Source organism: Balaenoptera borealis (genome assembly GCF_965194805.1).
Source record: "Balaenoptera borealis genome assembly, chromosome: 21".
NCBI classification, from domain to species: Eukaryota; Metazoa; Chordata; class Mammalia; order Artiodactyla; family Balaenopteridae; genus Balaenoptera; species Balaenoptera borealis.
This window is the reverse complement of record NC_138880.1, coordinates 15,419,186-15,965,033: the sequence shown is the minus strand read 5'-3', so window position 1 is coordinate 15,965,033 and position 545,848 is coordinate 15,419,186. Positions and strand designations below refer to the sequence as shown.

General features: G+C 42.5%; 4 protein-coding genes and 4 long non-coding RNA genes across 25 annotated transcripts; 4 read left to right on the top strand and 4 right to left on the bottom strand.

Moving 5' to 3' along the window:
* Positions 1-3,598: 3,598 nt before the first annotated feature.
* LOC309619687 lies at positions 3,599-12,731 on the bottom strand. Its single transcript, XR_014239159.1, has 2 exons — positions 6,103-12,731; positions 3,599-5,796 (listed from the first exon to the last, which is right to left on the bottom strand). It is a non-coding gene; the product is annotated as an uncharacterized lncRNA (long non-coding RNA).
* Position 12,732: 1 nt separating this feature from the next.
* LOC309619673 lies at positions 12,733-33,729 on the top strand. 2 transcript variants are annotated; one of them, XR_014239143.1, is made up of 3 exons: positions 12,733-13,533; positions 14,964-16,955; positions 20,261-33,729. It is a non-coding gene; the product is annotated as an uncharacterized lncRNA (long non-coding RNA). The 2 variants fall into 2 exon arrangements; XR_014239144.1 differs by lacking the exon at positions 12,733-13,533 and having other exon boundaries at positions 14,464-15,047; positions 15,474-16,955.
* A 662-nt stretch (positions 33,730-34,391) lies between these two features.
* LONRF1 (LON peptidase N-terminal domain and ring finger 1) lies at positions 34,392-79,280 on the top strand. 6 transcript variants are annotated; one of them, XM_082374963.1, is made up of 12 exons: positions 34,395-35,223; positions 48,490-48,608; positions 49,635-49,757; positions 52,795-52,944; positions 53,462-53,702; positions 53,801-53,897; positions 55,197-55,311; positions 58,461-58,582; positions 60,994-61,152; positions 61,265-61,427; positions 67,285-67,437; positions 77,922-79,280. In XM_082374963.1, the coding sequence occupies exons 1-12, from the start codon at positions 34,512-34,514 to the stop codon at positions 78,078-78,080; spliced, it is 2,313 nt and encodes a 770-aa protein (XP_082231089.1). In that variant the 5' UTR covers positions 34,395-34,511; the 3' UTR covers positions 78,081-79,280. The 6 variants fall into 6 exon arrangements, with proteins under 6 accessions (XP_082231092.1, XP_082231094.1, XP_082231091.1 ...); XM_082374966.1 differs by lacking the exon at positions 77,922-79,280 and having other exon boundaries at positions 34,392-35,223; positions 67,233-67,345; XM_082374965.1 differs by lacking the exon at positions 67,285-67,437 and having other exon boundaries at positions 34,393-35,223.
* Positions 49,500-142,280, bottom strand: LOC309619670. Of its 2 annotated transcripts, none has more exons than XR_014239136.1 (4): positions 129,082-142,280; positions 126,300-126,413; positions 55,955-56,152; positions 49,500-49,742 (listed from the first exon to the last, which is right to left on the bottom strand). It is a non-coding gene; the product is annotated as an uncharacterized lncRNA (long non-coding RNA). The 2 variants fall into 2 exon arrangements; XR_014239137.1 differs by having other exon boundaries at positions 55,955-56,126; positions 129,082-142,276.
* Positions 142,281-166,448: 24,168 nt separating this feature from the next.
* PRAG1 (PEAK1 related, kinase-activating pseudokinase 1) lies at positions 166,449-216,839 on the bottom strand. Of its 4 annotated transcripts, none has more exons than XM_082374922.1 (8): positions 216,690-216,839; positions 212,039-212,458; positions 208,409-210,240; positions 189,163-189,320; positions 188,853-188,955; positions 180,461-180,558; positions 177,440-178,179; positions 166,449-170,704 (listed from the first exon to the last, which is right to left on the bottom strand). In XM_082374922.1, the coding sequence occupies exons 2-8, from the start codon at positions 212,366-212,368 to the stop codon at positions 169,538-169,540; spliced, it is 4,428 nt and encodes a 1,475-aa protein (XP_082231048.1). In that variant the 5' UTR covers positions 212,369-212,458; positions 216,690-216,839; the 3' UTR covers positions 166,449-169,537. The 4 variants fall into 4 exon arrangements, with proteins under 4 accessions (XP_082231048.1, XP_082231047.1, XP_082231049.1 ...); XM_082374921.1 differs by having other exon boundaries at positions 212,039-212,541; positions 216,690-216,824; XM_082374923.1 differs by lacking the exon at positions 180,461-180,558 and having other exon boundaries at positions 188,875-188,955; positions 212,039-212,541; positions 216,690-216,823.
* Positions 216,840-216,957: 118 nt separating this feature from the next.
* On the top strand, positions 216,958-420,631 carry LOC309619669. Of its 7 annotated transcripts, none has more exons than XR_014239129.1 (5): positions 216,958-217,157; positions 246,274-246,346; positions 261,753-263,725; positions 391,781-391,888; positions 404,587-420,631. It is a non-coding gene; the product is annotated as an uncharacterized lncRNA (long non-coding RNA). The 7 variants fall into 7 exon arrangements; XR_014239131.1 differs by adding an exon at positions 224,824-224,931 and having other exon boundaries at positions 246,274-263,725; XR_014239132.1 differs by adding an exon at positions 220,342-224,931 and having other exon boundaries at positions 246,274-263,725.
* Positions 420,632-446,455: 25,824 nt separating this feature from the next.
* CLDN23 (claudin 23) lies at positions 446,456-447,558 on the top strand. The gene has a single exon (XM_082375053.1). It carries the CDS (start codon positions 446,580-446,582, stop codon positions 447,459-447,461), a length of 882 nt encoding a protein of 293 aa, XP_082231179.1. The 5' UTR covers positions 446,456-446,579; the 3' UTR covers positions 447,462-447,558.
* A 9,138-nt stretch (positions 447,559-456,696) lies between these two features.
* Positions 456,697-495,052, bottom strand: LOC309619607 (low-density lipoprotein receptor-related protein 2-like). 2 transcript variants are annotated; one of them, XM_082374905.1, is made up of 33 exons: positions 494,715-495,052; positions 491,911-492,024; positions 490,369-490,488; positions 489,723-489,962; positions 488,773-488,886; positions 487,599-487,718; positions 486,185-486,310; positions 485,403-485,606; positions 484,511-484,679; positions 484,040-484,208; positions 482,982-483,207; positions 482,066-482,191; positions 480,468-480,692; positions 476,707-477,018; positions 475,834-476,046; positions 474,343-474,537; positions 473,567-473,782; positions 471,695-471,930; positions 470,674-470,803; positions 470,250-470,434; positions 469,233-469,419; positions 468,447-468,665; positions 467,875-468,058; positions 466,637-466,838; positions 466,384-466,548; positions 466,004-466,204; positions 464,602-465,151; positions 464,064-464,189; positions 462,859-462,969; positions 461,248-461,484; positions 458,810-459,278; positions 457,188-457,331; positions 456,697-456,773 (listed from the first exon to the last, which is right to left on the bottom strand). In XM_082374905.1, exons 1-33 carry the CDS (start codon positions 495,046-495,048, stop codon positions 456,764-456,766), a joined length of 6,579 nt encoding a protein of 2,192 aa, XP_082231031.1. In that variant the 5' UTR covers positions 495,049-495,052; the 3' UTR covers positions 456,697-456,763. The 2 variants fall into 2 exon arrangements, with proteins under 2 accessions (XP_082231031.1, XP_082231032.1); XM_082374906.1 differs by having other exon boundaries at positions 457,191-457,331.
* Positions 495,053-545,848: the final 50,796 nt, after the last annotated feature.

Below are 545,848 nucleotides of genomic sequence, written 5' to 3'. Positions count from 1 at the left end.
AATTGCTTAGTTACTCTGAGCTTATTTTCTCAATTGTTAAAGGAGAATAATAGTATCTATCTCGTAGGATTGTTATGAGGATTTAGATTAAAATAACCAACATGTGTTGAGTGCTTATGTGACACTGTGATTAATAATAAGAAATAAATATTTGGTCTTCCAACTCTGTCCTTGGCACAGTTCCTAAAACTGTTGGAATTTCCTAAGCGATAAGAGTGATAAAGTTATCTTTTGTTATTCATAACAAGCCCCTTTCACCACCCAGAGTTTATGTTAATGAAGTGACTTTTGGAAAGCCCCTAGGAATGGATGCTGGTCACCAGGGGAACCAACCAAGTACTGAAAAGGTGGGAACTTTTAGCCCCACCCCCTGACATCCAGGGAGGGAGAGGGGCTGGGGGTTGAATCCATCACAGACGGGCAAAGATTTCATCGGTCGTCTTACTTCAGGAAGCCTCCATAAGAACCCCCAAAAGGACAGGGTTCAGACAGCTTCCAGACTGGTGAACAAGCAGTGGTGCTAGGAGGGTGACACACCCAGAGAGGGCATGGAAGCTCCAGCCCCTTCCCACATACCTGGCCCTGTGCAGCTCTTCCATCTGGCTGTTCCTGAGTTATATCTTTTTATAATACACTAGAAATTTTGTAAGTAAACTGTTTCCCTGAGTTCTGTGAGCCACTCTGGCAAATTAATCAAACCCAAGGAAGGGGTCATGGGAACTTCTGATTTATGGATGGTTGGTCAGAAGCACCAATGTTTTATTTGGGCAAATTATGCTCAGAGACTGAGATTGTCTTTGCCAATAATTTACTTAACACAGGTTCACTGCAGGAATTATAATTTATAACAATAATATTTCACAAGACAACAGCATTTAGGATAATATTTCTTAATAAGCTAATAAAAAATAATATATTTCAAACCAGTAATAGGTTAATTACACTATTGTTCCAGGCGGAGGGGAAGTAAAAGGAATAAAGTTCAAATTTAGTCGAAGTGTACCTTTCTAGAGTTGGTTCTCAGCCGAATCATTCGTTCCAACAAAAAGTACAGAAGTAGAGTGTGTTGTAGTAGACAACACAGGAGCAGTTCTCCTAGACAGCTTACTATGTAACTGGCATGTTCTCAGCACTTTATCTAGAAAAAATCATTCATTTAATCCTCACAGCAATCCTACGAAGTAGGTATTATTATTATCCTTCCTTTCCTGATGAGGAAACCAAGGCCCAAGTAACTCAGCTCGTAAATGGGGTAATGGGGTTTGAACTGAGGTTGTGTGACTCTAGAACCTGCCAGTGTGAAGTAACAAATATGTTAACACTTAGCCAACCACAGGGCCCGTATTAAGTTCTCCTGAATGGTCATTACACTTATCTCTCCTCTTTCCAGAGAAGAAAATTTGCAATGAGGTAATATATGTTCCACCAGTCTGTAGCGTGCCCCCTGAGCCAGGATGTAGCCTTAGATGGCATTTACCACTTGTTTTGAGCTGCATTTCTGAGCAATCCCAGCAGGGCCCAGGGGGCACTGAGAGTTACTACAGGCCTCACACAGTCCCTGGGCTGGGCTTCAGCCAGAAGGACAGAAGTACTAGGGTGTGGGCCTTTCATACACGGCATTTTGAAAAACTTCATGTAGAAGGAATTGAAAGCAGATATAGTGACCTACTGGAATAATTAGGCGGGAATAATTAAAACAAGCCTGCAGTATCTGCATAAAGAAAACTTGTGCTTTATAATGGTTATCAGGAAAAAGACAGTCTGCACATGTATTTGGCTTATGTGAATTAAGACATTAAGTCATGGTTGTTTTAAGATGAGGTGTGGTCAGAGTCATAAAATTGCTTGAGAAACATTGAGTAATGAGGAAGATAATGCATGTAAACTAACCACAGTGCCAGCCATAGAGCAAGTATCAAGTAATTTGTCATCGTCTTACTATTACACTCTGTCTTATAGTATATAAACTTTTGAGAACCTCTGGTTGGAATGAGAAAAGTTTCTTTCCCCAAGTATTCCTAGATGAGAGGATGGTTTGAGGTAAACTGCACTGATTTCAGTGTCTCACGCAAAATCAAATACAAATAGCTGCTCAGGGCACCTGAAATGTGATTGAGGGTTACCAAGGCAGTTGGCCCAGCCTCGTGTTGTTCTTCTGGTGAGAACCGCAATTTCAGGGCTCCCCTGTTTCCCCAATCAGTTAGTTTGGTGGAACTGACTCACTTGGTCCTTATAATTAGTTATCGTGTCTCTGTATACTTCAGTATGGAAATTTGCTCAATTATTGTGAACTGTGTACAGTTAAAACCTATTATAACCAAAACTATTATAGCTCTGTTTGCAGATTAGTGAAATAGTAAATGTTACTCAGCCCATTGAGAAGTAGTTCTACTTCTAAAGAAGTTTAGGTTCTTTAGATCTGCATGGCTTGAAAGTGACATCTAATCTTGGGTTCACTGCTCAGTTGGGTCTGGGTATATGAAGTATTTTTACATTTGTTTTAATTTTTTTTTAATTTTATTGAAGCATAGTTGATTTACAATGTTATGTTAATTTCTGCTGTACAGCAAAGTGACTCGGTTATACATATATATATTCTTTTTCATGTTATTTTCCATTATGGTCTATCACAGCCTGTTGAATGTAGTTCCCTGTGCTACACAGTAGGACCTTGCTATTTACATTTGTTTTAGTATTAACTCTTTTTCAAAGTGCCCAAACCCATCCATTGGTAATACATGACCCAACTTCACTGGGTCATGTGAAGCATTCCATCCAAATACACTGAACACTGAAGGCACATGTCAGCACGTGGGTGGTGGAGCCCCCGCTCTCCGCTTGGTTTCTTGGTGTGCCGTAGGTCACAAGACAACAGCAGCTTACACGTAGGGACGCCTCCAGTGTCAACCTGTATATTAAATATTAATAAAGCTTACTTCCCATCTTGTGTTTAGATGAAAAATAAACAGAAATAGAAGTTCTCCAGTGAATCTTCTCGTGCACACCCAGAGGAGTGTACATCCCACTTGGAACACCACCACTCCCTTGAGGCATAATTATAGAGTTACTAAATGCTAAAATGAGAGCTCGTCCAAACCCATTATTTTAAGGATTGGTGTGTATAAAGCCAGGGTCCTTGAAAGTTTTTCACAGTTGCTGCCTCCCCAGCAAACTTTCCCTGAAAGTTACAATTCAATGCAATTCTGTTTTTCCGCTATGTTCTCCTCCTACACCATTTGGGAGTTTTGCTGCACACAATTGCAGAGCTGGCTTATTCCATCTGAGAGTTTGCAGCAGGTCCATGATGGATGGCCCAATTCTAGCATATAATAGCAATACATTTCAGTTTGCTAAATACTATCACTGAAGTGGACCTCTGGTCCCCAGGGAGCAGTGGGATGTGGCAACATAAGCCGTGCAGTTGTAGATCAGATCTGTTTTTATGTTCAAAGATGGTCATCAATATCATATTTAGATATGGTATGATTCAGAGATTTATATACGATTAAAATAATTTTGAATATATTTTGCAGCAAGAATAGAAACATTAAAAATCACACTGTTATGTTCATGCAAAAACAATTTTTTTAAAAAAATAAATTTATTTATTTATTTATTTTATTTTTGGCTGTGTTGGGTCTTCGTTTCTGTGCGAGGGCTTTCTCCAGTTGTGGCAAGCAGGAGCCACTCTTCATCGCGGTGCGCGGGCCTCTCACTATCGTGGCCTCTCTTGTTGCGGAGCACAGGCTCCAGACGCGCAGGTTCAGTAGTTGTGGCTCACGGGCCCAGCTGCTCCGCGGCATGTGGGATCTTCCCAGACCAGGGCTCGAACCCGTGTCCCCTGCATTGGCAGGCAGATTCTCAACCACTGTGCCACCAGGGAAGCCCTATGCAAAAACAATTTTATTTACTGTAAGAGCTTTTTATTGAATGGCTTTAGAAACAGTGGACATTTTCTTTGGAGATGACCTGTGAGTGGGTTTGTTGATTTGAGGACGACACTAAAGTTTTGCGAGAATTGATGCGCTTCCTCTGCCCTGTACCACCATGGAGATAGTTTTTAGGTGAAGAAAATACCAGAACGATTGTCCATGAATACAAGGCACAACCTAATGTTAACTATTTCCTCCGACTTTTCTTGAGATAGGTGTGTATTAATAAGAGTAGAGAATAAGGAGGAATTCAATTACCCTAGTATGTGAATAATAGCAACTCTTAGACGGTAAGTCCTAAGTGCAGCTGTATGTTTAATTTCTGGTTTCAGAATATCAATCAGCCTGATTCTCTGCTTTGTGCCAAGGAGTACCCATCACCTGGGGGCTCGAGAACAGATCTTCCTATGCCAGTTTTTCTTATTTCATGAACACTTCTGCCTACCTGCCAAACAAATCATCTTGCAGCTCTCAGGAGTTAAGCTCTTTGGTTAAATTCAGCAGCCAGCAGAAAATCCCCTCCGTTACGTATATTTTGTGGTTGGGGGGTAGGCAAAGCAATAAATATTCCACAGTCTTTTAACAACTGATAGGATGGATTATCTCGTGATTTCTGTACTCTAGTCAAACACGGAGTGGCACTGATATTGGAGAAGCTTTTGTATGTTTGCACCTTTTCAAACATTCAAAGAAGGTGAAGGAATAATACGGAGAATGTCTGTACACCCATGCCATAGATTCAATAACAATGTCATTATTTTACTGTCTTTGTCTTTCTACCTATGTATTCACACACACACACACACACACACACACACACACACTTTGTTTTCCCAACATGCATTGATGATCCTTGCATAACTAATTATTTCTTTGGTGGTTGTTAAATAGTGATTTTTTAGTCTATCATTTCTTCCACATGTATGAATGGACATTCTTCTGAAAAGAAAATCTTCCATTCACTCAGCAACTGGTGATGTTGATAATTCTTCTCAAAAAGACCATGATGACCTATTTAAGATCATTTAAAAATCAAAATGGAGTAACTGTGGTTCAGGCATCCAAAATGGAGTCAGATGGCCATTGTGGGTATAGTTTCAATCATGTTACTGCATCACTGAGAACTTGAATTTTGGGAACTGTATCAAACTCAAGAACACCACCACCAGCCATTTTCAAAATAATATCTGCTAGCAGCTGCCAGCTACAACATTATGGTCTCAAGGTCTCCTCTTATAAGTGTGCAACCATTTTGGACCCCAGCAATCCTTGCTTAACAAGCACCCTTACTTCTTGCCAGCTCCAATCGTAATTCTTGACAAACGATTTTTGTAACTTGGTGGGTTTTGCCTATATAAGCCTCCCCCATTTTGTAGTCTGGCAGAACACAATTCAAGTGCTTCTTGAATCTGTGTCTCCCAGGCTATAGTCCTCAGCTTGGCTCAAATAAAGTTCTCTTCTATTTCTTATTATACATTGTTTATTGATTATTTGTGTTGAAGGCAGAGTAAATGCTTATTTTTTTCTCTACAAAAAATTCAGATTGAGCTCTTGGCATGGTAGTAGCCTCCAGTGGTGGTACTTCTTTTTCTCCTTCCTGTTCTCCCTTCCTTGCTTCCTTCCTTCCTTCCTTCCTTCCTCTTTCTTGTTTTCTTTCATCCTTTGTTAAGTATCATTGTGGACTCATAAATTCTTATTTATTCATTCACTGGGTTAAAATTACAGTCATTTCTTTGAGCTTCAGGCAGTACAAAAGGTGGCCAGTTGGAGGCTCTTCAAACTGTGCCCTTTAAAAATTTGTTTGACTTTTTATTTTGAAATAATTTCAAACTTACAGAAAAGTTGCAAGAATAATACAAAAAACCTTGGCAGGGCTTCCCTGGTGGCGCAGTGGTTGGGAATCTGCCTGCCAATGCAGGGGACACGGGTTCGAGCCCTGGTCTGGGAAGATCCCACGTGCCGCGGAGCAACTAGGCCCGTAAGCCACAATTACTGAGCCTGCGCGTCTGGAGCCTGTGCTCCGCAACGAGAGGCCGCGATGGTGAGGGGCCCGCGCACCGCGACGAAGGGTGGCCCCCGCTTGCCGCAACTAGAGAAAACCCTCGCGCAGAAATGAAGACCCAGCACAGCCATAAATAAAAATAAATAAATAAAATAAAATTTAAAAAACCTTGGCATTTCCTCACCCAGTCATTAACATTATGCAACGTTTGATTTACCATTCCCCACCCCCCGCACCTCTCTCTCTCTCTCTCTCTCTCTCAGCTGTTTTTTTCCGGGAGTCATTTGATTAAGTCCTAGTCGTGATGCCCCATTAACTATAACCATTCGAATGTGCATTTCCTCAAAACGAGGCACTCTCTTGTGTAACCAAATGACAGCCACCAAATCTGGAAATAACGGAGACAATATTACCATGATCCCCAAACTTCCGTCACCTTCTCACACAGAAAGAAATTTAGTGCCCAGCTCTCGGTAGAAAGAAGGCAGTTTAGAATGCTAAAACATGCAACCTAAAAATGAAATGTTTGCTGTGTAGTGTGTGCAATTCTGGTAACTGTCTCTAGACCTGGAACATTATTTCTCTGAATATCCTTGGAGTAAGGTCTTGTGGAAGAAGACAGTTGAGAGGAATTAGCCGTAAATCCAGTTCATTATTTTTGTTTTTCTCTGGCAAAATACATTCTTTTTCCATGTAAGGACCTAAACAACTACAAAGAGTTACTCTTAAGAGCAAGAGTTAGAGAGAAGACCCCTAAGAATTTGTAGGCCCTTGCTGACTTTCAAACTGCTTTTCCTGTACTTGTTCATCTCTAGAGCTGCAAACTTAGTTAGAATTTCCGTTAAAGTTTTCAAATATTGTAAATGGGCTCCCAGTCTTGGCCTGTGAAGAGCAGAACTGACTTCCTAAAGCACCAGAAGTGTGGGCATTAGAGATCTTCAAAAAACTCCTGCACTTGCAGGGGTCTCTAAAAATAGGAATATTAGGGCTTGCTTTTTCCCCCCTTCACGTTAATGGCATTTTTATTATTTTGTTTTCTACTTCCCACATGCTGTTTTAAAAAAGATTTATTTTCTATTTAGTTTTTGAAAGTAATATTTTTTTTCTTTTTTCTTTTTTGAAAATAATATTTTTTAAAGATAAGAACCAGTTCGAACTATGAGGTGGTTTAATTGCTCGTTAACATATTCTTGTGAAAATCTTAAATTATAACTGATACACATATATATACATATATATATGTATATCAGTTATATATTTATACTGTATGGGAAATATTATAGTGATTGTTTTCAAATTAAAACACTTTATGCATGGATAATATGGATACATGCCATAGATTCTAAGGCTATTCTTAAAAATTTGTAATTTGCATAGTTGGTGTGGGATAGACACTCACACAGCACTCGGGGTTTAGGGATTTGTGGTTTTTGTGGCCATAGCAGGATTATACCAGAACTTTGAACCACCCCCCTCATCCTTCAGACCTTCCTTTTCTTCCTGTGCTTCCCCAGAGGTCATAAACAAAGGTCATAAACATAATGACACCCCCCTCAGTGCTTCACATGCAAGGGGCAACTGCTTTGCTGGCTTCATTTCGTGGGCTTGTCTCTTCAGCAGTATGCATACAAGTGAGTTAAACCTTCCACTGGCAATCAGGACGGGAGAGACCCCACTCTCTTTTGGTGGCTTGCTGGCTGCACCACTTTTAACGTGAGTTTGGTCTTAGCCCAATGTTGATCTTCTGGTCCACAGGTCATTAAGTATTTTATGACCTTTCTCAATCTTAGGTCTGCCAGCTCTTTTTTCTCTTTATATAAGGTGTAAGATAAGCCAAATTATTGTTCCTTTTACTAATACTTAAAAACATACTTTGAATGGAACACACACAGAGCAAACAAAACCTGTAATACAGAGAACAAATATTATATTTTCTCAACATATGTTTATATACATATGACTTAGCAATATAATTTACTTGCACTCCAGGAATGAAGAAACCAGTTTACGTCTCTATTTTAAAAGTCTTGTTCATTTTTTTTTTCCTGTAAATCCTATTCTTTGTAAGAGATAACAGGCCCATTCTGAAAACATGCTTTGTAACCCCTAACCAAAGATCTCAAGTCATTGCTTGAAGTGACAGCTCACATCTCATGAAATGGACTTGTTTTGATAGTAGACCCTTGGATTATATGCTCGTTACAGCCCTTTGTATTCACCTGAGGAGAGGGTGATGTACGAGCGGCATGACCCACATAACCACAGGGAAGAATCACTCTTTCCTATATGTAGGCTATGTCCCAGCCCTGCTGCCTTGCACGTACACTAGCTTGTACTTCCCCACCTCCGGACTAACCAATGATTATTTTTACTTATTTATGACAGCCTTTCACCAAAAAGAATTTGAGGCAGCTTGCAAAATTGATTAATAGCTATTGGAAAACAGACTTCAGAGCCAAACGCGGGTTTTATCTGGAAGAAAGTTTCACCACAATAAGCATAACAGTTGATCAATGCCAGAAGTAACTTTAAAAATTGCCTAGGAAGACTCATTAATGCTCATTATGTACTTTCTGAGCTCTGGAAATACAAATGCACTTAAAAAGCTACATGATATAGCAAGTTAAACCAACTTAAACCACTTGCAATTAAGGAGATATTGACAGCTTCCAAAATAAAAGACATCCGTGTAACAAAATATACAAAGCTTGTCTTTTAACAGGAGCCACTTTTTGTCCAAATAGTAATTTGATCCAGCTACAAACAAAATTTTCCTATGAAAGAAAATGTGAGATTTGCTGATTTATTTTTTTGCCAACCTGAAGAATTACCAAAGATTCCCCCCAAATAAGACCTAGGACTTTGGGATAATCCTGTAGTTCCCAATTTGGAAACTTATTATGGGGATTGAGCTGTTTTGGATTTTTCAAAAGAGCATATTGTAAAAATATATCCCAAATCTGAATATCCTAGGCTAGTCTCCACCGTTTCTTGCTTGGACTACTGCAGTAGCCTTCCAATTGATTTCCTCTCTTTCATGCTCACCAAACTAAGGTCTGTTCTCTACAAGGTAGCCAACCTCTGAAGATGGAAATCATATCATGAGCTCCTCTCTTCACACCCTTCACAGGCTTCCTATTTTACTCAGTGATAGGATTTTGTTACCCCACCTCCCCTCTTACCTGCTACTCTGGTCCCATCTCCCACTCCTTCCCTTTGTTCGTTCTATTCCTACTCCTTTAGCCTCTTTATTATACTTCCAAGGGGAAGCCCACTCCTACCTCAGGTCCTTTGAACGAACCTCTGTTCTTTCTACCTGGAACATTCTTCCCCCTGTTACCCCAACAGTTTCTGCCTCGGAGCCTTCAGGACTCAACTCAAATGTCATTGTACCAAAGAGAAACTTCTTTAACCGTTCACCTTATATGAAATCGCACACCCTTTCTCTCTGTCAAGCTCTATTTTTCTTGTAATACCTTATCATTGTTTGATATATTATACATATTTTTATCCGTTTGTGTACTATCTCTCCTGACCAGAATGTAAGCTCCATGAAGACAGGGCTCTTTTATCCTTTTGTATTCCTAGCATCTAGAACACTGCCTGGCAAAGTGCTCACTATTGAATGAACAATGACATTTACCCACAAGCTGAGATATGACATTTATTTACTTTTGACTGAAATTCCAGCTGAGTGTGATAATACTGGTAAGCTCTCACAGATCAAATCTTCTGATTGGAAGTCATTTATATGAGTGCATCATTACCTTTTTTTTTCTTTATCCCACAAGAAATTTTTTAGACATATTTTTGTTCCTAACCACCCTCCTATGACATTTTAATACCATAGATATATTACGTATGTTTTTATGTACTGTGTATATCTCTCTATGTATCTATATATCTGTGCTTTATATATAAAAAGAGTAAGATATTTTTAGCTACTCCATAAAAACCAATTTCTGCTCTCATTGAGAATGCATGATCTATATCTACATTGACAAAAATTTGGAGAAATAATTTATTACTTAGTAAGTTAGTCTAGTGGATAAAATCTTCCTAAACATGAGGTCCATTGGAGAAAAATAATGGTCCTATTTGATTAAAAAAAAAATTGAAAACCACGTGAATAGCTGCTAACTCTCATTGCCACCTTGCTGGGCTATGTCTTCTATGTGCCAGTTGTATTCCTTCTTCCATTTAGTTGGCACAGAAGAATACAAGAACTATGAAAAATACAAGAAATACACTGCACACAGAACCCATGCCTTTAGTTTCCTAATAGTCTTGCTGGCTATATTGTTTTTGATTATATGTCTGCTCTATATGCCCTCTTTATGTTATTTTGTGCTTCATGATATTTTTTCCTGCCTCATTCTTGAAAGGACTCAGACTGCTCAAAACTTAAACAAACAAAAAGCAATGATAAAATAACAAAATGAAAGTATAAGAAGTGTGTTACAGTAAGAACTATATATTTGGTCTTTGTCAATAGTTCCTGACGCAGATCGTCTAAAACCCTTGGAATTTCCTGAGTGATAGAGATGATGCGTGTCTTCTGTTATTCATAACAAACCCCTTTCAACCATACTTGAGTTTATGCTACTACGGTGACGCTTGGTGGATCTCTAGGTAGCTTCAGGATGGGGGCTGGTTGCTAGAGGAACCAACTATGTGATTAGAGTGTTGGAACTCTGAGCCCCAGAGAGGAAAGAGGTTCTGGACATCCAGAGATTGAGTTCATCGATCTAATCCTACAGAATGGAACCTCCATAAAAACCCCTAAATCACAGGGTTCAGAGAACTTCCCCGTGGGTGATGCCTCTTGGTTCAGCGAGGGTGGCACCGCAGAGAGGGCATGAGGGCCCCATGTACCTCCCCCACACCCCTCATACTTTGCCCTTTGAATCTCTTCCATCTGGCTGTTCCTGAGTTGTAGCCTTTGAAATAAACTGATAAATGTAATAAAGTGTTTCCCTGAGTTCTGCCAGAAGGGTTCTAGGAAATTATCGAACCTGAGAAGTTGATACAAGGCCAAAGCAATATGTAATTAAGGGCCAGATGACTAGTCTAAGAGCAAATGATTTTCAAAGTGTATCCTGCAGAAACTCCAGAGAGGTGCCTCAGGGGCTGCTGTAGGGATGGAGAAGGGGCAGGATTTAGGGCTTGGGAAGGTCAACAAGTAAGGTTCAAGGTCCACCACTATCACCCTTTAATCTCACTTTTGTACATTTCTCTTTTTTTCATTCTTAATTTTTTTTTTAATTTTTATTTTATATTGGAGTATAGTTGAGTTACAACTTTTGTACATTTCTTATGTTGGCATTTTGCATGCTTTGTTTAAAGAAGAATGTAATGATTTAATCTGTTCTGTGAAGTTCTTTTGACATTTGACCTGATTGAATTTGGAAGAATAGTTTCCAAAGGTATGATTTTTAGTATTGGCACAGTTAGTATAAACCCATTCAATCAGAAGATACTTAATAGTCAGAATCAGCCACTGTTGTGACAATCAAAAGTGGAATACCAGCGTTCCAAGGATCTGCACTCAGCCTGTCTAACGCAGTGGTTCTCTGACATTAGCTTCCATCAGAATCACCTGGAGGGCTTGTTGAAACAAGAATTCTGCTTCAGTAGGTCTGGGTGGAGCTTCCTGCTCTAGGCAGGGGAACTTGAAAGCAGCATAAATAAAAGTGGTTTAAAATCATTAAAAAAAAAAAAAAGCCAAAAGAATCAGAGGTGGGTTTTTTTTGTTTTTTTTAAGCACTCGAGTTTCATGTGCTCCACCTGTGGATTCCCCTTGCTTTCCCTCATTTTAGTCATGGTATTAAAATTAAAATACAGGTGTCTAATAAGCTTCAGTAACTAAAAGTCTGTTTTGAGTTTGTTGATCTTAGATTATCGCCAGTTCCTGTTGGGAGACAAAAGACATTAAGAATAATAGAGTTGCAAATGTTCTGTTTCAGACACTCTTCTCTGAAAGAAAAGCAAAAGCAAAACAAGTCAGACAGAGAAAGACAAATGTTATATCACTTAGATGTGCAATCTAAAAATAATATAAATGAAAAAATAAAAATAAAAATAAAAATAATATAAATGAATCTATATACAAAACAGAAACAGACTCACAGACATAGAAAACAAACTTATGGTTACCAAAGGGGAAAGGGAGGGGGGAGGAATAAATTAGGAGTATGGGATTAACAGATACACACTACTATACATGAAACAGATAAGCAACAAGGATTTACTGTATAGCACAGGGAACTACATTCACTATCTTGTAATAACCTATAATGGAAAACAATCTGAAAAAAATATATGTATATATAAAACTGAACCACTTTGCTGTATCTGAAAAAAGAATATATATATAAAACTGAATCACTTTGCTGTATACATGAAACTAACACAATATTGTAAATCAACTATATTTCTATTTAAAAAAAGCAAAACAACACCATCCTATAAACAGCACTTCTCTATCACTCCTTATCCTTATGCTGCTATGTTTTCTTTATGACACTATTACCAGAAGATATCATATATACTTATACTGGCATATTATCTCTCTCTCCCTTTCTCTAAAGTGCAAACTCCAAAAGGGCAGGGATTTTATGTTGCTTTGATACTGCTGTATCTCCAGTGTCTGGCATGTAGCACACACCTTATAAATATTTCTTAAATACTTGCCTGGCATGTAGGACACACCTTATAAATATTTCTTAAATACATGAATGATTAATTGTGACATTGCTATACCTGGCTTCTTTGTCCTATGAAATATTGGTGAAGGCATTTTTTTTTTTTAAAGAAATTCACGTTCTTTTATTTATTTATTTATTTATTTATTTATTTATGACTGTGTTGAGTCTTCGTTTCTGTGCGAGGGCTTTCTCTAGTTGCGGCAAGTGGGGACCACTCTTCATCGCGGTGCGCGGGCCTCTCACCATCGCGGCCTCTCTTGTTGCGGAGCACAGGCTCCAGACGCGCAGGCTCAGTAGTTGTGGCTCACGGGCCCAGTTGCTCCGTGGCATGTGGGATCTTCCCAGACCAGGGCTCGAACCCGTGTCCCCTGCATTGGCAGGCAGATTCTCAACCACTGCGCCACCAGGGAAGCCCCGGCATTTTTAAAAATGTAATATTTATGGTTTATTTTCATGAATATAAAAGTAATAAGTTCATGTTAGAACTGAAAAAATTCAGGGAAGCACAAAGAAAGAAGATCACTAGTAACCCCACTATACATTTTCATCTACAATTTCTGGTGTTTCCCTTCCTCGCCCCCCCTTCTCTTTCTGTATTTAAATAAATGAGATTACAGTCCAATTTCTGAGTTGCTTTTTTGGAATCTGAATATATTGAGAACACTTCCCCAAGTTATTTGATATTATTCTATGGTACCAGTTTATTGATTGCATAGTATTACATTATAAGAATGGAATAATTTATTAAACTATGACTCTTTTTTGTACATTTAGGTTGTTTCCAAATTTTCATAACAGAAAACAATGTCGTCATAGGAAGATCTTTTGATGTATCTACAATAGTGCATTTCTGAATCTTAAGCATCAGTCTGGGCTTGCATAGGAGGTGATGGTAAGCCATTTCAACAAGAAATGGAAGCTATAATGCATTATTGTTAGCAAATCTTCACACCTTGCAAGTGAAGTTAACATTGGTTGATATGGATTTAGATACGTATTTCTTTTTTTTAATTATTTTTTGATTTTTGGCGCATTGGGTCTTTGTTGCTGTGTGCGGGCTTTCTGTAGTTGTGGCGAGCGGGGGCTACTCTTCGTTGCGGTGTGCGGGCTTCTCATTGCGGTGGCTTCTCTTGTTGCGGATCATGGGCTATAGGTGTGCGGGCTTCAGTAGCTGTGGCACATGGGCTCAGTAGTTGTGGCCAACGGGCTCTAGAGCGCAGGCTTAGTAATTGTGGCACACGGGCTTAGTTGCTCCGCAGCATGTGGGATCTTCCTGGACCAGGAATAGAACCCGTGTCCCCTGCATTGGCAGGCAGAGTCTTAACCAGTGTGCCACCAGGGAAGTCCCATATACATATTTCTTAGTTCCCGAGATCTTGTATCTAAAGACTTCTTGTGTTACCACTTACAAGGTTTATGAAAGATGTTTAAGATGTGATGTATTTCTGTTATCTGATTAATTAACTTCTGCTTTTATCTTTATGAATTCCATACTTTGGTGCTCCTCAGTTTTATTCTGCATCACCTCTTTTAAATTCCTTTGAGTATTTTCTTCATCTGTTTTCATTTATTGTTTAATAATGAATGTATTTGAGTATAAGAAGTTAGAGTTCTCTAAGTTCAGTTCACCATATGAACAACATAACATTTGATAAAGAGTATCTGCATTGTCACTATTTTAATATAAAAACGTAACTGAAATTTTAAACTTTTTACCTAAGAGTTTTTCAGGGCAATTAAAAATTACATATGTACTTACATACACAAACATCATATATGTATGTATATATATATATATATATATATATATATATATATATATATATATATATATAGTCTTTTCTTTCTAATTTCTATTTCTATTGTTTGGGATTAGAAACTGTCATAAGAACACTTAACATGAGTTCTACCTCCTTAATATATTTCAAAGTGCACAATAGCATATTGTTAACAAGGGGCACTATGTTACACCACAGATCTCTAGAACTCATTCCTCTTGTATGACTAACTTCTTACCTGTTGAACAACAACTCACCATTTCCCCCTACCTCCCTCCCGAAGAAGCCACATGTGTAAGAGGGCAGGGCCTCTAGGAAGTTGGATCCCCGAATGACTGTGTGGAGCAGACCCGGCCCCACCTCCTCATCACTATCTTCCGACTCAATTTAGACTACTGTGTGAGGAAAGAAAAAACTTCCATTACGTTAACTGAAATGTTAGGGTTTATTTGCTTCAGCAGTTAATATCCTTGAACCAATATACACTTTCCTCCTTCTACACCCTTGCTTCTCAATTATTTCTAGATATATTTTCTGGATATAGTTGCTGGATCTGGATAGACATAGAGTGACACAGAGCAGAGGATGAGGACGGCGAGCCATGGAAAAGTGTGTGGGAATTCTGCAGGTAGGATGATGGTGCTTAGATGACCTCTCAAATCACCACTCCTAGGGTAGGGACACAAAGTCCTGTTTTCTAGTTTGAACAGCCCGTGAAGGTTTTGAGCAATGCAGTAGGCACAGTTGTGATGTATCTTCTTTAAGTATCAAAAAATACATAAATATATACACACACACACACATATATAAAACTCTTGGAGTAATAAGAAAATAATGGCCTCCATTTACTGAGCACTTACTATGTGCCAGGTACTTTAGAGGGCTTCTGCTTCATGAAGTGAATACTGAGGATGCAATGTGGCCAGGAATGCCTTGGTACATTTTATCAATGTGACTTTATCTTCACTGTTGGTAATGGGAACTCTTCCCTCATTCCATGTGTGTTTTCTGCCAGTCCTTGGTTTTTGGTGATTCAAGAGTTTTAATTTTTTAGTGTTGAAACAAGACATCTCTTGAAGTATGTGGCCCACTCCAGAGATGTGCTCCTTCCCCAGGACCCTCCTCTTTGGACTCCAGGGTCCATCAGCCGGGGAAGAACTGGATGGTTCAAATAAGATGGATCAAATATCAAACGACAATATCAACCTCTGAGGGTAAGACAACAATCAATAATTTAGGAATATCTTTTCAGCAAGTGAAATGTTGTTTAGATTATCTTTATCATCTGATATTTAAATAACAGCAATAGTAATACATTACTTATGAGTAATGTTGGACAGATTACAAATAGCTTTATTGTAAATTATCTCATTGGTCAAAAGTCATTCACTGTATATTCAGCAAAAATACAAGGAAAAGCAAATTAAAGTGTACTGGCCTAGAAAAAAGTCAAAGAAAAAATTTAGATTCCTATAACAAAAGAAACCAATACTAATAGATGTATTTTGCATTTAGTCCACCTAAAAGTTACCCCTGAAAAAATATAATTTCTGTTGTATTTTTAGGTTTAATTACATTTTTAGATGCAGTAGTGGGAAGTGCTCAAAGAGTTTCTTATGTATTCTCTCCGCTTCTACTCCTTCCCCTTCAACCCAGCCTCTATACTGCAATCAGAGTGGTCTGTTTAAAATGTAAATAAGACCAGGTCAATCCCCTGCTTAAAACCTCTCAGTGGCTTTCCTTTGACCTGAAGTAAAATCCAAATCTTTTTTATCTGAATGATCAGGATGCTGGCTCCTCTCCAACTTCTTGTCATTCCACACTTTCCTCTGCTCCCAATAAGTTTTTTCAGCCACACCAGGCCTTCCTTCAGTTGCTCAAACACACGGAATTATTTCTGACCTCATAACCCTTTGCCCAGGCTGATCCCTCAACACTGAAGCCCTTCTCTGCCGACTTGAAATGACCAAACCCATCTCATGTTAACATCACCTCTCGATGTTAGGCTTTCTGTGAGCTCCTGTAGGTAAATTAGGTGCCCACTGCCAGATTTTCAGTTACAGTGACATATCTTACACATCTTACACAGCACCGTGCCACATGGGAAGCATTACCTGGTCAGTAGACTATACTGTCCCACTAGACCAGGATGTGTGGGCAGTGACAGTATCTGTCTCGCCAGTGCCATGGCCACAGCATCGAGCACAGTGCAGGCCCACAGTAGGTGCTCAATAATATACATTTTTCAATTGTGGTAAAATACACCTAACGTAACCCTTACCATCTTCACCACTTTTCAGTGTACAGTCGAGTGGCATTAAGTACATTCACATTATTGTATTATCATCACCACCATCCATCCACAGAACTCTTTTCATCTTGCAGATGTGCTCAATAATGTTTATACAAAGAAGAGATTAAAGGTCCTTGGTCCCGTTTGTAAAGTGAAGAATCCTTTGCCATGGAAAATAATCTGTCTCCCAATTTAACCATTAGAGAAGTTCAGACTTCAAAATATTTGATTTTTATAAATAAGGTAAGTGATGGACACAAAAGAGCTCTAGAAATACTTGAAGACATGGGCTTGGGAAAATGAAGTATTGAATATTACCGATAGATCTAAGTGAAAAGGCTGAAAAAAAGTGAATAAGAAAGGAGGTAAATAACACAGAAATAGGATGTACATTTAAACTATCTTTAGCCTCTGGATACAGTAAGATCTTTTACAGATGCATGCTCGTGTAGATGGTGAATTTCCTTCTAACGTGGGCTCTCAGAGGAGTGTGTGGCCATTTGATTACATAAAAAAGTAATTGGAAGACAAGAAACCACCCAAGAGATGGCTTGTATCTGGGAGGAATCATTTAGGTTTGATTCCTATGAGGTACTTCCAAAGCTACGCGACTTAAAACTCACTAATTGACTTGGAACTCTTGTTGTCAGACAAAATCCTGGGGTGTGTGTGTGTGTGTGTGTGTGTGTGTGTGTGTGTGTGTGTGTGTTCAGAGTATTCTGCTAGGAGTTTTGGGGCTTATGGAGGAGGAAGACATATATCTATCCTAAAAAGAAGATTTTCAATGTAATTAAAAAAAAGAGTCAAAGCAAATTAGAGGCTGTAGAGCAGATATGTACAGATAATTATATACTTATGGGATGTACATAATCACTAATTAAAATAAGAGCTGAGGGAGACTGAAGTAATGTTGTCTAACCACAGGCAGGTCTAATGGAAGACGTTGTCTCCCAAAACACAGTGATTTAATGTCTATATAAACACTTTTCTGAACTAAGACAATTAGCATGAATGTAACTCAAATCTACATAAGTTACAAGTGAATCCTTCAGAACTAACATTAAGCTCTGTAAATGCCATTATAAATCATTATATCTGAAATACTTCCTAACAAAGAATTCTTACAAGAGACCTTTAGGAAGGTGACCAGGTATTCAGCCAGGTCAGTTTTTTAGCCTTTGAAGGATTTACAATTCCTTAAATCAAAACCTAACCATAAATGGAAATTAAAGACAAGCTACTCTCAACCCAAAAGAAGCACTAAAATTAAATGAACCGACTATACATCTCTAGGAGGTGTGTTCTCAGGGTGAGCATTTCTCATGACAAGGTACCTTCAGAAGGCAGCGCTGTCCTGAAGTGCTGAGCTCGGCAGAACTTGTCTGTTCCCATCAGCACAGCATCATTTGGCTGCTGCTCTGCGTATTGATGTTGTGTAAACACGCTTATGTAAGGAAAGGAGAAATAAACACACAACCGATGCAGCTCTGGCTGTTAGTGCCCTTCAGAGTATGCATGTTTTGGATTGTGCTTTATATACAACACAAAATCCTACTTCAATAAATTTGTGCAATAAGTTGCAAGCTCTTTGGAGAGCAGCATCAAAATACACAATATGGATATGCATTTATTTCATCTTCTTTAACTGGATCGTCACTTCCTATTACAGGGATCCATCTGTGTTCCAACTAGACGCTAATGGTGTATGCTAATGGGACACCTGGTTGATTTTTTTTTTTTCCTCTAAAACAAAATTATCTGTGTTTGTATGAAAGCCGTGACTTCTCTTTATTAGCATCACAGTTGGAGTTGATTGTCCTAAGTAGCCCCCTTCTCTAGTCTCTTCTCCCCAGAAATGTCCAGACACATCCTGGTTGCTATTACGAACCTTGGCTCCAGGTTTGAATCTAGGCTGTACCTCTTATTAGCTGTGCAACTTTGAATAAGTTACTTAATGCAGTTTTCTCATTGGTAAAATGTGGATAATAGTGCCTATCTCAAAAAGCTGTTAAGCAAATGAAAGGAGATAATGCACAAGTGTGTGGCACATAGTAGCTAATAAATGGCAGCTACTATGACAATGGACCGCCCAATTGCATTTGATGATGTGCAAGCAAGGCTGTGTGGTCCACTTAGGGGAGCACTCTGAAGGTGCCTGTCACAAACACGAGCAGCGGCAGCCACCCAACCACAGTGCTGCCTTCAGGAGGTCAAAGGCCTCCTGTCGTGGTCCGAGCACAGGTTGGAAAAGAATTTCCCGACACAAGGCACAAAGTAAGGAAGATAGAGTTTATTAAAGAGAAGGGTCACTGCAAGAACAGCGGGCCAACTTCCTGGTAGCCAGGGAAAGTCGACAGTGAGCATGGGTTGCTTGCCTGTTTTCATAGCCAGGGAACCTGTAAGTCATCTGCTGACCGGGCAGAGTACGTATACTTTCAGCGTGCTGAGCGGGAGAAAAACACGGCAAATGTCTTTCCTTATGTGGGATGGGAAAGGGACGGGGCCTGCTGCTTGGGAGGGGCTCTGGGACGTTGCAGTGGTCACACTGTGACAGAGTCATAGGAGTCCTGTAACTCTTTGTTCTGGCAATATTGGCCCTTTGAGTTTATCTTGTTCTTTGTCCTTGGAGCACACCACATTCCCCCCTCTCTTTATTTACAGCACCAATTCTTTGGCCCTATTGCATACGCTGCTCATGTCTACCTACCTGCCTAGCTCCTTCTCAGGCATTCAGGAACCCTTTTTGTAAGGAGAAGGGGTGACAATCTCTCTGGCTGCTTCCTGCTGGGCAGGGGTGTTGTAGGGGCCCTGGGTCCCAATGCCCATTCTCTGTCAGGGTATATTTACGGAGGGGATGAGAGCCCACAGAATGATAAGGCGGCTTGTTCCAATGTAGTCCATGTGCCAACTGGCTGGTACCCTTGTTGTAGCACCATCTGGAATTAAATCTTTTGAACCTGTCGGGAGATGAACTTAGATAATGTGTTAATAATGCAGGGGTCAAACAACAAAACAAAGGCTATCAGGATTAATGGTCCCAACAAGGGCAATAGCCATGTCCATATCTGGATCCCCATAGAGGAGATGAGGCTGGAAAGCCAGCTGGGGCCCTGTCCTGCTCTCTCTTTTAAATCTTCTATTAATTTGATGTTTTTCTTTAGAATCTGAAGGTCTTCTTCAATGTGGCCGGAGGTATTAATATAGAAGCAGCCTGTCTCATTTAGTAGGGCACAGACACCGCCCGCTTCAGCTGTTATAACACTAAGGGCCCTCCTATTTTGTAAAACCACCTTGGCCAGAGAGCCTAGGGCTGACTGCTGTTCCTCGGTGGCTGCTACCGCAGCCTTCCAAGGTTCCAAGTTTCCAACCTTCCAGATTCTAAGGTTCCTGGACCATGATGGTGAGATGGAGAACGCTCCTCTCTAAGGGGTACGCCTGCAAACCAGAAGAGCCCTCTAAAGATGCTATGTATTATTTTGGGGCGATCAAGAATTGGGTTATCATAAGCATGTCCCCCTTAATCAGTGGTTTGTTTTTGTCTCTCCCAGACAGGTCTTAAGGCCTCCTCGAGGAAGGACGCAAGGTTGGGAATGCCTCCTGAGGAAGCTAAATCCTTTGTAGTCATAATGGTAGCCTCTGGGACTGCAGCAATAATTGTGCAGGAGCCCCTCCAAAGTGTGGGAAGATCCAGATAGACCCCGTTACCACATAGAGATGAAAATCCAGTGCCCCTCAAGGATACCCCTGCTTTGGGTGCCCAGAGCCAAGCCCTGACCTTTTGGGAGTTTTCCTCTGGAAATAGACTGGGGTCCCGTGGCCTAGGATTATACTGGGAAGGCCGAACTCCGAGGAAGTAATCATCTATACATAAAGGGGAGAATCCAGGCTCTGACTGATTATGAGTGTGATGGGGGGATTGGCATAACAAGTTTCTGAATATAGCTGAATTATGTTATATTCTGGAGGAGAATCTTGCCGGGAGGTTAAACTAAGTAAGTGTCCCGTGCTCACACCGATGCCCATGTATTTAGTTCCCGGGGCCGAGCTGTTTATGGGGATATGGTCTTCGTTAATATATTTCTTAGTCGCATCTTTCCTTGAATTTCCCCAACACAAAGTGAAATTACCTTCATGTACATTATATTTATTTTCCTCTGACCAGGATTCCGCTCCAGGCTAGTCTGATTAAAATTGAGGGTGTAGTTACAAAGAGAGTCATTAAGCCAGCCCCAAATGGGTCCCCAACCATCCGGGTTTTGGAGACAGAGCTGTGCCTCGTCTTGCCCAAGCTTGGGCTAATGCCCATATCCTGTTTTTCTCTTCATGAGTACAAGTGGTCAGGACTACATGAATGTCTCGCCAGGTCAGGTCAAAGGCTATAGTGAGGGCCTGAAATTCCTTAATAAAAGTCGTGGGATCCGGACTGAAGGAACCTAACTTGTTTTGAATTTGGGAAATGTCAGACACGGGAAAGGGAACATGAACTGTAATAGTGCCCGTGTCTCCATTTGCTACTTCCTGGCGTTGGGCATTCCTCAATCTTGTGTGGGGAGGGGAGATGGGGCTTTCGCCCTGATAAGGGGGTGGCTGATGGGGAGCTGTGGGTTGAGGTGGAGATGGGGCTGAAGCAAAGGGGGTTGATGTGGTGGGGGACAGGAAAGGTTGAGTAGAGGGTCGTCTAGGAGATCTGATGGAGAGGGAGACAGAGGGGGTCAGGGGGATAAGGCAGCAACAGAAAGACACATGCGGCATGAGTCCCTCAGATCCGGATCCTGACTAAGGGCCATAAAGGTCTGGACATAAGGAACCTCTGAGTCCTTTCCTTGTTTCCGGCAAAAGAGATCAAGTTGGAAGATCGTGTTATAATTTAGTGTGCCATTAAGAGGCCATTGTTCTTGGTCCCCCAGTTTATACTGGGGCCAAGCCGTGTTACAAAAGAAAATGAGCCTCTTCTTTTTGAGATTTTCAGGGTCAAATTTTTTCCACTTCCTGAGGATACAGCAGAGGGGTGAGTCTGAGGGAGGCTCCCGAGACGTACCAGAACCCATTCTTAGCCTGTATGCCGTAGAATGGGCATACTGAGAGTCACCGGCTGACAGAGAGGCGTCCCCTTTGTCCCGGTGACTTCTCCGTGCGACTAAGGCACAAAATGGGCCGACTGTCCCAACAATCGCATCCGACCGTGAGAGGTGACCCCTGAGCGTGCGACTGAGGCACCAACCATATGACTGAGGTACCATGCGACTCGGGCAGGGAAAGAAAGAAAAGAGAGATTGATTCCCGGGACCCACCGGGTGACTCACCGCTTGGCGATGCCCTGAAACGTGAAACGCACTCCTGGGATGGCTCAGAGGCAACGCCTAGGCTCCTGTAAGTCAATCCGGACCGAGAAAAAGGTGAAAGCGACAGAGAAGACAGGCTGAGGAATCAGCCTCGTAGTCCTGCCGGGAAGGCGGCGGCCAAGGGGAGGGGGCTCAGTGTTCTGCTTGAACCAGTGTGTGCCTCATGGTGCACGGAAGTTGTCTTGCTGGGGGCAGATGCTCTAACAGCCTGGTCCATTCCGTGACCGCCTTATCCTTTCACGGGAGTCTTCAAGCGGCAGGCGCCCTGATGGCTTTTAAATGCCTGACCCGTGCCCGCACGATACTAATCGGCCTAGTCCTCAGTCAGAAGGAAGACAGAGGGACCCTCACCCGTTCTGGGCGGCAGTTACTGGGGCGAAGTGAGCCGTGGAGCCTTCGGAACACACCGGGGTGTGGCCCTGGCCAGAGTCCTCTGTTGCTTCCCCGGCAGCTTGCCTGTTCACAGAGGGTCCCAAGAAATGAGGAGAGGAGGTCGGGGGAGGAGATCCCCCCAGGAGCTATCCCTGTACGGGCCACCAAAATGTCGTGGTCCGAGCGCCGGTTGGAAAAGAATTTCCAGACACAAGGCAGAATGTAAGGAAGATAGAGTTTGTTAAAGAGAAGGGTCGCTGCAAGAACAGCGGGCCAACTTCCTGGTAGCCAGGGAAAGTCGACAGTGAGCATGGGTTGCTTGCCTGTTTTTATAGCCAGGGAACCTGTAAGTCATCTGCTGACCGGGCAGAGTATGTATACTTTCAGCGTGCTGAGCGGGAGAAAAACACGGCAAATGTCTCTCCTTATGTGGGATGGGAAAGGGACAGGGCATGCTGCCTGGGGGGGCTCTGGGACGTTGCAGTGGTCACACTGTGACAGAGTCATAGGAGTCCTGTAACTCTTTGTTCTGGCAGTATTGGCCCTTTGAGTTCACCTGTTCTTTGTCCTTGGAGCACACCACACCTCTCTGCTACTTGCCAGGATTACATTAGTGTGTAACATCATCTTTTTTATTTATTGAGGTATGTTGATTTATAATATTATATTAGTTTCAGGTATACAACTTAGTGATTTGGTATTTTTATAGATTATACTCTGTTTAAAGTTATTATAAAATATTGGCTATATTCCCTGTGCTGTACATTACCTCCTTGTATCTTACTTCTTTTATACCTAATAGTTTGTACCTCTTGCCCCTCCCCCATCCCTCTCCCCTCTCAAACCACTGATTTGTTCTCTGTATCTGTGAGTCTGTTTCTGTTTTGTTATATTCATTCATTTGTTTTATTTTTTAGATTCCACATATAAGTGTCTTTCTCTGTCTAACTTATTTTGCTGAGGTCCAGGTCCATCCATGTGGTTGCAAATGGCAAAATTTCACTCTTTTTTGTGTCTGAGTAATAGGCCATTGTATACACATACCACATCTTCTTCATCCATTCATCTGTGGATGGACACTTAGGTTGCTTCCATATCTTGGCTATCGTAAATAATGCTGCTATGAACATTGGGATGCATGTGTCTTTTCGAATTAGTGTTTTCATCTTCTTCAGATAAATACCCAGAAATGGAATTGCTGGATCATATAGTAGTTCTATTTTTAATTTTTTAATTTTTCTTTATGCAGCCTGCACTGGCCTTGACTGCCTTGGCCCCTGACACTAGGGGAGGAAATCATCCCTGGGTAGAAAGCATAGAGGGTCCCTGTGCCCCTGATTGGCATGTGCAATGGGTCAGAACTAACTTGATGATAATACCTCCCCTCTTTCCCCTTCTTTCTCACTCATACCTTTCTCCTAGAGCCCTCATGTCTGCTGTCCTGCAGGACCCCTGGGAGCTTAGCTCTTATATTTGATCAGGTAAACAATGGGTGTTAATCACACTCCTAACCCACACATAAATAAATTGGTGGGAGGCCTTGTTTCTTGTATTTGTCTCGTTTGCTTCCTGGGAAACAATGGCTCTCTCCTTTATCCAGCACTAACTAATTTCCGGAGTCACTGCTGTCATGATAATCTGTGCTGTCCACGACACTGTATGGCTGGCCAACCACTTATACTTTTACTGCCAGTCTCTCACAAGGACAGGCTATGATAAAAAGAAAATATCCAGGGAGATCACTTTTTCTAGCTGTCCAGTTATTGGTGAAAAATACTTGCTGTCTGTGCTTTCTAAAATCACACACAGCCTTATTTTATTTAAACATACAGATTTTTATTTTAACAAAGATTCTATTTCAGTGGATAAAACATAGTTTAATCGACTCCTGTTCATCCCATTGGAGAGGGAGGGATTCCTGCCCAAGGGTTACTGGGATAGCCAAACATGACACCGACGCTGGACAGGTGAGCTCCACAGCCCAGGAGAGGATACTGCATGCCACGTAGGGCCACCCAGGAACAAAGTGAACCTGTAGTATTAAGAGACTGAGGTGACATCTGGTTCCTTTGGAGGATGTGATTGGCTTGTTTGAATAATTCTACTAGCTGGCAGGGAACTGAAACTCACTACTGCAGGTTAAGTAGGATCTGCCTTTGGCTTCCTTGATTTGGAGGCTTATTTGGCTGGGACTTCATCCATGGGAGCAGAGTGGGGAGGGGAACTTCCTATTAGGATATTCAGGGCCCTCCCAATCTCACCACATATCAAGGCAACAGAGAATATCGGGCCTTAATTTTAGATCTGACACCAGACGTGAACCTCGTGAACCTCTCATTCTCTTGGTGTATAAAACCAGAGCAGGTGAAAAGACTTTTTCCCCTACAAACTACCCAAGGCTAGGACAAGGCAATACTGTGAGAAAGAAGCAATTATACGGTATCTTCAGGCAATAAGACATTTTATTTCCTTTCCTGAAATATGTATACCGTTCTACTCCTACCACCTAGTTTCCAGTCATTGATTAAGAGGGGAGGGAGATAAGTTTATCTGTTTCCCAATTTAGATCCCCTCTCAAAACAACAGAATGATTCGTAATTTTCTTATGTACTCTGTAGCCACTGCTTCACAACCTCTCTCCCACCCATTGTTGGAAAACGATTTTCTTTTCTTACATATTTCATGGCACACTAATTTATGTTTATATTATTAATATCTATATTTTGGACAACATTATAAAGCCTTGGAAAGTCAGTGCATGCTCTGTACTTTGCAAAGGTAATTATCAGAAGGATAAGAATAAAGGAGTGGCCTCCACCTGCTCGCCTCTGCCACCTTGGATTTGACGTCATTAACACCGCTGCCCCTTTGTCAGGCACTGCGGGTGTTGTGATTGGGAGAGAGAGTGTGCTTCCATGAACACAGGACGTGCAGGAGGCATATTGGATTCCTTTGCCTTCAGCATAACAGAGGAGGTAGCCCCAAACACCATGGGAAGGCTCCTGATGCTGACCTGGGGGTGATCCCCTTCTCCCTGGAGCTCCGTGGCCTCTGGGCTTGGCCTCAAACACAGGTAAGTCCCTTATGTTCCTCAGCTGGGTTGGCCTGGGTTCAACTGTAAGCCTCCATTGATGGTCTTGGGGGCTAAAGAAGGTTTTTCCAGTGAGCAGAGACATCTCTTGCAACTGAAGGGGACACAGCTGAAGGTGAAAAGAGTGGACAGTGTCTAGTTTCCGGTGGCGCTGTTGTGTGTCTTGACTGTGGATGGCTATCTTTACAAACTTCAAGGGAAGCTGCCTGGTTAGCTCCAAGGTCTTTGTAGGCCCCGGCCTCTTTCCCTGGTGTCTCGCCACACCTGGCGCGCCGCTTACAGCTGGTTGGGCCAGGAGCATAGCATCAGGTAATGAGAGGCTGGGGCTGGTGGATCCCCGTCACCATTTGCACTTGGCGTGTCCGTGGATCACTTCTCTTTGCTGGTCTGGTTAAAGTCGCTCTGAAAGATCGCTGCGAACTTGAGTTACCACACGCTCCCTTGTGCAGGTAGTAAGCACGCTCACTGCACGCTGCTTTCCCCTGGCTAAGAAGGTAACGCAGACGCGCGGATGCGCAGCTCACGGCCATCATTTATCAAGACAGCTCTGCATGCCTCCGCATCTCGCGGGCCTCCTGTGTTCCGCAGGCCTGGCCGGCAGGGGGCTGAGCCGCAGTCTGCGCAGGCCCCACTTCTGCTCCAGAGCCCCCGGGTAGGGGGCGCTCAGAAGGGAAGGGGGCGCAGATTACCCTCCCTTCGGCCCTTTGCAGCCAGCTGGGGACGAGCCTGGGGTCTGGATCCAGACTGCGCCCATCCGAGGGCACCGAGCCAGATGTGGTGGCGCACTCGGGAGGGGCCTCGCGTAGCCTCGCGGACAGGCCCGGTCACCTTCGCATCCCTTGACCTGAGCCGAGATGCTCAGCTTCTCGCCTTCTTCTGAGCCTCCGCCTGAACCACCCTGTGGGGCCACCTTTAAGCCTCTGCTGCCGTTGTCACCTGGAGCCGCCACACCGCCCTTTACCTTTTGTCCCCACTCCTCCGGGTAGGGACACAGCCCTCCGCCCCCAAACCCCGCCACTGCGCTGACACCCTGGGTGGAAGCGCGGTGCGCTTGTGTCGACTCCGCCTCCATAGGGAACGGCCCACCCCTCTGGGGGCAGACCCAAGGGGGGTTTCTTAATTACAAAATGAAAAATTTCACCTGTGGGCCCAAACTGCTTGGTTTTACACTGGAAAAGTATGAAAAGGCAGGGGTCTGTTTGTTCAGAAATGACAGCCTCTCTGAGCTGGAAGGGACTTCAGAAATTATGTGTCACAACCCCCTCATCGTACACAGAATTGGAGAAACTTTGACCATGGGTGTACAGAATCCAGGTGGTTTACTCTCTGGGTAAAAGGGGTTTTGGCCTTACGGCACACAACAGTGTCTTTTAACTCACACCGTCTCGGCCGTTGCAAACTTTTCTTATGTGTTGAAGTGGCTCTATTTTTTTTCCCCCAGATAAACACAAAACAACTTTGATTTATCATATAAACAATTCCAAGACATTCTTGAAGCAAGTTGTTTATGTAAACAGATATAGATGAAAGCTTCATAAACTCAGCTCTTGCTGGCTGCATTTGAGTTATTTAGTTATATTTGGAGCCAGATAACTTGGCCACATCAAATTTAAGGGAAACAAAAATGAGCTGTTTTGTTACTCAAAGTACCCCTTCTGGTCAGAAAGATTTGATCCAAATCTAGAGAAGCCTGCCTATGGGACAGGCCTTAATTTTTTTAGACCAGAGTTGATGTAATAGGGGACAATGATATCTTGATAACTGGATTAATAAATCTTCTAAGGCCAAAGGCACTTGTAGAAAAATTACCCTGGTAATAAATGTGCATGTGGGAAGCTTTGGTTCCCTCCACGCTGGATGAGAAGTATTGTCACCTTAGACATGAGTCAGATTTCAGGTCCTGAATTTTCACAGACAAAACCAGAGTCAGGATCAGGTTAAATTAGTGGCCAGAATTCTGGGGGTTCATATGAGTTAATCAGCTAGCACTGGGAAGGGTCATCAAAACTGACACTTGTATACTGAAACATGTTCCTATACTTCACATTTTACTTAGAGCTCTGGTCAAGGCATTTCTGATTACAAGGCATTTTATTCAAATTTATCACGTGTTTTTGATTTGGTTTCCTAAGGGAGTTGATGTGATTAACTAAGTAGAGACATAAGAATATGAGATCTATCCTACTGGGTTAGATCCCTGGACCATTCAGCCCAGTATTCTCTTATCGACAGAAATACCAAAGGATGGATCATAGGAAAGCATTGTCTTCCCTGACTAAATTAAATTTCGGTAGAGTCTGACTTCCTTTAGTAGTATTTTAATGTACCAATTCTTAAACTTGTTCAAAACCCTTTAATAATGCATTTTGTTTATTTTTGTGATAACTAGTATTCCATGCTGGATGAAAGAGTTCTTCGTGTTGTTTATTTATCTCACTTAAGTTTGAAAGAATGTCGCTTCATCTAGCTATGTCACAGCTGGAAAAGAAATGGAAAAGAGATCCTTCTCTCTGGAGCAAGGCCCTAAACCAGCCTGGCCTACAGCATGCACTGGACGCTGAATAAAGATGACCTATAATGCGTATCAGTCTGTGTTCCATATCTTCCTCCTCCGCTTCTTTCTCTTAACTTTCTCAACGACTAACCTGGTTGCTTATTCTACCATTATGTCCTTATTTTGACTCTCTGATCTATACATGTTCACCTCCTGGTTATGAACTCTTCCATCATCTCTCCTTTTTTTGACACTGACCTTGTAGACTGTCTTGGGACACAGATCATCTGACCTAACCTAGTCACTGGTGTTTTCCTACCTAACATGCATGATTTCCTCCACCAGTTCCAACCCCCTCCCCATACAATCAACATACTTCAGTCTTTCAGATGAAATTCTACAAATATTCACTTTGTCCAAGTCACTCATTATTTTATGAATTGCAAACTTGAATCCTTATGATTTATCTAATAACTCAGATTCTAAAAATGTCACAAAGGAGCTGAAAATGAGCCAAGCAAAGGTACACTGCATGCCTTTATCCTCTAAACCAGGTGACAGCCCAGTCAAGCTGTACAATCCTGGGAATGTACAAATGAAACAAAACCACGTGGGTGGGGGATAGGAGCAGGGGCTCCTCTGTATTCGATGGGTGTGGGGCGTTGACTGGGGATTTACCAGTTTACCAGATTCCCAGCACATACATGAACTTTCAAGGAGTAAATTCACTTGGTGTTCCTTTTCAATTAAGGTGATATTACAACTTCTCTTTCTCAAATTTAATTATTATTTTGTCCAGTCCTTTCCTAGGAAATCATGTTATAGGTCCATTCCGCATCATTAAATCCATAGACTTCACTCTCCCCTGTAGCTGTGGCACAAATAGCCAAAGCCATCACAAGCAGAAGCTGAGCATCAAAGCACACATGTGTGTAAGCTCTGTGTACCGTCTGTATGGAGCACCAGAGTCCCTTCCTTATTCTTTCATTCAATAGTTTTTTTTATTGAGGACCTATTACGTGTTCTAGACACTGAAAATCCAACAGAGAATAAAGCAGTTTATTATATAAAGTTTTCCCTGTACAATTTGTATTTTTGGGGGAGACAATAAACAAGAAAAAGAAAACATGCAGTATATTAGGGATAAATGCTAAAGGTAAAAAACAGGAAAAAGAGATAGGGAGACCAGGCAAGACATCACAGGTGCCATTTGCTCAAAAGTCTAAAGGAAGCGAGAAAGGCAGCCTGGAGGATCTCAAGCAGAAGAGCATCCCTGGCCAGGAGAACAGAAAGGACCAAGGTCCTGCAAGGCCGTTGTGTCGAGAGAAGTGTGAGAAAAGAGAGCGCAAAAGAGCTGGAGGGTAGGATAGACAAAGTACTGACTTCTGGGCCATGGTTGGGACTCTGGATTTTCTTCTGAGTTAAAATGAGAAATAGATGCTGTGTTTTGAGGAGCATAGTGTTTATGTTTTAAGGAGATTACTCTGGCTGCTGTGCCGATAACAGAATGAAAGGGCGTCATGACAAAAGCAGAGGCCAGTGGCAGCAATCTAGGTGAGAGATGCTGCTAGTGGCTGGGACCAGGGTGGTGGCAGGAGGGGAGTGAGTTGGAGTCAGAGTCTGGATACACTCTGAAGGTAGAACCAAAAGGATTTTCTGGCCCACCATATGTAAAGTGTGAGAGAAAGAGAGGAGTTGAGGATGACTCCAAGATTTTTTTGACCCATGTAGGCATCCTACTGGGTCTTCTCAGATGTTCCAAGACTTTCTGATTTTCCCAGGAGTTTAGTAAGCATTTCTAAATAATAATAGTAATAATAATGCTAGATCTTATCCAAACGAATAGTGCTTTATAATTTTCAAATTATTAAAGCTTTATTTGCTGTTAGGCTGTTTATTTCTTTGTTTTCTTGATTTATTTACACATGTGCACATATATATATTTGCTGCTTATAATTTTTCTCTATATCTGTTTCCACTTGCAAAATTTTTTCTCTTACCTAAAGAATACCAAGACCATTGTGTTATTTTAGGAGAGATGCTGATAGCTTGAGCCAGGGTGATGGTGGGGCTGGCAGGGGTTTGGGAGCAGAGGAAACAGTGAGAAGGGGTCAGAGTCTGTATATATTCTGAAAGCAGAACTAAAAGGATTCTCTGGCAGGCCCGATGGGACATATGAGAGAAAGGAGAAATGAAGAATATAAATTGTCCTAGTGTGTTAATGGTAAATGTCTTTTTATCCCCGATGAGAATGAAGAATATTAGGTGATATCATTACTTTGTGTGTGACTCATTCAACAACGATTATCTAGTGCCCTCAGTGCTAGAGACACCTCAGTGAACAAGATGGGCAGAAATCCCAGTTCTCAAGGAGCTTACATTTTAGAGGACAGAGACACTTATATATATATATATGATGTCAGGTGACAGTAAGTGCTAAGGTGAGGGGTTGGGGGACAAGAAAGGAGGATAGACAATCCAGGAGAGTTTATATGTAGTTAATTCTTAGAACTTGTTAAATAATGTATGGGATTTTTTTCCTATGTCTGTTTCTATTTAACAGCTTGATACTGGGAACTGCATTCATTTTATCAATTTGACTACCAATAAAATAGAATATGGGTTACATAGTATTTCTAGGTTATTCAGAGTATTAGAAAAGAATTAAGAATGGTGCCCTTGAGCACTTCGACAGTGTTCCCCAAGGGGATAACAGAATACTTTAATACTGGGTAGTATACTTGGTCAGACAGTAGTCATTGCAGGCAACTGGGTTTAGACATCTACTTACCGTCACCTCTATTTAACCTACTCAGTTTGTCCTCATTAGGGCTCTTCACTTAGAACACCATTATAGCAATCATATACTGTATTTTTAGCATCTTATATAAATTTCCCCACAAATGCCCGTTATATAACCAGCTCCCCTCCCCCCCCCCAGGCTTTCCTCCAGCCTCTCACAGATTTATATAAGGGGCGAGGAGGGGTGTATGGGGGGATTCCTGTCCAGTGACTGCAGATGTTCATGTCCCAGAGATGGTTCTCCCTCCTCCTCCGGACAGGGCTGGGCGCGCACCAAACAAGTGTGCTTCTCATCCCTCTTCTCAGCCTTCACCTTCTGCTCTTATATTTTCATCAGGTGTCACATTGCTGTGCTCCTGTGTCTGGGAGGCTCTCTGCCTCCTCTCACTGTGTTCAAACCAACCCCTAGGACTCAGCTCCAGAGGCAGAAGGCACCTGAAAGAGAGTTCCAGTTCTAGCATTTTTCACATGGCAAACGAGGCTCAGCAAGGCCAGGGGATTTCCTCCCGGATATAGAGGCATAGATGCGGTCAAGACCAGGTCTCTGGATTCCCTTTCTAGTATGACTTCTATTAAAGCAGCAGCTTCTCAGGTCTAAGAGTCCCCGTGTATGTAAAACGAGGGGTATGCAAGGTGGCTCTAAAGTCCCTTCCATCTGTGCGTTACGTACTGATACGCTATTGGGTATGTACTGATTGTTTCATTTTAGAATTCACTGTTCTCAGTGCATTGACTAGAATGTTACCAACTGAAATGAATCAGGAAGAGGACATAATTTTGCTTGGCTCTTTAAAGCTTAAATTCAGTTTCTGTTTTTTTAATGGTAAGAATGTGAGGAAACAAATGGTAAATTCACCCACAGTAAAAAAAAAAAAAAAAAGAAAGAAAGAAAGAAAAAGGGGTTCAAATACACATCTTCAGCTGACTTGTGCACAGGAAAAGCACTATGTTACGTGATTCTTAAATAGTTTATCTAACTATATCAGGAAAAGTCTCCTTCTGTTGCAGTGGGGCGGGGGAGGGCAGGGATACGCAGGGAATGATGGTGATAAGCATTTTCCAAATTAGGAAATAGATATGCTTTTCTTCTTACTCTCTTACATAACTGATCTATTTTAGAAGACAACACAAAAAAAACTGAAATGAAATACAAATCTCATGATTTTACTACTTTGTTAGCAAAGACACAAGTAACGCTGGAAGGGAAGGAGAGGAGAGTTTCACCCCATCCTATTCCTCTTGGCCCAGAGGACTCTTTTGGTTTTTTTTTTTCCACAGGATTCCCTCTCCTCCATGGCAGCCTGCTGGGTGAGTCAGAGACCAAAGTCCAAATTTTAGAAAATGAATGAAGAAAGATACTAATTTTTCTCTCCTCTGAATTTAAAAAGCAGTCGCATCAAAGTACATATCCTCTTTTGGTGGCATAGCATGACAGACAAGTGACCGGTCTTAGAGCCAGTGATCGTTTTGCCCCAGACTTCCTGATTCAGAGGGAAATTGTGCTGCACACAAAGGCCACAGAGGCAGTACAACCTCTTACATAAATAAGTTACATAAATGAGAACCAGTTACGTAAATGTATAAACGAGCAAACAGGAATTATAATCATTCACAAATGCCAAGGAGAACACGGCAAGATTCCTCCTACAGTCCCATTTTTCCCCCCTCACATTATCATAATTGTACTATTTTATTTCACACCAGAATCAGATGTGGCTATTTGTCACATTTATTGGGGGAAGAAATTCCAAAGGACAAATGATGCTTCATATTATTTTCTGAACCATATATTTTACTTTTGGGGGAAATTCCCTAATAAAACCTGATTTGAACTATACTTGATAAGAAACATAAGCGTGTTTATCAACTTATACTTTTTCTGTGTAATCATGAACACATGTATTCATTACTATTGTACATTTTGCAAGCGGCTCTTAAGGATAGGAATACATCACAAAAGTAAATGTCCATGGGCATAAGGATATTTGTTTTACTACTTGTGGTTTCAAGTTTCAGATGAGTATGTGGGCATCTGACTAATGTCATTCTTCTGTTTATTGAGGGAAGGCAGTAATTCAGGGGTCTAGAATTAGATTCAAGGTTGTACTTGTGAATCAATCCCAATACACCACACTTCAGATGATTAGGAGCTGCTCCTTGGGTCTCAGCTGGCAATCTGTTTCAGGTTCAATGTGGATGTTGTCTTGGGGGCAGTGTATCTACGTCTCTGAAGTCGTGAGATTTGCTAATTGTGTAGTAGAAACACATGTAACTCAAAGCAGTTTTGAGCCTAACTGCCTGTTCTCTGTAAAGAGGGATGTTGATTAAACGTTAGCCAGTTTCAGACATAGCATGCTCAGGTTAAGAGTCCTTTTAGCTCCATTTTGAAAATCTCATGTGAAATATTTTTATCTAAGATCTAATAATAGTGGAATGTGAGTAAAGTGATCTTAAAACGTTTGTATATTATTAGCTGTGTGATTTTGGGCAAATAACTTTCCCTCTCTGGGCCATTGTTTCTAACTATTTGAAAAAGGACAGCATTAACAATCTAGTACCTTATAATCAAATCTATAAATATTTTCAACGGAGAGCTTTAAACCTGCTGCCACCAAGTTTAAAGGAAATATAACCCATTATACAAAAACCAGATCATTTTCCTTCTCTTCTGTGGGCAAAACTGCAGACCTTGCTTGGGTTGCAGTGATATGACTTTCCTGTGAAAAACATTCACCTGGTGTTTTCTCTTTAAAAATGCCAAATATAGGCCTTAGCCAGCTGTTGGGCAGTAAATGAGATGTGGAGAGGAACCTGTGGGCCTCCTCCCTCGCGATGGGGGGGCGGGGTTAAACCAGAAAAGCATTAGTAATTTGGCACCACGGAAAATTGTCTTACACTGTGGAGGGAGTCGCGTCAGGTAGGTGAGTGGAGTTATTTTGTTCCTAAAGTTGACCTACTCTAGACTTGGGGAGTCACAAAGTCATCAGACTGACTTTGCGCGTTCCTAAGCCCTCTGCCTCTATGTGTCCGTCTGTAACTTGGGCATAAACTAGAGAAAACGCAGATGAGCACCTACACTACACCGGGAGGCTCCCAGGGGCCAGGAAGAGGGGGCGGGTCCCCACTCAGGTGGGCGTTTATGTCAGGGAAGGGTGGGCAATTTGGGCCTCAGTCCCGCGAAGCCGGCCGCCCGGCAGGAGAGCACCCACGAAGCAGGGATTAGGGGAGAGTCCGCGGCAGGTGCGGGGTCGTCCGGCGGAGAAACCAGTGGGGCGAGGAAGGTCTGGGCTCCTTCGGGCTTTGTTCGGTTACAAGCCAGGCCCTTATTCCGGAGAAGCCAATTAGATCCCCGCTGGGGGATCATCTGACCTCGCGTCTCCCGCCAGGAGGGGCTTCGGGAGGGGCTGGGCAGGCGGTAGGCTCCTCGGGGACCCGGTCGCGGGGCGGGGGTTGGGGGGTGGGGGGAGAGTGCGGGGGAGTCCCGGGCGCCTCCGCGCAGCCCAGCCCCGCCCGCGCCCGTCAGGCCCCGCCCCCGGGGCTTCCCGGGCGCGCGCCGCCCCGCCGTGTCCGCGCGCCGCCCCGCCGTGTCCGCGCGCCACGCCCCCCTGCTCGCGGGCCGCGTGCGGAGCCGCGCGCCCCGGAGGCTCCGGGACCGTGGCAGCGGGCGGCGGCGGCGGCGGAGCAACCCTTTGCGGGCCATGTCTTCTCCGGCCGTAGCGAGGAGCTCCCAGGGAGAGAGCCAGGAGGCGGACCCCCGGCCGCGGAGCCGGGGCCGGTTCTGGGAAGTGGGCGGCGGCGGCGACCGGCTGGAGCGCGCGGCCGCGGAGTCGGAGCGCTGGGAGCTGCTGCTCCGCCGGGGCGAGCTGCTGGCGCTGGGCGGCCACTTGAAGGGAGCGCTGGAGGCGTACGCGGCGGCGCTGCGCCGCGGAGCCCCAGTCAGGCCCGAGTGCCTCGGTACCCTGGTGGACTGCCTGGTGTTCAACTACCGGCTCCGCCACGGGCTGGGCTGGAGCGCGACCCCGGCGGAGGGCGCCCACCCCGGCGCCGGCGGGCTGCTCAGCTGCCTGGGCTGCCGGGGCTTCCTGAGCGAGCCGGTGACCGTGGCCTGTGGCCACAGCTACTGCCGCCGCTGCCTGCGGAGAGAGCTCCGCGCCCGCTGCCGCCTCTGCCGGGACCGGCTGCCGCCCGCCGCGGCCGCTGATGCTGAGGGGACCTCCCCGCGGCCGCCGCCTCTGGCCGCCGCCATCGCTGCCTCGGGCTTCAGGACCAGCGTCGTTCTCAACCACCTGGCCGAAAAGTGGTTCCCGGGCGAGCGGGAGAGAGCCCGGGCGGCCGGGCGTCTCGGGGAGCTGCTGCACCAGGGGCGCTACCGGGAGGCCCTGGCCGCCGCCTGCGAGGAGCTGCGAACAGGTGACCGCGCGGGCCCCGCGACCCCACCCTCCTTTCCCCGACGGGCGGGCGGCCACGAACTCGCCTACGCCCCCGGGAGGCTTCCCGAGGCCGGCTGCCGCTCGCGGGTCGGGTCTCGGGGTCCCGGAGGGTGTGGGAGGGGGCGGCGCCCCGGGGTGCTTCGGTCACAGTGGGGATCGCCCTCGAGCCGACTGTGACGCGGCGCGGGGTTCCCTCCGCCGCGGCCTGGCGCTGTGGCGGGCGCGCCCGGAACGGAACGGAGCGGAGCGGAGAGGCGCGGCGCGGGTGGCCGGGCGAGGCCGCCCGAGCGCGGGATGGGGAGGGAGTTGGGCGAGCCTGAGCGGCTGCTCTCTTCCTGCCGCGCTCTTTCCGGTAATTGGCCGCTCGGGCCGGGCCGGGTCCGCCACGGGGAGACGCCAGCCGGGGCGGGGAGAGGATCCCCAGACGAGGCTGGGTGTGCAACGTATACCTTGGTCTCCCACACAAGTCACCGGGGCAATTGGAAACCGCTGGAGGCAGAATTGCATAAGCGGGGGGCGGGGGGGGGCGTTGTGTAACGGGTGACGTCCGGTGGGCGTGGCAGGAGCTCGGCGCCCGCACCCCGCACCCGGAGGCCCCGTGGGCCGCCGGGCTGCGGAGCTGCTCCGGGTTGTTCCAGTCTTAGCTGAAAACGCCTGCCGACCTCGTTCCTCTTGATGATTTCCCCCTGTCTGCGTCCGAGCGTGCTTATTTCAGAAGCACACGTGTGCTTACTTTCGAAAACACCAAGTTCACGGTAAAGATAAAGAGGCAGTCTCTGATCGAGTTCGTTGCCACGCTTGTTTCCCTTTCCACTCTTGATCAAGCTGTGGGGAAAAGGCCTTGAAGATCTTTTGTCTGTTTCTTCACCTCCAAGAAGCAGTTTCGGCCTCCTAACTTAGGCTAGCACTTCTTTTTGGGCTGTGGAAAGGGACATTGCCGGAGTTAGTTCGCTATGTAAAATGAAGAAATGTTCTTTAATTCGGTGGTTTTCTACCAGGGGGATTTTACTGCCCCCCACCCCACCCCCAGGGGACATTATCTGGGGCAATATCTAGAGAGATTTTTGGTTGCCACCCCATGTGGGAGTGGTGCTGGTACAGCTAGTGGGTAGAGGCCGGGGATGCTGCTCAACACCCAGTGATGCACGGGACAGTCTCCCACACAAAGACCAGGCCCCACATGTCAATTTTGTCACTGTTAAGCCTTGTGTTAAGTAAGCATATTTCAAGACTAAGGTCTATACAGGCATGGAATGACACTTGGGGAAATAATCCCCAAGAAAACAGACTTCCAAAATATAAACTGATGCTAAGTATGAGGTGCATTCATAAACTGTAACTGAAAGTATCTTGTTGTAGGTCTTTTACACCAAGTGCCCAGTCACTTTGAGCTAGTAACTGTGTTGAGCTGTTTAATACCTTTAGAGTTCAAAGCACAAACTTGGCATATTTTCATGTTTTCAGTATCTTTATGGGGAGTAGCAGTTATAAAATAGAATGATAGATCCAAAACAAAAGAGAACTATTTGGAATACAAAATTCCAATACAACTCAGCCTCTCTGGGTGAATAGAGTATGAATGGTGAAGTACAGACCATCTAGGACATGGTCCTCATTTTTTTAAAATTAATTAATTAATTAATTTTTGGCTGCACTGGGTCTTTGTTGCTGCGCGCGGTATTTCTCTAGTTGCGGAGAGCGGGGGCCACTCCTCGCTGCGGTGCGCGGGCTTCTCACTGCGGTGGCTTCTCTTGTTGCAGAGCACCGGCTCTAGGCACGCGGGCTTCAGTAGTTGTGGCACGTGGGCTCAGTAGTTGTGGCTCGCGGGCTCTGGAGCGCAGGCTCAGTAGTTGTGGCGCACGGGCTTAGTTGCTCCGCGGCATGTGGGATCTTCCCAGACCAGGGATCGAACCTGTGTCCCCTGCATTGGCAGGCGGATTCTTAACCACTGTGCCACCAGGGGAGCCCGGTCCTCATTTTTAAAATGAAGCAGAAGCTGCAGCAGTGAAATTACTTGCCCACAGTCACACACAGCCAGCTGATTGTGGAGGCAACACCATGTCCTCCATTTCTTCTAAATGTTGGACCAGGGTTCATCCTACCGGTATAACTCATCCAGTGAAAATGTTTAACATAAATTTCCAAGGAAGTTTTTTGTCACTAGTGTAAAAATAAAGGATGAAACTTACTGACAGCCCTATTCAGTATTAACATCCACTGATTTAGTGGTTTGACCTCTTAAATTAGGCATTTCATAAGAATTCAGGTCCTAATCCATGGAAGAACATGGAGTACATTTACTAATTAAGATTTAGCTTAATGTTTTATGACCAATAATCTTTTAATTAAAGAAGATTTGGGGCCTGGGGTTGAGGGTATTATTTTTAACAGAAAAAGACTGAAAGATCTATTCTTTCTCCTTTTTTCAGTTTGCATAGACTGCACGTGGGAATTCTGTCCACTCAGCTGCTTAATTCTACTTTTGCAGGACTAGAACCCAAGTCTCCTGACTTTCACCTCATCAGTCTGTTTTCCCCTCATTTTTTTTTTTTCCCCTCATTTTTAGGTCTTTCAAAAATCATTAATTCCATACTCAAAAATGTGTCTGAATGGTACTAATGAGGATAATTTTTTTCATCCTTTGAATTTTTAGTGCAAAGTAGGGAAAAAATCTTAGAGCTAACAAATTATAGTTGGTAAAGTACAGATATTATGTGTTTAACAGTTTATGGGCATAAATAAAAAAGGTTTAGTAGAGTTATAAATGTATTTGTACAGTTAAGCTTTAAATTTTTGAGAGCCAGTTATGTTAGGCATTTGAAATGTATTTATATAATTATACAGCTGTAGTTACTTAAGATACTTTCATTATTGTTAACAATGGAAAACGACCTTCACTATAATTTCTTCATATAATTCTTACAATGAAACAAGTAAATACTATTAACTAGAAAAAATAATCTAGTCTACAGTTAGCCCACACACATCCAAATTTAATCCCTGTCAACAAGAAAGGAAAGTTAGAAAACCTTTGCCAAAATCAGAACGTTCCCATTGAGATTACATAAGTTTCTGTTGAACTGAAATATATTTAGATAACATTTAATCCATTGATCTTTTGGTATTAACTCTCAGATGTTTCATAACTTTGTCTTTTTAGTATTCAAGGATATTATGTAAAAGTCTTTTCTGCATTGAAACTTTATACTTAAGAGTCTTGAAATAATGCAACTTTCCTGTGCTCTCTTTGATTTTTTTTCAATAAAGATTTTCTCCCTTTTTGTTTTTAATTAATTTATTTTTGGCTGTGTTGGGTCTTTGTTGCTGCGCGCAGGCTTTCTCTAGTTGCGGCAAACAGAGGCTAACTCTTCATTGCGGTGCGCCGGCTTCTCATTGCAATTGCTTCTCTTGCGGAGCATTGGCTCTAGGCGTGCGGGCTTCAGTAGTTGTGGCACGTGGGCTCAGTACTTGTGGCTCATGGGCTTAGTTGCTCCACGGCATGTGGGATCTTCCCGGACCAGGGCTCGAACCCGTGTCCCCTGCATTGGCAGGTGGATTCTTAACCACTGCGCCACCAGGGAAGTCCCTCTTCCTTTTATTTTTAATGAATTTTTTACACTGACTTGCCACTCTCCCCCCCGGAAGAAGACCAACAGAACAGTATAATTTACAGTTTGAACTGGTTAAAAAAAAATAAAGGTCATAAGGAGGAGAATATTTTATTTGAAATACTTGGAGAAGGAAAGTTTTGTTTTGAATATTAATTATGTAGTCCTTGACTATTACCAAGTATTTTAAAATTCTTTGTCATTTCATTGTCATAAAGAATCCTGTGGAGTACCATTATCCTCAGAGGGAAATTGAGGCACCTAGGGTTAGAGAATGCAGTACAGCCTAGTAGTTAGAGCTGTGCATGCTGGTGTCTGACGACCTGGGTTTGAATCCCAGCGTGGCCTCCACCTGCTCTCTGGCCTTGTTGGGCCTGTGTCTGACCTCCCTGTTTTGCTTTCCTTATCTGAAAAGTGAGAATAGTGTCTACCTCATAGAAAGATAGCAACCATAACAACAGCCTAGGGCTGTTGTGAAAATTAAGAGTCAAAACATGTGAAGTGCTTTTAATGGTGCCTGATGGATAAATACTCGGTAAATATTAATTAAAATATTTTTAAAATGTAAAATTTGTGCTCCAGCAACAAGGCGATTTAGCTAAAATTGAAATCTAAATCTTATAATGTCAAGTCCTGCTCTTTTCTACCACATCAATATTACCAGAGTGAGGGTTAAATTCTGATTCTCGCCTGCATATGTTAATTAGTAGTAACATTTTAGCATACATCAATAAAATATAGACATTGCAAGGCTTTCGTTATAAAAGGTAAGTCAAATTATAGGTAGATACTGAATACATTTAAAGAAAATGTAAAGGGTTTTTAATATCTTAGTCAACTAGGTTAACATGAAGAGATTTGAATTTAATTCATCAGTAAACTTATATATGCCCTAACTTATTCTGCAAAGTACCTGAAACAGTAAACATTGACATTTATATGGTGCTTTATACTTCACTGAGTATTTTCACTTCCATTATCTTAACTGATTCTTACAAAAGATCATGTGAGGTAGGAGAGCATGTATTAGTACCCCTAATTCACAGATTAAAGAGCTCCAAGAATTTTAAGTGACTTTTTTTAAGGCAAATAAGTAACCAAATTAGAACTGAAGAAAAGAGCTACAAGAATTTTAAGTGACTTTTTAAAGGCAAGCAAGCAACTGAGTTGCAACTGAAAGCAGAAATTGGGCATGTGAATATTGCTTCTAAGACTGAAGTTGATTTTTAAAATTAGCATATAAAACATAAATCTTAGGTGTTCTTGCTATTCATTTAACAAGTATTTATTCAGTGCTTACTGTATATGAGGCATTGTTTTAGATGCTGGAAATACAGAGGTGAGCAAAATCAAGTCCCTGTCCTCATAAAGTTTGTATTTCTTGTTTCTTTTAAAATTGCAGCAAATTGGCATTTACAGTATTGAAAATCACCAGAAAAGGGGCTTATTGCTTAACTGATTTCTAACAAACTGAGCCTATATCCAGTATATCTGTGATTCATCTTTCCTTTAATTCAGAAGTCACTTGAAGGATTTTTGCGGTGCCTCAGGGTTACTATAAAGATCAGTTATAACAGCATATTCTTATTGTTACAGATGAAAAGGGGGGTATATAAATAACTCTTAAGTGCTGTGTTTTAAATAATTTCCATGTTTTTACTTTTTTTAATTCATCAAATGATGAAAAATTTATCAAAACTCAGTTATCATAGATTTCTCATTATTTTTATATTAACCTTTGGCTTATTCAGAATTGTTTTTCTATTTAGTGGAATATTTCTAAGAGGCTTAGATATATTCAAGTGTAATTTTAAACAAATTTGTATAGTATTCTGCCTCTTACATTGTAAAGATACTTTTCAAAATTGTTATGTTTTACTGTAGAAGGTGAATGACTTAAGAGAACTCTAAAATGCAAGGCAGAAGTTTCTGTTCAGTTTTTTTCTTTTTCTTTGGTAAGATAAGATCATTCTTTTCTTTTTTCTTTTTTGCTTCCCCTCCTTTTGTCCAACCTGCATTACTGATCGCTAAAGATATTTCTCATCCAGCTAAGGTTTATTTGGGTAAAAGAGGTAGAAAATACTCTTCTAATACCTTGTATCAAGAGTTAATCTCATTTCTTTATCAACTTGTTTTCAAATATTTTGTAATGTTAACAGTAACTGTTATTTATTGAACACTCTTGTGCCGGGCACTATGTTAACCGTTAACATGCACTATCTTATTTAGTTCACAAAACAGTCTTAAGATGTAGGTATCGCCAGCATTTTATAGGTGAGGAGACTGAGGTTCAAAGAGTTAGGTAAACTGTCCAAAGTGGATCCGAAGCCAGATCTTCTGAATCCAATGGTTATGATTTTAATTAGTATGCCAGACTACTATTCCTGGACTTTATTAATCAATCACTAACAACTTGTCAATTGGCAGCTCTTAGTTTAACTGTGATAACCAAGTTCTACCGTACTGAACGGGACAAAGAAATAGAAGCAAAGAAATTTGGTATTTCAGTTAGCCCTTGGAATTCCTGAAACAGCTCAACATATAAATATCTAAGAAAAAAGACCCTCAAGAGGAATACTTACACATGAACAATCCAAATAGCCAATAAATAGTTTTAAAGGTCAAACTCACTGAAAAAATGCACATTAAAATAATGATGCTATTTTCATTTGTGTTTTCCTAGGAAACAAATACACAGCTTCTGGGAGTGTAAAAAAAGTTTTATAAAAGAAGGGTGAGCAGAATGTATTGAGGACTGTGTACCTGTATAACTTTCTACACAGTCACTCAACTTTATAGAAAATAACTAAGGAAATAAACTGATATGTAAAAGCTTATAGATACATGTTCATTGCAGTATAGCAATGAATATATAGTAATGAATTTTTATATTAGCAAAAATTAGAAGTAATAGGGAATTTTAAAATAGATGGTATACGTAGTGGAATAGTTTGTAACCATTAAAAATCTTGTGGATATAATTACATTGACAGAAAAAGCAGATTATACACAGTATATATGGTATATTTTATAAAACTGTACATTAAAAATGTAATCTACACAAACATAAAAAGTACAGGTTATATGCCAATACTGGTTATTTCTCAATTCATGAGAGCATGGATTGAGGAACTTTAGGGGACAGATTTTAATGAATTTCTTTGTGGTGGGAAAAGCATTTTTAATTCTTAATTTTCTGTATTTTTCAAAGTTTAAATATTTTATAACTTTTGTTATTCAAAACAAGTTTCTTGAAGATGAAATAAATGATGTGTACACTCCTATTACTACCCATCACGTACTGGAAAACAGATGAGGAATCACCACTCTGGAGAACTCTCCCTCCACAGCCCATGTGGGGCCTTGGACAACTTAAAACTAGTTTCCTCATTGTAGCAGAATTTTATTTCAGTCTTTTTATTTGCCTAATGACTCACAGTATTACTGGGTTGAAGAGAAGAGAAAATGAGGGCATGAATTGAGAAGCTCAAGGGGACAGAGTTTAATGAATTTCCCCTGGTTCAGCAAACATTTATCAAAGCCAGGATTTGAGGATACAGAGACAGTAAATAATGGAGGGAGCTCAAAAACAGATTTTTAAAATTAAATAAATGCTGCTCAAATACAGTAAAGGAACACAGTCATAATAGCAAACACTTAAAATAGTGCTTAAAATATACCAAGCCCTGTTCTAAGTACTTTGCACACATTAACACTCTCCCTCCCTCCCTCCCTCTCTCTCTCCCTCCCCCCTCCCTCCCTCCCTCCCTCCCTCCCTCTCTCTCTCTCTCTCTCCCTCTCCCTCTCTCCCCCTCTCTCCCTCCCTCTCCCTCTCTCCCTCCCTCCCTCTCTCTCTCCCCTCTCCCTCTCTCCCTCCCTCCCTCTCCCCCCTCCCTCCCTCCCTCTCTCTCTCTCTCTCCCCCTCTCCCTCCCTCCCTCTCTCTCTCCCCTCTCCCTCTCCCTCTCCCTCTCCCTCCCCCTCCCCTCCCCCCTCCCTCTCCCCCTCCCCCTCCCCTGTTATTACCATAGAGGCGAACAGCAAGAACTCTGGAGCCAGGCAGCTGGAGGTAGCATCTAGAATCCACCACTTACGAGCTCTTTGATCTTGGGCAAATTACTTAAACTCTCTGTACTCAGTTTCTTTATCTATAAAAATGTGGACAATGTTATACCCACATAGGATTGTTCTGAAGGTTGTAAATTATTTAGAACAGTACATAGTTTGTTGTTATCAAATAACTGTATTAGCTGAAAAAAAAGCATCTCACGTAACTTAAATTCTTGCCCTTTGCTTTTTTGTGGATATTTTTGCATTAAAGAAGTCTGCTTAGTGCATCACACGGGGAGATCAGCTCAGTGCTTTGTGTCCACCTAGAGGGGTGGGATGGGGAGGGTGGGAGGGAGACGCGAGAGGGAGGGGATATGGGGATATACGTATACATATAGCTGATTCACTTTGTTACACAGCAGAAACTAATACAACATTGTAAAGCAATCATACTCCAATAAAGATGTTTAAAAAAAAAAAAGTCTGCCTAAAATTAGTTCAGTTCTTCCCTTTGGGGTAGATTTTGTTTAATTTTTTATTTTATATTGGAGTACAGTTGATTAACAATGTGTTCGTTTCAGGTGTATAGCAAATTGATTCAGTTATACATATACCTACTCTTTTTCAAATTCTTTTCCCATTTAGGGTATTACAGAATATTGAGTAGAGTTTCCTGTGCTATACAGTAGGTCCTTGTTGGTTATCTAGTTTAAATATAGTAGTGTGTATATGTCAATCCCAAACTCCCAATTTATCCCTCCCCCCACCTTTCCCCTTTGGTAACCATAAGTTTGCTTTCTAAGTCTGTGATTTCTAAGTTTATATTTTGTAAATAAGTTCATTTGTATCATTTTTTTTAGATTCCACATATAAGCGATATCATATGGTATTTGTCTTTCTCTGACTTCCTTCACTTAGTATGATAATCTCTAGGTCAATCCATGTTGCTGCAAATGGCACTATTTCATTCTTTTTTATAGCTGAGTAGTATTCCATTGTATGTATGTACCACATCTTCTTTATTCATTCATCTGTCAGTGGACATTTAGGTTACTTCCCTGTCCCAGCTGTTGTAAATAGTGCTGCAGTGAACACTAGGGTGTATGTATCTTTTCGAATTACCGTTTTCTCTGAATATATGCCCAGGAGTGGGATTGCTGGATGGTATGGTAATTCTATTTTTAGTTTTCTGAGGAACCTCCATACTGTTCTTCATAGTGGTTGTACCAATTTACATTCCCACCAACGGTGTAGGAGGGTTCCCTTTTCTCCACATCCTCTCCAGCATTTATTGTTTGTAGATTTTTGATGATGGCCATTCTGATTGGTGTGAGGTGATATCTCATTGTAGTTTTCATCTGCATTTCTCTAATAATTAGCCTTGTTGAACATCTTTTCATGTGCCTCTGGGCATCTGTATGTCTCCTCTGGAGAAACATCTATTGAGATCTTCTGCCCATTTTTTGATAGGGTTGCTTGTTTTTTTGATATTGAGCTGTATGAGGTGTTCCTAGATTTTGGAGATTAATCTCTTGTCAGTTGCTTCATTTGCAAATACTTTCTTCCACTCTGTGGGTTGTCTTTTCATTTTGTTTATGGTTTCCTTTGCTGTGCAAAAGTTTATGAGTTTAATTAGGTCCCATTTGCTTATTTTTGTTTTTATTTCCATTACGAGGCGGATCTAAAAAGATATTGCTGCAATTTATGTCAGAGTGTTCTGCCTATGTTTTCTTCTAAGAGTTTTATAGTATCAGGTCTTACATTTAGGTCTTTCATCCATTTTGAGTTCATTTTTGTGTATGGTGTTAGAGAATGTTCTAATTTCATTCTTCTACATGTAGCTGTCCAGTTTTCCCAGCACCATTTATTGAAGAGACCGTCTTTTCTCCATTGTATAGTCTTGCCTCCTTTGTCGTAGATTAATTGACCATAGGTGAACAAAAACTCAAGTTTATAGCTGAGGAAACTGAGGTACAGAGGGGTTTGCCAATTTGCCCCAGTTCACAGCGAGTGAGTGGAGGAGCCAGAAGTTGAACCCAGGCAGTCTGGCTTCCAGGCTCATGCTCTGAATCCTTACGGGATGCTGAGTGGCAGTAGACGCAAAGGAAAGCGTCTTGGAGAAGAGACTGGTGAGCTGAGTCTTACTGGATTAGAAAAAGTTATCCAGACCGAGGGGAGTTGGTTTGAGGTGGTCTCACAAAGAATGCTAAGGAGGAAGCTCTGTGAAAAAAGGAGGAGACGTGAAGTAGAATGGCATGCATGGGGCTGAGTGAGTAGCTAGGTCTTGTTGGAGTCAAGTGGGAGGCTCATAACGATGGGAAATAAGGCTGGAGAGATGGGCAGGACCCAAGCAGGGAGAAACTTGGATGTTGTGCCAAATGCCTATTTATCTGTGGATGGTGAGGATATAGGTAAAACTGGAGGCAGGGGGTGCAGTGAGCAAGCTGCTACAATAGTCTTAACGATATTTTGGAAGCCAAAACTAAGGCAATTAGCAGTAGGATTGGAAGAGACCAGGGATGGATTTGGGAAATATTAGAGGAGGTAAAATTGACCACAGTTAAGAGTTTGATTTGGGACGTCAATGTTACTAACAGAATATAGTGACCAGACACCTTTTTTGGGGGGTGGGGTGTGAGAAGTGTACTGAACTTGAGGAAAAACACAGCAGGCTGTTGGAAATTTGATGCACCTGGAGGTAGAATGAGAAAATCAGATGTGGGATTTAAATCACGCTCAGTACACTTAGCCCAAACCCCATCTTTATACTTCTTCATTTTTCCCACAAATTGAGTCTGTAATGTGCCAGGCACTGCATACCTGCAGCTGTGGACTGAGAGGCAGGCCCTCCCGGTGGCCTGTGCAGTGAGGTGACTAGTTCATTCCAGCGTCTGCAGGGCCAGGTAGGGAGCAGACAGTAAATGTTTGTTGCCCGTTTCACACCTGAGTTAATCACACACACGCCAGGCTGATGGCGTTTTTTTTCAGTTGCCTTTCGCAAAAGTGGACACGGAGGGCAGACATTCTGTATCCTTAGGCTATTTGAAGGGCCTCAATTAGTGCATTTGGCTCTTTTTTTGAATTAAGGATCTGCAGGAAATAAGTGGGGTGGCCCTAATCTCTTTTAAAACATATTGGAGAGAGTGAACTCAACTGATGAGGTGGGTTTTTTTCCCCCCCAAACAGAGTCATTCAAATGTAGTCCATTGACATTTGAAGTTCTCAATAAAAATATGACCTATGAGGATTTGGGGAGCAAGAGTTTTAAAATATGATCCTCTTCTCATCTCTTCATGGGCTCCACCTCTTTTCTAATCCCAGTAGACACGACCTTTCCAGGGAGTCTGGATAGCCCGAGTGCTTCTGTGTTGAGATGAGAGGGGCACAGTCCTCTCTTGCTTCCCTCAGAGGGGAGAAGCATTGTAGATTGACTGGGTGCTTTAAAGGCGGAGGTCTCCTCCGCCCCTTCCCTCAGTGCTGCCCTAGAGAAGCTGCGTAAAGGGCACCATTGAGCAGCGAGGCCTTGATCAGAGGGTGCGTTACTCATGAGGTCCGAATGTGTACTGCATCAAGTGTCATGCCATGGGGACTTGCTGTAAAAAACAACATGTGAGAAGATAAAAAGCCCAGTGAGGGATCCGTGTGTGGAGTGGGCTGCTTGTTGTGACCGTGAACCCCCTGTCTCTGGAGGTGCTGGAGCACAGGCGGGGTCCCAAGGATGCTGTTGGAAGCACCCCAGCTGTGCACGTCCTGGTCACCATCCTCTCCAGCTCAAGGGTTTGGGTGCTGCTGTAGTGACTGCTTACTCCTTGGACTGGTCTGGCACACGTTGCTCTCTGTTTCCCAAACTCCAGTTTTGCTTGTGAAATCAGGATCACATGGTGCCATTTCACAATAGAATTTTCTAATGAGACTGTAAGCTCTTCGAAGACAGGGATAAAGTAAAATCTTTTAAACCCCCGCAGGGTCTAGCTTGGTGCTAGGACTCTTCATTCTTGATTGATTAATCACATGGAGCTTTCAGTTTCTATGCGTTTTTGTTCAAAGATAATGATTTACAATTATATTGCTTTAAGAAACAAAAGATGGAATATGCCAGACGTGTCTTTTTCTACTGAGAAAGTAAGAAATATTTTCATGAAATATTAATTTTATTCTTGAAAATTTTTCATTGGTATAAATCTGAGGGAACAATATAATTCGGGTTCTCAAGTACCAGCAACTGAAAAAGGCCTGTCTAATTTAATTGTTAAATCTAGATTTATCTGTAGAAAAGCAATCATTTAAAAACTAGAGTAGGGACTTCCCTAGTGGTGCAGTGGTTAAGAATCCGCCTGCCAATGCAGGGGACACAGGTTTGAGGCCTGGTCCGGGAAGATCCCACATGCTGCAGAGCAACTAAGCCCGTGCGCCACAACTACTGAGCCTGCACGCTAGAGCCCGCGAGCCACAGCTACTGAAGCCAACGTGCCTAGAGCCCGTGCTCCGCAACAAGAGAAGCCACCACAATGAGAAGCCCACGCATCGCAAGGAAGAGTAGCCCCCGCTCACTGCAACTAGAGAAAGCCCGCGCGCAGCAACAAAGACCCAGTGCAGCCAAAAATAAATAAATTTATTAAAAAAAAAAAACTAGAGTAAATCAGGGAGCTATTAACGAGTTTTGTTTTATTATAGTTTTTTTTTGGATGAGGCATTACGTGTCTTTACACCCTTCCCACAATGAATGCTTTGTTTTATAAGCATACATTTTGGAAGCCTCCAAAGATGAATAGCTTTAAAAGAAGACTCAAGTTATGTCATCTGTAGATGTACTGAAAATTAGTTTCTGGCCTAGACTTCAGTTTTAGAATATATGTACCTGTAGTAGTTGATTGTAGTATCATAAATGAACCAAATAAGTGTCTGAAATTTTGAGTGCAATTGGATACTAGTTTAGTTTCTCAAGTAGTGATGGAGAACATAGTGAAATTATCAACAAAGCTTTTTTCCCTCAAATATTTGAAATTAAATCTGTCTGGGGACTGTCCAACACATTTTTGCTAATGGCAGGAATTAAAATTTTTTCCCTCTTAAAAAAGCTGACTCTTATCAACCCATTTCCTCCAGAAGCAGGATCACTGTGTACTCTCCTAAGACCGTGCCTTGGTCAGTCTTTGTAACTATGGGGTCCCATGTGCAGTGGTTACACATATGGTCATTTATAAATAGGATTTCAAAATTGGTATAAAAAAGTAAGATTTACCACAAAAAGGCAAATCTTCTAAACATCTAAGACATGAGTCTTTTAAATTTTAACAGAATGACCTATTTTAAGAAAACATTTTCTTAGGGATGATTATTCATATTATAAAAATATTTTCAGTTTTTTTAAAAAGCATAATTTCCTCCACTAAAATAATCTACTCATAAGGATTTGATATAAATTATAAATTGTAACATGCTAGTGGGTTGCACCTGTCCAGTGCTTGGTTCACTGCCTTTGCTTTGGTGGTTACTGACTAGATCAGTTCTTAATCTAGTGTGATGTATTTTGTGGGTTATACAATAATCTTTTAAAAATAATCAAACCTTCATAGTATATTTATTTCAGAGCCCAGCGACTTGACTCTGAAAATTTACAGAGCTGAATCATATGCTGGTCTGCGAGAGTTTAAAGCAGCCATAGAAGATTTAAATGCAGTTCTCTTTCAACTGCCAAATTGGCCTGAGGTAAAATTACTGTCTTACATTTGCGTACATTTACAAATTTCAACTGCAGGGACTATGCATTCAGTTATGGTTATAAATTATAATGGAATGGATTGGGTGATTCTTTAAATACAATATAGAGTTCTAGAAATCTAAGGTCAATATTTTGAGTGGATGAATATCATGACAGTTTTTTAAACTATAAGAAACCTTTGTCTCCTAACCAAAGAACAACCTGAATTCAAGGCACAGAAAAAAACAGACTTTAATATACAGCATTTCCTCAAAGAGATACAACTGGCCCTGTTGCAGAGCTGGATCCAAACTGGTTATCAGTGGAGGAGGTTTTATCAACGGAAAGAGAAGAGGTCCTTGAGGCTGAACAGTTGACTGAGGATTGTGATGGGAACTGGATGATTAGGCTGTGGTTTACTGTGGTAGATGGGGTCAAAGGAGGTTGCCTTGCCCATGCTGTTTTAAAAAAAGACTTGCAGCTTGTATATAATATATAATCAGTTTACTAATTCTCCTTTTTATCAAACTGCCAAGGCAAATTAGTTCATCTCCCATATATATTCTTTAAGCTAGAAGTCATTTTTTTATGTGACTTTTTCCTCCATTCAAAGCTGTGCCTTTGAGGACAGTATAGTAAGGATGCTCTAAAAGTTATAAATTAATAAGGAAAATGATTCAAAATCCCGTGATGGCATGTCTGGTTAGTACAAGTCCAATGAATGTTAAGAGGGAAAATGATCGTACGGACAGCTTTACAACTGTTAAAAAGAAAGAACCCTCTGGACTTATCATTGAAGGGATATAATTAGCAATGTGGTTTTGAAGTCATTTTCTGGGCCTCAGTTCCCCCATAGGTGCCTCTCCAGGGTAGGGTGTAAATATGCCTTTAGAATGCTTGGGCCTCCTCAGAGTCATTCAGAGTTTCAAAATGAGTATTTCCAAGCAGACTTTTTTTTGTTTTCCCCTTGATACTGATTTTTTTTTAAAAACAATTCCATCCGTAAAAGTCGTGTATATGTGCTTTTATTGAAGGTCTACTTCAGGAAAGGAAAAGTCCTCCATGATGCTGGTTTTTTAGGTGATGCCTTACAACTGTTTCTTCAGTGCTTAGCGCTTGATGAAGATTTCGCACCTGCAAAGCTAGAAGTAGAAAAGGTAATCAGTTTACCAACTATAATACTTCAAGGTAGGGCTACGACACAGGTCTTTTTACAAATGCCAATTAGAATCTTGGGGTAAGAACATAAGGAGTGTCCGTAAGTCAAATTCAGTAGCAGTTTGCCAAGTAGTTTTCAGGCTTATATACTTATTAGCATACTGAATTCTTACCGAAATCAAAACATTTCATTCAGAGATAGTTAAATGCATTATTTTTGCCTAGTTAAATTTAGATGTTCTCTAATAGTTTGTTCCATGGGAGCCAGACTAATCATCCTTAATTAAACATTGTTGTCATGATGTTCCTGCTCAGGAATTTTTATTGGCTTCCTTTGCCTCTCATTTCAGGTCTCAACTTTGCTTGCTTTCCATGGTTGCCAGTAGTATTGCCCCACTCAATTTGTTTTGCCTTAATATTCTCAGTACTGCATACATCCCTTTCCAAAGTTTGTACAGTGATGTGTCAGTAGGTGTTAATTAAGCGGAAAAAGGGAAGGGGGTTCTCTGATCAAATGACTTTGGAAAACATTGGGTCGAACCAAACCGATTTCTTCAGATTTTGTCAAGAGTTTTTGCTTTGCTAGCATGACAACAGCATTCAGCTTTTGCCAGATTTACCCACAGAGCATCTGGGATGACTAGAGTCTTTGAAAAATGTTTTGGGAAAATCTACCCTAATATAATTTCAGTGCCCTGTCATGATGCTCCCCTCGATGTCCCCCAAAGATGCCACATTATTTATTACCTTCGTAGTGTTTCTCGGAGTGTGGCTTTTTTTCAGAATCATCTCGGGTGCATGGTAAACACAGAGGTTCCTGGGCCCTACCACAGACCTTTGGAATTACAATCTCCGGAATTGGGGCATAGTTTAGTTTAACAAGCACCTTGGGAGATTCTTATGTACCTTGAAGTGTGAGAATTTTGAAATTTTTCTCAGATTCCAAATGCCTTATGAATACAGCTAACATTGCTATATCCTCTATAAGGTTTGTTTGCATACATGTTCTAGCCCACTGATTGATTTAACAAAAAATGGTTTACTGTTGTGTGTTTTCTGACTGTTCTCTCTTTGCTAGAGTGATCGCCCTGGTGAGATTGCAGACTTTTTAAGGGTTTATGATTTTGCATTTTCCATGCTGCTGGATATCCTTAACTTCTGTAAATATTTGTTAGTTCGTTAATAAGGTCAGGTGAATGCAAAATACCTACTGCCTTGAAATATTTATTTTTCCTCAGTATTTTTTTTTTGTAAATTGTGGTATAATTTACCTATAATAAAATGCATGAATTTTACAGTTCAGTGAGTTTTGAGAAATTATACAGTCACGTAACAGCACCCCAATCAATAGAATAGTTCCATCATCCTAGAAAGTTCCCTCATCTCCTTTCCAGCAAATCCCCAATCTCCCTGCTTCCAGAGGCAACTACCGTTCAGATTTCTATCACCATAGAATAGTTTTGCTATTCTACAACTTCGTATACATGCAATCATACAGCATATACTCTTTTGTGTCTACATACTCTTTTGTGTCTGGCTTTTTTTGCTCAACATAATATTTTTGAGATACATCCAGTAATTTTTTTCTTTTTTATTGTTTACCAAGTATCCCATTGTATGAACACACCACAGTTTGTGATATTCACAGTTAGTGGCGATTTTCATTTCGATTGTTTCCAGTTGATGCTATGGACATTCTTATACAAGTCATTTTGTGGACATACGTTTTTATATCTCTTCAGTAAATACCTAGGAGTGGAGTTGCTGTGTTCTAGGATGGGTGTGTGTTTAATACCTTTTTTTAAAATCGGGAAATGTAAAAACATACCCAAATTTTAAAATGTTTGTTCATTATAGATGGGGTATTGCTTGAGCACATACAGATACACACACTTTTGTTTACATTGTATATATTTCCTTTTTAATTACATTGTAAAGACTCATGAAAAATTCTGATTTTTGTGTATTGAGAGACAGTACAGCTGAAAAACCAAACCTCCAAATTGAGGCTTTAAGAAATCGTCTGCTGTACATATACACACAGCTTATTTGACAAGCAAACAAATTTGAATCCCTCTCATTTCCTTGTAGCCAGGTTCTTCCTCTGTCTTAACCACCCTGCTTCTTTGAGAGTTTTAGACATATTCCTGAGAGAAGCACCCAAGATTTTGATACTGCAGCTGCCTCTCATATCGGACAGCTGCCATTTGGTGCCACAATTAATGCTGGGCAGTGGTGACTGACTGTGCAGGTCACTTGTTCAGGGAGAAACTAAATTCATTGTAAACACATGGAATTTTAGAGTTTTGTAGTTAAAGGTCCAAGTTCACATAAACACTCTTAAGTCCACCTTAAAATATACATTGGGATGAACCATGAACTACTTTGACAGGATAGGACTCACTGATGTTCAAAGGTAAATATTTTCCACTTCTCTTAAGATCTCTTCTTTCTACAAACCTCATATTAAAACGTCAACCTTGGACTTCCCTGCGGGTCCAGTGGATAAGACTCCGTGCTTCCAATGCAGGGGGCACGGGTTTGATCCCTGGTCGGGGAACTAATAAGATCCCACATGCCTCGGGGTGCGGCCAAAATAAATAAATAAATAAAACGTCAGCCTTTACCTTGGGTACCTTCTCAGGCTACTAAACTCACCACCCCGTGCCTTCCTTTTGAATCATGTATTTGAGGTGATTTGACCCCATTGAGGCACACCTTGGTTTTGCAAGACTTTTTAATCAATATGGAAGTTCTGCTTTTTACTTAACCTTTTCCTTCCCTGCTCATTAAAAATAAAGTTGGCTACAAGTTTTCTTTCTTTTTCTTTTAAATTGATGGATAGCTGACTCGGAATATTATATTAGTTCTAGGTGTATGATATAGTAATTTGATATTTTTGTAGATTATACGCCATATGAAGTTATTTGCTACAAATTTCCCCCAAATTCTTAAATATTAGGTAACTTTATATTAAATTATCCTCAACCAAATATTTTATATTTTTCATTACTTTTTATAATATTTCTCTTACAGATTTTATGTGATTTATTATCACCTGAAAACTTAAAAGAAGGCCTGAAGGACTCTTCCTGGAGTTCATTACCATGTATTAAAAACAAACCTTTTGGTTTTCCTTCAGTAATAGAAGAGTCTCATTGTGCCAGTGAGCTTAGCCCAGAGCAGGTAAGGGGGTGAGTAAAGACAATCATGGGCCTAGTGTATTTCTTTACAAGATAAGATCTTCACTTTCTAGTTTCAAGTACTAAAATCTGTTTAGGTACTTTCAACCTAGTAAGCGTTGTCTTAATAGAATTTCATCTGTGGCCTTTTATTTTATACTGAAAACTTTTATGTAAAGTATATGCTCATTAATCACAAATTTAGGTCATTCAATGTCAGAAAACTTTCAGTCTCTTGGAAAATATAGAACACTGTGTTTATTTCAGTTTCCTTGGAGTAGGAACTATATTAGCATAACTGCTTTAACCTTATTATGATGTAAGCCAGCTTGATGTCCAGGGCTATCTAAGTACTGGCAAAAATCACTTACTTGCCAGGGTTTTAGAATTAAAAGTTGGTGCTGTTTAAATGAACAATAAAATGAACATTTTAAGACATCAAAATTTCAGTTTGGTTCTGGCGAGAATAAGGATAGTAAAGAAATACAGTTAGTTACCCTTCTTTGTTGTATTTTTTGTAGAATGAAGAAATAGCAGAGGTCACTTCAGAGACTGTCAAAGGAAGCCTAAACCATGCTCGGTCAGCACAGGCTATAAATTCAACAGACATGCCTGCCAGAGAGGATTGTTTAAAAAGAGTGTCCTCAGAACCTTCACTCTGTGTTCAAGAGAAAGGTGTTCTGCTGAAAAGAAAGCTGTCTCTCTTAGACCAGGATGTGATTGTAAATGAAGATGGAAGAAATAAGCTGAAAAGACAGGGAGGTAAAAATTTCACTACACTCATATAAAACACATTGATTTATTTAGAATGGCCTTCAAACTTCTTCCTAAAGAAGATAACCCCATCTCTGTTTTAATAGAAACTCCCAATGAAGTCTGTACGTTTTCATTAACTTACGGTGACATCCCAGAAGAATTAATAGATGTCTCAGATTTTGAGTGTTCTCTCTGCATGAGGTAAGTATGTACAGCTTTATAAAAGATGAATATTTTATATTAATGTAAATAAAGTACAGAGTAGATAAAGGTAATCTACTCTAATAACAGGCAATGTGAAGTAACAGAACAGTGGATTAAAAATCAAAAGATATGAATTTTAGTCCTAGGTTTCCCTTTCACATCTTAGGCAAATAATGTAATCTCTGAACCTTATTGAGCTTTTCCTTACTTAGAAAGTGGGGTCAGGGTTTGCATAGCCTATATTGAAGTCCTGTAAGAATCAGATGACTAAAATATAAAAAGTATCTGGGGAATTGTAAAGTACTATAAAAGCTCTACATGTTATTATTGAGACTCCATGGTTTTAGATTTGGGTAAGAATACAATGATGTATTGTGTGTATGTGATTCTATCTTGTTTGTATATCTATCTTAACTCTAAAATCTTTTTTTAAGTAACATTGGATAAGGATTTCCATTATGTAGAACGCTTGTAATTCTAAGACTGATAGTTTAAAAAGAACATTTTCCAGGTACATAAACTGTGCTGGAGGCAAGGGAACGGTGTAAAGCACCCGGCACTGTCCACACCAGGCGGGGGGTGACGAGAGGTATTTCTGAGCAAGTCCCTTAATTCTGAGTCTTGGCTTCTTCATCTGTGAGGCGAGGGGATTAGACCCAGATGGTTTCTGAAGTACCTATACATCTAACAGTACTTCTAGGAACTTCCAAAGTATCATGTTTCAGGAAATAATTATAATGTAAGAAAAATTAGTTTTTCCATATTGTTTGAATATTAAGCCTCCTATTTCTTTAGGATTCAATGGTAATAATTTAGTGGATTATTTTGTGAATTTCATATAGTAAGGCTTTTATAAGCTTATTAAGAAAACCAATTTTAAAGTGATGATAAAAGAATCTGTACAAAAACAAATGAGTAATTATTAATGATATAGTTTACATCATTAATTTTGCACTAAGTCTTTGAAATCTGGTGTGTATTTTAGATGCACTGCACATCTCAGTTTGGACCAGCCCCATTTCAAGGGCGCCATAGCCACATGTGAGTGGCGGTTATGTTAGTACAGCTCCAGGCCCCCAGTGCAGGGTACCTCTGTGGATGGTGAACTTTTAAACGCTTCAGGAGGATATACTTGTATTTACCACTACCGCTTCTCTCCTCTCCTGCCCACCAGACCCTCCTTCTTCCTCCTCTACTCTAAAGAGAGATTAGTGTTATGGTTCCATTATTAGTTCGTTCAGTTTTTCCAATGGATAGTTTATTGTGAAAACTAACATGTATTTTGGTTGATTTCAGGTTGTTTTTCGAGCCAGTAACAACCCCTTGTGGACATTCATTCTGTAAGAATTGTCTTGAGCGTTGTTTAGATCACACACCATACTGTCCCCTTTGTAAAGAAAGCTTAAAAGAGGTAAACATTTTTATGCTTATCTGTTTATTGGTCTTAAGTGTAGCAACATGGTTTGATTGTATTCAGCCATGGCAATGATTAATAGGTTCAGAATAAATTACATTGTATATGCTGAATGACCAAAAGGGGTTCTGTTTCGTTACCCGTATGCTAGTGTTAGAGAAAAGTGAGTTTGGAGAGGGGAGGAGAAAGCAGGGAGGGTCTGAAGGCCAAGACCCCTTACTTAATTTTTTAAACAAAGGAGGTGTGGTCAAGTACCTGGTCAGGAATCTATTGAATTTTAATGATGACAGTACTGGGGAAGCCCAACTGCCCTGCCTCCCACCACCATTTTTAGGCTAGATTTCAGGTCTAGTCCAATCCCCTTAACATCTGGAGCAACTGTGTCCAGTAGAACTTTCTGCATTGATGGAACTGCTCTGTATCTATGCTGTCCAACATGGTAGCTACCAGCCACATGTGTAGAAGGAACTGTATTTAAAATTTTGTTTAATCTTAATTAATTTACATTTCAGTAGGCACATGTGAGTAGTGGCTACCGCATTGGACAGCACAGCTCTAGAAAGTGGTGGCCTGGCGAGAAGAGAGGGGGGCACAGCTTCCCACTTCCCTCCTTGTCTAGTAACTGAAAAGCACTAATCACCTGCATTAGCAAACAGCTGCATCTCAGGTGGGTATCTTCCATAACCAGTGGGAGAGCAACACCCTCTCAGTCGTGCTTGAGTGACGTGAAGTCCCCAAAGGTGAGGCCAAAGCCTTCGAATTCTGAGTTCCAGTTGCAGTGGTAGCATTGATCAGGGAGAGTGCTTCTGTCCCTGGATTGTTTGAAGAAAAGAAGTGTCTTCCAGATAATTTAAAAATTGATAAAACCATTTTGCTATTGAAAACACAGTTATTTCCTACACATAAAACATAGCTCTGTACAGATATCCTATGGCATGTATGTATTGTTATAGCATAACCAGCCTATATGTAGTAAAACAGAAAACCACATAAAGAATGTTCACAAAGTCAGGAAACATAAGATAAAAAAACTTCCTTCTTAAAGAGTTTGTTAGTTATTTCAACTAGTATACTCAATGTTTTCAGGTGAAGTACTCTAAAGATGCTGTCTTTCCTGGTTTTCCAGAGTTTTTAGATACGCTCATATATTTATTATGCTTTTTTCAGATTAACATTTAGATACATTGCTTTAAATTTAGAGTTCTCTCACCTGAAAAAATGTCTGGACTTTTAAGGAAAATAAAATAAGGATATTATTTTAAAACATAACATACTGTTTAAAAATAACTTTATCCTTTGTCCTGACCTGAAGACACCCTGTATAATATAATTGGTAAAGTCTAAATATATATTTACAAGGATAAAATTGACGTGCTCTACAGTTTTCTACTTCTCCTACTTGTCATTTCATTTTGCTCATTTTTTCATTTGAATACATTTTAAAGCAGTAGCAGTATACTAGTCCAGTGATGTAACATTTTCCTATTGTTGGGTATGTAAGTTGTTTTATTTTGTTTTAGTATACTGTGGTTTGTGTCTTTTGACACTGTGGTTTGTGTCTTTGACTCTTAGGGTAAATTCCTGGGAGGAGAATTACTGGATCAAAGGATGTATATTTATAAGACTCTTACTAAAACCAATTGCCAAATTGCCTAGGTTCCGAGTAATGTACAAAAAATAGATTCTTACCAGTACTGTAAGAGAGGCTGTACTTCCCACATTTAATACATGAGTCTTAAATTTTAAAACATCTTAATTTAATAGAAAACGGTAATGAAACTGCTTTTATAGTATCTGTCATTTGATTAATTTTATAATAAACTCTTCAGTTATGTGTGTACATATTATCTGCTCAAGAGTACGTCTCTCCAGTCTACAGCCCAATGGTTCTCAAAGTATGTTCCCCTGACCAGCAGCATCTGTATCCCCTGGGAACTTCTTAGAAATACAGATTCTCAGACCCTACCCCAGAGCCACTAAATCAGAAACCCTGGGGTGGGGCTCAGCAATCTGCATTTTAACAAGCCCTGGTTCATGCTAAACCTTAAAAACCACTACTATAACCCATTTCCCCACCATTCATATTTCCTACTCTGTACTTCATTGGATAATGACAAAACTTTTTGCTGGATCTACAGAGAAAAAGGTGGCTTCTCTTTATCTTGTGATTGTCTCCCAAGAGTTTTTCCTCATTACTTTTATTAAATAATTGGTATTGGGCTTTTTTTTTTTTTTGGTCCAAAATCCTGCACACACACTGACCTGGTCCCTGGCCCTATGCAGTTCTTAGTTTAGTTACAGAGATATAATGTACCCCTGTCCATGTAATATAGTGTGGGGTATGGTAACTGCCTTTTATATGGTAAAGGTGGTAACTGCCTTTTATATGGTAAAGGGTTAAGTAAGGGATTCTTGGGAGACAAAAAAATAATTAACACTTTATGCAAAAGGTAAAATTGGAGCCAGACCCTGAAGGATAGTCAGATGGCTTTTGGCAGTTGGAAGAGAGAATAACACAAAAATGCATGAGGGTGGCAGTGTTCAGAGTATTAAGGGAGTGGCACAAATGGACCATTTTATACAGAGGGTGGCTCACATAGGAAAAGCAGCCTCTTAATAAGGGGATCATTAGTCATAGTGGGATGACAATGGAAGGAAAATCTGAAAGAAAAATTACCTGGAAACTCTGCCACTGAAATGGGGGACAGAAAAAGGGGAGTAGTTTTGCTTTTCTTAAATAAGGCAAATGCATCATTTTCTTCATTCCTTATCGTATTTTTGTTTCTCAATTCAAATGCTAGTTTCAGATACTCATGCACTGTGAGATGGAACTTGGCCTTTGGTGTGGGAGATGGCAGGGCAGCGCTGACTGCTGCTAATGAAGATGTATGATCATAGCAAGACAAGGGTCTTATATACAGAACTTGGTTCAGGTTGCAAGTATGTGTCTTTAATGCTCTTGAGCTAAGCCTCAGGCAGGTTTCCCTGTTTAGCACCATCCATTGTAATGGTCCCCCTCACTAATTAATTCAGAACTGACTGTATAAATATGTAAGAAAGACTTTACTATATCAAGTTAAACTGTTTTGCCTGTTTTATACTGTAGGAAAAAAAGCACTGGAATGTAAAATAATATTGTTTTTCAGTATCTAGCAGATAGAAGGTACTGTGTCACACAGCTGTTGGAAGATTTAATAGTGAAGTATCTGCCTGATGAACTGTCTGAGAGAAAAAAAATATATGATGAAGAAACTGCTGAACTCTCACAGTAAGTTTCTTCTCATAAAAATTAACAATCAAATTACGAACTACTACCCTTTGAAATAGTAAGGAGAAGCCTCACAGCAAGCTGGGTTCTGTCTTTAGTTCAACCCAGTGTAGTCAAAGGCATATTTTAAACAAATATTGGCCAGCTTCCCCTGTCCTCAACAGACGGAAGTTTTTAAAAGTTCATTTGGTAACTTCTAGATGTTCTGTTGGGAGTGACTGACTCAGCTCTCTGCCCTGAAGCAGTGTTTTAGGTGGAGGAGGGTTTTCCTCCAGTGACATCAGGCCCTGGAATCAATCGGGAATGGAGAGCAGTGAGGTGGTTGCTGGGAGCTGCATCCCTCAGGCATCAATCATGGTGGTGCAGGGGGAAGGTGGAGGATAAATGGCCTGGATTGGCAGGAGGGTTAGCCAATCAGAGGTTTGAAGGGGGTGGGACCTTGAGGCCTGAGACTGAAATTGGAAGGGGTGACTTAGGGGCTAAATTCTCAATTAATGAAGATATTGACTGTTAGCAGAAATGACTTAGTATCAGCAAGGTGAAAAACCTGGTGGTAACTTTGGGATTCAGTGGTACCACTAGTAAGAGCACATAAAAGCTAATTGGGGCTGGGTAGGTTGGACATGGTTTTGTTGCTCTGTATAGCTTTCTTCTACCTTTCTTTTTCCTTTCTCTTCCGCTGTCTTTTCACCAGTCTCTTCTTGAGTGTCCAAGTTTCTTTCATAGGTTTCTAATTTCTTTCTTTTAACTGGACACTAAAGAACAAAATGGTCATTTTTATATGCTGTTTCTATTTTTTAAAAATACAGATTAAACATTTTATATTTCTAACTTTCTAAGAAAAAAATACTTGTGCTTGCAGATTTTCCTTTTCAATATGTGTCTACCAAATGTCTTCATTGGGCCAGTGGCCTTCAATAGAAGAAAGGTTTCTAATCTTTTCTTTATAGAAGTTGATATTGATTTGTCTCCTCATGGAACTGATATTTTATTGGGTGATTTTATGATAGAAAATATTCTGATGTGAGGATTATAAGCCTTTTTGACCAACACTGCAAAAAGCTAGGATATAAGAATGCTTCGGATATATTTTTGAAATACTAAAACATAGTGACAGGACCAGACCCCTCACAGAAGAGTGGAAATCCATGGATGACAGAAAGAGTAGTGATGTGAGGGAAGCTGAGTGTGATGGAAAGGCTTCAGGGAATCTTGCTGTGTACTAACAGGGCTGTTATTTTAAGGGGTAGCTCATCCCCTGGTACTTACAAGTTTTGCTAATTAAGAGGTATACTGGCTTCCCCCCCCCCCCCCCCGCAGTTTTTATGTTCATAAGAGTGCTCAATGAAGGCAGAATATACAGTTTTAAAAGTAGAGGAACTAGGACTGGTATGTTAAACGTGTGTATTAAATATTGCCTTTACTTAAGTAATTTGTGGTCTTTTTGAAGAAACTAGAAAATATTAGTGGGGGGGGGGCATAATCTGTAACCCAAACGTAATCATCATTGGCATTTTGGCATATATCCTTCCCAATTTTAATGTATATAAATACATTTTAAATAAAGATGGGATCATTTTAATCCTATCATTTCTGTAACTTCCTTTTCTCATTAATCTGAACATTTAAATGTAGTATTTTATGGTTACATCATAATTTATTTTACTGGCCTTCTCTTTTTGCTTCTAAGTTTTGGCTACTGTACACAGTGCTATGTTGAACATTCTTACAGTACTTGCAGGAAAAAAGTGAGCCTTTTGGTTCAAAGGATATGAATCTTTTTGAAAGCGTTTGATGCATATGGCCAGATTCTTCTTCAGCATGGTTGTGCTATTCACACTGCCAGTTTTCCCACACCCTTGCCAAAGCTGCACACTGCCTTTATCCTTCACATTTCTTGCCAATATGGCAATAACAGTGTTGTCATTTTAATTATCTGGAAAAAATGTTATCTCATTGAATTACCTGTTTTTGTTAATATGAAAATATTTTAATGCCTAAAAATTTTGAATGATTTGCTTTTTGTCTTTTGTGGGACCTCACGTTTTCTTATTGTTATCTAAGAGTAAGAGTATACTAACTCTGTCATGTTAGAAATATTTTAAACAGATTTTAATATAAAATAGTAATTATAATCAATTGCTTTGTGATTCATAAAGATACTTAGCTCTGTATGATAACTTTGTATATCAAATTCAAATTTACTAGTAAGAGGATCACCAACAGATTTTTTAGGATTAATATTGTATCAGTATGAGCTTAAATGAAAAGGATGCTGATTCCTTTTCTTACCAAAAATAAAAATCACCTGATTTTAGAGTGAATTTGCCTATTATTTATTACTGTTGCAAGCTTCACTCATTTTTGTTGTATGTCCTGATATATAATAATGAAACTTTTTTCTTCTTCAGCTTGACCAAGAATGTTCCAATATTTGTTTGCACTATGGCCTACCCCACTGTGCCTTGCCCTCTTCATGTATTTGAGCCAAGATACAGATTGATGATTCGAAGAAGTATACAGACTGGAACTAAACAGTTTGGGATGTGTGTCAGCGATACACAAAATGGGTATGCTTTTTATGTAAATATTTTTATTGATTCTGGAATTTTCTTTGAATATTGCTGAGAACTTGCATGCTTGTTGCTTGAACTTTGATATTAATTGGAGTTTTTCCTTTAGTTTTGCAGATTATGGTTGTATGTTACAAATTAGAAATGTACATTTCTTGCCTGATGGGAGGTCTGTGGTTGACACAGTTGGAGGAAAGCGGTTTAGGGTTTTAAAAAGAGGGATGAAAGATGGATACTGCACTGCAGACATTGAATATCTGGAAGATGTTAAGGTATTAAAAACTATTCTTTTTCAGCATGCTCTGGTACACTGTGTCCTAGGCATTGTACACGCACAAAGGCTGATAGGAACATTAAGCAGTTCTTCCTGTCAGAGACCCTCAATACTTAAACAGATTAGCTCCAAGTTACCTTTTCCTCATCTTGCTCTTAACCATCGTGAGTTCCAAGAGAACTTGGGAGACCAGCACCGAGGTATATTGTTCATTTCTACTGGCTTGACAGCCAGCACAGTGCCTAGAATGTATGTGTGTATTCGCATGGTAATTGCTTAACAATAGCAGTGGATTCAGTTGAACTTCCAATCCATGTAAGTTATGAAACCTGCTAATTCCTACCCTTTTAAACTGAATTAATTAGTAGTCAAAGCTGATGTAATCATCAGTAGATTGAACTTTGACGTAAAGGTAAACACATAAAATCCTGGAAGAATTGTTCTATATTCAGATATGCCTAAGATAACCTAAAACTGAACACAGCACCCAACTGTGTCTCACTCTAGGGCATCACAGATAAAGCACTGTCCGTATAATTGTTGGTTGTTGGTGATATCTTACCTGTGGAGGGTTATTGTGAAAATTTTCTTAGGGTTAATGCTAATAGGGTTAATGCTGCCCTTTTGGTATTTCCAGTACTTACTCTACCATCTGCAGTTAGTTTAGGTACCAGAAAAATGATTTGTGATACTGTAAATATCAAATGAAAGGCAATTTTCTTTGGAAGGGCATTAGAAAAACATAGATCTTACACTCTCACTTGTTCATTGATCTGTTTGAGCCCTTCATCTCAGTCAGCACTTATTCAATGTTGGCATTAGGCATTTCTACAAACAGTGGCTCATTAAAATTTCAAAACGCTATGAGATAGCTAGCAGATGAGGAAAGAACTGAGGAGTATTAATTTGCCAAAGATCCTATAGGTAGTGTAAAAAAATAATTTAAAACCAGCTCTCTGGCTCCAAGTGCTATGTTTTATCATTATATCATATTGCTTCTCTGCTGATAAACTTGATTAATCGGATATTACCTGTCCTATCTTATTATAAAGATGTTATGGGGAAAGTCTGCTTTGTGTAGTGAGCCAAGAGTATTGTATGAGTTGGAATTTTGAGTTGACTGATACAGTCTGTGCCTTAGGAATATCTGGTTAATGGAATTATTTGCTAAAAGGTGATATTCTTTGTAAAACTAATAACCTTATTTTACTTTTATGTAAATTCACATCTTCATATATTGGATTTGCTGATAAAATTCCTTGAGTATGTGGCTAATCTTATGACTATATATAAATATATGACAGTGAATTAGCATATTGAGAGTATTATGGATTTGATGTTTAGGAAACTGAATTCTCTATGTCATTGTGGTCTTAGAAATGTCTCATAATTTTTCTTCATCTATATAATGATTTCTTGTTCATTCTGGAAAAGTTTCTCAAATTTGTTTTTTATATCAGTTGTTTTTTCCCTTGGTGTAGTAATTCTAATTTCTGTGACCTTTGATGACATTTTAAATTCTGTTATTGCAATGAAATTCCTTAACTTCAAAAGCTTGCCTTTAAAACTTCTGCCTACTTCTTAGCTCCTTTTTCTAACTCAGACTTTTATTTTTATCATTCCCTGTTTACTAGAGTTCATGGTTTGGTCCCTTGAATTTTGTAAAGGTAGAAAGCAGATACTTTTTTTTGGTAATAGTTTTTAACAAGTCACAAGTTTATTTTCTGGGGTTTTTTTTTTTTTTTTTTTTTTGGATCAAATTTTTTTTATTGAAGTATAGTTGATTTACAGTGTTGTGTTAATTTCAGCTGTACAGCAAATTGATTCAGTTACACATATGTAGACATTGTTTTTTTATATTCTTTTCCATTATGGTTTATCATAGGATATTGAGTATAGTTCTCTGTGCTATACAGTAGGGCCTTGTTGTTTATCCATGCTATATATATAAAAGCTTACATTTGCTAACCCCAACTTCCCACTCCATCCCTCTCCCAGCCCCTTCCCCCTTGGCAACCCAACCACCAGTCTGTGATTGTGTTTCTGTTTTGTAGATAGGTTCATTTGTGTCATATTTTAGATTCCACATAAGTGATATCATACGGTCTTTTTCTTTCTGACTTACTTCACTTAGTATGATAATCTCTAGTTGCATCTAAGTTGCGGTTATTTCATTCTTTTTTATGGCTGAGTATTATTGCATCGTGTATATGTACCACATCTTCTTTATCCATATTCCTCTGTCCACGGACATTTGTTTCCACGTCTTGGCTACTGTGAATAGTGTTGCTAAGAACATAGGGGTTGCATGTATCTTTTCAAATTATGGTGTTCTCTGGATATATGCCCAGGAGTGGGATTGCTGGATCATATGGTATTCTATTTTTAGTTTTCTGAGGAACCTCCATACTGGTTTTCCATATGGCTGCACCAACTTACACTCCCTCCAGCAGTACAGGAGGGTTCCCTTTTCTCCACATCCTGCCCAGCATTTGTTATTTGTAGACTTTTTAATGGTCTACACGGGCCATTCTAACCTGTGTGAGGTGGTACCTCATTGTAGTTTTGATTTGCATTTCTCTAATAATTAGTGATGTTGAGTAACTTTTCACGTGCCTCTTTGCCATCTGTATTTCTTCTTTGGAGAAATGTCTGATTAGGTCTTCTCCCATTTTTCAATAGGGTTACTTGTTTTCTTGTTGTTGAGTTGTATGAGCTGCTTATATATTTTGGAAATTAAGCCTGTGTTGGTCACATTGTTTGCAAATATTTTCTCCCATTCTGTAGGTTGTCTTTTTGTTTTGTTTATGGTTTCCTTTGCTCTGCAAAACCTTACAAGTTTAATTAGGTCCCATCTGTTTATTTTTGCTTTTATTTCTGTTGCCTTGGTAAGAAAACATTGGTACAACTTGTGTCAGAGAATGTTTTACCTATGTTCTCTTCTAGGAGTTTTATGGTGTCATGTCTTATGTTTAAATCTTTAAGCCATTTTGAGTTTATTTTTGTGCATGGTGTGAGGGCGTGTTCTAACTTCACTGATTTACATGCAGCTGTCCAGCTTTCCCAACACCCCTTGCTGAAGAGATTGTTTTTTCCAACTGTATGTTCTTGTTTCCTTTATTGAAGATTAATTGACTGTAGGTGTGTGGGTTTATTTCTGGGCTCTACTCTGTTCCAGTGCCAGTACCACACTGTCTTTACATCATCCCACAGGTCTCTTATATTGCTTTTTTTTTTTTTCATTTGGCTTCCTGTCTGCTGTTCTGATTAGATAATTTCCATTATTCTATCTTGCAAATCACTTATTCTTTCTTCATTATTCACTCTGCTATTCATTGTCTTTAGCTCAGCTTTTGTCTATGCAAATGAGTTTTCTAATTTCTTTGTTTCTCTCTTATAGTTTCTAGCTCCTTTTTACAGTAATCTGCATTTCTCTCAATAGCCTTTCTTAATTTCTTCCATATTTTCATTACCTCCTTTCTGACTCCGTGTCTGTTAGACTGAAGAAGTCAACTTCATTGTTCTTTCAGGGGAATTCTCTTGGTCTTTTAACTGGGAGTGTGGTTCCTCTGCTTCTTAATTTACTTATATTTCTCTTACTTTGTGAGTTTAGGAGAAACAATTATCTACTGTGGTCTGGGAGGTCTATTTATATGTGGGGCGTCCCTGTGTAGCGTGTGTGGGTTTAATATATTTGGTGCAAGGGTTGTTATATGCTTGTCGCCTCTTTCCTCAGTGTGTGCTGGCTGTTATCCCCTTGTTAGGGGTTGTGCAGATGCAGTCACTGGTGCCTGGCCCTGGGAGGGGAGGCGGGAGGTGGCTTGCACCCACTCCTGCTCCTGGAGTCTGGGAGGGAGGCAGTGGCAGCTTGTGACAGAGTCTCAAGCACATGCCGGCGGTATCCTGCCCTCTGCGAGCGCACACACGGGAAAAAGGCTACAATGGCAGGTCCCACCCCTCCCCTTGAGCACCCCCCAAACAATGGCACCTGGCCTCTAAGGCGACCCAGGCTTCCTCCTCATACACACTCAGCTGCGGTTGCACCAGATTTCTAGCTACCACTCCCAGGCTGTTTCCACACAGCCAACCCCAGTCCTCTCGCTGGGTCTGATCTCTGAAGCCCGAGTACCAGCACCCAGCCCCGGCTGACATGCATCTCAGGCTGGGGAGCCCACAGTGGCAGCACTGACCATCTGTCCTCTCTCCACTCTGGCTGCCACAAACCAGCTGCTGTGTTCTCCAAGGTTCTGAAGCTCCCTACTGTCCTGGCCAATCTCCTTGCCAGTGAAGGGGCTTCCCAGGGTCTAGGAACTTTTCCTCTTTCCCAGCTCCCTCCCAGGGGCACGGGTCCTGTCCTGAGTCCTTTCTCATTTTCTTTTTTTTCTGTCTTCTTTTTTTCCTACCTGGTTACATGGTGATTTTCTTGCCCTTTCAGCAGTCTGAGGTCTTCTTCCAGTGTTCAGTAGATATTCTGGGAGAATCATTCCACGTGTACTCATTCCACATGTAGATTATTCCACATGTAGAGTTTTGATGTATTTGAGGGAGAAGGTGAGCTTCACATCCTACTACTTCACCATCTTGATCCCAGCCCCACAAGTTTATTTCTTGCTCATATCAAGACCGATGTGTGTTAGCAGAGGACTGAATCTTGTATAGCCAATTCCAAGACCAGAATTCTTGAATCATATGGCTCTTCTACCTTTCTTTAAAATTTTTTCATGTGGTAAAATATACATGACATAAAATTTACCATTTTAACCATTTTTACATATGCAGTTCAGTGGCATTAAGCACATTCACATTATTGTGAAAAAGCAGATGCTTTTTCAACTTTGGTTTTATTTTTCATTTCAAATCCTTCAAAAATAAAAAGTATGTTCTTCTGTCTCTTGTGTGCTATAGTGTTACCTTTTATACGTCAGGATATTTTCAGAGTCCCATTGTTGTTTTTTATTGAGTCATTCTTGAAGTAGGAAAGGCTGACTCAGGCCTGGTATTTGTTCAGATGCATTAATGTATGTGAAATATAGTGCTCCCTGGCATGGACTGAGTGGGATATGAGTGTTAAAGAAATCAGTATGAGATGGATGAGTTAATGTTCCATCTTCCCACCTGTGTTTTATGAGACTAGTCTTCTGGATCTTAGGCTGGAAGGCTGATGCATTTAATTTTATATTTGCAGTTTGATGAACCAGTAGTCCAAAGGGCGTACACAGGGGATGGAGGTAGCCACAGCCTTGGGCCTTGACAGCAGCAGCAGTTCATCACTGTATAATGATTGTATAATGTATTCTCTCTCTTTTGATATTCTGGCTTTATATGCTAAGTTATTTGTTGCAGTTTTTTTTTTTGACCCAGTTCCCTGGTAAAAGGTGTAATTATGCTTTTCCTCTGTCCTATTACTGCTTCTGCTGTGGCACCTGCACCTTAAACCTCCCCCAATCTTTCCTTTCATTGTAGCAACTGTATTCCTCTGTTTTTTTTGTTCCACTGCTTTCAAAGGCCGCTGATCCATAAAGATGAATCCCCAGTCCCTGTAGACCTTTATCTGAGAACTAACTCTCCATCTTACCCCTCCCACTTAGGGGCTGTTAGTTGGCTTCTGCAGTGCTGCACTGCTAACTCAGCACGGCTAGGTCAGCTACGCTCAGAGGTCAAGGCTTGCTGTCTTTCTTAGTCTGGCCCATTGGCACTCTGTGAGGCAGAAACGTATGGTGTTTACTGCATAAGAATAATACTCTGATCCAGCACTGAAATAGGTATTCCCTATTTTTTATGGGTTTTTTTTCCATTTCTATAGGGATGGATGGGAAGATTAGACACAGACACCTTACTGACTGTTGTATTTCTAGGTTGAGAATGAAGATGAGATAGAGAACCTCCGACAGCTTCACAATTTGGTCTACTCTCAAGCCTGCAGCTGGTTTCAGAATTTAAGAGACAGATTTCGAAGCCAAATTCTTCAGCACTTTGGATCAATGCCCGGGAGGGAGGAAAACCTCCAGGTATGATGGCTTTGATATTGTTTCCAAAAGTCTCACTTTTTGTGTAAACCCAAATTGGTAGACTTTTTTTTTCTGTTATAAATTTATTTATTTATTTTTGGCTGAGTGGGGTCTTTGTTGCTGTGCGCAGGCTTTCTCTAGTTGCTGGGATTGGGGGCTACTCTTTGTTGAGGTGCACGGGCTTCTCATTGCGGTGGCTTCTCTTGTTGCGGGGCACAGGCTCTAGGCGTGCAGGCTTCAGTAGTTGTGGCGCACGGGCTTAGTTGCTCCGCAGCCTGTGGGATCTTCCCAGACCAGGGCTCGAACCCGTGTCCCCTGCATTGGCAGGCGGATTCTTAACTACTGTGCCACCAGGGAAGTCCTGAAATTGGTAGATTTTTAAGTTTCTTCATCTTCAGTTTTGCACATCTCCTTTGTCCTGTCTTTAGATTCATGACCATATTCTCTAGCACAGGGGTATCCACTGCATCCTATATAGAAGAGGATGGAAACAGTGTCAGGTGAGATGTGTATAGGAGCAAGTGCACAAGGAGAAAGCCCCCAGCTGAGGATTTTCCAGAAGGGAGGGATAAGGAATTAAAAATGGGACATGGGAGATAGATAGGATCAAGATGGCAGAGGAGTAGGACATGGAGCTCACCTTCTCCCACGAATACATCACAATTACATCTACATGTGGAATGATTCTCACAGAACATCTACTGAATGCTGGCAGAAGACCTCAGACTTCCAAAAGGGCAAGAAAATCTACACATAACTGGGTAGGACAAAAGAAAGAGAGGAATTGGGATGGGACCTGCACCCCTGGGAGGGAGCTTTGGAAGAGGAAAGGTTTCCGGACACTGGGAAGTCCCCTCACTGGTGGGGAGATCAGCTGGGACAGAGGGGGAGCGTCCGAGACACGGAGGAGAGCACAACCACCAGTGTGCAGAGGGCAAAGCAGAGAGAGACCTGCCCAGATGGTCGGTGCCACCGAGCACTCACCAACCTGAGACACTTGTCCACTGGGGCAGGAGGGGGCTGGGTGCTGAGGCTCAGGCTTCGGAGGTCAGACCCTGGGGAGAGGACTGTGGTTGGCTGTGTGGAGACAGCCTGATGGGGCTAGGGGTGTAGGGCCCCACGACCGAGGGAATATGGGAAGAAACCTGGGACTGCCAGAGAGGCAAGGTGCCATTGTTGGGGGGTGTGTGCAAGGAGAGGGTCAGGACTGCCATAGGAGCTTCCTTCTCTGAGCACACACTCTCAGGCAACAGGGCACTGCCTACATGAGCTCCAGGGGCGGGTGCAAGCTGCAGGTGCAGACCACTGCTGCTGCTGAGGGTCCCCCGACCGCGTGCCAACCGCTGCCCCCTCCTCCCTGGCAGCATACATAAGCCACGCACCTGCACACCCCGATCCAGGGGTCAACGGCAGCACACGCTGAGCAAAGGGGCAACAGGCATCCAAACCAAGAACAGCCCTCACGCCAAAGGGTTATTAAACCCACACAAGCTACGTAGGGATGCTCCTGCATATAAATAGCCCTCCAAGACTACAGTACATAATTGTTCTCCTAAACTGACAGAGTAAGAGAAATACAAGTAAAATGAAGACACAGAGAGACCACTCCCAGTTAAAAGACCAAGAGAATTCCCCTGAAGGAACAATGAAACAGACCTCTTCAGTCTAATAGATACCGAGTTCAAAAAAGGAGGTAATGAAAATACTGAAGGAATTAAGAAAGGCCATCGACAGAAATGCAGATTACTGTAAAAAGAAACTAGAAGGAAGAGCCAAGAAAAATTAGAAAATTCATTTGCAGAGATGGAAGCTGAGCTAAAGGCAATGATAGCAGAATGAATAATGAAGAAAGAATAAGTGATCTGCAATATAGAATAATAGAAATTACCCAATCAAAACAACAGACAGGAAACCAAATGAAAAAAACAAAAAAGAAAAAAAAAAGCAATGTAAGAGATCTGTGGGATAATATAAAGCTGGCCAATCTATGCATAGTAGGGATTCCAGAGAGGGAAGAAAGAGAAAAAGGGATTGAAAATGTATTTGAAGAAATTATGGCTGAAAACTTCCCAAACCTAAAGAAGGAAACATATCCAGCTACAGGAAGCACAGAGGGGGTCCCAAACAAGAGGAACCCAAACAGACCCACACTAAGACATATTATAATTAAAATGGCAAAAGTTAAAGGGAGGCTTCTAAAGGCAGCAAGAGAAAAACAGAGTTAATTACAAGGGAACTCCTATAATTCTATCAGCTGATTTCTCTACAGAAACATTGCAGGCCAGAAGAGAGTAGCAAGATATATTCAGAGTCCTGAAAGGGGAAAACCTGCAACCTAGGGTACTCTACCCAGCAAGATTATCAGTTAGGATAGAAGGAGAGATAAAGAATTTCTCAGACAAGCAAAAACTAAAAGAATACAGCAATACTAAACTTATCTTAAAAAATTATTGAAAGGTCTTCTCTAAATAAAAAAGCAGCAAGAAGATATAGGAAGGAGGAAATCACAATTGGAAAGTAAATAAACTAGCCAGTATACACATCAAAAAGAAAAAAAATAAAAAACCCCTATTTGTGAAAGCAACAATAAACACAAGGAATAGCAAAAGGATAAACATTAAGATGTATAAAAGGACATCAAAACCATAAAATGTAGAGAAGGAAAGTAAGAAAATGTAGATTCTTTAAGAATGTGTTTGAGCCTCCATGACTATCAGTCTAAAGCAAGCACATATAGGAAGGGGTTAACGTACTTGAAAAACAGGGCAACCACAAATCAAAAGCATACAATAGATTCACAAAACCCAAAAAGAGAACACAAGCATAAAATAAAAGGAAATCATCAAACCACAAAAAGAAAAAAGGATAAAAGAAACAAAGAATCAACTGGAAAGCAAGGTTTAAAATGGCAATAAATACACATGTATCAATAATTACCTTAAATGTCAATAGACTGAATGTTCCGATCAAAAGACAGAGTGGCAGATTAGATTACAAAACAAGAGTCTATAATATGCTGCCTACAAGAGAGCCACCTTAGGGCAAAGGACACACATAGACTGAAAGTGAGGGGATGGAAAAAAAGGTATTTCATACAAATGGAAATGACAAGAAAGCAGCAGTTGCAATACTCGTATCAGACAAAATAGACTTTAAAACGAAGGCCATAAAAAAAGGCAAAGAAGGACACTATATAATGATAAAAGGATCAATATAAGAAGAGGATTATGCGCTTGTCAACATATATGCACCTAAATACATAAAGCAAATACTAACAGATAAAGGGAGAAATTGATGGGAATACAATAATAGTAGGAGACTTTAACACCCCACTCACAATAAATGGACACATCTTCTAGATAGAAAATCAATAAGGTACAGAGATCCTAAATGATACAACAGTGAGACTTAATTGATATTTTCAGGACATTATATCCAAAAGAACCCAGAATACACATTCTTTTCAAGTGCACATACTAGAGCACAAAACTAACCTCAAAAAATTTAAGAGTACAGAAATTATTTCAAGCATTTTCTCTGACCACAACAGCATGAAACTAGAAATCAACCACAGGAAAAGAAATGAGAAACAATTACATGGAGACTACTAAACAACATGCTACTAAAAAAACCAATGGGTCAACAAGGAAATCAAACAGTAAATTAAAAAATACCTTGAGACAAACAACAATGAAAACACAGCCATACAAAATCTATGGGATGCAGCAAAAGCAGTTCTTAGAACAAAGTTCATAGCAATACAGGCCTTCCTCAAAAAACAAAAAAAATCTCAAATAAACAACCTAACCTATCACCTAAAAGAATCAGAAGAACAACAAAACCTAAAGCCAGCAGAAGGAAGGAAATAATAAAGATCAGGGAGGAAATAAAATAGAGGTTAAAAAATATAGAAAAAAATCAATAAAACCAATAGCTGGTTCTTTGAAAGGATAAACAAGATTTTCAAACCTCTGGCCAGGCTCACCAAGAAAAGAGAACCCAAATAAAATAAGAAATGAAAAAGAAATCTCAACCAATATGCCAACAACTTTGACAAATTTGACAACCTACATGAAATGGACAAGTTTCTACATACAACCCACCAAAACTGAATCAAGAAGAAATAGATAATTTGAACAGACTGATCACCAGAAGTGAAATAGAATCTGTAATTTAAAAAAAGCAAACAAAAAAAGAAACTCCCTACAAAGAAAAGTCCAGGGCCAGATGGCTTCACAGGTGAATTCTACCAAACATCCAAAGAAGAACTTATTCCAATTCTCAAACTCTTCCAAAGACGGAGAAGGAGGGAACACTCCCAAGGACATTCTATGAAGCCACCATCACCCTGATACCAAACCAGATGAAGACACCACCAAAAAAAGAAAAAAAAATTACAGGCCAGTATCTTTGATGAATATAGATGCAGAAATTCTCAACAAAATATTAGCAAACTGAATCCAACAACACATAAAAAAGATCATACACCACAACCAAGGGGGAGTTATCCCAAGTTCACAAGGATGGTTCAACATATGCAAATCAATCAGTGGGATACACCATATCAAGAAAAGACAAAAACCACATGATCATCTCAATAGATGCAAAAAAGCATCTGTCAATATTCACCATCCATTCATGATAAAAACTCTTACCAAAGTGGGTATAGAGGGAACATATCTCCATATAATAAAAGCTATTTATGACAAACCCACAGCCAGTGTAATACTAAATGGTGAAAAGCTGAAAGCCTTCCTGCTAAAATCTGGAACAAGACAAGGATGCCTGCTCTCACCTCTTCTATTCAACATAGTATTGGAAGTCCTAGCCACAGCAATCAGACAAGAAATAAAAGTTATCCAAATTGGAAAGGAAGAGGTACAATAGTCACTATATGCAGATGACATGATACTATATATAAAAAACCCTAAAGACTCCACACAAAAGCTACTAGATCTAATAAATGAATTCAGCAAAGTAGCAGGATACAAGATTAACATACAGAATTCGGTTACATTTCTTTACACTAACAATGAAATATCAGAAAGGGAATGTAAAAATCAATACCTTTTAAAATTGCACCAAAAAATAAAATAAAGGACTAAAGAGAATTCAAAGAAATGGAAAGATATCCCATACTCTTGGATTGGAAGGATTAATATTGTTAAAATGGCAATATTACCTAAAGCAATCTACAGATTTAATGTGATCCCTATCAAATCACCCATGAAATTTTTCACAGAACTAGAATAATCCAAAAATTTATATAGACCCATAAAAGACCCAGAATTGCCAGAGCAATCCTGAGGAAAAAAAACAAAGCAGGAGGCATAACTCTCCCAGACTTTAGACAATACTACAAAGCTACAGTCATCAAAACAGTGTGGTATTGGTACAGAAACAGACATATAGATCAAGGGAACAGAATAAAGAAATAAACCCATACACCTACAGTCAATTCATCTTCAATAAAGGAGGCAAGAATATAAAATGGGAAAAAGATGGTCTCTTCAGCAAGGGGTGCTGGGAAAGTTGTACAGCTGTGTGTAAATCAGTGAAGTTAGAACACACCCTCACAGCGTGCGCAAAAATAAACTGAAAATGGCTTAAAGACTTAAGACGACACCATAAAACTCCTAGAAGAGCATAGGCAAAACATTCCCTAACACAATTTGTACCAGTGTTTTCTTAGGTCAGCCTCCCAAGGCAATAGAAACAAAAGCAAAAATAAACAGATGGGACCTAATCAAACTTACAAGCTTTTGCACAGCAAAGGAAACCATAAACAAAACGAAAAGACAAACTACAAAATTAGAGAAAATATTTGCAAATGATGTGACTGACACAGGCTAATTTCCAAAATGTGTAAGCAGCTCATACAACTCAACAACAAAAAAACAAACAACCCAATCAAAAAATGGGCAGAAGACCTAAATAGACATTTCTCCAAAGAAGAAATACAGATGACCAATAGGCACATGAATAGATGTTCAACATAGCTAATAGAAAAATGCAAATCAAAACTACAATGGGGTACTACCTCACACAGGTCAGAATGGCCACTATTATAAAGGCCACAGGGCTCTGCTCTGCCAGTGGTTAAGAATCTGCCTTCCAATGCAGGGGACACAGGTTTGATCCCTGGTAGGGGAACTAAAATCCCACATGCCGCAGGGCAACTAAGCCCATGTGCTCTAGAGCCTGCGCCCCACAACTAGAGAACCTGCATGCTGCACCTGCTGAGCCCGTGCACCACAAGTACTGAGCCCACACGCCGTAACTAGAGAGAAGCCCATGCACCAAAACGAAAGATCCCACATGCTGCAGTGAAGATTCCACATGCCGCAACTGACCCCATGCAGCCAAATAAATAATGTTTTTTTAAAAAAAAAAAAAAAAAAAAAAAGGCCCCAAATAACAAATGCTAGAGAGGGTGTGTGGAGAAAAGGGAACTTTCCTACACTGAAGGTGGGAATGAAAGTTGGTGCAGCCACTATGGAAAACAGTATGGAGGTTCCTCAAAAAGCTAAAAGTAGAGTTGCCATATGATCCAGCAATCCCACTCCTGGGCACATATCCAGACAAAACTTTAATTCAAAAAGATACATACATCCCTATGTTCATAGCAGCACTATTCACAATAGCACACGTCACAAGACATGGAAACAACCTAAATGTCCATCGATAGAAGAATGGATAAAGAAGATGTGGTACATATATATATATAATGAAATACTACTCAGCCAGGACAAAATAATGCTATTTGCAGCAACATGAATGCAACTAGAGATTATCATACTAAATGAAGTAAATCAGAAAGAGAAAGATAAATACTGTATGATATCACTTATATGTGGAATCTAAAATATGGCACAAATGAACCTATCATGAACCTATCTACAAAACAGAAATGGACTAGCAGATGTAGAGAACAGACTCATTGTTGCCAAGGGGGAGGTGGGGAGGGAGAGGGATGGACTGGGAGTGTGGGGTTGGTAGATGCAAACTATTACATGTAGAATGGATAAACAACAAGGTCCTACTGTATAGCACAGGGAACTATATCCAATCTCCTGGGATAAACCATAATGGAAAAGAATATAAAAAAAGAATGTATACATGTGTATAATTGAGTCACTTTGCTTTACAGCAGAAATTAACAACATTGTAAATCAACTATACTTAAATTAAAAAAAAGAAAAGAAAAGGGGACATGGTACCATCTAGTAAATTGTGCCTATAAGAAAGCTATGTCTTCGAGCCTCTTAGCTTTGCTGTTATTCTTTTGAGAGTTGTATCATTTTCTATACTTCTAAAAAATCTTGTCACCTCTTCTGTTATCCCCAGCTTTTTACCCTGCCACTTTAATTCATTTTTGTCTCTTCATGTTTATACGTCACTCCTCCTGAAACTATTGTTCTTATGGTCTTGATCTGGAATTTAGGGTTTACATTTAAGTTGAATCTAATTAGCATATAGCAGGTGCTTTCTGGTCAAGCAGAGCACTGCAAGAGGCATAAAGAAGAGTTCCTATCCTGGAAAATCTGGTAATAGACCCACCAAAGCATTAGGCATAAGCATTTTTGAATTGAGTTGGATACAATGATTGTGGTCAGATGGGAATAGATTACATAAAGGAATGGCTGTAAATGAATATCAGATGGACAGAGAATTGATCCCCCTGTGATGGACACTGTCTCTCATTCCAGTTTTCAAAGGTCGGCCTACATCTGTCTGAATCTCAATTGAATCCTTCACCTGAACTTGAAATTTCAACATCACATCATCTCCAAATTGAGTTCTCATTCTGTGTCCAGCATAATATCAGTTGCCACGTGTTTGTTTTATCCTGGCTACCTGAATCTGATTGAACTTGATAGAAACAGCTTTTGATGAGCACAGAATTGAATAAGTACATTTTAAATGTTAACAAACCAACTTGTAGAAAATTTCAACATTACTTTCCAATCACCTCCACCACCCTCACTTTTATTATGCAGTCCTCTTCCACTGCTTTCAGTTAGTCATACTGTATGAGTCAGGATTCAGTCAGGAAAACAAAAGCAGCCACTCTATATATCCAGGAGTGAAGGGTTTATTGTTGGAATTAAAGTTGACACCCCCATTGGGAGAGCTGGAGGAGGGAGGATCAGATCAGGCCATCGTCAGCGGAGCTCAGGGACTCTCTTCCTGACACAGTGGAGCACGGGCTCAGGACTTCAGGGGAAGCTGCTGTCATCCCTGGGAATCCCAGGGCAGTCCCCACCAGTATCTCAGTTTGCAGTAGTGGAGCAGGTGGTTTTCAAGAATGCTCTGGAAAGCTTCTGCAAATCTCACATCTGCCCACACTTGGCAACAGCCTCCAGAGAACAATGGCTTCCTCTCCCAACTTCCAAATCTTGAAAGAGTGCCTCTCATTGGTCATGTTTAACCTGGAACCACCCCCCCACACATGGGGGGGAGGGAATCCTGGGAAATGTAGTTTCTGATGTCTCGAAAGTATGGAAGGTGGCAGTGATGCTGAGTTGACAACAGGCAGGACACAGATAAGTCCAGTTTGATTCTAGGAGGAGCTTATTGATATCAATTCATGTCATAGCTCCTTTTGTCATTCTGAAACTTCATGTTGTAGGTTCAGTAAAAAATCAATTCAGTATGTAGTAAAGGTGGCTTAAACGTTCTTGTATATAAGTTCCTAACTCATTCCATAGCCAGTAGTCAGCCCCTGCAGCATCAGATGAAGTTCTTTGCTGGAGACATGTTTATTTCTCAAATGAAACTGGAAGCTGAGACTTTTCCTATATCCTTTCTAGGATTCCACAATTCTTTGAAGACATTTAAAAATATCAATTAACTTGTCTTAATATTTTATTTATTTATTTTTTTGGCCATGTCATGTGGCATGCAGGACCTTAGTTACCCGACCAGGGATTGAACCCATGCCCCCTGCATTGGAAGCGCAGAGCCTTAACCACTGGACCACCAGGGAAGTCCCTTAGTGTTTTAAATATATATTTTAAGAAAGCAGTTCTCAACTGGGGACAGTTTTGCCCCTGTGGGACATTTGGCAATATCTGGAGACAATCTGACCATCAGAACTGGGGGAGGTGCTACTGGCAGCTAGTAGACAGAGGTCAGAGATGTGCTAAACATGCTACAATGCACAGGACAGTCCCCATAACACAGAATTGTCCAGCCCCAGAAGCCAGTAGCCTGAGATTGAGATACCCTGTTTAGGTCAGTGAAGAGGAAAGAGTGCTGGCTATGAGGCAGGTCGGGATTATTTGAATCTTGGCTCTGCCACATAATGAGCTGAGATCTCTTGGACAATTTGCATTATATTTATGAGCTTCAGTTTCCCCATTTTATATGGGCATAATAGTGCCCTCCTTACATGATGGATAAAGGATTTGAGATAGCCATTCTGACAGGTGTGAGATGATAGCTCACTGTGGTTTTGATTTGCATTTCCCTGATGATTAGTGATGTTGAGATATCACCTCATACCTGTCAGAATGGATATTGTCAAAAAGACAAGAATAACAAGTATTAGTGAGGATGTGGAGAGAAAAGGAAACACTCGTGCACTGTTGGTGGGAGTGTAAATTGGTGCAGCCACTGTGAAAAACAGTATGGAAGTTCCTCAAAAAAATTAAAAATTGTACTATCATGAGATCCAGCAATGCCACTCCTGAGTATATATCCAAGGAAAATGAAAACACTAATTTGAAAAGATACATGCACCCCAGTGTTCATAGCAGCATTATTTACAATTGCCAAGATATGGAAACAACCTAAGCCCATCAACAGAAGAATGAATAAAGATGTGGGGTGTGTGTGTGTGTGTGTGTGTGTGTGTGTGTGTGTGTGTGTGTGTGTGTGTGTGTGTGTGTGTGTGTGTGTGTGTGTGTGTGTGTATCTACAATGGAACTCTACTCAGCCATAAAAAAGAATGAAATTTTGCCATTTGTGACAACATGGATGGACCTGGAGATTATCATAATAAGTGAAATAAGTCAGAAAGACAAATACTGTATGTTTTCACTTCTATGTGGAGTATAAAAAAATAAAACAAATGAACAAACATAACAAAACCGAAACAGACTCACAGATACAGAAAACAAATGGTGGTTACCAGAGGGAAGTGAAGGAGGCGGAGGGGTAAAGGGGATTAAAAGATACAAACTACTAGGTATAAAATAGGTAAGTTACAAGGACGTAAAGTGCAGCACAGGGAATACAGTCAACATTTTATAATAACTTTATATGGAGGATAATCTATAATAATACTAAATCACTACGTTGCACACCTGAAACTAACAGTATTGTAAGTCAACTATACTTCAATTAAAATTTTTTAAGTTAGAAAAAGAATCTAACACCATAAAGTGCTCAATACAGATTAGCTTGGTGGTGGTTTTTTTACTGCTGTAATTACATAAATATTTGTTTTATTAACACTATACAATGTGGATTCTTTTTAGGCAATTCCTAATGGACCCGCCTGGTGTTGGTGGCTTCTTGCTGTCCTTCCCGTCGACCCCCGCTATCAGCTGTCGGTTTTGTCAATGAAGTCTTTGAAAGAACGGTTGACAAAGATACAGCATATACTGACTTATTTTTCTAGAGACCAATCTAAGTAACCAACTGCTTGGATCTTCCTCTAAAATTACCCTAATCTGGCTGTGGTGATGGCCAGATTGTCCGCTGCCTTTGCACATCCAGTGCTGGTTTGAGAAATGTAATGAAACTGTTCTTTTTTTTTTTTCTTTTTCCTTCAACCTCCTGAATCATGTGGTTCTGCAAACAAATACCTTCAACTAGGATTTAGACCACTAAGAACTTGCACAGAAAAACACACACTAAATGTGTGTTAAACCTCTACATTGTGATGAAGTTGCACTATGTACCATACTCTAAATGAGAACTCTGTGTGTGGGTGCGTGTGTGTGTGTGTGTGTGCGTGCGTGCGTGCCCGTGTGGGTGGTATGGGTGCATTTTCTCTGGCTTTAAAATTTTAAAAGAAAAAAAAAAAAGCCATAGAGAGCAGAACTTGCCGAGGGTCATTTATTGCCCAAGTTTACAACAGTAGCTATACAAGTTTTTGCAAATTGAATTTGCCTCAGATTTCTCTGTCCTGATGCTTAATTTGCACAAGTACGTAAGCTATGGTATTGAGTATCACTCTTTGTCGGAAATACCGCTCTTGCTGAACTGTCTTGACCATTGACTAGGACACAGTTTCTTATTTATGTAAATACTTGCATCCCAATAGCCAACAGGCATCGGATGCAGAACCTAGAGCCAGTTTTCAGGAACAATTGCAAACCTGACTTGGTACTGTGCATCTATTCATAAAACACTTAAAACTGTGAAAATATGGTTTACACTTAACTGTACATAAAGGTAAATGGCGAACTCAGTTCAGTACCAGTTAGTTTGTACATTTTAGGGGGCGCTTTTCACATTAACTGCCCATCTATGTAATTTATAGTTTGACATGATTGTTTGTTTAAAAAAATTACATAGTATAAACCCATTAAGGATCTAAGGGAAGAGAAGAAGCTTAATGTAGAACTAAGCTTTTAAAGTATGTTGGTTTTTTTTTTTTTTTTTTAATTTTCGTCTTGGTGCAAATGTTAGTTATGCCTTATTCATATCACAGTTAGATCACCATGCTGTGACATGGTCTGTATTCATGCTGCCCTAGATACTTTTGTAATTATTTGTTGCAGACTTGTGACTGTCCCTCTTAACTTTCTTTTATGTAAGTAATTTGTAAAAGTTTCTTAAAAATTTTGCTTTTGCTTATTTAATTTTGAATAAAAGCTAAATTCATAATACTTTTTTTTTCTTAATGATTAGGTTAATGTCAAAAAAAGATCAGCGGAGGAATCAAGCTATACAGAGTAGAGAACAGATGAGTTTTGCCTACTGTTTTGTGCTGTGAGATGTAAGCTATAGCTTTCAAAATACTTTTTTTTTTTGGTCATCTTTTGACCAAACAATGAAGTGTCTTAAGGAAAGTTTAGGCCTAGAACCATCCTCTAAAGCAGGGGTCCCCCAACCCCCGGACTGGTACCAGTCCGTGGCCTGTTAGGGACCAGGCCGCACAGCAGGAGGTGAGCTGCAGGCGAGCGAAGCTTCATCTGCCGCTCCCCATCACTCGCGTTACCGCCTGAACTACCCCCTACCCCACCCCAGTCCGTGGAAAAAGTGTCATCCACGAAACTGGTCCCTGGGGCCAAAAAGTTTGGGACCGCTGCTCTAAGGCACATTTTTCAACCTCTGAAAAATCCATTTCCCTTTAGGATAAAGATAAGGCTCTTAGTTACCCCCATTGGGGACACCTCTTGGCTAAACAGCCTTGATTCTTTCAGTCCCTGATTTCCCAGCTAGGAGTTTTAAAATATAAATAAATCATCTTTTAATATTGAATGTTTTAATTAAAAAGGCAGAAATGACTGCCTAGATAGAGAGCCACCCTTTGCCCTCACAATTATGCTAGTCACGAATCGTGAATAGTTCTACAGAAAATGTCTAAAGAATGGGCCATTCCCCAAAAGTACCTTATCAATAGTTTCTGCAGTGTTAGATTGAGCTTTCTTGTAATAAAAAACTATCAGATGCCTGTTAAATAGCTTAAATAGTGTCTGGGTGGTATAAATGAAGAGTTTACCTATACAGTTCTGTATAGGTCTCAAAATATGTATCAGACGGCAGTAGGAGTTACCTGGTACTGAATCTACATCCGTGGTATGTACTTGCGTGTGTCCACACATACACACGCACAAAGCAGCATTAAATGGTCTCTCTATATATACACACACATACTGATGGAAATTCATGGGTTTTATTTATCATTTGACCCTAGTTTTGTGGTAAATGATCTCTGATAGGTATTCTGTCTATAGATTTTTTTTTTTAATCTCTGGAAATCTTTTTCCTACTGCACTTTCCATTCAGATTATCAAAAAAAGAAGGGGTGGGGGGAGAATCTGACTTTTTTTTTTTCCCTTATCACTTTAAGTAACTAAGTTCTGTCATGAATTCCGTATTTCAAGCCAAGGTACCTGGTTGTTGATCTTCTTTCTTACACACCTGTCTCTACATATCCAGTTCTTCCTGTTCCTTGAGGTCAACTTGAATGCCTTCACTCAGCTAAAACCCTGAATCCATAGCACTTTCCTTGTACTTTGCTTATAGCACTTATGGGGGATATCTGAATTAAATACATAAACCCTCTCCTGAGTATCAAGACCAGTGTCTAGCAGTTTAGACAGATTTAATCTCCAAGACATAGGCTGACCACTGAACAGAGTTGAAATAAATGCCAGTTAAGAAGGGAAGTTGAATAAAGATGGTTAGACTGAGCAAATACCTCGTCTTACCTTCCTCCCCAAGTTCAAAACATGACAGTAAAGAAAATGAAATCTAATGGCATTGCAAAACCAAAGTCAGTGCTTTTTGAGGAATTTTTGAGATATGGAAACGGGATCTAATAGAGAAGATCAGAGGAGAGCATAGCTTTACCGAAATGGAGGGCACAGGGGAGCCCCAGACTGGTAGAGGGTCTTGGAAAACTCAGGCAGATTCCTTGGGGAGGCTGTACTTGACACGGCTGGATCTTTTGGCCTCTCCCCACTTGGCCAGGGCAGCAGGCAGCAACAGCAGCTGTTCTCAGGCCAAAGCACCAAATGTGGGCGTTGGGCCAGAGAAGACCATGAAACCTTTATTAGCCACATGGGATGGAGGGCTCTCATGCACAGACAGCAGGCTGCCGACCTCGCTCACACGGCGTGCGTTCCAGCGTTCCCCACAATGAGCAGAGGCAGGCCACCCAGAACCACACCAGCACCCACAGGAAGGAATAGAGCTCCCACATGACAAAGATGAGTAGACAGTTAAGTCCTACGAATTTGAGGGAAAACATTCTAAACAATACAACAAATCCAGTGCCCTTCGATTTGAGGATGTGCAATTCCAAAAATTATCTGGAGATCTAAAATATGTTCCTCAGACAGTCCCTGGCACCACAGAAGCATTCAATAAAAGTTTCTGGAGTCAGTGAATGAATCATACAAATAAACTAAGCAGACGAGTTAAATAGAAGAATGAATTCAGACAAAGGATGAAGGAATGAGGCAGAGCGTTGAGTTGGGGTCCTTTCCAGAACACAATGCAGAAATCAGTAGAGGCAGAGTAGGAGGGAAATATCGAGACGTGGAGGAGAGATTCAAAGTTTTAACATTCATCTGAGAGAAGTTTCTTAAGAATAGGGAAGAAACAAATAATGCAAGTAATTAGCTCAAGAGTAATAATTTATGTGCTTTCTTAGGTACCAAGTTGATCCATTTAAACAGGACAATAAGGCAAACTTAGATGACCAGAGGACAGACAAAACAGCAATAACTCAACTGTCTGGCTCATCGATCCACAGGGAAATGACTGGCTCAATGAGATGAATTTTCTTCCTAAGCCAACACTTAAATGCCAACATTTTTTACAGATAGGACATTTATGACGCGGCTTAATAAATGAGCTCTCTTACAGACCTGCCTTCAAATAGCTTTTGGCTGTTCACCAAAATTTAAAAGTATCCCTAAGGACTTTTTTGGGGGCGGGGGGGGCAGGTCACAGTAGGATATTGAAAAGCGCACAGACTTCGTTTCAAAATGTGGTAAACACGCACATTTAATCCTCAGAAAAGTCCTGTGAAGTAGGTGGTGTCCTTGTAAGGATGAGGAAATGGAAACACTAAGTAGTTAAGTAATTTGTCAAAGGATTACACAGCTAATGTGTGGTGGAACTGACCGAACCTGGGCAGTCTGGCTCAACCTTACCACCACCCAAGTTCTAAGGCATCTAAGAAGGTTGATATGTGAAGGGTCTGGAAGTGACTGACGTGACTCCCTGACTTAGTAGGCTTTACACTTGGGGGAGGGGTGCATTTTAGAGCAATAACATTAGGACTTATTTTTAAGCACCTCACCAAGATGGTGAGATGGCCAAATTGGGCTCAGCCCTATATTTTTGGGAGCAGTGTAAATTGCTAACAACCTTTTTAGAAAGTAATATTGCAGTTATGTATCAAGGATCATTAAAATGTTCATAATCTTCAACCCAAGCTCATACTGTGGCATCTTCTTATCCCCCATGTTTCAAGTCGCAGAGACCCAAATTAAAACAAAAACCCACAACAGAACAATGGTATATAACATTGAAATTGGGAAAATCTCATATGCTTATATACCCCATGCTTATAATACCTTCTGCATTCTTTGAAATGCCTTTGTTGCTGTGTACTCAATGATTCTCAAATCTTAATCTACTTGATTTAACTGTAAACCAGTATCACTGGAATTAGTCAAGACAGTCAACAAACTCTTCCAAAAAAGTAAAGGAAAGGAGGGAGGATGGAGTGTATAGGAGATTCCTGAAATGAATTTTCTTATCATCAACAAATTGAATATGAAGCTAGAGAAATAACGATGTAGCAACATACAGATCACTGTTGAACAGCCTAACATGCTAGAACACATCTAAGCAAGGACAGCAAAGAAAACAAAATGGCAAGGTGAAAGGCCAAGGCCTTTCACAAGGTAAGAACTCCTTGTGCAAGCCAGGGAGTGAAAGAAAAACATACCTTTAGTTCCAAGGACATTTCCACATCTGTGGAGTTAGAACAGACTTAGGAATTACCAGACTTAGGAATTACCTCTCGTACTCAAATGTCCAAGCCCAAGACAGGATGTTAAGTGGCAAGTAAAAACAGATGTGCAATAACCAGGTCTCTTGGTGTGGAGTAGTGGCCTTTGACTGAGCTCCTCTTAAGTACCAGACCCCATACTAGGCACATACATACATGTATGTCGCTGCTGAAAGTCTAATGCAAACCTGACTTTTGTTCTTTTAAGTGATCTAGGTTCTTCCCTGGCACCCCAATTTTTAAATAACTTCCCTGTTCTCTCTCAGCATGAAATAATAGTTGAATTTATTCAGTGTTTTGGACTTGGTATTTCACTGTAAATGTATTAAACTATGCCACAGATGCACATACATATATACACACATACATATCTCCAAATATACATTATTCTTTTTCTCTTCTTCTTTACCATTACATGTATATTAGCCCATTTGATATTCTTTCATAGCTCTCTGATGCTCTATTTTCCCTTTCTTTGCTCTTTGTGTTTCAGTTTAGATAATTTTTCTTCGATCTATCTTGGAGTGTGGGCATTGGTTTGTGTTGAGGGGTTCACTAAATTACTCCATAATACTGCTGCCTGGACATCAGCTTGTGCAGCCAAGTGCCCAGTGGGGGCCTTGAACTGACACTAGCCCTCCCATGGGTGCGTGCCCCCCATGGAAGCCTCAGAGTCACAAGTTGCTGATGTGACTTCTCCAACACCCCTGCTGATGAAGAGTCTCTCCTGCCTCCTAGCTTTCTCCACTTGTGCATAAGAGCCCCCTGGAGTGAGCTTAAACCCTGCCCTTTATGGTTTGAATTAACTGATCCAGCCTTAACCTGGGACCCGCAAAGCACGGCACCTGTGGACCCTAATAAAGCCAAGTGCCCCAGGTCCTGCTGGTCCCACTCTGCCTGCATCCTGCCTTAACCTCCCCATGTGGCCCCTCGAGGCTGCCATGGACCTCCGCCAGGACCTCTGAGTAATAATAGTCTTCTCTATTTCACTTTCCCTTTCAGTCTTTGTTAAACTGTGGCTCATCATTTGACTCAGTACCAAGGTTCTACTTAACAAATGTTAATTTAACAAAATCACAACAGTTTGCCTGAGGATTTTTCTTTATGTTGGTGTTTTATACTCAGTTTTATGCTTTTCCTGCTGCCTGTGCCTCACGGCAGTTTATAATTTTTCAGTGCTTACTTGCCTGGTAAATAAGGGGGTTTCTCTCTTATCATGGGCCCCCCTCAGTTGGAGATACTCCACTCCAGCATGAACTTTGAAGATGGCTCTGCCGGTTTTGTATGTAGAGAATAGGTTCCTACTGTTGAAAGCCACTCGGTTTGTGGTACACCGCAACCTCAGGACCTAATACAGCATTCAATTCAGGCTGACAACAAGGATTATGATGCAAAGGCCATGTGGAAGTGGGTCTGAAAGTGGTTGAAAACTTCCTTTTTCAGATATAATTGATTCTAGTAACTGGAGTTGGGAAATTTGTAGGTAAAGTTGACAATAATGAAGAAAGGTAGGGAATGAAAGACAAATCAACAGATGAGACTCAAAACAATTATGCCTTGACTCCAGAAACATCTATTCACAAACCCATTCAGACTAGCTGTCAAATATGAGACATTGTAGACAAGAAAATCATCCTCCTGATGTGGTGAAAAGGGAACCCTCCTACACTGTTGGTGGGAATGTAAGTTGGTGCAGCCACTAGGGAGAACAGTATGGAGGTTCCTTAAAAAACCAAAAATAGAACTACCATATGATCCAACAATCCCACTTCTGGGCATATATCCAGACAAAACTCTAATCCCAAAAGATACATGCACCCCTATGTTCTTAGCAGCACTATTCACAATAGCCAAGACATGGAAACAACCTAAATGTCCATCGACAGATGAATGGATAAAGAAGATGTGGTACATATATACAGTGGAATACTACTCAGCCATAAAAAAAGAATGAAATAATGCCATTTGCAGCAACATGAATGAAACTAGAGATTATCATACTAAGTGAAGTAACTCAGAAAGAAAAAGACCATATGATATCACTTATGTGGAATTTAAATTATGACACAAACGAACCTATCTACGAAACAGAATCATGGACATAGAGAACAGACTGGTGGTTGGGTTGCCAAAGGGGAGGGGGTTGGGGGAGGGATGGAGTGGGAGGCTGGGGTGAGCAGATGTAAGCTTTCATATATAGCATGGATAAGCAACAAGGTCCTACCGTGTAGCACAGAGAACTACACGCAATATCCTGTGATAAACCATAATGGAAAAGAATATTAAAAAACAATGTCTATATATGTATAACTGAATCACTTTGCTGTACAGCAGAAATTAACACAACACTGTAAATCAACTATACTTCAATAAAAAAATTTTTTAAATCATCCTCCCATCCCAAGTCAACATATCTGAATGATTCTAGCACATCATATGTGTACTAGTTACTCAATAAATACCTCTAGAATGACTGCCTATCTGAATATAAATATGAACAAGTGATTTCATGTTACTACTAAGTTGGTTTGATTTTCAAAACTGAGAGATCAATGGGGTCTCTTGGGAAACAGAAATTTCATGAAGTCAAGTTACTTTCATTCTTAATTTTACAGAGTCTTATGCTACTTCTGTACCATATTGTTGACAATATATGAAGGTTAAGAATGTCAGATGGTTAGAAAATCTAGATCTAAGTGAGACAGCACTGTTTTATTGTTGTTGGGCAAGGAATAGCGACTTTATTTGGAAAGCCAGAAGGCTGAGAAGACAGCAGACCAGCATCCCAAAGAACCATCTTCCCGGAGGCAGAACTCAGGCTTCATTTACACTAAAAGAGGAGGGGGTGAAGTCCTGGGTCCCGTCACACTTCCAAGGAGATGTGTTAATTCCTTCCTCCCTGCACCCGTTCACAGGACGTGTCAGGATGTTTCCTGTGAGCAAGAGCCTACTTTGTGCCACGTGCTCTCACAGCGACAAGGGACTTTGTGGAATAAAGTAAGTAAGGTCTGTGCCCTCAATAAGCTTCAAACACTAGACTGGGGCGGGGGAGAGACTAGATTAAATAGTCCAAAGAGTGGCCATAGGGCAGGTCAAAGGGCACTGATCCGGCACACAGTCCATCGCAACCAGCTCTCAAGCAAGGCTCACATCCCAGGGTCTGAGGATACTGAGCGGTCTTCTCTGAAGACCTGGGCTTCCTTTGAAGGAAGGAGGGAGATCTGCAGGCTTCCTGGATCCTACTCTAGTCCTTGAAGTCTCTGGCCAGGACAGACACGCCCATGGCTCCCTGAAGGTGGCGCACACGCGGCCCCGTGTGACCGCGACAGAGGGTGTGCCGCCCTGGGTCCAGGTCCGTGCGGCTCTTGGGAGCCCAGCAGAGACCAACGGGGTTAGGGGACAGCCGCCTCCACCTGCTGGCCCAGTACAGACCTACTGGGGCCATCGCACCTTCCACCAAGGCCGCGGGGAAGCTGGATGGGGCTAGGACGAGGAGGCTCACTGGCCCTCCCCACGCCAGGCGTGGTCCAGGTGGGGTCTGTGGCTGAACTCCACTCGTGGCAGTGGTCCAGCGTCCACTGCTAGACGCGCTGGAAGTCCTCCCAGATGGGGAAGAGGCCAGTTCTCCACACCACCTGCCGGCCGAAGCTGGGGAGGCCTCTGAAGCCAGCAGTCCTTAGCTTCTGTTTCTGAAAGTTGCCTTTGGGTCCACAGTCCTGCCTGCTCCGTCCAGGCTGCGAGAGCTACCAGGGCTCATGGTCCAGCAGCTGCGCCATCTCAGCCTCCTTCTCCCTGGTCACGAGGTCCTCTATCAACGTTGCACTGGGAAGCGGCTGGCTCAGTCTTTTTTTTTTTTTTTTAGAACTTTTTTTTTTTTAATTATTTATTTATTTATTTATTTTAGTTGTGTTGGGTCTTCGTTTCTGTGCAAGGGCTTTCTCTAGTTGTGGCAAGCGGGGGCCACTCTTCATCGCGGTGCGCGGGTCTCTCACCATCGCGGCCTCTCTTGTTGCGGAGCACAGGCTCCAGACGCGCAGGCTCAGCAGCTGTGGCCCACGGGCCCACTTGCTCCGCATCATGTGGGATCTTCCCAGGCCAGGGCTCGAGCCTGTGTCCCCTGCATTGGCAGGCAGACTCTCAACCACTGCGCCACCAGGGAAGCCCCTGGCTCAGTCTTAAAAGTCAGACTCCTTGGCCCCCATGGCCCAGCCAGTGTCTGAGCAGTAGATGAGAGGTTGTGCTTCGTGTGGGTAGTGGTGCCAGGGCAGGGCCACCTCCCTGCTGCTGCTGGACCAGACAGGTCCGGATGCCCTTGCACAGCATTCCTGAAGGCCCTTCAGGGCCGCCACCACAGCCGCCAGGATGACACTGTGAGGGCACCACTGCAGGCAGAGGAAGGAGTAAGTACAAAACCCTAAGAGGAGAATGAGATTGGTGTGTGCAGGTATGAAAAGGAGGCCAATGAGGCCAGAGTTTAGGGATTAAAGAGAATAGCAGAAGCAAAGAACAGAGAATTAGGCAGGGACCAGATTACGTAATATTTTATAGACCACAGTAAGGACACTTTGGATTTTCTTTGAGTTGGTTTGGGAAGCTGTTGGAGAGTTTAAAGCAAGGGAGGCATATGCTCCCGGTGGCTCCCTGCTGTGTGGAGAATGAGAGAGTACTATTTTCACAGTTAGATCTTTGGTTCCAACAATATTTATTAGCGTCTACCATGTGCCCAGAACCGTTACAGGTATTTGGAATACTTGTATCGACTCCTTTTAAACTTACAGTTTGGTAGAAAAGACAGATACGTCGCAAATGTGTTACGTGCATGATCAGTGTTCCAGGGTAGGCTGTGCTGACTGGGGAGTACATGGCCACTGTGAAGTCAACGAAGAATGGAAACTAAATGGAGAATTGATACAGACTAGGATTGGACCGGTGAAAAAAATGGGTGTGGGCAGTGGTCCAGGTAGAGTGATCAACATGGGATCAGAGAACCACACGGAATTTTGTATTGCTTATGGTGTGCCCAGAAGGAAAGTGGGTAAGGGGAGAAGTAGGTCTAGATGAGGCTGAGGTGGTAGGTGGGTGTCAAATCACAAAGGCATTAGAAAGAGCTAGGACTTTATCCAATGGAAAGCATCCCTTATCAAACACTCACTTCATCCAGATTTTTTCATACAAGACAGATCACAAAAGGCTGCCTCACTTTAGACCTAACCAATGTTATTCCTGCACTCAAAAGTTCACAACAAAATATCCATGGCCAGAAAAAAAAATTCAAAGTTAGTCTGATATCAAAATAGCTTTAATTAGCAGATGAAATCAATCAATATGCTATTTGTTGAACTTTTACTATGTATATAACATATAAATACTAAAATCTTATGCCTGTTGATTTTAAATCTCTGGGTGGTTCATAGGCATTAGGAAAAAATTATTTATATATTTTAGACTTTTAAATTCAAAGTATAACGCACATATAGAAAAGCGTACAGGATTCTGGACAAGATGGCAGAGTAGAAGGACTTGAGCTCACCTCCTCTCACGAAAACACCAAAATCACAACTAACTGCTGAACAACCACCGATAAAAAAGACTGGAACCTACCAAAAAAGATATTTCACATCCAAAGACAAAGAAGAAGCCACAAGAAAATGGTAGGAGCAGCACTTTCACAATATAAACAAATCCCATACCCACCAGGTGGGCGACCCACAAACTGGAAAATAATTATATTGCAGAAGTTCTCCCACAGGAGTGAGCGTTCTGAGCCGAACATCAGGCTCCCCAGACTGAGGGTCTGGCATTGGGAGAGGGAGCCCCCAGAGCACTTGACTTTGAAGGCCGGCGAGGCTTGAATGCAGGAGCGCCACGGGGCTGGGGAACAGATTCCACCCTTGGAGGGCACACACAGGGTTTCACATGCACTGGGACCCAGCACAGAGCAGTGACTCCACAGAAGCCTGGGCCAGATCTACATGCGGGTCTTGGAGAGTCTGCTGGGGAGGTGAGGGTTCGCTATGGCTCACTGTGGAGGCAAGGGCACTGGTGGTACAGGCCCTAGGGAACACTGCTCAGTGTGAGGTCTCCCAGAGGTCACCATTTTGGCACTGACACCTGGCCTCACCCAACAGCCTGCAGACTCCAGTGCTGGGACACCTCAGGCCAAACAACCAGCGGGGGTCGGGGGAGAAAACAGCCCCACCCATTAGCAGACAGGCTGCCTCAAGTCTTCCTGAGCTCACAGCCACCTCTAAACACACTCCTTGACATGGTCCTGCCCACCAGATGGACAGGCCCAACTCCACCCACCAGTGGGCAGGCACCAGTCCCTTTCACTAGGAAGCCTGCACAAGGCCCTGGACCAACCTCACCCACAAGGGGGCAGACACCAGAAGCAAGAGGAAGTACGATCCTGCACCCTGTGAAAAGGAGACCACAAACACGGAAAGTCAGACAAAATGAGACAGCAGAAAAGTATCTGCTGTCTTGTTCCAGATGAAGGAACAAGATAAAAACCCAGAAGAACAACTAAATGAAGTGGAGATAGGCAATCTACCCAAAAAAGAATTCAGAGTAATGACAGTAAAGAGAATCCAAGATCTCAGAAAAAGTATGGAGGCACAGACAGAGAAGATAAAAGAAATGTTTAACAGGGGGAGGAGTCAAGATGGTGGAAAAGGAGGACATGGAGTTCACCTCTCCCCACAAGTACATCAAGAATACATCTACAAATGGAACAATTCTCACAGACCACCTGCTGAACACCAGCAGAAGACCTTGAAAACCTAAAAAGACAAGAAAAATCCCCACACAACCGGGTAGCGTGGGACAGGACCTGCACCCCTGGTGGGGAGCTGAAGAACAGATGAGATTCCCACACCCGGGGAAAGCCTCCCTCACCAGCAGAGACATCAGCTGGGACAGACAGCTGGCGCACAATACAAGCAAACTGAACCCAACAATACATTAAAAGGGTCATACACCATGATCAAGTGGGATTTGTCCCAGGGATGCAAGGATTCTTCAATATCCACAAATCAATCAGTGTGATACACCACATCAACAAAAGACAAAAACCACATGATCATCTCAAAAGATGCAGAAAAAGCTTCTGACAAAATTCAACAACCACTTATGTTAAAAACTCTCCACAAAGTGGGCACAGAGGGAACCTACCTCAACATAATAAGGGCCATATACGACAAACCCACAGCAAACATCATTCTCAATTGTGAAAAACTGAAAGCATTTCCTCTAAGATCAGGAATGAGACAAGGATGTCCACTCTCACCACTTTTATTCAACATAGTTTTGGAAGTCCTAGCCACGGCAATCAGAGAAGAAAAAGAATAAAAGGAATCCAAATTGGAAAAGAAGCAGTAAAACTGTCACTGTTTGCAGGTCACATGATACTATACATAGAAAATCCTGAAGATGCTATCAGAAAACTACCGAATTCATTGATGAGCCATAGTAAAGTTGCAGGATACAAAATTAATACACAGAAATCTCTTGCATTCCTATACACTAACAACAAAAGATCAGAAAGAGAAATTAAGGAAACAATCACATTTAGCATCCCATCAAAAAGAATAAAATACCTGGGAATAGACCTACCTAAGGAGGCAAAATACCTGTACTCAGAAGACTATAAGACACTGATGAAAGAAATAAAAGATGACACAAACAGATGGAGAGATATACTGTGTTACTGGACTGGAAGAATCAATATTATCAAAATGACTCTACTACCCAAAGCAATCTACAGAGTCAATGCAATTCCTATCAAATTGCCAATGGCATTTTTCACAGAATTAAAACAAAACATTTTTACAATCTGTATGGAAACACAAAAGGCCCCGAATAGCTAAAGCAATCCTGAGAAAGAAAAACGGAGCCGGAGGAATCAATTCCCTGACTTCAGATTATACTACAAAGCTACAGTAATCAAAACAGTATGGTACTGGAGCTAAAACAGAAATATAGATCAATGGAATAGGACAGAAAGCCCAGAAATAAAACCACACACTTATGGTCAATTAATCTACAACAAAGGAGACAAGACTACACAATGGAGAAAAGACAGTCTCTTCAATAAGTGGTGCTGGGAAAACTGGACAGCTACATGTAAAAGAATGAAATTAGAACATTCTCTAATACCATACACAAAAATAAACTCAAAATGGATTAAAGACGTAAATATAAGTCCGGATACTATAAAACTCTTAGAAGAAAACACAGAAAGAACAATCTTTGACATAAATCTCAGCAGTATCTTTTTGGATCCACCTCCTCGAGTAATGAAGATAAAAACAAAAATAAACAAATGGGACCTAATTAAACTTAAAAGCTTTTGCTCAGCAAAGAAAACCATAAACAAAACGAAAAGACAACCCTTAGAGTGGGAGAAAATATTTGCAAATGAAGTAACTGACAAGGGATTAATCTCCAAAATATACAAACAGCTCATGCAGCTCAATATCAAAACAACAAATGACCCAATCAAAAAATGGGCAGATCTCAATAGACGTTTCTCCAAAGAAGACATGCAAATGACCAAAAAGCACGTGAAAAGATGCTCAAAATCAATAATTATTAGAGAAATGCAAATCAAAACTACAATGAGGTATCACCTCACACCAGTCAGAACGGCCTCATCAAAAAAATCTACAAACAATAAATGCTGGAGAGGGTGTGGAGAAAAGGGAACCCTCCTACACTGTTGGTGGGAATGTAAATTGATACAGCCACTATGGAGAACAGTATGCAGGTTCCTTAAAAAACTAAAAATAGAGCTACCATATGATCCAGCAATCCCACTCCTGGGCATATATTCGGAGAAAACCAGAATTCAAAAAGATACATGCACCTCAATGTTCACTGCAGCACTATTTACAATAGCCAGGTCATGGAAGCAACGTAAATGTCCATCAACAGAGGAATGGATAAAGAAGATATGGTACATATATACAATGGAATATTACTCAGCCATAAAAAAGAACAAAATAATGCCATTTGCAGCAACATGGATGGACCTAGAGATTGTTATACTGAGTGAAGTCAGAGAAAGACAAATATCATGGTATCACTTATACACAGAATCTAAAAAAAAAAAGGGTACAAATGAACTTATCTACAAAACAGAAATAAAGTTACAAATGTAGAAAATAAACTTATTGTTACCAGGGGAAAAAGGGGGGAAGGATAAATTGGGAGACTGGGACTGACATACAAACACTACTATATATAAAATAGGTAAATAATAAGGACATACTGTATAGCACAGGGAACTCTACTCAATACTCTGTAATGGCCTATATGGGAAAAGAATCTAAAAAATAGTGGATATATGTATATGTGTAACTGATTCACTTTGCTGTACACCTGAAACTAACACAACAGTGTAAATCAACTATACTCCAATAAAAATTAAAAAAAAAAGATACAGGCACCCAAGTGTCCACTGCAGCACTATTTACAATAGCCAAGACATGGAAGCAACCTAAATTTCCATTGACAGAGAAATGGATAAAGAAGATGTGGTACATATATACAATGGGATATTTCTCAGCCATAAAGAAGAATGAAATAATGCCATTTGTAGCAACATGGATGGAGAATGACAAATATCATATGACATCACTTATATGTGGAATCTAAAACAAAAAGATACAAATGAACTTACTTACAAAACAGAAACAGACTCATAGACTTCAAAAACAAATTTATGGTTACCAAAGGGGAAAGGTTGGGGGTGGGTAGGAATAAATTAGGAATTTGCGATTAACATATATACACACTATACGTATAAAATAAGACAATCAACAAGGACCTACTGTACAGCACAGGGAACTCTACCTGATACTCTGCAATAACCTATATGGAAAAAGAATCTGAAAAAGAATGGATATATGTATATGTATAAATGAATCACTTAGCTGTACACCTGAAACTAACACAACATTGTAAACCAACTATACTCCAATATAAAATAAAAACAGAAAAAGAGAAGTGTACAAAGCATAAATGTACAGCTTTAATGAACTATCATAAAATGAAGATATCTGGGTAAAGCAATAGAACACAACTAGTACCCAGAAACCCCTTCATTCTCCTTCCAAATTACTACCCTCACCTCCTCCCCAAATGTAACTACTACCTTGACTTCTAAAACCGTTGATTAATTCTGCCTGTTTTTCAATTTATATAAATGGAATCACATGATATATATTTTGTGCTTGTCTTATTTCAATCAGTATTATTATATCTTATTCATTTGCTTTGTTGTATAGTATTCTATTTTATGAGCTTACCACAATTTTTAAATTTCTTCTACTGTTGACAGACGTGAATTATTTCCAGTTTTTTTGCTATTATGATTCATACATTTGTTTATGTGTCTTAAGACACAGACACACATTAAGGAGGTTAAAAAAGGGTGTGAGGCTGAGTGTGCTGGAATCACTCTCAAGTGCTGTGAAAAGCCAAGAATTGGTTGGCCCTGAATTTTGTGTCATTATGATGTATTAAATTGATAGAATATTGTTTTGCAATGTAACCCAGAGTTAGGAAGGAATCAAATGTTTTTCAGTTATCCTGCAGGGGAGGGAAAGTCTGAGATATGTCTTGACTGTTCACCTGCATGGGGTCAACCTACAATTTGGAGTGAGGCGAATATGCATACACTATGAACATTTTTTATTTTATTTATTTGTTTGTTTATTTTTGGCTGCATTGGGTCTTTGTTGCTGTGCACGGGCTTTCTCTAGTTGCGGTGAGCAGGGGCTACTCTTCATTGCAGTGTGCGGGCTTCTCATTGCGGTGGCTTCTCTTGTTATGGAGCATGGGCTCTAGGCATGCGGGTTTCAGTAGTTGTGGCACACGGGCCCAGTAGTTGTGGCCAACGGGCTCTAGAGCACAGGCTCAGTAATTATGGTGCATGGGCTTAGTTGCTCCGCGGCATGTGGGATCTTCCCGGACCAGGGCTCGAACCCGTGTCCCTTGCATTGGCAGGTGGATTCTTAACCACTGCACTACCAGGGAAGTCCCACTATGCACTTTTTGATTGTTAACCTAATGCCTACAATCTTAACTATAACTTTAGAATTTAGATATGGGGATCTTCAGATAGAAATCAGAATGTCATCTTTTCTTAATTGAGAAAATAGAATTTCTTACCAAGGTAAAATTTTCTGATCTGTTTATAAAAACGTGTCAAGAAACACCTATACTCCATTTCTGCATGAGATAATCTGGTGATTTGTTAAATATCCTGAATTTCTAAAAATTACTGTCTAGATTGTTACTCAAATCTCTTTCCCTGCAAAGACACACAAGCGTCACCTGGTGGCCAGCAAGATCAACTCTAGTCTGAGATGTCATGCTTTTAGAAAAGTCTCATTCTAGCCTATTTTCCTGCACAGTCCCGTGGGGGGATGGAGGAAATAGGGGCACTTGCTAGTAAATATCAAGGCTCACACCTCCTTTCCTGCCTCACACTGGTTACCAGAAAGACTTGAAAATGTAGTAAAGAGTATTGCCCAAACCTAGAAAACGAGGGTTAGGCTGACTGCTCACCACATGGTGATTTAGATGACTGCTTTGATGGCTTGTTTTAATGTAATTACACATATATAACACATTTTTATAAGAAAATTAAGTAATACAGACATATAATAAGCAACAAGTAAAATTTCCTCACCTTTCCTTCCTAGCATTCCCGTTTTCCAACCATATGGGCTCTGATCACTGTTTGGACATGTTTTTAGATAGAAAAGGCTTTCTGGAGGTTTCTTCATACTAAATTAGTAGAAAGTTGGGGGAAAAAAAAACCAATGTAGCAGGAAGCTCCATCTGCCACATTTCCTCAGTTGTAGAAATAAGTCTCAATTAAGAAATCTAGGGGGAGGAGTCAAAATGGCGGTGTGGGAAGATGCAGGTCTTCCCACAACTAGGGCACCTGGTGGCTGCTGGTGGGGGACCCTGATGCCCAAGGAGACGGGAGGGAACCCCCAAGTGAACCAGTAGGACGTGCGGGGAAGAGGAGGGAGGAGAAGTGGAGGCCGGACAGGACTGGCACCCCTGAAGCCAGGGAGATCAGGAGAAGTAGGCGGGAGGAGCAGAGGGTGACTGCCCGCCCACTCGGGCCCAGGGAGCCTGCTGAGCTCCCAGGCCGGTTCCCTGCTCTCCAAAGCCCCCTCCAGGCCGTGTGGGTCCTTGGGGGCATAGGAGGGAGGCTGAGGGGAGAACAGGAGAGGCAGCTGGGAGGGGCCCTGTGGGACCGGAGGAGCAGCAGAGGAGCGGAGGGCGTTTGCCCTGCCCACTCGAGCTCAGGAAAGCCTGCTGGGCTCCCAGGTGAGGTCCCCCGCCCTCTGAGACCAGGGGTAGGGGGCACGCCTGGGCCCCTTCTGTTCCTTGAGCCTAAGCCCCACCCCCCACAGCCCCCAAGGCCTTTTCCAGCCCTGTGGGTCCTGAGCATAGGCCCCACCCACCACCCAAACCTTGCCCTTGCTTAGGCCCCGCCCTCCACAGCCAAGGCCTTTCCCCCCCTCTTTGTTTTCCTTTCTCTTTTCCCTCCTCCTCTTTTTTACTATTGTGGTACTGTTGTACCTTCCAGTTGTTGATTCATCTATATTTTTATTTTTTATCTGTTATTTTCCTAGTCTAACTTCACTTTTTACTTTGTTATTGTTCTCTGTTTTTGTGGGGGTTTTTTTTGCCACCCCATGCAGCTTGTGGGATCTTGGTTCATGAGCCAGGGGTCGGGCCGAAGCTCCTGTGGTAGGAGCTCTGTGCCGTAACCACTGGACTAACAGAGGACCTCAGACCCCAGGGAATATTCATCAGAATGAGGTCTCACAGAGGTCCTCATCTCAGCACGAAGACCCAGCTCAACCCAACAGCCAACACGCTCCAGTGTTGGAAGCCTCAGGCCAAACAACCAGTAAGACAGGAACACAATTAAATAAATAAATAAGACAGCATATATGTCACAGATGAAGGAGCAAGGTAAAAACTTACAAGACCAAATAAATGAAGAGGAAATAGGCAATCTACCTGAAAAAGAATTCAGATTAATGATAGTAAAGATGATCCAGAATCTTGGATATAGAATGGAGGCACGGATTGAGAAAATACAAGAAATGTTTAACAAAGATCTAGAAGAACTAAAGTAAAAACAAACAGAGATGAACAACACAATAACTGCAATGAAAAATACACTAGAAGAAATCAATAACAGAATAACTGAGGCAGAAGAACGAATAAGTGAGCTGGAAGACGAAATGGTGGAAATAACTGCCAAGGACCAGAATAAAGAAAAAAGAATGAAAAGAATTGAAGACAATCTCAGAGACCTCTGGGACAAAACTAAATGCACCAACATTCAAATTATAGGGGTCCCAGAAGAAGAAGAGAAGAAGAAAGGGTCTGAGAAAATATGTGAAGAAATTAGAGTCGAAAACTTTCCTAATATGGGAAAGGAAATAGTCACCCAAGTCCAGGGAGCACAGAGAGTCCCATACAGGATAAACCCTAGGAGAAACACACCAAGACACATATTAATCAAACTAACGAAAATCAAATTTAGAGAAAAAATATTAAAAGCAGCAAGAGAAAAACAAAAAATAACAAAGGAGTCCCCATAAGGTTATCAGCTGATTTTTCGGAGGGAACTCTGCAGGCCAGAAAGGAGTGGTAGGATATACTTAAAGTGATGAAAGAGAAAAACCTACAACCAAGATTACTCTACCCAGCAAGGATCTCATTCAGATTCGACAGAGAAATTAAAACCTTTACAGACAAGCAAAAGCTAAGAGAATTCAGCACCACCAAACCAGCTTTACAACAAATGCTAAAGAAGCTTCTCTAGGCAGGAAACACAAGAGAAGAAAAAGACCCACAAAAACAAACCCAAAACAATTAAGAAAATAGTAACAGGAACATACATATCGATAATAACCTTGAATGTAAATGGATTAAATGCCCCAACCAAAAGACACAGACTGGCTGAATGGATATAAAAACAAGACCCACTTATATGCTGTCTACAAGAGACACACTTCAGACCTAGGGACACATACAGAGTGAAGGTGAAGGGATGGAAAAAGATATTCCATAGAAATGGACAGCAAAAGAAATCTGGAGTAGCAATACTCGTATCTGATAAAATAGACCTTAAAATAAAGACTGTTACATGAGATAAGGAGGGACACTACATAAAGATCACAGGATCAATCCAAGAAGAAGATATAACAATTATAAATGTTTACGCACCCAACACAGGAGCACCTCAATACGTAAGGCAAATGCTAACAACCATGAAAGAAGAAATCGACAGTAACACAATAAAAGTAGGGGACTTTAACATGCCACTTACACCAATGGACAGATCATCCAAACAGAAAATAAATAAGGAAACATAAGCTTTAAATGACACAACAGACCAGATAGATTTAATTGATATTTATAGAACATTCCACTCAAAAGTGGCAGAATGCACTTTCTTCTCAAGTGCACACAGAACATTCTCCAGGATAGATCACATCTTGGGTCACAAATCAAGCCTCAGAAAATTTAAGAAAACTGAAATCATACCAAGCATCTTTTCTGACCACAACGCTATGAGATTGGAAATCAATTACAGGAAAAAAACTGTAAAAAACACAAATACATGGAGGCTAAACAGTGTGCTACTAAATAACTGAGAGATCAATGAAGAAATTAAAGAAGCTATTAAAAAATTCACAGAAAGAAATGAAAATGAAAACACGACAACCCAAAACTTATGGGATGCAGCAAAAGCAGTTCTAACAGGGAAGTTTATAGCAATACAATCTCACCTCAAGAAACAAGAAAAATCTCAAACAATCTAACCCTACACTTAAAACAGCTAGAGAAAAAAGAACAAAGAAAACCCAAAGTCAGTAGAAGGAAAGAAATCATAAAGATCAGAGCAAAAATAAATGAAATGGAAACAAAGAAAACAATAGCAAGGATCAATAAAACTAAAAGCTGGTTCTTTGAGAAGATAAACAAAATTGATAAACCCTTAGCCAGACTCATCAAGAAAAAAAGGGACAGGACGCAAATCAATAAAATTAGAAATGAAAAAGGAGAAATCAGAACCGACACTGCAGAAGTACAAAGAGTTATAAGAGACTACTACAAACAACTAAATGCCAATAAAATAGACAACCATGAAGAAATGGACAAATTCTTGGAAAGGTACAATTTTCCAAGACTGAACCAGGAAGAATTAGAAAATATAAACAGACCTATCACAAGTAATGAAATTGAAACTGTAATTAAAAATCTTCCAACAAACAAAAGTCCAGGACCAGATGGCTTCACAGGTGATTTCTATCAAACATTTAGAGAAGAGCTAACACACATCCTTCTCAAACTCTTCCAAAAAACTGCAGAGGGAGAAACACTCCCAAATTCATTCTACAAAGCCACCATCACCCTGATACGAAAACCAGAAAAAGATATCACAATAAAAGAAAATTATAGACCAATATCACTGATGAACATAGATGCAAAAATCCTCAGCAAAATACTAGCAAACAGACTCCAACAACCCATTAAAGGGATCATACACCATGGTCAAGTGCGATTTATCCCAGGGATGCAAGGATTCTTCAATATACGCAAATCAATCAATGTGATACACCACATTAACAAATTAAGGAATAAAAACCATATGATCATCTCAATAGATGCAGAAAAAGCTTCCGACAAAATTCAACACCAATTTATGATAGAAACTCTCCAGAAAATGGGCACAGAGCGAATCTACCTCAACATAATAAAGGCCATATATGACAAACCCACAGCAAACATCATACTCAATGGTGAAAAACTGAAAGCACTTCCACTAAGATCAGCAACAAGACAAGGATGTCCACTCTCGCCACTCTTATTCAACATAGTTTTGAAAGTCCTAGCCATGGCAATCAGAGAAGAAAAAGAAATAAAAGGAATACAAATTGGAGAAGAAGAAGTAAAACTGTCACTGTCTGTGGAAGACATGATACTATACATAGAAAACCCTAAAGATGCCAACGGAAAACTTCTAGAACTAATCAATGAATTTGGTAAGGTTGCAGGATACAAAATTAATGCAAAGAAATCTCTGGCATTCTTATACACCAACAATGAAAAATCAGAAAGAGAAATTAAGGAAACAATCCCATTTACCATCCCAACAAAAAGAATAAAATACCTAGGAATAAACCTGCCTAAGGAGGCGAAAGACTTGTACTCAGAAAACTATAAAACATTGATGAAAGAAATCAAAGATGACATAAACAGATGGAGAAATACACCATGTTCTAGGATTGGAAGAATCAATATTGTGAAAATGACTATACTATCCAAAGCAATCTACAGATTAATGCAATCCCTATCAAACGACAAATGGCATTTTTCACAGAACTAGAACAAAAAATTTCACAATTTGTATGGAAACACAAAAGACCCTGAATAGCCAAAGCAATCTTGAGAAAGAAAAATGGAGCTGGAGGAATCAGGCTCCCTGAATTCAAACTATACCACAAAGCTACAGTCATCAAGACAGTATGGTACTGGCACAAAAACAAATATAGATCAATGGTACAGGACAGAATGCCCAGAGATAAATCCACGCACATATGGGCACCTAATTTACGACAAAGGAGGCAAGAACATACAGTGGAGAAAAGACAGCCTCTTCAATAAGTGGTGCTGGGAAAACTGGACAGCTACATGTAAAAGAATGAAATTAGAACACTCCCTAACACCACGCACAAAAATAAACTGCAAATGGTTAAAGACTTAAATGTAAGATGAGACACTATAAAACTCTTAGAGGAAAACATAGGAAGAACACTCTGACAAAAACCACAGCAAGATCTTTTTTGACCCATCTCCTACAGTAACGGAAATAAGAACAAAAATAAACAAATGGGACTTAATTAAACTTAAAAGCTTTTGCACAGCAAATGAAACCATAAACAAGACAAAAAGACAACCTCAGAATGGGAGAAAATATTTGCAAATGAAACAACAGACAAAGGATTAATCTCCAAAATATACCAACAGCTCATGGAGCTCAGTATCAAAAAAAACAAACAATCCAATTAAAAAATGGGCAGAAGACCTAAATAGACATTTCACTAAGGAAGACATACAGATGGCCAAGACGCACATGAAAAGATGCTCAACATCACTAATCATTAGAGAAATGTAAATCAAAACTACAACGAGGTATCACCTCACGCTGGTCAGAATGGCCATTATCAAAAAGCTAGAAACAATAAATGCTGGAAAGGGTGTGGTGAAAAGGGAACCCTCCTGCACTGTTGGTGGGAATGTAAATTGATACAACCACTATGGAGAACAGTATGGAGGTTCTTTAAAAAACTAAAAATAGAACTACCATATGATCCAGCAATCCCACCACTGGGCATATACCCTGAGAAAACCAAAATTCAAAAAGAGACATGTACCACAATGTTCACTGCAGCACTATTTACAATAGCCAGGACATGGAACCAATCTAATTGTCCATCGACAGATGAATGGATAAAGAAGATGTGGTACATATATACAATGGAAAATTACTCAGCCATAAAAAGAAACGAAACTGAGTTATTTGTAGTGAGGTGGATGGACCTAGGGTCTGTCATACAGAGTGAAGTAAGTCAGAAAGAGAAAAACAATACCGTATTCTAATGCATATATACGGAATCTAAAAAAAAAAAAAATAATGGTACTGTTGAACCTAGTTGCAGGGCAGGAATAAAGATGTAGACACAGAGAATGAACCTGAGGACACAGGGTGGGAGGGGGAAGCTGGGGCGAAGTGAGAGTAGCATCGACATATATACACTACTGAATGTAAAATAGATAGCCAATGGGAAGCAGCAGCACAGCACAGGGAGATCAGCTCTGTGCTTTGCGATGACCCAGAGGGGTGGGATAGGGAAGATGGGAGGGAGGCTCAAGAGGGAGGGGATATGGGGACATATGTATGCATATGGCTGATCCACTTTGTTGTACAACAGAAACTAACACAGTTTTGTGAAGCAATTATACTCCAATAAAGATCTATTTAAAAAAAGAAATCTAAAAATTCCACCCATGAGCTTTCAAAGATCCAAAAATTGTAACAATTGACACTAACATATGAATAAATACCAAATCTCAAACTTCATGCTGTCTATTAAAACAATACCACTTAAAGACTACATGTAGTGAATTTTCACCCTCACCACAATCTTCTACTAGTTTATCTCCCATTTGGTTGAGACTTTCTTGCCACTGGTGTTAAAATATGAAAAGTCATAGTCCATTGTCAAATCAAACTTTTTAACAGTTCTCTGGTCCTAAAGACATAAGCATCTCTGTAAGCTAGTCCAACCACACACATCTCTCCTTTTATTACATTAACCTATTGACTAGATCCTGGTTTTAGGCTCAGGAAGATAACCAGAGGATACTCCCCCCTCAATGATCTATACCCTATTATGGTTCTTCATGACTCTTAACGATTGGGAGTGTATGTCACTGGCATTCCTGTGATCCACTTAACATCTTAAATCCAAGCCAGTCCTTCCCCCCTGCAATCTGAGAAGTCACCGAGACCCAGGAGAGCTCTGGCTACAAGCACCTGTAAATGTTCTTTCAGGGCGGTCATGAAGCCAAGGTCATGTCTGTTTTCATTCACAAAATGAGTGTCTAGTATGTCCTGCCAGATGCTTGGCAACAAAAATGAGGAACACCAATTCCCTGCCTTCAGGGATGTCTCATTATAACAGGGATTTTTAACAAAGTTAAAAGACAAAACTGATTAGAATAAAACATTGATAACTTCTAAGATAGAAGCCTCTGTCCAGAATATATAAATAGTTCCTATAAATCAGTAAGAAAAAGACAAATAATCCAATATAAATGTTCAAAGGATGCAAATGGCCAGTTCACAGAAGAAATACAAATGATTAGTAAATAAAACTGTTCAACCTTGATAATAGTCAGGAAAATGCAAATTAAGATAACGAGATGTCATTTTTTAATCTAATAGGCTGGAAAACAGTTTAGTAGATTATTAGCATCCAGTCTTGGGTATGGGGAGACGGCACCCCAAGCTCAGCTGGTAACAGCATAAATCGGTGTCATGAGGAAGGGGCAACCTTTGGATTTTAACTTAAAAATACTCATATTCTGTGATCTAGAAATCTTTTCTTGAGGTATACTTCTAAGGGAAATACTCAAACATCTGCAAGGAGAAGGATTACAGGGTGTTTATAGCAGCACTGTTTGTAATGCCAAGACACAGAAAAACACCTAAACGCTCACCAATGGAAAAATGGGTAGTTAAATATGCTATTTAGTTCTAGATAACAGTGTTATGAAGCATTTAAAAAGAATAAGCTCCGTTTCTGCTGACATGGAAAGCTCTGCCAGAATATTTGCTAGAATGATAACCCATAACTTTATTGAAAGACCTACTAAGTACCCACTGTAATAAACGGGAAGGGCCCTGCCAAGGTACATCACTGAAGGATCACACAACACCTCTTTCCTCTTTTCTCTCTTTCTGAAAATTCCATTAGACAGATTTTCCCCACTTAGATTTTTCTCAACTTCTAGTTTTCTTTTGTCTCCAATCTCTATCTACCTTTTTTCTTAATGTTCAACATTCCTGGAATTTCCTCAGCATTAGCCTTCAAAACTTATCGTGAATTGTTATTTCAGTTACCATTTTTATAAACTGCAAAGAATTACTTTTTCTGTTTTCTCTTTTTTTTTTAACATTCTCTTCTGATACTATTAAGTGTAGCTTTTGTCCCCTTCCTGCATCTTCTGTTTCCACTCAGCCTCTTTTCCCCATTTGCTGGTTTTGGTCTTCATTTTTCATGTCAGAGCTTTTCCTTGAAAGTGTGATGACTTCTGGCCATCCATTCATATTTTAGAGAGACTCACACAGGTAGGGCTGGGTTTGTTAAAGGCTGGTGTAAAAAATTAATGAACAGAAACCTCAATTAAACAGAATCTGGAGACCAGAAGGGGGAGCTCTCAGGCCCTATGACCACAGCAGAGCCCAACAGGAAGAAGAAAGATTCCTCTTCTTTCCTGGCAAGGACTCAGCTAAGGAAAAGCCATGGACTCTGTTTGCTATAACCCTCCCAACTTCCTTTTCCCCCTGTAAAAGCGCTCTTCTTCCCTTGCCATGTGGGAAACTCACATGCTGCCCATCATGGTTGCAGCCCCCGAACTGCATTTCTCTGCTGATCCTGAATAAACCCATCTTTGCCCATCTTTGCTGGAGAAATAGCTGTGCATTTGTTTCAGGCCAACACTGCCGTCACAAAGGACAGCAGAGAAACAGCCTTCTCCCTGAGGGACTTCTGTGGCTTTATTTTTCTCCAGCGTTCTTCAGTTTCTCCAGAACGGAATGCAGGTGTCGCGTGTGGGAAGGAGGTTGAGGACCCACCATTCAGGGTGCAGATTTTTCTTCAGTTCCTGCCTCTTTATCCTCCTGGTCTAATGCAGGCCTGATGTCCCTGAGATCAGCACCTTCGGATCAAATCCTCTTGAGTGTAAACCTCCTGAGCATGGGCAGCAGGTGAACAGATTAATTCACACCCCCTCCCCACTTTTCCAGCCCTCTTCACAAATCAGACTGCCTCTAAGTTCTCGGCCCCTCGGGCCACCTTCGGTTATCAGTTATCCCCTCACGCAGGCCGTTGGCCTGAACTTTCTCTGTTCTGTTCAGTCATCACCTTCTGTCCTCTTTCTGTCTTCTTAGTATTTGTTGAGAAATTTTTCCAGGCAAAGGAGATAAACATATTTGGTCATCTTATTTTGAATTGGAAGCCCCAAATTAATCTGTCACTCTTAAAAACGGGGTTAGTTGTCCAAAGAAGAAAACCATTCACTAGGGCTATGTCTTTCTTTGCCACTAGGTGGTGCTGCCACATCTGAAGATGAAATGGGGCCAGTCACCTCAGCTTCAGAGGGAATTGGATCCCTGTTCTTAAGGATTTTTCTCTCATTTGGACGAAACATATGCTCTTACATAAGGCCATTGTGCTTTTAAAGTTTTTTTTTCTGTTTTAGAAGAATATCCTCCATATTAGCAGGGGCACACTTTTTTATCCATAATCTTTGAAGCCTGAATGATAAATGAATATTTTTACTAATATTTGCTAGATGTGAAATCTTCGATGAGTTCACTTACCTTTTCCAAGCCTCACTTCTCTCATCTATAAAATGATGAAAATAATAACTATATCTCATATTGTGTAGGAGTTAAATATTCATTACATATCTCACAGGGGCATAGGGTGGGTACACAAAAAAATGCTAAGAATGGCAACACTGTTAGAATAAACATTAGGCTTTTGATCACTTCAAAAGTCAATTTACAAACCAGGAAGAAATAGAAAATATGAACAGACCAATCACAAGTACTGAAATTGAAACTGTGATTGAAAAACTCCCAACAGACAAAAAGTCCGGGACCAGATGGCTTCACAGGCGAATTCTATCAAACATTTAGAGAAGAGCTAACACCTATCCTTCTGAAACTCCTCCAAAAAATTGCAGAGGAAGGAACATTCCCAAACTCATTCAATGAGGCCACCATCACCCTGATACCAAACCAAAGATACCACAAAAAAATTACAGGCTTATATCACTGATGAACATAGACGCAAAAATCCTCAACAAAATACTAGCAAATCGAATCCAATAATACATTAAAAGAATCATACACCATGATCAAGTGGGATTTATCCCAGGGATGCAAGGATTCTTCAACATCTGCAAATCAATCAGTGTGATACATACACGACATTAAAAAACTAAAGAATAAAAACCACATGATCATCTCGATAAATGCAGAACAAGCTTTTGACAAAATTCAACACCCATTTATGATAAAAACTCTCTAGAGGGCTTCCCTGGTGGCGCAGTGGTTAAGAATCCGCCTGCCAATGCAGGGGACATGGGTTCAAGCCCTGGTCTGGGAAGATCCCACATGCCGCAGAGCAACTAAGCCTGTGCACCACAACTACTGAGCCTGCACTCTAGAGCCCGCGAGCCACAACTACTGAGCCCGCATGCCTAGAGCCCATGCTCTGCAGTAAGAGAAGTCATAACAATGAGAAGCCCGCGCACCACAACGAAGAGTAGCCCCCACTTGCTGCAACTAGAGAAAGCTCGCTCACAGCAACGAAGACCCAACACAGCCAAAAATAAAAAATATAAATAAATAAATTTATATTTTAAAAAAAAAATCCCCAGGGACTTCCCTGGTGGTCCAGTGGTAAAGAATCTGCCTTACAATGCAGAGGACGCCAGTTCGATCCCTGGTCAGGGAACTAAAATCCCACATGCCATGGGGCAACTAAGCCTGCATGCCACAACTACTGAGCTCGCGTGCCTCAATTAGAGAGCCTGTGTGCCGCAAACTACAGAGCCCACGTGCCCTGGAGCCTGCGAGCTGCAAGGAAGAGCCCGCATGCTGAAACGAAAGATCCCGCATGCATGCCTCAACGAAGATCCCGTGTGCCACAACTGCGACCTGATGCAGCCAAAAATACATTTAAAAATTTTTTTTTGAATCCCCTAGAAAGTGGGCATAGAGGGAAGCTACCTCAACATAATAAGGCCATATATAACAAACCCATAGCTAACATCATTCTCAATGGTGAAAAGCTGAAAGCATTTCCTCTAAGATCAAGAACAAGACAAGGATGTCCACTCTTGCTGAGGCAGGAGATAGATGGGCCCCAGGCTGAGCAGCTGGAATCTTCCCCTGTGGACAGATACTCCAGGATAAGGATAACGGCAGGAGCAAGGGGAGCTGAGTCCTGCTTGGAGAGAAGATAGAGAGACCACATACTTCTCATTCTTCAGGTCAAGGACACCTTCCCGACTGCGCATGCAACAGAAAGGTTCCCCAGAGGTCAGCGAAGGGAGGGGGTGTCAGACCATAATACGTTCTTCTTCCCAGAAACCCTTGCACTGGAATCCATCTTGTCTAAAAGATGCACACGCACACAGGGGAGGGCCCTGAGTTAGACCAACTATGGACTCAGAGCCAGGCAAAGCAGGATGACTGGCCAGAGGGAACCGGGAAGAACTGCCCCATATAAGTGATCTGAACTACCCCAAGGGTGCGACTCTTTCTCTGGGCCCACCCATGGGTGTCTATCCACATGTATTTTCTTTTCCTCCTCAAAAACACTACTTGTTTCCCTACCTTCCTTCTCTTTGTTGAAATTCCTTTCTCCAAAGCAGACAACCCAGGGCCTTGTAACTAGCCACTGGCCCTGGAGATCTAGTGGCTAGGATTTGGTGTTCTCACTGCCGCGTCCTGACTTCAATCTCTGGTCGGGGAACCGAGATCCTGCTTCAAGCCACTGCAGGGCGAGGCCACCCAAGATCATTTTTCGTGCCCAAACCTGGGAATTCAACATAAACCACGGGCTTTGCCCGGCTGCTGCTTGAGGCCCCTGACTTTCGCTCTTGCCCTGTTTCTCTCGCTCTCTGCTTCGCTTTCTTTTCAAGACCCACGGGGCCTAATCTCGGTCCACTCACTGCGTTATGGCTCCCCCAGGTGAGGGTGGCAGCGGATACCCCCCAGGCCGTGCAGATCCAGCTAACACTGGGGTGACTGCTGCCGCTGTCCTCCGGGACCTGGTGGAAACGTGATTCCTCACCGTGAAGGAGTCCAAGGGGTGCCTGCCTCTCTCTCCCCCTCTCTCCCTCCCTCCCTCCCTCCCTCCCTCTCTCTCTCTCTCTCTCTCTCTCTGTCTCTCTCTCTCTCCCTCTCCCCCTCCCTCCCTCCCTCTCTCTCTCTGTCTCTCTCTCTCTGTCTCTCTCTCTCCCTCTCCCCCTCCCTCCCTCCCTCTCCCTCCCTCCCTCTCTCTCTCTCTCTCTCTGTATCTCTGTCTCTCTCTCTCTGTCTCTCTCTCTCCCTCTCCCCCTCCCTCCCTCCCTCTCCCTCCCTCCCTCTCTCTCTCTCTCTCTCTGTCTCTCTGTCTCTCTCTCTGTCCCATATGGAACCCTCCTCTATGCTTTTCTTTCCCACCTCGCTCGTACAGCAAGGTCTCTTTCTCACTTCGTATCTCTGCACCGTTTCAGGGAAGGATTTTCTGGACCTCATTCCTAAACTGCGTCCCCGCCGCTGCCAAACTCACTGTTGCCTGCGTCAGATAAAATCGGGAAGTGCCTGATGATTTTATCTTAGCCTCCAGATAGATAGGGTAATGGATTTTGGGTTCTTCTGTTGTCTAGTCTTTCACATCAATGTCCAAAAATCTACTATGAGAATTTCTCTACCTCCCGGCCCCTTGGGTCTTGAACCTGTGCCATCTTCCATAGCGCCCAACTCCGATTTCTCCAAGGGTTCCTCTTTGCATCTACCAGACTCCCTTACTCCAGGCCTTGGCAGCCTACACACTGCTACGGACAGCCTATTGGGCTGGCCACTACACAGAAGCCTGCATTATAAACTTTGTAGATGCTTAATCACGAGGAATACACCCCAGCATAGGAAGACCTGACATAGGGCATAAGCTCTATAGACCACACATCCCTCCCTAAGGGGAATCCCGGCAACCGGTCTGCACTGGTTCAGATGTCCTCCCCTGGCCACATGGGGGACACCTTGCACAAGGTACCAAGGATGACTGGAAACGTCTGTTTAGGAGTCGATGGGGAAGTAGACGTTGCTCCAAACCCCATCAGCAATAAGACTGAAGGAAATTTAGAGGATGCTCTGAATCTCCTTCAAGCGCCTGCTTGTACTGTTTCTGGGACACCAAATTCCATTTCCAGGAGAGCTCTTTTGTTCTCGGTTGCAGGTTACCCAACATGGCAGGATCCCCTCCCAAGCCAGAAGAAACACCTCTGGAGTGTATCCTTAAGAACTAGAAACTTCTTTAAATAGACGGGTTAAGAAAGGAAAAAAAAATTCTACTGTAACACTGCCTGGCCTTTGTTTAAGTTCCAGGATGGAGAAAAATGGCCTGAAAATGGGTCTGTAAATTATAATACCATTCTGCAATTGGATCTTTATTGCCGCAAAATAGGAAAGTGGACTGGGGTTCCCTGTGTTCAAGCCTTCATGGTCCTTTACCAAAATCCCGCCCTAGGTGGCTCTTGTAATCAAAAGCCTGGGGAACTAGAAAACCCTCGCGACATTTTAGATGATCCCCTCCTAACTCCCAACTCTCTGGGGGGAACCGAGCTCCCCCTACTCCTGACAGTACCCCTACTTCTTCAGAGCCACCCACTTCTCTGGTGTCACCTACCTCTCCAGAGCCCTCTGACCGACCCCAAACTCCACCTCCCTATGGCCCTCTATACCCTCCAATACCCCAAGAAAGAGAGACTAGTCCCTCCGGGGTAACTCGCAGTGGAACCTCCTGTCACCCAGGATCAGGGAAATTATCCCCTCTTAGGGAAGTGGCGAATAGCAAAGGAACAATCGGAATATATGTGACCTTCTCTTTAATTGATTTAGCCCAATGCAAACAAACACTGGGCTGATTTGCTGAAGACCCTAGCTTGCTGAAGGGTTTCAGGCCCTAACTCTAGCCTTTGATTTAATTTGGAAGGATGTCCAAGTAGTCCTATCTACTTGCTGTACCCCTGAGGAGAAACAGAGAATTGGGGAGCAGCCCAGGGACACGCTGACCTGCTGGCCAGGGACCAACCCGAACATTCTGTTACGGGTGGAGTCGCAGTCGCAAATCAGGAGCTCTGCTGGAATTATGATTCCTGGGAGGGGACAGAAGCCAGGAAGCACATGATCCAATGTGTATTAGAAGGGATAAGAAAGTGTATCAAAAAGTCAGTGAACTATGAAAGGGTTAAAGGAGTGACTCAAGAAGAAAAAGAAAATCCAGCCCTCTTTTATGGACGGCTTGTGGAGGGTTTTAGAAAATATACTAACATTGATCCCTACACTCCCGAAGGTCAATCCCTGCTGGGACAACCCTTTATCTGCCAATCTGCCCCTGATATTAGGTAGAAACTCCAAAAGTTACAATTAGGACCACAAGCCCCCATGCCCCACCTCCTAGAGGTGGCCTTTGGAGTATTTAATAATCAAGATCAAGCTGAGGAGGAAGAAAGAACCAAACGTGAGAAAAGACAGGACAGGGCTCATGCAAAACTGACAGCCGTTGCTGTCAGCCACGCCTTGCAACCTCAAGACAACCCAAGGGGGCCAAGAAAGTTCAACTATCTGTCTGGAAGTAAGACCAACAAGGAGGAAGGCTCCAAGTGCAAGTCAACAGGCCACTGGGCCCAAGAATGCCCCTAGGCCGTGCCCAGCCTGCTAACAAACAGGTCATTGGAAGTGGGACTGCCCTCGGTCCCAAAGGGGAAGGGGGGCCTCCACTCCTGAGATTGCCATGCTGGACAAATCCCCCCATGAGATGTCTATCCCCATCAAGGAGCCCCGGGTGGTCCATGATATGGCAGGTAAGAAGATCGATTTTTTTAACTGACATGGGAGCCACTTACTCTGTCCTGATTTCTCATGCTGGGCCTCTTTCCTCCAAAAGCTGTACTGTGACTGGTGTCCAAGGAAAGCTTCGCCCCCATTACTTTACTGGGCCTCTCACTTGCCAATTTGAGCAGCGTTTGATTTCACATACCTTTTTAGTTGTCCCTGAGTGTCTTACCCCACTACTGGGGAGAGACCTTCTGGGCTCCCTCGGGGCCACATTACAGTTAGGAGGAAAGCAGCCCCTTATCTTGACCCTGACTAAGGTAGGTCAAGGGCCTGTTCCCAGCCGTATTCTCCAACCAGTGAACCCTGCAGTTTGGGACAAAGGAGTCCCTAGGAGGGCCATAAACGCCCAACCTGTAAAATTAGCTTTAAGCCAGAAGCTGCCTACCTTAACAAGAGACAATACCCCATAAAGTTGGAAGCAAAGAAGTGTTTACAACCCCTTGTAGATAAATTCTTAAAACATGGCCTCTTGGTGTCCTGCCAGTCTCCACGCAATACTATTTTTCCAGATGTTAAACCAAATGGGGAATATAGAATGGTACAAGATCTTAAAGCAGTAAATGATGCTGTGGTCCCTATTCACCCCCTCGTGGCCAATCCTTATAACACATTAGCCCAAATCCCTGACGATGCTAAATGGTTTACTGCGCTCAACTTCAAGGATGCCTTTTTTTGCATCCCAGTTCATCCCTCCTCACAGTATCTGTCTGCCTTCGAGTGGACTAATGCCCTCTCAGGCCAAATGCAACAATACACCTGGATAGTACTGCCTCAGGGGTTTCGGGACAGCCCACACTCCTTCGCCAAGGCCCTAGGAAAAGAACTAAGGGAGATAACACCTAAAAGGGGCTATTCTACAGTATGTAGATATTGATATATTAATATGTAGTCCCTCCATGGAGGCCTCAAATCAGAATACAATTGAAGTCCTTAATTTCCTCGGGGCCCCGAGGTTAGAGTCTCTCGGACAAAGGCACAAATCTCAAAGCAACAAGTTAAATATCTGCACTATATTATAAACCTCGGAAGTAGACAGTTATCTCCAGATAGAAAACAGGCTATTATTAGGCCTAAGCACTCTAAAGACAAACACCTTTTTTGGGCATGGCAGGATTTTGCAGACTTTGGATTCCAGGATTTGGGATAATGGCCTAAGCCCCTGTATGAAGCCACTAAAGGCCCAGATACAAAACCATTACTTTGGACTGGGGAACAGGAAAAGGCTTTTAATAATAACAAGCAGACCCTCACCAGAGCCCCTGCTCTGGGTCTCCCCAGTCTGAAAAAGCCATTCATCTTATACGTGACTGAAAAGCAAGGGACAGCTCGGGGGGGTCCTAGTACAGAAGCTAGGGCAAGTTCCTCAGACTATAGGCTATTTTTCCAAACAACTAGACTTGTGGCCCAAGGTTGGCCTGGCTGCCTTCGTGTCGTAGCTGCCACCACTTTAATTAGTGGAAAAAGCTAACAAGCTTACCTTTGGACAGCCACTGGAAGTCCAGACCTCCCATCAAGTACAAGGGATCCTGGAGATCAAAGGCCACCACTGGCTAACTGGAGGTCGCCTTACTAAGTACCAGGCTTTGTTCCTCGACTCCCCAGAGGTAACCCTTAAAACTTGCTGCACCCTCAACCCAGCTACACGGATACCTGCTGACAGCCCAGAACTAATACATTCCTGCCTCGAAACCCTTGACCAGGTCTATGCCTGTAGGTCTAATCTAACAGATCAAGCCATAGAAAACCCTGAGGAAGAATGGTTTACGGACAGCAGTAGCTTTATTAAGGACGGGGTCAGGAGGGCAGGGTATGCTGTCATGAGCGCTCATAATGTCACAGAAGTGAAACCTTTGCCGCCCAACACTTCAGCCCAGAAGGCTGAACTGATAGCTCTAACCTGAGCCTTAACCCTAGGGGAAGGAAAAATTGTAAATATATACACAGACTCAAAATATGCCTTCCCTGTTTCACATGCCCACATAGCTATCTGGAAAAAAAAAAGAGAATTTTTAAATACAAGAAATTCCCCTAAAAAATGAGGCTGAGATTTTACATCTCATAGAAGTGGTTCAAAAACCAAAACAGGTTGCACTCATTCACTGCTGCGGGCACCAAAAGGGAACTTCTCAAATTACCCAAGGGAACAACAGGGCAGATCAGGAAGCCAAGAAAGCAGCCCTGATACCCACAACAGAAATGGCATTGATCCCATCCCTTGCCCCTTCTAACGTTATACCCAGATACTCAACTTCCAAAGAGACCTGGCCACGAGACCAAGGGGGAACTAAGGGAATAGATGGCTGGTGGCACATAGATCAAAAATTGCTCATACCTCTTTCTGACCAATGGAAAATTATTAAAGGGCCACATGATTCCTCCATCTGGGGGAGAGAGAATGAGAGAGAAAACCACTCCATGCCTGCTGTGGTCTTCCAGCTTTTTACAGGAAAGGGCTCCCAGAGACACTCAGAAGGGTTACTCGAGCCTGCGCCCTCTGCACCACCCATAATCCAGAGGCAGCCTCAAGCCTCACCCCCTCCCCCTCTCGTTAGCCCAGCCCAGTGACGTGGGACTTACCCAGGAGAGGACTGGCAAATGGGTTTCAGTCAGGTGCCCTCTTTCCAAGGCTTCAGATACTTATCAGTATTTAAAGACACTTTCACTGGATGGGCAGAGGCCTTCCCCAGTAGGACAGAAAAGGCAACCGAAGTGGCTAGAGCACTTCTATCAATAAAAGAAATCACTCCTAGGTTTGTGTTACCCCGCCACCTCCAGAGTGACAGTGGACCCTCATTCAAAGCCAGGGTTACCCAACAGCTCTCACAGGCCTTAGGAATCAGATACCACCTGCATTTGTCCTGGAGACCTCCGTCCTCATGAAAAGTAGAACAGGCTAATCATACCCTAAAGAAAACCGTGGGCAAACTGTCAGGAAACCAGAACCGTGGTACCGCCTGCTGCCAATAGCTCCCTTAAGGGTCAGGGTGGCCCCTAAAACAACCACAAAGTTAAGCCCCTTTGAAATGACACATGGAAGGCCACTCCTTACCCTGGACATGCTAACTGGCCCAGAAACCCAAGCCCATCTTAAATACATTATAAACCTAGGCCAGGTCCAGAGGGCTATACAAGAATACGGCAACAGAACCCAGCCCGCGAGTGGAGATTAACCAAGATGGCGGAGTAGAAGGACGTGCTCTCACTTCCTCTTGCGAGAACACCAGAATCACAACTGGCTGCTGGACAATCGTCGACAGGAAGACACTGGACTTCACCAAGGAGGATACCCCACATCCAAGGACAGAGGAGAAGCCACAGTGAGACGGCAGGAGGGGCGCAATCAGAGTAAAATCAAATCCCATAACTGCTGGGTGGGTGACTCACAGACTGGCGAACACTTATACCACAGAAGTCCACCCACTGGAGTGAAGGTTCTGAGCCCCACGTCAGGCTTCCCAACCTGGGGGACCGGCAACGGGAGGAGGAATTCATAGAGAATCAGACTTTGAAGCCTAGTGGGAACTGATTGCAGGACTTCTACAGGACTGGGGGAAACAGAGACCCCACTCTTGGAGGGCGCACACGGAATAGTGTGCGCATTGGGACCCGGGGGAAGGAGCAGTGACCCTGGGGGAGACTGAACCAGACCTACCTGCTAGTGTTGGAGGGTCTCCTGCAGAGGCGGGGACTGGCTCTATTTCACCGTGGGGACAAGGACACTGGCAGCGGATGTTCTGGGAAGTACTCCTTGGCGTGAGCCCTCCCAGAGTCAGCCATTAGCCACACCAAAGAGCCCAGGTAGGCTCCAGTGTTGGGTTGCCTCAGGCAAAACAACCAACAGGGAGGGAAACCAGCCCCACCCATCAACAGGAGCTCTGACCACCACAGCAACAGTCAGCTCTACCCACCACCAGTCCCTCCCATCAAGCCTCTTAGATAGCCTCAACCACCAGAGGGCAGACAGCAGAAGCAAGAAAAACTACAATCCTGCAGCCTGTGGAACAAAAACCACATTTACAGAAAGACAGACAAGATGAAAAGGCAGAGGGCTATATACCAGATGAAGGAACAAGAAAAACCCCCAGAAAAACAACTAAATGAAGTGGAGATAGGCAACCTTCCAGAAAAAGAATTCAGAATAATGATAGTGAAGATGATCCAGGACCTCAGAATAAGAATGGAGGCAAAGATTGAGAAGATGCAAGAAATGATTAACAAAGACCTAGAAGAATTAAAGAACAAACAGAGATGACCAATACAATAACTGAAATGAAAACTACACTAGAAGGAATCAATAGCAGAATAACTGAGGCAGAAGAACGGGTAAGTGACCTGGAAGACAGAATGGTGGAATTCACTGCTGCAGAACAGAATAAAGAAAAAAAAATGAAAAGAAATGAAGACAGCCTAAGAGACCTCTGGGACAACATTAAGCGCAACAACATTCGCATTATAGGGGTCCCAGAAGGAGAAGAGAGAAAGGACCCGAGAAAATATTTGAAGAGATTATAGTCAAAAACTTCCCTAACATGGGAAAGGAAATAGCCACCCAAGTCCAGGAAGCGCAGAGTCCCATACAGGATAAACCCAAGGAGAAATACACCGAGACACATAGTAATCAAAGTGGCAAAACTTAAAGACAAAGAAAAATTATTGAAAGCAGCAAGGGAAAAACGACAAATAACATACAAGGGAACTCCCATAAGGTTAACAGCTGATTTCTCAGCAGAAACTCTACAAACCAGAAGGGAGTGGCATGATATACTTAAAGTGATGAAAGGGAAGAACCTACAACCAAGATTACTCTACCCGGCAAGGATCTCATTTAGATTTGATGGAGAAATCAAAAGCTTTACAGACAAGCAAAAGCTAAGAGAATTCAGCACCACCAAACCAGCTCTACAACAAATGCTAAAGGAACTTCTCTAAGTGGGAAACACAAGAGAAGAAAAGGACCTACAAAAACAAACACAAAACAATTAAGAAAATGGTCATAGGAACATACATATCGATAATTACCTTAAACGTGAATGGACTAAATGCTCCAACCAAAAGACACAGGCTTGCTGAATGGATACAAAAACAAGACCCATCTATATGCTGTCTACAAGAGACCCACTTCAGACCTAGGGACACATACAGACTGAAAGTGAGGGGATGGAAAAAGATATTCCATGCAAATGGAAATCAAAAGAAAGCTGGAGTAGCTATACTCATATCAGATAAAATAGACTTTAAAATAAAGAATGTTACAAGAGACAAGGAAGGACACTACATAATGATCAAGGGATCAATCCAAGAAGAAGATATAACAATTATAAATATATATGCACCCAACATAGGAGCATCTCAATACATAAGGCAACTGCTAACAGCTATAAAAGAGGAAATCGACAGTAACACAGTAATAGTGGGGGACTTTAACACCTCACTTACACCAATGGACAGATCATCCAAAATGAAAATAAATAAGGAAACAGAAGCTTTAAATGACACAATAGACCAGATAGATTTAATTGATATTTATAGGACATTCCATCCAAAAACAGCAGATTACACGTTCTTCTCAAGTGCGCACAGAACATTCTCCAGGATAGATCACATCTTGGGTCACAAATCAAGCCTCAGTAAATTTAAGAAAATTGAAATCATATCAAGCATCTTTTCTGACCACAAAGCTATGAGATTAGAAATGAATTACAGGGAAAAAAAACGTAAAAAACACAAACACATGGAGGGTAAACAATACGTTACTAAACAACCAAGAGATCACTGAAGAAATCAAAGAGGAAATCAAAAAATACCTAGAGACAAATGACAATGAAAACACGATGACCCAAAACCTATGGGATGCAGCGAAAGCAGTTCTAAGAGGGAAGTTTATAGCTATACAAGCCTACCTAAAGAAACAAGAAAAATCTCAAGTAAACAATCTAATCTTACACCTAAAGAAACTAGAGAAAGAAGAACAAACAAAACCCAAAGTTAGCAGAAGGAAAGAAATCATAAAGATCAGAGCAGACATAAATGAAATAGAAACAAAGAAAACAATAGCAAAGATCAATAAAACTAAAAGCTGGTTCTTTGAGAAGATAAACAAAATTGATAAACCATTAGCCAGACTCATCAAGAAAAGGAGGGAGAGGACTCAAATCAATAAAATCAGAAATGAAAAAGGAGAAGTTACAACAGACACCGCAGAAATACAAAGCATCCTAAGAGACTACTACAAGCAACTCTATGCCAATAAAATGGACAACCTGGAAGAAATGGACAAATTCTTAGAAAGGTATAACCTTCCAAGACTGAACCAGGAAGAAACAGAAAATATGAACAGACCAATCACAAGTAATGAAATTGAAACTGTGATTAAAAATCTTCCAACAGGGCTTCCCTGGTGGTGCAGTGGTTGAGAATCCGCCTGCCAGTGCAGGGGACAGGGGTTCGAGCCCTGGTCTGGGAAGATCCCACATGCCGCGGAGCAACTGGGCCCGTGAGCCACAAATGCTGAGCCTGCGCGTCTGGAGCCTGTGCTCCGCAACAAGAGAGGCCACGATAGTGAGAGGCCCGCGCACTGTGATGAAGAGTGGCCCCTGCTTGCCGCAACTGGAGAAAGCCCTCGCACAGAAACGAAGACCCAACACAGCCAAAAATACAAAAAAAAACCAAAAAACAACAATCTTCCAAGAAACAAAAGTCCAGGACCAGATGGCTTCACAAGTGAATTCTATCAAACATTTAGAGAACAGCTAACACCCATCCTTCTCAAACTCTTCCAAAAAACTGTGGAGGAAGGAACACTCCCAAACTCATTCTATGAGGCCACCATCATCCTGATACCAAAACCAGACAAAGACACTACAAAAAAAGAAAATTACAGACCAATATCACTCATGAATATAGATGAAAAAATCCTCAACAAAATACTAGCAAACAGAATCCAACAACACATTAAAAGGATCATACACCACGATCAAGTGGGATTTATCCCAGGGATGCAAGGATTCTTCAATATACGCAAATCAATCAATGTGATACACCATATTAACAAATTGAAGAATAAAAACCATCTCATTAGATGCAGAAAAACCTTTTGACAAAATTCAACACCCATTTATGATAAAAAAATCTCCAGAAAGTGGGCATACAGGGAACCTACCTCAACATAATAAAGGCCATTTATGACAAACCCACAGCAAACATCATTCTCAATGGTGAAAAACTGAAAGCATTTCCTCTAAGACCAGGAACGAGACAAGGATGTCCACTCTCACCACTATTATTCAACATAGTTCTGGAAGTCCTAGCCACGGCAATCAGAGAAGAAAAAGAAATAAAAGGAATACAAATTGTTAAAGAAGAAGTAAAACTGTACTGTTTGCAGATGACATGATACTATACATAGAGAATCCTAAAACTGCCACCAGAAAACTGCTAGAGCTAATTAATGAATTTGGTAAAGTTGCAGGATACAAAATTAATGCACAGAAATCTCTTGCATTCCTATACACTAATGATGAAAAATCTGAAAGAGAAATTATGGAAGCACTCCCATTTACCACTGCAACAAAAAGAATAAAATACCTAGGAATAAACCTACCTAGGGAGACAAAAAACCTGTATGCAGAAAACTATAAGACACTGATGAAAGAAATTAAAGATGATACCAACAGATGGAGAGATATACCATGTTCTTGGATTGGAAGAGTCAACATTGTGAAAATGACTACACTACCCAAAGCAATCTACAGATTCAATGCAATCCCTATCAAATTACCAATGGCATTTTTTACGGAACTAGAACAAATCATCTTAAAATTTGTATGGAGACACAAAAGAGCCGGAATAGCCAAAGCAGTCTTGACGGAAAAAAAACGGAGCTGGAGGAATCAGACTTCCTGACTTCAGACTATACTACAAAGCTACAGTAATCAAGACAATACGGTACTGGCACAAAAACAGAAACACAGATCAATGGAACAAGATAGAAAGCCCAGAGATAAACCCACGCACCTACTGTCAACTAATCTATGACAAAGGAGGCAAAGATATACAATGGAGAAAAGACAGTCTCTTCAATAAGTGGTGCTGGGAAAACTGGACAGCTACATGTAAAAGAATGAAATTAGAATACTCCCTAATACCATACACAAAAATAAACTCAAAATGGATTAGAGACCTAAATGTAAGACTGGACACTATAAAACCCTTAGAGGAAAACATAGGAAGAACACTCTTTCACATAAATCACAGCAAGATCTTTTTTGATCCACCTCCTAGAGTAATGGAAATAAAAACAAAAATAAACAAATGGGACCTAATGAAACTTCAAAGCTTCTGCACAGCAAAGGAAACCATAAACAAGACGAAAAGACAACCCTCAGAATGGGAGAAAATATTTGCAAACGAATCAACGGACAAAGGATTAATCTCCAAAATATATAAACAGCTCATTCAGCTCAATATTAAAGAAACAAACACCCCAATCCAAAAATGGGCAGAAGACCTAAATAGACATTTCTCCAAAGAAGACATACAGACGGCCACGAAACACATGAAAAGATGCTCAACATCACTAATTATTAGAGAAATGCAAATCAAAAGTACAATGAGGTATCACCTCCCACCAGTTAGAATGGGCATCATCAGAAAATCTACAAACAACAAATGCTGGAGAGGGTGTGGAGCAAAGGGAACCCTCTTGCACTGTTGGTGGGAATGTAAATTGATACAGCCACTATGGAGAACAATATGGAGGTTCCTTAAAAAACTAAAAATAGAATTACCATATGACCCAGCAATCCCACTACTGGGCATATACCCAGAGAAAACCATAATTCAAAAAGACACATGCAACCGAATGTTCATTACAGCATTATGTACAATAGCCAGGTCATGGAAGCAACCTAAATGCCCATCAACAGACGAATGGATAAAGAAGTTGTGGTACATATATACAATGGAATATTACTCAGCCATAAAAAGGAATGAAATTGAGTCATTTGTTGAGATGTAGATGGATCTAGAGACTGTCATACAGAGTGAAGTAAGTCAGAAAGAGAAAAACAAATATCGTATATTAACGCATGTATGTGGAACCTAAAAAAATGGTACAAATGAACCGGGTTGCAGGGCAGAAGTTGAGACACAGATATAGAGATCAAACGTATGGACACCAAGGGGGGAAAATTGCGGTGGGGTGGGGATGGTGGTGTGCTGAATTGGGCGATTGGGATCGACATGTATAAAGTGATGTGTATAAAACTGATGACTGATAATGAATGAATGAATGAATAAATAAATAAATAAATACATACATACATACCCAGCCCACCCCAGGTAAGAGCCCCAGTCACTCCATTGTAAATCCTGGGGACTGGGTACTCTTAGAGACCTGGAAAAATGAGTCCCCCGGCACCCAGCTACTCCCAAAGTGGAAGGGTCCTTAACAAGTCCTGCTGAGCACCCCTACAGCAGTTAAGCTCCAGGGAGTCACGAGTTGGGTCCGTCTGTCCAGGATTAAACCTGCCTCCACTGATATGTTACAGGAACCCGAAGACCCACATTCCAGCCATTCCTATGAATCCACCCCTTCCCGCAAGTCTCCATAGGACACGGAGGACCCTGGACAGCCTGAAAAATCCAGGTGGACGAGGAAGCCTCTCCAAGACCTAAAGCTCTATTCAGGAAGGACAAAGAGACTTCTTAGACCCAAGGCTAAGTACCCGCAGCCACTATCTTCCTTTTTGCCTTCCAGAACACTAGTCCACTTACAAAATAACTGACATGCTCTGGTAGAGTTAGATAATCACTGTCCTCCGTGCTCTCACGTTTGCTTTCGGAATTTATTACGAGTGTCGCTGTAGCCCTGCACCTATGCCCGAGACAGAATTCCTCTACCCATGCTGGGTGGTTTAATATGACTCACCTGAAACCTCAGGACCCATACTTAACCACTGGGTTTCAACTCACTACAACACTTCTTTTAATGCTCGTGCTTTCCAGTCATTTTTCAAGATCAAAACTCTGATTGAAAAAAAAAACAAAACAAAAAACACCAACTCTGATTGGTGCAACTATGAAGGTATTAATTACTTTAGATTTTCTCTACCTCTTTCCCTTGTCCACAGGACAGACAGACAACTCCCTGGTTCACACCCTGCAAACTCTTGCTTCCTCCCCTCAGTTGACAGAATGCTGGATGTGCTTACCCCGCGAGCTAAGTCCGTCATCGACCATAGCGACCCCTTTGTCCGTCCCGTAAAGAATTTTAGCCAAGTTCCTGAGGGAAAATGGACTTTCAAAGACCCAAGACTCAGTGCTGTGATGTACAGAGTCAAATTGTTCATCTTCCCATAGAAAAAATTCTCATGTCTCTTGCCTACCTCTTCCTTAGCAGCAGCAGCAGAACATGAGGTCAAAACTGGGGAATGAAAAACTGGCATTAAGACACCCCAGTGTTTTATGATGCCCCTCGCCCAAGCCAGAGGTCCAGTTGCCCGTTTGTGCTCAAACCCTAACCCACTACCTGATGGAAGAAGGATCCATACTGGTGGAGCAATTGACAGAACGGAATGGATGGAGTGCACTGGGTATATGGTTGGAAAATATTTCCACAACGAAAGGATTGGATGGCTAAGCTTTAAAACCTTAGGCCAGTTAGTCTATTGTGCCCCAACAGGATACGTCTTTGGATGCCACGTAGATAAACAACCGTGGGCTACTAACTGTCTACGCAATCATTCCACACCCACACAGTGTAGGCTGGGAACCTTGATTTCCCCTTTCTCAATCCACTCCTCAAATGAATCCAAGCACTGGGTCAGTTCATTAAAACCATTCACTGGATTGACTCGAAACTTACCCGGGAATATCCCAGATGGAGATGCCTATTTCGTTGGGTATGCACTGTTACCATGGTGGGGGGACAGCTGCCCACCAATACGTCCTTCAAAACTTGCCTCGCACTCTTACCACCACAGCCAGTGAGACTGCTAAGTCTCTTGTTAATTTACAGAGTCTCTAGATTCCCTGGCCAAGGTGGTACTTGACAACCGACTGGCCCTGGAGTATCTACTGGCAGAACAAGGAGGAGTATGTGCAACCACCAATGCTTCCTGTCGCACGTGCGGTAACACCTCTTCCCAGCTAGAAACCAACACTGAGAAAATTCAACAATAAGCCACCTGGCTTCAGCAGGTGATTGATTAACCATCAATCCTCGTTATTCAATATGGGCGGGAAAACTGAAAACTGGTTCTCTAGTTTGTTCCCTCGGATCCCACAAGGTATTAAAAACTTTTGGACAGGTTTCCATTTTCTTATACCCCTCCTCTTTTCAGTCATACTGATTTATGTTATATTTCGCCTAGTGCTTTGTTGTCTTCCATACTGTTATAAATCTATAACTAAGACCTTTCAGCCCAAGTAGGAGGGCTGGGACCAACAGGTTCAGAACTTCCATTTTAGAAACGGAGAAACATGCTAAATTTTAACCCTGAGATTAACAAAAATATGTTGACCATGTATAACCAGATTCTTACCCCTGCTTGAGTCTCGGATTATAACTGTCTTTCACTAGTCTTTAGCCCCTGCTCCTCTAATCTACCTATTCAGCTTGTTTCATCGAGGGCACAACAGGATAATGGTGATGCATGGATTCCAGCTGCTCCCTGAAAAAGACCCTGCCAGAATAACAGCAGAAGTCACCCTGGGGTCCCTCAACAAGATATGGCAAGAGTTGCATGGCTCCAGTTAGGTAGGGTCTGTAAGCCCCACGCCAGCCTGAAGAAGCTACAGAAGATAGACCTTCGGCCTTCATCTTCCCAGTAAAGATTTCGTGGGGTCCACGTCTCTCAGGGGGAATTTGAGGCAGGAGATGGATGGGTCCCAGGCTGAGGAGCTGGAATCTGTCCCCTGTGGACAGATACTCCAGGATAAACATAACGGCAGGAGCAAGGGGAGCTGAGTCCTGCTTGGAGAGAAGATAAAGAAACCACATATCTCTCATTCTTGAGGTCAAGGACACCTTCCCGACTGCACATGCAACAGAAAGGTTCCCCAGAGGTCAGAAGAGGGAGGGGGCACCAGATCATAATATGTCCTTCTTCCCAAAAACCCCTGCACTGGAATCCATCTTGTCTAAAAGATGCACACGCACATAGGGGAGGGCCCTGAGTTAGACCAAATATGGACTCAGAGCCAGGCAAAGCAGGATGACTGGCCAGAGGGAACCGGGAAGAACTGCCCCATTTAAGTAATGTGAACTACCCCAAGGGTGCAACTCTCTCTGAGCCTGCTTGTGTCTGTCTAGCCACACGTACTTTTTTTTCCTCCTAATAAACACTTTACTTGTTTCACTACCTTCTGTCTCTCTGTTAAAATTCTTTTCCACAAAGCAGATGACCCAGGGCCTCGGAACTGGCCACTGGCCCTAGAGGTCTAGTGGCCAGGATTCGGCATTCTCACTGCCACGGGCTGGCTTCAATCTCTGGTCTGGGACCTGAGATCCTGCTTCAAGCCACTGCAGGCTGAGGTCACCTGAGATCATCGCCACTTCTGTTCAACATAGGTTTGGAAGTCCTAGCCACAGCACTCAGAGAAGAAAAAGAAATAAAAGGAATCCAAATTGGAAAAGAAGAAGTAAAACTGTCACTGTTTGCAGAGCACATGATACTACACATAAAAAATCCTAAAGATGCTACCAGAAAACTACTAGAGCTCAATGAATTCAGTAAAGTTGCAGGATACAAAATTAATACACAGAAAGCTTTTGCATTCCTACACACTAAAAATGAAAGATCAGAAAGAGAAATTAAAGAAACAATCCCATTTACCATCACGTCAAAAAATACCTAGAAATAAACCTACCTAAGGAGGCAAGGGACCTGTACTCAGAAAATTATAAGATACTGATGAAAGAAATCAAAGATGACACAAACAGATGGAAAGATATACCATGTTCTTGGATTGGAAGAAGCAATAATGTCAAAATGACTATACTACCTAAGGCAATCTACGGATTCAATGCAATCCCTATCAAATCACCAATGGCATTTTTCACAGAACTAGAACAAAAAATTTTTAATTTGTATGGAAACACAAGAGACCCCAAATTGCCAAAGCAATCTTGAGAAAGAAACACAGAGCTGGAGGAATCAGACTCCCTGACTTCACACTATACTACAAAGTTACAGTCATCAAAACAGTATGATACTGGCATAAAACCAGAAATATAGCTCAATGAAACAGGATAGAAAGCCCAGAAATAAACCCCACACCTATTGTCAATTAATCTACAACAAAGGAGGCAAGAATATACAATGGAGAAAAAATAGGCTCTTCAATAAATGGGAAAACCAGACAGCTACATGTAAAAGAATGAAATTAGAACATTCTGTAACACCATATACAAAAACAAACTCAAAACAGATTAAAGACCTAAATGTAAGGCCAGATACTATAAAAGCCTTAGAGGAAAACATAGGAAGAACACTCTTTGACATAAATCACAGCAAACATCTTTTTGGATCCACCTCCTAGAGTAATGAAAATAAAAACAAAAGTAAACAAATGAAACCTAATTCAGCTTAAAAGCTCTTGCACAGCAAAGGAAACCATAAACAAAATGAAAAGACAACCCTTAGAGTGGGAGAAAATATTTGCAAAAGAAGCAACCAACAAGGGATTAATCTCCAAAATATACAAACAGCTCATGCAGCTGAATATCATAAAAACAAACAACCCAGTCAAAAAATGGGCAGAAGATCTCAATCGATGTTTCTCCAAAGAAGACATACAGATGGCCAAAAAGCTCATGAAAAGATGCTCAATATCACTATTAGAGAAATGCAAATCAAAACTACAATGAGGTACCACCTCACACCGGTCAGAATGGCCATCATCAAAAAATCTACAAACAATAAATGCTGGAGAGGGTGTGGAGAAAAGGGAACCCTCTTACACTGTTGGTAGGAATGTAAATTGGTACAGCCACTATGGAAAACAGTATGAAGGTTCCTTAAAAAACTAAAAATAGAATTACCATATGATCCAGCAATCCCACTTCTGGGCATATATCTGGAGAAAACCATAATTTGAAAAGATACATGCACCCCAATATTCACTGCAGCACCGTTTACAATAGCCAGGACATGGAAGCAACGTAAATGTCCATCAACAGAGGAATGGATAAAGAAGATGTGGCTTCCCTGGTGGCGTGGTGGTTAAGAATCCTCCTGCCAATGCAGGAGACACTGGTTCGAGCCCTGGTCTGGGAAGATCCCACATGCCACGGAGCAGCTAAGCCCGCGTGCCACAACTACTGAGCCCGCGTGACACAACTACTGAAGCCCGTGCACCTAGAGACCGTGCTCTGCAACAAGACAAGCCACCACAATGAGAAGCCTGGGCACCGCAACGACGAGGAGCCCCTGCTCAGCAACGAAGACCCAACGCAGCCAAAAATAAACAAACAAATAAATAAAAGAAGATGTAGTACATATATACAATGGACTATGAGTCAGCCATAAAAAGGAATGAAATAATGCCATTTGCAGCAACAGGGATGAACCTACAGATTGTCATACTGAGTGAAGTAAGTCAGACAGAGGAAGACAAATATCATATGATATCACTTATACATGGAACCTAAAAAAAAGGGTACAAATGAACTTACGTACCAAACAGAAATAGAGTTACAGATGTAGAAAATAAACTTATGGTTACCAGGGGGTAAGGGAGGGGGGAGGGATAAATTAGAAGATTGGGATTGACATATACACCCTACTATATATAAAATAGGTAACTAATAAGGACCTACTGTATAGCACAGGGACTCAATACTCTGTAATGGCCTACTTGGGAAAAGAATCTAAAAAAGAGTGGATACATGTATATGTACAACTGATTCACTTTGCTGTACACTTGAAACTAACACAACACTGTAAATCAACTATACTCCAATAAAAAATTTTTTTAAAATGAACAAACATAACAAAACAGAAACAAGCTCATAAATACAGAGAACAAACTGGTGGTCGCCACAGGGAGGTGGGTAGGGGGGGATTAGGAAAATAGGTGAGGGAGGTTAAGAGGTACAAACTTCCAGTTACAAAATAAATGAGTCACAGGTATAAAATGTACAGTGTGGGGAATATAGTCAATAACTATGTAATATCTCTGTATTGTGGCAAATCATAACTAGACTTATTATGGTGATCATTTTATAATGTATAAAAATATCAAATCACTATGTTATACACTTGAAATTAATAAAATATTGTAAGTAAATTATATTTCAATAAAAAAAATGATACAAATGAACTTACTTACAAAACAGAAACAGAATCACAGACTTAGAAAACAAACTTATGATTACCAAAGGGGAAAGGTGGCAGGGGAAGGGATATATTGGGAGTTTGGGATTGACATATACACACTACTATATTTAAATTAGATAACCAACAAGGACCTACTGTATAGCACAGGGAACTCTACTCAATATTCTGTAATATCCTAAACCAGAAAAGAATTTGAAAAAGAATAGATATATGTATATGTATAACTGAATCACTTTGCTGTACACCTGAAACTAATACAACATTGTAAACCAACTGTACTCCAAAGTAAAATAAAAATTTAAAAAATAAAATTTTAAAAAAGTTTTGTTTGTTTTTGTAAAGCAATGACTTTTTAAAAATTTGAAAACGATTATACATAAAAGTGGTCTGTGTATGTGATATATCCTATAGTCAATGACCCACTTGAACTCTTACCACTTTGAGGAAATGGACTCAGATCCTGTGGGCTCAGTAGGTCATCTTATAGACATTTCTGAGGGTGTATGGCCAACTTGTGTGGATTTCCCCTTCTGGGGCAATTGTCTTTGATCCTCAGAGATATGTGTTTTTACTATGAGACACTGTCTCAAGGCCCAGGTAGTCTTCTTTGAGTTCCATTAGAAACCATAGTATCCTTACAATAAATTCCTAAGCCAGCTTACCTTAGCTTCATTTGGATTCTGTGACTCATAATCAAATGAGTCTTAACTAGTGCAGCAAGGTGAAATAATAAATTATTTTAACAGCACCAGAATTTCCCTTAGGGATGGAACTTTTTTTTTTAACCTGAGAAAAATACCTTGAGAAATAGCTTAGAACTTATGGTGAAATTCCTAAGGCAGAACTTGGCAGGAGAGGGCTGAACTGCAAAAAAAAGGGAACGAGCGGGGATTTGAAGGTGGAGAGCAGTGCAATGTGTTTGCTGCAGCGGTGGACACATGCAGTGCAGATACCCACAAGCTCAACACTTCAGCAAAACTGGAGGGTGCTCCAGAGGTGACCCCAAAACGCTGTAAACCAGGCTCCTCTGCACAAACCTGGTGGGAACTGGGGGGGAACTCTGAGATCCCACTGCACGTGGAGTAGATTTAAGCCAGTTTTACTTTGATTTCAAAGGTTAGGCTACTTCTGACACTGGAATTACACTACCAAGACACCCAGAACTACCAACATTTCCGAACACCCCCTAAGAGGGTGAAAGCCATGAGAACTGACTGTCAACCAGGCACACAGCAATAAGGGCCCGGTGCGGGTGAGTGCATGCTACACAACGGGACACAGCGGTGAGACCACTCACCACACTGCTCGTCCGCCCCATCCGGGCACTCCTGCTCTCCGTTGCAGAGCCAGGCCACAGGAATGCATCTCCCACCACATGCAGCTTGCCTTGTCATCTGACACTGTATTTCATCTGCAATGAAGGACCAAGAAGCAAAGCCATCAGAGTTCTTGGATTCCTTGGGTCCAGGAGACCTTCTCATGTAAGCTGCATTCACTGTTCTCTTTGGAAGACCTTCCTTCAGCTGTTATCTAGGAGAACGCTAGGGGGGTTCAGTACCCTGAAAACCCATGCAGGTTCTCCAGTGACGACCCTTGGGGGCCATTCTTTCTGATGCTGTGGAGTTGCTGCTGGAGAGCTGCCATTCGCCTCCCCGTTGTCTTGTTAGAATGGCTCAGACTTACACTTGTGCTTACAAAGATACAACTATTCTTCCAGGCCTGATTCGGTCTTACAGACTCAGAGTATGAAGCGTTGCAAGTTTAGAGATCTAGGTTCAAAGCACTTAACTTTAGTTTCCTTTTAGACATGGGTTGATACAGCTTCAAATGAAGTTAGGGTGTGGGGTCCTACATGCCATCTTTATAAGAATACCTCTAATAGCCTGGTTATAAATACTTAAGTTTTCAGTTATCACAGGACACTGATTTATATTATCAGTTTTATTCAAATCATGAACTTGTGTTTCTCAACCCTGAATGATTAATGGTCAAAAATAAGCCTGTTATGGATGTGGTGCTCAGAGAAGGCCTGGTTGTACTTAGTTTACTATTTTGTCCTAACTTTCAAAGAGAAAAAGCCAATCCTTGGTTCCGAGAAAACATAAGCCACATGTCCCATTTGGCAGAAGTCTCTGTAAGACGCAGTGAAGACCCTACCCCAGGGACAATGTATGCACATGGGATGGAAAGTCGTGTGCAAAGCTATGTGATGGGAGTTGACAGTGGAAGCCCACCGCGCAGACTACACCTTCTCTGGTAAGGAACCAGACCTCAGTCTTACTTGCATCCCTCTAAGACAGTGCTTTTAGCATAGTTACTCAATGTTTGATTTTAAAAGGCTGGCTTATAAATTGCATTCTAAATGAAAGACTCAGGAGGTACTGGTTATTAATGAATAGCTAACAACTTTGCCAGCTACTCACATACCATCTGGGCAATCCCACTTGACTTGACCAAAACCATTCAATTGAGAGCAGGTGAGGTCAGCAACCCCTAAGATGGGATCCCAGGCTCAGTCGTCAGGCTACTAACTAGGTTGGAGTTTTGGTTAGACCACGTACTAACAACATCACCTCGGGAGAGTTACTGCCTCCCTCTGGACCTCAGTTTTTCTTGTCTGTAAAGTGAGGCTAGTAAATAAGTGGTTCTAAGAGGAAAATGCAAGGATTAAAAGAGTACAAAGTCACTGGGCACAATACCCACCAAATAAATGCTCCCAAAGTGTTAGCTCTTTTGCTACCTCTTCTAGCAGATCCTTCCAGAAGGATCCCAGTTAGGGCTGCAGGCAACCCTCAAAGACTCACACTGCTAGGCGAGTCCCACCTGGAACACTATTTGCCCTGGTGATTCTCAGTCTGGAGACCCAGTGTGCACATGGATTCTGAACACCGTCTGTAGATGGGTCTCAAACATTACTTTTCAAATTTAGGTAGATGCTTGCTGTGAATAAATAAAAAATGTACTTATTAATCTATTTACATATTAAGTTCATGGTAGCTTTCTCATAGTCTGTCAACATACAAAGTACAATGATCATGGGCTGTTCTACAACAGACATCACAAAGATGTCTTCACACCAGAAGATCTGGGCGAACACTGCTTAGTGAAAAAGGCAAGTAACTTTAAATCCTGTTTCCGGAGTGGAGCAAACAGACCACTGTTTGGGATTCCTGCGCAGAGATGCCCCACCAGGTTAGGCAAAAACCCTGAGGCTCAGAACCCCTCCTGGAGGGCAAACAGCTCAGAGACTAAGTGACATCTCCTCCTAACCAGTTAACAGTACCTTGACCAACAAAGTGTCTGCATAAGTTAAAAAATGAGTTAAAATCTGCCTCCATCCATGAGGGCCAACTGGGAGCACCTGTCAGGAGAGATGGGCAATTCTGCAGGCCAGGTCGTTTGACAAACACTGGGCACCTCCTGCACCTGCCCAGGTCACCAGCCACCAACCCTACGGGAACTCAGGGTGTCTTAGTCACCCTGGGACCCCGACTCAGCTCTCCTCTGCCTTGGGGTCCGCCTACACCTGGGTGGTATTAACAAGCGCCGCTGGAAGTTGTTTGCTAACCGCACCTGGGCCCAAGCTCCGTTTCCCCGGGGCTGTTTCTGGAGGGAAGCACCTCTTCCCAAGGTCCCGGGCCTCCAAGAGGCTAAATTTGCTGCCTGGTTAAACCTGGGCGGCGGGCCCATCAGAGACCAAGGCTAGAAAGCCAATTCCACTCCCTTCGATGTTGGGAAAAGGAAGAACCTAGAAGGGAGCGTAGTGCGGAACGAGCTTCCTTTCCCACCGGCCTGAGGGCCAGAGAGGAAAAGACATCCAAACCATCCGCTGAGCCCACCCACCAGGCAGGCTTGTTAAGGAGTAAAGGGCTGAGAAGCAGGGGGCCCCTCCAGACAGTCTAGCCTCGCCCTCCCAGACGAAAGGTCACCGCAGGACGGGGGACACGCCGCGCACACCCAGCGAGGGCGCCCCAAGCTCTCCTCCGCCCCCGCCCGGCAGCCGGGCAGCCCCGCGCCCCGCAGCCTGCAGAGCGGGATGCGGTCCCTCCCGGGGCGCCCCACCCGCGGGCCCCACTCACCTGTCGCGGAGCCCCCGAGGCCGCCCAGCGCGGCCAGCACGGGCGGCAGGAGCAGAAGGAGCGCCTGGCGTCCCACGGGCGCGAGGAGACAGCGCGGGGACCCGGGAGCGAGGCGCGCTGCGCCAGGACGCCACAGGCAGGTGGAGCGCCCAGGCGGCTTTAACTCGCGCTCCCGCCGCGCACGAGGAACGCCGGCGCCGGTGGGCGGGGTGGGCGGGGTACACTGGGAGTTGGCGCCGCCCAATCACGGGGAAGAGCCGCCGGGAGCGAGAGGGGCTGCAGACCAGGTCGTGGTGCCTCCCATCTCTCTCTCTCGGGGTTCTCACTGGGTACTAGCGCCTGGGACCCCGCGCCCCTCCTGCAGTGGGACAGCAGACGCTCAGCCGATTCAGGGCCCCTGTCACACTCAAGATCAAGTTAAGGTTGGTCAGCCATACTTAAGGCTTCTTAAACTTTTTTAATTTTAATTGAAGTATAGTTGATTTACAATGTTGTGCCAGTCTCTGCTGTACAGCAAAGTGACTCAGTTATACACAGAGACATTCTTTTTTAATATTCTTTTCCATTATGGTTTATCCCAGGGGATTGGATATACTTTCCCATGCTATACAGTAGGACCGTGTTGTTTATCTGTTCTAAATGTAATAGTTTGCATCTACCAACACCGAACTCCCCGTCCATCCCTTTCCCTGCCCGCCCCCTTTGGCAACCACAAGTCTGTTCTCTATGAGAGTCTGTTTCGGATTTGTAGATAAGTTCATTTGCGCCATATTTTAAGTGATATCATATGGTACAGTACTGTATGGTATCTTATGGTATTTGTCTTTCTTTTTCTGACTTACTTCACTTAGTATGATAATCTCTAGTTCCATCCATGTTGCTGCAGATGTTACCAAACTTGGGTCTGCTTGCACATGGGCAGTAAAGCCAAGTGGTGAAGGAAAGCGTTCGTTGCAGGGCCAAGCAAGGAGTCCAGGGCAGCTAGTGCTTAAAATACCCAAACTCCCTGAAGGCTTTCAGGGAAAGGGTTTTAAAGACAGGATGAGGGAGGGTCGTTGTGGGGTGTGTGATCAGCTCCTGGACATTCTTCTGATTGGTTGGTGGTGAGGTAATCAGGATCAACATCATCAACCTGGTTCCAACTGGTCTGGGGTCTAAGTGCTTGTGGGCAGCATACAGTTAACTTCTCCCACCTGGCAGTGGTTTCAGTAGCTGCAAAACAACTTAAACAGTGTGGCTCAGAATAGGATCTATAGCCCTTGAGGAGGAACTTGACTTTGTTTAATGGCTAAACTGTTATTATTTTGTCTTGCTTGACTGTTTTCCTTTCTGCATTTTTTTCATTTCTCTGATTAAATTTACTCTTTGACTAAAGTTTTTCTACAGACAAAAGACAGGCAGAGGACATGGGGTGGGGGGCTGTTCTGGGAAGGCCCCAAAGGGTCCTGCTCGGTTACACAAATGGCATTATTTTCTTTTTTTATGGCTGAGTAGTATTCCATTGTATGTATGTACCTCATCTTCTTTATCCATTCATCTGTCAATGGACATTTAGGTTGTTTCCATGTCTTGGCTATTGTGAATAGTGCTGCTATGAACATTGAGGTGAATGTGTCTTTTTGAATTAGAGTTTTGCCCAGATATATGCCCAGGAGTGGGATTGCTGGGTCATATGGAACTCTATTTTTGCCTTTTTGAGGGACCTTCATACTGTTTTCTATAATGGCTGCACCAACTTACATTCCCACTGACACTGTAGGAAGGTGCCCTTTTCTCCACACCCTCTCCAGCATTTGTTATTTGTGGACTTTTTAATAATGGCCATTCTGACCGTTGTGAGGTGGTACCTCATTGTAGTTTTGATTTGCATTTCTCTAATAATTAGCAATGTTGAGCATCTTTTCATGTGCCTGTTGGCCATTTGTATTTCTTCTTTGGAGAAATGTCTATTTAGTTCTTCTGCCCATTTTTCAATTAGGCTGTTTGGGTTTTTTGTTGTTGTTGTTGAGTTGTATGAGCTGTTTGTATATTTTGGAAATTAAGCCCTTGTCGGTCGCATCATTTGCAAATATTTTCTCACATCATTTGCAAATATTTTCTCCCATTCCGTAGGCTGTCTTTTTGTTTTACTTATGGTTTCCTTTGCTGTGCAAAAGCTTTTAAGTTTGAATAGGTCCCATTTGTTTATTTTTGCTTTTATTTCTACTGTCTTGGAAGACTGACCTAAGAGAACAACAGTACGATTTATGTCAGAGAATGTTTTGCCTACGTTCTCTCATAGGAGTTTTATGGTGTCATGTCTTATGTTTAAGTCTTTAAGCCATTTTGAGTTTATTGTTATGTGTGGTGTGAAAGTGTTCTAACTTCATTGATTTACGTGTGGCTGTCCAACTTTCCCAACAACCCTTGCTGAAGAGACTTTTTCCCATTGTGTATTCTTGCCTCCTTTGTCAAAGATTAATTGACCGTAGGTGTGTGGGTTTATTTCTGGGCTGTCTATTCTGTTCCATTGATCCATATATCTGTTTTTGTGCCAATACCATGCCGTTTTGATTACTGTACCTTTGTAGTATTGTCTGAAGTCTGGGAGCATTATGCCACCTGCTTTGTTCTTTTCCCTCAGGATTGCTTTGGCAATTCTGAGTCCTTTACGGTTCCATATAAATTTTAGGATTATTTGTTCTAGTTCTGTGAAAAATGTCATGGGTAATTTGATGGGGATCACATTAAATCTGTAGATTGCTTTGGGTAGTATGGCCATCTTAACAATATTAATTCTTTCAGTACAAGACAAGAACATTGGATAGTTTTCCATTTCTTTGTTGTTGTTGTTTTGTTTTGTTTTGTTTGTTGTTTTTTTTGGGCCATGCTGGGTGGCATGCGGGATCTTACTTCCCCAACCAGGGATCAAACCCGTGCCCCCTGCAGTGGAAGCTCAGAGTCTTAACCACTGGACTGCCAGGGAAGTCCCTCCATTTCTTTGAATCATCTTCAGTTTCCTTTATTAATGTCTCATAGTTCTCAGCATATGTCTTTCACCTCCTAGGTTTGTTCCTAAGTATTTTTTTAATGTTATTTTGAAATGGATTTTTTTTCTTTTTTTACTTTGCCTTTCTGATGTTTCATTGTTGGTGTAAAGAAATACAACCTATTTCTGTATGTTAATCTTGTATCTTGCTACTTTGTTGAATTCGTTTATCAGTTCTAGTAGTTTTTGTGTGGAGTGTTTAGGGTTCTATATGTAGTATCATGTCATCTGCATATAATGACAGTTTTACCCCTTCCCTTCAGATTTGGATGCCTTTTATTATGTTTAAGTTTTTGAATGGATACAACGTTCACCCCTGTGCAGCCATCTTACTTCCCCACCTCCACCCCCAGCAAACACATAGGCACTAAGCAAGCACTAAGTTGGTCTCAGTCCAACTCGGGCCTCCTGCACAAAGGCTGCACTAATCATGGGCATGTTTCTGTGGCCGAATCTCAAAAGCAGCAGGCAACAATTTAATTAGCTCCAAGTCAATAAAGCTCCGTGAACCCCAGCAAGTAAACCAAGCCTCACTAGTAATTATCAGCAAAAGATTATTCATGTAGAACTATGATGCGTAACATTTGACAGTACCCAACGTAGAATATTTGTAATTTTCTGACAATGACTAACAATGAAGAGTGGCATTAAAATGCATCAGAATTAATTCTGCTACAATCCTTGATTTAGAAGGAACTCCCACAAAAGGCTATAACACACAGGAAAACCCCAATTGATAATATGGTCAAGGGATAGACAATTCGCAAAATAATTTCACAGATGCTTTATAAACTTTTTCTCAAATAAAGTGACTGCAAGAATATTTTATGTAGAAAAAGGCTAATGTTGGTGGAATGGGTCACAGTGCATTACTCATATCTGTATTACATATACTACCCATCATATAATTCCCTCACTTGAATAATTCCTTATATTAAGCAGCCCTTGGAATCTGCCCCCAAATCTCATTTATGATGCTAATCACTCTTTTGGGTTAAGAGGTGATTTTTGGCTTCGATTTGAGAATTTGTGAGAGTTTCAGTCAAAGAGATCTAATGAGATAAGCCAGATGAGCATGTGGACCAGGCACCCAGGCGCCTCCCTCAAGGTACACAGACTAGCCCACCGCCACCGCCCGTGACACAGGACAATTCAGATCCAGCAGTGTACCCAGTTCTTCAGGGCCAACCCCTTGTCTGCCTATAAAAAGTAGAATGTAGGAATTTTCTCTACGAAGTCATAAAAATAACTACAAATTTTCAAGAGTGGTAGGCTAGTGGAATGTTATTTTTCCTGCATTCTCATAGGCTCGATTATTCTCACTGTCTGATCTTTTTAGAGTTTTCACAGCCTAGTCCTGCTGACCTGGCTAGTCGGTATGGATTAGGTTTGGCTGTGAGTGATGGAAAACTCAAAATAACATTTTCTTAAACAAGACACAAGACTCCAAGTAGGTGGTAAAGGGCTGTGTGGTGTCCGCAATGGCTCCGTCGCGCTGCAGGACCTGACAGGCTCAGGGTTCTGGAGACGAAGAAAGGGGTCCTGGATGCTTGGCAGGGTCTGCTCTGGACCGTGGACGGATTCAGTGAGAATCACACGTAAAGTGTTTATTCCTGGGTTGGACTTCTACCAATAATTAATCAATATTAACTTGGTGAAAGGGCAGTGGGGGAAGCTTCTGTAGTTCTAGAGAAACAGAAAGAACCAGTGCATTCAACTCAACTCAGTGGCATTTGGTATAAAAATCCACTGTACTCGTTCCCCAGGAGTACCCCACTCCATAAGAATAAGCCTGGCCGAGGGCAGGTACTTGGGGCAGGGCGGGGGGGGGGGGGGGGCAGGAGGAGCTGTGACGCCCGGAAAGACCTCTGGAAAACCCTTTAGTATGCTGAGGGTCAAAATAAGTCATAAACGGATAGCTGTCCATCCCTAAAAGAGGACATCTCAGTGGAAGATGCCTGGGTCTCCTTCAGAATCTTCCAGACCGAACGCATCAGAAACCAGAGGCCCACTCGGGCCCTTGAAGCTTCACCCCACGGCCTCCTGTCCTCAGCTTCCATCCCGACCATGCTCCACAGATCCCTGCTGCCCCCAGCCTGCCACAAACAGCTGACCTTGAACACTCGATTCCCATAAGGGCTCCGGTAGCTAATCCACTGTGACCATGGGAACCTCCTGCCACCTTAGAAATGCAAGCTCCAGACTTCTCTAGAGCCTTCCACCAGGCAAATCTAGGGAGGCCCTGCAGGAGAAAGCCTGGGGGGCGGGGGGGGGGGTGTTTCATTCTGAACCATTTGAGTGCTTCTCAGTGCAGTCAGCCTGACCTCAAATCGCTGCCTCCTTGGGCCCTGCCTGATACTCCCATTCAGCTGTTCTCTCTTGTTTTGCTAATCCATTTGGCGCCTTACCTTAGCTCCCACTTGTTACTTGGCCCCCAGGCTTGCTGACCCAGCTTAGAATGTTGATTTTGGCTCTGACTTGCATTCCTTGGGGACTTGACTTTCAGTGTTTACCTGTCTGTGATTGCATCAGAACTTCCAGGGACAGAAAACCCTCATTCCTCTGCCCCATCCCAACCCCTGCACCAAGTGGGGCCCTTTGCCAGCCCCGCCTGACCCAGGAAGGCGATTACCGAAGAGGATTCTGGTGGAGAATCTACCTGCTCTCCTTGTACCCTGTGCACACCACTGGTCCTGCAGGGCCCTGGAGAGGGAGGGGAAAGGGACCTGACTGAATTGATTCCACCTCCTGCATGAATTATTAATACCCATTGAACCGTCAAGCTTATATCTTAGATGTATTTCTGGTTTTTAGAAGTAAATAAATGTCATGAAACAAAGTGAAGTACTCAATATTTGGGGTACAAAGAGCCTCAGGCTGGTGTCAGCCCCTTCCTCCTGGAGGTGGAATCGCCCCGAGGCTGCCCTCAGCTGCATCTTATTTTTATCTCTCCCTATTCCAAGTCTGAAATCATAGATCCCATAAATACTTCCATTTTTCAAATGACTGCTATGGCTGTCACAGTGGGTACACAGATACGGGAGAGTATACATACTTTGTTTTTTGTGCGTGATTTGGGTGTTTTGGTAGCAAATCATATATTTGTTTTATGTTTGATTCTTTCCTTTTTCCTTTGGGTGCTGGCATATGGAACTGTCTGCTTCCAATTCCACCTTGAACAGTGGCTCCAATGATTACCTTTGGGTTTTCTGTCCCCACTCAATGGAAGAGCTCCACAGATTGAAAACAAGAAGGGGATATATCTGACTTACCTTTAAAAAAGCAATAAATTAGGTTTTAAAAAGTAAGATAACTGGGACTTCCCTGGTGGCGCAGTGGTTAAGAATCCGCCTGCCAATGCAGGGGACATGGGTTCGAGCCCTGGTCCGGGAAGACCCCACACGCCACAGAGCAACTAAGCCCGTGCACCACAACTACTGAGCCTGTGCTCTAGAGCCCATTGGCCACAACTACTGAGCCCGTGTGCCACAGCTACTGAAGCCCGCGTGCCTAGAGCCCGTGCTCTGCAGCAAGAGAAGCCACCGCAATGAGAAGCCCACGCACCTCAACGAAGAGCAGCCCCCGCTCGCAGCAACTAGAGAAAAGCCCGCGTGCAGCAACAAACACCCAATACAGCCAAAAATAAATAAATAGGAAAAAAAAAAAAAAAGATAACTGGTGTCTTGAGTTTTAGTAGATATCAAGTAAGGTTCTATTCCTTCCTTATACCTTGTTACAAAGAAGTGTTATGAACTGCAGGTAAACAAAATCTGCTGCTGGCCGGGCTAACATTAGGGCAGATATTTCTAAAGTAGTCTAACTAATGAGGTTAGTGCAACACTGTGATATGATAATCAACATATTTTTTGGTCTTTGTCCTGGGCTCCTGGCCAGAGCTCCCCAAACCTTTGTAATGTCCTAAGTGATAAATGTGCTAGGAGCATCTTTTTTTTTTAATTGATTAATGAATTAATTTGGCTGCATCAGGTCTTAGCCGCTGGCACATGGGATCTTTGTTGCGGCGCGCGGGCTTCTCTCTAGTTGGGATGTACGGGCCCCAGAGCGCGCGGGCTCAGTAGTTGCAGTGCTCTAGCTCAGTTGCCCCGCGGCACGCGGGATCTTAGTTCCCCGACCAGGGATCGAAACTGCGTCCCCTGCACTGGAAGGCAGATTCTTAACCACTGGACCACCAGGGAAGTCCCTAGGAGCATCTTTTATCCTCATATTTGGCCTCTGACCCCAGTTCCTGACGCAGAGCTCCTAAATCCCTTGGAATTTCCTGGGTGATAGGAGTGTCTTTTGTCCTAATAAGGCGACTCTTAGTGGCTTCCTCCAGAGGCTGGGGCTGGTCACCAGGAAGACCAAGCGATGGTTAGAAGCTTGGAATTTTCATCTGCACTCCTCATCCACCAGGGAAGGGAGGGGAGCCAGAAACTGAGTTAATAACCAATCACGTTTTCATGATGAAGCCTCTATAAAAATCCCTAAACTACAGTGTAAAAGAGCTTCTACACATCCACGTGCTAGGAGGGTGACGCACCCTAAACCCACAGGGACAGGAGCTCCTGAGCTTGGGGCCCTTCTGGATCTCGCCCTGTGTATCTCTTCCTCTGGCTGTTCATTTGTATCCTTTATCATATCCTTTATTAGATAATAAACTGGTAAACGTGAGTGTTTCCCTGAGTCCTGTGAGATGTTATAACAAATTATTGAACCTGAGGAGGGAGTCTTGGAACCCCCAATTTGTAGCCAAGTTGGACAGAAGTGTGACTGACCTAGGGACCTACTACTTAGGACATCGGAAGTGGGGTCTGTCTTGGGAGATGGATCCCTTAACCTGTGGCTCTGATGCTGACTCCAGGTAGACAGTGTCAGACCTGAAATTGAATTGTAGGTCACCTACCTGGCGTCAGAGAGTTGGTCAATGTGGGAAAAAACCCTACACGTCTGGTGTCAAAAAGTGTTGTGAGTAGAGAGTAGAGGAATAGAGTTTTTTCTCTCATTTAGTGAATTAAAGTCATCAGGGACTTTACCAGGTAATATCTGGTTATATATACAAACCACATGTGGATCCCTGAGTCAGAGATGCATATGAAATTTTGTGTAGTTTTGGAAACGCTAAGGATATGGAAATATTTGTAATTAACCATTACCTGCATTTCCCATGAAAACTTTACTGAGAAAGCCTGCCCAACCTCTAAACCCCAGAACAGGAGTCTTTGAAATGATCTGCACAGAGTTCTCTCGATAACTGTCAAGTCCAGGTCATTAGTTGTAATAAGTCTAGATGGTTTTATAAAGCTGATTAATAAAAGCCTTAAGTAATCATATATAACTTCCTACAGTATATAAGATCTGTGTAACTCTTATAACATGAATGGATGTGATTATGCTATGGAAGCCAGCAAAGGAAAAGACCTGCTTTGGGGTTTCATTTGGTATCCAAATGCAAGGTCACTGGAAGATGACTAAACTCGGAAAATTTCCATGAGCCAATGGACAATTTTCTAGTAACAGCTCAGGACTAGTGATACTGAGTTGTATATGAGGCCAGAGGTTTATATCAATATCAAGTTGGTATTAATATCAATTTGCAAGTTTGTTTTGGTTAGATGAGCTTCAACTGTGAGAATAAGCACATGGTGGTGTAGGATGTTTATCTTCCTTCCTAGAGTGATATTACTTTTGTTATCTGAAAAAAAAGGATAATTTCTGGAACATTTATCTGTTTACCATGGCAAAGCCAGGAAATGTGTCTATTGACATTCAAAATAAGAAATACACTTGTAGTTCAAAAAAGAAAAAATAGTTTCCAAAATTGGATACCTTTCAAACATTTGTAGATTTTTGTTTAATTTGAGTCACTGACAATAGTTTGTCAAACAACATTGCACTTTTTATTTTCTGTTTGAGAAGCATAGACAGAAAGGAGCCAAAAGACTGAGAAATTGAAAACTACTATAAAACTGCCCTCATTTTTCCTAATTAAAGAGTAGACTAGGGGATTCCCTGGTGGTGCAATGGTTAAGAATCTGCCTGCCAATGCAGGGGACATGGGTTCAAGCCCTGGTCCGGGAAGATCCTACATGCTGCGGAGCAACTAAACCCGTGCGCCACAACTACTGAGCCTGTGGTCTAGAGCCCATGAGCCACAACTACTGAGCCTGTGTGACACAAATACTGAAGCCCGCGTGCCTAGAGCCTGTGCTCCGCAACAAGAGAAGCCACCGCAGTGAGAAGCCCATGCACCACAACGAAGAGTAGCCCCGGCTCGCCGCATCTAGAGAAAGCCCACGTGCAGCAACGAAGACCCAATGCAGCCAAAAATAAATAAATAAATAAATAAATAAATTTATAAAGAAAGAAAAAAAAAAAGAGTGGGCTAGTCTGATTCAGAAAAGAGCCTGAATCAGTGAGGACTTCCTAAAAATGTAATTTATGGCAGCCCTTGACAAGGATAGGAGAATCAAATTTAAAGCCTTAGAAAATTTTAAAAATTGTTTTAATAAAATAAAGACTAATCACTTGTAACTCCTTGGTTTCTCCTTCTTCTGTTTTAATGCATTTGCTTTAGCACTTGATGGACTAAACACACACACCCCTTCTTTGATTATTGCTGGCAATGTGGCCTCTCTGGAATGACACAAAATTCTAGATTAATAGAATCCAAATTAATAAACTATCTTGGCTTTGCCTTTATAATGTCAGTTAGAGATAGATCAGTTGCTGGCTTTTGGGGGGGGGTGTTTTTTAACATTCCCAGAAAAAGAAGTTACAGCTGTATGACAAAATGATTGTACATTTCTACTGATGGCCGCCAGAGGTCTACTCACCACTGCAAATCCTCCAGGCCTTGCTACTGAAATGTGAGCCACGGACACGCCGGGTGGGCATCCCTGCTGGTAAGAAATACAGACTCTCCAGCCCTCCCCCAGAACTACTGAATCAGAACCTACACCGTAGGTGATTCGTATGTAAAGTTTGAGAAGCACTATCCTAGGTTATGGGAAGAAAACATTTGATATTCAATATATGATCAGAATTAAGAGATCAGAAAGCTTGGAGGATCTCGCCATCCAGTTCCATGCTCAATCTCCTATCTTCTGATTTGTTGGTTTTTCATAAAAGCATTACAGCTCAAAAACATTTTTTCTCAAAAACAATCTCCCTAAAGTGTTCCTTTCATGACACATTCTAATCCCATAAGTTATCATAGTCGTGAATATGTTTTATCTAATCTCTGATTTATAGATTTGGGGAGTTGAAAGAGCCCTTAAATATGATCTAACACTAGTCTAAATTTTCTCATTTTACAGAAAGAAACCCTTGGGCAGGGGATTTTCAGAATGTGATCCAAGTGAGATTCCCTTTCCCTCTGCTCCCAAATCCAAAAGACTTTCCTCTTAAGAGCCAGGACCTACAGTGGGAGTATATGAGGGTTTGGGCTCTCCATATGGATCACTCCCCACCCCCGCTTCTTTGCAAAAGAAGTGGTGCTGAGCGGGGTGAGCTTGGAGAAGGGAACAGAGCTTGTCAATCAAGATGTGCAGAACCCTAGCATCTATTCTTTCCTACTTGAGTGTGCCAGGGTTCCCTAAAGGGACATAGAGGTTTGGACAAGCCCTCCCTGCCATGGGTGCTGGGAGAGCCCAGGATGATGAGAGATCAAGGATGCTTCCTCTCGATGTCTTAGAGGGGGACTGTCAGTTTCTATACCAGGACCACAGGGAGGGGATCTAGAAGAAGCTTGGATCTAAAGGTGTCCAGAAGCCAAAGAGGACACATAGAAACAACATTCAGATCTTACACCCAATGGAACAGACCTACTGGAGCAGACAAATGGGTTCCTAAAAACTAAAATTAAAAAGAGCACTTAAGAACAAAACTATAGGACAACAAATAAAATTTAAAAAGACTTCCTAGAGCTTTAAAAAACCTTACCAATTCAGCATATGAATCAAGCGGGTAGATGGTAGCTAATGAGGATCCTATTCGTGGCCTAGAAGGTCGAGGACCATCAACATCACAAATCCCAGAGCAAAACATGCAAAGAGATGGCAATCACGAGGGAAAAGGAGAAAGATTTGGAAAATGGATGCAGGATTCCTATCATCCGAATAATATACATTCTAAAAGAAGAAGAACAGAAGAAGTAGAAGAAATAATTTTAAATAACTTAGGAGAAGATTTTCCTAAGCCAAAGAAAGACCTGAGTTTTCAGAGTAAGAAGGCTCAGAATTCTTGGCTGGATTGAGGAGACAAACACACACTTAGGCATAACCTGGTAAAACAAGTTTCCAGGATTTCCCTTTTTTGACTGCTATTGGACTTCTTACCTGCAACACCAGAAGCTAGAGGTCTGTGGATTCGTACATTTAGGCTAGTGAAAGAAGCTCCCAAGAATCCTATATCAGGCATTTCAGTTGTTTACCTGTTAGGTTGAAAGAAAGATATTGAGGACATGGACTAATTCAGAGAATAAATCACTGAGTTTCCCGTCTTAGGTAAGCAATTGAGAAAAGGACCTTTCCAAAGACCAAATGTTATATACATCTAGCAATCATCTATCTATATACACATCTATGCTTATATAAATATACATCTAGCATTTTTAGGTGAGTTATACTTAAAAAGGTATATCTGAATATCCCGTCTGCCATATTACCAGAAATGGAAGTGGTCTGTGTGTGCGTGTGTGTGTGTGCGCGAGTGTGTGTATGTGTCGGCTTTTTTGCTCCAGGAAATCTAACCCTTCACAGGGCCTTACCTTACTGCATGAATGACTTCAGTGTCTCAGCTGGGCTGCCTCAGCCTCAGAGCCTCTCTTCTACCCTATCCGGCTACCTTGAAAGCATTCTAAGACAGATTTTTGCTTTGACTGGACTTTTGTCATATCTGGTAGCAAGAATTCAAAGGTTGTTTTCCAGTGGAAATGTAAGGTAAGAATCACATGCTTCAGTGGATTTCTGGGCTACTGAATAATTTCATAATTATGCTAACTAATAAATGCCTGCCAAATACAGAAATAAAGGCATGAAAAGAAGAGGTAGGTACATGTCAGTAACTGAAAAAAAAAAAAAAAAAAAAGAAATCCCTAGGTCTTGTGGGACACTGGGATACTGATCATTGATGACTGATCGTGATTGGTATTAGATAACTTTAAAATTACACTCAAGCTAAGGTCGTTTGATGTAAACTTGAAATAGTGGAAAGTAGCTCCTGTCTGGATTAAGGAAACATCTTTCAACCCCTACAGACTCACACTCAATAGCAATTCCAGCATAATATCTATAGTTTGTTCGATAAAGTAATTGTTTGAGTTACACTGAAGGCTTCATTCTTAATTTCTTATTTCATTTCCTTACTGTTTGTTCTCAGTGCTCTCATGTTCACAGTCACTTTCTGTCTGAAGCCACCTCAGAGTCTTCTTTTTATCCGAATTGTGCCATCTACTTAAAAGAATGATAATTCTATGTGTACAGCTCTGTCTTAATTTCAAGGCAATATTTATTACATTTTCCCCACTTTCTTGAATCATGTGTTGTAATGTGCTTGTCTTCAGATGACTTTTTCCCCCCGAAGATGCTGAACTTTCAGTATCATTCTGCTGATTCATTTGTGTTGCGTCATTCATCGCATGCCTTCTATGATTGATACTCAAATCTAGTAAATTAAGGAAAGAATTTCCAGGAATTAAATTGCCTCAAATCAAATGAAGACATTATCATGGGTAGGTTTTTGTTTCCTAGCAGACGTATTGGATGTGTGGCAGGGTCATTCACTGAAGCATTTAAAATGGGTTTCTCCTAAGTGTCCATAGACAGATGAGTGGATAAAGAAGATGTGGCACATACATACAATGGAATATTACTCAGCCATAAAAAGAAACAAAATTGAGTTATTTGTAGTGAGGTGGATGGACCTAGAGTCTGTCATACAGAGTGAAGTAAGTCAGAAAGAGAAAAACAAATACCATATGCTAACACATATATATGGAATCTAAAAAAAAATGGTTCTGAAGAACCTAGGGGCAGGACAGGAATAAAGATGCAGACATAGAGAATGGACTTGAGGATACGGGGAGGGGGAAGGGTAAGCTGGGACGAAGTAAGAGAGTGGCATGGACATATATACACTACCAAATGTAAAATAGATGGCTGGTGGGAAGCAGCTGCATAGCACAGGGAGGTCAGCTCCATGCTTTGTGACCACCTAGAGGGGTGGGATAGGGCGGGTGGGAGGGAAACTCAAGAGGGAGAGGATATGGGGATATATGTATAGGTAGAGCTGATTCACTTTGTTATACAGCAGAAACTAACACAAATTGTAAAGCAATTATACTCCAATAAAGATGTTAAAAAAATATAAAAAAATACAATGGGTTTCTTCTTTCGGTTTCCCACTGGTGTTCCTAGCTGCTGGGTGCTGACCTTGCCTCAGGCACTTTGCACTTCTGCAGAAAGCAGAAGCTGATGGAGGACAAGGTCGCTACCTTCCCTTCACACGGGTTGGCGATCACTGAAGGCAATGTGTCCTGTGTCCCAGGGAGGGAAGAAAGAGACACTTTCTGTTGTTCTTATTGTTTTCTCCTCCCTCCCTCCCTCCCTCCCTCCTCCCTCCCTCCCTCCCTCCTCCCTCCCTTCTTTCCTTCCTTCCTTCCTTCCTTCCTTCCTTCCTTCCTTCCTTCCTTCCTTCCTTCCTTCCTTCCTTCCTTCCCTGTCTTTCTGTAGTGAGATCATTCCAAGTGTCCTGGAGACCCACACCCCAGCACCACTGGAGGAATCCACGTGATGTAACTAGACACACCAGGCTTCATGGCAAAAGAGGAAGGTGGTCTTCTTGGGCTGAGAGTGAGGAGCAGCTCACTTCTAGGGACCACGGGCTCGGAGAATTATGTCACGGGGCAGCCGGGATGCACACTGAGAAGCACATGTGAATCCTTCTCCCTTCTGAGTACCATTCTCAGTACTATCTGTGTTTCAGAGAGGGGAGGGGGACATTTGTAATGATAGAAATGGAACTTTCTGCTGGTCCCCTCCGAATGGAAAGCCCAAATCAGAATTAAGCTGAAGTAAGAAAACAGTTACATTTCTTGGATACATACATGGATTAAGGTTTGCAAACGCACGTCCTCCACAAATATCTATCACAGGATAGCAGCACTGTACTGGCCCCACTGCCATGACAGAGTTTTGATTCTTGAGACTAAGATACCTGCAGACCATGTTGATTCTACCCACCTTTGAGAAAATATATGTGGAAATCTGTGCAAAGTAGAAAGTGCTGGAAGCGATTATAATTACTAAATAAAATAGGTGTCAGGTATTGCTTAAAGGACTTGGAGTGAGAATCCCTGTGAAGCAGTATTGAAAATTTGAGGAAAAAAAATTGAAAAGTTCCTTTAGAGATTTACAAAACTGAATTTTAATACAAAACATCACCCAAAAAATCTTTAATTTCAGGGTTGCCTATAGCAATGCACTCTGAATCTCAAGTTTGGCAATTTTGCTGCACTTCATTTTCTTCATGTGTTCGAGTTTGGTTGAAACTATGAAATTGCCATTTTGTGGGACAAAAATTGTCGACTGTCAATGATTTCATGTAGTTTATTTACCCAAATAAGTGAGGGGGCTTCTGGTTTCTGGTCAGACGTGTGAAGAGTGTGAAAGTCCTCATTCCTGTCTTCACAACAAGAAAAAGGCTGAACAAAGTGAAGAGTCACAACTCTTCTTAGATCCACCCGAGAACTGAGGTCACAGGCCAGCTATCGCCCCTAAACCTGGAAAGACAGACAGGTGGAGACAGTGGGTCACATCTTCCTGGGAACAGAAGCCCAGGAGCAGAAAGGTGCAGTCAATATGGATACGAACACTAGAAGGGGGTAATTGACAAGTTGCTGGAGGCTTAGTGTGGGTGCCTTGAGGGTTAGAACCTCCTGGCATCCCAGCCTCAGGGAGACCCCCCACCACCACCACTTTCATGAGTTTTACCTCCAGGAGCTCTGCCAAGTTCTCCTGTGAAGATTGGAGAAAAATCCCCTTGTCTTTCTGGCAGGTGGAGGGGCAAACAAACATTGTGAAATATACCCAGAGCATCCTGTTCTCCTTAGCAAGAACCACCCTCAAGGGAAACTATTCTACCCAAGGCTCAACGACCAGGCTGAAGAGAAGTACCAACTCTAGCCCCTTCTAGTCCTCAACGTGGGGAATGGGAAACGCCCGAGACAGGCTCAGTAAAAGGCTGAGACCTAATCATAGGACTGTAAATGCCTCCCCTCCCCACACCTCACCACCACGTGACAGAGCTCCTGGGCTGTAACAGGGGAATACGGATTAAGAACTGCAAGCCTCAAGACCCTATTTAAGGAGTCTTTGGGGAAACCCAAAGACAATAGGGGAGACAAAAACAACCGCACTAGAGGACATTTTAGCCTTGGACAACGCAGCTATAGGAAACAGTAAACAGCCTAACTCCTAGCCAGATAAATGTAAAACCTCACGCATAGCCTCTCTACCTCAGCTCCTTCTAAGGGTAAACTAGAGGCATGGATAGTGAGGAAGCACCCAGGGAATCTCTTAGAGGGGAGGGTGGGGATACACTGAATCATTTCCACGCGTTTTTATACAAGTCACCCCCAGGCGGTAGCAGTTAATCCTGTGCAACACTGCCAAAGATTCACAAAGAAACATGACCCTTCTTGAAAGATTTACAGATTACCAGTGCTGAAAGGATTCATCTAGGGCTGGTCCCACCCTTATTTCCTCAGATAAGAGCCCTGAGTTCCAAAACCGATGAGCACTGCCCTGCGCAATATAAATAAGGGGAGAGTCACATCTGGAACCCGGCTTTCCTCACTGAAGAAAACAAGCAAATATATTGAACAGGAAGGACTCTTGGGATGTTATCTGAGAGCTGAGTTTATTTTTTGTCTCCCACCGTTCTGGTATATTTGCTCTGCAGTGGAAGTTCTTCCCTTACCTCTGAAGGAAAAATACATCTACTGTTAATCAGCAGGTTCTTGATGTAGTAATTTACAGTGTTCAGACCTACATAATGAGCAAAATTTCGATCCGACTTAGAGGAAACATCTCACACTGTCCTTCCTTCCGCTCATACACCCAAGCTGGGCCTGCTGAGCACGGACCCCCTCAAATGGGAAAGGAGGGAGGGGTCATTCCCTCTCTTTTCTCCTCCTCCAGCAACAGTGTCTGTCCCTGTGATGTTGTGGTTTATAATAAAAAACATATATTTCGTCTTCATCCCTGGTTCTGACACAGAGCTCCTAAAACCCTTGAAATCATCTCCTAAATGATGAGAGTGACAAATGTGTCTTTTACTTATTTATTTATTTATTTTATCTTTGGCTGCATTGGGTCTTTGTTGCTGTGCGTGGGCTTTCTCTAGTTGCGGTGAGCTGGGGCTACTCTTCGTTGCGGTGCACAGGCTTCTCATTGCGGTGGCTTCTCTTTGTGGTGGAGCACAGGCTCTAGGTGTGCAGGCTTCTGTAGTTGTGGCATGTGGGCTCACTAGTTGTGGCTCACGGGCTTAGTTGCTCTGCGGCATGTGGGATCTCCCCAGACCAGGGACTGAACCCGTGTCCCCTGCATTGGCAGGTGGATTCTTAACCACTGCGCCACCAGGGAAGTCCCAACAAATGTGTCTTTTGTAACATTGATCACATAACTTTTGGGTGCATCTAAGGATGGGGGCTGGTTGCCAGGGAACCAACCATGTGGTTTGAGGATTGGCACTTTTGGCCCCCCCCCATTTTCCCTACCCCAAAAAGGGGAGAGGGGCTAGAGATTGAGTCAATTGTCAAAGGCCAGTGACTTAATCAACCATGCCTATGTCATGAAGCTTCCATAAAACCCCAAAAGGATGGGGTTCAGAGAGCTTCAGGGTTGGTGAACACGTGGAAATTTGGGGAGAATGATGCAACTGGAGAGGGCATGGACTCTCCGAGCCCTTTCTTCATACCTGGGCCCGTGCATCTCTTCCATCTGGCTGTTCCTGAGTTAAATCCTTTTATAAGAAACAGGTAATCTAGTAAGTAAACTATTCCTCTGAGTTTTGCGAGCCATGCTAGCAAATTAATTGAACCCAAGGAAGGGATTGTTGGAAGCTCAGATCTACAGCCGGTGGATTAGAAGCACAGAGAGCAAACCGGACTTGCTGCTGGCGTCTGGGGAGGTGGGTGGCAGTCTTGTAGGACTGAGCCCTCGGCCTGTGCGATCTGACACTGTCTCCGGCGGGATAGTGTCGGAACTAAGTTGAATGGTAGGACACCCAGCTGGCGATGGAGAATTGCCTGTTGGTGTGGAACTCACCCCATCCCCTGTTGGAACTGATGATCAGAATTGTTTAGACCTGATTAGGTTGATGCAGGGAGAGCAAGAAGTAAAAGGCGATGGAGAGTTTTTACTTGAATGGTAATGTTTTAAGGTGGTTTCGTGCTCTCTGAGTCCACTCTCTTCCTCCTGAGGCACTTCTGAGAGTTTCTGAGACTCTTTCCCAGCGGTCAGCAAACATGTTCTGTAAAAGGCCAGGTAGTAAATGTATGAGGCTTTGCAGGCCCTACGGTCTCTGTTGCAACTCAACTCTGCCATTATAACGCCATAGACAACATGTCAAAGAATGGGTATCCTGTGTTCCATAAACCTATACAAAACAGGCAGCGGCCTGCGGGCCTTAGTTTGCCAGTCCCTGACCTCTGCAACCCTGGGAAGCTCCCACTGAAGTGCCTTTGACCTGGGCAAATGGACTTTATTTTGTGGCTGTTCACGCCCCTCTCAGGCCTTTGGGAAGAGCAGAGCCCTTCACCTTCTCCTCTCCTGAAGCCTGGTGCTTTCCTGAAGGCCACCCAAACAGGTCCTAAGGCAAATCTTCATTCCTTCTCTTGGTCGTAGGCTCACCAGATCAGGCCCATGGGAAACACTTACAAATCATCCCCCAATCCCCCCAAAACTGAGCAGCCAACCCTCAACCTGGCAATCTACTTCACTCTGCCATCAAAACAGCTGGCCAGGCAGTTCTGGACCTTAGATTCCTCGGGCACAAGTCAAATCCAAGTCCACTCTGTCTATCTAGATGTAGGGCACAAGTGTTCTGAGTGATCCTTCAAAGACCCCCTGCCCACCCTCTCTGCTTGAGGTAAGAGGCATAGGTAGAACTTGTAACATGCTGATAGCCATCTCCAAATAAATGATCTCCACAAGCCCCTTCCATCTCCAACAAAGCGACCTCCTTGACCCTTAGTGTAGATGAATCATCTGACAAGCTTTCCCATTTCCATGGGAGAGTCAGTCTCACAAAGCACCTGGAACACGGCATCTACTGTCTTCATGCCTCAGATAAACTGAGACAGGAGATGCCAGTTTCACATTGTGTGAATAAAGCACCATCCCCTGACTGTGCCCAGTGATTCAGTCCCCGTGTTTCTCTTCCCTCCATCTGAGTTCCAGTTCTCCAGCATGTCTCAAACTGGGGTCATCTAGCTCTCTCACATAAATTTTAATTTTTTTGTGATGAAACTCTAAAAGTTGTGATGAACACACACAGCAAGTTAACACATGCATGTTCACAATCTCCCTTTTTCTTTCACTGCACTCGTGAAACAGTGGGGAGGAGCTGCCAAGAAGGAAGAGGACAGATTTGAGGGGAGAATGAGGAGGAAGAGAGAGTGAGGAATCGCTTGGAGCCGGGGACAGGGAGGAGACCCTGGGGTGATGGATGGGGAGGAAGGATTTTAGGATGCTTGGCTGTGTGTGTGATGCACCCATTTAAAGCACTGAACCCTCCTTCTAAGAAAAGCCGTAAGAAATATCTATATTACTCTTTGAGGTTTCTGGAAGAGTCTGCTCCCCCCCCGCCACCCTTTCCTTTGTTATTGTTGGTGGGGAAGGTTGGCATCAGCAGGCAGAATTATGCTTCAAGATGGTCCAGCTATATTCAGGCTGCATTCCAGGTTGGTGGATAAATACAAGTATTGCCACCTGATTTCAGTGCCCGTGTCTGTCTTACCAATGACAGACCACCCTTAGGTAGGGTAACCCTATGGCCGGATTACCCAGAGCAGTCCCTCTTATTGTCTGTTGTCCCAGCATAATAAGAGGGTGTTATTACACCCTCTTTCACTTTCAAAAGTGTCCTGATTTGCATGATACATTATCTGGTCACTTTGAGTGACAGCTTTTAACTTTATTGCAGTGCTTCTCGCTGCTCGTGTTGCTGAAGATTAAAGTATGTTTTATACTATGAAAATAGAAGTCAGTTATTTCCATTGACAAAATCAATCTGGGACTTAAAAAAAACAACTGTTCAGAGAGTTAGTCACACATTGGATCCTCATGGTTCCAGAAATAGGAGTAATTTAATTAGCCTCTGTTGCACAGGAAGCAACGACTGGGATCCTACATCACTGTGGCACCAATGTTGTTATGGTTCACCAGCTTGGCTATCCGTTAACATTGGTACCCAGAGAATTTATTCTTCTCACCTTCTACACATGGGCAGTTCCAGGCATGAACACCTCCTGTCTCCCTTCCTCCTAACCAATATATTTCTGGGACTTCGCAAATAACCAGACTGTTCACATCAGAACCCCCAAGACACCTGCCATATTCCTCATCTCCTCCTCTTGTTTTTTCCTTTTCCATATCTGCTGCTTACAAAGGTACTTGAAGGAGCCACCTTCTTGCTACAGCTGATGGAATCACAAATAAGGCCCAAGGTCAGTGCAAAGGTGACCTTGCTCAGTGCTCCCTAAGCTGTCTGTCCTCAAGGGGTCGCTGCAGAGCCAGCTCCGTGGAGAACTCAGGAAAGGATCCCTGCTGGCTCCAGTTGGTCTCTGGGTCCAAAACCCAGCCCATCCTATCACATAAGGACTTTCTAATAAGTAGAACTGTTTGAAAGTAGAAAGACGTGCCTGGTTAGGTCATGATTTGCCCATAATACTGGCAATATTCAAGGAGTAACTGGATCTGGGTCATTCCCAGGCTGTTATAGAAAGAGTCTCTTCATTGGGTGAGAACTTAGACGTCAAGGCCACCAGGATACCTGCAATTCTGGGTCTGCTATTCTGAAATTAAGTTACTTACTTAATTAACATCGACACACTTAGAGATATGAAAAGAATTTTTTCAATCATGGTACATTGTTTAGATCATGCGATTTATAAACTAGAAAAAGAGCATGGACAAAAGATGTGTTCTCTAAGCAAAGCTATCTTTTTGGTTTACGTGATTATTTTTCTCCCCTCTTAACTAATACTTTGGTTTGGGACAAGACATTCATTTCGGACTCTTTATACTCTTGGCTTACCTACTTAGATCTGAATGTCAAACACTTTGATACCTACACTTTATAACAGAGCTGAGGCTGTCTACAGCTGTTAGTGATGACTGGACCCAGACCCGTGCTGTGGTGTGCGTGGCAAGGCACCTGGTGAGCAATCACTCAACGCCCCACCTTCCCCTTCAAGGAGATGGGGTTGGTAGGTCTCTCATCACTTCCCGGCTTCCTGTCACGCACTATGCATCAGGGCAGGATAATTGACAGGATGTATACCGAGTTATGAGTAATAGTCTTTCCCCAACAGTACCTAATCTTTTATTTGGTTGCTGTTGCCCTATCATCAGCATTTCTTACAAGGACAAGAGGTCTGCCTAGCGGAAGAGCTGACACATTTGTGGGGAAATAAAGTTGCAACCAAGGTAGCTACTTTCATTCCATTTGCAGAAAAGTTAGGACTTTGGAGAAGCAAAAAACAAACAAACAAAAAACATCCCAGGCAACCAAAAAAAACAAACCCCAGCACAGTCTAAATCATTTTTAAAGGCTTAGTTATGCTCTCATATTTAAAAATACAATGTTACATAAGCCATGCATATGCAAAGTATATGTGATATCCAAATCCATTCCCTCCTCTGTAAATAAAGGGGTGTATACAACCTCTGTGCTCTCTCTCCACCCAACAATTTGATATGAACCCAAGCCTTATGAAGATGGAAATAATTAATTTTAGAAAATGTAACTAAACACATTTAAATGTGTTTATGTATACACATATTTGCATTTACCCTGCGAAAGCAATACAGTCAAATATTAAAGAATACATATCCTCTCACAGGGAAATAAACTGGGAGAGTGACTTTGCCTCTGCTGGTGCACAGTGACATGAAAACCTTTCCAGCTCGGCCAGATCTGGCCAACTAGCCTACTGTTGCTTGATGCACCTCTTCCTTCCTGCACCTTCCCTATTACACTCTTCCATTCCCCACCCTGTTTCTAAACCTTCTTCAGTTTGTAACTTCATAGGGATACATTTAGAATCTTGCAGCTCTTTTTATGGTTTTATGACCTCTTGGGAGAAAAGCTCCTCTAAAGAGAGAGATGAAACCATACCCTGAAACTTACAAGGCCCATTATTAGGTAGAAACAAAATGATTAACTGAGACCCCCCCCACCCCCGACAGGCTTGCCTCCAAAAGTACCAGGGAAAGAGCAGGAGTGGAAACAACTTGCTAAGGGCGCATTCGACTGGGCATGGCACAGGAGCATTGAGGGACTAGGATAAGGACAGGAAGCTTTGGCTATCACAGGCTGAAAAGCCACCGCGTGGAACACATGGAACACCCTCGCCCCCAAAATTGCACACACGACCCAAGAAGAGGCATGAAGGCAGCCGCACCTGCGCATAGAACTCTTGAAACTTACACTTCCCACCAGTCATTTCTGAGCCCCCTCCCCATCTCGCTCCCTACGCCCAGGGTAAATACCCCACTCAAAAGCTGATTGGGGAGACAGATCTGAGCATTGCCCCCATCTCTTTGCTCAACTGCCCTGCAATAAAACCTTTTCTCTCTCTGAAAAAGACCATTGCTTCGGTATCTGGTCTTTCCGTTGTGCAACGGGCAGTGACCCCGTTTGCTCCATTACAGAGAAAGAGAGACAAAGTTATTCCCCTTCATTCCTTTTGTCTTTATTACCATAGATTTCTTTCTCCTTCCCTGTTTCTCTAACCTTGCTGTCTCTTTAAAACTGTTAAAACGATTTTATTAAGTCTAAATACATGAGAAAAATGTATCTTATGGTTCACGACTTATGCAAAAATATTTAATCGTTAGCCAACTGGTGGGACTGAGACAGAGAAATATTACTCTGTATTTTTTTTCTCCTCTGCCCACAAGTTTCTATCACCATTTGGGTACAACACAGGGTACTGCAAAGAGCACTAGAATGGGTCTTAGAAGACCAAATTTGGGATTCCTGTTGAGCTCCTACTAGGTCTGACTTCCTCATTTCATTTGTGCTATGCAAATTTAAGATATATGCAAATATACATATGTATGCACACACATACGCAGATATACACACGTATTTTTATTTGATCATGTAATCACTGCAAACTTCATTCTCTTTTTTTGCTTTATTCAGTATAAATTGATAAAGACTTGTCTTGCCAAAACTTTTACACAACGGAAGTTGATTTTTTGAGGGTATAGTAATATTGTTTTTCATTTGGCTTTCAAATAATCAATATTAGGAATCAGAGGTATAAGATATGTATAAAGATGTGCTGTCTACAGGGGATGTCAGACGTATGCTAACCCTCCATTGTGTAAAGAGATCATCTCTAAATCCCTTGAGTGACTGTTTAGCTAACGTTTAGAATCTCTTAAGCTTATATTTGATGCTAAACCAAATAGGCCCTTAGGGAAGAATTAAGAACAAGCCAGACAGTATAAAACTCTTATTTTGTTAAAGTTGAATAGTATTTGTTGCATTAGGTATAACCAGGGTGATTACTCTGAGGGTTAGTTGAGTACTGTCTGCCCGCATAGCCTCTAAAATAAAGAGACCCAGGTACACATGTGGACTAAACGGATTAAACGCTTTTATCTTATTATTTGCCATTCGGAGGATCGCCCTTTCAGTAACCAGAATGTCATTCAGATTAATAGACAAGGTCATGCCTCCACTACCACAATGAATCAAAATTGTGGGGGCAGGGGCGGGGGGAAGAGGTGAGGAACAAATCTTGACCTAAATGCCATGAACTTTCTTTTTGTATTCTTGAGGCTTGGATTTTATCCATAGAAACACTAATATTATTCAAACAATAGGAAGTAGAAAAGATTCATCACTATTTAGCAAAACTTTAAGGAAACAAAAGTCAACAAACATTCCTAAAAAAACAGATTTTTTAAACACTAACTCTCCTTTGGGTTAATATTGTGATAACCTAATATATGTTCTTTCATTTCAGGAAAATTATTCATGAACATTTTTTTTTGTTAAAACACAGATTTTGCCTAAATTCTAAGTTAAAGCAATGCAAATACTTCTCTGTAAGGCTAGTTGAATTTTTTTTTTTTTAATTAGAGGTTACATGTTCAGTAATCACTTGTATTTATTGCTCTTGCCACAGTTTTTTTTTTTCCGGGATTCTTTGGAGTTTTTTCTTATATTTATTCATGAATAAGATTATTTCTCTTTTTCCCATTTCTTCTGTTTGGACATAGCTCTGCTGGGTGCTTCAGTAACTGCCAGGTCCCACCATCACTTCCAGGTACCACAGCAGGTTTGGTACCAGGGTTCTGGTCGGGACCTGCTGCCTCTCCTAGGCAGCATGCTTTGTGCACGGGGTGCCCAACCACACTCCTGCTGAGCTGCCAGTGCTATGGTCTCTGCCATCCTCCTGGCACCATTGTTTCCCACTGTTCGCGTTTACCCCCCAGGCACCCAAAGCTGGATGTATAGTTGGCCCTCTGTATCCGCAAGCTCTGCATACCTCATGGCCACTATTTACATAGCATTTACATTGTATTAGGTATTATAAGTAATGGAGAGATGATTTAAAGTATATGGGAGGATGTATGTAGGTTATATGCAAATACTACATCATTTTATAAAAGGGACTTGAGCATCCATGGATTTTGGTATCCGAGAGGCATTCTGGAACCAATCCCCCCGTGAGTACGAAGGATACTGAGGGAGGACTGTACTTCAGGCTTAAGCTGGCATACACTCTGTATAATGTAACCTCCCCGGTAAGAATAGGAAGAGAGTGAGGGGAGAATTTTCCCAAACCCCTTAAGTAAGCTTACTCGTGAACTTCTGTTATAATATATGTAGACTGTTAATTCTTATCCATTGCATGTAGCCGTTCTTTACTTCTTCAGTTCCTTTACTTCTCTGTGCTTCAGTCTCCCCATCTGTAAAGTGGGGATAATAATAGTATTCATCTTATAGGGTTTCCGTGAGGCTTAAATGAGTTAATAAATGTTTCATGCTTAAGAAAGGGCTTATAGAGTGACTGCTATTTAAGTGTTGGCTGTGATTATTTTCCTAGCTTATTGTAATTCATTTTGTCGTATCCTGTATTTCATTAGCTAACTGAATGGTTTTCACAGGTGACCTAAGTTTGTTTTTCCCTTTCTCTTTTTTATTTTTGTCTCCCTACTTCCGATGTGAGGATTTTCCTTTGAAATATCCTTCCTGCTTTTGTTTAGCGCTTTTGCTAGGATTCCTGATGTGGTTGATTTCTCATTCATTTACTGGCTAATCTCATTCAGCTTTTCCATCCCTTCCTAGGCAAAAATGGAAGGGTAGGTGGTGCTTAAGAGTCAAATCACGGATAAGCCAGATTTGTGACAAGTGAGGCAGGATCCAGAAGAGGAGGATGTAAGAATAAATTATCCCAGAGGCGGAGAGGATGAGGGGGGATGAGAGGAAGGTGTCCCTTGCTCCCCACAGCCTCCTCCCAATCCAGGGACTGTATGAGCCTTTCAAGGCTTGATGGAGAATCAAGAAATGGAAGTCCCTCCTGCCCCCACTCACCCGGTCCCCCATCACTTCAGCCAGCTCACGGTGCCCTCAGCTGCTATCACTCACCAAACGTGACATGCTTCTCAAATCCCAGGCCTGTGTGCACCCCTGCCTTCTTCCCAGAAAGAGCACCATTTCCTTCTTTGGGAAAACCATCCTCCACCTCTCAAGACCCAGCTCACAGCGTGGTCCTAACTAGCCTCTGAGAAGCCTTCCCCTCCCCCCATCTCCCTGACAGGGGCCCTGACTATTTGTCCCAACTCTTCCTTCCTGTTGCCACCAGCACAGAACTTACTGGGGTCTTCATGATGAACCGGGCTTATTTCTCCAATTTGAAAGTGAGCCCTTGGAAGGCTGGGACTTTTTATCTACAGGCCTGCTAAAGGGCCTGGCACCTGGTAACCAAACCAAACCAATGGTGGTTACATGACAGACTAAATGACAGCAGAGGGAGGAGAGAAGAGAAAAATTGATAAGAGGTGAGATTGTCCGAAAACTCCCTGTAAGTACAGGATAGTAAAATATTGCCAGATTGTAATAAGTAAGGGAGAACACTGGGAACAAGAAATTGTTAGGAAGAATTCAATATCTTTCCTTCTGTGAATGAGGCACTTGACCCAGCTGTACCCTGCGAACCTCTGTCTACCTGGCTAGTTCAGCTGGGGCTGCTACACCTCACCCCCAGGGCTAGACATGACTGAGGTCAGGTTCACGGCTCCGCATTCACCCCTTCCTGAGTATGCAATTGGCCACTCCCAGGAGGGTGAGGGATCCTGAGAATGGAGCATGTAAAGTGCTGTGTGCATGAAGAGCCAGGGAACCAGCTGATCTCGCCAGCCATGTGCCGGCTTCTTTCCCTGCCTCTGGGCGCTGTCCTTCACGTCCTTCACAGCGGTGACTTTAGAGCCCTTCAGAACTGGGGGCCCCCAGCTCAGTGCTGTAAGCAGCCTACTTGCTTCAGCTCCAGGCTTCGGGCCCCCCAGCCTCACCCTGGTCCTAGGTCTCAAGTTCAAGGTGGGGTCCCGTCTCAGTCAGGCCTGTGGCACCTCTGTGAAAACTACTTGTTTTAAAGTCACAGGCCATGTTCCACAATCAGGCCTCTGCCATTCTCTCTCAGCTGCTAGATCCCATCTTTGGAAGTGCTGAGCCCATGGGTACCATTTCTGAGTCAGTGAGTTAATTGTCTTGAGTTCCAATCCATTTTGTTGAGAAAATGGGCCCCTGCAAGCGTTTGATGGGGGACGCTTCTGCAAAGTGGTGCAAGAGCAGACCTCCCACTTCTCAGCCCAGGGAGTGAACGTCATTGATGGCCTACTATGTGCGGGGGGCAAGGCACAGCCTCGCCTTGTCCTCACCAGAACGGCGTCTTCCCTCCCCGTGGAGGTGGCTGGTAGAGGCAAGCGGCTTCCTCCCACTCGCTCCCAAGGAGCCCAGAAGAGCAAACCCATCCAAGGAGCAACCAAACGTTCAGTTTGTTCCAAGAAGAGGATGTGTGGGACTCGGTGGAAGAAACCTGTGCTGAGTCCCCTGCCCGCACCCCGGGGCCCAGAGCAGAGCAAGGGACCTGGCGGGGGAGGAGGGCCGCCCGGCTTCCTCCTTTCCTTGGCGCTCGGTGTGCAGTCTTGCTCGCCTCCAAGTCTCGGCGTCGGGATCCCTCTGATTCACCTCTTGCTCTGACTGGGAGGGTGTTTCCAGGGCATTCCATCGGCCTGAACTCAGCGGCAGCCCCGGCCTCGCCCACAGCCGGGGCGCCCAGGGCGCTACTTCCTGAGTGGCCTGTCACCCCTTCACCCCCTCTTTCTGCGAGGAGCCCACTTTCCTGGGAGCCGGGCAGGTCACGCCTTCCCAGAGGCCTTGGCCCGTCCACACGGAGGGAGATTTTGTGCAGAGCCGCGAGACCGAGCTTTCTCTGAGTGTCCCCGGACCAGGGAGGGGAGAAATCCCGAGCTGTGCCTCAGGGCTTCCACTCCACAGGGATCATCTGTGGAACAAGAGGACATCTTCTCAGTCGCAGGCACCCGTGTGGTGCAGGGAGGCTACCAAGGGACCCTTCCCTTCAGCCAGGCCGGGAAGGACACCGGGAGGCAAAGCTGGCCGTGCGGAAACGGGGGTGGGGGGCCGCCTGGGGGTGTTTCTTCTCCATCTTCAGGAGTCGGTGTGGAAAATTCCAGTTCAGGCATGAAAACGGAGCCCTCAGAGGGGCCATGGAAAAATGTAGATTGGCCCAAAGGACATAATGAGATCTCCTGATTCAGATGAAACTTCCAAAGAAAGCTAAAGGTTTAGGCCTTCACTGAGTTCTGTGTAACCAGATGATGTGGTGACTTTGATGCCCTCCAGCTCCCTTCTTTTTTGAAATGGAGTTAATTGTATGTCTTGCCATCCCCCAAAAGACACAGAAGGAGCATAAGCACTTAGACGGTGGTGACATTATAGTAAAAAAAAAATCACTAGTGTTCAGTCATCCCAAAGCAGGACTTGGAGCGCCTGGGAGAGACCAGGTGCCGAGACCAGGTGGAGAAATTCCTCTCTGAGCTTTAACTACAGGGTTAGGGTTTCGGGTCTGAGCTCTGCCTGAGAAGGTGCGCAGACTCAGAAGGGAAATGAATGGTGTCCCCTGAGGGCTGACCACCTAGACAGGGTGGGTGGGTCAGCTGGGAAATTCTTATGGATGGGGGAACTCTCGGGGCAGTATTTTAACAAGTGGCAATGTCTCCCCACTAATGGAAGGTGGAAATCAAGAAAAAGCCAAAGAGGGTGAGAGAGAAAGATCATGTGAGACGAGGAAAGAAGAAAGAACCAATGGGTAGTGTAGAGGGACTCAGTGTCAGGAGAAAATGAATGTTAACATTCCAAAGAGTCTCTGCTACAGCAAGCCATTCAGCCACCTTGAGAAAGCCTTAACCTCTTGGAGAAGTGCTTCAGCTAAACACAAAGACTGCGGATAAATACTCCAAAGGAATGATGGTTAGAAAGAGAACAGGATAGAGGCTCTGCTTTAGTGACCGTAATTGCTAATAGTGGCAGTAGAAGATCTTAACCATTCATATATTTTAATAGCTTTAATCATAAGTTAAAAGAATAGTTGTATCTATTAACAGCTTATCACGTACCTCCTCATTTTGCCCCAAAACAAGGCCCTCAGAGCACTTACAAAGCACAGAAAAGACCGACCCAGATGCCACCCTAGGACCACGGACCACAGAGAGGGCTCCAGTCAAAACAGCCAGATTCTAATTCTAATTGTCATCAGTGTCCCTCTGATTAGAGTTGCCCAGTGAGCCAGGATGGCTTGTCCTTTGTACACGGTCCTCAGCTGGGTCCGGCTGGTGTTTAAAGACAACAGTCATGTTCAGTCCCCTTTTCGGTTGGAGTGAGCTGATTGTCCGAGGAGACAAACCCCAACATACTGCCAGACTGTCTAAATGAAGGATCACAGTTAAAACTTGACAGGAAAAATAAATCCCTGAATTCCTAGGCTAAATGTCCAGGTACCATGCTGGGCCTGCATTAATAATAAAGTTCCTGACATCTGTGAAAGGGCGGAAACCTTCACCGCTTACAAAACAGGCGCAGTCATCATTTGTTTATTTAAGGGGAAATAGCCTCTGGAGAACCACAAAACTGGAAAAGACATCACAGATTATCTTCTAAGGTAACCCCTGGGCTAAATTTTTCCTCAAAAGATTTTAAATGGACTGATTATAAAAAATAAACATATTTATAAGTGATTACTAATAGTGAGGTCATGTTTGAGAGACGGAAAAAGAAAAGCTGTAGTTTTAACCAAGCTTTAAGAAACTGCAAGTGTAAAGACAGAAAGTAGCTTCGAAGTTGTCCGGGCCTGGGAGGAATGGGCGCTTGAGAAGGGATGGCTAATGTGGCAGCGTCTTTATGGAATAATAAAAATGTTCTAAAATTGATTGTGGTGATGGACACAAAATTCTGAATTTACTAAAGGCTATTGAACTGTACACTATAAACGGGTGAATTGTATAGTATGTGAATTATATCTCAATAAAGCTTTTAAAAAGGAAAGCATTTGTATGATAATTGAGTATTTCGCTTATAGCCTGGGGATCTAGAGAACTAAAAGGAGTACAGCAGCACTTCCCAAACGTTAATGTGCAAACAAATCACATGGGGATCTTCTTAAAATGCAGCTTCTGATTCAGTAGGGCCTGGGTAGACCCTGAGGTTCTACATTTCTAGCAAATTCCCAGGGATACAGATGCTGCTGGCTCATGGGTCACGTTTTGAAGGATGTCAAAGATGTAAAGGATAACGTCATTTTCCCTGAAGAATTTGAACAAAAATTGGTGAGACAAGGTTCCCAGAAACTACTGATTAAAAAAGATGTGTTTGGGGCTTCCCTGGTGGCGCAGTGGTTGAGAATCTGCCTGCCAATGCAGGGGACACGGGTTCGAGCCCTGGTCTGGGAAGATCCCACATGCCACGGAGCAACTGGGCCCGTGAGCCACAATTGCTGAGCCTGCGTGTCTGGAGCCTGTGCTCCGCAACAAGAGAGGCCGCGATGGTGAGAGGCCCGCGCACCGCGATGAAGAGTGGTCCCCACTTGCCGCAACTGGAGAAAGCCCTCGCACAGAAACGAAGACTCAACACAGTCATAAATAAATAAATAAATAAATAAATAAATAAAAGAACGTGAATTAAAAAAAAAAAAAAAATTAAAAAAAAAAAGATGTGTTTGAAAAGAGGTGTGTGTGTGTGCAAACTTTAAGTGCTATACAATTTTGTGAAAATTATCCAAATTCCAGCCCTTAGAACGCTCTAAGAAAATGAACATAACTTTTTTCAAGCCCTGACTATCCCCATCCTAAGCCCATAATCCTTTCTTCGCGTCTATGAGTCTCATGGATAAAAGTCACAGGACATGGTCATGTCATTGATCTCTGTTTTTTTCCCATATGGCTACCCTGTTCCTTACAGGATAGGATGCTGGACAAGTGAGTGGGGGGTTCTCACCTGGGTGTAAAAGCGACTTAGGGAAACTTTCTGAGATTAGCATAGCTCTTAGTTGCTGAACAGTGCTACACATTTCTGTCAGTCAAAAAAGCAATGACTTGAGGACATTACTTAGGGCTTGGGGCATCCAACAGTGATTGCATTACAGCTCAGTGATTGACAAAGAGAAAACATGACTTCTCACCCTAGGATTGTGGCTTGTCACATGTTTCATTGACTTTTTTTTTTTTTTTTGGCTAAGCCAAAAAACAACGCAGGATCTTAGTTCTCCAGCCAGGGGATCTTAGTTCCCCAACCAGGGATCAAACCCATGCCCCCTGCAGTGGAAGCACGGAGTCCTAACCACTGGACCTCCAGGGAATTCCCTCATTGACCTTTTTTAATGCAGACAAATTTCCTGAGGAGATCTATGGATGCAAGAGTGAGTTAAATAGGAGTTGGAAATGTTTGTACCTCTCATGTGTTCTTAAAAAAAAAAAAAATCTAATTTCAGCATCCTGCAAGATCCCAGATTTTACCAAGAGCTGGATATTATCAACTCAGATAGAAGCTTGAAAAAGGTTTTATGATCTTTATGGCACACGCGGCAGCCTCTGCCCACTTTGGAGACTTTCAGCTCTTGTCAGGGCCCTTGTATTGTCTTAACTTCCTCCGCCCTTTCTGGATGATGGGAGCTCGGGGAAAGGCATAGCACCCACAAATCCACCCGGCTACAGCCAGAAAGAGTCCGTCGCAGTCACCCCTGACTCCGGATGCAAAGAATATAGTCATTCTCAGCTAAAGCAAACACTTCCCCATCTGGGAGGCCCACTGAGCGACAAGCAGCTTTTGATGTAGACATCACTCCCCCAGAGAGCTATTTGTTTGGAGGCTTTGGGGGGGAGAGGAAAGAAGCTTGTCTGCCAAGATGCCGTGCTATCATATTTTTGCTTCCTGCAATGCGATCCTCATGGGTTTGGGTAGAAGCGGTTACCCTGGCACTTTCAAAGGAAAGTTGCTTCTGAAACCAGATTCTTCCTGCCAGAGCCCTGACATGCCTTTATTAAGGCTGATGAAATAATCTGCTGAGGATTGAGCTCACAGATCTTTCTGGCCAGAAACGGACAGAAACCAGGCATAGGTCTGAACTCCACCAAGTGTGGCTGTCAGGGACACTGGGCTAGGTTCATGGAGCCTTTATGCCAGAAAGACTGAGAAATTATTTTGGAAAACTGAATTCCTGCTGTAAGAACATCACACTGAGAAGCAGCTCAAAGGGAAGGCACCGTTGGGCCATTGCCAGGAAAGGAATTGTGTCTTAAAGCTGGTCCGAATTTCAGGAAACCCAAACAGAGCACTACATAATGGAAATTTTTCTCAACAGTATTCCTTAAAAATCACTGATAAACATTTAAATGATTTGTAAACTTATGCACACTTACGAATTCAGGTGATTCTCATTAAATTTCTTCCTACATTTTACCTAAACATTGAAGAAAAATGCACCTCATATAGAGGAACTCACATGAAATTCTCTATTGCAAGTAACTAAGATGACGCGTATCCAGCCTTTCAGCGCTGAGCCCCATTTCAGAGGTTCAGTGCTGGGGATATTGGGACAGCCTCATTAGAAACCCTATGGGCCACCAAGCTGGCGTCTCAATGACACTCAGACTCAGCCTTAAGGAGAAAAATCTCCCCAATGAAGAGTGAAAAATAAGCAGCTTGAGAAGTGTGAAAACTCTTGCTCCCTTTCTGCCCAGGGAGCCTCAGTTCGGGGCAGAAAATGGAATCTGGTGGTTGGAGCCATGTGGCAAAGAAACCACACTGCTCTCTCTGTCCAGCTGTCCTGCCTGGAGCTGGGCGCCAGGGTGACAAGCCCGAAGTAGGGAGACACCTCAGGAGAGTGACTGTGGCGTCACAGCAGTTTCAATGTGAGTACCTGCCTGGGCCATCCCCTACGTGCCCGTCACAGGCCCCTCACCCCCCGAGGCCTCAGCACAGGGGGGCGGCAGCTTGGCAACCAGTCAGGGCTGAGCAGAGGGTCTGAGGAAAGAGAATGTCCTCCTCTGGGTACCACGGAGGGGGGCATGATCACTCTGGGAGTGCAAATAAGGTAATTCAATTGAAAATGGCACTAATAAAACTTGTGTGCATCTGTTACTACCCACCTCATTCCTACACATTTTAGAGGGACAGATAGTGTTGGCATGACGTGCCAGAGAAGTTGTAAAATGTTCCTTTGAATTTAACTTTTAAATTTGTTTTATTTATTTATTTTTGGCTGCGTTGGGTCTTCGTTGCTGCGCGTGGGCTTTCTCTAGTTGCGGTGAACGGGGGTTTCTGTGCGGGCTTCTCATTGCGGCGGCTTCTCTGGCTGCAGAGCACGGGCTCTAGGTGCGCAGGCTCAGTAGTTGTGGCACATGGGCTCAGTAGTTGTGGCACGTGGGCTCTAGAGCACAAGCTCAGTAGTTGTGGCACATGGGCTCAGTAGTTGTGGCTCAGGGGCTCTAGAGCACAGGCTCAGTAGTTGTGGCGCACGGGCTTAGTTGCTCCGCGGCATGTGGGATCTTCCCGGACCAGGGCTTGAACCCGTGTCCCCTGCATTGGTAGGCGGATTCTTAACCACTGCGCCATCAGGGAAGCCCCGAATTTAACTTTTGATATTAGTTATGGAGCTCAATGTAGTCACTATTGGAATGGAAAAACAGAAAGCAGCTTAGGTGTAAAAGACAGAGGCTTTTCGGTGGGGATGGTCCCTGTGTGAACAGGAGTGAGTCTTTCTTCAGAAATGTGGAGGCAAGACCAATGGGTTTGACCACAGAAGATGTGGTTCCAGTCTGGGTCCTGTCACTCACCAGCCATAAGGACTCTCCGGCAGGTCACTTCCTTTCTCTGAGGTTCACTGTGTGCACTGTCCTTGGGGAAGGTGTACCTCCTTGGAGGGCTGGTGTGAGATAAGACATGTGAAAGTGCTTTGCAACTGTACGGCCCTGGATGATGAGTGGGGCATCATTTTTCCTAAGCAGTGGTCCCAATCATCCACTGTAAACTGTGCATCATAATCAGTTCCATCAACACATTTATTAAGCACCCACTATATACAATATAAGGGGCTGGGGTCGTTTCAGACATGGTCACTGCCCTAAAGGAGCTCATGGTCTACTTAGTGAGAAAGAATATACTCCATCGCCACTCTTATTACAATGAGATAAAAAAACAGGACCCGCCTCTCCATGAGTGAGCCAGGAGTGAGTCAAGAGTACCTGGTCAAGAGTGACCCAGGAGGGACTTCCCTGGTGGTGCAGTGGTTAAGAATCCGCCTGCCAATGCAGGGGACACGGGTTCAAGTTCTGGTCCGGGAGGATCTCACATGCCGTGGAGCAACTAAGCCCGTACGCCACAACTACTGAGCCTGTGCTCTAGAGCCCCTGAGCCACAACTACTGAGCCTGCATGCCACAACTACTGAAGCCTGGGAACCTAGAGCCTGTGCTCCGCAGTAAGAGAAGCCACCACAATGAGAAGCCCAGGCACTGCAACAAAGAGTAGCCCCTGCTCGCCGCAACTAGAGCAAGCCCGCGCGCAGCAACAAAGACCCAACGCAGCCAATCCGCCTAAAATGTAGATTTCCTGTCTTGATTCCTACATACAACAGAGAAATGTTCTACAGAGGTAAAATGATATTTCAAACACAGGACTTGAAGTCTTTTGGAACAGAGAAATCAGGTAAACAAGGAGACTATTATTATGTCATTCATAGTTTTCCAATATTTTCATTAGACACCAAACTAGAAACTTCTGTTTATACAACCCAGGGAGTTCACGAATGAAACGTTGCCCAGATGAAGGCATTCCTTTCTCGGTGCTCAGACCACAGGGGTGTGTGAGTGAAAGCTGGACAAAGAACCTGGATTACATGGCCGGTTTCTGTTCACTAAACATCGGGGTGTCCGCTTACAGACACACTGACAGCAAACAGAGTCCCGCGGTAGCATTCCCAGGGCTTGTGACATGCTCTTAACAGAATCATTCCAGGGATATTAAGTGTCTCTCTCCGACAGCCTTTCTTTCCCTTCATGGTAACGTTAGAGGTACCACAGAGGAGAAGTTCCAGACCTTCCAGGGCTTGTGCCCTGGAAGGTGATAATCCTGACTCTTCAGCAAACTGCTCCTAGAGAGGAGCTCCCAGAGAAAGCTCCTTTGTAGGAGCACTTGTGAGCTGGGCATTGTTCAGCAATGGTTATCCTACCCAAAGGACATCAATGCCCATGTCACAATGCCCTTGGTTTTCTTCATTCCAATGCTTTCTCCGATGGGCTGCTGCCTTTCCAGAGTTGAAACAAAGGGAGCTGCGCAACGATCAGGCAGGGCCCAGCAGCTGGCTCGGGGCTGTCTGCAGGCTGAGGGCTGCAATCAAATGTGTGATTCATAGCTGGGAGGAGGCTGCCAGCTCCAGCTGCAAGGGTATCGTCGGCACTGGCCGAGAAGGCTCTCTCTGCTCTGTGCCCTTGTGTGCCTTCTGCGCTGGAAGCATGGCCCGCACACTCACCCCACTTCTCTACACCAGTCCCTGTTTCCATGTGGAGCTGTTCCACTGAACAGAACAGCCAGCGAGCCCCTTCATTCTGTCCATAGTCAATCAGGTACTTGAAACAGCGCATGACTCATGCCGAACTCGGCCAAGACCAACAGCATCAGGCTCCTTTTGTTGAAGAGTTAACTCTAAGTTCCATAAACAATTTCCATTAGTGGAGTTCTTCTTGCTTACATGGCACTGTCTACAGTCAGGGAAAAGCCACAGAAAAGCCAAGCCGCAGAGTAGCACAATCTTTTCCCTCCTTGAACACTCTTTCTGGAAGATCATTGTGGAAACATTTTCCTCTGCGACCTGGCCATGGTCAGCAGGTCGAGTTTGCGGTACGGGCTCAATGCAGAGCTTATCAAAGAAGTGCTGGGTTCCAAGTGCAAGAACCAGCAGTGCCACTCCAGAGAGGAGTGAGGGTCAAGGATAAAATTCATCATTAAACTCAGGGGTCTGCTCTCAATGCTGACTGCGGTTTGGGGCAAACCTCAGGATTTCTATCTGGGAGGAAAAACAGTCCATACCTCTCCATGGCAATGAAATGGGTTGTCTTAAGAACTGAGGAGCTATAGCACTAAGGGATCTTTAAAACTTTGGTGGATGAATACTCTTCAAGCTGTGCAAATGATGTTTTTAATACCTGGGTCGAAGGCGATGAAACCCTGTCAATTCTCTGAATCAAGTGAGGGATCAAGTTTCCTCCTCAATTTAAGAAAGCTTCTGTTGACACACCGCTAAGAGAGAAAACCAAAGTGCTCTTGCATCTCCAGTCTACTAACTTTTGTGTGAGACAAAAGAAATATATTTGCCTCTGCTCATTTGGTTCATGGCCCACAGGAGGGATAAAGAAGAAATCAGTGAGGATGGGTGGGAGCAGGGTGGAAACGATGGAGGGATGGCGACAGGAGATGGGGGGGGGTGATACTTCTCTGAGTATATTTTTTTGGAATAGTTTGGGCTTTTAGTGCCATGTTATGTTTTACATTCTCAAAATAAATAAAGCCAATAAGACTGAGGGGTAGGGGAGAGGCAATCTCTGTCACTCCTTTAGGAAAACCAAAAATTGTTTCCATCATCATGGTGATAGGAATGGTCAGTAAAGAAAGGACATAAATAAAGGGCACAATTTTTTAAAATTTATTTATTTGTTTATATTTATTTATTATTTTTGGCTGTGTTGGGTCTTCATTGCTGTGCGCAGGCTTTCTCTAGTTGCGGCGAGCAGGGTCTACTCTTCATTGCGGTGCGCGGGCTTCTCTTGTTGTGGAGCACAGGCTCTAGAGCGTGCGGGCTTCAGTAGATACAGCACGTGGGCTCAGTAGTAGTGGCTTGCGGGCAGTAGAGCGCAGGCTCAGTAGTTGTGGTACACGGACTTAGTTGCTCTGCGGCATGTGGGATCTTCCCAGAGCAGGGATGGAACCCGTGTCCCCTGCATTGGCAGGCGGATTCTTAACCACTGCGCCACCAGGGAAGTCCCAAGTCTTTCTAACTTTTAAAGGAAACTGCTATAAACTTGGAAATTGAAATCTACGCAATCTAGAGTTCTATAGTTTCCACATGGCTGGAGCTCTTTGAGAACAGAATAGTGTCCATATGATCCCAGTGAAGGTCTTGACAAGAGTGATGCTGTGGACTGAATGTTTGTGTGCCCCCCTCTCCCCCCAAAATTCATACATTGAAACTCAATTCCCCGTGTGATGGTATTAGGTGGTGGGGCCTTTGGGTAATAATAACGTCATGAGGTTGGGGCCTTCATGAATGGCATTAGTGGTCTTATAAAAGAGACCCCAGAGACCTCCCTTGCCCTTTCTGCCATGTGACGATACAGTGAAAATATGGCCGTCTATGGACTAAGGAGTGTGGTATTACCAGAACTGAATCTGCTGGCACCTTGATCTTGGACTTACCAGCTTCTAGAACTATGAGAAATAAATTTCTGTTGTCATAAGCCACCCTTTATGGCATTTTGTTATAGCAGCCCTACTGGACTAAGACATAAGAATACCTTTTTGGGGGTTGTGGGAAGTCCTCAGGGCTGGATCCAGGCAAGTGATAAAACAGGTGGTTTGTCTCTGAATCTTGTCTTCTCATTTCCTGCCTTCTCTTCCACTCTTAGATGAAGAGTTCAGTTGCCATGCTCAGTTCCCTTAACCTGTCTCCATTCCTGATTAGCCCTGATAGGGCATCAAGTCAGGAGCCTGAAGAATGACCTTTAGGTCCTAATACCATACATAAATGTTTTGGTAGTCTAAGCACATCTGGTGTTCAGGACAGTGTTTTTGTAGGAAATAGCTGTAATCACTTCTGGTAAAAGATCTGGAAAGATTTGAATCCAGCATTCAGAATATATGATAAGTGTACATGTTCAAGTCCTACTGGGATAGCCCAATACCAAGTTGGCTTGCTGGCATGCAGAAAAACCCCAAGTAAACTTGACTTTGCTTCCTCCACTCCAGAAAGTTGGGATGGATGTAGTCAAGTCCCAGGAGGAAACATGCAGATCAGAGAAGACTGAATACCCAGGACCCAGTAAGTTTCCAAACTGACCATGGAAGTTCTGGCCCATCCCCAGTTCCCCCTCAATCAATGATATTGTGTTTGGGTTAATTTGGACTCCTTTCCTTAAGATGACCTCCTTTCCAGGGCACAGGTCCTCCGAAGACATCTCTTGCCTGGAGTAGGTTTCCTTGACTGTCATTAGCCACATAATTAGCATTGGAAAAGAGAAGGAAAGAGTAATTTGTCAAGACTTTTGTCCCATAGACCTTACCCCAGATGTTTTATTCTTGTCTTTTATTTTTAGCAATGACAGCAGTTGGTTTAAATTTTGGTTTCTAATAAATCAATTCCATTTACCTCACCCTCTATTAAATATGCCAAGCAGATTTTATGTTATAAATCTACTATTTTAATGAGATTTAATGAGCTTATCCTTAGATCTTCAAAGATTTATAGACATTCATCAGAGTGGGAAAGGGCTGCTTCCTTTATTGGCTGTATATTTAAAGAACACATTTCAGAGAAGTCATTAAAGTAACGTGTGTCTTCCCTCTTCAAAATCTTCATAACTGTTTTGTGTACATGTGTGCATCACAAAAGAGCTTTTTCCAGCCCCAAGCCTTTGAAAACCAGGACATGTCACACAGTGATAACTACAGCTCCCCAGAGCCCTGTCTTTTTAGATCTGAGCCATGTGTTTTGATAAATAAATCATCCCTGAAGTGCTTATCTTGCTTCTGGCAAGGATATAATAATTTAGATGCCTGCTTTGTAACGCCTACAGGAAAGAGAACGATTCCACATCTTGGCATGAGAAAGGGAAAGGCCGTTAACAACCCAAATTACAATGTGGAAAGGATATGGGGACGACTTGACTCAGAGTTGGAGGGAAAAAACCCTGGAGATTTAAATACCAGTAGTTGGGTCTAAAGCCAAGAAAAAAAGGAGATGAACTCACAGATAACAGAACTATGAAATAGCCATATGTTACGAGACTGTCATCATATAAAGGTCCCTGCTTATTTCTGAACCTCAGTCTGTGGAAGAAACTTTTGTTTCTGGACTTAATCCATTCGGTGCTTGAACTTTCTGTGAGGTAAAGCCATGTATCCCAGGTGTATTTTGGGGTAACAAAAAACCAGTTATATCGAGCCCCTGAATTTTGTGTGAATGAAGCTGTTTGCCAAAGCTAATATTTGTAGCTACGTGACTTACTGTTCACAGAAGAGGTGGATCCATGGGGATGAGTGGGTGGCCAGTGCCCTGCAGAACTACCTCGATGAAAAGAGGCCTGAACACTCCACACCTGGATTTCACCAACTGTGGATAGAAGAAATTGCCCTATCTAGAAAAATGTTATTTTGTATATGTGCTATTGGGAACATTATTCGATGCCTTCAAACAAGGAAATCCTTGGCAAAGTCCCTTCAAAACCAAGCACCAGGAAAATGTTTGTTCCTCCCGATGAACAGTTTCCTAAAATTACACGAATTCTGCAACCGGTTGTTTTCTACTTTTCTAAGTTGGTGGACAGCTCAGAAGTAAGTTTTATGTTTGATCGCTATCATTCTTCTCAATTAGAATTTATTGCTATAGTTCCTTTTCTTTCCACCTTTATTTTTGGGTTCATTTTGGTTCCTAAAACCTTTTCTACCATCTCAGTTGTTTGTTTGTTTTTTCCTGAAGTGGGTGGCATATAAAAAAGGTGCAGTTAATTCAGAGGTTTAAAATGTGCCTCTTGAGACGTTTATTTCCAAATAGCACTGCATTCCCCTGGCAGAATATTTGTTTCCTCCCTCTCCATTGTTTATTTATTTGAAGTGAGAAAGAACAAGAAAGCAAAAGACAGCAAATCGAATTCAGAGGGTTTGCCTGGAAAATTCCCAGGAAGAAACAACTGACAAAATAATACCCCCTGAAACAGACAGGTCCTATGGAGAATTATGATTTCCATGTTCAAAACTCTTTCTCTTGTACAAACATAGTTGGAAGTTGGTTTTAGCCACTTCTTCCCTCAATGCTCAAGCAACAGTTGAATGACAAATGTGCCCTGAAGCCCCAGGTTTCACCTCAGATGCTTGGAAGTGTAGGTGTGTTTACCTGGAGTCCCAGGCTGGAAGGCTTGTAAAAGGAGTGAAATTAATATGCAGAAGGTGACCTGGGAGATTTCCCCATCCTGGTTGCTAGCCACATTCCTAGATTTCTAGGACATTCATTAAGATCTTTGCATTTGTTTTAAAATTGTCCATAGCTATTAACAAGGTTTGAGAAATTAGTTCACATGTTGGAAGATTACTCTTTAGGTAGAAATACAAGGGTCTTGGGCTGTTTCCCTTCAAATGAGTATTTAGTGACTTCTTGTGAGTCTAGTTTTGAGGAGGAAAGATCTGCTGCTTCCTAATTTTCTTTGAGTATTTTTAAAGTATTTTGAATGAGTTTTTGAAAATGGAAACCCAAAGGAGCTTAGAACAGCAGGGGGCCTAGCGGTCTGAAAGTGGGAACACCGGAGTTCTATTCTTGCCCTGTCCTTATCTAGGACAGCAGTAACGGTGGGCTGTTTTCCACCTAGCCCTCCATCCATTCTTCTCGACCCTGCCCAGGGAGGCCAGTCCTGCAGACTGTATCACCCAGGCCCCCTTGCTGTCTGGCATCTCACTGGTCTTGGCCTAGGGATGACAGGTGGGAAACAGGTTGAGTGAATCCTCCCCATTCCTGCCCTTGCTTTTGCCTCATCATCCTTTGTTTTTCTCTTAACCCTGCCCACAACTCTCTAAGCGGTCCCCTGTTAAGGTCTTGTCATTTGAACCATCTGGGGTGGCTTCTGCTTTGAGCCGGGCTTCTGATACAAATGACAACCAGCTTTAGCAAACTGGAAATGGGCTTCAAGCAGTGGGATTCAATTCTGAAATTCTGGGATCACACCAGAGCTGTGCCTGGATTCTTCCTAAGAGACTTGTTAGGTGGGGAGAGAGCAGGGAAGATTAACTGGTCTCCGCATGCCTGGGGCCCTTGCGGCCTGTTGCTCTATCTTACGAGAAGGGTAAGATAGAGGACAGTTCAAGTGGTCTTGAAGCCACTGCTTCAGGGGCTTAAAAACAATTTTACCCACCAAAGGTATTAACGCACTTGGGCACTTGAGGATAAAAGAGCTTTACTCATGAGTCAACCGAAAATTTTAATTAAAAATGGAGGTTTTTTTTTTTTTTTTAAATAGCCACTTGACAAGAGGATAAAGAGATCCCATAATGGGGTAGTGAGACCAGAGTCCAGGCTTCACTCTGCTGGCCACACTGTCCTCAGGACCTTGCAATAAGCTAGAAATGTACATAATTGCAGGGGAAAACTTCAAGACTAGGGGAGGAGAGGAGGCCAGACCAGGGTGGGCAGTGACATCCTCAGTCTTTTGTATTTATATCTTACGTATATATATAACACATAATATATATATTACATCCAAGTACAACAGTCATTTGTACCATTTCCCAGGAGACAAAGATGTTTCCAAGGCAAGGCAGGGCGGGGCTGGGGGCAGCGCGGGGGCCGGGGGCCGCCTCACAGAAGCTGCAGGAGCTTCAGCGATTGTAAGAGAGCTCCGGGCTCCGCCGACGCCAGATACTGGCAGCAGAGCCAGTCCTCCAGCTCCACCCCGCGCCGGCGGTCCACCGCCTTCTCGGCGAACTTCATCATCATCAGGGCCCGCTTCATGTCGATCCAGTTGCTGAGCGTGGCGCACAGCACCTCCTCCGAGGGGCCCGGCTGCTCCACCAGCTCGCGCCGGGGTCCCCACAGGAGGCACTGCAGCACGCGCTTGGCCTCGCCGATGCGGATGCGCTTGATGGGGTCGGCCTGCAGCAGCAGGTGCGCGAGCCGCTGCAGGCCCGGCGAGTAGAGGGACAGCGCGGGCAGCGGGGGCAGGTCCTCCTGCCGGTAGTCCTGCTCCCGCAGCTGGGCCCGCACCTCGAACGGGTTGGGCTGGTGGAGCAGCTCGTAAATGAGGATGCCCGTCTGGAACTCGTCGAACTTGCGGTACTGGGAGGCAGACACGATCTCTGGGGCCAGGCGGGCCTGGCTCTTTTTCTGCTGCAGGTTGGTGGTACCGCCCGGCTTCTGCTTGGCCTTCAGGAAGTTGCTGATGATGAGTCGGGGCAAGTGCTTCTCGCCGGGCCCTCCCTGACAGGCGGGGCCAGCCGGAGGGGTCGGGGTGACGCCGGCTGGGAGGGCGGCAGAGGGGCAAGAGGAGGGGGTAGCGGCAGGGGCAGGGGGTATGGTGGTGGGAGGGGCCCAGGAGGTGGCGGAGGAGGGGTCCGGGGAGGCCTGCGGGGCGCAGTGCACCAGCAGCAGGTTCTCCAGGCACAGGTCCCGGTGGATGATCCCGTGCTCCTTCAGGTGCTCCAGCCCATTGCAGAGCTGCAGAAGCAGGAAGCACACGCGCCGCTCGTAAACCTCGGGCTCAGACTGGTGGCTGGCGGCTGAGTCTTGCACGAAGTCCGAGGCGGTCTGGTGGGGTACCTCTCGGGTGATGACCACCACGCAGTCCTGCTCCTGGGCGGGGGGATGTGAAGGCAGGGCAGACAGGGGGTCCTTGGGCGCATCGGGAGAGGTGAGCATGCTGGAGGGCACCGAGGCGACAAAGTGGCCGCAGTCCTGCTGGATGTTGAAGTGCACGGGCACGGAAGGGCTGCAGTATGAGGCTGCTTTGGGCTCAGGGGTTTTGCAGATCTGTGGGGGAAAGGGGCAGTGAGGTCAAAGAGCCAGAGCCATCATTCGGTTCAGCAACTGGTGTTGGGACACTTAGATATCCACAGGCAAAACGGTGAACTTAAACCCATATCTCACACCGTACACACAATTTAACTCAAAATGGATCCCAGAGACCTAGGTCAAAATGGAGAGACTTAGATGTGAGAGCCAAAACATACACACTTTTGAAGAAAACACAGGACAGAATCTTTGAGACCTTAGGTTGAGCAAGGATTTCTCAGATACCACACCAAAAGCATGGTCCATAAGAGAAAAAAATGGACAAACTTGACCTTACCGAAATTCAAAACTTGTATGCTTCAAAAGATACTAAGAAAATGCAAAGACAAGTAATAGTGGGAGGAAATATTTGCAAGACACATATCCAGTAAAATGATTTCTATCCAGAATTTACCAAAAACTCTTGCAACGCAGTAATAAGATAAATTACCCAATCAAAAAGTGGGCAAAAGATATTAACAGGCATTTCACCAAAGAAATATAGAATTGGCCATAAACACATGAAAAGATGTTCAACATCATGAGTCATAAGGGAAATGCAAGTCAAAACCACAATGAGAGACCAGGTGAGGCCCACCAGAATGGCTATAATAAAATGATAATAGCAAGTGTCTATGAGGATGTGGAGAAATGGGAACTCTCATTTATGGCTGGTGGAATGTAAAATGGTACCACCACTTTGGAGTAGAGTTTGGCAATTTCTTAACAAGTTAAACCTAAAATTATCATACAACCCAGCAAGAGTGAGTTCCCTTGGTAGGAAGACGTCCCCATGCCCACAACGTAGGCTGGACAAATTCTCAGGAAGCCAGATAAGAGCTTACACAGGCAGTCAGCCTCACTCCCCAGCCCTCGCACCTGAATTGGCAGCTACCTTATAATAGATGTGTTCGACACCTGGGATGTTCCCTTCTTGGGGAATCTCGGGGGCAGATGCAGGCCCTAAACCTCTAGGACTTGGTCAAATTCTCTTAGGCTGCCCTAGTTTCTAGATCCAGGTACATATGCCATGCCCACCAGCTGGCACAACCTGCGGGGCTGATTTCAGTGGAGCCGCTAAGTGGAAGCCACGAGCTTTTCCTCCAAGGGTGAGTCAGAGCAGCTGAAAGAAAACAGAAAGCTCTCCAGAGAATAGGGAACCCAGAGGGCCCAAAGGCACCCTCTGAACCAAAGGTGGGAATAAACAGATGGATGATCTCAAGCTCCTTTGGGGAGTTCCCAGTGTCTTTCCCACTGCTTCTACATCTTCTTGTACTAACGACAGCGACTGCCACCTAAGGATCCTGAGCAACAGGAACCCTCATCTGGTGACCACACAACTGAAGAGTCTTGAGCCAGACACAATGGCCCCGTCAGGCCTCAGTTTCCCTCTAATTACACTGAAAGGGACGGTAGATGGTCTGTGAGTGCCCCTCTCAAAAGGAGATGATGCAACCCCAGCCGTACTTTGTAGAAAGGTAAGGATCAGTGCGTAATCCTGAGAAGAAAGGCATTTCGCCTCCATCTATAAAATATCATCCTGCAAAGAATCCCAAAATAACCCTTTGGGGTGCTGCGTGGCTGCACTCAAATGAGTACAGCAGTGTTCATGGGGCACCACAATGCTTACAGGTGATGTTTTCAGAAGTTCTGTTGCAAGTACCTTTTCAAAGAGATTTATTTATATTGCAGCTCTACAAAGCTCAGCATAAAACCTGGCATAAAAGAGCTCAGCTTCTGAGAAAACTTTTTAAAAGATAATTGGAGGGCTGGGGGGAGAGAACACATTAATTTATTGATCCCTCTATTAGAGAAGTAGAATAGAAATAAAAGGGAAGTACATTTTATCCCAGACAGTGCCTCCTATTACACTAACAAAAGTGATTTCAGAATGCATGCCTAAAAGGCACTGCTGCAGGCTCTTTCTTATCCGAACACACCCAGCTGTATTCGGTTTTTATTTTTGGCTGTGTTGGGTCCCCATTGCTGCGCATGGGCTCCCTCTAGTTGAGGCAAGCAGGGGCTACTCTTCGTTGCGGTGCGCGGGCCTCTCATTGTTGTGGCCTCTCTTGTTGCAGAGCACAGGCTCCAGAGCGCAGGCTCAGTAGTTGTGGTGCACGGGCTTAGCTGCTCCGCGGCATGTGGGATCTTCCCGGGCCAGGGATCGAACCCGTGTCCCCTGCATTGGCAGGTGGATTCTTAACCACTGCGCCACCGGGGAAGCCCTGTATTCAGTTTTTAAATGGCAGTCTTCTGGAACACTATTACACGAAAGGAAATTTGGGAGGGGTCCTCAAAAAATAGTCTTGCATATAAATACCAACCACCGTGTATGGACCCGTCTGCTGTGCCATCCATGGATACTGATGTCATCCCCTCCAGTGAGGGCTTCTCAACTACAACATATACCTACCAATCTTGCACCATGCCTACAAAGCATTTTTTCATGTAGTGTCTCGTTAAATCTCATTGAACAACTCCATGAGGTAGATGCTACTACAGAGGAGGAAACTGAGACTTCAAGAGGTTAAATTATTTGCCCTAGATTATACAGCTAAGAAGCGTTCTGGAGGTGAAAAGTATGGGCTTTGGAGTGAAAAGGACCTTAGTTTAAATATAAACTCTGCAAACATTGGCAACTTTCCCTTGATTCTTGTTATTTGTGGTCGTTATGTTCTGTTAAGTAGCCACAAACACTGAATGCATGAATGCTGAACGACTGCTCCTGGGCAAATACAATGTGAAGTGCTTGCAAGCCTCTGGTCACAAGATGTTCACCAACTGATCAATACGTAACCTTGTTGTATATTGTGTGTGTGTTTCTGTTTAAAGACGCCTTATTCATAGATACTGCTGATGCACTAACACTGACTCACGGCCGACAGCAGTGTAACTCATGCCTGAACTAAGCTGATCTAACACCCTCTCAAAGGTGCATCACATCCTTCCTGACCTTAGGAACACGAGACAGGACTTCAGCGCTCAGCGTGGCCATTTTAAAGAGTGAAATCACCAACGAAAAGCACAAAAGTGTGATGATGAGGCACTAAATAGACACAAAAAGTACATCTGTGTACAGTATGAGAGCTGAGACAAGAAGGCGGAGGGTCCCCTTGTGCCACCTCAGCTGAAGATTTGCAAGTCGGATGACCCGGATTTCCGCCCCCGCACACTGTGTGCCAGTTCAGTAATGAACCCCAAAGCCCTCCAAGTATTGATGTGGGGTTACAAGTAAGTTTCAGCATCGAATTCACAAATGCAGAATCCACGAATACTGAAGATCAATGGTATTTATCTCCAAGTGTGTTTCTCCTCTGTATCTCAGGGGCAGTGTCCCTCTTCACAGGGTCACTGGGAGCATTAAAGGACACAACACAGGTGTGGCTTTCAACACAATGCCCAGGCGAGCACCCACCGGGAGAGGTTGCTATGGTGACTGCCCTTGCGGGTCTGGCTGTAGCCGTGCGGTGGTGCTGGGCAATCCAGAGCTGGCTGGCTGTACAAACCCAGAGGGCGCAGCTGCCGGGGCCTGGGCTGTGTTTCCAAGGATCCCCTTTCTCCAGGGTGTCAAAGGCCCGGGCCAGCAAACGCTCTCCTCGGGAGCTCCAGGCACTTCGCACAGAGACGTGAATGAAAGAGCAGAGTAAATGAAAAGTGGCCTGAATGCATTTCAGAATCAGTGAGCTGGTCCCTCTGGCAAGACCTGCAGCTTCCTCACTGCCTCGAACAAAAGACAGAGTGCAGTTATCCAGAGGGGCAGCCCCGGGCGGGGCCCCCAAGATCATTCTGCAGTGTCTAATTAGGGGTGGGGGGAGAGGAGGGGGCGGAGGGAGGGGACGGCTTCTTTTCCACCCCATCTCCCCTCACCGCCCCCCAAGTTCATTTTCAGGGAGTCTGTGCTTGAGTTCTGGCTCAAGACCTTCACACAGACCTTTGGTTCAGCTCAAATTTCAAACGTTTCACTGAGCCAAGTCTCACTTTAAACTTCGGTGCCACGGCCTGATTCGTGGTTGAAAATCTGGGCTAAGTCACGTCTGTTAAATAAAAAAGGCCCAGCCCGCTTAGCACGGGTCCCTAATTAGCGGAGTTCTGGCTGACTGAGGCATGAAACAGCTTCGAAAGCACACACAATTAAGGCTTTTTTTCCCTCCTCATACTCGTAGAGCTGGGCTACAGGAGCTGGCTTCACCTCCTCGCGCTACAGGGTGCCAAGCCCACAAACGGAGGGACCAGCGTCAGCCCGAGCAGGTGCGAGCCTGCAACCGAAGCTCCTGCTTCCCAGGCACGGATGGAGCAAGCTCAGCCACAGCCAGGCGGTGCGGGAAGGAGCCCCGCTCCCCACTCCTGGGGATTCAGCCGATGCAGATGACTGTATTCCATCTAGGACCAGCACTAATGAAGTGCAACAGCAGAGTGGAAGGATGCTCCGTGCCCCGCCCCCCACCCCTCCCCCCCAGGCCAGGCACATTTGCAAATTGATATTGTTGTTCCCCAGACTCTGAATACTGGAAGCTCTTCTCCAGATTTCCTTTTCACACATTACAGAGATAGTCCCTGAGCTGCCAAGGCTCCAGCAAAATCAAAGAGGAGACCCCTGGGACTCTCTTCCTTAAGAGGACCAAGGTCTATCGCTGGCTTCCTTATGGTTTAGATTTCAAATGGAATGAACGATGCTGCCTTTTAACATCCTCTGGAAATGCTGAATTTTCTGCACTGTTCTTGTGAGAACTGGCTAATTCTACATTGTTACAGGAGGTCCTAGAATCCAACGTGCACATCACCATCACGGATATAAAAACCAAACCCCTTTGCCCGGAGGTTCTGATCCAGCGGCAGATCTTGCACCAGGTGGCCTCTGGGCCATATCACTTTCTACCCCATGGGCAAGAGGGATTAAGCCTGTCCCACCAGGCTCTTTCCTCCTCAAAATGGAAAAGTCAGCTGTCCCTTGACAGTGAAGGAGCCGCCCAGGTCCAGCCCAAGGAGACGGGGGAGAGTAACACATGCACTTGAACACAGGAAATGTTCAGGGTGGAAGCAGAGACATTATTCACAGATCCCTTTCTCAGGTCCACTAGGTTGGCAGAAGCAAAGAACTTCCTAAAGGCACCTCCATCCCCTTGACTTTCAAGGAGCTCAAATTTACATCCCTTTCATTGCATGGATACAGACCCCTGGCTCTGGGCCACCAGGGATGACCAGGCTGACCACGTCCAGCTCTCTGGAGGGTCTACTCACTCTTCCTTTACTGGATACAGCACCTTCCTAATAGGAAGGGAAACGCTGGGGTTGTTTCTTTTTCTTTTAATTGTGGTTGTGGGGGGTGACCAGGAAGGGTAGCTCAACAAGAGAGCAGCTGCTGAGTTCAGATATAAAGAGGCAATGAAGTTCAAGAAATCTATCTAGTCTTTTGGGGCCTTGATTTCTGACAATGAACTGGATCCTCCTAATAGCTACCTTCCTGCCTAGTTTTTTTGCAAGAAGGCAGCGAGTAATTATACAGAGCCCCTTGAACAAATAAATCAGGGGTTCCCAATCTATATTTTATGGTAGTGTCACCAATTTTTTAAAAGAAAAATCTCAAAGTAAAATTCACTGCAATTTTCCTTGGCTAATAATCATAGTATTAAAAAAAATCTTACTGGTAAGAAGGAAGCTACCCCGCCAAGACCATTTCATGTTAGTTCACTGTTTGCATTTTTTCTAATTAGAAATAAAAGAATGTCTTGGGGCAGGTGATGGCAGAAAAGAGTTCAGGGTTCCCTTCTCACTCCTCACAAAAGCCTGCATTTATAGAAGGACCACAGACCACCAGGTACTCAAGGGACACCAAAAGAAGATGAGAAAAGGGGCCACCAGAGGGGCCAGATGGATACAGACAGCTCCACCAGCTTACTCAGAGCTGTGCCCCAAAAGAGCAATGGGGTGTGCTAGCAACAGCCCTGGTCCAGGGCCAGCGATTAAAGAGCTGTGTTACTTTGGACTAGTCACTTAACTTCCCTGAACTTCATTTTTCTTAACTGACAGGGTGGTAGCATAGGCTTTGAGACAAGACAAAGAAGAGTTCAAATCCATCTTAGCCACCTGCCAGCTGTGGGCAGATTATTTAATCATTTTGAGCCTCAGATTCCCCACCTGTAACACCTACCTACCCTGTAAGGATTTGAGGTCGTGTAGTTAACACACCCATCCAAGAGTCTAGTTGTATACTGACTGCTCTATCAATAATATTACCCTTATTGTTCAAGATGATGCTTGGGTCTAACTCTCCTTCCGGCTCTATTTTAAGAACTATATCTTAATTGCCTATCTCCCGAATTAGATTATAAGCTCCACAGGAACCATATGTTCACCTCTATATACTCAGATCTTTACAAAATACCTGGCTCATAGTAGGCATTCAACAGAAACCTGCTGAATAAATGAATGAGCTCTCCGTCCGTTACATTAAGAGGCAACTGTCTTAATCCAACTCGATCATGTAGGTTCGTTCCTGAAAGCACAGAATGAACCTTCTATTCATTGTACAAATCACATTGCACCACGTCCTGGGCCAGGCAGAGAGTGAGATCACCGAGCATTTCTAGGAAACTAGCCTCCTCCGGGAGCCGGCTGAGGGGAAATGACTTCCCCAGCCATAGCGCTGCCCCCCAAGACAGGACCACAGTGCCCAGCTGGTAGCACTGTGGAATGGGAGGAGGGGGTGGTACCTACTTTCACAGCGTAGGTGCTGCCGGGGTCCTCGGAGCAGGTGGCACAGTAATAAATGGCATCCCCCGAGTCGCAGCAGGGCTTGTTACAGGCCAGCTTGAACAGGGACCAGTTATTCTCGCTGAAGTGCAGCCCCTTTTTCTGGCTGCCCATGAAGAGGTCCTCGCACCTGGCCACGAGGCGGACCAGGGACTGGGCGTAGAGCCCTCCCAGCTTGGTGTAGGTGCCCTCCTTGCTGCCGATGCTGCTCAGGAGGCTGTGGAGCTGCAGCTGGGCGCTGCCCGCCGAGGCCTGGCTGGACACGCTGAGCTGGGAGGCCGCGGCCGAGGACACCCCTTTGCCCTGCAGGCTCTGGCTGCCCGCCAGCCCTGGCGCTGGGCCCCAGGGGCCACTGTCTTTGAACGTTTTCTCCAGAGGCTCGGAAGCAGAGAAGATGTGCTGGTGGCGGCTGCCGGGGCCTGAGGAGTAGCTGAAGTGGGACTCGTCATGGACACAGACGTTGGTTTCTGAGTGGCTGAGGTTCAGCTTGGGACCTGCTGTTCTTGGCTTGGGGGAGCCTTGGGTCCAGAAGAAGCCATCCGGGGAAGAGGCCGCCCGGCTCACTAGCTTCTTCTGGGGGAGAGGCGGGGGCTGCAGGGGGCCACCGGGGGACACATCCTCAGTGGAGCCCGAAGGGAAGGGGACAGGGCTGAAGAGCTCCTTCCCACTGCTGGTGGGCGAGTGAGTCGCCTCAGATGATGGACCTGAAAAAGAGAAACAGAAACCATCAGACTGGGGGCCCATGCCACTCAGTTCCAGGGTCCCGTGGGCCTTTTTTTTTTCTTTCCGTCAAAGCAATTTATTTTATTTTGTTTTTATCTAGAAGAGACAACATATGCACAATGAACACAATTCAAAATGCAAAAAAGGTATACAATGCCAATGAAGTCTCCCTCCTACCCTGTTCCTTAGCGCCCAGACCCTCTCTTCAGAGGAAACGTGGCTGGCAATTTCCCACGCATCCTTCTGGAGATCTGCCAAACAACCCAAACACAACACACACACACACACACACACACACACACACACACACACACACACACATGCATTTACACAAAGGAGAGCAAACAGTGTCCACTGATTGCAGTATTCCTTTTCTTCACTTGCCACTATGGCTTGGAGATATTCCACATCAGATGATGTTCAGGTCTATCTAATTCTTTTTAAAAGCTATCCCATACTGTATCATCATATGCAAGTACCATAATTTATTTAACTGGTCCCCCATGGATGGACACTTAGGTTGCTTCTAACATTTTGCAAACAATGTTGCAACAGCACCAACAAACTTGAACATGTGTGGCTTGGCTGGATTTTTTTCAAAAAGTCAGTTTATAGAGGGTACAATTTAGCTACAGTATAATTCCTTCTTTTTAGTGTGTAATTCTCTGAGTTTTGACAAACGCCCTGATGGCCTGGGGGACAGGGCAGGCCCACAGACATTTCAGAAGGCAGAGAATGTGATTTCATAAGAAGAAACAGATCTCAAGGGAAAGAGAGTGGTTCCCAGGCCCCACAGTTCCCAGAGGTGCAGGTGGATATTGATGTGATTTGGGGAAAGTTCCATCACTGCCTCAGGCCTCCGCAGAGCATGGGGACCTTCAGAAATGTCACAGACGGTGAGACAAGAGCGAAGATTGGACTCACTCTTTATATCAATGTATGAAATGGAGAGTTCACAATGAAACAAGAGTTCAGGTAAAAAATATATAAGAAAAGGTACTGACATCAGAGACAAGAAGGGGCCAATTGAAAATAATACTCATTTCTTTCATTCTAAGAACTAACTCAAAGATGTACCCAATATTTTAATAACAGCTTTTAAGGGGATTAAAAAAAAGAAACATTAACTGTATCCATACATTGTAAAATACATCCTATTATCCTGAAGGTTAAAATGCGAAAGAAACATGGGTGTCAGATTCAAGGAAATAGGCAGTTATGATGTGTGCCCCTCATTTAGTTGACTGTGCATGTGGCCTAAGGGCGGGGCACATAGTGCCTCTCTGGACTCCCTCCCACCTTAGCAGGACGACCAAGATGCAGGACGCACAACAAACACAGAAGCCGGAGCCAAGTGGAGAAAGGCCCCAAAGGAAGCAAACTGTCTGTTAGTTTTGTGTCACTTCACTCAGAGGCACATGGCCTTTGCAGGGCTGCTTCTGAATGGGTAACAGCCGTCTCTGCCTGAGTCCCTCTCTGCTTTCTCCAGCCAAAGGGGGACAGAATGGGCTGGCACCAAGCCTCTCCCATCAACACAGGGGCCTCCTTACTTGGGGTGCTCCACAGGCAGGAGGGAGCCAGGTGGATGACCATGTCCTCAGGTGCCGATGTCCGTGCCTCAGCCCCATTGACCAGCATCAGTAAGTGACAGCAGGGGCCTCCTGCACAGGACAAGCTCCAGCGCAAAGCCCCCAGGAGGACAGAGTTGGTAAACACAGCTAGTTGAACACAGGAGCTGGGAACCAGGTTTGTGCAAAGAGATGCATTATCACCACACAGAAGATAAGGGTTGGGGAGGGGGCAGAGCGTGGTCAGAATCCCGGTCAATGCTTTACTCAGCGCCTCCAGTCTCCCTGTCCAGACAGGGACAGCCTGCCTATGGTCAGGACTCCTGGTCCCACGTCCAACCCGCCGGGGAGGTTTTTGACAAATCAGTTTCATGGTTAGTCCCCTCCTTAAGCCTTATGCTTATTCCCACCCCCTTATTTGGTTTGCCTTCCTGGGCTTCCCCCTACAGCTCTCCTTGACGCTTTCAACACACCCCTTTCTGCCTCTGGTCTGATCTGAGGGCGCACAGCGGGATGAACCCTGATGTAAGCTGTCAGTCTTACTCGGCTGAATTTCCTCATTTAAAAACTGACCGGATTGCATCCCTGCGAAGGCTCCTTCCAGCACTAATAGTCTATAATTTCAGCCATTCTCTCCATTTGCAACAACTCCTCATGTGCATTTTGTCTCAAAGCTGCCCCTGAAATAAAATACCTCTAGGCAGATGGTTATCTTGCTTCCACTGTTCCTCTATCTCTAGTTCCCACAAGCTGCCGCTGGAAAACTTTTCAATCTTTAAGGATAGCAGGACTCTTAAAAAAAAAAAAAAAAAATCGGTAACACTTCTTATTCCCTAGATCACCAAAGAAAACCAAGAGGTTGTGCTTTAAGCACAGAAAATAACGCATGTGTTCAGGCAGTTGGAAGGAAGTGATTTTCTCCTTTGCCCTGTGTGTGTTCTCTTGCTTTCTTGTGGGAACTGTGAGTGCGTGGCTTTGATCAGATCTATATCCCATAACCACTTAGCTAAGTCGGGGCAGGAGTACTGGGTATTAGAAGGAGGCGCGGCTTCAGGGATTAGCATGTGGGCTGGTTCATTTTTCTTTATTTCTTAGATGTTAGGTGTTTCTCACCCAACAATCACTGCCTAAAGCACACAGTAATCAGAGGATGGCACTGCGTAGGAAGGCTCCTAGCCATGCACTTCCCCAGAGGTTGTAAAGGACTGCATTACACAGACCTCATCTGGTGAAGTGAGGCTCATCTGAAATGTGCACTTTCTCTGTATAACTGGGCATTACATACACATATTGTGATTTTTTGCATTAAAAAAAAATCGCCTACTTGGGTAACAGGTACACCATCTTCTGACCATTCTCCAGATGTGGACCCGCACCAGGCGAAAAGACCATAATTCACTCTGATCACCCCCAGGCACCCCAGGACCATATAACATCTCAGCTGTTAATATTCTTGGCTGTTAATATTTGGAGGGAGATGTCTACGTGTAGCCCTTCTCGATGAAACTGATTTCTCCAGCATGAGACAAGCAGTTAGCTGTCTTCTGCGGGATCAGAGAGCACCCCAGAAGACCCGCTCTGGTTCTGTTGTTTTCTTGGCTCTTGCATGGGGCACCTCCTCACAAACACAGCTGTGGGCCCCACAGAGGCTAGATTCTTACTGTTTGCAGCAGCTGCCACGCTCTGCATTTAGAAGAGCCAGAAAGAAGAGGGAACAAATATGCCTTGACACCTAAAACAGTCTCAAAATTCACAGGCAAACCACTGGTTCAGAAAAACGTGCCTAAAAAAAATCGTGAAAAACTCTGGCCAACAGTCCATGTTCTCAGGACTCAGATCCAAGGGTGCACGAGACGAAGTCAAATATATCCCGGTTCTATGCCGGTGTTAGATCACCCTGTTTCCAAATTTTGGCTTACAATTAAGGGTGTAAAAAGGATATGAATGGAAAATACTTTGCTGGGAAGTCTGCCTACATCATAGTTACATCATTGGTAGTTTTTTTTTAATGACTTTGAGTCCTAATTGGGCCAGAGAGCTACAAATCCCATTTCCTAAGTTTTCCTTCCAATTTCCAATTCTGCATATCAAGCCCGCAGCCCGCTATAGAGCAGAACACCTCTGCATCTCCTTAGTGCCTGTGCTTCAGAGAAGAGAAAGTGTTTCTAGGAAAAAACTACACATCACATACGGTGCACTGGGTGGGATCTTAAAATGATGGAGAGGAAAGTATACTAGTTTGGTGCCATTATATTTATAAAGCAGAGAAGAGAAATCAGGATTTCAACGGTGGGGAAAAAAAAGCTTAACTCCTATGCAGAAATGCAGGCCAAAAGTTCAAACCCAGCACTGTGAGGTTTCCTGATTACAGAGTCCTCTCTTCTGGCTGGGTTTTAATAGGTACTTTCACTGTTCTCTATAGCCAAAATGAGAGCTGGGCTTCAGGAGGAAGTGGTCAGTCCAGTTTTGAACCGTATAAATGAGCCCGTGTGGCTTGCTTGGCGCCCGGCTCTGCCTCCTGACGGCAGCTGGGCCAGAACAAATGTGGGGACAAAGGGCAGGGTCCCAGCTAAGAGTCCCCCAGCTCCAAACTTCAGCTTTGGTGTCTGACGATTCTCCAACTTAAAGTAAAGGAAAGCAAATTGAATTTTCTTTTGTTCAAAACACTTAGTGTTCTGTGGATCATTTTTAAAAATGAGGATAAGAGATTTGCCTGGAAACGGCTGTATAGATTAATCCATTCATTCACTCAGTATATCTTGAGCACCTACAAAATGCAAGGCAGAGGGAACAAAGCAGATGGAGAAAACCTCGCCCACACCCTGTGGCCTGGTTCAATCCCTTCATGTTCAAGGTGAGAAAACTAAAGCCATCTGTGTAGGCCAGGGTCACACAGGAAGTGGCAGTCTTACTGATTTTGGCCAAAACCCCTCTTCCCACCCCCAGAAGACGTGAAGAGTGGCGGCAGAGGGGATGTTCTAGCCTCACGGAGTAATTTTTTCCTCCAAAGGAAAATCTGGTCAGAATAGACTAAACTCTATTTTTTTTTTAAAGGAAGGCACATAGCATTCCTTCAGGAGGAACCCTTGCTTTTTCAAGAAGGTAAACGTGGTCTGAAAATGGAAGCATAGTATTAGCATTTTACAATTGGATGGAAAATGTGGCATTTGTGAGAAGTCTCTCCAGACCACTTAATCATCCCAAGAAACAGTGATCCAGATGGGTAGGCAATTGACATGCAAAAAAGGAGAAGCACTGTCTCAGTTTGGAAAACAGGCTCGTGGAAAATATTCCATGTCTAAAGCCCATGTGTGGTTCCAGAATCATGATCTTTCCCCTGTTATAACAAAATCATTATGGGTTTTCTTCCAAATTAACAGTAAAATTAAAAGTTCAAGGCACTTTCACATGCTGTTGACAGAAGCATAAACTGACATTTTTAGAGGTTAATTTGGTAACATCTGTTTAAAAATGCATATACATTTTGACATATCCATTCTACTTCTAAGAATTTATCTTACAGATATGCTCACCAAATTATCTTAGTGTACGTCACAGGATATTCCTGCAGACTTGTAATGAAAGTAACCTAAACATGCATTGACAAGAGAAGGGTTTAACCAATTTATACAATGAAAAAAATATGCAGCATGAAAAAAAATGAGGTAGACTTAGAGGTTTTGATTTGAAGGACTTCAAGATACAGTAAGTACAAAAATGTGTAGAACTGAAGTTTATGATATTTAAAATATGGAAAAGAATTTCTGGGATGATGTAGAAAAAAATGTTCCAAGTTGAGGGGGAGCTGGGAGTCTGAAGACTCTGACTTTTCACTTTATATCTTTCTCCATTGTTTGGATTTTTATCATAGACATGTATTGACTTTATTGAAGTAATAATATATTTTTAAAAAATTTAGTTTAAAGGGAATAGCTCAAACTAAAATGAAGCTTCACTTCAGTGATATTGTGAGGGCTCAGGCCACAGACAATCTTACAAATGAGTATTTTTTCCTTTAGGATAACTTCTCCTTCCTTCAGTAACACATCTCCCAGAATAGAATCGGTGACTCTGTCTCCGTGGGGGATGGGAGGGTATACTGTGTTAGAGCAAAACATCAATGTAATATATTAGACTGAACCCACCAATTTAGGATCAAGTGCTCTAACAAGCCTGCCTAATTGTCAGAAAGCACACTATTTTTGGCTAGAGAGTTTTAGATGCCTTTTTTTTTTTTATAAATTTATTTATTTATTTTTGGCTGCTTTGCGTCTTAGTTGCTGCACGCGGGCTTTCTCTCTCTAGTTGTGGTGAGCAGGGGCTACTCTTTGTTGTGGTGCGCGGGCTTCTCATTGCGGTGGCTTTTCTTGTTGCAGAGCATGGGCTCTAGGCGCGCGGGCTTCAGTAGTTGTGGCGCGCGGGCTTCAGTAGTTGTGGCACGTGGGCTCAGTAGTTGTGGCTCGCGGGCTCTAGAGCACAGGCTCAGTAGTTGTGGCGCACAGGCTCCGCAGCATGTGGGATCTTCCCAGACCAGGGCTCGAACCCGTGTCCCCTGCATTGGCAGGCGGATTCTTAACCACTGCGCCACTAGGGAAGCCCTAGATGCCTTTTTCAGGACCACCTTTCCTTTTTCTTTTTTGGCTGTGACGTGTGGCTTGTGGGATCTCAGTCCCCTGACCAGGGATTGAACCTGGGCCACGGCTTTAAAGCCTAGAATCCTAATCCACTATACTGGAGTATAATTGCTTTACAATGGTGTGTTATTTTCTGCTTTATAACAAAGTGAATCAGCTATACATATACCTATATCCCCATATCTCCTCCCTCTTGTGTTCTCCCTCCCAACCTCCCTATCCCACCCCTCTAGGTGGTCACAAAGCACCGAGCTGATCTCCCTGTGCTATGTGGCTGCTTCCCGTTAGCTATCTATTTTACATTTGGTAGTGTACATAAGTCCATGCCACTCTCTCACTTCGTCCCAGCTTACCCTCCCCCCTCCCCGTGTCCTCAAGTCCATTCACTACATCTGTGTCTTATTCCTGTCCTGCCCTTAGGTTCTTCAGAACCTTTTTTTTTTTTTAGATTCCATATATATGTGTTAGCATATGGTATTTGTTTTTCTTTTTCTGACTTACTATACTCTGTATGACAGACTCTAGGTCCATCTACCACCTCACTACAAATAACTCAATTTCGTTTCATTTCATGGCTGAGTAATATTCCATTGTATATATGTGCCACATCTTCTTTATCCATTCATCTGTCGATGGACACTTAGGTTGCTTCCATGTCCTGGCTATTGTAAATACAGCTGCAGTGAACACTGTGGTACATGACTCTTTAAAAAATACAATTTCTTCTTAGAGTCTCAGGTAACAGCCTGAGTAGGTGAGCAAGGGCTCAGTGAGGGTCAGGCTGTCACTCATTCTGACTGACGTCTTTGTGGACTTACTGTCTCCCCTTGACAGGTGCTCCCACCTTTCCCTGGCCTCTTCCTGGCTGACTTTTCCCCATAGCACTTACTGCCATCTGACACACTGGCTACTTTAGACCCTTATCTTCCTCATTGCCCATCTCTCCCCACTGGAATGTGAGCTCCATGAAAGGAAGGGACAGGGCATTTTTTTGTTACTGCTATATCTTCAGCATCTAAAACTGTATCCAGCCCATAGTTTGTATTCAACAAATATCTATCAAACTAATGATTGAATTAATGTCTATATTTCAAAAATCTTCTTGGCATTATTGTTGAGAAACACAAGCTGACTACTGTCAAGATATTTAATTAACTTTCTGTGTTTCTGGTTTGCCAGTTACAAAAATCAGAACACAAACACTGCCTTGGTGCATAGCTTCATGAGAGTTTATAAGTATATTCACTACTGTATAGTTATTTAGGCCTCTCATCCATCACGTCTGCCCATATTTTCAGTTCAACACAGCACTAATCTCCTTTGGGAAGAGGGGAACCTGGCATCTATGATCTTTGTTTAACTGTGGAACTGAGTTGTAATGTTATCCTAAATCAAAAGGGAAAATGATCTTAATGCAATTATGAGGTCTGCATATTTAAAAGTAACCATTTAAAAGTACAAGAGTCTTCTGGTGATCATTTCTGCTGATCATTCCCCCCACGCCCATCCATCCATCCACTACAGATGACCTTTCCCTTGGCAGCATTCATGGATCTGTCCTAATACATGCAGTTTGTCCCTCCCCAACCAAGCATAAACCCGACAACTGCTTAGATGGATTTTTCCTTTCACCGAGTTGACCCACTGTTCAATGGAACTGCCCACATGGACAAATGGGATAACAGATGTGCTTGGAGGATTATGGAATGTGATACAAGCACAAAGAGCTGACATTAACATTGATACAAAAATATTTTGTCAACGTAAAGTTTAGACACACTCGTTTTTAAAATGCAACCAAGTTATAGCTTTCGATTATGTTTATTTTACTTAGAAAATTTAAAACTATATTTTGGGAGACCACAAAACCTGAACAGTAGAAAACTAATTTTCACCATTAACCCTGATGAGCTTCCAAGAAGTTAACACAAACTACTACTATGCTATGCCCTGGAATGACTTTGTCCTCAACTCACCCAGGCCCACCCATACCACAGATGCACAAAGTCCACAAAATGCATTGTTTCCATTACTGAATTCTTACTGAAAAAATCAATGTATAGTTGAATGGTCTCTTTTGACTTAATATATAATATTAAAGAGGTGGACGCTACATTCTTGAACTAACTCTACCTCTCCTATTTGGATTCCCTCTCTCAGCTTTGGCGCTAGATGCCAAATAGTAACAAAAGGCACGATGGGTCAATATTTCAGATACGAGGTAAAAGTGAGTAAGGATTCACAGGATGGAAAGCTAATTGTTCAGTAATAGATTAAAGCCAGCTGTCTTGGCTAATGATGAGTGGCTGAATGAAGGGTTTCTTACATTTCATGACCTGCGGTTCTGGATATTCTCCAGCTTAATGTTTAAGAGACATAAAAAAGGAAAAAAAGAAGAGAGAGAGAATGCCTGTGGTCTCTTGCCAGTTTCAAAGCATGGTTCTGGGTACAGAGCCATAAGTAGGAGCAGCAGATAGAAATTGGTTTGCTCTGAGGAGTCAGAGTCTGGTAAGAAGTTATATACCTTTTTGTTGATCTAGGAATCTATATTTCGAGGTGCATTTCCACTGAATAACTCGTTCGTGATAAAGGACTAACCATGAAAATATATTCTTTTTTAAAAATTGAAGTACAGTTGATTTACAATGTTATCTCAGTGTCAGGTGTACAAGAAAATACATTCATTTTAATTCGAAAATGACTGAGTTAAGTGTCACCATTGTACTCATAAACCCTCAAGTGGCTCTCCATTTCCAAACTCCACAAACTGGTTTTGAGAGCTTTGTACAATCCAGCCCCCAGCCTCCCACCACCTCATGTCCCACTGCCCCTCATTTGCTTCCGCTGAAGCGCGTCGGGCTGGTCTGACCCTTTCCCCATGTGCACCGCTAACCCTGGGCCTTCTCTCCTCTTGAATTGTTTCCTTAACCTGCAAAGACCCCTCCTCCTCCCTCTACCTTCTCAATTTTAACCACTCTGGAGACAAGAGCTGAAGTCCCATCTCCTCAAAAAGCCTTCTCTGGGACTTGCTTGGCAGTGGAGTGGTTAAGACTCCCTGCTTCCACTGCAGGGGGCGCGGGTTCAATCCCTGGTCAGGGAACTAAGATCCCGCATGCCTCAGGTGCAGCCCAAAAGAAAAAAAAAAAAAAGCCTTCCCTGAACCCTACATCAGCGCTCATTGATTTCTCTCTCTCTGGAAGCTTTCATAAGCACTTCTGCTCTGAGCAGCCCAATTTCCTAGCTTAACCCATCCACCCACATGTCAGGTATTTTAATCTTACCTTCCTGGCTAGACCGTAAGAGCCCTGAGAGCAAACATCATAATCTGCTGGTTCTGAGAAGCAAAGTGCTGGGGCAATTGAGTCCAGTTCTCACCAACACCAGCTGGCGAGTGGAGGATGAAAGACCCCTCCCTCAGAATTGCTCACAATCCCAAGAGAGCAGGTCAGGGCTGACCAGCACAGGGACTAATGGTTCACGTGCCCAGCCCAGCCTTCGATGGAATAATGTGCCTTGTAGAATTTCTGCACAATGGAATGGGAAAAGGAAAAAGACAGAAACCCAGGAAAATCTGCAGAGAAAGAAAATCCTCTTTTGCCACGTCCCACCCAAATCAAGGCTAAGATATTTCCTGTTTTGAAGTCAGAGCTGTCAGAAGTTTCCCATCAGAACACACCACAGGCTGACGTACAACATATGCTTTTGTCTTAGCAGCGCTAATCTTTTAGATAGAAAAATGTTGGTGACAGTAAATTCACAGTGGAACCCTCTACTCCAAAAATGCCTACTGAGAAGAAATACTTCCTTAGGACTGAGAAAGAGAGTCATGCTAGCACATGTCCAAACCTAACATGCTAGGGCAAGTCAACGAGAAATGCAGGAGAGGACACACACACACAAATGTTAGAGGGTGAAGGTTTTAATACTACCCATCACAACTAGAGGAAAGCAAGAGTTCTTTTTTTAGGAATACACTCGTCCCTCATTATCCGCGGGGAACTGGTTCCAGGAATCACCTCAGATACCAAAATCCATGGATGCTCAAGTCCCTTATATAAAATGGCGGAGTACTGTCGGCCCTCTGTATCCACGGGCTCTGCATCCGCGGATTTAACCAACAGTGGTTGGAAATTCTTTGAATCCGCTAATTCGGAACCCGAGAATACCAAGGGCCGACTGAATACCCAGTCAGGACTTAGCCACATATTATGCCTTAGAGCTTAATCCAGAAAGTGGGATGGATGGTGGTCTAATGAAGCCTGCATGCTTTAATTCAACACACACTTATGTAAACACCTGTTGCGTGTCCAAGTGTGTGCATATATATGTGTGTGTATGTGTGTGTGCCCATGAAAGAATGAGAGAGACAGAGGGTGGGGGAGGGGGAATTTGTGGTTGGCACGCACCCAATCCCCTGTAAACTAACCCTGAGGACAGAAATGGAACGCAGACCTATACACAGATGTCTCATTACCCAAGGAATCTGGAGTCTTTCGATATGCTTCCGACTTCAGCCTCCTCCCACCTTGCTGCCATGCGGATGCGCTGTGTATAACTGGAGAGGGAGATATGGGATGAGGCACCTTGTCATAAATTCAATAGGGAATAAATGTCAACTGCTCTTTGGTAGAGTCTACTTCACAGGGAAAGTGGGACCAAGACAGTAGGTCTAGCTCGGCCCTTCCGAATCTAGGCAATTAACCCAGGCTGGCCTTCCAGACTCAGGGAATCTAAGCCTCTCCATCAAGGTCAAGTCTGTTACCTCCGTCGCTGCAGGTCCTGGAGTCGGAGGCCAGGCTGTCCGTGGAGCCCGTGGTGAAGCTGACGTGGACGCCCCTGAAGGATGGGCTGAGGCTCTCAGCAGAGCCCTGGCTCACCTTCTCCAAATCAGAGCTGCTCTTGTTCATTTTTAACAGGTGCCTGGAAAATGTAGAAACAAATGATAGAAGTAATTAATTAGGTTTCTATTAAAAAACCAGCTGATGGATTATGAACCTACTATGCTCCTGAAGCCTGATCAGTGCCAGTAAGTTTTAAAAAAACGATTTGGGGAAGAGAGAACAGGGACTCTTCTGAAACCTTATGCACATGAATGGCAGGAGATTTCTCAAGCATGGTTAAGGAGAAGTGAGTCTATTAAATTTAGAAAAGCACCAAAATCATGATTTGGGAGGAATTGCCTTCATATTCTGGCCCCGTCTGCCAAAACATTTATGTCATCTACTATATCCTATGTATCATCTCTACAAAGAAAAATTGAACGTTATCATACAAGCCAATGTATAGAGATATACAGACATTGGGTAGGTTTTGCAAGATCACAGGACAAGGGAATTGCAAATTCAGACCAAAAACAAGAGATTTCTTTTGTGCCTGGTACTCTCTTGACATAGCTTCAAAGGGCCTAGCTTATTCCTTGGACTTAAGGTCAATTTTAACCAGACATCTAGTGCAATATTTAGATGGAACCATGTTAACGTAACCCTTATTCCAGAACTATGGAATGAATCTGCCCTTAGGCTTTCTATGAAATCTTTGGTTGCATCTCTAAGACAGCATGACCGATACATCAGGGACAGGAATACCAAGTTCAAGAAAAAAGAACTCGCCTTGGAGAAAACAGTTGCATTATTAAGTAGAAGGTTTAGCTTATTGATTTCTCTTTCCCTCTTTCCAAGGACTACACGAATATTCACTCTGACCTGACATTTTCCCCACGCAGTGGGACAGACCACAATCAATCCAGCCCTTTCGCTGTTGGTGGTAACCCAGATTTGTCTGAACTGATATTTCCTGATTACATGCCTGCTCCCACTACGGCAGATCTATATCTCAATATCTGCTGTAGGAAATACACAGTACAGTATTGATTTGGCATCAGAACTGCCTCATTTAATGCATATGACCTTACAGCCAAGAATGTACCGATCGTTCTTTGTGTTCAATACTGCGCAGCCCTGTACTGGTCCTCACAGGCACTGGAATCCCTTGTTCATTAACAGAAAAGTTTAGAGAAAGTTCGCTCCCATGAAACGTGCTCTCTAGAAACATGTCTGCCTCCCCACCTCCAACTCTTAGAACCAGATTAAAAAACGTTTTAAAGCTGTTACACCTAGGTGTGACAGTGATGGCAATGTTACAACTAATAGTATTCTTTTTTTAAAATAATTAATTAATTAATTAATTATTTATGGCTGTGTTGGGTCTTCGTTTCTGTGCGAGGGCTTTCTCCAGTTGCGGCAAGCAGGAGCCACTCTTCATCGCGGTGCGCGGGCCTCTCACTATCGCGGCCTCTCTTGTTGCGGAGCACAGGCTCCAGACGCGCAGGCTCAGTAATTGTGGCTCACGGGCCCAGTTGCTCCGCGGCATGTGGGATCTTCCCAGACCAGGGCTCGAACCCGTGTCCCCTGCATTGGCAGGCGGATTCTCAACCACTGCGCCACCAGGGAAGCCCCAATAGTATTCTTTATATTTCAACATCACTGTAGGGACCGTGGGGATATCAAATCTTTTGGAAGTGCTATGGCAGTATATTATCTTTATTTTACCTTCTGGCAAAATATAATCATAGAAAGTTTCATAAAATATTTTTATCCTCATCAGATCCATCAATAATGGCTTTTGCAGATGAAGCCAAGGTATGAAGTTGTGAATAACGACAAGTCCTCAGTCTAGGAAAAAAGCCAGATCTATGGCAATCCAACTACGCTGCCCTCTTCAAAGTGGCCCCTGGAGTCTCTTGGTTTTCAGGCTCAGAAAGCTGCCAAGGGAGAAACTCTAGCACCATAGCTGCTGAGCTGGTGCAGAAAAACATTAGATGAAATGTATATAAATAGATGAAACTAAGAAATACATAAATGTGTGTATGTATGAGTACATACAGATACACATATGCGCACACACACACAATTATTTAGTATAACAGTGAAGCATTAAAAGAAAGAAAAATGCGCAGGTGCCAGATGCAAAGGGAACAATATTTTCAAATGAATAGTAGTGAATGAATGGCCAGGTCAATTTCATGAGTCAAGGCAGTTTACCAACTAGCAGTTTATTTTAACAAGAACAGACCAGAAAAAAAAATGAAAATATAGAGTAAGGATTTGTGAAACTTTGTTTTGTGGAATTTTTGTTTCGTGTGTGTATGTGTGTTGGATCACAATATTAAATATACTTATTTAAAATATATTTTAAAAACCTGGTTCAAAAAAGGTTAAATAGGGATAGACAAACTTTTCCTTAAAGGCCAGATGGTAAATATTTTAGGCTCACAGATCGTATAGTCTCTGTTGCAAGTATCAACTCTGCTGTTGCAGCAGGAAAGCAGCCATTATATGTAAACAAATGGGTATGTTTTCTAGCAATACTTTATTCACAGACATATAGATGGCTGGCCTGTGGGTGGTGGATTACTTACTCCTGATCTATTGATAGAACAGCCTTATTCAATAGAAATATAATGCAAGTCATGTATCTATACATGTATATATATAAAATTAAAAAAATTTTAGTAGCCAAATTATAGATGAAATTAATTTTAATGTATTTTATTTCACAAAATGCATAAAAATATTGTAATTTCAACATGTAATGAATATAACATTATTAATGAGATATTTTATATATTTTTTTCATTCTAAGTCTTCAAAATCTGGTGTGTATTTTATATTTACAGCACATTGCAATTTAGGCTCACCACATTTTAACTAGTGGCTGCTGCACTGTACAGTGCAGATCTAGAGAAACTCATGCACGGACAAGACTGTTCACAGTGTTACTAACAGCAAAAACAAAATCATAAACAGTCCAACGTCCATCAATAAAGGAACGGATACACTGTGGTATAGTCTTGTAATGGAATACCACATAGCATTCAAAAATAACTAAACTTGATTTTAAGGTATGAAAATTATTCTTAAAATGCTGAATATTAAAAGTAGATTGCAAAAGGCTCATGTAAAGTGTGATACCATTTATATACAATTTTAAAACACATAATGATGCTATGTATTTTTTATATATTACATATATGTGGTAAAATGGAAATAACTTCATCAACTTCAAGATAGTGATGACTCTGGGTAGCAAGGGGAAATTGAAATGGAAATTGGATGGAGAGGGATCTTCCACTGTACCTGCAATATTTTATTTTAAAAAATCCGAAACAGGTAACAAAATGTTAATATTCGAAAAATCTTAGGGGGACACATGAAAGTGAGTTAAATTATTCTTTGAACTTCATTGTATGCTTGAAATACCTGATAAGTTGAAAATGAACATAGAAATGTTCATTTCTAGAAAGAAGGAAAGAAAATCACTAGGGCCTAAATGAGTCCAGGTTGGCCATTCCTGTTGACCTGTTGCTGAGCCTCTGAAAGGCAAGGAACACAGAGATGACCCAGTGAGATTTCCATCAGTCCCCATGGGACAGACAGGCTCTACGAGGATTGGTTCCACCACAGGATAGACTCATGGACGGAAAAAGTTATTTCTCGTGTGTGTGTGTGTGTGTGTGTGTGTGTGTGTGTGTGTGTGTGTGTATGTGTGTGTATGTGTAGGGAAGTGGGAAGCCTCCAAATGCAGACTTTGGTCAATCTTAGTCCAAGCCACAAGTGGAATTTTCATGTTTCCATGGTTTCTGGGGATATTACTACTGTTTCTCTACCAAAAAAGCTCAAGAAGCCCAGGTTCCCGCCCAGTAACTAAAACCCAATAGGCAGTTGGGATGCTTAGATGTAAATAAGGAGGAAAGGGGTGACCCCTTCTCTTAAATCTGTCATATGAACTGCATCAAATATCTTCCACCTTGGAAACCTGTATGATCTGCTATCTTAGAGAATTGCCACTTTAATTATTGAATGAACAAAAACACACCAGATTTGAAAATGAAAGGGGAAGCTGGCCATCAAAGCAGACTGACAATCACATTGTTTTTGTATCTCCAGTCTGTGTGTGCAATAGATTTCTTAAGAATCCCTGCAAAAGGCTTAATATTCCGAAGGTGACTTTTCTGAGCCCTAATGGATTGTTCTGTCAGATGCAAGGCCAAGGCCAATCCGAATGTACTCAGCAACGCATAACAAGACTATACTTACTTTTTTAAAGGCACTTTTCCCTCATTAATGATAGTTTGATTTGCCTTTCATAAAACCAGTGCAAACCATCTATAAGATGAACTCTGATGTCATGTAATTTAAGGAAGTGGTTTCATGGGGCCAAAACCACATACTCTAGTCTTTCCTCTCTGGGTGGCAAATAACACTCTTATCAGCTGCAGCGAGAGCCCGGCCCGCACAGATGTCTTTGCTCCGCACTGTGATAAATGACTTGCTCTTGCTCAGACTTCCTTCCCTGCCTCCCCACGTTGATTAGACACAGTCACAGGAGAGCAGCGTGAAATACACAGCCAGTGGCACAGCGTCCTTAGAGATCTGAGCCCGGCAGCTGCTGCCCGGTGTTTGCAGAATGGCTTTTCCCCCCATTGTCCTTAGAGAAAGAAGCCTTGCCAGAGTTTTCTCCATACTGTATTAGTAGAAAGCTGCAAAAAATAATAATAATCCAGGCGGAAGAGCCATCTGCCAGACTTCCTCATTTGTAGGAAAAAAGCCGAGTCTAAAAATACCCCGAGTTTTCAGAATGTCCGAAATTTTTAACGGATACTGGACCCCAGTGTCGGGCAGAGATTGTATATCAAAGTTCACATGGCTGCTAGAATCCTCATACGGCAGCACAACTTAAAGTGTGACAGAGGCAGATTTTCATTCTCACGGCCGACTTTGGCTTAGTTCACATCCATTTGGTTGAAAACTTTTTGCCTCTGGAGCAGAAGATATGAAAAGTCACATAATGCCAGCATGCAGTTTTAGACTAGCTCTCCAGACCCTGGTACACAATCACACCACCCCGTCTTTGGATTGGTCAAGTTCACTGCTAAGTTTAGTCTTTTGGAGAAGCCCTTGCAGGTAGCTCTGAAAGCACAAACATGTTAGAAAACTCTATATACCTTGTTTACATTACCAAGAAGTGAAAACAGACTGGTTTAGATGCGAATAAATCAAGTCATGCCTAAATCAAAGAATGAGAGCCTCTTACCATCCCGGACTCCAGCCTGCGGTGCTGTGATCATCCGCATGGCCCCCCAGAGCCTGGGGATGGGCTGTGCCAGTGACCGTGGAGCAGCCCTGAGGATGAAGGGCCAGCTTCAGAGGCGGCTGAGAGTGCCCTGTCAGCCTGCTGTGAATTCACCAGCTCAGAGCTCTCCGTTTCCCCTCAGTTCCTCTCTGACTTTTCTATAAAATGCACTTCCTGCAAAAGCACAGGAAAATAGGGACGGCTTTGCCTCTGTGACCTGCAGCTTTTAATCTCCAATTGTCCTGTTGGGCTGCATCATTAGAAGCAATTCAAATACCCTCTCAAATACACTCGGTTTCACCCCATTCATTCTCTACTATTTGGCCACATCCTAAAGTCAAAATCATTCAATGATTTGAGCTAAAACACGGGGTTTGCTTGGTGAATAAGAGCACCCCGTTTTTATTTATCTTATGCCTGTAGGACCTGCAGTGCATCCCCCATCCTGTCTCTTCTGACTCTCAGATTTTCCAGCGAATAAATATTGACTGCCTGCTGCGTGCCGGGCACTGTGTCAGGTCTTGTGCATATGATAGTGAGTAGAGGTGACACCGTCTCTGCTTCAACAACCCTTCCCTGGTGGCGCAGTGGTTAAGAATCCGCCTGCCAATGCAGGGGACACGGGCTCGAGCCCTGGTCCGGGAAGATTCCACATGCCGCGGAGCAAATAAGCCCGTGCGCCACAACTACTGAGCCTGCGCTCTAGAGACCGCGAGCCACAGCTACTGAGCCTGTGCGCCACAACTACTGAGCCCGCGCGCCTAGAGACCGTGCTCCGCAACAAGAGAAGCCCACGTACCACAACAGAGTAGCCCCTGCTCACTACAACCAGAGAAAAGCCCACGTGCAGCAATGAACACCCAATGCAGCCCAAAATAAATAAATAAATAAATTAAAAAACATATTTATCTACAACCTGGTAGATAAATATTGATCAATCTCCTTTAAAAAAGTATATACAGGGTTCAAGCCACATCTTCCAGAAAGATCTGCAGCCTTGCAGATCCTCAAAATCTTTCCGAAATTCTACTCTCATAATGATGACCAACCCTGAAGAGCCCTACACAGAGCTCTTGTAAGTATTCTTGACCTCGGCAGCCATACTAGATCAGCTCTGGTCCTCTACGGTGACAGAAACACACACCCCGGATTTTCTTTGACACTCCCTATTTCAAATATTTCCCCACACGGTCTGTACATTAGAACATATGCCTAGTTTTTTGTTTGGAAAAAAATTATCACCATTTTGGTTAATCAATACCTATTACTTATGCTCATATATACTTTGCTCTAATGGGGCTAGTCTCCCATTGTCCCCAAAGCACCCTGCATTCCTGTCCTTTCTCCACCTTGGCACAGAGGAAAACATTCTCTCTCCCCTTCAAACCTTTTCCATCCCCAAGACCTAGCAGCAGGATCACTTACCTAAAAACCCTTCCTAAGCCATCTCAATCTTCTCTGACTGGTCTCTCCCCTCTGGAACTCACACCAAACAGTCTGATTCACATCACTGAGCATTTGGTTATAATCCTGGGTAGATTACTCTGTTTCATGTGAAACAGGCTTGTTGCCACCACAATTATAAACTGTTTGAGGAGCTGTGTCAGTCAGGACATGCTGGAACACAGAGTAATTATTAAATACTTCTTGATTAAGTTTATCTGCCTCTGTTTCAATAACTGGGAGGCATCTAGGAGGATAAATGTTTCCTTTTAGAAAAGAATTACACTTGCCCAGCTACACTTGCCCAGCAAAACTTGCCAAAGGGGCAAAACTTGCAAAAGGCAGGAACACTGAGTAAATAACAGCCCTCAGCAAAGCTGGACTCAATAGGTGAACCTTTCTCATATCTACAAAATACAACAGTCCCAAAATATCCTGAATTTACACAATTGTAGTTAAAAAAATTTTTTTTTCAAGAGATGGGATGAGAAAGGCAGATAGCTACACCAGAAAGGTTCTTACTGTTTTTATCTTTAGTGCTCTTTGATGAAGATGCTATGGGAGTTATTTTGCAAGTGTCTAAGTGCCAAATGAAGGAACTAAAGGATCCAGTCTGCTCTGGGGCAGGTTTCCCCGCTGATTTATTAGCATGTATAAAGATAGGAAATCAGTTTCATTTTGGGTCAGATGACCTTTATGGTCCCCATGGTGCAGACTTGTTAATTTGCATTTGCAGTTAATGCACTGGTGACTGCTGGGGCTCTTCAAGCTGAAAAAGCCTTTGGTTCAACCCAAAAACAAATGTGCTTTGCATTCACTGGAAACCATTTAAAAATAGAAATAAAGCCATGCTTATTTTTAAAGATAGTGGTAAGCGCGCCTGTGCACGCACGCACGCCTGCACCTACACACACATCTTTAGGTTACTAGTTAGCTAGTATAAAAATGGATAAAAATGCTTAAATTGGTCAAATGGAAGTTTGGAGCCATTTGCCCTGACTATACACAGATATACTTTCGCGTTGAGAGACACAAATGGTTTTAAAAGATGACCTTTCCTGTCTTGGAAAATCAGTCTCTTATTTGTGGCCGCAAGTCTGCATGGCTGTGTCCTTCCCCAAGGAGGTTCTGGTGCAGGAGTGAGAAGGGCAGATGTTTGCAGCTACCAAGCGTGGGGAGGTTTCAGCTAAGGCTGAGGATGGGGAGACCAGCTGTTGAGAGCAAGTAAGAGAGTGCGGAAGAACACAGCGGCTGGACCCCATCACCTGGTCCACTACACTTGCACCTCCAATCCCATCACCTGAGAACGATAAGTCTTCAACTCCTGGCCTGTTAAGCCAAGGTGGAAGCTCTTACAACTGTTCACACAGGGGCAGATGGGAAAGAAGACGATGAATAACCACTGGAAGTGAAGACTGAACAACTGCAATCCACAGAGGGGCCCCTCCCACCAGCTGCCCTGCCCACAGGCCAGCACAGCGTTGAAGGACCCTCGGGAGCCTTTGGGAACAACAGCAATGTAAGCATTTGAATAGCTTCCCAGATGGATTTCAGAGTCACCCAGGAAGGCCACTGATGTAGTTAAGAGCATGAACACTGGGGCCCCGCTGCCTGGGTTTGGGGTCCTTGCTCCACTGCTTACTGGCTGCGTGCCTTGGAAAAGACGCTTAATCTCTCTGTGCTATAGCTTCCCATCCATAAAATGGAGATAACAACACTACTTACCTCACTGTGGGGGGAGGAGAGTGGTTAGGAAGATTCAATGAGTTAATATTTAAAAAGCGCTAAAAACAGCACCAGGTACATAGAAGGTACTGGTTATACAGAAAGATGGGTGGATGGGTGGATGGATGGATGGATGGGGAGAGAGACAGAGAGAAGACTTTAGCAGCCTCCAGCAAACCCAGTAATTCTTTCTGCTACCTGGATAGAAGCAGAAAGTAGATGCGCTAGAGATTTCACTCTTTTGGTACTTTGAAGAGACCCAAAAAAGAAAGTTCATCAGGGTGATTCTTTGAGGACATGCATTATTCTAAAATAACTAGGAAGAGTTGACTTGTCCGTCAACCAGACCTCAGTTTGAATCTACATATTCAAGAGCTTGATAAACTGTAGTGTAGCCCCAGGTTCAGGGGCTGACATAGTCTTCAGATGACCAGGTAGCTTAGCTCCATTACACAAAAATTTAGAAACAGAAGAACCAACCTCTTTTATTATATTAGCCTGCCTCCCCACTGTAAAAAAAGAACCTCCCATGATTCCTTCCCGCTTCACACCACCTCCCCACCCTCTAGCACACAGAAGACTCCAGTGATGGACTGAACTAAAACAGTACTGAGTTGTTGCTCACCAACCTGGGAATCACTGCTGTTCTAGTCCTGACCTATTCCTGTTGGAATCCATCCACCATAATGATCTCTGCCTGGCCAGAATCTTTTTGTTTCTAGACTACTGATTTTGGCAACCCCGCTTTTAGAATGATCTTTCCCTCCTTCTCTTGACTCAGCAAATGCTTCAAGTCCGCTTTGTTGACCCAGCTTCTGAGCCCAGCTATTGGGCTTAAGAAATCTCTGTGTATTTATGTTAGATTTCATTCCTACCCTCCTGACTTGGGAGATTCAGGCTATTTGTAACTAAGCTCCTAGGATGATCTACTTCTCTACTCTCCACTCTGGTCCAGCCTGCTGCCTAATAAGGATAAGGTTCCCCTCCTACTCCCGGGTCAGTTCGTCAGCACCCTCTTACCTGCTCCCCAACAGCTTCATCTCCTGTCCACAGGCTTAGCTGAACCCTCCCCACCGCAGGTAAGGGTTCTGGTCACCCAATTCCAACATGGGATGGTGTGCTCCCCACGCCATCAATTCTTGGACACCAGCTGGGTGTTCTACCATTCAACTCAATTCTGACACTATCTACCCAGAGACAGCATCAGATTCCACAGGTTAAGGGCTCAGTCCCACAAGACCGCCCTCTGTCGCAGACGACTGGCTAGGGTTAGACAGGTTGGAGGTTCCAAATTGGCTGCAGAAGCTCACAGAACACAGAGAAACATTTTACTTAAAAGGACATCACTCAGGAACAGCCAGATGGAAGAGATGCCTCGGGCAAGGTATAGGGAAAGGGCGGGGAGCTGCCATGCCCTCTCCCAGTGCCCCACAGGTCAACATGTGCCACTTGCTTCACCAACCTGGAAGCTCTCTGAAGCCTGTCCTTTTGGGTTTTTATGGAGGCTTCATTACATTACGTATGCATGACTGATTAAATAATTTAAATCATCGGCCACTGGAGACAGATTCGACCACCAGTCCCTCTCCCCTCCCTGGAGGTGGGGAGGGGGGTGAGACTGAAATACCAACCCTAATCAGTGGTTGGTTCCCCTGGCAACCAGCTTCATCCTTAGGTGGGGTCCAAAAGTCGGCTCATTAACATAATAAAAGACACCTTTATGACTTTCGGCACTTAGGAAATTCCAAGGGTTTTAGGAGCTCTATGCCAGCAATGGGGAGAAAGACCAAATGTAGATTTCTTATTATAAATCAAAATATCACACTAGGTAACTCCAAACATCCTCACTCTCCACTAGGCAGCCCAGTGCTTCTCTAGGAAAGCACACAACCGTGCAGACTGGGACCATAATTAACGCATGCGTCCTGACCAGCTAGCTCTTGCGGCTCCCTGGCACCCTTTCACTGGACCTCCCATTCTCCAAAGCAAGACTGCTATTAAGTATTTCATCGCACACACATTTTACTTCTCTGTTTCTCTAGAGATGAATACCTGGGTTTGCTCCAACTCCCTGCTACTATAAGCAATGTTGTAAAGATCTTCACTGTATATGCCCCTAATTGGTCTGTGTGTGTTACCCTAAGGCATCGCTCAGGAATAAAGACCGTGGGGACACAGTGTGTTCTCATACTTAATTGTCCTGGGTAATTCGTTTTAGCTCCACTTACACCAAGTCCTCAGTACTTGGTGATTAAATGACTATCAACATCAAGAAAGTCTCAGACTCTGCACTGTTGGAAGAGTCTCTTTCATTAGCTTTCCCTGCTTTCACAGGAAGTGCAGACCAGTATTTAAGGTAGGCCAAGAAGCTGGATCAAAGGGCTGGATTTAGGATTTACTGCACAGACAATTCCCTGTTTCAAGAGAACACAAATATAGAGAAGGCATTTTGAGAGATTTGAAGGGAGGTCACCAAGTAAACATAACAGATCAGCGAATATTCCTGTCCCGGTTTTCTTCTACTTTCCTACCTAGGGAGATGCGTTTTGTCCTCACGTTGAACATTTTTATTAAAAAGATGGCCTTGGGCTTCCTTGGTGGCGCAGTGGTTAAGAATCCGCCTGCTAATGCAGGGACACGGGTTCGACCCCTGGTCCAGGAAGACCCCACATGCCGCGGAGCAACTAAGCCCGTGCGCCACAACTACTGAGGCTGCGCTCTAGAGCCCGCGAGCCACAGCTACTGAGCCGGCATGCCACAACTACTGAAGCCCACACATCTAGAGCCTGTGCTCCGCAACAAGAGAAGCCACCGCAATGAAGAGTAGCCCCCGCTCGCTGCAACTAGGGAGAAGCCCGCGCACAGCAACGAAGACCCAACGCAGCCAAAAAGAAATAAATTTATTAAAAAAAAAGATGGCCTAACTTACCACGAGTCAAAAAGACTTGGAAAAATTATATGTAACATTAATTATGAAAACAATAATTTGTTTTCAATCTTCAAAATTTAAATTTATATTATAATATTTAATTTCCAATTTCAAACTATTCCTCCAAAAGATTCTGACATACCTCCTGCCCCGACCCCCTTACCCCTCAATCTGGGACACAGAAAGTCAGTGCTATAAGTCAAAGAGGGTGAGGCTAAGTGAAAATTCATTGTTTAACGAGATTTAAGGACTGAAAATGTAAATTTAAGGTCTATAAGGAGAAATAATACTTTAAATATTGGATACTAGACTTAACAGTAACTGTTGTTTACTAAAATAGAGTTCCCAAAATGCATGGAATATTCATAATCACTCATTAAACGTCACAGAATATTCACAGTCACTCATTAAGAGAAAACCAAACATTTTGGCACAACAGTCTGAAATTGAGGCTGTAATCAGAAAGGAAGACCATCTTCTGCAAACTCTTTGCTTTGGGCCATGTGGGCTGGACAGACCACACACCCCTCCCAGGTACGAACTTTTAAATTAGTATACGAAACAGTTATTGACCACCAATGATTTTGCATCACCGATGGTAAATTTTAGATTCTGAAGCTGGATTGGCAAGCAGCTGGCACACATGTCTGCACTCCCCCCTCGTATAACCTGCAGACAGTACTGATGGATGATGGCAAGCTCTCCTGCAGGGTGGGCACGTGGCCTCACTGTTTTCCATGAGGAGCTCCAGACTGGTACTCCAACTGATTGCAGTTGGTGTGGAGGATGCAACATAACTTGTGGTGCAAGAATATGCAGTCACGGGCTTCCCTGGTGGCGCAGTGGTTGAGAATCCGCCTGCCAATGCAGGGGACATGGGTTCGAGCCCTGGTCTGGGAAGATCCCACATGCCGCGGAGCAACTGGGCCTGTGAGCCACAATTACTGAGCCTGCGCATCTGGAGCCTGTGCTCCGCAACAAGAGAGGCCACGATAGTGAGAGGCCCGCGCACCGCGATGAAGAGTGGCCCCCGCTTGCCACAACTAGAGAAAGCCCTCGCACAGAAACGAAGACCAAACACAGCCATAAATAAATAAATAAATAAATAAATAAATAAATAAATAAATAAAAGAATATGCAGTCACAAAACCCTCCTTTTGATCTGCACACATTCATAAGGGTTATTTTAAGTGACCTCCTCACTATGACTGATTTTAAAATTCCAAGGACTCTTCTTCCCTTTCTTCCTGATCTTCAAGGTCTTATTACTAATTAATGTGTCAATTTATCTCAGCTATTCTTGTTTTTATCCAAGGTGGCTGGATTTTCATTCATTTTGACTGTCTACAGAGCTCCTGAAGTCAGGAGCCATTCTGGAGGGTTTCTACAACTCAGGGACATACGGTGCACACACCGCCAATTACGTGCCTAAAACACAAGTTTTAAACTCTAGGAAAAATTTTTATAGCACGTGCATAAATGGGCACGAAATGGCTAAAAACCAAACTGACAGGAGGTCAGGGGGATCATTTGATAGTGACAGATACTAAAATTAACTGGAGAGTAAAATATCTGAGTAAAAAGGGAAGGATTTTTTTAAAGTAGTCTTTAATGTGGAACTTCCCCTTTGCCACCAATGGAGAACACTTGTTTATATAAGTCTGCCTGTTAACAAAGTACAGAGAATAAACTGTCCAGGGCATCAGACAAAAGCTAGTGGAAGCAGGGGATTTTACAGAGCTGTATGGGGACTGCACGAACACCCTTAATACCCAGCATTTTTAGGGATCTGCCCAAAAGCCAATAGAAAGAAATGAGTGATTTTAGCACAGAGGATGAAGACTCTGATCTTAAACTCTGAAAAGTATTAGCTGCAGAAATGGCTGCTGAGGATTCTTTGTAGTTGGTCTATCTACCCTGATAGAGGGAAATGCAAGTCTTTTCATGATCGCCAAACAACAAATTTCTTGCACTACAAATAGAGAAAATTTCTCACCAGTTGGTGAGTTTCACACCTCAAAGGTAGGCTGGCTATTCTAGGAACAAAGTGCCTTTGATCACTTGATGGGCAGAGGGGGCTTGATCATATGACCCATGCTTGTGTTTCCCAACCCACCTCCGAAAGCATGGAAAATCTATTCTCAGAGAAATTAAACCACACCCTAGAATTCCTTGCAATTCATGGGTGGGGAAAAAAAGTCCTTAGGTGATTACTGCCTGAAAGGAACATTCTTGTGGCAAGAGAGGGCTGGGCTCCACACACCTGCTCAGCTTTAAAAAAAAAAAAAAAAAAGTGCAAATGTACAATCGTTGGAGAGTAATTAATCCATGAAAGGATGCATTGTGCCCTCATGGTGTTTGCCCACCTTGAAGCATTAATAATTATTAACCTCAGTTTCTTTAACTCAAGGCGACAATGTTCTATTGAGCAAGGCTGGCCACAGAATTATAATGGGGTGTCCAGTGAAAAATAAGGCCAAGATCTGTAGTTCCCTCTGGCCTTTTTTCCCCCTAATTCAATAATCCTTTATTGAATACCTACTATGTCCCAAGGTATCCTATGGGAAAGTCAAAGAAAAATGTATAAAACATGGTTCCTGTACTCCCAAGAGTTTACAAGCTTTCAGAGAGATATGAATATGAATCCAGTTTAGTTCAAGACACTGTGTTAACTGCCAAAACAGAGGCAAGAAAAGAGCACTGGGGCAATCTGAAACCTGGGTATCAGAAAGATACTTTGATACAAGTATTTAATGATGCTACTTGTTCCTTTTTCAATATTTCTTCATGTGCAAAACATAGAGTTAGGTGCTTTTGGCCATAATGAAATAAACAGGGTATGGCCTCTGCCTACTACTGTCTATTGAATAAAAATTTCTTGAGCATCTACACGTGCCAGGCATCAAACAGGGTATTTTGGAATTACATATGGTTAAGCATGCTTTTCACCTTCAAGGAGCATCTGGATTTTTTTTTTTTTTTAATAAACGGTTAGTATATGCTGTACTATGTGTGATCTTGTATCAGGTCAAAAGACCTTAAAGGAAGGACTATTTTTTCACTACTCCTGGACACCAAGCCGAGCTTACCTTGGCCGTACTGAATAGAACAAGGAATCTGGTGAGCATCCAGCTGCTATGGTAAACAGTCTCATCAAAAGCAACCAAAGCAGGAGTGAACCTTTCATGGTCATTTTGCACATCTGCTGATTTAATTCATACCAACTCAACCCTCAGGGGCCTTAAGGGGCAGAACCCCAGTCACTGGCTTTTTAGCACCTTGCACAAAGTGTAACAGAAAGTAGGCAATTAGTAGATATCTGATGAATAAAATAAAGAATCTCTAATCCCTAACCTTCACCATGGATGCCTGCTCAAAAATGGAGAGAATATTGTAAATATTTCATATATATGAAAATCAGTGATTTTTTAAAAAATTACAGAATAGGAAGATAGGAATCAATTTGATTTCTCCCTGCTTCAGCATCACTAGATGTCCCATGTCAGGTTCTGCCCACAAACTCATGGGAAGAGGCCAACTAGTAATTTCCCCCTGGCATGGAGCAGGATATAAACTTGTATTGTTGATACATGTGCTTTGTTCTGTTTGCCAAACTTTGTGTGTGTGTTGGGGGCGGGCAGTGTGGAGGGCAATTTCTCCCCCTGAAGTATGCCCAGTATTCAGTCTCCCCTGGACCGACTCGACCTCCAGCTGACTTATTTCAGTTTTGTCAAAAAGGCTAAACATGGAGAAGATTCTTGAAGCACATACAGTGCTTTCTAATACAAACTGTGATCTTCAGAATGCCACCCAGAAAAACCCGTTGTACATGAAGACTGTGGGATTTCTTAGTAAATTGTTGCCATCCCATTGTAATCCACTACAGTAGAAAGTGCTTCAAGAATAAAGCATTTGGAGGTTTCATCAGATTGGATATGGGGTCTGGAGACAATGACCCGTCTCACTCATCTGACTCCCATCCTCAAGGTCATGCTAAGAGATCATGTGATTGAGAGACCACACAATGAAGTCGTTTTGGTTCCTCTGGATAGCAACGTGGCCACTTCTGTGTGCCGAAAAGACCTCCATCTTTGACACCATCACCACCTGTCTGCTGAGAAGCCATGTGGGAGGGAGGGAGGGAGGGGAATAAGGAATGAATGAAAGTCCAGGACAGACTCAGTCTCTGCCCCCAGAATCCCTGCAGAGGAGGAGGAGAACTTAGTAGTATTGGGTTAAAATTACAATAAGCATGAGTGGTAGCTTTAAAACAAAGTCGTCCCTCACTTTCTTGGGGAAACGTTTCTTTCTTTTGATTAGTCTCACCTGGGGCCAGAGCATTTGGAAACTAAAACCCTATAAACCTGTCTTATTTCTCAGTCACCTGTTGTCCTCTAATTCCACCTCTGAGTTCAGGTCTACCAGCCTAATTTGGGGTTTCTTTGTGAAATGCCTGTTCTGCACTAATCAGATGATTTTCCCTCAACTGACCTTGTCGTTCAAAAGCCATAAGTCATTTAAAACGCAGTTTGCATCCACAAGGAAATAAAAGGCAGAAATAAATTTGATTTTTTCGCATCTTAATTACTCCCCCAGGCACTGGATGCTCTCATTAAACTGCCTTAAGTCTTGAACGTGACATTTAAACTAAGAAGTCCACACTTCTTTCCTGCAGGTTTTCGTTTTCTAACCAGCAGTATTTGTTGACCCTCACCTTCCAACTCTGCTCTAAATTGGAGCAGGGGTGACCCAGAGACTCAGTGGGGTCAGTCAGTCTGAGTAGGTGTGAGCTTGTACAGGTAGGAGGTTGCCTTGGCAGCAGCAGGTAAAGAAGGACCCAGGACCCTTACCTGCCCGGGAGGAGGGCTGGGCATATACTTAAACACCTCTAAATGGATTTCAGGCATTAAATGAGTATTGAGAGCCTTCGTCCTACATGGCATTACAGCAAGAGTTTTCTCAGGAACCCTAATGGGAGTTTACAGAGGATGATATCTCAAACAGACAGATAAGCTACTGCCAACCATTCAAAACAAGACCACAGGAAAGCCAAGCCACTCTCAACATCTACTTTTTTCTTCCCTCCAAGTGAGTCAGTTTTGTAAAACAGGACCGTAGGAAAGCCAGCAAATGATTCTTTGTTCTTCCATAATGGCCCAAGAAAGCAGGTGGATCTGCTTAAGTAAGTGTTAGTAAAAAGTAACACCACCTTGCATGCAGCAGCCCCCTTCTCTAGAGCTGTGCGTGTACATAATACACATCGTGACAGCTGTTATCTTTGTTCACAGGTGAGGTTGATCCTTAGAAACAGGACCCACTGAACAGATGACCCATGTGAAGAAATTAAGTTAACCTGGGATGTCTCTCAAAGACCTTCCAGCATTTTTCCATCTTGGAAAACTGACATCAGCCTGCAATAGTCACCAATGTGGTGCTGGTATCGGTACTGGATCAACTGTGGGCTGCACTCTCATCAATACTCTGATGTGCCATTACGTGGCTAGGTTTGAAGGCTGTGGGTTCCTGACACCCTCCTCAAAGGAATTCAGTACGTACAGTACCGAGTTCCAGAAAAAGAAGTCAATTTATGGTCCTGAGCCTGCCCTCTTATCTCCTCATGGGAGAGATGTGATGATTCAAAAGAGAATGTTGGTAATGCTTGAAAAATCTTCCTCAAATGAATATATATATACTAGTTTGATTTATTTTAAATGGTACCAGATGCTCTTTTCTTTTTTCTGTGTTCCCTTACGCTAATTTTATTTCTTAGATTTTTCTCCCCAAAGTTCTGAAAATAAAAACTTTTTTTTAAGAGCTGGCACCTAGAACCTCTGAGATTCCCACCTGGTTTAAGTTGTATATAATCCAATGGTTTTGTCATAACAAACTGGCCCCCAAACTTGATCTCAGTCAACCCAGATGCTAATGAACATTCTACCTGAGTCACACTGTTACAGTGGGTGACCGGGGTTTCTCCAAACCCTATGATTCTCACCCAAGAAAGTTTTAGTTCCTTCTCCAAGGCTCAGGTGGTGTTCCTGGGATCGGCCAGGCCCGTTCCTACAGGGTGTGTCCCTGCCACTGTCGACAGCTTGGGGCGGCTTTTGCCTACATAACTAATCTCTGCATTGGATTCTGCTCATCTCACTTAAGCCTTTCAACAACAGGGTGCTACAAATGTGTTGTTATTATTAGCCCATTTAGGACAATAACTTGGAGGCTCGTTCACAGCGAGTGGCTTGCGCAAGATCACTTAACCTGTAGGTGAGACAGCCACAGCATGAACTCGATTTTCTGACTCCAAAGCCTGTGCTTTCCACCAACCTTCCCAGGCCTGAGGCAGACAGATACAATGCCCACGTTTTACTCGCACGCCCTGCCTACTCCCTAAGCCGGCTGATGTGCCCTAGGTGTTTGGAAGTACAGACTTTGCAAGCAGACTGCCAAGTATGGCCGTGTGACCTTGGCAGGTTACTCAGCTCTTCCTATCTCTGTTTCGTCATCTGTAAATGGTAATTCCTACTTCCCAGAGCTGTTCTGAGCATCAAATGAGTTAATATGTCTAAGTCTCTTAGCTCCCTGCCTGGCCCATAGTAAGTGCCACATAAATGGGAGCTCTTCTGAGCTGCCTCATTCATTTAGGGAGTGAAAACTGTAGCCCAAGAGTCTGCGGTCACCCGAGGATCTGGAGGATGGCTGTCTACTCCGCATAGCAGGCGCCCAACTCAATACCAGAACAAAGTAGTGGTCCCAGAAAAAGCCCATGGTAGAACGCATCACAGCCCGTGATGCTTTGATGTTCAAAGTCAAGTGTCACAGCCACTTCCCCCTGCGGTCAGTTCCCTGCTTCTGACATAAACCTGGAGGCACATGAGCTGAAACAGAACCAACAGAGATGACCCGACTGAAGAAAAGTCTGTTCGGAAAGGCTGTCAGCTTTTGAAAAACAGCAGGTTGTTCCTTTCCCGGATAGGAATCAGTTTTGCTCTAATAGAGGGCCATTTTTACCCCCCAGAATTTGAATTCCATGCACAACTCAATACCTTAAAAAAGGCATTTATTTTTCTCGGGCCTTTGAGAGGGACTTTAAACTGGACTTTAAACTCGGGCCTTTGAGAGCAGTGAAGCAGTGGAGAAAGCTGTGAGTTTCAGCATGCTACCATGACACTATATATATATATATATATATTTTTTTTTTTTTTTTTTTTTTTTTTTTCTTTAAAAACCCACATCTGAGGGTTCCAAACCATGTGCAGCACCTCCTACTATTCTGCTTTTGGCTCCAAAGCCTAATCGCCATCATGGTCACAATTTAGGAGCCCTTGCTCCTTGGCCTCCCCATCTCTGCCTTTTGAGATTCTGTAGCAAAGCCTCCTGGAGCCTTCTTTTCCATGTTTAAATAAATGGGGAATTTCAGGATTTGGGGGGAAAAGCCTGCTGAAGACACTTCAGAGGGATGGAGAGAAAAAAAGAGTACCAGATTATAAGAGGACGGGCACCAGGAAAGAGCGACAGCTTGGCAGTGCTTCTTGGAAAGTTGCCTTCCGAATAGCCAATCACAAGCAGGGCACTGCTTGTAGGTTTGTGTGCTGAGCACCAAGTCACAGAAATTTCCACAAAGGCACAAGGGCCTTTGGGCCGACACTGGTGCCTGGAGTTAGGACTCTGAGCCTGGGCCTGATGGCTTCGGTACAGGTGGCAAAGACCAAGGTTTCTGGAAGAGGCCTCGGTCCTGCCAGACGAGCCCCGGAGTCACGCACACACACACAACTGTACTCACCGTGACTTTGGAGGCGGCGGGGGAGGCGAGAATGCCTCGATCCCACTTTTGTCCTTGGGGAACTCAAAGGCAAACGAGGCCGATTTGCTCATCCCGGTCCCGGCTTTGCTCTTCTGCCCAGAGGAGCCGTCTGTGGGGCGGAGGCGGTGCCAGGTGGAGGAGCTGCATGGGTCCGCGGGGCCATTGTCCGCCTCCCCCCCCCAGCTTTGACTCAGCAAGTCCTGCTCCACCTCCTCCTCTTCCTCTATCCGGCACTGGCGGCTCCAGGCGCCGGTCTGGTACCGGGGCCGCCTCTGGTCCAAGGCTGACGCAGCAGTGGCAGGCGGAGGGCCCCTGGCAGAGTCGCTGGCAGGGACACCGTTGGCCCGGCAGGAGGAAGCAGGGTCAGCGGGGCCCCTGGATGGAGGCTGGGGCCCAGTGACACCCGAGTTGCCTTCGCTGAGGTTGGACTTGGGGGAGGCCGATAGGGACACTGGGGACCCTCCGGGGCTACTCTTGGACAGCTTGGGAGGGATGGCAGGCCTCCCCTTGGGCGTGCTCTCACTGGCACCGTGATGGCGGCTCTCCCTAGAGCTGAGCCCCTGCCCAGCCGAAGGATCCCCTTCGCCTGCCTCAGGGGCCTGGCTCAGGGGCCCGCGAGGCCACTGCACCCCCACCGAGGAGTCGGGGCTGCTCAGGTAGATTGTCCGGTGGTCTTCTTCTGGGTGGGCCGCCATGACTGTGATGGTGGCCGCCACCTGGGGGGCCACCTCTGGGCCTTCCCTGTCCTGGCCCCAGCCAGACGCTGTTTTCTGAGCCCAGGTGTTAGCCATCCTCACCTGGCCCTGGCCCTGGGCAGCTGCCGCCTGTTCTGCCTTGGCCTGTGGCCTGGAAGGCACTGGAACAGCCTTCTTCCTCTTGGTGCTCTCAGCATAGATGGGTTCAGGCTGTGCGGTCTCCCCGGGGTGGGCTGGGGCATGGGGCTCCCCAGTCAGCCCCAGGCACCTGCTGGAGGCCACCCCGTGGCAGCCAGAGTCCTGAGGCTTCCCCAGCCCAGGTGCCTTCATGAGGGAGCAGTAATCGCTCTCGTGCTGGGGGACCAAGGGGCTGCTGGCGCGGCTACTGGCACTCCCACAGGAGAGGCCATCCGAGGAGCTGGCGGCCTCTGAGGTGAGGGACTGCTTCTTGGGGCCCAGGCGGGGTGGGTTCTCTGTCGGGCCCTGGCTGCGGCACTCCCTGGGGACGCTCAAAGCCCGCCTCTCCTCCTCGGTTGGCTTCGCGCACACCCCCTGCTCCCAGCAGGCCGGCGAGCAGTCCCCGCAGCCCTGTCTGCGCCCAGGGTCCGCGGCCTGTGAGGCGTCCTGACCACCTGGGCCCCCAGGGCAGCAGTCCAGGATGGAGCAGTATTCTCCCCCTTCGCTGTCCCCCGAGGGCGAGCACCTCTGATCGCTGTCATCCTCCGAGGGCAGGGATTCCCGCAGGGGCAGTGCAGAGGGGTAGGGCCTGGGGCCCTTGTGGCAGCCAGATGTCATCTCAGCAAAGGCAGCCAGTTTCTGGCGGAAGCTCTCCTGAGGGGAGGTCAGCTCTTGGTAGGGAATCGTGGGTTTATCTTCCCGTCCAAGCTTCTCATCGGGGAAGCTCACTGGGTGGAAGGCGACACTCCGTTCCCCCCGGGGCTCTAGGCTGTGCAGGCCAACCATGGCGTAGGCAGGGGGGCAGCGAGGGTGCCCCCCGTCTGCCGGGGCCAAGGGCCCAGCAGGCTTCTGGACGCCTCGGAAGCTGCCCAGGTAGACTACTGGCACATCTTCCTGCTTCGGGAGGGGGAGCTTGCCGGGGGCTCGTCTCCAGATGACCTACACAGCCCCAAGGTTAAAAGACTTACATTAGACCTTGTCAGAGAAAAAAGGAAGAGAGAGAAGGTGAGAGGGCAGGGCCATGACACTGTAAACTGTCTTCCGAGCCACCGTGAAGCAGGCGGGCAGCGCGCCTACCCTCTGACCTCCCCACAGCCTTCTCGTCATCGCTGGGGCCCCGTGGAGCCACTGGGCTTCCCATACACTGCACTCCTCACCCCTGTCTGTAATTCTTTTGGCTTAGGTCCGTGAGGCAGGGGGAAAAAAATGCTAAAGAAGAACGTTTTGCCTTCTCCCTCGAAAACTGCTGGAGGAGGTAAGTTCTCCCAAGGGCTTTGAAGTAGAGTTTGGGGTTTTGTTTAATTTTTGCTTTGTGTTCATTAGTCTTTTGATAACAGTGTCACAGCACAAAGAAAATAAAGTGATAAAGCTTTTAAAAACACTTTGGGCGGGTGGTGGGGTCAGAGGGCAGCAGGGTGAGGGGTGGCTTCCGAGCTGGGTCCCGGCTCCCTTGCTTCGCTGTGAGCCGTGCTCTTTCTCCCAGTTACAGGCAGTGACCTCAGCCGAGGCTGCCTAAGTGGCTGGACTAGTCCAGCTAGAGAGAGCGACGTGGGGTGGCCATTCCCATCACTGAAATCACTGTCCCCTCCTCCTTCCCCTCTAGTCTCCCTTATCCCCACTTTTAAAGCAGCCTCAAGGCAGGGTCTGCCTCTGGCTCCCGTCCAAGATGATTCAGAACAGAAAGAGTCCCTGGTTTACATCTGTGAAGGTCAAAGGTATCGAGAAAGGCCTGGGGAATGGGTGTAACCAGCTTCTGCAAAATGGAGCGGCTTTGAAGGGGACAGAAAGCTGAATGCAGCCCCAGGAGATGGCTCACCTCAGTCAAGCCTCCCTTGATTTAAAACTGACCTCTGATTTCACATAAGCTCACACGCCCTTCCTGACCCACTCACGATGATAGTTTAAGGAAAACTAGAACGGGCAAAGAGGTCAAACAGGTCACAAGCAGTTCTTAGAATATGCCCTAGAAATGCAGATTCCCAGAAGACATGTCTAGAGGTAGCAAGCTACATGTGCCCTTTAAATAATTCCACCTTGGTCAGGGTCACCTGGGGGATGAGCGGAAAGGTCTAATCTCTAAGGATGTAATTGTCTTTAGTAATCCTAGATCAAAGCTGGAAAAACACAAGCTTCCAAATTGGAAACATGAACACTGGCTGGGAATTGGATGACATTACGGAATTACTGCTGACATTTTTAAGTCTGATCATGATATTTTGTATAAAGACTTTATTTTTTAAAGAGGTACTGACGTGATGCAGTATGTGGGGTTTGCTTTAAAACCCCAGGTGGGGAAGGGAGGGTCGGGGCAGGGGTAGAGATGGAACAAGATTGGTCATGAGTTGGTGATTGTTCAAGCTCATGCGGCAGGGTGGTGGATGCATGGGATTCGTTAAGCAATTCTTACTACTTTTGTATATATTTAAAATGATCCATTAAATAAAAAAAAATTTTTTTTAACTTTTTAGAAAAAGCTTCATTCTGGTGTGCCCTGATACAGTCTTCAAACAAACTTGGGGGGACTGCATTGATGGTTCTCAGCCTAAAGGGACAGAGAGAAAGGAGGGCAGAGAGAAAAGAGAGGGCGGTAGTCGGGAAGGAGCGGTTTTGGGGCGAGCCAACAGGAAGCCACCCTGCAGGAGTCCTGCTGGGACAGCCCTCCTTGGCTGCCCGCCAGTCACCGGTGTTACAACAGGAGCAGCCTCGTAAAAATACCACGGGGCTGAGTCAGCCTCACCTGCGCGACGTCGGCACTCACGCCAGCCTCTGTCCACCCATCGGAGGCTTCGGAGCTCATCATGGTGGGCTTCACGGCAATGGTGGGCTTGGAGTAGGGTGAGCTGCTCAGGCCTTCATCTTCCGGGCGGCCGCTCTCGGGCCTGGAGGGCAGGCGAGGCGGAGGGGGCAGGCTGCCGGCTCGGGGCTGGGGGCGGCCAGGTGCCAGCTGGTGGTCGGTGCGCAGGCAGAAGCAGTTTTTGCAGGACCCGGGCTTCCAGATGTGCTCCACAAAGTCGCTGCACGCAGACATTTTCGGGCGCTCGGGGTTCACTGGGATGGTCTGGTGCATCTTGAGCAGCGGGCGGGGTGCTGGTTCATCTTGCGCCTCGCTCCCTGGCGTGGTCTCAGGGGAGGCGGATGGGGCTCACAGGGCGGCTTCCTGGAAAGGCAGAACACTTGCCTCATCAGAGCTCTCCCCTGCCAGAGGACGGGGGCATGATCAATTTGAGTCTGACGATGTGACTGGGGAGCAGAGGGGGGAGCAGGGGGAAAGGAGGAGAAAGAGGTAAAGATGAATATTCTATTTATTCTGAGGCCCTCACCCATTTGTCATGAGGCTCTTAATCCCTTTCTAGTGGTGTGGCCTTAGAAAAACCGTAAAAGCTAAACACAGCTCTGTTGCATGAGTAGAGAGTGTAAAAGACACTTCAGTCCCCTAAACTCCTGAGCGCTTGGAGGTTTGGGGGCAGTTAACGCGAAGAAATCACACAGGGCTGGTGATGAGAACCTTGTGGCTGACCCGTGCCTCCCCTGCTGCTAGGGGTCTCGAGCATGGGACTCTGCCCCAGAGAAACAAGAACTACCAAGTAGGACAGCAGATAAAAATCGTGGCTTCTGGAAGATAAGCCACAATTTTTAACCAAGAACGATGTGTGTGGGAAGGCAGGCCCGGGCTCTGAAATCAGCACTGTAACCCATACTTATGAGGATATGGAGACAGAAGTGGTGAGCAAGGGGGGAGGTGGGGTGCCGGCCTGACCCCCAGGGACCTTTGTCGGGAGGTCTGGCATCTTGGGAATTCGCCCTCCCCGGCCCCCCTTTCTCAGTATGCCTCATTCAATCCAGGGCTCAGTGAGATCAATACAGCCAGAGCTGCAGGGCCAGGGGGAAACCGCAAGAGAGATTCATGGTTACAGCAGCCCTGTGGTCTAGGGCTGGTTAGGCTACAACAGAAGGAAGAGATGATCACAGTTATTTTCCCTACGAGGTCCCTGAAGGGGAGGCAGTGAGCTTGCTGAAAGAGTTTGTTGCCTCTGACAGTAAAAACTGAAGGCTGAGAGTTTGCACCATAGAATTCACTCAGTAAATTCACCATTGAGGGGGAACTCGAAGGGTTGCAGATTTTAACCAGTTAACCTGAATAACATCCATCAGGTAGCTGTCATCCCCATTTTACAGATGGGAAAAGAACGGTAGCGACATCAACTAAGACCTGGCCACAGACACAGAGAGTTCGGGGGTTCTAGAAAAAGAAGCTAACTTTGCTGGCAGCGCCTCATTATCACCTCACTCATCACCGCATTCATTACACTGAGTTGCTCGCCATTATCTGTTTGCTGCTTTTGCTCTTCTTTCCTCATTTAAATGAACTGACTTCCTCAAAAGGAGAGCGTTCAGGAGAAAATCGTCCTGAAGAATCTACAGTGAACGTGCTCTCATTAAACAGGGAGGGTTTGGCCCTGGGATCTGCTTTCCACTTTCCTCCCGTGAGAGCTGGCTCTGAGGTTGATGCTCTCCATACCGTCAACAGGACTAACCAGGTGGAATAAGCCAGGAGCCCCAAAGATCATTCCAGAATCTCTGTGGGAAGAGCTCTCTTTCTGGTCTCCCACACTCACAGAGAAGGGTGCTTATTCAACAAGAGCTGAAGCTGAATTAGCCCCTTTTCCTCCAAAGTTAACCAGGAAGCCCACTGCATCATCTTTAAGCTAAATGAACTCTCTGAAATAAAAGACAAGTATTTGTCTTTTAGTTTGTGACCGTTGTTAGGATTTATGCATCAAGATGATTGCAAGTTGGGTTCTCCTCCTCCTGCTACACCCAAGTAGCAGGTTCATTCCCTGCCAAGTTCCCAGAAGAGGTCACTAAGCTTCAACAAGCAGAGGAGAGCAAGGATTTTTCTTTCTCCTACAATCCCAGGCCACGGAGAGCTCTAGGCTCTGCTGCTAGATGGTGGAAAGAGGAAAAAGTGGAGGAGGTGTTTTGGTGTTCAGTAAGGCAAATCTCCATACCCCTGCCCCGAGGTGAGGACAAGGTCCGTTCCTGGCCCCCCTCTTCTACTGCAGGCAGAGGCTCCCACGCCCCAGGTGGGATGGAGGGAGAGAGCTTGGGAATCGGTTCTGTGTGGGCTCGTCTCCTTCCTGCAGCTCCTCACAGGGCTGGGCTATCTGAGCACGGGGGGCATCCTACAGATTCGCAAAGAAGCCGCTTGGGGTAGCCACGCCTCATTTCCTGCTCAACAGGCAAATGACCCACACTTGTCATGGTTGCTTGGTGCCGGAGGTTCCCCTCCTGTGCCACAGATGGCCCACTCCAGCCCTGGGACTTTTGGTAGGCTCTGGATTACCAACGTTCGGGAAGCTTCCAGAACTCCTCACCAGTTCAAGAGCACTCTCCTTGCTCCCATCCTCAGCTCTGAAATTCTCTGTGAGAATTTCAGTTGTACTCGGTGAGTACAACTTCTACCACACAACTGCTCAGAGACTGGAGAGGTTTTTCAGGAAAAAAGAATGAAGACGAGAACAGAATAAAGCCCTGGGCTCCTCACCATCGCTGACTCACTACACATCCTGTTAAAACTGGTTTCTCAGTCACAGCAAACAGAATCTATCACTACATCAAGCCAGAAAGGATTCTCTCTGTCTAGAGAGGTTCTGTGCTTGGAATTATATCCAATTTGTTTTAAGTAAAAGATCGTGGAAAACTCAAGTGGCACTCACAAAGCAGGAGCCCTGCCTGCCTGCCGGTGCCAGCTCTCCACAGCCTGGGAATGGCACCTTTCCAGCCCACATTCCTTGCCTCCGAGGGGAGGTAGCCCCCAGAATTATGCAAATTCCTCCATTTCAGTGGGAGGCAGCGGTGTAAGATTAGAAAAAGATCTCAGCATTCTTTCTGATCCAAGTCATGATAAAATATCTTTGCCTCTGCAAACTTCTGCACCAGATTTGTGGCTAAAATGTGCAAGACCGAAGCTGTCAGACACACACCCACCCCACTGGAAAAAGAACCCGAAGAATGGTGATGAGATCCATAAAATGAAATCTTTGGGCTCCAAATGCCCCTCATACTTGCATCGAAAGTTGCTCACACCTTACCCTGAAGTGACAGAATTCCAGAAAATATTCCCCTAAAAAAATTATCTATATTACAATTAAATGAATGCAACACCAGAAAAGAGAACTATTTATGCAAGTGTTTGTCTGGATTTCAACACTCCATTGACAGAGGTTGCCCCGGCAGAAAGGAGAAAGTGACAGCCTTACCTCCCCCCTCCCCCCCCACACACAGAGGGTAAGTCATGATATTCACTCAACTTTTAATTTTCTTTTTTCCTTCTCCAGTGCAGTGTAATCTAATCTTAGCAGTAGGAATGTGGTTTCTGTGGGTTAGACCCATTAGTCTAAACCAGTAAGGAAGATACCCGCGTTCCACAAGACCCCATGCTGATAGCGAAATAACCGCACAATTTCCCAGTGCTTCCTGTCAAATTTCCGGCTCAAAAAGGGAAGGGGTTGTTAAGGACAGTTCAGGCCAATGATCTATAGGGCCTTCCCAACCTGACTCTGGGCTGGACGCCTTGCAAAACTCCTCCCTCCTAGACCTTTGGGCTTTGCTATCGGCTCTGCAAAGCCATGTGCTTGCTGGCTGAGCTTCACCTGAGAGAAATATACAGAGCCGGCCCTGCCTCCATTCTCAGTGGAGAGGTTCTATTTTCTAAGTGTGTGTGTGTGTGTGTGTGTGTGTGTGTGTATGGCTGGGGAAGCGGTAGCACAAGCAAAGGTTAACAACGTGCCCACAGTAGCCTTTCAGAGGGCTCTGCCACGGCTCAAGAAGAAGGCATCGTCTCGTTCCCCTTGAAGACCCCCAGGCTGGCATCCAACTCGGGGCTGCCTAAGAGGCAACTACTAACTTGGGGCCCCAAAGCATCACCCCCGGGGGCCTGGTCCGAGGCGCGCGGGCGGTCTCTCCCTCTCTGCTCCTTTGACAATCCTGCGGCCGCGGAAAGGCAGTCTCCACAATAGCAATCCCCAAAGCGCTCCGGTCTCCTGCCCCAAACCCAGCAGCCAGACCAGTGAGACCGGCAGAACAGTCGGTTCCCTTGCCGGAACTCGGAGGAAAGTTTCCCCGTTCGAAAGAGCGCGATTCTCGAATGAATCGAAAACACCCCTCCGGCTCCCCGGTCCTCCGGGATCGGCGCCTCCACCTCGGGCGCAACCCGGGGCGCACGCGGTCCGGACGCTCCACCCTCCCCCAGCGGCCGCCTGTCACCCCGGGGGACGCCGACTGGGGTCGCCCGCTCGGTAACCGCCGCGCTCCCCCGGAGCTTCCCTCTGCGGCCACGTTTGCCAAACAAAAAGAGGCAGGCTTTGGAGAAGGCGCCGCGGGCTCACCTCGGGGCCGCGCTCCCCCGGCCTCGCCGCTGGTCTCCGAGCCGCCAGCCGCCCCGCCGGGCGCCTCGGAGCATTGTTTGGAGAGTGTGTGCGCGCGGTGCGTGCCCGGCCGCGGGCGGTGTCGTCTGCCTGGGCCCGGCGGCCGGGTGGCAGCTGCGAGCGCGGCTCCGCCCCCTCCGCCTCCGGTGGCACCGCCCGCCCAGCCCCAGCCGCACCTCCGGAGTCCTTGCCGCCGCCCCACGCCCCCCGCCGACGGGCGCGCTCCCTGGCCCCTGATTCCTCCCGGAGATCCACGCCCCGCCCCTCCCTCACGCTCCCGACGGAGGCTCCGCCCCCAGCCCGAGACTTGGAGGCGTCCGACCCCTGAGCGAGCGCCCGTTTGCACCCCTCTCCAAGGAGGGCCCGCGGGGTTCTGCAGGGGCGAGTTTCGGTGTCTAAAGCCTTCCTTTTCCCATGATGTGCGCATAGGTATGTAGTTGTCTTGCGTTCCTTCATCCTGCCTGCTCTGCGAGACCCTGAGAGGACCAGAGAGGCGTGGAGGGTACAGCCCCAGAGCTGGAGCGGGGGGAAGGAAAGAGAGGGGTCCGGAGGGGAATGATGAGGTCAGGACCGAGACGCGTTCCGAAAGCTGCGTGGGCACCGAGATTGTCATGACTGTTGCAGGTAGGAGGAGGCTGACGCACGACCCAGCCGGACTGGGAGTTCTGACAGCGCGTTCTGGGTCCTGCTCAGTCCCTCGACTGAGGCCTCAGGCAAATGGCTTAACCCCCTTGAACTATAGTTTTCTGAAAGAGGAATACAACGGTTGGAGTGGAAAGAGCTGGTCTTCCTCCACGCTGGGACAATGAGGGCTTCCGCAGGCCAGTATTACACCTGTGTTTACACCGTTTCCAGTAAGTGACTCATTCACTGAGATAGAATGAGTTCCAGATAGTCCTCGGGCTAAAAATCTTTTAACGGAGAGTATGACAGCCTACGACCCAGTCAGTCCCCTCCCTTTCTCCTGCTGCCTGCAGCAGGCTTGCACCTTGACCTGGGTGTTTCCTCAAGGAGCCCGCACCAAGGTCACCACCTGGCACCGGCCTGGTTTGGGGGAATTCGCGAAGACCCCAGAAAAACACCTGTGGCCTTCTCTCTGCTCCTTCCGCCTCCCCAGAGAGGCAGCGTATAGTAACTCCAGCGGGAGTCCTCCTCCAGGCAGCCCACCACGATGCGCCTGTGAGCCTCTGCCCAGCTCCGAGCAGGAAGGCTGGTTCTCCTTGAGATTCCTGAGTTCTCTTAGTGATCTGGTGGTGACAGAGCAGGAGTAGGGGCTGGGATGAGGGTGCGGAGAAGACATGTATTTGAGGTTTGGTTTCTGTGTGAGAAAAGGAGAAAGTTAGAAAGGATATAAAAAAAAAAATACTTCTTGTGCTCCAATGTCACTGATTTCTCCTGAGTATGAATAGAACTGGGGAGAAGGTTTAGAGAGAGGAAAGTAGGTTAAATACCTACCCTGTGCCAAACAACCCCATGAGAGGGACATCATCCCCATTTCACAGAGAAGACCAGGGCTCAGAGGGCCACATAATTTGCCAGGGCCCATGGGCTGAAAAGTCGTGGTCCTGGGGTTGGAACCAAGAGCTGTCTGACTCCTCTGATGGGCAGTTCCACTCTGCCCTCCGCTAGTACTGGTTGTCCAGCTCTATTTTTCTTTCTTCTCGAAGTGAAGGGAAACCATTTGAACAAACATGGAAGGAAAACTCTGTTTAGGCTCCATCATCATCCAGCAAAACTGAAGGGTCAATCCCACTCATTTACAGAGAGACCAGGAGGGGAAGGTGTTGATAAGCAGGTAGGGACAAAGTGGTTGTCGCTGGAGAAATACAAAAATGATGTCAGGAGGTGCATGCAATTCAGTTACGATGGAAGAGGGCAAACCCGGGTGTTTGACAAGTTCCTAGTTCCCATGATTCAGGTGGGATATTTCCGTTCTTCCTCTGTAAAGCCTGGTGGGGACACCCACCCCGCAGAATGGAGCATACAGGAGGCACTCACATTCCCACATTTTTCCTTCTCTTTACTTAATTTGTCTTTAATATATTAACAGGCTAAAGAACGTAATTATAAGAAGCAAAGGCGGTTCTGTGGCATGGTACAGCAGTTGAATGGTTAATTCAGTCCTTCTGCAAAATAAACTGTGTTTTCAAGCGTTTTGCTGCGCTCACACAAAGTAAATGCATTATACTGTAGTTGCTGACATACAAAGTGCATCTTTTAATGCCAGCGACATGGCCTTAAAACTGGCTTCATCTTGCCTAATGAAAAGAATAAAAAAATACTTCAAAAGAGTTGCTTAGATCCACACAAAATACCCATTCTCTTATGCAGTGCTCCACCAGTGACTGTTAAGTATGTTATCTCCTCGGTGAAGCTACAGTAAGCTCATGCATTTTAATAAACAATTCTTGCTTGAACTTCCAAAATTCACCCTGCAATGCATGTGCAATTTGTGTATACACAGCATTCTGCGTCTACCCACTTATCAGTTCATTTTCACGACATTTTTAACTGCAGGGCTTGGCTTCCCCGATACAGGTCAGACCTCGAAGAAGAGTGATTCCCTTCAGGGTTTTGGTCCTGGAGCACCATTCTGTACAAGAGAGCAGTTAAATTTGGGGAAATTAAGACAAAGTCTGGGGCAGGTGATGCTTTGAGGTAAATAGGGTAAAGTAATTAGGAATTAAAAAGGCAAAAAGGTAGGATTAAATTATACAGAGAAAATAATGCTAGCTGGGGTACTTGAGGAGTTAGCATGAAGATTGGACCAAAGTAATCCAAGCCTGTATCTCCCTAGCTGGAGAAGAGACCTCAAATGATAAAGAGGTGTTCAATTTTAGTCAACAAACATTTATCTAGTGCCTTCTCCTTATGAAGCACAGGATGAGGGAATATAGGGGGAAAAAGAAAGATGAAAAAAAGACAGAATAGAAGCTCTATGAGAGGAAGATAAGCTAGGAGCAGTGAGGATTCAAAGGAGGAAAAGACAAAAACACAAGAAGTGGTTTCAGGGAGGAAGGGGCTTTGTAGGATGAGAAGGATTATAATTTGCGGACAGTGGGGACTTTCCAGACGGAGAGAGTGGTATCCGCAAAGGAATGGACGTGGGCGAGGCAGAAGACTTTTTGAGAGATTTCTTATCCAGTCTGGCTGGAGCATGATTATTGGAGACAAGCCTGGAAATGGCGTGGGGCACTGGACAGGAAAGGCTTGCTTTCTAAGTGAGCCAATGGGAGAGGATTGACATTTCTGATCAGCTGAACGATGCTCTCCAAGTTAGTTTTTCATTTGCTCTATCTGGATCTTATATCTCAGGCAGATTAGGAAGTGGGAGAAGAAATTGGAGACAAGGAGACTGGCTTAGAGTTTCTAACCCTGGTCCAGATGGGAGGTCAGGGCTTGATAAGGGACATAGCAGGGGGAATGGAAAGGATGGATGTTGGAGGGATGGTTTTGAAAGACATCAAGAGGGAGATGTGGGAACCGGATGCTTCCTGATCACTATGAGCAGTAAGACCTTAACTAATCATGGCTTACAGGACGGGGTGCTTCCTCTGTGTCAGGCCCTGTGTGCTAAATGGTTTACGTACTTTCTCTCACTTAAACTGCAGAGGAGCTCTGAGGTCAGTGCTGTTGCTGAGGGAGAGGAGGGAATCAAAGATAACCAACAGAACTTCCGCTTCAAGAGACTGGTAGAAAGATGATGTCATTAGTACAAATAAGGAAGTCAGAGGATTTCGTTTGTGGTGTCTGGAGTCTGAAGTGTATGGAGCCATCTGGTGAATGAAGTTCTCCTGCCAGAGTGGTGTCTGGAGCCAGAGGAAAAATGAAAGAGCTTGGAGGGGTAGGTGAGGAAGGAGCAAAGATGAGGCGAAGAGAGACATGGTGATCTAGAAGGCCATGAAACAGAGGAGCTCTCTTCCAGACCTTGTGTAATCCGGAGCAGTGTGAAGAGAGGTCTCTCGGAGAGGATGGAGGAAGCATTGTCAAGGGAATTCCAGGTTTCTGCTCATTGCATGAGGTGGGGTGTGTTCAACACCAGCTTAAACTCTTAGTTACTTTGCTTATATCAGCAGGTGTTTCCAGCAGACCCCATGGAAGAAGTAGATCAAATGGGAGCACAGATGGGATGGGAAAGGCGGGCTTGATAGGGTTGCAAGTCGGGAAAAGGCAGATTTAGCAAGGGGAGGAGGGTGACGGCAGGTGAGAGAGGATGAAACTCCTGGAAGCCATGGGTGTGTGCCGGGCCTGCCTTGGTGGCATCTGGAGTCCCAGAGTCATCATGGAGGGGATTGCCAGGGTAAGGAGAGAAGGAAAAAGGTCTTCTGAAAATTTGCTGTGAGGAGCCCTTCTGGGTTCCCTCTGTCCTGCGAGAAGATGGTATTCTCAGCCAGCCAGTAACGGTTCCTAGGCATACACGGCCCCAGTCCTCTTTCTTTTTCCTTCCAAGTGATAATCAGCTCTTTAAGTTGCCAGCCCTCAATTCTCTCTTCCTTCTCGAAGGTGTGGAAACTCAAGTAATCTGATCAGTTAATCCTGGTCCTGTGGTTATGGCATCACATCCTTGTGTCCCAACTTTTTTTTTAAACCATTCCCAACATCCCGTTCTTCCCTGTCTTTAGTCCCAGGCAGTGCTACCCAGGATAAGCCATGTTAAATAATTTACAGTATTTTATCCCAAGCACTGAATAGATTCCCCCCTCCAAACTGAAAGCTATTATTTAAATAACTGCAGATGTCAGAATCTCAACCCACATGGGACTGAAAGCCGAGGGTTCAGGATTGTTATGTTTCTTTGTGCCCAAGTGCCATAGAACTCAGATGTCAGGTGTTGAAGAAGGAAAACACTTTTTTCCCCTTTTATAGTATAATTTCAGTTAGATGTGCATTCAGTGACAGATACCTTATTGCAAACCTCATTTTTTTCCAAAATGTTACTGTTATGGATTGACTTGTGTTCCCCTACCACCCCCCCCAAAAAAAGATATATTGAAGTCTGAACCCCCAGTACCCCCAATAAGGTCAGATGTGACCTTATTTGGAAGTAGGGTCTTTACAGATGTAACCAAGTCTAAATAAGGTCATTAGGGTGAGTCCTAACCCAATATGACTGGTGTCCTTATAAAAGGGGGAAATTTTGACCCAGAGACAGGCACACAGAGGGAGGACAGTGTAAAGACGTGATGAGAGAAAGGCCATGTGGGTAAAGTGATGCATCTACTAACCAAGGAAGGCCATGGATTGCCAGTGCACACCAGGAGCTGAAAGACACAAGGAAGGATTCTTCCCTGAAGCTGTCAAAGAGAGCTTGGCCCCTGCGACACCTTGATTTGGGACCTCTAGCCTCCAGCACTGTGAGACAATAAATTTCTATTGTTTTGAGCCACCCAGTTTTTGGTATAGCCAGCCCTCTGTTTCTAAGGCTTTAGATCCACAGTTGGTTGACTCCAAGGATGTGAAACCCAAGGATACAGGAGGCTGACTGTATTCATTGAACTACGTCATTTTATATAAGGAACTTGAGCATCTGTGGATTTGGGTATGCGGGGCACTGCTGGGACCAATCCCCCGTGGATACCTAGGGACGACTGTACTTTGTTAGAGCAGCCCTAGGAAACTAATATAGTTCCTAAAATAAAAATGTTCCAATGAGTGATATACACTACTGCTTCTAGACAGATGATCAATATTTTTCACAAATCAACTCAAGAGAACATGACCTACAGAGGCATGTTAATTAATGCCCACCATGAATGTAATGCCAGACAGTTCACTGGAATAGGAAAGTCAGAGTGTCCCTTCATTCAACCTGCCCGAGGAAGAAAAAGGTCATTCTTTCATCTGTAGCTCCCTCTTTCTCCAGTTTTAAGGTCCATGGTTAGGGGAAAGTCCCAGTTCCTTAATTGAGTTTGTATTTGCATGGTTGAGAAACTCTTTACCTCCACACCCAGGCAGTGTGAATTAAGTATCTCGAAGCCCATCAAGGGATTGTTCTGGGTCCACAGACAGTTCCAGAGATGCCCTTAATGGACATTAGAAGTCATCTTGGTCTAATCCGTCACTGACACATGGGGGCCCTGAGGCCCTAGATGACCAATGTGACTTGCCCAAGTTCTCATAGAACATTTCATAACACTTCTTCTGAGCTTTCAAGGTTGTTTGATTTTAATGTGAACTCAGCTGTGAGTTAAGGATGTGAAAATGAGAACTATTTGAAGAATTAATTCATCACGCCCACTGCTTGGCTTTCTGACTGAGCTGGGGTCAGAGTTGAAAAGCAGCAGAACATTTTACATTGGGAAGGTCACAAAGGAAAAACAAACCCATTTGAAAGATGTGTTTACTTACCCTCAAGCAAACCTCCTGATGGCACAGCCACTTTGGAAGACAGTTTGACAGTTTCTTAAAAAGTTAACTGTAAACTTGGCATACGGCCCAGTAATTCCACCCCCAGATATCTACCCAAGAGAAATGAAAATATGTCCACACAACAACTTGCATACCAATGTTCATACAACATTATTCATAATAGTTAAAGAGGAAAACAACCCAAATGCCCATCAACTGGTCAATGGATAAACAATATGTGATATATCTGTATAATGTAATACTATTCAGTAATAAAAAAGAATGAAATAGTGATACATGTGGCAACACAGATGGACCTCAAAAACATCATGCTAAGTACCAAGTGAAAGAAGCCAGACTCAAAAGACAACTTAATGTATGATTCCAGTTCTGTGAAATATCCAGGGGCTTCCTTGGTGGTGCAGTGGTTAAGAATCCGCCTGCCAATGCAGGGGACACAGGTTCGAGCCCTGGTCTGGGAAGATCCCACATGCCGCAGATCCCACGTGGAGCAACCAAGCCCATGCGCCGCAACTACTGAGCCTGCGCTCTAGAACCTGCGAGCCACAACTACTGAGCCCACATGTCACAGCTACTGGAGCCTGCACATCTAGAGCCCGTGCTCTGCAACAAGAGAAGCCACCACAATGAGAAGCCTGCGCACCGCAACGAGGAGTGGCCCCTGCTCGCCGCAACTAGAGAAAGCCTGCACGCAGCAACAAAGACCCAATGCAGCCAAAAAGAAAAAAAGAAAAAAAAAAAGAAATATCCAAAAAAGACAACTTTTCAGAGACAGAAGGTAGATCAGTTGTTGCCTAGGGCTGGAGGTGGGAAAGGGGTTGGGGAGTGAGGATGAACTGTAAATGGCCATGGGGGGATCTTATTGAGATGATGAAAATGTTCTAAAACCAGATTGTGGTGATGATTGAACAACTTGACAAGTTTACTAAAAATTATTGAATAGCACGCTAAAAATTGTTGAACTTTATCGTATATAAATTATACCTCAATAAAGTTGTTTATAAAAAGAGAAAGATGGAATAGTATTCAGCCTTAAAAAGGAAGGAAATTCTGACACATGCTACAACACGGATAAACCTCGAGGGCATTATGCCGAATGATGTAAGCCAAGAAGACAATTGCTGTATGATTTCACCTAGGTACCTAGAGTAGTCAAAGTCATAGGGACAGAAAGGAGAATGGTGGTTGCCAGGGCTTTTGGGAAGGAGGAGTGGGGAATTATTGTATAATGGATACAGTTTCAGTTTGGGAAGATGAAGTTCTAGAGATGGATGGTGGTGATGGTTGTACAACAATGTGAATGTCCTTAATGCCATGGAATCGCACACTTAAAAAAAGTTAAAACGGTAAATTTTATGTTACATGTATTTTATCACAATTAGAGAGATCACCCATGTCTCTGTGAGAGAACTGCCTGTGTGTGAAAGATGAAGCAGGTCTGAGAAATCTCACGTATCTTTAGGTCAATGAGCCTTAGTCATTCAGAAGGCCATAGGGTTTAGACTCCTGTAGCAGATAGATGGATCCATAATTCTCTAACATCACAGAAACTCCAGGCTGATTGCTGCCTGATAAATCAGGTCAGGGTTGAGAAAACATCACATGCTTTACTGTGGTTCAACAGTTGCTTCCCCCTTGTCTTCCCCAAGGCAGCTTCGGTTTCGGTTTTACTAGGTCAGTAGGCTTCCGAGTGTCCTGACCTCTGTGTTGTTGTTGACTTTGACAGGAAGCCTTCTGCGTAACCTTACCTCTGAGACCTAGTTATCAGTTGCCAAAACCCAGCCATAAGGATGTCATTCCATGGACCATATCTTAGAGGTTTTCACTTACAAAGGTAAGCCAGTACTCTAAATCAGGTTTTCCTGAGGATTTTTTCAATGGTAGAATAAAAGGTTTCTATTTATGTAAAAAGAACATGTCATTTGCCATCTGTAGTAAAGTTGTCTAAACCTGTTGAAAAACTGTTTCCTTTGCTTAGTCACCCTTGAAGTGAGGTGGCCTTTTCTCTTTCCCTTCTTTTTTTTTTTTCCTTAGCTTTTCATAGAAAATATACCACAAAAGGATCTCAAGACAATTTTTGGACACAGAGCATTTTACCAATAAACAGCCTTGGCCCTTTGCAGGAGTAAAATCCCATTTTAATACAGCACAAGGGACGCTGGAGAGAGGTCTTATTTCTCTCCGCGGTACACCACATGGTGAAACCAAAAAAAGACTTTAACTTGCTTCCTCCTTTCAGGTTTCTGAGTGCATGCACTCAGTCCAGAGACATATGTTGCTTGATTCCTGCATGGGGTGGGGTGGGGTGACATGGGGGAGCAAATAAACCTCCCCTGTAGGACCTGCAGGTACCTGTGTAGCCTCCTTCAATTTCAGGTCCACAGTACATAATTGACACAGAGTATCTATCTATGCCAACCCCTGCACCTTCTACAAACACTGACTCTTATTAGTAAATTACCTCTTCCCAAGTCATAAGGTCACAGAATTAACATTCTCATTTTGCCTCTCTGTCAAGTAGTAGGGGGAGGACTTGCCTAGGCAGACCAGTTAATAATCAAGTATAGAAGATTGGAGGGAAAAAAACATGATTAACTTGGTCTTCCAGATCCTCTGTATAAAACTCCCAGATAGTGTCGCATGCAGTGTCACCAGTGCTGCACTTTGTGGAGTCGGGATGATCAGCACAATCCTGACTGGTGCTGGCATATAATAATGGTGGCCGAGAGGCTCCTGGCGGGACACTTGGTGGAGTATATCCAGTGACCGCAGAATGTAGCAGATTCAACAAGCTTTGCAGTGACCAGTGAATGGGGAAAGGGGGGCATCATAGCTAGAAGAGAGAGCAGAGCAAAAGCTTGAGCTAATTTAGTGGAAAGCCCCAGGCCTTGTTAAGGAATCTTTATGATAATAGCTCTTTTGACTGGCCGTTCTGTTTCTTCCCTTTTAGAAGTAGCAGTGGTGGTTGGCTGGGAAAGATGTGGAGAGAGCAGGGTAGGAAAGGGGTCAAAAGACACGTGACAGGGCTGATTAACAAGTAGGCTTTGTGAGCATTGGCCAGGGGACACCTGCAGCTCTTCCAGACATGCCTGCCCAGTAGGGGTGGTTTGAATGAGAAAACAGCTTCCCAAAAGATGTAACACAAGAGCATAAAAGGAAAAGAAAACTGTGCATTTGTGAGATGAGGGAATTGTAGAGTTTTATCTCTGATTCTCCTTTAAATAAACCTTTTACTATCTAATACTCTCACCCGTAGGTCAGGGCTCACCAGATGACGAGAGAGAGGACTCATTACCAGGGCTCCAAGCTGGTGTTTTGCTCAAAAAGGAATTTGCTTTCAAACAGACATGTATTCACTAATCTCTTTTCTTAAAAAAAAAATAAAATAAAACAAACACAAAATCTCTTCCAACTCAGCTGACTAAGTCTGAGTGGGGATGACAGCAGCATTCACTGGCGTGATCCCACAGAGCAAGTGTCCAGAATGAAAATAAATATGACTTTTCCTATCAGGGCACAGTGGTGCTTTGTTTGTAATTCAATTAAAGAACAGGAGTTACAATGCTCTTGTATGACAGAGGAGATAATAAAGAGATCCACATCTTTGGGGCTGAAATTCAGCTAAACCTGTGCTTGACAAATTGGAATCAGTATCTTAAGAGAGCCAGAAGGGGACAGTCCTTGGTTTCCAAGGGGCTATACTTGGGGGAGGGGGGAGAAGCAAAAGAAAAAATCCTCATACCTTCCATGTTCAACCAGCTTAGCCCAGCTGTATTCTAGATGGTTGTTTCTCAAATTTATTGACATTTTCCATAGCTAATAGAGCCTTGATGACTATCAATTGTGTGATCATATTGTGAGATATTAATTCATCTTTCGGTCTATCAATCTATCTATCTCTCTCTCCCTGTTGAAATGGTAAGTCACCAAATAAGGTCATCACTTAAATTTGGTTTTAGCAGGACTTGGAAGGAATTAAGTGAGGTGTCATCACTGTCACCTTTGGAAAAGCTTTCCTGACTGTGGAAGCTGAGTTGGATATCCCTTCTTCGCATTTTCACTGGCTTCAATTTCCTTGTCTGTAAAACATAATTAGTGATACCTTCCTCGGGAAGTTGTTTTGAAAATTAAGTAAGCTAAGTTATGTAAAATGCCTAGTTCAGAACCTGGTGTCTCGGTCCATTCAGGCTGCTATAACAAAGTACCATAGACCAGTGACTTATAAGCAGAAAACATTTCTCACCGTTCTGGAATCTGGGAAGTTTGAGATCAAGACACTGGCAGTTTCAGAGTCTGGTGAGAGCTCACTTCCTGGGTCATAGAAGGCTGTCTTTTTGCTGTGTCCTCACATGGTGGAAGGGGTGAGGGAGCTCTCTGGGGTCTCTTCTATAAAGGCACTAATCCCATTCATGAGGGCTCCACCTTCATGACCTAATCATCCCCAAAGACCCCCCATCTCCTGGTACTATCACCTTGGGGTTGGGTTTCAATACATGAATTTTGGGGGGACCCAAACAATCAATCTATAGCACCTGGCATGCACTCTCAATAATTGATGGGCATTGTTAGAGCATGCATCAGAAAGCTAAATCCATTCATTTACTCATTTGGCATGCTTTTTTTTTTTTTTGAGGACACACCTTGTACTAGGCGCTAAGCAAGCCCCTGATGATAACAGCAATCAGCCAAACAGATATGCTTTCTGACTTTCTGAATCGGACAGTATAATGGAGGGGAGAGGGGTAGGCAATGACAGAGCCAAACAGGACCATGCACTTTTGATGACAAATTGTGACAGGTGCTCTGAACGGACAGTGCTTTGTAAGGTCACAGTGCAGGAGAACTCCATCATCTAGGGAGTCAAAGAAGTCTTCCTTTTGAATGGACTTTGTTGCCAAGTTTGCAAGGATAAGGGTTGACGTGGAGGGTGGGACATGAGACAGAAGCAGGATGTGAGAAAGGGTATCTGTTCTGTTGTGGTTTAATTTCATACTGTTGGAGGATCAGGAGATTTACTGATGTGAACTTAGAAGACTAAATTCCTCCAGTGCCTTTTCTGGCATGAGTTGCTATCCTCTGGTATCACAGGGATATGTATGAAGGGAACACAGACAATGCAAGGGAGATGATTTAGGAGTCTGCGGGGAAGACACCTGGCTGGCAAATAGGAAGGAGCCAATAGGATCGTGGAGTTAACACAAGGAACACCGGGCTGAGAGGCAGGAGAGTTAGATCTTGTCCCCAGCTAGCAGTTGTAGTTTACAGATGAGAAAACTGGGCTTCAAGAAGATTGTGTATTTACCCAGGATATACACCTGATAGGTGGTAAAACTTAGACTAAAATCCAGGCCTTTTTATTCCAGGTCTCTTGACTATACCACAAATGGAAGGATTTGAGAAAATAATCGCTGAGGTCCCTTCCAGGTTTAAAGTTCAATATTATGAATGATCCCCATGGTGCTTCCTCAATAGTAAAGAAAAAGAAAGAAAAGGAGGAAAGGTAAGGTCAACAAGGATGGAAGGAAGGAAGGAAGAATGGAAGGAAGGGAGGAAAGAAAGAAAAAGAAAGAAAGAGAAAAGAGATGAAGACCCACAGAGACAGACAGACAAAGAAAAAAGAAAAAGAGAGAGAAAGGAAAAGAGAAAAGAAAAACATCTTACATTTTATCTATGATTTTTCTACTTTGGAATATGTCCAACTTAATCATTTATAGAGCCGTTAAAATCCACATCAGAGCGCTTGCCAGCTGAGTGTTCTGTCTCAAGCCCACCATCAGGGCATTCACTAGGATAGATGTGAGACTTCCCTGCCATATTATCATAATGTTTATTCTAGCCAATGCTTGATTATATGTGCCAAATACAGGGCAAGCCATGGAGACACGAACCCCTGAGAGAGTTCAACACGGTTCTGAGTCATTAGCTCCAATATCCTCACAGCTCCAAAAGCGGCCCAGCTGGAGGTTTCTGCTGAGCTTCATTGCCTTAACCTCGTCCATGCTATTGTGTTGAGCCTGTAGATTCAGAAATGAGACATAACACCAGGCAAAGAAACAATTTACTTTGCACCCAGGGCAGACAACAAGTTAAGTCACCTGGCCAAAATTAGGGTCTCGAATGTAGGCAGTGCCTTGTCCTTTTATTTTTTACACCAAATCTCCTTTTGGCTACTCCAGGTATAAGGCAAATTTGCTTCTCCTCAAAGCCTTTTGGACATTTCCTTTTTCGCTAAGCCACGGCGACCAGACACTGTTCTTCACGCCAATGTCTGCTTCACTGCCCTCCCCTGTCACACACACACAATTTTTCAGTTTATGCTTTTGTAAAAACTTTAAATGTGTTGCCAGTTAAACACAATATCAAAGGCCCCAAGTTGTTTATTTCTGTTTCTCTATTAGAAGAAAGGAATCATGATAAAAATTGTGCTTTGTGGTTCTAATGGAATTTAAATATGTTTTTAAACAAAATGTTGGTAAGAGACACCTATCTCCTCACCAAAACCCCACATTTTATAAAACAAGTGTTTAAAAAAGTTGGATCTATTTTTTTCTGTGGAATAGAAACTCAGGAGTGACATTGAAATTTGTTGTTAGTAATACATAGCAACAGCTCCCGGGCTCTCTGTGGTGTAGAAAGAGCAAGCTAATGACTAAAATTGAGGTATTCTGACGTGATATAATACATACAAAAATAAATTGTCTCTAAAAACAGCATATTAATAGCACTCTCATTTTTAATCAAAGTTACAGTAAAACAGAAGGATCTTCTCAACACTTATCCCAAATTCCATTATTTAAGTATTTCCAAGGACTGGAGGAATATCTAGAAATGTACAGACCAGAAAGTACAAGAGAGTCAAGAGAGAAAATAAGGTCAGTTCTTCCTGACACACAACCTACTTCAAAGGAAACTGGACATCTTTTAAGGAGCAAGGGACTGTCTTTTGGCGTCTAGGCTATCAGAAGATGGTTCTGTTCAGAAATGTCATCTGTGTGTCATGGAATCCCCAGTCTAAGATTTAACTCAAGACTGGCTACAGTGGGTCATGTCATTGGAGAGTAACCTATGTTACTTTAGAAAAGATGTTTTATTTTTGGCCTCGCAGCATGTGGGATTTTAGTTCCCCAACCAGGGATTGAACCCACACCCGCTGCATTGGAAGCACAGAGTCTTAACCACTGGACCACCAGGGACGTCCCAAGATATTGTGTGTGTGTTTTTTTTTTAAATTAATTAATTAATTAATTAATGGCTGCATTGGGTCTTCGTTTCTGCGCGAGGGCTTTCTCCATTTGCGGCGAGCGGGGGCCACTCCTCATCGCAGTGCGCGGGCCTCTCACTGTCGTGGCCTCTCCCGTTGCGGAGCACAGGCTCCAGACGCGCAGGCTCAGAGTTGTGGCTCACGGGCCCAGTCGCCCTGTGGCATGTGGGATCTTCCCAGACCAGGGCTCGAACCCGTGTCCCCTGCATTGGCAGGCAGACTCCCAACCACTGAGCCACCAGGGAAGCCCGATATTGTGTTTTAAGAAAAGACATTATTGCCCTTTGTGATGCTAACCCCCTGTTCAGGATACAGACACATCCCTAGTTCCTCTTAATGACCTATGATGTGTGTATAAACTCTGAGTTTGTATTCACACTTTTGAATGTATATACATTTAGTCTGTATCTTTCAAGGTTATCAAGTTCTATAAGGTTTCCAACTACTTTGCAAAGTAATACTTTATTTTACTTTCTCCAAATGCTCTCATTTTCTATCTCCAAAAGGTGATCCTACATCCCCTATGGGCTCCAGGGAAGCTGTTCATATTCTTTCACTACTTCTGCAAGCTTTTTTAAAAAATTAATTTATTTTAAAATTTTTTTAAAAATTATTTTATTTTTGGCTGTGTTGGGTCTTCGTTGCTGCTCGCGGGCTTTCTCTAGTTGCGGTGAGCAGGGGCTACTCTTTGTTGTGGTGCGCAGGCTTCTCATTGCGGTGGCTTCTCTTGCTGCAGAGCACAGGCTCTAGGCGCGCAGGCTTCAGTAGTTGCGGCATGTGGGCCCAGTAGTTGTGGCACTCGGACTCTAGAGCGCAGGCTCAGTAGTTGTGGTGCATGGGCTTAATTGCTCTGCGGCATGTGGGATCTTCCTGGGCCAGGGCTCGAACCCGTGTCCCCTGCATTGGCAGGCAGATTCTTAACCACTGCGCCACCAGGGAAGCCCCTGGCAGGCGGATTCTTAACCACTGCGCCAGCAGGGAAGTCCCTGCAAGCTTTTTTTTAAAATCTCTCTTGGTCTCGCCCAAGTTTCAGTACACAAGTTCGTCCTAGACATGTCCCCTTAAATCTGACATCATCGATGGAATGCGTTTACCCTACCAATGAGTTTTTCCTTCCATATTTTCTATTCTAATCAGTTCTAATTGTTCTACCCATAAAGTTCTTTCATACCACCCTCCCCAATCTAAATTCTGTTCATTCTCCAAAGTTCATCTTTAGGTCATTCCCCCCACTCCCCCCACCATGCCCTTTTCCTCTTAATCCAATCCACTCCAAACTCCAAACTACTCTACCATTTCAACTGGTCCCCTTCAGGCCACCTCCAAGCCTCCTTTCATTGTTCTTAACCATTTTAGAGTTTTCTCTCTTGCTCTTGCCTTGACAGTGAGAGACCAAAGGCCAGATATCCCAATTTAGACTTGTTCTGTAGGAGGGAGCTTTGCATCTAGGAAGAGCCATACACTGTATTTTAGAGCCTTTAATGGTTTTTCCCTGGCAATCTTTGTCAAGAAAATATTTAGTCTGTCCTCTTGCTAAGTTTATTCCCCACCTGGATCGCTTTTGTTGCATCTATACACACCAGGACACACCTATTATAACCATGGAAGCTGGTTATCTCAATATGAAGCAGCAGGAAGGGGATTCAGTGGGTTATCATGCTGATAGATGAAGACTCTGCAGTCTTTAGAGCATCTACAGACTTCATGGAGGTGTTTGACTGAAAATTTTATGGTGTCTTTGGGTAAAAGAAGGGAAATAAATTGTGCTGAATCTGAGCATATCTGGATCCTGAAGCAGTCATTGCTCATTCTGAATTAACTCACTGGCCTTCTGGATTTTATATACTGTACAACCTCACAGGCTTGTCCTGCCACAGGCAGCATGATTGACCTTCAGGGTACTAATAAGGTCAGCATTCGCTGCCCTGGTCAAACCCACCACGCGTACTTGGTTCTCATCACCGCTTTTCTAAGCCAGGGACCTCATCTTTTCCTTATGTAGTTTCTATCATCACAAGCTCAGGGTTAAGCCAACAACAAGGTGATGTGTACCAAAAAAAGTCAGTACAATCTTAGACTCATTGCAGCTTTGGGTGATGGCATCCTGGGCAGAGCTGACGTTCTAGCAGAGCCAAGAGTCTGGCCACTGTTGATAAGAAACAGTTTAAAAGGCTGGAAGCTGTATCACCCAGAAAAGAGGATGAGAGCGAGCAACAGAATTCTCTTTTTATCTATACGGGTTAGGAGGTAATGTGGAAGTGGGACTTTGTTCGTATGAAAGCTAGGACTAGTGAGGTTAAATTATAGGGAAGCTCCATAAGTTTAAAAATGGAAGGGATTGCATTGTAACTGGTGAGCACGCTCCTAACACTAGTCAGATGTAAGGACTTGTGTTCAATGGTTAATCAAGATATTATGGAAGAGATGCCTGCATTACATGAAACTAAAGAGATGCAAATCAGCTCCAACTCCAGCCTTCTTTGAATCTGTGATGGTTTCCAATTCATTTATGTCTTTCAAGAGATGTAGCACCTGAAACAAGTAAGACTCTAGATTTCATATGGATGAAAAGACTTTATGCAAGGGCAGGATTGGGAGGGGGGAATGGGCAGGGGGAAGGTTTGTCCAATATTAATCTTGATGGTTTTGTTCTAGTAGGTCTATCTTGAAAACAGCAGTGGTCAGTCACAAGGCAATACTAATTTTGTTCCCTCCTTCACGACCAGTACACAACTCAGTACAGTCACCCCTTACTATTCATGGGGGATTGGTTCCAGGACCCCCACGGATACCAAAGTCCACAGATGCTCAAGTCTCTTATATAAAACCCGGTAGTACCATCAGCTCTCTATATCTGCGGGTTCCGCATCTGCGAATTCAGCCAATCTTGGATTGAATTTCGACTATAAGTACACCAGGATTTCAGGCATTCTAAAACCTTTAAAAGTTTGAAAAATAATGTTTGGTTGCTTTTTCATGTCAATTTACAATGACTAGGAGTACCAAATAATTAGGCTTTTGGGGAATTATTCTTTGGAGAAAAAGTACCTTTTACTGAGTTGCTTTCGTACATATATCACATTCATATCTAAAATAATTCTACAAGGTATGCATTTTTATTCCAATTTTACAGTTGATGGAGTTGGGGACGGCAAGCAACTTATTCAAGTTCACATGACCATAATGCTGCTGAGCTAGTCTTTGAATCTGGGCCTATATGATGCCACAGCCCTTTCACAGAATCCCATGGCTCTAATCATATATCCTGCATATTTTTGAAAAATGGAAGGCAATGTTTAGAGAAGCCTGTTACTTCTGAAAGACATGACTTGGCTTTACAAGGATGGAGGAGTATTTGCTTAGTGGGTGGGAACTCCAGCTTTGGCAATGCACTAGCATGGGTCTGAATATCAACTCTTCCCTCTAAATCGCTGAGTGCCCTTCAGCAAGTTCAATAACTTGTGTAGGTCTCTATCCTTATCTGAAAAATGGCAGTGCTAACAGTACCTTCCTCATTGGGCTGCTTTTAATAGTAAATGAAATAATATATGGAAAGCACCTAACACAGTGTGGACATGGTAAGTTTTAGCCATTGTGAGGAGTATACAATTGACCCTTGAATGATACAGGTTGGAACAACACTGGTCCACTTATATGTGAACTTTTTTCAATAAATATATTGGAAAAATTTTTGGAGATGTGCAACAACTTGAAAAAACTTGGAGATGAACCGTGTAGCCTAGAAATATCAGTAAATACAGTACAGTATTGTAAATGTATTTTCTCTTCCTTATGAGAGATTTTCTTAACCTTTCAAGATATAGTAGTTCTATCACCCCCTCAAAGTTCCCTCGTGCCCCTTTGTGGTCAACCCCATCCTGCCATTTCTGGCCCCTGGCAATCACTGATCTAGTTTCTGTCCTTATAGTGTTGCCTTTTCCAGAAAATCATATTAGTAGAATCATACAGTATGTCACATTTTGAGTCTGGCTTCTTTCACTTAGCATAATGCTTTTGATATTCATCCATGTTGTTTCATGTAGTAGTATGTTTTTTTTAATGCTGAATAGTATTCCATTATATGGATATACCACATTTGTTTACCCACTCATCAATTGACGGACATTTAATTTCTTTCTGGGTTTTGGTGATTTTGAATAAAAATTCATTTTGAAAGGGTTTTTTTTTTTTTTTGAAAATTGTCAACCTTGTTTTTTAGCAACTTACCATAACTTACTCATGTAGCAATTAGCAATTAGTACTTTTAGTTTGATTTGATACTAAGGAATTATCTTTTGCCTTTTCAACTGAAGCATTCGTTCTGAAATATGATGGTAACTAGGGCAGGCTGGTCATGGGAACTTAGCATAGATGCTCCAATGGGTAGCCTTCTTCCTGTACTTGTCATTCCAGGCCTGCAACTTTCCTCGTGGAGAATAGAATGCCACTTCTTCTCCGTATCTGAACAGGCAAATATTCTGCTCGAGGAAGGGATTCAGAAGGTAGTGGCTGTAGCTGCCTGAGATCCAGTAGTCGCCCTTTGCAATAAGGCTGTGATATAAATAATCGTATGTGAATGGGTTTTCAACTTTACTCATGGGAAATTGGAAGCCGAACTTTAGTTCTTCAGACTGTTCCGTTTTGAAAATTACCTATCTGAGAAGAAGAAAAGGGCATATAAAGACATCAAAGTTCTAAGATAGGTGAGTGCTGATTTATTACTTAGTGTATTCACTGAAACTGGAATTTGTCTTTTAGATTCATTTGCCTCTGGCATCACAGTGCTGCAGTGTGCTGCAGTATCACATTGCAAAGCTATGGCTGTTGAAACTTCTCTCTCTCTCTCTAACATCCTTCTTTTCCCAGAAAAAGGGCGGGGGGCGGGGCGCGGAGGAGAAGATGAAGGAAGGAAAAGGGGGTAAGGAGTGGAGAAGAAGGAAATAGAAACCCTGGGTAATTATATAGCACCTTTGATGTTAGAATCTCAAAAGTTGTTTTCAAAATCAACTCACTTGACACTACTTGACTGTCAGGATGGGGGAAACCAGGCAGGAACTGGAATGGGTTTTTGTAGGGAAACACAGCGCAGTGGTGAATTTTATGTGTCGACTGGCTGGGCTGTGGGGTGCCCAGATATTTGGTCCAACCTTATTCTGGATGTTTCTGTGAAAGTGTTTTTTGGTGGAGATGAACATTTAAATTGGTGAATTTGAGTAAAACAGATTATTTCCGTAATGGGAGTGGGCCTCATCTAGTCAGTTGAAGGCCTGCATAGAACAAAAACTTGAGCTCTGGAACAAGAGGGAATTCTGCCAGCCCACTGCCTTGGGACTTGAATTGCAGTTCTTCGTTGGGTCTCCAGCCTGCCAGCCTATCCTGCAGATTTTGGACTTATCAAATGTCCGTAATTACATGAACCAATTTATTAAAATTTTTAAATAGTTATAGATAGATATAGATAGATACACACACATATCCTCTTGGTTCTGTTTCTCCAGAGAACCTTGACTAATTCACACAGCAAGTCAGTGGCAGAAGGAGAACAGCCATCTGGATGGAGACAGGAGAGTCCAGTGGTTAATGGTAAAGGCCCTGGAGCCAATGAACCGCCTTCAAATTAAGGTTCTGCCAATCATCAGCTGTTTGCTCAGTCTCCTTATCTGGGGAGCAATTCTACCTACCTTATGAAAATGTGGGCTTCCCTGCTGGCGCAGTGTTTGGGAGTCTGCCTGCTAATGCAGGGGACACGGGTTCGGGCCCTGGTCTGGGAGGATCCCGCATGCGCGGAGCGGCTGGGCCCGTGGGCCACGGCTGCTGAGCCTGCGCGTCTGGAGCCTGTGCTCCGCAGCAACAGAGGCCGCGATGGTGGGAGGCCCGCGCACTGCGATGGGGAGTGGCCCCCGCTTGCCGCAGCTGGAGAGGGCCCTCGCACAGAAACGAAGACCCAACACAGCCAAAAATAAATAAATAAAATAAAAAAATAAAAAAATAAAAAAAAAGAAAATGTGAAGGAGTAAGGGCCCTGGAAACCCAGCTGCAGTTACCGTTATAATTAATATCTGAGTCCTAGTGGCACCCGTTTTCTAGGTCTGCTTTCACACTACAATGGCAGAATTGAGTAAGACCGGCAAAGCTGAAAATATTCACTATCTGGCCCATGCTTGAAAAAGTTTGCTGACCTCTGAACTATGGTATGGGAAAATCTGACAGTAATACTTCACAAGTAATTTGACTAGATAATGTTCTTTTTAATCAGAAGCCACGTTCTTGCAAATCTATCTTGAAGTTGGTCTCTTTGTATTAAACTTTAAAAAATTTTAGAGGCATCAAACAATCTTGCTAAGTCTCTGTGATGCAGTTTATCATGTTTGAGCAGAAATTAGTCATCCTTATGTTTTCTTGAGTAGGCTCCTTCTGAATCTATTAAAATTGCCAACATCATGTGTAACAGACTTCTCAAAGATCTTGTTTTTGATTAGTTTGGGAGTTATTTGGCCTAACCACCTTTGAGAAAAGGACAGAAATAATTACTTTAAAACTTGGAACATTTTCTGGGTTTGGGAGTGACAAGGTAGGGGATTTTGTTGGGATTATCTCATTTGAATTAGTGCCAGTCGAGGCATGCCAAGAACATTTCTCTTAAGAGCAAAAGGAAACATGTCTAGGGTGGCTGATATTTACTAAACGATGTATATGCTGTAGGCATAGATATGCATCCACACATATGTCAGGTACACACACTCACATGTACGCATTTCAGGCACACCAGTCTTCTTCCTGCTGAGATTTATTTTGTTATAATTTTTCTCTTGCTTCCAAGAGACAGAGACAGCCCTGTCTTCATTCTGTGACTCTTATAGTCCTAGACTGACTACATTGGTGACCACAGTGGTGATTTCAGAATAGGTTGCATTCAGCCTTGCAAGTCCTCCTCAGCAACAATTTCCCATCACCCCTTTATCACCATTCTCACTTGTCTTTAAGTTTGTTTACTGGGCAAATGTCCAAGCAGTGACTGGGAGAATGACTCACGATGGGGAATGACATCATAAGGAAGATTCAGGGGGTGCCCATCCACCCAAGGGGGGTACCTGCACAAGCTGTGATGGGAACAGGGTGGTGGGGATGGGGAAGACTATTTATCCTGACACAAGGGATACTTCCTGGCAGATGCGTTATCTGATTAGAATCTTAAAGGGTGAGTAATGGCTATTGCCAAGAAAGTGAAGAGGAACAGCAGGGAAGGGATGAGTTTGAGTCGAAGGGTGCAAATGGTCAGAAGTCCCTAACAGGTACTCACTGGTCATCGGTTCTGCATCGCTTCCCCCTGTTTAAGTTCCTGCCTCCCCCTACTGCCCACTGCCACCCTGGATGTTTCCAGGGGAAGATGAATCAAGTCAACCCCGTAATTGAGGAAGTGCCTTCTGACCTCTGGTCTCTGTGAAACTCTTAACTTCTGTTTCTTCCTCTGTAACAGCGTCTTGAGGTAGGAAGCACCACCGTCAGTTCATTCCTCCATGGGGCGCCTTGCGTGGCAGGCTCGCCCTGGGTGGGGCGGGGTGTAGCTCTTCCACAGAACACTCTTTATCTGGATTAGATGAGAGGCTTGATCTGCCAGTGGTGCTGTTTAACCAAAGAACTGCCTTCAGGACTTTCCTTAGTTATTGAAACTATTGTTGACAAACCAAAACTGCATGCAGACTCACACCCACAGTTTATTCAAGCCAGGTAATTAATAACGCTAAGCACATTGTGTAAGTAACAGTTTCTTTCTTGTCAGAAGTCGTGGGCTCAGATGTCAGTCTGGTGGTTTCATAAACATCTTCCATTAAGATTCATTGTTAGCCAAGTGTCTGCAGGATCTGATTTAAACGTGCAATAAAACACAGTGGGGCATGTGTAGTTTACATGTACATGTAATTTACATGTATAGTTTACATGTTTAATTCTTTCCTGAATTTTTTCCTCTACTGTTCACAAACTTAGACATATCTCTTTCTTGAATTAAATAGTAAGTAAGAATTTTAATAAAGCACTCCCTGAATAAAAACTTTAGAAAGTCTACTGCTAAATTTGATGGTTGGAAGATGGAACTGGTACGTCAGTCTTGATATTTGCTGGTGGTCCTCATCTCGCCTACATAATACGGTTTTGTGTAGGGATGTGAGCACTGCCTTACACAGTAATATGACACGATCCTTGATATTCAGCACAATTTTGGAGCAAAAGCATGACACTAAGACCCTTCTGACAGGCTTCTACTTTGCCCTGTTCAGCATTACAATGGGGACATTCTTTTTCCAAGATAGTCATTGAGACCAGCACTATCAGATTATGGCTTGATAGTTATTTATCACTTTGGGTTGATGTAAAAAGCAGGCATCCCTAATCACTCACAACTTTAAAAGGCCACAATGTTATCAGAGAAGAAAGTTTTAAAGAAATATTTTAAACATTATTTCACAAACTTTCTAAACCCTTAAAGAAATCTGGCTTTCCATTGCAAATATTTAAATAATACATGAAGTTGTTAAATTTGATCACTTTTTACGTTTTTTTTTCTTTTTTTAAAATTTATTTATTTATTTATTTATTTTTGGCTGTGTTGGGTCTTCGTATCTGTGCGTGGGCTTTCTCTAGTTGCGGTGAGCGGGGGCCACTCTTCATCGCGGTGCGCGGGCCTCTCACTGTCGCGGCCTCTCTTGTTGCGGAGCACAAGCTCCAGACGCGCAGGCTCAGTAGTTGTGGCTCATGGGACTAGTTGCTCCGCAGCATGTGGGATCTTCCCAGACCAGGGCTCGAACCCGTGTTCCCTGCATTGGCAGGCAGATTCTCAACCACTGCGCCACCAGGGAAACCCTGATCACTTTTTAAATTCCCTTCTGTTTTATGTGTTTAATGTGGAGAGGGCCAGGGGACAGAAAGAATTTCACTGCTCCTTCTAGGATTTAATCACAATTACCTTGTTTTTTTACTTCTGGGGAATATTATAAAGGGAAGTTGGGATATGATAAGAAAGGCTTGGTTGATTCGATTATATCTGATGCATTTGTCAATTGATTGAAATTATCAGATTTCAGAACTACCTAGGACAGAGGAAGCAATCTCCTGAAAGTGATAGCCCAGTGCTGGGTGAGGGAGGGGATTGCACAGAGAGGACTTCTCCTTCCCCCATATGAGTAACAGATGTTCTGTGCTCCCATCACAAATGTCTTTTGCACATCCCTAGTCTGATATTCATATCATGAGGTTTCACGATCTGCCCATTCCATTCATTTGTTTCTACTAGACTGTGAGCTCCTTGATACCAAGCATGTGTTCTTTATACTGTTTTCCTAAATCCTGGGTAGAGTAGATGTTCAATGAGCATTTTGGAAGGAAGGAAGGAAGATAGGAAGGAAGAGAGGAAATGAGGGAGAGAGGAAGGAAGGGAGAGAGGAAGGGAGAGAGGAAGGAAGGGAGGAAGAGGCAAAAGCTTACATATAATGTTTACAAAGATATTCAACAAAGTAGAACATGTACTTAGTTTGATGAGTCATTTGATTAATAATGAAGTATGATTTATTTAAGATTCAAATACAAGTTATAATTTAATGGGTACTCTGGGCCTGACATAATGAAAAATAAGTGCAATACATTTTAAAAGGCTTTCAAGTCTCAAGTATAAACTAAACAGATGAGATTTTTCAACCTTAAGAATTACCTGGGATATTAGCTTTGGAAAGTGCAAAAGGCAGAAAGAGGGAAATTGCTGAAATGAAGTCAGGGGGATTATTTGCATAAATATGTACAGTCACTATAAACTTCCAAAGGAATTTAAAATCACAATATAAACTTCCAAAGGAATAAAAAGGAATTGCTAAAAGAAAGCAGCTTTACTTACTGTCTTTATGTATTAAACCAAAATATTTTAGTAAGTCTTACTGATAAGTGGTTGATTTAATTCTTTGTAAATAAAATTATTTTTTTAAAACCTGGATAATGTAAATATGTTGGTTAATCATTGGAGAACTCCCAGTCTTCTTCTTTGTTCCACTTCTTAAACAACCAGAAGATTGTAAATCCTTGAAGTTTCCTTGGAGTTATCTTAGGTAAAGTCCAAAGTTTAAGGTAGTGTTCCATAAACCATAAATCTCACCACCAAAGTCCCCTAAAGCAGAGAAGGGTCAAAGGACACTCAGCATCCTAGGTTAGTCCTTACTTAGCCTGCCTTCAACCTGTTTCTTTAAAGATTCATCATACTTGGCGTTTCACCCGTGACCTATCCAGCTTTTCTTTAAAATATACTTTTTTTATCTTAGAATAGTTTTACTTATTTATTTTTTTAAAAAAATATTTATTTATTTATGTGGCTGCATCAGGTCTTCGTTGCAGTGCATGGGCTGCTCTCTAGTTGTGGTGTGCCGGCTCCAGGGCGCACGGGCTTAGTTGCCCTGTGGCACGTGGGATCTCAGTTCCCTGACCAGGGATCGAACCCGTGTCTACTGCATTGGAAGGTGGATTCTTAACCACTGGACCACCAGGGAGGTCCCCCAGAACAGTTTTACATTTATAGAAAAATCACAACAATAGTACAGAGAGTTCCCATACACTCTGTACCCAATTTCCCCTATTATTAGCATCTTACATTAGTAAGTTACATTTGTTACAATTAATGAACCAGTATTGACACATTCTTATTAACAAAAGCCATAGTTTACTCAGATTTCCTTAGTTTTAGCCTAATATTCTTTTTCTGTTCCAGGATCCTGTCCTGGGTACCACCTTTCCTTTCGCTGTCAAATTTTCTTGGGCTCCCCTTGGCTGTAACAGTTACTCAGACTTGCCTTGTCTTTGACGAACTTGACAGTTTTGAGGACTAGTGGTTAGGTATTTTGTAGAATGTCCCTCAGTTGGGATGTTTTTCTCATGATTAGATTACAGGTTTTTGTCAGGAAGACCCCAGATGAAGGGCACCTCTCAATACATCACATCAAGAGAACATACTACCAATGTGACCTATCACTGTTGATGTTGACCTTGAGCTCCTGGCTGAGGTAGTATCTGTCAGTTTTCTCCATTGCAGAGTTAACTCTTTTTCTTCTGGTTCCAAACTGTCCTCTTTGGAAGGAAGTCACTAGGCACAACCCACACTTAAGAAGTGGACAGTTATATTCCACCTCTTGGAGGGCAGAGTACAGAAATTATTTGGAATTTTCCTGCACAGCCAATTTGTCTCTTCTCCGTTTATTTATTTAATCATTTATTTATATACACATTATGGATATTTATTTTTACTTTTGGTTGTAATCCAATTCTACTTTATTTTCTTGCTCAAATTGTTCCAATTTTGGCCATTAGGAGCTCTTTTAGTTGGCTTCTGTGTCCCTTTGACATATGTCTATCATTATGGGGTTTTCTTATCACTTTTTAAAAAAACCTTCTGGCACATTAAGATACTTCAGACTCATCTTTGGTGTTTCCTGCCCCAGTCCTAGAATCAGCCATGTCTCCAAGGAGTCCTAGTTCCTTTTACTGGAGGATGCTATAAGAAACCAAGGTTTGAGGTCTAGGTATTCTTGGTGTCATTGCTTCTAGGTCCTCTCAGCTGACAGAGAAAGGAAATTCATGTGTGTATATTAACTTGTATTTATATGCATGTCTATAAATATTTTTGTATATGTAGCCATACAGACACATCTATACCTCTATTCAGCTAAACATACATGTTTCCAATGTGGATCCATTAACACATGGATCATTCTAGCCTTCTCCCTTTGCTTATCTGTAAACTCTAATGCCAACAATGAGAAATCTGACTCCACTGTTGGTCATTCATTTACTTAATTGTCAATTTCTAGCATGCAGGTGTAGCAAATCTGAATTGTTCATCTGTACCCCTGTGGGAAACAACTTTATCAACTCAAGCACAAAGCTTGCTTTCAGTTTCTTTTGCCTTTGGTCTTACAGACTCCACTTACTTCCAAAGTTACTAGGGTCAACACCAATTTCCCCCAAGCCCGAAACCCCTTGATAGATTGTTTTACACATTTACAATATAGTTAACTTGTTTCCTCACATTCTGCATTCCATCTCTGGGATCCCCAATCTCCAGATGATTTTTTTGAATTTGCATACATTGAGGTTCATGCTTTAGTATTAAAATAATGTTTTAAATTACCTAACATCTAGCAAAACTGATAAACTATGGCCTACCTTGTGTCAGGCCCTATAACAATGTCATTCTGTGGGGCTTTATCTTGTAGTCTCCTCGGAACAGCCCTGATGTGTCCCTGAATAATCAAGGCCCAGGCACCCCAGTCTAGGAAGCACGGACTACGGAAACTGCCTTGTGATATTTATGGCCATATCTCTAAAATTCTAGGATTCCTTAGATTTGTGTAACCACATTTCTCTTAGCGGTTCCAGAATCTGCAAAACATGATCTATTTGGAGAACTGCATTTACATAAAGTTAGAATTTTTTTTCTTGCTGCTCTTTTGCTCCTAGGAAGAAAGTAATTTAAACTGCAGGGGAGAATAATAAGTACTGAAGTCAATACTAGCTTTTGTCTAGAACAAATGCCATCAGCGCAACTTAAATTATAATCCCCTTTGTCAATCTGGGTTTGCTGAAAACAATTAAGTTGCTCTGCACTCACAAGCGATCTGCTATATTGTTTTTTTATGGGCTTTATTTGTTGCACCAACCACATTATCCAAACAGCATGTGCAAAATTATGCCAATAAAGGAAGGAAAGGCAATGGTTGTGCATTGCTGTTATTGTTGGGTGGGGGTGAGGGATAGGACTGGCTGGAATTAGCACATTAACAAATAAATTGTCGTCCTGAAGGACATTCATGCTTTGTAAATCTTTCCAACTTCATTTTACCTAACTCCCAGGATGATCATCCACCACATGATGGTATAAGGTTGTCCCCAGTGGGGAATATTTATTTCTAATGCTGCCATGACAGGTTGAGGACTTGGGAGGAGTGATGCTCTGGAGTTGTATGATTGAGCTGAAAAGTTTAAGAAAAATATACTTAAAATCGTAACACTTATGTAGTAAGGCACTGGACTGTATCTTTTTGTTTGTTTGTTTGTTTAAGCTACTATTTTTTTTTAACATCTTTATTGGAGTATAATTGCTTTACAATGGTGTGTTAGTTTCTGCTTTATAACAAAGTGGATCAGTTATACATATACATATGTTCCCATATCTCTTCCCTCTTGCCGGACTGTATCTTTTTTTTAAAAAATTATTTATTTATTTATTTTTGGCTGTGTTGGGTCTTCGTTTCTGTGCGAGGGCTTTCTCTAGTTGCGGCAAGCGGGGGCCATTCTTCATCGCGGTGCGCGGGCCTCACTATCGCGGCCTCTCTTGTTGCGGAGCACAAGCTCCAGACGCGCAGGCTCTGTAGTTGTGGCTCACGGGCCTAGTTGCTCCGCGGCATGTGGGATCTTCCCAGACCAGGGCTCGAACCCGTGTCCCCTGCATTGGCAGGCAGATTCTCAACCACTGCGCCACCAGGGAAGCCCCCGGACTGTATCTTTTGATGTGCAGAATACTGCCCCACTGAGAGATTGCAAGCATCCCTGGGGGTGGAACCTCCCCTGTGGTAGGAGGGACTGCTGGGTGGGAGTTTTCTGCATGTTAGTTATAGATCAAACAGCCACCTGTTGTGCAATGGGAAACTTGGAACCCAGAGAAGGAATCCAGAAGCAGATGCTTCAGGTTGAGATGTCCTTTGGCACTTAGCAATGTTGATTAGGTATAATAACAGAACTCCACGTCTGAAGAGATAGAAAAAGGTTTCCCCCAAACTTTCCAGAATATTATTTTTGTTCACGGAAGGTAAGCATACTTTGTCATCCAAACACTTGGTTTTGAACAACTGGGAGGAAAAACCAGCTTAGGAAGGACAAGCTTACCTGAACTTCTGTTCACTTCAGGCTGGAGGAAGGGCTGAGAAAAGGAGTGGCTGGGCTGGGTCATGCAGCCTGGACTGTTGTCACGGCCCCCACGAGTGGTGATTTCAGGTGAAATGTGCCTGACATTGGGAGGGTTCTCAGGACTCCCATGATCGCCATGCCCGAGCTCTGAGGGTCAGACTCTACCTGCTTAAGACAAGGGTGGGATTTCACCCAAAGGGAAGAAACAATGATCTCTTATCCCAGAGGAAGAGGAGGCTGGGTTTGGACCAGGCTGGGAAGATTCTTCTCTTTTTTCTGGAACCGAGTTGGGCTTGGACTCCGAACTGCGGAGGTGGGGACGGTACCAGGGGAGGCCCATGGAACCTAGACCGTGGTGCAGAGGTTGGGTCTGAGCCTGAAATCCTGTCAGTATCCAACTCTACAAGCAGTTGTGAATTTCGCCGAGCTTATGACCAAGTCTTCTGTAAACTTTTATGAAAAACCTGATCTCAGATGTACTATGTATAGATGTATTGCAGGGGGTTAAGGAGAATCAGGCGCCCTCTTGGAGGCGGGAGAAAAGGATGCTATGAGGACAGAGATGCATGGCCCAGTAGAGTTGCACTCTTATATAAGAAGCAGCAGCAGAAGGCTGTAGGCCAAGAAGCATGAAAAAAGCAACCCCCCAAAACTTACCCCTGAGAACATATGTGATGGCACCTTGAGAAACCTCAGATTAGCTGGGAGGCATGGGGTGAGGGTGTATGTGGGTGTCGGGGAGCGGGGGCTACATCTAAGTAACTAAATCAGGAGGAGCTCATGCAGTAATGTCTTGGGAGGGCAAAGATGGGAACCTAATTTCAGTTCAAGGTCACAGTTTGGAAATGTGAAGGACACAGAAGTCCCACTTAGTTTTCTTCAGCTCCTAAGCATATTTCTATGAATTTTATCCCATGAAAGGAATGCTACTGCACATCAGAAACAAATTCAGTGGCTAATTTGAAAAAGCAGTTATTTAAAAATAGAACAATATTTCAAACATTTTAAGCTGACGGCAGCACATAGGAGTCACATTGCCCCCTTTCTCTTCTTCCCATAACCCCGACGTATGTGCTTTCTTTTGCACACAAGTTCACTCTTCTCTCTCAAACATCCTTAGCACAAGTGGAGGACTTATGTTCTTTACAATCCTAAACCTTCGATTATAACCCACGCTAGCATAACAAAGGTAATAAAATGTGGAAGCTTGCCAAACATTTGTAGAGTACTGTGCCATTCATAATGCACTTCAAAGGGGAAGGGTAAGATGTGACAAAGAGAGTGGCATGGACATATGTACACTACCAAACGTAAAATAGATAGCTAGTGGGAAGCAACCGCATAGCACAAGGAGATCAGCTCTGTGCTTTGTGACCACCTAGAGGTGTGGGATAGGGAGGGCGGGAGGGAGGGAGATGCAAGAGGGAAGAGATATGGGAACATATGTATATGTATAACTGATTCACTTTGTTATAAAGCAGAAACTAACACACCATTGTAAAGCAATTGTACTCCAATAAAGATGTTAAAAAAAAATTGATCTCATTGGAATAACACAATTTCTTGCCAGCGTAGCTGTGTAGGTTTCTTTCCATTTTATTTTATTTTATTATTTATTTATATTTATTTATTTATTTATTTATGTTTAAGCAACAACTCATTTTTAAAGACTGGGCAGACATGAGCTCCCACTAGGTTTCTAGATTCAGCACACAGGAAAACAATGTTCAGTTTCCTTTTTTGGTATCACATCCTCGATCTCTAAACAATACATGAAGTGGGTCTCTAAACTCTGAGTGGAAGTAAGCTAATCATTGACATTCGAGACACTTTGCTACTTGACACACTCAAACAAAAAATGCCCAGCCGCTCTGCAAACTAAGTTTCTACTCTGGAGAAGAATTATCCCCTTAAGGGGCCCACACAGCTCTGCTGAGGTTCCTGGTAGACTGTGACCTGTCTGCTTGTTTTTTTTTCCAGCATCCCTTGGAGTACCCCGCTCAGAGACTGGCACAAAGGGAGTGGGTATCGTTGTTGAACAGGAAAAAATAAGGTAATTGCCACCAAAGGAACACTCCCTCAGTCCCAAGCCTTTGCTAACAAGTGACAGATTGAATTCTCTTAACTACCATGTGATGATATATTGATTATAATCCTATTTCACAGGTGAAGAAACTGAGGCTGTGATAATGTGATATAATAAGAAATATATATTTGGTCTTTGTCCTCGGTTCCTGGCACAGAGATCCTACAATCCTTGTAATTTCCTGAGCAATAGGGGTGATAAAGAGCATATTTTGTTATCATATTTGTTGTAGTCCTCAGTTCCTGACACAAGGGCTTCTAAGCTTTTGGGATCTCTGGAGTGATAGGAATGTCATTCTGTATGCTAATGAGATGACTGGTGGCTGGGGTCCTCTAAAGAGCCTCAGGATGGGGGCTGGTCACTGGAAAGACCACAATGAGAGGATCGGAACTTTCATCCCCACCCCCTGACTTCCGGGTGGAGGGGAGGAGCTGGAGACTGAGGTAATCAGCAGTGGCTGTGATTTAATCAATCATGCCTATGTAATGAAACCTCCATAAAAAGCCCTAAACTGCTTGGGGGCGGGGGTTTGGGGTGATTTAAAGAGTTCCTGGTTGGTAAACCGATTGAGGTGCCAGAAGGGTGGTGTGCCCACAAACCTTGTCCTGTGCATCTCATCCATTGACGGTTCTAAGTTGTATCCTTTATAAGAAGCTGGTAATAATAAGTAAAGCTTCTTCCTGAGTTCTGTGAGCTGATCTAGCAAATTACCAAACCCGAGGAGAGGATGGTGGGAATCCCCGATTTATAGCCAGTGGGTCAGAAGTATGGGAGGTCCAGAGCTTACACTTGGTGTCTGAAGTTTTGTGGGACTGAACCCTCAGCTTGTGGGATCCGATGCTAACTCTGGGAAGCTAGTGTCATAACTGAGTTAAATTGCAGGACACGGTTGGTGTCCAGAGACTTGGAGAATTGCTTGGTGTTGGAAAACCCACACTTGGATATCACAACTGTTATGAGTAAAAATGGTTTATAGAGGCTCAGAGAGATTAACTTGCCTAACTCCACACAGCCTGAGAGTGTAAAAGCTGGGATTTGAACCGAATTCCTCAGATTTTAATTCCGTGATACCATGTTGTCTACTGTTTTATCTGTTTAACTTCTGGAACATTCTTATTAATCCTGGTGCTGATAAAAAATGTATTTCATGAGAAACCCACAGTGGCACTTCAAAATGAACATTTTTGTAATCTTTATGTGAGAAAAACAAAGCATAAATACACCACCGAATGTCACAGTGAGTGGCTGAAGTGCTACATCTGGAAATTAAGTCTCTGGTCCCAGGTTCACTATGGACTAAAAATATTAATTCTGATAAAATAGGTGGCCTCTGACTTTTGCTCATTTTCTTTTACTCTTTCAAAACCTAAGCAACTCATTATCTGTGTTTTTGCTTATGAGATAATATGAAACTTCAGGAAACCACATTGTTCACTTCAGTGGAACGAGCTGGGGAAAAGGCATGATAAAAATTAGAAGGATCACTCCCGCTAACAATAATTCCACCACCAGCAGCAAAACCAACAGCATAATCATCACCACTACCCTACCACCAGTAAGACAACCACCACCACCATCACCATCAGCATTAGGTTTTCTTGGGACAAGACAGAAGGGGTCGATTTCTCTTCCTTATGTGGATGTCACATTTATGACTTCCCTTTCACTAAAAAGTTATGTCCCATCACTATCCAAGCCTATTCAGACTTCAAACATTGAAACATGGTTTTGACAGGATACAGAGTTTTAGTAAGTAAAAACGAAGAACTAAGCCACATTAATGGCAGAGGTAGTTTACAAACTCTTTTTGATCAGTCAGATTCTTCTCATCATTTATATAGAGGTGGTCAACTTTCAAAAATGTCTTTGAAGTAAGTTTGAATATACGCTTTTTCTGACTTACCCCCCACACCTCCGAAAACATGCGCGCGCGCACACACACACACACACTCGCTCACACACTCGCTCACACACACACACACACACGCTCAGACACACACACACACACTCATGTGATTCTATAATAACATTTAGCTCTTCCTTATGAATTTATGTTATACAAATACAAATGTCTCTCTCACTACTTGTCTTTCGAGGCCCTAGATTAACACACTGTATGACTAATAAACTGGGGATCAGACTTTGCTCTCTGCACAGCGTAGTTTCTAATCTATAGTGACCTGTGTTATGAGCACAATCCCTATGTTTAAAAACTGTAACAAGTAGATATGGCTAAGATTAATTTTCTTAATCAACCAATTAGACTTTGAGCACACAAACAGATATTGTCCTTTTCTAGATATCAGTATAAAATCTATTAAGAATCCATCTGAAACTGTTCTCAAAGTCTATGACATCTCTTATTTTATGATGGTAAACTCTCCCTATTCAAAATGGATTTCAGTTTTGAAAAAGACCTCATTCAGAGGCAGGCTGTTGAGTAAAGGGATTAATCAAACTGAGTGTGAAACTGTTTGTTTTTTGGTTAAAAACAAGCTTTTACTAAAATGTAATACAGTGATTCTGAGTGGGTAAGTAAAAATTCTGGGGATGGTGTATGTGTTGGTTATTTTGAAAATGCATTCTGAGATGGCAGATTGAAAAAGAAAATTTCATTAAATAAACAGTAAAAAAAATTTCAACTTAAGTTTAAACTTTCTTGGATGGCATGATAAGTGTGGTGGGGTTTAGGACAGAGGATAGCTGACGGTCTTTAAATTTTTTTTTCACATGTCAAAAAGATGTATGAAAGGTTAAAAAACATTGTTGTAAGAAGACTTTTTTTCTTGTGTGGCTTCTAACTTGATTTTAAAAGCAATTCACAAAATAAGACTCCAGAAATATTTTGAGAAATGGCCTCTGCAATGAAATAGAGGTATAGTCTTCTTAGGGCAACTGTTTTGAAGGTTAATGCTCATTTTAATATTAAAGTTCTAGTATACTCACTTAAAAAATTAGATTAATACTTGATAGTCATCTTTCTTATCCAGCTGTCTCCCCCAGGAGTTGAAGGGCTTTGCAGATTTTAGACTACAATTTTCCACAATCCTTATGAAAAAATAGCAAGTTATATGATATATATAGGTTCTCAGGTTCTCTGAAATTTCAGGTGCCAGAGAAATACCAAATGTAATTTACCACAGTTTAGTTGTTTTTTATTGTTGGTGTTTTTAGCCAATACATGGTCCCAGGTGCTATGGTTATAAGACTGCGATTCTGTAACTTCTGTTGACATATCTAAGTGGGCTCATGATTTCTTCCGAAGGAAAGTGGATCTCAGAACCCCCTTTGCAGGCTTTTCCTGCTCAGATGGAATCAGCTGGTGTTATCCATCACCATAAAAAACATTGTGATAGAATCTGGATAAAGAAAGGCACATATGCTGGCTCCTACTCTGTAGTTTCTCTACTGTCTAATCTGAGAGGCAGGATGGGCACCCAGGTGTGATGTGTTACCACACACCCCAAACGGAAAGAGCAATATATTTCCTGCTCAGCACAACTCCCCTATTCTGGACGTACAGGTTTCACCAATGTCCAATTTCTTAGACAAGAAAATAGCTGGTCCAGTGGAGGTTCACTAGTGATCAGTGTTTCTGAAATCTAAGACCCTTTGTTTCAGCCCCGTATGGCAGTCTTGCATCCCCCCAGGCAGCTGTGCATTCATGGGAATCCACTGAAGTCATTTGTCGGGAAGGAATTCCCTGATTGGGCTTGGAACATGATGCAGCTATTTTTAGGGTTTCAGCTGGTGTCCTTACCAGTTCCACATGATCTAGAAGTTGCTCCACTTCCTTCTATTGAGATAATTTGGGAAATGAGTGTTAGATGGAATTTCAATCTCTGTATCTATCATTACTGCTGCTTTAAAATAAACAAGTTCTTAGAATTCTTTCCACCAACCGGAAAAAATGTAGTTGCCGCTTCAGGTTTGAGTGCCTTAGGAAATTATGGGAAAAATCAGCTAAAGTGAGTTGAGAATCTTGGGCCTCTATCACTATGCGAGTAAGTCAAAGAAGGAGCCTCAATTGGGACCAGCTTGCCAGGTAATTTTCACACTGGACTCTGCTGAGCAGCACTGTAAAGGATGACAGGTTGTGAGATGGTAGGGCAGAGTCACATCCTCTACATCCCCTGGGGTGCTTGTTAAGATTTAGACTCTCAGACTCCACCCACATCTTCTGATCAGACTCCTCAGGGGTTAAACCCAATAACCTGCATTTCTTGTGGACTCCCAGGTGGCTCTTAAACACACGCAAAAGCTTCAGAACCACTGCCGACTGTCCATAGATTTAGGAGCTGGAAATTGGGGTTCTGGGCTGCCCCCATCCCCATTCCACATTCGTCTACTTTACATATGGGAAGAAACACTACTGTGGCCAAAAAATTTAAAAAGTTAGAAATAACTATTCCAGTGTAAACATCTGAAAAAGACCTTCTCATGCTTATTTTCACGGATGATTTCTTTCTAGTTAGAATACAAATGAATGCATAAGAAAGTGATTTTGTCCAGAAAACTTCAGGATATAGAAAGCCACTTACTTCATCTACCGCAAGGACCCAGTTCTGCATCTCCAGCTGCAACTGATCTGTAGGATTCGGGAGACTCCCAGGAGTGTTGGGCCAAGGTGTCTGGGATTAATGGTCGGCCACCATTGCACATCCAGGACCCTACTCCCCCATCCACTTCTCAGATTTGGCCTTCAGCCCAAGAGCTCCTCATTGCAAAGTTTAAGAATGTGACATATACAAACATGATCACAGAATGCATTCCATATGCTGGCTTTCGGGTCACACAGAATGAAGACATTAAGAACATGTTAATATGGTTGCTTGTAAGACAATTTTGTGGTTTTTGCTGTCCTAAATACCGGAAGTAAGTCTTTCTTATTGTGTCAAATTTAGCAAGAAATCTAGAAGATGAAAGGAAGTAGTGGAACTAAAACTTCCAAATTTTAACTCATATAATATACCATTGAGTTTCACATGTTATGAAAACTTATTACTATGATTCAGATAAGTTTGGTAGGGTGAAAACTTCAAATCCATAAAAATACAGTACATAGTAACTCACAAATGTTAATTAATTTATTAAGCATCTGTTATATACAAAGCTCCATTCTATATATTATGTGAGAACTACAAAGGGGATAATACATTGATTCAGGCCTTCAAGGAATGTACGATTGAACAGAGTGTAAAGGAGAGGAGTAATGCTCATATAAGACTCTGTAGCAAATGCAAGGATTAGAGCTCTGTCGTTATATATGAGAGAAGGGAAGGTCTGAGTGCTCCTTTTTTTTTTTTTTTAATAAATTTATTTATTTATTTATTTTTGGCTGTGTTGGGTCTTCGTTTCTGTGCGCGGGCTTTCTCCAGTTGTGGCGAGCTGGGGCCACTCCTCATCGCAGTGCACAGGCCTGTCACTGTCGCGGCCTCTCCCGTTGCGGAGCACAGGCTCCAGACGCGCAGGCTCAGTAACTGTGGCTCGTGGGCCCAGTTGCTCCGCGGCACGTGGGATCCTCCCAGACCAGGGCTCGAACCCGTGTCCCCTGCATTGGCAGGCAGACTCTCAACCACTGCGCCACCAGGGAAGCCCCTGAGTGCTTCTTTTAAGCTGTTTTACTTTCACAAAGGTATACTTTTTAAAGATGGTATCTTTTGCCATGGATTCTTTGCTGTATTTGTGTGTGTGTGTGTGTGTGTGTGTGTGTGTCTGCCTTCCTCTGAGTATTTATTTCTGTATGTTTTGGCTCTGGCTTTTATTTTATAGGTTATTAAAAGAGTACATATGCACTAGAATATTAAAAAGTTAACCTAGAGGCAATTACTATTGTCAGTTTCCTATATATCTTTTAGAGATATCCTATGAAAATATAAGCATAATGTATGTACATATTCTTTTCTAATCCCTCCTTTTTAAAAAGCAATAAATATTAGCACATGATATGCACCATTTTTGCTTTTACCTTGGAGATTATTTCCAAGAAATACATATATAGTTATTGCACTTTAAAAATGGCTGCAGAGTATTGTATTATCTTAATTGTGTTCATAGTATTCTATTATCCATAATTATTTTAACTAATTCTCTACTAATATTCATTTATAAAGTTTCCAGTTTGTTGCTGTTTCAAAAATTTCTAGGAGTAGGATTGTGGAATATATGCATTGTATTCCTTTAATGGTTACCTTGGAAATTTTTAATATGAATGTAAAGTCTAAAGTTAATGAATACCTTTACCACCCACCCAAACAATCCAATGTATAAACACTTTAACTCCAATCACCTCCTCCTTACTTCTATACCATTGCTGTATTTTAGTTTTATCTTTTTTGTTTAACTCTGAAAATATATTATTATTGTTGTTTTCCACATTAAAAGTTTGTTTATGTATACCCACAATTTTACGTATTTCTTTACTCACCATTCTTTCTTTCATCCCAGACATTTTGTCTAGGATTAGTTTCTTTCTATGTGAAATGCTTATTTGGAAGTTCTTAAAGCCAGGGTCTGTTAGTTGGAACCTCTGTTAGTTTTTATTTACCATAAAATATCTTTATTTCATCCTCATATTTGAATGATAGATTTGTGGGTATAAAATTTTAGTTTTTGAGTTATCTTTTTCTCAGCATATTGAAAATATTATTCCACTATCTTCTGATTTTCATTATTGCTGCTAAGAAGTCAGCTGCCAGTATAATTGTTACTCCTTTGCAGATGATTCTTCTTTTCTGGCTGCTTTTAAGATCCTCTTATTATGTTTTTTCTGCAGTTTGATTATGATGTGTATAGTTGTGGATCTTAAAAAACTTAATCTTCTTTGAAAGATTCATCTTTCAAATATGAGAATTTGAATCTTTTGACAGTAACAGAAAATTCTTAGCCATTTTCATTTTGAATATTGCCTCTTCTCCATTCTCTTTATTACATCCCTCTGAAAATCTGATTGTGATTTTGGGATTCTGAAACTCACTCTATGCTACAAGATTCTTAATATCTTTCTAATTTTCAGCACTTCATTTTCTCTCTCTGCTGCGTTAGTGTAATTTCTGCTGAACCATTTTCCATTTCAGTGAATCAGTCTTAAACTGTGCCTGTTGTGTAGCCTGAAAATTGAGCTTTGACTTTCAATCACTATATTTTTGTTTTTAGACATTCTTTTGGATTCTTTTTGAATTTTCTTGATTGATTTTATAATCTCTCATTTGTGACTCCTGTTTATGTGTTTGTTGTAGTGCTGACTATGGACTCATGTTCCTTGGAACTTTATCTGTAGCAGTCTTTGAAGCCTTAGTTGAAAGTAATTTCCTTCAAAGATAATATGCATTTACTTCTACCTCGCACAGCAGGGCACTACCCACCAGGGGCTATTTTAAAATCAGTTCTAGATTTGAAGTAGTGTGAATTTGGACTGAAAATTCCCATGAAAACTAGATTATGGTTATGAATTCTCAGGAGAGAGATTTTTCCCTTCAACCCAGCTCCAAGGTTGAGAGACACAAGCACTTTTTAATGGTCCCTTCTGTGGGTTCTTAGGTTTGTCTGCTGTTCCTAGATTACTCATGGGTTTTCCTTTCAGACTCCCCCCTTTGGTTGCGCATGAGGATTTGTCTTATGCCTCACAGTTTGCACAGTTGTCAAAAACAGGAGCTCAAAATAATCATGATTTAAAAGATTTCCCCAGAGCAAAAGCCAGATTCAGTGCTTAGTTACCTATATATATTTCTCCTTTTAATTAACTTTTACCCTCCATTGATTTTCTTTTCTCCGTTGTTCATGAGTGCATTTTAAAGAGGTTTATTTTTTTAAATAAAAGCAGCATCTATCTTTGTTGTTTTCAGTGGAAGAGCAGATCAGGTTATCTCTCTAAAATTATGTCAAGAAACAGCAGCCCATAAAATTCTCAAGAGCTGAGCTTCAGTTACTTCCCACAGACACTTCAATTCTTGTCTCTCTGAGGCATACACTAAGATCACGATAATGGGGGCAGTTACAGTGCAGTGCAGTGGGGATGCTGGTGCCTTTCTGATGGAAAAGTGAGGGCTTTCACCTCTGCTGTAGCAGCAGGACTGCACTGGCCCTACATTCCTCTGCTCGCGCAGGTCAGGGGGATGTTGTGTGAGTTCCTCTTACCTCCAAACATTTCTGGCACCACCAAAGTTTCTCACCTGATACTAATTGTATGACCAACTTAGAAGAAAGTATTAACCTCAAGTTGAATGACTATATCTACCTGTGTTTATAGCGCTGGGGTTACAGGAATAATCTGGTGAGTTTTCCGAGAGTGGATTTGTCTGCTCTGGTTGCCATAACAAAATGCCACAGACTGGGTGGCTTGAACAACAAAAATTTATTTTCTTGTGGTTCTGGAGGCTGGAAGTCCCAGATCAAGGTCTGGCAGGGCTGGTTCCTGGTGAGAACTCTCTTCCCGGCTTGCAGATGGATGTCATCTTGCTGTGTGCTCACATGGTCTTTCTGAGGTGCAGGCTTGGGGGAAGAGAGAGATGGAGAGGGGGAGACTGAGGGAGAGAGAGAGAGGGCTCTCTTCTGTCTCTTCTTATAAGGGCACCAAACCTATCTAATCCAATTGGATTAGGGATCCACAGTTATGACCTCATTTAACCTTAATTACTTCCTTAGAGACCCAACTCCAAATACAGCCACTCTGGGGGGTTAGGGCTTCAGCATATGAATTTTGGGGGGGAGACACAAACATTCAGTTTGTGAATGACCTCACCTATATGAATGTCGGGTGTTAGGGGACTATTACAGGTTACAATCTGAGGCAGTGACAGCCAGTTTTAGCCCTTGGAGGACTTTGCTCTGATGTTTACCTGCTTGGTGATACACTAGGCCTGTGTTTCAAAGCAGGGTGTTTAAATCTCAAAGGGGTGGACAGTGCATTAGGAGAAAGGATAAAATATTAGAGCCCTATTTATAATTATTTCATCTTATCATTTTACAATTTATTTTTGTGTTTGTTATATATATGGAAAGTATTTTACTACACTTATACATGTATGTAGTTTATATAATCATAAATGTACTCATAACAAGGAACATGTCTAGAATAATTACTGAGGGGTAGGGAATCACAAAGGCTCAGGGATCACTTGCAAGGAAAGAAGATGGCCCTTTTCAAGGTATAGGAATCCATGAACACAGTTAGATATAAAACTCGATAATAAGAATAGATCACAAGAAAAAATCATCGGAGAAGTAGAGACTGTTGATAGAAGGAATGAGAAGGATAAACCATGCCACCCCAACCCAGGAGGAAAGGAAAAGAAAAATGAGAATGAAGAAAGTATTGTTATTATTTCCCAGTAGCTTTTAGCTGTCTCTGCTGTGTTTGCCCTACTGATTCTTTCATTGTTGTTGTTAAAGATTTTTCTCTTTTTTAAAAAATTAATTAATTAATTTTTGGCTGCGTTGGGTCTTTGCTGCACGTGGGCTTTCTCTAGTTGCGGTGAGTGGGGGGCTGCTCTTCGTTGTGGTGTGTGGGCTTCTCATTGCAGTGGCTTCTCTTGTTGTGGAGCACGGGCTCTAGGCGCGTGGGCTTCAGTAGTTGTGGCACATGGGCTCAGTAGTTGTGGCTCACGGGCTCTAGAGCACAGGCTCAGTAGTTGTGATGCACGGGCTTAGTTGCTCCGCGGCATGTGGGATCTTCCTGGACCAGGGCTCTAACCCGTGTCCCCTGCATTGGCAGGCAGATTCTTAACCACTGCGCCACCAGGGAAGTCCTGCCCTACTGATTCTTAATAATCCCATTGGTGGCGTGACTCCAGCTAACCACAAGTGATAATCATGTAAGTGTTTGCCCTCACAGAGTACCATGATTTCTTGCAGAGGGCTCTGAGTTGCTCACAGAGTTTATCCTGAACCATCTCTGTGTTTCCTTCATAGAAAGAATAACGTTTGGCCTTGACCCAAACATCCTCTCTGCTGACTGATTCGAGAATTGAAAAGCAGAGTTAACTGCACTTCACCAGTACTCTTGAGGTGCAGGAAAACGCATTAAATTGTTTTCTTCGAGAAGGTATTTTAAAACTTGATGTGTTGGATTCCCTTCTGAAAAGGGAAAAACCAGTCAGGGCATTGGCTACCCTGCAGTAATGGGTGAGAAGGAGTCCTCTCTGGGGTTATAAAGAGGCCCAGAGCTTCGGTCCTTTCCTACCTGGCCCCCACAAGGACGTAGAGTTTTATGTGCAGCCCCCAAATTGCCTGAAAATCAGAGTGGCCGCTTCTACTCAGATCCCAGTCAGTGCTTGTCTCTCGGAGGCAAAAACACAGGCATCCATGCACAAAGAACAAATGTCCGTGTTGGCACCAGGCATTTGCAGAGAATCTGGGCTGGATAAAGGGGAGGGGAAGATTTTCCGTGTCTCATGATACACAGAGAGTCAGTGTGCATGCCGGGACCAGCGTGGAGGCAGGGTGGGTCTAACTCAATGAGTTTATTCTCTGCTAGGTGTTGAAGGTACAGAAACACATAATGCAGTTTCCCTTCCAGGAAGAGTTCACACATAGTACAGGGCTCAGTAATTTGCCTAAAATTTTATGCCAAATTATGTGTGCGTTTGGATACAAGCATTTGTTTTTTCTGGGGATGTACTTCATAGATTGCAAAAAGGTCTGTGACCCCCCAAAATATTAAGAATGGTTGTTCTACACAAATGCTTTTTCTTGGGCATCTTTTCATTCAAAAGGGATGTTAGTTCTTAGAATTAGATAGAAGCATCCAGGGCACACAGAGGGAGATATATAGAGTTGGCAACACCTTTTCAGAGGTCAGGTCCTCTAACTCTTACCCTGCTGCTGAGGGGCCTGATAAAACGCTTCCAGGCAGATTGAGCTGGTGGCGTTGGTGGTGGCGATGGTGGTGGGAGATTCTGTTTTTTAAGGACTTCTAGGCTTTTATCTTTTTTTTGACATTCACATGGATGACGGATAGATTTCTCTTCAAGATCAAAATTTGTTAAATCCCAGCATAAGCACTTTGAGTAGAAGGAGAAGTTTCCATCATAATATTTTTAAACTTTTCTTTTCCTATACATCTTCAAGGAAGACAGATCAATAACAAAAATAGCGTGTGTGGCAGGGTGTTTGTTGATCAGTGAGAAGCTGTCATTTTAGTGGTTAAGGGCACAGACCCTGGAGCCAGGCTGCCTGGGTTCAAGTCCCAGCTCCTCCAATTTGTCACTACTTAATCTCAGTTTCCTCATCTGCAAACTGGGAATAATAACAGTATCTGCCTCATTGGGTGGCAATGATTTGATGAGCTAATGTATGTGAAGACCTTAGAACAGTGCCTGATTGATTATAAATGCTACCTTAGTGTTTGCTCACATTCTTAATAATACCTCTGCCTCCAATCCCTCTAGACCCTACCCCTGCTCTCCATTCAGTAACTAGATGGTGGTAGGTGATCACTGTCTTAGGAAAGCAATGTGAAAAGAAAGATCAGAGGAAGAAGTCTCCTCATGGCCTTTGAGTTTCAGAACAATAGGCTTTGAGGAAATGGAAACAGGACAGAGGTAACAGACTATCAATCTCAGATGAGTCGTCGGAAGGGCCCTCGCTTCACCCTCACGTACACACTGGCTAGAAAAGGATGCCACAGACTGGAAGGAGAGTGAATTGGATCGGGGAGTTATGAGAGCTTAGATGCTGGGAGGTCCCCAAGAAAGGAGGCCATGAGCCCTGGTTCCACGTCAAGTGTGAGGGATGCTGGAACCTAAAACCAACCCAACAAAAAGAGAACAGAGTGAGCCCACGTCCTATTTCTTTAATGTTCTGGGGAAGTGACGATGACTCTATACTGTGACTTGGCAGATGTGGCCTTACAGAGTTCTCCTGGCCTCGTCATGACCCCAACATGATTTCTTGGTCCCCAAGCGTGGCAGAGAGTACGGGAATGAGGCAGCCTCAGCGACCCCCAGGGCGGACAGGGTGTGACATGAGGTGGTGCTTCCCAGCAGGAACCAGGATGAATAGACGACACTGAGGATGAAGACCAGGTCTGCCCTCACCCCGACACCACATTAACCCCCTGGTGCTCAGATGCCAGCCTCGGGAAAACGGAGGGGAGACTCACCCCGCCATCTCAGGAAAAAAATGGAACTTGAAATAAAAATTAAATCAAGTTGTGAAAAATTCAAGATTCCTTTTTAGCACATTCGAATTTGCAGACAGAGACTCATACCTGCTCTACCTGTTCCTTTGTGACTCAGTCATTGTCCTCATTCGGGGAGAGTGAACTAAGTTTTGGCTTGAAAGATTTAGTTCAATATCCGAGTCAGCAGGGTGCATCTCCTCTGCCCGTCAAGGCTGCACAACACTGAGAAGAGACAGGGAACTGGGGAGCGGTGGACCCCTGAGGTCACAGTCACAACACGTCAGGCTGGGGGAGGGGGTGACAGATGAGCAGGTGCTGGGAACCACTGGGAGGGACGGGGAAGGGGAGCATTGCTCCGGGGGCTGGACCTCTATCCAAGGCAGGGACTGTGGGAACATCCATACCCGTAAGATGGGAGTACTGTAATCCTGGCTTCCTGTTCTGTTCCAGCCAGGATTCTCTACACAAGCATTAATGGATGTCTACTCTGTTCCAGGCATTGTGTTGGATGCAGGGAACATTCCTGGGTGAATGAGAGGGGGTCTCTGCCCCCAGAGTGTCCATTTGTAATAGGGGCGGGGCAGGCACATGGCTGTTAGCGAGCCACCGGTAGTGGTCCCGCTCAGCCATTGGTCGGCCTCGCAGGGGGCCCCTCCCCCAAGCAACTGACCGTTAGTGAGAGACCCTTAGGGACCAACCGCTAGGGAGTGACCGTTAGCAGTCCTGCTCGGCCATTGGTCGGCCTCGCAGGGGGCCCCTCCCCCAAGCAACTGACCGTTAGTGAGAGACCCTTAGGGACCAACAGTTAGGGAGTGACCGTTAGCAGTCCTGCTCGGCCATTGGTCGGCCTCGCAGTGGGCCCCTCCCCCAAGCAACTGACCGTTAGTGAGAGACCCTTAGGGACCAACCGCTAGGGAGTGACCGTTAACAGTCCTGCTCCGCCGCTGGTCGGCCTCGCAGGGGGCCCCTCCCCCCAAGCGAGCGACCCTTAGCGAGCAAGTGTCAAGGAGCCGCCGTTAGCGGTCCCACTCACCGTTAGTGAGCTACCATTAGGGAAGGACCCGTAGCGAGTAACCGTTAGTTAGTGAGCGAGCCTTAGCAGTCCTGCTCAGCCATTGGTTGGCATCGCAGTGAGCTCCTCCCCCTCCCCTTTCTCTGTGTAAAAGAAACCCAAATTTGGACTGAGGGAAGATGGTTTTTTGGGACACTAGTCTGCTATTTTCTCAGTCTGCTAGCTTTCCCGTTAAAGTCATTACTCCTTTGCCTCAACAACTTGTCTCCCGACTTACTGGCCTGTCGTGCAGCGAGCAGAGCGTGCTTGGGCCGGGTAACACATTCCGGGCTCACAAAGACCTTTCCACGTTAAGTCGACAGTAGGTAAGGTGGGAGCACAAGCTGGGGAGGGGGAGTTCGTCCAGTCTGAGAGCTCCAGAGCAATTCCTAGCAAACAGGGCTCCTAGGTCTTGGGAGGATAAATGGGTGTTCATGTAGGAGACGGAGATGCAGGGGACACAGCCGCATCGCAGGTGCGCAGGGAAGGAGCGGCAGAGGGCACGGAGCACAGAGCATTCGGCATCTCTGCACTGTCGGGTCGAGTCACCGAGTGGAGACGCGAAGTCGGAGATGGAAGTTGGGGCCAAGTCACAGAGGGCCTTGGAGGTTATTATCGGGAGTTTAGCCTCAGTTCTGGAGCCAATGAGTAGCTGCTGACAGGTTTCTGGGCAGACGGCGCTATAGCCAGGTTTATATTTCACAAAGACGTGTCTGGGGCAAATGGGAGAGAACTCGAGGGGTGGCCAGAATGTTAGTTAAGATTGTCTGCAGGCCCTCATTCACCAACCAGCTCCAGCAGGTCCCCAGATTGGACCACTGGCTCCACAGACCCATCACCAAGTCTCGCAAGTCTTGCTTGTAAAGGAAGGTCCAAAGGAGGTTTCCGACTAAATGGGAACAGTGCAGGAGCAGACACCTGAGAGCTGAGGGCTGGTACTTAGGCTGGTTTCTGATGAGTTAGAAGAGCAGCAGACAACTCTCCTTGGCGTCCAGACTCCTGCCTGTTCCCCCTCCGGCAACCTCAAGATCCAGAGCCCCCACTCCCCTGACCTTGCTGCCGGGTGGGAGCTTCCAGTACCACACCCTCTAGCCATCCTTGTCTAGCTGCACCCAACCCAGGGTGGAGGTGCTATTCTTGGAATGAGGAAGCAGGCCATCTTGCCAGTGACTGCATTAGTCCCTCAGCTCAACGGGGTTGGCAAGTGTCCCCGCACCTTCCAGAACTCCCATTTTCAGCCCAGAGCAGGGTATGACGCTTCCGTCAGCCTTAGGACAATTGCAGATTCATACTTTATCACAACTGCATTTTCATAATTACCAGCGTGTCCGGGGCTTCCAGGGATTGCAGTAACTCCATCCCGCCTCTTGCTAAGTCATTTGGCTGCATTTCGGAAATACTGTCTCAGTTCCGACTGGCTTCAGTCTGCCTCTTCCAATTCATTATTCATGCCTGTGGCTCAGAGTTTCACATCCTCACAGCCATCGGTGGCCCAGCGATCTTGGTTGGGAAAGGGAGACGTGGGAAGGGAGGGTGAGAGCATACAAAGTAGGGTGAATGGGAAATGAGAAAAAAAAAAAAAATCATGCGGAGGGTTGGCGGGGGCGGCCCAAGGTGGGGTGGGGAGCAGATCTGTGGATGACTGGGTGAGGGGATGGATGGGTTAAACAGGAGTAAGAGGGGAAAAGCTCGGAGAGACAAGAGAACAGGGCAGAGGGAAGTGTGGCACTGTCCTGGAAAAGGAAACTATGTGACTTGACTGCAAGATCAAAAGCATTCGGGGCGGGGGGCGGGGGTGCGGGTTCGATCCCTGGTCAGGGAGCTCAGATCCCACATGCCCCATGGCCAAAGAACCAGAACATAAAACAGAAGCAATATTGTAACAAATTCAATAAAGACTTCAAAATTGCTCCAAGTCAAAAAAAAAAAACCAAAAAAAAACAAAAAAATGCAGCTCTTGCTATTGATTAAATTCGTTTATCTTTGCAGCACAGCGTGGGGCTGCAAAAGAGACATCGTAACTGGGTGTGAACAGGGAAATGAGCTCACTGTGCAGAGTTCCCAGCAGCTTTGATGCTGTCCCACAGGTTTCTTAGGAACCACTACGATTCCCTTTAAACAATCCTTCCCTCCCCCCACCCCCCCAAATCCTCACTCTTTAGTTTGGGTAGTCCAGTTAATGATGTTGACTGTTTCCACAGATCCTGTTGGAGCTTCGGCCCTGATGACTTATGCATCTGGAACGTTCCATGGGATGGAGAACGACCGGGCAGGGTGGACTGCTGAGGACACAGAGCTGACCCAGCAGACACCTGATCTGACGGGAGCAAGTCCTGCAGAACCCGCGCTGGAGAGATTTTGGCGATCACCCAGCCGCAGTTCACCACCCTGGCTGCACCTAGACGCACCTGGGAGCTTAAAAAAATATTCGTTTCTGGATTCCATCCCTGGGGGTTTAATTCAAGTGGTCTGGGGTAAGGCCCTTGCATCATTATTAAAAACAAGAAAATCAAGCGAGGCTACTGTGCAGCCAAGAATGGAGACCCCCGACATAGTTCAGACTTTTCATTTTACAGATAAGAAAACCAAGGCTCCCAAAGGCAACGTCAGGTGCCCTGATTTTCACAGATAAGGAGTCAAGGCTCTCCTGGCCCCTCAGGTGAATGCTGGCTCTGCCAGGCTAGGAGCATCTCAGCAGGAGTGCCTTCCCAGCATTACTCCTGAGCCTTACTCCCTAACATGTCCATCTGGGGTTCAGCACCCTCCGGAGAGGTTCATTCCAGCCTGCTGAATATTTTGTAAGCGCCCGAAGACAGGTTAGACACATAAATAACTCCTTTTGCGAGGGAACACACACACACACACATCCGTGCCCCCCATCCCAGTGCATATGCACACACACGTACAAGCACACAGACTCAGCCTTCCCTCATTTGTGTTTGAAAGCAGGTGGCTTTGTTTCTGAAATGTAGTCACTGCTAACAATAAAAAACGTGAAGGGAAAAAAGTGAACAAAGGGAGCAGCTCTGCTGATGTTCCATTCCAGAAGCATTCTGTTTGATCCTGGCTGGAGCAGGGCATTTCTTAGGTGGCTTTGGACTTCATATACATTTGACTGAACAAGGGGTGCTGGAGATGGTAAAAGTGAACACTGAGCCTGGTGAAATGAGGCAAAAGGATGCATGCATCTCTTTACAGGAAAAATCCAGTTTATTAACAGTTTGTGGAATTTCAAATGTAGAACACACTGTATAGTTTTCTCTTTTTAACATCAACTCCAAATGTTTTTTTCCTTTTTCTTTCTTTTTTAAATAAATAGAATAGCTTTGCTGCCTAATAATACTCAGGACAAATATTCTCTGGTAAATTACAAATAAGAGAAATCAATTTGATTTCATACAAGGCTGCATTTCATTTTGGAAGATCTTTTGGTCACATTTAAGTGCAAGAGAAAAAGATAACAGATGAAATAGCTTCATATGGAAATAGAACATTCTTGAACATTTGTTTTAATTCATTCCCACGTCCAGCTGAGCATGATGCAGAATAATGGTTTTCACAATGACTCAGGGCATCTCCCTCCCCCTGCCTCCAAGAATGTTTCCAGTTACATTAAAAACCTCAGATGAGGGAGGATGAAAATAGCATCTTATTACACACCTGTTGGGTGGCAACATTCATTCCTAGGAGAAATATCTCCCCCAAATGTTGCAGCAGGAGGCTTAATTTATACACACCACAAAATTCATATTCATGTGTGCTCCATTTAGGCTTCATTATGTTTACAGATCTTCTGATGAATGAGAAATCAATAAACCGAGGAACTGTAGACGTAGAAACAAAAAAAATAGAGTTCACCATCCATGACAGTAAGTGCCAGCCTGTAGATGCAGTTGTTATGGGGTCTAAAACAATGTCAAATTCGCTTACACAGTTACTTCAGGGTATATTTTCCAACTATTTATCTTAAAAAGGGACACTGGAAAGTTAAACTACAGGTACATTATAGAGATTCTTATGGCTTCAATTTCAATACCCCGTCTGGAAATTTTCCAGGTAGAACTCCTTCTGCAGTTCTATGAGAAAGAAGAGCTAAATGTCACCCATGACTGCAGACGTCCCTGGGGCCTCAAAGTCAGTGCAAGAGATGAAACAGCACCTGCAGGCTGAACAGGTAACGTTATGCAAAGGCGTGCCATCCTGTCTCATCATTATGCTTTTTATCATTACAACCACTATTATTTAGAAGTTTGAGACTTTTTTAAAAAAAAGATATTCTATGCTTGCAGAGGCTAAGTACTCTCGGCATACATTTTTGAGCTTTGATGACCCATTCTTTGTGTTTTTAGTGTATTCTTTTTTTATTTTTTATTTATTTATAGTTTGGCTGCATTGGGTCTTCGTTGCTATGCGTGGGCTTTCTCTAGTTGCGGCGAGCGGGGTCTGCTTTTCATTGCGGTGCGCGGGCTTCTCATTGCAGTGGCTTCTCTTGTTGCGGAGCATGGGCTCTAGGTGCATGGGCTTCAGTAGTTGTGGCACACGGGTTTAGTTGCTCCGCAGCATATGGGATCTTCCCAGACCAGGGCTCGAACCCACATCCCCTGCATTAGCAGGCGGATTCTTAACCACTGCACCACCAGGGAAGCCCTAGTGTATTCTTAAAACTGTTTTCTGAGGAATGTCTTGATTTTCTTCTGTACTTTTTTTTTTTTTTGGAGGGTAGGGCATCTATTCAGATACAATTCCTGATGGGCTTCTTAGCTTTCATAAGGTGATGCAAAGACCCGTGAACATGAATTAGCACTGTTGAGTTTCTGCATTTCCATTTCTCGCCCCAAAGTCTAACCCTGCATGTTTTCCCACCTGCTGTGGTTCATCGGACCCCTCCTACTTGAAACACTCAAGGTCAGGGGCTGATGGATGATCCAAACCCTGCTTGTTACTCTACTTCATGGTTCTAGACCCAGTGGTTGCTCCAGCAGGTGGATACGTGACCCAAGCTGGCCCAATTTAGAGCTTGTCTATGGATCTTCTACATTTGATGTGGAGAGTATGTTTTCTCTTTCTTGCCTCACGGGCTCTGAAGTGCCTAGAATTGTGCCTGATATAGATTAAGTGTCTCTTCTCATTATTGTTAACGGGATGTGCCTTCGGGGCTGCTAGTGGCCATGGCCCCTTCCACATGAAGGAGCCTGGAAGAGTGAGGGCAAACAAAAACAAAAGCTGAGATGAGAGGTGGAGAGAGAAATCTGGTACCGTTCCCATTAATCCATCCTTTTTTATGGTTTGGTTCCATGAGCTAATACATTTCTTTTTCTCGTTTAATTTGAGTTTTGATTCTGCCATTTGTAATAAAAAGTTCTGATGATGAACATAACATGATGTTATTTAGCAAATGCTTGGAAGTGTGGACTAGAAAAAAGTAAAGATTGATGCAGGAGTTTCTAGTAGGATAGACTCAGAGACTAAGACAGAAAACGCAGGGAGACAGGTTTGAGGGATGATTATGAACTTAACTTTGGACGTATTGAGTTTGAGGATCTTTGGATTTTGCCATGTGGAACTGCCCGTTAGGTTTTTGGAAATAAGGATAGAAAACTCAGGAGAGAGTTCAGAGGTGGGGATATAGATGTGTGGTCAACAGAATGGAGCTATAGCTGAAACCCATGACACTGGATGGGGTCCAGAGTGAGACTGGAAGGGGCACAGGAAGAAGAACAGGCAATGGGAGGTGATGTGGTCCAGTGAGAGGACAGGAGAGTCAGGGTATATAACATGAGAGACGTCAAAGAGGATAATCCCAACAACACCCTCAAATGATGCCAAGAGGCTTGAGTGGGTGAGAACTCAGAAGAGGCATCACATTTTAACAGGTAATTTATTGGTACCACTTGAAAGAAAATTTCAGTTTAGCAGGAGCAAAACACAGACAGTACAGGGTTGAGAAATGGGTGGGAGAAATGGATGGGGGGTGTGGTCAAAAGAGGGAAAGGTGTGGGAATTCCACAGTTTCAGTGGAGTCAGATCACCTCTTTTTTTCTTGAGAGTAATTGTGATTTAAGCATATTTGCATGTTAAAGAGAAATCAAAAGGCAGAAAAATACATCTGATGAGTACTGATGGAAGAAGCATGTTAAAAGAGAAAGTGATAGAGGGTAAAGGAAGAAGTCTCAGAGAGAATAAAATACATTTCCTTATTTAAGACAACAGGGCAAGAGAAAATGACCACGATGAGCCTGGGAGAATTTAAGGTAGGAGGTGAACGGTAGCTGGAACTCCATCCCATGATGTTGAACCCAGGAAGGTAGGTGACAGAGTCATGCACTACATGGTGGGTGGGTGAAAGAACTTCATTGTGGACAGAATTTAGAACCACTATGAGAAATTAACTGAGTTTATTATAATAATTTTGGAGCAGCACTGAAGTTAGAAAGAACAAATTGGCAGTGGATTCAGTCAATTGCTACTAGCAGCCCAAGATAAGGAATAGCAAAAACCAAAGATGCATTTGCCCAATTCAATAGAAAGTCAAGGAACAAGGAAATCTAGGATGCCAGGGAGTCTTACTGAGTGAGGAGAGCACATTTGTCTCACTAGCTTGCTTACTGTGGACTTGGTGCAGGACAGTATCCAGCAATTAAGGGAGATGCAATAAAGATTTACCCACTGAAAAAAAGGCACTCGTTAACTTTTATGATGTACTCTTTCATCTAGTTTCAGCTCTGAAACACAGGAATCACTTTCCTTTCTTCTTTGCATTTGCTCTTGTGTGATTAAAAAGAACAAGATGTTTCTGGAATCATCCCTGTGGAGAGAGAGGGTGGTGATGGCCATGGGAAAAATGGGAAGTAGAAATTCTCGAAAAATAAATGAATGTATCTGCATTCGCATTGTGAGGAAGGAACCAGGTGTGTGTGTGTTCTAAGCACAAGTGCTGATGGTTTGAGATGAGGCAGTGCATGAGTCAGACGGAAGGAGAGGATTTATAAAGTGATGGTGAGCAAGGAGATCTGGGCAGGATATAGGGAGACCAATTGTCCCAGTTGCCCAGGATGGAAGGTGAATATGGGACTTTTAGTGCTAAAACGGGAAAGTTCCAGAGTGATCAGGATGTTTGGTCAGCCTAATATGTGCAGAGAAACATGAACAAGTATATTAAATATCCATTTCTCTTTAAATAGAGTGGTTTCCGAACTCCTGGAGACTTTGTGGAAGATGGCACCCTAGGGAGCCCCTGAGAAAGAACATTTGAGTTATATCAGCAGAGTAAGATTGTTAACTCCAGGAAATGAACACATTTTTAAATTGGGCTTCTTGAAGATTTCTAAAACTTCCAAGTAATTGATCTGCAGCTAAAAGTGTAAGCCTAGCCTTTATGATGACATCTTAGGTAAACTATCCTATTGCTCCATTTTAAAACATATTTTTATTAGAACCTGGAACTGTCATTTAAAGCGACTCACCAGCTTTCTTGCAGTACAGTTCACAGGATACTAGGGGAAAGAATTGATTTTTTTTTTCCTCTCCACCCTCCCCCAGCTGAGGAAACACTGTGCTGGGGCCCATCCACTGTCTCCAATTAGCAGGTGAGATGCTTGCATGTTTCAAAGGCTAAACAAAACATAAACCAGGCCTTATTAGCCTGCTTTGGTGCTGATCTGGACCAAAAGCTGAATAAAATGTATGAACATAATAGGAACACTGTAGATAAATCCGACACAGAAGAAACACACATATAACAGAAACATAATTGTCTTCAATTTGCAGATTCACACTGGATCCTAAGGACCTGGAATGAATGGAGCCTTTTCTTAGATCTTAGCTTGAGTCAGTGATTTCAGTAATGTTAACAATTGGATGGTGGTAGCGGTGGGTGAATGGGTGGGGGGACAAGTGTCTTCAGAACTTCTCTTGGAGGTGCAGAACCTGCAGAGGATGACTGAGGAAGTAGTGGTGGGAAAAACAAACACAAAAACTCTGAGCAAAGGAAAAGGTGGTAACTCCCAGCATTCTGAGTTGATTGATATGCTCACACACAAATGCTGTGAATGACTTACTGCTTCATTCAAATTCTTGCTCCAAATCAGTGGGTCTCAGGCTTGGCTGCACAGTGAAATTACCTGGGGAGCCTTAAAAAACCTGGTGCTGGGGTCCAATCCCGGAGATTCTGATTTAATTGCTCTGGGTTGTAACCTTGGCAGTGGACTGCTTCTGTGCAGCCAAGATTGATAGCCGCTACTGTGCTGTCAGTCAAGAAATCAGGAGAAATGGCACAGGCCAGCGGTTCTCAAATTGTACGTGCCTAAGAATGGCCTGGAGGGCTTGGTAGAATCTCCTGGAGCCCATCTTCAGAGGATTTAGTAGGTCAGGGTGGTGGCTAGAGATGCTGCATTTCAAAGGGCCAAGGACCACACTTTGAGGACCACTGGCTTCGGTGGATCTTCTGTTACTACATCCGGAGACAACTAAGCCATTCAACATTCCTTGTGTACCCCTGAGAGCTCTGTGAACCCTCATTTATGTGTGCTTGGAGGGCACATCCGAATTAATTTGCCCCACTCTCTCAAGCCAGCCGATGGGAAGCAGCCTCTTTTTTTTTCTAGCCTGGAAATGTAAGGGCTTTATTCTTTGCTGATCTTGTTGATTTTGGGGAAAGCCATCTAATTATTTGTGGGTGTCTGGTAATCCCAAGGAACACAGTGTCCTGGGCATGCGCCAGCCAGCTCCATGGAGTCCCTCAGACCTCCTGGCACGCCAGCTAGCCGGGACACCCTTCCTCCTGTGTACCCCTCCATTCCACCTTGGAGCCCTCCCTCTGTGCTCTAGGCCTGCCCTCATCCAACAAGCAGGACCCACAGTGCATTTGGAATCCTGCCCCATTGTGCTCAGAGAACCGTGGTGGCCCAAAGAATAGTAATAAATCACAGCTACTGTTTAGGAGGGCACTTATTCTGCCAGGAACTGTGCTGGCACTTCACACACATCATTTAACTTAACCTTCATGTCAACCTTCAAAGATGAGAATTATTATGCCCATTTTATAGATGAGGAAACTGAGGCTCAGAGAGTATGACTTGCCCAAAGCCTTAGGGCCATTAAAGGAGAGATGGGATGTGTGGCTGGGCCTGGCTCCAAAGTCCATGCTTTTCCCCCTACCCTTCTGCCTCCCTGGCACAGATGGACTAGGGTGGCAGAAAGAGCACTGGATCCCAGCTGGTAAATGGTCTGGCCTCCACTCCCAGACACCGCTGAGTGGACAGCCTTGGATAGGTTGCTGGCCCCGCCCCTAGTGCCTCTGTCCTCAGATCTTTATCTGTGAAATGAGGGGTTTGACCAGATGGCTAAGGTCCCTCCCACTCTTACTTTCTCACAGTGTCTCTGTGACTAACGCAATTGTGCTTCCTTTCCCGGGACTCTGCCCTGCCTGGTGATCACATCATATGTTCAGCAGACCTGTATCCAGGGAGAGCATCTTCCAAAGACCCAGGTTGAGTTACTGCGGTGCCACTCAGCCAAGGTAGTGGGAGGTTATGTCTGTCTGAGAGCTCCCTAATGACAGTTTATAACCCACTTGTAAAATGTCCATTCTCTGGTGAAACTTGACGTTCAGTAGTCTGAGTCGGTACTAGATCGAAAGCTGGTCACCTAAAACCTGAGGGGGAGGAGGACAGGAATCAGACACACTCCACTGCGTGTCCCCTTGCCTGTCGGTCCTGGAGCAGTGGCCTCGGGGGTGTCCCCTGCCCAGAGGGAGGCCAGAGAGATGTGCGCTGGGCTCCGCTTTCTGTAGCCTTTCTCCCAGGGCCCCAGGGGGCGGGTGTGCGGAAGGAGGTTGTCCTTACAGCTTTTTATTATGATAGTTACTAATATTATGGTTATAGACTGATGTGCTACTTTCCCCCAGGTAGACAAAATCTGACCTGAAATTAGGAACCTTAAATTGTTCTTTCATATATTTTTTTATTGAATTATAGTTGATATACAATGTTGGATTAATTTCTACTGTACAGCAAAGTGATTCAGTTACACATATATATATTCAGTTTTATATATATATATATATATACACACACATATTCTTTTTTATATTCTTTTCCATTATGGTTTATCATAGGATACTGAACATAGTTCTCTGTTCTGTACAGTAGGACATTGTTGTTTATCCATTCCACATGTAATAGCTTACATCTGCTAACCCCAGCCTACCACTCCATCCCTCCCCCAGCCCACTGCCCCTTGGCAACCACAAGTCTGTTCTCTATGTCTGTGATTCTGTTTCTGTTTTGTAGATAGGTTCATTTGTGTCATATTTTAGATTCCACATATGAGTGATATCATATGGTATTTGCCTTTCTCTTGTTTTTTTTTTTTTAAATGTCTGGGGGTTTTTTTTGTTTTTTTCTTAAATTAATTAATTTATTTTTGGCTGTGTTGGGTCTTCGTTTCTGTGCGAGGGCTTTCTCTAGTTGCGGCGAGTGGGGGCCACTCTTCATCACGGTGCGTGGGCCTCTCACTGTCGCGGCCTCTCTTGTTGCGGAGCACAGGCTCCAGACGCGCAGGCTCAGTAGTTGTGGCTCACGGGCCCAGTTGCTCCGCGGCATGTGGGATCTTCCCAGACCAGGGCTCGAACCTGTGTCCCCTGCATTGGCAGGCAGATTCTCAACCACTGCGCCACCAGGGAAGCCCTGTCTTTCTCTTTCTGACTTACTTCACTTAGTATGATAATCTCTAATTGCATCCATATTGCTGCAAATGGCATTATTTCATTCTTTTTTATGGCTCAGTAGTATTCCATTGTATATAGTACCACATCTTCTTTATCCATTCACATCTGTTGATGGACATTTAGGTTGTTTCCATGTCCTGGCTATTGTGAATAGTGCTGCTATGAACATAGGGGTGCATGTATCTTTTTGAATTATAGTTTTGTCCAGATATACGCCCAGGAGTGGGATTGCTGGATCATATGGCAACTCAATTTTTAGTTTTCTGAGGAACCTCGTACTGTTTTCCATAGTGGCTGCACCAACTTATATTCTCACCAACAGTGTAGGAGAGAGGAACTTTAAATTAGAGTTGATTTTTTTGTTCAAATGGGCCTCATTTCTCATCTGTAATGTAGGATGAAGGGGTGAGATGGACCACCGATCTTCAAGTCCCCTCCCATGCTATGTGAGATTCCATCACAGATCAGAGGGCAAGCAGACGCAAGTAAGCAAAAGGGGACACAGAGCAGGTGGATGCCAGGAAACCTGCTTTCTAAACAATCAAATAATACAAAGATTTTGTTGTTGTTGACTATATATTTATTTTAAAAATTATGGTCAAATACTCATAACATAAAATTTACCATCTTAACCACTGTAAAGAGTTCATTTCAGGGGCATTAAGTACATTCATATCGTTGTGCCACCATCACCACCATCCAACTAGGAACTCTATTTATCTATAAAGATATGTTAACAGTGTTCACACAGCACTAAAAATAGCATCTCCAAAAGCAATAATATTTTGAATTTATAAACCTCCTTCGTAGAAATTTAAGGCATTTCACAAACATTGTCTTGTCTGTCCTTACGATGACCTTATATAGAAGCAGAGAGATCGGAGAGTGGGAAGATCAGACAAAAAGAAGGAAAAAGACCCGGGGGGACATGCAAGTTTGCTCAATTTCATTGTGACCCACAGAGACTCAGTGACCTATCCAAGGTCTCATAGTTTTCAGGTAGCTGAGGATCTTAGAACTCGGATACGTGCCTTTAAGTTCAGTTTTTAGTTTTCTAAGACTGTGATAACATCAACCAGAGAGGGAAGTTAGAGGACAGTACGGGCTTGCCCTGCCTCGAGGGAGGAGTTTTCTTCACAGATATGTTGTTGGGATGGGTGTATCAGTGTGGGAGTGGGGACTGGTGGGGCAGGGATGCTTTGGCAGAGGTGGGGTGGCCTGGGAGGTTCTCGGGTTCTGTCGGTTTCTGGGCAGCTGCTAATAGGGAGCTTTGGGTGGAGAGGGCTGAGACCTGGTTTTAACACAGAGAGGAGTGCTCACAGGTGCAAAAAATTTCATGCCTGGGAATGAAAGCTCCACTGTCTGGGCTGTGTGTGTGTGTGTGTGTGTGTGTGTGTGCATGTGTGTGTGAGTGTGGGGGGGGTGGGGGGAAAGCCAGGTGGAATTCAGATATAAAAGATATAAAAGAAAAAGTATGTGATTTTTCCTGACTGTGGATGATGGGTCAGATGATGAAGTTAGTCATCAAAGTTAGTAAACTGCATTCTTTTTTTCAATTTGGTGATTTTTTTTTAAAAATGATATTTTTTGTTGGAGAAGAAAACAGAAGAAAATTGTATTCGTGGAAAGTTGTATTTCAGTTAGATTCAACCTTTTGGCGACTGGAAAATTTCCAGTGAATTTCCAGGAACAAGAAAATGGCAGTGTTCCTGGTGCAAAGTCTGAATCCTCAAAGTCCAGGAACAGTCATGCATAAACTGTGATTAAAAGACAGAAAATGAACTTAAGAAACAATCTAACAATTAGAGCCTGGCAAGTAAGATGCTGTCATTTAGCCTGGAATATACTCATCAACATGTGTAGGAGAAGGGGCTGCTTCTTCGTGAACAGAGTGGATGATTAACTGGTCTGGTGGTCTCCACTCAGCCAGTTATATGTCATTGGTTTCCCACTGAAAGCACATGGACTAAGTATTAGCTTTGATGTTGTTTCCTCTGCAATTGGCCACATTCTGGTGGATCAACAGGGAGGCCAAGAGGAGTTGGCTTCAGATATTCTCCCTTCATTCACTCCATTTCTTAATAGCCTGCTTTGTACCAGGCACTGTGCTAGAAGCTGCCGGGCAGGGCTCCAGCCTTGACCTTGGATGAGTTTACAGACTAGCAGAGGGAGGGAGACAAGTGTCATTGGTGCCATGAAAGGAGTGTGTGCAGAAGATGCTCAAAAGGTACAAACTTCCAGTTATAAAATAAATTTCATGGGGTGTGATGTACAGCACGGTGACTATAGTTAGTAATTTGTATTGTGTATTTGAAAGTTGCTAAGAGAGTAGATCTTAAAAGTTCTCATCACAGGGCTTCCCTGGTGGCTCAGTGATTAAGAATCCACCTGCCAATGCAGGGGACATGGGTTCGAGCCCTGGTCTGGGAAGATCCCACATGCCGCGGAGCAACTAAGTCCTGCGCCACAACTAGTGAGCCTGCGCTCTAGAGCCTGCAAGCCACAACTACTGAGCCCATGTGCCATGACTACTGAGCCCACGTGCCACGACTACTGAGCCCACGTGCCACAACTACTGAAGCCCACGTGCCTAGGGCGCATGCTCCGCAACAAGAGAAGCCACCACGATGAGAAGCCCGCACACTGCAAAGAAGAGTAGCCCCCACTTGCTGCAACTAGAGAAAGCCCAAGCGCAGCAGCCCAATGCAGCAAAAAAAAAAAAAAAAAAGTTCTCATCACATGAAAAAAAAATTTGTAACCTTGTGTGGTGATGGATGTTAACTAGACTTATTGTGGTGATCATTTCACAATATATGCAAATATCAAATCATTATGCTGTATACCTGAAACTAATGTAATATATGTCAATTATATCTCAATTATAAAAAAGAAGTGTGTGTAGAAAATACAATGAAGGGATTGATTAGCTTGTTTGAATGGTGTATAAGGAACAGGGAGGGCTTTTGGAAGAGATGACATCTAAACTGTGTTTAAAAAAAATAAATCGGAATTTTCCAGGGAGGGGGGTTTTCTAGCAGGAGAGGTTAGATACACTGAAGGGAATGGGGAAGAATTGAAGTGAAGGTTTGGACTCCATATACAATCTTTAAAAAATGATTACCGAATGGCATGGGGCACTGGCAATCTGAATTGCCTGAAGGGATTTGGCCACAGATCCTTAGAAGACAAAGGTGAAATTGAATAACAGAAAGAAGGAAAATGATGAACAAGTACATGAGAAAAGTTGAATGGGAAAGGAGTAAAGAAAAGTAAAAAGGTTAAAAAAATCATATATTAAATCCCAAACAAAGAACAACAAAGTGGTCAGACTTGGAGCAGATGATCAAGAGACAGAGTTTTCCAGTCTAAAGCTGGACGACGTGGTCTACATCGGACAGAAAACCACCTAAACAGAACTAGGAGAAGATGGTGCCATTTGGTGGCACAGTCTGTAAAGACCAGAAGCCTGGTCCCAATGCCTGGTGACATTGAACCTGCACAAGGGAGGGAGCCCCCAGATGGCACCATGGGGCAGCAGCAAGGCCCATCGTGTGCCCTGGGCCTGAAACCTCCCTCAACTCCTCCCCGAGAGCTGCTCCCACTCTCGCTCCCTCCAGGAGTGGGGACAGGGCCCAGAGGCTCAGACGGCAGAAAGGCCACTGGAATCTGGCAACCCCTGGACAAACAGTCGTCTGCCTTCACCTCCTTTTATCGGGTCTACCATGGCAGACTTTGTCCTAGGACATAAAACCACAGAACCACAGAATTTCAGTGAGAAAAGAGCGTAAGTATCTCCTAATTTAATCATTTCCAAACTCTTTTGATCATCTACCCTCAGCAATAAAAAACAATTTGAGCATGTAGCTTCAATTTAAGCGTATTCACTCATTTTTAAATGACATACTTAGCCTTCTGTACTAATATATTTATTTTAAAACATACACAAACATTATATTTACAAATAAATAAATACAAGTTATATTATTTTCTTCCTGTCCTCTAACATATTATCTTTGTTGTCTCTGGGGTACATGAAATCTATTTTTAAGACAACTCATCAAATTCAACCAGATGTTTTCATCTCTTCTGTAACCCTCTTCCAAAAAAACAATCTTTTTCTTGAACACCTAGAGGGACACCGTTCCATTTTTGGGAAACTTCTAGGAGTTCCCTGGTTACTGTGTCCCAGGTGGCCAAGGAGGGGGGCTTCTGTACAGGATCACACCAGGAGTTTGGGTCAGAGCAGAACGCTTCTCTGGGAAAGAGCCCTGGTTCCGCATTTGGCTCTCCCTGGCTCTCACCACGATCTGAGCTGTGAGGACAGCAGGAAGGCCTCTCACTGCCACAGTAAATATTATGGTTGCCTCTGGTATGCAGAAGAGAAAGAGGGGCGGCTGCATTTGCTGCTTCCAGGTGGCAGACCGACAAGAATGAAAGCAGGCAAGGAGGAGCTGGAGGGGCATCTGGGAAAAAAGAGAACAAGAAAACCTCACTAGTGTATGATATTTACTATAAACAGCCCAGGGTTGTTTGGGGTGAGAAACTGTCAACATAAATCAGTTCTTTCTCAGCGAGTGTGGGAGCAGGTGTTCCAGGGGAAGGATGAGCATGGCAGCTGTGGTGGGTTCCGTGATCAGGCCCTGATTGCACGGAAGTCCCTGGATGTTAATGTGGACAGGGCGCAGGTGCCCCTGCCATTTGTAAAACTCGCTTTTCAAGATCCTGCATTACCACAATGTGTAAATTCTTTCAGATCATGGATTGTTTCCTCAATTCTTGAGCAGAGTTTTTCCAAAGCACACAAACGTTAGTGGTGGAGCTGGTTTGGGGCCAAGAATCCTTAACTGACCAAGAGTGCAGAAAGGCCCAGGGAAGATAAAAATGCAGGCCGGCCTTGCTCTAAAACATCTTGGGATGCTCAGAGAACCAACTGGAAATGCTTCTTCGCGCAGCTCTTTGCGAAAACATTTGAGAGAAAATCTCTTTCAATAATTAACCTGGGCGGCTGGGGCGGAGGGGGGATTGGAATCAAAGATCTTTCTGGCAATTCGAGATGAACTTTCTCTCTTCCCCCTCCCCAATCCACCTGCTTTTGAATGACAAACTAAGTCGGATACCGAGGCCAGATTTAAAATCACTGTGACTTTTAATTTGAGTACTTACTGTTTGATAGCGAAAGAAAAATATTTCTTTTGAGGTAGGTGCCCCAAATTGAAAGCTGCTCTGAGTTTAGGGAAAAGGCAGAGTCTTCAGGGTCCATAGGAGTTGGATAAAACTCAAAGGGAAAATAATTTGGGTTTCAGTTGCAGGGGAGGGGTGCTTAGATGGTGGTAACAGTTGGTATTTGCTTGTCTGGAATGCTTTTCCTAACTCCCGATTTCAGTAACTTGCCCTGCTGCCCTGGCCATGGAGATAAGTGTGTATCCCAGGCCTGGGCAATCATTATATCCCATCTTCCTGACAACAGTGACTGGTACAAGGGTTGGATCCTTGACTCAGACAGGGCTTTGCTGAGGTCTGATATATAAATAGGAAGTAAGCTTCCATGGCCGCTAAATGGGAGGGTGTGGATTTGGGGCTCTTGGACATCATATTATCACCTGCCACGTGGAAAATTAGAGTGAAGCCAAGAGACAGGCAGAGATGGAAGATGGATGGACACATGCTTGAGGATGGCTGGGGAGAGAGAGAGTCCTGGTAGCAAGGCATCAAACATGACGCTCGTAGCAGCCCAGGTGGGATCCGTCAGCACGTCCTTTCATCTCCACCTTTGAACTGGAACCTGATCCTGATAATGTGACAGGGTCTTATCTCCATCATAACAACTTTAGGTTCAACCTTCATTGTGTCTCCCCTGGAAAATGACAGTAGCCTTTTCCTTGTCCTCCTGCTCCTGCTTTGCCTTGATGCAGTCCATTTTCCATGCAGCAAAGAGGTCATTTAGTTGTCTGCCTGTACAGCGTTTTGAAACGTTAATTACACCTTGTCACTGCTCTGCTCAAACCCTTCAAAGGATTCTCGTCTCACCCAGAGGAAAGCCAAAGTCTTACCGTGGTTTTCCCTACAACCTCTGTCCCTTCCTCCTTGGAGCTCATCAGCCTCCTCAGCTCCTGAACAATTCCTCTGACATGGCTGTGTTTTAATTTTTGTGCACTATATATTACCTCTCTGGTTTTTATTGTTGCTTTCATTGCTGTGTCCCGCACGTCCTGGGGGGACCCTGGAACACAACGAGCACCACAAATTCTAGTGCTGGCCTCCAAGGCCTTCCAGAGCTGGTTCCCTCTGCTCTTGCCTTCATCCTATCCCTGATCCCTTCCTGCCTCCTGAGCCTACATATTCCTTTTATTTTGCTTAAGTTAGTTTTGAGTTGTGTTGGAAATTTTTAACCAGGAGATTTGGGGGAGACCTGTACATCACTAAAGCTGACATAAGTGAATTTTTCCCCAAGCTTTTGATGTTGGTTCAACCTAAGTGCTCTATAGATACCACTTGTTGAACCACCTCCCGCCAAAGCTTAGAGGTTATTAATATTTTTCATAATGTTTTTTATGCTTAAATAGTGTGCTCTTAAAATTTTTACTACATTCTTAAGCTTAAGCCTTAGTATATTTTAGGGTCAGCATTCTCCTATGTCTGAAATCAAATCTAATTCAGTGAGCAAATGGGTTCAATTTAGAAAACTTCGGTGTAGAGTCAACTTTCTAGGTGGGTAACTACTGTTTAGTAAAATGAGAGACACTGTGGGGTTAACACTCCATCTTTTTATCCTCTGGACGGTATAGGGCTGGAGGGAGATGACTGACAAGGAAGCATCCAGGGATCATCTTTTTTTTAGCAATAGTTATGTTGCTCACCTAGCTGGCTTCCTCTAGGCTGTGGACCACTGGTTTCCCTTTACTGAGTGTTAGTGTCATCTGGGTAACTTTTCAAACTCTCTATGCCTAGGCTACACCCCAGACCAATTAAATCAGATCTTTAGGGATGAGAAAGCAACAATAATGAAAACAATAGTAGGTAACATTTATTGAGCACACACCACGTGCCGGGTTCCGTGCTACATGGCTTCACACGCATTACCTCATTTCACCCTAACAACAATTCTATCAGGCAGTACTGCTATGATTCCCTCTAAACATATGAGGAAATAAATCGAGTCACATAGAGCTTAAGTAGATGGCCCAACATCTTACAAGGAGCCAGTGATGAGAACCAGTTACTAATCCAGGCAATCTGATGACAGAGCCTAAACTCCTTTATAATTTGGTTTTTATTTTTTATAAAAATTCAGTACATGTAGTTTCAAGAGCCAGACAGTTCTCAAAGTTCATTACTAAAAATATCAGCCTATCAATCCCGTAGCACCACACCCAGCTGTCCTACTTCCTCATTCTCAAGGCTATCACTTTCAGTTATTTTACTTTTTCTTTTCATATTTACATACGTGTCTCTTGCTATTACTGTTCATCATGTGATCTTTTTCTTTTTTCAGTTTTAAGCATTAGCTCTTACCTTCCCATGTGGAAGATTAAGGCAGAGTTTTACTGCCCATCACTGCTCACTTCTCCTAGTATAGCTGCATCATACTTTGATGATATCATAGCAGATTACATCATTTGGATTGTGTAAATCCTGTTTACAGCTGAGCTATATGGTACGCTCCCTACGTGGTTATTTCTTCCATCCTGAAACAATTCTATTCTTGTTTTAAGCTGTATTCTCTGTTGTTACCTCTCTGAAAGTAACAGTGGCAGTTTTCTGTTTGTTTTTGACAAGGGTGGGGAGTAATTTTCATGTCCTTGCACAGTTTCTGTTTACTTCAAGTTACTTTTTTCTATTTGTCTGTTCTGGAGTTTGCCTTTCATATCTGAGACTTGCCTCAGATGTTCTGTGATCCTTGGCTGTTTGTTTCCGGATGTTAGAGGGGGGCTAAAAATCAGACTGGGAACCATGTGCACAAGGGCATTTATGGTACGTCACTGGGCATTTGAATCTCAGGCCGATCGTGTTTCCCAGAGGAGATCTTCCAGTCTCCTGTCTGAAGAGTGTTACCCTGGATGCCAGCATTTTAGGAGTAGAGTCAGGGAGGGAGGTTGGGGATTTTCAGTTAATCCTTCTGTTTTCAACCAAGCGCTCTGGCCTGAGTACTCAACTGGTCTGGTGTCTGTAGATCTTCTGTTTTGTCCTCCTTAGAGAATAAGACTCCAATCTTCTGGGGAGGGGGGTGGCAGGGAGGGACACTCACCCATCCGTGCAGAGTTGAGGAGGGGATCTGTGCACCTTACTGCTTTGTAAATAGACTTTTAACCAACTGTCTCCTTTTCTGCCCCTTGTTTACCCTCACTTCTAAAAGCACCTGTGCTACCAATTCCTGAGGCTTCTGAAGGTTCTGGATGCAAACTGAGTTGTTTCTCAGCTTCCCGCCTGCTAACTTAGAGTGATTCTGCCTAGAAATTCTGAGCCAGTTATCATTTGTCCTTCTGCTTTTAACAAACATCACACACACACACACACACACACACACACACACACACACACAGAGATATGTGTGCATGTATTTGTTTTATTATCTTCTGCCCCAGTCTCTTTGTCCTAGTAACTTTATTCCGAATCCTTATTTTGTTGGGAATACAGACAGGAGTGGAGTTAAATGAGTGTGTCCAATCATCCTCCTTATGGAGGGGTCAGAGCCCTCAATCACCACCTCCCTTGGAATGATAGACGATGAGCTATCTTCACGCTCCTGAATGCGTGTATCAGCACCGTCATGATTTTTGTTTCATTGGCTTTTCTCAGCCTAGTTAAACAGGTCATGAGGCTGTCATATGCCCATAGCACAGATGAAGGATGACATGGAAACAGTAAGGGACTGTGCCAGGACCGCACCACATGCCTTCTGACTTCTTTCCAATGCTGTTTCTGCATTTTCACAACTGTGTCCTGGCCTATACTGAGGAGACCGTCTGCCACTAGGAAGCATGATGCTCTCGGATCCACCAGTGATCCTGGGAAACCATGATTCAAATTTCAGGTTCACTGCCTGAGTCTACAAAGAAGAGAAATAGAAGAGGGAAGTGTGGTATACAGCTCTTTTATTCCATTCTGGGCTTCCTTTATCTGCTCCAACTGTTCAGGCTGCTTAACATTTAGGAGCAGATAAATGCAGAGATGACTACATTTGGAGGAGCTACAAAGGATGCTAAAAAGGCATGGGGCTTCCCAGGACTGGAAGAATGAGTAAAACAGTAAACTTTGTTCCCAGGCTGAAGAAAAATGCTGTACCGAAACTGAAATTGGCCCTTGGGATGACATTTGGAAGCCAAATGAACTGCAGCTCTTTAAGCAGTGAGGTCAGTGGCTCAGCTAATTGTGGAAACGTGGGGATTCCCCACTGACCCAGAAATCCTTGTCATCCATGGCTAAGGACATACACTGTGAAGGCGATGTGTGCAGTTGATCTTTGAAAACAGGAAGACCTGGGCAGCTCTAGCTAATGCACATGGCTATGTTGGCCTTCTCCTGAAGCTTAGGATCACTGGCAAAATCCAGCTCCATGGCCTAAAAAATAAAAGAGGACCAAACGGTGAAAAGAAATCCAACATTATGGTGAATGGGCTAGACTTGATAAGGTGCACACAGAAAACTGCATTGTTTTGTCTCTCTCTAGTGCAGTTGAATCCCTTCTGTAATTCTGTAGGCAAGTTCATTCCCATTGCTGGGGGAAAACTCAGGCAGGTCCACTGACTTTGTCACTGCCAGTAATAAAAAGTCTCTGGGTCCTTTAGATCTCAAGATAAGTCTCATTTCAGAAATTAGGCATTTCAGTAATTAAATGTATGCATCAAAACTCGAAACTTCATCCAAAGTTAAAGCTTTTCTCCTGCTCTGTGTCTGCCATGGGCTCAAGATCTGATGTTGGGATTTTTCCTCCAATTTCTTCCTCCTGACACTGCTCCTGGCTTCCCTGGAGCTGGAGCTGGGGCAAGGGAGGTGTGGAGGGAGACCAAGAGGTCTTTCCTGAAGGACCCAGATATAATCAGACAGTGGATCGCACATGATCTTAGGTGACTGTCTGCTTCTCTCTCATGGGGGCCCTTTCTGACTGTGGACCGCGTGGTGAGGACAGAGCTGTTCTGCTGGCTGGTCCTTACGATGACTCCCCCTCAGTCTTGGGGTCTCTGCATGGCGGTCCCTCTGTTGGAAGGCAGTGCCCCTCCAGAAAGCCCTGTTGGGTGTGGAGGGGGTCTTCCACGGCCTGTGAGCTGTGCTTCCCCACTCAGCCCAGGCCCACCTCCCTTTCCCTCAGCTCTTCCTGCCCAAGCCTATGGTCATAGCTTCTGCCCTAAGGTTTCCCAGGCAGGAATGAGGTGCCAGTGTCTGTGTTCTGCACACTCCAGGGAGGTGCAGTCACATTAAAAACTCTGTCACCATGCTGCATTCTGTTCCGGTCAGCGCCTTACATGGCCTGGAAGAGGGGAAGGTCCTCTCTCCTCCGTGGGGGTGGGAGGAAGTGAGTGGCATCCTGGTGACCCTCTCTGGCCTCTCTAGCATCCACCTCTGGATATCCAGGTGGGTGATGGTATCTGACTTCTTTTGTAACCTTTTTGGATGCTTTTTGCGTCCTACATTGGCCTGGCACCTAGTGATTTGTTCTTGGCCTGTGGGAGCTGTCACAGCTGAAGAACGTTCCCCAAAGATATTCAGTCCTAAGCCCCACAACCTGAGACTGTTACCTTACATGGCAAAAGAGAGGGTTAAACTAAGGATCCTGAGATGGTATTATCCTGGATTATCTGGGTGGGCTCTTCATGCAATCATAAGCAGTCTTCTACAAGGGAGGCGGAGGGAGATTGGACACATAGGGTTAGGAGGCAATGTAATCGTGGAGGTACAGGTGACAGAGCTGCAGGCACAAGCCAAGGAATGCCAGCGACCCCCGGGAGCTGGAAGAGGCAAGGAGCCTATCCTCCCCTAGCGCCTCCTGACGTGGTGTGGCCTTGGCCTTGATTTCAGCCCAGTGATACTGATTTGGGATGTCTGGCCTCCAGAACTTGGAGAGAGTAAATGTTGTTTAAGCAGCCCAGTTTGGGGTAATTTGTTACAGCAGCCCCAGGAAACTAACACAGGACTGTCAGCCAGAAGTAAAATGGGAAGAATCCCATTTTAAATTATATTGTAAAAGAAATAAATTTTAAAATTATCCCAATGCCTCTGGAAGGGGCTGCTTATCACTCTTGCTGGTTGTGTTGATATATTTGACTTTTAACGCGTATGGATCAGCCTGAGGGACATGGTTGGACCGGGGATGTCTCCGCATTTGTATTGCCTTTGACCGAGGGGCAGGGGCACCACCCCACAGGTGCTTTGTCACTTTCTGACCTGTCATTCTTTCTTTGACATAATCTCTGTAGATAGAACCTTCTTAACTGTCCCATTCTCAGGCAGCATTCTTGACCCATTTATGCTTGAAAATCACTGTCTATATACACATCTGTTTCTTTCCTTGAGAGGTTTAGTATTAATTTTTCCCCAGGGGAGCTCCCAGGGGGAACACGGAACAACATGCCCAGTGCACTCCCTGCGGAGGGAGGAGGATTGCCTTGCTGGAGATAAGAGATGTGATTGACATCTCTGATGCATGACCGGCTCCCAGTTCTGGCATCCTTACTGTTGACTCATAGAAACTTAAGAACCTGAAACTGTATAGTCCAGCTCCTAGAGTTTTCAGATGAGGCCCCCAAGGCCTGCTGAGTGTCCCGGTGAGTGGCAAAGTCAGTGTTACTCCCAGGCCAGCCTGGGTCACACAGTTCCCCTCCCTGTGCTCATTTCCTCATCTCCAAGGATGAAGGGAAGGCGGGATTGGGGAGGGTCATTTGCTCATTCAACAAACAGTTGTTGGGCAGCTACCACAAGCCAAATCTCCTGCCAGGTGCTGGATACCAACCAAACTGTCCCAGACTAATAGGACTCAGCCTGGTGAGCTACATACTCCTTTCAAGCTGACTTCCATGGAAGTCCACTGTATATAACAAAGAAAAGCAGAAGGAGGGCAGGTGGGGTGGGAAGAAGGGTGGAGACTGAGAAACTGGGTGCACCATAAGCTAGGTACCTCCCACCCCCCGACAGTCCCCAGTCTTAGGAACCCTAAGACTCAATGGTTTCTCAGCTTGAAAAATGCTATTTAAGAGCCCAGCTTAGGGCAGAGGCCACATGTTCTGACTCTGAAGACATTCTGCTTGGTTTCTAATCCTGACATTGCTGCTTCCAAGGGTTGGGCTCTTGTTCAAATTACCTAATCCTTCTGTGTTCCAATATCCTCATCAGTAAAATCAGGATAGTACCTAATTCTAATAGTTCCTAACTCTTTGGGTGTAGAAAAGATTAAATGAGCTCATTCATTCACAGCAGTGCCTGACACAGTTAGCACTCAAGAACTGCCAGGTGATAGAAGTTATGTGTTTATGAATTGCCCTTCGACTCTCCACTGTCCTCCATACGGTCCTCATTCTTCGATCAGGGTAGACGGTGTCAATGGAACACACTTGAAAGTTTAGGAAAATTCTACTCGACTTCAAAGCACTATGATGAATGATCATGTAATTCCTGCCTTCTGTTGGGCAGGACTGAGCTTCAGCAAACCCTGGACACTGACTGGAGTGAAACCCGGTCAAGGGGAACAGAAGGGAAGCCATGTGGGGCTTCATCTCACTCTGCCAGGGAATGGACTTGTCTTCGCAAGTTAACAACCAGAGAGTCAGAGGGAAATTGCTTTTGTTGGAGGGTTATGCCTTTGCCACTAGAAAGTTTTCCCTCCTTGCCAGTCCCTTAGCCAAGATCCAGCAAGAACATGAATGACAAAGGCTGGGAGTGTTCCAAAGCAGACCGGAGAGGAAATTTAATTTTGGAGATGGGGTAGGAGTTGGGGGAGAGGGCAGAAAGGAACAGGAAGGGAGACAGGCTTGGGCAAAATGTCAGGGATGGGAGGGGAGGAGGTGAAGGAGGCTGCATGGGTCTGCTCAGTACGGAAGCCCATCTTGCAATATAGAGTCGGTGCTCAGGGCCCCAGGAGCCTGCATCGTGGACGGTGGCAAACAGATGGGGCCTGGAGGGCCTGCAGATGACTCTGGGGGAGCTTCAGCTGGTGGCAGATGCAGCTGGGGCCAGTGGCCACCTGTGCTCTGGCGCCCTCGCTCCCCACCTGGCCCATCTGCATTTACTCAGTCTGCCAATTATAGCTGCAAAGCCCCAGGGGCTCCAGATCACGTTCCTAAGGAAGGCTGACACCAGACCCAAGGAAGGAGTGCTTCCTTTCTGGTGCACATTCTAACCAACCATGCAGCCTGTGGCAGGCTTCCCTGTGTTGCAGAAACTGTGAGGAAAGTGAGCCTGGGCTGAGTGTTCCCAGTTCTCACCTGGGTGCCCTAGCATCTGTTTGTTCCCAGCCAGTGGGAGGAGGAGGATGGAGCCGGGGGTTGCCTCAAATCCTTGACCCTGCTGGAGAATAACCCCATGCTTCCTGGGGGAGTGTCACTTTCACATATAAAAAGAGAACATGGACACAGCAATTGGGGATGAACCAACAAGAAGGAAGGTCAGCCTACCCGGTATTGAATATCTACAACATCCCAGACACTGGATCTGGAAATTTACATGCATTCTCTGGCTTATTCTCAGCAGTGATGCTTTAAGGTTGCGATTACATCTTTACTTTACAGATGAAGAAACCCAGGCTCACTGATTTCAATCATCTTTCCAAGGCCATGTAGCTGGATTCAAACCCAAGCCTGTCCTAGTCCAAGGGAGGAGTTCTTGCTATCACCTGAGTGGCTCCCAAATGTTAGACTGGTGTTGGGGAGCTGCTTAAGGCTACACATGTCCGGTCTCATCTCTAGAATCAGAAATTCTGAGGTGAGGCTGGGGAATCTGCCTCCGCAGATGTTTTGAGGCCCTCCTGGTAATTCTGATGCTCAGCAACATCAGGCACCAGACCACTGCACCACACTGCCCTTCCCAGCAGCACCTCTGACTGCCGCTTAAAGCAGCGCTTGTACTTGTAATGGGCCTTGCACCTGGGGGAATTCCATCACCAAATCTGCCTTGACCTGTTATAATTCCCTTTATCCTGGATCCCTAACTTTCCTTGGGAGGACTTTGCTGACGTCTGGTCGACCTGCTTCCTACTGGGTCCCTCTTATAGCCTCCCTAAAGATGGGATCTGGCCTCTCTGTAAACTCAGTCAGGGATTTCTTCATTTCACAAACACCTCTATAGCAGTAACTCTGTGCCTGGTGTGCTTTAATCCTTTACATATGCGATCGAGTCTCATTTTTGCAGTAATTGTGTCTTTAAAGTCACAGTGAACACTGAATTAGCGAATACTGTACTATCCGTGTTCCTGGGAAGATTCAGGGTTACGTTCCTTCAAGCCTCTAGCCGCAACATTTTCATCAGCTGATCAGTACATAACTTGTTTTTTCTGGGTTTCTGTTTAAAGACACCTTGTTTATAGATATTGTGGACCCATTAACATCGAGCTTATAGCCAACAGCACTCTCAGGCGTGCCTGGATAAAGCTTATCTAACACATATATTTTCTCTGAAAGATCCTTCCACAGCTTTCTGTACCTACAAACACCAGTTCGCACTTTTCAGTGCTCTGCTTAGGGGCCACTATATACAGCAGAATCATTAATAAAAAGCACAAAAATGCAAAAATGTGGCCCTAAATAGACTTCAAAAATGACACTTGTTTACAGTCTGAAGCTGAAACAAGAAGGCAGAGTGTCGTCTTGCTCCACCCCACCTGGAAACGTGCATGTGGGGTGACTCAAATTCTTCACCACCTCGCATGTCCCAGAATGACCACGAAAGTGCCATGAGTATTGATTTGGGGGGTTACAAATAAATTTAGCAAGTTGGCAAATTCTTGAATTGTGAGGATGAACTGTAGTAACGTGTCTAATCCTCACAACAAAAATATGAGGTAGGCACAATCATTGCCCTTTGCCAATCCTGATGACCTTTAGAAAAAGTTATCAGCAAATGCTAAAAATGTCATTCCCATTATAACAGATGAAAAAACTGAGTCACAGAGAGGGCAAGTGACACAGCTAGTAAGTGTCAAAATCTGGACTTAAACCTAGTATATTTGGCTGCACAGTTAACCAGATAACCATGCTGCTCTTTAGGGATTGCAAACTTATCTGTGGACTGCAGAGCTGACCCAGCCCAGAACTTGCCCACCAGAGGGATGCTGGTAGACTTAAAAAGGGAAAAAAATGAATAATTGTGTACAGTTGGTAGGCACTACTAGATATTCATTATGCCTGTTGCCTGGGTTCTCTTAAATTTGGGTTTCTCAAAGTATGTTCCAGGACTCCTGTCTTCAGAACCATTTGTGTAATGCAGAGTGTCAGAGATTCTGATTGAACTGGTGTGAGGTGAGGGCTACATTTTTAGTAGGTCCCTCAAGTAAGTCTGATGTTTTAGGATTTGGAAAGCACTATCTAAAATTCAGTACCACCTTGAATAAAAATTACACATCAAAAATAATATTTGTGAAATTTGTAGCATTTCGAGTTCTTCAGACTTTTTTTAAGGCCATCTCTTTTTTGTTTGTTTGTTTTTTGTTTTCTTAATAGGATGGTGGGGGGAAAATGGGTCCAATAAAGATTATTGGAAACTCAATTAAAAATTAGAAAGAGTATTTTTTAAAATGAGTTGCTTCAAGATTTCCATAATACCAAAAGTTAAAGAAAATTCAGCTTACCCAGAGATCTTATTTCTTTCTGAAGAGTGAATTCTAACCTAGCTCAACCTCCTCAAACACTTTGGCCTAGGGAGAAGCAAGTTCTTAACCTTCTCTGTTTATCAACTTCCCCAAGATCTGGCCTTTAAAAGAAAAGAAATTGCAGGTTTACTTGAAAACAGAGGAGAAACAAGATTAGCTTGTTAATATTACTTTTAGAAATCTGAGTACTTAAAAAAAGTGAATAACTGAGTGATCGTTGTATCAGTGTGTGCATTTGTCAAAATGCTCTTATACACTTGTGATTTATATACTATACCATTAGTAAATTGTAGTTCAATAAAAAATAAATCTACAGAAATAAACAAAAAAAGTTAATGACTGCTTTTGCATTATTCTACTCCTTGATTTCTCTCCTTTTTGACTTAGAAGACAAGATCTGTGTGTGCACCAGCTTTCTTTGGGGATTTTGTTCTCACTTGTTTAGTCCTGTGCAGAAGTCAAAGGAGTAATAGCTAGAAGGGCTGCAGAAATATTCACCAGCTTAATGTTACCTCTGGTAAGAAGGGATGGGTATGGACTTGCCATGCCTTCTGCTGTGTTCCTCTTTAAAAATGGAATGCACTATGATTGTTTCAAAGAAACAGTTATGTACCACATCAAAGGATCTAACTGTAAAACCAACTACCATCCAAGGTTCCAGGCAACTCAATGGTCACAGAGCCTTGGCAAAGGGCAATCTCACGTCTATGAGATTTTCTGTCCAGACACCAATCCGCTGACCTCATTTTCCTCTGTTACACCAACTCATCCATCATCCAGGAGCTTGGAAAAGGAACACCTTGCAATCATTTGTGACCATAAACTCTGAACTATGGTCCCAGATGGAGCTCTTTTCCATATACATACAGTTGACCCTTGAACAACACGGGTTGGAACTACACATGTTCACTTATAGGCGGATGTTTTTTTTCAGTGGTAAATACAGTACTACACGATCCATGGTTGCTTGGCTCCGCGATTGCGGAACCGCGGAGGTGGACTACTGCGCCTGAGCTTCTACAGAGTTGGGTGTCTGCGGTAGGTCCTGGAACAAATCCCCCGAGGATACCAAGGGACGACTGTACTTCTCTCGTTAGCAACGGTAGCTCTAGAGGTTAAAAGATGGAGCAGGTTGCTTTTCATGTAGAAAAGGAAGTCCACTGACCCTGGCTGGCTCATGAGGTAGAAGACTGATGCTCACGGTGTTCTCTCCCTTAACCGACTTCCCAGAGAGGAAGCAGCCACAGTGGTTGGGTGACCGACCAGAGTTCAGGATGCAGACAGCAGTTGGTTTTTGTGACAGGGGAGCATATTCCCCAACCAGTGAGCTACTCCTGATTGTAATGCTTTTCTTGGGCTAAGGGATTTGTTCTCTGGCGTTTTTGGCTGTTGTGTAACAAGGCTGGACGTGTGGCAATCATCAGCATAATTACTGTTTCACATTTGTGTTTCCTATCTCTTGTCAGTTTATGCTCCCAGTTAGAGAGGGTTAAGAGGCTCAGCCCTCTGATAGCCATAGCCATAGCTGGCCTTTCAGAATCTAACACCGATTACTATGAATCATCTTCAGATTTCTTATCCTTTCATTCCCGATAACCTGGAAAGCAGGATGGGATTTTGCTTCAGGAACTATTCACACATTTGTTTTCACGAGGCCAGTGACCTCCTTTTGAACTCAGGTGTTCCACACACCTGGATGATAATATGTTTCAGAGTTGCCTGACAAAAAAGTTGCCTGATCTGATAGCTTTGAGGGAATTAAAAAGGACTCAAGCACAAGTAGATAATTAGCAATTGTACCAGTAGATGTCAAAATACCTAAAATGTTCTCAGTTGGATGCCCAAGTAGAAATCTGATTGAAACTATTTCCTTAGCACATTTGTAAAATGTGGACATGAGTGTGACTGTATTTTTTTTTTTCTTTTTTGCTTGTTACTACATTGCAAATTGGTTGGGACCTGAATCAATGTGTTAAAAAGTGGGCAGTAAGGAGAAGTATGTCTTGTGCTGCAGTTTGGGGCCACCCACTTAGTTATAAGGACCATGCCAGCAAGGAGGTCCGATTAGCAGATAGTGAGAAAGCAAACCTGCCCAGAGCGTAGGCCAGGGCTGCTCTGACAACAGCTTGGCAGTTCTCTCCTTGGAACCACTCCCTTCTGAGAGATGCAAGAGCCACACAAGCCTTCAGCCTCAAGAAAATTTACCAGCGCTCATGTTAAGAAGGAAGGGACGGGGGCTTCCCTGGTGGCGCAGTGGTTGAGAATCTGCCTGCCAATGCAGGGGACACAGGTTCGAGCCCTGGTCTGGGAAGATCCCACATGCCGTGGAGCGACTAGGCCCATAAGCCACAATTGCTGAGCCTGCGCGTCTGGAGCCTGTGCTCCACAACAAGAGAGGTCGCGACAGTGAGAGGCCCGTGCACCGCGCTGAAGAGCGGCCCCCGCTTGCCGCAACTAGAGAAAGCCCTCGCACAGAAACGAAGACCCAACAGAGCCATAAATAAATAAATAAATAAATAAAAATTAAAAAAAAAAAGAAGGAAGGGACGAATGCTCAAATTATCAGTTCAAAAATTGGGCATATTAAGTGAATACACACAGCACCGAGCTAGATGGTACACATAATGTACAAAAAAGCAGAATTTTTACCTTCCAGGGACTTATGATCTAATATTTCTCATATAAACCAAAGACAAAAACACAGTGCAATCTTTCTTCTCCTGAGGTGAGACGTCAAATGTTGAGGGGGACATGTAAGCGAGGGAAAACAGCAGTTTGGAATGTAGAAATTTGCATCCTGTCCCTGTCATGGTCAAAGGGACCTCTGGATGCCAGTGTTCTACCTAAAAAGTGAGGAAGGTAATTACATGCCTTCTCAACCTCCCTTCCAGCTTCCGGAGCTCTGATTCTACTGCCTCCTATTTCCTATGCTAGCAACAGAATTCAGGAGAAATGTTGGATAAAGAACATTCAGTGAGATGGTTAAGTCATTGCCATCAAAGACATCATCAGAGGAGAGTGACCAGTGACATAATCTAGCATAGTATGTTAGAAAAATATCTGTAAGAACCTGAGGTCTTTAGAAATAAAACACTCTAATGGTACCTTTGGTGGATTTCTTGGTAGATGGCTTCACCAACAGGCAAAAGAATACAGAAAGGACATGTGAGATATCTCTTACCCTTTTAACTGGGTACTGAGAAGTTTTATCACCCATACTTGCTTGATGGGTCCTCTGGTCCTTCATTGCTCCATTCAGTGGTCTGCTGCACATTTCTGCAGTTTAAAAGGCAATAAACAAACATAGTGGGTAAAGCAAGAACTGTCAGCGCCAAATCAACATTTATTAAAGATCTACCATGTGTCAGTCCTTGTGTTAGAAACCAGAAGGATATGTGTCCACATTCCCAAAGAAGGAAGCTAGGATTCTCCTCGAAGTAAATTGCTCGTGAAGTATGAGAAGGTTTCACGAAAGTAGGTGGCCTCACTTTCTACCAGACCACTTCTTTGTTAAATACAGCTAGACCTCAGCTCACACTGAAAGCTCCTTCACAGCCATAGAGGACTATTTTAGCCCATTCCTATAGGACTGGAAGCTCTGGATAATATTTTGCAAGTCGTGAATCAATTAAGCCTGGACTAAACAGCCTCTGAATGAATTTTCTTCATATAATCACGTATCCTAACATATTTATAAATGAAACTATTAATTTAAATTAAAATGATTAAATGAGTTTTGTCTGGTATATGGTATTTTGGGCTAGAAGAAAACCAGTAAAAGCCCTTCCAGCCCTTAGCTTCTATACTTTCATTTCGCTTGTTGTGGTTTTAAAAATATTTATAATTCATTTTTAAAGTTAAACTTGTTATTTTAAAATAATTATAGATTCACATGCAGTTGTAATAAATAATACAGAGACATCACATATTTCTGTTACCCAGTTTCCCCCCATGATAGCATCTTGAAAACTGTAGTACATTGTTACAACCTGGATATTGATATGGATACAGGCAAGGTAGGAAACATTTCCATCACTGCAAGCATCCCTCATAGCCATACTCACTTTCCTCCCACCCCATTACCTGTTTAACCCCTGGGAACCACTAATCTGTTTTCCACTTTAATAATTTTGCCACTTCAGGAGTTATGTAAATAGAATCATACAGTAAGTAACCTTTTGGTTCCTTTTTCACTGAGCATGATTCTCTGGAGATTCATCCAGGTTGTTGCCTGTATCAGTATTTCATTCTTTTTATTGCTGTGTAGTAGTCTATAGTGTGAATGTACTATAGTTTGCAGGGCAGTTTATTTAACCATTCACCTGTTGAAGGACATCTGAGTGTTTCCAGTTTTTGATTTCTAATAAAACAGCTATATAGGCTTTTATGTGAACATAAATCTTTATATCTCTGGGACACATGCCCAGGAGTATAATTGCTGAATGGTATGGTAATTGCATGTTTATGGTTTTAAGAAACTGCCAAACTGTTTTCCAGAGTAGCTGGACCATTTTACATTCCTATCAGCAATGTATGAGTGACCCAGTTTCTTCACATCCTTGCCAGTATTTGATGTTGTCACTATTTTTTTTAATTTAATTTTATTTATTTATTACTTATGCAGCAGGTTCTTATTATCTATTTTATACATATTAGTGTATATATGTCAATCCCAATCTCCCAATTTACCCCCCCCCTTCCCCCCTTGGTGTCCATACGTTTGTTCTCTACATCTGTGTCTCTATTTCTGCCTTGCAAACCAGTTCATCTGTACCATTTTTCTAGATTCCACATATATGCGTTAATATACGATATTTGTTTTTCTCTTTCTGACTTACTTCACTCTGTATGACAGTCTCTAGGTCCATCCACGTCTCTACAAATGACCCAATTTTGTTCCTTTTTATGGCTGAGTAATATTCCATTGTATATATGTACCACATCTTCTTTATCCATTCGTCTGTCGATGGGCATTTAGGTTGCTTCCATGACCTGGCTATTGTAAATAGTGCTGCGATGAACATTGAGGTGCATGTGTCTTTTTGAATTATGGTTTTCTCTGGGTATATGCCCAGTAGTGGGATTGCTGGGTCATATGGTAATTGTATTTTTAGTGTCACTATTTATTTTTATTTTAACCATTCTGATAGGTGTGAAGTGGTATCTCACTGTGGTTTTAATTTGCATTTCCTGAATGGCTAGTGCTGATGAATATCTTTTCATGTGCTTATTTACTATATGTATATTCTCTTTGGAGAAATGTCTGTTCACATATTTTGCCCATTTTCTAATTGGATTGTTTTTGTTGTTCTTTTTTATGTTGAACCCTAAGAGTAGATTATATAGTCTAGACACTAGTCCTTTGTCAGATATGTGGCTTGCAAATATTTTCTCCCAGTTTGTGGCTTGACTTTCACAGGACAAAGTTTTAAATTTTTTTTTTAAATAAATTTATTTATTTATTTATTTTGGCTGTGTTGGGTCTTCGTTTCTGTGCGAGGGCTTTCTCCAGTTGCGGCGAGCGGGGGCCACTCTTCATCGCGGTGCGCGGGCCTCTCACTATCGCGGCCTCTCTTGTTGCAGAGCACAGGCTCCAGATGTGCAGGCTCAGTAGTTGTGGCTCATGGACCCAGTTGCTCCGTGGCATGTGGGATCTTCCCAGACCAGGGTTCGAACCCGTGTCCCCTGCATTGGCAGGCGGATTCTCAACCACTGCGCCACCAGGGAAGCCCCAAAGTTTTAAATTTTGATGAAGTCCAATTTATCAGTTTTTCTTTGTAGAGATTGTGCTTTTGCTGTCAAGTATAAGAATCCTTTACTTAGCCCTAGAATCAGAAGATTTTCTCCTATTTTTTTCCTAAAAGCTTTATAGTTCTATGTTTTACATTAAGTCTGTGGTCCACTTTGAGTTAATTTTTATGTAAGGTGTCAGCTTTGAGGTATATATTTTGTCTATTGATGTCCAATAGCTCCAGGGCCATTTGAACTGTTTTTGCACCCTCGTGTCAGAAGTCAGTTAGACATATCTCTGTGGGTCTATTTCTGGGTTCTCTACTGTATTTGTTTGACAAGGCAGTAAGTATTTAATTATTTTTTAAGAGAATGCAAATGGTATTTCTAATTTCAGTGTCTATGCGTTGATTGCTAGCATATGGAAATACATTAATTTGTATATATTTATTTTGTATCCTGTGTCCTTGCAGAACTCACTTATTAGTTCTAGGAGATTTTGGCAATTCTTGGGATTTTCTACATAGACAATTATGTTATTTGCAAACAGGAATAATTTTATTTCTTCCTTTCCCGTCTGTATGCCTTCTATTTCCTTTTTTAATTGGTTAGAACTGCCAGCACTATGTTGAATTAGAGTGGTGATCAGACATCTTTGCCTTGTTCTTGATCTTAGGAGAAAAACATTCAGCCTTTCACCATTAGGTATATGTTAGATAATCTTTATCAGGTTGAGGCAGTTCCCCTGCATTGTTCTTTTTTCTGAGAGTTTTTATCATGAATGGATGTTGAATTATGTGAAATGCTTCTTTTGCATTGATTAATATAATCAATGTAATTTTTCTTCTTTAGCCTGTTAATGTGGTATATTATTGGAGAAATGTCTGTATATTGGAGAAACATATATTATATTGGTTGATTTTCAAATAGTGAACCAGCCTTGTATCCTTGGAATAAATCCTGCTAGGTCATACTGCATAATTCTTTTCATATTTTTCTGAGTTCTTTTTCTTTCTTTTTTTTTTTAATGAAACTTTCAGTATTATTTTATTTTTATACTATAAGCAAATATTACATTGATACAAATAAGAATAAATACAAGAATAGGACAATCTGTACAGATTCTATTTTAATATGATCAAATTTTAAATACCACTGTAAGCCAAAAAAAAAAATTCTATATTTGGCTTATTATTGCAGACATGTTAATGTGAGACATTTTATTTGATAAACATCTGACCTGGAAGGTACAAAATTATGTTAATTTATTAATTCATAATAAGATGATAGACTTTAAGATATGTATTTTTTAATAGTTTGTACCTCTTTTTTTAATAAATTTATTTTTTTATTTATTTTTGGCTGCAGTGGGTCTTTGTTGCTGCACATGGGTTTTTCTCTAGTTGCGGAGAGCGGGGGCTACTCTTGGTTGTGGGACACGGGCTTCTCATTGCGGTGGCTTCTCTTGTTGTGGAGCACAGGGTCTAGGCTCGCGGGCTTCAGTAGTTGTGGCTCTCGGGCTCTAGAGCGCAGGCTCAGTAGTTGTGGCGCATGGGCTTAGTGGCTCCGTGGCATGTGGGATCTTCCCAGACCAGGGCTCGAACCCGTGTCCCCTGCATTGGCAGGCTGATTCTTAACCATTGTGTTACCACGGAAGCCCCAAGATATGTATTTTTAGTGTTACTAATAGTAGTAACTTTAAATGTTCGGCCATGAAACTCATATATTGTGGCAGAGGGGAATATTCCCCTTTTTCCCCTTTCTTTTTTTGGCTGGAAATTAAAATGACAAGGCAGATATTAGCAGGAGATAATCAAATTTATTATGTATTGTGAAATAAAATTCATATTTTATGACAAGAAAAATTGAAACAAAAAAATTTTCTCTGCCCTTTGGCCTTCTCTCTCCTCTCTACTGTGCATTGTGTATCTGCATAGATCAGACCTCTCCCATCGGCAGAAATACCTGCTCAACCATAAGGAACAACACTCTCCTAGCACCAGCAAGACAACTCCTTAAAGATAACATTCCTCCTTGATCTTATAAGGGGCGATGATAATGCTTAGATCTGGATTGTGTAAACTGTCAGTAATACATATAATATACAGCCCTCTGTCTAAAAAAATTTATATGTAACTGTGCCTTGACTTCTAACAGAACAGTTGTCAGAGCTTTCTGAGATGCTGTTCCTGGGTTATAATCTTCAAATTTGGTTCGAATAAAATTTCCCACTTCTTTCATAGACTATTGATTAATTTTTGTTGACAGTATATATGGTGAATTCATACAAGCATGAAGGGTTCCAAAAACAGTAAGGCGAGATGAGGGATATTGGTCTGTAGGGTTTTTTTTTCTTTTTGGTACTGATTTTGAAATCAGGGTAATATTAACTTCATACAATGAATCGTGACATGTTCATTCCTCTTCTATTTTCTGGAAGAGCTTGCATAGAATTGATGTTAATTTTATAAACATTTGATATAATTCTTCAAGTGAAGTTGTCAGGACCTTGATATTTCTTTTTTGGAACTTTTTAACATTATGAATTCAATTTACTTGACGGTTGTAGGGCTGTTGAAATTGAGGTGGAGTCTGAAGGCCGGGCTCTCCACTCATCTCCCATGGACACCCGCGGCAGGAGTGGTGGGGGCTCCTGTTACGCTGGCTGGGAGTGGGAGTCTTGCTCCCTTTGTGCGCCTCATTAATGCTGGTAGACCTTGAAAGTCCTCATCTCCCCCCCGGCTTCCCTGGCACCACCCCACACAGTAAAGGGATAGATGCCTGATTACTGTGGGTGAGGAGGAAGGACCAGGCTCCCTGTGTGGTCTCCACCTGATGCCACAGGGGGACCTCACTGCAGGCTTTCTATTTGGCTTCCAAAGGGGGTATTGGGGCGCCTTGGGACAGCCTTGCATGGGTGGAAGTCCAGGCTCTCCACTGAACTATATTGGCATCGGTAGAGATGGGACCACAGCTCTTTCTGAGTTATTTGGCTGGAGAAGAGAGGTTATTGTATGCAAGTTTTCTGTCTTGCAAGTTTTCTCTCTTACAGGTTTTCTCCTTTCCTATAGTCCTTTGGCTAGAGAGAGTAGGCTTTCGTTGAGTTTCTTTTGTCTACACTCTTGGGCATTTCTAGGTTACTGGCTTCTTCAGCTCCTAGTCAGAGATATATGAGGACAAAAGAAAACTGAGAGAACTCACCACTGTGTTGTTCCTTAGGCCCTGGGTTCCGCTAGCTTCTCTGCCTTCCTTTCCCCACCTTTAGAGTCTTCTATGCTTGTTTTAGTTGCACTGAGTAGGAAGAATAAGGAAGAGACCTTTATTTCATATCCTTGGAAGTGGAATTCTCTGTGCTACCTTATTTTTACAAAGGTTTTTTAAAATTTTTATTGAAATATAGTTAATTTACAATGTTGTGCTAGTTTCAGGTGTACATCAAAGTGATTCAGTTTTATATATATATAGTTTCATATATATGTATATATAGTTTTATATATGTATATATTTAGATTATTTTCCATTATAGGTTATGACAAGATACTGAGTATAGTTCCTGTGCTATACAGTAGGTCCTTGCTGGTTATCTATTTTATATATAGTAGTATTTTAATCCCAAACTCCTAACTTATCCCTCTAACCCATCCTCCTTTGGTAATCATTTTGTTTTCTATGTCTATAAGTCTATTTCTGCTTTGTAGATAAGTTCATTTGTATCATTTTTTTAGATTCCACATATAAGTGATATCATATGATATATATCTTTCTCTGTCTGACTTACTTCACTTAGTATGATAATCTCTACGTCCATCCATGTTGCTGCCTTTTTTAATAGCCAAAACCAGAATACTTCTTTCAAAGATTCTTTAAGCTTTTATTCATTTATTTATTTAACAAATATTTATTGAGCATCCACAATGTACCAAGCAAGGCCCCCGCCTCTGAGAAGTGTACATTCTGGTGATGGAGACAGCCATTAAACCAGTAATTGCACAATTATTCTGATGTGGTCTGGAAGATAAAAGTCAGCTTGTGAGTTATTATCATTGCTATCATGAAAGGACATTCATTTAGGGCTTTGTTGCACATAGGCTGTACAGAGGAAGGAAAACCCAACCAAATGTCTGATTCTACTAACTTAGTTAAGAAGCAATTTTAGTCTTGGCCATGTTCAGAAGGCTATTGCAAAAGTGATTGTTTGGGTTTCCCTGGTGGCGCAGTGGTTGAGAATCTGCCTGCTAATGCAGGGGACACGGGTTCGAGCCCTGGTCTGGGAAGATCCCACATGCCGCGGAGCAACTGGGCTCGTGAGCCACAATTACTGAGCCTGCGCTTCTGGAGCCTGTGCTCCGCAACAAGACAGGCCGCGATAATGAGAGGCCCACGCACCGCGATGAAGAGTGGCCCCCACTTGCCGCAACTAGAGAAAGCCCTCGCACAGAAACAAAGACCCAACACAGCCATAAATAAATAAATAAATAAATAACAAAAGTGATTGGTTTTATGCATCTAAATATAATGTCAATGAAAGAAGCTTCTACCCACGTTTGATGACAAAACCGTGGTTAGTTCCTTAGTATTAACCACTTAGAGCATGCAGATGATTTCCACGCCCACTCCCTCGACCCACTCAAATGCCAAAAAAGTCTAGTTTCCTTTCAGTCTTCCCATTTCTGAAAACAGCATGTCCATACACCCCCGTTGTTCAAGTTCCAAGCCTAAAAATTGTTCTCTTTCCCTTGCCAGCCCCCTACCTCCATCCAGGCCAGCAGCAAAACTTGTCAGCTCCACTCCCTAAATATCCTGAATCTGATCCCTTCTCACCATCTCACTGCTGCAGCCCTGGACTAAATCACCACCTTCTCTGGTCAGGACTGAAACAAGAGCTCCCAGATGGGTCTGCCTGCGTTCACTCCTGCCCCACGTTCATTGTCCCACAGCAACAGAGTGTTGTTTTAAATCTTCGGCCAGATCACGCCACTTCCCTGTGGTGAACCCTCCTAATGCTTTTCTCACACACTTGGAATAAAAGTCAAGCATCCTACCCTGGATTTCCAAGTCTGTCTTGAATGGTCCTCTGCCTCTGTTTCTCTTGCTCTGCTTTCATCTTGAGCCTCATCTCCTTTGCCCCCCAAACTCCAGTCATAACAGCCATCTTTCTGGTTTTTAAACACCACCATGCTTGTGCAGCCTTAGGGCCTTTGTACTGCCTGGTCTTTCTGCCTGGAATGTTCTTCCAGCTAACCTTTGATGGCGGGCTGCCTTTTGATTTTAGATCTCAGCTTAAATGTTACCTCCATTTAGATCTCAGCTTAAATGGTACCTCCTCTGACCATCTAATTGGACTGATGGATAACCCCTCTATTATTCTTTATGAAGTCACCTTTACAAAAGTTCTCAGGCATAACACGTATCATCTGTTCCTTTTCTTGTTTATTTCTTTGTCTGTACTCTATTTTGCCCAGTAAAATATCAATTCCACGAGAGAAGAGGGACATTCTCTGCCTTCTTCACTGTCCCTAGTAGTTCCTTAATAAATATGTACAGAACAGGTGAGTGAGGGATCATGGGCCCTTTTCTCATTGCCATGGACTACCAGATGAAGAATTGATGCAAATGACTGTGGAAAGATATGAGAATAAGTCATAGGAAGTGGTTACTAAAGGCAAATGTTCTGAACCAGTAAAGTACATTGTCTTGTGGGAATGTAAATTGATGCAGTCACTATGGAAAACAGCATGTAGTTTCCTCAAAAAAATTAAAAGTAGAACTACCATATGATCAAGCAATCTCACTTCTGGGTATTTATCCAAAAGAAACAAAATCAGAATATTGAAGAAATATCTGCACTCTCATATTCATTGCAGCATTATTCACAAATAGCCAAGACACAGAAACAACCTAAGTGTCCATCAACAGATGAACTGATCAAGATGTGGCGTATATCAATATATACAGAGGTATATTATTCGGCTATGAGGAAGAAGAAAATCCTGCCATTTGCAAAAAAAAACATGGATGGACCTTGAGGGCGTTATGCTAAGTGAAATAAGCCAGATAGAGAAAGACAAAAATGATCTCACTTACATGTAGAATATTAAAAAAAAAAAAAAAGTCAAACTCATAGAAACAAAGTAGAAAAGTGGCTGGTGGGTGAGGGAAACAGAGATTGGCAAACAGGTACAAACTTTCAGCTATAAGATGAATAAGTTCTTCTTGTAGCTTATCTCAGGCCATTTCTAGACTCTGGGGACGTGACTGTGAACGGCAGGAAAATAGGTCTGAAAATGGACTCAAAGATCACACTGTGCTTCTTCAATATTGATGAAAATGATCACACAAGTCCTCCAAGACTCTCTCTTGGAAAATTATGTGTACATTTTCTTTGTTGCTGTTGGTTTAAGTTTAGGTGGCAGATACCAAAATAAAAACCAGACTAGATCGTAATCAACTCCAATAAAAATCTAAAGAGAAAAAAAAGAAAAAAGATGAATAAGTTCTGAGGATCAAGAGTAAAACATGGTGACTATAGTTGATAACACTATATTGCATAATTAAACTTGCTAAGAGAATAGAACCTTAATTCCGCCCCCCTCCACCACACACACACAAAGATAAATATGTGAGGTGATAGATGTGTTAATTAAGTAGATGGGGGAAATCTTTCACAATGTGTACATATATCAAGTCACCACAATGTATACTGTAAATATTTTACAACTTCGTACGTCAATTATACCTCAATAAAGCTGAAATTTTTCAAAAAGTAGAGAGATTAGTAAAACAAAGTCCTGTACACACATTGTCCAATCTTAAGTCATCAATCTACAGCCAATGTTGTTTCATATCCCCCCCCCACTCTTGTCCTCAGCTTCATAACTGCCTTGAAGCAATCCCAGACACCAAATCATTTCATCAGTATATTAGGAATCTAGTTTCTCCAAAATTATTTTACTTATTTATTATATAAGGAGATATACTACTGAAAAGGTTAAAACATGAATTTAACCAATCTGTTTAGATTCAAATCCTGGCTTTGTCACTTAACTGTAAAACCTTAAGCAAGTTACTTACAGTGTGTGCCTCTGTTTCCTCATCTGTAAAATGGAGATAGTTAATCGTACCTATCCCATGGGGCAGCTGTGAGGATTAAATATGTTAATATTCACTGTACATCTAGAACAATCCTTAGACCATGGCAAGTGCTTATGCGTGTTAGCTATTATTTTCAGAGGCAGGTGAATGGGTAATATGGCCTATCAAAGTCTCTTCCAGTTTTACAAACTAAAAGAAACTTGAATTTAAATTTTATTAAAACTGAGTGAAATTTGAAATTTAATGAAAACAGATGCTGCCATTTATTCCTTTCTTAGTATGTACAGTGGAAAAAAAGAATCAAGAGTTTTGATTTTAAAACTTTGGGCCATTCTATGACTGCATTTTATAGCCTTGAGAATATCACTTAATCACTCTAACCCATTTCTGAGATGGAAACAGCAACTGTTACCCTTCTCCCTGCGAGCAGGGTTGGTTCTAGGACTATTACTGCAGAGGGTAAATACCCATCTAACTGGCATCCCCTTCCCCTAGCTGAGCTCTGCCTTCATCCTTCTCCTCCATGTTCCCCATCCAAATGTGCTCTCAGGAAAGTACCAGACGAACTCATCACATGGAGGTGAGTGACAAGGGTGGCTTCACACATCAACATTACCAGCATCATTTGCGTTTGAACTGTTTTAAGCTTTCCTTTTGCAGAGCATCAGTCATTAATAAGCCAAATAAGCCTTTTGGGCATCCCCAAACCCATTATCTGTGCATAGCTGCCCACATAGACACCTGCCCCAGTTGTGAAAACTTGTCACAAATAATCCAGATGAGCACTCTACAAGGCAGACCTCCTCTCTCACAGACCTGTGCTCCTAGGGATTTATCAACAACCATGTGTACGGGAGCCAGGGTGACCACACTTAGAGAGTGAAGGCATTCAGAGGGGTGCAAATAAAGTGACACCTTGGAGGGAGATCTTTGGCTATGGTTTACAAGTATTTGAAAATGCCAGAGAGATTTTAGATATAATTGTTCAAGTCATGAATACAGTTACCTTCCCAATAGCTCGAATGATTACGTAATGGTAACACAGAAGACATTTAAAAATAAATGGAAAGAAAAATTGAAGTGTATTGTGTGGAGGTAAAAGTAAGAGTTAGGTGTCTCCCAGCTTTTACTGTTCTTTCCCCTGAATGTGAAGAGGGTCACGGTACAGAAACTGAGCTTGGACAGCTCCATGGATCACAGGAGAAAGTTAGACAGGAAAAGATTTTGCAAGGACCTGTCAAGTATTCCCTGAACAGAAAGGGAGCAGCCTGTTTCCTCAGAATGGTCTGTCTGCCATCATGAAATCCAGTACCAAGAACCAAAATTAGCCCAAATGACCCTCAAAATTAGCCACATCAAGGAGTTGAGCTTAGTTATATCATGAATCATATCTTCAACAGTGATATTAGCAAAGCCTTCTTCTTACAAATCAACACTCTTTGGGGATTTTGATGGTCTAATAATAATAATAATAACATTAATAACAATAATATCTAACACTTAACGAGCACTACTTGTGCCAGGTACTCTTTCTGAGGGCTTCATTATTAGTAATAATGTAAGTTAGTATTTATATTAATAATAATATGGGAATATTAGCTAGAGGGACAGTAACTCACTTGATCATTCAGGAGTTACAGGTACTTTCAGTCCAGTGAGAGCAGTGGGTTTTGTTGGTTGCATTTCATAAACAGCAGTGTGTTGGGCTGTGTGGTACGGGTGAAAAGAGGAAAAACTGTTAAAACCTCTGACCAGGAGATCTGCTCTACAGTGAGACCACTTCAGGGGCTCAGATAGAAAGGAATTCTGCATGAGAATTCAGGGACCTTGTTTGGGCTCAATCGGAAAGAGGCCTTGGTTACTCCTTTCGCGTGTTGGCCATGGGAAAGGAAGAGGAAGTGGGGACCAGCTGTTGTGCCAGGCACATGCCACACCTTTGCCACTTCCGCCTCAGGACTTCTCTAACTGTTTGAAATAGTGTCTTCTGCCTACTTCTAAGGAAGGAGTGGCTATTTCCATGGGAAGCAAAATTCCACAGTGGCAAGAGCACAAGGTCTAATCTGGTTCTAAAATTAGAACAGCACCAACAGAACAAAGATTTTTGTGTGTATGTTCTGGTCATCATCCGAAACACTCACACACAGTGATCATATTGTTCAAAGCAAATTTCATTACCCACAGTCCCAGCCACGGGATGCTTTTTTTAAAACCTTCTTTGTTTCAGATTTGCTGAGTTATTCAGACTGTTAAAAAGCTCAGTGCATGTAGGAGCTCTAAATCAAGTCATCTGTCTAGAATATTTCCTTTGAGGAAAGTTCCTTTTTTCATTCTATCTCTCACCCTCACCACCACCACCACCCGCCCCCGCCTTTTTTGGAATAAAAAGACTTCAAAGGGTAAATTGCTTTATTTTTCCTCTAATGGTATCCTGGAAAGAAGAGGCAGCCTTTTGAAATACATGTCTATCTGTAAATGCCAGAAAAAAAAAAAAGTGCATAGCTGTTATCAGTTCCTGCCATCAACATTCTTTAATTTAAAGAAGTATTCAGCTATCTGAAATTAGGTTGCAGACTCTCGGGTTGCATATTTTGTGGGTGGGATTTCTTGGTGATATAAAACAGCATTTAAGAACTGATATGCAACTTGGGATGGGAAAAATACAGACAATGAAGAGTAGAAGATACACTGTGTTGGGAGAGAAGGGAGGGTGTGTGCGTGTGTAGACGGTGAACGGATTAGAAGGGGGAAGGAATTGCCCACAGAGCAGACATTCAGTGACACCCATTTCAGACAGGTCAGAGAGCTACTGCTGCCTCCTTCCATAGATTTTGGTAGAGGCGTCTAGAAGTGGGCATGCCCTTAAGCTTTCTCAACCAAGAGATGAACTTCTGAAAAAATATTCACTCCTTCCACACAGACCATCATTCCAATTTTCCCCTCTAGGCACTGCTTTATAAAAATCATATTGTCATCCAACACAGGAGTCCTCCACCTCGACACTACTGACATTTTGGGCTGGATAACTCTCTGAACAGGGGGCAGGATTGTGCACTGCAGGATGTTTGTCCACAACCCTGGCCTCTCTCACGCTGGTAGCACCGCACCCCCCCCCCCGGCCCAGGACAACCAAAAGTGTCTCCAGAACTACCGAGTACCTTTTTTGGAGACGAAATCACCCGCAGCTGAGAACCACTATTCTAACCCAACGAACCACACACTACTAAGAAAAACACAAATTGCTGAGAAACATCTAATCAGCAGATAGAAGCCATTGCCATCATTTTTTAAAAACCCACCCAAGGAAGGAAAATGACCTCCAATTTCTAACTGAAAACAGATCACTCCTTTCACTTAAATACAAGAATGATAACAAGGCAGAGCTTAGCTCTGTACAAAGTGCTGTGAATTTTATTTGTGACTTTTGTTGTGGAATAAGTTAACATGAGTCAGTCACAGCTGGCAATTCTTAGGGTGAGACACAATGATGGGAAGAGGGTCAGGGTAGCTGTTGGAACCAACTTCACTGATTTTACTCCTAGAGTCACCATTAAATAGGGTCCATGGATGTGTTGCCTTTACAATTGTGGATCAGAATGTCACCTTGTGAGATCAGTGGGAGATTCACCCATGGACACAGCATGAGAGTTGAGCTCCCTCTCTCACCTTCGTGTAGACTAAGCCACAGTCACCTCTGTGGCCCCACCGTGCTTGGCTCAGGTGTCAATCTCTTGTCAGCACCTGAAGCAGTTTACTGCCCCTCTCCCCTCTTTTTCTCAAACATACTCTTCCTCTCCAGAAGCATAATCTCCTCAAAGCCTAGAGATTGTGGCTTATTTTACGAGCACAATGCCGGGTAGGCTCTTAATAAATATTGGTAATTGATTAAGCCCTTACAAAGTCACTCTAGGTAAATTCAAATGGCCCCAGAGTTCCTATTGTTTTATAAAGTTACTTCCAACAGTAAGTTAATACTCCAGAGCTGAAATTGTCTAAAATTTGTTGGAAATTATAAACACAGATAACATCTTTTCCTCCATATATATTTTGTGAATAAAGACAAAGCAAATAAAATGGCTTCCAAAATGTATCTATGTGCAGACCTAAAATAATTACATAAAACATATATATATTTTTGTGATTTATGTGCCTACATATACACTGTGAATCTATTCTATAACTTGTGAGGGCTGTTTGTGTTTGAGTATTATTCATTTGTTTGTGCTAATCAATATATATTGAAATGATATGCTTAAGAATAATAATAAGACAATGCATGAATAACTTTCTTTTTATGCAAGACATTTTTGAAGCATCAAATAAACGTTCTTTGTAAAAACACACATTTCCCCCTCATATCTTGCATTTACTGACATCTCAAATAAACCCAGAAAAATAAAGTACTAGACCGCTGGGAAATCCCTTTCACTTTGTTAGAAATCTCAGAAGAGAAGGCTCTGGTAAACCATAGATATGACAGTGAATTTCAACAGCAACTGTCAAGTACTATGCATGTTTCATTAACACGAGAAGCTGAATTGGGATTCCACAAGACTGTGACTGAATTAATAAGCCTGGCTTCCTTTGTGATGATAGTTCCTTCAGGGCATGCTAATAATGGGCCTCCTTGTTCAGCTCCAGATAGGGAATGTCAGAACAACAGTTATAATAAGACATGAGATGGGAAGTGGCCTCTACACTTTTCAGTTTTGTAGCAGGCTGCTAAGGGTTTAATGAGATACATGGTCAGAGTGACCCTTTCTGCTGAGGTATGCTTTCAGCCCCTCCACGGGAGCTACTGTACGCGACACAAGTGACGGGGGGAAAAGTGATAAAGTTACCTCCAAAAGTAAACCACGTTTTAAATGTATTTCTTTTGGAGAATGGATTTATAGCACGATGGCAGGAAAGCTCAGTTTGGTATTGGACTGGTACCTCATGATCTGCCCCTGACCATGAGAGCGTCCATTATCCAAGTGGATGGTGAGTCAATCACAGGACAGGGGGCCTCCTGCCCCGCAGTGCGAAGTTGAAACAAAAACAATTGCAGTTTGTTATGTGGTGTATCACATTGATTGCTCTGTGGATATTGAAAAATCCTTGCATCCTTGAAATAAATCCCACTTGATCATGGTGTATGATCCTTTTAATGTGTTGTTGGGTTTGGTTTGCTGAAAAAAAAAGAAAGAGAGAAAGAAAGAAAAACAACTCCCCCTGCCTCCTCCTCGCCACCACAAAAAAACCCCAAAAAACAGTTGTGGTTATGCACAGAAAGAGCAGCACTGACTCTAGACGTAGCGCACACAGCAGCAGGGATAAGGCATGGTCCTAAAGCAGAAGAACTCTAGAAATGCTGATTGCATGGATGGGTGAGTATGTATCAAGAAATACCCCTGAATCCTGTTTCAGAGTAAATTTATTACATGAAAAATCAAGCTAATAAATCAAGCATCCACATTACACAAAATTTATCTGTATGCTTTTAAAGTTTTTTTTTTAATTTATTTTTTAAAGTTTTTATGTTCCCCTAGGACATTTAAAATGCAATTGATTAAACAGTGCAAGAAATTTTCTTCCTTTGTTTCTCTTTTTTATATTTTTTTCTGAAATAAACACATATTTCTTGTTTAGAAGGAAAAATAATAAAAATTATTTTAGAAACACAGTTTAATTTACAAAAGTGGCATTTCCATGCACACCATTTGAAGTAAATTATTCGAGTGTTAGAGCTGGTGCCAGCTCCACTTGTGGTTAGCAGCTGTGCTTTGCCTTGCCTGACTCTGCAGCCTTTTTGTGGGACAAGAAAGCTGAGGTCCAGGGAAGGTGAGCTATGTACCCACAGGGACAGATGTGACTAGAACAGGTGGACTCACAACCTAGGGATCCTTTACTGAGAGGGACACAAATAAAAAGAACAGCAAGGTTGAATGTAAAAGACAGTTTATGCTAAACTGAGTTACTGGACTCTAGAGTGTTTCTATTGTTATCAGATAAATTATGCCACCTCTTCAGTGTCTTTGGATGTCCAGACATCTGTGTGACATCAAGTGGTAAATAATAGTACTATCACCATCATGTTCATTAGCAGGTACTTGACTTGAATGCCTGCAGTTATAATTAAGCTTTTCCTTGGGAAAAATTTCAATACCATGTTCAGTTTTCTGTATCGTGTTAGCCACGCTATGTCTGCAACCATCTTATGTGGTACAAATCAATTCACCAACACCTCCAACATGGAGTTTTCATGGGGAAGAAAGCAGTTAAGATTTAGAGCAGGTGCTGCTTTGACTATTAATTATAAACCCTGTAGAACACATTGAAATGTGCAGTATAATTCTGAGAAACATCTCATTCTAAACTGGAAATTTTTTGTTTTGTTTTTTCTTTTTAAAGAGACAGCCTTAGGCAAATTCAAGGTGTAAATATTTTAATGGATGCAATAAAAAGTTGAGACTTTCTGAAACTTAGGTTATGAAAGCACTCAGTTCTATTAAATGACTCCGGGAATGAGTAGGAGGTTGTGAAGGATTCTGATCCAGCAGAATATGAAATAATAATATCAGTATTAAAATTTTTGATAGTCATAATAAACTTGGGCTAAAATAAATGTAGTCCAAGGACAGAGAGAAGAGGTCTGTTGTCCCTGGCGGGTGTAGATCTGGGGTGGTCCCAGCTCCCAGGGGATGCAGGGAACAATAGAATGAGAGGTTGGGATACTACAGCATGGCACGTGGGACTGCTTCCTTCAGTCCCATGTAGGAGCCGTGAACATGGGCACTCTGGCCCCAGGGAGCAGCTCATATATAGCTGGGGGAACATGATATGCCAGGCCCAGAAGACCATTTATTAATGAACACAGCACGTTGAGAGTACACTCTGCTTTCCCCTACATCACTGGAGACAAGCCTTGTTAAGAAAGCACAGTATTCACAAATAGGCAAGAGAGGGTCTCAAATGCAAATGTGAGTCCACACCAGAGTTACCTAACATGTTAGATAAATAAACAACCTGGTGAGACACTAAGACTTATAAACAAAAGAACTGAAATAAATGAAAACAAGAGTTGAGAGAGGAAAGAGATGCAGGCATTAAAAGAAATGTTATTATGAATAATATCTTCAGAGGAAATAACAGAGATTACACATCCGTAAAACAAAATCAGGTTATATGAACAATCATCAGGGAAACTGAAAATAAAAATCACCATTATTGAAAGAACCATTTCAATAGATGGATGGATAGTGAAAGACAAAGCTTAAAAGTAACACTGTAGAGAGTGGAGCTAAGAAATTGAGAAGATAGTTCAAAAGAACAAAAAGATGAAAAATGGGAAAATGGAATTGAAAGGCTTAGAGAACATCTCCAAAAATTATAACATCTATCTTAAGGAAGAGAACAGAAAGAAGAAAGGAAAGAAAATCGTCTAAAAACAGTACAGGAATATTTCCCTGGGTGGAACTATAATACCAATTGGTTAGATTTTATTTCTACTCTCAGAAATTAACTATATCAGCAGTTACCATAAAATAATTCACCTGCTAAATACTCTTAGAATGGGTAAAAAACAAAACCAAGATAATTCAACTATATGCTGCTTACAAGAGATACAAACATGGCACAGAAACAAATCTTTGGGGAAAAAAAAGTCTTTGAAAAAGATTTACAAAATAGATGGTAGGGGCTTCCCTGGTGGCGCAGTGGTTGAGAATCTGCCTGCTAATGCAGGGGACACGGGTTTGAGCCCTGGTCTGGGAAGATCCCACATGCCACGGAGCAACTAGGCCCGTGAGCCACAACTACTGAGCCTGTGCGTCTGGAGCCTGTGCTCCGCAGCAAGAGAGGCCGCGATAGTGAGAGGCCCGCGCACCGCGATGAAGAGTGATCCCCGCTTGCCACAACTAGAGAAAGCCCTCACACAGAAACGAAGACCGAACACAGCCAAAAATAAATAAACAAATAAATAAATAAATAGAATACCATGGCCAAAAATTAGTAAAAATATTAAAAAAAAAAAAAAAACAGATGGTAACAAAAAATCCTTAAGTGTGATAACATTATATTAGACAAAACAGAATTCGAAGCAAAAAAAAAAAAAAAAATCAAAAGAAACAAAGAGGGTATATGTCATATTTTGAAGAGGTGCAGTTATCCAGGAAATTATAACATAAATCCTAATGTAGCCAACAAATTGCCTGAGTTACATAAAGCAAGAACTGGGATAAGTACAAAGAAAAATAATATTGACAATGCTAAAGGGAGATTTTAAAATATTTCCCAATAAAATGGTCAGATAGATACAGATACATGGGATTCAAATGACATAATAAACTTAATTCAGTATACATATATGACTGGTTTAAAAATATTTACAAAAAACCCCCCAAATTTTATGTGTGTAGATATAAAATACATACACATACTTTTAAAACATACATGGAACATTCCTAAAACTGTCCATGTATTAACACAAAGAAAATCTTCACAAATTCTGAAATTCCTAATCAAGCAAACATTAGACAGACCACACTCATTGATCATAATGCAATACGATCAACATGAAATAGAAACAAAAAACAAATCTAAAAACAATCCAACTTGATTTTAAAAACTCTAAATCCTTTCAAGTTAAAGGAAAAATTTAAATAGAAATTGCTAGTTATTCAGAAATGAACTACTATAAGAAAAATATATCAAAACCTGAAGCATGAACAGGCAGTGCTCAGAGGAAAATATAAGAATTCAGTGCTTTTATTGGAAGACAGTGTTGGATTCCTTAATTTATGAAGGTCTGAAACCTAACCAAACTGGCTTAAGCAAATGGAAAAACATATTGGTTTATGTAATTAAAAAGTCCAGGGTAGACTTCAGGCATGGTTAGATCCAGGTGCTTAAAAAAATCATCAATTCCTGTTTCCTCAGTGTTGCCTTTATTCTCAGGTAAACTCTCCCCATATGACTGCAAAATAATGGTCAACTGCAGGGCCTGGCATATATATTCTCAGTTCAGCAACCCCAAGAGGAAGAGAGCCTTTTTTGGCAAGAGGCAAGAGTCCTCGGACTCACTCCAATGTGATCACTTTGAATGAGAAGTTGGTGTGCCCCACTCAAAACAGAAATACTAAGTAGGGATGTGTAGGAATAAAATCTAATTCTATAGGAAAGATTAAAAATAAACTAAGGTTGTACTCAAGAGTTAAAAAGATAATGTAGGGCTTCCCTGGTGGCGCAGTGATTGAGAGTCTGCCTGCCAATGCAGGGGACACGGGTTCGAGCCCTGGTCTGGGAAGATCCCACATGCCGCGGAGCAACTGGGCCCGTGGGCCACAACTGCTGAGCCTGCGCGTCTGGAGCCTGTGCTCCGCAACAAGAGAGGCCGCGATAGTGAGAGGCCCGCGCACCGCGATGAAGAGTGGTCCCCGCTTGCCGCAACTACAGAAAGCCCTAGCACAGAAAACGAAGACCCAACACAGCAAAAATAAATAAATAAATAAATTTATAAAAAAAAAAAAAAAAAAAAAGATAATGTAAACCCTGAGAGTAAAAAAAAAAAAAAAAACAACTAATTAAGCAAAATGTTATAAAAAGATGAAAAAGTAGTGGAATTTATGAATAAAAAAACTGCTTTACAAAATAGACAAATCTTTGGCAAATCTGATCAAGAACTAGGGTGGAAACAAACATAAGCAAAATTAGGATTGAGAAAGAACAGAACTCAGGACATGGATTTCTAAAACTGTAAAAGAATACTTTTTATGACTTTGTTTTAAATATCATAGAAAATATAAGTGAAAGAGACGATTTTCTATGAAGATAAAATTAATCAAAATTTGGCTTAAGAAATACACCTGACATGAGAAAATCACCCTCCCCACCACACACACACACAACCTGAAAAGGGCAGTCAAAAATATATTCCTAATAAATGCCACTAGGTTTGGAATTTTGACAAGTACAGTCTACTAAGCTTTCAAGAAAAGATACCTCCAATATTGTATAAACTGTTCCAGAGCTTAGAAAAGTATGCAATACCTCCCAATTCATTTTATGATTTTGGCATAATTCTGATGGCAAAACTAGGCAAAGAAAGTATGAGGAAATGGTATGCAAATCTCACATATAAACAAAGGTGCAAAAACTCTAAATAAAATATCTACAAATAGACTCCTGTATTTAATACGAAAGTTCCACAAGATACATAGATTCAAGATTTCCATATAAATGTAGATAACATTATATTCACTGATAATAACCATTAAGCATTTCAATGAAAAACTCCTGTTTTCAACAGAAACAAAAGATAAAATGCTTAGTAATGTCCCAGCTAGAGCTATGCAAGACCTAAATGGAAAAATCTGTAACATTTCCAGAAAGCCGTGTACTGAGAGCCGAATAAGCAGAGGTAGTCCAAGGTCCTGTAGGAGAAGAGGAATTTCCATCATCTCCCCTTTAACCTCTGTGCTTCTAAGATCAGCCACCCACAGATGAGGAAGTTACATCCTAGGCTGAGGGATGGTCCTCAGCCCAGGGAACCTGAGGCCCGGGGATGCCTTCTGCTTCCCGGGGCCTCTGCTGTAGGACAGGTGGGGCAGGTTCTTTGGGCAGGTTCTTGTTCAGTATGTTACATCTTTTCCATATCAAGCTGCTTTGTTCTCCCCCAGAAAGCAAAATTCTTCCCTTTTTTCCCTGCATTTCTCAAGGCAGGTCTTATGTGGCAAAATGCCCTTTCTCAGATTTTCTGCTTTCCAACAATTGCATGCCCATTTGGGGGAAACGGGGAGTCCCAGAAGCTGCTTTCAGGGACAAAATGATTCTCTATTCTGCTCCTTGTCACCCTTCACCCTTCAGCTATTTCTGAAGATCAGTGAAGAGTAGGGGAGGGAGGAGGGCAAGGACCCTTAGTTACCCCTCGGAGCTCTATGTGACCCGGTCAAGGCCATTCCTGGGCCTCTCAGTCACTCTCTGTCAACTCTGCAGGGCACACTCAGTGGAAGGAAACACCAAAATGCAAAGCATCAGCCATCCTGTGGACCTTAAGTCCCAACTGCTATCCTTCAGGTCCCAATCCCAATTCTAGCACTGACCCCACTGTTGGTAGAAAGGATGTCATCTGGAGCGGAAGAAAAGGAGCAGGGCTCTGTTTGCATTTAGGTAAGAATTCCTCAGCAACTCTTCAACAGCCTGGAATTATACTTTGTGGAGACTCTAATCCACTGGGAAAAAAGTTTGTTTGTAATAGTCATTAATAGTCACTCCGTGGCTGCCCTTGTCTTTTTCTCCTGACTAGCTGACCCTCGTGCCTCTTAAGTTTTCAGTCACTCATCTTTCTTACCTGCTTCTCCACTGTCTTCCTGAGCCTCTTCATCCCCCGCCAGATTCACACACACGCTGCCCTTCCTGTTTTTTGTTTGTTTTCATTTTTGTTTGTACTTAGGCTTTTTCCCCCTTTTATCCTGCATCAGGACCTAACTCAATTCACAGTTTCTTGAATTGGGGCCGATAAAGATGCTGGCTTTGGAAGCATCCATCCTCTTTTCCTCCTATCTAACTCTTCTCTCCAGTCCCTGCCCCACTTTGGGTCCAGCATTTTCTGGGGTCAAAGAGCCAGCACAGGGAGAGGGCTGCAGGGGAGGCACAAGGGTGGCAACCCAGATCCTCCTGCCCTGGGTCCAGGCAGGTGATAGGAGCTTGTGGATGGACCAGATGGCAAGCTGGCAAGTGCATGCCTAATGAAAGGGAGCAGCTGCTGCTCAGCTCCCCTGATTGGTGCCAGGTGGGAGTGCGGGCTCAGAGCTGCCAGGGCTTTCGATGTTTAAGAAGCCAGAATTATCTTTGTTATGAGAAACAAAGGCTGCCCAAACACTGTATAACTTTTCAGCTAGATCTGGAAACCTGCAGGAGGTAACTACCAGCTGTAGCTCAAACTTAGAGCTTGTTAAAGATTGTTATCTCCCACCTGGGGATTGGTACCCAAACAAAGCAGAGAGCAGATGGGTGTCCAACAGGAGGACCGGCCCTTCCTCCCTATCCTCTCTTGGGACAGACTGGCTGATCTCAATCGTGCAGCTATGGTGCATGTCGGGCCCTGTGTCAAGCTTTTCACGTGTGTTATCCCAGAGAATCCTCACAATAACCATGAAAGTAGGGCTGCAGGATAGCAAATAAAACCACAGGACTCCATCAGATTTGGAATTTGCATGGGACATACTTGTACTGAACAGTTATTTGTGTTTCTGAAATTCAAATTTAATGGGGCATCCTGTGTTTTATAAAATATGTTTGTCCTGGAAGTATCCACTGAACTAGCGTGGCAGGACTGGGAAGTCTCTTCAGCACGCAAAAATGTTGGGCAAAGTGACCATGACTGCGATAGGCTCTAACTTGTGTGTGACCTCAGAGGAGGTTATTACTGCTGAGCTTCCTAATTAAGAACTTGTCCGGCCCCTTGAACAGCAAGTGTTGCCACTGGGTGCCCTCCAGGCACATGCCTGGTCATCATCTGTGAGTGTGTTCCAGCCTTCAAAGGTAGGAACAACACTGTTACTCCGAGATCTTCCCATAACTAGGCATAAGCAACGGCCATGGGGAGAAGAGGAAGGAACGACAGGCAGAGGAACTGCACAGTATCCGAAAGCTGGATGGAGAGATAGCACTGAATACAGTAGTGGCAGGGGTAGGAAGTTGCCCTCAGGTGGCACTTGGTAGCATTTGTGCTGTAGATACAAGTGCTTCCCAAGAGTGTGTCCCGAGATAGAGAGTAGCCCCCATTGCCAGGCGACCAAGCATGCTTGGGTGGCTAGAGACCCACAGCTGGTCATCTCCATTGGAAGCAGTCTTGTTTGGGTTCCAGATTACCTCTGGGTGACATCAGTGTGACACACGAATGTTGCCCTTTTTTCATGTAATGTGATCTGAAAAGGATACCGTAGAATTTTTATTTACGTTTTCACAAAAACAGCCAACCAGACCCAAGGTGCCCTTGCCAGTCACCACTCAGTAGCTTAATCTCCACATAAGAGGAGTTTTGACTCCAAGGCTGCAAGTTTACATGGCTTTCACGTGTGAAGGACTAGTTACATGCCAAGTTTATACCACCTAAGTACATAGCCATGTTGAGATAACCATTATATGCGTCATCTGCAAGACACATCATTATTTTTTCTCATGGGTCCCTACCGAGTAGATTCACTGCAAATATGATGAGTTCACTACCCAAGCCACATCCCATAACTCAGGTAGGATCCTATCAGGGAGACTGAGGAAATAATTTTCTATCTGCTTGAAGCGCTTTAAGATATTCAGTGGGGGAAACGTGTGGTCCCTTTAAACATTTTTTTTAAATCCCAGTCTTTGGATTGGAGCTCTTAGTTTCTTTCTTTTTTTTCTCCCCTTTAAACATATGAACAACTTTTAGAAATCTAATCAGGTTGTTAAGAAGAAAAACATTTTAATGCACAAACAGGTAATCTGCGAGTACAGTGAGGCGGAATGCCTGATAAGAGAGGAAAAAAATGATCTCAGCTGACCTGGGGAAGGAAGCTGGGCATGCGCCAGATAACGTGTGTGATCCTATGTCTATAATATGCTTCTTCTTAGGTTTTTTTTTTTTTTTACCACAGGGACTGTTGATGCTGAGTATAACAATAGCCTTGGGTAGCAAGGAGGAGGATCTTGGAGGAGGGAGTTGGCCAGGGGCTGCTTGGCAAGGATTCAAGATCATGAGATTAGCAAATTTCCGGAAGGGATCTGCTGCAGTTACTTCAGCCTGACTGCTTCACCACCGCCAGTTTCTCTGCCACGATTGCATTTGTAAATGGGCCAAAGGCCCTAGACATTCATTCGGCAGCAATTCAGGGAGGTAGACAGTGGGTGGAGTCCAAATGGAGCCAAGGAGTCCCCAACCAAGCGGAGAGAGAGGTGCCTGGAATACATGAGATTCTAGGGATTTGAGTCAAGAAGAAAGGAACAGGCTGGAGGTGGGACCTCATAACATAAGGAGTCCACTCCATTGTCACAGTAGTGCCACCATCGTGACCTGAGCATGGAGGTTAGCCACCTTCTACCCCACTCCTTGCTGGGTGTGGGGAATCTAGAGTTGGAAAGTGTGTGCTGACACTCAGAGAGGGGCAGGGTTTGCCATGAAGACCTCTGAGCCCCTGGGACAGGACAGAGAGAGGGACTCTAGCAGAGGTTAGGTCTTCAGGGAATAGAGGTGGTGAGTCTTTCAGGTGGAAGTTCCAAAGGACAAATGTGGCCTATCTTGCAAGATTCAGAGAGAGGCTTTCCTGTTAGAGCAGGACTAGATATAGTCTATAGCAGTGCTTCTTAAATTTTAGTACGTGCACGAATCACTCGGGGATCTTGTTAAAATGTGCTCTGGAGCAGACCTGAGTCTCTGCATTTCTAACAAGTTCCCTGATGATGCTGGTGTTGCTGAAAAAAAAAAAAAAAACTCTGACCAAAATGCCAAAATATAGAAGACTTCAAAGAAAGATTTTTGAGCTGAAAAGAAGTCAAAGACAGTCAGTAAACTAGTTTTACCTGGGGCCTGAGTATGACCAGGATTGGATTAAACAATGATTTTTAACAGGTTAAGAATTGTTGCTAAGGGTAACAAATTGGTCCTAGGTGCTTGTATTTCTTTAGCATTTGCTCTAATGGTAATCAGTTTGTAAATACAATATTTTTATGTCTGCACTTAGTTCATTTAGAAAAGAGTTAAGTTCTTTTAAAAAACTGGTGCATAGGAGCTGTAAATATAAACATTTACTGAATAAACACAAACAAACAAGTGAATAGGCATTGTACATCCTGACTTTGTCAAGATAATGGGAAATACTTCATTTCAGGTTGAAATGCCATAACCCATACCTTCTCCTGGTCCCTCTCAGCTTCTGCATTTCATTGTGGACAGAGAAGCAGTGAGAGGGTATCTAGCTCCTTTCTGGGACAATGTCAGACTACAGCCTCCTTCCGGACTCAGGGGCCTTTGCCTCTGGAGCTTCAGGCGTGGTGGTCACACTCAGCATCCCCTGCATCCTTTGCGCCTCTGGATGTAGAAGCCAGGCTGGGCTCCTCACCCAGAGGGAAGGGCGCATCCTCACCCCCTTCAGGCCTCTCTCCCTTTCCCTCCTGTCAACTCTACTTTTCACTTTGGCACTTACCTGATGACCTATTATCTATCTTCCTCTGTAGGTTGTGAAACCCTCGAGTACAGGGACTTCTTTCACTGCTGTATCCCCAGCTCCAAGAAGAGCACCCTGCATACAATGGTGCTAGATAAATTTTTGTCAAATGAATGAGTTTGTGAGAGAATGAAGTGGGCTCATCGTGAGGGTCTCACCTTCTCTTCCCTTCACATGAGCGTGTGAGGTGACTTCTCAGTACCCATTAAACAAATTAGTTCCATGCAGGCAGCTCCCACCAGCACATCAGTCTTGCTTCCGCTCCACCTGGAACCTCCTTCTGGATCAAGACACTGTCCTCCATCCCCACCCTCTCACCACCCCCTGGAGCCTTCCCAGCCCTAGTGATGAGGATACCCTTTAGCTTAGCCCTTTATCTGTCTGGCCAAAAAAAAAAAAAAAAATAGTAACTTTGATTTCTAGTGTCTAATCTTCTTAAAAAGAAAAAAAAAACAAAAAACCAAATAGTGAAAAAGAGAGAGTAAATGATCTGGGGAGAGCATTTGTCAAAATTTATTTTTCTCAGAGTAAATAGAATAGAAACATGTCGGCGTGAAGGAGACAAAAGAAATGCGGTACTTGTCTAGAGAAACCACTCTTTTATTTTCAAGATAAATTATTATTTTATGACTAGGCTTTAGAGCCTTCTCATTATTTGATTTCCTTGGTTGCATTTGCTGAGTTGTTGTGTAGCTTTATCTCCTCTTGATCTCTGTAGGTGTTGACTTTAGTGCCTCCACGCCTCCCCTAAAACTGCCTGTGTCTTCCTACGATTTCTAGAACGTGCGTCTCAAACATGGAAATGTCCCATGTGTCTCTATAAAAATCTCTATCTATAAAAGTCAAGACCTGAAAGTTGCTGACATATAATACAATCAGGAAGAGTGATTTTTTAAAAAATTGTAATTCCTGTAACATTTAATTGTTCCTTTCACTCTGCTGTTTCCACCACATCCCTCTGTCCCAATAAATATTTAGATATGGAAATGTGCCTTCACAGATGCCATAGTTACATTTCCTCATAAATATGCATCTGTTAGCTTTGGGGATTTGGTTGGGGAGAGAGCATCTGTCTTGTGGAAGGAAAAATTCTCCAAATGATTTCCCTAAACAAGCGAAAGTCACGATGAACTTTTTGTCACCTCCTGCCCAGCATCCCTGCTCAAGGAGCAAACTTTTGTCTTGGCAGCTGAGTAAGACCATGAGGAGACGCAGCGAGAGCAGGAGGAGGCCGCTCTGACAAAGAAAGAGGCAGGTAAAGTTCAAGGAGAGAACAGCTCTGCTCCCCCAGAGCCTGCGTGAAGTGCTTCGTATGTATTTATTTGCTGACTTCTTAGATGCGCTCTGCTCTGAGAGTTACTTTCTAGGGAACCATCCCCGCAGCAATATCTGTGTTCAAACACGGTTTCTTTACACATGTATCCCCCTGGGTATTGCTAGAGCCTTCCCAGAGACCACCCATGTCACCGTGCCGGCACAGGTCCTGCCCCATCGAGCACCACCTTCATAATCCAAGGATTTAAGTTAGATGAATACAAGCCTTCTGCCATCAGCAGCCTAACAGACCATCAAGTCAAAATTAGCAAGACTTGTTAGAAATTCAACTAAGCCAAGGAGAGATCTCCCCCCTCCCCCACAGTCCTCCACGATTATATTTTAATAAGTAACATAAAAATGTTACTTTTAAAAAGGAAGAAAAAATTAAAATTTTGTGAAAATTATCTTTGCTTTGGTAAGAGGTGGTGCTGTTTGCATCTTTCTCAGTGCTGAAAGTAGCCTAAGTGTTGACTTTTCCCAAGGAATGGAAACATTTGCGTCAGAATTTTTGGGAATAGAACTCAGATACTCCGAAACTGTGGTCTAGTCCAGGGCCCTGGGTGTGCGTCAGCACAGTGCCAAGTTCTACTGCAGCCTTAGCATCAGAATCTCAGGCTCAGACTGGCCTCAGCCAGTGGTCTCCACAGTGGGCTAGAGGGATACAGGGGCTGCAGTAGAGAATTCACTGCAGGAGGAGTGAAAATGATTCGAACTTCTATTTTTATATATTTCATCTCATTGTCTGAAGTAGTATTTATTATATATGTTCAAGATACACATATGTTTAAATATACATACATATGTTTGAAATATACATATCATTTATTTTATATGGTTAAAATATACACTTGCCTCTCTATCACTTATAGGTAAGTAGTCATATTTTGGAGTCCATGCTCAAAAACTTTTAGACAAGGGTGCATGACTAAAATTTTGAGCTAGCCAGGGACCTAGCTCACAGGCACAGCCTCTCAGTGGTCTGCCTCTGTCAGGCCTGAGTCTCTTAATTCCCTCTGCTTGTCATCTGACTGTTGTCACATGACTTGGTGGTTTCCCAGTTCCCTCAGGAAAGTCGTATCTCATCCACCCATCTTAGGGCTGCAGGATCTGGTTTCCTTCTCCAAACTCCTTTCCCTCCGACATCCTCACTGTACTCTACATCCAGCTTTAAGGGACAAACCCCGCTTCCTGAACATCCACTCTGGCTCTCTTTCCCAGGCCTTTATACACATTGTTGCTTCTCCTGGGATGTTCTCTTCTTCCTACCAACCTTACCTGGTCAGCTTCTGTTCAACATGTAGTACTCAGTTTAGATGTTATTGTTTTGGACCCCAAAGACTAGGCTAGGTGTCCCACCTGGGTGCTGCCATAACGTGTAATAACTCTCTTATATCCAGCTGTACAGTAAACTCTTGGCAGGAAGGTTTATCTGGCTTGTCATTGTAATTCCAATGCCTAGTAGATAATAGATATGTCAAATATAAGTGGAAACCATTCCACTGTTATTTTTCTAAACAATAAAAGTGGGTCCACTTTTAATGTTTAGTTCCCTCCTCCCCACCTTTTATGATCTCATAGGAAAAACAAGGGAATTCACAGTTTCCATATTTCCAAAATGCACAGTCCCAGCAGACTAAATTGTGTGATGAAGAGATAAAATAGGGAATGTGTGAATGAATCTCTCATCCAGGCCACCACATCTCATCAAAGGACATTTTGACCATTGGAAAGAATAGAAGAAAGAAAAAGAAAAGAAAGGGAGCAATGGAGGAACCATTTTCATCTACTTGGAAGTGAATCTTAAAATATGTTCTGTTCTCTCTCCAACCTCAAATACGAGGTGGAAGTTGTAATTGTTTGGTAGCACTGGATTGTCCGCTATTCACCACATAGCCTTTAATACAGAAAGGTCATTTAAAAGGGGGACAATAGGATCACTTCCCTGCCAACAACAACTTATAAGAACACAAGATAGACAGCCTTGGTGTCCACCCTGGGTGGAGACAGCAACTCTCATAGGAGGCATTGTCATGAGTTTTAGTTTATATGGGAGACTGGAGCAGAGGTTATCAAGTGACACAAATAACATATCACGTATCAATCCCAGCTAATCCCAGAATGTTATTGCATCCAAGGTTTCCTGACGTTAGAAATATAAATCCAGATGGGTCAGAATTCCCCAGATAAGTTCACATGGGCTCAAGACCAGCCCGCAATTTGAGACCAGCCCCAACCCAGGACTGTTAGCTCTGCATTCCAACTCTATCACTGCCCGAGGGAGCAGAGGTTCTGGAATTTCCATACCACTCAGTGACATATTTGGGGTCACAACAAACACCGACTGCCTATCCATTTCCTCAAGGACACCGTGCTTCACATTCCTCTTTAATTTAATCACTGCTGTACATCCAAGCCCGGCATCCCTGCAGTCATTATCAGCTCAGCCCTCATCCCCACACTGTCCCCCATTCTGAACCAAAACTCCACCCCAGCCCTCCCCTCCAAGCCGTCCACGTACCCCCTGAAGCCCAGGAAACTCCGCGACACCTTCAGTCACATCGCTGAGCTTGCCCTTCAGTCTTGGCCTTCTCAGAAACCAGACTGCCTCCATGGGCTCTGCAAAAACCTCTTCCTCTGGTGGCCAATCCACGTGGAGGACATTTCCCCTTCCAGCCCCCTTTCCTGCAGAGTGGAGGGAGAGCTCACGATTTCCTTCTTGAGCTGGCTGCTTCCAGACCACTGTCCACTGGTTTCTTAGCAGTAAACAACAGGAACAGATGGCAGTGTCCACTCTGAATCCAGTGGAACCTCCTGGGAGGCCTTCCTTCTCAGAGAAGGGTGTAGCTACCAAGAATAGGAGCAAAGTATTTGAAGTGGGTCATTACATGTCCTAGTGAGGGGTGTCATTCCCACTCCCCATCCTGGTTCCCAGACTTATTCTGGTTCTGGGAGAAACAACCCTGTATATGTGGAAAAATCAGATTTCCCAGTTTTTATGTCTGTCATACCAGAAAACTACTCATGGCACCCCTGTAACTCTGACACCATTCTGTCTTCCAACTACTCAAATCTGAATGCCTGACTCCCACCCTCTACTCTGACCTCAGATATGTTCTTTTCTCCATATCGACCGTCTCAACAAACAGCCCTCCAACCATCCGGTTACTCAAGCCTGAAACCCGGGTGTCATTCAGATCATCTCCCTCACCCTCATCCCCCATATTCATCAATAACCAAGTTATACTTCAAAATATCTCACAAACACTCCCTCTTCTTACCTCCACAGCCCCCTAGCCCAAGCTGTTATTATCTTTCCCTGTATTACTGCAGTAGCCCCCTCTTAGCTCACTCTACATCCATTCTTTTATCATTGTTATTATTATTATTTCACATCCAAGTTATTTACTCTGTGCCGCTGAAGAAATCCTCTTGAAAAGACCAATTGGGTTATGTTACTCTAACGCATAAAACTCTTCAAAGGCTCCTCACGGCATTTTGAATAAAATCCAAATTCCTACAAGAACCCGTAAGATCCGGGCCCTGCCTGTCTCTTCGTCTCTCGCCAGTATCCCTGTGCCCAGCAAGCTCGCTCCGCACTGGCCTTCTTTCTGTTCCTGAACCAGGGGGTGTGAGTTCTCTCTAACCTCAGGGTCTCATCATAGATTGTTCCCTGTCTGGACGCTCTGGCTACTTGAGGCACCATAACCCACTCCCTCAGGCCTTACTTAGCTTCCAGCTCTTAGAGAGAAGCCGTTGTTCTCTTTGACGCTACTCAGTTTTTTTTCTTCCTTTAGAGAAATCAGCACAACTTGTAGTTGTGTATTTTTCAGATTCTTAGTAATGGCCTGTCTCCACATTTGAGGGCAGGTTCCATGTCAGGGGCTTTGTTTGTTGCTCTCTCTACTATTCCAGTTACCTCCCCAGAGCCCAACACGTGGTAAAGGGTTAACAAATATCTGTAAAATTCATCAATGTATTTAACAACTACATTAGCACTTGTTAGAAATACATTGTACATTCAAGAGGCTGCAATTCATTCCAGAAATACCTACCGAAATCTGTTATGCGCATAGCGCCAGGTACTGTGCTAGGTGTTGTAGATGCCAGGAGAGGGAAGCCTCAGAGGACTGACAGTCTACGAGGCGACTGGCCAGTGGCCTGGGAAGTCTCATTAGAGGGAAAACTCAGGTTTCTAACGGGCCCAGAGGAGCAGCCAACTCTCTCTTGGGGGCCCAGTAAAGGCTTCCCAGAGGAAAGAATGTCTCAGGTGTATCCTCTCAGGCAGAATCGGTTATGTAATTTGCAGGGCCCAGTGCAAAATGGAAATGTGAGGTCCCTTGTTCAAAAAATAAGAATTCCAAGATGGCGACTGCAGAATATGAAACCGAGTGTGAGGCCTTTCTGAGCACAGGCCCCAATGTGACTGCACACGTCGAATGCCCGTGAAGGTGGCCCTGCTCTCAGCATCGTGAGGACATGGGTGAGAGTGTTTGTAAACAGGGTTTAGGCAACCACACTACCTAAGATTTTAGAGCAAGAAAGACCCTCATTTGTCCAGCCTCTCATTTGAGAGAAGTTATATATTCTCTTTTCATTTTCAAGTTGTTTTCTGAGGCTCAGCCAAGGTAAAATTACCACTGTCTCAAAAAAAACAACAAAAAAAGGCAGTAACATTAAGGTATTAGAGCCATGCTTCCACCAGGACAAAACGTTTCTCAAGGAAAGGACAGACAGTACTCTCTCCAGGTTTCTTGTGCAAAGCCAGCGCATCCCGAAGCAGCCTGAATGTTTTCGGCTGGGACCATCCAGGCAAGCAAGCATGTGGGCACCGCATACATGGTGGCTGCCAGGAGGAATTCCCCAGTGACCAGTGAGACTGGCAGAGTTCACCTCTAGCAAGTGTTGGCAGTTTTGCCTTTGCTCACTTGATGTTCTCCCTCCATTGTGTGGCTCCTCTCTGACCCTCAGCAAGACATTGGGAGGTAAGAGGCTCAGGCCCTTTCTTGAGGGCATTTGAGTTTCTTTAGAGACTCAGTGGAGCCCGTTATGGTGAACTTCAGGCGTTTGCAGGTTGGTGGAAAACACATCTCTGGCTCCAGATGTCTTCCGGCCTCAACCCTGCTGCAGAGGCAGCCCGCCGCTGCCCACATTCCCGGGCGTACCTGCCCGCCGAGACAGCGCCAACACCAGCCTCTCTCCTCCGAAGACTTGCCTGGCACTCCCTGGACGCACCCAGACTCAGCTGAATAAGACCAGCAGGTGTGAACGAAACAAGCCAGTACATGTCCCTGGAAAGAGAGAGCTGGAGCTTGACTAGGGGCTGCCAGGCAATTCAGGCCACCTCTTCCTCTGTGGGAGCAACATATGACTCTCAGAGGAAACGCGGCCTCTGGCATGGTTGCTGAGACGCTGAGCAGATGCCTGTTTTTGTCAGGGGGCTGCAGGACTCTTCGGGGGTCAAGCAGGATGAGAAAACGCTGTGACTTTGGTTTAATTGAATGGAGACACAAAAGCTTTAAACTTCAGGCATGTGTGTCACACCCCAAAGTGAGTGCCAGGAAGGAAGCTTCACATTTTCCATGCCCTGCAGCTTCTTTGCCTTAAGATCATCCCTGACTCGCTACCTCTTGCCAAGGAAAACCAGCGCCTTCTATAGTCATTGGTACAAGACAGAAGCTCACCTGGGACAGACATTCAGTGAATGCATGGATGAATGAATGAACTAACAAATGAATTAACGAATTCACCACTGTTGGGCTTGGCCACCACCAGATGGAAGCAGATGGGGGAGTAGACTGTCAAAAGCATGTTAGATTGCGCGAGTGCGGGTACCGTACTGACTACGGGAAAGTTCAACTCTTTTACAAGTGCTAATCAGATTGCTCACATTTTTCATAGTGATAGACTTCTGAAGTCTATTATATAGTACATACATTTAGAAAGAGGAATGCTTTCATTAACGTATTTATCTATTTTATTAATAATGATATAATGTGTAAAATGCTATGGGATTCACTAAGATGAAAGTAAGCAATATAAACGTGAGATATTATTATGCTTCTTATAATTACACCGTGTGTATACACAGCTCATTATGAGTGCTCCTCAAACAACGTACCCTATCATGCTACTGTCACAAAAGACAATTGTTGGAAGGGTTCACCAAGGCCAGAGGATACCATTTTAAAAGGATTTGGGTTGGCTCACTGTTTATAGGAACACTTTGGTGTGAGTCAGGTGCTTCAGATTCCATTGGCCCAGCCTCGAACATGGATTAATTTTTAACAAGTTCAAAGAATAAAAACCAGCTCTTCCTCAACTTCCCAGGAATATATTCATTGCATCTCCTGAGGCAGTGAGTACTCATAGCATGAGAAAGTTCTCCGTCTTTCTTATGTGCAGCCTGAGTCATTTCAAAGCTGGAGAATGAGGGTGGAGGTGGGGCAGTGAGGAGGGCAGCAGGCCCCTTTCATTGCTCATCGTCCTATGGGCCTAGCCTTGCACTGACTCAGCGTGAATTTTCCATGAAGCCCGTATGTCCCCCAATAGAGCAAAAATTGATTTGTGGGAGAGCAAAAAAACCTCTTAGCCTTTTTATATATAAAGCACAGGTATTCATAAACTACATTAAGAATAGCTCTTAATAATGTTTCTGCAGTGTGAAAATTTCAAGGAAGAAATTAGAAAAAAGTGTCTAAAATGGCTCCTTAGGAGGAGTGATAATGAAAAAAAAAAAGTTGAGAAACACTGCTTTTGCTCTCTAAGAAGAGTTTAACAGGTGAGAGTCAAGCTTCAGGGTGACCTTGGAACCCTGGAAAGAGATAGATCCTCCTAGGAAACCATCTTCCTGCCATTTAATGGAAAGCTGGCATTCCACAATTATGGATTTTCTCCTGTGACCTAAATTTTGAATCCTTGCCAAAGTGAAAACATCTCTGGGTGAGGTAATACTTTAAATTTTATAATTCACTTTTATCTTGGTGTAAGGATCTAGCAATTCCTCCTCTAATATAAAAATTTTAACAGGAGAGACTATGAGGGTATTTGGTACTTGGGGGAGGGAAGGCAGTACAATTGAGGAAAGGATGAAAATATAATTGGGCCAGTTACAGAGGTCAGTGTACCATCTCAGTGTTCAAGAAATATGTTTATTTTATAGAACTCCATGTAACTTTTTAAAGATTTCATTCTGCTGGGGTATCAGAAAAACGTCACAATAAATTCAGCGTTCCCTTCATTTCCTGGAATAAGGCTTGAGCTCCATGGCAACGGTGGAGTGCCGAGGCCTGGCCGATGGCAGGTCATGCTGAGACAGGTCTTCAACATCATCCATCATCTCATCAGTTCCTGCGGGTCAATACTGAGTCACCCCTGCCGGGTCCTTCACATTGACTCTACCTCCATGCTGGGAACTTGGTGAGATGCTCTGGCCTCATTGGTCCAGGTACATCACATTCTCTTGGACTTGTCTCCTCTCTAGGGTTCTACCCAGGAAAGGGCACAGGCCTTTACTAATTCCCAGTATCATCCCAAACTTATCTGAGATTTTCATCCCTGCCCCTCACAACCCACCTACGGGAGGCTTGGTTTGCCAGGGGCAGAGCACAAGAGGTATAGAAGCACCTAAGCTCTCATTACATCTGCTCCAACTTCCCTCCTTCCTGTAGCCCAGGGAGTGGCTGTCCAGTTTCCAGGCTGAGGCACTCCCTCAACAGTATTCTTCCAAATCCATTGCTTGTGCACATCTGTCCTTTCTGGCTCCCTGAAGGCCTTGGCTGTTGTGACTCAAAAGCCCTCAGGTGACTCCTCTTTTCTCTGTTCTCTGCTCTCTGCTTTCTCACACCTGCCCTGAGGCCACGTGTGTAGAAATGCCAAGCTGACTGGACAGGGACGGGCCAAGAGGAAGAAGGAAATGCCGGCGGAGCAAAAATCGGTTACTAGTTCAAACCATTTTACCACCTTAAAAAATAAAAAAGCACCGTTTCAGAATTTGGATGATCCACTACCGAGCGCTGGTTGTGTGGATTTCCATTCTACACTGTATTCAGAGAAATCACCATATATTTCAGTCATACAAGTGTATCATTCATAACACAAACCTAGTGAAAGCCGTCTCTCCTTTTTGCTCAAATGCACTCCTGAGATTGTCATAAGGTAGATTGTCCTATGTATTAACAGGGTTAAAATAATAAAATTGGCATAAAAATCATACAGGTGACAACACATAGCAATTTTAAAAGTCTGTGATTACTTGGGTGTGAAATAAATGCCGTTGAAATGAATTTTTTCAGGTCTGGTAAGAACAGGCTAACTTGAGATGTTGCTTTGAAGTCAAAACAGATTGAAAAAATTACAAAGCCTTTCTAGTGGTCCAAACATGAAGCATGTTGATCATTTTGCCACAGAAGCTACTGATGCTGCTTGTGCCAGGTGACGAGAGAGACGAAGGGCAGAATCTGAAGCTGCAGCAGCCACAAAACCACAGTCTACAACGTATAAGCTGAGCTAGTCTGGATCAGTGTTATGTGCGCTCAGGAGTGTTTGTCCTTGCTGGGTATGTTGTCATCACGGGATAAATCTGGCTTTCACACAGGATACTCCCAGTTCACTTGGTGGATTTTTTCTTCCTCAAAGTGGTACTTCAGATACGAGCCTTATCCTTGTGCTTTCTACAGTCTGCCGTCTCACATTTACGATCCACGTGTGTGCCAGAGGAGGACTGCAAGGCGTTCTCCCATGTGTCATCCCGTTCCTCCCTTCGGAGACTTTGACGGGGGCTCAGGGGGCGGGAGGGGAGTAAGATAGTAAGAGTGATGAACACTGGATTTAAAGAGGAGCAAACACTGAGGTACAGTGAGATTTCTCTTCCATGGTCACGTTAGGAATAAGAGCACAATCTCTTCCTTTCACTCTCAGTCAATCCCATAGTCCTACATGGAGACGTTTTCCAATTCTTTGTTTCCATCTTGGACCTTAATTTGGTTCCAAACGGAGAAACAAAACAAATGAAACAAAAATCAAATCCAGGAGACAAAAAGAAACCCACCCATTTACCTGACAAACAAATGATTTTCAAAGTTTAGCTTTCAGAATGTTTTGCCAAGCTCACTGTTCTTGCCACTAAGATGGAATGACAATGCAGTGCTTGGAAGTGCTGGCAAACAAGTATGTCACCCCGAGTTACAAAGAAAACAAAGACACCAGAGAATCCTCACCAAGTTTTAATATGTGGAAACAGCAATGCCCTGAACCAGATCCTTGGAGGCGAAATCAAGGGGAATAAAGCAACGGAACAGCTCATTTCCATGTGACAAACCAGCCCTGGGAACTCAGATAAGGCTTTAGTTTCATAAATGCTACAAATCCGTTTTCTGTTTTCCTGAAAGTCCTGGCAAAGATTCAAAGCCAATCCATGAAACAGACAGGAGGCCTGTTTCTGACCAAAGTCTGTGACAGCAGAGGCTCTGGCTCCAGGCAACATGAACAATAAGCATCTTCTTTCTGGGTGGTGACTGAGTTCTCGCATGGAGCCATTGTATGTAAAATAATTTCTAGTAACTAGAATCTAGCTTCAAGACAGCTTCACTAGTGAGTATGATGATAATAATAGCTAACATTTATTGAGTGCTTACTATATGCTAAGTATTGTTCTAGGCATTTTACGTTATAATCTCCCCTAATATTTGCAATAACCCTATGCGATGGTATTATTACAGGCCCCATTTTATTGATACAGTAAATGAGGCCCAAAGAAGTTAAGTAATTTTTGTTCAGGATCCTATGGCTACTAAATAGTATAGGTGGATTGGACTCCAGAACCGATGCTCTCGATCACTACAGCATATTGCAGTGATCGTAATAGCAAATATTATTATCCTCCTCTACGTGTATTTGAGAGGTAGCATAACCAAGTAAAAAAAAAAAATACAGTTACTGGTAGACTACTTAGGAATGATTATTCTTCCCTAGATGCTAGTCTGAATGTGACATGCTGATACATAAGAAACAAAACGTCAGCCGGTCAAGATGTTAAAACCGGTCCAAAGGGCATTTGGAAAGCTGCGTATACATAGGCGATTTAATAAATTGCTGGGTTAGCTATAAAGCTGGTTAATGTTCAGTTAAGTTTAAATGTAATGTTTGGGGTTATCTATTCCACTAGGGAGAAATTATTTACATCTCTACTCAGCCAAAATTTACAAGTTGATCTCTGTCCTTACAAAGATATAAATTAGATCAGTCAATAGAAAGTCAATCCTAGCACTGCTAGGAGTTAACAGTGCTAGGATTTAACCAGTTTTAACATGTTACTGGTTCCCTCATTAGTCAATAAGTTGAATAAAATCTTTTGCACGTCTTCATTTTATAGTTGTATGAAAGTCATCTTTTTCAACCCTTTGAAAATTATGCTTTGACTGGATGATTGTATTCTCTGAACAAAAGTTTGGCAACTGTTTTACCTTGCTTTTTCCCCCTCAGATTTTAATATTGATTTTAAAATCCTTACGAAGGTAGGGGAACAAAACCTGGTGTCTAGCCAGCTCAAAATGGGCCAAAAAAAAAAAAATTATCCAGAGAGTAGGTAGGAAGTATGTTTTAAAACAATAAAAATAAGGCTTCCCTGGTGGCACAGTGGTTGAGAATCTGCCTGCCAATGCAGGGGACACGGGTTTGATCCCTGGTCTGGGAAGATCCCACATGCCGCAGAGCAACTCAGCCCGCGAACCACAACTACTGAGCCTGCGTGCCACAATTACGGAAGCCCGCGCACCTAGAGCCCGTGCTCTGCAACAGGAGAAGCCACCGCAATGAGAAGCCCATGCACTGCAACGAAGAGTAGCCCCCGCTCACCACAACTAGAGAAAGCCTGCGTGCAGCAACGAAGACCCAACGCAGCCAAAAAGAAAATAAATTAATTAATTAATTTAAAAAAAAACTTAATAAAAATAGATTCTGTTCTCTGATGATCAAAAAAAAAAAAAAGCAGCCACAGGGAGGGGAGTAGGAAAAGAATAAGAAGAAAGGAAGAGCAAAAATCTTAGTTCTCCCTTTTGCTTTAGCACAAACTATAAAGGATAGTGAGCTCATTTTCTAGGCAAAGTGGTCAGTAATCAAATTTTAAAATGAGAGGGGACAGATTATAGAAGTCAGTATTTAGTGTAGGTCCTCTATCTCCTTTTAAGTCTCTCAGCTACCCCTTAAATGCCACCCTTCTTTTGATCAAAGTAAGTCTTTGATTCTACTCATTTAAAGAACATGAAATTAAATAGGTTAATTTATCCAGAGTGGTGTAATCTGATAATAATCCAAATCTCTGTTTAACTTGAACTAGTTCTCACTTTTGTTTGTGGTACAGGTTAGGAAGAAATGTGAAGCTCTTCAGGAACTAATTAAATATTTGCTAATTCTAAGGGCTTAACGTAACATACTCCTGATGTTGATACTTAATTTGTGCTGACATTTTCTGAGCATTCCAGGAGATTTTTGAAGCTGGACTTCTAAGATAACAGTTGCCTATTCCTGTCCTCATAACTATGACTTATCTACATTGGACTGGTTTTTATTCAAATTGATATATACAGTAGTGTTCCTTTTTTTTTGGTCCTGCATGAATGAAATGCCAACTCTTCCCTCCCAAGAAAATAAACCTAAAATGTCCTACTTTGGAAAACTACAACTGGATTAATTTCCCATTGAACAAGGTTAGCTGTATAATTTTTAGCCTATTCTAGAATAACTGGACATCAAATCCTCATCTTCATTGCATGTTACAAGCATCTCTCCCTCCCCCAGTTCTATGAGATCTGGAAGCTAAGCTTGGAAAAGAAGCACGGCTCATCAACTCAGCAGCATTTGTGCCATTTCAGTAGGAAAACATGAGTTGATAATATTTATCTCTGTAAGTTTTCAAGGTGTTTTTACTACAGTATTTTTTATACTGAAATATTTGAAAAAGTTTTCAATGAATATTTAGCATTCTTATAATGGGAAAATAAGTCCATACAACTATTTTCACTTATTTAGTCCTTATTAACTTGATTTTTTAAAAAAGTTCAGACTTTTTTTAGAGCAGTTTAAGATTCACAGCGACACTAAGAGAAAAGTATAGCAATTTCACATATAGCCCCTGCCTCTCCCATTATGAACATCTCCACCAGTGTTACATTTGTTACATCATAATCACCCAAAGTCCATAGTTTACATTATGATTCACTCTTGATGTTGTACATTCTATGACTCTGCACAAATGTATGATGACATGTACCCATCATTATGGTATCACACAGAGTATTTTCACTGCCCTAAAATCCTCTGTGCTCTGCCTATGTGTCATCACCCCTTAATCCCTGGCAACCACTGATCTTTTTACTGTCTCCATAGTTTTGCCTTTTTCAGAATATCATATATTTGGAGTCATACAGTGTGTAGCCTATTCAGATTGGCTTCTTTCACTTAGTAAAATGCGTTTAAGTTTCCTCCATGTTTTTTCATGACTTGAGAGCTCATTTCTTTTTAGCCTTGAATAATACTTCATTGTCTGGATGTACCACAGTTTATCCAGTCACCTACTGAAGGACATCTTGGTTGCTTCCAAGTTCTGGAAGTTATGAATAAAGCTGCTATAAACATCCATGTGCAAGTTTTTGAGTGGACACATGTTCAGCTCCTTGGGGTAAAAACCAAGGATCCAAAGAGTGCCATTGCTGGATCATATGGCAAGAGTACATTTAGTTTTCTAAGGAACCATCAAACTGTCTTCCAACAGTTTCTTCACACCATTATGCATTCCCACTAGCCATGAATGAGTGTTCCTCTTGCTCCTTGCCAGCATTTGATGTTGTCAGTGTTCCAGTGACAGTGTTCCAGATTTTGGTCATTCTAACAGTCTATCACTGTTGTTTTGATTTGCATTTCTTTGATGACATATGATGTGGAACATCTTTTTATATGCTTATTTCCCATGTGTATATCTTCTTTGGTGAGGTGTCTGTTAAAGTCTTTGGCCCATTTTTTAATAGGGTTGTTTTTTTCATATTGTTGAATTTCAAGAGTTTTTTTTATATATTTTGGATAACAGTCTAAAAACAGATGGGTCTTTTGCAAATATTTTCTCCCAGTCTTCTCATTCCCTTGACATTGTCTTTTGCAGAGTGGGTGTTTAATTTTTAATAAAGTTCAGTTTATTGATTATTTCTTTCATGAATTTTGACTTTGGTGTTGTATTTAAACATTCATTGCCAAACCTAAGCTCATCTAGATTTTCTCCTATGTTACCTTGTAGGAGTTTTATGGTTTTGTGTTTCCATTTTGATCTGTGATCCATCTTGAATTGATTTTTGTAATGGGTGGATGGAAGGTCTGTATCTGGATTCATTTTTTTGCATGTGGATGTCCCGCTGTTCCAGCACCACTTGTTGAAGAGACTAGCTTTGCTCCATTGTGTTGCGTTTGCTCCTTTGTCAAAGATCAGTTGACTGTATTTATATGGGTCAGTTTCTGGGCTCTCTATTCTGTTCCATTGATCTATTTGTCTATACTTTCACCAGTACCACACTATCTTGATTATTGTAGCTTTATAGTAAGTCTTGAAGTCAGGTAGTGTCAGTCCTCCAACTTTGTTCTTCTCCTTCAGTGTTGCGTTGACTATGCTGAGTTTTTTGCCTTTCTGTATAAAGTTTAGAATCAGTTTGTCAATATCTGCAATTACTTGTTGGGATTTTGATTGGGATTGCATTGAAATTATAGATAAAGTTAGAAAGAACTAACATCTTGACAGTATTGAGTCTTCCTATCCATGAATGTGGAATACCTCCTCATTTACTTAGTTCTTCTTTGATATTGTTCATCAGGGTTTTGTAGTTTTCCTCATATAGATCTTGTACATACTTTGTTAGACTTTACGTAAGTATTTCATTTTGGGGGGTGCTAATGTAAATGGTATTGTGTTCTTAATTTCAAATTCTATTTATTTATCACTGGCAAATAGGAAAACTATTGACTTTTATATATCAACCTTATTAATTTTTTAGTATGGAAACTTTCAGACATGCAAAATTAGAGTAAGAGTAACTATAAAAAAATTTACCCACATCAACCATATCCTTCCCACCCTCAGGTTTATTTTGAAGAAATCTCAATATCATATCATTTTAGCCTTATTTCAGTAAGCATTGCTAAAAGATAAGAATTCTTTAAAAATCAGTAAACACATTACCACTTTCATAATGTCCCTCCAAATTAACAATAATTCCTTCATATCACCCATTACTCAGTCAATATTTAAATTTCCCTGATTGTCTCATAATTTCTTCTCTTTGCTGTTCCTAGTTCAAGGGTAAGTACATGTGCCTTTGCTCTGGATGACTAATAGGAGGAGTGACATCCAGAGAATGAAAACTGGAGTTTGGGCTGACTCTGGCCTAAAACACAAGAGAGGAGGGGAAAAAGGGCCTCGAGGTTTCTTCGGGCTCAGCCCAACTCAGCAGTCTACAAAAACCAGCAAAGTTCTGGGACAAAATCTTAGCCAGGATAAAATGCAGATATCTGATTGACTATGTCTTGCATTGCATCTCTCAGGAATCTAATCTTGATTGTATATGGGCACATTAATTACAAACCCTGCCATCTGTCATGCTTGATAACATTTGGGTAGGTAGTACTTGGGCCGGTAATGGAACACTAGCTCAATGGAGAGTCTCCAATGATAAAGGCAAGAGTATCTACGTTTTCCCTGGACTTTGTACTATATGGAGAGAGTGATACTGCAGCATTAGCAGAGGCTCTTGATTTTGGTGTAGATTGCTAATGTCACACAATGACATTGGCTACTTCAGGGTATTGCTGCAGTTATTACTGTTGTTAATGTTGGTAATAATATTAATAATAGTAGGCATGAATTACTGCTTCTTCTATGAGAAGGATGTCCTTAATCCCTTATGGAGAAACTGAGACACAGAGAAATTAAGCAATTTGCCCAAAATCCTGCAGCAAGTATCAGAACCAGATTTTTAATTAAATTATTTGAAATCACCGTCCTGTTTCTCCTTCCTATTTCTGCATTTCTCAGCTAGTAGGGAGTGATCAAAGTGCTGTTTAGGAAGATTACCCCTGTCCCTCTAAAAAGGGCAATCTGACACAATAACTGGCATCTGGAACCAACAAGGGAGAAGCAGCAAGAGTGAGTTTTTAGGATTCTTGTGCTTTATCCACAGATTCTCAAAGGCACCTGACCATGAGCTTTACCAGTTGAATACCTAAGATAAGTCAATTTCTTATACTAGACTGGACAGTAGGAATATACGGGATGAATATACAAAAGATGGATCCGCTGTGGTCTCTACTGCTAGTGTGAGCTGTTCAAAAGCCTCCTCCCCTTCCCGCAGGCAAGGTTCCTGCTGGCCTAGGATTCTCAGTGAAATATAAGTAAACCCTGATCAAAGGGTTGGAATCAGGATTTTTACCATAGAAGCCTTGAGGCATTTAATCAATGAGCAGATATTTTAAATGGGTGTCTCTCTTAAATGGGGAATTAAGCATTTTTCTTAGGTGAAGGTTGAGGAAAAATTCAAGGAATCAGCACAACTCCAAGAGCTAATGAGGAATTTAAAAAATCTTACCCACACAACACCGTGTTTCTGAGAATTAGGTTTGTTCAAAAGCAGAAGAGTTTGTTTTCTGTGGATAAGACATCTTCAGAGACTGCACACGAACCCAGGACCAGTACTCGAGAGATAGCTGGCTTTGGAAAAAGAACAACACATTCAGAGAAAAGTGGTATTGGATATAAAAATATAGTTTTATTTTCCAGTTAGGACAGAAAGAGTAGAAACATGCAACAAAGTGCGGAGGAAGATAGTAAGGTCAGGCAAAAGTCTTGAGGAAGATAGAATTTAAGGGTGTGTGTGTGTGTGTGCACATGTGTGTGTGCGTATGGAGAGAAAAAAAGAGACAGAGAACAGGTGAGCTTCCTATGTGCTGACACAATGCTAGGTGCTGGGAGATGAGAGAGTTCTAAGGGTCCAGGATGACACCCCGGTTTCTGATATTGCAAAAGGGTTGGATTAAGATGTCATCACTGAGGTGGGGCAGTCTTGGGAAGCAGTTTCCAGAGGTGGCTCTTGTTAAGAAAAATGTGGGGATTATTTTTTCAGATGCCAAGAGTAAAGAATATATTTTTTCAAGAGAGGAAATTCTTTTAGATTTGACAGCTACTAACCTAAGCTACCAGCCTGTGCAGGAGACAAGAGAGAGGAACTCAGGAGGCAGGGATAAGACTTGTTATCCTGTCTGGGCCCTGACAGTTTCTTGTGCTGAAACTGAACAACATGGTTTTCTAAACCATCACCCTGAAACTTTTAACTTCAAAACGGCGGTCGTTGATTTTTGATGACCGTGACTAGCAGGGTTGACAGCAGAGGGTAGGTTAAACACTCCAGTTTCATAGATGAGACAACCAGGGCATGAGAAATCAAATGATCATGGGGGTTGATGGCAGACCATGGTAAGAGTCTGTGGCTAGAAAGTTGGCTTCTCATCTCAGAGACATCCTTTCAGTCAAATTTGCCCTGGATATTGTCAAATTTGGAATGATGCAAAAAAGGCAGGCTACACTGGTCATGTAAACTTGCATTACTGAGAGCTTCTATATAGTAGTGAATATGTGATAGCCAAAAATTCGTCAACAGAGTGACACTTTAAGAGCCCCATACAACTCTTGACTATGTTCCTTACTCTGGATTGATAGACATCCCTTCCCTCTGGCCGTTTCTGTCCTTCCCTCTTCCACAACTTCTCACTCTTCTTCATCACTGCTTTTATTCCTATACTCATGCCCTCTGCATTTTGAAGATTAAAGCTCATTTACTTCCATGGTGAATAAGCAGGCACATTAAAATATTCCCAGGGTAGCGATTCACTCCATTTGATCAGATGTAAAATGTCTGGAATCCAGACTAGCCTTGCAGCTATGGAAAAGAATTTCCAGGAAACCCTGACCATTAGTCTAAAAGCTAATGCATTTGAGCATTCCTCTGGATTATGAAAATGGAAATAATCTCATTCCCCAGGGAGCAAAGAGCAGCCAGAACATCCTCACCAAATGATCATGCTTTCTACAAGATATACTCATAATTATGCACATGATCCCGTCATTAATGGGATCTTGGTGGATTTTCTGAATGGAGCCTAAAGTCTTGCCTGGAAGTCTCTTGCTTTTATTCCTGTGGATGAGCAGCTGCAAAGACACAGCATAAGTTCAACTTCCTCAGCACTAAAATTCTATTTTGAAACAAAAGACTGGAAGATAGAGGTTTGAGCTCTCAGCCTAGGGGACTTTTAGGAGAGGGTCCTGTTTGAAGTGGTGCTAACCTGGGGTCCAGCAGGGATGAGATATTCCATTACTGGTAGGTCCAGCGTAGTGGGGACCTGTGGACAGAGCTACTGAAAGTTGGAGTGATCAGATCAAGGGTCATGTCCAGAAGGCAAGCTGGGGCTTGTGGAAGACCCGGTCAATTTGAGACAGAGACTCAAGGACAAGATGCCATCCCAATCAGAAGGCAGGCTGAGACTGGAAAGACGAGGCTGGGGGCAAGTCACTCAGCTGATCTTGGAGACCATCTGTGAGTGCTCTAGGGAACAGATGTGCCCATGGTTTGGGGTCCTCCATGAATTTTTTGGTTTTGTTTTCTAGTTTGATTGCTTTTGGCTCACTCTTAGTGGAGCCAACTATTCTTAAACCTCCAGGTCTATTGACACGTGCAGAAAGGACTTACTGAGTGATCTTGACCTTTCTATTTGGGTCTAAAGAAGAAAAAGGAGAAAGGAGTTCAACCTTTAAATTGCTTACTACATTTCACGTTTCTTCTCAAGAATTTCCTCATAAATTCTTATCTTTAGGAAACGGAAAGTAAGTATTCTTATCCCTACTTCAACACAAGATGAAGCCAAGGATTAGAGAGTTTAAATAAGTAGGCAAAAATCAACAGCTAGTAAGTGGAAATTCCAGAATCAAAAAGCAGCACTGTGTTCCAAAGGTCATGCTCTTTCTTTCCTGCCATGTTTCTACATCTTCTGGAACAGTGGTTTCAAGCAGCATGGTCTCAGGACTCATTTACATTTTTAGAACTCATTGAGGACCCAGAAAAGCTTTTGTTTATGAAGGTTATATAAAGATTAATATTAGAAATTAAAACAGGGAATTTTAAACATATTCACTTAAAATAATAAAGCCATTACATGTTAACAAATATTTTTATGAAAAATGATTATATTTTCTTAAGCAAAAATAAAAGAGTAACATTATGCATTTTGGCAGGTCTTTTTAATGGCTGGTTTAAGGAAAGATAGCTGAAATTTAATAACTGCTTCTGCATTCATTCTGCTGTGATATGTTGTTCAGATTGAAGCATATGAAGAAAATTCATCTTCATGCAGACGTGTAGTTGAAAAGGAAAGAGTATTCTTTTCAGAGAATTTGGGGTATTTTTCTTGATGAATGTTGCAATGTGGACTCTGACACCATATCCATGAAGGTTCCATACTCTGTTACATTAAAACTTCTTTTTGATCTCTTTTTAAAATATTTTAAAATCTTTAAAAAAAGTCTCTCTTGCACTTTGAATGAATCTCTGACCCATGCATGACTTCGTAGTCATCTGAAAATACTGGTTTACTAACCGACGCCAATGTCAGCACACTATTACCCACGACCTGAAAGTCACAATGATTAATATCAACTTTGATCTCTTCAGAAAAGTTGTTAAGAATTGGGATGCTGTGAAGCTCAAGGTGCCAGATACAAGTTTTCCAAAGTTCAATTTTCACTTGAAAGGTCAAATTTTATCACTGGCAACAAACACTGTCAGTTATTCTTGAAGTGACAGTTTCACTTCTTTCATTTTTGAGAACATGCCAGGTCTCCAAGTCTGAATAACTGTCATTTGCCTGTCAGTCATTTTTTCCAAGTAAAAAATGATGTTCCACAAAAAAAGCATCCAATTCAACTCACAACTCAATCATACAGGTGCTTTTCCTCAAAACAACCATCACCCTTAGGTAACGCGGCAGAAGGTGCTCCCCCTTTACGTGTACTTCTATTGTGCCACACACAATATTAAAAATACATTGCAGCCAAGTCAAGCTCTTCAAAATGAGTGATTTTTGTGGCTTTACCAAGGACATTCTTTTTTTTTTTTTAACATCTTTATTGGAGTATAATTGCTTTACAATGGTGTGTTAGTTTCTGCTTTATAACAAAGTGAATCAGCTATACATATACATATATCCCCATATCTCTTCCCTCTTGCGTCTCCCTCCCTCCCACCCTCCCTATCCCACCCCTCTAGGTGGTCACAAAGCACTGAGCTGATCTCCCTGTGCTATGTGGCTGCTTCCCACTAGCTATCGGTTTTACATTTGGTAGTGTATATATGTCCATGCCACTCTCTCACTTTGTCCCAGCTTACCCTTCCCCCTCCCCGTGTCCTCAAGTCCATTCTCTAGTAGGTCTGAGTCTTTATTGCCATCCTGCCCCTAGGTTCTTCATGACCTTTTTTTTTTTTTTTTTTAGATTCCATATATATGTGTTAGCATATGGTATTTGTTTTTCTCTTTCTGACTTACTTCACTCTGTATGGCAGACTCTAGGTCCATCCACCTCACTACAAATAACTCAATTTCATTTCTTTTTATGGCTGAGTAATATTCCATTGTATATATGTGCCACATCTTCTTTATCCATTCGTCTGTCGATGGACATTTAGGTTGCTTCCATGTCCTGGCTATTGTAAATAGAGCTGCAATGAACATTTTGGTACATGACTCTTTTTGAATTATGGTTTTCTCAGGGTATATGCCCAGTAGTGGGATGGCTGGGTCGTATGGTAGTTCTATTTTTAGTTTTTTAAGGAACCTCCATACTGTTCTCCATAGTGGCTGTATCAATTTACGTTCCCACCAGCAGTGCAAGAGGGTTCCCTTTTCTCTACACCCTCTCCAGCATTTATTGTTTGTAGATTTTTTGATGATGGCCATTCTGACCGGTGTGAGATGCTATCTCATTGTAGTTTTGATTTGCATTTCTCTAATGATTAATGATGTTGAGCATTCTTTCATGTGTTTGTTGGCAATCTCTATATGTTCTTTGGAGAAATGTCTATTTAGGTCTTCTGCCCATTTTTGGATTGGGTTGTTTGTTTTTTTTTAACATTGAGCTGCATGAGCTGCTTGTGAATTTTGGAGATTAGTCCTTTGTCAGTTGCTTCTTTTGCAAATATTTTCTCCCATTCTGAGGGTTGTCTTTTCGTCCCAGGGACATTCTTAAGTGAAACTGGAATTTTATTTTATTTCCTTTCAGTTTTACTATAATGAAAATAACGATTAGTTCAGTTTGTTACACAGTCTTGATTCATAGTGAGGCACTAGCAGTTTTACCTGTTGTTGCTTTTGCCCTGTCAGTACAAATGTCAATACAGTAAAAAGGCAAATAAAACCTCAGTATTATTATTATGACTATTGGTTAGATGTTGTGAACCCACTGACATGGTCTTGGGGATTCCAAGGGTGTCTATGGACTATACTTGGAGAACCTCTATCCTGGAAGAACTGGATGAGGTCCTGGAGTGTGTCAAGGCTGTTTCTTCCTCGGGGCCTGCAATCCGATGTGACCCAGTCACCCAGGGGCAGGTTAGAGGCCTGAGACTCAGGATCTGAGCAGAATGCCCATCAGCCTTGGTCCCAAGAGACTTCCTCTTCTCAGATTACATCCTTTTCTGTCCTCATGGAATTTACATCTTAGTGAGGAGAGACAGCCAATGAACAAAATGAGTAAGTCAATTATGTAGTATATCAGAAGGTGATAGTGCAGTGAGGAAGAATAAAATAGGGAAAGGGACTGGGGTGGGGAAGAGTTTTGGGATTTTAAATGGAGTGATCACAGAAGCTTACTGTAGAGTCCACTTTGACTTTAACCACATGATGAGGCAAATGTTATTCCCGCTTTAGAGGTGAGGAAATGGAGGTGCAGCTGGATTAAGTGATTCATTCGGAGTCTCACAGGTGGTAAATGGCAGGTCTAGGATTCAAACTCTAAAGCCTGGCTGTCTCCACTGGCGTGTTATTCTCACAGGTGTGTAACAGGTCTCAGACACCCCAGCAAAATTCTAATTTAGTGACCCAACTTGAGAGTTCTAAACTACTTATTTAGGGAAAGGAGATGACAGCTTTCTAAAAGAAAAAAGAAGAACGAGTGGAAAAAACAACCTCAGGAGGCATGAAAATGTGAATCCTATTTTAAAATTATGATTACATTAGGAAAATCCTTTTTTTTTTTTTTAATATTAGGCTTTTGAATGGGTTTCTTTATGGACCCTGAATTTCTCCTCCTCATTTATTCTGTAAGTGATTAATAGGCTTTTCTCTTTGTCATGCACTGTGGCAGGTGCTGGGGGGGAAGGCAGTCCTGTGCTGAAGCAGCTCACAGTTTTAGAGGGGAGGGAAGAAGGGGAGAGGGGACATTCCAAAGGGAGGGAGAGCCTCTCTCAACCTTAACCAGTGGCATCAAAACATGCATTTAATTGGGCTAAGATTTAAACAGAAGTGCGCACACACACACGCGTGCACACACACACACACGCGTGCACACACACACATCTGATTCCTCTGTCTGAGGTTGAGGACCTCCTCACTGATATTGGGTGAAAATTTTAAAAGGACAGAAATGGCTCCCACCCCTGCATGACCCACACCCTCCCGCTTCCCTGGACCATGACGGTGGGAACCTTGTAAAATGGAGAAGCTGGAAACAACCCTTTTTAATTCCAGCAGTCAGATAAGGAAGATATTATTTGTATTTTACATATGAGGAAATTGAGGCTTATAGAGTCTCTTTGCTCTCTTTTGTTGCATTGATCAGGCCTAAGCTGCCACACGAATGTCACCAAGTCCCATAAAGAGAAGTGCCTGGTGTCTCAGTCCAGCTCGACAGGACATCCCTGGGCCAGTGCGGCCCATGCCCTCTTGGCTCTTCCCTTTCTGCCTTCCTTCCATTTCAACATTCCTCTCACTCTGTGGCTGGGCCTTGCATTTCCCAGACACTTGCTCACCTCTTCCAAGGGATGACGGATTTGGTTCCTCTGCTTGAACCCTTTGCCATGTCCCCCAAGCTTCGTTTTGTTTTGGTTTGTTGGTTTCTTTTCAACCTTCCATTTTAAACTGGTTCTGTCTGCTTCTGGTGAGCTGGGGTGAACCTCTGTTCATCCAGCCACCCCTCCTGAGCCCGGAGTCGGCCTCCTTGTTCAGGGCCCGGATTCTCTGTCACTCTCAGGGTTGTGCAAGCACAGGGTGTCTCTGAGAGTAAGGCCTCCTTGAATTTTACACCCTACACCTCTGTCTTGTGTCAGCCTGGCCTTGGGAAAATAGGATGCTTAACATCAAGAATTCCCAGGTTTGTTTTTTTTTTTCCCTTCAAGAACTGTCTTCTTCTGCAATTACTCACCCAGAAGAGGACTCATGGATATAAAATTACCAAAAGAGCTTAAAATAGGCACAACCTTCTCTGAATCTGCCAGGATTCTCCACTGTAGAGTTACTCTCTTCCCCTTTGTAATTAGTATTTAGGGGCAAGGATTTTGAAACCATGTGAATATTCTGTTCTTCCTCCAGCTTTCAGTGTATTTATTCATTTACTTCAGTGTGAACTTGTTTCTTACTTTATTCAAGTTGTTATAACCTGTTATATCATTATTTATTTTGATGCTCAAATTGTCTCTGATGTGGCCAGTGGAAGCCTCTTGAAGCTGGCCTTTGTGTTCTTTTCACGCCCTGTTGTTGTCTCAACATTTCCTTGCTTACTGGCACAACAAGTTATTGAAGACTCCATTTGTGCTTGCTTTGACTGGAATCAGCTCTTACTTGTTTTTAAATGGTATCTAGAAGCCAAGATCTGGGCACTAGGGTGGCTCATTGCTATAGAGGTATCATGTTCTTAGGTCCTCCCAGTGGACAGAGCTAGAGAACATACATACACACATATAATTATCACTATGGTAATTTCTATAGCTGTCTTATACATTGAAAGCTATGAATTCATCCTGATGCCTCTAATTCCAGTCCAACACCACTGGGTGCATTTTTTTCCCTTCCTTTTCATATCTGTAATGCCCTTCTCTGACAGTGAGAAGCCAGGCTCCCATTACTCTTAACAATAATATATATGATCAATCTCCCCGTATGTACACAATTTCCATCACTGCTGTTAATTCCCATCACTGAAGATAGCTTCCTCTCTCTTCTTGGGCTCTGACACCCTATACCAGGTTCCCCTTGCCCTTGGGGATGCCCTTCTCACCCTATTTATGCTCTGACTTCTGGTGCTGGGCCACCCATCTCCCTACCTGATTGCCCTCCTCACCCTCGTGGACTCCACCACCTTACCATCTTGCCCCTCTCCCTATATGAGCTTTGACACCCCACTCTAGGCTACTGTGGCCCCTCTTTCTCCTCTGCATATGGATACCTACCTAATGGCTTTAGGATTGAATTGTTCAAGAATAGAAGGAAAGGGGAAGGGGAAGAGAAAGATCTCTGATTATATTTTATATTAACAAAAATTTTTTATTCTTTCTGACCCCAATGGAAATATACTACCCAAATTAAGGTATAAAGGAACAGCCCTTCTTGATTGATAGATACCGTAACAGTCCTTAAAGCTATCTTTCGAGACTCTCTACTTCTCATTTATTCCTGTTACTCCTGATACACAGTGTAATTTGTTAAATGAGGGACAGGGAGAAAGTTTAAACTCCCGTGTGCCAATAACAGTAAAGGAGAGGAAATGGTCAACCCAAATGGCATTAAAGAAAGGAAAATGATAGTACTCCAGCAGCAGTACTCCTGCTGTACCTTGAGAACAGCAGATCTGATATATTCATTTGACTGTTGAGAAGTCACAAAAGAAGACTCATTGCAACTTGGCTAGACTAAGAAAAAAAATAGTATCCTCTTTTCAGGCTTTCAAGGGTTCCCAGAGCTATTCTGAAGGCCTTTTCTCCCTCAGATTCTGCAGGTCACAGACATCAGCACTGCCTTCTTTGCTCTAAGGCTGCACCAGCTGGACTGTGCTTCCTGGGCTCTCTTTGACCTTAGTAGATAGTTCTATTATCTCACAGGCACAGGCAGGGAAAGACATTTTTGCATGTGTCAGAGTAATTAGAGATCCCTCTAAGCGCTACCGATGAAGATGTGTCACCCCCATCAAGGTCTTTAGTAAGACTGCTCCTTTGCCCACATTCCCATCCCCAGGCGTTCCTTCTCAAAGCTGAATTCAGAGGAGCTGGCCTGGAGCAGACAGCCACACAGCTCCCCACTCCCATCAGGTCAACGTCTACAATGAGGGGCCTTTTAAAATTGAGTTTGTTCAAGTTCAGACATCATTGGATACCAGTATAGGAACCTAAAAATAAATCCAGCAGAGGAAACTTCAAAGACTTCCTGGAAGGTGGAAACAACTGGAGGTTACAGAGGGCAGTGGGGTGACTTCTAATGGCCCCGTGGAAGCCGTGAGGAATTCTCAAATTGCCAGGAATGTCACCAAGTACTGTACCATGCTGTCTTGAATGGGGACAGAACCCAGCATAGTGAGTATAATAGCTGTTTAGTGTTCAGAACAAAAGTGTGTGTGTGTGCGTGTGTGCTTGTGTGTGTGTGTGTGTGTGTGTGTGTGTGGAGGAGGGGGCCCTTGTGGTGTCTGCCCTCCACTGAGGGTTTGATGTAGGCACATTCCAGGTGCTGATGTCCTCTGAGGCCAATTCCAGCAAGAAATGACTTACAGTACTTCATATCTAGTAAATATCTGATGCCAGATTTTATATGCAATTCCACCTGCCTATAAGTGTGTTCCTTTCATCCCATTATGTGAAATTCACTATGTCTAAACCACACTCATAGATTTTCCTCACAAAAACTACATGAACTTTGGGCTTTTCTTTTGCCAATGACAGTCGTGCAGACTTTAAAACTTGGGACTCATGTTATATCCTTCCTTCCCCCTTATTTCTCCTTCCCTGCCAAGACCTCTCAGTCACCAAGTCTAGGAGACTCCTCTAAAACATCTGTACCATCAACCCCTTAATTTTCTACTGCTTGGTTCCTAGTTCAGGCTCTCATTGTCTCACACTGACTGCTCTAATTTAGACTCACTTTTTAGTAAAATATTTTTAACTTAATGCCTAAACCTTTACATCTATTTAATAGAAAAGTTCTATAAATTAGTAATATAACTGTTGGGTCATTATGGGTTAATTCTTTAAAGAATTAGAACCAGTAATTAGCATAAAATACCCTCTCCATTATTTTGTGAAGTGTCACGTGCAGTCATATTCTATTGATGGAACAACAATTTATACAGATTAGAAGAAAATTATAAGATACATACGAGTGCCACGTTTTCCCACTCACCAGTTTTCTTCATCATCTCATCCAGTCTGCCTAGGTGAATTGAGCCATAAGAGGAGGTGGGAGGTGAGGAAGATTTCCAGTGGTCACTGTTTTTTTTTTTTCACATGACCTTGACTCGTATCTTCATACATGTATTTACAGTTAAAGGCTGGTATTGTCCATTATAACCCAATGACCATCGTCTTGCTTGGAATATGGCAATATTTATCATATACAATATTATGATCATAAGTTTTGATTGTAAAATAGCATCTTCCCTTGTAAAATCTGTGTTAGTTTTATAAGCTAAGTAGCAGGTTTGGAAGAACATGGAAAAGATGGACTCTTGGAGCCAAATGAGGCTACTTCTTCCTCTTTTTCACATAGTGCTGAGTATTTATACTGTCAAGAAATATTTAAGAGGCAGAAAAGATTTGGTGATGGGATGGATGACACAAAATAGAAATGAGGTTTTTGTTTTATTTTGTTTTTATTATTTTTGTTATGAAAAATAATACTGAATCATCATTACAATAGAAACAAAATTGATTGGAAGGCAATCAACCCATCAGGCACTTAAACTGTGTAATGAAAAATCTTACTCCTTCTAGCTCTGCCATTCCCAGCACCTTTGGAAAAATAACTGATTTACCTTCGCATTTGAACATTTGACTTGATCCTATTTGCCACCAAATATTGTTGCAAAATTCTTTATGACCTCTTGTGAAAAGTTCTGGTGAGATACAAGAAATAGGACATCCCAGAGTACCCAAATAGGATGCTTAAACTACTAAAAGAAAAAAGGGAATCATTTGATACATTTTAAAAGTTGTCGTCAATGCATTTATAAACAAATTATAATAAGCATTTTTATAAGTCACAATGGTATTTTGTTGCTAGGTATCTAATATTAAAGAAGTGTATTCTTTTAACTTCATTTAAATTTGAAGACTGTAAGACTATAAGAGTATAAAATATATTGGAAATTTTGCATAACTACTGTCATTCTTTTTTAAAAACTGTCTTTATAGGTTAGCTAAATGTTTTTGAAGCTTAGTTGGTTGTTATTTTAAGTCTCCAAAATACAATTGCTTTGACCTTTAGGATATTGTTTTGAGTTTAGTTATCACAGTGAACTTTAAGAGTATAATTTTGTTTTCTATTATCAAATACCTCTTTCTTCCAGCCCCAGAATAAAGAGTCACAATCCTTAGCTCCAATACCAAATAGAATAAATATGACTATAATTTCACACAAAGAGTGAGTGGCAAGGTCAGATTTTAAAAGCCACGTGGAGATTAGATTGGCACAAATGAAAGTGTGCATGTATTATATTCAATTGAATAAAGTCAAATTATGTATGTAGTGTGTGCATAGCAATGGGTACTTTAGGGAAGCTGCTCTTAGGTAGGAATTAGCTGTGGTTGACTAAGCTTGCAAAGTACAGAAAGGTTATTAAATAAACAATATAGTAAGACATTCCACTTAACCCAGATTATACATGAAGTCAGTTGCAGGCTGTTCGTGAATGAGATGTGGCAAGCACGAACTGCACGTCTCTTTTCGAAAGTGTGCCCATAAAGAGTAGAGATACATAATCATTACTAATAAGCTTGCACTTTATTATTATGCTACAGAGAGAGAGAGAGAGGAAGAAACTGTGTCATTCATTGCTCAAGGCACCCAAATCACAAGGGTTGCCTCAAAGCTTCCCTGCTGGTTATAGTTATAAAAGAGACAAGTTACCTTCCAGGGCTTTCCTTCCAGCAGGCAGCAGGTCCATGCAGAGAGAGAATCCCCATAGAGCAGAACAGACCACAGCACCCCTCATTAATGCAGCCTGTCTGGGACCATGCAAATGCTTTGGCAGACCAGTTTTACACTTCTGCACAGTTCATTTACAGAATTTACATGGAGAGGGGATAGTTAAGGAGATGGGGCCCTCTTTGCATGGGGGAATCTGATTATACCAAATGGCCAAAGCCTCCTGGAGTCCTTTAGTTATATGCTCACTTGGGAGGAGCTTGTGGAGATGGGCTCTGAAGAAGTCAGATTCTTTTGTTTGTGGGAAATAAAATGGAAGGTCTTGTTAAAGCGACCCCCTCAGTCAACTTTCCTGAAGCCTGGAAGCCTCAATGATGGGGTAGGGTCCGGGGGAGGGCAGCGGGATAGAGGACTTCACAACCAACTTTCTGATTGGTGTGCCTCTCTCTTTAATGAGGGAGTCAATCAACCTAATTAACCTCGTTAAATAACGCATACAGTGCAAACTTAGGTGTTAGAGAAAAGCAGAATCTGTCAAGACCTCATCACAGAGATATCTAACATGAAGATCCAGGAGCAGAAGATCAAGATTTGTTCACAACCAGGTATGCTCATGACTGGCTTCAATTCTGATTGGACAGTATCCTGGTGAAAGTCTGTTCCGATTGGTTGAGGCTCACGTACCAAACGTTAACTATTTTGAACATCACCTCTACTGGAATTCTTGCCAGTCCATGGCCCTTACGGAGCCTGGAAAATTCACAAAACTCTTAGCTGTAATTATTCTGATTTGAAGAGAGAGAGAGAGGAGAGAGACAGAGACAGAAAGAGAGACAGAGAGCAAGTTGACCATACATTTTGGATCCAAAGATGCAAACAATTTAGCCATCATTTTTCTGTTTGGAAAATTAAGCATTTTGCTCCAGCCAGAGCCAAAGGCAAGAGGGGAAAGGCCTGGGAGAACCATTGTCGATGGCGTGGTCCTCCTGAAGCATGCGTCAAAGAGGAGTGACTCCCATCACCTGTAAAGCACTTTCCCTCAGTTTAGTTCTAATCCTTTGTCCCCTAGCATATGCTACTTTTTACTATTGGTCATAGTTTTACAAATGTGTACGATCTTTGAAGGCAGGGAGGAACCAGATCTTTGAAGACAGGGAGGAACCATGTCATATTTTTTGTTGCCTTTGTTTACCATGCCTTGTATATTGCATATTTTGTTGACTGATCAATTAATACAAATAAATATGGTCTTGCTCCGTGGATTTTCTCCCTAAGGTAAGTAAGACTCCAGAAAAAAAGTATCTCCCATGTCCCACTCTTTTTTCCCTACAGTTTCCTGAAAGATGAAGTCTCTGCCAGTGGCCCCGGCAGGGTCCAGGTACAGACCCAGTGTGTGGTTGTGTGATCCCGTGGTGGTCAACCACAGTGCCTACTGTGGGGAGGAATATGGGGATGGCAACATAGCTGCTAATCCACAGATTCCAGCAGAATGACTCTTGCTTTCAGGCAGAGAAGTGGGTGGGTGATTATTCTTCGCTGAAACATCTCCAGGGAAAGAACAAGGACTGACAATCTCCAGTGAGCTATTTCAGTTTCTAATTAATCATTTGGACAGGAAATTCTTGTCATGTATAATCAAAATCATTCTGCCACAAATGAAGTCAAATGTTCCTGGTTTTCTTCTTTCTAGAGGTAGATCAGAATTAGGCACTATCCTGCATTTTGCAACCGGTTATGGCTAAAAATACATGGGATATCTAGATTGTTTATTTAATAACATTTTATTAAAATGCCTTTGTGACCAGGAATTCCATTTGAAGCCTACTGGTCCTAGGGGGGAAAGAGAGCTCACATCTTGCTGTGAAAGTGTGTTGAATTTACGAAGTGGGGAAAGAGAGGTGCCATGGGATGATATTTTCTTTGACATGGTCTTGGATGTTCTGTTTTATGTTGTTTGGGTAGGTTGTGTGGGAGTTGGGATGGATTTGTTCAGCTGGCTTGGATGTTTGAGGTGGGGATGTGAGGGGGGTTAGGTGAAGCTTCTATGTGATAAAGGGCAAAGACTCTTACAGCTCTCTCTTCCTTACCTGCCTGTGTTAGAAAAAGCACCCAATCAAACTCTGTCATCAAGGCAGTGACTTTTACACAGACAGGAACCATATGAAATATTTAGACAAGATTGTCGTTGTGTGGAATCTGTGGAAACCAGACCACCCTTCCTATGGGTCAGCTGCCAAAGTCCTGAAATAGCTCTCAGGGCCAGGGCCTTCCGTTACGGTATTTCCTCTTTCTGCATAGAACTGTGGGGGGGGATGGTTTTACTCCCATCTTGCTTCACCGTAGCCTCTCCTGCCCCCAATTTATTACCATGCCTTTATTTCCTCTCACATTCTTTCACCTGTTTAAACTTGGGAGAAAAACAGGGAAAGAGGAAAGAGGAAGGGGGACCAGGACAGGCCTTCAACTGAGAAGCAGCTGTTTGCATTGTGTGCTACTGGCAACTCCAGTCCTTCTGGAGCATCTCCAAATACCTCTTCCAAATGCTGACTGATATAGAAAATTCCATTTTGTTCTCCTTCCAAATTCAGATCTCCACCATGGATTTTGTCATTTTGCTTTATCTTTTTGCAATGAATTTTATCCTCCGCCCCCCCCCCCCCAAAAATCCCCTTAAAATAGTTTACCTGTAATATAGAATTATAATAGAAACATACAACACATCAGTGAATACTCGAGATTATGACTACTAGAAGAGAATTTAGAGATAATCTAATCCAACCCCCTCACTTTTCCACTGGGAGGCTCAGAGGGGTAGAATGACCTACCCGAAATGAGGCACATAAGAAATGGGAGAACCAAACTCGAAATTAGCACAAATGCTTTGTGTAAGACTGTCTGTAGGCCCCTGCAGCAGATCAGTGAGCAATAAAAATAACAGTGATGTGACTTTGAAACAAGATATTAAAACTCTTAGTAATTAAGAATGATGGGAATGAAGTGAGAGAGTGGCATGGACATATATACACTACCAAATGTAAAATAGATAACTAGTGGGAAGCAGCCGCATAGCACAGGGAGATCAGCTTTGTGCTTTGTGACCACCTAGAGGGGTGGAATAAGGAGGGTGGGAGGGAGACGCAAGAGGGAGGAGATAAGGGGGTATATGTATATGTATAGCTGATTCACTTTGTTATAAAGCAGAAACTAACACACCATTGTAAAGCAATTATATTCCAATAAAGATGTTAAAAAATAAAAAAGAATGATGGGGACAAAGATGAGGAAGAGAAGAGTTGCCCCAGGCTTAGGTACACTCTGAAATGTTAAATCTGTTGAAACCCAAAAGAATATTAATGAAGGAAGCTTTATTCTGGGAAGAAGGTACCTAGATGGCTATGGTCATTGTCAAGACAAACTTCTGACTTTTCTGTCTGTCAAGTTTTATTGCCATGATTTAAATATTACGAAGCTTATATGAGCCATTATCTGTATTTCTCTTTGTTATAAATTACACTGAGAATGTTCTGTAGCATTACAAGAAGAAAAAAGGACCATTACCAGTAGGACATACAGAGTCTTGTTGGTGCCAAAGGGTTATTTAACAATGGATAAAAATTCACTCCCTCAAAAAACATGTATCCCTGCTAGGATGCCCCATTAACTCCTGCCACCATGGGGTCAGTGTAGTGCTTCTTTCTGTGGAATCCTCTTGAGAAGGTGTATAACTAACAATTTTTTAAATTAAAGTTTTCCACTAATAAAAAAAAAAGCATAAGCAGCAATGGAAGTCAGTGGGTTCCTCTGATACTGCACTGTACTGAAATACAGTAAGATGAATTACGTTGGGCTTCTTTCATTTTTTAAAGGGTTCAGAAATCCATGAGCTTCAAATCAGTATATAAAAATGTCCCATTATCTTAATTATCAGGGGTCATGCTTTTTCATGGAATGCCTTTCATTTCAGAGATGGCGCCTGCTTACTCAGCACCAGCAAATGTTAAGGGACACATCTGAGCTAAATGACTATCATCCAGCCTTCATGGATAATTAAAATCCACATTTTTTCCAACTCTCTTTTATCCTTGAGGTAATCAAGAGGTACTGTCAATGAATTAATTTATCTCCCGGCCAATCACATATTTTCCCATTGCTTCAAATCAGTAATTCTGACTGATGTAGTTTTCATCTGCTTAACTCTTCGATCCACTTTTTGGCAGGGGCATGATGTCATAAAGAAGATATCAGTTCAGAAGCCAGGGCATATGGGTCCAAGTCTTATCCTTGAAATGTACTAGGGAGCTCTGACAAGGCACTTCACCTCTGAATCTTTTTTCCTTCCTTCATCTGTAAAATGAAAGCGTTGGGTTAGACAAACTATACATTGTCTTCTAGTTTTAGCATTCATTGTGTCTGAAGTGGCAAAGAAGGAGGAGGAGGAGGAGGGGAACAAAAGGGCCAAGATATGGTTACATTACAGATATTTAATGCCTGTGTAGTTGGCAGTCAGCAGGACCAGAGAAATCAATCCCTGCCTGCTGGAATCATTTTAACCTGGAGTGAGGGCATTTACTTCCTTACTAGGACAGCATCATATTATATATCAAATACAACAATTCCCTTAAAAGCTAAATTTGAATTAGTCATATGCAAGCATCCCAAGGTATAATCCGGATTGGATCACAAGTCAGTCACAAAGGGAATTACTTAGTCTAACTTCTTCCAGGATCATTTTCTATATTAACCCATGAATTCTCATCTCTTTTATTGTCCTTTTCTAGACCATCATTTAACCTGGTTTTAAGATAAAGATGAACTAACTTCCTGCCATTGTACACTGTAGTGTGAGGTACAGTTTAGCTAAGAGTCATCTTTCTAATCACTTAGCACTCTGGTAAATTGGACTCATGCATATTTATATGGAAATGTTCAGTCCTTTTACACCAAGAAATCCATACCTAGACATTTCCCTGGTGACTGGTTCATGAAAGCAATTTTCCACATTAGCTGTATTTCTGACAATCCAACCCAAAATAGAAGGTTGCTTTGCAGAGCTTAGGGCAGGTGACATCTAATAGGATCTCAGAATTAGAACTGTTCTGGAAAAACCCGAGGGAGAACTTGCCCTTGGCATTCTCAAAGAGGGAGCACAGCACATTTCTGTCAACAGTCCTAAGGCCTTTGTATCATGGCCTATCATTGTGGGGTTGTGACAGTTAAAACAAGAATCGGAACTGTGGCTTCCTTGGCTAAACTCCCTAGGATGGGGTCTGAGACAGGCCTGGAAGTTCATTTTGCTTGACAGCAGGTTATACAGTCTTGAAGCCCAAGTGCATTTGCCATTAAAATTCTCAGCAAACCACATCTACACCACTGGCCATTACTCTCGTGCTCCTGAGGGCAGCATGATGGAACATTGCATATCTAGTGCACAAATCTAGCACACTTTATTGAGCACCTGTTTTGTATCAGGCAGTGTGTTAAGGCCCTGAGAGCATTAAGTAAACATATGTAATCCTTACCCCTCAAAGGCATTTAGTTCACTCTGGGATCCACAGGAACCTTCCTGGAGCAACTGATGCCTGCACTGAGCCTTAAAGGAGAAGGAAGAGTTAGCCACGTGGACAAACCTAGGGAAACCTCTCTTAGGGAAACCTAGGAAGGAGCAGAGCCTTATCTCTGCAGGGAAAGGCAAGCAGGTTGATGGGAGCAGAGCATGGGTCCATGGGTAGGCATATTATCTCTGTAAAGGGCCAGATAGTAAATATTTCTGGCTTTGTGGCCCTACAGTACTCAGCTCTGTTGCTGTAGGATGAAAGCACCATAGATGATGGGACGTGGCAGTGTTCTAATAAACTTTTATCTCCAACCCAGGTGTCTGGAGATATCTGGCCAAGGGGCCCTGGTTTGCCGGGCAGGGCAGAGAGAGTGGGTTACTGGGAAGGTCAAGGGCCTGTTTTGGTGGGACTCCTTTACCAGGTCAGGCCGCTGGGGTTTAGAGAAGTGGGAAACAGTTAAGGCCTGAACTGCCCACAGGAAGCCAAAGGCCAGATGGTCTTAGTACCTCTTGATAAAACTTAGAAAGGAAAACCTACACCAAGCAAAGGCGTTGGCAATTTTCTCTCCCTTCACAGAACGCCCAGAGTTCCTCCAAGGCCTTGCCTGCTGGATTGGCACAGCAAGAGGTTCCAGCTCAGGCCAGGCTCTCCCCTGTGTGACTCTAGGCACCAGGGTCTCTTCCAGCCTTCCCCCCCCCACCACCCCCTAGGCCTCTGGAGATACTGGCATGATGAGATGTTTTATGAGGTTTGTTCAAGAGCAAAGGAAAGAGAAGAGGGGCTCCAGAGAGCACCAGAGATCTCAACAGAATATATGTATTTTCTTCACTCCCATAGAGATTTGGGAAATTACAAGCATTTATGCAAATATGTTTTCCATTACATTACCATTTCTTGTCTCCATTTGCAGGCTCCCACTCCAACCAAATTTGCTATGAACCAACCGAGAATAATATGGCTTATTCCTCCCTCGTGTGACAATTTGGCTGGCTCCCTGTCACACATTCAAGATGTTCTTTTTCTAAAACAAAGGCTGCTACAGCCAGAGCCTCATTCAACGTTCCCTACAACTGTGGACTAGGCTTCAAAAGCTAGGTCGGCACAATTAACTTTTCAGTTACATTTTTGCTTTTACAAATTAAAACAGTTCTTAAATTTATGAGTCAGCATCATGAAGATTGGATTAATATGTAAAGGTTATTGGCATGCAGTTTTCACAGTATTGTTAGAAGTCAACACTGAGTCATAGCCTCCCAGGTATGAAAAAAGGGAAAGGCTTATTCTGGGTTTGATGAGAAGGCAACCAAGATGGGGCTTTACTGTGGGTAGGGAGTGGAGGGGTTGGGGCCGTGTACTGGGCTAGAGACTGAATAATTTGAGATTCCTGGCTGCCAGCAGAGGCTTACAGCACCCTTGGGTCTTCTTAACTTGGTTGCCCACATGTAGAGCAAGCAGGGAAGAAGGGTGGGAGTCTGCAGTGGTCAAACATAAAAAACAGATCAGCCTCTTCATTACATGTCCTTTTTGTCCTCCTGGTTCTCAGTTCTCAGAGCTGAATCTGAGATCTCAAAGAATCTTCCAATGGATTCCTTTTCATATTAAGTTAACCAGACTTGATTTCTGTTGCTTGCAGTCAAGAATCTTGACTGATACCAAGAGAGCCAACAATTTTGTCATTTCAGGTTAAACAAACAAACAAGCCTTAAACTTTAAGCAGAGACAAACTGTGAGAACTGTTTCAAAGCAGTGAAACTGTTGGTATAGATTTCCACAAATGCGTGTTCTTCTTTCTGCAGTAGTGATTACAGCAAGTCAATATTGGAAAACATCTTAGGAGTTCTTTTAGTTCAGTCTTGGGCACAAAGATGATTCAGATACACAGAATTCTAGAGCTTAAAGAGGCCCAAGAGATTATCAGAAAAAACAAAACAAAACAAACCTTTAGTTACTGACGAGGAAACCACCACCAAGAACAAAGCACTTTTCCCAGTCATATCAAGAGGATCAGAGAGCAGGCATTCGAATTTGTAGTCAAGAGCCCCTTTTATCATAGATGGCAGCTTCTTGGAATTCAGCTCAAGGGCTTTCTCATGCCTTGGTGTTAGGAAGAACAGAATCTCTCTTCATTATATATGAAGGCTTTCTCCTATATCAATGCCACAATGCTCTGCTGCTGCCTGGCTCATTTATATAGGCTAGTGTATTGATGAAGCCAAGGTCATAGGCTTGAATTAGGAATGAGCAGTCAATCTGGCTCATGTTCCACAGCGCAGTGTCCAGAGGTTGGCTGGCTGTGCTGTAAAAATGGGACCCTGCTGGGGACACCTGGGCAAGCATGTGTGAATGGCTCCGTGAGGTCCATGACCACTGCTCAGAATGCGGGGCCGAAGCACCCTCCCAGAGCTTTACATCAGCTTTACATACAGAGGAGGTAATATTAGACCCTTTACTTTAGAAAAGAATGCATATTTGACAGAAACCAGTGAAGAATTCTATTTATTAAATAAAGCAGCCTTGCCAATTAGGAAACTTCCTTTGTAATAGGATAAATGCCAGGTATTTCTTCCCTTGAGAACTTTCCTACTCCTCCTCTGCTCCCTACTTCAGATCATGCCCGCCCTTTAAAAAGGAGAAGGGGACCAGCCCCAAGAGCATTCCATTGCCATGGCCCTACAGTTGCCAGCACGCACTCACCGATTTCTTATTGATGCGACAAGTTTGAAAAGAACCAGGAGCACCAAATGAATGCATATAACAGACTTAGTGAAGACAAAACAAAGATGTCACTGCGGGCTGAATTAATTAAGAATTAATTAGAGAAAGAACTGGTTCTTGAAGAACTTTTATGGAGTGAGAGCAGAATGTGAGAGGCATCCCAGTGTTTGGAGGAGCCGTTTATAAACAAAGACACCAGGGAAAGTGTGTACAAGGATGCTCTGGGCATCCCACGGAGAACTGATGGAAAAGGAAGGTTCCTTTAGGAAAGACGTAGGAGATGGGTTTCCAGAAAGCAGGCTAAGGCCATATTGTGGAGGGCTGTAGTGACAGGCTAAGCAGAGCCATCCTTGCTCTGCAGGCAGGGGGAACCACTTGAAGCTTTTAGAGCAGGGGAGGAGTGCTGATCAAAGCCATGGTTCAGGAAGAGGAATCTGACAGTGGCGTGTAGGCTGCATTGGAGGTGGGTGGCAGGAAGGCTGGAAATCGCATTTGTGATGAAAAGAGACCTGAAGTCGAATAAAGGGTTGATGATCCAAGGTCTGCATTCCTGATGAGTCACAGACAGGGAGGGAGGAGGATTCTTCTTCCTTGTTAGGAAGCAGCTGTGGTGTCACGACCAAGTCCCAGAAGACGTGACTTTGCTTCAGACCAGGATACCAAAGACCTCCTCTCTTCAATGAACCTGGCCCGGTGGATACACAGGCATGCAGCCGAGCGAGCCTGATCCAGCAGCGGACAGGCCACTCTGGACCACACGGAGTCTTTGTTAGATGAGCTGTTCTGATTACAGACAAAGTGTGTTTGACAGAAGACAGGGAAGAATCCCACGGGGACCTTCATCTACCTTGTCCTGTACCTACTCAACCAGATAGTGGCTGAGATCTGTGAAAACTGAGTCTCCTTCAAAGCAGGATGACAGGCTGATGGTCCCCGCACCTGGCCCCACAGAACCTGGCCCTCCAACCTACTGGTTCCCTCCAGATGAGAAGCTGATTGCACCTGTCAGCAGGCTGCTGGGCTGCAGGACATGCACACAGCTGGATGGGGCAGGGATGGAAGGAGAAAGAGACATTCATATCTTATGTAAAATTTTGTAACTAGACTACACGTAGATATTAAGAACCTGGGTCTCTTCCAGTCTGTGTTCATTCAGCCTACTGGTCAGACTATCTTGCCTGATTTAAATAGTCTTCTGAGTCAAACAAATGGCCTGATAGATATTTTACAGAACTGACCAAACAGTTGACTGTTCTGTCTCTTCAGTTCATGCTATTAAAAGACACCAGCACTTTAACTTCCTCAAAATCTGTAGGAAGACTTACAGCACCTGGCATCTTAGCACCACATTTTGAATAATAATCTTTTTTTATCTGTTACCACCTACATCCAACACATTTATGTGGAGCAAGTAAATTTTCCTTGTTACAGAGCTTTATAACCTCTGATTAGTTGCTCCATAAGCCCAAAAGGAGAATATAGGTATCAGTCTTGACAAAATTAGGAAAGGAAAAAACATGAGATAAAGGGAATTAAAAGATGTTTGTGATGTGGCTGTATAATTACGGCCAGCGAACACTCTGGGCTCAGGAAACAGAACAAGGAGGTCCTGGGTCATTGGATCCCTGACGCAAGAGCAAAAGCAAAGAGACCAGGTGACACAGGAGGGCTAAGAGCTGCTCTGCAAGGCCTGAGCTCCTGCACAAGCAGGTGCCACAGGAGCAGCAGCCCCCTTCCCCACTGAGGAGGGTCTGGAGGAATCCTGTGTCCACGGAGCAAGTTCTCCTCCCCAGCAGCCCCCTCCGCAGCCCACCACTGAGAGATCCAGGGGCTCAGGTGGCAGGAGCATTGCTGGCACGTGCGTGGAGCCAGAGGAAATCACCGCCTGCTCAAGCTTTGCTGGAATGTTCAAGAGGCTGGTTTCATATGATTAAAAGCTCCATCCTCCAGGAAAGAAGCCAGGTCAGTGGGGAGCCTTATTGCCAGCAGAATTCCACAGGGAAGCAGGAAGACAAGTGAAGGGCTCGGCTCTGCTGCTACCAAATACACAGCTGCGTTCAACCAAGGGGAGCCCGACCTTTCCCGCCCCAGCTCAGTCCTGGGTTCTCTGGCTGTGCTCTGGGCACAGTCCTGTGGTCCTCGTGAAAAGCCAAGTAAGAATATGTGGGTTGAGCTAAATCCATAGTCAGGGAATGTACTGGGCACATGTCCAAGAGAGAGCTGTGCTTGTTAGTCTGTTGTATTTTAGGTCCGTGCTTTGCATCCTCTGTTCTGCAGAGTAGACGGGTGACAAGGGGAAGGACATTTAGACAGGACTCTGCACCCTGCCCTGCCTCAAACAGAATAGCTCTGCCAGCGTCCCAGATGTCCCCTGGGCCCTCTCAGCCTTCCACAGCCAGGTAAATTGCCTGGGCAAGGAGTGTTCAATTCCAAAGCCTCTGACTCTGCAAGGTCCTCCCCAAGATTCTCCCTGGAGGGCTGACAGCATCATGGTTCTCTCGGCAGAGTGAAATCCTGCCTCCTTACAAAGTTCTGCATCTCTCTGCTGCACACAGGAAACTAAGCCACATCTCTGATTTCCAATGGGAACAAAAATAAACAAAACAAAACCCAGAAGCCTCAGGCATGAGAAGCACATGTGAGCACAACAGACTTTGAGAGAGGGCTGGAAGCCACAAGGAGAGGGTCATAGTATACCCAAAATGGCAAGAAACCCTAAAGGGTCTGTAATAGACATTCCTGTTCTCTAATACTGTTGCAGCCTCCCAGTGGCTGGGGTCTGCTCTCTTGGCCCTTTACTGAACCAGAGCTAAATAAGTCCCTTCCTACCAATGACTCCTCTCTCCTACCTCTCCCTTCTTTTCGCTTTCCTCTCCTTTTCCTGTCTCTATTCCATCCCTATAGGAACCAACTAATTTCTGCCCAGGCCCCTGGAGTTTCACCATCTAACTTAAGCCATTGTCCAGATATTTTTCCAAAGATGCATTTGATTCTTGTTATTCACCATAGTCGTGAGCTATCAAATCATGGCAAACACTGAAGTAGGGAACACTCCTAGGAGAAATAACTTAGGGTTAGGTTCCCATGAGGCTCTGATCGCAACTTTTTTGTCAATCAGTCAATACATAACTTCGTTTTATGTGTTTTTCTATTTAAAGACACCTTATTTAAGAGATGTTGCTGATTCAGTAACGATTCATTAATGACTGAACTTGTGGTCAACAGCACTGTAACGCATGCCGGGATGAAGCTTATCTATTTTCTCTGTAAGGCACTTCTGTGCTTAGGAACAATGGACAGAACTTCAGTACTGTGCTTGGGGGCCGTTTAAACAGCAAAATTACCAACTAAAAGCACAAAAATGAAAAAAAAAAAAACAAAAAAACAAACGGTGGCCCTAAATAGGCCTCCAAAAGGACGCTTGTTGACAGTACAAGAGCCAAAGGAAGAAGACAGAGCACTGCCTTGTTCAGTCTCAGCTGGGAACATGTACGTTAGGTGAATTCATTTTTTTGCTGCTCTGCAGATGTCTATGAATAACTGCGAAAGCACTGCAAGTATTGATTGGAGGGTGACAAGTTTTAGCAAGTAGGTAAATTTAAAAATATGGAATTGGCAAATAGGATCAATTGTATGTCCTTTTCTAAGAAGCATAATGGTGCCAACTGTTCAGATAACGGTTTTCCATTTTGTCACTTATATATATATATTTTAAAATTAATTAATTTATTTTATTTTTGGCTGTGCTGGGTCTTCGCTGCTGCTCACGGGCCTTTTCCCTTTGCGGCGAGCGGGGGCCACTACTCGCTGCGGTGCGCAGGCTTCTCACTGCGGTGGCTTCTCCTGCTGTGGAGCACGGGCTCCAGGCACGCAGGCCTCAGCAGCCATGGCTCACGGGCTCCAGAGCACAGGCCCAGCAGCTGTGGCACCCGGACCCAGTTGTTCCGTGGCATGTGGGATCCTCCTGGACCAGGGCTTGAACCCATGTCCCCTGCATTGGCAGGCAGATTCCCAACCACTGCACCACCAGGGAAGTCCCTCACTTACATATTAGTGTAGGATTTCATTTGAAAAATTGGTTCTCCTGTTTAAAGGAGATTTGGAGGGACTTCCCTGGGAAGATCCCACATGCCGAAGAGCAGCTAAGCCCATATGCCACAACTACAGAGCCTGTGCCCTAGAGCCCGCTAGCCACAACTACTGAGCCCACGTGCCACAATTACTGAAGACCGTGCTCAGCAGCAAGAGAAGCCACAGCAATGAGAAGCCTGCACGCCACAAGGAAGAGTAGCCCCTGCTCACCACAACTAGAGAACGCCCGCCCGCGCACAGCAACGAAGACCCAACGCAGCCAAAAATAAATAAATAAATTTAAAAAAAAAAAAGGAGATTGGGAAACCATTGCTTTGGAAAACCTGATCCATGGTTCATTCCAGTTGTGATTATCAGTCTTGTCTAGTAACAGGGAACTGATGAAACTTGTCAACCAGGTTGAGTCTTAATATCCAAAGAGAACGAGGTTTGCCCACATGAACAGAACAGAGAGAAGAGTCCGGAAGTGGGGATGTTACACGAAGTGGGGAGGTTACATGTTACTTTATAAATTTCTGCTTGGTAGAGAAGATAACCTCAAGGTCATGATTTTATTGTCCTGAAGGACATTAGCCAGTTTCGTATCCAATCTACGAAATCTTATTCTAGAGTACCTTTTTTTCCAAAATGCCTAGATGGTGGACCCTAAGAGTCTAACCTTCCCCTTTCATAAGCCTGAGAAGCATTATTCAGACCTTTCAGAGTCTCCTGGTATATCCTGCAGATTGTTGCAAACCTCGGGAATATTCTGTTTCAATTAAAAGACAAGAATTTAGATGTTTGTGTCGGAAATCAGCACCAGTTTCTTCTTCTTGTGAAAAGTTTACCCTGAGGCTCTGGGATCAGCACTGGGTGAAATGCAGTAAACTCAGACTGATGATAGGTTTACTGCAAGAGATTTTATGTTTTTGGAGCTTCACCAAGGTTCCCAGGTCTGTGCCATTAACTGCTTTCACAGTTCCCCTCTGTGTGCTTTCAGCTGTTAGACATAATTGAAGGATGGATGGGTGGGTGTGTGAGCATGGATGTTATTTTCATTTTAGTTATTTGAACAGCATTTACAAGCTTCAGGCTTTGTGGTCCACAGAGCATGATTCTTGGCTGTGGAAACCTGACACTGGCTGGCCCTCCAGCAGCCAATGGGCATGTGCAGCCGTCGTATTTACAGATGGCATTTCAATCACTTAGCTTACCCTAAGTCATCCTGACAGAAATGAGTTACACGTGCTCCATTTTGCAGACGGCTGAAAGGTGAGAGTGACCCACCCAGTTTACAGAGTGGTGACAGCAGTATCCACTTCAGAATCAGACAGAACAAAGAAACGATGCAGATGTGAATCAAAGTAGAGCTTTGTTAATTTGAGAAGTGTTTGATATATATATTTTTTTAGTTTGTTAAGAAAATTATCCCAAACTTAGAAATAAAGCAGAGTCAAGGACGTGTCCTCAGAATGTTGTACTGGAGCACCATTTAACAGGGTCGCTCAGAGATTCTTTCATTTTTTAGAGCAGTGGGTTTTAAACTTAGCTTCATGTTGGAAGTACCTGGGGACCTTCAAATATAGATGCCTGGCACCTACTCCTAGACATTTTAATTTAATGGCATGGGGTGATGTGATGGGCTAATTAATGGCCCCCCTGGGAGGTCCTCAACCCAGGTCTCAGAACCTGTGACTATGTTATCTTATGTGATAAAAGAGATCTTGCAGATGTGGTCAAGTTAAGGATCTTGAGATGGGGAGATTATCCTGTTTTATCTCATGGGGGAGGGGGGAATGTAGTTACAATGACCCTCATAAAAGGGGGCAGGACGATCAGCGTCAGAGAGAGAAGGTGGAAGCAGAGGTCAGAGGAGAGAGAGCAGATACGTGCTACGGGCTTTGAAGATGGAGGAAGTGGCCAAGGAATGCAGGCAGCCTCTAGAAGCTGGGAAAGGCAAGGAATGGATTCTCCCCCTGAGCCTCCAGAAGGAGCACAGCCCTGTGAACACATTTTAGACTTCTGATCTTCAGAACTGTAAGAGAAAAAAGTTGTGTTGCTTTAAGTCACTACGCCTGCAGTAATTTGTTACAATAAGAAGCTAACACAGGTGGGACGTTGGGCTTTAGGATTTTTTAAATCTCCGCAAGTGATTCTAACATGCAGCAAAGTTTGGGAACCCACTGATCTAACAAAACATACTTGTGTTTGGCTTTGACATTAACTTTTGATCAGAGCCAAACACTGCTGTGAGGTTACGTGTTACTTTATAGATTTCTAGTGGGTGGAGGAGATAACTTCAAGGTCATGATTTGATTGTCCTGTAGGACATTAACTACCTTTGTATCTAATCTAGGCATTTTATTCTAGAATTCCTGTTTTCTGAAATGCCTATAAGTATCCAGTTTTCAAAATGCTTTTGGAACCAACTTTACTATCATGCCAGTTCCCTCAATAAGTGAAATACATTTTGACACATTTATTCTATGTGTATGTGAATGTCTTGCTTTGAACTCTTTGAAAATATACTTTCAAGTGTTCAATAATAAGTATTTGTGAGAAGGCAAAAGAAAAATATGTGAGAATACCAGTTTTTGCCCTTTGGAAGAGCTTAAAGTAAGATTGAAGAGTTGCTTCCGAAGTTACAGTTTTAAGGCCAGAACAGTCACTGTTGCTGAAGCCGCAGAGGTCGGAGCTGGGAGGAGCCCACCTCCTGCCATCACCTTCCTGGTTCTTGGGGGCTGCTGGTAGATGGGGCTGGCTTTAAGTCCTCACTCTGTTGCTTAATAGCTGTATGGTCTTGAGAATATACTCTTAAAATCTCAGTTTCTTCATCTGAAAAAATTATAATCATCTACATCATAGCACCATTAGACGTATTCGATGAGAGATTACACGTAGTATTTAGCCCGGTGCCTGACACCTGGGACGTACTCAGTTTAAGTATCACCCAGGCAGCTGAGCAATGCTGGCAGTGACACCTACTTTCTTTACCTCTGGCCATGCCAATGACAGTAGTGATGCCACTGATGGTCACAGGGGTGAGGAGATTACGTTAAATGGCCGAAAGAGTTAATTTGCTTCCCAGAAGATCTAACTTTTGGCTGGGCAGAAATTTCAAGCCAAGGAAAAGCCTGACTCTATTTGCTTTGCACTCAGGTGACCTGTAGGACCTTTTAAGGTGATGGCCTACATTTCACACTGGGGAGATGTGCCCTTATTGGCCTGTTTTCCCTTTGGCATTTCTGCCTTTCAGGTATTTTCCTCTCACTGATATGCTGAGCCTGGCTTCAAATTACACGCCGTGGGGCAGTTAAATGGGAACTAATGGGCATTGCATTTCTTCCCATAATTATCTCTGAAAGGGTGGGTACTGTGTGCAGATGAAAAGATTCCATGGAAATACATTGAGTTTACAACTCTCCTTTGCTTGGCTCCAAGTGACACGAGTCCACACCAGAAACACATACGGGACCTCATCAGGGCTGAAGACGCTTGCACCTCTCCGTCCATGAAACTCTCCCCTGGGCGGCAGAGGTCGGGGTCCAGTTACAAAGGCTTGTAACATGGAGCTGGAAGGAAGTCAGACCCAGTGAAGTCAAATAATTAGAATCTGGAGAGATTGATTTCAGGGATTAAATACCTACTGTGTCAGTTGATCCAACTGTGAGTTGAGAGAGATAGGAATGATAACCATGCAAAGAATTTTGACCAGATAAAGTGCCAGATAGGTCAGGTCTCAGTTAGGGTGACCCCGAGGTTACTGGGAAAATAAGTGAAGAAAGACCACATCCATCACTAGACAGGAGAAAACAAAAACGAACACTTAACATTAATGCATAAATGAGAATAGTAGCCCCTCATTTGGGTAAATTATGTAGATGATCAGATAGGTTCATTTACAAGTCTGAAAAATTCATTAATGAATTCAGTTGGTCAGTTATTCAACAAACAGTTACTGACACTCTACAAATACCAGCCAAGCTGCTGAGTAAAGACAAGTAAGAAATATGCCCAATCTCAAGAGCCTGTAGTCTCTGCAATTAACATAATAAATGCTACTGGGAAAGGATATACCTGGCATGGTGGTGTCATAGGAATGAGTGATAGCATGTGAGAGGTTTTTAAAAATTATGATGATTTTATGTAATTTACCGTCTACCTCTGTAGAGTTAAGTAGCACTACTTTCAGACATCTAGAAATAAGCTCTTTTCTTTATTCCAATTTTAGTAGACTCTGACAAATGACCAATTCATTGACATCACAGGTAAAATATCACTTAGGGAAATTTTTCTCTGCTTCCCTTGAAGGATCCCTCGCTCCTATCTGGACCTTGACCAGGAATAGCTTGGGCCCCGGGAGTACCTGGTGGGTCCCACAGGTGCTATGAGCTCTGGGATGTGAATGGGCTCCCCAGCTGTAGGCTTGTGCCCTCACTGTAGAGAGAAGGCCCTGTCATGGGGCGGCTCCTGGGGCCATCCCAGGCTGACACATGTGAAGGTGAGCCCTGAGCCACACAGGGATGCATTGCTGACCACCAGTTACAGGGGAACCCACAGGAGCTGGGCCTAAAAGAGGGAAACGAAAAACCCCTGAGCTTGCTCTTCCCCTGTCAGGAATCAGCAGCTAATTGACTGTAGCCAGGAGATGCTTTCAAGTGAAAGAAGTAGGATCACCATGCATAACAGATTGGTTTTTTGTTTTGTCTCAAGGTAGAAGATGTGTTTATTATATTATTTGAGGATATTCAATTCTACTATAGACAGTAGGCATACATACAGGATGGATAAAACTCATCGGATGTGTTAGGTGTTGTCCTGGGTTGAATGATGCCCACCCCCAAAACTCATGTTTGCCTGGTACTGATGAATGTGATCTTATTTGGAAACAGGGTATTTGCAGATGTAGTTAGTCAAGATGTGGTCATACCAGATTAGGGTGGGCCCTAAGAACAACAGCTGGTATCCTTATAAGAAAGCCATGTGAAACATGAGACAGAAGAAGGCCATATGCAGACCAAGGGGGAGATTAGAGTCACGTATCTACAGGCCAGGCATCACCAAGGATGGCCAGCAACCACCAGAAGCTAGAAGAGGGGCATGAAACTGCTTCTCCCTCAGAGCCCACAAAAGGAACCAACCCTGCTGAAACCTTGATTTCAGACTTCCGGCCTCCAGAAATGTGAGAGCATAAATTTCTGTGAGACAGATTAGACACAGATAAAGTCAAGCATTACATGCTGAACACAGATGGAAATGGATGGAAGGCCCAAGAGGCACCAATATTCATGAACCTCTAAATATACATGAGGCACATTAGACAATCAGTACTCATGGGGTCAATGGCGGGTCATTGGTGACACTCATTCTGGCTCCATATATCCACTGTCCAAAATATGCAAACAAAAACCTGGGCTGCTCAGCAGGTCACTGGTGAGTTTTGGCTGGGGCCAGGTGTAATTGTCCTGCATCTGCCTGAGATAATGAGTCTGGCTTGGCCCCAGGTGTCTCCATCTGTTGGTCCCGTTTCCTCAAACCTCGCCTCTGGTCAGCAGGAAAAGGTACAATGCACAGAAGGAGAGGGTGAGGGTGGTGAGGGGGAGAAGCAGGGAGGGAGAGAGAGAAAATCTTCGAATATTGTGTAACTGGGATTCAGGTGGTGTGGTCCATCCTTCTTGCACTTTATCCTAAGGCTATAAACCAACTCATCTCTTTTCCCTTGTTTCTCACTGTTTGTTTTAAATTGATTCCATAAACCATGTGATTTTAGCATTGTAATCTGGTTGTGAGCCTTTCTGTTCCATGACTTCTGGGATAGCTTGCCCGGTAGTATATATGGAGACAACAAGATGATTTCCCATCCACACCAGGGGGAGCAGTTTACCTGGTGGTATTTCCTGATGACTAGTTATTTTTGAGCAAATGTTTATTTAAGACCTACTATGTGCTAGCCACCGTTGTAGGTCCCTGCTGTACAGTAATGAGCAGTGCAGACTTGGCTCCTGACCTGGTGACCTGAGTCCTGCAAGAAGAGAGATAACCAATGTCTAATGCACTGTGAGCATTTTCTGTGACCGTGGAAGTGTCCAGTACAACAGAGCACATAGGAGGGGCATATAACCCAGTCTAGAGCAGTCTGGGAACACTACCTGAGACCAGATGAGCAGATAAGGGGCAGAAGATGTGGAAGAATGTTCTAGGCAGAAGGAATGGAATGAATAGAAGCCCAGAGGTCAGAGATAGCACAGCAAATTTGGGGAACTGAAAGAAATCCAGTATGGTCTTGAGCTTAGAGAATAAATAGGAAAAGGTGAATGATGAAACTGGACAAGTGAGTGGAGACTTTTAAAGTCATGTACCTAGATTGAACTTTATCCTATGTCATTGGGAACATATTTTTGGTCTAATGCCATGTGAGGTTTCCCACATAGCGCCTAGTATGTTTCTCTTTGCTGCTGATGAAATGGTGTATTCAAATTCAGCCCCCACCCCCTCACACTTTATTTTTTACGATTGATATTTCCAGCTGCTTTAGTATTGATTAAACATGTTCATAATTATGGAGAGTCAATAACATTATCAAGCTTTCAGGGCTTGTGTTCAGAACAAAACCCACCCACGGTCTGCTTGTTGGGTGAGGTCTAGTTGGCTGTCTTTCTTCCTTCCCACTTCAGTTACACCATCTCTGGAAAGGCTCTTTCTCTAGTCTCTGCCTCAGTTCTCCAGATGTTAAATGGTTGTTTACCTCACTTATTCTCAGGAGAACATAATGAAATTTAAGAAGAGCAAAGAACATTTTGAATGTGATATAATTTAGTTACCTATTAAGGACTTTCTAACTGCAAAGATGGCAAAATGCTGATTCTTTTCCCCAAAGCTCCTCACCCTAGACCCATTTCCTTTTCTAGAGATTGTTAAACAAGAAATAGCTGTGATATGTGTGGAAGTGTTAGAGTTCAGAGCTGCCCAGAACAAACATGATAACTCAGATGACACCTTGAGTCCTGTCTGAATCTTTAAACTATGATTTTATAGATGTATCTTGTTTACACAATACAAATATTTCTAAAAAATTGTCTGGAAGTTGATTTTATAGATTAAATCATATTTTAGTTATACCTAATTAGCCTGCTTTTCAAAATATTCCTGTAATAAATACTTTGACAAACGAAGCACTCTCTAATTTGCATTTTATTTTCACGATGGACTTTAGAATATAAAGACGGATTTAGTTATGTTGTTAAATCTAATAATCAGTGTGAAACTATTTTGCAAATGTAAAAAACTATCACTGCAACTGTTGAGACAATATAGTAGTTATTTATTGCTGCATAACAAATGACCCCAAAACCTAGCAAGTTAAAACAACAAACATTCTATTTCATAGTTTCCGAGGGTCGAGATTCTTAGCTGGGTGGTTCTGGTTCAGGGTCTCTCACTGAGTTGCAATCAAGATGTCAGCTGGGGTTGTAGTCTTTGAAAGCTCAGCGGGGGCTGGAGGATCCATTTCCAAGTTTACTTCCGCAGCCACTGGCAAGAGGCTTCCTTTCTATGTGAGACTCTTTATGGGGCCCGCTCACAACATGGCTTCCCCCAGAGGGAGTATCAACATCAGTATCTCCATGAGAATGAGAGCAAGCAAGACAGAAGCCGAAGTGCTTTACAACCTAATCTTGGAAGTAATATTCCATCCCTTCTCTGTGTTCTGTTGGTCACAGAGACCAACCCTGATACAGTGGCACTACTCAAAGGTGTATGTACCAGGAGGCAGGGACCACTGGGGGCCATTCTGGAGGCTGGCGACCACAGAAAACAGAAGGATGAATCTTTCCAAAATCCTTGTCCTGTGGCTTTTTATACCTTCATGTTAAGATTAATGAGCCAGTTTCCCCCATGTAACTCCAGCTAGCCATAGAGTCAGAGCCATCAACCTGGGACAAAAAGTAACTGTCAATCCACTAGTGTAAAAATATGTTAAATTGAAATATTTGACCAAGGTAGGCAGAAAAGTATCCAATACTAAGATGAGTTGTGAGACAAGCAAGCATCAGTTTTGCAAAGGAAATAGCTGAAAACTGGTTACACAAGTCTTGGGCTTCTCACCCAAGGGCTGTTCCCACAGATGAGGTGTATAGAAAGGTCAAGAGAGGGGCATGCTGGAAAGAATAGGTGAGGAGGGTTTGTTGGAGAGAGTAATTTATTGCTATGAGTCCCAGCTAAGGGAGACAAGTGAGAGGCACTTTAATGGGACTGTTTTGAGAGGTTGAAATATGTACTCTGCAGCTGGAGAGCAAAATGGGTAGATGTCTGCCTGCCCAGGAAATCTGGAAGTCAAGGAGATGTGCGGGCGTGCTCTTGGGCACTTTGTGACGAGGAGTACAAGCTTGGGATTGCCCTGAACCTCCAGAACAGAGGAGGTTCTGGGGAAGAAGGAATTATCCTGGATCCATTTAACATCCAGGTAGAGGTCTACCTGAAGGAGGAGGAGACCAGCAGAGATTCTGCATGGCCTGAACCAAGAAAAAAACAAGAGCTGAGCAAGGAGGAGCCAGCGGGTGAAGCATCATTGCCCAAAGTGCAGGAATTGCGGGCAGAGGCACAAAGCAAGGGAATCTCCAAATAACCCATCAAATATCTACAGGTCCAGAGAGGGTGAGCCATCTTAGACCAGCACCAGAGGGGCAAGGACTTTCCAGCACCCCTTTCCTCCTGGTCTTCTTCCTCCTGGATCTCGGTTGGCAAGCTGGGGCAAGGGGTCTGGGCAGGAAAAAAGGGGAGGAGAGCCTTTTCTTGATGCCACACTCCAGCAGCCAGGCGGCTCACAGTGGGTCCCAGCTGGGGGTGGGGGAGGGGCGGGGGGCAAGGTGTAACCATAACTCCAATTTGAAGTTTATTACCTGGGACTAGACATGTTAAATTATTGAAATTATGCTGTGGGTCTTACAGTGATCGAAAGACTTTCATTTCCCTAAGAGTGACCAAAATAAGTCAGAAAAGTAGTCAAGGACCCCCACCTTGCCAAGGGCAGGGTTATAATGGGGTACTAGGAGACAAAATTACGTTATTTATGTAAGTATATCCCATGATTTTTTCTTGTTCAATTTATAAGTTTCATCAGCAATTGCCTCTGTGTTTGAAATTAGAGTCATTTTCAATATTAGGCTTCTGTGACTCTTCTTAGGTGAGTTACAGGTAGCACAGACTACATAGTCACAGGTGAGAGCTGGATGGAAAATTAAGTGACAGTAAAAGAAGCAAAATATCCATCTTGTCACATGCCGTGTGGGATTGAGGCTGTGATGGCAGGTTTTTCTCAAGGGCTTGTGATAGGTACTTATTCATCTTCTTAGGCCAAAAGCTTGATAAGCCCTTCAACTACTGGCCCTTCGTTCATTTGTTCATACAATAACCTTTTTTCAGAGCTCCTACCACATTCCTGGAATCCTTCCTTCCACTCCTCAGAAAACCGGTCTCACCATCTTTTGTATCTAGTTTTTTTCTCTCCATCGAAGACTCTCTCAAGTTCATCAGCTTTACTGAGCCAGGTGGCAACTTTCCTGTAAAAAAAATATTTGGATAGGGTTTAGAGAAAGTGGGTATTATATGTAAATGTGATAGGACACAGAAACTTTGGAGGTCTCTGATGCTTTCCCGTCATATGTATAATTATACACACACATATATTTTATATATGTAGAGCTACATATGTACAGACATCACATATTTATATTTACATATGTGTATATATATTCCTAGTAGCACAGTTAAAAAAAGACTTGCGATCTGGAAAGTTGAAATAAAAATAATATTTTATGTATTCATAATACTTTATACAACGTTACCTATTTTTTTCTCCTAAGAAAGTCGTCCTCTCTTTTTACAGCCCAGCCCTCTCACAAGCCAAAATCCATTATCCATCCTGGTGAGTACTGAGGAGGCTGCATCACTTAACACGTAGATAAACTAGCATCTTCTGTTGTATAGAGCATTTTAAAAAACATCTTTGGGTCTTATATCTTTTTTTAGGAAGATTTTCTGCATAATTAAAAAGCTGCCTTTTTAAATATATATGATGTTTATGTAATATAATACTTTTACTTCTATAACATGTATATATTTAATGTATTTGAAATTACTTTGGATATATGATAGCTAAGAATGTATTGAATCATCCTTTCAGACAAATGGATAGCCAAATTTTCTGAGTATGAATAGTCCATATTGCCCCACTTACATGAAGGGAAATTTTAACATATACTTAATTTCCATGGCTCTGTCTCTCCATTCTGTATTTGGTGCTATATCCATGCTGGTATAAAACTGTTTTATTTACTGTAGCATCAAAGTCCACTTTTATGTCTGGTAGCCACTCAGTGTTCCCTGAACACCCTGATTGCCTGAGCCTCTCCCCTCAACCAGAATGCCTTCTCCTCCTCTCCAAATCGCCCATCCTTGACTTTCAGCCCAAACAGGGGACACCTGGCTTAGCGGCAAGTTTCGGTGGAAAAGACAAAAGGGTTTTTTGTTGGATCACAGGTTTGCTACTTACCCGCAATGCAGTGTGGTGGCTGAAGTCTCAGGCAACGTTAAGCTGTTTTACTAGATGAATCACGTTCAGAGGATGATAAATTACAGTTGCGAGATCTTTGACCCCAGTACATCTGGAGTGCCAGGCTCCGGGCTGGGCACCGCCTTTGGCAGGAGCCTTCCCTGGGTAGGAAATGGGGCCAGAGGGTTGCTGGATCCTGAGTCATGGGGGGAAGCAGGGAGGACGGTTGGTCTGGAGAGGAGAGGATGTTGGGCTGCTGCTGGTTGTCGTCAGGTCTGAAGAGGGGTTGGAAGGGACTCTTTTGTCTGAAGGAAAAAAGACTAGATCTCAGCTCTGTGTTGAAGAGAATTTTCTAGAAAAAAGAATATCCTCACGCAAAATGGGCTGATTAGTGAGAAAAGGATTACTATCTGGGTAGGAAGATGAACATGGTGCTTCTGTGGGTCTTTTCTATCTCCCTAACTTCCCTTTCCCTCCCTTGAAACTTTTCAGCGCTTGCACCCTCATCCCAGCAAACACGGAACTTCTAGCCTGTGCCATACGTCTGTCTTGCAGCATTTCTTGAGCTGATTTCTTGCAGCATTTCTCGAAAATTGCGATTTAAATTTTTACTCTTCTTTTGGGTGCAGTGACTCTTCCTGAAAAGTCTTTTTTTCTTTCACAGCCTCTAGCCCAGTCTCTTGCCTTTAAAAGTAGCTTAATACATATTTATTTATTGTTCAACAGTGTGCTGACTGATGGGCTAATTATCCTGACTCAGATTACCAAGAAATTAATAATGCACTTTGTCAGGATTGATCCTGTTTCAGAAATAGCCACTGTTTTATGTAACTCTCTCTGCAAATTTCAGTCCTCATTCATTCCCGCCTCTTCATCCCCCTTTCCATTTTTTTTAAATGGAAGAATCATCTTTTGCTAAAATGAAACTCTTTTTTTGGTGTGTGTGGTCAGAATTACAGACAGGAAGGGAACAGATGGCTGAGTTTTGAGGAGACAATTCCTGGCCGCGGAGGCTTAACAAAGCTAATAAAAGGTAATTTACCAAAGACTTAGAGAGTCACGAGGCATCCGAGATTTTTTAAAGCCCCAAACCCCCGCCCTTGCCAACACCTGCCCACTGCTCTCCCCCCAACCCTTCCATCCTCCCCGAGAACGTGAGGTTGCCAAGCTGTCACTGATGTAGCCACTCGCAGGCTCCCCTCTCCCAGGCACTTTTGCTGGGCTGTCTGGGTAACGGGCTGGGGCACCGTTGTCTTTCAGCAAACGGTCTTGGCATCATTCAGCGGCCCAGGCTGTGGCCCCATGAACCTGGCTGGGCTCCCGGAACCCCCAGAGTGAAAGCTGCACAGACAGTGTAAGGCAGCGCTGGCGTCTTTATTCTGCTGCAGGGAGATGCCTTGTTTGGGTTCTGTTTCATTTCTTCCCCTCCCGAAAGGCCCAGCTTGATGCTTCCTGCATCTGCTCTGTTCCATTTAGCTTTTGTGTCCAAAACCTCTTTTTATTCTGCTCCTGATTTTCTTTGAATAGAAAGCTTACAAAATGGCCCCATCTGCTTCTCTCAGATTTTGTCCACAAAGGCAACCTGGGCCTCCGTCAGCCAGGATATGTCCCTTTGCTTCTCCCCTTGGGCTGTGGTTTTCACTGCTGTCTGCTAACCTTGCACAGGGCAGTCACCGGCACCACCCAGAGAAAATGTTGTTTGTGCCTTTGTTTTCTTACGTTCAGGAGACAAATACTGTAAAATGTGTATGACTCATCACAGAACCTCCAGGATGCTGGTGGGACCGCTCAGGGCCCAGGTTGGCTGAGGTGATGCAGAGAGAGAAAGGGAGAAAGTCATTAGCTACTTGATGCACTCACTTCATGTGACCTCTTTGGTTTTTCAGTGATGAAAGGCAATGCTGTCTCCAGAGATATGGCCAGGAGACCTGTGGACTGGGGTGGAATTTTGTTTATGCAAACCCAGCCTTTGAGCTTTCAAATCAGAGCAGCAAACACATAAGGAACCCTTATTGCTTTGCGTGCCTGGTAATGTGCTGAGTACTTGCAGAGGAGGAGAAAGGAGATTATACTCAGTTACAAAAGAGGCAGACACATTTCAGCAACAGATGATGATTGTTCCAAGGGGATGTGTACAGGGAACCCTTGGTACACGCAGGCGGGCACTCAGCTCCCCTTCTAAAAGAGATGCTGTCTGAGGTTGCACTAGAAATTGAGTTCCCATCAATCAGGCAAATCAGTGGAGAAGGGGGTTTCAGAAGCAGAGTGAGAAAATATGAAACAGCATTATCTAAGACCCAGAATCATGACCCAGCATGGAGAGTGCAAGTGCCTGTAGGTAGGGTAGTTTGGAATAGTTGTAAGGTAGAGCAGCTTGAAATTATGTCAGAAAATAAAGGCAGGGCCATATCACAAAAGGCCTCCTGTAGTAAATGAAGGGGATGTAGGTCCAGGGGAACTGCCGAAGGCTTTCAGTGAGGAGTGACAGGATCAGGTTTGCAGTTTAGAAACATTACTCTGGAAGGAGGATGGATTTTGAGGAGGGGGTCCTGGACAGAGAGCACCCAGCAGGTAAACCACTCAAGTCTCTTATCTTCCTATGCCTGACTCCTATACTTCTCTCACCATAACCCAGTAGTTCTTCCAGAAATTTCATTGGCTTTACTTTCAAAATATTTCCAGAATCTTCCTTTTCTCACCACGTCCACTGCTACCACCCTGTCCCAGCCACCCGCATCTCTTGCCTGCATTATTGCTACAGCCTCCTACGTGGTCTCCGTTTCGATCCTGGTTTCCCTAAGTCTCTTCTCAAGGTGACAGCTCAAGTGATCATTTGACAGCATATGTCAGATTTTATCATTCCTCTGCTCAAAACCTAGCAGTGACTCCTGCTCCCACTCAGAAAAGGCTGAACTTCATATAGTGAGCTCTGACCTGTTTTCTGACCGCCTCCCCTTGCTTCCTCCACTCCAGCTGGGCTGATGTTCTTGCTGCTTCTTGAACATACCAGCCACACTCCCATGTTAGGGTCTTTTCCCTCTGCCTGGAATGCTTCCCCCAGGCAACTACTTACATGGCTTACCTCCTTCATATCTTTGCTCAAATGTTATCTTCTCAAAGAGACTCACCCTAATCACGCTACTTAAAATGGCACTGCAGCCTTCCTGCCAAAAATTCTTCCCAACACTCCCTGCTCTAATTTTTTAATAGTAATTATTATTTTTAAAATTTGCTACGTAATTATCCATTTATTATGTTCTTATTACCCATGTTCTCCCCATCACCACTGCTAGAATATGAACTCTTCAAGGGTGGGGGTCTCTGTAAATTTTGTTTGCTAATTGTATCCCAAGTCCTAGACTAGTGCCTGGCCAACAAATACTTGTTGGATCAATAACCAGCAATAGTTCAAATGAGAGCTGATGAAGGACTTAACCACAACAGTGATGTGGGGAAGAAGAGACAGACTTTAGAGACATTGATAAGGCTTCCTGATTGATTGAAAATGCTGGGCGAGAGAAATGGAATGATCTGGAATGAATGTCAGGCTTGGATGAATAACTGGGGCAGAGGGTGACCGGGTATGGAGCGGGGTAGGGGGGGAAAGAAGATAATAATGAGCCTCATTTAGGACATATTGAGGTGGAGGTGGCTGTGCAATACTCAGATGAAGACCCAGAGGGCAGTTAGAACTCAAGCAAAAAAACTCACTGGAGAGGTCAGAACTGAGGTGTGGAATTTGGAGTCATTGGTACTTGCATATTGACTTGTAAATAAGCTAATGACACCCTAACTAGCTCGCAGGACTAGGTATCAGGAGCCAGAACACCTGTTCATTCTGTTATACACACACGGAGGAGAGAGAGGGTCCAGGCACACTTGAGAACTGTTGCAAAGGAGATGGTTAAATTATTATTATATTATTATTATTTCAAATTTCCTTCTCCAAGGGAAGTTCTTCCTGTGAGGCAGGATCTGTAATGTTCCAGGATGAAACAAAGTTAAAGGTAAAAGCATTCTTGGGGCAATTACATGTTGTTCAACTGAAAAGTGCTGAACACACACAAAAATAAATTTAATTGAATTGTTATCTCAGATAATTATCTAAACGTTGCTGCAGGAGCAAAGTATCATTTTTCCCTCTAGACAAAAAGCACCACTTTCCTCTGGGAATCTCATAGATTTTTTTTTTTTTTTTAAAGTATTGTATTAAGGCAAGTAATATTATCTCTCTTTACAGAGAGGATAAGGTCACAGAAAGGTTAAGATAATTCCCAAGGATTGTACAGAAAGTCACAGGGCAACTCCTGGAACAAATCTTCAGAATCTTGGATCCCAGGCCAGGGTCCACCAAATTGGGACCATCTTTCAGGTCATAAAAGCTTAGGCAGATTTATGAGATAATCAGAAGAAAAGTTACAACAACAATATTAGACTTCTTGGTTTGAAAGCTAATAGTTGCCCTTTTCTCTGGTATTTAAAAACTCATCTTTTATTTTTGCCTTTTTTTTTAAGCCTAAACTCTCTCTTCCACCTACATCTCTAGTCCTGGATCCTTCGGACCCAGAAGGACTGGGGCAGAGGATGGAGGGGGCTTCCTGCTCTCTCTGAAGTGGGAAAAGTCCTCCTAATTTTTTTTTTCTAACAACGCCGTGAAGCAGTGGAATCAGAAGGCAGGAACCTGGAATTCTGGGCAAGGCTCTGGTGCTAAGGTGCTGAACACTGGCCCTGGAGACCCCAGTTTCTCACACTGCAAAGTGAGGGAGCTGAACACCATCCTTTGAAGCTGTTTCTTGCTCCCGAAGTCCATAAGTCTATGTTAAGTGAAAAAGTCTATTTGAATGGTGTATCGAAATGTAGCCAGTTCCATTCCCATCAACCAAAATGAGTAAGGACATTTATGTCTGTGCTGTTTTATCCTCCAAAGTGCTGGGGACTTCACTGGACAGCCTGACCACATGGCATTGCTCCCCACCTAGAGGAAGGGTGGGAATTGAGGGCAGGGTGTCAGCAGTCCTGGCAGGGTCAACACGAGCGGGGAAGGGGGTTCATCAGGCGAATAGGCTTTGGGAGGGGCAGAGGGGCTTGTGGGGAGACTGTGTGGTCCACGATGGGATTCTCAGCAACACTTCAAATCTTCAGTTAAACATCACAGCACTCAGAGAGGGATCATAGTGCTTGTGGGAAATAGAGAAAAGAATCTATGTTCAGCTTTATGTCCGAATTTGACTCAATGTGGCACCAGGAAGAATTTGTGGGCTCAGAAATAGAAACAGAGGAAAGCAAAAGCAAGATGTAGCAACTGCTCCAACCCGAGAAGAAGAGTTAGAGTCCAGCTTGACCTAAATCCATGAGCAGTAAGGTGGTCCCGAGGGCCATGGAATAGTGTCTGGGTTACATTAAGGAATAAGAAATATTTCAGGCCCAAAGTCAGAACTCTTTGTCCAAAATATTAATATATTTATTGTACCCAAGAAAACGGCAGTTCTAATTTCAACCTAAAATAAGGCAAAATAATTAATATTAGTGATGACAACTTTGTTCACATCCAGTACTGAAACCATGACACATACATAATATAAAACATCCCTAAAATCAAGAACATGAAGTCATTACAAATGTTTATGTGTATCTATATTTATTGACAGGGAAGAACTACACTAGTTAGCGTTGAGAAAAGAAAACCAAACCAAAACCCAGATGGCAGAGCAATTAGTGTGAATCTTTTTAAAAAATACATGTATGTTTATATTTGCTTGGGGAAAATATCGAGAAGGATATTTACATATAATATATATAAAATATCCTTCTCGATATTTTCCCCAAGCAAATATAAATATGGCATCTATCTGTGCATGGTGGGATTGCAAGTTTTATCTTTAAAATGTTTATCAGTATATTCTAGCCTTTTTACTATGTTTGTGTTTAGTTTCAAAAAGTTCATTACAATCTGAAATCAGAGAAGAGAAACCCAACTGAAGGTGATTCCTCTTCATTGGCTTCTTCCCAAAGAAGCATGAAAAATCTTGTCTTAAAAACAAGTTGTCCCAACACCACTGTCCTCATTAGAGCCCAGACTTGATTCCTGAAACCAAAAGGCTGCCACCTCCAGGCCTGTCCGAAAAGAGTGAGGAGAGGTAACCTCTCTGGCCTGGGTCCTCCTCCTGCTCTCTCCCCTAGGACTGCAGTTTCCCACTGAGGACTCAGTAAAATCCCCTGTTCCTCAGAGTCTCCAATGAACATCTTGGTTTAAGTGCCCTCCTACCTCAGAATCTTCTCTTCACAATGGAAGGAGAGGAAGCCAAGCATAGTGGGAAAACTGGACAACAATTGTGGATAAAGGAAGGATGCATCATTGGAGGTCTGTGGAAACATGAAAATTGATGCAGCCTTTCTCATCAGGTTTAGAATGCCCCCACATTTAAATGAAGTGTTTAATGTGCAGTCAAGGAAGCCAGGCCTTGGCTTCAAAGATGTTGGAAGCCCATGGTTTATCAAAACAAAAAGAACAACTGTGATTTAGGATTGTTTCCGGGCTGCAGGAGGGCCAATAGTCATCTTGGATGAAAGTTCCATATGGCTCGCACTTCAAGCAGAACTCATCCATTTGGAATAGTCAAGGACATTTATCAGCAATCAATCAGTGAATATTTATTGAACATCTTGGACAAGAACCAGCTTTCTTGTTTAAAACAGTCATGTAACACTCCATAGTTTCATCAGAGAAGAACTCCAAAAGGAAATCTCCAAGTAAACAGAGGGAGATGTACCCTACTGTCCCTACCCCTCCGCCTACAGAAGTTAATTTTTTCCCTTAAGAATTTCAGTCCCTCCCACTATCATAAAACCCAGCTCTTCTTCTGCTAAACCCCTGGTTCAGACTTAGGCAAAAATGCCCTTTTCTTGGTTCTCTCAATAAAGTCTAGACAGCCTGACATTGGACAAGAACAACTACTAAATATTTGCACACAGCAAAAAAAAAAGTATTTTATGGAAAGTTCACCAGAGAAAAAGCAGTCATGACTCCAAAGTGGGTTAGTGAGGCCATGATAGCTACTCAGCCACAGATGCAGGATGGCTCTGGAGTCATCTTGCAGAAGCCTCCTCCCTCTGCTCCTGCCAGCAACCTCCCAATTTCTAAAGTCCCCAGTTCTCTTAGTTTCTATATTCTGTTCCCTAGGGAAGTACAACGTCTCTTTAACTGAAGCCATGATAAGAGTATAACAGTCTGAAGAGTATTAAAGAACATCTGTTCTACCTCCCTGCCTTTCTCCTCACTTTTCATGTGTTATACAACCTGAAGATAGAGCCCAGTTATCTGAAAGAGGTCAGTTGATACTTTTAAAAACCTCAGTCCAGGCTTAACTTTAGTAACCAATCCTAACCTCAAATAGTATGAGTACAGTTTTTAAATAGTTAGAATTGAATTCAAGTCAACAAATATTTATTTAATAACCACTATGGGCTAAATAATATATAAAATATAGAAAGGCTAACAAAGATAAGTAAAACTTGGCTTTGTCCTTCAAGAAGTTTACAGTCTAATAATGGGAATAGGACAAGTATAGCCTCCACTATAATATCAAACAGAAAGTAAGGACCATAAAAATATTTTTTAATGTGCTAAGGTGGCTTATAGGAGGAAGAGAATACATTTAACTGGAAACTGAGGGAGGACTTCTTAAGAGTTAGCATTGGAATGGGCATTGACAGATGAAGTGAACAGAAATGAATGGTTCTCCAAAAATGGGAATATTATTAGCCAAGGCCTAGAGTTCAACAAGCATGGCAGTAGTCAGGCCATGGAGCCCATATGGGAGATTAATCAAAGAAGAAGCTGGAAAGCAGATTCAGAGTAAAGTTTGTGCTTAATTCCATAAGTGACAGTAAACTGCTGAAGATTTTTGAGCGTGGGGATGCAGTGATTTGAGCCGTACATTAGGTGAAATAATTGAGCGTAAATATATGGGATAGATGGGATGGAGGCAGGGAAATCAGTTAAGGTCAACTGTAACATTCTAGGTGAGGAGAAATAGAGGTCTAAACAAGGGAGGTGTTACTGGGCACGAGAAAGGATGGTGTGAGAGCCCAGGAGTGGCAGCAGCATCGTATGTGGAGGGCAAGGAAGAGTGAGGAGCAAAATGACTCCAAGGTGTCCAGCCCAAGAGGCTGGGAGGGTGGTGTAGCCATCAACCTTGACCTTGGAGTATCAAAACTATAAAAAGCAACCAAATGAAGCAAGCTGAGGAAGACCTTGTAAAAGGAACAGAGTTCTGAGACAGCTGATCCCTTTGCTTTTCTCTTTTTCATTCTATTCAGTGTTCAAACACCCATCAGGTGTCTTCCTTGTAGGGAGGGAAGCTGTAATGCATACTTGCTCTTGTTAGTTCCCAAATAGCCTATCCATCTATAGACCAGGTTTGAGGCTCTCGGGAGATCTGATTCTCTCAGTTCAGCTCCAAGGATCCCCTAACTGATGAAAAAGGTGAAATACAGCCTAGAGATTAGGTAATCAAAGTACATTAAAGGAGTCATTGATTCAGAATCTCTTACAAAAACATATCCGCTGAGCAGAAATCTAACTTTGCAAATAGAATCCTTAAAGTAAGTGTCCAAGCAGAGAACAGAGTGGCGCACGAGATACTTCAGATTATAGACAAGCTCCCTCCAAAATCTCTGATCTGGAAAATCAATCCCAGTGCCAATATTACACAGAAAAACTGTCCTCCAGAGCTCCTTCCTATTCCCAGTGACAAGCAGGGCAGCAGATGGTCAGGCATTCGGGACCTCTTATATTTGCGATTACAGCAGAGAAAATAGCCTCCTGGGCAGATCCAAGTCAGTGCAGGTCTGTGTCGTGAACATTTCCTGCTTCAGAACTGCCCTCGATTACTGTCCCTCTTCCTTGGACCTTGGGAGTAGTGATGATATCAAATGCTGGTGAGGATGAGAAGAAATTGGATTTCTCATATATTGTTAGTGGGAATGTAAAATGGTGCAGTCACTTTGGAAATCAGTTTGGCTGTTTCCTTAAAAACTAAATATACCACTTATCATTCAACCCAGCAATCACACTCTGGGCATTTATTCAGGAGACATGACTACGTATGGCCACACAATAATCTGTACATGTATGTTGATAGCAGCTTTCTCTATATGGCTAAAAACTGGAAACAACCAAAATGTCCTTTAATAGGTTAAACTGTGGTACATCCATACCATGAAGTATTACTGAGGATGAACTATTGATGCACGTAACAACTTGAATGGATTTCAAGGACATTATGCTGAGTAAAAAAAAAAAAAATCCAATTTCAAAAGGTCACATACTGTATAATTTGATTTATATAGCATTGTCAACACGAAAAATGTATAAAGATGGAGAACAAATTAGTGGTTGCCAAGGGTTAGCGATGGAGTGGGGGAGGCGAAGGGTGTGCCTGAGGGGGATCTTTGTGGTGATGCAATAATTCTGTAGCTTGATTGTGAAGGTGGTTACAGGAATGTACACTTGGGATAAAAAGTGGCATAGAACTCACACAGCACACTGTAGCAATGTCAATTTCCTGTTTTGATATGGCACTGTGATGGAGACTTGTCACAAAGTGTCTCATTGAACCTTGACAACATCCCTATGAGTTGCGTTTTACTACCCCGGGAAGGTAAGACTCAGACAGGTTACCTTGCCCAAGGCAGGCAGCTGGCGAATGGCAGGGCTGAGATTCAAATCTAGGCAATCTGACCCTCAAACGTTTGTTTTTAATCTTGATGTTCAGCTACCCATGTCCTGGCAAGGAAAGCAGACAGGGAGAAAAAAATAATAAGCTTTTCATAGGATCATGGCTACAGGGATACAGGTAGAGGAACTGTCTAGGACTCATTACTTTAACCATTCAGCTCACAGCTACCATTTTGAGTGCTTACAGACTAAGAATTTTCCTGAAACACTTTATATGTGTTTCTATTTTTACTCCTAAAACTGGCTTTTGCCATTGTCTGGTCCTACCTTACTGGCTCTGAAACATCACCTCTGACCTTGGAGTGGATGCCACTTCAAGTGCTGCTCAGCTACTTAGGATTTAGCGCATTTGCAAAGTTTCCCTGCTTTGCTCACTCCTGGGTTTCTGTGAACTCCTTCCCTTCACTGAGGACCATCCACTACAGTCTTTGGTCCCAGGAATTCTGACCACTTTACTGGCCAACATCCAGCCCTCACTGGTGGGTGAGGAATATGATTAGACAGTCTGCACTGGCATCTGCAGGAGTGCACTGTAGGATATGTTTAATCCTTCACTAAGCATTCTGAACTACGTACAATGAATTTATGCTTCCTCCGGCACCAGCTATAGAGTGGAACTCAGTGAAAACCTGCCCTAGGTCACTATCAAGTGTGGCAGCAGCCAAACATCAAAGCCAGCCTAAGAACAGAGCACATGAAAATAATATTGTGTGCCAGGGGTCAGGACAACTAGCCAGGTGCCAAGTGGAATGCTAATCAGAGCCTGAGGTGAGAACCAGAATTCAGGTCTTGAGTTCAAGTCATGGCTGATTCAGTTTTATATTGGTGGACAATGTCATTATGTGAAAACTCAGAGCCAGAAGCATGGTGAAGTAGGAACCCAAGCAACAGCTCTGACTGGAGAATAACCTTAGTTTTTATTTTTTAATTGAAGTATAGTTGACTTATAATATTATATTAGTTTTAGGTGTACAACATCGTAGTTGAATATTTTTATAGATTATACTCCATACAAAGTTGTTATAAAATATTGACTATATTCCCTGTGCTGTACATTACATCCTTGTAGCCTATTTATTTTATACCTAGTAATTTGTACCTCTTGAGCCCCTTCACCTATTTTTCCCCTCCCCCCACTCCTTCCCCCACTGGTAACCATTGGTTTGTTCTCTGTATCTGTGAGTCTGTTTTTGCTTAATTAAAAGAAAAGAGAACATGAAGTCACTCAGTGAGCTTGAGAGAGAAGACTCCTGGGCTGGGACTTTGGCACCATTTTTTCCCTGATGTAAATGTTATGATCGTGCCGCAACGTGTGATTATGGATTCTTGAAGGTCTCCGATAATGATCTGCAAACGCGTTGTAAGCTAAAGCTGTGGGTGGAATACTATTCCAGAAGCAGCCAATATTATGATTTCTACATGGTATTTTGGGGTTCTTCAGACTCTGGTTCTTCAAGCAGCATGCCTGAGTCTCATTTTCACAGGAAATTCTCTCTGCAGTGTTCGTGCACTCCTTGTAAACTGAGAACACAGAGACGGCATGGCAAACCAGTCAAATGACTTAGGCATCTTCAGATCCAGAACTCATGGAAATGTCTCACTTCCTGGGGCTTGAAGGGGCCACGGTGGGGGAATAGCAGACCTGCTCGAGTCCTCTGGGCAGAATCTGATTATTTCCCACAGCCTCCTGGCCCAGACACAAGGCCTTTAGAACAGAGCCAGGAATGTTTCCTGGAGTTTAATGCAGCCCGGAGGTCATGGGTATGACGTTGCACAATGATTAATGACAGGGAACGCTTGCTTGGTCGGGATTATATTTAATTTATACTTAGGCGTTGGCAGTTTCTTGTAGACAATCATTCCTCCAGGACATCTCCTCGTTAGCTCTGAACCATGTGACTGTTACTGTTAGATGTGTCCTTGGGATCCCAGACCTTCATGAATACTTGATGGAAGACGCACAGGACTGCCTGTGTGTCCCCATCTGGCACCTGTCCCCTATTGTTCCTATGTTCATTTCTATTGTATTTCCTAAAATGGTGCCACTTTCCTCTATTAATAGAACTGCTCAGCTAATTGAATACCATCAAAAAAAGGAAACAGAACAAGGCGGAAAATGAGTATCCGCCCGTTCTGCCTTATTTGTGATCTCAAGTCCGTGAACGAAGTGTGTTCAATGGTTCTGTTACTTTATATTTAGTAGCCATATTTAATCTCATTCCTTGACAATTTTAGACTCAGCTCAGAATATAGATAATAATGTCAATCTCTAAGGTTTAAAAATAAATTTTGCTATAAAATCTGAATCTCTGGGCTTGCTTTTTAGAGGAGATGAGGTTTCTAGTGATTTCCTAAGGAAACTGGAAGTTTCCTAAAGTTAATTACTAAAGTTAATTTATTTGTTTAAGTAAATAAGCCATAAACAAACAAAGCATGGGGGAAATCACTCTAACGTGATCATTTTGGCTTCAAGGCAGAAATCCTGGGATCTCTACGAAAATATCTGATTAATATGTGCTTCTATTATGTTGAATTATTTCATCAGCCTTCATCACCACAATGCTATTATTCTTAGGTGAGAAGCCAAGTTTAGCACTTACGTGGCTTGGTCCTGGTTTATCATGTTCCCTAGGGGATCAGACTCCGTTCTGCCTCCGTGTGGGTCAATCAGATACGTGATCTACTCCTTCCTTTCAACACTGTGGCCGGACGATGTCCACAAGAATTTAGTCCCAATATATCCTCTCTTTTATCTACACAAGCTGATGCCATCACTTTATTCTCTTAATATAACGAGGGTAATTTAGTGTTAAACTATAAATGATTTAACTGTTTCCTTGTCAACTGACCTGTGAGTTGAGGGGAAAAAATCAGTCTTTAGAAATCTAAGTCAAATGTATCTTCTCAAAAGTTAGGCTTGATGCAGGGCCCTCCGACATGTGTACCACATCCTGGGGAAAGTAAGACCAACTGTGTAGAAATTAGTGTTTTAAAATAGTTGCTATTTTACACTTGGGAAGAGTTAATTGTCCAAATGTTTGCATCCTAAGTTTAATTATGAAATAAGACACATTATCATTATTGAAGCTGGAACTTCTGGCTTAATTTTTTTTTTTTTTTTTGGCTGTGTTGGATCTTTGTTGCTGCGTGCAGGCTTTTCTCTAGTTGTGGTGAGTGGGGGCTACTCTTTGTTGTGGTGCGTGGGCTTCTCATCGCAGTGGCTTCTCTTATTGTGGAAAATGGTCTCTAGGCATGTGGGCTTCAGTAGTTGTGACATGCGGGCTCAGTAGTTGTGGCACGTGGGCTCTAGTGCGCAGGCTAAGTTTGTGGCACACAGGCTTAGTTGCTCCGCGGCATGTGGGATCTTCCCGGGTCAGGGATCGAACCCGTGTCCCCTGCATTGGCAGGCGGATTCTTAACCACTGCGCTACCGGGGAAGCCCTCTGGCTTAATTTTAATTAGCATTACTTTAGAGTACCTAGTGCTATGAAAAGATAGACATTGCCTAGTTTAGGAAAGTGGAATGAATCTTGATTGTCTTCAGAAACTGTCAATACTGGCTAGCGAATTCAAGGTACACGTGAACATGACCAAGACTGACAGGATAGTTGGGAAAAAAAGGACTGGTTTTTGTTTATGTATTTGTTTTCACTTGTGGCCTTGTAAAACATATTTGGGTGATTTAATTAAACTCTCTGAGCCTCATTTATTCAGCTGTAATGTGAAAAAAATAATAGAACCTAACTCATTAGTTTACTGTGAAGATTAAATAGGAAGATGCTTGTGCTGGCACATGATAAGGGCTCAATAAATATTAGCTATTAATTTTTTAAAGTGAAGACAGGACAGTTACAGCCTGTGAATAGAGTCCCTCCCTCCATCCCAAAGTGTCACATACCATTTGCCTCAAGTCATACCATCTCACTTGAAGTTGAGGGTCACAGGCTTTTATTCTAGAACCACTCTAAAGCCCCCTAATACTGAAGTCAAAGTCAATATAAACAAAGCAATAGTTGGAAAAAAAAGTTTCCAAAAGATTTTGACCCTATTAAAATGATTCTGAGTGAGCTTTCTACTGCGTCCTAGTAAAGAAAAACAGATATAAGTTAAGCAGTGATCCATCACATTTAAAGCTTACTTGGTACTTAATTCTAAAGCATACTTTTAAAAAAGTTAGCATTTTATAAATCAGTTTGCCTTAATCTATACTGCCTTTAATCAATTTGGCCTTTAATCAATTTCTACATGTGATTTAGAGTTTTTCTCTTCTGCCCCACCCCACTTTTGAATTTATGGTGTATTTTAGAATCAATGTTGATGTAAAATGAAGTACAGGGTGGGCATATGTTATTTCTAAATTTCTTTACAGGTTTTATAATTTCTTTAGAAGTACCAATTTCTTTTGTAACAATTCATGGACTATTAACGTTTACCAGGGTAAAAGTTGCACATTTTACCCCTTTTTCATGTTAGCCATTTCCTCTGGAGGTGTGATTCATAAATACCTCCCATCACTTTGGGAATTCATTTTTTTCCTATGTGTCCTCCCTCTTGAAAAAAATGCATTGCTTATGATGAGTCTACCCTGTTTGTTCTAAAATTGCCAGTTCCAGTGTCAAGGTGGTAGAGAATAGTTATATAAATATATATAATACACAGTTAGAAATCAGGTATGGTGAGGGTGAGCCTAATCGAACCAACCACCATCACCACCAGCAAACATGTTGCAACCACCATTTTAAGGAAAAGTAAGATGGGTGGCAGGAAAAGCACCATTCATGGAAAGTTCCCTGGGGTCAGGAGACTTTCTGGGAGAATATTGGGAATCAAGAGTCATTATGAAGATGTGCCAGCTGGACAAGAGCCTCACTTGGCCTTTGTATGACCCCAATAGATGTTTCTCCACGGTCGTTGTTCTGTTCCCCCCCATGGCTATCTAGGTCAGGCTTCTCAAACTTCAAGGTGCGGATGAATCACTTGGGGATCTTGATGAAATGCAGACTCTGCTTCGATAGATCCGGGATGGGGGTGGAGGTTTTGCGTTTCTAGCAGACTTCCGGGTGATGCTGTTGCTGCTGGCCCAGGCCAGACTTGAAGTGGTGGGACCTGGGCGACCAGCATGAGGTGGGTTGGGACAGACACTCCACTTGATTCTCGTTTCATATGTTGCTTTTCTATAGTGACGGTCAGTGACAGTCAGTGACAACTCCCACCCCTTTGTTTCTTCATTGGCAAATTGTTCTGTTATCATGAAATTCCTGTATAGAGACTCCCTATCTTGGCTCTACACTATAATCCCCTGAGAAGCTTTTTAAAAATTTGATTCCCACATCACACATTAGTAAAACTAAATCAGAATCTCGGCGGGGGGCTGGGGGTCAGAAAATTTAAAGATCCCCGGGTGATTCAGATGCAGCTGAGAACCACTCACTAGGAAGCTGTAAAAGTTGGGGAAGAGCCTCAGAAATCTGGTTCCAAGCTATGCTGCCAACATGTTTAAGTCCGGGCATTTTCTTTGCCTTCAATATTAACCTGAGAATTGGCTGGAAATAATTCTCTCAGAAGCTTGTTTTCACATAGAAGACACCATTTCTGGAAACTAAGAGGTCAAACACCAGTGGAGGAAAATCTGTAGGGAACCTAGAGGATTAAGTTTTTCCTTGATTTCTCTGAGTTGGAATTATATCATAAATTCATTCAGAGTTTTACCTTTCATTTCTGTACCTTACAGACCTATTCTTTGAACCATTTTGGAAGAAATGAATGATTGTTTTCTTCAAGAAGGTGCAAACAGGTTAAGACAAAAATCCAACTAATTATCCAGGTAATTAAATAATTACAACCTTTACAGGTACCCAGGGAGCTGACAGCACTGTGAGACAGGGATTTCAAATAGAAGAACCATGAAAAAGAGAAAAGCCTTTTTTTCTCCAAAGTTGGCTAAAACAACTGAAACCATGTTATTTTAAAAGCAAAATTGAGATGAGGAAGAGTTTAAAGAAATATAAAACATGATAGTCATCACAGTTTTTCATCCATATTTTCAAGTATCTAATGATTCCCCAATTATTATGATTATGACTGCTTGCAAAAAAAAAAAAAAAAAAAGAGAAAGAAAAAAGAAAACTCCTTTTCTACAAGTCAATCCACATGTGATACATATTTTAAATACCTTTAGTTTGTTTAAAACTTTTTATTCCTAGGATTCCCCCAGTTTTTTTCATAATGTCCTCATGATACAGGTGGCTAGTATATCTGTTCTCACTCAACAGGAAGAAAAACAAGACATTGGTTGGGAAATGACCACACCCAGGCTGCCGAAAACAACCTCATCTCTCAGGAAACTAGAGGAGAGTTCACAGTTCTGAGCCAACATACTGTTCAGCCCATTGGGCATCTCAAGCAATGGTATTCACTTGATACCTGAAAATTACATTTTCGAAAATGCCCCAGAGCATACTCATTCATTCATCCATCCATTCATTCAACAAGTATCTATTGAGGGCCCCTTATATTCCAGGCACTAGTCTTAGGTGCAAAATGTAGAAGTCATGGCACTTGTCCTCAAGAGTCTAGCAGCCTTTGGGGGAAGCCAGCTTATGGACAAAAAGGCAGCGGCATATAGAGATGAAGAACTCAGGCGCAAGAGTCAGACAGGTAGATATTTGTGTGTGTGGAGGGGGGGCTTCCAGTTTTATTGAGAAATAATTGACACACATCACTGTATAAGTTTAAGGCATACAGCATGATTTACATATATTGTGAAATGATGACCACAATAGGTTCAGCTAACATCCATCTTTTCAAGTAGATATAGTAAAAAGAAAAGAAAGAAGAAAAGAAAAAAGGGGAAAACATTTCTCCTGATAAGAATTCTTAGGATTATTCTCTTAACTTTCCTGTTTAGAGATGGATATTTGAATTCCAGCCCTGCCACTTTCTTAGCTGTATGATCTTAAGTTATTTACATCCTCAGTTTCCACATCTGTAAAATCTGGATGAGCGTGGTACCTACATCAGAGTCGTGCAGACTCAATGAAATCTTCCATTTAAAGCCACTTAGCCCAGTACCAGGCATACACTAAGCAAGCCAGCCTGTGTACAGTTCAGTGGTAGCACACAGAAAGAGCAGAGATTGATGTGACTGTGGGGACGGTGGCGTTTCTGCTGCGAGATTTTACAAATATAAACCGCGTTGAAGACAGAGGGGAGAAATGTCTGGAGTATCTCTGCAGCTATAGAACATTCTACTGAGGAAAGAGAGAGATACCCAATTATCTGTGGGGCTGAAATCAGAGAGGATCTTGATTAGGCACAGAATGTGCAATAAGATTGGGTTTTTCCTAGCTCTCTCCTTTTAAATATTTAAATCCGGATAGTATACACTTCCTGTGTATGCATATCCTGTTAGAAAATAGATATCGTAATAAGGGTCTCATCACAGTGTTGTTACTGTTATATAAGAGAATGTATGTGAAATTCTAAACAGTAAAGCATTGCACAAAATAAATGATTGCACTAATTATGCAAAAAAAATCATAGTCTTCCCCAGTAGGGAACCTGGGCACAGCTGATGAAGGGAAGCCCTGTGAATAATAAGAAAGTTGAGTACAAATGAATGAGTTAAGAAAATTCCACAGACTGGTCAGAAGTTAGAAAGGGCTTAGGATTCCAGGATAGAAAGGGCTTAGGATTCCAGGATTCTCTTTCCCTCCATGCCCCTGGAGGGAAAGAGAAAGCATAAAAGGAATGAGTGGCCTCTCCCCTTGCCCCAGAAGGATAAGTCAAAGATCAGAAGATAAAAAATACACTTGCCTGATGGGCAAACACTAGCCAGAGCAACAGTGAGCTAGGACCGATGGGAACCCAAATCAAAGAGCATGCAACATTAAACAAGCAGCTTCAAAAGCTAGTGCCGTCCTGGGGCTCAAGCATAGCCTGAAATCACAGCAATGACAGTGTCCTACATGTGGGCACCGTCATTTTTGCCTGCCTGCCTGCCATCTGAATATCCGTGGGAGATCTACTGATGGATGAGTCTTGGGAGGACCAGAGAGCCTAGGATTCTGAGGTTGGAGCAAGTGAAACAAAGCAACAGGAATTTGTTTCCTGCCCCAGTGTGCGGGCATCCCGTGACCAGCAGCAGTAATGGCCCATCTTAACCAGTCTCTTTCTGTAGTTTGGCTTTGCTGAGCTTCTGGCTGCCAGCTGTCCTCTCCTCTGACCTGGGGATCTGGCCTGTGTATAGACACATAGCTTCTAAGAGTTGCCTGCTTCCTTCTTATAAACTTTTCACATCCCAACCCCCCACTGCACCTCTACGGTACCTTTTTAGACTTTTGTTTCCTGATCATCTCCCTGCCCCCACCCCCTCTCCCACCCCTTTGGCCATGAAATGTTACTACCATAGATAATATTCAGTATATCTGTTTGAATACAATGGCCCTTTGGAGGACTACAGACCACTGTATTATCTAAGTTTTTGTTTGCTCTGCCAAAAACAACATTCACCTGTTTTCTGGGTAAGGTCACTCCCACATGAATGAATGCATGTAGTCAATTCCCTTTCTGCTTAAGTGGACCAGAGTTGGTTTCTCTTATTTGCAACCATGAACCTTGAGTGGTACACCCACTCTGTGTTTTGGCACATTAAGGCAGAGGAATGGGGAAGTTTTATAATGGAAAAAAGGGAAAGCTTCAGGTGTGCCCTGGTTGGAGGCTGCTGGCGTGAGGAAGCTGTAGGCAGGCTAACTAGTAGGACATCCAATGTGATTGGCTAACGGTGGATGTTTGGCTTTCTCTGGTTGGTCCTAAGTTGGAAGCAGAGACAGATAGGGAAGCTGTCAGTTATCACCCAAGTTCTGTCCATTTGGGGCTGATTATTATGGAAGTTATTGTTTGGGTTCCTGGATTGTCACTAGAGATAGCAATCGGAACTTCTGTACATCTCACTTATAGCAGGCTGGCTTCCTGGGCTCGTTATGGTAGATAAGGAGGTGATTTCCTGGGCAGTTGCTGCAGGTGGTGGGTCAGAGCCTAGTTTTACCTACAGCCTGGTCATTGTCCCTTTGTATGTTCAGTCTCTCAATCTCAACCCAAAAGGCCACACAGCAGGACCAGTCATACCTTAGTGGCTATGAGTTTGGATGAGGAATAATCCAGCCTCCCCACAGCAGAGATTCGTGAGGATCCAGTGGATCTGCATGGATCTGAGAACACCCCTCCTCAGCCAATACACTGACTGAAACTGGAAAGATGACCTTCCAGAAAGGGTAGCACCAGAAGGTTGGTAAAGTTGTTACAGAGACTCTAGAGGACAGCCCACTCCTTTCCATGCCCCATTTTAGGCACGTGGGTTCTGCTGCTTGCTGGTCTCTTTTAGCTCAAAGGAAAGACTCTGATGTTGCTCATTTGTACTTTATTTCAAATTACGATGTGTATTGTTTACTACTTATTATTATATAATTATTAACTTATTTACTCATGAAACAGGAAGCTTGATCTAATTTTAAGGTTATAGGTCCTTTGTAGAACTCCTGAAATCACACTGCACATGCAGTCACCAGGCTTTTAGCTGACTTATTAGGTTGACACTTATGAAATTGCCAATATTCAGTAGTTTTTGCCCCACAAAATGGTGATTTCATAGTGTCCAACCAAAGAACAAACTAGTGTCATGAGTTTTATTCTACAAACCAACTGGGCGACTAGAAAACACTTGTAAAAAATTGTAAGGCCAATTTTAAATTTTTGTTTTTATTTAGGAGTTCCCCCCGCCCACCTCAGTAAACACACACACACAGACACACATGTGACTGAACCCTGCTATTAATTTTTATTTTACGTCTTTATTGGAGTATAATTGCTTCACAATACCGTGTTAGTTTCTGTTGCACAACAAAGCAAATCAGCCATATGCATACACATGCCCCCATATCCCCTCCGTCTTGAGCCTCTCTCCCACCCTCCCTATCCCACCCTCCCTATCCCACCCCTCTAGGTCATCGCAAAGCACCAAGCTGATCTCCCTGTGCTATGCTGCTGCTTCCCATTGGCTATCTATTTTACATTCAGTAGTGTATATATGTCGATGCTACTCACACTTCGCCCCAGCTTCACCCTCCCACCCCATGTCATCAACTCCATTCTCTATGTCTACCTCTTTATTCCTGCCCTGCATCTAGTTCATCAGTACCACTTTTTTTTTTTTTTTAGATTCCATATATATGCATACGGTATTTGTTTTTCTTTTTCTGACTTACTTCACTCTGTATGACAGACTGTATGTCCATCTACCTCACTACAAATAACTCAATTTCGTTTCTTTTTATGGCTGAGTAATATTCCATTGTACATATGTGCCACATCTTCTTTATCCATTCATCTGTTGATGGACATTTAGGTTGGTTCCATGTCCTGGCTATTGTAAATAGTGCTACAATGAACATTGTGGTGCATATCTCTTTTTGAATTATGGTTTTCTCAGGGTATATGCCCAGTAGTGGGATTGCTGGGTCATATGGTAGTTCTATTTTTAGTTTTTTAAGGAACCTTCATACTGTTTTCTATAGTGGTTGTATCAATTTACATTCCCACCAACAGTGTAGGAGGGTTCCCTTTTCACCACACCCTCTCCAGCATTTATTGTTTCTAGATTTTTTTGATAATGGCCATTCTGACCGGTGTGAGGTGATACCTCATTGTAGTTTTGATTTGCATTTCTTTAATAATTAGTGATGTTGAGCATCTTTTCATGTGTCTCTTGGCCATCTGTATGTCTTCCTTGGTGAAATGTCTGTTTAGGTCTTCTGCCCATTTTTTAACTGGATTGTTTGTTTTTTTGATATTGAGCTCCATGAGCTATTTGTATATTTTGGAGATTAATCCTTTGTCTGTTGTTTCATTTGCAAATATTTTCTCCCATTCTGAGGGTTGTCTTTTTGTCTTGTTTATGGTTTCCTTTGCTGTGCAAAAGCTTTTAAGTTTAATTAAGTCCCATTTGTTTATTTTTGTTTTTATTTCTGTTACTCTAGGAGGTGGGTCAAAAAAGATCTTACTGTGGTTTATGTCAAAGAGTGTTTTTCCTATGTTTTCCTCTAAAAGTTTTATAGTATCTGGTCTTAAATTTAAGTCTTTAATCCATTTTGAGTTTATTTTGGGGTATGGTGTTAGTGTTCTAATTTCATTCTTTTACATGTAGCTGTCCAGTTTTCCTAGCACCACTTAATGAAGAGGCTGTCTTTTCTCCATTGTATGTTCTTGCCTCCTTTGTCGTAAATTAGGTGCCCGTATGTGTGTGGGTTTATCTCTGAGTATTCTATCCTGTACCATTGATCTCTATTTCTGTTTTTGTGCCAGTACCATACTGTCTTGATTACTGTAGCTTTTTGGTACAGTTTGAAGTCGGGAAGCCTGATTCCTCCAACTCCGTTTTTCTTTCTCAAGATTGCTTTGTCTATTCGGGGTCTTTTGTGTTTCCATATGAATTGTAAGATTTTTTTGTTCTAATTCTGTGAAGAATGCCATTGGTAGTTTGATAGGGATTACATTGAATCTGTAGATTGCTTTGGACAGTATAGTCATTTTCACAATATTGATTCTTCCTATCCAAGAACAGTTTATGTCATCTTTGATTTCTTTCATCAGTGTTCTATAGTTTTCTGAGTACAAGTCTTTCTAATTCTTTTTAAAGTATGTCGGAAGAAACTGTAAAAGCACATTCCTCTCTAATTAGCAGAGAGACTTAACTATTACAGGGGAACAATTTTATGAACCATATTTTACGTCTTCTTTCATTTATCTACTCTTGAGTCGAGACTTTTTTTTAGATCTCAAAGTGATGCATTTGAATTCCCCGTCAGGATGGAGTGATAATGAAGAAAATTAAATTTAATCTCCTCTACGGAGAGTTGACCGAGGAAAGGCAGAGGGAGGTTGGAAACCATGTTATTAGCCTGTAGAGAAATATAGAAGCCAATATTAGGTAAACCACAGGTAGTTACACGTTTCTCCCTGGCTGTCAATTAAGGGGCAGCCATCACAACTGCCTGATGTTGAAAAGTATGTTTGCCATTGATTTTCTAACGTGCAGGTGGAAATCTTGTCAGCCACTGTCAATTTAAATCCCCCTGTAATTACACGTCTTGCAAGAGAGATTCTAATCTTATTTTCTATGCCAAAGCCTTGTCCCCAAATACTGTTCCATGGTAAATCAGAAGGGAGGTTGCAGCAATTGCTATCACGAGGAATGTGTAAGGCTCCCTGAAGAATTTTCCTTTAATTAATGAATTACATGTTACATCCCACTGATGGAGGTCATCTTAGTCATTTTCCTTTCCTACTGGAGTGAAAACCTTTCATGTGCGAGACAAGTTCAAGGTCGGGGACTGTTATCAGTGGAGTTACTAAAGTCCAAACTCTGAGCTGTCTACCAGGTGACATCACCTTTTTGAGATTATGGAGGTAAGGATGCTCTACAGACATAACCATGAAGTTTTGATTCCCCTCAATTCAGATTTTCTTAGACATCACACTTAGCATCCATTACTACTTCTTCCACTCCCTTGGTACTTAATCAAAAGCAGCCTTGTGATATCTCTTATATCTGTGATATCTGTTAATGTTTCTTATTTCTCTCACGTTGTTAATCCAGTGAGAGAAGAAACCATGTGTTCTACCCCAGAGCACCTATTTCAATGCTGGCTGTAATACATATCTGTTGAATAGTTAAGTGGACCTTCATCTACACACCTAGGACTCCATACTATTGACTGAAAAAAAAATGTACAACCTAAAAGTTGAGAATTATGTTTTATTTGGCAGACAAAACTGAGGACTCAAGCCCAGGACACAGCATCTCAGATAGCTCTGAGGGACTGCTCCGAAGAGGTAGGGAGGAGCGGGATATCTAGGAGTTTTTGCGACAAAAACCAGGTAGTCAGAACATCAAAAGGTTACTGTTCATTAAAGAAAACCAGACATCTCAAGTCAAGGAATTTAGCCCTGTTCTGTATGGGAAGATGCAAGAGTCTGGGCTCACTGAAGTCATTCCTTTGATATGCACCTCAGCTATCTGGGGCCAGTATCCTGTATTTTCTCATCCTGAGTCTCCTCAGGGTGCACCTTTGGGTGCGGGAGTGCTGCAGTGGCTGATGGCTTGATGGTGGGCATCCTGTTTCCATCCTGAGTTCCCTCAAGGCCCACCGTCCGGGCGGCTGTATTGTGATTGCATGATGGCTGCAACATCCTCTGTTTACTGATATGGCAGGCAACATTTTTCATTTACAATGCCAAGAACCCAGGATAGACCTCAAGTTGACATTATTTCTTAAAGGTATTGATTTGAATCCTGGATTCAAATTCCAGGTGTTAGCTTTGATATTTTCCTCAAAATAATGGGGCATTTTGGGGAAGCAAGTGGAAAGAAAGCTATTTTACCCATGGACATTATAGAGAAGCACACAGGACCTTAACCAAGGTTAGATGATTGTCAAATGCAAGTGCGAAGGGAAAGCAGAGGACGGACATAGACAGTGTCCTGTGTCCTCCCTTGGAAAGGAGCCCTGGGGTTCTGGCCTTTTGGCATCCCTCCCACTCACGACGCCTGCCGTGTGCTACAAAGCAGATTTTGCTCTGGCCCCTTGGCATGATCTCTTCCCATGAATTCTCTTATAATGTCTCTACAAGGCTTCTGTACACCAAAGAAATATAAAACCCAAGATATCCTAGGAAAAGTCAGAAAAACTCACCCTCTACTTCACCCCTGAGGGCCAAACATTCAGTTTCAGAGTTTGGCACTGAAAAAAGGAAAATGTCATGTAAAGAAAAACAAACCAAACAAAACTGGCCGACTGGTTCTTTGTCCCTTTTTGTTCCTTCTTTGTTCGAAATGGAAATTTCACTTCGGAAATCAAAAACAAATGAAATCCCCAGAAAACATATAAACCCCTCCTCAGTTTGCTTTAAGCACTGAGCTTCCCTCTGCTGCCCATTATAGGAGTAAAAACCTCCAAACCCTGACAAATAAATCATTCTGAAAGCTGGGGCTTCCCAAGGGTAACATCAGAGATTATCAGTCAGGCAGAAATGTTAACATCCATCTTCCCAACATTGTGAGGCCTTTTGTTAGTGCCGGTTTTTTTCTTTGCAGAAAAGGCACAGTGCCCTGCATTGTGGGGACATTTTATGCAAATAGCAGTTAACGTGTGAAACTGCTCTGTCAGTCTCTAACCCAGGCAAATGCCCCTTACAGAAGGATTTTCATCTTATTGTAGAGCCAAAAGCATTGATGCCAGATGTGTCTACTCCCAGGTGAAAATGGTCAGGCTTTGAACAGGCTGAGCTGTCAGTGGTGGCCCAGGAAAGGGGAGGCTCTACCCAACAGCAGGAGAAGGACTCTTCCCTGCCTCCTCTGTTCCTGAGGCTGAAAATCGGGTCAGATACTGGGTCAATCTAATACTGGGATCATGGGGTTTCAGAGCTGGAAGCACCTCTCCTTTCACGTACTCATACCAGTAGGGAAACTGAAGCCTGGAAAGGTTATGGGACTTGCCCAAGGTCAGAGAGTCCATTCATAGTGAATCCGGACCAGAATATATATTAGCTGGACCTTATATTGCCTACATTCATTCATTTCTTTAATCAGTAAAACTATCAAGGTTGGAGCACTGTGCAGGGTTCTAGAGAGAGAACAACGAATGAGATGCAATCTACGCCCCTGGAAGGTGCTCACAGTTCAGAAGGGGTGGCAGGAGTAAAAAGATAGATAGGATGGCAAAAGACTGAACCTCACTGCCTATCATCGGGGAACCGGTTAAATAACTTGTGGTGCATCTATATTGCAGAATAGCGAGCAGTGGTTCAAACAGTTCTGGGCAGACCTGCAGGACTGATGTATAAAGATCTTCAAGTTGTATTGGTGGGTGAAAAAAGCAAAGTATTTCTCAAATATAAAATGAGGGGTTAGATTTGATCAGAGGCTTTCCAACCTTTTTAAAACAAATTATGGTAAAACATATATAACATAAACTTGACCATTTTAACCATTTCAAGTGTATAGTTCAGTGGTACTAAGTATATTCACATTGTTGTGCAACCATCACTGCTATCCATCTCCAGAACTGTTTCATCTCCCCAAACTAAAACTTTGTACCCATTAAACATTAACCTCCCATTCCTCCCCCACCCCTTGCAGCCCTTGGCAACCGCCATTCTACTTTCCATCTCTATAAATCTGACTACTCTAAGTCCCTCATATAAGTAGGATCATGCAGTATTTGTTCCTTTGTGACTGGCTTATTTCACTCAGCATAATGTCTTCAGGTTCATCCATGTTGTAGCATGTATCAGAATTTCATTCCTTTTTAAGGCTGCACAATATTCCATTGTATGAATGGACCATATTTTGTTTCTCTAGTCATCTGTCGATGGAGGCTTTGGGTTGCTTCCACCTCTTAGCTATTGTGAATGATGCTGTTATGAGCCTAAGCATACAAATATTTCTTCAAGTTCTTCCTTTCAACTGTTTTGGTTATATTCCAAGAGTGGAAATGCTGGATCATATAGTAATTCTATTTTTAATCTTTTGAGGAACCTCCATACTGTTTTCCATAGTGGCTGCACCATTTTACATTCTCACCAACAGTACACTGGGTACCAGTTTCTCCCTGTCCTTGCCCATAGTGGTTATTTTCTGGTTTTTTTCTTTCTTTTTTTCTTTTTTTTTAACAGCCATCCTTATGGGTGTGAAGTGGTATCTCATTCTGGTTTTGATTTGCATTTCCCTAATGATTAATGATGTTGAGCATCTGTTCATGTGCCTATTGGCCATTTGTATATTTTCTTTGGAGAAATGTCTATTCAAGTCCTTTGCCCGTATTTTAATTGGGTTGTCAGGTTTTTTGTTGAGTTCCAACCTTTTAAAAAGCTGTGGAAACTCCTACCTTTAATGAAATTGTATATCAAAGCCCAATATACAAAATAGGAAGATTCATGTGAAGGGCCTAGAGCTCTGACCTAGACCCACCCAAGGGCTTCACATGCCAACTCTGTCCTTTCTGTTTGTCCTGTGCCTCCTCCCAACAGGAGGGGGCCTCTGGGACACCTCCATGCAAACCCCACGGTCCACAGAACTGAGTAGGTTTGAAAACCATTAGACTAAATAACCTCTAGATTACCTCCCAGGTCACAGGCCATGTTGATGTGAAAAACCACCGAAGTTTAATCTGCATAAAGGAGAAGCTATTTAAAGTAAAGGAACTTTCATCAATACTTATTTTCAAAAGGCTCACTGTGATGTTCACTTCCTTCCAGAAAGACCCTTTGGTTTAACATGTAAGTCAGATTCATGCAATATTCTGAAACACTGTGAAGATTTTGTCTTGGTCACATTACCAGATTCTTGTAGTTACCAGATTCTTTATCCCCTTATCTCAGCATACTCTTTGGTGTAAGTGCTTGGGTAAGTCTGTTGGCAAAGTGTTTAAAAATAATAATCTATAAGAAATATCCCTGTAGTACATGGATTGCAAAATTTTCCTTAATTTCTTCTCCCTTCTGTATATCCACCCCAGCTCCTTTGGCAATGTGATTCAGTGGCTCCTCCCATCAAAAAGTGGAGGCTCTTGTTCCATCCCTGAGTCTGGGCTGGCCTGCTGATTGGCTTTGATCAATAGAATAAGGTAAGGATGTGTTGGGCTAGTTCTGAGCCTCATTTCTGCTCTCATTCTTTTTTTAAATATTTATTTATTTATTTATTTATTTATTTATTTATTTATTTATTTATATTTTGGCTGTGCCGGCTCTTAGTTGAAGCATGCAGGGTCTTTTAGTTGCAACATGTGGTATCTAGTTTCCCAACCAGGGATCGAACCTGGGCCCGCTGCATTGGGAGCGCAGAGTCTTACCCCCTGGACCACCAGGGAAGTCCCTCTGCTCTCATTCTTTTTTTTAAAAATAAATTTATTTAATTAATTAATTTATTTATTTATTTTTGGCTGAGTTGGGTCTTCATTGCTGCACGCGGTCCCTCTCGAGTTGCAGTGAGCAGTGGCTCCTCTTCGTTGTGGTGCGCATGCTTCTCATTGCGGTGGCTTCTCTTGTTGCAGAGCACGGGCCCTAGAGCACATGGGCTTCAGTAGTTGTGGCCCGTGGGCTCAGTAGTTGTGGCTCGTGGGCTCTAGAGCACAGGCTCAGTAGTTGTGGCACATGGGCTTAGTGGCTCCGTGGCGTGTGTGATCTTCCCGGACCAGGGCTCGAACCCATGTCCCCTGCAATGGCAGGCGGATTCTTAACCACTGTGCCACCAGGGAAGTCCCTGCTCTCATTCTTGAAATCCTGTCCAGCCACAGTGAAAACAAGCCTAGCCTAGCCTGCCCGATCATGGGAATCAAGCGGTTCCATCACCTCATTGCCCCAGCTCACACGCACCTAACAGCCACACGGGCTAATCCCGTGAAGCCATTCTAGCTAATCCAGCCCCTGCCACCCTACCCACTGAGTACAGATTATGGGGCAGCCCAGTGCAGATCCACAGAACTGCCCATTTGGCCCATAAAGTCAAGAACAATGATGAATACTTCTTGTTCAAGGTCAATGAGATTTTGTGTGGTTTGTTCCATGGTGATAACTAACTGATAGTATCACCAACTACTTCTTTTTTTTGTTTTTGTTTTTTGGGGTTTTTTTTTTTTAGTTTTTATTTTTTTGATGTAGACCATTTTTAAAGTCTTTATTGAATTTATTACAATATTGCTTCTGTTTTATGTTTTGGTTTTTTGGCCCCAAGGCATATGGGATCCTAGCTCCCCGACCAGGGATTGAACCCACACCCTCTGCATTAGAAGGCAAAATCTTAGCCACTGGACTGCCAGGGAAGTCCCACCAACTACTTCTTATAACAAAACCAAACCAAAAGAGACAGAGGAAATAGTAACTAAGAGAGAACAGGTCTGAGATCCTATCAAATCCTCTACAAATGAAATCTTTCTCTCAGTAGAGTTCTTCAACAGGTTCTTTGTCTTTCACTTATCAAAAGGAAAACACTACAACTTGAGTTGATTTGGGGATTGCCGGAAACCACAGAAGGGCCTGGGAAGAATGTCTGATTTTAAAATACTCAGAGATGGACAGAAAGAAGTATTTGAGTCCACCAAGGAAATATACTTTGCAGGGGTTTGGTCCCCTAACCCCGTGTGCTTGCATTTGATAAGCCACGTTTCTATGTAGCATCCTCAAGTTTCAACAGCAATATTTCAAGAAAACATCATCTGAAGTCATTTCAGAGAGCATATACCTTTGTTTCTATTTGAATATAAACTGTAGTTAAAAACAAAAGCAAACAAACAACACTATATATAATGCCCTTTCCAAATCAGAGAGCAGAGGTCTACAGTTGATTAAGCTTTCAGCATCCCCAAATATGTGCTATCCCTGCAAAAATGAGCGAAATCCCCAAAATATGTTCTCTCTGAGGAGCAAACAAGGGTCTAGCCTTCTCTGTGTCAATAGCTCAGTTCATCCCCCTGCGGTCATTACGATGGCTAATTACAGGCCAACATTCCACAATGTCAGATGGTCACCACAGCTCAGCCTTCTGGCTCCCATCTTCCCAAAGGCTGGGAGGTCTTCCTTTTGAGAGAGTTAAACAGGAATAAGGAAAGTGAGACTAATTTATGCAAATGTGTGCGACATAAATCAGATTGTGTCTGCCAGATAGCACAAATCGCTGGGGTGATTTAGTGCTTTCCCACTCTGCACAGAAAGAGTTCCAGACACCAGCTCTTTAGTTTGGTGGCCATGTACCTGGGTCACCGACTAGATTTCGCCACAGTAATTTGTTTCTTTACCTTTTGAAAATAAACAGACACAATTCAGTATAATGTGCGACTTGAATAAATAAACCCATAAAGGGAGCTTCAGTGTCTGGAATAAATTAACCAGACCTGAAAAAAGTTAGAACCAGGAAAATTTTAACTTAAGCTAAAGTAGAATTAAAAAGAATTTTATAAGGGAAAAAGGAAAGTGAGAGCTTGGTCAACATTGATAAATATCACAGAGAGATGGGAGAATGGGGACCGGGGGCTACCTGAAAGGAAGCAATTAATTTTTGTGAACTTTATAAGCTCAATGGCAGTAGAATAATGGCGATCGAAGCCAAATAAGAGTGGCTTTAAGAAATTAATGGGAATTGAATAAGTAAAGACAGTGAAAATGTTTATAGGAAACTTAGGTAAGAAAGGTAAGAAATGCAGATGTAGCTTAAAGGGCATGACAGGTCAAGGAAAGGATTTTTTGTTGTTGAGCAGAGCAATGAGTCACAGAAGCATGACTAATGCAGAGCAGCGAGTAGATAGAGATTTCCAGAAGGAAAGGGAACAAAAGATTGTCCTTAAACAGGCAATGGGGATTCAGAACGTGTTTATACAGCAGGTCAAAACTTACACCTCAGGTGTTTAAACATGTAACTTTATCTCCTTTTCTGTAATGGAACCTAAATTAGCTCTTCAGCCCCATTTCAAAGCAGTACCTGTGTCACTTTTTGTTTAAATTAGCGTCAATTCAAGATTTAAACTCAGGCAGTTGAATATTAAAGATTGTCCTCCTCGCTCTTCTTCCCTCTTCCCAGGAGGGACCTGAGTTTTCCAGAGGTCTGTCTGCTGTCCTGGCACCTTGTCTCCGCTGCAGGGCGGGTGAAAGCACCTGGTCAGGGGCATCATCCTGATGTGCCAGATGCTGATGACGTCTGTGGTCCCACCACAGTTTCTGGTCTCATGTTGCATCTGCTCTGCATTCTCCTCAACTAGACCCTACTGCAACTTCCATGCTCAACCTCATTCTGGAAGACAGGACCCTCACCTGTCCCACGTTGTACTTTCAGGCCCACCTACCTACTCACCACACCTCTGGCATTGCCCATCCATTGCACACAAACGCTTCCAGAGTCCCCAGCTAAATCCAGTAAACCAAGTAATGGTCCCTTTTGTCTTGAATCCCTTGAACTTTTCTGGAGGTTTATGATGCTTCCCCATGAGCCAGCAGAATGTAGGGAGACACCGACATTCAGGCAGCCTCTAGCTATTTAACTCCAGCCATTTTCCTTCCATCCTCCCTGTTGGGCCAGTTGCAGGGACTTCCATGGCCATTCCCAGTGAGCAGATGCTGCTCTTTCAGTTTGGAGAAAAAACTGCTATAGTCAGTGCTTTCATGATTTAAAAACATTGACAGTGACTAACTCTGAATTCCACTCAAGAATCTAGAACAGAAGAAGCTAGGGGACTTCCCTGGTGGTCCAGCTGTTAAGACTCCACGCTCCCAATGCAAAGGGCCTGGGTTCGATCCCTGGTCAGGGAACTAGATCCCACATGCTGCAACTAAGAGCCTGTATACCACAACTAAGACCCAGTACAGCCAAATAAATAAATAATTTAAAAGGTTTTTTAAGAAAAAGAAACAACTAAATAAACTAAAAGCTGGTTGGAAATAGGCATTAGTTAAAAAAAAAAATGCAGTCAAATATGTTACCTACTGATTCCCATGGACTTTCCTCAAATCCCATTCTTTAGCCCTGGAGGCCCTCATCCTGTTCCAGAAAGCCATGTCTCAGTTGGCATCCCATCCATGTCAACAAAACTGTCAAGAACTGCAAGAGGTCTGAGATTTTACTCTACTTGCAAACTAACAAGTTAACCTATGATCAGGGATGTTGACATGAGATATGAGACTCCTGGGTCAGAGACAAAGAACTTTATTACAGCAACAGCAGTAGCTAGAGCATTAGCATTTTCTTGCACTGATTCTTCAAGTCTCAAATCCCACCGAGTGACACGAGGAAGGCTAGGTGCCTCCTTCACACGCAGTGGATTGAGTTACAGGAGAGGAACCGTGTTTATTACCATAGATGGAGGGAGAGGTTGAGAGAAGCTGCCCTTGAATAGAAATGTCGTGTGGAAATATAGTAGCCTTGTCTCAACCATGCTATGGGACCTAATGCATAAGATGTCCACATCTGAACCAAAGTCCTATAGGAGGAGAAAAGTCTCCCTAAGACAGCAGAAGAGGCACTGGTTTCCAGAGACAGAGTCCCCAGGGAAAGGTGAATCCCTGATTTGATTAAGCTGCTCTTTCCCAGAAGCTCCTCCCTCCATTTTTTTTTTTTTAATTAGCCAGCTTTTCTTTTTTTTCATTTTCTTTTTATTTTTTTTTGGCTGCATTGGGTCTTTGTTGCTGCACGCGGGCTTTCTCTAGTTGTGGCGAGCGGGGGCTACTCTTTGTTGCGGTGCGTGGGCTTCTCGCTGCGGTGGCTTCTCTTATTGTGGAGCACGGGCCCTAGAGCAAGCGGGCTTCAGTAGTTGCAGCACACGGGCTCAGTAGTTGTGGCTTGCGGGCTCTAGAGTGCAGGCTCAGCAGTTGTGGTGCACAGACTTAATTGCCCTGAGGCATGTGGGATCTTCCCAGACCAGGGATCGAAACCGAGTCCCCTGCATTGGCAGGAGGATTCTTTAACCACTGCGCCACTAAGGAATTCCCGCCTTCCTCCATCTCTAAGATGGCAAAATCTTGGTTTGATTTAAAGAGAAAAAGTGGTCCCCCTTCCATCATCAATCTAAATCGTCTTTAATGGTTTTCCCTCCAGAGTCCCTGAAATGTTAGTTACTCTACATTCCCATACCTAGCCCTCTTTCCTTTTCACTCTGTCTGATTTTAGTCGGCCTTATCTATTACCAGGAAGTCAATTACCTCGTGTAGATTGCTTCTATACCAGTGTAGTTGCTCCCCATATATTGACATGCGCAAGTCACATAGTCACTCCTAGTTCAGATGATTTACGAGGGTTTAGGTTGGTTTTATGATTTGCTAAAGGTTATGTCATATGACACATCCTCTCTAAATAAAAAGAATTAACCTTTCACATATGAACTTTGGCACATGTGAGCCCTTCGTAAGTATTTATTGAATGAATGAGTGAATAAGCTAGATAAGAAAATAAGGGACCTACGCTGATAGTGGTTAATGATAATATGTCTTTATTTGTAAATAGTGCTTTTATATATTAGAGTTTGAGATGAACTATCCTTCATACACATAAATATGCTGCTACTCCACCATTAATGCAGTCTCCTCCCATGCTGGTGATGAATCTGTAGCGAGTGATCTACCGTTACTCTTTTATCTGGGCTTCCTTGTAAAATGAACGGCACACACTAGTGGATCAATAGAAGAAGCTTCTGCCTCCATGCTTCTTCCTTCCCAGGGTCTGTCTCCTCCCGCTCTCCTTAAACACCACACACCAATTCAGTGGAGGATGGGGTAGTCTGATTATGAAACAGAATACAATTAACAGTGTCATGTGAGGATTGAAATCATGACCTCATGCTTATAATACTTGTAACCAGTGAAGAGATGACAAAGCTTTGCATTTATAGGAGTTAGCTAAACATTCAGCCTTTACATGAATGCCTTGGGAAAGGGCTTTAAGAGCTAGACAGGTAAATACTCTTTTTACTCACAACCAAATTTCTAAGCTGTATACTCACTAGTAGTAAGGAAAATCTTGAAATATCATTGAAGTCACCTACATTTCCTAAAGGTGTGTATCATACATCAGACAGAAGACACAGGGTAGGGGAGAGAAAGGAAAGAAAATGTAATTGAATTGAAATATGTGTGCGGTGTCTACATCTTCTGCCTCAGAAGTCTGTGTCTCTTTTGGCCAAAATTACTTTCAGAAAGTATTAGTTCCCTATAGTCAGCTTAAAGACTTCCTGGAATGTCATGGCTAAAAATGAGTCAAATTCCTGGCTAATTTCCTTCAAGACAACACAAAGAAGTTATTACACTGCTTGCTTTGGCCCAGAGCTCCTCTTATCTAAAAATAAATAAGTATATTTAACAAGAAAGAAATTCTAAGCCTTTAAAGAAATCTTGGTTTTACTTGTTATACGAAACTCTTGGTTGCATAGAGTCAGCTATATTTGTCCCAGCTTTGTCATAGTTTTAGGCACTTCTAGGCATACCAAAGAGACATCTCGGTTAAATTACCAAGGTTCTGTGCTTTTAGGAGACACTGGGTTAGGAACGAGACCCCTCAACCATACTCCTCCTGCTCTTTCCGAGCATGGGCACAACCTCCTGACAAGCTGGTAACTTCAAATGAATGTCAAGTATTTGAAAAGTGAAGTTGGTTGAATGCCACCTCCTCGCTGTTTTGTCACTTAAACCTTAAAATTGAGGTATACTTTTTTAACTATATTTTTTTATATTCCCTATATAGAAAATGTGTTTTCTATATGTTTCTATATTTTTTTCTATATTTCTGTATATCAGTGGACTCTCCATTCAGTTCATTTGTACCTCATTTTGGAAAGCAAGTTGGTAACTGTATCGAAAATCTCAGAGTGTTCACAGCTTTCCCCCCAGTAAATCCAGACCTGGGATTCTTTCCTAAACAAAGCATCCTAAACATCCAAAACATTACTGCAGCATTATAATATTGCAAAGGACCCAAGTGTCCAACAAGAAGGTATAATTAAACAAAGCATAATTACATTTACACAGGGTTTTTAATAATATTGGCAAATGTTTGTTTTTTTCTATTAACTGAAAGGTTGGATGCAAAGTTATTTATATAATCACAGTATACGTATCCTGGCAGATAGTAAGCGTTTTATAAATATTTGTTAAATGAACCAAAGAATGAATCACAACTATATTAAAAAGAAAAGACTTGCATAGAAAAAGAGGCTGAAACATTTTTTATATATGGATATGGTTATCTCTGGATGACAATCCTAGGCGTAATATTTTTCTATACTTTATAATTATAATTAACACCTAACCTTTTCATAACAAGAAACACAAAATTTATTTTGTAAAAGAAATATGTTCAGGAGCATATTCTGGAGATAACAGAGGAATTCAACTGAATATTTAAGCCTTCTTAGTGTGATAACTTTTTTAAAAATATGGTCTATAAGGCTAAACTACATTTTTTGAGAAATGTCATGCATGGCAGTAAAATAGTATTTATCATCATGATCACAGCTACCCTTTACTGAGTAGCTAAATTATGTCAGGTTACAAGATAACATTTTATTTGATTGTTGTGTGGTTCTCAGCCTATTAATGTGATGCTATCGGTTAGGAATGCCTGAGACACTCGCCTGGGCCCTGCTACTTATGGCAGCCCCCTAGACATTTCCCCAACTCGAAGCAGTGTTGTGGCTGGACCAGCCCTTGTTTTTTTTTATCATGATTGCAGCACACACCTCAGCAACAACCATCAGGGAACTTTGAAGGACAAGATTTATTATTCACAGGTCCTGGAGGGTACATGGCATGCCCAAGAGCCACACAGTGAGGTCACAGTGGAAGGGAATGCAGACCAGGAGCTCTGCCTTTATTAGGGTCCAAAGGTTGGGTATCTAGCATTTTGAGAATTCACTCTTTATTGGTGAATTTAAAGCTCAGAGCTGGAATGAGGGCGTGGGTAGGGAGAAGTGGGGTCACTCCAGTGATCAGTTTTCTATGTTACTCAGGGCTTCCTGAATAGGGACCTGCACGGGTGGGGGCAGCCTGGTTTCTTGTCTAGATGTTTTGATAATATCTGTGTCATGCAGCTGGCAATATGTTTATTTGAGATGAATGTCTTCAAAATGGCTGCCTTGGCAATAAAAAGCATACTGTCGGGCACTTACAACTATTTCATTTAAACTTTATTTTATTCATTCATTTGATACATATTTTGAGCACTAACTAAATGCAAGGCACTGTTTTAAACATAGGAATATAAAGATGGATAACAAAGAGTCTTTACCGTGAAGAAAATTGTAAGGAGATTAGACCTTGTAAAAATTAATAAGAAGAAATCTCAATTAAAATAGAATCAGGGAGCCAGACAGGGGAGCTGTCACTCCCTGAGAGGATAGCTGAGCTCACCAAGAAGAAGAAAAACTTCCTCTTCCTGCCTAGCAAGAGCTCAGCCAATGGGAGACTGTCACGACTCAGCCAATGAAAGCCACTCTGCTTGGAACTCTCAATTCCTCCAATGGATTCTTTGTTTACTGTGGCCCTCCCAAATCCTTTTTCCCCTCTTTAAGTGTTCCTTTGTTGTATGTGGTCTTGCACATGGCTCACCATGGTTATAAACCCTGAATTGCAATCTTTTGTTGATGCCAGTTAAACCCATTTTTGCTGGAGAAATAGCTGGCAGTCTATTTGTTTTAGGTCAACAACCTTAATCAGATAAGGACAGTAGTGTTCTGGCTGCTGACAGACATTTGTGGGGGCACAAAGGAGGGGTGCTTACATCCAGGTCAGAAATGTGGGTAATGGGAAGGGCTAACGATTGAGCTAAAACTATAGAATTAAAGCAAAGGCCCCTGTTGTCTGCTCCACCTGGTTGGAGGGAGGGAGGGAGGGAAGGCCAGTCTGAGACTCAGGTCAAGGCTACGAGACAAATGGCCTGACTCCTTCTTCAGAAACCTTTGGTCAGGAAATGGGCTTTCTCCACCTTCCAAGTCTCCCAATGCAGACATTTGAGAAATTTTCCATTTTCTAATATACATATATATAATATATATATATATATATATTTTTTTTTTTTTTTTGTATTTTCACATGCCATTTTACCAACAACATGCTTTTTTACAATCCTTGGTTCTCTCCTAGCAATCCTCTAAGTTTCATTGCATATTCTTAAATGCTTATAAAACACATGATTTTTTTTGAAAATAAAAATGGCCCCGAGAAACCTGTCTCCATAATGATAGAAAACCGTGACTTTAGATCTTGCTGCCAGGCTCCTGTCAGATATTTAAACCAAATGGTTTCCTTAAATTAAGGGCTAGGAGAGAAAGAAAAAATGGAAGGTAGTATTCCTGCAGATTTAAAACATTAGAGTACAGTGGACAGTTGTGACTTTTTGAGACCTAAATTTGTACTGACTACTAAATATATCTAGACTGATCATAGATTCAAGCTCATTTATTAATGATGACAATAATGCTACCTAAGATTTTTAAAGAACCATCTGTATGCCAGGCACTCTTCAAAATTCTTTATACAGATTACCTCCATCAACTATATACCAATGCTACAAGGCAGAAAAATCTTCTAATCCTCATTTTACCAATGACTAATTGTGAAAACTTTATTTATGTTAACTATTTTCATAAGGAAACAAAATCAGACATACTGTAAAGGGCGAAGCAGTTTCTAAACAAGTGATTAAGTTGCAAGTTGGCTCGAATCTTCTGTTTACACATTATGGATTCTTCTCAAATTATCAGAATCCACTAACTTTTAGTTAGCACTTATACACAGCAAATATAACATACCTTAGGCTAGGGGCATATTAATTGTACCTTTATATATTTGTAAAACAATCTGCCCTCAAACATGCTGTAATAAAAATATTCTTACAGTGATCCATCTTAAAAGGACATGGCCCCAAGGAAGTGACTTGAACATAAATAATAAAGTGAAGGAGGAGGAGTAAGCATTCCACAGGCTTTCTCACCTCCTGTTTGCATGGATTTTACCAGGGGCCATCCAGTTACTAACTCTGGGCTGTTTTCAGGAACTGCCAAGCACACTAAGTTCAGGGACCTCCTTCTTCCCATTAACTTTATTATAATGGTTTCTAGGGTTTAATAAACAAACACAGAGCTTAGCAAAGGAATCAGCTATCGTATTATAAATTATAACAGCCACAAAGCTTTACCATCTAAATAGATAATGGTATTCAAGTCAAGTATTTCTATGGGATGGATTTTAATAGTCATTGCAGAATGGAATTTTTAAGAAATAGAATGCCCTTAACAATGGACTATTACAAATCCTGGATACCTCCTCCAGTTTTTCCTGCAGGTAAATAAAAAATAGTACAGCTCTTCAGGGTGCTTAAGCCTCCCCCAACGAAGTGCACGTTCTTCAACAGACAGATGGAAAATTGAGACCCAGGATTGCAGGAGTCAGGCTGCTATAGAATGAATAGCTGACCAACTTTGCTTCCTCCGTGATTCTCTTCACAAAATAATAAATGACAGAGGAGAATTAGAATGTGTTACTCCCAGAGCAATGTCCTTCTGTGATACAACAATAACTGCTGAAAGACAGATGATGGGAAGGAGCGTGGAGACTTCATTCAGACTTGGGTCTGGGAAGAGCTTGGAATCAGTTATCCAATCAGAAGCAGAAGCCATGTTTGATGGGCAAGTGGCAAAAAAAAAAGAGTGCTGATCTTGTTTGTTTTTTTACAGGATGTGTGCTCTTGAAGAAGGGATAGAAAATAATAAAACCTATGTGCATCAGTGAGGGCCTTTTCTTTCACCTTTACATGCAGGAGATTCTTTAAAAATATGTCCACTATGCCTCTAATCAATAAAAACCAAAGATGTCCAATAAAATCTATTTGAGAAATCCTAATAGAACTTTTAAAACTTCTTTCCTTTTATAATTCCATTTGGTAGCCCTATCTTGAATACTAGGCTTATACATTTGTTAACCAGTGACGCATCAATAAAATAATGTTCTCAGGACTCAAGCTGTCCCTTGAAACAGAAGCCAGGCCTGTGAAGATCCTGAGGTATTTGTTAGTTGGTTGGTTGGTTAGTTAGTTAGTTAGTTAAGAAAATTATGGTCAATCCTCCTCAGACTTTTCACCAAGACAGTAAAATGAAGAAAAGTAAATTGAGATTGAAATAAGGCAGTTGTCTTCTCATCTGTTCACGTTGGAAAGGGTTGTTTGTCATCTGCATGCCCCTCATGACAAACATTTATTGAGAATCTATGGGCAAGACCCAGCTGGCCTAATGATATTAGATCAACTGGGTGATGGCCCCGTGGGGGAGAGAGCTGGCCATCCAGATACTGATGGGAGAAGAGATCAAAGACGCCATCCTGGAGGCAAGTGGCTGAGACAGTCTGTCCCACACCAAGCTACGGACCACAGGGGTTCAAAAGGAGGAAGCAGTACTTCTGATCCTCAAAGAGCTCATGGGCCTTATGTGACCCGAGAGAGTTTAGGTCAGCTTCCTAGCACCACAGGAAGGGAAAACTAGATCTAAGTCTAAAACTCACTGTCCCATAACTGCTATAACTTTTGCAGCACCTACAGGAGATGATCAATTTGAGAAAGGAAATGGCTAATTCCATCATCAGGAAATATAAAGGAGCACCTACATATTTTATATAATAAAATAGGTAGTACTTATTGAGAGCTTACCTTGTGCTGTATATAATCCTAAACACTTTACATGCATTATTTCATTTAACCCCCATAGTAATCCCATGAGGTAGGTACCATTGTCATTTCCATTGCATAGATGAGGGAACTGAACCACAGAGATATTATGTATCACAAGTGGTATTGTTTTCTTCAGAATCTGCTCTTTGACCCTTCTGCTGCTCTGTACATTGTTAAGAATAATAAATACCTAATGTGATTAAAATAATACTATCACAAAGCAGTTTATATAACCCCAGGGCTTCTAAGCATCTGCATACTAACTACTTATTTTAAGTAATATTAAATAAAAGCATGTCCTAATATAATTAGAAAAGTCATATACTCCTTGGACATTCCTAATAATGGAATCTGAATTATGGTCCAACTACTAATAATATGTTAAACTATCCAGAGGAAGAAGTCAAGGACTGAGGTGTCATTACTTTTTCCTTGGACGGCTAAGGTAATCTGACAAAACGAAACCCTCCAAACTACAAGTCAAGATGCTTGACAGGCTCTTCCTGGCTCTTCTAAAATGCAATTTTGGCAGCAACTTTTGACAGGACATCGTTTCAAATACACAAATAGGAGGACATGGATTATCACAAAGAGGACAATCCTGAGCTCAAATATTTCCTATGTACCTCTAAAATAACTTCTAAAAAGCTGTGATCACTCTGAAAATGTAGGCACTGTATGCTCTTAATTTCTCTTTGGAGCTCCCTCTGTGAGGAAACAAACATAAAGGAACCTAACCTAGTGCAGGAATCATCTCCAGGAGGCAACATTCAAATTTCTCAACTTGAAGGACTAAGAGTGGGGGAGGGGAGAGGAGGGAGGAGTATTCCTGGAAGAAGGAACAGTTGACACAAAGGACTGAAAGCAAGAAAATGCAAGTGAGGCTAGAAGTTTAGTGTAACTGGAGGTCAGTGCTTGAGAAAGAGCTCAGAGAGTGGAAGCAGACGCCCACTGTGGAGGAATTTATCCCTGGGGCGAAAGGAAGCTATTGAAAGATTTTAGCAAATGTTAAGCGTATCTACTATTTCCCAGGCTTGGTTTAAGGATTTATGAAACGGTGTTTGTAAAGTACATTTGCAGCCTTTAAAAATGAGTATGAAGGAAAAACTAAGTTGTTTCTATCTTTTCCCCCAGATGGCAAATGCAAAACGTCATCCATAAGGTCTTCAGGAAAGGAACTCATGGATCTCCTTTTAATTGTGAAGAGGTTCCCAGACATTTCCTCATGGCGCATTTCCTCATCCCACGCAGTCCAAATCATAGATCAAGAATCTATAAGATTTAAATGGCAAATATCCACACATTTATAAACGGCTTTGGTAGAATCATGCTTTCAAACATGTTTTTGCTCATAATTCTCTGGCAAGTGACAAAACCATTACCTTCCTGTGAATTAATTCTTCCAGAACATCTCAGTTTACCCAAGTAACAACCACGGAGGGCTCACAAAACATCCTTGGCGATTGACTTCTGAAGTACACGCAACAAACCAGGAACAGTATCCATGATCCACGGAGCCCCTGTAACCAGGTAAAGCTGCAGCATCTACTAAGCACTTGGGAGAAATGTGGAAAACTCCACTGTTGGAAAAGACAGAAGAATAAAACCCAATTCCAGGACCCACTGGGTCATCCTGCAACACACCTAGGTAATCACCACTTTGCCAGAAAGTACACATAATGGGCACAAATGAATCTTCATCTCTCTTTATCCTTTTCTGGCCTAAGGACAATGGATGGATGATTATGACCACTTCTCCCTGGAACTTATAATCACTATGCTTTTCATCCATTCAACAAATTTTACTGACCTTCTGCTCTGTTCTGGGCACCATGTTGGGCACCAGAAAAGAGAAGTTAAATAAGACTTGGTCCCTGACTTTGAATTTCTCACAGTGAGATGAAAGAGGTAGGCAGGTTATAGTTAGAGTCAGGGCTAACAGAGCACTGGACATTATTTGAAACTACGGGATATATGTTGTCCCCAGAACCAGGGTCAGAATGAAAAATAAACAGGAATTCCCAGCTGCAAGGTCTTACCAAACAATCCCCTTTCCCCTGGACAACAGTTAATCTTTAATAGGAAAAACAGGAAGCATCCTATTCAAATTCCTGGTTGATGGATGCAGGCTAAATATTCATTAGGGTGGGGGTGGAGGGGAGCAGGAGGGAGAAAATAGCAGGAAGCCAAGAACACCCATGGCATGAGACTTTTTCAGATTGTTTGTTAAGATGTGTTTCCTAGACAGCTTGCATGGAGGAGGGATGTCAGATTTTTCCTATCGTGAGACTACATATGACAATGATAATTTAGATAGTAAAATCGTCTTTAGCTCCTAATAATTGTCAGTTCACAAATTCTGTATACATTTTAACATTAAGGCATATGAAAGTAAAAGCATCATTTGCTTTAGGACTGTCACCTAAAGTCAGATTAAAGGAATATAGAGACAGTATAAAAAGATAATTATGATGTAGTGCAGCCACGGGAGCTAACAAAAAAGAATACACTTTCTTCTTGCTAGTTTTGTGGCTGTTATTAAGCTGCTGCTTTCCTGCTACTGATAAATACCATCCTTGGGCTTGGCTGGGTAGTTGGCGGACAGGTAAGCCTAGAGGCAGACTGCCAGAGATGGGATCATGTATATACAGTAGTGCTATAAGCACAACACGATAAAATAGCTCTAGAAGAATGGATGTCTGTCTTTTTCTCTCTACTCTTTGAAAAAGGCAGGAATAAATGCATATTGGCAGTATAATTAACAGTCAGATGTCTTGCTGGATTGAGACATCATCACTGAATGCAGCACCTCAAAGGGACAGCTAGGAAATTTTAAAGGTGACCTAAAAATGGGGTTTGAATATAAGAACTGAAAAATTCTTGCTGGCAATATTTAAGTAGAAGCTAAATGCATTTGGCTGTGCTGCACAAAGGAAATCAGTGTTCTCTATTAGCTAAATTTGAGGTCATTTGTGTTTGCTTTCCCAGCCCCTGAGAAACCACAATTCTTTCATAGTGAGTCACAGCCCTCTCACCTTCCTTCCTCTCCTTCCCCCACTCACTTCACCTCCAGCCTGCATCCTTCTGACAAACACCCAAAGCTGGGCCGGATCAACCCTTTGTGTTCAGGCTCCTTCTCGCACATCTTCCTCAGGGAATGGGATGAGGCAGTGGCAGCCTGACTCCCTCACAGTGTCACTCTGACACCACAGCCTCTTATACAGAGAACACCCAGCTCCAGGAGCGGAGGGTACATAGGAGCAAATGACACTGCAGGATCACCTGACATTACCGTCACCTCCCCTTCCTCCCGGAGGAACACAGGCAAAGCCTTCAGGGGATAAAAAGGAGTCACAGAAAGGTGGCCTGCTAGAGGGAAGGGTAGGTATGGTAGGGTGTTAAGGAAAGTGGAGAAGCCTAGAAGAGGGGATTATTGATAATTTGATGAATACAGATCTCAAGGCTTGTTGTTTGCACTTTTTCAAGGTGCCCCAGCTCCTTTCCTCCCTACCATTCTACCTGAATGCCCGCACACCCTTTCTAAAGAAGGATGGAGGAAACCTTTGGGAGGAAGGATGAAGTGGTCACATACCCTTTATACCCATAGGTTCTCTCCCCAGAAAATGAACATGCACGTTATATTTTTGCAAAAAAAAATTCAGTTTTGGCTCTCCTCAAATCCTTTCCATAGTTCACTTCTCCAAGTCAGAAATCCACCCCAGAGATCAACGTGAACTCAGCGGTCAGCGCCAGGATACTCCCAGGTGCAGTGCTGCCTTGGAATTCTGAACTGTCCTGTTTGCACACCTAAGACCCAACTAACTGCTTGTGCTACTTAGCAACTTTGCCCTTTATAAATCACTTACACATACATCATTCCATTGGGACCCTCTGGAACTTGGTGTGGTTGGTCATGCCATTTACAGATGAGACTCAGGGGTGTTAGAGCGTCGTGCCTGACATCGGCCCCCTAGTGAGAGTGGAGCTGGAACTCCAACTGCCTTTCTTGACTCCAGAGCCCCGCTTGGTCCTCCTTTCCTTGCACCTCGTTTTCAGAATCTTGTATATTTAATCCCTCACGACTGGGCGCTTAAAACATAATTCTGATCCAGATGTTTGCCCAAGAATTTGGGAACCCAGGAAGTTCCACCTTCAGGGTGAAAAATACTTTTTTTTTTTTAATTCAAAGCATTCTTTGGCATTTTATGGCATGAAAATAAATACTTTAGGTGCACACACCCTTCTCTATTGGCAGGTTTCACTGACACAAATGGGTCCTTCAACATTCTAGTGAGACTTGGCTTGGTGTTACTCTTCGACACCCCCAGTCTGCTACTCGTTTGTGGCCACTCCACCCCTGAGAATAGGGCATCCCCCAAAGGCCAACCTTAAGGTGGGTCAGGAGCATTGGATGTGAGGTAAGTGGCTGGCAGACAATTAGCACGTTGGCAGAATTAACTTCTCTTGGCTTCGTTCTTTTAAAGAATTGTGTAAGAAAGCAATTTCTTTGTTTAATAGATTTATTTATTTTTGGCTGCTTGGGTCTTCGTTGCTGCGCGCGGGCTTTCTCTAGTTGCGATGAGCGGGGGCTACTCTTTGTTGCGGTGCACGGGCTTCTCATTGCGGTAGCTTCTCTTGTTGCGGAGCATGGGCTCTAGGCGTGTGGGCTTCAATAGTTGTGGCTCGCGGGCTGTAGAGCGCAGGCTCAGTAGTTGTGGCTCACGGGCTTAGTTGCTCCGCGGCATGTGGGATCTTCCCGAACCAGGGCTCGAACCCGTGTCCCCTGCATCGGCAGGAGAATTCTTAACCACTGCGCCACCAGGGAAGTCCCAGAAAGCGATTTCAAATGAATCATTTCATCTCTCTGGGACATCGTCTCACCATCTATACATCAGGCCTGACTCTGGTTGGTCTTTCTGTACAAAGCTGAGTTGTGAAGAGGCCAAGAGTCCTTCCAAGGTTAGCAGGCTTCTGAGGTCCTGGGTAAAAGTGAGTGCATTAGAGTCCTAGGGCTGCCGTTAACAGAGGACCACAAACTGAGTGGCTTAAATAACAGTTTAAGCCACAAACTGAGTGGCTGTCACAGTTCTGGAGGCTAGATATCCAAGATCAAGGTATCAGCAGGGCCACGCTCCCTCTGAAGGTACTAGGGAAGGATCTGTTCCAGGCCTCTCCCCTGGCTTCTGGTAGTTTCTTGGTTTGTGGCAACACAACTGCAGTCTTCACAGGGAGTTCTGTGTATGTTTGCATGTGTGTGTGTGCGTGTGTGTGTGTGTGTGCGTGTGTGTGTGTGTTGATCTCTTCGTGTGGTGTTTATAAGGACACCAGTCACATTGAATTAGGAGTCCACCTGAAACAAGGATACAGTTCAGGTGCACCCTCTCCCCTCCTAGCATTCTCACACACATGCACATGCACTCATGTGCACACACACACACACACACACCTTTGCACTCAAGTAAGCCAAAGACCTTTGGTATATGCGCTTCTGTCTCTTGCAAAGCTGAGGTGTTGGAGCCCCCTATGTGTAATGCTGAGACTGGTCTCCACAAAGCTTCTGCCTGCTGGGGTGTAAAAGAACATCAAGGGTTAATGTGATAGTTGTACTCCTGTGAACATACTGCTAGAAAATAATTCCATTTTATTCTATCCATGTATCCACACATTCAGTAATATGCTATTATATGTGTGTGTGTTTGTGTGTTCACTGGAGCTTTTCTTTTATAATAAGAAAAATAAAAACTTAAGGGCTAACATTATGAAACACTTTAAAAAAAAAACCTTATATTTTATCCATACAATGAATTATGAATCAACTGATTTAAAAACATATTTTTGGAGATTTTTGCAATGTCTTTGGAAAATGCCCACAAAATGATTATTAAAAGAAAAAAGTAGGCTGTAAGACTATACTAAAATGATAAAATTCTCCAAAAGGTTAATGGTGTTTACCCTTGAATTTTAGTATTGTGAGTGTTTTAATTTCCTTTTTTAGACTCTTCTGTGTTTTCTAAGCTTTCTATAATGAATATGTATTATATTTACAAACAGAAAAAACAACAGTAGTGGAAGCATAAGGAAGAATCCATGCCTAGTTCTTTCCCTTATACCTTCCCAACCCTCCCCTCGTCCTCCCCTGGGGGAATTTCAGGTTTCTTTTTCCTGTGTTCATTTAAGAAGTAAACAATGCAGGATCCCAGGTCAGACTCGCTTCGATACAATAAGAGAAGACCCTCTGGCTAAATTCCTCTCCTCTTTTTTCCTCTCACTGCCCTTTGTGCTAACTCCAGTACAGGGCATCTTGACAAACACTGCAAACAGCAACCTGGTCTTTGCACCGTGGCCCTTTAAGGTTCAGATTGCTGAGCCAGAGTTAAATCCCAGGAGAGAGCGAGAGCAGGGGGTGGAGCAGGGGAGAGAGGAGGGGAGAGGAATAGGTGGATCTGAATTCAGGCTGATTCAGGCTTCCTGGATGGAATCTGTCCACTTCGGGCAGAGATGAATGAAAAACTCAGGCCCCTTCCCCCAGGTTTGGAACCCTGGCCCTGAGCCCTGAGCTGTGCATTTTATTTATCTTCTTTGTGGGCTGAACACTTTAGCTGAGGGAAGTGGCACAAAGTTACTTATGTATTAGATTAGCAGGATGCATCCATCAGACCGACCTCTGGACCACCCGATTCAGGAGACAAGTCCTCCCTGGAGCTCACAGACAGTGACAGGCGCTCCGGCTCCAGGCAGACTGGGTGGGCAGGCGTCCCTCTGTCAGTATGCCTGGCTGGTGGGCGGGGAGCTAGAGTTGATTGTTCAGCGATGTGCAGGAGATCACACAACTGGAGCGAGGAAAGGCTGGTTATTAGGACTTGAATTTCCATCTTCCCACCGCTGTGAGACTGTGACGTACAGCTCTGCTGAGACCTTTAGCATCTTCACCTCTCCAGCCAAGTGTGCAGTGCGAGACTCACCCAAGCAAACCTTTCCAGCGATGGTAATTCTTTATCCTCTTCTTTCCTTTAGCTCCTCCCCAACCCCACCTCCCTCCCTGCCCTCCCTCCCACAGACAATCAACCAATGAACAAAAAGCACGGCTTTGTTTCATCTCTCACCTGTTCTAATAGATCTTAGGCTGAAACGCCACAGGGCCCACCTCTGATGAATATTAAGATTAAACTCCTCTCCCTCCCAGCATCAATCTCTCCTACAGGCTCAGGAGTCAGCCTCCCCTCCCCTGCCACGCCGCTCTCCCCAGTTCCTCTTTCTCACACTCCCCCCCCTCTTTGGCCTACATCCTTTCCCAGACAGAGGCAATGTGTTAACTTGTCCCCACCTGAGACAAAGAAAGGGGCCTTTGTCATACCTGCAGGATCCTAAATATTATCATCATTTAATTACTGCCATTCTCCCAGGCCAACTTCTTGGCAGCAAGTTCTCCTTTAGTTAAATAGGCTTTTAAGTTTTCCCAGGGAGGCTGCATCAGAGATACTTTGTGAATGGAGACTAATTTGGGGCGTTGCTGCTGGTATAAAGAGGTCACTCCAAGGTAATCGAACCTTAAAAGACAAACTGTGAGGAAGTTTACGCATTTCCTCCGGGCACAGATCATCTTTTGGAAATGGCTGCTATTCTCAGATTCAACGTCTTGGGCACAAACCAGTGGACTGTGTTACTAACTGGCCTAGGTTCAGTTCTTTTCTTTTTTTTCTCCAAGGAGAAAAGGAGAGCTGGGTCACATTCATTGTGTCTTTGGTTGCCAGGAATTGTTCTTTTGGTTGTGCTCAGGCAAAAGGACAACTTGACTACAGTCTTCTGGAATGCGCATCAGCTGGGTGTGTCTGGTTGACCCTAAAAGGTGTCAGAACCTTTCAAGTTCTGAAATGTCGCTTGCTCTGTAAAAAGACCAGAGGATTTCACACCTGAAGGGACAACATTCCAGACAAAAATGGCAGGCTCCTGGCCTTTGGAAACGGGAACCCTGATTTGTTGCATTTGTTAAGGTGACTGTAGGAACACAGACGCATCTCATGCTGCCCAGACATTTCTAATTTCATGTGGTCAAAGTCGTAACCTTCCCATTTCTTTATGATGTTCTCACGGGAAGGTTCTGATGATAGGTTCCTTTAGTGCTGCCAGCTGGAGTGATCCTTCAGTTGTACTCATTTTTGGCCACCTAGATGGCAAAAAAAAAAAAAATCAGCACATCTCATTGACTATTCCCAATATTGGAAGACTGGAGAGAGTTATTATCTGCATGCCCAGATTGTCTCTGTCCTAATCTTTTTTCCTTTTAGTGTTATTACACAGATATAATTGGTATAAAGTGCAACTTTAAGGTGTACAACACATTGATTTGATACATTTACATATTGTAGAATGATTACCACCATAGTATTAACTACACCTCTACCACGTCACATAATTAACATTCTTTTTTGTGGTGGGAACAATTAAGATCTATTCTCTTAGCAACTTTGAAGTTTATAATACAGTTCTATTGATTATAATCTCTATGCTGTGCACTAGATCTCTAATACTTATTTATTGGTTGCAAGTTTGTAGCCTTAAATGACATCTCCCTAATTCCCCCACCTCCCAGCCCCTGGTAACCACCGTTCTATTCTCTGTTTTTACGAGTTCAGCTTTTTTAGATTCCACTTATACGTGATATCACACAGTATTTGTCTTTCTCTCTGACTTATCTCACTCAGCATAATGCCCTCACGTTCCATCCATGTTGTCACAAATGACTAATATGGTGAGTGGATTTGGAGTAGCATCAAAAACATGTTTTTCCTACATTTCCTCCCATATTCATAGATTCCTAAGGAATCTAGAAGATAATTCAGCAAATGATACGTGTACCTTGGAAATATTTTTAAAACTCAGTATGTTAATCCTAGCCTATAAGCACAAGAAACAAAATTTATTAGGCCAATCTAGAAGAAAGGGTAAATAAGCATATAACTATTAACAAAAGTAAACAGTTATAAACATTGGCACAAGTATCACTTCTTCTTTGGATCTTGGAGGCTTATTCAGAATCAAGGTGCTAGACAGTTGAGTTCAAAAAATTATCAAACCAGATCTTCTGGGTGAAAACTGAGCACTGAACACACCTACTTGCCCCTTCTCCTTCCTAAAGCTGCACAAAGTAAAAGTACAAGGACTTTCAAAGACAAATGCAAAGGACAACAGGAGAGGAGAGAAGAACAAAAAACTTTTGGAAGCCAGAGAGCAAATGAAAATTCACAGCCATGAAAATCCTGTCTTACTTTGCAGAACCCTCCAAAAGCTCAGGAGCTGATAGTACCAGATACTTCTGAAAGTGGAGGTAAAGACGGAGCTAAAGACAAAATCAGTTGTTAGTTAGTTGAGAAAAGAGTTAGACCCCCAGGTGGCCTCCCCAAATCCAAGCACCAGGCAAATTCTCCCTCCCTCACCAGGAGAAGACTTGAGGCGTATTCTCTAGACGGGGAAAAACAGAAGGTCTTGGACAGGAGATGCCAGGCCCATTGAGGGTGGGAGCCATACTGAAAATGGGGTCACATACCAATCAACATAGAGCTGCTCCAGCCTTCTCCCCCAGGGTGGCTCCCAAAGTGCTGGGAGTCAAGGTTAGATTCTGGCTTAGAAGTTTATTCTCTGATGAATGATAAAAATAACATGACCAGCTCAAGAGAGGGAGAGGGAAACTAAAGGTACCACATTAGGGATCTCCCCAAGAAAATAGTGCAGCAAGATCCCCCTACAGTGAAGACCACCCATGGGCACAGAGCTCTAGCCATCAGCCTTTTAGCCCTTCATACATAAATATGAACAGGAAGCCAAGGATCACCAGACTATGTGAGGAAATCCTATAAAGTAAAATACAAAGACTATATGGGTGTAAGAAAAATAAGTATTTAATATTAATATGGAGATAAGACAATATACTGGATCCGTAAAGCAAAAATAGATGATATACAAAATGAACATTGGAACACATAAGTGGTATTTTATTCACACAGTAGAATTTCATACATCAGTGAGACCAAATAATTATCGCTGTGTGTTGTGATGGATCTCAAACACGATGTTGAGTAGAAGAAGCCAGATACAAAACACATATTCTGTAATTCCACCTAGAAAATGTTCACAATAAAGGCTACAGTGTTAGAAGTCAGCATGGTAGTTACTTTTTAAAGGGAAGGAGTGGAGAAAATCTTACAAGTTTCCAATATGAAAATAAAAATAAAATAGGCTTTACGCAAAGGATCATGAATCAGAATGGCATTAAATTTCTCAATAGCATCTGGAAACTACAAGATAATGAAGCAATGCCTTCAAATTTCTGAGGAAGAATGATTTGTATATCCAGCCAATTATCAATTAATTGTGAAGATACACTAAACGTATTTTCAGACATACAAGGCCTTTAGAGACTTACCTTTCTTCCTTTTCTCAGCAAGCTACTGGAAGCTCTTGGAAGCTAGATACGCCAGAAATATACGCAGAAAAAGGGAAACAAGAGATCCAGGAAACAGATGAACCACTGAAGAGAGAAGCAATAGCAAGTCCCAAGATGATGGCCAAGGGAAAGCCTAAGAAGATGAATTCACAGAATATACTGATTAGAGAGGAAATTTACACAATTAGGGAAAGTTTAGGACTATATATATGTACTATACTATATGTACTATTATATGTATATATTGCATATGTGTACTATTATAATTAGTACATTATGCACATTATAAAACACAATATAAATAACAAAAGGATGAAGTAAAAATAGATATAAATAAGCGTTCTATCATTTTTCCCTCCTCCCAGTGAATCTCTGATGCACCTCCTGCTTGCACCCCATGGGGCACCCCTAATACAAGGGCTAAGTTCCTGATGTTAGTTGATCAGATTAGCCAGGGGAAATCATGCCTGAAGGAAATGGGCCAGAGAAAAGGTAAACGTTGACCCTGGGAGAGAGGATGGAACACTGGCCGAAGCCAGCCTCGTCTGTGGTGAGTGTTGCAAGGCACCACAAGGTAGGTTCTGGGAACCCAGACCAGCATGAGGGCCTGAGCCTCAGAGGGCTGGACCTGGGGACCAGAGAGCCATAAACTTTTGGAAAAAGCAAATGCCTTCAAGACCTTCTCAGTTACACCTCTCGTTTTACCAACGAGAATAATTTACACTTCAGAATCTTGCCTAAAGCTAGTTCTAAATCCACTTAACATATCTGCATATGGATGTCCAAATAAAGGTATGAAAAGTAAATATAAAGAGATCTTATGTATGTTTAATTTTCTGCCCTAATTGTCTTCCGACTACCTGTGCTGCCAACTCTCTTGTTTGCTGCTGTCCAGGATATAAGTTTCCTCTCACTCATCGCCTCTACAGTTCCTTTACTCCTCTGAGCTGGAGCTGGGCATGTGTCTTCAGAAAACATTCTTTGAAATATTTTTGAAGAGCTTCACAGAGTCCTTGTTATCTAATAGATAGGCCAAAAATCTGACTCCAGGCATGTTTTCCTTTTCTGTTCTATCAAAGGAAAATAAAGATGAAAAGCCTTTTTATATCTTATTAGGACATTTTTAAGTAAATAGTTTTAGTCAAAGATGTTAGAGGCAGTCTCCTCTAACTGAAGTGTATTTAAGTGGCTAGATAGAATAACTTCCAGCTTGCGAATTGAGCCCATTGACCATAATTGCTTGTGACAGTAAGTATGTGACACAGAGATTAGCATAATTGTAATTGTAACTCCTATTAGCATTTATAAATATGATTAGAGCCAAGTATTGGGCTATGTTAGGAAGTTTTCACTAAAATTTCTTTGGTGAAGAAAAGCACATGCTCCTCCACCTGGAGGGGCATCATGATTAGGGTGTGGACTGGCTCTGTAACCTTTAACCTCGCAGTGTCTCACTTTCCTCATCAGTAAAACATTGTGTGATTATTCAGTATTCATGTTAAAGGTGCACTGGTTGAAGAATTTTGCTTCTACTTAAAGGAGAAACAAGATCAGATTTGCCTACTGCCTGAAACACAAAAACAGCAAAATACGTGACACAACAGTTTTTGAGACACTGCTTATCAGGCAATGGAGGACAGTGATCCCTGAATGATACCGACCAGGGTTCTTGGCCTTCCCCAATCAAGAGAAATTGACTCGAGGCCAGACAAGAAATTCAGGCAAGGCTTTACTGGGGCCCCTGCGCCGGCTGCAGGAGGGAGTGAGAACAAGTAACAGGTTCCCCTGCTCGTTCCTTATATGGGATGAGGGTAAGGGCGTGTCCAGGGGTCGGGCTAGAGGGGTGACTTAGGTGGTGTGTCCACCCCTCTGTGGTGCTGAGGGCAGTGTGGCATGCACAGTACCCTGCTTTTGCTCCCTACACCCAGTTTTTGCTCCTGGCTCTTCAGAAATGGCAGTTGGGTTTTTTGTCTTTTTGTGTCTTTTGGTCCAGAATTTGCCCCAACTGCTTCATGCACACAGTTACTTTTAGTCCCTTATAGTTTCTTTGTATTTTGTAGCTCCAGGAGAGGTGTGTCCAGGTGCAAGCTTTGCAGCACTGCAGCAAAGGGTCCCAGGTCCCAGACCTGTCTCATGAAGAATAGGAAACAAATTAGGTGAGCCCTACTATTGTCCCAGCTTACTGCCTTGAGAGTTTCTGCTCTGTGGCATAGGAAGGGCAAGACCTGGGCAGAGCCTGGTGGACTCTCTGCAGTAGGGAGATGGGGATGAGAGTCCAGGGAGCCCAAGGCAGCTCAAGTACCAAACAGAGTGCCAGAGAGGAAACAGCTGCATGGAGAGGGAACCCTGGAGATGTGGAAGATGTCCCCTGGCATATACAGCAGAGTTCTGATCACTATATGCATGTGAGGATACTACCCCTTGCCAGAGGAAAAAGCAACCTGACAGGATTAGAGAAAAAGCACCCAATTCTCACAAAGGGCCAAGAAAGTAGCCTGTTCCCACTAGTCAGCCTAGAAAAAAAATCAAACTTTTTGGGACGCTGGGCAGAATACTCAGGAATGCTATGCCTCAGTAGTGGGAAAAATTTAGACCCCTACCAAATACTGTACCAGATCCACTTCACAAATTAGAACATTGACCCGAAGAGTTCAAATGACTTTCAAGTAACTTAATTGCATCCCAGAGCAAAGCTCAAGAATGACTATAGGAAAAGAAAATATCCAGCATCCAAAGAAAGTAATACTCACAATGGCTGGCATCCAATCAATGATTACCAGACATTCAAAGTATAAGGAACACATAACCCATAATGAGGAAGAGAATCAATCAATCAGAACTGAATTGGTAAACAAGGACGTTAAAACAGTTATTATAACTATAATCCAGATATTCAAAAAGTTAAGTACAGATGTAAAGAAAGTTTTTTAAAAAAAAACAAAAATACCCAGATTGAACTTCTACAGATGAAAACTTCAGTATCTGAAATGAAAAATAAACTGATGGGATTAATAGTGGATTAGACAGTCATAAGAATACATTTGTGAGGAGTAGGGGCAAGATGGCGGAAGAGTAAGACGCGGAGATCACCTTCCTTCCCACAGATACAGTAGAAATACATCTACACGTGGAACTGCTCCTACAGAACACCTACTGAACACTGGCAGAAGACGTCAGACCTCCCAAAAGCTGTGTGGATGAAAGGCTCTTGGTGCTCCAGCCAGGCATCAGGGCTGTGCCTCTGAGGTGGGAGAGCCAACTTCAGGACACTGGTCCGCAAGAGACCTCCCAGCTCCACGTAATACCAAATGGCAAAAATCTCTCAGAGATCTCCATCTCAACATCAAGACCCAGCATCACTCAATGACCAGCAAGCTACAGTGCTGAACACCCTATGCCAAACAACTAGCAAGACAGGAACACAGCCCCATCCATTAGCAGAGAGGCTGCCTAAAAACATAATAAGGCCACAGACACCCCAAAACACACCACCAGATGTGGACATGCCCACCAGAAAGACAAGATCCAACCTCATCCACCAGAACACAGGCACTAGTCCCCTCCACCAGGAAGCCTACACAACCCACTGAACCAACCTCAGCCACTGGGGACAGATACCAAAAACAACGGGAACTACGAACCTGCAGCCTGTGAAAAGGAGACCCCAAACACAGTAAGATAAGCAAAATGAGAAGACAAGAATACATTTGTAAACTTGAAAACATGGCACTAGAAACTACCCAAAATACAACACAAAGAGAAAAAAAATTCTTTTTAATGAAGGGTATCAAGTCAAGTGGCCTAATACGTGTGTAATTAGAATCACCCAAGGAGAGGAGAGAGAGAGGTCATGGAAATAATATTTGAAGAAATAATGGCTGAAAATATTCCAAATGTAATTAAAACTGGAAACCCACAGATCCAAGAAGCTCAACAAACCCCCAAGCAAAATAAGCATGAAGAGAATTACATCAAGGCCTATCTTAATCAAATTGCTAAAGAAACCAGTGATAGAGAGAAAATTTATAGTAGCCAGAGAAGAAGATGAGATGTTACACAAAGAGACACAAAGCTAAAGATGAGAGCAGATTTTTCACCAGAAACAATGTTAGCAGGACAATCTCTTTAAAATACTAAAAGACAAAAACTGTCAAGCTAGAATTTTACAACCAGCAAGGATATCTTTCAAAAACAAAGGTAAAATAAAGACGTTTTCAGACACACAAAAACTGGAAGAATTCACCAGCAAACCCACACAACAGGAAATGTTAAATGGTCTTTCAGACAGAAGGAAAATGATACCAGATGAAAATATGGATCTATACAAAAAGCACTGGAAATGGTAAGTATACGTGATTTTTAATTAAATCTCTTTATAAGATAATTGACTTTTTTTTGTTTTTTTAATAAATTTATTTATTTTATTTTATTTATTTTTGGCTGCGTTGGGTCTTCATTGCTGCATGTGGGCTTTCTCTAGTTGCGGCGAGCGGGGGCTACTCTTTGTTGTGGTGTGTGGTCTTCTCATTGCGGTGGCTTCTCTTGTTGCGGAGCACAGGCTCTAGAGCGCAGGCTCAGTAGTTGTGGCGCACAGGCTTAGTTGCTCCGCGGCATGTGGGATCTTCCCAGACCAGGGCTCGAACCCGTGTCCCCTGCATTGGCAGGCAGATTCTCAACCACTGCGCCACCAGGGAAGTCCCGATAATTGACTGTTTAATCAAAATAATGACATTGTATTGTGGAGTTTATAATATATATATATATATATAAGCAAAACATGACAATAACAGCATAACAACCAGGAAGGAGGAAATGGAAATATTCTATTTTAAGGTACTTATACTATACATGAAGTCGTAAATTATCACTTACAGGAAGACAGTGATAAGTTAGAGCTATATACTATATACTACACACTATATACACTATATTTTAGCAACCTCTGTGTGATAATTTGTAACACTGAAAAAAATCTAATACACTTAATCCTACATGAAACAGTGTTTAAAACAAAGTCTATGTCTGAGCAAATGTTATCTTGAAAGTGTTGATTTTTTTTCTCAACCTGTTTTCTAACAAAGCTCTTTGTTGGTTTTCCTTCTTCTGCATCCCCAATACAGTATTAAAGAAATATCTCAAAGTTACCAAGCTGCTCAACATCAACTCTCCAGCAGTGCTAAATGTAGCTATTCATCTCTGTACAATTATAAGCTGCTTCATTACTTTTATTTCCCTTGTCCTCTTGGTCCATCAAGCTTACTGAGTTATAGGGAAGAAAAGTTAATCCTATTATGTAATTACATTAATTATTGCTACATGAATCACTCAATAGGGAAAAATAGCAAGCCTGGTATAATGAGAAACTAAAAGAAGTGACCATTTGTAACCCCGCATCTGATAGGCCAAGTTAAAGTCACCATGAATTGACAGGTTGTTTTCCCTGAATTATGACAGTTGTCAAAAAAAGTGTGATTTCCAGGTGAGCTATGTGTGGTGTCATATCCACCTAATGCACATGGGGGACCAAAGGACCCATGGAAACAAGCAGCCTATCTCTTGGGATATTCCTTGAGAAAAAAAAAATCATAATCAAATTGTCTGCAAAACACTAAATACAAATCGACCCCTTTTAGAGTTTCACAACCTTTAATAAAAATGACCCAGGTTTCAAGATGTATAGAAATCATGACTGTTATACTGACCTAGTGGATCATTTATCAGTATGAAGTATTCCTCTTTCCCCCTCAAATACCTATTAGACTCTAGTTTTCCTAACATTAAAAAAAGACGATCCAGGTTTGTGCAGAAAAGAAACCTATTTAACTTGGTTTATCCCAGAATTTCCCAAACCTATTTGATATGTATTCTGTCCAAGTTTTATAGTTGAGTTCAGTGGGAGGTAAGTGGAGGTGTGTGTTTACTTCACATGGTCGGAGGAGTCATTTCTTTGGCACACCTATTAATCCCTGGAAACGCAAATGTTTTTGCATGGAAAATATTTAAGGGAAATGTGGGTCTAGAGATTAAATTCATCATGTGTTTATTTATCCTATCCCTTCTTTATGATGATATTTCACTCCAGGTCAGGGGTTGATAAGTGAATTTGTGAGAAGAATTCCCAGCGTAACTGCTCACAAATGGAAATTGCCACCTCGACCCCACCTCGAGGTGACATGAAGCACTGCTGCAGTCCACAGTCCGCTGAGATAAAATGCATCCACCGTAACTTAAGAAGTTCAGGCATCGCGGATCAGGCTCGGCTTATCGCTCTAAGGCATTCAGCAGACATTTTCTAAGCACCTACCTTGTGTTAGGCTCAGTGCATTACTAGCCTGCCAGCAGCACACTGGTCTTTCAAGCTCACAGAAGGTGTGGCCATGCCAAAGAAGGTATCCACGAGGGATGATGACTCACGGACCCCCGGAGGCTTCTGAGGAAGAGGATGGGTGGCTGGGCTAGAAGGTGACAGTCGTCTCCAGTACAGAGACCCTCAAACAAGGTCATGGGGTGGCACTGCCCTGACCACTTGTGCAGAACCTTGGATGGGTCTGGATAGGGTAGAGAACTCACCCACTCAAAAGCAAAGCCAGTTGACAGCAGACATTAAGTTAAATCAATCGCTGAGGGAAATTTCAAGAGCAAAGAAGTAGGAAAGAGGGAAATGTAAGAAACAAAAAGAATAAATTACTTTCCATTTTGCATTGATTCTAAGATGCACATTTTTTTCACATTTTGACATGTCTGAACTCTCTGAAATTGAAACATATCTTATAATCCCAAGCATCTTACAATCGCTGGCCTCCAGGCATCAACGTGACCTCGTTGTCATTGTCAGCATGTGCAAACTTGTTCACAGCTGTTGCTGTTGTCATCACTTCAGTGAGATTATGCGCATTGTTGGTACTACATGTGCCAGGTTTAATTGCCGTGTAAGATGTCTTCAGAAAGATTATACCATGATTCAGTATTGAAAAGAAAACTTACAGTGTATTCAGAAAGGCAGGGAGACAGAGCAGCGGGGCATAAATTTGTTATTTGTGAACTGAATATTCATTAGAAGAGAAATGATTGTAATTCCATTATCTCTTGCAAAAAAACAAAAACAAAAACCCAAGTGCTTTACACCTGCTACTCAAGATGTGGTCCATGGACCAACAGCATCACCTGAGAGTTTGTTAGAAATGCAGAATCTCAGGCTCTACCATAACCCGCCCCCCAAATCAGGAAGAAGCAAGGAACGAATTCTCCCTGAGTTTCCAGATGGAAAATATTTCAGACTTCCAGATTCCAGACTGTGAGAGAATAAATTTCCGTGGTCAGTTGTTACAGCAGCTACAAGAAACTAATAAACCCTCCTTTCACTCAGAGTCCAGTAGACCCAGACACCTTCACAAGAACTCCCCAGCCCCAGGCAAGTTGCAAACTGGAAGGAACAGATCTCTACTTGGTTCTCCTGCTTCCTCCACCTGGGAAAACAGAATGTCAAAGAGAAGAGCTGCATTTCATGCAGCTGCAACAAAGTGTATGTCCCAGGATGCTCCAGAAGACCCAGTGCTCAGATGTACTAGGAACCTTCCTGCAAACCAAGAAGTGTTCCATCTCTGCACCTTCTCCTACCCTCAAATCACCAATTCTATCTGTGCAGAGGCTGTCAATCAAGTTTTTAGTATAAATTGAGTTAGTGCCGGCAGAAGAAGCAATGAGGGAAGGCAGTCATGTTTCTCACCAAAAATGTTTTACTAATACTCTACTTCTAGAGGGTGCTATAGTTTACTTATTTATCTATTTATTTGTTTGGCTGCTCCTTGCGGCTTGTGGGATCTTAGTTCTCCAACCCAGGATCGAACCCAGGCCCTTGCAGTGGAAGCACAGAGTCCTAACCACTGGACCAGCAGGGAATTCCCTATAGTTAACTTTAAAAAGGAGCCTCACACATTCTGTGGCACTTCATCCTGAAAGGCAGGTAGGGCTTTGTTCTCATTTTCACAGCTGAGTAAGCGGTGGCCCAGAGAGTTTAAGCCACTTAAGAACCAAAAGTGACAGAGCCCTCGAAAGACTCTCCTGGTATTTAGACCCCAAGGTCAAGGAACTTTTGAAGAATGACACTCTACCTCTTTCAAGGAAACCTTAGCAAACTCTGAAATAGACACTGTTTGTAAATCACTATCCTTTTTCTTCATCCCTCTCCCCCACCCCCAATTTAGTGACAAAAGACCACATCTAGGGACAGTGTATTTTACTCCCTGAGATTTGCTGACACCTGCTGACAAGTGAAAGGATAACAGTGGTTAAAGAAGTTTTGTAAAAAAGGCTGTCGTACTGACCTGCCAAGCGAGGAGGCCAAGGTAACCATCACCCAGGAGAAGACGACGAAGGTAAGAGGTACGAGCAGCCTCCAGGTCTCTGGCCAGGTGGGTAGAGCCACAGGACCCCCAGTCGTGCCACATAAACACCTATTGCCCTGTGGGTGGTCTGACGCGAGGCATTGGATGTTCTGTGTTCTGGGCAACGTGTAATGAGCATTAATTTCTAACAACGAAAGTCGTAAAACTCACTGGAGTAACCCGAGGAAATTACCGCACGTCCGTGCCTCTGCTTTCCTATAGCACTCAGATGGGACACATTCTAGAGTTATGCTAAATAAGCTCTTATTGATACAAGGTATGTGTAGATTTATAACAAATATAAACATAAACGCTCACAAAAAAACGCCATCCCTTTTACTGATAACAGTTAGGTCTAAAGATGACCGTAAGATCCAGACTTTTCAGAGAAGGAAGTACCACTTCATTCCATTAGATGGAACCCAAAGTCAGCTGAAGTATATTGCAGGTCTGCCATCCTGGGCCTTGACAAGTGTCTTCCAGGTTTTTTCCAGCACTTGCCAAGCATTATATTTGTTGGGATCAGTGAACAAGGTAGTTGGGAGCCCATATCAATCCACCTCATTCATCTTCCCCTCACATCAGCCGTCCTTTTATTCATAACAATCTACCAAAACCACCTCACTATGTATAGATGAGACCTCGGACCTCCCACACCTTGCCTCCCTCCTGGTTGCCCTCACCGAGTCATTCTTTCTCCAATCTCAGGCCTAAAACTGGAAAATCAGAGTATCAAAACACCAAAATGTTCCACCTCACAGATGCTACTTCTCCGTCAACCCTGCTGACAAAAACCCAACCAACCAAACAAACAAAAGCTGTCTATTGAGTGCCTGCTATATTTCAGGCATTTTCATATGTCACTTGATCCCAATAATAATAGTAATGATCATAATAGCTACCATTCATTGGGCATTTACATGCACCAAGTACCATGCTGAGTGCTTACATACATGATCTCATCTAATTCTCTTAAGATCACTAAATGGTATCATTATTCCCACTTCAGAGCTCTAGAAACTGAAATTCAGAGAGGCGAGTAAACACAAGGTAGCACATTGGGGAAGGCACATCCCTTACATTTCACAAACCTCCATCTCACTTCTACTGTTTCTGCTCTTATGAGTCTCCTGCCCACACTAGGGCTTTCACTCCTGGACAAGGGTTCCAGGACAGTCCTGGACACTTGCATGTTTAGAAATCCACCAGGGAACGAGAGAGACAGAAAAAGAACTGTGCAGTTGGAGGAACTCCAGACAACAGTGAAGTCTTGGAAGCCTGGAGAAAAATGTGTTTCCAGAAGGACAGAGTGTTCAGCTGTGAAAATGCTACTCTAAGGACAGAAAATTGACTGCGAAATGACAGATAGAAGTCATGGGTGAACTTGATGGGAGCCATGTCCATGGAATGTGAGGGACAGAGAACTGACTGGAGGGGGTTGAGGAGAAAAGAGTGAGTGAGAACGTAGGCATGAGGGCAACTCTTTTGAGACCTACTTTGGGGAGAAGCCGAGTCCTGGGGCAGTATCTGGAAGGGGATGTGGGATAAGATGAAAACTCTAACTCTAAAAGATACATGCACCCCAGTGTTCACAGCGGCACTATTTACGATAGTCAAAACACGGAAGCACCTAAATGTCCATCGACAGATGAATGGATAAAGAAGATGTGGTATATTTATACAATAGAATATTACTCAGCCATAAAAAAGAATGAAATAATGCCATTTGCAGCAAGATGGATGGACTCAGAGATTATCATACTTAGTGAAGTAAGTCAGAGAAAGACAAATATATGATATCACTTATAGGTGGAATCTAAAAAATGATACAAATGAACTTATTTACAAAACAGATACAAACACACAGACATAGGAAACAATCTTATGGTTACCAAAGGGAAAGGCGGTGGGGGGAAGAATAAATCAGGAGCTTGAAATTAACAGACACACACTACTAATATATAAAATAGATAAACAACAAGGTCCTACTGTATAGCACAGGGAAGTATACTCAATATCTTATAATAACCTACAATGGAAAAGAATCTGAAAAAGAATATTTATTTATTTATTTATTTATTTATTTATGATTGTGTTGAGTCTTCGTTTCTGTGCGAGGGCTTTCTCTAGTTGCGGCAAGTGGGAACCACTCTTCATCGCGGTGCGCGGGCCTCTCACCATCGCGGCCTCTCTTGTTGCGGAGCACAGGCTCCAGACGCGCAGGCTCAGTAATTGTGGCTCACGGGCCCAGTTGCTCCGTGGCATGTGGGATCTTCCCAGACCAGGGCTCGAACCCGTGTCCCCTGCATTAGCAGGCAGATTCTCAACCACTGCGCCACCAGGGAAGCCCCAAGAATATTTTTATACATATGTATAACTGAATCACTTTGCTGTACTCCTGAAACTAACATGACATTGTAAATCAATTATACTTCAATTTTTTTAAAAAAATGAAGGGCTGTGGGATCAAAGGACAAATCTGTCATCTCGATTCTTTTTGCCCTGTGATACAGATATCATTGTCCTCATTTTACACCTCAGAAAACTGGAAACAGAAAAGTTAATTTTCCACTCATCAAAATTTTTAAAAATTAACAAACAGCAAGTGCTAATATTATACAAAACCTAAATTATTTCCTCCTGACCCTGACACTTGCTGCTAAAGTACAAAAAGCAAAGATTAAGTATTTTTTTTCCTGTACCACACAATGACACAGTGTAATGCCAAACATATAAGTGTAAATGACCTTATTTTTAACTTCATTTATTTATTGACTTAGAATCTTTCATTAAATACAGAAAGTTTTTGTGACATTTTAATCACTATTCCGTGTTTGCCTTTATCAAGTCTGAGTTTGGTTTCCAAGCTGGCAGTCCTCTTTTGGGGTTTACCTCTCAAATCTTCATAGGATATGACATAAGTTTTTAAGTCCTCAGAAGTTTCATGTTGTACTGTATGATCCAGCAATTCCACTCCTGGGAATATATCCAAAAATAAAATTAAAACACTAATTCAAAAGATACATGCACCCTAATGTTCATAGCAGCATTATTTACAATTGCCAAGATATAGAAGCAACCTCAGTGCCCATCAACAGATGAATGGATTAAGAAGATGCAGTATATACATACAATGGAATATTACTCAGCCATAAAAAAGAATGAAATTGTGCCATTTGGAACAATGTGGATGGACCTAGAGGTATTATGTTTAGTGAAATAAGTCAGACAGAGAAAGACAAATACTGTATCACTATATGTGGAATCTAAAAATAAAACAAATGAGTGAATATAAAAAAATAGAAGCAGACTCTACAGATATAGAGAAGAAACTAGTGGTAACCAGTGGGGAAAGCGAAGGCAGGAGGGGCAAGATAGGGGTAGGGGATTAAGAGATACAAACTATTATGTATAAAATAAACAAGCTACAAGGATATATTGTACAGCCCAGGGAATACAGCCAATATTTTATTATAACTTTAAATGGAGTATAAGCTATAAAAATTTTGAAAGGCATCATAGGAGTGATGGTGGGCCAAAGGAGCACCCTGGAGAGAGAACCTACCTTAATCGATGTTGAAAGAGAGGAAGACTCCGCCTGAGAAGATCGCCTGGGATGAAGAGGGCAGATGGTAGCAATCCTGACTTACAGGGAGTCAGAATAAGTAGGAGTCAGAGGGGCCTGGCAGGGGATGGTAGTTGACTGAGTCCAATGGGGGTCTCCAAGATCCCCACAAAATGCCCCCAGGAGATAATGAGCCCTTATTTGGCCATCTGCCACACGTAAGTGGGCAGATTATAACTGTCCGGGTCTGATCCAACATTTGCGGCCCCTCAGGTCTTCTCTCTCTCTCTTCCCTTGAATCCCAAAGGAGAACAGTAAGTAGGGGACACCGAGTAGAGAGGCCAAGTGAGGGAATAGAATGGTGCTAACCCTCTTCTGGCCACACTGCAGGTTTCCCAGCCTCAGCCAGGATGGACCTGAGGAGGGGAAATGCTGTGAGTTAAGTGTGTGGTTGGCATTTTGCTATTGGACTGTTTCATATCCAAAAGGGACAAGAAATGCTATGGCTTGGATATCCATCCAGGGGCAGGGAAGAACAACTCTATAGAAAAGTGTAATGATGCAGTGTTGAGACAGAATGGAGTTGGCTTCTGCTCTTTCCGTGCAGAGTCCAGCTTGGATGGGGGACTTTGGGAGGTGGGTGGGGAGAAGGGGAGCAGGCAACAGAGCAGTGCTCTCTCTAAAGGAATGCTCTCTCCCTAGACATTTTTAGTGGACTTTTCCACTTTCTCTTGTGTAGCTTGGAGGTGGTTGATGGGTGATGGTGGCAGAACTGGTTCTGCAGAGATAGTCTGGCTTCTATTGTTCTCTAGCTTTGAAACATCAGCCAAACACATGGAGAACACAGGAAAAGTCACATTTCACAGCCTGTTACAAGAGGATAAAATGAGTTGATGTGAGCTAAATATTTTGCACCTTGCCTGGTACACAGTAGGCACCAGGGAATGGCAGCCACTGTTGTTTCTTTATGGAAGATAAATAATCTCAATTATATAGTAGGCAGAATAGTTGCTAAAATTCACCAAAATCTTTAACTGTACCTATAATCTGAAATTCCACTCTCTGAATAATAACTTTTTTTAGAAAGTGGTTTTTCATTATGGGAATAAAAATGCTGAATAATTTCCTCTAAGTCTAAAATGTGTCACCTGAAGCATTACAATAGCTTCCTAAGCCTGCTTCTCTTCTCCCAGTTCTCTATTCTGCTCCAGAGTGATAGCTCAAAAACAAATCTCACCACCATTATTCAACATAGTTTTGGAAGTCCTAGCTACGGCAATCAGAGAAGAAAAAGAAATAAAAGGAATACAAATTGGAAAAGAAGAAGTAAAACTGTCACTGTTTGCAGATGACATGATACTATACATAGAGAATCCTAAAGATGCCACCAGAAAACTACTAGAGCTAATCAATGAATTTGGTAAAATTGCAGGATACAAAATTAATGCACAGAAATCTCTTGCATTCCTATACACTAATGATGAAAAATCTGAAAGAGAAATTAAGGAAACACTCCCATTTACCATTGCAACAAAAAGAATAAAATACCTAGGCATAAACCTACCTAGGGAGACAAAAGACCTGTATGCAGAAAACTATAAGACACTGATGAAAGAAATTAAAGATGATACCAACAGATGGAGAGATATACCATGTTCTTGGATTGGAAGAATCAATACTGTGAAAATGACTACACTACCCAAAGCAATCTACAGATTCAATCCAATCCCAGTCAAATAACCAATGGCATTTTTTACAGAAGTAGAACAAAAAAACCTTAAAATTTGTATGGAGACACAAAAGACCCTGAATAGCCAAAGCAGTCTTGGGGGAAAAAAATGGAGCTGGAGGAATCAGACTCCCTGACTTCAGACTATATTACAAAGCTACAGTAATCAAGACAATATGGTATTGGCACAAAAACAGAAACATAGATCAATGGAACAAGATAGAAAGCCCAGAGATAAACCCACGCACCTATGGTCAACTAATCTATGACAAAGGAGGCAAGGATATACAATGGAGAAAAGACAGTCTCTTCAATAAGTGGTGCTGGCAAGACTGGACAGCTACATGTAAAAGAATGAAATTAGAACACTCCCTAACACCATACACAAAAATAAACTCAAAATGGATTAGACACCTAAATGTAAGACCAGACACTATAAAACCCTTAGAGGAAAACATAGGAAGAACACTCTTTGACATAAATCACAGCAAGATTTTTTTGATCCACCTCCTAGAGTAGTGGAAATAAAAACAAAAATAAACAAATGGGACCTAATGAAACTTCAAAGCTTTTGCACAGCAAAGGAAACCATAAACAAGACGAAAAGACAACCCTCAGGATGGGAGAAAATATTTGCAAACGAATAAACAGACAAAGGATTAATCTCCAAAATATATAAACAGCTCATGCAGTTTAATATTAAAGAAACAAACAACCCAATCCAAAAATGGGCGGAAGACCTAAATAGACATTTCTCCAAAGAAGACATACAGATGGCCAAGAAGCACATGAAAAGCTGCTCAACATCACTAATTATTCAAGAAATGCAAATCAAAAGTACAATGAGGTATCACCTCCCACCAGTTAGAATGGGCCTCATCAGAAAATCTACAAACAACAAATGCTGGAGAGGGTGTGGAGAAAAGGGAACCCTCTTGCACTGTTGGTGGGAATGTAAATTGATACAGCCACTATGGAGAACAGTTTGGAGGTTCCTTAAAAAACTAAAAATAGAGTTACCATATGATCCAGCAATCCCACTACTGGGCATATACTCAGAGGAAACCATAATTCAGAAAGACACATGCACCCCAATGTTCATTGCAGCACTATTTACAATAGCCAGGTCATGGAAGCAACCTAAATGCCCATCGACAGATGAATGGATAAAGAAGATGTGGTACATATATACAATGGAATATTACTCAGCCATAAAAAGGAACGAAATTGGGTCATTTGTTGAGACGTGGATGGATCTAGAGCCTGTCATACAGAGTGAAGTAAGTCAGAAATAGAAAAACAAATATCGTTTATTAACGCATGTGTGTGGAACCTAGAAAAATGGTACAGATGAACCAGTTTGCAGGCCAGAAGTTGAGACACAGATGTAGAGAACAAACGTATGGACACCAAGGGGGAAAAGCGTGGAGGGGTGGGGATGGTGGTTTGATGAATTGGGCGATTGGGATTGACAAGTATACACTGATGTGTATAAAACTGATGACTAATAAGAACCTGCTGTATAAAAAAAAAAATTAAATTAAATTAAAAAATAAAAAAAAACTAATACTAAACTTTCTTTGGGTTATTTGTATGGAAATATGTTAATATAAATGTTTCAGACATTACATGAAATTCCTAAAAATCTTATATGTTCTGGTATAATGTTATAAGTCATAATTCTAGTTATTATTTTAAAATGTATATCTCAGAAATAACTAAAAACAAAAAACAAAAAAAAAACCCCAAATCAGAACATGGCATTGCCTTGCTTTAAAACCTCTGATACTTCTGTTCCCTGCAGAATGAAAACCACACACCTCAGCATGGCATGCGAGTTGTTTTGGAACCGGCCTTAGCAGTTTCATAGCAATGATGATGATGATGAGATCACACACACACACACACACACACACACACACACACACGTTTATACAAATACACATGGGATGACTCTCAAGAATCACTCTTCTGTGCTTTTGCTCCTACTGTTTCCTCTGCCTGCATCCTTTATCTGCCTGATGAAGTCTCATCTTTCAATCACCAGCTCACCTGTATCCCCTCTGCAGCTTTCTGCAAGGGGTCTCTTGCTCCCTGTGTTCCAGTAAGAGGGCTCACCACATCCTGTGATAGTTAGATATTCTTCTTCCTAAGAATCCAGCACAGGGCTTCCCTGGTGGAGCAGTGGTTAAGAATCCGTCTACCAATGCCGGGGGACACGGGTTCGTGCCCTGGTCCGGGAAGATCCCACATGCCGCGGAGCAACTAAGCCCGTGCGCCACAACTACTGAAACCCCCGCGCCTAGAACCCGTGCTCCGCAACAAGAAGCCACCGCAATGAGAAGCCCGCGCACCACAATGAAGAGCAGCCCCCACTCGCCACAACTAGAGAAAGCCCATGCGCAGCAACGAAGACCAAACACAGCCAAAAATAAATAAATAAAAAATAAAATAATTTATTTAAAAAAAGAAAAAAAAAGAATCCAGCACAGTACCTGACAGGATAATTGTGTGTGTCTAGAATGGCAGGGGCTGGGGGTGGATTATGCTACTCAACAAAATCAAAGAAACAAGAGGACATATTTTTTTAAATGACAAACATGGAAGCAAACTAAATGAATTTAAAATGTCATCGAGGGACTTCCCTGGTGGTGCAGTGGTTAAGAATCCACCTGCCAATGCAGGGGACACAGGTGCGATCTCTGGTCTGGGAAGATCCCACATGCCGCGGAGCAACTAATCCCGCGAGCCACAACTACTGAGCCCGTGTGCCACAATTACTGAAGCCCGCGCACCTAGAGCCCATGCTCCACAACAAGAGAAGCCACCGCAATGAAAAGCCCTCACACCGCAATGAAGAGTAGCCCCTGCTCACCGCAACGTGCAGCAACGAAGACCCAATGCAGCCAAAAATAAATAAATTAATTAAAATGTCATTGAAATGAGAACGAAGCATGTGCGGCAATGTGTACATACTTTCAACCCACAAAATAAGGAAACAAGATGATATCACGTCCTTCTTTATTTTCAAGTGGTTTGGTATGATATTCTATCCAGTTTTACTTTAAGCACTGGAATAGTATAATCCAGCCTTAAAATAAGAGCTATTTATTTCTATATTCACCAGGAACAAGTAATTTGTCAGGTGTTTAGAAAAGAACCTGATTTCCTTATTACTGTCAACAGCACAACCTCTGAATGAGGATGTGGGCTAGTAAAAATAAAACAATGTTTGATACATTTTTTCCTATTTATCTACAGGGATAAAAAGATTAGCTAGACTTTAGACTGGAATTTTAAAACTCCCAGAAAACACATTTCTCTAGTTATGTCTGTAGACAATGAGGAACACTGGGCCAAATTCCAATAAATGATATTCAGATTCACAGCACGGAAACTAAAGGGCACGTTTTGATGACACAGGGAGACGTGGTGAAGCAGAGTGGGTGTGAATTAGTAGGGTTCTCCTCTTCCATCTTCTGCCCAGAAGGAAATAAATCAGTTCATTTTACAAGTGCAGATTATCTCTAAAAGTCATGCTGGGAATTATGTTCACCTGTCTATTAGGATAAAATTAATCAGCAGCGAAACGTATGTCATAGTAAAGGCAGAACAGCAGAGAGGAGACAAAGTATAAATTCTGAACCCTCTAGCAAAATATTGCAAGATGCGTCCTTTTAAATTTACAGACCCTGGCGGGAACTTTTTGCAAAAAGGTTGGTGAAGAGTTAGCTGAAATTAGGATTCTCTGGGGGAGGGTAATCCAAAATGGATTGAAGAACTAGGTCCACAAAGGGCAAAGGTCAAATCAAGTCCTCCTGTCACCAGGCTGCAGAGTGCTCATGTTTCCCCAGACCAGGCTTCACTTAGACATTTCTGGGCCTTCGCTCCCTCTGTCTCTGCCTGGACTGTCCTTTCCCAACCTTCTCCGACTCACAACATCTTACTAATCCTTTATGACCCAGTGCAAAAGTCACTTCTGTGACCTTCCCACCCTGACCCTGAGTTCCCAGAAATAGCACTTTGTACATACCTTTCTTGTAGTGTCCATCTCTGCATCATGGCTGTTTACTTATAATTCTATCTTGTCTTCTGAACGGAGCCAGTTTGATCTTTCTGTTGCCAGCACCAGGCTCAGTGTGAGCACTCAGTGAATGCTTGGTGGAATAATGAATAAATTAATGCATTGATGGAAACTAGATTTCGGGACCAAGCCTGTCAATGTCATCCCTCATTTAAACTCTCTAATCCTAGTTTCTAATATCCCTTTGTTATAAGGGGATGCAATTCAATGGTTTTTAAAATAATTACAACCCTAGGATTCTATGGCAGTGTTCTTTATCAGTTAATTATTCTGTATAACAAACTACTCCAAGACTTAATGGTTTACTATTTATTATTTCTCTAGACTTTGATGAGTGCTTTTTCCTCTGGTCTGGTCTGGGCTCACTCATCCAGCTGCATTCAGCTGGCTGAAATGGAAGGTCCAAGATGGACTCGCACGTCAGGGGGACTTGGTGCTAGCTTTCAGCTGGGTGCCTTGATTGTCTTCCAAGATTCCTCTCATCCTCCATCCATCCACTAGACCAGCTTACTTACTTGGACAGGCTCCATTACACAAGCGTTTATCAAGCCTCTGTTTAGTTATACATGGTGTTCTCGTTGACCAAGGCAAGTCACATGGCCAACCCCAGCCAACGAGGGAGGGAACTTAATTAGACTCTACCATTTGATAGACAAAGTGGCAAAGAATATGTAGTCATTTTTAATCCTCTACGTCATAGAAATCCTATTAATTGTATCATTGTCGCTGTTGTGAATGGACCTTTTTTTTTTTTTTCTGTTTTACTTCTTCCTTCCAATATTTCTACCCTTCAATTTAGGTTCTTATCCAATTTCATTGGTTAGCCCTTCCAGGTCATTGTTGAAAACTAGTTCTGAACTTATCAGGAAAGCTTCTGCTATTTCACCACTTATAATGTTGGCTGCTGATTAAAGTAGATATTCTTTACCACCGAGGGAATTCTCTCTCCCTCTTTTATTTCACTAGGGTTTTTGTTGTTGTCGTTGATTTGTCTTAATTAGTAATTCATGTTGAGTTTTAACAAAAAAGAATCTTTTTGTATGATTATTTGTTTTCTTTTGATTTATTAATGTGATGGATTATATTATGGGCATTCATTCCATTTCTTAAACAAAGCCTCCCTCCCCCACCTCCCACCCTCTGCTGCCAGGTTTGTGTGCATGGTCGGGAGGGGGCCGACTGCCCTGAATACAGACTGTCCATTAATCCCAGTCTCCAATCCCCCTTCTCCCACTTGCTCCATCTGTTAACATCTCCATCTGTGCCGACCAGTGCAACGGCGACCAGCCGCAAGAAGCTGTTAAGCACTTGGTATGGACCAAGTATGAACTGAGGTGTGCCATGAGTGTAAAATACATATTAGATTTGAAGGCTTAGTACAAAAAATAGTAAAATCCTTCATTTGGAATTTTTATCATGAGGACATGTTGAAATACTACTACTTTGGATATACTAGGTTCAATATAAGTATAGTATTAAAATTAATTTTGCTTGTTTCTTTTTTATTTTTTTAATGTGGCCACTAGAACATTTTAAATTACTTTTACATAGATAAATACGTATGTACATACCTAACGACATATATCTGTATTGGACAGCACATCTAGCTGAATTCTACTCTTTGGTTGTAAACATTCCTGAGATAGTTTGACATTCCTATTCGAAGATGGTTAAACATACCTGTGATAGATGGTGGCAGTAATGGCCCGGATTTGCTCTCATCACACTATCCAGACTCCAGAAAATCCCTTCCCCACTCACTCTGAGCTTGTCCATGTGACTTAGCAAATGTGAGCAGAGGCTTGAAGAGTGCCTGTGCATCAGAGCTGCCCTCTATTGCTGCTAGAACCCTGAAGCCACAGGTGAAGCAGCCCCAGGCAGCCTCCTGCAGGATGACCCTACCGAGAGAGGCCATGCTGTGCTAGCCAACCCAGCTGTCCCAGCATAGCCCAGCCCCCAGCCCAGATACCACAGACGCGTGACTAAGCCCAGACAAGACCAGCAGAAGCATCACCCAGTCAAGCCGTAGGATCAAAAGAAATAATAAAATATTATTGTTTCAAGCCATGAAATGTTGGTATAATTTTTATGCAGCAAAGGCCAACCGATTCAGTATTTTCAGTCTTTGAGATATCATGCTATCTGTGGTCATAATTCACTTTAATTATATATAAATGTAAAACACACTGCCAAATTATCTCAAGTCTCTTACAAATGGATTTTAAACTAGCTAAATCTTCACCAGTATGTCATTTCTTACCAACGTTCTCTTTTTACTTTCACCTGCCTTATCACGCGGTTCAAAACGTACATTCCTTTTAGGTTTCTCTCAAGAAACTTCCTCCTCTCCTAACCATTTATAGATAAACACTCTCGCCTCCATGAGGTAGGTTTTATTGCCCCAACAATAAGTAACTTTTCATAGGTGGTGTGACGAACGATTTAGCACTTCTGAATTAGGTCATTACTTCTCCAGGGAGCCTTCCAGCTGACTAATCCTCTAAAGCCAGTCTCCTCCCCATGGGATCAGCAGGTGTTCCCCAGGCAAAAGAGGGAGCACACGTCTTTCAATTAATTAAATCTGTTATTTAGAGCAGAGCGACCAGCTAACTTGGCCAGCAGCCCAGTAACATCATGATCAGAATTGTTCATGAATTGTACTCTAATGAAATCAATTGTCCACGAAATTTAAAACATATTCAAATCAAATACCATGTGGCTGGGGTCTGATAACAGAAGAGGGTATCTATCGACTGACCATCCTCCAGGTTTCTTGAAGAGAGATTCCAATCCCAATGTGTTCACTTTCTTTTGATTCCGTCTTCCTCATTATACCGGCTGTGGCTGTATTTTGCATCCCCTTAACAAAGTATTATTCCAATTTGGAATTTTGCATTTGCATTGTCCAATTATATATGTACATTCTACTTTCAGAAATGCTCCATTACATTTTCAATGACTGAGAAAAAATATTTTAATATTTTAATAAGCTTTAGACTTCTGTATCAATACTGGCCAGATATTGGGAATTCCCTTGTGGTCCAGTGGTTAGGACTGGATGCTTTCACTGCTGTGGCCCCGGGTTCAATCCCCAGTTGGGCAACTAAGATCCTGCAAGCAGCAAACCATGGCCAAAAAAAAAAAATTGGCCAGAATCAACTTCTAACATTTTTATATAATTCCTTCTGCAAAACGAACTCAATTTTAAAAGCGTCTAGGTTTTCAACACTTGAATTTGACTTACAGAATGAATACCTCAGGTCTAAAGACAAAAGGAGTATGAGCCTAGGGTTCATGCTCTCACTGGTTTGCAGACTGGACACCCTTGTTCTAATGCCACTACCTCATATGTTGCCTCTTTATCATATATCCTGTAGCTACGGAAAACTAGATGCACCTAAATATTACCTTTTATTTCAAGTCACTAGCACATCACCATATGAACACACTGCTCTCCGCTATGCTCTTAAGACTGCTAGGTTCCCATTTTTATTATAAATTTTAGAAACACTATATAAAGAGTATAATGAGGTTTAAGCTGATATCACTCAAATACAGATTAATTCAGTTTCATTAATGTTAATAAAATGTTATTTTAAGTGCCTACTTTATGTTACCTATTTTATAAAGGTTATCTCATTCATCCTTATACCAATCCTGTTGAGTAGAAACTAACTGCTCCATTTTAACTTGAAGACAAAAGTTAAGCTTCTGAGAGCTCAGATGGGCCCAACGGTAAGCAATGCACAGCAGAGCCAGTTGACACAGAAGGTCTGCTCTGTGTCAAAGCTGGTGCCAGTTACCTTCACTCCATCACTCTGAAGTCGCCTCTCCTCTCTGCACCTCTGAATTCACATCAGGAAAATAAGGAGATTAGAGTCCCTGTTCTCTTGGTCCTTCCAGCCCCAACGTTAGCTTATTTACACATACCATGGTGGGTTTGCCCATTTCTCCATTGCTGGGTTTTGTCCACGTCTTTCTGACGGGTAACTGGGTCATGAACTGAAGTATGCCTGTCTGGTTGTAAACATTATGTGTTGTTATTGATCCAGGTGAACTGAAAAACTGATAAAATGCCTGACTGATGGCATCAAGCTTCACACTGACAAGTTTTGCAAGTTTAACAGGTTCTGTTCTGAATTGCTTCTACAAGATGGAGGTGGAGAGGAATGCTGAACTGAGGAGAAAATGGTCTTTCTCAAAAGCTTATGCTTAGAAAGGTCTCGATTTTTTAACTTTTGCTTCCTAGCCACTAAACAAATCTCATGCCAACCATAAAGTGAGTAATATGCATTGCTGCATGTTTCGATAGCCATTTAGATGTTAGTGATGTGTAACTCCTTTATCTCTCATATTTTAGTTGTTTCAGTGAAATTCACCCCATTTCTGTCTGCTGATGTGAAACATAGCTGTGCACAGGAGCAAGACAGGACAAAGAACTTTCCAGAACAATTCTACACTGTTTTCTACTCATCAAGGAGTGTCAGAAAACAAGTATGTTCTGCAAGTGTCCAGGCAAGGGGATTATCCTCAAATCAGGAGGGAGACCCTTTTTTATATTCCTTTTTCATTCCCAAGTCCAGAGGACCCTTCAGTCAAAACAACTGCTTGTTAAATTTATTCACTTTTACTTCATCCAAAATAATTAAATCTTATGGGGTGGAGCAATAGTTCCCCATAAAGCCACTATAGTTCTGTTCGATATTTTTAAGCTAAAATTTCCTCTTAAATCTAAACTTCCTAACTGAAGTTTATAGACTAAAAGTGTATGGTCTTTGCCTGTGTTACTAGGTTCAATGCATTTCTCACATGTATTTAGAATTCACATAGCATGACATTGTAAACGTAACATTAGGTCATTCATAGGATTGTCCTATCTGCTTAGCTACCACAGGAAAGTGTATTCAGAGTTCCAGGAAGAAAAAAAGAAAATATGTTTCTTACTATTTCTAAGTATACAGTACTCAGCACTACTATGAACAAGACATTAATAAAACTGACCTTCCGAAAGAAGAAATAATGTAAAAATGAGAAAATTTGTTGTATGGATACTCTGTTTACCAGTCTACAACATAGTTGCCAAATATATTCTTGAAGTTCAAAGTCAATGCCAAATGTGAATTGTGAGGCTCATGACTGATTTATATGTTGAATTTTGCCCTTACTATTTGTTGCTAGGTAAAGAGTGTTTCTGTATCATGCGTAAACATGAAAAATACTTGGAAATACAGAAAAATACCACCCAGTTTTTCTTTCTGGTATATGTGCATATTGTTTATTGTGTGTACATTTCTGTGAATGACTTGATGTGACATCAAAAGAGAATTCAGCTCTTCCACTTTTCACATAAGACCAGGCCTAGTTATAGCCATAGAAGACTGTACATTCACAATTATGGAAGAAAAATTAGTGTCATAAGAATATGGGACTTGACTTCAAAGTTAGAGAAATTGAGAAACTTAGTTGGCCATGAACTTTTTTATTTTTTTAAGATCTATTGATTGATTGATTGATTGATTGATTGCTATGTTGGGTCTTCGTTTCTGTGCTAGGGCTTTCTGTAGTTGCGGCAAGCGGGGGCCACTCTTCATCGCGGTGCGCGGGCCTCTCACTATCGTGGCCTCTCTTGTTGCGGAGCACAGGCTCCAGACGCGCAGGCTCAGTAGTTGTGGCTCACGGGCCTAGTTGCTCTGCAGCATGTGGGATCTTCCCAGACCAGGGCTCAAACCCGTGTCCCCTGCATTAGCAGGCAGACTCCCAACCACTGCGCCACGAGGGAAGCCCCGCCATGAACTTTTTAAAGTAATCTTTTTCAAATTTAAAACAATCTAGAAAAAGGAAATTTTGAAAATGTATAAAAGCTCAAAGAAAATAAAGATCGGTTGTGAATCCCATCACTCCAAGAACAGCTAACATTTTGGTATATCTGCTTCTAGTATTTTTCTATACACAATTTTTTTTAACTTAATTGGTTTCATGCTGCAGTACTATTTTATAATCTGCTTATTATAAAGGGCACTACGGTGAATATCCGTATAGCTAAATCTTTCCACATACTCTGTTTATTTCCTTGGAGAAAATACCTGGAAGGTTAATTGAGAAATCAAAGAGAAGGCACATATTTAAGGCTTTCAAAACAAACTGCAACGTCTCTTGTGAAATAGAACACTTACTCTACCTCCTCCAGTGACTTTTCCCCAAATCTAGCCAAAATTGGTAACATTTTTTCCCCTTAACTTGTCCAATTTAAAAGGAGAAAAAATGGTTCCCCCACGTTTTATTTTGCATTTATGTGAGTAAAAGGGTCATTTCGTTGATCACCTTTGAATATGCTTATTAGGTGTTTATTCTCTTCTGTGATTGTGCATTTTCTTTGCCCATTTTTTGTTGTGATATTGTGTTCTTATTGATTTACCAGAGAGATATGAAATATTAACCTCTTTTCTGCCACAAAAATGAAAAAGATTTGTCCTAATGAAACAGAGTAGGACCCTATAGTCCTTGCCCCTCATGTCCTCAACCTGCCTTTTGTCTATAGAAAAATTTAGCTAAAGAATAAGTTTAATCAGAGAAGTGAGAAAATGCAGAAACAAAGGAAAACAGTCCAATAAGACTAAATAATACTAGTTTAGTCATTAAGCAAAGTCAAGGACCTTTAGTCCCTCCTCAAGGGCTGTAGATCATATTCTGAGCCATATCCTGTGAGCTGTCTTATAGATGCCGAAATCCCCACCAGGTGGAAGAAATTAACTACATGATAACCAGGCTGTAGCATCACATAAGCTGCCACAATTCTGAGAATTGGCCTCAAAGTAATGGGAACAAATTGACCCTGGAACTGAAGATTAACTGTACTTGAAACAATCAAGATGAAACTGTTCAGACCACTGCATGACCATTTGAAGATGACTGTCAGAGCTGACTCTGCTGTTTCTGCATATAGTCCCCTCCCTCCGTCTATGAAAGCTCTTGCCCGCTGATTGTCAGTCGGTGGGGGAGGCGGGGGGAATCCGTCTTTGGACGGGAGTCCGCCCTCCCCTCCCAGGTTGCCGCCTCCGAAATAAAGCAGACTTTCCTTTCCACCAACCTTGCCTCTTTATTGGCTTTAGAGGAGCGAGCAGCGAGATCCCCACTTTTGGTAACAGTTTCTTGGGCTACCAACGTGAGGCTGTGCTCTCGCGACATCTGGCTCCCGGGGCTTTCCCTAAGCAGAGCCGCAGCCATGACGGCGCGCCGGGATGGCCGTGAGGAGCCCGCTGCTCAAGGCTCGCTGGCCCCAAAAGGGGGATTTTGGGGGACGTTGCTAGCAGCTGCCGAAACCGTGTGTTTCTGGGATCCTCCCTGTTTCTCCCCTGCTTGGCATTGGGTGGCAATGTATGCTTTTCCTTGGTGGAAGGGAAACAAGCCATCTGGACGAGCTGACGAGCTCCAAGGCCGAGTAAGTCCACCGGGGTGCACCCCGGCAAACTTCTCTTTTGAGCACGAAGTGATATTGGTCATTTTTGCCAGTTGGTTCTGAGGTGTGTCTACTGTTGAGGACCGTTTGTGAGCACGAAGTGTTACTTGGGCATTTTTGCCAATTGGTTCTGACTTGTGTTTGACTTCGAGGACAGTTTGTGAGTACAAAGTGCTATTGGTCATTTTTGCCAGTTGGTTCTGATGTGTGTCTGACATCAAGGACCGTTTGTGTTGGGGAAGTGTTGTTTGGGACTCCGTATTGGTCATTCTCTTGGCGGATTTCTGACAGTTCTGTCTTCCCTGTGTGAATGTATATTCCATTTGTGTGATTGCCACCTTTGTTGTCTTTTGTAAAATGGGAAATTCAGGTTCAATTCATTAGAAAAATTTTAGATATGAAATTTTGACCAAAGAAAAAGAAAGATGATTTTTTAAAAATTTATTTATTTTTGACTGCGTTGGGTCTTCGTTGCTGCGCGCAGGCTTTCTCTAGTTGCGGCGAGTGGGGGCTACTCTTCCTTGCGGTGCGCGGGCTTCTCATTGCGGTGGCTTCTCTTGTTGTGGAGCATGGGCTCTAGGCGCGCGGGCTTCAGTAGTTGTGGCTCGCGGGCTTAGTTGCTCCGCGGCATGTGGGATCTTCCTGGACCAGGGCTCGAACCCATGTCCCCTGCATTGGCAGGAGGATTCTTAACCACTGCGCCACCAGGGAAGCCTGATGATTTTTTTTTAAACAATGTATGGCAACAGTATTCTTAAAACTCCAGAGAAAATCAGTTAAGATGAAACTTTTGAAATTCCAAAACTGGTTCTTTTTGCATATGCAGTTAGAGAAAGCTAGCTTGATAAAAATACTGTTTTCAGAATTCTGACCCTGAGAGAACAAAAATATGCCTTTTAGAAAGCTTAAAGTTAACTCTTATCATGTCCTTGAAATACAAGCCCATCCCACTTTACCTGAAAGTTCAGCCTTGGGTTAATTAGTAGAACTTCAAAAGATGTTTGGGTTTATTAAACATGCATCTTTTTTTTTTAATTAATTAATTAATTAATTAATTTATGGCTGTGTTGGGTCTTCATTTCTATGCGAGGGCTTTCTCTAGTTGCAGCAAGTGGGGACCACTCTTCATCGCGGTGCGCGGGCCCTTCACTATCGTGGCCTCTCTTGTTGCGGAGCACAGGCTCCAGACGCGCAGGCTCTGTAGTTGTGGCTCACGGGCCTAGTTGCTCCGCGGCATGTGGGATCTTCCCAGACCAGGGTTCGAACCCGTGTCACCTGCATTGGCAGGCAGATTCTCAACCACTGCGCCACCAGGGAAGCCCAAACATGCATCTTATACCACATTAAAGAGAAATGATGCTATGAGAAAAATGTAAGTTTTTAGAGGTTATGGAATATGTTCTTAAGTTTGCCAATCAGTAAATGCTGGTATAACAGTTCAATTACTTGTTTCTTGGTTTTGTTAAGGCTTTTAAGGGTTAAAAATTGTCATATGTAATTAAAGCTACTAAAAATGACAAGGGAAGCATTTCAGTGTGTAAAGCAAGTAGGATATGTGTTGTTGGTGAGAGAAGGTACAAAGAATGGAGGTATTTTTGCTGAGGAAAAATGATGATAATAATTTTTTCCTAGCACTGGTTGTTTCAGGATGGGGAAAAATAAGGAACAAAGCACATGGATACAAAAAGTGATAAAAGGGTTATGGAAAAATGGAACTTTGAGAAAAGAATTTTGTACATTGTCAGGAGCGATTAGAATTAGATTGGATTTAATTAGATCACTGAACTTTGTTATTAATAGTAAGTTGGTACAAGACAGGAATTTGGTTTTCTTTCTCCCTGTTAAGAGAACAAAATTTTCCTGGAATACTGAGCTGCTTTTGATAACAGATTATAAGTTTCTTTCTCTAACTAACTTTGAGTATTCCAAAGGGCCCCTAAGCATCTTAGAAGAAACATTAAAGTAACTATGGTTATTTGGTATGTTAAATTATATGGAAAACATTTGATAACTTTCAGTTCGCACTGCTGAACTGGGTAAGAGATTTAAAGAATTCTAATGGAAAGCTATTGTTTTGCTTCAAATCATATTTTTGACCCCAATGTTCAGGATGGAAAAAACTGTCTAGTGAAACTGTCACAGCGTATAACTACTCATGATATGTATCACTGCTGGCTTTAAGTTTACTGCTAAACGCACATGTACAATGCTTGTGTGACAATTGGGTATAAGTGATAAAACATATAGCCTATAAAATATTTCTCCATCAGCATACCTCTGTACTTGTTTGTTATGTCTGATTAGTTTTCCCCCAATGTGGATAACTAGGCCAATATATAAACAAAAAGTAGACCTAGCACTGAGGGACATGAATGGACCCAGAGCAGGCAACTGAGCCACTCTGGCAAAGCTGGAAAAATATATTGATTATCAATACTTTCTATGGAAAGATTTGCAATTAAAAGGGGGAAAATGATGGAAGAAATTTTCACATAGTGAGGTATGGGGAAGTCATTCTGGCTTATACATGATTTAATTTGAACTTTAGCTAACCAAAACAGCCTGTCTGTGGCCTATTAAACATACATTGTATATCTGCTTTAACCATTAAGAGAAGAAAACACATTCCGAGAATAATACAAAGATGCATTTTGATTATTATCCTCATTGTAATATGCCTACTAATTTTCAACTGTTTGTTCAGGCACTATGAGAAAGTAATCAAAGAGAGAGGTAATGTTTTCATAATATAAAATAATGACCTAAATGAACCTAGTCTGTGGCCTGGTAAAGCTTCTTTCCCTGCAGTAGATGGAAATGGACAGGGTTGAAGAGAAGCAGGCTATGTAAGCACAGCTACTGATTCCTGGGACCAGCCCTTCCTCCACCATGCATCTCCACCTTTGTAAAGGAGGCAGCCTTGATGCTAGGCCAAGAAGGGTTAGAAGCCTCTAGAAGATAAAACTTAAGCAATTTTTTTTTCTTTTTAAGTGGCATGATATCCTGTGGTACCTTCTGATATGTACAAGAGGGATGGCAAGTAGATTCTTGCTTTAGATAGTCAATCACCACACAGAAATGATATAGAATAAATTTAAATTGATTTACTGGGGACTTTCCTGGTGGTCCAGTGGTTAAGACTCCGTGCTTCCACTGCAGGGGGCGCGGGTTTGATCCCTGGTCAGGTAACTAAGATCCCACATGCCACGAGGCCGAATAAAAAAATAAATAAATAAATAGATTTACTAATATGGCATCAATATTCACAATAGACAAAAGGTGGAAACAACCCATGTCCATTGATGAATGAATGAATGTGGTCTATACATACAATGGAATATTGTTCATCTTTAAAAAGGAAGAAAATTCTGACATGCTACAGCATGGATGAACCTTAAGGACATTGTGCTAAAAGAAATAAGTCAGTTACTAAAGGATAAATATTGTGTAATTCCACTTACATAACTTGCATACAGTAGTCAAAGTCACAGAGACAGAAAGTAGAACAGTAGTTGCCAGGGCCTGGGAGGACAAGAGAACAGAGAGTTGTTAAATGGGTAAAGAATTTCAGTATTGCAAGATGAAAACATTTATGTAGAGTCAACAATGTGAATGCCCTTAACACTACTGAACTGTACACTTAAATGGTTAAGATGATACATTACATGTTCTGTGTATTTTACTATGATTTTTTTAAATGATGTATGCTGTATCTTCCTTTTACTGTATAGGAATTTTACAAAATTTCTTTCACTTACTTAACAAACTAAGAATATTTATTGAGTACCTCCTACGAGCTAGGCACTATTCCAGGTGCTGACATATAGCCACAAACAAGACCAGCAAGGTCCCTAGAGTTTGGAGCTTAACAATGCAGTGGGAGAGACAGAATATAAATAGGTCAATACACAATAAGAAAACATTTGGTAGTGATAAGTTCTATATAGAAAATAAATTAGGGTGATGTGATACTGAGCTAATTGGGGGCTACTTTAAATTGGATGTCAAAGGTTATCTATTTATTCTCTACAATATTGGGCACACAAAACTTGAAACCAGTTGTCAGGTTATAGGTCAACAAGGAAAGCTAATGACATGTGGATGGTCTTTATTCACTTCAGGCTGTTTTAATGCTATTTAAAAAGAGAATGATCATAGTTTAATTTCTTTTCATGGTTTAATTTTTATTCTGTAACCTACTGAACTGGATTTGCCACTGGAAGACTAACAGCAGTGTTTAGGGCCTTATGTGGAGAGAGTAAAATATAAAGACCTGATATAGGGACTCTGAGGACACCCCATAACAGCACACTGATCTTTACTCCCCAAAGTTTGCAACGTGATGGTATGTAGGCTAACAGGGGCCCCAGCATTAGTCCCTTTACAATTAGTCGCTGGGAGCCCCCTATTATCTGGAAACATAGGGCACTGTAAATAGATTTCTGCCTTACCATAGGGCCTCTCTGCAGAAAAGAAAGCTATTCTAGGGCCTGAGGATCAGCTTACACAGATGGGTACTAATCTCAGCAATAATTCATTCCTGCCACATTGTGATTCATGCTTTGTTTCTCACTCAGCCTTGTGATAAACTCAGAGGCCCATGGAACAAAGAGCCCAGATCTAGAATCAGATGCCACACTTAGTGCAATCATCTTTTATTACCGTAGAAAGTTACCCCCACAGGGCTACACTTCTTTTGTCATAAATATTGGAACTACCCTATATCTCATTGTTTTCTATGCTGGAAAAAAAATAACATTCAAACAACCAACAACTTTACTAAAATGCATTAACAGTATATTTTGACCAGACAGTCATCTGTAAGAGAATTCCGTGGATACTATGTGAAATGATACATGGTGGAAAGAGATAAAATGGATTTGTTGAGTGGCTACTATGGGCCAGGCCATCAAGATGGATTTCAGGGCAGAACCAGACAACACTATCCCTACCCTCAAAGAATTTATCCTTGCCCTAGACAACTAAATGATTCAAGTAATAAGGAATGGTGGCAAGTGTTAGAACAGAAGAGGGTGTGTATAGAAGTCCAATAGGAAAAGTTAATCTATGGGATTGAGAAACCTCCCAGAGAAAATGGCATTTAAGCGAAGATCTGAAGGATGCACTGGGTTTGGGAAGTGGCAGGCAGGACTCTAGGGAAAGAAAAGAGCATATGCCAAGGTCTAGAGGCAAAAGGGAGCACAACGCTTTGGAAACAATGAGGAAAAAATCCCAGTTTTCCTGAGTTGTGGGGTGAGGAGGTGGCGGGGTAATTGGAGAAATTGTAACCCTTGTGTACTGTTGGTGGGAATGGAAAATGATGCAGCTGCTATGGAGAACGGTAGCGCATTTCTTCAAAAAATTGAAAACAGAGTTACCATATGATCCAGCAGTTCCACTTCTGGAGAACTGAAAGCAGGGACTCCAGAGATAGTACTGTACCCTTGTTTGTAGCAGGATTATTTGCAGGAGCCAAATGGTGGAAGCAACCAAAGTGTGCATCAAAGGATGAATGGATAAATAAAATGTGGTATATACATGTGACGGAATATTATTCAGCCTTAAAAAAGAAGGAAATTCTGACACACTATGAACATGGATGAACCTTGAAGACATTATGCTAAGTGAAATAAGCCAGTCATAAATACTGCATGATTCCACTTGAATGAAACATCTAGAGGCCTCAAATTCATAAAGACAGAAAGTAAAATGGTGGTTGCCAGGGGCTGGCGGGTAGGAGGGGTGTTGGTGGAATGGGGAGTTATTGATAAATGAGTAGAGTTTCAGTTTGGGAAAATGACAAAGTCTGGAGATGGATGATGGTGATGGTAGTGCAACACTGTGAATATACTTAATTTCAATGAACTGTACACTTAATGGTTAAGATGGTAAATTCTATGTTTATGTATATTTTACCACAATTTTTTTAATTTAAAAATTTTCAAAAAACAAAAGACCCATCCTTGATATTGTCTACTCTAGAATGTTCAAAATTACTTCAAACCAATGCTTAATTAACTTTGAGTTTTAGAAATAATTAAAATTTTAATCAATTATAAAGGTTAACACACTTCCATGGTAAGAAATACATAAAATGAGGAAAATATTGTTAAAGGATAATTTTTAGGAAACTGTAAAATCATGATTCTCACACAAATGTAAAATGAACGCGTGTCAAAGATTTTATTTAATTTATTAAGGGAACCAGTATGTTACAACCGATTTAAAGGACAATGCAAAGGACACACATATACAGGCAAACAGGCCTGCTAAAGTGAATTTACAAATCAATGCCAAAGCAGTCTGTATCCATCGGGCAATAATCATTAACATTCTACTGACAAACTCATTTGCGTTACTATGGACAAAAATCACTTGTGACGCTACAGGTTTTCTGTAATTTACAGAGTTGTAAACAGCCCAAAGACAATGAAAGTCTCAGGACCCTAGAGGTAGACAAACCTCAAAAGTGTGCTAGACAGGACACACACACACACACACACACACACACACACACACCCTTTATTTTTTCGTCAGTTTCAAAATATTTCAAGAGGCCGAACAAAGAAAATAAAATCCTCGGTAATTCCTCATCCCAGAAACACAGTCGCTTTGATTCTTTTCCATCAAGGTTAATCCGGAGTATGGCGTCTTTACTAAGCAAATTAAACAAAATACACAAGTGCAACACTCTGGGACACGCTTCTCGACCGGGAGGACCCTCGGTGCACACCTGCCCAGCGCATCTCGGGCGGTTCCGCCCACTCGGCCGTGGGTGGCTGCAAGCTAACAGCGCAAAATTTCGAGGGGCCATCGGATCCCCGCTGGGGGTGGAGGGAGGACAGGCTACAGGTGCAGGGTCGACGGGCAGGGACCGGAGAAAAACTTTAGTTACCGAGATCTGCTGAGAAGCAGGGACCTGCGCAGTGCCCGGGCCAGGTGTGGCCGTTCGGGCGGCGCCTCCCCTTTCCTTCCCCGCCCCAGGCCGACCTGGCCCCACGGAGCCGCGCAGAGGTGCAGGGGCGGGGCGACCTTTGCTCGGTCCGAGTCCCGCAGGTCCGCGCCGCTTCCTGCTCGCCACTCCCGCCCCTCCCAACCGGACGGGTTTGGCCGCGGCGGCCGCCACCTCTGCGCGCCCGCATCTCGGGCCGCGGTTTCGATCAGACTCGCCCGCGAGCTGGTTTCGATTAGGCGGCTGGGCGGGAGGTAGGGTGGAGCGGCCGGGACGCGGGGAGCGAACTAGGGACGGGCAGCGGAGCGCAGACGGCCCCGCTCCGGAGACAAAGAGCGGCCGGAGGAGAGCCGGGCGCAGGGCTCCGGGCGTGGCGGCGACGAGCGTGCGGACTTCAGGGAGCCGGAGTCCGGAGCGCTCTCCGGAGGCGCAAGGGCTCGAGATCGCAAGCCGGCGGCGGAGGCGGAGGCGGAGGCGGAGGCGGAGGCGGAGGAGTGGGCAGGTGCGCCGTCCAGGATGAGGACGCCGGTGGTGATGACTCTGGGCATGGTGCTCGCACCCTGCGGGCTGCTACTCACCTTGACCGGCACGCTGACGCCCGGCTGGAGGCTGGTGAAGGGCTTCCTCGACCAGCCGGTGGACGTGGTGCTGTACCAGGGCCTGTGGGACATGTGCCGCGAGCAGAGCAGCCGCGAGCGCCAGTGCGGTCAGCCAGACAACTTGGGTTACTTCGCCGCCGAGCCCGTGCGGGTGGCGCGGGGACTCACGATCACGTCGCTGGCCGCCACGGCCCTGGGGCTACTGCTGGCGACGCTCGGCGTGCGCTGCTGGCAGGACAAGCCCCACTTCGCGCTGGCCGGCCTCTCCGGCGTCGTGCTCTTCGCCGCGGGCCTCTTGAGCCTCACCCCGGTCTCCTGGTACAACCACTTCTTGGCGGATCGCGCCGTCCTTCCCGCCGAGTCCAGCCCGGTCACCGTGCAGGTCGGCTACAGCCTGGTGCTGGGCTACCTGGGCAGCTGCCTGCTGCTGCTGGGCGGCTTCTCGCTGGCGCTCAGCTTCGCGCCTTGGTGCGCCGAGCGCTGTCGCAGCTGCCGGAAGGCGCCCCCAGGCAGGGCGCGCCGCAGCAGCATCAGCACCGTGTACGTCGACTGGCCGGAGCCCGCGCTCACGCCGGCCATCAAGTACTACAGCGACGGCCAGCACCGGCCGCGGCCCGTCCAGCTCGGCGCCGCCAGCCAGCGCAAGGTCGGCTTCCCGATGCCCCGGCCGCCGCCCAAGGCCTACAGCAACCCGGTGGACGTGCTCGATGGGGAGGAGGCTCCCGACTCCCACCACGGCGGGTCCTCCCGCAGCACCCGGTCCTGCGGCAGCACGCTGCCCTGCGACTCCGACCTGTAGGCGGCGCCCCCAGCCTGCTCTGGCCGGGCCCTGTCTGGATGAAGGACTCGCCCCACCACGGTTCAACCTTGAACTTGGCTGTTACCTTTCAGCTGGAAACACCTGGCTCGGAGTCGGACCCCCGGACACATTCCTGTAACTGGTTTGGAGGGCGATCTTCCTTTCCTGGCCAAACTCGACTCCTTGGACGATTAGTTCAGGTTGGGTTTGGTTTTCTTTTTATGGAGTTTAGTGTTTCTCCCCCGAGGGATCAGGGCCCTCTTCTGGACGACAGCCTTTTCATACTTTTAGCTGGAGACATAGAAAGGGTGACTTTGCATTCTGCTGATAATAACAATGTCAAAATCAGCAAATAGAGGCTCAAAACCGATTTAACACCTCCAAACAACATTCTGAAATGCTGATGAACCTTGCATCAATATAATTATTATTAATTTATTTTCTGCTGCATAATTCGTTTTCACACAGACTCTCAAGAGACCGGTACCTTTCTGGTTATATTTGAACGGGGCTCTTAAAATAAACGTAGAGCCATGCAAATACCAGCAGCTTTAGTGGCTTTTATGGAATGAAATAACCTGATTAACTCATATTTACATTTCTTCATGTATAAATAGGATCTATCATTTTTATCACTTATTTTTGGTGTGACAGTTGAGGTCACTCCAGAGTTTCTCTTCTAGAAGCCAGAAGGAGAATGAAGGGACTGATGCTATATTGTTCTATTTCTTGGCTACCTCACCCTGGACATAAAAGACTATATATTAAATATTTAGAACAAAATGGAACCTGTTAATCACATTAGGCTACCCTACATGTATATATATCTCTTATTTATAAATAAAATTTGAAAGCAAGAGTTTTACTCAACTCACAAAAGTTTTTTTTTGTCTCCAGTATAATCTTTAGGAGTTTAAGCATTCATTACTAACAATTTTCTGGCTGCCTATACACTGTTTCTGAAATCTAGCACTCAGATCTTTGCACCTCTTAGCATAAGATTACTAAAAGTAGCCAGTGGGCCCCACTTCAATCCCTGATTGTTTTATTTTCAGGTTCATGCTGTTTTCTGTGCAAAGGCAAGTCTATTGTTGAAAAAACTAGAAGCACCAGTTTCCACATGAGGTGAGACTAGAAATCTTTTCCTCGTGTAACAGTGCTGCCTAAAATCACAGGTAGGCAACTGTGTGTTCCATGCTCCAGACTAAATCTCTAGCAGGACCGGCTCCAATTTCAATTAGTTGGTTTTAAGGGCGTCTTGAACTGAACTGAATCTCATCTTTAAAACCTGCTGTCGAGGGACTTCCCTGGTGGTGCAGTGGTTAAGAATCTGCCTGCTAATGCAGGGGACACGGGTTCGAGCCCTGGTCCGGGAAGATTCCACATGCTGCGGAGCAACTAAGCCTGTGCGCTACAACTACTGAGCCTGCGCTCTGAGCCTGCGAGCGACAACTACTAAGCCCGCATGCCACAACTACTGAAGCCTGTGCGCCTAGAGCACGTACTCCGCAACAAGAGAAGCCACAGCAATGAGAAGCCCGTGCACCACCACGAAGAGTAGCCCCTGCTAGTGGCAACTAGAGAAAGCCCACGGACAACAACGAAGACCCAACGCAGCCAAAAAATAAATAAAATTAAAATAAAAAGTTAAAAAACAAAAAAACCCCACACCTGCTGTGGGTAGCCAATTCAGAGGTAGGAACATTCAGTGCAGTAATTACTGACAACACAGCTATAGTAGAACTAACTAAACAGCACACACTGCTTGTTAGCAGTGGAAGGGATATTATAGATTCACTTCCCTTACCATTTTGTACTGGAATCACCTATTTCTTTTTGCATCCAAACTTCAATGTGCTGGCATATCACTCAGGGATCTTTTTCAAATTCAAATTCTGATTCAGTAGGTCTGGAGTGAGACCTGAAACTGATTTCCTAACTAGCTCCCAGGAGATGCCAGTGCTGCTGCTTCACAGACACCTGCTGGGGCTGCATGGCTTTCACTGGGACTGTGCCTCACTCAGATTTCAACCCCAACTGGCAGCACGTAATCAGACCTGTGGGAGCTATTGCCTAGATGAGTTAGGGGACTTGATTTAGGGAACAGAGCCAGAATGGAGAAAAGGCAACCCTGCTTTTTTCAGCTGAGACCTCAAAAGGCAGGAATTGGGCACCTGAGAAGTCAGGACTTGGCAGACAACATAAAGATTTTGGGTTTCTGGCAAGTACGGAATCTACTGAATCTTGCCTGCATCATAATTCCATTGTTTCTAGGGAATCTGTGGTAAAAACAGTCAATACTGGTGCTTTGTATGTTTTTACTTCTCCCTGCCCAGTTATCCTCCACTGGCTTATATCCAAAACACTTCCTCTTTGGTGATTAAGATTTGCTCTGAGTTAGAACTACATTTTTGCCTCATCCACAGAAATAAAACCAAAAATCCCTTTAAGAAAACTAAACTTTTTTGCTATAAAAATATTCAAGATGGCATGAGACTCCTGCATCAGGCAGGATCTGGGTTTGACCTGAGAGTCGTTCTGTGCTACAGCAGAAAAAAATGACAATGGGCTTGAGATTCAAGATGCTGGAGGAGGCTGGAGCCTCAGGAGTTGCTGTCGTCGGTGAGCACTTATCCTAAATCTAATACCCAACTAGCCAAGCAGCTACACCCCAGTGAGACTCTAACATGAACTAGTACTGCCTCCTGGCCTCAAGCCCTTCACACCTCTGACGCGCATCACGACTCACTTTTTTTCTTGTTAGACTCTTTTTTTAATTGAAGTATAGTTGATTTACAGTGTTGTGAGGACTCACTCTTAATAATCCTACTGACAGAGTATGTGTCCCCATTAATGGGTGAAGTCTTTTCAAGATTACTCAAGCTCTGCCTGGAGGAGTGAGGAATCTGTGAAAGTAGAGCAGACCCTGCATTAACACAGCTTCTGCTCTGCGCATCTGCCAGTCGGGCTCTGATCTAGACGCCCACCCTCACTAAGGAGAAGTAAGGTTTTTGGCACACAGGCTGTTGATCCCTTGTGGAGGTGCTGTCAAAGATGCTTCAGCAGCCACCCTCCTCTTCATGGCCTAGATCATTTGTAAGTTTGGGGGCACCTGTCATCCTGTCAGGACACCTTTGGATGCCTTGGAAAGCAAATTTATTCCAGGCCCAAGTTTGTAGAACTTGCATACTCTAGCATGAGAAAGATGTACAAGGAAAATGAAGAATAATAAACCAGGGTCAAGGACTGGAGAAAAAAGGCAGTTTTTTTAAAAAAATTAATTAATTAATTAATTTATTTATGGCTGTGTTGGGTCTTCGTTTCTGTGCGAGGGCTTTCTCCAGTTGCAGCAAGTGGAGGCCACTCTTCATCGCGCTGCGCGGGCCTCTCACCGTCGCGGCCTCTCGTTGTGGAGCACAGGCTCCAGACGCGCAGGCTCAGTAATTGTGGCTCACGGGCCTAGTTGCTCCGCGGCACGCGGGATCCTCCCAGACCAGGGCTCGAACCCGTGTCCCCTGCATTGGCAGGCAGACTCTCAACCACTGCGCCACCAGGGAAGCCCCAAAAGGCAGTATTTTAAGAAAGGTGGTCGGGAAGGAGAGGGGGCTTGCGCAGAGAACTGAAAGAAAAGATTGGACATCAGAGAGAACAGCAAACTCCAATTTCCCAGTAAAGAGATATTAGTGAAAACAGGTTTCCATAGTGGTCTTGGTACTGGCTTGCTTTGCTTCTCCTTCACTCTAGACAGAGGTGGCAAGGACAGGAAGAAGCCGGGGGTACAACTGAGTGAATTGAGGACCTCTTCTGGTCTAATAGCTTTTTTAGGAGGGAATACAGTCTGGATTCAGTCTGTTGTATAGAATGTTTTCAGAGTCAAATATAAACAATTTGATATAAGAATAGCAGGTGAAGAACATTCTATTCTGCCAACGTATAGACAGCCTCACAGCACGGTAGGCAGAGAAAGATCTTTCAACTTCAGAGCCTCATCACATCCGCAAAGTGATGGGAAAGTTTAATAACCAGAATCTCTCTCCCCACACTCACCTCACATCTTCACTCTGACCTTCCTAAAATGAAGGACTAATTCATCTTCAGAACTCTCAGGATCTTCCTTACCTATCATTCACTCTTAGCTTAAATTCCATTCATGATGTGGCCAAGGCTCAGGTTTTTCACCCTCATCGCTTTCTCCTGCACACACACCCTACACTACTTCCCCCGGCAGCTTACAGGTGTCATCTTTGAACATATCATCTAAATGTTCACATGTGTACTTTTCTTGGTGTGCTTTCTCATTTTACCTCAAAATTTAAGGTAGGGGCATGGACGGCTTCTATTTATTTTTGTAATCCTAGAACGGTTATAACACTTCTTCAGAGCCTGTTAGAAATTTAATAAATTAAAGTTGCCTCTAAAAGCCATTTCTGTACCCAAGTACTTCCTCACCTTATGCACAGCTTATCAGGTACTTGGAAAGTAATTTGTGGCCTGAGGCCACTGGCTCGAAACCCAGGGGCAAGGGCTCACCAGCACTGGTGGGGAGGAGGCCACAGGAGCAGCTTTGTCAATTAGGTTACGATTGGCTTACAAAGACCAGTAGAGCACAACTCATGCCTCCTCTATTCCCAAGACATTACAGATGAGATCTTTCTCCCTTTGGGAAGGGAGGAAAATAAGGAACTCAATCAATATTTCTTGTTTTTTTTTTTTTTTTAATTTGGCCACACCACGAGGCCTGAGGGATCTTAGTTCCCCGACCAGGGATTGAACCTGCGCCCTCAGCAGTGAAAGCATGGAGTCCTAACCACTGGACCGCCAGGGAATTCCCTTAATATTTCAAGTAAAAACTTACATGAAATTCTCACCCCATCTTCCCAACAAATTCTGCCCACATTCTGTTCTTTTTTCACTAAAGACAATAAAATGACCTCCTCCAGCAAATCTTTATGAAGCAGGACTGAACACAGGAAAACAAGGTTTAATTTGCACAAATAAAGGAAAATGTAGACAAGGCTGGGGGTAGGGGGGAGACAGTACTGACCAGAGGGCTTGATTCTCCAGTGGGGCAAGGGGAGAGAGCGGCTTAAGTACAACTCTACCGCATTCTTGTTCAGTGACCAAGCACCTTGGCCATCCATGTGACAGATGGTCTGCCAACCCTCCCTCACCACCATGGTTGCCGCCAAAAGAACTGCCACTCACCACAGGGCTGAAGAAACTGGAAAAGTCACTGCAATTTTTCTAGAACGTGGGTAACAATATATTCCCTAATTATAGCCTAAGCCCTGCTCTTGCTGGATTTCAGTTTCTTCAGCTGTGTAACTGGGAAGACTGGATTCAGTGTTATCAGAGGGCCTTCCTGAATTTAATATTCTGAGAGTGAGGGTTAAGAACTAGAGGAGGGGGGCTTCCCTGGTGGCACAGTGGTTGAGAATCTGCCTGCCAATGCAGGGGACACGGGTTTGAGCCCTGGTCTGGGAAGATCCACATGCCGTGGGGCAACTGGGCCCGTGAGCCACAACTACTGAGCCTGCGCGTCTGGAGCCTGTGCTCCGCAACAAGAGAGGCCGCAGCAGTGAGAGGCCCGTGCACCGCGATGAAGAGTGGCCCCCGCTTGCTGCAACTAGAGAAAGCCCTCGCACAGAAACGAAGACCCAACACAACCAAAAATAAATAAATAAATTTATTTAAAAAAAAAAAAAAAAAGAACTAGAGGAGGCTGAGAGAAGAGATGTGAAATTTGAACAGTGAACGTTGGGGAAGCTGATTGACCCATAAAATTAGTAACTGGCCTGAGCGCAACAAACTCCAGATTCTAGTTCTCATTTTTCCTGAATTTCCTAAGCCACCCAGCAGTTAAAACAGTTGGAACTTAGTACAGCCCACCCATCATCCATGACCCCTCCCCTAACTTGTCTCCTAAAGAGAATAAGCACAGTCCATTTTCCGTGTCTGCGGGTTCTGCATCCGTGGATTCAGCCAAATGCAAATGGAATATTTTCAACGCACAACCCATGGATACGGAGGGCTGGCTGTAAGGGCCTTGAGCATCTGTGGATTTTGGTATCCACGAGGATCCTGGAACCAATCCCTCGCGGATACCAAGGGACAACAGTATAAAATGCCTAATTTAACTCTTAATGGCTAGCAATAGACACAAAAGGTCAAGTTTTGTGTAGGGATCTTTGAGCCTAAAGCATAAAACAATTAACTTTTCCAAAGGTCTTTTTCTTCCAGAAGAAAACTCAAACCTATTTACCAGGTTACAGAAGTTCAGTTTCTATAAAGAAGTTCAAATTTTCTATCTTCTACAGGCTTACTGTTACGATTATTAGCTGTAGAGAAATTAAGAAATTAATGTAGAGATTATCACACTAGAAAGCTTTTATGCTTCATAACATGCCCGTTGCTCCAAATAGATAAGGTCATGAAATTGACATATTACAATCAATTTTGGGGATGGGATTGTTAGGAATTAAGTATAAAATCTTGTGTTCTTTCATAAAATTAAGCCTTTCTGGTGAAAAGGACATTGAGATATTTTGTGAATTCTTGAATCGAGAAAGCGTAACAGGATGTGTTAAGTAACTTCAGATGGGATAACACCTAGGCACACATTCATAAAGGACCAAAAATAGGAAAGATATAAATAAGAGTAGGCAGGGTGGAAGGAGTGCATATGTGACAATTTGGCTGCAGTAAGCTCCCTTTTCCCCAGGAAGAGCAGACAGGGGGTGTTTCTGGGGCCCAGACAGGAAATGGGTCTGCAGAGCAGAAGGGAGGGCTGAGAGTGCCATTCCAGCAGCGCCCACACAAGCGGACTGAGCCAGCCAGGACACCAGCCCTGCAAGTCTGGTGGAGGGTTAGGGTCTAAGGAGCCAAGGCAGCAGCTTAAGCATGTCCAGAAAGTGATAATTCTGTTGTATATCTTCCATACAGGCTTTCAATCTGGATGCTTTTGTGTCATTGGTATGCATTTTTGCAGACAGAGGCAGAGCCTTGCCAAGGGCAGACTTGGCAGTGAGGATGGCTCTTGGGCGAGATGGCAAGAGAAATGTGAGATTCACCCTGTGGATGAGAGGGGTCTAGGGTACTGTGAGGCTGAGATAGGTTCTCTCAAATACAGCTGAGCCCCAGAGGCAATTTGATGATGTTCCACGTGTCTCCCAGCCTCAAGGAAGGTGAGCCCCCAGCGTGTGTTCTTCAGGTCAGGTTGATCTGTACTTGGGAATATTTATACTTGACTGCAAAGCACAATTTGTTTTATGCACTACACCCCCAGTAATAAGCCTAGGACTTCTGTTTATCCTTGGCATCCTATACAAATTTATTCTGCAAGAAACTAAATATGAATAGTCTGGAAAAGCTCCAAGCAAGAAGTGTTCCAAATCATTGTGTTTATGAAAATTTAGTCTCATGTTATCAGCCTCAGGTACTAGGCTAAGCAGGCGTTTTTGTGTTTTAATTTGATACCCAAATGGCCTGATGTAGGTTCTGTTAATCCTATTTTTATCATTGGGGTAACAGTTCTATGATTAAGTGATTTGGCCAAGGTTGCTGCTGTTGAACTTTAGACCATACTCCTGCTTTGTTATCTGTGTCCCATCACAGATTCAATGCCCTTGATTCCTTATGTGGGTATGAATAAAGTAGTGATCCAGGAAGACACACAGAAGTATTGGCACAAAGGGGCTTTGGGATCTAAGTAGCGTTTACATGTTTCCCTAGCAGACATGAGCTGGTTGAGATGATTTCTGGTCCAAAGCCCCTTTGTGCCAATACCTCTGTGTGTCTAGTTTTAGAATCCAACGTGAATAACTAGGCCAAAAGATAAACAAAAAGTAGGCCTAGCACCAAGGGACATGAATGGACCCAGAGCAGGCAACTGAGTCAGTCTGGCAATGCTGGAAAAATACATTGATTATCAATGCTTTCTATGAAAAGATTTGCAATTAAAAGGGGAAAATGATAGAAGGAATTTTCACATATTGAGGTATGGGGAAGTCCTTCTGGCTTATACATGATTTAATTTGCACTTTAGGTTAACCAAAACAGCCTGTTTGTGGCCTATTAAACATACATTGTACATCTGCTTTAACCATTAAGGAAAAATGTATTCGTATTTAGTATTATAGATACTAAAACCCCCACCAGGTGGAAGAAGTTAACTACCTGATGACCAGACTGTAGCCATGACATAAGCTGCCACAATTCCGAGAGCTGACCTCAAAGAAATGGGAACAAACTGACCCTGGAACTGAAGATTACTGTACTTACAAAAGTCAAGATGACGCTGATCAGACCACAGCCTGACCAGTTTCAAGATGACTGTGCTCTTTCTGCATGTAGCCCCCTCCCTTCACCTGTAGAAGCTCTTGTCTACTGATTGTCACGGGGGGAGTTGGCCTTTGGACAGGAGTCCACCCTCCCCCTCAGTTGCCAGCTTGAGAAATAAAGCAAACTTTCCACCAACCTTGCCTCTTTATTGGCTTTTGAGCAGTGAGCAGCTGGACCCCACTTTTGGTAACAATCTCACTCCTGGGCATATATCTGGACAAAATTACAATTCAAAAAGATACGTGCACCCCTATGCTCATAGCAGCACTATTCACAATAGCCAAAAGACATGGAAGCAATCTAAATGTCTTTTGACAGCTGAATGGATAAAGAAGATGTGGTACATATATACAATGGAGTATTACTCAGCCATAAAAAATGAATGAAATAATGCCATTTGCAGCAACATGGATGGACCCAGAGATTATCATACTAAGTAAAGTAAGTCAGAAAGACAAATACCATATGATATCACTTATATGTGGAATCTAAAATATGACACAAATGAACTTATCTATGAAATGGAAACAGACTCACAGACATAGAGAACAGACTTATGGTTGCCAAGGTGGGCGGTGGGGGAGGGAGGGATTGGGGGTCTGGGGTCAGCAGATGCAAACCATTATATAGAGAATGAATGGACAACAAGGTCCTACTGTGTAGCACGGGGAACTATATTCAGTATCCTGTGATAAACCAGAATGGAAAAGAATATGAAAAACAATGTATGTAAATGTATAACTGAAACACTTTGCTGTATAGCAGAAATTAACACAACATTGTAAATCAACCATACTTCAATAAAATAAATTAAAAAAATAAAAAGCAGTTATTTTAATATGAAGTTACCATTTACCACAAACTGTTACAGAAGTTAAAACAGTACACAGTGAAATATATAAACAGTTTTTATTGAGATGTTTCAGCTCCTTTTTTGTCAGGTTAGTCAGTTTGTAAAGAGGTTAACAATTCCTGTAGAAAAAGAGACTTGAAATTAGAGAATACGCATTATATTAAAACAAAGCAAAAACATAGAGGTGGTTGAGCTATGTGGAAGTCAGCAGAGATCACGGGATGGGAGGGACATAAATTTTAAGGGTAATGTTAACTAACCCTGAATACACCTCACTCCACCCCACAATAGTATTGAACTCCTTTTGGAAGTCCACCAAAAGCCAAATTTCTTGATTACTATTTCATGTATGTTTCACTTTGGTTTGAACAACTAGAGACTGAACAGAATCTGAAATCAAAAAAGTTACTGAGCATTTATTTGGTCTACATGATAACATCATTCGCCAATAACAAAAAGCTCTTTAAGTTAACACTGCCTACTTTCACCCTGCTAGGATTTTTTGGAAGGGGCATTTTGTGACTGGATCTCACCACCTGTTTTCCTCAAAGACAGTTCCCAGGCATAACTCTTCATCATAAGCTTCATTGACAAAAGTCTCACTATTCATTAGATTCTCCTCTTCTTGGTCATTTTCTTTATGGCAGGTCAAATTCCTTGATGATGCTGTACTGTTTCTAGAAATCAGAGAAAGTCAAAAGAGTTGTTCCTTAAGGTAGAAGCTGGGAATGCGACATGGTTAGAAATGGCCAACTCATCCCCTATCAAAAGTTGTTATGGGAACTATGCCCTATTTTAATGTCCCTTTAACAAAGAACTGGCCTAGAATGGCCAGTACTTGAGTCAGTTATGATTTGTTACTAGGCATTCACTTAACCTCCAAAATGACACATCTTCTCAATTGAGAGGAAACTAGGAAATTGGAGTCAGTGAGAACTGAATCCAAAAACAGGTAAGTAGCAACTGGACACAGGTGAGTTAAGAAAGCAGGTTAACGTAGAAGACAGGCCTGACTGACAGTCAGAAGCCCAAGGGAAGCACCTCAGTTCATCTTAACATTAACCAGTTGGCTATTGACCAGTGTTACTTTAGGCAAAGATATATCATTTCTCCTGGCCCTTTCTTCAGTCTGCAAAGTGAAGGCTGGACAGAGGAAATGTAACTTTTAAGGATTTCGGTCATCTCTGTAACATCTCTCCGTACGTAGGCTGCTTAATGTCCTTTGCCAATATGTTTATCTAATCAATTTCTTCAGTTAGTGTATCTTCCTAAAGCTTATTTTGTCATCATTCTTACTCAATCATTTTTGAGTTATTCTTGTTTGTTTCTTTAACCCAATGACTCTTGCTCTTAGACAAAACTTTATGCTTTTGCCTTAAATCTCTCATGAGTTTATTTCACCTCCTGTCAAGGGCTATGTTGTGTCCCCCTAAAATTCATATGTTGAAGTCTTAATCCCTAGTACCTCAGAATGTGACCATATTTGGGGATAGGGTCATCAAAGCAGTAATTATGTGAAAAGGAGGTCATTAGGGTGGGCCCTAATCCAATAGGACTGGTGTCCTTATAAGGAGAAGAGATTAGGACATGAACATGTACAGAGAGAAGACCACGTGAAGACACAGGGAGAAGTCTGCATCTACAATCCAAGGAGAAAAGCAGACCTCAGCCTCAGAAGAAACAAACCCCACTGACACATTGATTTCAAACTTCCAGCTTCCAGAACTGTGAGAAAATAAATTTCTGTTGTCTAAGACACACAGTCTGTGGTACTTGTTTAAGCAGCCCTAGCAAACTAACACACCTAACAAGTTTTTCCTCCAAATGGTCACTGGCCCTAACTCTGCCTCGTTGGAGGGGACTCTCCTCACTTCATCCCTGAGACTGTGTCACTGACTGCTGTTGAGGCAGATTTTATCTGCATAAATGCCACGTACCCCTTACAACATTGTTTGTCCCAGGTCTCACTCAAAGAGATGGTCCCAAGTATGATTTTTCCAGGTCAGCATCCAGGCTCTGTTGCTCAGATCTTTTCTCAGAGGGCAGATTTCTAGAGTGGATTCATATCTCCAACCTCGTTAATCTTGTTTTAATTTTATTTAATAAGCCTTCTTTGGAATAAAATTCTCCCATGAGGACATTAGTAGCTGCTCACCGTTTTAATTTGTGTTCTCTTCTGAAATATACAAATGCTCCCAGAATGACCAGAACAGCTGACAGGGCTATGGTTAAGCTGAGGGCCATGTGGCCAGAGGCAGGTCTACGTGCTGCTTCTTCACAGAACTCTCCGCCGTATCCCATCAGACAGCTGCATTTTCTCAGCTCTCCTTCCATTGTACAGATTCCCCTCCCATTACAGAAATCACTGCTACAGAGCAGAAGTTTTCCCTTCTGTGAGTCCTTGGGCTGAACTCCTTCCTTGGTTTCTGGAGTCTTGCTCTCTACAGCAGGCATGAGAGGGGTTAGCGTTTTTCTGACAGGATAATTCATCGCCTCTGGACCTGGGAATTTAGCCTTGGTAGACTTGGTACCCTGGAGAGGTTGGGCAGCTTTTGGTGTCAGTCTTTTTCCAGCCTCTGACATTTTAGGTGTTGGTGTCGAATGGGTTTTATGTGGATAGGTACCTACAAAAACAGTAGGTGTGAGTGTGAGTATATACACAAGTTTGTCATTGTCAATTAAGAACTATTTCAGAAGAACAAGAATTGTAGTGAACTTAACCAGATAAGTTTGAATTTATGAAATCATGATCACTACCATTACTTTTGGCTAAACAAAAAACTATTAAAAGCTGATAAAAAACTACATATCTTAAGGCACTTAAAATACTTGGTTTCAGGACCAGTGTAGTCTATCATAACAATCTGTCTTCAAATGATGGTATGCAGAATTTTAGCCAAGGTAGATCCCACCAGTTACAAAAATGTTTTACTCTATAAGGATGAGTGTAGTAGATCGAAGTAGTAAATATCCAGACTAAAAGGATTAAGTTTATTGGTAAATATTTCAAATTTTTTGAGTCCAAGTAAACTAGGTTTATCAAGATGTACAAGTTGCAAATATTGAACCAGATTTGGTGGCAGTGTGGGAGGGGCACTCATAAAGCAGGGAGTAGGCAACAGGGTTCTAACCAAAGAGGAATCCAATAGTTAAGTTTGTGTTTAAGGCATTTCACCATATTCTCCATCATTGTTGGCACAAGTATTATTCCTCACATGGAAGACAGAAGTACCAGGAGTGAAAACAGCAGAATTAGCAAAAAAACTACTTCTTGCCTCTGCCCTAAGCTGGCATCACAGGAGGATTTTCACTCCTGGGCATTTAGGGTCCTTGATGGTAGGGTACATCCAGAGGAAGTCAGCCTAATTTTATACACCCAGTGCCATTTCCCCCAAAAAAGCTTTATGTAAAAGTCAGGGTGAAATCATTAAGAAGCAGAGTCAATACTTGGGCCCGGGTCATCAAGAATGGAAGAGCAAGAGAAGGCTAGGTTAGGTTAGGTTTCTGGTTTCATTTTAAACCAGAAACCTAACCTAACCTAAAGGGTAAAGGTGATAAATTTCTCACTCATTTACCCCCAATCCTGAGTCACTGCCAACACAGGACTTTTCAACAAAACCACCCTTATTTGCTAAAAAATAGAATCAACTCTGGGAATCAAAATCCCTTATCTTTCCTATTTAAGATGAAGTGTTTAGAGGTAATAAGTGGTCTTCCAATTACTCAGGTTTTAGGGAAACAAGAATTTAAGTTGAGAAGTCAAGGAGAACTCTTCACTGTAGGGCTCCTTTTCCAAATCTCTTCCTTTACTGGTTATGACCAGTTTCGGTACCAAGTCCACTGTCTCTTTGACTCTACAGCGAAGGGGACTTTGATACCAATGGGGCTATATAGCTGGTGGTTCCAGCAGAATTAGGTATTATGGTCACTCAGTTGACTGGCCACGGTGACATCTTCCCATGAAGATACGATTTGGAACAATATTTCTGTAACAACCATCTGAGGCTAGCATTTAAGTACTAACATGACGGTGTTATATACTAATATTATATACTAATATATAATATTATACATATATAATATGTATAATATAATTATACATATTATATACTAATATGACAGCTTTCTACACATTCTCTTGGATTCCTTAACAACTCTATGAGATAGAAAGTGCTATTTCCACATTAAAAAGGGGGAACCAAGACAAGTCAAATAGTTTGCCCAACTGCTTACCCCCTAGGCGATGCTCACTATTGTGATCAATTTCCATGGACTGAATCAGATCTGGGTTAGATGAGTGCTCTTTCAGACAAAATACACTGTTGAGCTCTGTGGAGCTCTGTGGAGCACACTGTCATACAGCCTACCCTAACACCAAATCATCAGGGACATAAGCTTTTCACAAAGAGTCCACATAATCTATATCCAATTGCCCACAGTTAGACGTTTCATATTGTTCAGTTTCAAGAGTACACAGTGAGAAGGAAGTAACAGTTTAAAGGATAAAATCTTGAGGGACACTGTGGAATTAGATATTACTAAAGGTAAATCACCATGGTGACCAATGGTGGGTCCTGGGTAGGAGTTACTCACAGTCCATTTCATCAGATCCATCCAGACAGTCAGCACGACCATCACAAACCTGCGCCACAGAAATGCATTTCTGACCATCCTTACAGGATTGTGACGGCGCAGAGCATCGGACAGCTTCAATACATTTCTTTATGTCAGCCAAGTAGTACCCACTGGGACATTTACAAGTCTGTCCTTCCGGGTTTGGTAAACAGATATGGCTGCATCCTCCATTGTCTTTTGAGCAACGGTTACTACCTGTGGATCCCCACCCCCCCCAAAAAAATATTGATTTAGACTATTTCAGAAGGGTCTTCTGCAAGCTTACAAATAGACTATCAGAGTTAGAGGACCCAGATGTTTTTTCCCAGAGTAGATAGCTTTTCAATTTAATTCGTTTTAGCCAACTAAGTACCAAGTGATTGGTGATTCTTCTTCATGGAAAAGGATGGTTTTAGAAGGCCAGGAGTTCAAAGGACCAGCTTAAGAAAAATTGAGGTGAACTCTGGTCCATCCAAGATCCACTGTAAGTTCTCTTTTCCCTTTGCACCACGTAGCCAACATCAGAACTAGAAGGGCCTTAGAGATAAAGCTCTCTTTAGATGAGAACATGGAGGATGTGGTCTCTCTCATCCCTCTAAGAGTCATAGATACAGAGAACAGATTGGTGGTTGCTAGGGGTGGGGGGTGGGGGGTGGGGGACAGGAGTCTGATTAAGTCAGCCATTTGTATCTAAGGCTTCTATCTCAAGCCTTGACTTCTAGTGAGGTTTTACCTCTTGACATATTCCAGGAATTCTGGAATAGATTATGGATATATTGAAGATAAAATGTACTTCAGAGGTGACAGGGACCCTCCTTCTGGTTCTCAGAAGTAAGTGACAGATCATCATCACTTGGATGACCATTTATTACACTGAAGAATTCTAAAAAGGTTCTCCCCACAAAGCCAAGACTTCAGGAGTTTAAGCATGACTCGTACTGGTTTATAAAGTTTAGCTTTCAAAAGCCAACCAGTGGAGCAGCACTCCCTTAAGACTAATACACCCATCATATGTGGTAGTGATAGGTATGGTTAACTATTTAACACTAATTATTGTTGGTGTTTATCTCAACTAGGAACAGATTTCATCTATTACTATGTTAAGCCCAGAATCACTCTCCTCACACACTCAGTTAGGCGTTTGTGTCTATAAGAAAGGTGGAGAAACACATCTGAGCACCTGGAGTTGATATTTCAAAGTTAACATCACAAGTAGATACAAGTGACAATGAGTAGAATGAAGACCAGTTTCACTTTGGAACTAAAAGGGTATTTTGATTATATCACAGCTGTAATTCAGTCTACAGTAAGAGAACTTAAACTAGAACCCAAGTATACCAAACCCCAGCCCAACATCCTTACCACCATTGTGTCTACTAGCTCCGTAGCGGGACTAGCTATATACCAGAACCAGACCATACATAATGCATAAAGATAAGAGAGTTATGCAGATCTACAGGAATGTGCCAGAGAAATATTTTAATGGGAAACACAAAGATATTCCAAGGAGATATTGCAGGATGGAACAATCCCTTCATGGGGAAGTTCAGTAGACTTCAGTATTGTTATAATCACTGCAAGGTTGCTTACCCTGTTGGCTAAGTTTACTATAAACTTTTAAATCCACAATCTTCTGGTCTACTTGGAACCACTGGTTTTCTGAAAGTTCTGCTTTGCTGTACCAAACTTTATTGATTTGGGCTGAAACAAAGGCCAGTGAACAATCATTAACAGAAGTGAAATTTTATCTTATGACCATTTCCTAGGCAAAGACCATTGCTCAGTATGAAAACTGTCACTCATCTGCAAAAATTCCAGGTGAATAACAAGAGTTTTAAGAAGAGACACGCATTTTTCTAAATCTTGTTTCTGGGAAGAAACTTCAAGATCAATAAAAAACAGTTCTATGGCTTTGCTGAAAATAAAGTCTGGTGGAAGTTACGTCCAGCACATTGATATACATCCAAATATAAAGACAGAAAATTAGGATACGAGACACCTAAATGCAGCTCGTGCAATTGATGGATAATGATTTTAAACATTGCTCCAGAACAATATTTCTGAAAATGGCTTGTCTGCAACAAGAGTCACCAGGGGATCTTAAAATAAATGGTAAAGGTCTCACCACATACCTAATAATTTAGCATCTTTGGGGTAGGATCTGACAACTTATTTTTGCAATTTTCACGAGACCAGCCCAACTGGTCAATGGACCAATATTGGGAAATATAAAGAGACAGATTTACTTTAAGCAGCATTTTCCAGTTTTACCAAATCTAGACTAGTCAGAAATAATATACTAGAGTACTGTGGTTTAGACAATCTCTTTGAATACTAGAAATACCTTGCAAGTATAGAATGCTCTACAGTTGACCTAGTACTTTCATGTGTACTTAGTCAACTGAGACAGGTACACTTCCTTCATGTTATAGGTAAGGTGTTACAGCTACTAACTGACAAAGCAGTTATACCACCTATTTCCAATTCCTGACCCAGTTCTGTCTGTACCATACCCCGGTGTCCTCCAAAGCCAGGAGCCTCATATGACAGCCAGAAATCTCAGGCAGAACAGGATTAAGCATATTCGTATATAAAGAATAACCAAATAAGTAAAAGCTCCTCTAAATCACAGAATCACTATTAACATATACATGTTAAATTAGGGAAGTTGCTTAGCTATTCTTCCAAAAGAAAGACACTGCCAAAGTTCAGTGCTAAGCAGTAGCAGCTTTGCTTTAGATACCCAGTAGTTAATTCAGCTCACAAAGACAATCAATTGTAGAATTAAGACCTACCATCATCCACTGTGCTCCAGAACATCATGCCTTGGCCATACGTAAAGAGGTTAAGGCCCTGAATTCCTCTTTGGTCTAGTCTGTATCTAGAGCCATCCTGTTGAATACTTTCTATGAGTCCTCTCCCTAGAAGGAGAGGTTCAGTTAATTTCTCGGAGCCCAAACAGCTGTACTCCATCCTGTAGCTCTTTATGTCTTGTCCTGCCTGCCCTCCAGGAGATCACTGTCTGCCATGCGTTTTTTGAAGACCAGTTCTTATTTATTCTACTCTAACAGTAATACACAAAGATTTGCTCATGCATATTTGTTAAGTTCTTGATTTCATTCCTTCACCAAAAGGCAACAGCAAGACTCTCTGGGCTACCATATGCTGCTCAGGATGGGGAATGATTGTATTTGTTTAGAAGGTGGTGCAGAAAATGTAAACTCAGACCTAAAAGCTATTTGAAGTTATAGCTGAAGACCAGAAAGCAGAACATCTCTTTCTCTGGCAGGGTCCCTCACACTCAGATTTAGGGTGTAGAAGATAACTGCTTACCAGGATCAGCCCAGTACAATCGGGTCCCTGCATCAGAAAAGGTCAGGCCCACAGGGACCTGGGGTTTCTGCCAGAGCACCTTCCTCTTGCTGCCATCCATGGAGGCACATTCAATGCTGGAGCCACGCCTACCATCATCCTGGGGACCCAGGTCCACAAAGCACATGACTGCAGTCGGGGGGTGGAGCACGACAGAGGTTGGGCGGTAAAGACTTTCACTGAGCAAGACCGTGGCATACTGGCCTTTGGAGGAAGCTACGTTGATGTAAGGATTCTCACTGCCAATCCAGTATATGTGTCCACTCAACCAGTCCACAGCAAGGTCAATCACTGTGCCCTCCACGGATATGATTTTCCTCCAAGAGAGCTTTCCAGATTCTTTGAGCCTCAGTAGCCAGATATCACCCTTATTCAACTCAGACAGGTAGAGTACCTTCTCCTGGACAAGGTAGTCCATTGATGCAAGCTGGTTCACATTGGTAAAGGGAAGAAGCCTATGTTCTGGTAAAGTTGCTTGTCCTCCTGAAGCGTCTAGATTTTTCAGATAAATCTATGGGAAAAAAATTAAGTGGATGGCATCAGTTGAGTCTAATTTAATTCTTCATCTTGATCTTGCTGTTAAGATACTTAAATTCAGATTTTCATATAGTCTATTGTCTAAAAGCAGATCATATTTCTCTCCCTTCCTGGAGCTTCAAGCACTTAAAATTCCTTGAATCCATGTGCTTTGAAGATTTACTCCTCTGTGAAAGGCCCTCCCCTTAATTTTTAAAATTTTTATTGAGATAAAATTGACATAACATTGCGTAAGTTTACAGTGTACAACATGTGGATTTGATACACTCACATGTTAAAGACCCTCCTCTTTAAATGAGATTCCACTTTTAAGATCTTACTGAAACTGAAGTCGGTCTTCCAACCCCAAAATATGTTTTGTCATTTTAAAATGCCGAAGTGGACAAGTCCTCTGGATGGTAGAAGGTAGGGGTAAATTGCTTGTTAGTACCTTTTATCCTCCTATGATTTAAGAAAAGTTCCCTCACAAAATGTACTTGCCCCCTAGGCTAGAACCCAGCCGAGTTGCTTGTATTTGGAATTACTCTACATCATCAGCTAGGTGCTTGGACAACTCAACCTAGTTAAGCACATTGTCAGATTCCTAACCTCATTGTGTTCTGAGGTACTAAGCATTTCTTAAGGAATTTGAGTAGAAGTGGTCTTCATTTCATAGCTACCTTATTTTGGTCATCATAGCTCCCAGCACACACTGACTATTCAAATTTAAATTGCATTTGAAGAATATTCCAAGGGGAATTCTCTTGAATTCAAGAGAATTCAAGTTACTCAAAGTCTGAAACAGACTGAGGCCCAAGCACAGACATGTGACAGGATAGGACAGTACCTGCATGATAACTGTGGGCAACCCAAGGAACAGAAACGCAGACTCCTTGAGTGGAACACAGTTGATGCCATCGTCTGCAAGCAGGAGTCCAACTGGGCAACGACAGCTTCCCTTGGATTGCGGGCTCAGAAGGCACAAGTGAGAACATCCAGTGTCCAGACAAGGATTCGAAGACCTGGGCTGTAGCACTTCGTGTATTATCTGGAAGAAAACAGCTAAATGTCACTATGCATTGCTGAATCCTTCAAAATGGCAAGTGGCTCAGTCTTGCCTTTTAGTCATTATAGATGGATGTCACTACAGTTTTGTCCTTGGGCAGCTCATACACATAGCCTTTCCAGGGAGGATCAGGGGGATATTTTGAAACGTAAACTACAGACCTTAAGTCCGTACGGCTGTTCCAAACGCTTGATGAGGACAGCCCTGTTCTTGCCCGTCGTCTTTTTCATGCGCTGTACTGTTCTCGTCTTCATTTCAGACCAGAAGACTTCATCTTCAAACACAGCAACCAAAAAGGGGCTCTTGATTTGTGTTAGCTGCAACATCTAAAATGGTGATGGTGAGGTTCCCGGGGTGAGTTTTACACAAGGCACATGACATCTCACACAAGCCTAATACCAAAAGAACACTTACGCTAATACCAGTACCGTCTAGATTGACAGAGCCAATGCAGTGAAATTTGTCATCAGACCAGAATATCTTCCAACTCAACTTGTCGAGAGCTATGCTAGTTGGCCAGCCAAGACCTTGATTGAGGAGTATTTTTCTGCTGCTCCCATCCATTCCAGCTTGTTCTATTTGAGGTTCTCCTCCAATTTCAGACCAGTACATTAACCTATGTGGATAAGTCAGCCTTGAGATAAAGTATTACCTCATGGAAAATAACATCAGTTCATTCCTTAAAACACTGATTTACAGCCTAATTATTTCTTTCCCTCAAAATTAAACTTGGTCTGTGCCTTAAGCATAATTTGTAAGGTGGTAAAATGTTTTCCTTGAAATTTTATGGTGATTGTTTATCATTTAGGGATAAAATATCTATAATGACAGCTGTGCAAAAAGTCTAAGAAATATATTAGTCCCTAGCCTGGAAAATATCAGTCTTTTCTGGGCTAGCCAATCTTTTGGGAACCTGCCAATCTTTTCTGGGCTAGCAAGTAGGCTAGTTCCACGTGCAGATGTGTGCCTCAGAACTCATTCTTGGCCACAAGTCATTAGATGCATCAGGAAACTCCTGCCAATTTCCTGAGAACTACGTTACCAGATTCCTGGTTGGAGGTATTGAAAAGGTGAGAAAAGCAGAGGGAAGGTAGCTGATCTGGGTCACCTCTGGATCCCGAGTTTTGCTCTGTCTTGTTCTTACATTTGATACACATGGCCATCCCAATCAGGGCTTAGCTCAGACAAGTTGGAAATGCTGTCTACAAGTTCCTGGCCCTTGCAGAGGGAAGGGCTCTAGACAAAAGAACCCAGGCTCCACCCACACACCCAATTACTCTGCCCCCATCACCACCACCAATCACATTACTGTAAATTAAACACAATCCTTAGTTTCATTCTCCCTCCTCCTGCCATTTTAAAGCCATAATAATTTTCCACTCTGAGGTATGTTTGTTTATGTTAGCAAAAGAAAGTATAGATGAGCCACGAAGTGAGCACACCTACATCTCACTTTCCTGAAGTAAAGGACTTTTTCCAGGAGCTTTCAAAGCGACTATGTATGGTTGACTCACATCGTCACAAGATCTAAAATAAAGTCAGATAAGGTTTCTATTCACTCGTTCTGTGTTGAGGGAACACAACCAAAGTAGAACTAAAGAAGAACAACAAACTTAACAGACTTGACCAGGCGTTGTGACACCTGGACTCACCCATTTAGGGGATCTAAAGCCAAAGACCGTGGTTGGTTCAAGTCATCGTCCAGGACAATCGTGTACTCAGATTTTCCTCTCCAAACAGCAGTCAACTGAATTGCCAAAATCTGACCAGCTGTCCCATCTATCCAGTAGAGATTCCTCCCAATCCAGTCAACCGCTATATAGTCTGACCTTATTCCTGAAGAAAGGAAACCATTCAACATGTGTACTTAGGTTAAATTATAGGTTTTTACAAGCTTGAAGCTCACAGGCATCAGACTTGCATGCCATGTTAATTCATTTTCCAACTGGTAGATGCATCTCCATCAGAGCAGTCTTCATTTAAATGTTCCCAAAGTACTATTTGTAGAGGAAGATGACCATTACGAGTAATGATCACTGACTTATCGTTGGACTCCATATCTATTGAGACGCATCTTCTCATTTCTAAGCAACTAGCAAGGCTTGATCCCTTTTTGTTAAGGAGGTATAAACCAATGTTTAGAAAGTTCATGGCCACTCATCTTATTTTTCATGCTACATGTATTTAGTAAGGGCAAGATGAGAGTCTCTATAAGGGGGCATACCTTTCACCACAGTCCCTTTCTTCGTCGTGTCCATGCTTATCCATCTAATACTTTCCGCACTGGTATCGGTCCAGAAGACTTTCTGATCCACTAAGTCATAGTCAATAGAGAAAATAATCAGGTTCTTGTCTATAGTTGCCAGAATATCTTCTTTTAAGCTCCTCAATCCATAGAGGAGTAGCTTAAACTGAATTGCCACAAGCAGGATCGGTTCAGTACCTGTCAAAAAAGAACTGCTTTCTTAAGGAGTTTGAACAGTGAACCCAGCACTGCTAAGGAATCAGAGGACAAAGTAGTTTTTGCCTTCTCATTGCCAAGGCTGTGAAACCATCTAGCTGGCATCTAAGTAGTTCTTTCCTTCATGTAATGGTTAAGCTAATACCCATGGTTTGAAGATACTCAGAATAAAGGCATAATTAGCTTAAATTGAAAACCACATTTACAACGAAATATTTGGGGGTAGTTGGGTAGGAAAGAAGTGCTTTTCAGGGCTTTGGATATTTATTCTAACTTCTGGTAAGGCTGACCCATGCATACAGAGGTTCAAGTTATGATTTTCTTATAATAATGCCTTATTGGTAGATACTTTCAGACTTGAATTCAGTCTGAAATATGAGGTATAAAAAGGGAGCTTTGGGATTGTGCAAGTCTTGTTCTGAAGACAGATAAAGCAGGTAGGAGCACTTACGACCTAAGAAAGAGAGATGTGCATTGGTTTTCCTGGACGATTTAGGACCTCCAAACTCTCGACCCACAGCTTAGGAGATACTCCCAGCTCCAGTTTACCTGTTGCTTTACAGGTATGGCCATCAGGCTCCAGTGAGTAGCCAGGATGACAGGTGCAGCTATAGGAGCCCTTGGTGTTGATACAGGTCTGACTGCAAGGCTGAGCACCCAGTCTCTGGCATTCATCCACATCCTCGCAGATTCGGCCACTGCTTTTCAGCTCAAAGCCTCGCTCACAAGCACATACCTGAGAGAGGTTGGAAAACATGAAGACTTTCTGAAGACAAGTACAATATTGATAAAAGGACCTCAGCCTTGAAATAAAAAGCACACGGCAATACAATCGATGTCAGCAACTCAAACTGTTCCTGGAACCGACTTCATCTCGAATGCAGTCACTCTCTCCATCTCCTGCGCACACCCCACACCCCTGCCACCACCAGGGGCCCCAAGTTAACAAAGGTGCCCAGTTCATCCCAGGACGCCCAGACCCCAGCAGAATCCGTAAGTGAGGAGACTCGTAGACTTCACTGAACTGGTTTTCTGCCAATAGAGATGTTACTAGGACCAGACATCAGCACGGTTTTCTTCCACTTGCCCATCAGAATCAAGTTCACCGTGTCTAGCCACCCAATAATACCAGGCCAGAACACGGACAGTCCTCCATTGAAGGGCAAGTCATATTCTAAATGCCCACACGGAAAGGACTTCCACATGGGTATGTACTCAATTTCCTGAGCTGCAACATGGTGGGGAGTTGCTTGGCTCTTGGGACAATCCCCCCAAAACTTGTTGCTTCACCCTAAATGTCACCCGGCGCTCATAGGTGGCATGGGAAGGACCACCATAGGAGAGTTTCTGGAGCCGGGTACTAGGGTTCCAGAAGACATGAGATAGGAAAGGCGCTAGACAGGACTCAGCAGAAAGGCTCAAGCACAGGGACGCGGGTGGATGGGTCAGCACGGCTCTGCCGTGTGAGACTCAGAGCGTAGGGAGCAGACATCCTGAATGAGGACAGCGCCCCTTTCCCTACACCGAGTCTCTAGCTGCCAGAGCACAGGAACTGAAGCAACTCACAGGCCCACGTGGGGATGGGTAGCAGGTGTGGAAACACTGTCTTTGGCTGCACACGGACGACGAGCACTGCTCGCCTTCATCGGAGCCGTCGGCACAGTCCTCCTTCCCATCACACACCAGGCTGAGGTCCAGGCAGGCAGAGGAGCGGCACTGGAACTCGGAACTCCCGCAGTTCTCCGGGGGGCCTGGCGAGGATGAATTTCTACCTTTACAGTCAAACCACCCCCCCACACCCCGCTCCCCGCCAAACATCCCTCCCACAGCAAGGCTCTCTCCCGTGCATACAATCAGGATGCCTCCATCCTGGCAAAGGGATGAATTTCAGGTCCTGCAGCATTTGCTCGCTGAGCTGGGTTCCCACACCCAGACGCAGCAAGCGGCAGGCGCCCCTCTGAAGCCACCTGCCTTCTCCCCCTGCACTTACACCCGGCCTCATCACTGCCGTCCCTGCAGTCACCCTGCCCGTCACAGTGCCAGGGCTCAGGCACGCACTGGTCTCCACTGGCACAGGGCCACTGCCTCGAGCCACAGCGAAGCTCCTCGGGGTCACAGTCCTGAGGAGACAGCGAGCGACTTGGTCAACACCACCTGCATTCAGAGCCCAGAAGGGTCCTCAGAGGACGAGGAAGCCTGGGTTACAAGACAACCCTCAAGTCCCTTCTGCAATGAGACCAGAGCCTGAAAACTCGGGTGACATGGATTATAAGAAACTCGTTCCACAGCTGGAGTTTAGGCAAGGAACCGTAGGTGATACCAACGTGGGTGGGAAAGTGGGAAGAAATCTCTTGTTTTGCAAACTGACCATCCAGGAAGTCTTAATTTCATTGAAGAAGCATAAGCAAAAAAAGTCTGCTCTAGAAACTCTTCTCTAGAATTCCCACCATTTCTAACGCACACTCCAGCATTTTGCACCTCATCTGACTTGGATTCTCAGATCTGGTGCAGGATATCTGGTAGAGGAGGGAAGGATATCTCAGATCTGTGCATCTGCTATACCCCAGCACCTTGAGGTACAGTCTCAGCCCCTCAGACACTACTCATTTTACTGATGAGGAAATAGAGCATCAGGGTGTAAGTGCTTTCTTAAGGCCAAACGCGAGCACTAGGTTCAAACCCGGGCTGCACTGCGTACGATGCAGGAGCACCACTGTACGTCTCGATGACTGTTAGGTGGAGCTTCAGAGCATCTCTCTAAGCAGGACATTTAAGCCACGACCATCAAGACCTAACACTTGCAAACCTCCCATAAAGACCTCTTACAGGTTTGACTTTCAACAAGAGGAACTTAACACTTTGGACACTTTGATGTAGTTATGAGTGGCTTTCTGGGCAGGAATTGTGGGAGACTTCTCTGTTCTTGTGTTTTCCCAAGTTTTCTATGAGGAGGCACGTGTTACTGTTACAGTTAGAAGTGTACTGTGTTTTTCTGAAAGAGAGTGGGCTACCTTCTCATCAGTTCCATCTTTGCAGTCTAAGTCGTGGTCACATATCCAGTCTGCCAACACACACTCTCCACTCCTCGGGCACTTCACCTCCCCTGACGGGCATGGCAGGGACCAGGCAGAACAGCCCTCTTCATCCGAGTGGTCCAGGCAGTCCCGGTTCCCATCGCAACGCAGGGAAGAAGATATACATTGGCCATTCTCACATTTAAATTCAGATGCACTGCATTTTTCATGAACTGAAAAACAAAGCTCTAGGTAAGAACTCAGCCAGATGGAGAAGCAATTTGATGGCAGATAAAATGACTTGAAGACTCCCAGTCTTCTGCTGTCACCTTGGGAACTAAGCCCCAGCAGGTATTAGGGCAGGAGGGTGATTCAACTAGAGTGTTAGGGCAGAAAAGGCCTACTAAGCTAGCCCAGAAAATCCTCTTCGTCCTGGAGAACGAGGGCTGAGGGACAGGGATGGGAGGACTGTAGAAGGATGCTGGGATAGGCAGGGTAGTGGGATTCCCCTCTGAAACCCTAATGTCATGCATGAAAAAAGAGATTCTCCCATAATACCCAACGGACCCTACAACTTATGTTCTTGGACTCAGTTCCTCCAGACAGAAGTTGATTGGCTTGATTCAAGAAAAAGAGTCAGGCCCTAGGCAAAACTATACATATGAATTGAAAAGTAAATTATACCTTGGGTTTCTGCCTACTTCCTTCCTGTACCTCTTGCCTCCTGATGTTCTTCTCTTAAAGCCCAAGTGCAGTCACATCCTCTGGTTACCCACTCAGCCACCTTCACATCCAAATCCATCATGGTGCCTTACCCGGCCTCCTCTTCTTTTCACTTCAATTCTCCAAATTCCCTCTTCTACCCTAATCCCACAACATGATTAAGGTCTTTGAAACATGTCTTTCGGAAGAATAAAGGTAAAGATGTGCATCCCATAAAAATGAGGGCAAAGCAATGACATCTATAATGAGGTGGTCCATCCCATGAGAAGACCCAGGACCAAAATCAAAATCTTCAAGGAGGTAGCTTTTTGCCCAATGAGAAATAATAATTTATTTTGATATGCAGACTGGTTGTCCACTAATAGAATTCTTCTTTCTTCTTGTCATGGAAAGGGGAATGTTACAGCATGATCACCAAGGTCCCTCTAACTCAGAAACCTTCATCTTAGTCCTAACTAAGTAGTTAAGTACAGTCGATCCTCATTATTTTTGGATTCAGTATTTGCTCATTCACCTACTTGCTAAAATTTGTAACCCCCCCGAATCAACACTCCCACACTTCCATGGTCATGTGAAGATATAACACAAAGCAGCAGAAATGTGAGTTGCCCAACGCACATCTTTCCAGTTGAGGCTGAACAAGGTACCGTTCTGCCTTCTTTTTTCTGTTCTCATACTCATATAAAAAAGTGCCCATTTCGGACGGTGGTTTTCACATTTTTGTACTTTTTGGTGATTTTGCTGTTTAAAATGGCCCCAAGCATAGTGCTCAACTGCTGTCTGGTGCTTCTAAGGGTAAGAAGTCTACGGTGTGTCTTATGGAGAAAATACGTGCATTAGATAAGCTTTGTTCAGCATGAGTTACAGTTTGCTGTTAATGAGCAAACACTATATGTTACGTCGTCTTTCAACAGAAACACACATAAAATAAGGTTATATACTGATTGGTTGACAAAAATGTTGTGACCAGAGACTCAAAGAAACCCACACTGTATTTTATCTAGGAGCAATGATTCAATATCCTTGAATTCAATGTTCATGGCAACTTTATAGAATATATAGTTATGTAGAATATAACTAACATGAATAAGGAGAATCGACTGTAATGCAGTTGGAAGTACTCCAAGGAACTCCCGTGGAACTTACTACATCCTTGTTCATCTTTTCTGTCAGAACAGTCAGGGTTGCCATCACACAGCCAGCTCTTGGGGATACAGCGGGTCTTGTTGTCACAACGCAGAGAGCAGTCTTCAGCAGGCTTCCAGCAACCCAACTCGTCCGAGCCATCCATGCACTGCCGGGCCCCATCACAGTGGTACTTCTCCTCAATGCACTTGTTTCCATCCAGACACTGGAAGACCCCTTCAATAGAAAGGGTCAAAAGCTAGCATCATATGCTCATCATACTGAAGATTTATAATTAGATTAACTCACACTCATTCTGGAGTTTGAGGGGTAAGTAGGCTGACCTTATTTGTTTGAGTTCTATATCTTAATTGATCCATAAGTGAGCTTTAATAAAGTACTAAGGTTAATTAAGCTGAACTAGGTTCTTGAAATACTAAGGCCTCATATTTGTTTGGTTACTTTAACAACTTGTTAAAACACTACCAAGTCGGTTATAAGTGGTTCATTTAGGTCACTCTGTGCCAAAATAAAGGCAGATATTGGAATACTTAGGCAAATTTAAGGGAGCAAGGAAGCAATAGTCAAATTATACCTGGCAAAACACTGTGGACTTAAATGTCATAAAATGGGCAATCATAGGATCCATGTTCTGACAGACTGGGACTTTTATCTATGAGAATTTATAGGGAAAGCAAGTGTGATTATAATAAACACTCTGGCAATTCATATCGTGCACCCAAGGCTGAATCAGCATACCTGGGACAAGAGGCTGAGAACAGGAGATGGTGACCCACCTGCTCTGTTGCAGAAGTGGGAACAGTTCTCTTCGTCTGAGCCATCCCCACAGTCCTGCTTGCCATCGCAGAGGTACCCCCGGGAGATGCACTCCCGCCCGTCCTGACACGGCACAGAAGATCGGGTGCAGAGGAGAGGGGGTGGTGGAGGGGGTGGAGGAGGGGTGGGTGTGGCAGCTCCTTTGACCTCAGGATCTAGAATAAACAGTGTGTCAGCAGGTCAGTCCATTTGGTGTCAGCAATGGAGATGTGCTTCTACTGCCCCCCTCCCCAAAAACCCATGTCATGGCTGGGTAGCTACGTTTTTCTATCTCATAGGAAGAAAGAATAAGGACCCTTGATCTTTTGACTACGTGTGTGGTGTGTTGGCCCATCATCTCGTGGCTTTGAATTTGGGCAAATTGTTTTCTCCTTTCAGGCCTATAAACTTTAACCTTAATTTTTTCACTGCCTGGTACTATATTCTAGGCATGCAAAATAAAGTAAGTTTCTGAAGACAGGGACTTGTTCTGTCTGGTTCTTGCTGTAGCATCTGATGGTCTAGGACAGGGGCCTAGAGATGCTGAGATGTCTAAGTTACACTACCAAAAGTTACCATTTAGTACTCTTCAGCAACTGTTGCAGTAACGTAATAGATTTGTTAGTAGAATAATCAAAATTGGATTGTTTACCAAACAGTTAACTTTTTATTAGCATACTTTACCACCTAAGAACTATGTTCGTATGCCTAACACTTCTTAGCCCCCCAAATCAGGTTAAACCAGTGAATCAAAAATTAAGGTAGTTTAGACAGCAGGGGGAGTTTAGAGACCTCTAGGGAGCAGGTATATAGGAGGAAGAACAGTTCTGTCCATCTTTGTTTCTACTCTTCCTTGGGATTTCCAGCTGCTTCTGGCAAGAAAGCCCCCTGAATCCTGTGATAGGATTTCTTCTTCTTCTGCCTCAAGATCCAGAATCAGAGTTTTTGGTGCCATGCCAAAGGCTTATATGAAAAGAAAAGAGTTAAACCAGCATTAAGCAGATTAACGTGAATGACCAAGGTGCAGCTTCAACAGAAGAGCTGCTTCTCCTGGTAACCAGGACCCAGAGCAGAGGGTCCCCTGCAAGATGTCACTGCTATGAGAAAAGGGGTTCCTTGGTAAAAAAAAACAGCTTGGGAAACTGGTTTAGAGCAAGTTAAATGGATCTCTTTACTGCCAGACTAAGAGCTTTAATATGCTAAGGTGAAAGATGATTCCCAAAAGGGGCTACGGTGTGCACCCTGCTTGGGGTATTACTCGGGAACTGGTGTCATTTAGCAACTTTGAGAACCGTGTTAGATTCTCACTCCTCCAGGACAAGGACACATCAGGGAGAAGGCCTGCTGAACTGTGGGTTGGGATCACTGCCAATACGAACTAGAAGATACTCAGGATTTTCTCCTAGAAAAACACACCGAGGGGACCCGGGTAAAGTGGAACCCCAAGAATAACCTCCCAGGGGAAGACTCACCTGGAACCTCCAGGTTCTCTGCCAGGATGATCATCTTCTGTATGTAGGGCTCTTTCGACACTGAGAAGGGCTCCGGCATCCTCCTGTTCCACAGCATGAGAGCTGTTCTGTTCAGAGTCACCAGGTAGGGCTCGTGGGCCACGATCATCCCATCACTCCAGGTCTTGTTCAAAGTGTAGGTTCTGTTTTTTCGGAGACTCAGACTTTGCAACCCTAAGGAAGAGTCAGGTTCTTATAAGCTGATACAGAACAAGTAATCTGTGACAGCAAGGAGGCAAGGCCACCATTGGATTGAAAGGTAAAATAAGCACAGATTCTTCTATTGAGTTTTGTAGGTTTTAGTTTTATAGTTAAAGATAATCCAAGGAAGCATTTAAAGCTCCAGAAACCTGAGATCTGCTGCATGGAAACATCAGATATGACTTGACCACCTTCCATGTACAGTCCTACAACCCCCGGTCATCAGCACACTGCTGCCAGGTCTCAAGGATGACTTCTGGGTGAAAAGACTATCACATTCTGCTACAAAGGTATAATTGGTACCTGCTGCAAGTTATAACTGGAGCACCTGTACTTCATTTGCAATGGAAGTTTGGTTCCATTACTTCTACTTACGGAAGTAGAAACAAATAGCTTTTTGCAGTGTTCAAAATTATGTTATTTCTGAAGTTTTCTATCTCTTCAATCATAAATCTAGACTTATAAATGAGAACAGAGTTTGAGGTCAGTGACTTGTGCCCAAGCTTTAACTATGAAAATCAGAGTTTGAGCCTATGTCTAACTAGTTCTAAAAATGGAATGATTATACTAAAAACGAGACCCTCACTCATCCCCTCAAGCTTCTTCCAACCTCACTTGTTGTGCAGTGCTTACCTAACCCTTTGGTGGTCCAGAGGATGCTAGACGAGCCAAGGTCTAAGGTCACGTGGGTGTCTGCCGTCCAGGTGCCTCTCCAGACTGCCCATCTGCTTTTGCCATCAAGGGTCATGCTTTGCAAGTGTTCCCCACTCTCCACCCAGTACAGCAGCCTCTTCGGCCAATCGAGAAGGAGATGCAGTATAACGCTGCCTGTTCTATACAGGGTATGGGTGTCTGGGCCAGCGATTCTAGTCCTCTGAATAGCACTTGTGTCACAGGGCAGCCAGTACAAGTTCCCAGTCGGAATGTCCACATTTGCTGAACAGACTGTGAGGACAAGTTGCTCCCATTAGAAAGGACACTCAAATGCATTCACATACTGTCTTAAACTTTGGGTCAAGGATAGAAGGGAGGCAATTGGGGGGATGCAAAGATCAGCCCCTACAAGCCTACACACCTTGTTCGCACGATGGTCCCATAATGCCTACTCTGGTTCCAGCACCTTGTCTGTCCTATGAGCTCATCTGATCCTTGACAACCCCTGGCAAGGTAGATATGCACTGCATTTTATAAGTTAGTAGCTAAGTGAAAGACTGGCAAGTTCCTAAGAACACACTGGCTCCACTGGGTTCTGTTTCTCTCATCCTTGTTGGGCTCTGCCCTCTGTAGGAAACACGTGGTCTCCTCTGGAGTCAGATTCAACCATGGCCAGCCCAGCATGCCAGCATCACAGAATGTTCTTAGAATGATTCCACAAAGGTTCTTAAAAATATGCACTCTTTCCTAAAACAGAATTTGAGGCCCAATCATTTTCGATTCAGAATTTCATCAGTATTTTCCAGCCTCAATTTTCTTTTTTCTTTTCTTTTTTTTTTTTTGAGATCTATGTAAATGTTTTTATTATTTATTAATTTATTTGTTTATTAAAAAATTTTTTTTGGCTGCATTGGGTCTTCGTTGCTGCGCGCGGGCTTTCTCTAGTTGCGGCGAGCGGGGGCTACTCCTTGTTGCGGTGCGTGGGCTTCTCACTCCGGTGGCTTCTCTTGTTGCGGAGCACGGGCTCTAGGTGCGCGGGCTTCAGTAGTTGCGGCACATGGGCCCTACAGCACATGGGCTTCAGTAGTTGCAGCATGTGGGCTCAGTAGTTGTGGCTCACAGGCTCAGTAGTTGTGGCGCACGGGCTTAGTTGCTCCGCGGCATGTGGGATCTTCCCAGACCAGGGATCGAACCCGTGTCCCCTGCATTGGTGGACGGATTCTTAACCACTGCGCCACCAGGGAAGTCCTCAATTTTCAATATGAGAACAAGATTAACACATCCAAGAGAAAAAACCACAGATGTCAGTGCACTTTGATATAAGAATAAGCTGAAAGCTGCAGGCCCACGAGTTGTAAGGAGGCTCTGAGATGTGCAAACAGGTCTTGATAGCAGAGGTCAAGCTGATTACTACCTAGAAAAGGCCTGCCTGGCTTTGTCAAGCTTTCCAGCCAACTGTATAGGACAAGCACTCCTGTGTGTCTCCTTTACTATACGTCAGTACTTGTGACACCAGATGCGTGTTTTTCCCCCCACACCAAGCAATTCTGCAACACAAGTGGGATGTCCTATGTAAGGAAAATAAAACATGCTGCCTGCTGCCATTCCAGTTCTGCAAGGATCAAGCCATCAGCCACCACAGTCGCCCACCAGCAGTGCTCCCCTAGAGGAATTCAGGATGGAGAAAAATAGGAAGCATTCTGTGCTTTGGATACTGGCCCCTAGGTAGTTAAGATACATTACTTAAGGAAAAATTTCGAAGGACCCCAGATTCCTGCATCTTCCCATGCACAGAAAAACACTAAAATCATTAACATGAGGTAGCTGCCCTTCGTGATTAGTAGTAATCTTCTGATGCTTGACTACATGTTTTTCCAGCTAAAAAATTCATATGTATCCTGGCTCCTCCCTTAGCTCTTTGGAACAGTTTCTCAGAGCTACTGAGAGGCTGTCTCCTGGGCTATAGTCTTCAGTAAGACACTGAATAAACTGGACTCATAGCTCTTAACATTGTGCATTTTTTTTCAAGTCGACACCTACAATTCAGTTCAGTTCAGACACTGTCAACCTGGAGTTAGCATCAGGTCCCACAGGCTAAGGGCTCAGTCCCACAGGACTGCCCCCACTTCAGACACCAGTCACAAGTCCCAGGTTGTCACCTGTACTCTGACCCACTGGCTCTAAATCAGGGTTCCCACAACCCCCTCCTTGAGTTCAATAATTTGCTAGAATGACTCACAAAACTCAGGGAAACACGTTTACAGGTTTATTATATAAAGGATACAGATGAACAACCAGATGAAGAAATACATAGGGCAATGTCCAAAGGGTCCCAAGTGCAGGAACTTCTGTCCCTGTGGAGTTGGGGTTCAATACACACAGATGTATTGAAGCTCTCTGAACTCCATACTTTGGGGATTTTTATGGAGACTTCATCACATAGGCATGATTGATTATTAAGTCCATTTTCAGCCCCTCTCCCCTCTCTAGAGAGTAAGGAGTGGGTCTGAAATTTCTTAGCTTCTCATCACGGCTTGGTCTTTCTGGTGACCAACCTCCTAGAGGCAGTGATAAGGTTTTAAAATTTTTTCTGGCCTTGAATCTGAGTAAGATAGAAGTGGACTTTAAATTCAATTTTGCATTGCATTGCAAAACCCACCAAGAGTTGTCTCATTAAAACAAAAGCTGTTCCTATCACCCAGGAAATTCTAATGAATTTAGGAACTCTGTGTCAGATGCTCCCATCACTTAGGAAATTACAAAGGTCTTAGAAGCTCTGTGCCTGTAACCAGGGACAGAGAGCAAAATCTATATTTTTTTCTATTATTTCAGGGTCACCTACTACAGAGACTCAATATTCACCACGGAGCCAGCTTAAATGAAATTGTCAGTCTCTTACAAATCCTTGGTATAATTATAACATAGAAACCAATTATCAAAGATTAGCCAGTGGGGGTAGGTAGCATTTGAATTAAACAGGAGGAAATCCATGATCAGGGTTTCCTAGACAGCCATCAGATGTACTGCAAGATCACTGCCCATTTCAGTTTCTCCCAAAAGTTCTTTCAGTCAGGTACTGAAAGCTCCTATGTGCCAGGCTTTGCTCTTGCCCACAGGGCTCTGGGTAGAGTCTGCTGCTCTGAAGGATGTCTCGGGAACATGGATTCCAATACAGCACTTCCTGTAGTAAAGCACCCATGGCACAGGCATTCAGAAATCAGATTACTCACCCTGGAACTCAAGTCTCAGTTTTCTTTTATAAAATAGATATTTACATTTAGGCTGAGTACAGGGAGCTAAGGGTGGGGTATGCCATGTAGGAGTGTGGGAGGGGAGAGAAAGTATATATTATCATATTAAGAAAATATCTTGCTAGTTCTCTCTGAAATCTGCATTGCAAATTGCTTCTAAATTAGTGTAAGAAAAATCTGCAATGCAAAGTTGAAGTATTTAAGGTCCGTTTCCATCCTATCTAGACTTAATGCCAGAAAAATAGAATTTTAAAAACCTAGGATTTTCCAAATCATGGAAGCCTTTTAAGAGTCTGCATACCCTTCATAAGAACAAGGGTAAATCAGAGACACTTAATATTTAAATCAGTTAAAAACCACTCTTTGGTATTAAGGTTGATTCAGATCAGGGACAGGTAGGGTCTTCTGGTGCGGGGGGGTTGGCCCTACTTAAATTTAGAGCCAGAAAATAAAGGAAAAAAATCCAAAATAATAGCCACCCCAACTTACCTGTACGCTCTGTCCAAATCTCTTGCTTTTCCCCTGAATAGCCAGTTGAGCAGAACAGATGTCCCTGGGTATTTGTCCAGTAGACGAGGTTTCTTTTCCAGTCAATATCCAGTAAATAGATGTTCCTTGGATGCTCTTGCACTAGGCTTCTCTCTATAGCAGTTCCCATAAAGCCAACTTTCAACAAGTAGAGACGTTTGCCAGAGGAAAACACTAGTTTTAACTCTACCAAGGAAAAAGGAGAGATGTCCTGTTTGACCATTTGTCAGAGAAGCCCCATACTCCCCTCTGGAGCAGTGCCCCTCTCTCAAGCTGAGGTTCCCCTAGAAAGGGATCTTATAAAGTTTGCTTCTGAAGCAGGTATTCACCATGAATGCCCTGGCTTCCTTAGAGAAGGGAGTCATTTGGGCAAATGAAAGCATTGTTCAGCTTTCCCAAGGTACCAAGTCTTTTAAATTTCTGCTGAAAGGTTAACACAGAATCCTGAGGATTAGGGCTGCAGGGCTGCACCATTTAATTCAGTAATGTCATCAAATTCTTGCCTGTAGCACACGAGTCTCAATACGAAGAATTTTAAACTCTACTGCCGATGTAAAGAAAAGTTACCTGGGAATTTAACTGTATATATCATGTTAAAAACATTTTAAGCTACGTCTTGAGTTTGGCACAATGGCTTATTACACCATAATCATGTTCTATGGCTACCCACTGTGAATTGCATTCTTCAAAGGTGGTTAGAACATGAACACATTCACAGCATTTATTCTTCTTAAAACCTCAATGTTCTATAGAAAAGAAGTCAAGACATTTGGACAGTGATATTCAACGGATTATGCAGGCTTTACCACTTCAAAAGACGGAACAGCAGCATGAGGAATTACGTTAATGCAGACGCTCTGCCTACAAACATGAGTCAGAATACACAACAGTCGTAAGACTGTAGAGGGTTTCTTTCTTATACTAAGTCATTAATCTTTCATGTAAAACTGAGTGGTATAAGCTATTTTTTCTTCTTTTAAAACTAACAAAACCCAAATATCCATTGATGGATGAATGGATAAACAGACTGTAGTATCTACACACAATGGAATCCACCTGAAAAAGGAAATTCTGATACATGTTACAACATGGATGAACTTTGAAGACATTATGCAAAGTGAAATAAGCCAGTCGCAAAAGGACAAATATTGTACCATTTTACTTATATGAGGTCCCTAGAGCAGTCAAATTCATAGAGACAGGAAGTAGAACGGTGATTGCCAGGGCCTGGGGGGAGAGGGGAATGAGGAGTTATTGTTTAACAGGAATAGAATTTCAGTTTGGGAAGATGAAAAAGGTCTGGTGATGGTCGCACAAAAATGTGAACATACTTAATGCCACTGAACGCTACACTGAAAAATAGTTAAAATGGTACCTTTTGTCATGTATATTTTAGCACAATAAAAAACTAATCAAGATCTTTTGATAACAAAACTGTCATTATCAAAGTAGGTTGTCAGGTCAAAAGCGATTGATCCAAAAACAGAAGCTACATTATTTCCAGACCTACCATGGAATGTGCCTTCTTAAGCCAAACCCATTTCACCCAGCGTACTTACCACTACATGTGCCCGAAGGTAAAAGAAACATCCCCTCTGGACAAACACACTTATAGCCCTTGGGATGGACGGGGGACAGGAGACATAAGTGGCTGCAAGAACCTGGAACGCATGCTGGGTATCTGTCTGTTTTAAAATAAAAACAGATACAATTAGGTTGGATACAATTTCAGATGTATTTATCCAAACTAGTTCAAAACCTAAGACTCAAGGGGAGTTAAGGCATTTTTGCTTTAAGAGGATCCCAATATACTTGTTACCCTCTAGGTTAGGCAGGCTGACCTTGAACTCCTGGGGCCCTGTGTCTTTCAGACAGTGACAATGACCTCTCTATATGAAGCTTGGGCCAAGAAAGCTTCAACCAACAGCATCTTCCCCCTTGGAGTTAAGACAAAATGACTGTCTAATTTGCTGATAGGAAGTAAATAGTGGTTCTAGGCTCTCCACTTTGGTTAGTTTCTTGGACCCACTGAAGAAGCATTATCTGAGCTGAAGCTGACATACAATTTCAGATTAACAAGCTTTTAACTCCTAGTCAATGGACATTTGACTTCCTCCTATAAACAGGATGTTGGGCTTGGTTCCATCTTCTGTTATCAATTGACGTGTCAGTGAGGAAGCTATTCTAGCCCTTCTGTGAACAGCGTATTCCCCGTTTTGTGTATCTCAGAAGTTATGTGTATTAAAATGCTGGTTGCTACATTAGACAAGAGCCAGGTACATGCCTGGAATGAGTTTCCCAGCAGATATTTTCATTCCGTTCATCTTACTCAGAAGTCCTGGATAGGTCTGGAATGATACCCAGAACATTTCCCCCCAAATAGCAAGTTCCAACAGACGGAGGGAGTAAATTAGGGGGTTTCCGTTCAGTATGCATTCTGGTTCATGAGCATTTTGAAAGCAAGCAATAACTTACTCTTAGGCTGCTGGGATTTGTGGAGCACCAAGAAGGCAGATATGGAAGCGTTTATCAGCACCACCCTCTCCTTTGGGTTGTGGGGTGAAGCATGAAACAGCTGTAGTTTATTTGTCCAGAAGAAAGAGTTCTCAAATACAGCCAGTCCCACTGGATCTTCACCTTCCAAGAAGACCTTGGGGAAGGTGTGCCTCCCAGCTCCATCCACGTTCACCGTCTCTATGGACTGAAGGGTGAGAGGGTCTCATGAGGGCAGGGCAGTGTTAGCAAGAGCGGCTGACCACCTTAGCACACCTCAGTTTCTTGGACACTGATTAAACATCTTTATCTGATATTAACTTGATAGAGATAAACTTATCTTGGGATCCACAGAGGCTAATGTCAAAGCCAATGGATTCGGCTGTTTCTTATATAAACTGGAGTCACGTATGTTGTACAAGTAGCTACTATAACTTAGTGTCTGCATCCAGACAGTGTACCAAATCCTTCCACTACATTCCCCAACCATCTTCTGAGGTAGGCATTCTGTCTTTTCAGAGAGGGCAATGGGAGCTCAAAGAGGTACCCTAAGTAGCCAGAAACCACAGCTGGAAGAAATAGGCTTAAAACTACAACTTCCAAACCTATGCTTTCAGCCCCCATGTCCTACTGGTCTTTTAGTTTGATGGTTCCAAAAATGAGAAAGCATGAACTGTAATATGAAGACCTAGAAATGTGAGTACAAGACACTGAAGTACTTAAGTAACTGCATACTTGCAAGGAAGAGGTCTGCCGTCGTAAAATGTTTTGTATCCCAGGTACCACACAGAACATGACCTAGACTACCAGGAAATTCCGGTGCTGAGTTTGACTGTAGAGAGTTTAAGAAAGTCACACTAAGTCTCCCAACCTACGTTGATACAGTCTGGTTCTACTTGAAGATTCTGTGCTCTTCGCGGTTTTCATGGCCAGAGATATTTTATTAAGACGATGCAAGACATAAGAGAACTCTGTACTTACCCACAGTCATACCAAGCCCCTACTAAATGGGTTTACCTTTTCCTGACCCATTGCAGTACCTCTTTATATGCACTGATCCAGTAGAGCCTGCCAGCCACGTGGTCTAGTGTCAGCCCTGAGGGTTCCTCCATGTTCACCACTGCCAGCACCTTCCTATCAGAGCCATCCATCCCTGCCGTTTCAATAGTCCTCAGGCCTTTCCCTCCTCTATTTACCCAGTACAGGTACCTGAGAAAGGCAAAGGCACAAGTGTTAGAGAATCCCCTCAGGAGTGTGTATACGACTCTGACCAGCCAGGCTCCCCTGGTCTCTTGCACAGACCTCACATCACTGCACTGCTAAGAAAGCTGCTCTCAGACTCAGTAGACTTTGAAAAGTTTGGCTCTATGGTGTTCAATTTACACTTCAAAATTAAGAATTTTTTGGAGCAATTGAGACCTAGGTTGAGAAGGTTGACGTGCTCTCTTATCAATTTAAATATCTAAGATAACCAATGATTTTGGATATATTCCAAAAGAAGCGCTACTTACTTCTTTGCAGGAAACACTATTAGCTGCTCTGGCACAAGATCCTTTTCCAGGATTTTGACGTAGCCTCTGCCATCACTTAAACCAGCACAGATGACCCTGGCAAAGCTGCTAGCCCAATACAACTGTCCCGTGAACCAGTCCAAAGAGATACTGTTGATTGCTTTAAGTTCTGGGGATACAGGAGACAGTATTATGTTTCTCTATTCCTCTATATCCACCTTACCTTGAAAAAAGAGACTCAGACAAAATTTTTCTACATCTTCTGATTTCAGGCCATACACTAAGGCAACACAAGGAATGAATGAGAGCCACAGCTGTGTGAGGTATTTCCAATATCCAGTGGACAGTAAGGAAACAGAAAGACCTCAGTAGAAGCACAACCAAGAAATCCAGGAGAATGTGACCTCAGTTTGGGACAATATTCATTATAGAAGTCTCTGGGGAACTGTTAATGCCTGCTACCTCTTAACTGCTGTCAGAGGATTTCTGTGTGCCCAGGACTATGCTAAGCACTGCTTCCCCTGCACTGTCCAGCATAAGCCTCACACCAACCCAGTGAGACAAGTGCTATGACCTTCCTCTTATACACGGTGGCTCAAAGGAGTTAACATTGCTCAGGGTCACACACCTAGTTATGGGGCTGAGACTAACCTTGGCCAGAGCCCACACCCCCATACTTCCAGTACTGCCTGACAGCAATCTCATCTCAGGTTACGCTCCACAAACCTCCTGTAGAACCAAACTACACAGACTTATCTCAAATCAAGATTTTATGTACTCTCATGATTCATGACAAGTGAGTCACAGAAGATGTCCAGATGAACACATATGCTTCTTACATTATGTTCAAGTAGCTTGAAGAAGCTAGGGCTCTTAATATTAAGAAAGATACCTGGATAGAGAGGAACAGAGTTCGGCTTCCCAAGAACAAACATATTTAAGACTTCATCCACCCAGAAGTACATACTTCTCTCCAGATCATATGCAACAGAAGTAGGCCTTGATTTTATAGGTACCAGAGTCTCATAGATGCCTGTTCTTCGATCCAGTACACCAAGTTCTCTATCTCCTGCGATAAGAATTTTAATAGCATCATCTGCAATAGAAGTAGAAGGAGTGGCATGTGGCTATGAAACTTTCTTTCACACCATTCTCCTTAACTAAAGATGTTGGCTCATGGCCCATGCCAAAACCTACTTATCCCTGAGGTCTGGACTAAGGTGGATCTAGAGGAGACCTGGCTGGCCACGTGAAGCCTCCATTCCTCCTCTGATCTCCAGCACACTGAAATGAATCTTTGGAACTTTTCTGCCTGATTTCAGATTAAGCCCTTCTCCCCTAGACAGAGGTCCTCTGCATGCCTTGTATACAGCAGCCAAATTAAGTGTCCCATTGTGAAAGCAGCACAGGACAAGTTAAGATCATCGATTGGGTCTCTGGAGCACCTAGCTGTAGATCCTGCAGAGAAACTAAATCATTTTAAAGACACGTAGTAGGAACTGACACTCAAAACTGATCAACTAATGTTATAATATTGATAGCAGCTTCCTTATGGAAAGAGTAGAATCACCTCTAATACCAGACCTTGAAGTGAATCATCTATATCACTCGTACCTATAAATGCTGCTAAGAATAGAGCAGGAGCTAGGCTTTGCTTCTGGTATTGAAACTCACCTGTAACTCGACAGTCGGTGCCATTGTGGAGCTGGTAACCTCGAATACACCCACAGGAGTAAGACCCTGGTGTGTTATGACACAGCTGGCCACAGGGACTGTATGCCATAGAGCACTCGTCCACATCTGATGATAGACAGTCGGAAATTAGGGAAGAACAAGGGACAATCTCAAGTATTTTTGTTCTTTTGGGCCACTTTTCAGATACTCATGGAACATGTATTAGGTGGAGATCACTGTGTGGTGCTGGGACAGAAAGTCCCTGCCTCCGTAGAATTCCCACAAATGCAAATGTATTTCAGCAGAACCATCAATACAGGGACCCTAGATGTGTGGCTGCTACAGAATACTTATTTCTGTTACCCTAGCAACATTCTTGGGGACAAGCCCCTTGTCAAGCCAGCCAGAGCCTAATTCAGAATGAGTGGCAAGGATGTGGAGAAATCAGAACCCGTGTGCATTGCTAGTGGGAATGTCAAATGGCACAGCCGCTGCAGAAAACAGTGTGATGGTTTCTCAGAAAGTTACACATAGAATTTACCGTGTGACATAGCAGTTCCCCTTCTGGTATACGCCCAAGAGTACTGAAAGCAGGGCTGAAACAGACACTCGCACACCAGTGCCCATAGCAGCATTGTCCACGATAGCCAAAGGGTGGAAACGACCCAACTGTGCATCAGCATATGCATGGATAAACAGAATATGATTACAGTCATCCCTCGGTATCCACAGGGGATTGGTTTCAGGACCCCCTGTGGATACCAAAATCCATGGATGCTCAAGTCCCTTATATAAAATGGTGTGGTATTGGCATATAACCTATGCACATGCTCCCATATACTTTCAATCATCTCTAGATTACCTGGAATCCCTAATACAATGTAAATACAATAGTTGCTAGCATGCAGCAAATTCAAGTTTTGCTTTTTGGAACTTTCTAGAATCCCACACACACACCCCAGTATCTTCAATCTGCAGTTGGTTGAATCTGCCAATGTGGAACCTGCATATACAAAGAGCAAACTGTATACATACAAGGAATATTACTTGGCCTTAAAAAAGGAAGGAAATTCTGACATATGCTACAACACGAATGCACCTTAAAGATAGGCCAAGTGAAGTTAGCCAGACACAAAATGACAAACACTGTATGACTCCACTTATATGCAGTACTAGAACAGGTAAATTCATAGGCAGAAAGTTGATAAAGTTCACCAGGGAGGGGGGACAGAGTTATTGCTTAATGAGTACAGAGTTTTTGTTGAGGATGATGAAAAAGTTCTGGAAATAGACAGTGTGATGGTTGCACAAAACTGTGAATGTACATCAAATTGCATGCTTAAAAATGATTAAAATGGTAAATTTTATGTTACTACAATAAAAAGTTGTAAAGATGAGCCTAATGAATTCTGACCTCCACAGCTCCAACCATCCGGCTGTAATCGCCATCCGGTTCCACATGAACACTGGACACCCCAGGCTGTGTCCCTGCACTGCCCCTCACAGCCCCCATTGGCCAGAGAGCAGTTTTTCCCTGGTAGAGACAGGACAGTGGTCACTACAGTTGAACATGGTAAAGAGCAAACGTTTTATAAACCACACTGTGTCACAACCCTGCACACTTGTGTAAGGAGTAGATGGCTGGTTAAAGATAACTTTTGACCCTGCCCTCTTACCTAGGAAACTGGAGGCTTTGGGGGAAGACCAGAGAAGAGGGAAAGTTAGGAATCCTGGAGCAGGGGAAAGGAGAACGGTCTGGACCATTTCAAGTGTTTGTGTATTGTTCACCCGTGGAGGAACCAGCGACCTCTTTTCTATTTTCTCTAGAATTTATGGACAGCTGGTACTTTTAGCTCAGGAAGTGATATAATAATTTTCTAATCCCAATGAATTATCTATACAGGACCAGAAACCTGTAGTTTGTGTCCCATTGTTTATGCTTTTAGTATCTCTTATTGTGTCTCCTTCATGAAAAGCTTCTTTCGCGGCCTTTAACAGTACTAAAAGAGCTTTCATCGTAATGTCTAAGACCAGATTTGGGGGGAAGTAAGAGACAGACGACCAGATGACTGGGGACAGATACCCACTCTCCCTCTGCCCCAGCTGGAAGCGACAGTGGTTTTCACAGTGAGAAGCACAAGGGTTTAGAAGTCAGAGCTGCCCGCTCAGAGGCCTCCTCCTCACCAGGAGGGTCTTCCTCGGTCCTTCTTGGGTTAAATCCTTAGAGAACCTACCTTTTTGTCTTGAACAAATGATTTGCTTCTTTGTGGCAGAGTTTATGTTCCTTATTCCAGAATTTTAGGAGCCATGGAATTTGAGGGCTTTAGCTAGTCTATGTCCGTAAAGCTACAACATGAGAATGGCCCTCAGTTTTTACAGCTCAGGTAATATTTGCTCACATTCAGGAGACCAAAGCCAAGGGCTGGAACTTGCAAAATATAAGGGATCCATCACTGAAGGATAATTGCTTCTGGAGGAGTTTGAGCCCAAGTGTTGTTTCAGAGAGTAGACCCCCATGTTAACTAAGGCCCTGAGTTATTTCATTTATTCTCCCTCTCCCATGTTGAGCCAAGCAATTGATTTCTTACCACATGTAGTGGGTTCATCGGTACCATCTGTACAGTCCGCGTCCCCATCGCACATCAGGGATTCTAGGATGCACTTCCCCTCATCACATCCAACCATGCCTTCTGGACAGGAACCTGTGTGGGAAGTTAAGCATTCCTTTCATTAATACTTGGGGTGGTGGTGAAAATAGACAACTCTTATAGTGGGCCAGGAAGGTAGCAATATTTCCATAACCCAAGGCAAGTCTAGGTAGGAAAGGACGTTTTCCTTTTAAGCAGAGTAATCAGGAACTGGGACTTAAGACTTGATAGCAACTATGTTAAGACATCAGGGCACTAGATTGAAATCGTATTAAAATTGAACTGAACTAGTATTAAATAGTTCTAATTGAAATCGTATTTAAGTCAGATAACACTAGCCCTAATAGAAGTATTCTCTTAAGAAACCAGGTTATAAATTATTATTAAAATGTTAGAATCTGAACACATTTGATATTGCAAATTTAACTCTGGGAAGAAAGAGTGAATGGAATTGTGGTTCACAAAAAAGTTGGAGGTTCCACTACATTGTGTACTGAGGGTAAAAAAAGGAATGTAGCATTCACCAAGTTTTGGGGGGACTTTTTTTTTTTAGTGAGGAATGTTCCCCTTCCATATTCACTACAGAAGGATGTAGGCATCTGTTAGAAGACTTCCTTTGGATACTGGTGCTCAGGTGTTCTGTGCGTTGGCCAGACTTGAATAGTGGAAACATTCTAGGCAATGCTTAGAGTGTCCATTGCAGAGTTACTATTTAAGCACTGCTTTACGTTTCCATGGATAAGACAATCTTGGTTATTGCTAGGAAACATCCCGTGTTTAGAGACAGCATGGCAGTCTCAGTCATAGGAATTAAAACACGACTTGCAGAAAGCAGCCCACATGGTCCAACCTTCCCTTTAACAAAAGGTGGGGCGAGGGGCAAGACTCACCACAGCCCTCCTCGTCTGAGGAGTCCCCACAGTGGTCGAAGCCGTCACACCGCCAGCGGTCCGGGACACACACCTCGTTCCTGCACTGCCACTGCCCAGCCAGGCACCGGTGCCGGGGGCAGTGCGCTTCCCCGAACCCACCTCCACAGTCCTCCTCTACATCACAGGGTTCCCAGGCATCACGGCACTGAGGATCTCCTGGACACTGGATTTTTGGATCTGGACATGCCGTCATTCTCTCTAAAAGGCAGGAGTTGGCTTGGTGAGGTAGAACCCCTGTACCACAGCCTTGTTTATTTAGGGATTTGTGGTTTGTTCATGAATTTAATCCATAGAAAACCAAGAACAGAAAGGATGGGAGCCATCGGAGATGTGGCCACAACTTTGTATTCTGAAGTTTCACCCCAAATAGGTTTTGTTTAAGTCAATAAAGCTAATAATCTTCTTAATTTTAAGTAGTTTTGGAAAATGGAGAAGTGAGTGAAAACAGTTACCCGTAATACCAGAGACAGTTTAACATCTGGGTTTAGCATGTATGGCATAAGGCTATTTAGTGATGGGCTTGTTTCACTTAATACTGTTGATGTTAATCAAAGCAGCTAATAAACAGAGAGTGTCACTGAAGGTAAAAATAAGTTGTACGTACCACAGTTAACCTCATCAGAGCCATCTAAGCAGTCACTGACACCATCACAAAGCCAGCGAATGGAAATACATCTCCCGTCATCACACTGCCAGGCCTGTGGGTGTCCGTGACATACTTCCTCTGCGGGCAGTGGCGGTGTCCAAGAAGAGGCAGAAAGGAAGAGATGTTTGTCAGGGCACTAGCAGCTTTTAAGTTTGGATTTCATATTAAGTACTTTCATTAGCAAAAGAATAATTAATTCCTGATTTGCGGCTGGAGTCAACCCTAAACTTGCCCGTCCTTTTCACATTACTTCTGACAATATCACTCAGTACCCCTACCTTAGGGACAATCACCTAGCATATCGATAAACATCTCCTCCCATTATTCTAGAACACCGTTGTCCACTAAAACCTTCTGTGACAATGGAAGCCTTTTACATCTATGCTGTCCAAAATGGCAGCCACCAGTCACACGTGGCTACTGAGCACTTGAAATGTGGCTAGTATGATACACAAACTAAATTTTTTAATTGTATTTATTTAAATAAATTTAAATCCTCACATGTGGCTAGTGGCCCCTGTATTAGTCCAGTTTTATGAGTTCACTTCTCTGAATTCCTTTGGTGTTTGAGATGATTAAGATCTATGGCAACCTGGGAACTGGGGTTTGGGGTTTAATAAGACGTTCAAGTATTTCCACTGAAGTCTGCCTACTGGCTGAAGCTAGTAAACTTGGGGAGCTGGGCTGAAGTGTATGGGGTCCAAGCACAAGGCATTTCTGCAAGTCTGAAATTTTACTGTAACCTGTAACAGCACACATTTTGATATCCACGGTTTCACGTTAAAGTAGTTACAGTAAGTGACCACCCCAGGAATGTGCGTGAGGGGTACCACTCACCAAGGGCTATGGGGGTTTTCCTCTTTTAATGAGGAAAGTTCCCTTCCACATTCACTGCGCAGGGAGGCAAGGCACCTGGTGAGAGGCTTTCCTCACATACTGGTGCTCTGGCCTCCCTTCTGGGGTTTTGAGCTCTCTTAGCACAGAGAATTACTAGAACTTTATTTCGGGAAGATATTTACCAAATGGCTGATTTCTGTTGGTTTTATAGTTTTTGTCCCCAGTTTGAAAGCTATTTTTTCAGTCGTATAAAATCTCTAAGCATGTAAGAGTTGAACTAGTTTATTGTATATAAAAGTAATTGTGTGCACTGGGGGCTGCAGGGATTTCCTGTAAAGGAATCCTTGTATTATTCCAGTTTGAGTAACACCGTCATAGATGTTTAGGTCTGAGTTTAAGATGAGGAGCCAGACTTTTGCTGGATTTTTCCACCCCAACTCGCCCTCTACACTTGTTTGGACAACAGTGCTGCCAACAATTAAAGAAACATGGCCGGCCTTCCCCACCGCAAGCCTGCGGCAACGCAGAGCACCCCGCATCTCCGAACGCCCCCTGAGAGGGTGAAAGCCATGAGAACTGACTGTCAACCAGGCACACAGCAATAAGGGCCCGGTGCGGGTGAGTGCATGCTACACAACGGGACACAGCGGTGAGACCACTCACCACACTGCTCGTCCGCCCCATCCGGGCACTCCTGCTCTCCGTTGCAGAGCCAGGCCACAGGAATGCATCTCCCACCACATGCAGCTTGCCTTGTCATCTGACACTGTATTTCATCTGCAATGAAGGACCAAGAAGCAAAGCCATCAGAGTTCTTGGATTCCTTGGGTCCAGGAGACCTTCTCATGTAAGCTGCATTCACTGTTCTCTTTGGAAGACCTTCCTTCAGCTGTTATCGAGGAGAACGCTAGGGGGGTTCAGTACCCTGAAAACCCATGCAGGTTCTCCAGTGACGACCCTTGGGGGCCATTCTTTCTGACGCTGTGGAGCTGCTGCTGGAGAGCTGTCATTCGCCTCCCCGTTGTCTTGTTAGAATGGCTCAGACTCACACTTGTGCTTACAAAGATACAACTATTCTTCCAGGCCTGATTCGGTCTTACAGACTCAGAGTATGAAGCGTTGCAAGTTTAGAGATCTAGGTTCAAAGCACTTAACTTTAGTTTCCTTTTAGACATGGGTCGATACAGCTTCAAATGAAGTTAGGGTTTGGGGTCCTACATGCCATCTTTATAAGAATACCTCTAATAGCCTGGTTATAAATACTTAAGTTTTCAGTTATCACAGGACACTGATTTATATTATCAGTTTTATTCAAATCATGAACTTGTGTTTCTCAACCCTGATTGATTAATGGTCAAAAATAAGCCTGTTATGGATGTGGTGCTCAGAGAAGGCCTGGTTGTACTTAGTACTATTTTGTCCTAACTTTCAAAGAGAAAAAGCCAGTCCTTGGTTCCGAGAAAACATAAGCCACGTGTCCCATTTGGCAGAAGTCTCTGTAAGACGCAGTGAAGACCCTACCCCAGGGACAGTGTGTGCATACGGGATGGAAAGTCGTGTGCAAAGCTATGTGATGGGAGTTGACAGTGGAAGCCCACCGCGCAGACTACACCTTCTCTGGTAAGGAACCAGACCTCAGTCTTACTTGCATCCCTCTAAGACAGTGCTTTTAGCATAGTTACTCAATGTTTGATTTTAAAAGGCTGGCTTATAAATTGCATTCTAAATGAAAGACTCAGGAGGTACTGGTTATTAATGAATAGCTAACAACTTTGCCAGCTACTCACATACCATCTGGGCAATCCCACTTGACTTGACCAAAACCATTCAATTGAGAGCAGGTGAGGTCAGCAACCCCTAAGATGGGATCCCAGGCTCAGTCGTCAGGCTACTTACTAGGTTGGAGTTTTGGTTAGACCACGTACTAACAACATCACCTCGGGAGAGTTACTGCCTCCCTCTGGACCTCAGTTTTTCTTGTCTGTAAAGTGAGGCTAGTAAATAAGTGGTTCTAAGAGGAAAATGCAAGGATTAAAAGAGTACAAAGTCATTGGGCACAATACCCACCAAATAAATGCTCCCAAAGTGTTAGCTCTTTTGCTACCTCTTCTAGCAGATCCTTCCAGAAGGATCCCAGTTAGGGCAGCAGTCAACCCTCAAAGACTCACACTGCTAGGCGAGTCCCACCTGGAACACTATTTGCCCTGGTGATTCTCAGTCTGGAGACCCAGTGTGCACATGGATTCTGAACACCGTCTGTAGATGGGTCTCAAACATTACTTTTCAAATTTAGGTAAATGCTTGCTGTGAATAAATAAAAAATGTACTTATTAATCTATTTACATATTAAGTTCATGGTAGCTTTCTCATAGTCTGTCAATATACAAAGTAGATGGTGTACAATATACAAAGTAGATCATGGGCTGTTCTACAACAGACATCACAAAGATGTCTTCATACCAGAAGGCCTGGGCGAACACTGCTTAGTGAAAAAGGCAAGTAACTTTAAATCCTGTTTCCGGGGTGGAGCAAACAGACCACCCAGGGCAAGGGCTTCCTGCTGCAGAGATGCCCCACCAGGTTAGGCAAAAACCCTGAGGCTCAGAACCCCTCCTGGAGGGCAAACAGCTCAGAGACTAAGTGACATCTCCTCCTAACCAGTTAACAGTGCCTTGACCAACAAAGTGTCTGCATAAGTTAAAAAATGATTTAAAATCTGCCTCCATCCATGAGGGCCAATTGGGAGCACCTGTCAGGAGAGATGGGCAATTCTGCAGGCCAGGTCGTTTGACAAACACTGGGCACCTCCTGCACCTGCCCAGGTCACCAGCCACCAACCCTATGGGAACTCAGGGTGTCTTAGTCACCCTGGGACCCCGACTCAGCTCTCCTCTGCCTTGGGGTCCGCCTACACCTGAGTGGTATTAACAAGCGCCGCTGGAAGTTGCTTGCTAACCGCACCTGGGCCCAAGCTCCGTTTCCCCCGGGCTGTTTCTGGAGGGAAGCACCTCTTCCCAAGGTCCCGGGCCTCCAAGAGGCTAAATTTGCTGCCTGGTTAAACCTGGGCGGCGGGCCCATCAGAGACCAGGGCTAGAAAGCCAATTCCACTCCCTTGGATGTTGGGAAAAGGAAGAACCTAGAAGGGAGCGTAGTGCGGAACGAGCTTCCTTTCCCACCGGCCTGAGGGCCAGAGAGGAAAAGACATCCAATCCATCCGCTGAGCCCACCCACCAGGCAGGCTTGTTAAGGAGTAAAGGGCTGAGAAGCAGGGGGCCCCTCCAGACAGTCTAGCCTCGCCCTCCCAGACGAAAGGTCACCGCAGGACGGGGGACACGCCGCGCACACCCAGCGAGGGCGCCCCAAGCTCTCCTCCGCCCCCGCCCGGCAGCCGGGCAGCCCCGCGCCCCGCAGCCAGCAGAGCGGGATGCTGTCCCTCCCGGGGCGCCCCACCCGCGGGCCCCACTCACCTGTCGCGGAGCCCCCGAGGCCGCCCAGCGCGGCCAGCAGAGGCGGCAGGAGCAGAAGGAGCGACCGGAGTCCCATGGCCGCGAGGAGACAGCGCGGGGACCCGGGCGCGAGGCGCGCTGCGCGAGGACGCCGCGGGCGGGCGGAGCGCATGGGCTGCCCGGGCGGCTTTAAGTCGCGCTCCCGCCGCGCACGGGGAAAGCCGGCGCCGGTGGGCGGGTTGCGCGGGGAGTTGGCCTCTCCAGATTCCAGAGAAGAGCTGCCGGGGAGGAGCGGGGCTGTAGACGGAGCTGCGGTGCCTCGCATGCCTCTCCTCTGGGGGTGCTCAGCGGCCATGAGAGCCTGGGGCCTGGGACCTGGCGCCCCTCCTGCAGTGGGACAGCAGACGCTCAGCTGATTCAAAGCCCTTGCCACACTTAAGGTAGGGACGGTCGACAATACTTAAAGCTTCTCAAACTTGTTTTTTAAATTGAAGCATAGTTGATTTACAGTGTTGTGTTGATTTCTGCTGTACAGCAAAGTGATTCAGTTATATATACATTTTTATATCCTTTTCAATTATGGTTTATCAGAGGATATTGAATATAGTTCTCTGTGCTCTACAGTAGGACTTTGTTGTTATCCATTATACATAATAGTTTGCATCTGCTAACCCCAAACTCCCACTCCATCCCTCCCTTACCCCTCTCCACCTTAGCAATCACAAGTCTTCTCTATGTGGGACTGTTTCTGTTTCCTAGATAAGTTCATTTGTGTGATATTTTAGATTCCACATGTAAGTGATATCATATGGTATTTGTCTTTCTGATTTATTTCATTTAGTGTGATAAGCTCTAGTTCCATCCACAGTGCTGCAAATGTTACTGAACCAAACTTGGGTCTGGTAGCTGGGAGCAGTAAAGCCAATCTACTATTTACTGACACCTGGTTGTGGTGAAGGACCAAGCGTTTGTTGCAGGGCCAAGCAAGGAGTCCAGAGCAGCTAGTGCTTAAAAGACCCAAACTCCCTGAAGGTTTTCAGGGAAAGAGTTTTAAAGACAGGATGAGGGAGGGTCGTTGTGGGGTGTGTGATCAGCTCCTGGACATTCTTCTGATTGGTTGGTGGTGAGGTAATCAGGATCAACATCATCAACCTGGTTCCAACTGGTCTGGGGTTTAAGTGCTTGTGGGCAGCATACAGTTAACTTCTCCCACCTGGCGGGGGTTTCAGTAGCTGCAAAACAACTTAAAGGATGTGGCTCAGAATAGGATCTATAGCCCTTGAGGAGGAACTTGACTTTGTTTAATGGCTAAACTATTATTATTTTGTCTTACTTGACTGTTCTCCTTTCTCTCTGCATTTTCTCACTTCTCTGATTAAATACGCTCTTTGACCAACATTTTTCTACAGACAAAAGGCCAGACATGGGGTGGGGGTTTGTTCTGGGAAGGCCCCATAGGGTCCTACTGGGTTACACAAACGGCATTATTTTGGTTTTTTATGGCTGAGTAATATTCCATTGTATGTATGTACCTCATCTTCTTTATCTATTCATCTGTCAATGGACATTTAGGTTGCTTCCATGTCTTGGCTATTGTGAATAGTGCTGCTATGAACATAGTAGGGGTGCATGTATCTTTTTGAATTGTAGTTTTATCAGGATATATGCTCAGGAGTGGGATTGATGGATCATATGGCAACTCTATTTTAGTTCTTTGAGGAACCTCCATACTGTTTTCCATAGTGGCTGCACCAACTTACATTCCCACCGACAGTGTAGGAGGGTAACCTTTTCTCCACACTGCATTTGTTATTTGTGGACTTTTTAATGATGGCCATTCTGACTGGTGTGAGGTGATACCTCATTGTAGTTTTGATTTGCATTTCTCTAATAATTAGTGATGTTGAGCATCTTTTCATGTGCCCGTTGGCCATCTGTTTGTCTTCTTTGGGGAAATATCTATTTAGTTCTTCTGCCCATTTTTCGATTAGGCTGTTTGGTTTTTGTTGTTTTTGTTGAGTTGTATAATCTGTTTGTATATTTTGGAAATTAAGCCCTTGTTGGTCCCATTGTTTGCACATATTTTCTCACAGTCTGTATGTTGTCTTTTCATTTTGTTTATGGTTTCCTTTGCTATGCAAAAGCTTGTAAGTTTGATTAGGTTCCAATGTTTATCTTTGCTTTTATTTTTATTGCCTTGGGAGACTGACCTAATAAAATTTATGTCAATTTATGTCGGAGAATGTTTTGCCTATGTTCTCTCCTAGGAGTTTTATGGTGTCATGTCTTATGTTTAAGTCTTTAAGGCATTTTGAGTTTCTTTTTGTGCATGGTGTGAGGGTGTGTTCTCACTTCATTGATTTATGTGTGGCTGTCCAACTTTCCCAACACCCCTTGCTTAAGAGGCTTTTTCACATAGTATATTCTTACCTCCTTTGTCGAACATTAATTGACTGTAGGTATGTGGGTTCATTTCTGGGCTCCCTATTTCGTTCCATTGATCCATATGCCTGTTTTTGTGCCAATACCACACTGTTTTCTATATGACTGTAGCTTTGTAGTATTGTCTGAAGTCTGGGAGGGTTTGCCTTCTGCTTTGTTCTTTTCCCTCAGGATTGCTTTGGCAATTCTGGGTCCTTTATGGTTTCATATAAGTTTTAGGATTATCCTAGTTCTGTGAAAATGTCATGGGTAATTTGATAGGGATCACATTAAATCTGTAGATTGCTTTAGGTAGTATGGCCATTTTAACAATATTAACTCTTTCGAGCCAAGCGCATGGGATATCTTTCCATTTATTTGGATCATCTTTGGTTTCCTTTATTAATGTTTTATAGTTGTGAACATATAAGGACTTTCACCTCCTTGCTCAGGCTTATTCCTAAGTTTTTTTGTTGTTGTTGTTGCGATTTTTGTGTGTCCACAAAACACCTGGAAACCTCCTGAATATGCAGACTCTGGTCCTGCAGGTCTGGGGAGGAGCCTGAGATTCTAACAGACTCTTAGGTGAAGCCTTTGTTGCCTCGCTTTGAAAAGCAAGGGCTTGATAGCCCCAAACTGAGGGCATCACTGTGACTCAAAACCTCTGGGCTCCTGTCCTGATGGAGCCCTCGCTGCCTCCTGTGTTCCCACTTGGGCAGTATAGGCCTTCTTGACCCCGGGTCTGTAACGACAGCACTGCGATTGCAGTCCCCTTTGGCTGGTGATGAGCACACTGTAAATACAGGGTAACAAAAGCCCTAAAAAACACTCTTCCCCTTTCAGCCTGTGTCACAGCCAGGAGGGGAATGCCTTAATGAGCAATTGGACATGGACGTGTATCAAATTTAATGGGTATGAATTAGAGTCGAACATAATCCCTGTAGGATGGTAGACTTACAGGACTGGAAGAATTTAGAGCTCATTTTACCCACATGCTGCCATTTAGGGATTAGACTGTGGATAAAAATGAGACCATGTGACACCTTCCAGGGAGGCACAGACCACCCTCTCTCACTCCCTTACTTAGCTAAGCTGTGACATTCCTTCTTTCCAGTCTACCAAGAGAAATAAGTGTCAGATTCTTGGAGAGAACACGATGGAGTTTGAATTTAGAATGGAAACTGGCAAGGAACACTTATAGTGTCTGGGAATGAAAGGCAGCAGGAAAACAGCAGGAAAAAAATAGAAAAGTGAATTGCCAAGTGCCTTCTTAGATTTTATTTGCAACACAGTACTCCAACAGCTTTCTTTTAAATCTTACCTCCTCTTCATGTTCACTGCTGGTCCCATCAAACCACACTTTGAAGACTTCAGAATGCCATATGCTCGGGAACTTTCTTTAAAGTCACTGCATGCCCTGATTGCATAATCCAATTAAAAGGACCCTTCTGTTTTTAACAGAAATCTAGATGTATTGATTCCTGCTGAAATGTTGCTGCTTTGAAACCAGACTGTTTGAGCTGCTTAATGATGTTCAGTGACACAGAGTAACTCAGAGGTATAAGAATATAGACCAGTTTTCCTCACTGGTCCTCAAGAAAGCATTGAACCTAGTGGTAAGGTACCTGGGACTGCAGTACCATAGACCTGTGTTCAAATCTCAACTAAACAAGATTATATAGACACAGAACTAGCAGCTTCATTGTTGTTATAAACAGCCAGCATCAGCTCTCAACGCATACCATCTGAGGAAGCCCCAGACACAGGTGATAGAAATAATAAGTAATATAAATAAGATTTTTATTTATCTCTAAATTATTATATTCTCCTTGTCAAATGTTTTAATCCAGGTCATATAATGACAAGCATTAAAATTCACACCTTCCTTGAATTCATTTAGCAAATTATCAAAACACCTTCTCTGTTCCAAGCACTGTTCGAGGCACTGAGGACACCACAGGGAGTAAAACGAATGAAACTACGTTCCCTCGTAGAGCTTGCGTTCCAGTAACGATTCAGGGGGGCAGTGGTTATGTGCAGTTTGACAAAAAAGCAGAACAGTAGGCCTAATGATGAAAGTAATCTACGTTGTGCTCTATCTTCCAAACACCTACGTTGAAAAAGCATTCTACCTGGAGGCATTTACCAAACCTGGAAAGGGAGGGGGAACACAGTGGTCTCAGGGGACAGAAGGACAGATGAGAGTCCAGGGAGCCTGAAGCAGCTGGATTGTGTGGGGGCGGAGTGCTGGAGAATAGGGCGCTACACAGAAAAAGAGTTTCTGCAGAGGGGTTCATTTGCTGAATTCTAAGCTGGACATGTACGGAGTGAGACTCCACGGGTACAGGTGAAGAATAACTACTGAAGAGTTAGTTATAAGCAGAACAACTCCTGACCTTGACAGAGTTCAAAGACATTTGGAGCAGTTATGGAACACCTGTAACATTCTGTAGATGCCTACAAGGCCACTAGCCTTTAGTAAAGACTACTCTCATAAAATTATTAAGGACCCCTCCCCCAACCAAAGAGGTTATGTTTATCAATATTTACCTGTATCTATCAATAGTTACTATATCATAAATTAAAACAGAATTTTAAACACTATTTAATTCAGTCAATATAATAATAAATGTATACATGTTAACATAAATGATGTATTTTTATGAAAAATAATCACATTTTCCAAAATACAAAAATGTTAATGAGAACGATGGCGGTATTTTACATTTTTGCAAATATCTTTAATGAGATTAATAGAAGGCAGCTGTATTCTCATGTGGTTTTGCATTCAATCTGTTACGATGTTGTTTCGATTGCAGTATATGGAGAAAAACTGGCCTCACACAGATATGTGTTGGCCACGGAAGTATCTCACTAGCCTTTCCAGGTCACTGTAAATATTTTTCTTTGATACTGTTATGCGTTCAGTAGTGCTCCCTGCAAAAAGGATATGTTGAAGTTCTAACTCCCAGGACCTCAGAAAGTTGACCTTACTTGGAAATAGGCTCTACACAGATTTAATCAAGTTCAGATGAGGGCATTAGAGTGGATCCTAATCCAGTATGACTGGTGTCCTTGTGAGAGGGAAATTCGGACACAGACATATACAGAAGGAAAACACGTGAAGAGAAAAAGACACAGGCAGAATGTTATGTGAAGTCGGAGGCACAGATGGGAATCATGCTGCACAAGCCAAGGAACATCTGGGGCCCCAGAAGCTGGAAGAGGCAGGGAAGGATTCTTCCTCTAGAGCCTTCAGAGAGAGCATGTACCTGCTAACACCTTAATTTCAGACTTCTGGCTTCCAGAACTGTGATGTAATACATTTATGTTCTTCTAAGCCACCCAGTTTGTGGGTTGTTTACGTCAGCCCTTTGAAATTAATACAGATACCAACGCCAACATTTAAGAAATGATAATTTCCTTTTTTAAAAAAAATTATTTATTTTATTTATTTATTTTTGGCTGCGTTGGATCTTTGTTGCTGAGGGCAGGCTTCCTCTAGTTGTGGCGAGCAGGGGCTACTCTTTGTTGAGGTGCACAGACTTCTCATTGCAGTGGCTTCTCTTGCTATGGCTTTTCTTGTTGCGGAGCACGGGCTCTAGGCGCACGGGCTTCAGTAGTTGCGGCTCACGTGCTTTAGAGCGCAGGCTCAGTAGTTGTGGCACACAGGCTTAGTTGCTCCGTGGCATGTGGGATCTTCCCGGACTGGGGCTCGAACCCGCGTCCCCTGCATTGGCAGGCGGATTCTTAACCACTGTGCCACCACGGAAGCCCAAGAAATGATAATTTCTTAAAGGTTAGCTGTAATGTGGAACCTGAAACCATATCAGTGAGCATTTCATACTGTCCTTATTAAAATCCGTTGGCCTGTCTTGTACTTTGAGTGGATCTTCTGCCCATACAAAACTGTAACCTCAGGTTGGCTCATCTGGAAAATATTGGTTCATTAAGTTATGCTGATATTCCAAATGTTGACACCTTCTATTATACAATGTTTAAAAAATCGTACTTGTTAACGTCACTACAAATGTCATCAGAAACAATTTTAACTATTGGGAAGCTATCAAGCTCATGATGATGGATTCTAATTTTACCTTGGAAGCTCAAATTCTATTATTGGGAACAAACACAGTCGTTTTCCTTGAAATGACACATACACACTGTTCATTTTTGAGGAACATGTCTGCCAAGCACTAGAGTCTGAATAACCAGATGTCTATCAGTCATTCTTTCCAGTAAAAATGATATTCTGGGAAAAGAGTGTCTAGGTATGCTTGCAACTTGGACAACTGCACAAGTTTTTTCCTCCTCAAACTTTGGCATTCAGCAGAAGGGCTTATGCAAACTTCCCATGTAGTAACAGATAGTATTAAAAAGCCATGCACCTCAGGGTTAAAATTTAATAAAATTAATAATTTTTACTATTTGATTGTGTCATCAAATACATTCTTAAGTGAAACAGGCATATTTTATTGGGTTGGCCAAAAAGTTCGTTCAATTAATGAATATGTTTGATAAAGTTCTTGGTGAAAATGAAAAATGTCTCATTCTTACTTAAAACCGAACGAACTTTTTGGCCAACCCAATAAAATTACAAGTGTGTGGCGGTAAAGGGTAAAATGACCACTAGTACAGGTTGGTGCCACCACCTTGATTCACACAAAGGAGTCAGTGGTTTTACCAGCTTTTAATTTTTTGTTTGTTTTTTACCATCAGTGCAAATGTCAGCACACACAAAAAAGGGTGCATAATATTTTGGTATTATTTTGAAAATAATTGACCTTATGGACTCACTGGTATCCATAGACCATCTCAGAAAGTTCTCATATCCTGAATATATAAAGAAACCTTACAACTCAATAATAAGAAACCAAATGACCACATTTTTAAAATGGTTAAAAATTTGAAGAGCCACTTCATAAAAGTAGATATGGGTGGGCAATAAATACATAAAGAGATTTCTGCATCTGTAGTTGTCAGGGAACTACAAATTAGAACCACAGATAGATATAGCTTACAAGCACTTAGAAAAGCTAAAATGTTTTTTAAAAAATTGATAGTATGAAGTGTTAGGCAGGATGTGAAGCAACTGGAACTCTCATCCATTGCTGATAAGTAGGGGAAGTAGAACAACAAGTTTAGAAAAAAAGTTTGTTTCCTATAAAATTAGACATCTACTTAATATATGACCCAGCAATCCCTCTTGTAGAGATTTAACCTAGAGAAATGAATGTGTCCATAAAAGACGTTTACACTAATTTTATAGCAGCTTTACTCATTCTAGCCCCAAACTGTAATAACACAGATGTTCATAAAAAGATGAGTAGATCAACAGTGTGTGGGGTACAGCCATACAACAGAATACTATTCAACAATAAAAAAGAACAGACTACTGATAGGTCCAATAATGTGGATGAATCTCAAAAACATTTGTGTTACGCAAAAAAGATAAACACAAAAGAGTATATATTGTATGATTCTATTTATATGAAGGTCTAGAACAGGCAAAACTAAGCTATAGTTTTAGAATTTAGACCAGTGGTTGCCTGAGGCTGGTGGGATTGACTGAAAAAGTATACAAGGAAACTTTTGGAGTTGATGGAAATATTTTGCCTCTTTCATGGAATGGTGATTGCATGCTGATTTGCTGAAACTCATTGAACTATTCATGTAAAATGAGGGCATTGTAAGCTATACCTAAATAGATGCTTTTTTTTTTTTTTTTTTTTAAGTATTAGACTCAGGTGATTTTTTTTTTTTTAACCTGAGTTCCAGCTCACCTTTAAAGGATAAATAATTTGGAAGCTATTAAGACTATTACAGCGCAGAGGAAAAAACTGAAAATAACTCCAGTTTGTCTTATGAAATTAGCATAATTTTAGTACTTCATAGTAGACAAATATTACACATGAAAATGGAGACAAAAGTCTAAAGTAAATTATATTAGATACTTAAAAAAAACATAATACTGAATAACAAGTAGGGTTTATTCTGGTAATGCAAAGTTGATTCAACATTAAGAAGTTTATTAGTAAAATTAGTTACCTTAAAAATTAAGGGATTAATACTACATTATCCACATGATTTGTAATATATGCTCAAAACCTTCAGTGAAATTCAGCCATTCCTAATTTTTTACGAGTATAAGTAAAATAGGAACAGAGAAATCTTCACAGATAGTCTAAGAACTAAATGAAAGCAACAGCAAGCATCATGGTAAACAATGAAATGCTAAAACACTGCTTTCATAATTATTCTACATTGTCTTGGAGATCCTAGCTAATGCAGCAAGGCAAGGAAACAAAATAAGCAGTGTATAATAAAATGTATTTTATATATAAAATATTTTCTTTCTTTTCTATGTCACTATATCCAAAAAACTTAATAAACACTAAGTTATACTGAAATAAGGGAATTGGCTAACATGCCTGTAAACAATATAACAGTATCTTTTTCTCTATGCTAGCAAAAAAGCAGTTGAAATGGAAAAGCAAAAAACATTTAGAAATAACAAAACCTATAAAATACTTAGAATAAAAAGGGTACATGATGTATATTAAAACTACAAAATCTTACCAGATTTTATTAATATTAAGTGTAATATATTAGATATATTTCTATAAATATTAATAAAATATATATGTTTTGAGATATGAAGACCTGAATTATGTAAACATTTCTTTGATTACCTGATAAGCAATATACTCAAAACATTGGAAGACTTTATTAAACAGCCAGGCAGTTTTTATGGGATCATGCTAACCACAGCTTCTGATGTTATTGTACAGTATTCATCTCTTTACATTTCTGTTCCCTAATACCCTTGAGATTCAAGACAAGAACCTTGTCTTAATAATCTTTGAGCTCCAGCATCTAGCACATTTTTGCTATATGATAGACAAAGAATCAATGATTGTTGTGTGAGTGAATGACTTCTAAACAGAGGAGCCAACTGTTCTCTTCCTGCTGAGGACAGCTTCCTTCTGTAACAGCTAAAAAAGCTGGTGTACAAACGCTTAACTGACCTTTGGTTTGGCCCAACAAGGTGCATCTTGCAGTCTGCTATTGGGGCTTCCTGAACCAATTGTGATGGTTAATTTTATATGTCCATTTGACTGGGCTAAGGGATGCCCAGGTAGCTGGGAAAACATTATTTCTGTGTGTGTCCACGAGTGTGTTTCCGGAAGAGATTTGCATTTGAGTCAGTAGATTGAGTAAAGATCGGTCATCACCAATGTGGGTGGGCATAATGCAATCCATATAGGGCCCCCATAGAACAAAAAGACAGAGGAAGGGTGAATGATCTTGCTCTCCTTGAGCAGGAATGTCTATCTTCTCCTGCCCTCCAAAACCAGAACCCCTGGTTCTTGTGCATTTGGACTCCAGCACTTGTACCAGCAGGCCCCCAGTTTTCAGGCCTTCATACTTGGACTGAATTATACCACTGGCTTTCCTGGTTCTCCAGCTTGTGGATGGCATATCATAGCTTATCTGGGCCCCCATAATCATGTGAGCCAACTCCTATAATAAATCACCTCTTATAAGCCTAGATATATCCCGTTGGGTCTGTTTCTCTGGAGAACCTGGACTAATACAGCTGTGTCATGAGATGAATGGATGCCATTCTGAATTTGAACTGTGTATAAAACCAAAATCTAGACTTCAGCCCCTGGGCCTCTAGAGTTCTAGTAGGTAATTTTTTTTTTTTTTTTGGCATGTTCAGGATTCTGCCTAGAAAAAATTTATATTTGTTCTATTTTTATACATATGCTAACAATACATTTGCATTTCTGGTCATATCCCAAAATTTCAACTTGTATAAACAAAACAAGACAGAAGAATCATGTAATATAATTTGCAATGCTGGACACTTAGAGTTGGGAATCTATTTATGCAGAAAAACCTAAAGTATTTTCATTCTGAAAATTTATATTTCACTGTTTTTCTGAAGTTCAGTGTCTAGTGAAAGTGAACCAATATCTTAGTAACCAGTGTCTTGCATATAGGATATACACAACAGATGTTAAATTGAGTTGAACTGCTGTCAGTGATCTGCTGTTGAGGTTTTTTTCCTTAATTCTGACTTTTAAATTTAATGCCTAAACTTTCTGATCAGATCTGGAAAATAAGTGTTGTTATGAAAACTAAAAGATGCTTTATGAATTCAGTTGATTTGAAACTAATCCTTCAAAGTGTCACGACCATCATGAGTAATAATAAATCTGCACTCACTCTCAGCTCTTGTTGATTTAAAGAAAAAAATGTGAAGTACACCACTCTGCTCCCTATGCGGTAGGCACTTCCGTAACTTTATGGAGCACCGAGCACTGGAGATTCAAAATAATTTAAGATACATGCCCTACAACTTCCCATCCCCATCACTGCAGTGCGGTGTGATACATGTGATGGAGGGATGTATGGGCATTCTGTGAAAGCAAAGAGGAGGAAGCAGACATGGGCCTGGGATAGGCTGATTGGGCAGGCTTCACAGAGTGCATGACATTGAGCCAATTTTTGAAAGGTATGTTATCCATATGAAGAACATTCCAGGCAGACAGAATAGAAAAACACCAAGGCCTGGAGGCATGTTGTGAGAACTTGCTGTCGGTGCAGAATCACTGGAGTGAAGGTTCTCATGGGGTGATGGCCGGCATTGAAGCTGGGCAGATCCCACCCAGGGCATGAAGTACCTGATGGGCCAAACCAAGGAAAGTTCTTGGGAACCTTTGGGACCATTCTTAGCAGGGAGGGGACCTAATCAAATTCACATTTTCCTAAGAACAGTTAGTATTCAAGGTATAGTTATAACATAGTGGAATTTCTTTCCTTACGTGACTTATAAATTGGTCCTGCAGAAAATTTTCGGAGTCCAAAAAACAAAATATAAACACGTTATGTTATGGAAACATCGTTAAAGTAAATCCTTAGCCTTCCGGGAGGACTACTTGGATGCCTCCTCAAAACTTCCCACGAGCAGTGGTTTAAAGAGGACACCTTGGCTGTCTTTTCCATAGTGTCTTGGGAAGGAGAAGCTAACTGAGCCTAGGGGAGCAAGAAGGAAGGAGAGAATCAGGAGGGCTGCAGCGTGGCCGAGGCAGAGCAATTCCAGTTGATAACCTGGCATTCTAAAGCCACGTCCAAGCGGGCGTACAAAGATTCCAACTAGGTCCAGGCTGAGCTGTCAAGAGGTAAAGAGGGGACCCAGCTGGGGTTATTATAGCTAGGGTTCTAATTAGATGGGGCAGTGGTCCAGCAGCTGAAGACAAAAAACCACACACACTGCAGGCTTCCCTCTCACCCCAGGAGAAGGGTAGAGCCACCATAAACGGGATCTGCCAGGAAAGAAATGGTCTGGAGGCAAGAACCGGCAACAACTTTTATTTCAAAATCCACTAGCCATAGAGTCTTTAATGACATTACTGTTCATAATTAGGACCTCAAAATATATTTTGAATTATCAAAGATATATTGAAATATTGTGAAATGGCAAACAAAGAACACGCCAGTTGGAGTGAGAAGACCTAAATAGTACTATAAAACAGTACTTTGTTAGGGTTTTTTTTTTCAGCCTTTTGGGATCCGGGCCCTTCCCAAGAGCACCTGAATCTCCTCCTGGAGAATTAGCTGCTCCCTGTCGTGGGGTGTCGTGGTGGGAGCCAGTCCCCGCCTCCCACCGATGCCCGTGGACAGAGCATTCCTCTGTGCTCCCCGGCCCAGTAGGGAGCAGGCATGTAACCCAGGCTTGGCTGATCCGTCCCCCGTGGGACTTGGAATTTGGAGCCAGTAATATTCCTGATCTTGCGGGAAAGCAGTCAGTCTTTGTCCATTACATGAGGTATTCACTGTGGGGTTTTCAAGACTCCCCTTAACAGCTGGAGCATGTTCCTTCTATGCTTAGTTTGTTCAGTATTTTTATCATGAAGGGGAGTTAGATTCTGTTAAATGCTTTTTCTGCGTCTGTTGAGATGATCATGTGATTTTGATCCTTTGTTAATATGGTGCATTATATTGATCTACTTTCAGATGTTAAACCAATGTTTTGGGTCGGTCTCAGTCTGTTAATAGTGGTGCTCTGGGCTCGACGTGCCTGGGGCACTCACCTGGGCTGTACTGCCGAGGCAGCCCCCGCAGGCGTTTCCTGGGCCAGAGCCAGTGTGGGGCTGGACGGCCCTTGTGGGTTTATTGTGACTGAAGGATGCACCTCAGCAACAACCACAAGAGAGAGAACTTCGAGAAGACAAGGTTTATTACTCACGGGTCCTGGAGGCACAGCGAGGTCATGGTGGAGACAGCGAATGTGGATCTGGGGTTCTGCCTTTATTGAGGTTGACAGTGGGGTGCCCACGGTCTTGAGAGTTCATCCTTTATTGGTGAATTTTAAATATAAGAGCAGGAATTAAAGCGCAGGAATGGAAAAGTAGAGTCACTCAAGTGGTCAGTTATTTAAGTCACCTAGAGCTTTCTAAAAAGGGGAACTGCGTGCGTGGAGTAGCCTGGCTCTTTGTGTAGTTATGTATCTGGCAATATGTTCATTCGAGATAGCAGCCTTCCAAGTGGATGCTTGGCAATCAAAAGCTTAATAATGTCAGGCGCTTATAGTAAAATAAAAAAAAAAAAAGCTAATTGTCAGGCGTTTACACTACAACCATCCTCGCATTCCCGGGATAAATCCATCCCACTTGGTCATAAATATAAATTTGTACTAAAGAAATATAGCGTGGTTAATGGAATATACCCCCCATTGACTCATGAGAACATGAGTGTGTAGTTAGCACAGTATATACATATAAACAGTAATCTATTAAATACTGTGACCATTGTGAATGCTGGGTACTGGCAGAAGTTCGAAAATGTGCAATTAATAATAAAATGATAGGGTAAATTGTGATGAAGCTTAATACTTTAAAAATTGATGCTAAAATGATTTATTTGGTGTTAGGTACATTTTATTTTCTAACTATAGAATTTGCTAATTCATGTATGTTTAAGCATAGTGAATCTCCATCAGCAAGTTGATTCACTAACACCTTATCCTCTGTCGGGCTGGATAGCAGAGAATTGTGTGGGTGTCCATTTGCATATCAAACAGCCAGAAGGAAGAAATGTTAAATGATGACATGCCAGGAGATATTAGCCTGAAAAGATTTCAGGAAAGAGGTGAAATTTAAGCAGCAATTTGAAGGAAAAAAGAACCCTGCTACAGAGGACCATTTATGCAGCAAGTCCAATCTGTGTTAATTTTCATAGCTGTTGATTTGGCAATGTGGCAAACTGAATTACTTTGGAAGAACCCATCTGTTTGAGTATAAATACCAGAGAATCACCTTTTCCAAGCCTCCCTTGCTGGTGTCCATCTGGGCCATCTGATTAACAGATTGCTAATATACTCTGGTGTGGCGTGAAACATTTTAAAAACTGCTATCCTTGTCCCATCCTAAGTGACACCCTGCTTCTTGATTTAACCATGTTTCTTGGGGAGTCTCCATTCAATTTCACTTCTTGCCCAAATTTGTGTCACTTATGATTTCAATTTAAAATGTACTTTTCATTTCTAAATAGCCTTTAAAATGTTGTTGTCACTGTTAAAAATGAGTCGTCCTAACTCCTTTTGCTGTTTCTCCAAAGAGTGTACCCCCAGGGACTCAACCTGAGATTCAGAGTAGAAGATCTCGAAGTCAAAGAGCAGGAAAAAATTGTATGGACCTCACTGTTGTTTCACTTATTGTGTTATTATTCTTCATCTTAAAAAAGAATAGTGGCAAATGTCAGCGTGGATCACCAGCAGGGACCACCAGTGGTACAAAGACTTCAGAGCCGCAGCCAAAGGATTGGGGTCAATGTCTGCGTGTTCTGTTCACACATTAAGTTTCTAACAAGAAAGACAGCAGTTAGTGACTTTCCTCTGTACTGTGCTAACCTTTGCCTTGCTCCTTCGGTCAGGTGTTCGCCAGGAGCTGTAATCCCATCTGTGGTACCTGCTGTCTCTCACCTCTGCCCCTCCTCCTTACGCCCATTGGTCCCACCCAGGCTCTGCCCTCAGTCCCTCCCACACGCCCTTCTCCACGGGTTTACCTTCAGTGTCTGTGATCAAAGTGTTGGGGAGCCATTCATTTCTCTGCAGCAGGCTACTCTCTGGTAAGGCTACAAGAACTCTTATATACCTTTTCACCTAATGAAAGATAGATCTTGGTTTACTCAGCAATTTTCTTTCTCTGCTTTTTACCAAATACTGCCAGATCGTGACCAAGGGAAAGATACAGCTATCTGATTTTATTAGTTTATTAGCTATCTGACTTTGAAAGTGTGGCTTCATACTTCATTTACCAGATGTTTTTTCTTCCTCCCTCCCCTCCCCTTCCCTTCTTTTTCTTTCTTTCTTTCTTTCTTTTTTTTTTTGTTGTGGTGGTTTTTGTTGTTTTGATTTGGTTCTGGTTTAGCTTTGTCCCAGTTATATTTGAAGACTAGTACTTGTTTGTTTATAGAACAACTACAAAAATTATTGCTCAGTAAGATGTGGGCAGTGAAATGAAGAAAGAAAGCAGTGTTCTAGAAATTCTTTTCTTGCCCTGATGCTTATTAGTTCTATGATATTTATTAAGCTTCTTAGCCTATGTGTTCATTTATACAGTCACATGGTGGAAACTGGTCCTCTTTCAGGTCTTTTTAAACTTCTGCATTCTATAAGTCTAAAACTATATTGTTACAAACATCTAACAACACACTTGAAAATCTATAACGAAAGGATTCTGAGAAAATGTCAGGTTAAGCATGTGTTTCTGGACCCTGCATCCTACCACCTCCTTGCTAGGGCCACTCAACAGCCAAGATAAGTGTGACATGCCAGCAAGTGTCTGTGGCTGGGGGCAGTGGCCCGGGGCATTTTTTTTATGCTTTAAGGTACAGACACATTATGTGGGTATCTTGTTATTATGAACATTTCTTGTCAGATCTGAGGTGGGGCATGAGATTCTACATTAAACTCCCAAGTAAGGTTGGTGCGTAGGTATCTAGAGGGATTCCTGGGTGCATCTGAGGATTGAATGCTGCAGAGAAAGGACAGGTGCAGAGACTCACTGTTGGGCTCGCTAGGTGGAGAGCGGAAAGTGCAGGCTAGTGGGGTACATTTGCCTCTTCAACTGAGACTCCAGATGATACAGAATGCTGATGCCGGGGCATCTGAGGGAGCCCAGTTGAAGACTCTAAAGGATCTTTCTGGCACTCTTGATGTTTGCTGCCCATGTTCTTCGAAGAGAATGAAGACCCTGCATCACATTGAGGAATGAATTGTTTGCAGCCTGTGCTCATCAGAGACTTTCCCTCTCTCCCCTGAGCCCCTCCCCCTGAACTTGCATCTCTTCCCATCCTATAAACAATAAGCTACACCCCCCATCCACCATAAAACGAACTTGCCGTCTCATTCACCACTTCCTGCCAGTTCACCATTTGCCATGGTTTTTCAACAGCCTGATTTCTGTGGGGCTGAGGGAACCCCCCAGGAAGAGGCAGCTGGTGAGGAGGGACGAGCAGGCTGGCTAAAGGGAATAGGTTTGTTTCTGTGGAGGTTCTGCTAGCAGACAAGACGAGAACTTTAATAAAAGCATAAAAAGATCTCCCAGGAGATGTCACTGGAGCAAAAAGAAGGCTTTCAGAAATTCAAAAACTGATTTACAAATTTAGAAATTCCATAGAGGACATGAGACACACAGTAGACCTGGCCTAGAACTGAACTGGAATTTGGGGAGAAGAAATGGAAGAAATAGAACGTTGAACAAAATACAAGGAAATAGAAGATACAAATGAAGAGATAGGAATGGACCTGGCCTGGGATTTTATTACATGAAAAATGAGTGTTAGAGGGAGAAAAAGCACTGGATGAAGAAAAATTAATGTTCACATAACTATATAAGAAAATTTTTCTGAGCCGAAGAGAGACTGTTTCTATTAGCAAATGGTCACCAATACCCAAGTAAAATTAATTGGAACAGACATACATGGCTATACGTCACTTAAATTTCCAAACCCCAAGGATGGAGAAAATACAACATTCAGATAGGAAAAACAGGTACTTGCGTAAAAAGAGAATATAGGCTAGTACCAAACTTTCCATTTGCAGACTTTTGATTACAAAAGAACTGTGATCTGTGAATCTTGTCCAGAAGCATAATATTCAAATGTGAGGGCAGAAAAAGGATATTTTTACACTTTTGAATTCTTGAACATGGATCACCCTTGTTTCATTACTAAGGAAAATCCACAATACTCTAAAAAAAAAAAAAAAAAAAACAGGAAAAATTAAATCTAAGAGCTAATGAGAGGGGGGAAAAAAACTAAGAATACAAAAGTTTGTGACAAGCATATATATTCTTGTAAAATGTATATTTTAAATTATGCAAATGCAAGAAATTACAATGCATAATGCAAAAAAGCACAAACAATATATATGCTATATGTATAATAAAGGTAAGATCATAAATCAATTAAATGGAAAATAGAAAAAATAATAGAGAAAAATCAGTGAAACTCAAAGCTGGTTCTTTGAAAAGCTCAACCAAATAAATGATAAAAACTCTAGCCAGACTCACCAAGAATAAAAGAGAGGACGCAAATTACCAACATCGGGAGTGAAGGGAGGAAGGGGTCACTAGAGACCATCCCCACCTCCAGACATGTCTTAGATAAAATAGGCAAATTCCTTAAAAGACACAAACTGTAAAGCCAAACAGAAATTTTAAGAATTAAAGGATGGGTAAAAATAAATCAGGCATATGCAAACCAAATAATATCAGATGAAATGAGATACAACAGCAGCAACTGTGATATCGGTTGTAGGAGAGCCATGGGTTTATAAGTGATGAGGAGTCATTTTATGCCCCCTGTCTCTTGCCTACCCCTTGGAGTGTCTGCGTTGTTTCCTTAACAACCCAGTCAAACGGAGAGAGTGTGTTCCAGCAGAAGTAACATGAATAATGGCTGTCACAGGCCATAATTTGGAAGCTATCACTCATTAAATGTCCAACTTAGCCTAAATAACGCCCTATTGCTAAGAAGGACATTCTGATTTTTTTTTTTTAACTTAACCATGAATACATGATTCTTTGGAGTTTGTGCTAGTGATCTCAGGTATCTCCATTCACGCTGAAGAACAGATAGGATGGCTTCAAATGGTGTGTTAAATCCACTAAAATTATAGCTGCTAAAGCTTCCAGGTCCTTTTGTGCAAGTCACTATAAGCAAATAGAGGGTCCACAGTTCCCGAGAAGCCTTTGTGGGCTGGCTTTTTTCCATGCCTGAGTTTCTGCTGCCACCTGCAGGCCCAGTCTGGGCACAGCACTTTGCCCAGAAAAATGCTACTTTTCAGACTTGCCAAAAGGTCCCTTAAATACGGTATATGTTGCAAATTGCACAGTGAATACAAATATGAAGACTCCAAGAATATGTTGAGTATTCCCTCTAGGAATTTCAGGCATATATGTACATGTCGGGGAAAGCAGTGGGATGATTGACTCACAGAAGGAACATCTTCCTTTGCCAGGCTCTGAGATGACCACAGAGTCAGTAATCCTGGGACCACACAATTTTCCCAGCCTGGAAATTCAACTTAGGCAACCATTCCTCAAAACACAAAGAGATCTGGTGTAATTGCTGCAGAGATGCCCAACTTAAAAAATAATCTGTATTGTCAAGTCTGTAAGGTTTAATTGGGGAGAATGATCAAATTATTTTACCACTTGGAGCCTCAGTTTCAGGAAACTAAATGCAGTAAAACACCATAAATGACCATCATTTCAAACTTTCATTTCAATGGCCAAGAGATGCTAGGCTAGTTGTATTTGCCAATACTTCACAGTGTCACTGAAAAAGATTTCTACACAAATTTGTCTTTCTAGTGACATGAGACTTTCTATTTTATCAGTTATAAATAATTGCTGTTGACAGTTTATACTGACAAGTGTTTGATCTGTTGTCGGTAAGATGTTCATTTTACTGATTTTTTTTTTTTGTATATCATGACTAAAATTTAAGTAACTCAGAGTGTAAATATTAATTGAGCTGTAACTCTTAGCTCCCTGATATGTGGCCACAGAATCAGCAGCTTTCCCTCTGAGTCACAGGATTATGAGGGAATAAAGGGCAGTGCTGCAGACAGGCTTAGGTTGGTATCTTAACAGGTTATTAAGAAACCCTAAGAACAGCCACAAGTTTCTTTAGAGGTAGTTATCAAAACCTCTCCAATGGGGGTGGAATGAGAATGGCAGATCAAAAGGTAGAAGAACTATGTGAAAGGTCTATATATGGAGCCATGAAAACTCACCCACCCAGCCCTTTCCTCTGCCCAGCTCCATACATCTACAGCCAGACTTACACCCTTCTGGCAAGAAATGGGGACATGCATCCTCCTCTGGGGGATATTAACATTGAGATGTTGCCCAGTGAACCAGTGAGGTCCCTTCCCAGTCATGCTACAGTAAAGCCTGCCAGACACTAGTCTCATAAGACACACAACTTACAATCAGCTCAGAAATACACCTCACTCATAAATGGCCAGGCACAACTTGACAGATATTTGAGGAGATGGTCTAAAACAAAAGTAAAGTAAAAGAGACCAAAATGAACAAATGGAAACCATGTGTTTGGAAGAAACAGAGACAACGCAGGGAGCAGAAGAAAATTCCATAGAAACAAATATGCTCAGAGAAATAAGCAAATATGCATACGTGAAACAAGAAGAGTATGTCTTTTAAAAGAACAGAACAAGAAAAGCTTTGGAAGTTAAAAATCTGATAGCCAATATATTTTTTTTTTAATCAGGGAAAGTGTTGAAAGTAAAGTTGAAAAAAAAAACCTCCCAGATGTTTTTTTAAAACTACTAGAGCTAATCAATGAATTTGGTAAAGTTGCAGGATACAAAATTAATGCACAGAAATCCCTTGCATTCCTATACACTGACAACAAAAGATCAGAAAGAGAAATTAAGGAAACAGTCCCATTCACCATTGCAACAAAAAGAATAAAATACCTAGGAATAAACCTACCTAGGGACACAAAAGACCCTGTATGCAGAAAACTATAAGACACTGATGAAAGAAATTAAAGATGATACCAACAGATGGAGAGATATACCATGTTCTTGGATTGGAAGCATCAATACTGTGAAAATGACTACACTACCCAAAGCAATCTACAGATTCAATCCAATCCCTATCAAATTACCAATGGCATTTTTTACGGAAGTAGAACAAAAAATCTTAAAATTTGTATGGGGACACAAAAGACCCTGAATAGCCAAAGCAGTCTTGGGGGAAAAAAATGGAGCTGGAGGAATCAGACTCCCTGACTTCAGACTATACTACAAAGCTACAGTAATCAAGACAATATGGTACTGGCACAAAAACAGAAATATAGATCAATGGAACAAGACAGAAAGCCCAGAGATAAACCCACGCACTTATGGTCAACTAATCTATGACAAAGGAGGCAAGGATATACAATGGAGAAAAGACAGTCTCTTCAATAAGTGGTGCTGGGAAAACTGGACAGCTACACGTAAAAGAATGAAATTAGAACACTCCCTAACACCATACACAGAAATAAGCTCAAAATGGATTAGAGACCTAAATGTAAGACCAGACACTATAAAACTCTTAGAGGAAAACATAGGAAGAACACTCTTTGACATAAATCGCAGCAAGATCTTTTGATCCACCTCCTAGAGTAGTGGAAATAAAAACAAAAATAAACAAATGGGACCTAATGAAACTTCAAAGCTTTTGCACAGCCAAGGAAACTACAAACAAGACGAAAAGATAACCCTGAGAATGGGAGAAAATATTTGCAAACAAATTGACGGACAAAGGATTAATCTCCAAAATATGTAAACAGCTCATGCAGCTCAATATTAAGAAAACAACCCAATCCAAAAATGGGCAGAAGACCTAAATAGACATTTCTCCAAAGAAAACGTACAGATGGCAAGAAGCACATGAAAAGATGCTCAATATCACTAATTATTAGAGAAATGCAAATCAAAACTACAATGAGGTATCACCTCACACCAGTTAGAATGGGCATTATCAGAAAATCTACAAACAACCAATGCTGGAGAGGGTGTGGAGCAAAGGGAACCCTCTTGCACTGTTGGTGGGAATGTAAATTGATACAGCCACTAAGGAGAACAGTATGGAGGTTCCTTAAAAAACTAAAAATAGAATTACCATATGACCCAGCAATCCCACCACTGGGCATATACCCAGAGAAAGCCATAATTCAAAAAGACATATGCACCCCAATGTTCATTGCAGCACTATTTACAATAGCCAGGTCATGGAAGCAACCTAAATGCCCATCAACAGACGAAAGGATAAAGAAGTTGTGGTACATATATACAATGGAATATTACTCAGCCATAAAAAGGAACAAAATTGGGTTATTTGTTGAGATGTGGATGGATCTAGAGACTGTCATACAGAGTGAAGTAAGTCAAAGAGAAAAACAAATATCATATATTAATGCATGTATGTGGAACCTAGAAAAATGGTACAGATGAACCAATTTGCAGGGCAGAAATAGAAACACAGATGTAGAGAACAAACGTATGGACACCAATGGGGGAAAGTGGCAGGGGGAGTGGGTGGTGGTGGGATTAATTGGGAGATTGGGATTGACATATATACACTAATATGTATAAAACAGATAACTAATAACCTGCTGTATAGAAAATAAATAAAATTTAAAAAAACAGGAGACAAAAGGTAAGTAAATTAGAAGATCATTGTAGTAGATGCCACAGCAAAAGTATCAGAATTCCAAAAGGAGAGGATGAAGAAGAGAGTGCAAAAAAGTGTAGAAAACAGTGCAAAGAAATTATCAAAGATAGAAGAAAACTTCCCTACAGTAAAGACATAGTTCTACAGATTCTGGACCCACTGCCTGCCCATGACAATAAATAAAGGTTCACATGACACATCCTCCTAAACTTCAGAGGTGGAGATAAAAAGAAATATCTAAACATTTCCAGATTAACCAGGACACAGATAATAAAAAGGAATCCAAATGGTATCAGACTTCTGAACGGTAACCCTAGTAGCAAGAAAACAATGGAACAATGCCTTTAAAATTCTGAAAGTGATTTTTTTTCAACCCAGAAATTAAGACCCAACCAAACTACCCATCAAGTGTCAGCCTATACTAAAGACAGTTTCTGTTACTCGGGCAAGTGTCATAACCTCTGCACCCCCGTGTTCCCACCTAAAAAAACAATGGAGAAGTAACACCCACCTAGCCCATCTCCCAGCGTCCTCATTAAGGTAAAATAAAACAGCTTCCATCAACAGAGTACTAATTTCCATGTAAGTTCTAAACTCTGGGGCAGCGTGTTTTCATCCTTGGACCCGCTAAAGTACCCAGGCCAGTGACTTACACTTAGTAGATATCAATAAATAGTTTTTGAATGAATATATAAGACTTGTAGAAAGATTTTCTAAATGTTGAATCATGGGGCACTTAACAGTAATAATATTTAGAAACTTAGTATATACAATACTGCATTAGAGAAAAAGTATGGTGTAGCCATGAAACAGAATATTGTGTGTATGAATAGACTGAGTGGTGGTGGTGGTGGTTTTGTCCTGGGACAGTGTTCATGATATAATGTTGCTGTGTTTATGGAGAATTTCAGGTCGGTAGGAAGTGGCATCCTACACACATACATACAGGCACACCCACACACCTGCTATATTTCCCAATTTAATTCACCAAAAAGAGAGAAATGAACAGAAACGAGGTGGCTCCCAGCAAGTGCTAGACCGTGAGAGGTGTGTCCTGGTCCTTGACTTCCCAGAAGTTCTGAAGGGGCTGGTGTCACCCTCTGTCCATGTGGGACCCGTCAGAGTTGAGAAAACAGCTAAATCCTTGCAGAACCACTGCCCTCTTATACTCAGGTTTGTGTCATCAAGCCAGAATAACATACACTGATCATCTATGTGCTTTCATTGGAAGAAATACTTACGAAATTTGATCTTTCCTTGTTTTTGAACCTGACTTACCGCCCACAATCCCCCCTCCTCTTCCATGTAGAAGGTCAAGGCAGTGCCTAGGGAGCCCTGAGTAATATCTCTGGGTGCTTGTTCTCCGCTGTCTCCCCACTGTCCACCCCTGCACTGATTCCATCTCAGTTTCTTGGGTGGTTCTCAAGCTGTGTTGGTTTGAGACCACATCATGAACCCAGATAGTCTATGATCTCAAATATTAAAAAATATAGACAAATAGAAGAAAATATAAAATATTCATGGTGGCTGCCTTTGAGTGATGGGATTGCCGTAAGTTTTTATTATTGACGTTCCTTTTATTTTGTGTTGTTTTATTTTGCTTTAATGCTTTTTCAGTACTGGTGCCTTTACCTTCAGTAAAGGTTCTGTAGTCAGCATGCCTTAGGCAGAGCAGATACTTATAATGTCCAGCTATCTGTGATCTTTCTGTGGATGAATCTGAAATCTCCAGCCACAACTTCTCCCTTAAATTCTAATCACACATTTCCAACACCCTACAGAATTCTCTAAAACCAATCAGTATCTATCAAATAACCATATAGGGCATTAGCTTATTCAGTGGTTTAGGGGCACATTTTGTGGCTGATCCCTCCTACTGTGTAGCTGGAGAAATTCTGCTGCTCCAAATCAGCTGATCTATGGAGGGTTACTGAGGTAGTTCTAGGAGGATGAGCAGCTGATTACGGATATGTGAGAGGCGTTTCAACAAAGAACTATGTCACGTTTCAGTGAGAAAGCTGCACGCTCCCTCAAGCATATGCTCATTTGTTGGAATGAATCAGTAGAAGCTTCATGAGAAGAATTCTCCTAGTACATCTCCTTTCAAGCAGACTTAATCATCTTCCAGTCCTCACAGATCCACAGTAAAATTATTAATGATATTCTAGGGATATGGACAAGTGATGCCTTTTCAGCCTTTTGTAAGATGTGAATTAAAAGAATAAAAGCAGCTACCAGAAAACTTTACTGTTTTTTGTGATCTGTAATATGCAATATAAAAACAATAAATTTCTTATGCAAATAAATGCAGCTTTCAGCCACATCCCCTACCCCACCCTCAAGGCTGTATCCAAGCCCCTCCCATAGAGAAATGCTAGAGCTGCACTGATCAAAGAGTGATCCTCAAACTTTTTTACTCATAGAATTGGGTAAAACCTACACACTTCTTGCACTTGGTTAAGTTGATATCAATATTTTTCATCACATTTAAATAGCTACACAAGATGTCATTAGTGATGTATTTGTAAATATTGACATTAAAATACTGGTAATAGTTTTATTTCTAATCTATTCAGTAGAATCCAAATACTATAGAGATTTAATAGCCATCAGCATCCATTTTAAAGATATACACGTGAACTCTTCTAAGATATTTGTCATTATTTCTTTTCTCCTTGACTGCGTTTCATTTCTACCAGAATTTTATCCTTTTGTAATGCTTTTTTTAAATTGAAGTATAGTTGATTTACAATGTTGTGTTAATTTCTGCTATACAGCAAAGTGATTCAGTTATACATATATATATATATACATTCTTTTTTTAATATTCTTTTCCATTATGGTCTATCACAAGGTATTAAATATAGTTCCCTGTGCTATAGAGTAGGACCTTGTTGTCTATCCATTCTCTATATAATAGCTTACATCTGCTAACCCCAAACTCCCAATCCATCCCTCCCCTACCCCCTTCTCCCTTGGCAACCACAAGTCTGTTCTCTGTGAGTCCATTTCTGTTTTGTACGTAGTTCATTTGTGTCATATTTTAGATTCCACATATAAGTGATATCATATGGTATTTGTCTATCTCTTTCTGACTTACTTCACTTAATATGATTATCTTTAGTTCTATCCATGTTGCTGCAAATGGCATTATTTTATTCTTTTTTATGGCTGAGTAGTATTCCATTGTAAGTACATACCACACCTTCATTATCCACTCATCTGTTGAGGGACATTTAGGTTGCTCCCATATCTTGACTGTTGTAAATAGTGTTGCTATGAACATTCAGGTGCATGTGTCTTTTTGAATTATAGTTTTGCCCAGATATATGCCCAGGAGTGGGATTGCTGGATCACACAGCAACTCTATTTTTAGTTTTTTGAGGAACCTCCATACTGTTCTCCATATGGGTTGCACCAACTTACATTCCCACCAACATTGTAGGACGGTTCCCTTTTCTCCACACCCTCTCCAGCATTTGTTATTTGTGGGCTTTTTAATGATGGCCATTCTGACCGGTGTGAGGTGGTGCCTCATTGTAGTTTTGATTTGCATTTCTCTAATAATTAGCAATGTTGAGCATCTTTTCATGTGCTTGTTGACCATCTGTATGTCTTCTTTGAAGAAATGTCTATTTAGTTCTTCTGCCCATTTTTCGATTAGGTTGTTTCTTTGTTGTTGAGTTGTATGAGCTGTTTGTATATTTTGGAAATGTATGCAAATATTTTCTCCCAGTCTGTAAGCTGTCTTTTCGTTTTGTTTATGGTTTCCTTTGCTGTGCAAAAGGTTGTAAGTTTGATTAGGTCTCATTTGTTTATCTTTGCTTTTATTGATATTTCTATAGCCTCAGGAGATGGACCTAAGAAAACATTGGTATAATTTATGTCAGAGAATGTTTTTCCTATGTTCTCTTCTAGGAGTTTTATAGTGTCATGTCTTTTTTTTTTTTTTTTTTGCATTTTTATTTTTTTGAATTTTTGAATTTTATTTTTTTATACAGCAGGTTCTTATTAGTCATCCATGTTATACACATCAGTGTATACATGTCAATCTCAATCTCCCAATTCATCACACCCCCTCCCCACCCCCCCTCTGCTTTCCCCCCTTGGTGTCCATACGTTTGTTCTCTACACCTGTGTCTCAATTTCTGCCCTGCAAACCGGTTCATCTGTACCATTTTTCTAAGTTCCACATATATGCGTTAATATACGATATTTGTTTTTCTCTTTCTGACTTACTTCACTCTGACAGTCTCTAGATCCATCCACGTCTCTACAAATGACCCAATTTCGTTCCTTTTTATGGCCGAGTAATATTCCATTGTATATATGTACCTCATCTTCTTTTCCTTTCATCTACTGATGGGCATTTACATTGCTTCCATGACCTGGCTATTGTAAACAGTGCTGTAATGAACATTGGGGTGCATGTGTCTTTTTGAATTATGGCTTTCTCTGGGTATATGCCCAGTGGTGGGATTGCTGGGTCATATGGTAATTCTATTTTTAGTTTTTTAAGGAACCTCCATACTGTTCTCCATAGTGGCTGTATCAATTTACATTCCCACCAACAGTGCAAGAGGGTTCCCTTTGCTCCACACCCTCTCCAGCATTTGTTGTTTGTAGATTTTCTGATGATGCCCATTCTAACTGGTGTGAGGTGATACCTCATTGTACTTTTCATTTGCATTTCTCGAATAATTAGTGATGTTGAGCAGCTTTTCATGTGCTTCTTGGCCATGTGTATGTTTTCTTTGGAGAAATGTCTATTTAGGTCTTCTGCCCATTTTTGGATTGGGTTGTTTGTTTTCTTAGTATTGAGCTGCATGATCTGTTTATATATTTTGGAGATTAATCCTTTGTCCATTGATTCGTTTGCAAATATTTTCTCCTATTCTGAGGGTTGTCTTTTTGTCTTGTTTATGGTTTCCTTTGCTGTGCAAAAGCTTTGAAGTTTCATTAGGTCCCATTTGTTTATTTTTGTTTTTATTTCCACTACTCTGGGAGGTGGATCAAAAAAGATCTTGCTGTGATTTATGTCAAAGAGTGTTCTTCCTATGTTTTCCTCTAAGAGTTTTATAGTATCCGGTCTTACATTTAAGTTTCTAATCCATTTTGAGTTTATTTTTGTGTATGGTGTTAGGGAGTGTTCTAATTTCATTCTTTTACGTGTAGCTGTCCAGTCTTGCCAGCACCACTTATTGAAGAGACTGTCTTTTCTCCATTGTATATCCTTGCCTCCTTTGTCATAGATTAGTTGACCATAAGTGCGTGAGTTTATCTCTGGGCTTTCTGTCTTGTTCCATTGATCTATATTTCTGTTTTTGTGCCAGTACCATATTGTCTTGATTACTGTAGCTTTGTAGTATAGTCTGAAGTCAGGGAGTCTGATTCCTCCAGCTCCATTTTTTTCCCCCAAGACTGCTTTGGCTATTCAGGGTCTTTTGTGTCTCCATACAAATTTTAAGATTTTTTGTTCTACTTCCGTAAAAAATGCCATTGGTAATTTGACTGGGATTGGATTGAATCTGTAGATTGCTTTGGGTAGTGTAGTCATTTTCACAGTATTGATTCTTCCAATCCAAGAACATGGTATATCTCTCCATCTGTTGGTATCATCTTTAATTTCTTTCATCAGTGTCTTATAGTTTTCTGCATACAGGTCTTTTGTGTCCCTAGGTAGGTTTATTCCTAGGTATTTTATTCTTTTTGTTGCAATGGTGAATGGGAGTGTTTCTGTAATATCTCTTTCAGATTTTTCGTCATTAGTGTATAGGAATGCAAGAGATTTCTGTGCATTAATTTTGTATCCTGAAACTTTACCAAATTCATTGATTAGCTCTAGTAGTTTTCTGGTGGCATCTTTAGGATTCTCTATGTACAGTATCATGTCATCTGCAAACAGTTACAATTTGATTTCTTCTTTTCCAATTTGTATTCATTTTATTTGTTTTTCTTCTCTGATTGCCGTGGCTAGGACTTCCAAAACTATGCTGAATAATAGTGGTGAGAGTGGACATCCTTGTCTTGTTCCTGATCTTAGAGGACATGCTTTCAGTTTTTCACCATTGAGAATGATGTTTGCTGTGGGTTTGTCATATATGGCCTTTATTATGTTGAGGTAGTTTCCTCCCTCTATGCCCACTTTCTGGAGAGTTTTTATCATAAATGGATGTTGAATTTTGTCAAAAGCTTTTTCTGCATCTATTCAGATGATCATATGGTTTTTATTCTTCAGTTTGTTAATATAGTGTATCACATTGATTTGCGTATATTGAAGAATCCTTGCACCCCTGGGGTAAATCCCACTTGATCATGGTGTATGATCCTTTTAATGTGTTGTTGGATTCTGTTTGCTAGTATTTTGTTGAGGATTTTTGCATCTATATTCATCAGTGATATTGGTCTGTAATTTTCTTATTTTGTAGTATCTTTGTCTGGTTTTGGTATCAGGGTGATGGTGGCCTCGTAGAATGAGTTTGGGAGTGTTCCTTCCTCTGCAGTCTTTTGGAAGAGTTTGAGAAGAATGGGTGTTAGCTCTTCTCTAAATGTTTGATAGAATTCACCTGTGAAGCCATCTGGTCCTGGACTTTTGTTTGTTGGAAGATTTTTAATCACAGTTTCAATTTCATTACTTGTGATTGGTCTGTTCATATTTTCTGTTTCTTCCTGGTTCAGTCTTGGAAGGTTATACCTTTCTAAGAATTTGTCCATTTCTTCCAGGTTGTCCATTTTATTGGCGTAGAGTTGCTTGTAGTAGTCTCTTAGGATGCTTTGTATTTCTGGAGTGTCTGTTGTAACTTCTCCTTTTTCATTTCTAATTTTATTGATTTGAGTCCTCTCCCTCATTTTCTTGATGAGTCTGGCTAATGGTTAATCAATTTTCTTTATCTTCTCAAAGAACCAGCTTTTAGTTTTATTGATCTTTGCTATTGTTTTCTTTGTTTCTATTTCATTTATTTCTGCTCTAATTTTTATGATTTCTTTCTTTCTGCTAACTTTGAGTTTTGTTTGTTCTTCTTTCTCTAGTTCCTTTAGGTGTAAGGTTAGATTGTTTATTTGAGATTTTTCTTGTTTCTTTAGGTAGGCTTGTATAGCTATAAACTTCCCTCTTAGAACTGCTTTTGCTGCATCCCATAGGTTTTGGATCATCGTGTTTTCATTGTCATTTGCCTCTAGGTATTTTTTGATTTCCTCTTTGATTTCTTCAGTGGTCTCTTGGTTATTTAGTAATGTATTGTTTAGCCTCCACGTGTTTGTGTTTTTTACGTCTTTTTCTCTGTAATTGATTTCTAATTTCATAGCGTTGTGGTCAGAAAAGATGCTTGATATGATTTCAGTTTTCTTAAATTTACCAAGGCTTGATTTGTGACCCAAGATGTGATCTATCCTGGAGAATGTTCTGTGTGCACTTGAGAAGAAAGTGTAATTTGCTGTTTTTGGATGGAATGTCCTATAAATATCAATTAAATCTATCTGGTCTATTGTGTCATTTAAAGCTTGTGCTTCCTTATTAATTTTCATTTTGGATGATCTGTCCATTGGTGTAAGTGAGGTGTTAAAGTCCCCCACTATTATGTGTTGCTGTCATAACACATAAATTGTGTTACTGTTAATTTCCTCTTTTATAGCTGTTAGCAGTTGCCTTATGTATTGAGGTACTCCTGTGACGGGTGCATATATATTTATAATTGTTATATCTTCTTGGATTGATCCCTTGAACATTATGTAGTGTCCTTCCTTGTTTCTTGTTAAATATTTTAAAGTCTATTTTATCTGATATGAGTATTGCTACTCCAGCTTTGTTTTGATTTCCATTTGCCTGGAATATCTTTTTCCATCCCCTCACTTTCAGTCTGTATGTGTCGCTAGGTCTGAAGTGGGTCGCTTGTAGACAGCATATATGTGGGTCTTGTTTTTGTATCCATTCAGCAAGCCTGTGTCTTTTGGTTGGAGCATTTAATCCATTCACGTTTAAGGTAATTATCGATATGTATGTTCCTATGACCATTTTCTTAATTGTTTTGGGTTTGTTTTTGTAGGTCCTTTTCTTCTCTTGTGATTCCCACTTAGAGAAGTTCCTTTAGCATTTGTTGTAGAGCTGGTTTGGTGGTGCTGAATTCTCTTAGCTTTTGCTTGTCTGTAAAGCTTTTGATTTCTCCATTGAATCTGAATGAGATCCTTGCTGGGTAGAGTAATCTTGGTTGTAGGTCCTTCCCTTTCATCACTTTAAATATGTCATGCCACTCCCTTCTGGCTTGTAGAGTTTCTGCTGAAAAATCAGCTGTTTACCTTATGGAAGTTCCCTTGTATGTTATCTGTCGTTTTTCCCTTGCTGCTTTCAATAATTTTCTTTGTCTTTAATTTTTGCCAGTTTGATTACTGTGTGTCTCTGCATGTTTCTCCTTGGGTTTATCCTGTACGGGACTCTCTGTGCTTCCTGGACTTGGGTTGCTATTTCCTTTCCCATGTTAGGGAAGTTTTTGACTATAATCTCTTCAAATATTTTCTCTGGTCCTTTCTCTCTCTCTTCTCCTTCTGAGACCCCTATAATGCGAATGTTGTTGCGTTTAATGTTGTCTCAGAGGTCTCTAGGCTGTCTTCATTTCTTTTCATTTTTTTTTTCTTTATTCTGTTCTGCAGCAGTTAAATCCACCATTCTGTCTTTCAGGTCACTTATCCGTTCTTCTGCCTCAGTTATTCTGCTATTGATTCCTTCTAGTTTATTTTTCATTTCAGTTATTGTATTGTTCATCTCTGTTTGTTCTTTAATTCTTCTAGATCTTTTTAAAATATTTCTTGTATCTTCTCCATCTTTGCCTCCATTCTTTTTCCGAGGTCCTGGATCATCTTCACTATCATTATTCTGAATTCTTTTTCTGGAAGGTTGCGTATCTCCACTTCATTTAGTTGTTTTTCTGGGGTTTTATCTAGTTCCTTCATCTGGTACATAGACCTCTGCCTTTTCATCTTGTCTGTCTTTCTGTGAATGTGTTTTTTCAGTGTCATGTCTTATGTTTAAGTGTTTAAGGCATTTTGAATTTATTTTTGTGGATGGTGTGAGGGTGTGTTCTCACTTCATTGATTTACATGTGGCTGTCCAGCTTTCCCAACACCCCTTGCAGAAGAGACTGTCTTTTTCCCATTGTATATTCTTGCCTCCTTTGCTGAAGATTAATTGACCATAGGTGTGTGGTCTTATTTCTGGTCTCTCTATTGTGTTCCATTGATCCATATGTCTGTTTTTGTACCAATATCATGCTGTTTTGATTACTCTAGCTTTGTAATATTGTCTGAGTCTGGGAGAGTTATGCCGTGTGCTTTGTTCTTTTCCCTCAGGATTGCTTTGGCCATTCTGGGTCTTTTATGGTTCCATGTAAGTTTTAGGATTATTTGTTCTAGTTCTAGAAACATGTCATGGATAATTTGACAAGGATCACATTAAATCTGTAGTTTGCTTTGGGTAGTATGGACATTTTAACAATATTCTTCCAATCCAAGAGCATGGGTATCTTTCCATTTGTTTGAATCATCTTTGATTTCCTCTATTCATGTTTTATAGTTTTCAGCATTTAAGTCTTTCACCTCTTTGGTCAGGTTCATCCATAAGATTTTTTATGTGATTTTAAAAGGTATGTTTTTTACATTCCCTTTCTGGTATTTCATTGTTAGTGTAAAGAAATGCAACCTATTTCTATATGTTAATCTTGTATCCTTCTACCTTGTTGAATTCGTTTATCAGTTCTAGTAATTTTGTGTGGAGTCTTTAGGGTTTTCTATATATAGTACCATGTCATCTGTGTATAATGACAATTTTACCTCTTCCTTTCCAATTTGGATACCTTTATTTCTTTTTCTTGTCTGATGCTGTGGCTGGGACTTCCAATACTATGTTGAATAGACGTGGTGAGAGTGGTCATCCTTGTCTTGTTCCAGATTTTAGTGGGAAGGCTTTCAGCTTTTCACCATTGAGTATTATATTGGCTATGGGTTTGTCATAAATAGCTTTTATTATGTTGAGATATGTTCCCTCTATACCCACTTTGGTAAGAGTTTTTATCATGTATGGATGTTGAATTTTATCGAATGATTTTTCTGCATCTATTGAGATGATCATGTGGTTTTTGTCTTTTCTTGATGTGGTTTATCATACTGATTTTCATATGCTGAACCATCCTTGTGAACTTGGGATGAATCCAACTTGTTCGTAGTGTATGATTTTTTTTTATGTGTTGTTGGATTCAGTTTGCTAATATTTTGTTGAGGATTTTTGCATCTATATTCATCAAAGTTGTTGGCCTGTAATTTTCTTTTTTGGTTGTGTCTTCGTCTGGTTTTGGTCTCAAGGTGATGGTGGCTTCATAGAATGTCTTTGGGAGTGTTCCCGCCTCTTAAATCTTTTGGAAGAGTTTGAGAAGGATTGACATAAGTTCTTCTTTGTATGTTTGGTAGAATTCACCTGTGAAGCCATCTGGTCCTGGACTTCTGTTTGTAGGGAGTTTTTTTTTTTTACAGATTCTATTTCACTACTAGTGATCAGTCTGTTCAAATTATCTATTTCTTCTTGATTCAGTTTTGGTGGGCTGTATGTTTCTAGAAGCTTGTCCATTTCTTCTAGGTTGTCAAATTTGGCATATAATTGTTCATAATATTCTTTATTTTTTTTTTTTTTTTGTATCTCTGAGGTGTTGGTTACAGTTTCTCCTTTTTCATTTCTTATTTTGTTTATTTGGGTTCTGTCTCTTTTCTTCTTCGTGAGCCTGGCCCAGGGTTTGTCATCTTTGTTTACCCTTCCAAAGAACCAGCTCTTGGTTTTGTTGATTTTTTTTCTATTTTTTAAAATCTCTATTTTATTTATTTCCTCTTTGATTTTTATTATTTCCTTCCTTTTGCTGACTTTAGGGTTTGTTTGTTCTTTCTCTAATTCTTTTAGGTGGTAGGTGAGGTTGTTTATTTGAGATTTTTCCTGTTTTTTTGAGGAAGACCTCTATTGCTATGAATTTCCTTCTAAGAACTGCTTTTTCTGCATCCATAGATTTTGTATGGTTGTGTTTTCATTGTCATTTGTCTCAAGGTATTTTTAAAATTTCCTCTTTGATTTCATCTTTTACCTATTGGCTTTTTAGTAGCATGTTGTTTAGTCTCCATGTAATCATTTTTTTCTCATTTCTTTTTCTGTGGTTAATTTCTACTTTCATGCTGTTGTGGTCAGAAAAGATGCTTGAAATAACTTCTGTACTCTTAAATTTGTTGAGGCTCATTTTGTGCCCTAGTGTGTGGTCAGTCCTAGAGAATGTTCCCTGTGAACTTGAAAAGAATATGTATTCTGGTTTTCTTGGATGTGATGTCCTGAAAATATCAAGTCTACTGTTCTGTTGTCTCATTTAGGATCTCTGTTGCCTTATTGATTTTCTATCTAGAAGATCTGTCCTTTGATGTGAGTGGGGTTTTAAAGTCTCCTACTGTTATGGTATTCCCATTAATTTCTCCATTTATGTCTGTTAGTTTTTGTTTCATGTATTTGGGTGCTTCTATATTAGGTGCATATATGTTGACGAGAGTAATAGCCTCTTCTTGTATTGGTCCTTTTATCATTATATAGTGTCCTTCTTTATCTTTATTTATGGCTTTTGTTTTAAAGTCTATTTTGTCTGATATGAGTATTGCGACCCTGATGTGAGTATTTTGTCATTTCTGTTTGAACGAAATATCTTTTTCCATCCCCTCAATTTCAATCTATGTGTGGCCTTTGCCCTAAAGTGAGTCTCTTGTAGGCAGTATATCGTAGGCTCTTGTTTTTTTAATCCAATCTGCCATTCTCTGTCTTTTGATTGGAGCATTTAGCCCATTGACATATAAGGTAATTATTGATAGATAAGTATTTATTGCCATTTTAAACCTTGTGTTCTAGTTGATTCTGCATTTCTTCTTTGTTCCTTTCTTTTTGTTTTTCCTTTAGTGGTTTGATGATTTCCTTTTATGCTTGTGTTCTCTTTTTGTTTTTTGTGAATCCATTGTGTGTTTTTGACTTGTGGTTACCCTGTTGTTCAAATATGTTCGCCCTTTCCTAAATCTGCTTGCTTTAGACTGATAGTCATATAGGCGCCAATGCATTCTAAAACAAAAAAATGAATCTACACATTTTTTAACTCTCCTCCCCCACATTTTATGATTTTGATGTCCTCTTTTACATCTTCATGTTTATCCTTTTGCTGTTCATTGTGGTTTTCATTGCTTTCACAAAAAATTTTTAAAAAGAATTTAATCTGTATACTGGCTTATTTAAGTGATTTTCTTTCTGATTGATTTTCTCTTTCCTATAGCTTCTTGCTTCCTTTCTATTTAGAGAAGACCTTTCAGTATTTCTTTTAGGATAGGTTTAGTATTGCTGTATTCTTTCAGTTTTTGCTTGTCTGAGAAATTCTTTATCTCTCCTTCTATTCTAAATGATAATCTTGCTGAGTAGAGTATCCTAGGTTGCAGGTTTTCCCCTTTCAGGACTTTGAACATATCTTGCCACTCCCTTCTGGCCTGCACTGTTTCTGTAGAGAAATCAGCTGATAGCATTATGAGAGTTCCCTTGTAATTAACTCTTTGTTTTTCTCTTGCTGCCTTTAGAAGCCTCTCTTTAACTTTTGCCATTTTAATTATAATACATCTTGGCGTAGGTCTGTTTGGGTTCATCTTGTTTGGGAAGTTTTCAGCCATAATTTCTTCAAATACGTTTTCAATCCCTTTTCCTCTTTCATTCCCTTCTGAAATCCCTACTATGCATAGGTAGGCCTGCTTTATATTATCCCACAGGTCTCTTATATTGCTTTCTTTTTTTTTTTCATTTGGGTTTCTGTCTGCTGTTCTAATTGGGTGATTTCCATTATTCTATCTTCCAGGTCACTTATTCATTCTTCTGCATTATTCATTTTGCTATCATTGCCTTTAGTTCAGCTTTCATCTCTGCAAATAAATTTTCTAATTCTTCTTGGCTCTTCCATATAATTTCTAGTTCCTTTTTACAGTAATCTGCATTTCTGTCAATAACCTTTCTGAATTCCTTCAGTATCTTCATTATCTCCTTTTTGAGTTTGGTGTCTATTAGACTGAAGAGGTCTTTTTCATTGTTTGTTCTTTCAGGGGAATTCTCTTGGTCTTTTAACTGGGAGTGGTTCCCCTGCTTCTTCATTTTACTTATATTTCTCTTACTCTGTGAGTTTAGGAGAAATGATTATCTACTGTGGTCTTGGAGGGCTATCTTTAAGTGAGAACGTCCCTGTGTAGCTTGTGTGGGTTTAATATTTTTGGTGCGAGAGCTGTTTTTGGTATGGATGCCTGTCGCCTCTCTCCTCAGTGTGTGCTGGCCGTTACCCTTTGATAGGGGGCGTGCAGATGGCGGAGGCTGGTGCCCGCTCCGGAACCACAGTGGTGGTGAAGTCGGCTGCTTGCTTCCGCTCTCGGAGCCAGCAGTAGCCTGTGGAGGCAGTGCCCTGTTGGCTGAGATCATGTGGGTGGAGAAAGAGGCTGCATGGTGGGCCCCACCCCTCGCTTCACACGCCCTCCAGCAATGGCACTTCTCCTCACAGCAGGCCTGGGTTCCCTCTGCATGTCCCCTCGATTGCAGCCGCACCACACTCCAGCCCCTCCAGGCTGTCTCCGTGCAGCCAATGCCAGCCCTCTCCCCAGGTCTGACCTCCAAAGCCGGAGCTTCAGCACCCAGACCCCTGCCTGCACTGGTGGATGCGCATCTCATTCTGAGGAGTGCAGGGTGGTGGCACAGACTGTCTGTGCAGGTCTCTCTGCAAACCGGTTGCCATGCTCTCCTCTGTGGCTCCAAAGCTCCCCCTCCGTCCTGGCTGATCTCCCCACTGGTGAGGGGGCTCCCCAGGGTGCAGGAACCTTTGCTCTTTCGCAGCTCCCTCCCAAGGGCGAGGGTCCCATCTCGATTCCTTTCTCTCTTTTTTTGTTTTTTTCCTTTTGTCTTACCCGGTTATATGGAGATCCTTCTTGCCCCTTCAGAAGTCTGAGGTCTTCTGCCAGTGTTCAGTAGGTGTTCTGTGAGAATTGTTCCACACAGAGATGTATTTTTGATGTATTTGTAGGAGGAGGTGAACTCCACTTCCTTCTACTGTGCCATCTTGATTTAAGCTCAAAAGTCTTCTTTCAACTGTGCTTCATATTTCTTGGCCACAAAAATATATGTACCCACACAGAAATTTTAATTTTTGTTTTCTATGGTCAAAGACCTCTAAGTATTAAAAATTTCTCTTTTGGATTGATTATAGCTAGTGGTACATAATTTTAACCAAAATAATCTAAATATTTTTCAAATTATGATAAATATTAAACATAAGAAGTGAAATTGCATTGCAAGTACATCATTTAATTAAATGAATGTGGCTTTTATTGCTAAGTTCATGTATCCATAGATTAAAGTTAGTTCAAATTAGGCCAGGTTCAGCATCCAGCTTCTTCCTATTTTTTCTTATGGAAGATCTAAGTGATGAGAAACGTTATTCATATAAATAAGTGAAATAGAAGGTATGTTGTTACTGCAATGTTATTCAAGTCTTTACATTCCTTTGGAGTGATAGATCACTCTGTAGCTCTTGGTATATCATAAAAGTTATTTCCAATCATCTATCAGCTGACAAATCAATTAGATCCTCTTTCACTTTGCTCCTGACTTGCAAAAGCATCTGTTACCCGGGCATTAAGAGTCCTTTATATAAAACTGATCTTTTGCTGGTCCTCCCAGAGGTTTTTATACTCCAAGGCAATGAGTAGACTTGGGGGCGGGGTGGAGAAGGCTGGTTGGGAAGAGAAGCCCCCTGGTGGCCGCGCACCACCACTGCAGACGGATTTTAGAAAAAAGTACAAAGGAAGGGTACTCCCCTATAAACAAATGCCCTGAGAACCCTCTGACAAGATACCTTGCGAAGTGTATGTGTAACCTCAAGGCTCTGCTTCCCCCAGTGTAAAAACTACTGATTCTGAATTCCAGGACTACAGGTTCTTGCTAAGAGTACAGCCTGCTAAGAAAAGGGCTATTTAGGCAAGATGCCAAAGGGACTTGGAAACTATCCACCTCTAAGGGGATGTTTCTCTAAATGGGGTTCCTGGACCACCTGTGTCAAATATGATCTGGGTGTTTATTTAATATATTTCGTATGAAGATTCCTAGACGCTGCTCTGAACCAGTTGAACTGAAATCTTTAGGAAGAGGGACCTAGGAAGCTCTTTGTTTATCAAGCAACGTATGTGTTTCCTAAGCACAGTAAAGTTTGAGAAATGCTCTCTAGGCAATCTAGTTTCTATATTTTTGGATCTAGCTGAAGTATCAGGAGGGTACGTACTTAGCTACATATTTTGCCCATAACTGTTTTTACTGAGGTTTCACCTTACGTCCTAGGATTTTATAAACATCACAAACAGATATCTGCTGGCACTATTGTATCCATTTATTAAAATATCATAGTTCTTGTTGTTGTCTGTATCACTCAGTTTCCCCTATTGTAAGCCTGTTAAAGATTTTAATTTAGAAAGCAGTGCTTAGAAATATTGTATTTCCCTTGCTGGTCTGGTATGAGACCCAGTTATCACAATAAAAATTGTGCTGGTCCCGTTTTTCCTCTGTGCCCTAACTGCCAGAAGCTCATAAGTTAATGTCAAGTTTAATCACAGCCATGTTTAGCTTAATAATTAAAAGAAGGATATTCTCATTTTTATTGATTCTGAAATTTTACTTCATTTTTTAAAAATGTAATTCTCTGTGCCTTTGTAACAAACTCTATTCAAATCTAAATCTTTGTCAAGACTTTCTATAAGTAACTTAGGCCAGAAAGTTCAGTTATTTCCTTTTTATATTTTATGACAGTTATTATTTTTTGTTTATTAGAATAATATAGGTTAATTATACAAAACTGTAGAAAGCTTGGTAAAGTATAAAGAAGAATTGGTCCATAATCTTACAATTCCGAGGTAGCCACAGTTAACATTTTCTTGCGTTTCTTTTCTTTTTCTATACATATGGAGTTTCTTTACAAATTTGGAATCATACCATACACTGTGAATCCAGATTTTTTTTTACTTAACATGATTGTATCTATCAAAAGCATTTAACCATGTCATTAAACTTCCTTGATAAACATGATTTTAAAAATTTATCCCTTTTCTAGATGTATCAAAATGTATATATCTCCTCTGGTTGTTTCTAGTTATTTTCTGCTATACCAATACTGTGATAAGCATCTTTTACACACATTTTATGCTCATTTGTGATTATTTTGGGATAAACCCCTAGAAGTAAAATTATTGATACAAGATCAATGGGTAAGAACATTTAAATCTTGTTCTTGTGGATATTTTACCAAGTCACTTTCTAGGAATGCTCTCTCAATCTTTTTGAATTTTCCAGCTCCCCAAGCTCCACAGCAGTATAACCCATCAGTTCTCCTTCTGCAGATCCCTTTTTCCATTCCTGCTTCCCAAGTTCAAGCCCTGTCGTCTCCCACCTTGGCTGTGGGGAGAACCTCCCTGTCCCCAGGTCCCGCTCCCCAGCTACCCTTCCCTCCCCTTCCCCCTCCCCCTCATCTCTTCCTCTATCTCCATCTCCTCCTCCTTTTTAATTTGGATAATTTTTCTTTTTAGTATTTTTGCTTTCCCTTTGCTCACATCACCTTTTCCTTCTCTTTTATTGGTGAATAGCTGTTCATTCCACAGGACAGGACTTTCCAGAAGTGACTAGTATAACGAGCAACACTCTTTATCCCTTGCTAAAAATGTCCACGTCCTTACCATTTTTAGACGAGGAGCTTGAATTGCCCCATGTCCCCAGGTAGAAAATAAACCCACATCTGGCACATGTGCCCAACAAAGTTCAGACAGATAACTTCTTGAATCGTGGATCTGATTCTCTCCTTTGCTTAAAAACACTGAAAGGCTCACATTTTATTGCCAATTGCATGAAGTCCACATTTCCTGCATGGTAATTGAGACCATTAAGAGCTGTCCCCAGCCCGGTTTCCAGAGTCATCGCTTATTATTTCTGCCTCGTGAACATGCTCTCCTCTGGCCAACGAGCCCTGCTAATTCTGCTGGAAATCCTCCAGTCTGTGATTTCATGCCTTGACTCATCTTTCCCTGTCTTCTCCCTCCGTCCAAAGTCTGCTCACACCTCACGATCAGCTTAGGTGCTCCTCCAGGAAGCTGTCCCCAGTCCTTCTGCTTCGGCTTGATTGCTCTGGTCACTGGCACCCACGGAATGCTGCTTGGCTGAGGCTTCCAAATATATTCCTTTGCCGGCACCACAACCCTGAGGAGCCCTCAAGTGCAGGGTCTGCGTCTGGGTCTTACTCTTCTTTGATCCACATCTCCCAGCCGAGGGACCAGCACATGCTTGTGCCTGATAGACCTTAGTTGTGTGAATGAATTAATACCCAAGTAGGAGATACAAAAGTGAAGAAGATGGGAAGAATGGTTGACAACACCTGCCCCCCATGTAGGGTTAGGGCTCAGTTACATTAGAATCAATTACACTAAAGAGGTTCGTGATGTGGATTAGCACAACTACAAGGTAGCCTTCAAATCACTTCTGTCTCACTCTGTATTTTTATTATCTTAAAATTATGTAATGAGATAGGGTCCATGATGGCAAGAGCAGGGATTATGGGATAGAGGATAGGGTTATGCCTTCAGTTTCGGGAACTGTGAGGTATCAGGATGGAATGCTTAAAGATCTATTTGTTGAGAACCCTGTAAGCCTCGTAGAGAATAGTGACAAGAACTTTGGGATATTTGTTAGGACATTGGATATTCTGGTTAACATTTATAAGACAAGGCTGGAGACCCTCCCTGCTACTCTGGAGTTGGGGTGGTAGTCTCAGTGGAGAACAAAAATCCTCCTAATGTCAGGTGGCCTTTGACCCACTCCTGGGAGTTTATCTTAAAGGTCTTAGAATAGGAGATTGTAAACTAAAACAGTCAAATTACTCACTGGAAGCCTAATTTAGTAGCTGAAAATGCTAGAGGGTAAAGAATGTTCCCCATCTGAGAAGTGCCCTGAAGTCAGCCGCAGGGAATACAGCAATTGCAAGCTTCAACCACCAGGTGGCGCAGCAGACCGCAAAACTCTCAGCAGGCCAGGGCAAACCTACCCCTTGGGCTGTTCTCCACAAAGAAGAGTTTGGTAACCCCAGAAATTTGGAGGAGGGCTTAGAGTTAAGACACCGTTGAGATTGTAGCCCAATACCTTAATTTCACCCTTCTCCCAATTTTCCACTAAAAAGTACTTCCAGAAAATATATTATCTGATAGATAGAACTGGCTCTTGAGAGCCAATTGCTAAATTTTCAGGAATTAAAATATTTTTTTAATTAGAATTAGATCATATAAATTTACAATTAAGTAGATTATATTAAAACAAAAGTAACAGGGCTTCCCTGGTGGTGCAGTGGTTAAGAATCCGCCTGCCAATGCAGGGGACAGGGGTTCAATCCCTGGTCCTGGAAGATCCCACATGCTGTGGAGCAACTAAGCCCCTGTGCCACAACTACTGAGCCTGTGCTCTAGAGCCTGCGAGCCACAACTACTGAGCCCACGCGCCACAACTACTGAAGCCCGTGTGCCTAGAGCCCGTGCTCTGCAACAAGAGAAGCCACCGCAATGAGAAATCCGCACACAACAACAAAGAGTAGCCCCCGCTCGCTGCAACTAGAGAAAGCCCGCATGCAGCAACGGAGACCCAACACAGACAAAAGTAAATAAATAAAATAAATAAATTAAAAAAAAAAACCCAGAGGTATTAAATACTAAAACTCATTGTTATCTAATTATTTTATGACATTTTACTATCTTTGTGCTCTTTGAGGTTATATTGTATCTTTATAATAAAAATACTATATAATGGGATTATATTACACATCTCTTGGTAATTTGAAATTATCCACTTGGAACTTGGCCGTGGAAACTGGTAAATGCTACACATCAGCTCTTCAGAGGGCTGGTTGTTAAATATTTACCAAATACCAATGGATGAGGAAAAGGGGTGATCACCCATATACTATGCCGGGAGGCAAGGGAAAGGAGTTTGGAATTACAATTTGCCTCTAATAATAATTCAGAGATGACAAAATGCAGTAGCTAAAAACTTACACTCTATAGTCAGGATCAAGGCTTTGAATCTGTGCTCTGCCATTGATTAGCTGTATACTTTAGGCAATTGACTCTCAGTGCCTATTTATCTGTAAAAGGAATATAATAGTACCTTCTTCATAAGATTATCATAAGGATTAAATGAGTCAATACATATAAGTCACCTTAAATAGCTCTATAATACGTACTGGCTGTTATGTTTGCTGAAAGGCAATGGGATTATGAATACTCATGAGAGAAGGAATGTTGATGCAAAGAGCAGAGACACATTTGAATTCGAAGACCCTAAAGCCATTTTCCAATCTTGTTAGGTTTTTACATTTCATTTCACTCATGATTTACATTTATTTCCTGGAAAGAGACTAAACACAATGCCAGATTTCAAGACAGAATAATAAATGTTTACTGTCATACATTTCCTTTTTAATATTTAGAAAGTTAATTTGAAATTTCCAAGTTTTAGTTCTAAAGACTGTCTTGGTTTCTTAAATATTTTGTAAATAATCAGCAAATAAGTTGGGTTTTCCCGAAGAGCACACCATCTTACACAAGAATATATTTTGGGTTGAGTCAAATTGAGAGGTTGCTCAGAAATTGGGTTAATAGAAAATCCACGTCTAATTCTTCTAATGAGGGGTTAAGATTTGTCTCCATATTTGAATGGTGGCAGCCTTTGAGAATAAATTCAGAGAATGATCTCATAGTGACAGAAGGGAATGAGAAGAATCTAGAATAACTGAACACATGACTCTCTCTGAAATCACAAATCAAAGACCCAGCTTTGTGAAATGAAGAGTTTGATCTGTTAGGACTGAATTTTCAGTGATATAAGATTTAGGCTGTCTTTTGGCATAAAGTTGTGAAAGCTCCCTCTGGAAGTTTTGCAGAATGTTGGCACACAGCCTAACCCTCTGAGATGCTGACATGTTGACACTTTCCTGCCTGAAGCTGGAGGAAAACGCAGTGACCCACTAAAGTCACCTCCAACTGGCAGAAACTGGAAAACTGTTAAATAAATTGGTCAGAAACTGTCAAACCTATTGCATAATCCAAACTTTAAAACCCGGACTACAGAATCACACCAGTCACTCACACCTTTTTGATTCATTTTTTGATTAACTCATCTGAGGAACATTTCTTTGCTTTTATGTATGCCCAACACTGTGAGAAGTGCTGTTTTAAAAATTATTTTTAAAACTGTAACAGGGAAAGAATTTGGGTTTTCCAAGGCACCCAAAGATTGAGATGGCATGTTCTATCAGTCTGTAATAAATAATAATTTGCTTAAAAAACAATCAGTGACATGTTAACAGTGCAGACAAACTCCAAGTTCATCACTCTGGAACTCTTCTTCCACCAGAAAGTGACAGGGTGTTTCTGCACCAAAGAGTATGCATGTTGCCATTTTTAGAATTTCTTCTGTCATATGGTATAGTCATGGCCTCAGGGGAAAAACATGTGACACTTCAAGTCATTAGAGACTACAGCTGTCTTACTATCATGATCCCATTGAGGACTATTTTGGCACTGCTGCAGCTGCTGGCAGAGCCCAGATGGGTGTAACCAGGAGTCGGGAGAGTAGTGATATGGACAAGACAACTGACACTGACAAGGTGCCATCAGGACAGATCAAGGGCCATAGCCCTTGCTAGCGCTTTTTGAAATTGCAAATGTATGTATATTATGAGAATAAATACATACTAATGGTTGAATATGTGTAAACATAAAAGCATAAAAAAGATTAATTGTGTTTTATTATTATTTTTATTGCCCCAGTATTGAGATATAATTGACATGTAACGTTGTGTACGTTTAAGGTGTATGACATAATGATTTGATACAAGTATATATTGCAAAATGCTTACCACAGTTAGGTTAGTTAAGTGACCTTCACCTCACATAATTACCTTTTTGTTGTTGTCATTATGGTGAGAACATTTAAGATCTATTCTCTTAACAACTTTCAAGTATACAATACAGTATTGTTTATTATCATCACCATGCTGTACATTAGATCCCTGGAACTTATTCACCTTATAACCGGAAGTTTAGACCCTTTGACCAACATCTCCCCATCTCCCCCACCCCTTAGCCCTTGGCAATCACCATTCTACTCTCTGTTTTTTGGTTTTTTGGGGTTTTTTTCACACACACACACTGTATTTTATTTTTACTCTCTGTTTTTATACGTTTGATTTTTTGGGGTTTTTTTTGTTTGTTTAGATTCTACATATAAGTGAGAACATACAGTATGTCTCTTTCTTTGTCGGACTTACTCCACTTTGTATTATGCCCTCAGGGTCCATCCATGTTGTCACAAATGGCAGGATTTCCTTCTTCTTTAAAGGCTAAATAGTGTTCTATTGCATGCATATATATATATACACAAGTGTGTATAACACATTTTCTTATCCATCCATCCATCAGTGAACAGTGAGGTTGCGTCCATATCTTGGCTATTGTAAATAACGCTGCAGTGAACATAGGGGTGCATGTATCTTCTCCAGTTAGTGTTTTTGTTTTCTTTGGATAAATACCCACAAGTGGAATTGCTGGATCATATAGTAGCCCTGTTTTTAATTTTTTGAGGCACCTCCATACTGTTTTCCATAAAGGCTACATACACCAATTTACATTCCCACCAACAGTACACAAGGGTTACTCTTTCTCCACGTCTTGCCAACACTTGTTATTTCTTATCTTTTTGATGATGGCCATTCTGACAGGTGTGAGGTGGTATCTCGTGATTTTGATTTGCATTTCTCTAGTAATTAGCGATGTTGAGCACTTTTCACATACTTGTTGGCCATCTGTATGTCGTCTTTGAAAAAATGTCTGTTCAGATCCTCTGCCCAATTTTTAATCAGATTTTTTTTTGCTATTGAGTTTTATGAGTTCTTTAGATATTTTGGATATTAATCCCTTATCAGATATATGATTTGTAAATTTTTTCTCCCATTTGATAAGGTGATATTTTCATTTTACTGTTTCCCATTCATTTGGTTTCCTTTTGTGCAGAAGCTTTTTAATTGATGTAGTTCCGCTTGTTTATTTTTGCCTTTGCTGCCTTTGCAAGAAGATTAATTCTAAACATAATGTCCCACCATCTGGTTATAAACACTATTAACAGTTTTGCTACATTTCCTTCAGACATGTTTCTGTGTGTGGGTTTGTGGAGAGACAGAGTCAGAGAGACAAAGAGACAGAGGAGAGAGGGAGAGAGAGGTTGAGAAAGAAGATATTTTTTCTTTTTTTTTCTCACTATCTCTACCATTTATTTTGAAATAGTTTCAGGTTTACAGAAAAGTTATAAAAATAGTATAAAGAATTCCAAAATGCTCTTCACCCAGATTCCCCAAATATTAACATTTTATCACATTTGCTTCCTCTCTCTCTCATATGTATATTTTTTTTTTGCACCATCTAATGGCACAGTGCAAACTGATGCCCCCTAAAAAGTGTCTGCATGTATTCCCTAAAAACAAGACCAGTCTTATAGATACCCATACTGGGTTTAACAGAATCAGAAAATTAGCAATGATACTATTGTATTATTCAATCTACAGAATTTATTTCATTTCACCAGTTGTCTCCTTATTGCTCTTTTAGCAAAAGAAAAAAAAAAAAGTTCTCGTCCAGGATCCAACCCCGTATCACTTACAGCATTTAGTCTCTTTGGTGTCCTTTCATCTGGGTGGTTCTTCAGCTTTTCTTGTCTGGCTTTGACATCTTTGAAGAGTACAGGCCAGTTACTCTGTGAGAGAGGTTTGGGTTTGTCAATGCTTCCTCATGATTAGTTTCATGCCACATATCTTTGGCAGGAATACACGGAAGCAAGGTGGAGTTCTCCTCCAGGCATCTTTTTTTTTATTTATTTATTTATTTTTGGCTGTGTTGGGTCTTCGTTTCTGTGCGAGGGCTTTCTTCATTTCTGTGCGAGGGTTTTCTCTAGTTGCAGCAAGCGGGGGCCACTCTTCATCACGGTGCGCGGGCCTCTCACTATCACGGCCTCTCTTGTTGCGGAGCACAGGCTCCAGACGCGCAGGCTCAGTAGTTGTGGTGCACGGGCTTAGTTGCTCCGCGGCATGTGGGATCTTCCCAGACCAGGGCTCGAACCCGTGTCCCCTGCATTGGCAGGCAGATTCTCAACCACTGAGCCACCAGGGAAGCCCCCAGGCATCTTATCAAGGGCACATGTTGTGGTTTTGACACATCCTGGTGATGTTAACCCTGGTCAGTCGGTTAAGGTGGTATCTACCAACATGCTCTACCATAAATGATACCATTTTGCCCTTTGTAATTAAAAACTATCTTGTGGGGAGGTAACTTTAATACTATGTAACAATCCTATTAATCTTCCAATTTTTACCTACTTTTTTTTTTTTTTTTAACCATCCTTGATGATTCTTGCCTGAATCTAATATTATTATGATGGTTACCAAATAGCGATTTTCTAATTCCACCATCCCTCATTGTTAGTTTGTGTTCTACTATAAGGGATCACTTTCTTTCCTCCCCACTTATTTATTTATCCACTTATTTATATCAGTGTAAGATATAAATACTATAAGATATAAGATATTCATAGATTCTCATTTGAGTCTGATTTATAATCTGTTGCTGTCTTGATTTATTTTGATGCCCGGATTGTCCCACAGGTGGTCAGGGGGAGCCCCTTCAATATGGCTCTTTTGATAAGTCCCCATCATCCTTTGAGCACACCCTTATTTGCTTAGCAAGATGCTCCACCAGCCCTGGAACTAGCCAGTTCTCCAAGGAAGTAGTTCCTTTTAGTGGAGGATGATATTTAGACACCAGATCTGGGCACTAAATGCATTCATTGTTACTGGGATGTCATTGCTCTCCAACATTCTCAGCAAACAGAGCAGGGATGTATGTGTGTGTCCTGAGGTTCATATTGATTTCTATATTTATATATTTAAAACCATATGTTTATGCTAACAGCTTCAATTCCAATTCAACACCACAGGGCACATCCTAGCCTCGCGCTTTGTGTATTTGTAGTTCCCTTCTCTGATAGTAAAAACCTGGATCCCTTTATTTGCTCAATCCAAGAATATACATAAAGTCATTTCAGAATTGCTGGCGTACACCACTGTGAAAAACAAACTTACTAACCACAATAATTGTTTATAGTTTTTGTCTTTAGCCTAAGGGTATAAAATCAGACTACTGTGTTCAAAAATTACTTGATTGGTTCCCCAAGCTCTCTTTCTGTATGGTGGTTATTTTAATTACTATTAGGATTATTTGCTTCTCTTCATATTCTATTTGCAGTTTTTATTCCATATCCTCATTGATTCTGATTATTAATTAATGCATTTGTTTACTTATTCACTGAGTATGTGAAACAAATGTGGTTCTAAAAATCAAAACTGTACAAAAAGCTTACTTTAAAAAGTGTCACTTCCTTCATCCATTCTACCCTGTTCCCATCCATCTGCCCTGAAGGTTACCAATCTCAATTATTTCTAGTCTATCCTTCTGGGATTCCTTTTGCAAAAATAAGCAGATACGAGTATATTTTCTTATTTCCCCCACTTTTTTGTTACACAAAAAATAATGTATGATATTCATTTGCACACTGATTTTTTTTTTTTCCTATTTAACAGTGTGTCTTGGACACTCTCAGTTCAGAGAGACCCTCATTCTTTTTCACAGGTGCAAGGTACTCCACTGTATAAATATACCATAGTTGATTCAACTTCTTATGTACAGGCATTTAGGTTATTTCCAATACTTTGAAATTACAAACAATTCTGCGATAAATATATGCATATGTATTTTCATTTTGCTGGAGTTCTATCTTCAGGGTAAATTCTTAGAAGTGGAATTGTTTCATCAAAAAGTAGTTTTAAATAGATGTGCAATTATTAGATATTGCCAAAATCCCCTCCAAAGGTGGTGTACCAGTTTCCATTCCCACCAGCAAGGTATGAGAATATCTATTTCCCACAATTTCTTTAATAGAATGTGTTGCCATGCTTTTTAGTTGTCACCAATCTGATAAGTGAGAAATGGCATCTCAGTGAAGTTGTAATTTGCATTTCCCTAATTGAGTGGGGTTGAACATTTTTCACATGTTTAGGCTATTTTTAGATTTTTTTTTTTATTATTAACTATGTTAGTATCCTTTTCTATATAGTTTTTGGTCTTCCTTCCCTTAATTTTAAAGAGTTCTTTATGTATTAGGGACATTATCCATTTATCTGTGATAAATATTGCAAATATTTTCTCTCAGGTTTTTTCATTTTTTTGGGGGGGGTTTTTTCTGGCTGCACCACACGGCATGTGGGATCTTAGTTCCCCGACCAGGGGTTGAACCAGCACCCCTGCAGTGGAAGCGCGGAGTCCTAACCACTGGACCGCCAGGAAGTCCCCTTTCTCCCAGTTTATCAGGTGTATTTTGATTTTATTCATTTCCTTGGCAAAAGATTTCTATCAAACGATTTTTATCAATCTTTTCATTTTCCTTCTTTTCTTTTTTCTTTTTTGCTTCTGGATTTTCAATCTTAGAAAACCTTCCTCATATACATGTTATAATAGAATTCACCCCTGCTTTCTAATAGTACTTCAATGATTTAAGTTTACAAAATTAAGATAATGAATTTTTTATCCCTTTTTTAAAAGTTAACATTACATATGAAGACTTTCCTGTGTTGATTAAAAATTCTTTGAAAATGTGGTTTTTAAATGCTGCATTTTCTTTGAATGGATTGATTACAATTGCTTGATTTATTTCTTATTGTTGGACATAGCCTCTAATTTTTTTGATAATGTAAATAATGCTGTAATATATATCCCTATACGTAAATCTTTGAACAAATCTCTTATTATTTCCTTAGAATAAATGTCTAGAAAAAGATAATGGACAATTTTATGCCAGTTGACAGGTGAATGAATATATTATGGTTATATCCATAAATAGAATATTACTCAGCAAAAAAAAAGGAATTAATTAGATACATGCAACAACATGGATAAATCTCACAATCATTATGTTGAGTGAATAAGCAGCGACCAGAAAAAGGATGTACTGTATTATTTAATGTATATGAAATTCTAAAAAAAGTAAATTAATCTATGGTGACAGAAAGCACAGCAGCATTTACTTGGGGATGGAGATGGAAAGAGGGATAGATTATAAAGGGGCACAAAGAAACATTTGGGGGTCATTTGCTTGATTGTGATGATAGTTTTATGGGTGTATATGTGTATCAAACTTTTCAAACTGTTCACTTAAAATATGTGCAGTTTATGGTATATCAATCATACCCCAATAAAATTGTAAAACCAAAAAGATACAAGGCCAAGGGGACCAGGGGAAAAAAAGGTTAATAGGCACCTTTAAGGCACTTAATACTTACTGCCAATTGCCCACAAGGTCTTATACTTTATATAGTACAGTTGGCCCTCCATATCTGTGGATGCAGAATCTGCAGGTATGGAGAGCAGACTATACTGCACCGTTTTATACAAGGGACTTGAGCATCTGCGGATTTTGGTATGGCAGGGGTACTGGAACCAATTCCCCGAGGATGCCAAGGGACAGCTGTATATGTGTATATCCACTTCACCACACTCATTAGCAGGAATTCTGCATCTTTAAAAATCTTTGCTAGTTGGGTATGCACAATCATAAGATTGTTCTAATGTGCATTTCATAAATAATGTAGTCCAACATTTTCATATGTGTATTTGCTATTGGCATTTCTCCTTTTGTGAATTGTCCAGGTTGTTCAATCATTTTGCTAAATTTAATTGATTTTTACAATTTCTTTTTATTGTATACCATCTCTTCATGTATGTTGCAAATATTTCTTTAAATTTGTCTTTCACTTTCTTATTTTGTCTATGGTATTTTTAGATGGACAGAACTTTTAAAAGATATACATAATAATCAAATGTGGTGATTTCCTTTATGGCTCTTAGAAAATCCAACCCTATTCTGAAATCAAGTAAATATTCACTGTTTTCCCAGTGTTTGTTTAATTTTAGTTTTTACGTTTAACCTCCTTATTCCTCTTTGGAATTTATTTAGGTGTGTACTAAAAAAAAAAAAAAAACTTTTTTTTTTTTTTCTGACAAGTAGTAAAACATATTTCCAGGACCATTTTGGTGGTATTTCTAAAGAACAAATGCCATTTCAAAACAAAGATTTTTATTTATATTGTCCTGGTTTTCCTATCTGTAAACTGGGTATAATAATTTCCACCTCATCTTTTGCTCATCAGGCTAGTTCTTACATGCAAGATAAGCACTTTTAAAAGAGGATCATGAAACTCTGATGCCCTGAATTAATGTACAAACAAGAGCTTAAATCAACTCTACCTGTAACCTATCTGGAGGTAAAATGTAAAATGAAGCATTTGGGGGAAAACGTTCTCACGGATGGTATTCTCAGTGCCCTAAGTAGTATCCTAAGATATAGAGGAATAGAAATCAGATCAGCTGCAAGACAAGGAAAGGGAAAGAAACAACAAGAACAAGTGGGTAGTAGTATTCACCAGGTTAAAAGAGAGATCTACAAATCATTTCACCTGCATGAATTTGACTCCAAATTTTCCCCTCTCTATGCTGTTCTTATCTTTGGTCCTTAAACACACACATTTGTTCAAGAAAAAAATGAGGTAATGACATACTGACCCTCTTACAGACGTTCCGTTTTGCAGATATAACCCCTGACACCAATATGTAAAACTTCAAGTTTATATAAAATATAAATTAGAGAGTATGTATACTACTGCAAAACTGTATGCTCTATGGATCCTTTTAAAGAGTTAGCTGTCCTGGTACATTTAAACTCTGTCCCAGTTGACAAAATACAATGTTCGTGGGTACAGAAAATGAAGCTTGTGACATTTCTGTTTGACTTTTAGCCAGTATATAGCTGAACTTCTACCCAGGGAACACTGTAATCATCTTTTTGACCTTCATCCATAAAGTATTTTATAAGTGGCCTTACTATTTTAATAATATAGGAAGGCTTTGTAACATTTTATGATCACAGGCTTGGGTAAACCATTGGCTACATTTTGCACTTATAAAACAGACTCACTACACAGGGTCACTGCATCCTCAGCAAAGGCTTTACCCAACATGGTCAGTTTTATTAGCATTTCCAGTGTTGTGGGTGTCGGTCCTTGTCTTCCTCCCATGCCCAGAAGAGTCTCTGCAGGCCCTAATTGTGCTCATATTATTATCAAAGCCTCCTTCTTAAAGGGCTTGAATTTTAGTGATCTGTCTCACTAGTGGCGAGTTTATGCTTTCATGTGTCTAATGGTGTGCCTTAGTCCGTTCAGGCTGCTATAACAAAATACCATAGACTGGGTGGCTTATATAAAATAGACATTTATTTCTTACAGTTCTGGAGGCTTAGCAGTCCAAGGTCAAGGTATTGGTAGATTCCATGTCTTATGATGGTTGGCTTCCTGGTTCATAGACCAGGTCATCTTCTCACTGGGTCCTCATGTGGCAGAAGGAGCAAAGGCACTCTCTGGGGACTCTTTATAAGGGCACTAATCCCATTCATGAGGGCTCTACCCTTATGATCTGATCACTTCCCATTGGCCCCCACCTCCTAATACCATCACATTTGGGGTTAGGTTTCAACACATGTATTTTGGGGAGACACAAACATTCAGCCTACATCATGGCTTCAACACAGTTTTAGTACTTTGGGATCCTTTTTATTTTGAGGCCAATTTTTAGCCACCTACAGGTGGAAGCCTATCCTTTTTGGAAGAGGTAGAATATCTGATTTCATTGGAGCCTGGAAAATGATTTGGGAGGAGGTAGGAGAGAAATGGAATTGGGAGAATTCTGTCCCAGAGAGTAGCAGGAAAGGAGTTAATGGCTGTTGTCAGATCCAGAAAGAGGCAGCATGGTGGGCTAGAGATCTACCTGGTAAGGCTTCAAGGATTCCATGGACTGATTGCAAATCCTGCCTTGTGAGCCTGTCCTCTCCCTTTTCCCCCGTCCCCTCTTTCAAAGCTTTCAGTAGGGACGCACCATCTGATGGAGTTGCAACTCAGAGCTCCCAGAGCACCCTACCTACTATCTCTCTTTCAAGCATTTATAATGCAGTGGTCCTCCAAGGGTGAAGGCCCAGGTCAGCAGCACGAATATCATCTGGGATCAGACTGACCGACTCAGAAAGTCTGAAGATAGAGCCCAGCAATCTATGGTTTAAGAAGCACCCCCAGATGAACCTGATGCATGTGAAATTTTAAGAACCACTGCTGTACTATACAGTTGGCTCTCCGTATCCTCCGGTTCTGCATCCTCAGATTCAACCAACTGCAGATCCAAATCTGTGGATGCAGAACCCTCAGATACAGAGCACAAACTGTGCTGCACCGTTATTTATTTGTTTGTTTGTTTGTTTGTTTGTTTGTTTGATTGCTTTTTCGGCCATGCTGCATGGCATGCAGGATCTTAGTTCCCCAACCAGGGATTGAACCTATGGCCCCAGCAGTGGAAGCACGGAGTCTTAACCGCTGGACCGCCAGGGAAGTCCCTGCACCATTTTATATAGGGCACTTCAGCATCCTGAGATTTTGGTATGGCATGGGGCAGGGGGGCGATCCTGGAACGAAGCCCCCGTGGATATTGAGGAAGGACTGTAATAGTTTGTTAACTTGTCTATATTCTCAGCAAGACAGGAAGTTTCTTCAGGACAGACAAACATAGTTATAAAAATATTTGTGAATGAATGAATGAAGCAAATGAACTCTTGCACAGTCCTAACTATTTAATAAATGCTTAGTAAATAATTTTGACAGCATTGGGCTTGAGGTGGAT

Excerpts from the sequence above, each read along its gene's own strand:
- PRAG1 (XM_082374922.1), bottom strand. The coding sequence starts at position 212,368 with ATGCACCAGACCATCCCAGTGAACCCCGAGCGCCCGAAAATGTCTGCG. Across the intron at positions 180,559-188,852 it reads AATGAGACATCTGTGTATAG|AGTCCTGCTATCCTTAAAGA; the intron begins GTCTGCGTTCCA and ends TTTTTTTTTAAG. Across the intron at positions 178,180-180,460 it reads AGATAACCATCTGCCTAGAG|GTCCATCATCTGAGGCGACT; the intron begins GTATTTTATTTC and ends TCTCTTTTTCAG.
- LONRF1 (XM_082374963.1), top strand. The coding sequence starts at position 34,512 with ATGTCTTCTCCGGCCGTAGCGAGGAGCTCCCAGGGAGAGAGCCAGGAG. Across the intron at positions 53,703-53,800 it reads TAAGCTGAAAAGACAGGGAG|AAACTCCCAATGAAGTCTGT; the intron begins GTAAAAATTTCA and ends CTGTTTTAATAG. Across the intron at positions 61,428-67,284 it reads AATATCTGGAAGATGTTAAG|GTTGAGAATGAAGATGAGAT; the intron begins GTATTAAAAACT and ends TTGTATTTCTAG.
- CLDN23 (XM_082375053.1), top strand. The coding sequence starts at position 446,580 with ATGAGGACGCCGGTGGTGATGACTCTGGGCATGGTGCTCGCACCCTGC.
- LOC309619607 (XM_082374905.1), bottom strand. The coding sequence starts at position 495,048 with ATGGCCGCTGAGCACCCCCAGAGGAGAGGCATGCGAGGCACCGCAGCT. Across the intron at positions 470,804-471,694 it reads AAGATGGAACTGATGAGAAG|GACTGTGACCCCGAGGAGCT; the intron begins GTAGCCCACTCT and ends CTGTCTCCTCAG. Across the intron at positions 461,485-462,858 it reads TAGTAAACTTAGCCAACAGG|GTAGTAACCGTTGCTCAAAA; the intron begins GTAAGCAACCTT and ends GGGGATCCACAG.